Source organism: Dama dama, chromosome 28 (assembly GCF_033118175.1).
Source record: "Dama dama isolate Ldn47 chromosome 28, ASM3311817v1, whole genome shotgun sequence".
NCBI classification, from domain to species: domain Eukaryota; kingdom Metazoa; phylum Chordata; class Mammalia; order Artiodactyla; family Cervidae; genus Dama; species Dama dama.
The window spans coordinates 3,812,768-4,389,483 of NC_083708.1; the positions used below are offsets into that span (position 1 = coordinate 3,812,768).

At 36.6% G+C, this 576,716-nt stretch overlaps 1 protein-coding gene across 1 annotated transcript; it reads right to left on the bottom strand.

Moving 5' to 3' along the window:
* Positions 1–70,054: 70,054 nt before the first annotated feature.
* EYS (eyes shut homolog) lies at positions 70,055–348,669 on the bottom strand. The gene is given in 10 exon segments (XM_061131522.1): positions 70,055–70,537; positions 136,317–136,431; positions 149,614–149,698; positions 151,877–151,952; positions 164,170–164,223; positions 168,753–168,946; positions 340,215–340,324; positions 347,878–348,067; positions 348,070–348,192; positions 348,195–348,669. Coding segments are annotated over 10 exon segments (1,905 nt in total).
* Between the last annotated feature and the right edge of the window lie 228,047 nt (positions 348,670–576,716).

Genomic DNA, 576,716 nt, shown 5'->3' on the forward strand with positions numbered 1-576,716 from the left:
AAAAAAAAAAAAAAAACTACAACCATGATTACTATACCCAGAAAAATCTTATTCAAACTTTATGGAGAAATAAAAGGTTTACAGACAAGCAGGAATTAATAGAATTCAGCACCACCAAACCAGCCTTGCAACAAATATTAAAGGGATGCACATAGCCAGTAAACACAAGAGAAAGGAAATAATGCAAGGAAACAAATGCAAAGAAATAAAGAAAATATCATTAGGAACATATGTATCAATAATTACCTTAACTGCAAATGGATTAAATTCACCAACCAAAAGATACTGATTGACTGGACACAAAAATAAGACCCATATATATGCTGCTTACAGGAGACCCACTTCAGACCTAGAGACACATACAGACTGAAAGTAAAAGGATGGAAAAAGATATTCCTTGCTAGTGGAAACCAAAATAAAAGCTGAAGTGGGAATCCTCATTTCAGACAAAATAGACTTTAAAATAAAGAATATCTTAAGAGACAAATAAGGACACTACATAATGATCAAGGGATCAATCCAAGAAGAAGACATAACAGTTGTAAATGTTGGTGCACACAACATAGGAACACTTCAATACATAAGGCAAACACTAACAGAAATAAGAGGAGAAATAAACAGCAACACAATAATAGTAGGGGACTTTAACACCCCACCATCATCAATAAACAGATCATCAAAACAGAGAAACAAAAAGGAAACACAAACCTTAAATGAAACATTAAACCAAATGGACCTAAGTGATATTTTCAAATTTCCATCCAAGTGCAAAATAATACACTTTCTTCTCAAGTGCACATGAAACATTCTCCAGTATAGACCACATCTTGGGCCACAAATCAAGCTTCAGTAAATTTAAGAAAATTGAAATTATATCAAGTATCTTATCTCACCACAATGTTATGAGACTAGATATCAACCAAGGTAAAAAATAGCAAAAGACACAAACTCATGGAGATTCAACAATACATTACTAAATAACAAACAGACTCTGAAGAAATAACTAAAAAAGAAGTTAAATAATTCCTAGAAACAAATGACAATGAAATCATGACTACTCCAAACCTATGGGACTTGGCAAAAGCAGTTCTATCAGGGATCAATATGTAGTGATACAATCATACCTCAACAAGCAAGTAAAGCATTGAATAGACAGCCTAACTCTACATTTAAAGCAGCTGGAAAAAGAAGAAAGAAAAAAATGTCCCCAAAGTCAGCAGAAGGAAGAAGATCATAAAAATCAGAAGAGAAACAAATGAAAAAGAAATGAAGCAAACAACAGCAAACATTACTAAAACTAAAAGCTTGTTCTTTGAGAAGATCAACAAGACTGACAAACCACTAGCCAAACTCATCAAGAAAAATGGGAGGAAAATCAAATCAATAAAAATAGAAATGAAAAAGGAATGATTACAACAGACAACACAGAAATATGAAGGATCATAAGAGAATATTATGACCAACTATAAGTTAATGAAATGGAAAGCCTAGAGGAATTGGACAGATACTTAGAAAAGATCAGCCTCCCAAGACTTAACAAGGTAGAAATAGAAATCATGAACAACCTAATTACAAACACTGAAATTGAAACAGTGATAAAAAATCTCCCCCAAAACAAAAGTCCAAGCTCAGATGGCTTCACTGGTGAATTCTATCAAACATTCATAGAAGAGCTAAAGTCTATTTTTCAGAAACTCTTCCAAAAAATTGCAGAGGAAGGAACCCTTCCAAATATATTCTAAGAGACCACAATCACTCTAATACCAAAACCAGGAAAAGACAACACACAAAAAGAAAATTGCAGGCCAATATCACTAATGAACATAGATGAAAAAATCCCCCCCAAAATTCTAGCAAACAGATTCCAATACAACAATTAAAAACTCATACACCATTACCAAGTTGGGTTTATTTCAGGGATGCAAGGATTCTTCAATATTTGCAAATCAATCAGTGTGATACACCATAGCAATAAATTGAAAGATTAAAACCATATGATTATCTCAATAGATGCAGAAAAAGCCTTCAGCAAAATTCAGCATCTATTTATGATAAAAAATGCTTCCAAAAATGGGCATAGAAGGAACCTACCTCAACATAGTTAAGGCCATATATGAAAAGCCCACAGCAAAAATTATTCTTAGTGGTGAAAAGCTAAAAAGTTTTCCCTCTAAGATCAGGAACAAGACAAAGGTGTCTACTCTCACCACTATTATTCAACACAGTTTTGGAAGTCCTAGCTAGAGCAATTAGAGAAGAAAAAGAAATAAAAGGGATCCAAATCAGAAGAGGCAAAACTCTCACTGTTTGCAGATGACATGATACTATATGTATAAAATCCAAAAGAAACTATCAGAAAATTACTAGAGCTAATCAGCAAATTCAGCAAAGTCACGAGAAATAAGGTCAATACACAGAAATCACTCGCACTCCTATATACTAACAATGAAAATCAGAAATAGAAATTAAGAAATCAATACCATTTATCATTACAACAACAACAACAAAAAATAAAATATCTAGAAATAAACTCACCTAAGGAAACGAAGGACGTATATACAGAAAACTATAAGACACTGAGGAAACAAATCAAAAATGACATAAACAGATGGAGAGATATTTCATGTTCTTGGTTGGGAAGAATTAATATTGTGAAAATTACTATACTACCAAATGCAATCTACAGATTAAAAGCAATCCCTATCAAATCGCCAATGGCTTTTGTAACAGAACTAGAACAAAATTTTCACAATTCATATGGAAACACAAAAGACCACAAATAGCCAAAGTAGTCTTAAGAAAGAAGAATGGAGCTGGAGGAATCAACCTTCATGACTTCAGACTATACTATAAAGCTACAGTCATCAACACAGTATAGTACTGGGACAAAAACAGAAATATAGACCAATGGGACAAGATAGAGAACCAAGAGATAAGCCCAAGTACCTATGTGTTCCCTAGTTTTGAAAAAGGAGGCAAGAATATACAATGGGCCAATGACAGCCTCTTCAATAAGTGGTGCTGGGAAAATTGGACTGCTACGTGCAAAAGAATGAAATTAGATCCCTACCTAACACCATACACAGGATAAACTAAAAATGGATTAAATACCTCAATGTAAGACCAGAAACTATTAAATTCTTAAGGGAGAACATAGGCAGAATACTCAATGACATAAATCAAAGCAAGATCCTCTATGGCCCACCTCCTAGAGTTTTGGAAATAAAAACAAAAATAAACAAGTGAGACCTAATTAAACTTAAAAGGTTTTGCACAGCAAAGGAAACTACAAACAAGGTGAAAAGACAACCCTCAGAATGGGAAAAAATAATAGCAAGGGAAACAACTGATAAAGAATTAATTTCCAAAATATACAAGCAGTTTATACAATTCAGCATCAAAAAAGCAAACAACCTAGTCAAAAAGGGGGAAAGGGACCTGAAGAGACATTTCTCCAAAGAAGACATGCAGATGGCTAAGAAGCACATGCAAAGATGTTCAACATCACTCATCATCAGAGAAAAGCAAATCAAAACTACAATGAGATACCACTTCACACCAGTCAGAATGGCCATCATCAAAAGGTTTACAAACAATAAATGCTGAAGAGGGTGTGGAGAAAAGGGAACACTCCTGCATTGCTGGTGGGAATGCAAACTATACAGCCAATATGGAAGATGGTATGGAGACTCCTTAAAAAGCTAGGAATAAAACCACCATGTGACTCAGCAATTCCAGTCCTAGACATATACCCTGAGTAAATCAAAACTGAAAAAGACACATGTACCCAATGTTCACTGCAGCTCTATAGCTGCTCTAATAGCTAGAACATGTAAGCAACCTAGATGTCAATCGACAGATGAATGGATAAAGAAGTTCTGGCACATATATACAATGGCATACTACTCAGCCATAAAAAGGAACACATTTAAATCTGTTCTAATGAGGTGGATGAAACTAGAGCCCATTACTCAGAGTGAAGTAAGTCAGAAAGAGAAATATAAATATCGTATACTGATACATATATATGGAATCTGAAGAAATGGCACTGATGAATTTATTTTCAGGGCAACAGTGGAGAAACAGACATAGAGAACAGACCTATGGACAAAATGGAAGGAGAGGAGGGAGGAGGGGAATGTATGGACAGAGTAACACAGAAATTTACAATACCGTGTGTAAAACGGATAGCCAATGGGAATTTGCTGTATGACTCAGGGAACCCAAACAGGGGCTCTGTGACAGACTGAGGGTGGGCTGAGGAGGCAGAAGGGGGGAAGGTCTAGGAGGGAGGGTACGTGGGTATACCTACGGCTGATTCTTGTTGATGCATGACAGAAAACCACAAAATTCTGCAAAGCAATTATCCTTGAACTAAAAAAAAAATAATAATAATGTGCAACTTTGCAACTTTTAATTCATTATTTTACACAATCCTAAACATTTAGAATTATACTTTGAAATTTCTTACTTAATAACAAAAGACCCAAAACCACAAACAATTAAAGAAATATCTATTTATCTAGTTGTGGTAAAAATGGTTTGAATAATGTTAGAAAAACAACAAGGAAATAAATAAAAGTCTGTGGTCTATAAAAATTGACAAAGAAGAGAAACAGTAAAAAAAAAAAAATGATAAAAAATTTAAAACAAGCATTAGGAAATTTTTTCTATGTGATAATTAAAAAAATTAAATATGAATTGCAACTTCTTGTAATACGTTCTGCTTATGTCATAATGTGTAGTAGAAAACTACTGAATGAAAGATGAACTGGAGAAGAATGAATAATGACTTCTGTATAGAAAAAGTTGGCCAGTAATAGTGCTTACTTTGACTAGAATGGTAAGGTCCCTGAGATAGCCTGTCAGTTAAAGGCATTTATTAAATTATTAGTGAGAAAGTTTAGCAGGCTACTGAAGCAAAGGTGCTGATAAACTGAATGGCATCATTGATGATATACCATTGTTGGTAGAAAGTTTAGGAAAATCATGCAGGAATCCAAATATAAGTCCCAACTTTGGGCCAAAGAATAAAGGAGGCTATGGAAGATGTCAGCTTCCAAAGTTGGTAGAGATGCATTGTTCAAAGACATGCCTGTGGACTGTGTGGTAAATATTGTAACTGAGGACAACACATAGTGAAATTTTGTTCTGAACAACTGAGTAGATGGTGAAGACACCAAAGCTTAAAGGGGATAAGCATGTGGAAACTATGATTCATCACCAGCATCATGGTGAATACTTGAGAGTGTTCCATAACATCCAGTACAATAGAAATTTCTCCCTCTCAGTTTCTGTAATTTTTTTTCCTAAGAAATTTGAAATAAGCCTTGAACAAATTCATCCAGTGTAATGCCTTATCATCTGAGGATAAGAAATGCCATCAATTTGCATTGCTCCCACATTTATGAGACACTTCTTGTAATCCAAAACATCAATCCTTTATGGATCTCCTTGGAGTCATTAGTGAGCAGCATGAATCTTAACTAAAATCTTTTGGAATATATGTGTTAGCATTTTAATTGGAGAAGGAAATGACAATCCCCTCCAGTATCCTTGGTTGTGTAATCCCAAGGATGGAGGAACTGAGTGTGTTAAAGTCCATGGGATGCAAAAGAATCAAACACAACTTGGTGACTACAAAAACCACAAGAACATTGACTCGAGAGTGATCATGAGTCCAAGATTGAAAATATACTGTCTGTTTTATTTTTATCCCAACTTATTTTCTACCATATTTTCAACATGGCATAAGAAAGAATCTCACCCCACTTACTCCAATTGACAGAACATACAGGAAAAAAAAAATAATAATAATTAGGAAACACAAGCCTTAAATGACATATTAGATCTGATGAACCTAAATGATCTCTTCAGAACACTCCATCCAAATGCAGAAGAATACACTCCTATTCTTCAATCGAGATAATTGAAATTATATCAAGTACCTTTTCTGACTGTAAAACCATGAGATTAGATATCAATTACAGGGGAAAATGTAAATAACACAAACACACTAATATTAAAAGATAAGCTTCTGTGTAGCCAGAGATTACTGAAGAAGTCAAAGAGGAAATAAAAAAAAAAAAAAAAAAACTTGGAAACAAATGACAATGAAAACATAACGATGCAAAATATATGGGATGAAGCAAAAGCAGTTGTAAATGGAAAGTTGATAGTAATAAAATACTATCTCAAGAAACAAGAAAAACATGGAACATTTAGTGAAAGTGAAAAGTCGATCAGTTGTGTCCGACTCTTTGTGACCCCATGGACTGTAGCCCACCAGGGTCCTCCATCCATGGAATTTTCTAGGTAAGAGTACTGGAGTGGGCTGACATTTCCTTCTCCAGGGGATCTTCCCAACCCGGGGGTCAAACCTGGGTCTCCTGCATTGCAGGCAGATGCTTTACCGTCTGAGCCACCAGGGAATCCCACAGAATATTTAAACTAACCTTATAACTTAACCAACTGGAAAAAGAAGAACAAACACCACAAAGTTAGTAGAGGAAAATAAATAATAAAAATCAGAACAGAAATAACTGAAAAAGAAAGAAAGGAAACAATAGCAAACATCAATTAAAAAAAAAAAAGCTGGTTCTTTGAGAAGATAAAATTGGCAAACCTTTAGCCAGACTTATGAAGAAGAAAAAAAAGTGGGGGGGGGGGAGGGGAGACAGCTCAAATCAATAAAATTAGAGATGTAAAAAAAGAGGTTACAGCAGAAAACACAGAAATATAAAGAATCATAACAGAATACTTTAAGAAACGATTTGCCAATTAAATGGAGAACCTGGAAGAAATGGATAAATTCTTAGAAAAATAAAATCTTCCAAGTCTGAATCAGGAAGAAATAGAAATTATGAACAGGCCAATCATAAGCACTGAAATCAAAACTGTGATAAAAAATGCCCCCCCCCCCCAAAAAAAAAGCTTAGTGCCAGATGGTTTCAAAGGGAAATTTTTATCAAAGGTTAGCTCTAAAGCTCTTCTTAGAGAAGAGCTAATGCCTATCCTTCTCAAACACTTTTAAAATAATTGCAGAGGGAGCAACACTTCCAAACTCATTCTATGAGACCATCCTCACCCTGATACCAAAATCAGAAAAAGACATCAGAAAAAAAGAAAATTACAGACCATTATCACTGATGAACACAGACGCTAAAATTCTTAACAGAATACTAGCAGAGTCTGACAGCACATTAAAAAAGATCATAGACCATGATTAAGTAAGGTTTATCCCAGAAATGCAAGAAATCTTCAATGCACACAAATCAATCAATAGGATACACCATATTAGCAAATTTAAAAATAAAACCCAGATGATAATAAATGCATAAAAATTTTCAAAAAATTCAACACCCATTATGATTAAAAAAAAACTATACATAAAATCGACATAAAATGAACCTATCTCAACAAAATAAAGGCCAAATATGACAAACCTACAACAATCATTATTCTCAGTGGTGAAAAACTGAAAGCATTTCCTCTAAAGTCAGAAATAAGATAATGGTGCTCACTCTCACCATTATTATTCAGCATAGTTTTGGAAGTCTCAGCCATAGCAATCAGAGAAGAAAAAGAAATAAAAATAATCAAGTTTCAAAAAGAAGTAAAATTCACTGTTTGATGATGACATGATGTCATACATAGAAATACCTAAAATATCATGAGAAAAACACTAAAGCTTAACAATGAATTTAGTAAAGTCATAGGATACAAAATAAATATCCAAAAGTCCCTTGTATTTCTATACACTAACAATGAAAAATCAGAAATAGAATTTAAGGAAACAATCCCATTCATCATTGCAACAAAAAGAGTAAAATAACTAAGAATGAACTTACCTAAAGAGACAAAATATATGTGTGTAGTAGACAAGACACTGATGAAAGAAATCAAAGGGGAAACAAACAAGTGGAGACATATATCATGTTCTTGGACAGGAAGAATCAATACTGTCAAAATGACTGTACTACCCAAAGCAATTTACAGACTCAATGCAACTTCTATCAAATTACTAATCAAAGTTTTCACAGGACTAGAACAAAAATTTTACAATTTGTATGGAAACACAAAAGGCTCTGAATAGCCAAAGAAAACCTGAGATGGTAAAACAAAGCCAAAGGAGTCAACCTTCCTGACTTTAGATTATACTTCAAAGCTACAGTCCTCAAGGTAGTGTGGTACTGGCACAAAACCATCAATATAGGTCAATGGAACAAGATAGAAACCCAGAGTTTAACCCATGCACCTATTGGCAACTAAACTTTGACCAAGGAGGCAGGAATAGTCAAAGGAGAAAAGATAAGTCTCTTCAAAAAATAGTGCAGGGAAAACTGGAAAGCTATATGTGAAAGGATAAAATTAGAACACTTCCTAACAACACACACACACACACACTAAACCTAAAGTGGATTAAAGACCTAAATGTAAGGTCAGAATCTGTCAAATTCCTAAAGGAAAACATAGACAGAACACTCCTTGATATAAGTCACAGTAAGATCCTCTTTGACCCACCTCTAGAGTAAAGGGAATAGTAGCAAAAATAAACTATTGAGACCTAACTAAACTTAAAAGCTTTTTTAGAGCAAAGGAAACTATAAATAACATGAAAAGACAACCCTCACAGTGGGAGAAAAATTATTGTGTATGAAGCAATTTACAAAGGATTAACCTCCAAAATATATACCAGCACTTGTAGCTCAATATTAGAAAAACAAACAACCCAGTCAAAAAATGGGCAAAATACCTAAGCAGAGATTTCTCTAAAGACATATAGATGGCTGATAAATACATGAAAAAATTGTTCAACATCACTCATATTAGAGAAATGAAAAACAAAACTACAATGAGGTATCACCTCATACCACATATCAGTCAAAATGACCATCTTTAAAAAAAAATCAAACAATAAATGCTAACGAGACTGTGGAGAAAAGGGAACCCTCCTGTACTGCCTATGGGAATGCAAGTTGATACAGCCACTATGAAGAACGGTATCAAGATTCCTTAAAACACTAGAATTAAATGTATCATATGACCTATCAACCCCTCTACTACCCATATATCGTGAGAATATCATATTGAAAAACACACATGTACCTCGATGCTTATTGCAACACTATTTACAATAACCAAGTCATGAAAACCATTTTTATTTCCATCAATAGATGAATGTATAATGAATTTGTGATACCTCTATACAGTAGAATTTTATTCAGTCATTAAAATGAATGAATTTGAATCAGTTATATTGAGGGGGATGAACCAAGAGCCTGTTGAACACAGTGCAGTAATTCAGAAAGAGAAAAAGCAAATATTGTATATTAATGCATATATATGTAATCGAGAAAAAAAGTTACACTATCTTATTTGCATGACAGGAAGAGAAATGCAGATATAAAGAGCAGTCTTGTGGATACAATAGGGGAGGAAGAAAGTGGGGCAAATTAAGAGAAGAGCCTTGAAACATATACATTACTATGTATAAGGTACATAGTTGGTGGGAAGTTTCTTTGTAACACAAGAAGCTCAACCTGGTGCTCTGTGAAAACCTAGACAGATGGGATGAAATAGGGTGTGTGAGAGATGTTCAAGAGACAGGGAACATATGAGGCTAATTTATGTTGTTGTATGGCAGAAATGCACATTGTAAAACATAACCAAAAAAAAAACTCTTAAGCAGACAAAGTTACATCATAAAAACACTCTTATAATAAATGTCAACTATATAAGGGAGTAATTTTGAATTTAAACTCATGCACTTTATCAAAATTATTGATAGATATCTTAGCTCAATATGTAAATCACTTTGCATATTAAAGACCAAGAAAAAAAATCAACATCCATAGGAATTAGAGTTTACCAGACCTTGTTGGATTATGCTTCTATAGAGAAAGACTCAATATCATAATGGCCTCAGGCCTCATGCCATAAAATTTCATACAATGAAAGTTATAATGCCAAGTTTTTTGTAAAATGGTTAATATTTTTATTATAAAGGTATATGAAAAATGTCCTGAATAGACAAGAATAAGAACAATAATAGAAAACATGGAAAGAAAATTTGCCTTAACATATGTGCATACAGAAAAATACATCTTTAAATAGACAAATATATACTGTTATAGCATTGAAAATCCAGATATATGTAGCCCTATTAAATGGAAGTTTTTGAAGTACTTTATAATTTAAAAAGACAAAAAATGGGTTATTCAACTGAAAAAATAGATATCTGAAGAAATTAATTGAAAATGTATTTCAAGAAAATTTTGCACTAGAAAGAAAAATTGTTGATGTGCAATCATATTATGAAAAACAAACCATGAAAATTGTTTTAAATGAGCAGATTATCACAAATAACAGGAATTCTATTCTAAAGGATCAAAATTATTTTCAATATCTTTTGAAAAATCTTGTAAATTCCCAAAATTTCAAAACAACAAAAATGAATTTTAGTTACTTTTAAGGAATATAAAAATTAAGATAGAGACACTGTCCTCAAGAAAATGAAAAGAAACCATCTGTGGTCCCTGGGAACAGGAAAAAGCATATTTTATCTTGTCTTTCCCACTGAATATAGCTACACATTTGGAAAAATACAGCAAATGCATAAAACACAGTGTCCACAAGACTGGAAAAGGTCAGTTTTCATTTCAGTCTCAAAGATTGCAATGCCATATAATGTTCAAACTACACACAATTATACTCATTTCACATGCTGGTAAGGTCAAGCTCAAAATCCTTCAAGCTAGGCTTCAACAGTACATGAACTGAGAATTTGCAGATGTACAAGCTGGATTTAGAAAAGGCAGAGAAACCAGAAATCAAATTGTCAACAGCCCTTGGATCATAGAAAAACAGATGGGCATTCCAGAAAAATATCTACGTCTGCTTCACTGACTATGCTAAAACATTTGACTGTGTGGATCACACAGTCTGGAAATACCAGACCACCTCCTGAGAAACCTTTATACAGGTCAAGAAACAACAACTAAAACAGGACATGAACAATGGACTGGGTCAAAATTTGGAAAGGAGTATGCCAAGGCTGTATATCGTCACCCCACTTTTTTAACTTACATGTAGAGTACATTATGCAAGATTCCAGACTGAATGAGTCACAAACTGGAATCAAGATTGCTGGGAGAAATGTCAATAACCACAGGCATGCAAATGATAGACTTCACAGGTGGCTAAGTGGTTAAAGAACCCACTTGCAATCCAGGAGTTCCCAGAGTTGCAGGTTTGATCCCTAGGTCAGGAAGACACCCTGGAGGAGGGCATGGAAACCCATTCCACTACTCTTGCTTGGAGAATCCCATGGACAGAGGAGCCTAGTAGGTTACAGTCCATGGGGGTCACAAAAATTCAGACATGACTGAAGCAAGTGAGCATGCACACAAGCATGCAGATGACACCACCCTCATGGCAGAAAGCAAAGATGAACTAAAGAGCCTCTTGATGAAGGTGAAAGAGGAGAGTGAAAAAGCTGACTTAAAACTCAACATTTAAAAACTAGGATCATGGCATCTGATCCCACCACTCCAGGGCAAATAGACAGGGAAAAAAACAGAAACAGTGATAGACTTCATTTTCTTGGGCTCCAAAATCACTGTGGATGGTGACTGCAGCCATGAAATTAAAAAAGGCTTGCTCCTTGGAAAGCTATAACAAACTTAGACAGTGTATTTAAAAGTAGAGACATCACTTTACTGACAAAGATCCTTCTAATCAAAGCTATGGTTTTTCCTGTAGTCATGTATGTATGGATATGAGAGTTGGACCATAAAGAAGATTGAACACAGGAGAAGTGATGCTTTTGAAGGAAGTGTGGTGCTAGAGAAGACTCTTGGGAGTCCCTTGGACAGCAAAGTGACTAAACCAGTCAATGTCGAATACTCATTGGAAGGACTGATGCTGAACCTGAAGTTCCAATATGGGCCACCTGATGTGAAGAGCTGGCTCACTGGAGAAGACCCTGATGCTGGGAAAGTTGAGGACAGGAGTAGCAGGGGGCTACAGAGGATGGTTAGATGACATCACTGACTCAATGGACATAAGTTTGGGAAAGCTTCAGGAGATAGTAAAGGGCAGGGAAGCCTGGTGTTCTGCAGTCCATGAGGTCACAAAGAGTCAGACATGACTGAGTGACTGAATGATAACAGCAACAGCTACAAAACCTCTACAAGAAAGTATGCAGCTTTCTGACAGCTCACAGAATGGGTAGAAGTCCACACCTCTACACCAAAATAACAGTGAGTTTTTTCCCCTCTGGTGGCATTATTTTCCCTCTGGTGTCCAAAGTCTGGGCATAATGTGTGAGGACTGGGCACTGAGGTGGATACAGAGTGACAGAGGAAATATTCTAGTCCAACTCAGAGTGGAGAAGGAGATTTCTAATGCTTAGAGTAACACTTGTTCTCAGTTTTCTGTTTTTGGCTTCTTCCTTAGTGTGCACCCTAGCTCCTAAACAATCCCATGGTGGTAAAGGTAGCTGATGGTAAGGGTAGCTGGCAATAACTCTGAAGGAAGGGAATTTTCTTATTTTCTTTTTTTTTTTTTTTTTTTTGGCGGGGGGAGGGGGGGTGGGGGTGGATTTTCCTTTTGCAAGAATTATTATTCCAAGAGGGTTTGGCCAAAACCTGTGGCTATTTTTCCATTTTTGTCTCTTTGCTGCTTGATCCTAGGTGTGAGTGCAATTGCCAACTGCAAAGCATAGTAACTGCCCCCAGCTTCTTGGCAAGAGGGATTAAAAGGGAGCCTAGGGAATTAGAATGTACAGGGGAGATGGCAAAAGAGAAGATCAGAAAAGTGACCTTTAACAAGTTTCTGGACTCACCCCTGGGCTGCACAAGATGTGATCTGGTGCTATTCAGCATACCGACAGAAAGAATTGAAATAACAGAGCACCACTCATCTCCCAGCTTGGCCACTGGCAGAACACATCCAGATGTGGATAGTACAACAAAACCTTAGAAAACTGAAGAAACATTGAAAACATAACCCCCAGAAGGCAGGTTGGAACTGACAGAAATGACCAAATCAACTACTTACTAAGACAAATAAAATACCAATATCCTCCACAGGATTTAAGTAAGATCAGCATCTCACACATAGTATTTTAAAAGGCCAGATTACAATATACAATTAATGTAGGTGGAATAAGAAAAATCTCAACATGTATGAGAAAATTCAATCAATAGATATCAGTGTTGAAATGCTGGGTTTATCTAACAGAATTTATAGCAGCTATTAAAAATGTTCAAGTAGTAACAAACACTACTGAAACTAACAGAAAAATCTCAGCAAATAAATAAAAGTTATTAAAGATGAATCAAATAGAATTTTCACAAATGAAAAATGAAATAAATAAATTTCACTGGGTGGGCTCAATTCAGAATGAGGATGACATAGTAAAATATCAGTAAACTTTGAACATAGATTTGTAGAAATTGAATAACTGAATAAAGAGAGAAAAAATAATGGGAAAAATAAAAGATTAATAGATCATCAGACACCTTTAGGGCAGTGACAAAGTATTAGCATTTGTGCTATCAGAGTCTCAAAAAAAAAAAAAAAAAAAAAGACAATACAGTGTTAGAAAAAAAGAAAAGAAAAAATAGAAAACCAATGACTGAAAAAGTTCTCTGTACTTTTGTAGGCTGAAACAAGTAAACCTAAAAGTTAAAGAAATGCAGGGAACTACAAATAATAAAAAAGATTATTCAAAGCAAAACTCCCAAAATAACCATGTCAGGCATATAATAAAGAAACCACAGGAACAAGACAAAGATGAATATAGCTTGGCTATATTTATACTGAATCTCTTGCTATTGAATTTAATATAATGAACATATAATCTTTTCTGATATGGCACAGAGCTTGGAACAAATTTTCTTATCCTATCTTGTTTTCAGATTATATATACTGGTTCTAAAAAGAATATAGCATTGCGATTTCTGCCTTTTAATACACTAAAATAAATGTAAAAAAACATAAAATGCTACTAAGGTCACTTTGACATTAGTGATTTAAGGTTATTTTCCTTTATGAATTTAATGACCTAGTAGAAAAATGCTAATATATTGTAATTTTCTATGTATTTGAGGTGTTTTTTTTTAATATAATATTCTGATGTGTTATATGAAGGTAAATTACTGTATATAATATATCCTTTTCTGTGAATGATACATCAGTAAAATTACTCTAAACCAATATACTAATTTGCTACAGTTTAGGAGAGTCTTCAGAAGATAAATCATTTTGGGCCAAAATTATGTTTGTGAAGGAGATTCATGAAAGTATAAGCAATGGAGATTTCAGGTTAGTACAATGCTACTTCAAACAAGTAGGTATAAATTGGTATAAAATTGTAAACAGATTTTTTTTTTAATTTGTTAGTTATTATTGACATTTCTAACATCCTATTATTTTTCTCAATTTTTTCAAGTATCTCCTGCACCAAAAAATAAATTTGTCTCTCTCAGACTCTATTCTTGGTAAAACTTAATCTCACTGAAAATTTTAGGAGGATTTAAAAGAAATCTTGAAGTAGGAAGCTTGAAGCTCATATAAAGTCACATGAGAATATCAAAGTTCTAAGAAACATTGTTGGTTTTGATTGCTGAAAATCAGCCTTTAAAACATATTCAAAGGTAGCATTTCTTGTGATAGACAGATTTACTTTGATCTCTTAGAGTATTTTTCAAATTTTGGGGGGAGTTGAGAATTGCTCTTCCTATTTAATCCCCACTCCCATTCGACCCCCCCCGCCACACACACACACACATCTAGTATGTCTGTTGATTTAATGACGAAGTATTCAGGGAGATAAAACAGTTGTGAAACATCTTTAATCAGAATATAAGCATTCGACCCGTATATCTTCTTGAATAAAGTAAAGAGGCCCAAGGTTAAGATATAAGAAAAAGCAAAGAGTCCAGTTTATGCAGGATGAAGTGGAAACAGTTCAGATAACATCTGACATCTATCTTGTCTGTAGAAACACGGCTGGTTGAACAGGATGGGACGTTAATTATAAGAATAAAAATCCCTACCTTTTGAATATCTGATTTTTTTTTTTTTTTTTTAAGTTTGGTACAAGGAGAAATCGATAGAAGTGGAAATATACTGTTAGCTTTCTAGGTTGTAGAAAGAATTGGTAAATTCTTGGAATTTAAATTAAATTGTTAAATTGTTAAATCCTTGGAAGCAAGACTATAGTAAAAGGTTGAATTTAGTATAAAATTTTAGTATCTTATTAAGGCCCTCCTAATATATTTCTGCTGAAAATAGTTGAAAGAGCTATTTGTCTAAGTGAATATTTAGTGTCATGCAGAATACCCTGTTTGTTTCTTTTAATATTGCTTTCCTTCCAACTCAAAGACACTGGTCATTTAAATGGTATGAAAACAATTCACAGATTTCTATAGCATGAAGTAACATTTTGGTAAAGATATTAATATGATTTTCATTTCAATTTCACTTTTGAAAAGAAAAGCATGTTAATTTATACATTTTTAAGTAACCCATGCCCATAATATTCAAACATTAGTGAACAAATATATTACTTAAATTACTTTGGCAAAATAACTAAGTTAAAAATGAGTGCTATTATTTACATGAATTTCATTTTGAAATGTGTTATAGAAAAAGATATGTTTATAATTTAACAGTGGAAAAAAAACACCTTAGTATGGATTGAAAGCAAGGAAGAAGTGCTAATACACTGGAGGAGAAAGCAACACTTTCAAAGTCATTTAATCCACAGTTTCCACAATTTTAAGTTTTCCTAGGTTGTAAGTGATTCTCTTCTAAAAATTTGCATACTTTTTATGTAACTGTGGTTCTTATGAAGTTTTTATTTCTGGCACAATGAACATGTGTATTATCTAGTGTGGTGTTAGCTTTATTTTAATCTCAACAAAGAAAAAATTCTTTCCATGTAAATATTGGTGCAGTATATGACCCAGGATTTGGTGGTGGGGAGGGAAATATGTATTTTGACTAGTAAATAATTTTGAGGATTATGAAAACTATCTTTTTTGCATAGGTCAAAAACTGATAAAATTCCTAATAGATATTAAAGCAACCTGGTTTGGGTCTCCTGGTACTTACGGAGAAATTTTTCAGACTATGATAAATGAATGTTAATATAAGGGTGCCCTTGTAGGAGATATAATGTATACTAAATTTCATGGCAACCCACTCCAGTACTCTTGCCTGGAAAATCCCATGGACAGAGGAGCCTTGTAGGCTACAGTTCATGGGGTTGCAAAAGTTGGACATGACTGAGTGACTTCACTTCACTTCAGGTTTTTCAAAACATGAATCTACCACATAAAAAGTTTATGAACAATGTATCTACATGTCTTTTTATAATTTTAAATTCACTAAAATTGGTAAATCATTTAGTAATGGCATAATTGTAAAATTTCCTGTAAAGAAATCTTAGCAAAAAAAAAAAAAAAACACAAAAAACAGAACTTGGTAGAAGTGGAAAACTTCTGCATGCAAAAATTGCAAACTGGGAAGGAAAATAGAAATTAACTTTTATGATGTCCTGGGTACCTGATCACTGCTATCACACATCTGTGTAATTTGATGAAGAGGGATTAGAGTAATTTAAATAGGTTTATAAATAAAAATTAGAAAAATCTCATAGGTGGTAAACATCATTACCATCTTGCCTGTATACTTTCTTTTTAGGCATATGACCCCTTGAAGTAAGCTGAGGTCACTTGAGATTTTCTTAGATCAGTGAAAAGTGAGGGCAAGTGTGCCTCATTTCAGGATAGAAACATTTAAGAGTTGCCCGATCCTTGTCTTCTTCTTTGCAGGTAACAAATGGAGGTATAATACATTGAGGCAGCTGGGGATATCAAGCCACTAAGTAGAAGAAATCTGCCCCAGAGCTTCCCACTGATTTACAGCAAGAACTAAGTGTCTGTGGTGTTAATCTTCTGAGATTTTTGTCTTCAGGCACCACAGCATAAAATATCCTATCCTGAGAGAGATTCAATAAATTATTTAAAACTGGTTGATGTGTTTTTCTACTTGAATGCAAATTTAAATAATAAAATGCCCATTAGGAATTAAAACATCAAATACTACTTAGGAAAATGAAAATTTCATTTTTAAAGTCAGAAAAGGAAAAAAAAACAAAGCCAGCTCCAAACACACACACAGATTCAAAACTGTCGGCTGTTCAAAATCTCCTTTGACTCCACGTGAAAGATCGGTAAAAGTGACCAAACTTTTCATGGAATTAAGACTCAATGAAATATACCTTTCCATTTTTACTACAATTAGTGGGAATGCTCTCCAACTAATTTTCAAGCACTTTGATGAAAAGTGTAGAAAGATTAATGGTTTAGAACTGGGATATGTGAGTGGCACTCCAACTCTGCCTTACCTCATGTAGACAGTGACTTTGAACAGCTCACAGGATCTCACTGCAACTGATCATAGATATAGTTAAGGGAATAAATAGCAGATTTCTACCAATTACTCAATTCCAAAGAAAATCTATCTGCAGATCCCTGAATATTTGCTCTACTTAGCACACAGAGGCCCGTTTTGTGTGTGCGGGTGGTTGCATACATGTGTGTCTGTTGTTTCATCTCCCTGATCTCTCTCTTCTTCCTACTTCATTGCTTCTAGGGCTTAGCAACATTTCAGGTCCCCAGCAAAAAGTCACTTTCTCCACAATGCTTTCACTCCTTTCTCATTAAAAATTGTCTCTGTCAAACTACATCTCTTCTGCATCTATTAAACAACCTCTCATGCTTCCATGGTGGCTCAGTTGGTAAAGAATCTGTCTGCAATGCAGGAGACTCAGGTTCAATCCCTGGGTTGGGAAGATTCCCTGGAGAAGGGAATGGCAACACACTCCAGTAGTTTTCCCTGGAGAATTCCCAGCTCCTCTGTCCATGGAGTTTCAGAGAGACACAACTTAGTGACTAACACATGGTACTCATTATCATTTTAATTTGCTCATTATCTATTTTCATATTTTACCTGTTTTTCTAAAACGTGTTTAGTTTCTCTAAAATGCACAATATGTGCTTACAAGCATTATGCCACAGAATACTTACTAGAATTCATTTAATGTTATATATGCCCTAAGCATACTTTTAACAACAATGAGCAAAAAAATGCCCAAAAGGACCTAAGGACAAATATAAGGAAAGGAAAAGTTGAAGCAGGACTTCTACTGAATTATTTTCCTGTAAGTACTGTTAAAAAGGGACCACTACCTGTATTCCATCATTTTTTCTTTTACTTTATTAATTCATTTTCCCAAATATTGCATTTCTATTTACTTTCTCTTATCCAAAATCAGAGAACTTTTACCTAATCTAGATCTTAGAGTTACTGAGTAATCATTCTTTTTGGAGAACTTTACACATCACTGATCTTTAAAGAATGGAGAACAATAACATTTCAAAATACATTATAATCATTTTGAGAGCAGAAAATCTTATCTATCTCATTCAGGACCTGTTTGGTTTTATGGTATATTGCCTATTGTTATACTGTAACATCAAAAAAAATAATAATAATAAAGTTCATTTAATGGTTACTTTTAGTTTCTATATTTTGATAAGACATATATTTCTTAGCTTCAAAGTTTTTGCATTTTGAAAAGCAGACTGATATAAATATAATTTTTACACATGTTCAAAACATTTACTAGGTGAACAGAAAAATAACAACAAAACACAGACCATATCCATGTTTGTGCCTGTGTTCACCATTCCTCTGTACCTGAATACTTAGGTAGCAAATATCCAGAATACTCTAAAGAGATACTTCATGTATAATAAAAGAATGACATTTTAACTTTCAAGTACTGTCAACTAAATCTTGATTTTCATAGTGGTTAACAAAAGTTTTTTTTTTTTTTTTTTTATCTCACATACTGTTATATTTAATATTCATGTAATAATGAGATAGATAAAACACATATCATATATCTAAAATATTTATCTGTAAAGAAATATGGAGATAAGTTAAATTATTTGCCCCAAATCAAGCTGACATAAGATTTAAAGTAGTGATTTGAGTCTAAGATTTTTAATTCTAATCTATATACACAGTATTCTTTCTCCAATAAGTGTAATATCAAATTTTCTATTTGGAAAGTTTTAATGCATTTATATTTTTTAGCTCTGTTAAATAGTTAATCTGACATACTAATTAAGTAGAGTTGTTTTCTAGATGCAAAATTTCACTGTTTTCTGACTGTGAAGACATCCATAAGTCCTTTCCACAGCCATCCATAGTCCAACACTCCAAAATTATGTTAAGGAATTATATCTTCCAAGTGAATATGATCTGCTGAGACCATATCAAAGACATATCCTCCCATGGCCAGTGGATTAAGCTCGTCAGTCAGAGATTCCCTCCCAAGACTGTGATTCTGGCAAAGTGCAAAAAAGGGTAGACTGCACCAGTCATGAAACCCATCTTGTGTTCATTTCTTGGATCTCCACACCTGACTTCGTACTAAATAGTGCCAATGTGTTTACCCCAAGTCTTTCAGTAAATTCTGATAGTTCATTATACCTTCCAGTAACTTATCTGGATTTAAATTCTACAGGGGTATCTGTACTACTTGGAACTGAAGAATTCTAGTATGGTCATCATCATCATATTCATTGCCAGTAAATTACATATCATTGTTAAACACATTGTCAAACACATTATATATCAGTGTTAAACATATATTTAGCAAATCAAATGTAATGGTTAGAAAACAAATGAATAACTGAATTATTGAATAATGAATGTAGCATTGCATATAATATACTCTCTGCTTTAAAAGAGGGGTCATATATAGCATTCATATATAACATCCATCTCAAACCAACAACACTTTAAATCAGTCACTTAGAAAATGCCATCTTGTTACTTGTTATTGAGAGGTTGAATGCACAAGATGCGATTACCATTTGGGAAAGGCAACTGTTTTTGAATTCTTTGGATCTAAACTGCATAGAAATATCTTTATGAGTTACTTTTTTCAGATTTAGACAAAATGCCACACTGCAAATCTGTTTAAGGTTGTACATTATGTGTTTGAGTGACACTTTTTTTATTGTTGTTCAGTTGGCAAGTCATGTCTGACCCCTTTTAATGACATGACAGCAGCACACCAGGCTTTTCTGTACCTCACCATCTCCCAGAGTTTGCCCAAGTTCATGTCCATTGCATCGGTGATGCTATCCAGCCATTTCATCCTCTGGCACCCACTTCTCCTTCTGCCTTCAATCTTTCCCAGAAACAGGGACTTTTCCAATGAGTCAGCTGTTTGCATCAGATGACCAAAGTATTAGAGCTTCAACTTCAGCATCAGTCCTTCCAACGAGTATTCAGTGTTCACTTCCCTAAAGATAGAATGGCATGATCTCCTTGCAGTTCAAGGGACTTTCAGGCATCTTCTCTAGCACCACCATTCGAAGGCATCTACTCTTCGGTGCTCTGCCTTCTCTGCTATCCATATCTCACAGCTGTACATGACCACTGGGAAAACATAGCCTTGATGATACAGATCTTTGTTGTCAGAGAAATATCTCTTCTTTTCAACACACTGACTAAGTTTGTCATAGCTTTCCTGCTGATAAACAATTGTCTTCTGATTTCATGGGTGCAGTCACCATCCACAGTGATTTTAGAACCCAATAAGAGGAAATCTGTCACTATGTCCCCTTTACCCCTTCTATTTTCTATGATGTAATGGGGCCAGATGCCATTATCTTAGTTTTTTGTGTGTTTGTTTAATATTTAGTCTTAAGCCAGCTCTTACACTCTCCTCTTTCACACGCATCAAGAGTCCCTTTAGTTTCTCTTCATTTTCTGTCATTAGAATTACTTCTTAAGCCATGTTTATTCCAAATGCTATCTGTGCACTTTATAAATTATATAGGTTTCCTTTATCTATGTCAGTAACTTGTTTATTTTTCCTTTATACATAATGTGTCTTTGATTGGATTGGAAGGTATCATTCTGAAAGCAATGAGAAGCTAATAAACTTTTTGTTATTAGGTTGCTTGTTATTGTTAATGTAGACAGAATTTATAATACTTTACATTAGCATTCTAAAATAAGAGACTTCAGAATTTAAAATATACTACATTAGCATAGATATCTATATCAGTTAAGTTCAGTTGCTCAGTCATGTCCAACTCTTTGTGACCCCATGGACTGCAGAGTGCTAAGCCTCCCTGTCCATCACCACCTCCCAGAGTTTACTCAGGCTCCTGTCCATTGAGTCAGTGATACCATCCAACCATCTCATCCTCTGCCGTCCCCTTCTTCCATCTTCAATCTTTCCTAGCATCAGGGTCTTTTCCAATGAGTCAGTTCTTTGCATCAGGTGGCCAAAGTATTGGAGTTTCAGCTTCAGCATCAGTCCTTCCAATGAACACCCAGGACTGATCTCCTTCGGGATGGACTGGTTGGATCTCTTTGCAGTCCAAGAGACCCTCAAGAGTCTTCTCCACCACCACAGTTCAAAAGCATCATTTTTTTTTTTTTTTTTTTGTGCTCAGCTTTCTTCACAGTGCAACTCTCACATCCATACACAACTACTGGAAAAACCACAGCTTTGATTAGACAGACCTTTGTTGGCAAAGTAATGTCTCTGCTTTTTAATAAGCTGTCCTGATTGGTCATAACTTTTCTTCAAAGAAGCAAGTGTATTTTAATTTCATGGTTGCAGTCACCATCTGCAGTGATTTTGGAGCCCCCCAAAATAAAATCTGTCACTGTTTCCATTGTTTCCCCACCTATTTGCCATGAAGTGTTGGGACCAGATGCCATGTCATTAGTTTTCTGAATGTTGAGTTCTAAGCCACCTTTTTCACTCTCCTCTTTCACTTTCATCAAGAGGCTCTTTAGTTCTTCTTTGCTTTCTGCCATAGGGGTGGTGTCATCTGCATATCTGAGGTTATCGATATTTCTCCCGGCAATCTTGATTCCAGCTTGTACTTCATCCAGCCCAACGTTTCTCATGATGTAATCTGCATATAAGTTAAATAAACAGGGTGACAATATACAGCCTTGATGTACTCCTTTCCTGTTTGGGAACCAGTCTGCTGTTCCATGTCTAGTTTTAACTGTTGCTTCCTGACCTGCATACAGATTTCTCAGGAGGCAGGTAAGGTGATCTTGTATTCTCAGCTCTCAAAGAATTTTCCACAATGTTGTGATCCACACAAAGTCTTTGGCATAGTCAGTAAAGCAGAAATAGATGCTTTCTGGAACTCTTTTGCTTTTCCAATGATACAGTGGATGTTGGCAATTTCATCTCTGGTTCCTTTGCCATTTCTAGATCCAACTTGAACATCTGGAAGTTCATGGTTCACGTACTGTTGAAATGTGGCTTGGAGAATTTTGAAATCCATCTAAGCATATTTTATTTCAAAAATAGTTTATCTTATTGCTATCACTTATGAGAAACACTATATCACTCACTTAATATGCAAAGTAATACATATTACACTCGGATTAATAAATGATTGAAGAATTAAATTTTAATAGCCTGCTTCATTCACATTTTAAATCTATAGAAATAAAATAAAAAGAAAAGTTTTTCTTTATACTAACAGATTGCAAAAACTATTTAAATCTATTTAGTGATATCAAGCATTCAAAGAAAGAAGTGAACACATGAAAACACTTTCTATATTTCATTTTTAATAAGTATTTCCATGCTATGGGGCTTCCTCCGTGGCTCAGTGGGTAAAGAATCAGCTTGCAATGCAGGAGACACAGGAGATGCAGGTTTGATTCCTGGGTCAGGAAGATCCCCTGGAGGAGGAAATGGCAACCCACACCAGTATTGTTGCCTGGAGAATGCCAAGGACAGAGGAGCCTGGCAGGCTACAGTAGTCCAAAGAGTCACAAAAAGTTGAACACGACCGAGGGACTAAGCACAGCATAGCACAGCCCACATGCATGTAATAATGTGGAATTCATTTTTTTTTCAATAAGTCTTACTTCTTCAAGAAACTTTCTGCACATGTATCAGCAGGCATCACTGTAACTTTAACTTTTTAGGAGCATTTGTGATATTGGTGTTCAGATTTGGAACTTGTGCTTAATGTAAGACTATTAAAAGCACCAAATTTTAATTATGACTACAGTCACAAAGAATCTGACACAACTGAAATGACTTAGCACACTCACAAATAAACACATATCATCATACTTAGTCTTAAATTCTTTCCAAATTTTCTACATTATAATAAACTTCCAATGAAAGATAATAATTATCTTTAGATGGGAAAAATGCCAAATCAGATAAAAGTGAAAGGATGCTGTGAGAGCATCCTTGCCAATGGTACCAACCAGAGTCTGCTTCAGGTCAAGAGGCCCAAACTTGGCAAAATAATTTATTAGTTATAACCATAGTACAATATCTATAGGAGAGGTAACCAGTCATCTAGATAGTATTTACCAATAAGGTTTCATCCCAGACAGAATAAATCATAAATTATCTCAATACAGCACAGGAAGAAAAATTTGTAACAATCCCCTTTGCTACCTATCAAGTAGCCAGCTGAATTCTAATCCAGAATATGCATTTGAGAATCTACATACCCAAATGATGATATCAAAACAATCAAATAAAAATACACTTCCTGCAAATTGTGCAATCCAAATTCTTCAAGAAAGAAGGGATGACTTTTCTGTCAAATCCTTAACCCTTCAAAAGGTCATAATATTGAAATTAACCTAGTATAAATAGCACTCCTCAATGCACATGCACATACACACACACATTACATTGTTATGCTTATTATGCACAGGGTATTGGCTTATATAATAAGATCTTACCTTCAGGAATTATACTTTTCACATTTTTATAAACTGAAAGTCTTATTTATAGCATCTAAGTTTAAGGAATAGTTAACAAATTAGTTTCCTAAACAAATTCCTATGAAAATACCTACTGGTGTAGGAATAATCACAAAATAATTTTTGCAAACCTATGTGTGAAATAGATTGAAAATATGTAATTAAGATTTTTTTTTAAACGTATTTGTGTCTATTACCTACCAAATTATCAAATAGATAACTTTTACTGGTAGATCATGGTTTGAGATTAGATTGATTATAAAAATAATGAATTATTCACAGATTTGGCAAAAGATTGTGAATATTATATATTTAAATATTCTTAGGATAGGAAAATATCTAACATTTATGCTACTTATGTGCAATGTGTATCCTCTGATTTCGCCTACTCGTCTAATATTTATTTGAGAAAGCGTATAATAAAAGATTAATGCAAAAGAATCAGAGGTAAAGGATAGGGGATAATCATAGAAACAAAGGCCTAAAGACAAGGTGCAGTGTGAAAATGGTGTGGAAGCACAGAACCTAAGCTAGGACAGTTATTGACACCGCAAACAAAAAATCTCACATTCAACTTCCTGGAATTCAATCACACTGAGATTCTGTGGGCATTATCAATCTTATTACTTAGAAAGAGGTAGAGCATCATTTTATCTGGAGTGAGAGAAGTTGCTGGAATTTTCTATAGCATAGCATATAGAATTTTCAGCATCAGTTTTTAAAAAGATTTTTAAATCTCTTTATAAAATTTTAATTTAATTGTTATTCTATTAATGGTCAGATTTATTTTTTATAAAACTGTAAAAAAGTGAATCAAACTGATTAACTTTATCATAGTTCCAGCTTCAAAATTTATAATGTTACCTTATTTTTCATGTTAATATTTTAGCAATTTAAACTGTTTAACGATTAAAAAATGTGAAGGCAAATAGCATCTCCAACTAAGCCTGTAAGTTGTTATTCAAACTTTCATCACCCTGCTCATCCTCCCCTGCCCTCTCTATAAGCTGTGTGTCAGCTTCAGCTCTGAAACAAGGCAACCAGATTCTACTCAATAATACAGATACAGTCTCTGGTTGACTTTTGTCCTTCGTGTCTTTGAACACACTTGCTACAGTTTCCCATGTCATGTGTCCCACTTCCCAAAACGGCTTGCTATTTAACTATATGCACATGACACCGGCTCTACAAGACAGGTCTCCCAAATGAGACGTGATTGAAAAGACAGTAACCTGAGAAGCCAACTGAATGAGGGGGCACAGTCTCCAGAAAAGCTCCAGGCAGACATGTGTGTTTGTGTCACTTGTCACAAGCACTGACAGAACTTAAGGTGTACGGGTCTGATTATTTATGACAGGTGTGATGCTTTCTGAGTTTCTCTTAGAGCAGCCAGCAGACCTCTGGCCTTCATGAGACTGTGCATTATACCTTATTACTGTTTAATAAAACCTCTTTTCCAGTTTGTAAGGTTCCTGATAGCACATAATCCTATCAAATTACAATACATTTATTACCACCTCCTAACTGTCGCTGGACAAAGTGGGGAAAGAAAAGGATGAGCTTCATGATTCAAGTTCCCAGGTCAAACATTATATAAATGACCTGAAAGCATCTGTATGTTCCCTAAAGGGGATTCATGTTCTGTTACCACAGGGCTAAGGCTGATGAAAATCGAATATAGAATCTCCTCCTGTGACGTGAATATTAAGTAGACCTCGGTAGGTGAAAACACATTGAAAATTAAATTTTTACCATGTGTGCTCAGAAATCTATTACAGTTGATAAAGTTAATGCCTATTATAACTAGCATCATAAATGATATGAGAGCACATCTATGCTTCTTTGATATCTAGGCTTACAGATATAAACAGCTTTAATTCTGCCAAAACAACTCGATCCATCATTAGTAACTACTACATGGCTTTGTTTCTGTTCAGTCACTAAGACATGTCTGGCTCTTTGTGACCCCATGAACTGCATCACGCCACGTTTCCCAGTCCTTCACCATATCCGTGAATTTGCTCAAACTCACGTCCATTGAGTCGGTGATGCCATTCAACCATTTTATCCTCTGCTGTCCCCTTTTTCTCCTGCCTACAATCTTTCCTAGCATCAGTCTTGTCCAATGAGTTGGCTGTTCTCATCAGGTGGCCAAAGTATAGGTACTTCAGTTCCAGCATCATTCCTTCCAATGAATATTCAGGACTGAATTCTTTTAGAATTGGCAGGTTTGATTTTCTTGTTGTACAAGGGACTCCTAAGAGTCTTCTCCAGCACCACAATTCAAAAGCATCACTTCTTTGGTGCTCAGCTTTTTTTGTGGTCCAAGGCTCACATCCTTACATGACTACCGGAAATAACATAGCTTCACTATACAGACCTCTGTCAGCAAAGTGATGGATCTGATTTTTAATATGCTGTCTAGATTTATCATAGCTTTCCTTTCAAAGAGCAAGTGTTTTCAAATTTCACAGCTGCAGTCACTGTCCGTAGTCATTTTGGAGCTCAAGAAAAGAATATCTGCCACTGTTTCCACTTTTTCCCCATCTATTTGTCATGACGTGATGTGACTGAATGCCTTGTTAGTTTTTTGAATGTTGAGTTTTAAGCCACCTTTTCCACTTTCACCCTCATCAAGAAACTCTATGTGTAATTAATCTATGTGGCCTTATTTTGATACCTTGTGCCAAGATAAATAAATAAATAAGAGAAGAACATACCTGAATCCATATTGGATCTAGTCCTTTAGCTCTAACCATTGTGCTTTCTTGCCTCTGCTTAGTCATGCTGGCTCTGAACTTTTGTAGCCCACCAGATTCCATGGGATTATTCTAGCAAGAATACTTGAGTGGGTTGCCATTTCCTCCTCCAGGGGATCTTCCCAACCCAGGAATCGAAACTGCATTTCTTGCAAGTCCTGCATTGGCAGGTGTATTCTTTACCAGTGAGCCACGTGGGAAGCAGTAGAAAAGAACCCCAATGCTAAATCAAGGAAGATGATTCTTTGGACACTAGTTCACCATCTTTTTGCTCTGCTGGCCTTCTGAACAAAGTCCCTATTCCTTGCCCCAAAAACTGGTCCTTCAGTTAATTGGTCTGTTGTTCAGCAAGCAGTACAAGCTTGGACTATGTAACAAATACATTTATTAAAGCATAAATAGGTTGACAGGTGGATGGATGAATGAATAGATATATAGTGCATTATTTTGTTAGAGCACATTTAAAAATGCCTAACACTGACAGATTGTTTATGAAGCAATAAATGTGGATTACTCTGTTTACGATAACATATTTTGTTAATTTACCTTTCTCTGTGTAGCATTTTAACAAGTGTTTATTCACTGGCTTCCCAGTTGGTGCTAGTGGTAAAGAATCTGCTTGCTACTGTAAGAGAAGTAAGAGAGACGGGTTCAATCCCTGGGGCGGGAAGATCCCTTGAAGGACAGCATGGCAACTCACTCCAGTATTTTGACTGCAGAACCCCATGGAAGGAGGAGCCCAGTGGGTTACAGCCCATAGGGTCACAAAGAACTGGACATCATTGAAGCAACTTAGCATGCATGTACACATACACAGTGTGAGTATTTGATGTTTTCTCACTCTCTTAGGTCTAGTGAATAAACTGGAATAACTGTTCTCTACCATGTCTTCTGACACAGATGCATACTGTTAACCTTGTCTTTTTGCTTTAAAGCTCTCACTGACATAAACATACTCACTTATAAGCATTTCAAAATAATTTTTGAAACAACATTCTTATATAAACACTGAAATAATGATAGCTCGAAAAGTTGTTATAGACTCTTGGATAGCTTTTATAAATATAAAATATATGTTAAATTTGAAACAACAAATGGACAAATTGGAAAACTGGATTTATGTCTGTCATTTTCTAATACATTTTTTGGGTGAATCTCTGAAATATGACTGCAATTATTTTGCTGTTAGTTTTTCTATGAATAGTTACCCATTTTTTTAATATAATTTAAATTTTAAAAAGTCAGTTTCTTATTCATGAGATCAGCCCAGAATTGCCTTTAAGTTGTATCCAAATAACAGAAGATAGAGAAATCACATTTTCTGAGGAATACAAAGGCAAACTATGCTTTCCTCTGTTAAACTTCTGGCTGTTGTTTTATAATACATTTTAGATTTAGTCAGCATTTTTTGAAGCTTGTACAAATTAGAAATTTCTTAAAAAGTGCCATGACAACAAGTAAAGCCCTGCTATCTTCTATTTATAAAAATGATTATTTTGGAGAGGCACTTTCCTTCAGTAGCTTTGGAAGTTTGTTTATATTGTGGCAGCAGAATACAATTTTCAGCAAAATTAAAAAAAAAAAAAAAAACTACAAAAACATAAAGAAATTATGCAGTGTCTACCCATAGAGAGTTATTAAACAAATGAAAATTCCCTAAATACAGGCATCCAGAATATTACTGGCAAGTCATGTTGGATTATGAGTGCAGAAGTGACTCTGTACCTGATGGAAAGATAAGGCAATTTAAGAGCTACATCATTTAACCAGTCATGATACACAGAAAAAACACAAAACAAAACAGGAACAAATACTTCCCATGGATGTACATGGAGCTTACACATTTTGTATCAACAGTTTGAATGGTGTTCAAGTTAGTCATCATTGGCTAACTTATTTGGTTAACCAACATGTTGGTCTCTATCCCTCAGAGATCCTGAGGTTACCTGCATAACAAGAAATGTTTCCTGGGATAGCAAGGCAAACAGGTAGTGAAATGAAAATTCTGAACCCACCTCAAATATTCTTCCTAACCACTTCCTCATTATGCCTGTTGATATTATAAATGTAGAAAATATCAAGTTAGAAAATATCAAAATATTATAAACTCAGAAAATATCATTGTTCTAACTGGAACAATGCTTTTTTGATATCTAAATCTGTATAAAATAAAACATGTTTATTTCGATCTGTTTCCATTTACTCTGATTTGGGGATTGTCCAATTGCTTAATAATTGAAATTATTGTACAGTATGCATGAATCACAATCACACTTTCAAATTAACAATGAAGCCCTTGTGGATTATCTCAATTTCAGCCAGTTACAGACTTCTTGCTATCACTTATTTCTTACTAATGAGTTTATAGCTTTTCACAGGGCCTTTTAAATCTGTTTCACCCCATTCATCCATTAAGGTTCGGCTCAAATATAACATTCTGTAACCCACAGGCAAAACTATTGACTGCCCCCCACCAAGACAATGTCTTCACTGAACTAAAAAAACAGAGTTTCAACTTGTTTAAAATTAAAAATTATGTCCCAGAAAACAATGGAAATATACATATATTTTTAAAACTTAATAAATAAGTCCTTAATACTGATAAAACTATATTACTGATGTATTTAAGATTCATTGAAATGAAAATAAACAAAAAATCTACCAAGAATCTACCAAAATCTACCAAATCTACCAAATTTTACTACCAAAGTAGTAATATTTGTTTTCTTTGAAATAACTTTAAATGCTTTGAGTGAAAAGAAAAATACAAAAATAAGTTATCAACAACATTGCCTATATATGTTGGGTATTTTCACACTGAAATTGGGAACCACAGTTGTAAATTCTTTATAATCTTGTGTGTATGTGTTTTGATATTTACATAGGGTTTTGTAGTTTTATGTTATTTTTGCTTGTTTGTTTGGATGGCTGCTAGTTTTTTTACCTGGTGTGTTGCTAGCTTTTAACTCACAGGGGAAATGCAAGAAAGTGAAATGAAGTAAAGCCTGTAATAGCTAAAAGAGTCTTATATTCTAGTAATATTATCACACTCAATGTGATGGATTTCTCTCAGCAATCTCAAGATTGCTTCAGTATCTCCTGACAGTAATGTGGGCAAGTAGACAAAGGGGAAATAGAATGCCAATCTATACAATGGAAAATTGAAAAATAAGTAAGGTACTTTATAGAGATTACTGTCTCTGATCAAAAACCATTTATCCTTTAGCTACTTTGGCTCACAGTGGATGATGTCCATGGTTATATTTTTTACTGCTATTTTCTTTGGAATATTCCACAGTGTACAATGAGCTCAACATAAATGATTTATATATCAATACAAATAAATCATGTATGTGATGAGTATTTTGGGTCACTTCTCTTTGCAAGTGAATTTGCATCGTACTGATGAAAAGCTGTTCTTCCTTTTATTACAAGATGGTTATTCTATAAGACTTTGAAATAAATGTTTGACCTTAGGAATCTACTTCTTTTGGAGGAAATTCCAGATATGCATGCAATTAGAACCACTGTTGAATATTTTATGTTGCCAGATGACTAATTAAATTCCTGCACATAACCTTTTTTCTTCCTGAAAGGAAACATTTAGTAAATTATTTTATAATTATGCGAACATTGCTTTGTATAGATTTTGCATTCTAATAAGTTAGGGGAACTACAACTTAAAATGAAATCAGAATTTGAAAGAAAACATATTGTACTGAAGCTAAAGAGCTGCCATCTAACCACAATAACATAGACCACTTTCAAAGAAGCTGAAATTCCTTTGTCATCTTAAAAGTCACATATATTCTGTTTAATAATTTTTTTTTTTGTCATTTGTGGAAAAAGTTTAAATATAAACTCACAAAGTACTGATAAGAATCTTCTAGAATGAAGGACATCTGTCCTCTTTCCGAGAGACTTTTTCTTGTGTGTGTGTGTGTGTGTGTGTGTGTGTGTGTGTGTGTGTGTGTGTGAAAGTCATTCAGATGTATCTGACTCTATGACCTCATAGACTGTAGCTTGCCAGGCTCCTCTGTACTTGGAATTCTCCAGGACAGAATACGGAGTGAGTAGCTGTTCACTTCTCCAGGAGATCTTCCCAATCCAGAGATCGAAACCATGTCTCCACATTGCAGGTGGATTATTTACCATCTGAACCACCAGGGAAGCCCAAGAATACTGGGGTGGGTAGCCTATCCCTTCTCCAAAGGATCTTCCCAACCCAGAAATAGAACCAGGATCTGCTGCATTGCAGGCATATTCTTTACCAGCTGAGCTACCAGGGAAGACCTCTCGAATATGTTTCTATTGCTCATGTATGGTTATATAAGGCTTCAATAAGCAAATGTCCAAGGATCAATGTAAGTAGAACTTTTATTACCACCATCATTCTCTATGTTTTAAGCCAAATACTGAATAGAGTAGTGTGTTATAAACAGCACTAAATAAGCATTAACTTAAATGAAATGAAATTGTAATGTGAGAATAATTACCTTAAAATATCTGAAGTTTTTGATTTGTTAAATATTTTTACCCCATCATTATTTTATTTTATTTTTGGTTTTCAGGTTGTAATCAGTATAGAGAAGACTCAGATTTACATACGATGGGATTTTGTGAGTAGAGACCTGGAGTGAATGGCTTAGTTATGGCATAAACGGAAACATTTGTCTTCTCAGTTTCAGCCTCTTGCTAAATCATCTGTGCCATTATAGTCTTTATTAAAAATATATATAAACTGATAAACAGGAGTCAATGATATTAGGGCTAGTGATATTGTAGAATGGATATATAGATATATAAATAGACCTATAGATACATACATATACATGTATATGTTGTTGTTCAGTCACTAAGTCACATCCGACTTTTTGTGATATCATGGACTACAGCATGCCAGGCTTCCCTGTCCTTCACCATCTCCCAGGGCTTGCTCAAACTCACGTCCATTGTGTCTGTAATGCCATCTGACAATCTTATCCTCTGTTGTCCCCCTGCCTTCAATCTTTCCCAGCATCAGGATCTTTCCTAATGACTCAGCTCTTTGCATCTGATGGCCAAAGTATTGGAGTACTAGAGTTTCAGCTTCAGCATCAGTCTTTGCAATGAATATTCAGGGTTAATTTCTTTAGGACTGACTGGTTGGATCTCCTTGCAGTATGAGGGACTCTCAACAGTCTTTTCCAGCACCACAGTTTGAAAGCATCAATTCTCCAGCTCTCAACCTTCTTTATGGTTCAACTCTCACATCCATACATGACTACTGGAAAAACCATAGCTTTGACTATATGGACCTTTATCAGCAAAATGATATCTCTGCTTTTTAATATGCTCTGAAGAGTTGACATCGGTTTTTTGTTTGTTTGTTTGTTTTCCCAAGGAGCAAGCATGTTTTCATTTCATGGCTGCAGTCACCATCTGAGCGATTTTACAACCCAAGAAAACAAAATTTCTCACTCTTTCTTTTTTTAATCCATATATTTGCCAGGACTTCCCTGGTGACTCAGTAAAGTATCCGTCTGCTATGTGGGAGACCTGGGTTCGATCCCTAGGTTGGAATAATCCCCTGGAGGAGGGCATGGCAACACAACTCTAGTATTCTGGCCTGTAGAATTCCATGGAAAGAGGAGCCTAGCAGGCTGTATACAGTCCCTGGGGTTGCAAAGAGTCAGACACGACTGAGTACTTTCATTTTCACTTTCGCCTTGAAGTGATGACACTGGATGCAACGATTTTTTTTTTTTTTTTTTTTTTTTGAATGCTGATTTTAAGGTCAGCTTCTTCACTCTCCTCTTTGACCTTCATCAAGAGGCTATTTAGTTCCTCTTCTCTTTCTGCCTAATGGGTGGTGTCATCTGCATATCTGAGGTGGTTAATATTTCTCCCAGTAATTTTCATTCCAGCTTGTGATTCATCCAGCCAGGCATTTTGCATGATGTACTCTGCATATGTTAGATAAGCAGGATGACTATACAGTATTGATATACTTCTTTCCTTATTTTGAATCAGTCCTTTGTCCATGTCCAGTTTTAACTGTTGATTTTTGACCTATATACAGGTTTCTCAGGAGGCAGGTAAGGTAGTCTGGTATTCTTATTTCTTTAAGAATTTTCCACAGCTTGTTGTGATCCACAAAGTGAATGGCTTTAGCTTAGTCAATGAAGTAGAAGTAGAAATTGTTTTCTGGAATTCTCTTGCTTTTTCTATGATCCAATGGAGGTTGCAATTTGATTTCTGGTCCCTCTCCACTTGCTAAATTCAGCTTGCACATATGGAAGTTCTCAATTTATGTAAAGTTAAAACCTAGCTTGAATGATTTTGAGCATAACCTTGCTAACATGTGAAATGAGCAGAATTGTACAATAGTTTGAACATTCTTTGACACTCCCTTTCTTTAAAATTGGAATGAAAAATGACCTTTTCCAGTCCCGTGGCCACTGCTGAGTTTTCCAAATTAGCTGACATATTGAGTGCAGCTCTTTCACAGAATCAATGCATAGAACTGGAATTAGCTCAGCTCTAATTCCATCACTTCCACTAGCTTCATTCATAGTAATGTTTCTAAAGACCACCTGACTTTACACTACAGGATGACTGGCTGTAGGTGAGTGACCATATCATCATGGTTATCTAGGTCATTAAGACATTTTTCTGGATAGCACTTGTCTGTGTTCTTGTCAACTCTTCTTAATCCCTTCTGATTCTTTTAGGTCCTCATTTTTTCTTTCCTTTACTGTACCTATCTTTGTATGTTCCCTCAGTTCAGTTCAGTTCAGTCACTCAGTCCTGTCCAACTCTTTGCGACCCCATGGACTATAGCACATCAGGCCTCCCTGTCCATCAACAACAACTAGAGTTTACACAAACTCATGTCCATTGATTCAGTGATGCCATCTAACCATCTCATCCTATGTCGTCCCCTTCTCCACCCACCTTCAATCTTTCCCAGTATCAGGGTCTTTTCCAATGAATCAGTTCTTCACATCAAGCGGCCAGAGTATTAGAGTTTCAGATTTAGCATCAGTCCTTCCAATGAATACTCAGGACTGATCTCCTTTAGGATGGACTGGTTGGATTTCCTTGCTGTCCAAGGTACTCTCAAGAGTCTTCTCCAACACCACAGTTAAAAAGCATCTATTTTTGGTGCTCAGCTTTCTTTATAGTCCAACTCCCACATTCATACATGACTATTGGAAAAATCGTAGCTTTGACTAGATGAACCTTTGTTGGTAAAGTCATGTCTTTGTTTTTTAATAGGCTGCCTAGGTTGATTATAACTTTTATTCCAAGGAGTAAGTATCTTTTAGTTTCATGGCTGCACTCACCATCTGCAATGATTTTGGAGGCCCCCAAAATAAAGTCTGTCACTGTTTCCCCATCTATTTCCCATGAAGCGATGGGACCAGTGGTCATGATCTTAGATTTCTGAATGTTGAGCGTTAAGCCAACTTTTTCACTCTCCTCTTTCACTTTCATCAAGAGGGTCTTTAGTTCTTCTTCATTTTCTGCCATAAGGGTGGTGTAAGCTGCATATCTGAGGTTATTGACATTTCTCCCAGCAATCTTCATTCAAGTTTGTGCTTCATCCAGTCCAACACGTCTCATGATGTACTCTGCATATAAGTTAAATAAGCATGGTGACAATATACAGCCTTGACACACACTGTTTCCAATTTGGAACCAGTCTCTTGTTCCATGTCCAGTTCTAACTGTTGCTTCTTGACCTGCATACAGATGTCTCAGGAGTCAGGTCAAGTGGTCTGGTATCCCTATATCTTGAAGAATTTTCCACATTATGTTTTTGTCCACATAGTCAAAGGCTTTGGCATAGTCAATAAAGCCGCAGTAGATGCTTTTCTGGAACTCTCTTGCTTTTTTTGATGATCCAACGGATGTTGGCAATAGTAGGTAATAGTTACCAAAAGTAGCTATTAAGTAAGGTATTGTCTAACTACATGAAAAATGTATATAAAACACATTTTTAATTATCACATAATAGGCAACTGTAATTAGTTTAGTCCTGAAGTATAAAATAATAGACTGCTTATTGATTATATATGTGTACATATACATATGTATTCTTCCCACATTGCTCAATGGTAAAGAATTCATCTGCCAAGTAACAGATGCATGTTTGATCCCTGGATCAGGAAGACTCCTGGAGAAGGAAATGACAATCCACTCCAGTATTATTACTTGGGAAATGCCAAGGACAAAGGAGCCTGGTGGGCTATGGTACATGGTATCACAAAGAGTTGGACACAACTTAGCAACTAAACAGCAACAGCAGAATACATATGTGTGTGTTTATATATACATATAACAAATTTTGAAAATAACAAATGATATTTTCCCTTACTAGTTGTTTTAAGAAGAGTTAAGTTTCATTCTTTATTCTATTTTATGGATAATTGCTGGTTACCATCATATTTTCACTGATTTTTGCAATATATACTATGTTGTAAAAATAGAAGTATATAGGTATATGTTTTTACTAAGGCATATACAACTATTTCAGCAACACTAGCACTTTTTATGCTACTTTCTTCTTGCTAAGAACATGCTTGAAATGTGAAATTAAAGGGACTAACTTTTTATCAAGCTTACCAGAATTTGTGCATTCAAATGTATTTTCATCTTTAAAAAGCCAGTCTGGATGGCTATGTGTTTATTCCAATGAAAACACTATTTCCATTTTTAGAACTTATCATTTTAAATTTCCTCCCAAAGCTTCAGCTTATTATTTTAATTTCAAATAGGAAATATATATATATATATATATATATATATATATACATATTTCTTTTTAAGATGGAAATCCAAATAATTTCTAGATTTAGGTCTGCTTAATAAAATGGGATGTCGAACTGCATAAAATTACTTTTCATTTTTTTTTACTTAAAGTTAGGTGTGATTTCAAGTGACAATTATATTTTCTTTCTGTGTTGCCTCCATACTTATTTTTATAAGGCAATTGTAATCAATAAGTTTTGAAATTATTTTGAACAATCACTTCAATGTAACATAAAGCATACCATCTCAAGTAACATAAAGACTGCTTAATTTCTGATATTTTATACCAAAGCTATATTTTACTATGCAGTCACTGTGAATCTTGTCCTCTATGATTTTGCAGAGAATATAGTATCATTGTGATGTTATTTTTTTTAATCTTATTAATGTGAGGACATCAAACTGATCTCAAAAATACTGAAAGGAAGATTTGTTTTTAAACTAAGAAGAAATTGGTAATTGATTTGCTTAGGCAGCCTAACAGAAGATTGAAGGAAGTTCTGAAGCTGCTTAGGTGCAATTATTGGAAGGTTATGGTTGCCTATTTTCACTTCAGACCTTTGAACATATACATTATATTCTCAATGATGCAGATTGGCCTTATTAGCCTCATTTGCATGAACCAAAGCTGTGTAGTCAGCAATGTCATTGCCCAAAGAAGCAATCCTATTATTTCAAGTGAAAATATTTTTTCTTTGCCAAATGAGAAAACTGGGTACAATATCAATTAGACATATTTGAGATATGCTAAATAAACATAGTAACCATATTAAATTTCCTGAGATTTGATTTCTCAGGAAATATTTGCTGCAAATTGTGGGACCATTTGCCAAAAAAATAGCCACTTAAATATGTATGTGTTACTCCATTTTTGCAGGGTGCAGATTTACAGTCTTGTTTCTATTTCAGAGATGTGTCTTTCACATCTTTGCAGACAACTACAACTGCAGGTGTGCAAATGGACTAGGCAGAGCCCATGCTCTGATGCCCTATGATTGCCTAAGCAATAGTCAACACTGAGGGTACTGACAATATCCATGTGACCAAGAGAACAGCTGCAGCTGAAACATAGAAAAAAAAAAAAACTAATTAGTCATATAATTTAACATGTTTAAATGTTTACCTCATATTTACTTTAATCCACAGGATGAGAACAATATTAAAGAAGGTTGTGGGGTGTAGCTTTAAAATATCCTTGTAGAAAGTGTACATTCTTGGCAAAGTTTAATTTTTCTTATTGTGCAAAATGATACTTGAAAAGAACATTGGCAACAGACAGATCTAGACTCAAATACAGTCCTGTCATTTAATTGCTATGTGATCTGCTGAGGCAAAATGACAGGGAGCATGTGTGTCAGGATTTGTGAAGTGTGCTGTAAAGTTTTCTAACATGAGTGCCTGAAAATTATGACAATTTTTGATGGTAGTATAAATGCCTGACATTAAGCTTTTTATTACCAAAGCATTCACTTCAAAGACATTCATCTCAAATAAACATACCACAGGCTACACTAGATAAAACTCAAGTTGCCCCACCCATCAAGTTCCCATTTTCAGAAAGTCCTGTTTGACCTTGATAACTAGCCTTTTGTGGATCCTGCTTTTTCCTTCCTAATCTTTAATTTCCACTTTTTTTTTTTTTTTTTTGTTTTAATCTCACCAACAGAATGAAATTTGAAACCCTAGGCACTGCACCCTCAACCCCAACAAAGGCAGAACACCAGGTCTGCTCCATCTGTTTATCTGAGATGTGACATTGCTGTATAGACCCAGAAATGGCATGTTCCCCCTCCACAATCTATGGTAGTAAAACTAATCGCTGAGGTGTGTCTTACAGTCATGATAAGAACCACAAGGGCCAGTCCTATTGCAATACTGGCTCTAGTTGGGGACGTGTTTGTTGGGGGCTTCCCAGGTAATGTGGACCAGTGAGAGCCCCAGGTGTCCCTGAAAAATATCACTGTTGATTGGCTGATCCATCAAAAACAAGTTTTATATAGTTAATCTCATGCTTAAAATAATAGGTTTTAAATTAATACTAATTTCTATTGGTAGTATTCATTCATTAATTCCTATATTTATTCTATAAGCTTAAATATACTTAGTTTGCATTGTCTATGTGATTGGAATTGATCTTAATGGGGTAATGTTAAAGTGAACAAATTCTGGCTTCACTCAAGGAAGAACCCTCTGATTACCTTACTATAACACTAATAGATTTTATTGCAAATGCTTGAATAGCTCGGTTCTTTAGATGCTTATAGTGTAAATTCCCTGAAGGCTGTCTTTTTCCACTGAATCACTAACACAAATATCTATGTTAGTTCCTAGCACAAAGAGGGAGCCTAAGAAACTTTATTTAATACATAATGATTGAATAAATAAAGGAGGTGCTGTAATGACACTGAGAATTTGCAGGGATTGTGGAAAGGTGACAGATAGATTAACACATTATCTCTCTGCTTGGATTAAGTACAAATATTCTGGGAATTCTTAACAGAGGAGATTAATCTAATCATGTGGTTTGTTGTTTAGTTGCTGTTCTGTGACCTTTCTGATTTATTGACTACACCAAAGCCTTTGGCTGTATGGATCACAACACACTGTGAAAAATTCAAGAGATTGGAATACAAGACCACCTAACTTGCCTCCTGAGGAATCTATATGCAAGTTAAGAAGCAACAGTTAGAAATGGACATGAAACAACAGACTGGTTCCAAATTGGAAAAGGAGTACATCAATGCTGTATATTGTCACCCTGCTTATTTAACTTATATGCAAAGTACATCATGTGAAATGCTGGGCTGGATAAAGCACAAGCTGGAATCAAGAATGCTGAGAGAAATATTAATAACCTCAGATATGCAGATGACACCACCCTTATGGCAGAAACTAAAGAAGAATTAAAAAGCCTCTTGATGAAAGTGAAAGAGGAGAGTGAAAAAGTTGGCTTAAAACCCAGAAAACGAAGATTATGGCACCTGGTACCATCACTTCATGACAAATAGGTGGGGAAACAGTGGAAACAGTGAGAAACTTTATTTTGGAGGGCTTCAAAATCACTGCAGATGGTGACTGCAGCCATGAAATTAAAAGACACTTGCTTCTTGGATGAAAACCTATGACCACCTAGGCAGCCTATTAAAAAGCAGAGATATTACTTTGCCAACATAGGTCCATTTAGTCAAAGCTATGGCTTTTCGAATAGTCATGTATGGATGTGAGAGTTGGACTATAAAGAAAGCTGAGCACCAAAGAATAGATGCTTTTGAATTGTGGTGTTAGAGAAGACTTTTTTTTTTTTTTTTTTTCAGTCTCATGTCTGACTTTTTATTTTTTTTTTCCTTTTTAAAAAGTTTTTTTTTTAATTTATTTTAATTGGAGGCTAATTACTTTACAATATGGTAGTGGTTTTGCCATACATTGACATCAATCAGCCATGGGTGTACATGTGTTCCCCATCCTGAACCAGCCTCCCAGCTCCCTCTCCATCCCATCCCTCTGGGTCATCCCAGTGCACCAGCCCTGAGCACCCTGTCTCATGCATCAAACCTGCACTGGTGATTCATTTCACATATAATAATACACATGTTTCAATGCTATTCTCTCAATTCATTCCACCCTCACCTTCTCCCACAGAGTCCAAAAGACTGTTCTGTACATCTGTGTCTCTTTTGCTGTCTTACATATAGGGTTATCGTTACCATCTTTCTAAATTCCATATATATGCAATAGTATACTATATTGTTGTTTTTCTTTCTGACTTACTTCACTCTGTATAATAGGCTCCAGTTTCATCCACCTAATTAGAACTGATTCAAATGTATTATTTTTAATGGCTGAGTAATATTCCATTGTGTATATGTACCACAGCTTTCTTATCCATTCATCTGCTGATGGACATCTAGGTTGTTTCCATGTCCTAGCTATTATAAACAGTGCTGCAATGAACATCGGAGTACTTGTGTCTCTTTCAGATCTGGTTCCTTGGTGTGTATGCCCAGAAGTGGGATTGTTGGGTCATATGGCAGTTCTATTTCCAGTTTTTTAAGGAATCTTCACACTATTCCCCATAGTGGCTGTACTAGTTTGCATTCCCACCAGCAGTGTAAGAGGGTTCCCATTTCTCCATATCCTCTCCAGCATTTATTGTTTGCAGGCTTTTTAATCATGGTCATTCTTACTGGTGTGAGGTGGTTTCTCATTGTAGTTTTGATTTGCATTTCTCTGATAATGAGTGATGTTGAACATCTTTTCATGTGTTTGTTAGCCATTTGCTTGTCTTCTTTGGAAAAACGTCTGTTTAGTCATTTGGCTCATTTTTTGATTGGGCCATTTATTTTTTCTGAAATTGAGCTTAAGGCATTGCTAAATATTCTAAATAATATTTTAAATAAATATTTTTTAGATTAATTCTTTGTCAGTTGCTTCATTTGCTATTATTTTCTTTCATTCTGAAGCCTGTCTTTTCACCTTGCTTATAGTTTCCTTCGTTGTGCAAAAGCTTTTAAGTTTAATAAGGTCACATTTGTTTATTTTTGCTTTTATTTCCAATATTCTGGGAGGTGGGTCATAAAGGATCCTGCTGTGATTTATGTCGGAGAGTGTTTTGCCTATGTTTTCCTCTAGTATTTTATGGTTTCTGGTCTTACATTTAGATTTTTAATCTATTTTGAGTTTATTTTTGTGTATGATGTATAAAGTGTTCTAGTTTCATTCTTTTACAAGTGGTTGACCCGTTTTCCCAGCACCACTTGTTAAAGAGGTTGTCTTTTCTGCATTGAATATTCTTGCCTCCTTTGTCAAAGATAATGTGTCCATAGGTGCGTGGATTTATCTCTGGGCTTTCTATTTTGTTCCATTGATCTATATTTCTGTCTTTGTGCCAGTACCATACTGTCTTGATGACTGTAGTTCTGTAGTAGAGCTTGAAGTCAGGCAGGTTGATTCCTCCAGTTCCATTCTTCTTTCTCAAGGTTGCTTTGGCTATTTGAGATTTTTCATATTTCCATACAAATTGTGAAATTATTTGTTCTAGTTCTGTGAGAAATACCATTAGTAGCTTGACAGGGATTGCATTGAATCTATAGATTGCTTTGGGCAGTATACTTATTTTCCACTATATTGACTCTTCCAATCCATGAACATGGTATATTTCTCCATCTATTTATATCCTCTTTGATTTTCTTCATCAGTGTTTTATAGTTTTCTATATATAGGTCTTTTGTTTCTTTTGATAAGTATATTCTTAAGTATTCTATTCTTTTTGTTGCAATGGTGAATGGAATTATTTCCTTAATTTCTCTTTCTGGTTTCTTATTGTTAGTATATAGGAATGCAAGGGATTTCTGTGTGTTGACTTTATATCCTGAAACTTTGCTATATTCATTCATCCACTCTAGTAATTTTCTGGTGGCGTCTTTAGTGTTTTCTATGTAGATGATCATACCATCTGCAAACATGAGAGTTTTACTTCTTCTTTTCCAATCTAGATTCCTTTTATTTATTTTTCTGCCCTGATTTCTGTGGCTAAAACTTCAAAAACTGTGTGAGATAGTAGTGGTGAGAGTGGGCACCCTTGTCTTGTTCCTGACTTTAAGGGAAATGCTTTCATTTTTTTCACCATCTAGGATAGCGTCTGCTGTGGGTTTGGAGAAAACTATTGGGAGTCCCTTGGATTGCAAGGAGATCAAACCAGTCGATCATAAAGGAAGTCAGACCTGAATGTTCATTGGAAGGACTGATGCTGAAACTCCAATACTTTGGCCACCTAACATGAAAAAAGGCCATGATGATAGGAAAGATTGAAGGCGGGAGGAGAAAGGGATGACAGAGGATTAGATGATTGAGTGGCATCACCAACTGGATGGAAACGAGTTTGAGCAGGCTCCGGATTTGGTGATGGACAGGGAAGCCTTGCATGCTGCAGTTCCTGGGGTCACAAAGAGTTGGACAATACTGAGCAACTGAACTGAACCGGCTCCTCTGCCATGGGATTTCCCAGGCAAGAATATCGGAGTGAGTTGCCATTTCACATGATGGGAGAATGAAGCAGGGGTAGAATTATGTTATGTTGAATGTGTCTGTCTGTGTGTATGTGTACTATTATGCAGAATGGATTGTTCAGTCTCAATTTTTCACTCAGAACAATTATTCATCTAAGATATAGATGAAGGGCAATGCCAAGTAGTTTCAGATAATTATTTAAATGCTATATTGGAATTTTAAAATGTCCATATTTCTTGACTATATAAATACAATTCACTGAGTCATTTAAAAAAATTAATATAAATTTCAATGAATTTGATAATCCTTTGAATCTTTGTTTTAATAGCATGCACACAAATTTAATGCCTATGGTACTTTCAATTTAGTCAATATTTTCTAGTAGTCTTTAATGTGGTTTTCTCTATTTTAAGATACTTGTGAAATATATTTTGTGTCTCACCTAAATGTATTTGAAATATCTGTAGGTTTAATGGTGACAATGTCAACTACAAATTGACACTTACCAACAGCATTGCCAAAGACTGAACAAGAAAGGCATTTGCCATCTACTTCTACAGAGACTGAACCCCATACTGCTACAGCTGTTGACCTTCAATATCCCCTGAGGGAGCTCAGGGCAGAGTGAGGCACTCCGTGCTCCAGAGAATCTGGTGTGACAGGTCTTTAGACAGTTGGATGATTTTAGGAACAGATTTTATTATCTCAATCCTTGCACCTCCTCATAACTCAAAAAGTACTAAATCCCTTCATGGCAACATCAGATCCTCATGACTAACAAAATAATCTTCTGTAAAATTAGTATGTCATGGTATTGAACTCCCCCTTCACCAAAAGCTTATATATTGACCTTCCCCCACTGCTGCTTTGGAGCAGTCTCTCAGGGCTATCTGAGAGGCTGCCTTCTGGGCTGCAGCCCTCATTTCGCCCCAAATAAAACTTAACTCGCAGCTCATCTTTTTTAGTCGACAACAACAAAGGAGGATTTTTTTTTTTTTCTGATATTAGATAGATACTGGTTTCTAACTTTTTTTTTTTCATTTAATACACACGTATTGCATACTCTCTATAATGACCCTTGAGCAACGGCAGGTATGAACTGCAGGGGTCCTCTTATATGTCTATTGTTAAAATAAATACTACATTACTATATGATCCATGGTTGTTTGAACTTGCGGTTGTAGAATCATGGATGCTGACTGTAAAGCTTTCCACCTCTTCTCAACTCTGGAGGAGTGGAGCCTCTAACTCCCTTCCACACCCTAACTGTTTAAGAATTGTTAGGTAGTTAGAATAGGGAAAAGGAATCCAGAATGGTGGTGGCTAAAAGACCTGGAAGGGAAAAGTCCATGAATATAGAACAAAGGAAGGTCCGAGGATAGGAGTGAGAAACTCAGGTAAAAGAAACAGCACTCCTGGCTGGCCCAATTTACATAGGACAGGCCCAGGGAGAGAAAAACATATAAAAAGAGGAGCCAAAGCTAGCTCTCTCTCTCTCTCCCACACGCTGGGGCTCTCTTCTCTTCGTGTCTTTGGATCGATGTGCCCTCACGCCTCGAAGATGGATTTTCCTGCTATCTTCTAAATAAAATAGAGCTGTAACACTGATATATGTTACATATTTGTTATGTTACATATATGTTATGTGTGTTATGTTACATATATGTATATATGTTATAAGAGCTATAACACCGTCTGTTTGAGACCTGAAAGCTATAACATGGTCTGTCCAAGACCCGAGAGCTGTGACACACTGAGGGGGCTTTAATGTCCATCACTCCAAATCTTTGTTGTGACAAGACAAAAACCGAGAAGCATACACTCACCTGACAGAATCAACTGTACTTGTCCCCTCCTCTGACTTCCTTATTCCTTTAAAAGGTACTTCATCTGCTCAGTCACTTGAGCTGGAAACCACAGCTTTATCTCTGGTTCTACCCTCTCCCTTTCCCTGAATATCCAGTCAGTGAGTTCAGAATACTTTGTCTTAAACAAAATCTCCTGAATTGTTCTCTCCATTCCTGTTCATACTCCTGTGTTACTGCTCCATTCTCCCACCTGGGCTCCTTTTCTCTAACCATTTTTGTTGTTCCTTAATTTTATCTTTCTAAAACATTGATTGTATGTCTTACTACTAATTGTTTCTGGAAAAGGAAATGTCAACCCACTCCAGTACTCTTGTCTGGAGAATTCCATGGACAGAAGAACCTGGTGGGATACAGTCCATGGGGTCACAAAGAGTTGGATACAACTGAGTGATCAACATACATCACTTTCAGCATTTAGTTATTTATTAAATGCATCAGATAAATATATTTTGGGGTTTTCTGTATATTCTAGGCATCAACTTAGGTAATGTAGATTAAAGATAATTTTAAATGATTATACATTATATAATATGGCACATTTATTCCTTTGGATGTTGCATATATGTACATATAATTCATAAGAAAAAGAAAGCATAAGGTGAGAAAGATATCTAAAATAAAATGATAATTTTGGTCTAAAGTGTTATGATTTTCAGATATGGTATTCAAAGGACAAAAGATAATCATATAAACATAACAATGAGTTAAAGTGCAATGTCAAATCAATCTGGTTGTTATTATTAATGAAAACTAACCTACTGAACCTAAGTCATTACACTCATAAATGTATATGATGGCAGGTGTTTGGGACCAGCAAGAATATTAAAGTTGAGTTAGTTCAAAATTTTCTTCTTGATATTGTAAGAAACTTGGCCATTTAGTGCAATTTGCCAAGTATTGCTGAGATTATTAATGGCAAGCAGTGAGGTAAATGCTTTGATATATTCAAAGCACCAGACTTGGTTCTGAAAGGTTGTTGCTGAACAATAAGACACCAGGATTCTTGGCCTCCAGACGAGAAGAATTCAAGCTGGGGCCAGAGACTGGTTGGATCGCTCAGAGCTTTTGTGTTATAAAGTTTTATTAAAGTATAAAGCAGATAGAGAAAGCTTCTGACATAGGCATCAGAAGGGGGCAGAAAGAGTACCCCCCCTGCTAGTCTTCAGCTGGATGTTATATAGTCATTAGCAGTCTGTTCATGAAAAGAAAGGAATGTCTTAAAACTCAGAATGGCACCAGGCCCCTCATCCATAAGATGCATTTGGGGATAAGCTTGGCACCAGATGCTTCATCTTGGGCCTTAAAACGATTGACTTCAATCTTGTTGAAGGGCAGATAACCATACAAATAGTTTTATTTACATAGATTAGGGGAATAATATCTGAGTATAACATACTGGTTTGTCAAGTAGGTTCTGAGCCATTAGGAGGAACTGACTTGAAGACAGAGTCTGGGGTAAATGCATAGTATATTAACATAGCTTAAGACAAACATTTCCATACAAAAAATGCATTGATTAACTCAAGGTTTGAGACTAGTTAGCTTCAGGTGTAACCAGGTGTCATTATGGCAACACAGTATTTTAAGAGAAACCTCCTCTTAAATTTGTATAGAGAAGAAAAATAATATCACTAGTTTGTTTCCTCCTGAGGCTTAAGAGAGATAAAAATGTCTGATACTTGCAGCCTCTTTCCTCAGTTTGGAGACCCCTGGCCTTCCTGCCTGTTACCCTCTCAATTCTAATTCTTCTTCTCTACCTCATTTTATAAATGATTTTCTTTTTATACATAACTTTTATAAATAAGTTATTTTATATATAGTGATACATAATTTTATTTATGCCTGGTTTCTTTATCTGTAAAATTATCAGGACTAGACCTACTTCATAGAGGAGGATTAAGTATGTTGATTACTAGGCAGGTTAGTCTATTGCCAGTCATATCAAATATGCTATGTTTACCTTAAATAAGGTTATAGAACATAATTACTTCTCTTCAATTCCCCCCTCACTTGTCATCCACTATGACTCTGGGGGGAGGGGGGATAAATATAAGTAAATGCTAACCAATTGTCATTTGGCATTTAAGTTTGTCCATATGATGACCGGTTTAATCATATTCTGTATATTAATTATTAATAATGCTCATTCACTTTCAAAGATATTTGGGTTGGGATGATAAATTCCATGATGTCCTCATCATGTAGTTCCTACATTGTTTTAATTAGAATCACTCTCTTATTTTTTTCCTATTCTCTTTCTTTAAACTTCTGGCATCAAACTGTTGAGTCTCTTTTAAACAGTAGAGAATTAAGTTTGTTTTAGTTCTGTTTTCCAGCTATTTTAATAGGTGTCACACTAACTGTGCTTGTCTGTGTCTATAAAAACTTTTATCTCCTGTTTTACTCTAATTACATTTTATATGCTTTATAAATTATTGTGACATGATTTATATCTTATTATTTTCAATATTTGTCAGATTTTAATTTTTTTAAATTTATCTAATCTACTTGGCTTTCTATATCTTATTTGAACAATGTCAGAGATTATCTACTGAAATTTTGTAATAAAAATAAAAAATTAGAATATTTGTGTATTTTTCATCTTAATTTTATGTCATTATGCCTTATTATTTATGTTGCTATTGCTTAATATTTCAAATTAAACACTCAAATATTTATTGCTCTGTTTCCTGTTAAAAAATAAGGAAATTGACATTACTACAGTTCATCCTAATATGCCCTGGTTCCACATGTATATGTTTGTTTTTTGGTAAAGTGGATGTTGTTGTTTTGTTCAGTCATTAAGTTGTGTCCAACTCTTTGTGACTCCATGGACTATAGCACACCAGGCTTCCCTGTTGTTCACTAATTCTGGGAGTTTGCTCAAACTCATGTCCATTTAGTCAGTGATGCTATCTAGCCTTCTCATCCTCTGTCATCCCCTTCTCCTCTGGCTGTCAGTCTTTCCCAGCATCATGGTCTTCTCCAGTTCAATCAGCTCTTCACATCACATGGCCAAAGTATTGCAGTTTGGCTTCAGTGTCAGTCTTTCCAATGAATATTCAGGACTGATTTCCTATAGGATTGACCTGATTGATCTCCTTACTGTCCAAGGAACTCTAAAGAAACTTCCCCAGTACCACATTTAGAAAGCATCAGTTCTTCAGTGCTCAACTTTCTTTATGGTCCAATTCTCACATTTGTGCATGACTACTGGAAAAACCATAGCTTTTTGGACCTATTTCCGCAAAGTGATGTCTCTGCTTTTTAATACGTTGTCTAGGTTTTTTATAATGGGTGTAGTCATGATTTTAATATTGTTTAACTTTACATCCACATTTAAATACATTCCTCACTCACTTTTAATTCATTTCTGGAGCTTTTCTATCTTTAACAGGTTTCTTATGCTGAATAATGTTATACATTTTTTGTTGTTGTTGTTTTATTTTGTTTGCTTAAAGAGGAACACACACATTTTATATTCCTCAAGTATTCTTAAAGTTTGTAAATTATATTTAAAATGTCTATTATATTCAAAAATAAATTAGGATGAGTAATATGCCCTATTGAATACTTTGAATGTAATGTTACATTGCTAAAAAATTTCCATGTCAGTAATAATTTTGAAGAAAACTATGATAGTTGCAGTTTAACAAGAAAGTTCATATTGATTAATATTTGTGACTATTATAGAAAATTGTAAGCATACTTCATTTTATTTCCCTTTCACTTTCCATACTTCAGAGAAATGTCCTTTTTTAAAAATTGATAGCTTGCAGCAACCTTGCATCAAACAAATCCATTGGCACATTTTCTAACAGCATTTGCTTTAGTTTGCAGATCTGTGTCACATTTGGGTAATTAACCCCATATTCCAAACATTTTTCATTTATTATTGTGTTTTTTACAATGACCTTTTGCAGGAGTTAATAGTCAGCCACCTGTTGCTCTGGCTAAGCCATGAGAAAATCACCATGGGAAAAGAATAAAAGCAAAATATATCAAATACAGCATAACCCAAATAAAAGTACATCGGATTGATTAGTTGGGGTCATCATACCCTGTTAAGCTAAGGGAAAACATAATGTGGACCTTGGAACGCCAGGTCAGCGTGAGTTCAGAACACTGCTTATGCACACACTAAGATGTTTTCCCAAGGCATATTCGAGTCTATGACCTCCTGCTAGGTGATAGCCCTTGTACAAGAAAATTACATAGATAGTTTAAAGTAATCAGTAAAATGGGAGACGTGACCGGGGACACAGGAGGCTGACTTCATCGTAACTCAAGATATTTTCTGCTTGCCAAGACACTAACTAAAAGTGATGTGGTTCTAAGGAACAGGACTCTTGACCCAAGAGGTCTTAAGTCCTCTGGCCCCATCTTTAATACTTTAATTCTATTTCTAGTTTCTTTTTCCCAAACTATGCATCGACCACTTTCGACCCCAACCTGCTGCGCTGGCCGTAGCAAGTGGCACCCTACGTGGGGCAGGAGCGAAAGACCGCTACTAGCCAAAGTGAAAATACAGTGACGCAGAACCTGGGAAGGTTGAGAGGCCTCTGAAAATTCCTGCTGGTAAGTCCTCAGGCAGTTAATCAGGGTTAAAATGGGAAATGTTGAGAGTGCAGAACACTATCGCCCATATATTTGCTTATTAAGACAGCTCTTAAAAGCGGGAGGAGCTTCTATTAGTGAAGGGCCATTATTAGAATTGTTACAAGCAGTGTTCTGAACTTGCACCGACCCAGCGTTCCAAGGTCCACACTATGTTTTTCCTTAGTTTAGCAGGATGTGATGACCGCAACTAATCAACCCAATGTACTTTTATTTGGGTTATGCTGTATTGCTATATTTTGCTTTTATTTTTTTCCCAGGGTGATTTTCTCATGGCATAGCCAGAGCGACAGGGGCTTGACTATTAACCCCTGGAACCTTTAATCAGTCATCCTGGATGCTACTAATGTAATTGTTTTGGGGACTCATGAGCCACACCCATATAGACTGAGAACTTAAGAGATAAACATTGTTTGTCCTGACTGCTCCACCCACCTACTGCTTCTCTACCTCTCTCTCCCCTCTGGCCTCCCTATAGTCTGAGATAAAACAATATTGAAGTTAACTCAATTAACCTAGTTAATTGGGTTGGCTTGATTAACCCTACCATGGCCTCTGAGTATTCAAATGAAAGGAAGAATTGCATGTTTCTTACCTTAAGTCAAAAGTTAGAAATTGCTAACTTTAGTGAGGAAGACATATACAAAGTCAAAAGAGGCTAAAATCTAGGCCTCTTGCTCTAAACAGTTTACAAAGCAGAGAATGAATGTAAAGGAAAATTCCTAAAGAAAATTCAAAGTGCTGCCCTAGCGAACACATGAGTGATGAGAAAGGAATGCAGCCTTGTTGCTGATATGGAGGAAGATTTAGGAGTCTGGATAGAAGATCAAAGGAGTCACAACATCCCCTGGGTCTAACCCAGAGGAAGGCCCTGACTCTTTTCAGTCCCCACCTGAGAGAGGTGAGGATGCTGCATAAGAAAAGTGTCAAGCTAGCAAGAGTTGGCTCAGAGTTTAAGGAAAGGAGCCAGCTTCTTGACATAAAAGTAAACGGTGAAGCAGAAAGTGCTCATCTACAAACAACAGCAGGTTATCGAGGAAATTTAACTAAGATGATTAATGAAGACAACTCTACTAAACAATAGGTTTTCAAAGTAGCCAGAAAAGCCTTCTATTGGAAGAAGATGCAGTGTAGAATGTTCATAGGTAGATAGGGAAAATGAATGCCTGGCTTCAAAGCTTCAAAGGACAGACTGGCTTTCTTGTTGTGGCTAAAGCAGCTAGTGATTTAAAGCTGAAGCCAGTGCTCATAGGCTTTTTAGAATTATGCTGTATCTACTCTGCCTGTGCTCTATTAATGGAACAACAAAGCTGGCATGACAGCACGTCAGTTTACAATATGGTTCACTGAATGAAGCTCACTGTGGAGACACATTGCTCAGAAAAAAGTAATTCTTTTCAAAGTGTAACTGATTATTGACAAAGTACCTGGTCATCCAAGACCTCTGATTCAATTATACAATGAGACCTTTGATGCAAGGCCTCTGATACAATGAGATTCATGTTGCTTTTATGCCTGGTCATGCAACTCCCATTCTGCATCCCATGGTTCAAGGAGTCATTTTGAATTTCAATTTCTATTATTTAAGAGATTCTATTATTTAAGAGATACATTTCATAAAGCTATAGCCATCATAGATAATGATTCCTCCCATGGATCTCTGAAGAGTCAGTTGAAAATCTTTCACCCTTCTACATGCCATTAGGGACACTCATGATTCATGGGAAAAGGTCAAAATATCAATATTAATAGGGGTTTGGAAGAAGTTGATTCCAACCCTCAAGGATGACTTTGAAGTGTTCAAACTTCAGGAAAGAAAGTCATTGCAGTTGTAGAAACAGCAAGGGAACTGGAATTAGACAGAGCCTGAAAATGTGACTATATCTATACATAGTCACATTTTATTGCCGCAATCTCATGATAAAACTTAAACAGAAGTTTTACTTCTTATGGTGGGTAAATAAAGTGATTTCTTGATATGGAATCTACTTCTGGTGAATATGCTATAGAGATTGTTGAAATGACAACAAAAGTTTTAGAATAGTACATAAACTTAGTTGATAATGCATGGTCAGAGTTGAAGAGGATAGATGCCAATTTTGAAAGAACTTCTACTGTGGGCAATTAAAATGCTTTTAAACTGCATTGTATGCTGCAGAGAAATCATTCCTGAAAAGAAGAGTCAATTGATATGCAAATTTTTATGGATGTTTATATTTTTAGAAATTGCCACAGACACCCTGACCTTCAGCAACCACTCTGATCAGTCAGCAGCCATCAACACTGAGGCAAGACCCTTCACCAGCAATAAGATTATAACTCATTGAGGATTCAGATGATGGTTAGCTGTTTTTAGCAATAAAATATATTTAATTAAAGTTATGTACACTGCTTTTTATAGATATAATGCTATCATATAGTTAGATTATGGTATAGTGTGAACATAACTTTTACATGTATTTGGAATCCAAATACTTTCTGTAACTCCCTATATTGCAGCATCCACTTTATTGCAGTGGTCTGAAACTGAACTCAAAACATCTCTCAGGTGTGCATGTAGTATCTTTAAAAAATACATGTAAATCATTTTTTATATTTTTGTTATGAGATCACAGTTTTGATCCAGTCTAATTTAAACTGGTTTAATAAAACTTTATATTGATATGAATATAAAAGCAAAGGAAACTAATTTAAAATGTCAGTAAAAATAACTTTAATCTTAATGTATTATATATGAGGGCAATTTCACATAAACCCATGCATTTATATGTAAATTACATAGAGTAGTGGTTCTTCCACAGTTCTTCTGTATTTCAACATAAGAGTTTTTGCTACAGTTGGTAACAAAAAGCCCTACTTGATTTTTCTTAGTTAATTGATTAATTTTAATTAGAGGCTAAATACTTTATAATATTGTGGGTTTTTTTGCCATACATCAGCATGTATCAGCCACGACATACATCAACATGTATAACTTTTAATTTGCATATATTCCCATGCTTGAGGAAATCAGATCTCTTATTTATGGTCTTTAAATGCAACCCTCATACCCATCAGTATTCAGTTACTCACTATCTCTCCCAACTGATACTCTTAGCCAAATCAGATCAATATTTTCTGTTTATGATACATTTTTGTCTAACTCAATATATACCTGGTCTTTTACTTCGTATAAAATAATTTATAGGAATTAACAATCTACACATCTAACAATGTAAAAATCAGAGTGATACCCCAATTCTAATACCAGAGGATATAAAAGGGCACTAGTTTGTAATTTAATATTTATGTATAACAAATATATCTTTAATAGAAATGACTGAACTAAAAATCACATTGAAGTGGTTAGCTGTTTGCATCCAAAGGCAGTGTTGCTATGCGTGAGGCAATAATAATTGGAAACCAAGAATAGTGGCTTGTTATTAGAAATTCAGAGTAGGATGATATAATATTCCAATATGACTGACAATTTTTAACAGATTTTGGAAATTGTACAAACTATGAAACACTCTTTTTATGTTCAGGGGATTATTCTGTGCATTGAAAAATTTATAGAATTCATCATCCACCAATTAGCTGATAAATGCCAGGTGTTGCAGCCAATAATACTGAATATATTCTAATATATTGATCCTATTCTAATATATATGACCCCAGGAATTCCTGAAATGTCCCCAGAACACAAAATCACTTCTTTGAATGATCATTTACATAAATTTCCTGTTTTCTAGAGCACTCACCATTTTCATCTAATCATGTATGTCAAGCATTTCATCGTAGTAATATACATATACATGCTTATAGATATGTACATGGATACACAGTCCTAAGTTAAATTGCTACTAAGTTGAAAGCTATTCAGTGACAAATATATCAGTTTGTAAAGAAATACTTATGAAAAATTAGTGGTCCACATGTAAATTAAATGTTTTTACATTTTATTATAATTCTTACATCGTAAGAATTAAATATTCTTATAATTTCTTAGAATATTTACTTTGATAAAATAAGTTGAGCTAATGGAAAACTGCAAATGAGATAATGGAATAACTCTATTATTAAATAGATTGATTAATACTTAAATTTGAAACAAGTGAGTACTATGCATGAGAGGACAAAGAAGCACATTCGATGAAGTCTATACATTGAAAATATGGTCTCATTTTCAAATATTGTAATTCAGTATTTTATCCACCATTTAAATTTTTTATTGGACAGATATTCTAGAAATAGAAGACATTGAATGTATTACTCTGCTTAGTACTCTAAGTCCATATGTCTTATATACAGGGCTTTCCAGGTGGCCCTGGCGGTAAAGAACCCACCTGGTGGTGAATGCAACAGACACAAGTTGGATCCCTGGGTTGGGAAGATCTCCTAGAGGAGGGAATGGCAACCCACTTAATATTCTTGCCTGGAAAATTCCATGGACAGAGGATCTTGGTAGGCTACAGTCCATAGGTAGGAAAGAGCCAGATAGGACTGAGCACAGCAGATGCCCGATTAATACTGTTTGATTATAAAATCATCAGTGAAGTGAAGTGAAAGTCACTCAGTCATGTCTGACTCTTTGCGACCGCTTGGACTATACATACACTCCATGGAATCTCCAGGCCAGGATACTGGAGTGGGTAGTCTTTCTCTTCAGGGGATCTTCCCAATCCAGGGATTGAACCCAGGTCTCTGGCATTGCAGGCAGATTCTTTACCAGCTGAGTCACAAGGGAAGCCCAAGAATACTGGACTGGGTAGCCTATCCCTTCTCCAGCAGCCTCCCAACCCAGGAATCGAACTGAGGTCTCCTGCATTGCAGGCGGATTCTTTACCAACTGAGCTATCAGGGAAGCCCTGATATATACAATCATCAAATATATCTTAAAATTGGGTGATGCTCAAGAGAAAGGTCATCTTAAAGGTTCTGAATAAAAAGCTTCATAAAGTCTCAACTCTTACAAGATAATTTGAAAAGCAATGCAAAAAAGGTTAAACATATAAAAAACTATTTAGATATTATGAATGAAAATAAAAAGTATAACACAGGTAACATAAAATCACCTAACATGCATAAAAACATGTAAAAAGCATGAACAGTTACAAAACCTGAAGCTATAATATAGTCAAACTTTGACTTTTTATGCCTAACAGAAATATTGATCTACTCCCAAGAGAAAGACAAAAGTTATATGAGGAATAATTGTGAATATGCTAGCTAAATTTCAATCCATGCTATAGTTGAAACAATTATATAAAAATACTTTCTCTGTTTGTTAGAAGTAATTTTGACTTGCATATGGACAGTATAATTTTGGAATTGCTTAAATAAGTAATGACTTCTATATAATTTCATTATAAAGATTAAAGAAGCAAGGCAATATTATTTTCCAGTGGACATTAAAGAAGAAAAGTGTATCCATGCACGTAAATGAAACAGTCAAAAGAATCCCATCACTAGAGAAAATGTAGTTTAGTGGTGCCAAGACTAATCAAAACCAAAAATACATACATGCACATATGCAATAAGACACTTTTTATATATAGTCCAGTTTCTTTTCCTTTTTCCAAAAATAAAATGCAAAACAAAACTTTTTGCCAGAGAGGCAGTAAAATTTGCATGTTAAACCCCAAATTAAAAACAAACCCAAAGCAATAAATTCATATTTTAATTTAAAAAGTCACTGATGGCAGAATTTACAAATCTTAGTTATTAATAATCATAAGTCTTCTTGGTTTGGAAGCAATTTTTAAAACCCTGAGTAAAATACATTGCTGTGGCAAATTCACATAAATAATATTTATACATTTCCTAACTCTACAGACATAGGTCTTAAAACTACTTGCTTTTATCATAGACTTTTAAATTTCACACTTTAAACTAGAACTCTTGCTTATGACTGTAAAAAACAGTGTTTGGGGTTCTATTTCTATTACATGGACATTCTTTCCTAAAATAGAATGTAGAGAAACAGGTTTAAGATTCCAGAAAGAAAGCCATAGAATTCATTACTAAGAAACAAATGATTTGTGTCTTTTCTTAGTCACTAAGTTGTGTTGTCTGACTCTTTTTGACCTCATGGACTGGAGTTCATCAGGTTATTCTGTGCATGGAATTTTCCAGGCAAGAATACTGGAAATTCTTGAATACTGGAGTAGGTTGCCATTTCCCGCTCCAGGGGATCTTCCTGACCCAGGGATTGAATCCACATCTCTTGTGTTTCTTGCATTGGTAGGTGGGTTCTTTACCACTATGCCACCTGGGAAGCCCATTTGTGTTTTTAGAGAATGAAAATAATAGTTGTTTTAGTTTTTGTTTTTATTTTTTATTTTTTTCCATTTATTTTTATTAGTTGGAGGCTAATTACTTTACAATATTGTAGTGGTTTTCCCCATACATTGACATGAATCAGCCATGGATTTACATGTGTTTTGCTTTTTAAATGAAATTGGATGAACATGAGATGTATCTTGAGGAGACTATTAATTTACCTGTCCATGATACATTACCTGGTCTCATTTCACATTTTACACAGTGTTTCCATATACAGAGTGCTTAATAAATGTTTGATAAGTGTGTGAATGAATAGGTTTCTTCTTGTTATATTTCTTGTAGCAAGGGGGACTGGTGACTTGGGCATAAAGTTGTAGATTCATAAATGAGATGGAGCCATGAATACCTCACAGTTGGTCCTGATTTTCAGAAACTACAATTTGAAAAAAACTAACTTAAAGTCCTTAGTGACAATATATTTTTATAATTTTTAATTGGAGTATAATTACTTTACTATGCTGTGCTGGTCTCTGCCATACAACAACACAAACCAGTCATAATCATATATGTATAAACCCTTCCTCTTGAGACTCTCCCCTCATCCCACCCTGTAGGTTGTCACAGGGTGCCAGTTTGGGTTCACTGTGTTATACTGCAATTTCACACATTTTATCTATTTTTTCACGTAACAGTGTAAATAGCTCAATGCTATTTCTCATATTTCCCCACCCTCTCCTTCCCTCATTGTGACCACAAGGCCATTCTCTACATCTGAGTCTCCATTTCTTCTCCGTAAATAGGTTCATCAGCACTCTTTTTCTAGATTCCACATATACATGTAACATACAATATTTGCTTTCCCCTTTCTGACTTACTTCACTCTGTATAATAGGCTCTAGATTCATCCACATCACCGCAATGAACTCAAATGCATTCCTTTTATGGCTGAGTAATATTCCATTCTATAGATGCACTATATCTTTACCACTGCATTCATGTAACAGTACTTTTGGTGAGATTTTTTGTCCCATTAAGTTTTTCCAAATTCCTAGAAAATATTTTTGAACATTTTTGGGCAAACTGTGATCAGGCTGAAACCTGTGTTAAAAACCTCATTTATATTATGTACTTTAAGTTACACTATTATGAAGTATATATCAATAGAAACACATTTATGCATTACTGATTATACATCTTGGGCCACCCAAGATGGATGGGTTATGTTGGAGATTTCTGACAAAATGTGGTCCACTGGAGAAGGAAATGGCAAACTACTACAGTACAAAGAGTGGGGCAGGACTGAGCAACTTAACTGAATTATCCATTAATATTATTACTGCTTATTACTGCTGTCCTTTTTTTAGTGTCATTCATTTGAAAGAAATCCCTAAACTAATTTCTATTACAGTACTATAAATTGTATATTGTGAATTTAGTTTTTAAAGTTCTCCATCCCCAAATCATGAAGATATTTCTCTACATTACTTTCATTTACATCAAAATTTTGCCTTTTAATTTAAGAGCTCTGAATACATTCAGATTCTGATCCCAAATAAAGTATAAGGTTGAAATTCATCCCCATATATATATTTTTTTCCTTTGTGAGTCATTTCCTCAATACCCTGTACTAAAGGACTCAGTGTATTCCCATTAAACTGTGCCCAGATTTCTTAAATATCAGAATCCTGTATATGCAAGCTTGTTCTCAAAGGTCTGACTTGGCTCACTGTTGCTTTTCACAGTGGTACCATATGGAGTTTGTAGTCTGAGTACATAAAGCCCACCTCATTAATCTTCCTTTTCAAAGAAGATTTAGCTTTTTACAAGATATAACTTTTGTGTATAGATTTTATAATGTGTTCATCAGTTTCTAAAACAATGTAATGTGCTTTAATATAGCAATGGATGTGTGAAGTAACTTGAAAATAATTGGCATTTTGAACAGATTATGGCTTAATATCTAAAATTATATTTCAATGAGTTCAGAACATCTATTATTTTCTCTTTTTAGTTGAAGCTAATAGTGTGATGAATAGATAACTTGAGCGTCTTTCACAAGTTAAATCTAAGATTTTGTTTATCTTTTCTATTATAGTCGGTGATATATAATTATTTCTAGATATTGCTACTCCTATAGAGAAACTAGCTTTATATGAACCATACACTAATTTTAATTAAAATGAATTTTATACGAAGTACTACTAATTTTCTATGAAGTGCTGCTAATTTTATATGAATTATTTATATTTGTAAACTTTGCTAGGCACTATTTTAGTATTAATTTATGAGAGAATGTCAAGAAGTCCAAAATTTTTGACAATTTTAGCTGTAAAAATTCCAAGATGTTTTGGTAATAAAATAAAAATTACCATAAACAGAGAGAAACACAAAGTCAGGAAAAAATACAGTTATATCATAGTATAAATGATACTTTTTAATAAATAAAAGTCCTAAAAAATATTTATTTTTTTAAATGAATATTTATTCACTTCTAATTGTGTTATTTGTGACTGACTTCTTCACTGTTGCATAATGTTTTCAATATCCATTAATGTTGTGACATGTATTAATAATTCATTACTTTTTATTGCTGAATAATATTCCATTGTGTTAACATGAATACAAAGTATTTATTTTCCATTTAGCACCATGATAAATATTTGGGTTGTTTCAAATTTTTGATCATTATGAATAAAACTTTACAAACACTAATGTAGAAGCTTTTGTATGGAAATATATTTTCTTCTCTTTTGAGTATCAACTAGAAATTGAATTGCTGAATTTTATGGAAATTCTCCATTTGAGAAACTAGCAGACTTTTTTCAAACCACCTGCATTCACAATTTTGCATTTCACCAGTAGTATATGAGGGTTCTGATTTCTCCAGATCCTCACAATTCCAATATTCTCTATTAATCTTTCTTTTTGATCATACTGTTATAATTGTTTAATCACTAAGTCATGGTTCTGCTCTCAATGGATTTCCCAGGCAAGAATACCGGAATGGGTCGCCATTTCCTTCTCCAAGGAATCATCCCAACCCAGTTCATGTCTCTTGCATTAGCAGGTGGATTCTTTATCACTGAGACACTAGGGAATCCTATGCTAGTGGATGGAAAGTAGTATTTAACTTTTCCACTTGTATTTCCATTATCTCATCATTGAATTTGTTGGTTATGTTTTCTCTCCCTCTTTTAAAATGTTATTAGGTTTAGGAAGTTTCATTGTATTCTTTTATTCTTTTTTTTTGGTTGTTTTGATCATGAAAATATTCTGATTCTGACAAATGTCCATTTTTCTCTACATGAAAGTTAAAACAACTTTTCAGTCCTATGATGAATCCCACATGGTCGTGGTGTGCAAATTTTTTTATATGTTGCTGGATTTGCTGTGTAAAATTGTGTTGAGAGTTTTTGTGTTCAGATTAATTAGTTTTGCAGTTTTCCTTTCTTGTGACGTCTTTGGTTTTGTTATCAATGTAATTCTGGCCTCATAGAAACGAGGGGAGAAATGTCCCCTCCTCACTTATCTTTAGAAGAATTAATAATTTCTATTAATTCTGCTTTACATGTTTCAAATATTCCCCAATGAAGTCATTTAATCTTGGATATTTTTGGTGTGATTTGTCTGTTTGCTCATTGAATTGATAATTCAACCTATTTACTTTATTAAGATCTACTTAGATTTTCTGTTTCTTCTGGAGTCAATTTCAGTAGTTTATGTTTTTCTATGAATGTCTCTATTTAAACATGATTACCTAGATTTTTTTATATTGAGCTGTTCATAATGTTTCTTTGCAATTCTTTTTCTTTCTGCAATTTCAGTAATAATACTTTCTTCCTCATTCCTAATTTTGGTACTCTGATTCTTCTTTCTCTCTTAGTATAGACAAGATTTTTTTTTTTTCATAATTTCCAAAGATAGAGTTTTTTTTAATATTCTCTTTTTTTTTTGTCTATACTCGTTTTAATTAATTTCACTCTACAGTTTATGATTTTCTTCTACCTTTTTTCAGTATGTGAATGTGAAAGTTTAGGTATTGGTTGAGAGCACCCTGACCTTTTATAGCCATAATTTTTACTCTAAGCACTTCATTGCCTACATCACATGAGTTTTGTCATGTTGTGTCAACATTTATATAATATCAAATGATTTTCTTGTTTCTGTTATGATTTATTTTTGATTCATTGGTTTATATTATGTTAATTTACACTTAATTTGTAAATTCACTGAATTGATTGTGTTTTTGGATTCCAAATCTTATTTCACTGTGGTCAAAAAACATTTTTTTTTATTATTTCAATATTTTAAAATGTATTATAGCTTGTATTAGCATGTCATGTACCTTGGGAAACATTCCATGTGCTTTTGAGCATAATGAAATTCTCCTGTTGTTGAATGGAGAGTTTATCTGCTAGTTCTACATGATTTATAATTTTGTCCAAATATTCTATAGACTAGACTTGATAGACTACTCAAAGTGCAGAAATGGAGTCTTCAACTATGTGTTGCTGAATTAACTTCAATTCAGCCAATTTTTATTTCATCTGTTTTGGGTTTCTGCTGCTAGGTTCACATGCTTATAATCTTCTGATACATTGCCTTTTTATCATTATAACGTATTCTTTGTTTTCTCTAGTGATTCTCTTTTCTCTTAGTGTTTATTGATTCTGATCTTAAAATATCAATTTCAATTTTCTATGCTTTTTATTTGAATAATATGTCTTTTCTCAACCTTTTACTTGCTATTTGTACATTCAAATGTAGAGTGTACCTTATGTAAACATTATACACTTGTATATATTGAGAAATTATCTAATATGAACATTTCTGCCATTTTATTGGACTGTTATCAAGGAGATCAAACCAGGCAATCCTAAAGGAAATCAACCGTGAATATTCAGTGGAAGGACTGATACTGAAGCTGATGCTCCAAATATTTGGCTACCTGATGCAAATAGACAACACATTGGAAATAACAAACAAACAAAAAAGCATGATGCTGGGAAAGATTGAAGGCAAGAGAGAAAGGAAACAACAGAAGATGAGATGGTTGGATGGTATCACTGATCAATGAACATGAGTTTGAGCAAATTCCAGGAGATAGTGAAGGACAGGGAATCTTGTCATGCTGCAGTCCATGGGGTTACGAAGAGTCGGACATGACTGAGAGATTGAACAACAATCCATTTGATTGTAATGTTATTATTGGTCTAGTTGGATTTATGTCTGTCATTTTCATTTGGATTTTCCTTATATCTCAGTTTTTATAATCTCTATTCTTCTGATACCACTACTTTTTATATTAAGAAATTATTTTAAGGGCAAAATTTTAATACTCACAATATTATCTTTGTTGTATTATTTCATTTATTTTCATAAGAGCTACCCTGAACATTATGATAAACATCTTAACATAGCAGAATGTATCACAAATTTAATCCCCCACAAATATTAACTTAATTTTTGCTATCGTTGTTCAATCTCTAACTTGTATCCACATATGTAATCCCATGAATTGCAGTAAATCAGGCTTCCCTGTCCTTCACTGTCTCCCTGATTTTCCTCAAATTCATGTCCATTGAGTGAGTAATGCCATCCAACCACCTCATCTCTGTCACCCCCTTCTCCTCTTACCCTCAATCTTTCTCAGCATCAGGGTCTTTTCCAGTGAGTCAGCTCTTCACAAGAGGTGGTCAAAGTATTGGAACTTCAGTTTCAACATCAGTCCTTTCAATGAATATTTAGGGTTGATTTCCTTTAAGATTGACTGGTCTGATCTTCTTGCTATCCAAGGGACTCTCAAAAGTCTTCTCAAGCACCACAATTTGAAAGCATCAATTCCTCAGTACTCAGCCTTCTTTAAGGTCTAACTCTCACATCCTTACATGACTACTGGAAAACTAAAGCTTTGACTATACAGATCTTTCTTGGCAAAATTATGTCTCTGCTCTTTAAAGTGCTGTCTGGGTTTGTCATAGTTTTTCTTTCAAGGAGCAAGGGTCTTTTAATTCCAAAGATGCAGTCACTATCTGCAGTGATTTTGGAGTCCAAGAAAATAAAAGCTGTCACTATTTCCACTGTTTCCCCATGTATTTGGCATGAAATGGTGGGAACGGTTGCCGTAATCTTTTGTTTGTTTGTTTGTTTGTTTTAAATACTGAGTTTTAAGCCAGCTTTTTCACTCTCCTCTTTGACCTTCATCAAGAAGCTCTTTAGTTCCTCTTCACTTTCTGCTTTTAAAGTGGTATCATCTGCATATCTGAGATTGCTTATATTTTTCCCAGCAATCTTGATTCCAGCTTGTGCTTCATCCAGTCTGGAATTTCTCATGATTTACTTTGCATATAACTTAAATAAGCAGGGTTGTAATATACAGTCTTGCTGTACTCCTTTCCCAATTTTGAACCAGTATGTTGTTCCATGCCTGGTTCTAACTCTTGCTTCTTGTCCTGCATCTCAGGAGACATGTTAGGTGATCTGGTACCCCCAACTCTTTAAGAACTTCCCACACTTTGTTGTGATCCACACTGTCAAATTTTTTAGTGTAGTCAATAAAGCAGACATATATACTGTTGGTATCTCCGATTTTCTTAAAGAAATCTCTAGTCTTTCCTATTGTATTGTTTTCCTTTTTTTCTTTGCATCAGAATTCTTTCTTTCTTTACAAATAAATTTATGTTTAATTGAACAATAATTGCTTTACAATATTGAGTTGGTTTCTAAGAAGGATTTCTTATCTCTCCTTGCTAATCTCTGAAACTCTACATTCAGTTGGGTATATAGCTGCCTTTCTCCTTTGCCTTTCATGTCTCTTTTTTTCTCAGCTATTTGTAAGGCCTCTTCAGACGCTTTGCCTTCTTGCATTTCTTTTTCTTGGGGATGATTTTGGTCACCATCTCTGTGTTATGAACCTCTATCCATAGTTAATGTAACACACCTCTGTCCATAGTTCTTCAGTCAGTCTGTCTACCAGATCTAACTCATTGAATCTCTTCATCACTTGAATCTATTGAACTTAATTTTAAGATAAGAAAAACTATTTCTATATAAATCTGTTCTTTCTCATTATCGTGTTTTGTGCTTACTATTTGCAATATATAATATACATTATATAATAACTATATATGCATATGCTTCATATGTGAATACTAACCATTTAAGCAAAATAAATATTTTAAAATATTATCATTTATCAATACAATCATAGAATATTTATAAATAGGTGATATTATTTTTTGAAACAATGAACAAATACCTGAATAAACTAATTTCATCTTCCTAAATAACTTCTTGTTGACACCTACTTTATTCACAGTCAGCTGTGCTTTTCAGACACATTTTGCAAAGCCAGTGGGAATACATAGGTACCAATAACCCTCATCATCTTCTTTAGTCAAACAACTTCATCCATTTGCACACATACAAAAGAAATAAGAATTTTGTGTGAATTATATACTGAAATTTAACAATCATTTTAAAGTTTAAATTTCTTATTGTCCCTTTTGTATTAAATTCATTTGTTCTCTTAACAAGGATACAATAAATTCAGTTTTGATTTATTTTTTCCCATTTATTTTTATTGGAGGCTAATTACTTTACAATATTGTAGTGGTTTTTGCCATACATTGACATGAATCAGCCATGGATTTACATGTGTTCCCCATCCTGATCCCCCCTCCTGCCTCCCTCCCCACACCATCCCTCTGGGTCTTCCCAGTGCACCAGCCTTGAGCACTTGTCTCATGCATCCAACCTGGACTGGCGATCTGTTTCACTCTTGATAGTATACTTGTTTCAACGCTGTTGTCTCTGAACATCCCACCCTCGCCTTCTCCCACAGAGTCTAAACACCGAGGAAACCAGATCTGAAAGAGACACGTGCACCCCAATGTTCATTGCAGCACTGTTTATAATAGCCAGGACTTGGAAGCCACCCAGATGTCCATCAGCAGACAAATGGATAAGGAAGCTGTGGTACATATACACCATGGAATATTACTCAGCCATTAAAAAGACTTCATTTGAATCAGTTCTAATGAGATGGATGAAACTGGAGCCTATTGTACTGAGTGAAGTAAGCCAGAAAGATAAAGACCAATACAGGATACTAATGCATATATATGGAATTTTAAAAGATGGTAACATTAACCCTATATGCAAAACAGAAAAAGAGACACATATGTTCAATTTTGATTTATATCAAAGTGATTCTCAAGTCAAATTCATTCCATTCTCAAATTATGACAGAAATATATAAGTTGTACAAAAGTTAAATAAACCAACATCTATGACAAATTTTTTTTTCAATTTTATTTTAGGCAAATTTTTATAGACATTGATAAAATGTTAACTGATATGGTGAATATAGCATTATATTGTGAACCAGATCACAATAAGGACAAAACCTGTTTTCTTTATCATTAAGTACTTTTTTTGTACTTGAGTGAGTTATTTGGATTCACTTTTGAACTGAATGTAAGTTTACTGCACCCTTTATGAAATAATTTAACTAAAAATTTTAGCATTTGATTATTTTATATTTGTATGGGAGTCAAATCATACCTTTAAAAATATCGCTTTATTTTTTAAGAACTTCCACAGTTATGCCCAAGTGATTTACCTGCAAAAATTAGTCAAACTTTGTCACTAGAGAAGTGCAACTCTAATGGAACACAGGGATATATTTTCCTAGCTCTCAGAAGAGAATTCAAAGCAACAATAGATCTTTGATAACTTTTAATTTTTTTTTCCTCTGAATACTTCTATGTTTTCTTTCTTTCTTTTTTATAGCCAATATGTTATTCATTATCAGTACCAAAACAACTAGGAATTTAGTTTCACAGTCTGATCCTTTTGTGATAAGTTAATGATTTATAGATCTCTAGTCTTTGTTGGGGGCTTCCCTGGTGGCTCAGATGGTAAAGAATCCACCTGCAGTGCAGGAGACCTGGATTCGATCCCTGGTTGGGGAAGATCCCTGATGGAGGGCAAGGCTAACCATGCCATTATTCTTGCCAGGAGAATACCATGCACGCAGGTGTCTGATGGGCTGCAGTTCATGGGGTCACAGAGAGTCAGACATGGCTGAGTGACTATGCACAGCACAACAAAACACAGTCTCTGTTGGGTAAAGATCAGGTGAAAATTATGTGTTGAATTTACTGGTTTTCTCTCTGTGTGTCTGTATGTGTACGTGGTTGTAGTGCAGAAAAACTTTATGATTCACTGTTCATGTGTAATCATTTCCCAAACACAGAGTGTATTTGTTGTCAAGTTTTCTAAATTACATAAAAAGTATTATAACTGACTTCTAAATTTAAATAAGTTCCTACATATAGAAACACCAGATATTAGCATTTTATTACACAATTGTATTATTCTCTATCTATATATGTATGTGCTATGTATATGTTTATATGTATTTTCACATACATATATAGTCATTATTACTTTTGTTGTATGAAATTTGTGACTGTATTGCATTTTATCCTCAATTAATTTAAAGTGTATTCTTATAAAAACAGGGATATGTGAACTTTAGTAGCTCTATCATGTCTGGCTCTTTGTGACCACATGGACTGTACCCCACCAGACTTCTCTGTCCATGGAACTTTTTAAGGCAAGAATACTCAGGTTGCCATTTGCTTCTCCAGTGTATCTATCTGACCCAGGGAAAGAACCCTTTTCTCCTTTGTCTCTTGCATTGAAGGTGGATTCTTTACTTCATGAGCAATCAGACAAAGTTCCAAAAACAAGGATGTATTCTTTCATTGTTTCAGTAAAATTAAGAAAATCAAATTGAAGAAATTAACTTTATTCAAAATCTGCTAATTCCTCTAATATGCTATATAAAAAATGATGTGTAAATTCTTAATTTTCAATAAAACTATCAAATACAAAACACCAAAATGTCAATTACTTGTAAGTAGCATATACATAGGACATGACTGAAGTGATTAGCATGCATGCAACATGTACACAAACACCAATGATTAATAGTTATGTTTCTTCTTGTTGTTCTGTACTGTCTTGTAGAGGTTGTATTGGAAAATTTTGATTTACATTCAAATTTTCTACTATCTCCTTCTATTATCCCATTTACTTATAAGTCCTTTTAGATGACTTGTTTTAATTTTAAAAGGAATGCCATTTAATTAGTTGTATTCTAAAATTTAATTGTTTGTATTCCATACCAAAACCCATAATATTTTCCTTGATTATAAGTATTCTTTTTTTTTTGGTAAGTTATTTTTATACTTTAGAATGCATAACCCTGATAAACTATATATGCAATCTACTTGTGGGGAAAATTACTTGGGTTTTCAGATAAGTAGACAAGATCCAGTTGACACTGTGCAACATGACACCTCAGGATATAGCCGCTTTGTGTGGTTATCTCCTTCTTGTCACTCAGACTCTGACCCAAGCACCTCTGCCTGTTCACTGCCCCACCCATGGCAACTGCCCCATCGTTCTTGTTTGCTTTGTTTACTTGTTTTCTTGTCTGGTCAGAAATACAGAGATAGATCCATTTGGCCCATGCAAACTGTGGAAATGAGCAATGCTTCCTATGTAGTGAGCAAATAAACAGATTTTGTTTTCACATTTTCAATATAGTCAGAGATGATTCAATAAATACAAGGAAAAAACTGGATATTACCAGCTAATCACACTCAAAATCTAGAATCTATGAGGTCTCAGATATGCTTAATTATTTATTTCTACTAGCAAAAACAGAAAAGACTGTATAACTTGCCATGTTATGATGAAGCCAAAATGTCATATGTAGAAAAATCATTATGTTTTTAGTTATTAGAAATATAAGTCACTTATTAGAGAAATGTAAATCAAAACTCCAATGGGGTATCACCTCACACCAGTTAGAATCATTGTTCTTTAGTCACTTAGTCATGTCCAACTCATTGTGACCCTGTGGACTGCAGTACGCCAGGCCTCCCTTTCCTTCACCATCTCCTAAAGATTGCTCAAACTCATGTGCATTGAGTAGGTGATGCCATCAAATCATTTCATCCTCTGTCGTCCCTTTTCTATTCTGCCTTCAATATTTCCCATCATCAGAGTCTTTTCCAGTGAGTCAACTCTTCACATGAGGTGGCCAAAGCATTGATGCTTCAGCTTTAGCATCAGTCCTTTCAATGAACATACAGAGTTGATTTCCTTTCGGTTTGACAGGTTTTATCCCCAAGGGACTCTTAAGAGTCTTCTCCAGCATCACAGTTCAAAATCATCAGTTCATCAGCTCAGTCTTCTTTGTGGTCCAAATCTCATATTCATACATTACTACTGGAAAAAACATAGCTTTGACTACATGGACCTTTGATGGCAAAGTAATGTCTCTGCTTTTTAATATGCTGTATAGGTTGGTCATAGTTTTTTTTTTTTTTTTTTTTTTTCTTCCAAGGAGCAAGTATCATTTAATTTCAAGGCTGCAGTCACCACCTGAAGTGATTTTGGAGCCCAAGAAAATAAATTCTGTCATTGTATCCTTTGTATCCACATTTATTTGACATGAAGTGATGGGACTGGGTGCCATAATCTTCGTTTTTTGAATGTTGAGATTTAAGCCAGCTTTTTCACTCTCCTCTTTCATTTTCATCAAAAGACTCTAGTTCCTCTTCACTTTCTGCTAAAAGGGTGGTGTCAGAATGGCCAACATCAAAAAATCTACAAACAATAAATGCTGGAAATGTTGTGGAGAAAAGGAAAACCTCTTGCACTCTTTATGGAAATTCAAATTGATACAGCAAAATGGAGAACACTATCAGCTCAATTCAGTTCAGTCGCTCAGTCGTGTCCGACTCTTTGCGACCCTATGAATCGCAGCACGCCAGGCCTCCCTGTCCATCAAAAACTCCCAGAGTTCACTCAAACTCATGCCCATCGAGTCGGTGATGCCATCCAGCCATCTCATCCTCTGTCGTCCCTTTCTCCTCCTGCCCCCAATCCCTCCCAGCATCAGGGTCTTTTCCAACGAGTCAACTCTTTGCATGAGGTGGTCAAAGTATTGGAGTTTCAGCTTCAGCATCAATCCTTCCAATGAACACCCAGGACCTATCTCCTTCAGGATGGACTGGCTGGATCTCCTTGCAGTCCAAGGGACTCTCAAGAGTCTTCTCCAACAGCACAGTTCAAAAGCATCAATTTTTTGGTGCTCAGCTTTCTTCATAGTCCAACTCTCACATCCATACATGACCACTGGAAAAACCATAGCCTTGACCAGATGGACCTTTGTTGGCAAAGTAATGTCTTTGCTTTTTAATATGCTATCTAGGTTGGTCATAACTTTCCTTCCAAGGAGTAAGTGTCTTTTAATTTCATGGCTGCAATCACCATCTGCAGTGATTTTGGAACCCAAATAAATAAAGTCTGACACTGTTTCCACTGTCTCCCCATCTATTTCCCATGAGATGATGGGACCAGATGCCATGATCTTAGTTTTCTGAATGTTGAGCTTTAAGCCAACTTTTTCACTCTCCTCTTTCACTTTCATCAAGAGGCTTTTTAGTTCCTCTTCACTTTCTGCCATAAGGGTGGTGTCATCTGCATATCTGAGGTTATTGATATTTCTCCCAGCAATCTTAATTCCAGCTTGTACTTCTTCCAACCCAGCGTTTCATATGATGTACTCTGCGTATAAATTAAATAAGTAGGGTGACAATATACTTTTAGAACTAACACCCAAAAAAGATGTCCTTTTCATTATAGGGGACTGGAATGCAAAAGTAGGAAGTCAAGAAACGCCTGAAGTAGCAGGAAATTTGGCCTTGGAGTACGGAATGAAGCAGGGCAAAGGCTAATAGAGTTTTGCCAAGAGAACGCACTGGTCATAGCAAACATCCTTTTCCAACAACACAAGAGAAGACTCTACACATGGACATCACCAGATGACCAACACCAAAATCAGATTGATTATATTCTTTGCAGCCAAAAATGGAGAAGCTCTATACAGACAGCAAAAACAAGACTGGGAGCTGACTGTGGCTCAGACCATGAACTCCTTATTGCCAAATTCAGACTTAAACTTGAAGAGAGTAGGACCATTCAGGTATGACTTAAATCAAATCCCTTATCAATACACAGTGGAAGTGAGAAATAGGTTGAAGGGACTAGATCTGGTAGACAGAGAGCCTGATGAACTATGGATGTAGGTTCATGACATTGTCCAGGAGGAAGTGATCAATACCATCCCCATGGAAAAGAAATGCAAAAAGGCAAAATGGTTGTCTGAGGAGGCCTTACAAATAGCTGTGAAATGAAGAGAAGCAAAAAGCAAAGGAGGAAAGGAAAGATATTCCCACTTCAATGCAGAGTTCCAAAGAATAGCCAGGAGAGATAAGAAAGCCTTCCTCAGAGATCAATGCAAACAAATAGAGGAAAACAACAGAATGGGAAAGACTAGAGATCTCTTCAAGAAAATTAGAGATACCAAGGGAACATTTCATGCAAAAATGGGCTCAATAAAGGACAGAAACAGTATGGACCTAACAGAAGCAGAAAATATGAAGAAGAGGTGGCAAGAATACACAGAACTGTACAAAAAAGATCTTCATGACCCAGATAATAATAACAATGGTGTGATCACTCACCTGGAGCCAGACATCCTGGAATGCGAAGTCAAGTGGGCCTTAGGAAGCATCACTACAAACAAAGCTAGTGGATGTGATGGAATTCCTGTTGAGCTATTTCAAATCCTGAAAGATGATGCTGTGAAAGTGCTGCACTCAATATGCCAGCAAATTTGGAAAACTCAGCAGTGGTCACAGGACTGGAAAAGGTCAGTTTTCACTCCAATCCCTCAGAAAGGCAATGCCAAAGAATGCTCAAACTACTGCACAATTGCACTTATCTCACACGCTAGTAAAGTAATGCTCAAAGTTCTCCAAGCCAGGCTTCAGCAATATTTAACTGAGAACTTCCAGATGTTCAAGCTGATTTTAGAAAAGGCAGAGGAACAAGAGATCAAATTGCCAACTTCCACTGGATCATCAAAAAAGCAAGAGAGTTCCAGAAAAACATCTATTTCTGCTTTATTGACTATGTCAAAGCCTTCGACTGTGTGGATCACAATAAACTGTGGAAAATTCTGAAAGAGATGGGAATACCAGGCCACCTGACTTACCTCTTGAGAAACCTGTATGCAGGTCAGGAAGCAACAGTTAAAATTGGACATGGAGAACACTATGGAGAGTCCTTAAAAAACTAGAAGTAAAACTACCATATGACCCGATATTGTGCATATACCCTGAGAAAATAAAAATTAAAATAGACACATGTACCCCAATGTTCATTGCAGCAATATTTACAATAGTTAGAACATGGACACAATCTAGATGTTCATTGGAACATGAATGGATAAAGAAGTTGTGCTATACACAATGGAATATTACTCAGCCATAATGAGGGACACTTTTATTTATTTATTTATTACAAAACAAAGCATTTTTTTTTTTTTTTTAAACAAAGCATTTTTATTTGGTCTGGCAGAGCCTGAATCTGGAAACACCCATGGAGTCATCCTACAGGGATGGCACTGACATTGATAAAATAGTCTCTGTGTCAGCAGAAGTGCTGTATGTACAGGGTTAAAAATACAGCTCAGAGTAAAACCAAGGGGGCCAAAAGAGAGTCTAGTGCTTTTGGTGCTTCTTCACTTGTGAACCCCACTCTCACCCTCTCACAAGTCTTATATGAAGCGAGGGACCACGGGCAGGGCCACTCGCCACCAGGGGGCTGCTTTGCAGCAAGGCCCAGCAGCCCAGGAAGCTCAGTCATCCTCAAGCAGGCACAGAGCTCAGGGCTGAGAAACACAGGAGGACACCGGCTCTGGGTTGGGTGGATGGGGCTGGGAGCCCACCCTGCATGTACCAGACAGGGCCTGTGAGGACTTCTCACTCAGCTCCTCCAAGCAGGTCAGGTGGTACCAAGCAGAGTGCCGGCCCAGGCCCACCTGACCAGCACCCCTGTTCCAGACCCAGCCCAGGGCATGGTTTCAATCCCGGCTGGCACTCCAGGAATTGCATATTGGGCTCCCCCACTCCCAATCCTCCTTGAGCCTATGGTCACCAAGCACCTGCCTCCTGGAACACTGTGGGGCTCCAGGGACCCCTGATGACCTCCTGAGGGCTTTGGGGGGAGATGGGATCTGAGGGCAAACTGCGAGGTTCTTGACCTCATGCCCACAAGAGGGTGGTACCTGATCTCATCATGGGGTCCTGGCCTCTGAACTCCCAAAATAGAGGTGGTCCCTTCTTTCACCCTGGCGTCCTGACCTGATCCCACAAGGAGGTACTCACTGCTGACCCCAGGGTCCTGGTCTCTGATTGCAACATGAAAGTGGCCCCTGCTCCCACCCTGGGGTCCTGGCTTTGACCCCCAACCCCAAACAGAGCCCATCCCTTCTCTACCCTGAGGTCCTGTCCTCGAACCTCCACAGTGACAGCGGTCCCTGCTCCCACCCTGGGGTCCTGACCTGCCCAGGTTTGGTTTTGGAGAAGGTGGTTGCCTGATCCAAGCAGGAGGCCCAAGTCCATACAGAAGTGACAGCCTCCCCCTTGCCTTGGAGGTTGGAGCCAGACATAAAGATGGGTTGGTCCGAGAGACTGGCCACAGCCCCCTCCAGATGGAGGACCCTCCGGGGTACACTGCTAGGTGGCTGGGCGGCCCTGGGCAGGGTGCCAGGGCCGGGGGAGGGCCCAGGGGAGCTGTGGCTGCTGTTCCCTGGGCAAGGCTTCCTGAGAGTCTGTTTTAAGTGTCCTGTGTTGGGGGTCTCCCTCATGAAGTGCATGTGGGGGCAAGTAGGCGGGGGCAGGGAGGTCACAGAGGCTGGGGCCAACGTCGGTCAGGACCTCAGGTGTGAGTGGGGGCCTGTGGCTGCCCTCGGGGGTGAGGGAGGCCTGGGCCGCCTGGGGGCGCGTCCGGAGCCGGGCGATGGAGAAGCCGACGGTGGCCCTCCGGCTGTGACAGGATCACCAGGACCTGCCCGTGCTGGGGCAGCGCGCGGTCCTGGGTGCGCAGGCTGCCGCACACGGACACCGTGTTGAAGCTGTCTGAGCAGCCGCACTGCACGTGCAGGTAAGATGTGGCATGCCCACTCTCCACCACCACGGTGAGTCCTGCCCAGCCTAGCACCAGGTAGTAGCGGGTCACGCCACTGCCGCCCTCCAGCCAGTTGCCCCTGCTCGCCATCAGCAGGTTGATGGCTAGGCCCCCACGCACCCCACCATGAGGGTCCTGGAGCTGGACGCGGCCAGCACGTGGCCAGGCGGCTCCAGAGGTGCCGCAAAAGGAGCGCATTTGAGTCCGTTCTAATGAGGTGGATGAACCTGTAGCCTGTTTCATAGAGTGAAGTAACTCAGACAAATTAAGACAAATACTGTATATTAATGCATATGTATGGAACCTAGAAAACGGTAGTGATGAACCTATCTGCAAGGCAGTGATGAAGACACAGGCATAGGGAACAAATATATGGACCCAGGTGGAGAAGGAGAAGGTGGGAAGAACTGAGAGAGTAACACTGAAACATATGCATTCCCATGTATAAAATGACTAAGTTGATGCAAATATAACCTTGATTCTGTATTGTTGAACTTTGCCATTTGCTATTGTGATACATTCTTAATGAGTTAATAAAAAATAAATCTATGTCACTAATGTAAAATAAAATATTGAAAAATGTTTGAACAGCAGAGAAAAGTAGTGCAGATTCAGAGTATGGCAGTTATTTCCTATAATTATATACCTTTGTTTTTGCTTTATTTTCAAACTCATTATTACTGGGATTTAAGAAAATCTGAAAGAATCAAATGAAAATTTATCTAATACATTGTCCTTAAACTGTATTCCAAAAGGCAATCCTTTACCTAAGGGTTGTGATTTGTTGTTGTTCTTCACTTGATAAATTGTGTCCAACTATTTGTGACCCCATGGACTGCAGTATATCAGCCTCCTCTGTTCTTCACTGCCTCCCATGTTCTTCACTGCCTCCCATAGTTTGCACAAATTCATGTCCATTGAGTCGATGATGATGACATCCAACCATCTCAGCTGCTGTCACCCCCTTCTCCTCCTGCCTTTAATCTTTCTGAGCATCAGGGTGTTTTCCAGTAAGTTGGTTCTTTGCATCAGATGGCCAAAATACTGTAGCCTCAGTTTCAGCAACAAACCTTTCAATTAGATTCAGGTTTGTTTTCCTTTACATTTGACTAGTTTGATCTCTTTGCAGTCCAAGGAATTCTCAAGAGTTTTCTTCAGCACTAGAATCCAAAAGCATCAATTCTTCAGCACTCAGCCTTCTTTATGGCCCAATTCTCTCAACTGTATATGGAAAAACCAAAGCCTTGACGATACAGACCTTTATTGGCAAAGTGATCTCTCTGCTTTTTAATATGTTATGTAGTTTTGTCATAACTTTCCTTCCAAGTAGCAAGGATCTTTTAATTTCATGGCTGCAGTCACTGTCTGCAGTGATTTTGGAGCCCAAGAAAATAAAATCTGTCACTGTTTCCTCTTTTTTCCCATTAAGTTGTGGGATCAGATCTCAGTTTCTTGAATGTTGAATTTCAAGCCAGCTTTTTCACTCTCCTCTTCACCATCAAGAGGCTCTTTAGTTCCTTTTCACTTTCTGCATTAGAGTGGTATCATCTGCATATCTGAGGTTGCTGATATTTCTCCTGTCAGTCTTGACTCCAGCTTTTGATTCATCCATCCAGGAATTTCACATGATGTACTCTGCATTTAAGTTAAACAAGCAAGATGACAATATACAGCATTGTCGTACATCTTTCCCAATTTTGAATCATTCAGGAATTCCATGTCTGGTCCTAACTGTTGCTTTTTGACCCAAATATATGTTATACATACAGATTGCAAATACGGTTTAACAGGACTGTGCATTCTAAAGTATAATTTATGATGCAGGAAAAAAAAAGTGAAAGTGTTAGTTGCTCAGTTGTGTGCAACTCTTTGTGACCCCATGGACTGTAGCCTGCCAGGCTCCTCTGTCCTTGGAATTCTCCAGGCAAGGATACTGGAGAGAGTCGCCATTACCTTCTCCAGGGGATCTTCCCAACTTAGAAAATGAACCTGAGCCTCCTGATTTGCAGACAGATTTTTTGCCATCTAAGCCACTGATCTAAATATCTAAGTTGTATTTAAATCTTTGTTAATTGTTTTCATCATACATTGATCACTCTGAACTCTTTACTACAATTATTTACTAAGCCTAAATACTATTGAGAGTAGTCACTGACACTAAGAATTATTTTAACCTGGTATTTCAAGGTTTTCTCATCTATTCAAGTCTAGTCTTCTATTAGAGTTTTAGTCTTCCATAATTAAATTTAGAAATCAGAAAAGTTCTCTCAGAAAAACTTACAAGATAGTAAATTATATCAGTGGATATAAGTTAAAAAAAAAAACTTGAAGTTGAATCAACCTTGGACATCTAGTGGAAAAAATTCTCACTTTTTTTTTTCATTTATTTTTATTAGTTGGAGGCTAATTATTTTATAATACTGTAGTGGTGTTTGCCATACATTGACATGAAACAGCCATGGATTTACATGTGTTCCCCATCCTGAACCCTCCTCCCACCTCCCTTTTAAAATTTATACAAAATCAAGGAATCTACTAAAATGGAGTCTGGTAACCTGGAATTTTTGAAAAACAGTTTGTGGATAAGCTATTGTGAGGGAACTGTTTCCAGCTTTCATCAGATTCTCAATGAGCATTTTAGTAAAAAAAAAAAAAAAAAAATGAGATCCACACATATATGCTTATGATTAGAGTAAAATCTATAACTATAATTGTAAATGATTCTGGAAAACTAGGTGTTTATACATAATACTACATATAATAAATGTTATATTAGGAATTATTATATTATGATATAATTAAACTTAACTTGTATTATAAAATATTTATAATTAAATTATAATCAATTATTAACTTGTATCATGATACAAAAAACCTTCATTAAAATATACCAAAATGGAATATTTTATTTTATTCTTAATATTATACACCATTTATTTGATGAAGAAATGTAATAAAATTTTAATCTAGGCTGTGGATGATCTTTTCTTTACAAGGAGAATAGAGGGAAACAAAGCTTGTGGAATTTCTTTTTTGGAAATTCATTATTACTCATGCATATATATGATATATGTGTATACACACACACACACATATATATATAAAACATAATATTGCTACAGATATTAACTTCTGTTGGGTAGAAGCTACATGTTTATTTACAACATACTTTGGGAAAATAAATTGCATATGAGAATAAACAACTTTATTTAAATAATGTTGACCATCATTTCATAGAATATCTTGTATGTCTCTATAAATTATTTTGTCATCTCTACATTAAACAAAGTCAGTCAGAAAATAGATCTTATGGGGAAAAAACCTAAAGCTTAATATTTGACTCATATTTAATCATTTTTTGGTCTTTGTTAACTAAATAGATAGGCAAAGATACTTCAGGGATAGCAGTGAATGACTTGTCTTTATCACAAGATATAGAAACCTGGATTCTTAGAAAAAGTATTAGTAAAGTAAAAATTTCATTGTACAAGGTTAAACAGGAAGGAGAAACTTTATTCAAGATTATTGCAATAGGAGAGAGATAAAACTGAACTCTGCAGAAACAATACTCAGGTACACTTTTTTTTTTTAATTTTATTTTTTATTTCTATTTTTTTTATTAGTTGGAGGCCAATCACTTCACAACATTTCAGTGGGTTTTGTCATACATTGATATGAATCAGCCATGGATTTACATGTCTTCCCCATCCCAATCCCCGCTCCCACCTCCCTCTCCACCCGATTCCTCTGGGTCTTCCCGGTGCACCAGGCCGGAGCACTTGTCTCATGCATCCCACCTGGGCTGGTGATCTGTTTCACCATAGATAATATACATGCTGTTCTTTTGAAATATCCCACCCTCACATTCTCCCACAGAGTTCAAAAGTCTGTTCTGTATTTATGTGTCTCTTTTTCTGTTTTTTGGCCACAGCAATCAGAGCAGAAAAAGAAGTAAAAGGAATCCAGATAGGAAAAGAAGAAGTGAAACTCTTGCTGTTTGCAGATGACATGATCCTCTACATAGAAAACCCTAAAGACTCTACCAGAAAATTACTAGAGCTAATCAATGAATATAGTAAAGTTGCAGGATATAAAATTAACACACAGAAATCCCTTGCATTCCTATATACTAACAATGAAAAAACAGAAAGAGAAATTAAGGAAACAATACCATTCACCATTGCAACAAAAAGAATAAAATACTTAGGAGTATATCTACCTAAAGAAACAAAAGACCTATACATAGAAAACTATAAAACACTGATGAAAGAAATCAAAGAGGACACAAACAGATGGAGAAACATACCGTGTTCATGGATTGGAAGAATCAATATTGTCAAAATGGCTATTCTACCCAAAGCAGTCTATAGATTCAATGCAATCCCTATCAAGCTACCAACGGTATTTTTCACAGAACTAGACCAAAGAATTTCACAATTTGTATGGAAATACAAAAAACCTCGAATAGCCAAAGTAATCTTGAGAAAGAAGAATGGAGCTGGAGGAATCAACCTGCCTGACTTCAGACTCTACTACAAAACCACAGTCATCAAGACAGTATGGTACTGGCACAAAGACAGAAATATAGATCAATGGAACAGAATAGAAAGCCCAGAGATAAATCCACGAACCTATGGACACCTTATCTTTGACAAAGGAGGCAAGGATATACAATGGAAAAAAGACAACCTCTTTAACAAGTGGTGCTGGGAAAACTGGTCAACCACTTGTAAAAGAATGAAACTAGAACACTTTCTAACACCATACACAAAAATAAACTCAGGTACACTTTTAAAGACTGGCATGAGTCACTGGCAAATTACTAGAGGAATTAGGTGAGAGCCTGACCAATGAAATGTGTGGTGCACACCATTATTCCTGATTTTGCAATATTTTGTTCTGTGGGTGAGCCTTCTATGTTTGCTAATTGCTTTCACTGAAGTTAGTTTTTCTTCATCAGCAGAAGTGTTTGGTGGTCTTCTGGAGAGTCAAAAGTGAACAAACACAAAATTCTGCAAAGATCCAATTAAAATAGTCTCACTACCAAAGCTCAGGATCCCAAACTGCAAACTGTGCCCTGCTCTGAAAGCTCTGGATTTTCTACTCTCAAACGGTGACAGTATCATAGGTAAATACAGATACCTTTTATTAATTTTTTGATTATGTGCTCTAATTGGATGTAAAGAGAGTAAATTTCTTTCTGTCAACATCACTTCACTTCAGTTCAGTTGTTCAGTTGTGTCCGACTCTTTGCGACCAGATGGACTGCAGCACCTCCCTGTCCATCACCAACTTCCAGGGCTTCCTCAAACTCATGTCAATCCAGTCAGTGATGCCATCCAACCGTCTCATCCTCCGTTGTCCTCTTCTCCTCCTGCCTTCAATCTTTCCCAGAATCAGGGTCCTTTCCAATGAGTCAGTTCATCACATCAGGTGGACAAAGTACTGGAGTTTTAGTTTCAGCATCAGTTCTTCCAATGAACATTCATAGCTTAATCAGGGGAAACCATAAAAAGCTATTTAAGTCATGTAACTTCAGCATCCAGATGACCTTAGGTCATCATATGGGTGATGATTTCAGATGGTCACATCAGTCTATATTCCTTAAAAACAATATTCTTTGAGTCATCTTATTCAAAATATCATTAAATTTTTTGTTGGCTTCTCTGGGCAGGCTCTGGAAATATGACACTGCACAGATGACTGATACATTTTCAAGGGTCCACTTGGCGTCTCAGGCTTTGACATACACACTTTTCCCTTCCTGTTGTAAGCCATAGATATCTCTCTAAGTGTTAAAACTTCTCAAAGGACAATGTGAAACTGCAGTGGTCACTCTGGGGGAATTTTTACATGAATAAGATTATTCATTTGACAGATTCTTTTTTTTTTTTTTTTTTTTTTTACAAACCCAGATTCTTTTCTTTATTCAAAAACAAATTAGGGGGAGAGGCTTCAGTTCAGGATTTTTTAGAACAAAAAGAGAAAAGGTCTCAGGAGCTGTGTCTCCTATGTCTGATAGAGAGTTTAATACACAGAATCTGTCTTTAATCTTTACATATCTGGGGTTAATAAGCACTAGATTTTAAATTATATGATTATATGGTATGGCAAATAGATGGGGAAATAGTGGAAACAGTGGCCAACTTTATTTTCTGGGCTCCAAAATCACTGTGGATGGTGATTACAGCCATGAAATTAAAAGATGCTTGCTCCTTGGAAGGAAAGTCATGGCCAAACTAGACAGCATGTTAAAAAGCAGAGACATATTTTTTCAACAAAGGTCCATCTGGTCAAGGCTATGGTTTTTCCAGTGGTCATGTATGGATATGAGAGTTGGACTATAAAGAAAGCTGGGCACCAAAGAATTGATGCTTTTGAACCGTGGTATTGAAGAAGACTCTTGAGAGTCCCTTGGACTGTAAAGAGATCCAACCAATCCATCCTAAAAGAGATCAGTCCTGGGTGTTCATTGGAGGGACTGATATTGAAGCTGAAACTCCAATACTTTGGCCACCTGATGCAAAGAGCTGACTCATTTGAAAAGACCCTGATGCTGGGAAAGATTGAGGGCAGGAGGAGAAGGGGACAGCAGAGGATGAGATGGTTGGATGGCATCACCAACACAATGAACATGGGTTTGGGTGGTCTCTGGGAGTTGGTGATGGACAGGGAGGCCTGACATGCTGTGGTTCATGGGGTCACTAAGAGTCAGACATGACTGAGCGACTGAACTGAACTGAACTGATGGCATTGTCTAGGATGTGTTATTGCGTAAATGATTCCTAACAAAAATGTGTGTGTGTGTGAAATGTTTTCTGTATTTAAGTCTATTGATCCTTGCAGTGAGAAGAAACTTAATTTTTAACTATCATGATTGTGTATCTGACTGAAACTACCTTTCTTTCACTTCATTTTTACTATTTCTTCCTTTCTATTTTTGCTTGGGAAATTTTAAAAGTAATTCATCATAAATAATTTTCTATAATGGTATGTGCACTAGAGGATTGTTCTTCACATAGTCAAAAATACAAGGAAAAGAAAATGATTAGCTGTTTTATTTCTGTTTTCCCTTTGCCCAAAATTAAACAAAGTAGAAAAAGCATACCTGCTTTGCAGGTAATTTAATTAATCATTTAGATGAAAAGAACACTAGGCCCTTATGAAATTTCTTATGAAATTTCCCAACATAGAAATGACTTTTTTAGGCAAATTAGAAGAGTTTGATTTAACTTAAACAAAAAAACCCCAGCATTCTATTATTGTTTCCTCAATTGTTTATAATTATAAAAACTTGAATTTGAATAATTGAAAAAATGTTTGAAATGTTAATAATGAATATAAAAGTTCAATCTTGTTCATTTTCACTGACTCTACAACATCAATGTACTGGAGTGTTTGATGATACTACAAATTATAAAAACTTAACATAATATTGTAAATTGCAATTTCCAAGTCTTTGGAAGATTTTGCACTGATTCTAAATTGAATTAATAAGTTATATTTGGATACATAGACAATTTTTAAAGTAAGAAATATATATACAAATATATATATACAAATATATATTTCCTGAGAAGGAAATTGTCACCCACTTCAGTATTCTTGCCTGGAGAATTCCATGGACAGAGGACCCTGGTGGACCACAGTTCATGGGGTCGCAAAGAGTCAGAGATGACTGAGCGACTAACATATATATACAAATATTACTCTCTAAATATAGTTTTAAATTACCATGCTTCTTATAGGACAGAAATTAAAATATGTACAAGTCATTAAGTGATGTGTAGTTCGGTTTTGTTGTTGTTCGCTCAGTCATGTCCAGTTCTTTGCAACCCAGTGGACTGCACCTGATCTTCACTGTCTCCCAAAGTTTGCTCAAACTCATGTCCATTGAGCCAATGATGTCATAGATATCACACAGGTATATTTATTTATGATTTGCATAATTATATTTATGCTTATTTTACCTAATAAAGAAGTTTGAAAATGATATATAATGGAAAAAATAAAATAATTAAAAAGTTACTAGATGGCTAGCTTTGTGTTTTCTCTTAAATATAAAAAGTAAATTTTAATTATTTTATTTAAAGTTGGTAAGTATTTTAAAAGAGTAGAAAAATAGAAATACATATATAAGATAAATGATTTGCTTGTGTGTTTCCTAAAACAGTTACTAAATTAGTTAATTTAATGTAATATATATTGTTGACTATCTTTAATTATCTAACTGCATATGTGTAAAATTATATTAATCTTAATGCATGTTTATAAATTTTAAAAAATTATAAAAATATCTTTGAAAGCAAACTTGAAATTAAAAGATCTGAGGAGTTTGAAGTCTGTATTTGTAATGCCTCTCTAGATGGGTATATTTTAAGTAAACAATAATTTGCTTTTGTTTTTTATAAAGTTGGCTCAATGCTAAAAAAAATACATAATGAAAAGACTTATGAATCTTTATTGAAAATTGTATATGAATGATACACCAAACAGAAAATTCAAATTTGTTTTTCGTTTCTATAAATTCACCACATTAGTTTGCCTCAATACAAGAAAGTTTACAAATATTAGGTTAACTTTCTAAGCATTTTGGAAAACTCCTTAATCACTTGGACAAAAAATTCCTTATCTAATTAAATTCTAAAATTTCTATTTATGACTGTTTTGTTTGGAAATATCTAAGTTGTACAAGATAAAAGTGAGATGGTAAAGATGAGTGTCACTCTGTATTCTTGCCTTCAGCTCAGTTCAGTTCAGTTGCTCAGTTCTGTCCGACTCTTTGTGACCCCATGAATCGCAGCACGCCAGGCCTCCCTGTCCATCACAAACTCCCAGAGTACACTCAGACTCATGCCCATCAAGTCGGTGATGCCATTCAGCCATCTCATCCTCTGTTGTCCCCTTCTCCTCCTGCCCCCAATCCCTCCCAGCATCAGGGTCTTTTCCAATGAGTCAACTCTTCGCATGAGGTGGCCAAAGTGCTGGAGTTTCAGCTTCAGCATCAGTCCTTCCAATGAATAACCAGGACTGATCTCCTTTAGGATGGACTGGTTGGATCTCCTTGCAGTCCAAAGGACTTTCAAGAGTCTTCTCCAACACCACAGTTCAAAAGCATCAATTTTTCGGCACTCAGCTTTCTTCACAGTCCAACTCTCACATCCATACATGACCACTGGAAAAACCATAGCCTTGACCAGATGGACCTTTGTTGGCAAAGTAATGTCTCTGCTTTTTAATATGCTCTCTAGGTTGGTCATAACTTTCCTTCTAAGGAATAAGCATCTTTTAATTTCACGGCTGCAGTAACCATTCGCAGTGATTCTGGAGCCTAAATAAATAAAGTCTGACACTGTTTCCACTGTCTCCCCATCTATTTCCTATGAGGTGATGGGACCAGATGCCATGATCTTAGTTTTCTGAATGTTGAGCTTTAAGCCAACTTTTTCACTCTCCTCTTTCACTTTCATCAAGAGGGTTTTTAGTTCCTCTTCACTCTCTGCCATATGGGTGGTGTCATCTGCATATCTGAGATTATTGATATTTCTCTCGGCAATCTTGATTCCATTCTTGCCTTAGGCCCCACAATTATTAGTGGTAAGATTGACCAGGGACAAGACCAGAGATTTATTTGAATTCCAGAGACAATGGTCGTTCTTTGTGATCTTTAAATAAAACTGTGACTTTATCACATCTCGATGAGATGATTGGATGGCATCACTGACTCAATGCACATGAGTCAGTCAGAAGAGCTGCAGTTCATGGGGTCACAAAGAATCAGACATGACTTAGTGACTGAACAACAACAAAGAAGATATCCAAGTACATTCATGAGCATTTGTTTATGAAGTTATATTTAAGCTATTCACATCTCAAACACTGAATCTGCAACCTTCACATTTCTAGCATTTTTCAAATCAGACAATTAAGAGCTAAAGAGGCAATGAGAAGCTACTACACAAATGTACCTTACCTCCCTTCCTGCTTCATGTAGGAACCAATGTACCTGACCAAGGACTTCATTGGTTCAGAGAGATGGTGGCTTTAGTGCAGCTGGGAGTGAGAAAGAAGTAGGCACCAGTGACCCATTCATGATTTTCACCTTCAGATCCTTTCAAACAAAGAGATGAAACATTGAATAACCGTTCACAAACTTGAATTCACATTGAATTATTAAAGGCAGTTGTCACAATACTTGATAAAATCAATTTGACAATGCCTAACACAAAATAAGTTACTGCTGCTGCTGCTAAGTCACTTCAGTAGTATCCGACTCTGTGCGACCCCATAGACGGCAGCCCACCAGCCTCCCCCGTCCCTGGGATTCTCCAGGCAAGAACACTGGAGTGAGTTGCCATTTCCTTCTCCAATGTAAGAAAGTGAAAAGTGAGAGTGAAGTCGCTCAATAGTGTCCTACTCTTCGCTACCCCATGGACGGCAGACTACCAGGCTCCTCCGTCCGTGGGATTTTCCAGGCAAGAGTAATGGAGTGGCGTGCCATTAAAATAGCTGCTACATTTGTAGAATATTAGATTTGAAAGAGACCTAAAACAGAGTAAGGCCCAATCCTCTCATCTAAAAAATGGACTAAAAAATATAACAGAAAAATACACATTTTCCAAGCCACATATTCTTTCAAAATAATCAAATGCCAAACAAATTCCAAATTAAAGATTATAAAAATAATGTAATGATGATGAATATAATGTACAAAAATATTTATTTTTGTACAAAATATTTTTTTGCACAAAATTATTTTGCACAAAAAATATTTTTTGCACAAAATATTTATTTTTGCACAAAAATATTTATTCTTTATATATGGTAGCTGTATGTGGAAACATTTCAAAATAAATTTGAAAAAAATCCTTAAAATATTTACACTAGAAAAATAGTCAGCACCTCATCCTAGTCTCCTCACCAGAAGGAAGAAAGGGAATTTGTGTGTATGTATGCATTCATAGGTGTATATGTATGTAAACACTTTTATGTACACATATGTATGATACAGCTATTTCATTTTCTGATGTTAAATACCATAATCATGATACAATACACAATGAAATTACAAAAAAACAAATAAACAAACAAAAGAATGTTCCACATATTCAAGAGTAAACAATAAAAGCAGATACACATATAATTCAGGTTTCAGTTCAGTTCAGTTCAGTCGCTCAGTCGTATCCGACTCTTTGCGACCCCATGAATCACAACATGCCAGGCCTCCCTGTCCATCACCAACTCCCAGAGTTTACTCAAACTCATGCCCATCGAGTCAGTGATGCCATCCAGCCATCTCAAAATATACAAAGACTGTACAATATCTGTTTACTAGTTATATTCATCTTTTCCTACGAACACGTCAAAACATTTATCAAAATATCTATGATAAATGTGTAAAAAGGGAATTATGGAATGAGAGTTTTGGAAAGTGTAAAAAAAACAAAAAACAAAAAAAACAGAAAACTCAAGTGTGGAAATTCTAGAATTATAGGGATAAAGGAGTTAATTTAGTTGAGCTGAACACTTGTTATCTTTCATTACTGAATGTGATATATCCAGGTAATGAAAGAACATGGGGGGCCTGATACAGTCCCCTTGTACCTATAACTAAATCCCTTGGTAAGGAGACAATAATATTTCTTAGGGAGATAGTATTTATCCAAAAATCCTCTGGCTAGCCCTGTTGTAGAATTGTTTTTGGTTGGAAACCTATGATTTGTGAGACACAACTTCTTCAAAATGCCATCTAAGCTATGTGACTTACACCTGAATTATGAAACAGAGGGTATTTGCAATCTGAAATCTCCCTGCTGTGTGCATACCTCATTTAGAGATCTCACCTGTCACTCTGTAGAAAAAAGGAAGAAGTGAGGAAGTCATGCAGAATATTTTAAACATTTCCAACCTTACCAGTGTAGCTTAATTGCTTATATTCTTAAAATTATAAAAAAAGTATCACTAAATTAGAATAAAATAATCAGTGGATAGGATTATTAGAGAAGGCACAAGAAGGAGAAATAAATGCAGTGAAGTCAATAAAAATCAAATCTTCATTGTGCTGAGTGAAAATAACTTATATGATTATGCCAGTCTGGTACAATGAATTCCTTTATTTTCTGAAGAAAATAATATTACATTTCACACTTTATTCAATATTTGAGAGAACTTATATATAAGACCATATTTTTCCAGTATTCCTCATCATGAAAATATTTTAAAATTATTTTATCTATTTATTTCAGAGCTTATAGGATTATTCAGATTTTTTATTTATTATTGAGTCAGTTTTCCAAGTAATATTTTTCTAGGGAATAATCCATTTAATCTGAGATGTCCAATTTAGAAAGTTCTCTAAGTGATCTATCTGATTAAACATTTGGATTTAACTGAGGCATTTTGTCTCTTCCTCTCAAGGCTTCAAAAAGAAGGTAGCAAAAATAAATAAGTAAATGAAAAGCAAAAGGTAAAGCCAGGAAGAGAAGAATAGTGTAGAAAACCAATTTTGAAAAACTAAAAAGATAGTGGAGATGTGGTGACTGCGTTAGCAGAATGAGAACAGTCAAAACACGAAAGTTTAATTTGAAAATATGTTTATGAAAAAAAGTCATCTACCCAGAAAGTCTTGAGAAACAAAGGTATCCAAGAATGTGGCATTGAGGTGGTTTCTGGAAACAGCGAGAATAGTCACACAGCTTCTCTCCAAAATCACAAATTTGGATATTATTTCTGACTCTCTGCTCACTTCTCCAGACCCAAATACAAATGATTTTTAAGATTTACTCTTTGGAGGAAGAGAATCTTTATAAGTCCTCATCACTAAATACAATTACCTGAAGGTGGCAGAAAGATTCAAAATGAGAATGGAAGTAAAGACATTTTTCAACTGGCAGAAAACTGACATACTGAATGGAACTGAAGAAAAGTAAAAATATATCAAAATGTGATAGAATTATAAGAAGCTATTTTTAAGATATGAGAATATCATGAAAATATGTAATTTGGGGGACTTGCCTGGTGTAGTAGCAGCTAAGACTTCATGCTGTTTATACAGGAGGTCAAGGTTCAATTTCTCCTTCTTGTTGTTGTTCGGTCACTTGGTCATGTCTGGCTGTTTACAACACCGTGGACACCAGGCTTCCCTGTCCTTCACCATCACCCAGAGCTGATGCAAACTCATGTCCATTAAGTCAATGATGTCATCCAAACATCTTGTCCTCTGTTGTCCCCTTCTCCTCTTGCCTTCAATCTTTCCCAGAATCAGGATATTTTCTAATGAGTTGGCTCTTCGCATCTGGTGGCCAAAGTATCAGAGCTTCAACTTCAGCATCAGCCTTTCCAATAAATAGTCGGGACTGATTTCCTTTAGGATTGACTGGTTTGATCTCCTTGCAGTTCACGGCACTCTCAAGAGTCTTCTCCAACATCACAGTTCAAAAGTATCAATTCTTCAGCACTCAGCCTTCCTTATGAAGGGCTTTCACATCCATACATGAGTACTGGAAAAATCATAGCTTTGACTAAATTGACTTTTGTTGGCAAACAATTTCTGTGTTTTTTAATATGCTATCAAGGTTGGTCATAAAGTTTCTTCCAAGGAGCAAATGTCTTTTAATTTCAAGGCTTTAGTCACCACCTGCAGTGATTCTGGAGCCCAGAAAAACAAAGTCTGTCACTGATTCCATTTTTTCCTCATCTATCTGATATGAAGTGATGGGGCCAGATGCCATGGTCTAAGTTTTTTGAATGTTGAGTTTTGTTTGTTTGTTTGTTTGTTTGTTTTCTCTCATTATTTCTTTTTTTTTTTTCCATTTATTTTTATTAGTTGGAGGCTAATTACTTTACAATATTGTAGTGTTTTTTGCAATACATTGGCATGAATCAGCCATGGATTTACATGTGTTCCCCATCCCGATCCCCCCTCCCACCTCCCTCCCCATCCGATCCTTCTGGGTCTTGCCAGTGCACCAGCCCTGAACACTTGTCTCATGCATCCAACCTGGGCTGGTGATCTGTTACACCCTTGATAGTATACTTGTTTCAATGCTATTCTCTCAGAACATCCCACCCTCGCCTTCTCCCACAGAGTCCCAAAGTCTGTTCTGTACATCTGTACATGAATGCAATTGTGCAGCAGTTTGACCATTCTTTGGCATTGCCTTTCTTTGGGTTTGGAATTGAAACTGACCTCTTCCAGTCCTGTGGCCACTCATTGGTTTTCCAAATTTGTTTGTATATTGAGTTCAGCATATTAACAGCATCATCTTCTAGGATTTGAAATAGCTCAGCTGGAATTCCATTACTTTCACTGTTTGTTCATAGTGATGCTTCCTAAGGCCCAATTGGCTTAACACTCCAAGACCACTGTAGGTGAGTAATCACAGCCAGACATCTTGGCTCAATTGCTAGTCAAGGAAATAGATCCCACTTGCAGCAACTAAAGATCCCACAAGCCACAGTGAAGGTCAAAAAGATCCCACATGCTGGCAGTTAGACCTGGTGCAACCAAATAAATAAATAAAAATGTTAAAATGAAAATGCATAGTTTAGAATGCTGAAAATGGTCCAGAAACTTACAAATATAATAAAACAAAACAAAACAAAAAATCAACACTAGTTTTGAGACGCTTAATTAGGAGAATAGAGGAGAAAACAGGATAAAATAATTGGAAATAAATAAGAGATTATGAGAAAATCAATTTAAGAGATATATATCAAAATTTTAGACTTAGAGATATAAAAAAATAAAGCAGAGAAGAAAATTCTTACTTATACTGTACAGAGACTACCTAAAATTATAAAGACCTACTTTTAAATAAGATTATCAAGAGACCTAAACAAGATATGTTTCAGTTCCATTCAGTTCAGTCGCTCATAAGAATACAATAAAAGGAATGTAAATTGGTGTGGTCACTGAAAAATAGTATACAGATTCCACACACACACACACACACGCACACACACACACACACACACAAATCATGCAAGTGAAAGTGTTAGTAGCTCACTCTTTCCTACTCTTTTCGACCCCAGAAACTGTAGCCTGCAAGGCTCCTCTGTCCATGGAATTCTCCAGGAAAGAATACTGGAGTGGGTTTCCATTCCCTTCTCCAGGGGTATCTTCCCAGCCCAGAGATCGAACCTGGTCTCCCACATTGTAGGCTGATTTTTACTCTCTGAGCCAGAAGAGAGGCCAATATAACTTAGTAAATCTACTTCTGGGCATTTATTCATAGACAATTAAAACACTAACTCAAAAATGCCTCTGCATCCTCATGTTTTTTGCTGTTTTATTTAGTTGCTAAGTCTGTTTGCCTTCTTTGTGACCCTAGACATAGACTGTTGCCTACCAGGCCCCTCTGCTCATGGGATTTCCCAGGCAGGAATATTGGCGTGTGTTGCCATTTCTTTCTCCAGAGGATCTCCCTGACCTGGGGATCAAACCTGAGTTCCTTGCATTGCAGGTGAATTCTTTACCACTGAGTCACCTGGGAAGCCCAGCCTCATGCTCTGCATTATTTATAATAGCAAAAACATGAAAGCAACCTAAGTGGATGAATGCATAAAGAAGGTGTGGAAAACATATATATATGTTGAGTAGCTCAGTCATTCCCAACTCTTTGCGACCTTGTGGACCAGAGAATGCCAGGCTTTCCTATCCTTCACTATCTCATATAGTTTGCTCAAACTCATGCCCTCCAAGTCAGCGATGCCATCCAACCATTTCATTCTCTGTTAGCCCCTTCTTCTCCTGCCTTCAATCTTTTGCAGCATCAGGGTCTTTTCCTGTGAGTCAGCTCTTTGCATCAGCTGGCCAAAGTATTGGAGCTTCAGTTTCAGCATCAGTCCTTTCAGTGAATATTCAGGGTTGATTTCCCTAGGATTGACTGATTTGATATCCATGCAGTCCAAGGGACTCTCAGGAGTCTTCTCCAGCACCATAGTTTGAAAACATCGATTCTTCAGTGCTCAGCCTTCTTTATGGTACAATTTTCACATCCATACATGACTACTGGAAAAACCATAGCTCTGACTATGTGGATCTTTGTCGACAGAGTGATATCTTAGCTTTTTTATATGCTGTCTAGTGTGGTCATAGCTTTTCTTCCAAAGAGCAAGTCTCTTTTAATTTCATGGCTCCAGTCATGGTCCACAGTGATTTTGAGAGCACAAGAAAATAAAGTCTGTCACTATTTCCATTTTTCCCCATGTTTTTGCCGTAAAGTGATTGGACTGCATGCCATGATCTTGGTTTTTTAAATGCTGACTTTTAATCCAACTTTTCACTCACCTCTTTTACCTTCATCAAGAGGCTCTTTAATTCCTCTTCACTTTCTGCCATTTGGGTGTTGCCATCTGAGGTTATTGGTATCTCTCCCAACTATATACATTCAGTTCAGTTCAGACACTCAGTCGTGTCTGACTCTTTGCGACCCCATGGACTGCAGCACACCAGGTCTCCCTGTCCATCTCCCTGTCCAACTCCTGTCCAACTCCCGGAGTTGACTCAAACTCATGTCCATTGAGTTGGTGATGCCAAACAACCATTTCATCCTCTGCCATCCCCTTCTCCACATGCCCTCAATCTTTCCCAGCATCAGGGTCTTTTCAAATGAGTCAGTTCTTTGCATCAGGTGGCCAAAGTATTGGAGTTTCAGCTTCAACATCAGTCTTTCCAATGAACATTCAGGATTGATTTCCTTTAGGATGGACTGGTTGGATCTCCTTGCAGTCCAAGGGACTCTCAAGAGTCTTCTCCAACACCATAGTTCAAAGCTTCAATTATTTAGGGTGAAACAGATCACCAGCCCAGGTTGAATGCATGAGACAAGTGCCCCGGCCTGGTGCACTGGGAAGACCCAGGGGGATCGGGTAGAGAGGGAGGGGGGAGGGGGGATCGGGATGGGGAATACATGTAAATCCATGGCTGATTCATGTCAATGTATGGCAAAAACCACTACAACATTGTAAAGTAATTAGCCTCCAACTAATTAAAAAAAAATGAAAAAAAAAAAAAAAAGCTTCAATTATTCAGTGCTCAGCTTTCTTTATAGTCCAACCTTCACAACCATGCATGACTACTGGAAAAACCAGTAGACAGACTTTGTTGCAATGTAATTTCTCTGTTTTTTAATATGCTGTCTAGGTTGGTCATAACTTTCCTTCCAAGGAGTAAGCATCTTTTTATTTCATGGCTGCAGTCAGCATCTGCAGTTATTTTGGAGCCACCCCCCCAAAAAAAAAAATAAAAAAAGTAAAATAAAGTCTATCACTGTTTCCAGTGTTTCCCCATCTATTTGCCATGAAGTGATGGGACTGGAAGCCATGATCTTAGTTTTATGAATGTTGAGTTCTAAGCCAATATTTTCACTCTCCTCTTTCACTTTCATCAAGAAGCTCTTTAGTTCTTCTTCACTTTCCTCCATAAAGGTGGTGTCATCTGCATATCTGAGGTTATTGGCATTTCTCCCAACAATCTTGATTCCAGCTTATGCTTCCTCCAGCCCAGCGTGTCTCATGATGTACTCTGCATATAAGTTAAATAAGCAGGGTGACAATATACAGCCTTGACATACTCCTTTTCCTATTTGGATCCAGTCTGTTGTTCCATGTCCAGTTCTAACTGTTGCTTCCCAACCTGCATACAGATTTCTCAAGAAGCAGGTCAGGTGGTCTGATACTCCCATCTCTTGAAGAATTTTCCACAATTTATATATATATATATATATAAAAACACTGAAGTCGCTCAGTCGTGTCTGACTCTTTGCGACCCCATGGACTGTAGCCTACCAGGCTTCTCTGTCCATGGGATTTTCCAGGCAAGAATACTGGAGTGGGTTGCTACTTCCTTCTCATATGTATGTATATATATATATATATATATATATATATGTATGTATATATATACATTTATACCACATTTATATATATGGTATACACATATATATACATTTATACCGCATAAAACACATTTATACCAACCTAATATATGTAACACCCATACATATATTAGGTTGGTATAAATGTGTTTCAGATTTTGCAATATTGAAATTTCCCATTTGATATTAGAATATATTCTCAGTTAATGTGGACATTTTATACTTTTTTTGTTTATTTTATACTTAATGTGCATTTCGCTTTATGCTTTTTTGGATAATGAGTTATTGCTGTTTGTTTAAAGTTTATTTTAGACATGGAAGATTATATTAGACTTAAAGCAAATTCAAGTGATTTTCTTATTTGAGTTCAAAATGGGTCATAAAGCAATGGGTCATAAACTAGCAACAATAACAGCAAGTAATAAAAACAACACATTTGATCCAGGAACTGCTAATGAATGTACAATGCAGTGGTGCCTCAACAAGTTTTACAAAGGAGACAAGAACTTTGAAAATGAGAAGCATAGTGGCTGGCTATCAGAAGTTGACAATGACCAAGAGCCATCCTTGAAGCTCATCCCTTCATAACTACACAAGAAGTTGCCTAAAACTCAATGTTAACCATTCTAGTCATTTGGCATTTGAAGCAAACTGGAAAAGTGAGAAAGCTCAATAAGTGTCTGGTTCAGCAGCTGACAACAAATCAAAAAATCCCTCATTTTGAAGGGTTGTTTTCTCTTATTGTCTGCAACAACCAAGAATCATTTCTCAATTTGATTGTGATGTGTTATGGAAAGTGGATTGCATACAATAACTGGCAATGACCAGCTCAGTGGCTGGACCAAGAAGAAGCTCCTAAGCATTTCCCAAAGTCAAACTTACACCAAAATAGGTCGTTGTCACTGTTTTGTGGTCTGCTGTGGGTCTGATCCAGTACAGCTAGAAACAGTGAAACTATTAGATCTGAGAAGTATGCTCAGCAAATCAATGAAATGCACCAAAAACTGCAGTATCTGCAGCTGGCTTTTGTCAACATAATGGGCCCAATTCTTCTCCATGATAACACCCAACCACAGATCACATAATCAACGCTTCAAAAATTGAACCAGTTGGGCTAACAAAGTTTTGACTCATTCACCATATTCAACTGACCTCTCAGCATCCAACTACCTCTTCTTGAGGCATCTCAAAAGCTTTTAGTGGGGAAAACATTTCCATGATGCTTCCACAAGAGGAAGCCAAAAATACTTTCCAAGAGTTCATTGAATTCTTAAGCATGGATTTCCATGCTACAGGAACATGCATACTTATTTCTTGATGTCAAAAAAATGTGTTGATTGTAATGATTTCTGTTTTGATTAGTAAAAATGTTTGAGCCTAGTTACAATGATTTAAAATACATGGTCTGAAATCACAATTACTTTTCCATCAATCTAATATATTCTCAGCCATAGAAAATAATGGAATTTTGCCATTTGACATCAATAGACCTCAAAGGCATTATGCTAAGTGAAATAAGTCAGAGAAAGACAAATGCAGTATGATCTCATTTACATACAGAATATTACAAAAAAATAGAATCATAGATACAGAGAACAAGTTGGTGATTGCCAGAATTGCAGGTTGGGAATGGGTGAAATGGGCTATGATGGTCAAAAGGTCCAAACTTCATTTTTAAAATAAATAGGTACCAGGGATGCAATATGCAACATGGTGACTATGGTTAATAGAACTGTATTGTACATTTTAAAATTGTTAAAGTAAATCTTAGGTTAAAAAATATAACTGTGTTGTGATGAATGCTAACTGAACTTTTTGTGCTGACGGTTTCACAATACATACAAATTACAGAACAATTATGTTGTACACCTGAAACTAATATACTGTTATATTTAAATGACATTTCATTCTTTTTAAAAAAAATATAATCCTCAAAAGTTTCAATAGTGTAAAATTTTAGAACACTGAGACAAAGAGCACACAAAAGTATTCAAGAAGTATAATCCCCAAATGGAATACAAAGAATCATGGGGCAGTATATTATACATACATTTCTTCAGTATTGTATGACTTCTTTTCTTCTTCCTGTATCATACATCTCATAAATTGTCAAATCAGTATTAGGAGTGTTTCACAGCCATTTCTACATCTGTGTTCACTCTTTTGATCAAAGAACCAATGACACCCTTGGACCTGTGTTCCTCAGCAGGTGGATGGGACATGTGTGGTGGGAGAGCTAGGTTAAGCAGAATATATGTTTATAGTACTGATAAACACTGCAGAATTACTCTGCTCAGATATTACAGTGATTTTATATTTCATCAACAATAAAGAAAATCACCAAGTTGTCAAAATCTTAAAATTTTGTCAGACTTACAGGAGAAAAAGTATATTATATTAATCAGTTGACATAATTCTGTTACTAAAACTGTTTTGAAAGCATTGTTATATGTAATATATGTGAAAAGAAGTAAACTATATTTGGTTTTTAAAACTGAGATTTTTTTTTCATTCTTGAAATGAGGACCTAACATCTTCAATATATATAGAAATAATAGAAGGTAATTAACAAAAACAGGCTTAAAAGTGGAGCAGTATGGTAAGAAAAAATACTTTTGATAAAGACTTCTTTGGAGATTCAAGATCTTTTACTCTCATGTAATCATTGTAAAACTGCAAAGTAACTAATAATGAGTTGATTATAATTAATATATTGATGCATCTTCTATCACAAATATGATCCACTACTTCATGAAGAAAAAAAAAGAGAGAGATTTCAAAGTAGATATTGGTTTGCAATATCAATTCACAAATACATCACTATTCATTTAGGAACAGTTCACTGGCATATATTATCTGTTGTAAATGTATATGTTTAATGTAGTTAACCAATGAGGATCACAAACTTTAAAAAGAAAGATTTTCAAAGTGAACTTATCTTTCTTTTTTTTTTTTTTTGCTATGATTTCATCTTTTCCTAACCATGATTCAAATTATCTTATTTCATTTCACAACTCATTATCCACTCTGTCAGTATGTCCTCTTTTCAAATCTAATAATACATATAATGAACATAGATGATGACATTGAAAAGAAACAGTGCATGTCAGCTCTTTCCCAAGTTGTGCACCATATACCAATTGTCCTTGAAGGGGCTTTTTCTAATTAATTACCATCCTTTCTTTGTGGAGCAGTCACATTGGCAAGAATTGATTGGGCGTGTAAGATGCTTCATTTAGTTGGTAGAAAAATCTCTTATTTAAAGTAATCTTATTGTTGGTAAAATTAATGCATCCCATGCAAATTTACCAGTTTGATTTTTAATATTCCTTTTCAATGATGTTTTATCTGAAAATAAGTTTTTAAGAAAACCAGAAAATTTATATATATATATATATATAGGAATTACATAAAATGTGTAATTCTGTTTACATATTTAAAAAAAAAAATCTTATCCTAAATTATGTTTTACTTTCAAAACTTTACTGAGAATAATTACACTGTCTGTACTGATATTTAAAAGAATTTGGGTGGCTTTTCTCAAATATTTTTTTGACTATTGAGCTTTATCACCCTGGTTTCTTTCACTTGGACAGCCCAGGGCATTAAATACTCACACGTGGAGGTCATATAATTCTTATTTTGTGATAATTAGCTATGTTCCATAAGTTCAGAACTTAGATTCATGAAGCGGTAATGACTAAATATGATTTCATTACTTCTATGATAATTGCTCTAAGCTGATTTACCCATGAGCAATTTTGACTTCATATTGCCCTGTGTCCTAGGAAATATACATCATACCACTCTCACTCATAAAATAACTACATTTGCTCAGAGATGACTATTCCACTAGTGATTAGATTTCCTATTACTCCCCTTATTTTTCTTAAAATCTGTATTTGTTATTTTATTGCTGTATATTCTCTTTACCCATTTTTAGTTCTCAAATATTTTTAATGTTTAAAATTAAGTGATTGTTCATATTGCATTATTTGTACTTCGAGAGAAAGGAAAATTGAGTATAAAAACATTGCAGATTCTGAAGTTCATATACTGACTTTGCTGGTAATAGTAGGGTATGTTTCTCACCCTGCATATAAGATATATTTTGTGGAGACCTAAAGATCTATGTCTACCTCACAGCTGCAAAACTCCAGTTTGACTCCTTCATAGTGAAAGTCTAGGAGTATGTTTTAAAAACTTTTTGGGTGCTTACGCTATATGACCAAAATTTGAAGACCACTGAGATCTTAAAAACCCCTGAACAGTCCTGAGACCAGATATTTCAGGTAACCTTTCCAGCCTCATATGTTATTCTTGTTTGGTTTGATTGTGATTCACATTATACTTGTGAATGGTAGGTATTCATACCAGAGATAATGAGATGATTGGATGGCATTTCCATTGCAATGGACATGAGTTTGAGTAGGCTTGGGAGTTGGTGGTGGACAGGAAAGCCTGGTGTGCTGCAGCCCATGGGGTCACAAAAAGTCGGACATAACTGAGCAACTGAACTGAATTGAACTGATACCAGAGCCTCTGAAGGTCCTTTTTGCACTATGATGATATAATCAGCAAGTCATTGCTCTTTTCCATCACTTCTGGTTTTGAGTGTGATTTGCTTAATTAACCACTAACTGTTTCTGTCATGAGGTGTTGTTAACTCTCCAGCACAGCATTTTATGAGAATGTTGAAATAAATTACCATGTTTTCTGTTTAAAAGACTGATCTGTTAATTAGCATTAGCACTGTTTTAATGTAATGGTACTCATATAAGTGCAGCTGTTGGAGGTTGAATAAAATTAATCATTGCTTGATAACAGACTTAACAAACATTAATATGCTGATTGTTGGTAAACTGTAAAACCAAAAAATCATTGATAGAGGAAATTTTTTTTTCAAAATAATTAATTGAAGTGCCATGCAGTTTCAAGAATATGGATCACTTTTTCTGTTAAGTCAAATAGCATCCAAAGTGTAATCAAACAGAAGATTATGCTTATCAAAATAGATTTTGAATAGGAACTGTCTTTGTATAAAATAATTAGTAATATATTTAATCAAATAAGTGTTGCATTTATTTTATTTCAAGAGTTAAAGCCAAGAAACCAGAATTCCTCTTGATGGCTGAATCATATGCTCTCTGTATACAATTCATAAACAAGACCTTCCATCACCTCACAGTATGACCACAAGTATTAATAAATCCACCATCCCCCCCCCACATCTGTTTTTCTGCTTGATCTTTTTTTTTTTTTTTTCCTAGTTTACAAGGGCTTTCTATTCCTTTTTAAAAATATTTAAAGTTAACCCAGCATTTTAGTTTGGGCATTGCTTTCTTCCCCAAGTCTTATTTTTATTCTTGTTCTCAGAGTTTCAGCCAAGACTTCAAAGGACAGTCTCTTCCTAGGATTTTTTTTTTTTTTCTTTAATGTACTTTTTTGGAGCTTGATTGACATACTAAAAGATGGAGATACTTAATATATAAACCTTATGTCTTTAGACATAAGTATACAGTCATAAAGTCATAAAAAACAATCAATGTCGTAAACATCTATCACCTCCGAAAATTTCCTCCCATTCTCTTCTTTTTTTTCTTTGTTTGTTTGTTTCATTTCCCCCCCCCCCTTTTTGTTGTGAGAGCATTCAACCTAAGATCTGCCCTCTTAGAAAAAATTTAAACATACAATATATTATTGCTACTCATAGACCATATCTATAACAGATATCTAAAACTTATTTTGCAGAACTGAAACTTTGTACCTTTTGAAAGATTTTAATTTTTAAAATAAAATTCCCTCAATCTAGAGTGAGGCTTTCAACTTCTCTGTCATGGCCTCATTCTCTATATCCCTATTAAAGTGTCATTTTTTTAAATAGAAACTTTATCTGATCTCCCAACCTACTCTCTTAATTGTCCATATTTTCTTCTCTTTTTCTTTTTTTTTTTTTTTTGACAGTTGCTTTGGTTGTGTTTGCATGGAAATATTAGATAGGAAGTTAGGCATGAGAAATGAGGGGTGGCCTGGCTGAAAGGGATGCAGGTTTATCTCTAAACCCCATCCCTGACAAACCCAGGAGAGCTCACAGATAATGCTGCAAAAATGACCACAGAGACTTTTCCAACTCCTGCACATGTGTCCTAAACACATAGTGAAACAAACTAACCACAGGGGTTTTCTAAGTAAACTTAGGCAGTTTGGAATCCATTAAGCATTAATAAATATCTGTAAATATAATGTAGACATTATTAATTTATATTCATAAATATAGTATATACTCACCTGATTATAACAGACAGAACGTTGGGAAGATATAAACAACAGAGCCTGTTATATGACTTGGAAGTGTCAATTGGCCTTGAGCACATGCCCACTTGCTTTCCTTTTCATTGCTTTGTGGTGGGTACAAGCCCTATTTTGTATAGGGCGTATCCAGAAGAATGAGATGGGAAGCATAAAAAGGGGAAGCCAAGAGGGATTGGCATGAGGAAGATGACTCATTTGAGGTCAACCGGCTTCCATGTCTTGGGAGTGTCTGTATAGTAAAATACCCATCTGTTTGAGCTGAACTGAGCTGTAATTTGTTGCTGAAAACCCTTTAGTCCATCATTCCAAATTTTTGTTGTGACAATGCAAGAACTGAGGAAGAGAAATTAGCCAACCTGACATTTGATGCCCTGACTCAGATTGCTGTGAGCATGGGACTTGGATTGCTGACTGTCTCTGAAAAAGATAAGGGTCCTCACTCTTTTGTCTGGAAGGACCATAATTCTTGCTGAGTCCTCCTCTATGATTTCTTGCTTCTATTCCTTTGTTAACAGGCAGGTAGACTTAGATGCAACTGAAGGGCCCTGGCCAGGACTACTCCCTGGTATGTTCTGAAGGCTCCACTGTCTGCTCTGCGCCAATAGCTGTTGCCCAAGCTGGTGAGGGGACTCTCTCCTCTGTCTCCTTAGTGCTGAGGAAAAGGCCAATTGATACTATCTATGTAGGCACGGGTCCGGCACTCAAAAACCATTAGGGAGTCTGCTGGGTGAAGGCTCCTGTGAAAGGATAACGGGTTCACAGAATGCACCAGACTTGTCTGCCTCAAGCAAGACAACATTTGCGCTTCATGCCAGTTACATACTGGTTCAAGCAAAGCACTGAGCCCCTTTTCCCCGGCTGCCATTTGCTGATAGGTTATAAAGTGGATTCCTCTGCACTTACCTCTACTGCTTTTACCTTCCCATCCTTCTGCTCCTCCTTTTATCTATGCTATCCTCGACAAAGTGGGGCAGGCTATTGGCTGGCTCTCAGGAGAGAGATTTGCCATAGTTCCCCATCTTGCAGATAGAACTATTCTGCAAAAAGCAGGAGAAATGGATAGAGATCCCCTATGTCCAACTTTTTTCAACTAAGGACATGAAGGGACTATGCCTTAAGTATGGGATTAATGCATACCCTAAAAATGAAGTGACTAGGCAAAAGGCATTAGACCCCATACAACCAAGAGAAGAAAGTCCCCTAAAAGGCTCACCTCCTATGGCTCCCAAGATGCCTGGTGCCTGGTGCTCTTTCCCCATTGTACCTCAAATCGCCCCTGTATCCCAGAGCAACCCCTCCACAAAAGCCAGCCCAGATATGTCCCGTGGCTGAAAAGAGAAGGGAATTTGGACTGACCAGGGTCTATAAGCCCTTCTCCCTCCTATACCTAAGACAGATCAAGCCAGACCTGAGAAATTATACAAACAAACCAGGCAAATATATAGATACCTTTCAACACCTTACTTAGGCTTTTGATTTGACATGGAAAGATGTCATGGTCATATTCAGTCAAACCTTATCTGACCCGAAGTACAGTAGGATCTTAAAAGAAGCCCCCCAAATATGCTACGGGCCTTCACACATCAAACAATACATATTCAGTGGGAAAACTGTAATCTCTTCAGATCCCAACTGGAACTCTAATGATCAAATGAGCACATTTGGGAAACAGACCGTTTTCTAACTTATGTAAAGGCAGGGTGAAAAGAAGCCCAACAAAAATTAGGTATGCCTGGGTCTCAGCAATTACTCAGGAGCCAAAGAAGAACCCTATTGCCTTTCTGGAAAGGGTCCAGACAGCCACCAATACCTTTAATAACAGAGAACAGGAGAGGGAAGTCAAAGATCAGGAAAGGGAAAGAAGAAAAGAAACTAAGCTAGCTCAGATGCTGGTCACCCTCCAGAGATGCCCTATGATGAACTGAGTCCTTAAAGGACAGGGCACAGGATAAATGCCAGATCTGTAAACAGGAAGGATATTGGGCTAGAGACAGTCCACACAGTGGCCAGCCTCTTAATTTCGCTTGCTACAAAAGCCAACATTCAGGATATTGGGTGGCACTCTACCCTCAGGACCCAAGATCCTTGAGGTTTCCTTCCCCCACGATGGTTCAACATGACTGAATGGCCCACTCCAGCCAGCACCCTGTCACAGATAATTGTCATGGGGCTGGAGCCGAGGGTACAACTGAATGTGGCAGGTAGGTCCAAGAATTTATTTGTCGACACTAGGGCTACCCACTCTGTCCTGACTTTTTACTCTGGAAACTTCTCCCCCCAAACCTGTACTATTTTGGTTGCTATAGGGAAAGTAGTTACAAAAATATTCACCCTTGTTTGTTGCTGGGATGGACAGACATTTTTGCATCAGTTCCTGGTGGCCCTTGAGTGTTCTACTCCTTTATTGGGAAGAGATATACTTAATAAGCTGGGGACCACCCTTGTGGCGGGAATCTTTTCAGCCCCCAGAGCTCTACAGCTCCTAGTTGCCACTGAAGAACTCACTGTGGGCTCTCCAATGGTAAAACTATGGGAAGAAAAGTTGAACCTCCAGGTGTGGGACCAACTCCTAGATGAGCACACCGAACTAAACTGATTGTCATTGTCCTCTGAGATCCCACTCAGTTTCCAAATCGGAAGCTATACCTCCTCAAAAAGAAGCATGAGAAAGGACTGCAACCTCTAACAAATAAGTTTCTTACTTGTGGGCTACTGGTTTCCACCAATTCACCATTTAACACCTCGATCCCTCTAGAGATTCAGGGCTTATATCTTCTTCTTCTTTGTCTTTGCAATGTAACTATTCTCCCTGAGTTCTCAGGAACTTCCTGATTCATCTGCAATTCCCCTAACTAAAGAAAAGGAAAAAAAATGCTATCTTAAATTCAAGTAGGAAAACTGTGAGATCTCTGATGGTTCTGTAGAAATCAGCTTGTCTGATTTAAGCTTATGAGTTTACCTAATACAGATCTGTCTTTGGAATCCTCAGCCTCTCTGCAGGTGATGTAACTCCACCCAATCTACCATTTGAACACTTCAACTGTTATTATAAGGTGTTGGGGGAAGAAATGAATAATTATTTTGCCAGGTTCCAAGTCTCAAAGCATAGGTGTGCACTGCTTTTTGTTCCCAGCTGAGGTGAGCCACTTCCATTCAGACCTATCTGACACCCCTGCTTAGGGACAAAACCCTACCCAGAACTAGCACTGGAGACTTGGGGATGCCCAATTCCAGTTCTGTAGCTGGGGCTCCTGACCAAGCTTGACCTGCCTTGACCTACTCAGGATCATCCAGTTCTTTATGTAGGAACATTTTACTTCAATTACACATACACACACACACACACACACACACACACATACACACACATATCATTGTGACTATTTGCCCAATAAGTCCCTCTAAAAATAGTTATATCTGTGTAAGTAGGGGATAATTCTAATTTTCTTCACAGTTATATACCTTTCACCAAGCAGAATTCCTGGGATATTTTAGATGTTAAGCATATGCATGTCTTTTAATGGAGCGCATCAGAGAATAGAGTATTAAATACATTTTTACTTTATTTTGTGTTCTGAGTTACAGTGTTTTGTGTGATTAGAAAATATATACCTACTTTGTAAATTTTTAACTGACTTAAACAAATTAAAAAGAAAATACACTTTAACTGGATTACCTGTAAATATTAATTGCCATACACATTTAAAATGAGGAGGACTAGTAACTTCATCTTGATAAATATCATGGCTGATGGCTCCAACAGTACCAGGCATACAGATGAAGTAAGCAAGTGTTCTTCACAAACCAACATGAATTTCTTGTGCATCCTGGGGTGTATATATACTAGAAAAGAGAAGCAATAAATTGGCTAAAAACTTTATTGAAACATGTTTTAGTATAGAAATTTTTGCATAGGAAAACACAGCTAATTTTGACAACCACTAAGATTTTAATAAATGTCTATAGGACATGTTTTTTAAATCACTTTTCTTTTTCTTTCCTTTCACTTCTCTTTCTATAGCATCTCTCTTCATGGTTACTGTTCAAACTTAGTTTTTTAAATGTATATTATTTGAAAATATTTTAATATGATCAGGTCATATCTTCTAATAATATGATTTATATATAGCAATTTCTAGTATTTTCAAAGATAAAATTAATTAAATATAAACAATTTTAAGTCACACTCAAGGCATCATTATATTCCCAGGGGGCATAGTGGTAAAGAATCTGCCTACAATGTAGTAGATGCAGATTCAACTTCTGGTTCAGAAAGATCCCTTGGAAGGGGAAAGGACAACCCACTCTAGTATCTTGCCTGGAAAATTCCATGGACAGATGAGCCTTGTGGGCTACAGTTTATGGGGTAGCAGGGAGTTGGACAACACACACACATACATACACACACACACAAGCCATCATTAAGTTTAAACACATGCTACTTCACTGAAAACTTAGGATGACATAAGACATCCAAAAATAAATTTTAGCCCTGGAGACAGACTATGGCCATATATTCTGGTTAAAACATGCCATAAGTCATTTCTACTTCTCTTAATTTCCAACAAGCAAATTCCCCATGAGTTTGGGAGAGGGAAGCACAGCTGAATCATGAGACACAAGGAACCACTAGCATCTGACATTTCCTTTAATGCAATTATTATACTAAGTAAGCTTTGTTCTCATTGTTTCAGGTTATGCCAGCCTTCTACCTAGATTCACAATATATAATTCCTAATGACTAGACAAACTATGAATCTTACAGTATTAGTCTTTATATAAATTAATAAATAACCATATACCTAACCAAAATCAACACTAAAGATTAGAAATAATCTGAAAAAAAAAGCTATCATTTCATTACTTTGAGTGCCTACCAAGAGAACACAGTTGTATAATACATGTCTATGACTTAAGATCACCAAAAGCATCAATCCATCATTTTTATACTAAGATACAGAATTTAAACTCTAAAAATGGTATTAATCAACCTTCAGTATCAATGGATTTGTGTCATGACTTGTGTGTTCATGTCACAATTCATACTAACATACATGCAACAACAATGACAAGAACATAAAAGAAAGCAGCTGAATGGAGCATTAGTAAAGTAAAATGCAACCTCCTCAGGTGGCACTAGTGATAAAGAACCTGTCTGCCAATACAGGAGACATAAGATGTGGTATGTTCAATCTCTGGGTCAGAAAGATTCCCTGGAGAAGTACATGGCAACCTGCTCCAGTATACTTTCCTGGAAAATTCCATGGACAGAGTAGCCTGTTGGGCTACAGTTTATAGTGTCTCAAGAATCAGACATGATTGAGCACGCATGAACATAAAGTAAAATAAGGGGTTTGAAGAGTGGAGGCTTTCAAGCAAGTAAACTAAAATCTTCATCTCTGAATAGCTCTGAGCTTTCTATCAGCCAGGTCAAAACAGAAACCATGAGAATATAGTGTAGCTCTTCTTATTAGAAGAGGCGAATTTGCATTTTGGTGGATTCATTTTAGTTTGTTGAAAGAACCATATTTCCATATGAACTCCTTAGGGATAATTGTCATATTGTGGAGAATGTTATCCAAGTGACAACACTGTAATGATCAGATGATTTTTTGTGGAAAATTATTTACTGATTTGACCATGAGTTTATAAACATTTTTCTGCATAGTGGTACTTTTTCCAAGTAAGATGGCTTTAAATAAACTGTTTCTTTCCTTTTTGAGTAGAAAGTTTGAAAATGTCATTAATGGAGGAAATTAATAATTCTGAATTCATGTGGACAAGGTGAATAACATAATACTTATTGTCCATTAAAACACTACTTCAATGATTCTCACAAGCCTAAGATAAAGATAATTTAACAATTCAGAATCATTTGTATGACAAGATCAGTATCTTTGTGAATTCAGTTGCTCTAAGGTTACCTCTTTTTTAACATCAAAGTTAATTTCCAATAGAATTAACAGTACTCTCTGTCGTTAAGTTATCCAGAGTTCTAGGTTGATCCCAGGTACTGAGGTAATATTAATTTTTCTCCGTTAATTTTACTTGGACCAAAGAAGACTCACAATTTTACATGGAAATGATCCTTTAGCTAGTTGATGCTTTAATTCTCTCCAAATTAATTGTTGGAATTAATACTTTACAAATGAATTAATGGATTAAGTAACAAGTATATCTCAGCACTTAAAAGTCTCAAACTTCATCATTAAATAGAAATGTCAGTCAGTTCAGTCACTCAGTCATGTCTGACTCTTTGTGACCCCAGAAATAGAAATATGACTCCTCTGAATTAAAATGATTTCACTTGCATTGCTAAAGTGGATTTACAATGATCAACTCATCTGTTTGTCTGGGACTTAATTTTTTAGCATTGAAATCCCTGTGTCTAGTGAAGGCACTCAGTCCTCAGCAAACTGGGATGGTTGACTGCCCTAAACTGATTATATTCAAAACATTATTCCTGAAATGATGAAAGATGAAAAACAGAGATACATTTGATATGTGATGAGAGAGAGAAAAATGATCTTCTGTTGTTCTAGACCTCTGAAGTATGTGTTTGCGTATCAATACACATCCTTGTGGGGGATTACCATGGCAAAACCTAATACACTTATTAAAAGTTTTCTCTTTCTATAAGTGGGGTAAAACACATTTGCTGAACATTGTTTCACATATGATATATCTACTAACTGTGTTAAGCTAGCTCTAATCTCATAGAGTTAACAGCTCACATATCTGTAAGAAAATTAACACATTTATTGCAGTTAACTATAGGTGTTTATAAATTGCTAATAAAGTAAACAAATAGCAATGTTAGTCCCTCCTGTAGTTAACTGCCCAGTTTATATATAAAAATTTAAAAAATGGCAAACAATCCAGCATTTGTGTTATTTCTTCTGGAATTGAGTGAGGTGCCAGGGGTGGAGATAAACAAACATTCATTTGAAAGGGAACATCTATCTTATTGTTGACAGCGAACTAATTAACTGTCACATATTACAAAACTAAACTTGCACTGACTCTGAAATTCAATAAGATTGTGAAAGTATAATTTTGGTAAGCAAACAGTGGAATTAAGACAATGATGAGCAGTTCCACAATGACAATAAAAAGAAGCAAGAGAATCAAGAAAACTGTCTATAAAAAGGAAAGCAATTTATTTCTTATATCACATGTCAGTATATGTTACATTAGTGAGAACAAATTTTTGCAATACCAAAGTTTTGTGGTTTCTACTTGACTGACACAAAATACATATTCATACAATTTTATAGCCCTAACCAACTGATTTGACATATCATGTGACACAGCTTTGATGAATATTTCTTAAGGCTTTTATTTTTTTATAGAGGGAAATAATTTTGATTGATGGTATGAAGAGGATTTAAAAACAATTCACTGTTCACTTAACAGCTGTATTTCTTGGGGAAGATAATGATTTATTTTAGATATTCTGCTTCCTGTGCCGGACAAGTATCTTAAACTGCTCCCTTTCAAAGACACTGCAACCCCAAATCATGGCTTATAACTATCATTGCAACATATGGAATCCCTAATGATTCTATGTATATTCACTTTAAGCATATATACCAGGATTTAGAAACTGTATTAAAAATATAGAGATGTTTTCTTCTCTTTTTATAATTAAGATATTAATAATAAGGCTGCCACACCTCTCTCCCTCTCCCTCCAGTGCACTGTTTGTGTTTGTGAGAGAGACAGAGAGAGAGAGACAGACAGAGAGAAAGGGACCACTTTGAATATGTATAAGTTATCATTATTCAAATTAGTTCAAAAGCTTTGTCTAATTCATTTCTTTTGAATTATCAGCATCCTTGATAAAGTCCTTATATATTTCATTTATACTTCAGATAAAAATGCAACACTTATGAGATTTGTTAAAAGTTCATATACTTCAGTTCTCAAAAGGCCAGGACATAAACCCATATACTCGGGTTTCAGATCATTTTACTTTCTTTTCATACTCTCTTGTAATTCTCTAATAGAAGTATTACTTGTACAAGTTTTAATTAGTTGGCACTAAAGATATATCATCACTAAAATCATATGAATCTGAAATTGTATTGTTTTCATCACACTCTCCTCTTATAGTACCATTTCTTTTTCACTCATTCTTCTTGAGCTAGTAATAAAGAACCTTATTGACATCCAATTTATATGTAAAATATCTTATTCCAACTAGTTTTAAAAAACAGTGATTTTGAAAAAGAAGTGATAAATACACAGAAAAAAATTGAAAATATCCAATGATATGCTACCTGCAGGAAACTCACTTTAGCTTTTAGGACAGACACACACTGAGAGGGAAGAGATTGGAATAAATATTTCAAGCAAATGGTAACCAAAAGAAAGAAAGGGTAGCTATGCTTATGTCAAACAAAATAGAGTTTAAATAAAAACTGGTTAAAAAAATCAAACTTTATATAATATTGAATCAAATCATTATGAAGATATAGCATTCATAAATATTTCTGCACCAAACACTGGAGTAAGTATATAAAGAAAGTATAAAAATAACTAAAAGGAGAAATAATAGCAATACAATAATACTTGGAGACTTTAACACCCCATTGTCAAAAGTGGATAGATCCAGATACAAAATCTGTATGGAAACATTAGATTTGAACATTATAGATCAATTGGATCTACCTAATACCTACATAATATTCCAGAATGGCAGAAAAACTCAAGTGCACATGAAACATTTTCTATGATAGATCATATGTTAGACCACAAAACAAGTTTCACTATTTTCAAACATAAGGAAATTATACCAAGTATTTTTTGAGCATAAAGATACAAAACTAGAATTAGTAACAGGGGGAAAAAAGTCATTTTCCATATATATATATATATATGGAAAATAACTTCTTATTTATACATTAAACAACACACTCTTCAACAACTAATGGATCAAAAGAAGAAATCAAAAGGCAAATTTTTAAAATCCTAAAATAATTGAAAATAGAAACACAGTATACCAAAACTTATGGGATGCTGCAAGAATAGTTCTAAGTGAGAAGTGTAGAGCAATAAACACATAAGACAAGAAAAAGATCTGAAATAAACAACCTAACTTTATGCCTTAAGGAACTATAAAATAGTAAAATAAGAACAAAGTTAACAGAAGAAAATAAATAATAAAGATTATGAGAGATAAATAAAATAGAGAATCAAGAAACAATAGAAGAGACTGTTAGAACAAAATTAAGATGTCGTTTTTTGAATAAACAAGCAAAGTCATTAACTTTTAGACATATCAACCAAAACATTCCAAAAAAAAAAGACTCAAATAAATTAAATTATAAATGAAAAAAAAAGCTACAAATGTAAATAAAATGAAAGTGAAAGTCACTCAGTCATGTCCAACTCTCTGTAATCCTATGGATTATTATGTTACAGAACACAATGGAATTCTCCAGGCCAGAATACTGGAGTGGGTAGCCTTTCCCTTCTCCAGGGGATCTACCCAACCAAGGGATTGAACCCAGGCCTTCTGCATTGCAGGCAAATTCTTTACCAGATGAGCCATAAGGGAAGCCCAATAAAAATGGATGCAAATAAAATGGATAAATAAAATGGATGCAAACAAAAAATCATAGGAAACTACTATAAATAAGTGTATGTGAACAAACTGAAGAACATAGGATAAACCAAAATGGTTAAATAGCTAAGCACATACCACTGACCAAGAAGGAATCATGAATAATTAAAAAATATAAACAGAAAAAAATTAAATAGTAAGGACTTTGAGTGAGCCATTAAAAATTTCCCAAAAATAGATTTTCAAAGCTAGATGGCTTCACATTCTACCAAACAAAAAGAAATAATACCAGTCCTTATCAAATTCATACACACACAAAAAAGAAGAAAACAGAATCCTCTCAATATCATTTTATGTGATCAGTGTTACCGTGATACCAAAAAAACAAACAAGGATGTTACATAGATGCAAAAAATTATCAACAAATTATTAGTAAACCAAAATCAAAAACACATTAGAAGATCATACACCATAATCAAGTGGGATTCAACCTTGGGATATAAAGATAGTTTAATGTATGGAAATCAATAAATGTGATATAGTACATTAACAGAATGAGAGACAACACTAACATGATCATCTCAATAGATGCATAAAAATTAATTTGTCAAAATTCAACATTCATGTATGACAAAAACTCTCAAAAACTGTGTGCAGAAGAAATGTATCGTAAAATAATAAAATCCATATATGATGAGCATACAACTAACATACTCAATAGTCAAAGGTTGAAAGCTTTTCTCTAAGATCAGAAGCAAGAAAAGTATGTTCAATTTCAATACTCTTATTCAACGTACTACTGAGAGTTCTAACTAGAGAAATTATGCAAGAAAAAGAAATTTGACTCTCCAAAATTGCAAAGGAAATTTATGTCTGTTTGCAGGTGACATGATTTTATATAAGAAAAATCCTAAGGACTCCACCAAAATACCACTAGAGATAATAATCAAATTTAATAAAGTTACATGACACAAAATCAGCATAGAAAAACGCATGCTTTTGTACGCTAACAATAAATTATCATAACAAAGACAATCTCATTTACAATAATAACATATTTAGAAATAAGTTTAACCAAGATCATAGATCTGTATGCAGCAAACTATAAGACATTGATTAGAGAAATATTAAAAGACACAAGTAAATGGAAATAAAACCTGTGCTCATGAATTGGAGAGTAAACAAAATGCCCATACTACCCAAAGCTATCTATGGAGTCAATGCAATCTCTTTGAAGATTTCAAGGGTTTATTATCATTTTTTTTTTTTTTTGTAGAAATAGAAAAAAATCACCCTAAAATTTGTATTGAAGAACAGAGGATCCCAAATAGTCCAAGCAAGCCTGAGAAAGAATGAAGCTTAAACATAACAGTTCCTGATTTCAGACTGTACTACAAAAGCATAGTACTCAAAATAGAGTGGTACTGTTTTAAAAACAGACAGCACAATGGAAAAAAATTGAGAGTCACGAAATTAGCCCATCCATATATGACCCACTAATAGTTGACAAGGGAGGTAAGGCTACTAGGCAGGAAAGATAGTCTCTTCAATAATTAATTTGGAAAGCTGGATATTCATCTGCACATGAATGAAACTGGAGCCCTATACTTTACCATTAAAAAAATTTAACCTGAATTATGTAAAGATTTAAATATGACCTAAAACAACAAACAAAACTGCTAGAAGAAAATAAAGATAAAAACATATTTGATATTGGTCATGGCAATGGCAATGATTTGGTATATATGATCCCAAACGAACCATTAAAAAAAAAAAAGAAAAGAAACAAGAAAGAATAAACAACTGAGGTCCATCAAATGAAAGAGCTTCTGTACAGCAAAGATACATCATACAAAAAGAAAAGACAACTTCTGGAATGGGAGAAAATGTTTGTGAACCATATAATTAATGAGGCTAATATCCAAAATATATAAAGAACCCATATATGTAGAAAAGAAATCAAATTTTAAAAAGAGAATAAGTAACTTATTTTTTTCCATTTATTTTTATTAGTTGGAGGCTAATTACTTTACAATATTGTAGTGGTTTTTGTCATACATTGACATGAGTTAGCCATGGATTTACATGTGCTCCCCATCCTGATCCCCCCTCCCACCTTCCTCCCTATCCCATCCCTTCGGGTCGTCCCAGTGCACCAGCCCTGAGCACTTGTCTTAAGCATCCAACCTGGGCTGGCGATCTGTTCCACACTTGATAATATACATGTTTCGATGTTATTCTCTCAGAAAAAATAACTTAAATAGACATTTTTTTTCAAAGACAATATTCAAATGGCTATTCCATACATAAAAAGCTTTTCAGCATCAATAGTCACCAGGGAAATGTAAATCAAAAACACAGTGAGACTATGTGTCTGTGATATGTGAAGAAAAGGGAGCACTTGATGATGGAAATGTAAATGTGTATATTCAGTATGAACAACAGTATGGACATTCCTAAAAAAAAAAAAAAAAAAGAAAAACAATAATAGAGCTATTTTGTACTCATGCAATATCATTTCTTGGTATATATACAAAGGAAATGAAAAGATACTATCTCTCATGGAGATATATGCACATTGATGTCCATTGCAGCATTATTAACAAAAGCAAAGACATGGAAGCAAACTAAGTGTCCACTATTACTCAAAAACAAAGAATGTATATGATACATATTATATATTATTGCACATATTAGTAATAAGAAACAAATATATGATAAATATTACGTGTGCTCCACATGATAAAATCATATGTCACAAATTTTAATATGATGCTTAACACAAAATATTATAATTATATATTAAGCAAATAATATATAACATAATATTATACATTATATATTATATAACTGTGTTATATATAATTATATATATTATATATATATATATTTCTGCCTGCGTGGCAGGCAGATTCTTTACCATTTGAGACACCAGGAAAGCCTAAATAATATGTAATATTATATGCTATATATATGTTCTATTAATACACATATAATTGTATATAATTATTTATTATGCATTTAAGTATATAATGCTATTTTATATATAATAGTTATATACCATAGTCATATATAATAATTAATTAATATTATACATTTTATAAATAATGCATTGGCTTCTCAGGCCAATCAGTGGTAAAAAATCTGCCTGCCAATGCAGGACAGACAGGAAATGTGGGTTTGATCCTGTGTCTCAAAGATCTCCTGGAGGAGGAAATGACAACAGAAGACTGTATTCTTGCATGGAAAAATCCCATGGGCAGAGGAGCCGAGTGTGCTACAGTCCATAGGGCTGCAAAGAGTCAAACACTACTTTGCAGGCATATTTAATATTTTATGTATAATACAGTAGATTTAATATATATAATTATATAATATATGTTTCCATTGTTTTCCCATCTAGTTGCCATGAAGTGATGGGACTGGATTCTATGATCTTAGTTTTCTGACTATTGAATTTTAAGCCAATATTGAATTTCTCACTCTCCTCTTTCACTTTCTTCAAGAGGCTCTTTTATTCTTCACTTTCTGCCATAAGGGTGGTGTCATCTGCATATCTGAGGTTATTGATATTTCTCCTGGCAATCTTGATTCCAGCTTTGTTTTTTTGTTGTTGTTGGTTTTTTTTGCTGTGGGGAGCAGCTTTCCAAAATCACTGGAGATGATGACTGCAGCCATGAAACTAAAAGACACTTGCCCCTTGGGAAAAAAATCTATGACCAACCTAGACCGCATATTAAAAAACAAAGACATTACTTTACCAACAAAGGTCTGTCTAGTCAAAGCTATGGCTTTTCCAGTAGTCATGTATGGATGTGAGAGTTCGGACTATAAAGAAAGCTGAGTGCTGAAGAAATGATGCTTTTGAACTGTGGTGTTGGAGAACATTCTTGAGAGTCCCTTGGACTGCAAGGAGATCAAAGCTGTCAATCCTAAAGGAAATCAGTCCTGAATATCCATTGGAAGGACTGATGCTGAAGCTGAAACTCCAATACTTCGGCCACCTGATGCAAAGAACTGACTCATTGGAAAAGACCCTAATGCTGGGAAGGATTGCAGGTGGGAGAAGGGGACTTCAGAGGATGAGATGGTTGGATGGCACCCCTGATCCATTGGACATGAGATTGAGTAAGCGTGGGAGTTGGTGATGGACAGGGAACCCTGGAACCTGTCCATGATATCTCAAAGAGTCGGAGATGACTGAGCAACTGAACTAAACCGATATAATATATGTAGTCATATACTATATAAAATAATATATATAAATCATGTGTGACTTACATATATTACATAATTAAAAATATGACAAATGTATCACATCAAATATAATATATATTGCATATGTGTGCATATATGTTCCATATACATTATTTATAATTACACACATCACTAAAGTATATGATTATATATAAATTATATGTGAATATTTATAGATATTTTAAGTGCAATATAATATATATCATTATATATAGTATGTATTATACCATATCATATGATATTATATGATACTATAGTGGACTGCACTCCACATAATTATATATATAATCTAGAACATTATATTATGTCAATATTAATTATACAAGATTATAATATGTTATAATAATTTACATATAATATATAAATTATATATTGCAATTAAGATACTTACATATGATATACAACACACTAGTAGAATATTTATTGTATATGAGATAACAATATGCATTATATATGATAGCTTTTATGACATACTCTACATAACAATATTATATATTAGTATTAATAAAGCATGTATATTATTTCATCATAAAAGTGAAAAAAATTCTGCTATACACAGCAACATGGATGAACCTGAAGGTGTTTTTTTTAAGTGAAATATGTCAGACAAAGAAAGATGAATACTGTATAAGCTAACTTAGATGGGGAATCTAAAAGAAAAGGAAAAAAAATGAACTCAGAGGTGCAGAGGTTAGTGTTGATTTCCTGGGATAGGGAGAGGAAAATGGATTAAAGTGGTCAAGAGGGACAAAATTCCAATTACAAGATACATAAGTTCTGGAGATGTACTTATGTAATGCACATTATGGTCATTATGGTGAACACAGTTATCAATATTCTACTGTATATTTGAAATTTGCTAAGTGAGTTGATCTTCAAAGTTCTCACCACACACAAAATGTGAATATGTGAGTTGGTGAAGGTACTAACTAACATTATCATGGAAATTGTTTCACAATACAGGTACTCCTTATGTACTGCACTTTACTATGCTTCATGATGTATGTTTTTCACAAATTGATGATTAGTGGCAAACCTGAATTGGTCGTCTATTAATACCACTTTTCCAACAGTATTAGCACACTTCCAATCTTTGTGTCACAATTCGGTAATTCTTGCAATATTCCAAACTTTTTCATCCATCACACCCAAACACTTTCATCACTTCAGTGGTTTGGAAGCAAATCTATTAAACCCTGAAGGTATACTTGCATATACATGTATCAAATAATTGTGCTGTACATATTAAATCTGTACAATGCTACATGTCAATTATATGTCAATAAAGCCATAAAAATGCCTATTTGAGAGTTAAGAAAAATCTAACTTATAAATAGTATATATATACTTGTATAATAAATAAATGTATATTTATTAAATGTATAAATATAAATTTAATATACACATATTGCAAACATATAATTTCACTTTACAATTGTCTCAGTTCAGTCACTCAGTTGTGTCTGACTTTTTGCAGCCCCATTGACTGCAGCACACCAGACTTCCCAGTCCCTCACTATCTCCCAGAATTTGCTGAAAACATGTATCTATTAAGTTGGTGATGCTACCAAACCACCTCGTCCTCTTTTGCCCCCATCTCCTTTTTCTTTCAATCTTCCCGGCATCAGTGTCTTTTCCAATGAGTCAACTCTTCACATCAGGTAGCCAACGTATTAAAGCTTCATCTTCAGCATCAGTCCTTCCAATGAGTATTCAAAATTGATACCCTTTACAACTGACCAATTTGATCTCCTTGTAGTTCAAGGGACTCTCAAAAGTCTTCTCTAGTGCCACAGTTTCAAAGCATCAGTTCTTTGGTGCTCAAACTTCTTTACGGTCCAATTCTCACATCCATATGTGACTACTGGAACTTTGTATAACTTTGACTATGTAGACATTTGTTGGCAAAGTAATGTCTCTGCTTTTTAATATACTGTCTAGTTTTGCCATAGTTTTCCTTCCAAGGAGCAAGCATTTTTTTAACTTCATGGATACAGTCACCATCCACAGTGATTTTGGAGTCCAAGAAAGTAAAATCTGTCACTGTTTCCATTTTTTTCCCATTTATTTGCCATGAAGTAATGGACTGGATGCCATGATCTTTTTTTATTCCTTGAATGCAGTTTTTTTAATTAATTAATTTTAATTAGAGGCTTGAGTTTTAAGGCAGCATGATTACTCTCTTGTTACCCCTTCATCAAGAGGCTCTTTAGTTCCTCTACACTTTCTGCCGTTAGAGTGTGGTCATCTGCACATCTGAGGATATTGATATTTCTCCTGGCAATCTTGACTCTAGATTATGATTAATCTGATATGGCATTTCACATGATATAGTCTAAAATTAGCAAGGTGGCAATATACAGCCTTGACATGCTCCTTTCCTAATTTTCAACCAGTTTTTCTTTCCATGTCTGCTTTTAACTGTTGCTTCTTGATCTGTGTACAGGTTTCTCAGGAGACAGTAAAGGTGGTCTGGTATTCCCATCTCTTTATGAATTTTCCACAATTGGTTGTGATCCAAACAGTTAATGAATACATTTTGTTAAAATTTATAAAACATCAATTTTATACATTAAAATTTTTTAATTTATACATGTCAAAACCTTTGATGTATACATTTATAATGCATGAATTTTGTTAACATTTTTTCCGTATCAATTATTTAAATAAGTATGAGGGAAGCATAACATCTTCCAATTGACTTTTGTATTTATTCATTTGTTTCCGTTTCTTTAATACAAAGTCTATTGTTAAACTCCTACAATTGCTTTAAATAAATAAGGAAAATTAGAAAAGGCATGGAAAATCTTCAAAGAGTGGGATTACTCTTTTTTATTCAAACAATGAATCAAATTAGTCTCAAAGTATTAAATAGGTTCACTTCTAAATCAACTTCCATCTGCCAGTTTAAACATGTCTTTGGTGGTGGTGGTTTAGTTGCTAAGTTGTGTCCAATTCTTGTGACCCTATAGACTGTAGCCTGCCAGATTCCTCTGTCTGTGGGATTTTCGAGGTAAGAATACTGGAATGGATTGCCATTTCCTTCTTCAGGGGATCTTCCGGACCTAGGAATTGAACCTGGGTCTCCTGCATTGCAGGCGGACTCCTGCTTTGTAGGCTGATTCTTTACCAACTGAGCCAGATGGGAAGCCCCAAAAATGTCTTTGCCATGATACTAACCCAGTGGTTATGCCTTATACATTTTATGTCCTTGAATACCAAATATCACTCAGTTTCAGAAAAGTATTTGATAGTCTTAGAGAGAGGAGAAATGATTACCCTTACCATTTACAGTAGTCTTAAAACTCTTCCTTTTTTAAGTGGATATCTTTTTTTTTTTTTTCATGGATTAGATAACATTAATGTCTTAAATTTTATCAAATAAATGAGTGTGGAAATCCAGCATCCTTATTCAACTTTCTAGTGTAAACTTCTTGCAATAGGATACAACATTAAATAAAATAATTTATTTATTAAATAGTTTAAGTTTTATTTTTCAAGATAATATATTTACTCAATGTTTTTGTTTGTTTGTTTGTTTTGCTATAGCTAAATTGCACCTTTAATAGTGAAAGAGAAATCTTTCAACTTCTCTAAAAATTTATTTTTGTTCCTACAGCACTTTCAATTTCCTAACTGACACTGATTTTCACGCAAAGCCAAACATTTCTGATAGGATTACCATCCCAGGAAGAGTGCATCCTTAACAGGCTGAAAGTGGCTGAAATATCCTTTTTTACTTGCTCAAGTAGTTGAAAACTTAGTTAATATGTAATCATTCATCTGCTTTAATACAATCAAATTTGTTTGTTTGTTTTAGCATTTTGCTATTTCAGCTTACCTATTGTTGCATTGCATTTTGCTACCACAAATATATTATTTGTGTTAAATATCTTTTCCATCTGTTAATATATATATATATATTTAAATGAATATATTTTCCTAAAAGACCAGTAATATTTTTGAATAATTAATCTTTATCTCACTGATTTCAGTTTTTATGTCCAGAAACTTAATAATTAAACTTGTTTTCCCAAATTATGAAAATTGTAAATGTACTTTATAAGTCAAGTATTTAAGCAATTATTATAACATCATGTGAACATTGATTTTGTCTATATAAACCTCTGCAACTATTGGGTATTCTTTCTAATAAATTGCCATTGGAGTAACATGATTTTCCTCTGATTTTGGCTCAAAATATAATCAATCAAATGGTTTTACTTTTACTTTTTTTTTTTAAGCTATGATGGATATTTTGAGGCAGTCTTTCAAAGGGAAACATTCTAGCCTTAGAAATTTGATTAAATTGTATTATTTATAAACAAAGTTTTAAAGTAGTTAGAAAATCTTTTTACATGAAAAACATTTAAAAATAAATCTCTGTATTCTCCAATTAAAATAAATAAACTTAAAAAAATATTATTCTCAAAAAAACAAATATATACATTTGATTAACTATTAAATTGAAAACAATTATAGATGTGCTAGGTTAATAGTACTGAAATAAAAAATGAATAAATCTTTGAAATATGAAGACTTGTCATGAGCTGAATAGCCCACTTCTTGTTGGATATGAGTTTAAGATCTATTCTAACTCTTAATCCTCATAAAAGAGACCAAGTTGAACCATATTAAAAATACCAAAATTCTTTATGACAACATTCTATTTGGGGGTGATTCTAGGTAATATTATATTCCCTTCAGGTGTTTCTTTCATCTACTTTTTATATCAGGAGAAAATGAGGAAATTCAAGAAAATGTGCTCCTTTAGGTCAATTAGAATCATTTGGAGTTTAGCTCATTTACCCTGGATGACACCACTGAGCTCTTAACATCATTGTTAAAGAAATTGAAAATGTGTATTAAAAGTATGTGATTAGCCTACTAGAATGTTGTGGAATATGAAGAAGAGAGGCACCTAATTTTTTAAAACTGGAACTTATTTTACATTTCCTAATTTACCGTTTAAATGGAAGGAGTAATTTTAATTTTCTTTGCATGAAAATTTTAATATAAATTTATTTATTTTAATTGGAGGCTAATTACTTTACAATATTGTAGTGATTTTGCCATACATTGACATGAATCTACCACAGGTGTACATGTGTTTCCCATCCTGAACCTCAGTCACTCCTCCTTCCGCATCCCATCCTTCTGGGTTATCCCAGTGCACCAGCCCCGAGCACCCTGTATCATGCATTGAATCTGGACTGGCAATTCATTTCACATATAATAATATACATGTTTCAATGCCATTCTCCCAAATCATCCCACCCTTGCCCTCTCCCAGAGGGCAAAAGACTGTTCCGTACATCTGTGTCTCTTTTGCTGTCTCACATACAGGGTTATTATTACCATCTTTCTAAATTCCACATATATGCAATAGTATACTGTATTGATGTTTTTCTATCTGGCTTACTTCACTCTGTATAAGAGGTTCCAGTTTCAACCACCTAATTAGAACTGATTCAAATGTATTCTTTTTAATGGCTGAGTACTATTCCATTGTGTATATGTACCACAATTTCTTATCCATTCATCTGCTGACGGGCATCTAGATTGCTTCCATGTCCTGGCTATTATAAACAGTGCTGTAATGAACATTGGGGTACACTTGTCCCTTTCAATTCTGGTTTCCTTAGTGTGTATGCCCAGCAGTGGGATTGCTGGGTCATATGGCCGTTCTATTTCCAGATTTTTAACGACTCTTCACACTGTTCCCCATAGTGGCTGTACTAGTTTGCATTCTCACCAACAGTGTAAGAGGGTTCCCTTTTCTCCACACCCTCTCCAGTGTTATTGCTTATACACTTTTGCATAGCAGTTATTCTGACTGGCATGAAATGGTACTTCATTGTGGTTTTGATTTGCATTTCTCTGATAATGAGTGATGTTGAGCATCTTTTCATGTGTTTGTTAGCCATCTGTATGTCTTCTTTGGAGAAATGTCTGTTTAGTTCTTTGGCCCATTTTTTGATTGGGACATTTATTTCTCTGGAATTGAGTCGGAGGAGTTGCTTGTACATTTTTTAGGTTAATTCTTCATCAGTTGCTTCATTTGCTATTATTTTCTCCCATTCTGAAGGCTGTCTTTTTACCTTGCTTATAGTTTCCTTTTTTGTGCAAAAGCTTTTAAGTTTAATTAGATCCCATTTGTTTATTTTTGCTTTTATTTCCAATATTCTGGGAGGTGGGTCATAGACGACCCTGCTGTGATTTATGTCAGAGAGTGTTTTGCCTATGTTTTCCTCTAGGAGTTTTATAGTTTCTGGTCTTGTGTTTAGATCTTTAATCCATTTTGAGTTTATTTTTGTGTATGGTATTAGAAAGTGTTCTGGTTTCATTTTTTTAATAAGTGGTTGACCAGTTTTCCCAGCACCACTTGTTAAAGAGATTGTCTTTACTCCTTTGTATATTCTTGGTTCCTTTGTTGAAGACAAGGAGTCCATAGGTGCATGGATTTATCTCTGGGCTTTCTATTTTGTTCTATTGATCTATATTTCTGTCTTTGTACCAGTACCATACTGTCTTGATGACTGTGGCTTTGTAGTAGAGCCTAAAGTCAGGCAGGTTGATTCCTCCAGTTCCATTCTTCTTTCTCAAGATTGTTTTGGCTATTTGAGGTTTTTTGTAATTCCATATGAATTGTGAAATTATTTGTTCTAGTTCTGTGGAAAATACCGTTGGTAGCTTGATAGGGATTGCATTGAATCTATAGATTGCTTTGGGTAGTATACTCATTTTCACTACAATGATTCTTCTGATCCATGAACAGGGTATATTTCTCCATCTATATGTGTCATCTTTGATTTATTTCACCAGTGTTTTATAGTTCTCTATATATAGGTCTTTTGTTTCTTTAGGTGAATATATTCCTAATTATTTTACTCTTTTCGTTGCAGTGGTGAATGGAATTCTTTCCTTAATTTCTCTTTCTGTTTTCTCATTGTTAGTATATAGGAATACAAGGGATTTCTGCATATTGATTTTATATCCTATAACTTTACTATATTCATTGATTAGCTCTAACAATTTTCCGGTGGAGTTGTAGTCTTTAGGGTTTTCTATGTAGAGGATCATGTCATCTGCAAACAGTGAGATATATACTTCTTTTGATATCTGGATTCTTTTTATTTCTTTTTCTGCTCTGATTGTTGTGGCCAAAACTTCCCAAACTATGCTGAACAGTAGTGGTGAGAGTGGGCACCCTTGTCTTTTTCCTGACTTTAGGGGAAACACTTTCAATTTTTCACCATTGAGGATAATGTTTGCCATAGCTTTTATTATGTTGAGGTATGTTCCTCCTATTCTTGCTTTCTGGAGGGTTTTTATCATAAATGGAAGATGAATTTTGCCAAAGATTTTCTATGCATCTATTGAGATAATCATATCATTTTTATTTTTCAGTTTGTTAATGTGGTGTATTACATTGATTGTTTTGAGGATACTGAAGAGTCCTTACATCCCTGGGATAAAACCCCCTTGGTCATGATGTATGATCGTTTTAATATGTTGTTGGATTATTTTTTACTAGAATTTTGTTAAGGATTTTTGTATCTATGTTCATCAGTGATATTGGCCTGTAGTTTTCTTTTCTTGTTGCATCTTTGTCAGATTTTGGTATTAGGGTGATGGTGGCCTCATAGAATGAGTTTGAGAGTTTACCTTCTTCTGCAATTTTCTGGAAGAGTTTGAGTAGGATAACTGTTAGCGCTTCTCTGAATTTTTGGTTGAATTCAGCTGTGAAGCCATCTGGTCCTGGGCTTTTGTTTGCTGGAAGATTTATGATTACAGTTTCAATTTCTGGCCTTGTGATGGGTCTATTAAGATTTTCTATTTCTCCCTGGTTCAGTTTTGGAAACTTGTACTTTTCTAAGAATTTGTCCATTTCTTCAAGTTGTCCATTTTATTGGCATATAGTTGCTGATAGTAGTCTCTTATGATCCTTTGTATTTCAGTGTTTTCTGTTGTGATCTCTCCATTTTCATTTTTAATTATGTTGATTTGATTCTTCTCCCTTTGTTTCTTGATGATTCTGGCGAATGGTTTGTCAATTTTATTCATCTTCTCAAAGAACCAGCTTTTGGCTTTGTTGATTTTGGCTATGGTCTGTTTTGTTTCTTTTGCATTTATTTCTGCCCTAATTTAAATGTAATTAGGCAATATCACACCTTTTGTGTACAACTATGTAATTAACTTTTGCACCTGATTTTAAGAGTCCCAGTCATTGTCAGAATTTTGCAAGTTGAGATGAAATGCTTGCAAAAAAGACATACTGACTTTGTGAAGGCCAGCTAGAAACTTAAATGGAGTTAGAACTCAGGTGATACCCGGCTGAGTAAATTTGGTAACTGACAAAGAATCAGTGAAGTAAATTCATTTCTTGGTTCTCATACAGATGCAAAAATAAACAGATTTGCTGACAGTAAACCTATTCAAAATATAATGGCAACAACCAACAAAACACTGACACTCCAATTCTTATAGTACATGTCTATAGTGGCCATCATCTGCCTGCAATTCTTATTTCCTTTTCTGCCCAATCACAGATTTACCTCAGAAATGATGATAAAGAGCTGAGAAAAGGAGATAGAATATGTACATACTATATTTGAGTCTACTTAAATATGATTAAGGATCTGAATCTGTCTTTCTCTCTCTTATTTTCTCTGCATTCTGAGAAAATAATCATTCATCATCATAGAAGAACACTAATTAATATACCTGAACTTTGAGTGATGTGGCTCAGAGATATTTTTTAATCAATTTCACCTAGTACATTTATTTTTGTGCTAAAATAAATTTCATTGGATTCTTTGTGTATTTATCTTCTGTTGCTGCTGTAGTAAATTTCTATAATCTTAGTTGTTTAAAACATATATTCCTTTATCCTTCCGGAGGTCAGATATCTGAAATCTATTCTACCAGGATCAAGTCAAGTTTTAGGAGGGTTCTGAGGATGTAATCAAGCACGAGCCTATGAGATTTTCCCAGAATAGACCTCCACCTATATCCTCCACCTACCTTTTGTCTGCAGGAAAACTTTAGTCAAATAATAAATTTAATTAGAGAACTGAGAAAATGCAGAAAGAAAGAAAAATAGTCAAAAAAGACAAAATAGACCTCAGTAATTAAACATAGTCAAGGATTTTCAGTTCTTCCTGAAGGACAATAAATACTATTCTAAGCCAGGTAATTTGAGTTATTTTGCAGATATGGAAACCACACTAGGTGGAAGAAGTTAATTGTCTGCTCCCCACAAGTACTTAGATCCCAGAACCATTGGAACCAGAAGGTTGATGTTGCTGACTCCTGATCATCTCACCACCTACCAATCAGAAGAATGTCCATAAATTGATCACACCCTGCTCCTTCAACACTATAAGACTCCTCATCACCCCCTCCAGGATGGAATACACAGTTTTGATAGCATAAGCCCACTGTGGCCCCCTTTGCCTGGCAAATAAAGCTATAGTTTTCTACTTCTCTCCAAACTCAGTCGTCATGTTTCTATTTAGCACTGGTGAACAGAGGCTGGATTTCAGTTAAAAGAGGAGACTGTTTCCATGATTTCCAACAACTAGTGGCTATCTATTAGGCCTTCTCAGCTGGCCCAGTGGTAAAGAATCCCCCTGCCAATGCAAGAGATGTAGCTTTAATCCGTGATCAGGAAGATCCTCTGGAGAAAGGAATGGCAATCCAGTCTAATATTCTTGCCTGGAAAATCCCGTGAAGAGGATCCTGATGGGCTACAGTCCATGAGGTCATAAAGAGTCAGACACGACTGAGTGACTGGGCACAGTAGTCATCTATATCCCTTGGACTGTGGACTTTTCCTGCATCTTCAAAAATATCACTCAAATTTCTGTCTGTCATCATGTCACTTTCTCTGTCACTGACTCCCTCTGTAGCCCTCTATTAAGGATCTCTGTGTTGCTTATCTGGATAATTAAGAATATTATCCTTATATTAAGATCTTTGTCTCAGTCACATCTTCAAAGTCCCTTATTCCATATAAGATGACATTTGTAGGTTTTTGGGCTTAGGACAAGGGATATTTTTGGTGCTGTTATTTAGATAACCATACTTTGGATTCCCAGAAACTGTGCATGAAATTTATGCTTTCAGTTTATTTAACATCTACGTCTGATATGCCTATATGCACTAACTCTTTAACATAAGCATTTTGAGAGGAAAGTAATTATTTTAAACATCCAAAATATAATGCAATGAGATTCATATACACTTTAGAAAATAGTTTAACCAATGATTTCTCCTTGATTTTTAACAGGCAACTTTTAAACTGTAAAGATGTCTTCAAGCATGATTTTTTCTGTTCATTTTTCATTTCATTTTTAATGGAGACATATTAGCACTTTTAGCTTATCTGAGGCACTTAAATTGTTTATATTTGCTTCTTTTAAATATGAACATTTCAACCACCCATATAAATTACACTAATTTAAATGAATTAAACTGTCATTTCTAATAAAGTTATTTTAATCTACTGTTTCACTTGATAAAAAAATTCTGCTGAAAATAAGCAAGAGAAATGATAAAATATATGCTTAACACCTTCTCCATTCTTGTTCTTATAAATGGTTAATAGTATGAAATAAAGTCAAGTTAAATTTTATAAGTGTGAGAGAAGAACTTTTTGAATATATTCATCATTTAAATCTCTCAAATTTTCCTACTAACTGATATGATTATGATTAATTACAAAGTACTACTCATTTTATACCAGTTAATTTACACCTGCATGTACATGTGTCATGGACATAAACACTAATTTCTGAATATTTCAATTTTTGTTCTAGGACTACTTTTGAGACACATGTAAATTTCCTGTATCCAAATTTATTGACAAATAATAGGAGCTGCGTGGTAACTTTAATTTCTATTAACCTTTCTAAGTTGGAATCATTTGTTGCTTTGTTACTGTTTGCTATCTACGAGAGCAAGGTCAAGAGCACCCAGATAATACTATATGAATCTGATAATCAAAAAGTTTCTAATATTTTTTGTGATTAACAACATTTGAGCAATAAAACTGCTCAAAAATTGCATAAACATGAAATCTAGAAAATATTTTTTTGTTTTTTGAAAAATTTCTTCTAAGTCAAAACATATTGTCAGTGATTCAAATGATTAACATATATTGAAGAACTAAAATAAAGAAGTAACATATACTGATGAAAAGGATTTAATAGCTAAAACCTAGTGAGGGGTTGCTATTCTCTGTCAAAAACCATTTTAGGCAAGAGTCAAGAATCTTCCTTGGCAAGAATTTGAACAAGAGCAAGATACATTATATGACGAATGAAGGAAACTCAGAAGCCATCAATAAATCTGTCTAACATAAAGTTTATCATACTAAGTGAAATAAGTCAGGAAAAGAAAAACACTATATGGTATTATTTGCATGTGGAATCTAGAATATGGCACAGTTGAACTTATCTGTGAAACAGACTCAAAAACATAAATATGTAACTACCACTTTGTTACACAGCAGAAATTAAGACTATATTGAAAATCAACTATACTTCAAAAAAATTAAAAAAGAAAAACCTAAGAAAGAGAGAAGAGCAGAGAAGTAAACATCTCTGAGGTAGAAGACATGGATATACAGAATATAAATGAATCCTAATTAAATGGTATTTCAAAGCCTATTGCAAGCAGTTAATAACTCTTTAATGTAGCTTTCTTATGATTTTTAAAATCTACTTTAACTCATTTAAAAAAAATATTGGAGTATAGTTGATTTACAATGTTGTGTTAGTTTCAGGTGCACAGCAAAGATTAATTATACATAAATCTTATTTTAGATTCCTTGTTAGATTAAGTTCCCTTATTGGTCATTACTGGAATCCTACTCATGCTCTCTGTACTTAAAAAACAAAGAAGAAAAAACTTTCTTACAGCACTAACATAGCTGCTGCAAACTTTTCATCTAAATATCCAATAATATAAATTGGATCTGAATATTTCAGAGGGAAGGACTGAGAAGCAGAATTTTTGATCAAGCAGTATGTTTTCCCCTTTCTGAAACACCAGTACCTAGTTTGTTCCCAAGAAAGGAAAGGAAACAGTAGGAAAACAATCTTGGCTTAACCAGATCTACTCCAACTGAAAAGGCTTTCAGTCTGGAATGTATCATGTTATGGATCTGCTAGTGTGAGACAGATGGAGAAGGAAATGGCAACCCACTCCAGTACTCTTGTCCATGGGGTTGCAAAGAGTCGGACACAACTGAGCAACTTCACTTTCACTTTTCACTTTCATGCATTGGAGAAGGAAAAGGCAACACACTCGTGTTCTTGCCTGGAGAATCCCATGAACAGAGGAACCTGATGGGCTGAAGCGACTTAGCAGCAGCAACAGCAGCAGTGTGAGACAGAAGTTTCTCTTTTTAAGTTAGAGATTACTGAAACTTTCATAAAGTTTCTGCACAAGTTTTATTATTTTCCATTCTCCACATCCTAAACTCCCTCTGAGGCAGGTATCTCAACCACAGCAAAATAGGTCTTTTGGACGCGACATTTCTTTTTTGCAAGAGGTTGTCATGTGTATTGTAGAATGATCATCAGCAAACCTGGCCTCTATACACCAGACATCAGTAGAAGTCTTAACTTCTATTTGTGACAACCAAAAGGTCCCTAGGTATTGATAAGTGCCCCCCCCCCCCCCGAGTGGGCAAAATCACATTTAGTTCCTCTAGGGATCTCTTGCTTTTGATCTTAAAAATTCTTTCCCACAGATATCTGGACATCTTGGTATAAATTATGACAACCACTGATTCAGTCCTTAAAAATGAGGAGAGTATCTCTGAGAACTGATAAGGAATGAAAATATTAGTGTGTTTATCTGGTGAAGGGAATGATCAACAAGCACCTTTGAAAGCTAGGAATGTGATTCTTGGGCCAATAAGAAATGGTTTTAGCTTTTGTGCTTATTTTGGAATTAGTGCCAGAGCACAGTGCAAATTTAAAAATTTGTGTTATTTTTTATTTGTGTAAAGTAATATTTTGAATGTTCATATCTTACTTAGCTTATATAATGTTTCTTTCTTTGATATATTGACTTGTATGATATTTTGCATGCAGAATGAAAATCACAATAAGAGAAAACTAACCAAACTGATAACATGGATCACAACCTGTCTAATTCAATGAAACTATGAGTCATGTCATGTAGGACCACCCAAGATGGATGGGTCATGGTGGAGAGTTCTGACAAAATGTGGTACACTGGAGAAGGGAATGCCAAGCCACTTCAGCATTCTTTCCTTGAGAACCCCATGTACAGTATGAAAAGGCAAAAAAGATAGGGCACTGAAAGATGAACTCCCCAGGTCGGCAGGTGCCCAATATGCTACTGGAGAAGAGTGGAGAAATAACTGCAGGAAGAATGAAGAGATGGAGCCAAAGTGAAAACAATGCTCAGGTGTGGATCTGACTGGTGATGGAAGTAAAGTCCAGTGATGTAAAGAGCAATATTGCATAGGAATCTGGAATGTTAGGTCTGTGAATCAAGGCAAATTGGAAGTGGCCAAACAGGAGATGACAAGTGTAAACCTCAACATTTTAGGAATCAGTGAACTAAAATGGACAGGAATGGGCAAGTTTAGTTCAGATGACTGTTATATCTGTTACTGTGGGAAAAAAAAACAATCCTTGGAAGAAATGGAGTAGCCCTCATAGTCAACAAAAGAGTCTGAAATGCAGTACTTAGATACAATCTCAAAAGTGACAGAATAATCTTTGTTCATTTCCAAGGCAAACCATTCAATAACACACTAACCCAAGTCTATGCCCCAAACACTAATGCTGAAGAAGCTGAAATTGAACATTTCTATGATGTCTAGTTATGACCAACTTAGATAGCTTATTAAAAAGCAGAGACATTACTTTGCCAACAAAGATCCATCTGGTCAAGGCTATGGTTTTTCCAGTGGTTATGTATGGATGTGAGAGTTGGACTGTGAAGAAAGCTGAGCACCGAAAAATTGATGCTTTTGAACTGTGGTGTTGGAGAAGACTCTTGAGTGTCCCTTGGACTGCAAGGAGATCCAACCAGTCCATCGTAAAGGAGATCAGTCCTAGGTGTTCATTGGAAGGACTGATGCTGAAGCTGAAACTCCAGTACTTTGGCCACCTCATGCAAAGAGTTGACTCATTGGAAAAGACCCTGAAGCTGGGAGGGATTGGGGGCAGGAGGAGAAGGGGACGACAGAGGATGAGATGGCTGGATGGCATCACCAACTCAATAGGCATGAGTTTGAGTGAACTATGGGAGTTTGTGATGGACAGAGAGGCCTGGTGTGCTGCGATTCATAGGGTCGCAAAGAGGTGGACACGACTGAGTGACTGAACCAAACTGATGATGATCTACAAGACCTTCTATAACTAACACCAAAAAAAGATGCTATTTTCATCATAGGTTACTTGAATGCAAAAGTAGGAAGTCAAGAGATACCTGGAGTAACAGGCAAGTTTGGCCCTAGTGTACAAACTGAAGAAGGAAAAAGGCTAACAGAGATTTGCCAAGAGAATGAACTGGTCATAGCAAACACCCTTTTTCAACAACACAAGAGAAGACTACACATAGATGTCACCAGATGGTCAATACTGAAATCAGATTAATTACACCCTTTGCAGTCAGATGGAAAAGCTCTACACAGTCAGCAAAAAAAAAAAAAAAAAAGAGTGGGAGCTGACTGTGGCCCAGATCATGAACTCATTATTGCAAGATTCATACTTAAATTGAAGAAAATAGGGAAAACCACTAGACCATTCAGGTATGACCTAAATCAAATCCCTTGTGATCATACAGTGGAAGTGACAAATAGATTCAAGGGATTAGATTTGATAAACAAAATGCCTCAAGAACTATGGATGGAATTCCAGTTGAGCTATTTCAAATTCTAAAAAAATGATGCTGTTAAAATTTTGCACTCAATATGCCAGCAAATTTGGAAGCTCAGCAGTGGCCAAATGACTGGATAGGACACTTTGCACTCCAGTCTCAGAGAAAGGCAATACTAAAGAATGCTCAAACTACCGCACATTTGCACTCATTTCACACACTAGCAAAGCAATGATCAAAACTCTCCAAGTTAGGCTTCCACAGTATGCGAACTCAAGCTGGGATTAGAAAAGGCAGAGAACCAAAGATCAAATTGCCAATGTCTGTTGGATCATAGAAAAAGCAAAAGAGTTCCAGAAAAAACATCTACTTCTGCTTTATTGACTATGCCAATGCCTTTGACTGTGTGGCTCACAATAAACTGGAAAATTCTTAAAGAGATGGGAATACCAGACCACCTTACCTGCCTCCGAGAAATCTGTATGCAGGTCAACAAGGAACATTTAGAACTGGACATGGAACAATGGACTGGTTGCAAATTGGGAAAGGAGTCGATCAAGACTGTATACTGTCATCCTGCTTTTTACCCTGTATACAGAGTACATCAAGTAAAATGTTAGGCTGGATGAAGCATAAGCTGGAATCAAGATTGACAAGAGAAATATCAATAACCTCAGATATGCAGATGACACCACCCTTATGGCAGAAAGTGAAGAAGAACTAAAGAGCCTCTTGATGAAAGTGAAAGAGGTGAGTGAAAAAGTTGGCTTAAAATTCAACATTCAGAAAACTAAGATCATGGCATCTGGTCCCATCACTTCATGACAAATAGATGGTGAAACAATTAAAACAGTAACAGATTCTATTTTGGGGGGCTCCAAAATTACTTCAGATGATGACAGCAGCCATGAAATTAAAAGACACTTGCTCCTTGGAAGAAAAGCCAGGAGCAACCTAGACAGCATATGATAAAGCAGAGGCATTACTTGCTCACAAAGGTCTGTCTAGTCAAAACTTTGTCTAGTAGTCATGCATGGATGTGAGAGTTGAAAGATAAAGTAAGCTGAATGTGGAAGAATTTAAATGTGGTATTGGAGAAGACTCTTTAGAGTCCCTTGGACTGCAAAGAGATCAAGTCAGTCAATTCAAAAGGAAATCAGTCCTGAATATTCATTGGAAGGACTGATAATGAAACTGAAGTTCCAACATTTTGGCCACCTAATGGGAAGAACTGACTCGTTGGAAAAGACCCTGATGCTTGGAAAGATTGAAGGTGGGAGGAGAAGGGGACAACAGAGGATGAGATGGTTGGATGGCATCACCGACTCAATGGACATGATTTTGAGCAAGCTCCAGGTAGTGGTGATGGTAAATCCTGGTTGCTGCAGTCCATGGTGTCACAAAAAGTCAGACATGACTGAGAGACTGAACTAATTATACAAATTATTGGGAGCTATTTTATTTTTCACATAATTCTTCCTGCTTTCACCAAGTGTATCTTTCTCCCAACCACATGTCAGGCTAGCTTTGACAACTCCATTATGAAGAGAAATGTCTCCTGTTAGTTTATGGTATCTAGGCTTTTCCTTTATAGAAACTTTTCAAAGAGGTTTGATCCACTCAGTTGGCCTGATTTGCTTTTCCTGAAACTTTCCTATATTTTTGGGAAGAAGCTTAGTCCTACACAAAGAGACAAGGAGATATGCCTTCATAAAGCTTACATCTCACCCTAATCTTGTCTGACAAATAATAAATGAGAGATATGAAGGACTTTTGTTGTCTGGGAAGTTGGATGTCAACAGCTATTAATGAGAATCACAGAAAAAAGAGGTTACAGGTAAGGCTAGGGAAAATGCCAACATATTAAATTGGGTGTTTAGAAAAGGTCTCACTGAAGGCAAGCATTTGAGCAAAGGCCTAACAGAATGGAGAACTGCACCAATAAGACATTTAGGTCAAAATGTTCAATTCAAAGGCCCTGAAGCAAAACATGCTGCGGTTCTTCTAGGGACTTCAAAGATATCACCATTGTGCTTTAGAGGGAACCAGAAAAAATAATATTAATTGAGCCTCTGATTAAACATTTACCTGCCCTTGCCCAGGAAAGTAATTATGTGAGCTTTCACATTCTTCTGGGTGTGTATGTGTGTGTGTGTGTGTGTGTGTGTGTGTGTGTGTGTGATAGAGACAGAGAGAGAAAGATGGAAAGAGAGTCTGTTTAGATTTTTTGTTGTAGAATTCTAAGTTCTATCCCAGATACAATTTGTACTAGTTTAATTATAATTTGATATTTACATCTATCAATGCAAATTTGTGTGTCACTCTTGTTGAAAATAATTGTTTTTTAAAAAAAGACTTAACTAATAAATGGAGTAGAAGAGAAAAAATAATACAGATGGTAAAGTTAAGCCAGTCGAGCTTTAATTTTGCTGTTGGTTTGCCAATGAAGCCTTATAAGGACTTATACACATAGACAAGATAAAATATAAATTGCATCCTTCTATATATACTCTTGAACTGGTTGTAAAAGAAGAGAAACAAAAGACTGTATATGAAGCTCTGGGACATTTTCTTTAATGGTATTAATGTAACAAGCAGCAACCAACAATTCTGTCATAATGTCACGGAGCTATAAAGTATTTGATAGACACAAACCAAAAATTTTGCTTCTATGTGCATTGATTATTAAAAATAAGGTTAAAGGTACTAGTAAATCACTGAACTCTAAGGAAAAAAAATTCTGAGTCATTGCTGTGAGACAATATAAGCAGTATATAATTACAAAGTGCCTATATTTTTACTTTATAATGTGCATATCAATCAAATTTAAAATTTAGTGGCTGACTGTCATTTATTTTTATAAACATAAAAATTACAGTAAGATTTTTTGCCATGAGCTAATAATTTCTTCAATGATTTATTCATACATAGTAATTATTAGAAATTTGACTCAATCAGGAAGTAACAATTGTTTTATCATGAGGGCATTTATATTATGAATACTAAGAATGAAGTTGGCATTATGAAGTGCTGAATTAGAAATTCTTCATCACAAATTCAATGAGAAAGTTCACCATGCTATGCCACTTCAATTAGAAAGAGAATGAATTGAAAATAGACAAATTTAACTAATGATGAAGAGCAAGGCTTAGAATTAATAGGGTTCTGACCTACAGGGTTTTTTACCCATAATATGGTTCAACCTGCTGCATTTAATATAAACTTCTTAATATTTAAGACATTATGGGATATGCTTCATATTACTTCAATTAAATGAATATTTAAAATAATTTTTCTGATTATAATTTTAGTCTAATATGATTAATTGGAGTTTGAAAAGTGAAAGTGAAAGTTGCTCAGTCATGTCTGACTCTTTGTGACCCCATGGACTGTATAGAATTCTCTAGGCCAGAATACTGGAGTGGGTAGCCATTCCCTTCTATAGGGGATCTTCCTGACCCAGGAATCCAACCAGGATCTGCTCCATTGCATGTAGATTCTTGACCAGCTGAGCTACCTGGGAGCAATTGGAGTTTACCACTGTCAAACTGTTGGTTTACTTCCTTTTAGACTACATACACATCTATATAAAGCAAATATCATCCAGAACCTACTGGTCATGAAAACTCTGATCAGTTTTGGTCTTTCCTTAGATCCAAGCTTAACCCAGAGCCTCTGTGAATCCTCAAAACTTCTCATGTTACTCTTTGGTTCCCTACTTCTCTGTCCCTATGTATGTTAATTTGTACCTGGATCATGCAGGTCACTGACCTCAGATAATTCATTGTTTCCATAAAAGCAATTCAAATATACTCAGGGAAATTTTATGTTTATTGAAGTATTATAATTTCCTAAATGATTATAGAAGTGGGAGACATCAGAAGCTACATCACTTTGTGCCAGATGACTCACCCTGTCTCTTGTTCATTACACTGCCTGATACACAAGCTCTCCTGATGTCTGAACACTCTGAAGGATGAGTGCTGTGGGAAAAAAACTGCTGCAACTGCTGACCTTTCCCACTAGCCAGAAAGTTCATAAACAATATGCTAATATCATATAAATGTATGTATATATATATATATATAAACACATTCTAGTTAAACTAATGTCGATAATTTAAATAAACATTCTAGTTGAGCATTTTTCAAGAATCACAAAATATTTCAAAAGTATAGCTTGTATCAGATGTGTTTTTTATTATATGTGTACATTATAATTTTTAACAATTTTTTCACTTAATTTGATTACTTTTATTCTAAAGTAAGTAACAATACAGTGAATATTTCTTACACATTTTATATAATTTTGTTTTCTTCAGTTTTTTCTAGATTTTGAATGATTATGGATTGAAAACCTTGGGCATATCTTATTAAATTGTCATGCAGTGGTTTTATATCAAGTCCTATTTTCCCTGTTTTCGTATGAAAACTCTGTCTCATTCTTCCATATGGAATGCAAAGGATACCAAAGATCCTGAGCAAAAGGCTTTTGACTTTTATTGGACTTGATGGAGAGATAGAAAGCTGGGCTGGGAGTGGAGAAGTACTGTCAGTGTGCAGGAAAACTTTCAGCCAAGGCCCCTCCATAAGGAGGACTCCCTGGAGGCTTCTGGGAATGTCTCGGCTGAGAGTCCCATGTCCCTCAAAGAAAGGGGTTTGGAACGGCAAGAAAATGCATGTGAGCCTGGCTGAGAGGGGTTTGGGACATGGCTGAGTGTTGACTACAATTCCTTTCAGGCAAGTGAAGGGCACTGGCTGGGCACCCAGTTCAGGGTTAGCCATTTCCCCTAGGAAGTCTGCCAAGAAATGCTTCCTAATCCTCTAGTGGTGAGCTTGAGAAGTCATATATAGAATTTTGGCCTAGGGCTAGAATTGCATTTCTCCTTAAGTACCTCCCAATATATTTTTCATATATATATTAATGTTTATCAGTTCAGTTCAGTCACTCAGTCGTGTCCGACTCTTTGTGACCCCATGAATCGCAGCATGCCAGGCCTCCCTGTCCATCACCAACTCCCGGAGTTTACTCACACTCATGCCCATCGGGTCAGTGATGCCATCCAGCCACCTCATCCTCTGTCATCCCCTTCTCCTCCTGCCCCCAATCCCTCCCAGCATCAAGGTCTTTTCCAATGAGTCAACTTTTTCATAAATATATTTTGTCAAGTATGTGAAAGTTTATAATTTTCATATTTTCCTCTATTGAAAATTGTATTAAAAATCATAAATTTCTTATTTATGCTTTAAAGTATATTTTGCATTAAATTAATATGCATGCATGCATGCTTAGTACCGTCATCATGTCCAACTCTTTGTGATCCTATGAACTGTAGCCTATCAGACTCCTCTGTCCATGGAATTTTCCAGGCAAAAATATTGTAGTGAGTTGCAATTTCCTTCTCTGGGAGATCTTCCCAACTCAGGGATTGAATCTGCATATCCTATGCCTTCTGCATAATACGTGGATTCTTTACCACTGAGCCACCAGGGAAGCCCTAAATTAATATAGGCATGATCAATTTTTTGATTGATATTTCACTGGTATACTTTTCCATCATTTTATTTCAGTAAAGGATTCAGATTGCCTCATGTAAACAATAAACACTTAGATTGTATTTCATTTTAATGTAAATTTAGTTTGATCATCTTTGGGTGTGATTGTATTTTTCTGTGCTTTGATGAACAGACATTGTAAACTTGATGAAGTCCATTTGAAACAGGACAGATGGGCACCGGGCTGAGCAGCTGGAGTTAGTCTCCTGTGGACAGATGCTCCAAGATGAAGACAATAACAGGAGGGAGGAGAAACTGAGCCCTGCCCAGGTGAGAGATAAAGAGAATACACATTTCTCATTGTCAAAAAACTTCCTGACTATAAATGTGCAATAATGCTCCTTGGAGGTTAAAAAAGGAGTGATGTCAACCTACCCAAAGGCCTCTTAACTAGAACCATCTCGGCTAAGAGATGTGCGCACAAACCTGAAAGGATCCTGAGATAAACCAAATATGGAACCAGAACCAGGCAAATCAAGATAATTGGCCAAAGGAAACCTGAAAGAAATGCTGCATAAAAACTACTATGAGGGAGAAAGTTTCTCTGAGCTCACCTATGTGTCTATCCACATGTACTCTTTTTCCTCCTAATAAACACTTTTTGCGTCACTGGTTTCCATCTTGTTGTAGAAATTTATTTCTACAAAGCTGATGTGCCAAGGCCTTGGCACTGGCTACTTTTTTCTGGTCTAGTGGCTAGGTTTCATTGTTCCCACTGCCCTGTGCTGACTTCCGTCATTGGCTGGGGGACTGAAACCTTGCCTCAAGCTGCTGCAGGCTGAGGCTACCTGATATCACAATCAATTGGTTTTGCATCCTTTGCTCAGTGTAAGGCCATGAAGAGTAGTCTTTTTTTCTTTTTTTCCCCAGCTTGTTTTTATTCCCTAGGAGCTTCAAAAAAAAATTTTTTTTTAAATTTTACTCTTAGCTAAACTCTCTGGTTAAATATAACTTTTTAATATATTTTAATGAATAGATAAAAGATATGTAAATAAACTCCTCTTTACTGCTATTTTTTTGTATCTTTATATATATACATTTTTAATTTATTTCACTTACTTTATTGGAATGATAATTTCTAGTAACATTTTGAATTGTGTATATCTTTGCCAACTTTAAGGGGAAAGCAAAAAGATTTTCACCTGTACATTTGAAGTTACCTTTGGAATTTTTAGATAACCTCTATCAAACTGAAGTTCTCTTTTATTCCTAGTTTGCTGAGTTTGTATCATGAATGGTTGGTAAGTTTTGTCAATTGTTTTTTTCTGAAGGTAATTAGAAGATCATATAATTTTTCTTTTGTAATCTGTTATATGGTGAAATATAGTAATTGATTTAGGTTTCTTAATAAATATTGCATCCTTAGGAAAATGCTTTCTTGGGCTTGAGACACTTTACTTCTATATTCAAGTTATTACTAAATATTTATATTCATATATTAATACAGGATGCTTAGACACAGAGAATGGATGTCTGGAAATAGGATGGGAAGGAGAGGGGATCAGATAAATTGGAAGATTGGGATTGACATATATACACTATCATGTGTAAAGCAAATAGCTAGTGGAAAGTTACTGTATAGCATAGGGAACTCAGCTAAGTGCTCTGTGATGACATAGAGGGGTGGAACAGGGGGTGGGAGGAAGGTCTAAAAGGGAGGGGATATATGTATACATATGGCTGATTCACACTGTTGTACAACAGAAACTAACATAACAGTATAACTTAACTATATACCAATAAATATAAAATATTCATAATAATGAATTATATTAAAATAATGAGATGCACTTTTATTTCCTTATTGCTATCAGAATCGCATCAGGTTTAATGTAGCCTCATAAAAATGAGTGATTTATTCCTTCCTACTATATTACTATTATTATTATTATTACTGAAGTAGTTTGTGTATAATTAACTATTTCTTCTTGAAATATTTGATATATGTTACCACTGAAGCATCGGTCTGGGAGCTTTCTAAGAAGGAGAGTTTGTTATTGTATATTTTATTAATTTGATATAGGACTAGACTATTCAGATTGTTTTTCCCTTCTTTTGCTTTCAGTAAGCTTTTTTTGTTTTTTCAAGAAATTTTCACTCTGAGATGTCAACATGATATATATAAATATTTTCATAATATTATGTTATTATTTAATCTCTGTAGAATCTATCATTGTGCTTTCATGTTCTTGATCTTGGTGATTTCTACACTCTCACTTTCAAGCTTGTGAATGATTTACACATTTTTGTCAATCTTGAATACACAAATATTGTGTATTGTGTATTTTGAATACACAGATATTAATTATATTTGGGTTTGGTTACTAATTCACTAATTTATGCATATATCTTAATATATTGCACCTTCTAGTTGCATTATGTTTATTGTGTTGCATTTAGAGCTTCAAATGGCAGAAAACTAGAATACAATTAATTTTTTTTCTTTTCTAATATAAGTGTTTCTAAAATTCCATATAAGTACACATTTAGCAGCATCACACCCACTTTTATAGTCTGTGATTTTTATCACTTATTGGATTGGTCTAAGGTTTCCTTCAGTTTTTTAAGTAAAAATAAAAGACATATTTTTCATTTTCACCAATTACTTTATTGAACAACATATTCCTTGGTTTGTTCCACTGCTGCCGCGGCTGCTAAGTCGCTTCAGTCGCGTCCGACTCTGTGCGACCCCATAGACGTCAGCCCACCAGGCACCCTCGTCCCTGGCATTCTCCAGGCAAGAACACTGGAGTGGGTTGCCATTTCCTTCTCCAATGCAGTCATGCATGCTAAGTCACTTCAGTCGTGTCCTACTCTCTGCGACCCCATGGACAGCAGCCCATCAGGCTCCTCTGTCCTCAGGATTCTCCAGGCAAGAACTCTGCAGTGGGTTGCTATTTCATTCTCCAGTTGTTCCACTACCTCCTGCCGTTTTTTCAGGTGACTTCATAATTCCAACTTCTTAGTGTTTTTTTTTTTTTTAAAGCTTTTTGAGCATAGAACTGTTCCAGGTTCCTTCACAATCTTCCAGAGGATTGAATTTTTTTCCATTAAGATAATTTCTGAAAAGATAAGATAAATAGACATCAAAACTTATAATGTGTAATGAATACAGTTGATGGATCAGAACTTCCCACCCAAGTTGTAACAGGTTTTGCCTGATCAACAAGGAAACATATAGTCTCTCTTTATACTGCTGGAAGTTTGTGCATTTTCTGTTGACTAATTCCAGAAACTTTTTTATCAAGCCCTGCTTTCAGTTTGTCTATTTTGGAGCAATGCTTGTTGAAATTAGTTGTTTGGCTTTCTGGAAGGAGCTCATGGTAGAAGACTCCCTTCCAACTGCACTATACACATATCACCTTCTTTGGATGAAGATTAGCTTTTGGTGTGGTTGGTGGAGGTTCATTTCACTTGCCCCATGATCTCTTCCATCCCACATTATCATACAACGTCTACTTTTTATCACCCATCATGATTTGCTTTGTCTTTGCTTGTTTGCTTAGATTTATTTATTTTTAATTGGAAGATGATTGCTTTACAATATTGTGTTGGTTTCTGCCATACATCAGCATGAATCAGCCATATGTATGCTCCCTCTCTCTTGAACCTCCCTCTCACCTCCCACCCCATTCTGCCTCTCTAGGCTGTCATGGAAAATGAAATGTTCTTGTTATGTTTATGTAAAAAATTGCATGGGGAAACGTGGTAAAGAAGGTGCTTTTTTTTTTTTTTTCCCCCATAACTTATGTGAAACCCAAACATCAAACAATGAACATAACCAAACTGATTCAAATAACTTTCAACAAGTGATTTGGCTATCTTGAGTATGTTGGCAATCTCCTGTGTGATATGACATTAATTGTTCTCATTTAATATCTGGAATTGGTTATTAGCAACTTCAAACTACCAAATCATGGAGCATTGTCCAGTGAGAAATCTCCATGAAGAAACTTCACAAAACATGGGACGCATTCAGTCACAGAACCTTCTCCATACTCTGCAGAAATATTTTTTTTTTTGTGTATGTGTTTCAGTTGCATTTCTACCTTTCTTGAAATAATGAAGATGATATGCCCAAAATGTTGCTTTTTTCCATCTTCAGTATTAAAATGGGTAGACAAAAATTCATCAATTTTGATACTTTCTTTAACAGATGCTGATATGACAGATGTAACAATACAATCTAAAAAATATAGTTTCAAATGAAAGTAAGGACAGCTAAGATCTACTAGATCCATCTTATAGAAGGAAAATAAAGCTGAATAAAGCTTTTGGCTAACCCAATATTTGAAATATTTTATGATTTCCCTTGTGACTTTTAAATTTGTACCATGTGATAGTTACAAGTAGATTTAAAATTTTAGAAATACTTGGTGATTTTTCACATTGTTTTAAAAACTGTGGTCAGAGATTATACTTGCAATTTCAAACCTTTAATGCATTGAAACTTGTTTATGCCCAAGGATAGAGTCCATCTGGGTGGGCACCCTGTCTGGTGTTGAGAAAAATAACAATCCTCAGCTGTGGGTTGATTGTGCTGTGATAATAGATGAGTGGATTAAGAGTGTCATTCAGACCTTGTGTATCCAAAATTTTTCTGTATGTGTTCTGGCAACTACTCAAAGGAAATAATTCAGATCTGAACTACTGAATCAGTTTTGCTTACTCTCCTTTGTGGCCTATCAATTTCTGTTCATGTCTTTGAATTTCTGTTATTAACTGTATACTTTTCCTTGATTAGCTGACTCAGCTATGTTGAAATGATATCCTTTATCTTTAATATTTCCTTTTTCATCTGAATTTCACACTGAAATTTATTAACAATGTTCCACCACTATTCCTTTGAACAACTGTGTGGTAGTTTGAACATTCTTTGGCATTGCCTTTGTTTGGGATTCGTTTGAAAACTGACCTTTTCCAATCCTGTGGCCAGTGCTGAGTTTTCCAAATAGGCTGGCATATTAAATGCAGGAATATATTCAATTATTATAAATAAGAAGGGGAATAGTTCATATATTTTTAAAAAATATTATAACTCATCAAATACTCTCTGAAATTGGACATATTTCAAAGCTATTAAGGCAATCACCAAAGCAGAAAAAATATCAGTTATAGAATTCCAAAATTATTATAATAACAAAATGCATTCATATATATTTCTTCTCTAATATATTGGTATTAAATATAATAAAATAATGATCCCACCATATATATCCATTATATAATCTAATCAATGTACTTATAAATGTGTCAAATTTAATATTAAATTAATTTAAATATACATTATTTCAAAACTCAGTATAACCAAAAGTTGGGTCATTAATGGATATAGAAAAGTATAAGTTTGAACACTACTAGAATGTTATGCATATTATCCTCATCATCCTCTAAATTTGAACCACATGGGAAGGTCAGTAACATTTCTTTCTTGCCAATATTTTATTTAATTGAATCATATTTATTTAAACATGTTTATTTAATTTTTATTTATATATTTATTTATATTTATATTTATTCATATATTTATAAACATATTTATAATTTTAATATATATTTAATATATATTATATAATATATATTAATATATTTATATACATATAAAATATATAATATAATATAATTATATATATTATTTATATATAATTATATTATATATGTTAATATATAAATATATAAAATATATTAATATATAATTTTAATATATATTAATACATATTAAATTTATATTTATAAATATATTTATATTTAAAGTAGTATTACTGAATAAAAAAATTAAAGCAAAGTCTGCAAGGTGATGAAAAGTACAATTAAATTTCTTAGAGGAGAAGTTCAAATTGTATTTACAGTCAATAATGTACCAATGATTGTTGAGGGATTAGAAATGGTGAGATCTCCCAGAGAAAGTTGGTGGTGGAGGAAGAAAAACTTATAAAAGTCAGGAATAAATACTCAGAATCTATCCTGAACTAAAACAGGAACCAAAATCCAAAACATAAATAGGATCACATGAACCAAATTCAAACTGAGGAGGTGAGAGCTTTTTGATTAGACAATTTCCTAATTGTCTAAGGAAAGTGTAGATACATTTTAAAGGAAAAAGAAATGGTGATATATTCTTTATACTGAATATGCATAGATATGTGTAGCACTTGCAAGTAAGAGTTCTGTAGTCAGAGTACTTTCATACCTCCCTTCATCCATCCCTATCGATCAATACTAACTTTAGGAGATATTCAAAACATAAATCCCATTTAATTTTATTTTTCACTAGTTTTATAAAATTAAATGAGATTTGTGTGAAGATCAAATGAGGTAATATTCATACATTGTACAGTATCATGTTAAATGCATTATAGGTGTTAACTAAATATTATATTTTATGTTACATATTGTTGTATAGTAATATTATTATATTTAGTACATGTTTGTAAGGTACACACATAAATGTGTCCATTCTCCATTCCATAAGTTGATGTCACATGTTTCTCAAGATATTTTATTAAAATAATTTATAATATAGAAAAGCAGAGAAATTAATAAAATAAACAACAAGATCATGTAATCCTTATTCACTAAAAGTTAACTTTTAAAAAATAAACCATTAAAGATATGTTGGAATTTTTGACTGCCCCATTTCACTCCCCAACCTATCCCTCTAGGCTGTCTTCCTAGCAAAGCCCATGAGTATAAATAACTTCCATGGATGTGTTCACAATTTTGCTATACATTATTGCAATCATAACAAATATGGATTTATTTATGTGTCAAAAGTTTAGAGGAGAAGAGGATAATTAATCATTATCATGCTGTACATATCTAATTTTAATAATATTTTAATTTCCTCCAACAGGGGATCTTCCAGGCAAAGGGACTGAATCTGCATATCCTATGTCTCCTGCATTGACAGGCACATTCTTTACCACTGGGGTTACCTAGGAAATCCTATAAGTTTTAAAACATGACAACTATTTTGATCATTCTTTACCATTTTATGATATGATTATGCTATGACAAATTGATCCATCCTTTTATTCATAGGCTTTAGTTTGATCTACATTTGGAGTGAAAATTTTTTATACATTTCTATTAGTACAAATTTGATTATTTCTCCAACAGACCTAGCTAAAAATGGAATTTCTGAGTTGTAGGATATACCTAAGTAATGTAGCACACATACTCTGTGTTTTTAAAGTCATTTCAAAAACTATCCCCCCAAATATGTTTTATGCCTTATAAACTACCAGGCTAACTTTATTCCCCAGCTTGTTCAAGAGCTTGAGGCATTAGTAATTGTGGTTGTATATAAAAAGAGATATCATCAATATTCAACTAGATATATATTTATTTTATAATGGAAACAGGGCCTAAAAGACTTAATGATGCCCTCCCAACATAATTCTTATTACTTAAAAATTTCCTATTACTAAACTTTTTAAACTCATGTTTAAATATACAGAAAAGGATACATTTCTCTAGCTTATATTAATACAAGCATTTGAAATAGAGATTGTCAGAAGCTGCTGTATTTTGATGTGCTAAATTACTTTCCCATGTATTAAATTACTTACTCTGAATCTTCCAATTATGTTGAAACACCATCTTTCATTCAGACAGTTGATGGTGAACAGTCTGCAGTGATAAATTACTTTCTCACAGTTTTTCCCAATAAATCTTGGCATACAACTGTAAAAAAATGTGTAACTGAGAAAACCTGCAATCTAAATATTTTCACAGAATTTTGTTAATAGGCTATGCAAAATAATAATGGTTTGTTAAATCAAATAAAGCATTTATTGTCACATGATGTTTTCAATTATTGATTTGGTCCATGCATAGTTGTGTTCTTAACAAAGGGGAAAAAAATTATCTATTTAGAAGGAAATTGAATAAGCTATGTTTTCCTGAGTGGTCTTAATATTATATTTTGAGAGTAAGAGTAAAATCAAGCTTGGACTAAATGGATATTTAATAATTAGGTTAGTTCATTCACTCAGTCATGTCTGACTCTTTGCAACCCCATGGAATGCAGCATGCCTGGCTTCCCTATCCATCACCAACTCCTGGAGTTTGCTCAAACTAATGCCAATTGGGTCAGTGATGCCATCCAACCATCCATCTTACTATTTAATAATATTATTCTTAAATAATGATATCATAAAACATGGGCTTTAGGAAACTACTGGAACAAGTAAAACTCTTATTGAAACATGAAAAAAAAATGACAAGAAGAGGTTTTAAATGTTCAGCAGAGTCATTCTATTGGAAGAGAAAATGGCAACCCATTCCAGTATTCTTGCCTGGAAAATTCCGTGGAAAGAGGATCCTGACAGGCTACAATCCGTGGGGTTGTAAAGTGTCAGACACTACTGAGCAACTGAGCTCATTTTATACTGATGATATGCTATCAGGAGGTAATGATGACACTGGAATTCTAGACATAGTGCACATAGCTATAGTGGACAATGTATGATCATAGATAGGCTAGTTATAAAGCTTTGCTTCTTTGTCAGTTGTTATATTTGCATTCTTAATAAAGCTAGCTTGCAATGTCAGTGCCTCGCAGTAAGCCTTTTATGGTGTAATCTAAGTGCTTGGCAGTAAGCTTTTGGTTGCCATGGCACCCATTTCAGATGTGCATTTAGAATAAACACAATGTTGCTGTGTGAGTCTACCTGGGACTAGACAGGCAGCCCTTGCACAGAGTCCCCCTTTGGAGAACTTGAGTGACTTGGGTAACTCAGCTGTTGAGTAACCCCAACTTCTGACCTTATGCTTCCTGCTCTTCTATTCCTGTTGTCACGTGTTAAATTCACCAATAGTAAGTGACCCTCAGAAATCCTAGGTCTCACCACACACACCAATAAAGACCCAAACTCCAGGTCTCTCTCTGTCTCTGCCACCTTGGCACAGAGTTCTCCATGTTGCTTAGTCTCCATGCCCTGTGAATGCTATCATGCCTTATTTTACCTAAGTTCCTTGATGATTGTTCCTGAGGTGTGTCTTGCAAGCATAATAAGACATTCAAGGGACGGCCCAGCCAAAGCACTGGCTTTCAGTGGGGGTTGCCACAATCAGTGTAGGCCAGGAGAAGGGCTCTGGCGTTGCTAGCCAATGGCACCACTATCTAAAGACTGAGAAACTCAAGAAATGAATCTTGATTCCAGTCCACTGCAGTGCTTTAGCTGCAATAGATAACATGCTAAAGGACACATACAGGTGTTCAGGATTTATTTGTCTCAATCTTATTAATTTGTGAGAAATATTCCAGTCTTTTAAATCACATTTAGTAAATATCTGTTGTCAAGTGAATGAGGCACTAAAGCAAATGATAATGCATCTCTCTAAACACTTACAAATTAAGACCCACAATAATATTTGTTAAGACTCAGTTGTTAGTAGTTGATTTAATAATAAAATGAATTGAACCATATATCCATTACTTTAAATTTGCTAAGCATAGAGAATAAGTTCATAAAGAAAGAACCAAAGACCACACTGACACAGTCCAGTAAAATGTCAGAAAAAACTTTAGTAATTCACTTGTCCTGCTGTTCCAGTCTCAGTTTTGTACTCTCACCTTGAGAATTGAAGCATTGCTTCATCTATATCATGAGTAACTATACATTTTTTTAGCACTAGCACTTTTTTTGTCAGCCACTAGATTAATTACTTTCATAAATTATTATTTTCCAATTCAATTTTCATAATTCTTGTGTGACATTTATTATTGCCACTATAATATATAATAATTTTTATTTTTCTGGGCTCCAAAATCACTGCAGATGGTGATTGCAGCCGTGAAATTAAAAGATGCTTACTCCTTGGAAGGAAAGTTATGACCAATCTAGACAGCATATAAAAAGCAGAGACATTACTTTGCCAACATAGGCCCATATGGTGAAGGCTATGGTTTTTCCAGTGGTCTTGTATGATTGTCAGAGCTGGACTATGAAGAAAACTAACCACTGAAGAATTGATGCTTTTGAACTGTGGTGTTGGAGAAGACTCTTGAGAGTCCCTTGGACAGCAAGATCCAGCCAGTCCATCCTAAAGATCAGTCCTGTGTGTTCATTGGAAGGACTGATGTTAAAGCTGAAACTCCAATACTTTGGCCACCTGATGTGAAGAGCTGACTCATTGAAAAGACCCTGATGCTGGGAGGGTTTGGGGGCAGAAGGAGAAGGGGATGGCAGAGGATGAGATGGCTGGATGGTATTACCAACTCAATGGACATGAATTTGGGTGGACTCCGGGAGTTGGTGATGGACAGGGAGGCCTGGCGTGCTATGGCTCATGGGGTTGCAAAGAGGCGGACACGACTGAGCGACTGAACTGAACTGAATATATAATAAATGAGGAAACATACTCAGTGAAGTTAGTTGCTTTGATACTATGACTAGTTTTGGAGCAGTTGTTAAACTTAAGTATGCCTTAACTCTAAGTGTATTTTGCTACTCCACTGATAAAATCTGTTAAGGTGTCCTTACCTTGCTTTTCTTATCCTGAGGAAATAGCCAGAGATCCAGAAATCATTCCAAATACCATTTTGCTATGAAAGGTATCATTTTAACCTTTTCTTACTTGAGATGTGGATGACAGAAAGGGGGAAGCACCAGAAAATCCTAAAATTAGGTTGAGTTATGGCTCTCAGACCTCAGTGTGTCTTTTGCACTTGAATGAATTAAATTGGCCAAGACTAACTAAACTCCCCTTCATAGACCACAGTCTTGTGGTGAAGGAGATTTCATAACTCAGTGACGCTATCAGTCATGCCATGCAGGGTCACCTATGACAGATGGTTCATAGTGAAGACTTCTGACAAAATGTGGTCCACTGGAGAAAAAAACGGCACCCCACTCCAGTATTCATTAGTGGAGAACTCCATAAAGATTACGAAAAGGAAAAAAAAAAAAAAATGTATGACAACAGAAGATAGGTTACCCAGTTTAGGTGGGCAATATGTTACTGGGGAAGAGAGAAGGACAATTAAAAATCGCTTCCTGGCCAATGTGCTGTAATTTGAACATCCTTTGGCATTGCTCTTCTTTGGGATTGGAATGAAAAGTGACCTTTTCCAGTCCTGTGGTCACTGCTGAGTTTGTTCAAACTACTGCACAATTGCACTCATTTCACATGCTAGCAAAGCCATGCTCAAAATTCTCCATGCTAGGCTTCAAAAGTATGTGGACTGAGAAGTTCAGATGTTCAAGCTGGATTTAGAAAAGGCAGAGGAACCAGAGATCAAATTGCCAACATCCGTTGGATCATAGAAAAAGCAAGAGAATTCCAGAAGAACATGTGCTTCTGCTTTACTGACTACACTAAAGCCTTTGACTGTGTGGATCATAACAAACTGTGGAGAATTCTTAAAGAGATTGAAACACCAGACCACGTAACCTATCTGCCATGAAACCTGTAAGCAGGTCAAGAAGCAACAGTTATAACCAGACATAGAACAACGGACTGGTTCAAAAATGGGAAAGGAATACATCAAGGCTGTATATTGTCACCCTGCTTATTTAACTTTTATGCAGAGTACATCACACGAAATGCTGGGGTGAAGAAAGCACAAGTTGCAATCAAAATTGCTGTAAGAAATGCCAATAACATCAGATGTGCAAATGACACAATCCTTTTGGCAGAAAGCTAAGAAGAACTAAAGAGCCTCTTGATGAAAGTGAAAGAGGAGAGTGAAAAATCTGGCTTAAAACTTAACATTCATAAAACAAAGATCATGGCATCTGGTCCCATCACTTCATGGCAAGTAGATGGGGAAAGAAGGGGAATAGTGATAGACTTTATTTTTGTGGGTTCCAAAATCACTGCAGATGGTAATTGCAGCCATGAAATTAAAAGATGCTTGTTCCTCGGAAGAAAAGCTATGACCAACGTAGACAGCATATTGGGGCTTCCCTGATAGCTCGGTTGGTAAAGAATCCACCTGCAATGCAGGAGACTTCAGTTCAGTTCCTGGGTTGGGAAGATCCAGTGGAGAAGGGATAGGCTACCCACTCCAGTATTCTTGGGCTTCCCTGGTGGCTTAGCTGGTAAAGAACCTACCTGCAAAGCGGGAGACCTGGGTTCAATCCCTGTGTTGGAAAGATCACTTGGAGAAGGGAACACATTCCCACTCCAGTATTCTGGGCTGGAGAATTCCATGGACTGTATAGTTCATGGGGTTGCAAAGAGTTACAGGAGACTGAGCAACTTTCACTTTTCAGACAGCATATTAAAAACAGAGGCATTACTTTTCCAACAAAGGTCTGTCTAGTCAAAGGTATGGTTTTCAAGTAGTCAGGTTTAGATTTGAGAGTTGGACCATAAAAAAAGCTGAGCGCCTAAGTATTGGTGCTTTTGAAACTGTGGAGTTGGAGAAGACTCTTGAGATTCACCTTGGACTGCAAGGAGATCCAACCAGTCCATCCTAAAGGAAATGAGTCCTGAATATTCATTGGTAGGACTATTGCTGAAGCTGAAATGTTAATAGTTTGGCCATCTGATGTGAAAGGCTGACTCATTAGAAAATACCCTGATTCTGGGAAAGATTGAAGGCAGGAGGAGAAGGGGATGACAGAGGATGAGATGGTTTGATGGCATTTCCCACTTGATGGACGTGATTTTGAGCAAACTCCAGGGGTTGGTGACAGACAGGGAAGCCTGGTGTGCTGCACTCCATGGAATTGCAAAGATTCAGACATGACTGAACGACTGAACTGAACTGAACTGATTCTTGTACAGTGTATCTTTAGTAAGAATTTTTGTATTATTATTTTCTTCAATTAGATTACCTGGGAAATATATATATATATATATATATACACACACACACACAAACACACAAAGTATCAATAGTTTGCCTGCATACCAATATTTCTCTCATCAATGAATAAACAGTAGTTGGTACAATATTGGAGATGGCAATATTTTCTCTTGATCTGCGGATACTCTACATGCTTTCTGAGGCTATCAATATGCTTCCACTGTTTGGAGCTACCAGTGTTTCAAATAAACAATGTGATATTGCTCTGATCACTTTTTCTTTTGTAAGTATATTGTCATTTGTGCCTTGAAGCTTGACAGATATTTCTCTATGTATCAATTTAGCTTCGCTAGAGAGCCTTTTCAATATGCAGACTGTTTCTCCAACTCAGAGAAATAGTCTACACTTTGATTAATTATTGCTTCTCCTTTACATGTTGCTTTTACTCTTTTTAGAGCTGCTATTTTTCACTAGACCATCCAATGTATAGTTATATTTTGTATAAATTACTCTTTTGTAATAAACATGATGGTGTTAGGAAAGATGAAATATTTCATGAAACTGGAGGGTGAGAGACATGTAAATAATTGTAATAAAAATATTTATGGCATCGTTTTTAGTGGTAAAATGAGAGATAATGCATAGAAAAGCAGAGATGAACTGAAAAGATACACATAAGGAAAGAAAATAAAGATAATGGAAATAAAATATTTTAGTGGGAAAAAAAAACCAACACACTTTTATCCTCACATTTTTCTTTTCTTAAAATAAGTTTCTGTAACTGCCTTAAATATATCTCCAACATTGGGTTGCATTTTGTCAATTAGGCTAATATTTATGAGACAATTAGCTTTACTCTACTTCTGGAACAGATTATCCCAAACTTTGTTCAATTTCCTATGGAATACATGTTACTGATTTTAGAGAAGTGTCAGGTTCTGTTGGGTCACAGCACTGAACAAAGTAGAATAATGAGAGCCATTCCAGAGTAAAATTTTATAACCCACGTTTTGGTAAATACTTCCTGTATTTCAGAAATTCTGGTGTTTATTGCAGTTGTTTATTTTAAAAGTATAGAAAATTCACAAAATAACATAAAATGAGTGAACAGATATTTAGTACACTTCAAGTGTACAAGTTTTTTAAAATATATATTTTTCTAAATATCAATTAATAAATTTGATAAAACTAAAATAAAATGTTCAATTCCGTTATAACAAATGAGTGACAGAAAACTCTTAAAGCAGTGCATTAAAATAATAAATCTCCCATTGTATAAACAAATAAAAACTTGAAAATTAAACATTATTTGATATTTTAAGGAGCTAGCTTCAAAAGCAATATGCTTCAAAAACAATGCCACTTTTGGATACTTAATATATCCTTGCTTAACATTTTCCAGCTGCTGAAACAGTTGTTTCAAACTTAATGCTATTCTAGGAAATGGAAACAAGAAATTCATAAAGTAACTCAAAATTATTTTCCCTGACTTTGTTATCTAGAAATACTATTATCATTTGTTTAAAACTTGGAGGAGGTTTTTACTACATTATTTTTTTCAGGGCTTGACCATACTAAGTTGTAATTTTTATCTTAAATAAAACGTTGTCTTCAGTTTTATGTTCCGTAGATTCTTCCTGTATAGATGGAGATTCTGATACAGAGTCATTTATACCAATTTTAACACCATCATGTTCCATTTCCTGGAAAAAGGCCTTTGATGTAAATAAAGACTTATTCTAACAATAGAAGCTTTGCAATACTGCTAGATGCTTACTCTATGACATATATGGGCACAGACAAATGTGTAACCTTAGACTATTCATTCCATCTGTTTATCTTTTTTGCATAAACTGGACAACTCTGTCACTGTCTGGACTCAACATAAATGATTCATAGTTCTCCAATCATAAAAACAAAGTTATTAGACAAAAATGTCTCTAGGTGTGGTCATTAAAATTAACATGATATACTTCAATCTTAGAAAATAGAAAATTAGCTTTAAAATATTGAAGTGTTAATGTGTACAACTGAGTCACTTTGACTCACTTTGTTGTACAACAGATTTAACACAACACTGTAAAACACATCAATATTAAAAACAAACCAACAACAACAACAACAACAAAAAAAACAAACTTAAGAATGGTAATCTTTTGATATCCCAAACACCTGTTTGCTTTGACTGTTTTTGCAAAAACACCTATATACCCTGCCTCCTCCTTTAGCGCCTTAGAGCAGTTTTTCAGAGCTATTTGGAAGGCTGCTTCCTGGGCTTAAATCCTCAGCAAATCCACTGAATAAAACTTAATCCTCAACTTAAAAATTAAAACAGTAATTACTCTGGCTAGACTATGGGACTGAGAGAAATGAAAATATATAAAAATATGATAGTGATAAGTGCTATAAAATTTTAAAAATAAGAATGAGTTAAATTAGAGTGGCTGGGAGAGCTATTTAAGGAATTTTTGTTAAAATCAACAGGAAAGATATATTTGAGGAGATGTTATTTGAGGAAAACCCTAAATGAATGAACATTGAGTTGGTGTAGTTTCTAGGAGAAATTTTCTTTAGATAGAAAATCAACACAGGCAGAGGATTGAAGCAGATGCTTAAGGTATTCAAGGAACTTCTTGAAGACCAAAGTGACAGGAATTGAGTAATCAAAGGGATCATAGTAGGAAATGATGCAAAATGTGTCTAGTCTTCTGAGCATTTAAAACACTTTAGATTTTAGTTAAATATAATAAGAACCTGTTTAAACAGAGTACCAGGGGATAACATGATTTTATCACAAATACACTCTCTTGTGAGAAAATAGGTGATTAAGAAAGGAAAAGTCAATTTTCTTTATCCACAGCTTTTATCATATAATGATAACAGCTCTGTTTTCTACTTATTCAAAGCCATTGAGTCATTTATTTACTCATTTTCTCCTTAACTCAGTCCAGCATAAGAAAATATATTTTCTTAATTCAATTTTAAGAATACATCCATAATGATGAAACTGGAGCCCATTATACAGAGTGAAGTAAGCCAGAAACATAATTCAATCATTTCTTACTATGTCTCATCCAGGTTCAAACTGATAGTAAGGTGGATTACTACATTGCCTCCTAAGTGGCCTTTTTGCATCTGTTTCCCTAGTTTCTCTTCAACACAACAACCAAAGTGCCATTTTAAAGTATAAGCAAGATACTGTGACTCATTTGCCAGCAATACTGTAATACTTTGTATTAACATACAGCAAAATTCAAAGACCTCAAAACATCAGGGATAGTCAGCACTGTCTCCATCTCCAGTTTTCTGTACATCCTCACTACCCCCTCCTCTCCTGAAGATCAGTTCTACTAACCTCATTAGTATGATGTGAGCAGGCCAGGGTGATTTGCAGTGGATATTCCCTCTTCTATGCACACTCTTCTCTAAATATTTGCAAGTTCCATCACCTCACTCAAATCAGTGCCCAAACACAAGCTTTCTCAATGAAACTTTCATTCACCACCTACATACACTTGAATGGAGAGTCAAATCAAAGAGGTAAAATGGGATGTTAATGAACTTCCCAGATGAGAAATTTTGGTGGTTTTACCAAGGGAGTTAACTTCATAATGATAAAAGTGTTCATATCCATGATATATAGATACAGCAAAATTAAAAGATTTACTGATAGACCAGAAATACACTTGTAGAGAGACAAAGAAATCAAAGATCAAGTGAAGAACACTTACAGAAAAGGAGGTTTATCCAGGGATTGAAAAATCAATCATTGCTATGTAATATATTAAGTATGAGTTGCCATACTAGATAGGCATGAAAACAGATGCAGGTTAACCTGGTAGGATACAGGAGTAAGCAGCTTTCATGATTTCAGCACAACAGAACATGAAGGAAGAGAGATATGGAGATACAAATTGTCAAAAAATTTAAGCAACCAGGTGGGTAGTTTCCCAAGATAGACACTGAAATCATCAAGAAAGATGACTACTGTTGTAGCGAAAAGGACACAAGTCAGATGGCAGAGACACAATGGGGGATGGAGAGGCTGTGAGAGAAAAGGAGATGCATGAAAGGAGCCTGGAGAGAGAGGAATGCAATTAGGGAGAGAATGGTCTATGATATAGTCATGTTCTCAAGATAGGCTTTTCATGGGGAAGGAGAATGATCTGGGCACAGCAACCAGGGCAAGGCTATCCACACCCTTCCTCACCAGATGTACACGGGTTGTGGGTGAATGGATAGCACCACCAAAGAGGACTCCAAGTCCTCAGACTTCAGTCAGAGAAAGAAAGGAAGGTATGCAAAGAGCGTGGTGTTGGAGCATTTGCTGCTGGAGATCTCAAGGGCATAGTGGAGAGCAGTGGACACTGAAGTGTTAGAGGTTGCACAGAGCAGTGTGGGTATAAATCCATTTGATCTGGTACGAGCTGGAAGACTTTGAGGTTACATGATGCAAATTCAATCTTTATATGTACTTAATGTAGTGACTTCTGTCATTATATTTTATTAGTTATTATTCAAAAGGGAATTAATAGGTTCAGGACTAGTAGAAATTGTACATATATTCTCAAACTGAAGCACTTAGTGGTCCAGATTTAAATATGACTTATGTAAACTGTAACAGTCTCTGAAAATATAAAATGAATATTAACAGAGTAGAAGATGCTCTTGATGATGAAGTGTCAACAGTGTCCCAGGTATTTTCAATTGTAATAGAGTTTATAGTCATAATCTGAATTTTTAAACAGTAGTAAACTTTCCTCCATGTTAAATTTCAGAAGTATTTATTCAAAAGGAAAATCTAGTGTATAAACATGGCTATTGATTCCAAGGAAAGAGAATTTTTTTTAGATAATCAACTAACCTAGTTTTTTAGATAATTAACTCCAAGAGATTGAAGTGTCTTTTTAGTTAAAAATTATTGAGTGACCAAGTGGAAACTTTCCATTAATTAACAAATTCCTTATCCAAATGTGTGATAGCTATCTTTACAAGAATTTTTCAATATTAATGTGAAAATATAAATTTATTACTTTTTGAAAGGAAATATGTTGACCTATATACTTCAAAGGCATGATGTTTTATTTCAAAGTCACAATTCATGCTTCAGTAGGCTTACTCATGACAGATACTGAAAACCCTAACCCTGTCCATGGCTGAGGTGGTGAGATATCACATAAAGGAAATGCTGAAACTAACTTGAGAAGAAAAAAAAAAAAAAAAAAAGTATGTTAATACACTGAATTGTGTCTTAAGGGGGGAAAGCTGTAATTGTAACTTTGAGTAGGGAACAAACAAAAAAACAGAAAAGAAAAAGAACAGGCTAAGAGAATAAAATAAAATATTACTATCCCATGAAATGTCTTAGAATTTGAGTAGAGAAAATGAAAATTTTAAAAAGCAAAAATATTTCCATATAGCATAATTTCTGATTAAAAAATACTTATTTTTCTAATATCTAGCTTATGGTATCTTTTACAAAGATAACTCTCAAATATTTTTTAAACAGTTGATTTTCAGATTGGAAAAACATATATGTATAAGAGAAAGATACTACATGATTTCATTACCATCTATTCCCTGATTTGTGTTTTCTCATTTCATTCTGCATATTCAGAATGTGATCCTCTTTACATTAGACAACATTAGAGGCATTGCATCTTTTAAATATTAAAATAGATAGGTGTGTGTATGTGTCTACATTTGTCTTCCCATGTGTGTGATTGTGCAATTGTACATGATGACAATATCAGAATTGTGAGTCATGACAGTCTTCAAAGCCCTTGTGTGGTCTGGTGACACAAGCATTCCCCTCTCTTATGTGTAATGCAGAATGTAGACTCCTTCCTGTCAGAGCAAGGTACCTTTTCCTTCACTGTCCTGCATCTCCTGCAGAAAGTAGGCCCAGACTTTGAAAGGCCTCACTACAGCTGGACTCTGCAATCCTGAACCTTGCCTCTCACATACATGGAACAGGGTCACAGAGACTTGCAGCTTCAGCACTGCCTTTGAAGCAGCTCCTGGGCTTTTCAATGAGCTCCTGACAAGCCCTCACACCCCTAACTCAGTGCTAGCACTTGCAATTGCCCCACTAGGAGTCACCTCCAAGGCCATCAAGGGGAACCTCTTATCATCATATACCACAGGCACCTAAAGAAGCCAGACACCTATCCAGCTCACTCCTCACTATGTGGATCTTTCCTCTAATCATTTTTTTTTTTAAGCTTTGTGTCATCTTTAAGCCATATATATATATATATATATATTTAGTTGATGTATAGTTAATTTGCATTGTTATGTTAGTTTTCAAAGATACAACTAAGTGGTTCAGCAGCTCAAACAGATCAATACCAGAAAAACAAATCAGCCAATCAAAAAATGAGAAGACCTAAACAGATATTTCTCCAAAGACGTAGAGATAGCTAATAAACATATGAAAAGATGCTTGATATCACTCATTATTAGAAAAACGCAAATAAAAACCACAATGAGGTATCATCTCATTCTGGGTGGTGACCCAGAATAATCACATCAAAAAATCTACAAATGATAAATGCCAGAGAGGATGTGGAGAAAAGGGAATCCCCCTACACTGTGGGTGAGAATATAAATTGGTGCAGCCACTATGGAGAACACTATGGAGGTTGCTTAAAAAGCTAAAAATAGAACTGCCATGTTACTGTTGTTGTTGTTCAGTTGCCCAGTTATGTCTGACTCTGCAACCCCATGGACTGCAGCATGCCAGGCCTCGCTGTCCCTCATCATCTCCCAAAGTTTGCCCAAGTTCATGCCTATTGCACTGGTGATGCCATCCTGCTATCTCATCCTCTGATGCCCTCTTCTCCTTCTGCCCTCAATCTTCCCCAGCATCAGGGGTTTTTCCAATGAGTCAGCTGTTCACATCAGATGACCAAAACACTGGAGCTTCAGCATCAGAGCTGACATATGACCCAGCAATCCCACTCCTGGGCATATATCAGGAGAATACCATCATTTGAAAAGATATATGCACCCCGATCCCTTGTAGCTCATTTGGTAAAGAATCTGGCTGCAATGCAGGAGACCTGGGTTCAATTCCTGAGTTGAGAAGATCCCCTGAAGAAGGAAATGGCAACCCACTCCAGTATTCTTGCCTGAGAAATCCTATGGACAGAGGAACCTGGCAGGCTACAGCCCTTGGGGTCACAAGAGTTGGACATGACTTAGGGACTCAACCATCATCCACCCCAATGTTCACTGCAGCACTATTTACAATAGCCAAGACATAGAAGTAATCTAAATGTCCATTGACAGAGGAATGGATGAAGAAGATATTGTATATGTATACAATGAAATATTATGCAGTCCTAAGAAAAATGCAATAATGCTATTTGCAGAAACGTGGATCTAAATCTTCATCCTAACTTTGTAAAGAGATTGTCACACATAGGAAGTCAAAGATCATATGATATCATTTATATGTGCAATCTGAAAAATGATACAAAAGAACATACTTATAAAACAGAAATAGACTCATAAAAACTTTTTTAACATAATCTCATGTGATGGCTGCTCTCTCTCCCTCCGCACTCGTATCAGTTGTGACTGTTAGTAGGTGTCCTTATTTTCCTCATGTGACTTGCAGATAGTGCCCCATCCTCCTCCTTAAACATCTCAATCATTTGAAGATGGTGCTACTCGTATTTCTTCCTGTAGTATCCACAGCTAACCCTCCTGGGGATTCCCTCTCATTCTAGTTTTTCAGCATTTGACACCTGGACTATTACATACTTTTCTCTGATACAATCCCAATTTTACTGAGTTATTTCAATATCTGCATGGTTCACTTCTCAGAGGAGGAGACCGTCTTAACTCAAGATCTGAATTTCATCGTAACTTTCCAAACAACTCCCACTGCGGTATTCTATATACCATACATCATACCTAGCGGCGTTCCTTCCCTAATCTTAATTTCAAGCATCATGTGGTACTTTGATTGACAGACTCATTCTTTTTCAGCTCAATCCTTTTAGTACACTGACGTCAGTTTTTAAACCCCAAAATCCATTGCCCTACCTACTCTTCAATATCTACTGGTCCCTTCATATATTCACTTCTTTACTTACTGAATTAAATGGCATGGTCCATTTCTATATTGACTTGTTGCATATACCTTCAAGTCATTTGTCTTTATCCCTCCACTATTGCATCCTGGTGAAGACCCAGATGTAGTTTAATTCAACATACACACTATTTCATGTGAGCATATGAGTAACTACACAAGGTTTGAGCATGCTACACTTTACTGCAGACTCAACTCATTTTCAGGAAGCAACAGTTAGAACTGGACATGGAACAACAGATTGGTTCCAAATAGGAAAAGGAGTATGTCACGGCTGTATACTGTCACCCTGCTTATTTAACTTATGTGCAGAATACATCATGAGAAATACTGGGCTGGAAGAAGCACAAGCTGGAATCAAGATTGCTGGGAGAAACATCAATAATCTCAGATATGAAGATGACACCACTCTTATGGCAGAAAGTGAAGAGGAACTAAAAAGTCTCTTGATGAAAATCAAAGAGGAGAGGGAAAAAATTGGCTTAAAGCTCAACATTCAGAAAACTAAGATCATGGCATCTGGTCCCATCACTTCATGGGAAATAGATGGGGAAACAGTGGAAGCAGTGTCAGACTTTACTTTTTGGAGCTCCAAAAGCACTGCAGATGATGATTGCAGCCATGGAGTTAAAAGACGCTTACTCCTTGGAAGGAAAGTTATGACCAACCTATATAGCATATTAAAAAGTAGAGACATTGTTGGCAGAGACTTTGCCAACAAAGGTCTGTCTAGTCAAGGCTATGGTTTTTCCAGTGGTCATTTATGGATGTGAGAGTTGGACTGTGAAGAAAGCTGAGCGCCGAAAAATGGATGCTTTTGAGCTGTGGTATTGGAGAAGACTCTTGAGAGTCCCTTGGACTGCAAGGAGATCCAACCAGTCCATCCTAAAGAAGATAAATCCTGAGCGTTCATTGGAAGGACTGTAGCTGAAACTCCAATACTTTGACCACCTCATGAGAAGAGTTGACTCATTGGAATAGACCCTGATGCTGGGAGGGATTGAGGGCAGGAGAAAGGGACGACAGAGGATGAGATGGCTGGATGGCATCACCGACTCGATGGACATGAGTTTGAGTAAACTCTGGGAGTTGGTGATGGACAGGGAGGCCTGGCATGCTGCAATTCATGGCGTTGCAAAGTCAGACATGACTGAGCGACTGAACTGAACTGAACTGTGTTGTTGAGAAAGGGTATTTGCTATGGACAATGTTATCTTGGCAGAATTTTGTATGCCAAGGCCAAACTTGCCGGTTACTCCATGTATCTCTTGACTTCCTACTTTTGCATTTCAATCCACTATGATGAAAAGGGCATCTTTTGTTTTGGTGTTAGTTCTAGGAGGTATTGTATGCCTTCATAAAACTCATCAGCTTCAGCTTCTTCAGCATAAGTGGTTGAGGTGTAGACTTGGATTACTGAGGTGTAGACTTGGATTAGTGTGATGTTGACTCATTTTCCTTGGGAATGAAAGAACATTCTGTCATTTTTGAGGTTCCAAGTACTGCATTTCGGACTCTTTTGACTATGGCTACTCCATTTCTTCTATGGGATTCTAGCTCACTGTAGTACCTATAATGATCATCTGAATTAAATTCACTACTCCTGTTCACTGTAGTTCATCAATTCCTAAGACATCAATGTTTACTTTTGTCATCTCCTGCTTGACCACATCAATTTCCCTTGATTCATAGACCTAACATTCCAGGTTCCTATGCAATAATTGTTCTTTGCAGCATCAGATTTTACTTTCATCACCAGACACATCCATTAATATTCAGCTATCCAAAAATCCTCATTATAAAGCAAAATAGACATTTTAGGACTTATGCCCATATAATGATTCAGAATTTCTTAAGTATTTATTTAAAACCAATTCCACAACAATTTAAAAACACATTTAGAGTTTTCTACTTTAACTGGAAATATTATGTCACTAAAATTTTAAGCTTAAAACAGAACATTGTTTTATTTTTGTCAACAGGATTTAAAATTCATATATTTTTGTTTAAAAGTTCAGTTCAGTTCAGTTCAGTCACTCAATCATGTCTGACTCTTTGGAACCCCATGGACTGCAGCACTCCAGGCCTCCCTGTCCATCACCAACTCCCGGAGTTTACTCAAACTCATGTCCATTGTGTCAGTGATGCCGTCCAACCATCTCGTCCTCTGTTATCCCCTTCTCCCCTCATCTTCAATCTTTCCCAGCATCTAATTATTAATTATACATTCACTCAAAATCTTGTTTCATATTTCATGCTTATGGCACTAGTCTTGCAAGGAAAAGACTCCTGTGTTGTCTGAAGTTGCTTATGAAATTTGTTTGTAGCTATCAGTGAACACATACACATGTAAAAAAAATGGAAAATTATTTTTATACAAAAATTGTGTATATCTCAAATATAATGAAAGGATGCTTAAGTGGCAATTGGAGTGGTAGACATTATTTTCATAAGTATATAACAGAAGTTCTCAGCACACCAATGTAGAAGATTCTATTTTCCAAAATATCCCAACATTATTTTCTATGTCGCCTGCTCTTCTTACTATTTTTTTTTCAAAATTCTCCTAATTGAGGGTTGGGGTCTACAATTCCCCCATTGAATGTAAGCAAGCTGCAACTATGGGGAAACAATGCTCTGTGACTTTATTTTATTCCATTTTATTTTTACACAAATAGTCATGGTAACTTTATTTGTAATAGACTACAGATTTCGAAGTTACCCAGCTGTAGTTACAACGCATGAATAGCAAAAAAAGAAAAAGAAAAATTATGGTATAGCAACACCATGGAATATGACTCAACAATGAAAAAAAAAAACACAGTTTATAAACATAAGTTGGTTGGAACTCAAGGGAATTAGGGTGAGTGAATTAAAGCCAATCTCAAAAGGCTACATGTTATATGATTGCATTTATGAAACTTCTTTTTTAAATAATATTTATTGACATGAATCATCCATGGATTTACACGTGTTCCCCTTTCCGATCCCCCCTCCCGCCTCCCTCTCCATCCCATTCCTCTGGGTCTTCGCAGTGCACCAGCCCTGAGCACTTGTCTCATGCATCCAACCTGGGCTGGTGATCTGTTTCACCCTTGATAGTATACTTGTTTCAATCCTGTTCTCTCAGAACATCCCACCCTCGCCTTCTCCAACAGAGTCTAAAAATCTGTTCTGTATATGTGTGTCTCTTTTTCTGTTTTGCATATAGGGTTATCGTTACCATCTTTTAAAATTCCATATACATGTGTTAGTATACTGTATTGGTCTTTATCTTTCTGGTTTATGTCACTCTGTATAATGGACTCCAGTTTCACCCATCTCATTAGAACTGATTCAAATGAATTCTTTTTAATGGCTGAGTAATATTCCATTGTGTATATGTACCACAGCTTCCTTATCTATTCGTCTGCTGATGGGCATCTAGGTTGCTTCCAAGTCCTGGCTATTATAAACAGTGCTGCGATGAACATTGGGGTACATGAGTCTCTTTCAGATCTCGTTTCCTTGGTGTATATGCCCAGGAGTGGGATTGCTAGGTTTAAAAAGGTCTAGTTATCCGAGGATGGTTAGAACCCAGCTATCATGATAGGATAAAGCCAAGTCATACAGAGGAATTATATTTATGGTTCTGGCTGATAGTTCCAGCTGAGAACCTGTTTAATAGTCAGGATCATCCATTGCACGTGTGGTAAGGAATTTCTTAAGGTATAAATATGAATTCATACTATGAATTCAGATACGAATTTTACTAAAATGATGATAGTCATTTGTGGGAACTCCTAAATCACCCTCTGGTCTTATTTGAGTATTAAATTGAAATATTAAAATATATACAACAATATAAAATAACCGAATGAGAGGGTAGCAGGCAGGAAGGCCAGGGGTCTCCAAATGGATGAAATAGGCTGCAAGTGCCAGACATTTTTATTTCTCTTAAGCACAGGAGGAAATAAACCAGCAATATATTTTTTTTTCTTCTCTATACAAATTTAAAAGGAGATTTCTCTTAAAATGCTGTGTTGCTATGACACCTGGTTTCACCTGAAGCTAACTATTTTCAAACCTTGAGTTAACCAATACATTTCTTTTTCTTATGGAAATGTTTGTCTTAAGCTATGTTAATGTACCCCAGACTCTGTCTTCAAGTTGGTTCCGCCAAATGGCCTAAACTACTTACTCAGATATTGTTCCCCTAATCTATGAAACAAAACTATTTGTTTGGTAATCTGCCCTTCTATAAGATTCAAGTCAATCGTTTTATGGCCAGGGATGAATTATCTGGTGCCATTCTAAATTCTAAGACATTCCTTTCTTTCCATTAACAGCCTGTGAGTGACTATATAACTTACAGCTAAAGACTAGGAGGGGGGTACTCTTTCCGCCCCCTTCTGATGCCTATGTCAGAAGCTTTCTCTATCTCCTTTATACTTTAATAAAACTTTATTACACAAAAGCTCTGAGCGATCCAGCCTCATCTCTGGCCCCGAATTGAATTTGTCTCCTCCGGAGGCCAAGAATCCAGGCGTCTTATCGTTCAGCAACAACCTTTCATCTTGGGGACTCGTCTGAGATCCTCAGGACAAGGTAAGGATGCTTGGAGCTCTAGTTCTTTGTTCTCCTAGCGAACACGTTTTCTGCTGTACTTCACTAACTCTACGGTGTGCTTGTGTGAATGAATGAAACGCCCTGCACGAAGCAAGTGAGGAGCCCTGCTCTGCGGTTCTGCGGCGACCTCATAAGGCTTATGACAGAAACCTGTCGGGGGTTTATACCAACCTGCCAATGCCAAGAGGCCCCCAATGTCTCCTTCAAGAACCGACCAGAAATGGGCAAATCATGTGGACGGAACTCTCCTTTCTCGGTCAAACTTTTCAGTCTCTTTGACCATTTCATAACTCTTTGGGAATTAGAAGTACTAACCTAATCTATCAGATCATAGGCTTTCCAGGGGCTTGTAATCTATGTTGCTACTGTACTGTGGCCTAGGTCTCAAACTGGGATTGGTAGTCAGGAAGCGCCTAGCCTCGCTAGGACTCAAAAGTTCAGAAGCTAGATGGAGCTCTAACTCCAAGAGCATCTCTGAGGTTAAAGGTTACTCGGATTGGAACTGCAATGTTTTTTTTTTTTTTTTCCCTTTGGTAACACTGGCTCTTAGTGGGCCAGAGGAGGCTCTTATACCGGTGTGGTGAGGCTTGAAAAGAACATCTCAGTTTAAAGTTCACACAGGTCTTATTGCGGTCAGGAATATATTCAGGGTCATGCACAGGCACTCAGGTGATGAAGGTTTCCCCCAGAGGCCTTAGCTTGGGAGGCATTCCGGAAGGTTACTCTGATTGCGCCCCGGGTGGCATCAGAGGCAAGCGAGGTGAAGAGCTGGACGTCAGTCAGGGATGCCATCAGGTCTACCCCTGGTGCATCCCCACCCCGTCTCGGTGGTAGAACCGGGAGGGACGAGTGTGACATCTGCTTTGGTAAGGGACAGACTAAGTCCGACCGGGAAGGATAAGCTTTTGGTGTAAAGTCTGTCTACACCCCCATCTAGAGCAGGGAGGGACGCCTCTGGTAGAAAAAAATGGCGCTGGTCGCTTTTTTTCTCTCTTACAGATGGGAGCTAACAATTCCAATCTCACTCCTTTGAACTGTATCCTGAAAAACTGGGATAGATTTGATCCCCAGGGCTTAAAGAAGACACACCTGGTCTTCCTATGTGATACTGCATGGCCGCGGTACCCACTGGGAGTCAGGCGGTCCCAGCTACAGAACCAGACTGGGACTATAACACTGCTAAAGGAAGATGGGATCAGAGTCATTTTGTCAGATGTATTCTTGAAGGACTCAGGCAGGCGCATTCTAAGCCTTTAAACTATGGCAAACTGGCAGACATAGAACAGGAGGAGAAAGAAGCTCCTGGTAAATTACTAGATAGACTGAGAGAAGCCCTTCGCAGATTCACTGAGATTGATCCCAAAAGTGAAGAGGGGAAAGTGATCTTAAAGGATAGATTTCTCACTCAGTCGGCTCCAGATATTTGCTGTAAGTTATCAAAACAGGTGTATGGACCAAACCAGTCTTTAGACAATCTGTTTCAACTAGCTCAGACAGTCTTTTATGGTAGGGAATATGAGGAAAAGAAAAAAAGGCAGAGAAAGACAGAGGAAAAGGCAGAAGCCTTCACAATGGCTATGAAAACCGTTTTTAAACAGCCTGAGAAAAATGCCCAGAGGGACCCAGGTGAAAAGGGATGGGCTTGCTATTACTGTAGAAAGGAGGGGCATCTCAAGTGGGGTTGCCCTAAGGCATCTAAGCCGCCCCCAGCTCCATGTCCGGTCTGCAAGGGACCACACTGGAGGAGAGACTGCCCCCAGAGGCATAGGTCTCAGGGGTCTGACTCTCAAGACCATCAGGACTGAAGATGCCCGGGGGTCCCCACACAAGCTCCCATCCTAATTACACCTAAGGAACCCTGGGTATTGATAACGGTGGGAGGCCAATCCGTCAATTTCCTTTTAGATACTGGGGCAACTTACTCCATGCTTACTGAAGCCCCTGGCCCACTTTCTTCCCAATCTGCTTTCATAATGGGATTGTCTGGAGGAGCCAAAAGGTATTATTTCAGTTATTCTCTATCTTGCAGCTGGGATTCTGTGCTATTTTCACACGAGTTTCTTATCGTGCCAGAATCACCCTCACCCCTTTTGGGGAGCGATATACTGAACAAGGTCCATGCCTCTGTTTTCATGAATATGGAGCCCTCCCTTTCTCTACCTTAGTTGAACAAAATGTGAATCCTAGAGTATGGGCTGATGGGAAATCTGTGGGTCGAGCACAAAATGCTATTCCTGTAGTTGTCAAGCTCAAAGACCCGCACTTATTCCCACATAAGAAGCAGTATCCACTGAAACCTGAGGTTAAGGAAGGGTTAAAACCCATCATTGAGAATTTAAAGGAGCAGGGACTATTCGTTCCCTGTAACAGTCCATGCATCACTCCTATTTTGGGTATAAAGAGATCAAATAATAAATGGAGATTAGTTCAAGGTTGTGGTTCCTTTACACCCCGTGGTGCCTAATCCTTATACTTGTCTGAAATTCCTGAATGAGCCAAATATTTTTCAGTAATTGATTTAAAAGATGCCTTCTATTCAGTGCCTTTGGCGGGAGGAAAGTCAATTTCTATTTGCCTTTGAAGACCCCACGCAGCCAGCTTCTCAGTTAACCTGGGCAGTTTTGCCCCAGGGATTTCGTGATAGTTCTCACTTATTTGGACAAAGTTTGTCACAGGATCTACAAAACTTTAATAGCTCTGAAGCGGTGGTGTTACAATATGTAGATGATATTTTGCTCTGTGCTGAGACAGAGGAAGCTTGTTCACGAGCCTCAGAAGATTTCTTAAACTTTCTGGTAGGCTGCGGTTACAAGGCATTAAGAGAAAAGGCTCAGCTTTGTCAACAATCTGTTAGATATCTGGGCATAATCATATCAAAAGGGACTAGGGCCATAGGCCCTGAGAGAATTAAAACTATACAAAACCATCCCCTACCTATGACTTTAAGACAGTTGAGAGGATTTTGGGGAATCACAGGCTACTGTTGTATTTGGATTCCGAGCTCTGGGGAACTTGCCCGGCCTTTATATAAACTTATAACTGAAATTCAGCAGGCCCAAACTGACAAACTGGTTTGGTCTCCAGATACTCAAAAGGCTTTTAAGGTTCTTCAGACTGCTCTCCTGCAAGTTCCCGCTTTGAATTTGCCCACATGGTCAGAATTTAACTTGTTTGTCACTGAAAGAAAAGATATGGCCTTGGGAGTTTTGACACAACCCTGAGGGCCTCACCAACAACCTATTGTTTATCTAAGCAAAGAATTAGATGTAATTGCACGTGGGTGGCCCCACTGCCTAAGAGTAATTGGGGCCACGGCTTTATTAGCACCTGAAGCTTTAAAAATAATTAATGGACAAAACCTTACTTTACTGACTTCTCATGATGTGAGTGGAATCTTAAATTCTAAGGTTAATATTTGGATGACAGACAGTATACTTCTTACATATCAGTTATTGTTGTTAGAAGGACCAGTAACTAAGGTTAAAGTTTGTGGAAATTTAAATCCTGCTACTTTCCTTCCTGAGAAGGAAAATGAAACACCTGATCACGATTGTTCCCAATTCCTAACTTTAAACTATGCAGATCGGGAGGATCTAATGGATACCCCATTAGACAATCCTGTCATGGAAATATTTACAGACGGCAGTTCTTTTGTTCGAGATGGAAAGCGTAAAGCAGGTTATGCTGTGGTGACTGCTGAACAGGTTTTAGAAGCAAAATCTCTCCCCCAGGGAACCAGTGCCCAGTTAGCGGAGCTTGTGGCTCTGACCCGAGCTCTAGAATTAAGCAAAGGGCAACGGGTAAATATTTACACTGATTCTAAGTATGCTTATTTGACTTTACATGCTCATGTGGCGATATGGAAAGAAAGACAGTTTAAAACAGCAACAGGAGAACCTATTAAGCATTTCAGAGAGATCGAGAGACTTTTAACTGCTATCTATTGTTCTAAAGAAGTAGCGGTTATGCATTGCAAAGGGCACAGCAGGGATGGGAGTAAAGTAGCCGCCTTTAGCTGACTCTCAAGCCAAAAAAGCGGCACTTTACGAAACCCCCTCCCTACAGACGCCTTTGATCTGGACAGGTCCTGTGGAACAGGAAAAACCACAATATACTGAGGAAGAATTAGAAAGATATGAGAAAAGAGGAGCAAAGATTACTGATAAAGGATGGTTACAGTCCGAGGATGGACGATTAATAATTCCTGAAAATGCTCAGTGGAAAATTCTTAAGGGTTTACATCAGAGTTTTCATTTGGGTGTAGAAAGTACTTCCCAGATGGCTTCTCGTTTGTTTGAAGGTAAAAATGTAATGAAAACTTTAAAGAACATTATCACAGTGTGAGGTTTGTCAGAAAAATAACCCAAAGACTGAAAAGCTAGCAAAATTTGGATTACAACGAAGGGGAAAGTATCCTGGAGAGGACTGGGAAATTGATTTTACCCATATGCCAAAAGCTAGGGGATATTCTTGCTTACAAGTTTGGGTGGATACTTTTACTGGATGGATTGAGGCTTTCCCCTGGTAGTGAACAAGCTAAGGAGGTTGTAAAGATTTTAATCCATGAAATTATCCCCAGGTTTGGGCTGCCACGGAGCCTTCAGAGTGACAATGGCTCCGCCTTTAAAGCTGCTGTAACTCAGGGGGTGTCTAAAGCTCTAGGAATAGAGTATCACTTACACTGTTCCTGGAGACCCCAATCCTCCGGAAAGACTGAAAAAGCTAATGACATTATCAAAAGACATCTGCTCAAATTAACTCAAGAAACGCAGGACAACTGGATTAAAGTCCTACCCGTAGCTTTAATGAGGGCTCGAACTGCCTCCAAAAAGGAGGGGCTGTCCCCCTTTGAATGTATTTATGGAAGGCCTTTCTTACACACGGACATTATTATAGACCCTGAAGCCTTGGAGTTAACTAATTATGTAACTCAGCTCTCAGCTTTTCAACAGGCATTACAGAACTCCGAGAGACGACTCCTGACCCAGCCTCTGAATCCAGCAAGCCTCTATTTGAGCCAGGAACCGAGGTCCTCATAAAAACATTGGGATCTGGGGGCCCATCCCTCAAGCCCCTCTGGGAAGGCCCTTACCAGGTCATTCTTTCTTCTCCCACAGCTGTCAAAGTCCCAGGAATTGATTCATGGGTACATCACACTCGAGTTAAGGTGGCACCCTGACCAGAACTAAGTGATGTCATTTTATGTCTTTACTTTCTATGCTCTGACTTTGTACTTTTCAAATGGGCCTGATAATCTATGTGAGCCTACTTCTGCTGACTCCAGAAATCCTGAGTCTGCCCTTTGATCCTCAAGACAATGCCTTCCTGTCCTGGGCTCACTCCTATGCTGCATTCCACAATCGGTCTAACTGCTGGGTCTGCGGAGCACTCCCCTCTTCATCAGTGGAAGGCTTCCCGTGGTGGACATCTCCACTTCAAGGAAAAGATCTCCTCCAAGTCTAGGAATACCTTTGAAAACAATCATATGTGATGCCTCTTCTTCGGCTGATGACATCTAACAACCCTAGAATGGACTGGTGCAATACTTTGTACTTTAACTATGGGCATAATGTGACTTTTAATTTTGATTATACACTGTCTCAGTTTAATTACTATTTTGCTTCACATAAGACAAATAGGTCTAGATCTGATGGTTTTTTACCTGATGTTTATCAAATATGGGATGAGGTTATATGGCTAACTCCTGAAAAAGGAAGTCTAATATTTACTGCCCCTATATGCTGGGAACAAACAGAACCATCCCCCAAAGTTAGCCAACAACTTAATCACAATTATTGGAAACGATTGGGATTTTTGCCTCAGGAAATATGTAACGTAATCATTCCCGTGTTTTCCAACCCCAGTTCAGGATCTCCCTTTGTCTGGCCAGGCACAAATTGGGACTGGGTATCTCAGTCACGCTGGCTTGCTCCAAACGGGACTTACTGGATATGTGGCTCTTACCTATGGGCTTGGCTTCCCCATGGCTGGATAGGGAGATGCACCCTGGGTCTAGCCTTTACTCATGGCTTTATATTTTCAGAGCTTCCAGAAAAGCCTGCTAATTTACCCCACCTTAAAACTCGGTGGGCAAGGTCTGTATTTCACTGGTATGATTATTTGGCTGCAGTGTTTGTCCCCTCTTTGGAAACTACAGATGTTATGCTATGAGTAGATGCTTTGGCTAATTTTACTCAACAGGCATTACAAGATTCTCAAAAAGCGATTTCAGCTCTTAATGCTGAACAAGCACAAATTAGGAAGGTGGTTTTACAAAACAGATTGGCTTTAGACATTCTGACAGCTGCCCAAGGGGGAACTTGTGCCATCATTCATACTCAATGCTGCGCATATGTTGCAGGAAGGGGGACATTTGTTGCAGGAAGGGGGACCCCCTTCCAGGGTCCGAAACTGGGCTCTTGTCTAACACTCGGAAAAGAATTGTCCGAGGAGACGTGTTGACAAAGCAAGAGATTTTATTGGGAAAGGGCACCCGGGTGGAGAGCAGGAGGCTAAGGGAACCCAGGAGAACTGCTCTGCCGCGTGGCTCGCAGTCTTGGGTTTTATGGTGATGGGATTAGCTTCCGGGTGGTCTTTGGCCAATCATTCTAATTCAGAGTCTTTCCTGGTGGCGCACGCATCGCTCAGCCAAGATGGATGCTAGCAAGAGGGATTCTGGGAAGTGGACGGACAGGTAGTGTCTCCTCTCGATCTTTCCCGAACTCTTCCGGCTGGTGGTGGCCTATTAGTTCCGTATTCCTTATCAGGATCTCCTGCCATAAAACAACTCATGCAAATGGTTACTATGGTGCCTGGCCAGGGTGGGTGGTTTCAGTCAGTGTGCTTCCCCTAACAACTCCCCCCTGAGAGACTTCATACTCAAGGTGCTTCTTGGGAATTGGGGCGGAGGTCTCTTTCTTCTGTAACTTCTTCCTGCTGTGTCGGGGCGTAGGCCTGCCTAGCAGAGCAGAAGTCTCTCTCTACCTTTCCTGAAGCTTGAGGCCTCCAGGATGAGTGGAGCCGGTATTTTATGCCTAAGCATGCGGCTAGGTTTTGGGATATCGTGGCTGTAAATGAGGGCCCATTGTCACTCTGAAGAGACCGAGGCAGCCCAAACCTAGGCACTATCTCCTTCAGCAGAGCCTTACAGACTTCTGTAGCTCTCTCTGTCTCAGTAGGGAACGCTTCGATCCATCCTGTGAATGTGTCAATAAAGACTAGCAAATAAGAAAACCCTTGGGTCTTTGGCATGGCTGTAAAATCTACTTGCCAGTCCTCTCCTGGGTATGATCCCCGATGTTGGACAGGTTTAATTAGAGGAGGTGGCAAGGGTCTGGTTTTTGAATTATTTCTTAGACAGGTATCACAATTTTGTGTGACCTGTCTAACAACCTTAGCTAACTGGGGATGGTAGAGAATAGACTTAAGCAAGATTTCTAGATTATCTCTTCCAAAATGGATGCTCATAAGTAAGGGGTTAGTAATTTTCTAAACCTGAGAATCAGGGAGTATTATTTGGGCCTGATCAGTCTGAAACCACCCATGTGACCCAATCTCCCACCCCCGCTCAGCATATCGGGAATGTTCCTCTGGGGTATAATCTGGAGTCAGGGTTTCCTTGGGGAAAAGGGGGCAGATAGCAGTGGCAGAGGTAGCTTCCCTGGCAGCTTGTTTTGCCTCTTGATCAGCTTTCCTATTTCCCTGGGCCTCTTTTTCTTGCCCCTTTTGGTGACTCTTGCAGTGGATGACAGCTAATTTTGCAGGAAGTTTGACTGCCTCCAGGAGCCTGAGAATGAGCTCTTTGTGTTTAATAGGAGAGCTTCGGGCACTGAGCATCCCTCTTTCCAAATTGCTGCATGGGCATGCAGAATGAGGAAAGCATACTTAGAGTCCGTATACACATTAATCTTCTTTCCTTCTCCTAACTCCAAAGCTCTTGTCAGGGCAAAAAGTTCAGCTTTCTGGGCTGAGGTGTCTGGGGGAAGAGACCCACTTTTTTTTAGTTTTTTCTAGGCTCACTACTGCATATCTTGCTTTTTTCTCTCCTTTTTTTACAAAACTGCTGCCATCTGTGTACCAGTTTCCTCTGGGTCAGATAAAGGTGTCTCTGATAGGTCCGGGCGAGAAGAGTATAACTCGTCTATGATTTGTATGCATTGGTGATCCAGAGGGGAAGTAGGGGGATCTGGCAGTAAGGTTGCTGGATTTAAAGTCTGGCAGACCCTCAACCTTATTTCTGGAGTGTCAAGGAGGAGGGCTTGGTATTGGGTGATCCTTCCCCCTGTCATCCACCTGTCCCCTTTAGTTTCCAAGACTGCTTACACCTGGTGAGGCGTATACACTGTGGTGGGCTGACCCAGGGTCAGCCTAGATGCCTCCTTAACCATAAGAGCGGTGGCTGCTACTGCCCGGAGGCAAGTGGGCCACCCTCTGGCCACCTCATCTAGTTGTTTTGAGAGATAAGCCACGGGTTGTAATACGGGCCCCATCATCTGCCCTAACATCCCAAGAGCAGTTCCTATCCTTTCAGAAACATAGAGTCTAAAAGGCTTCTCCAGGTTTGGGAGGCCTAAAGCTGGGGCTGTAGTGATGGACTCTTTTAGGGCATTAAAGGCCACCTTGCAGGTCTCATCCCAGTCGAGTGGCTCTTCCTCTTTCCCCCTTAACTTTTCATATAGGGGTTTGGCCAGATTGCCATAATTAGGAATCCAGATCTTGCAAAACCCGGTCATTCCTAAAAATCCCCTAAGCTGTTTTTTTGTTTGGGGGTACGGGGTATTTAAGATGAGGGATTTCCTCTCGGTGTCAAGCATTCTTTTTCCTTCTGTAATTATAAATCCAAGGTATTTTACTTGGGTTAAGCTAATCTGAGCCTTCTTGGGGGATACTCGATAACCCTTTTCATATAGGAAATTTAGAGTTTTAATAGTGTCCATTTGAGAGCTGGTAAAATCTGGACTAGCTATGAGCAAGTCATCCACATACTGTATTAGACTACTGTTCGTTAAAGTTAATTCCCTTAGTTCTCTCCCCAAGGAAGTCCCAAAGATATGAGGGCTATCCCTAAACCCTTGTGGTAGTCGAGTCCAGCAGAGTTGTATGGTCTCCCTCGTTTCCAAGTCCCGCCACTCAAAAGCAAAGAGTTTTTGGGATTCAGGATGGAGAGGAATGCAAAAGAAAGCATCTTTAAGATCTAAGACTGAGAAGTACTTGGCTTTTCCTGGGACTTGGGATAGGAGGGTATACGGGTTTGGGACTATGGGGTGGATGGGAACCACAGCTTCATTAACAGCTCTTAGATCTTGGACGAATCGATAAGATCTATCTGGTTTTTTAACGGGCAAGATTGGAGTATTGCAGGGGGACTCACAGCTGATTAGAATTTCAGTATCTCGGTATTTGTTAACTAATGGTCTAAGACCCTCAAGAGCTTCTGGTTTTAAGGGATATTGTCTTTTCCAGGGGTAGGGAGCATTTGGCCTCAGAGAAATCTTTACCGGTGGAACATTTATGGCTAAACCAGGGCTGGAGACATCCCACACCTGGGGATTGACCTCATCTAGGAAAGGGACAGACTCTTTTTTTTTTACCTCTGACTGTAAATATTTAGACACTAGGCAAAGAAAATTATCGACTTTTACCTTTTCCCAAGTCACTTTGGTTTGGAGGCGGCAAAGAAGGTCTCTCCCCAGTAGGGGAGCAGGGCAACCAAGGATGTATAAGAAGGGGTGGGTTCCTTGCCAATTTTCCACCTTACAATGGAGGGGCTTAGTAAAATTTTGGCTTTGGGGTTTTTTATCTACCCCTATCACCATTTTAGTCTGGGAGTCTAAAGGTCTTAATCGGAAAGGAAGAACGGAGAAGGCAGCCCCCGTGTCTAGAAGAAAGTTCACATCCTTACTTTTTATTTGTAGAGTCACCCAAGGGTCGAGAGGAGTGATCTGGATCTCACCATTCGCGGGGGTTTCTCGAGCCGCTGGGCACCGTCAGTCCTGGTCGCCCAGAACTAACACAGAGGGAGCAGGTGTAGGGGTCGCCATAAGCCTTCCCTTAGGGCGATATGGACACTCCCTTTTTTAATGTCTATCTTCTCTGCAGTAGGCACATTGGGTACGGTTCAGCCGCGGTGGATTGTTAAGATCTTTTTTTTTTTTTCCTTGCTCTCCCTGGGACTCTCGCATAGTGGCAGGATGAATCAAGGCCAGGATTTTAGCCTGTTGTTGGGCCAAGGCCTGGGTCTGCCTCTCTATTTTCTTATCTTTTCGGACCTTTTTTTGCTCCCTTCTTGCTTCCTCCTCCCGGTCCCTGTTTAAAAACACTCTATTTGCCTCCTCCACCAAATCGGAAATTGGGGTCTCTGGTCCTTTTCCTAGTTTTTGTAATTTTTCCCTTATGTCTGGGGCTGCCTGGGTTATGAAGGAATGGGCCAACAGGACTCGTCCTTTTATACTTGTTAAATCTGTCTCGGTAAAGTTTTTAAAGGCTTCTGTGAGTCTACCCAAAAAAAGAGCTGGATTTTCATTCTCTCCCTGTGTAACCTCTTTTATCTTATTATAATTAACAACCTTTCGCACACCCTGGGTCATTTCCTGTAGTAGGCAAGTAATGAGGTGTCTTAAGGATTTTTTTCCTGCCCTTGTATTAGGATCCCAGTCTGGCTCTGTCGAGGGAATTGCCTCTTTGGCAGGGGCCAGACTGACATCTACCCGCTGTCTTTCATCAGCCACTTTTTTAGCCTGATCTAGGATTCGAGCTTTTTCCTCATCATTACAACACCGGGTGAGGATGACCATTATATCCCTCCAGGTGAGGGAGAAGTTAAGGCTAAGATGCTTAAATTTATCTTTAAATTTTGGGGGGTTCTCGGAATATGAACCCAATTGTTCCTTGCATTGGGTAATGTCTTGCATAGAGAACGGAACATGAACGTGCATAGTTCCCCGCTCCCCATCTGGTACCTCTCTTAGGGGGCAGATTTTGTCTGAGGATGACCTTTTTTTCTGTAGAGGACAAAGCTTACTTTTTGATCGTAACCCCATGGGGGAGGGGACATATGGAGGAGGAGCCGAGGCGACTGGGAGTGACTCCCCTTCTGATCTCATGTCTTCCGGGCCGGGCTCCTGACTTCCGGGCGTGTCTGACCCTCCCTTCCTCGTGGCCTCTCTGCTGAAGCAGGGGAGGTCAAGAGAAGGTCAAGGGGATCTTCTGTTTCAGGCCTTGCTAAAAGGATTTTGGAAGAGCATTTATCGAAGTCCTCAAGCTTATATTTTCCCTTTTTTTTTTTTCAGAATCCTGGTAGAGGGCCATAAAGGCCTGAACATAGGGAACTCTCTTGTATTTACCCACACGTTTGCAGTATAGACTGAGCTGTAAAATGGTGTTGTGTCCAAGTGATCCTGACTGGGGCCATTTTTCCCCTCCTCCCAGGGAGTAAGTAGGCCAGTACTGAGTACAGTATTTGATAAGTTTTTTCTTTTTTAACCCTCCCAGTTGGTGTCCCTCCCAGTTGGCCAAAAGACAATCGAGCGGGGTGTCTAGAGGGAAGCTAGGCTTATTTCCCATTTTAGCGATGGTATAGCCTATATCTCATTCCCAAGTGACCAGTACTGGGGCGGATGCCTCTATATCTGACTCTAGAGAGATTGTAAGCTCTCTCCTGGTCCCAAAGGGCCTGATTGTATAAGCGCCAAAGGAAATGTTCGGTAGTAAGCACAATCAATGGGGCTGTAGGGCTGGTCCCAAAAGGTAAATTAACCCCTAAGGATGTATCTAGGGAGTTAATTTTCACCCAAGACCAGGTGCGACTATACTGAACCCCGTCAATCACTTCCACGTGGAAGCACTCAGCCAAATGCGCAATTAAATGGCTGAATTTATAGAAACAGGGCACCCGATGGAGGGCTTCTAACGCCCGATCGTCTCCCCAGGAACAGAAAGCACAGTTGATGGGGAGCAGAGGGCGTAGCCTCTCTAAAAATCTCTTATAAAGACCCAGAACTTCAGGTCCAAGTATTGACAGACAGAGTAAGCGGAAATAACTTGGGTCTTCAAAGAGAGGGGAGAGGGCCAGGTTGAGAGAAAAGGAGTGGGACGAGACAGAAGGTCTAGGAGTGGGGGAGAGAAAGAGAAAAAGGGGTGGCCTTACAGAAGTCTCCTGCCACCTGCAGACACCCAGGCGTTACGGGACTTTTCCCTGGGCTTCCAGAGAAGGGAGGACTGGAACTCGGCCCCACCAGAACCAGAATTCGAGTTCTCTGCCAAGAGGAGGTGATCAGTCTCCAATCCTCAGCTCAAGCTGAGGCCCTTCGACCAGATTCCTGCGTCCAAGACCAGGGGACTAGAAAAACGGGAAGGATAGGAAGGGCTAAGGAGAGGAAAGAGAGAGGGAAGGGGAGGGAGATCAATAAAGTCTCTTGTTCCTTACCGGTCGGGGCACTCTGGCAAGTTGTCCGCGTCAGGAGGAGACCAGGGACAAAAGGGTCCCAGTTGCGGCTGCTGGGTCTGGTCCATTGGCAGGCAAGCTGGCCCCTGAGTACCCCGAGTGGTCAGGATGTCAGTCCCAGCGAAGAAGATGTCCCTTCGTGGTCGCCATTTGTTGCAGGAAGGGGGACCCCCTTCCAGGGTCCGAAACTGGGCTCTTGTCTAACACTCGGAAAAGAATTGTCCGAGGAGACACGTGCTGACAAAGCAAGAGATTTTATTGGGAAAGGGCACCCGGGTGGAGAGCAGTAGGTAAGGGAACCCAGGAGAACTGCTCTGCCACGTGGCTCACAGTCTTGGGTTTTATGGTGATGGGATTAGTTTCCGGGTGGTCTTTGGCCAATCATTCTAACCCAGAGTCTTTCCTGGTGGCGCACGCATCGCTCAGCCAAGATGGATGCTAGCAAGAGGGATTCTGGGAAGTGGACGGACAGGTAGTGTCTCCTCTCGATCTTTCCCGAACTCTTTCGGCTGGTGGTGGCCTATTAGTTCCGTATTCCTTATCAGGATCTCCTGCCATAAAACAACTCATGCAAATGGTTACTATGGTACCTGACCAGGGTGGGCGGTTTCAATCAGTGTGCTTCCCCTAACACATATATACCTGATATGAGCACTAATGTTACTCATTTTACTAAACACATGAACAAGATGATTGGGGCCATGGATACTCCTGAAGCCTCAGTTGCCTCACTTTGGAAGAGGTTAACTAGTTCCCCATGGTGGAAAACTATCTTAATTACAATAACTCTGATTGTTTTGTTTTTGCTGTTTGCTCCCTGCATCTGTAACTGTGTAACTGGATTTGTTTCTAGTCGCATGAAAGCTTTTAAGTTACAAATGGTTGCTCAAACTCCGGCTATCACTGCAGCTTCTTCCGACTACTATTTGGGGCCCCTGGATCAGACATCCTCACTATGAGGATTAGGAGAATATGTTGCCTCACCAATTTAGGGACAACGCCCCTTGTCAGCTGGAAGGAGGTATAGAATGAGAACGACGCCCCCTTTTCCTAGGCAACATAATTCTCCTAAAAGAAAAGGGGGGAATGAGAGGGTAACAGGCAGGAAGGCCAGGGGTCTCCAAATGGAGGAAAGAGGCTGCAGGTGCCAGACATTTTCATCTCTCTTAAGCGCAGGAGGAAACAAACCAGCAATATATATATATTTTTTTTTTCTTCTCTATACAAATTTAAAAGGAGATTTCTCTTAAAATGCTGTGTTGCTATGACACCTGGTTTCACCTGAAGCTAACTATTCTCAAACCTTGAGTTAACCAATACATTTCTTTTTCTTATGGAAATGTTTGTCTTAAGCTATGTTAATGTACCCCAGACTCTGTCTTCAAGTTGGTTCCGCCAAATGGCCTAACCTACTTACTCAGATATTGTTCCCCTAATCAATGTAAACAAAACTATTTGTTTGGTAATCTGCCCTTCTATAAGATTCAAGTCAATCATTTTATGGCCAGGGATGAATTATCTGGTGCCATTCTAAATTCTAAGACATTCCTTTCTTTCCATTAGCAGACTGTGAGTGCTAGCTAAAGACTAGGAGGGGGGTACTCTTTCCGCCCCCTTCTGATGCCTATGTCAGAAGCTTTCTCTATCTCCTTTATACTTTAATAAAACTTTATTACACAAAAGCTCTGAGCGATCCAGCCTTGTCTCTGACCCCGGATTGAATTCGTCTCCTTCAGAGGCCAAGAATCCCGGCATCTTATCAGGGATTCCAGATAATCCCAGCAACAACTTTTCACAAATAATGAAGAAAATATTTTTAAATAACTAAAAACGAAAACTTTATGAAAGCACAGTGTTTGTAAGGGAGGATTCTGTCAGAATAATGTAAAATGAAATTGACATGTGTTTTTGAGATTGGGGTTTATATTTAAAATGAGAAAAACGAACATATCCAAGTTAAGTATATTTTCTGATGTTCCTGAGTTTAAAAATTATGATACATTAATTAGAATTTTATTCGTACTCTTCAAACAGTTTAGTAATGTTGAAGTATATTTTAAAACCATTTATTTGTGAGTTAGATTCATATTTACTTTTATAATATCAATGCATTGAGTACCATTCTGACATGGTTTTGTTGAACACTCACTGACATCAGTTCCACAGTTTTGACTGAGGAATCCTTTTGCACATTCCTAGATATATGCTGAGTTTCAATTTTGACTAATTGCTCCTTTCCAACAAAACTGAGAAACACAATATTTCAGTGACTTCTCACAGAATGGACCTTAAAAAATCACACATACATACAGAGATGAAGAAAATATGAACATAGACATGTGGCAAAACTTAACAAAGAAAGTCTCTAGAGTTCACAAAATCGTTTTTTTTTTTTTTTTTTTTAATTTGGTTTTATTAGTTGGAGGCTAATTACTTACAGTTTTGTAGTGGTTTTTGCCATACATTGACATGAATCAGCCATGAATTTACATGTGTTCCCCATCCTGATCCTCCCTACCACAAAATCATCTTAAGCACATTTATCATGATATAATTTATGCCTCATAGAATTCAGGCACTGCAAATAGATAATCCAATAACTTTATCAAGTGTACACAGTTATTGAACCGCCAGCAAAATCCTATTTTATCTCATCTCCATTACCAAAACAGGGCTCATTGTCTCCAACTCCAATTCCAGCCTCAGGCAACCATTAGCCCGTCTCTCCATATTCAATTTCTGCAACCAGAGAAATAGAATGCTACTAGATATTGTCTTTTGTGATTGGTTTCTTTTCCTTAGAATACAGTTTTTGAGGGTTTTTCATGCATATATCAGCTCCAATATTTTTGCCATGTGATGCAAAGAGCTGATTCATTAGAAAAGACCCTGATGCTGGGAAAGATTGAGGGCAAGAGAAGAAGGGGATGAAGTATCACTCACTCAATGGACATGAGTTTGAGCAAATTGGGAGACAGTCAAGGGCAGGGAAGCCTGGTGTGCTGCAGTTCATGGAATCATAAAGAGAGTAGAGCACACCTGAGTGACTGAACAACAGCAGCATCACTATTTTGTTACTCTTTCTTGTCAGAAAACAATTCAAAATATATTCAATATAATCTTTAGCTTATTCATTCAGAAGTTGGCAAACATTTGGGTTGTTTCCACTTTTTAGCATTTTTATTGAGATGTAACTGACATATAACATTATATTAGTCTCGGTTCTTAAACAGCATGATTCAGTGTATGTATATATTGTGACAGCAGCACCACTGTAAGTCTAGTTAACATTCATCACCACACACAGTCACTGCTATTTTTTTTTTTTTTTCTCTCTCTTGATGAGAACATTTAAGATCTATTCTCTTAGCAACTAACTTTTATGAATTACTAATACACTCATGAGTATTTGGGTGGATATATATTTTAGTAGCTCTTGCATAAAATAGATATCTAGCAGTGAAATTGCTGAGGTGTATTGCAGTTGTGGCTCAGCTGGTAAAGAATCCACCTGCAGTGTGAGAGACCTGAATTCGAGCCCTGGGTTGGTAAGATCCCCTGGAGAAGGGAAAGGCTATCCACTCCAGTATTCTGGCTTGGGGAATTCCATAGACTGTATAGTCCATGGGGTCACAAAGAGTCAGACACGACTGAGCTACTTTCACTTTCATTGTAATTTGATATGTAACTTAAAAAAAAAAAAAAATTGTCAAATAGTTCTGCAAAGTAGATGTGCCATTTTACCTTAACACCAGCGAAGTACAGAATTCTTATTGCTTCACATTCTTGCCAACATTTAACATTTTCCATTTCCTTACACCTGTTCTAGTGGATGTGAAATAGTATCTCAATTCAATGTGTACTCCCATGAGAATAAAGATTTTGAACATTTTCTCATGATTATTAGTCATTTGTATATATCTTATAATGACATTTCTCTTCATGTATGTATAACTTTTAAATTGTCCTATGTATTTTCTTATTGAGTAGTGAGTGCTCTTTTAATATTCTGAGTACAGTTCTGTTATTATATATGTGACTTTCAAATATGTTTTTCTTCTCTTGCATTTACTTTTCATGAAAGTGAAAGTGTTAGTCTCTCATTCATGTCCCACACTTTGCAACCCCATGGACTGTAGACTGCCTGGATCTTCACTGAATGGGTTTTTCCAGGCAAGAATATTGGAGTGGGTTGCCATTCCCTTCTCCAGTGGATCTTCCCCACCCAGGGATCCAGCGATGGTATCCCTCATCACAGGCAGATTCTTTGTCTGAGCCATAGACCCACGTGCCAACCATGCAGACCCCACAGACTTTTCATATTCTCAGTTAACAACTTTTGGATGTGAAAAATTTTGTCTTAATTAAATCTAAATTATCACTATTTTTTCATTTTATTAAGTTCAACCTGCAACTTTTATTTTATATATCATGATTTTGTTCTTATATCTAAACACTTTGTCTAACCAATAGTGTAAAGATTTTTTCCTTAGGATTTATCACAATTTTTTATCATTTTAGTGAATAATTTAGAGCTAAATTCCATTTGAATCAATTTTTTTTGCATTAAGTTGATATAAGGACATAAGTTGTATATATGAAAAATGTGTTATGTAATATATATCTGTAGATATGATGCTTTACATGTTTTTATATAACAGTCCTGAGAAATTTTTTTTTTAAAAGATTGTTCTTTCTTTTTGTATTTAATTGCTTTTTTCACTAATGTGAAAAATCAATTGATCATAAACATGAGTTGACTTCTGTCAATATGGAGTTCTCATTCTCTCTCACAAGCCTATGTAAATTTTGGTAGTCAGCAACTTTGTCTTTTCTTTTTTTTTTTTTTTTCAATCCTGTATAAAATTTTGTATAAGCTAGTCAATTTCTTCAGAAAATCTTGCTAAACTATTGATAGGAATGGTAGTGAATCAATATGCTAAACTGGGAGTAATTACCATCTCATCAATATGAAATTCCAATCAATGAGTGCATAATATCTCTTCATTTGTTTAGATATTATTTCTTTTCTTTTTCAATGTTGTATCATATGCAGTTAAATTCTTGCATTTATTTAGTTAAATTTATATGCAATAATTTTATCATGTTAATACTATTAGAAAATATAATAATTTTTTAATTTTTATTTTTGAAATTTTGTTGGCGGTATATCAAAATACAATTAACATTTATATTTTGTCTTGTATCCTTAAAACTTTATAGACATAGTCACTAGTCTGGCAGTTCTTTTCTGCATTTCTTAAGGATTTCTATATATAAGATTATGACATCTGTTAATAAAGGTAGTTGTAATTTTCCCTTTTCAATCTGTAGGATTTTTATATCTTTTTTCTCCCTATCCAAGCCTGGAACATCCTGTTCAACCTTGACAAGATAGTGAAAGTGGCTATCACTGTCTTGTTCTCGTTCTTCAGGGAAAATCTGCCAGTATCATTTCATTAGGGTGATGCTAACTAGACAATGTTCTCAGATGCTTTTCATCAGATTGAGAGAATTTTGTTCTCTTTCTAAGCTATTTTAGAGTTTTTATAATGAATTTGTGTTGGATTTTATTGACAGTTTTTGCCCTGGTTTTGTTCTTCATTCTAGTAACGTGGTGTATTACATTTTCACTAGTTTTTAGATGTTAAATCAGTTTTGCATTCTTGAAAAAAAAATTTCACTTTGTAATTTTTCCACTTTGTAACAAAAACATGCTTTTTACGTTGTGCTCATATTTTGTTGAGGATTTTCAGTGTATATTCAATAATGATTTTTTGTATTGTGTTTTTGCCTGCCATTTGTATAAGGGTATTATTGCCTCACAATATGTGTTCAAAAGTCTCCCTTTCTCTTCTACTTTTTGTACATTTTGCAAGGATTATGATTAACTACTTGGCAAATTGGCATCAATTTTCTATTACCTCTTGGGACAATTTTAGTAATTTGCATCTTTCCAAATTTGCCCATTTAATTTAAATAGTCTAATTTATTGGCCTAATGGTGTTGATAGTATTTCCTTATAATACTTTTAATTTTGAATAACAATTATTTATGTCTCCACATTAAATTCTGATTTTGTTAATATTTGTCTTACCTTGCTTATTTCTTGGTCAGTCCAGCTGAAGCCATATCAGTTTGTTTTTCTCAAAAAAAATTTTTTTTTCATCATTTTTTTCTTATAAGCTTTAATGATTTTTGCATTAATCTTATTGTTTCATTATTTTGTGTGTTTTAGGTTCAGTTGATCTTTTCTTTCTAGTTATTTAAGGTAGAAACTTGTAATATCGACTTAAGATTTTTTTTTTCCTTTTTAACATAGGGATTTAGAATGATAGATGTCCTTGAAAGCATTGTTTTAGCTGCATTTTGTAAATTTTCATGTGCTGTGTATATGTGTATTCAATTTTAGTTTCTTCTTGACTCAGGCAATTTTAGAAATATGTTTTATTTCCAAATATTTGGAGTTTTCTCTTAATTTTTTTTTTTGACAGTCAATTTCTCTTTTAATTCGATTAGGATTGGAGGGTGTATATCATATGTTTTTTCCCTTCAGATTTATTGTTACTTGTTTTGTATCCACAATAATTTATATTGTGTATTGTCCACGATCATGTTTATATTGTATAATGTCTATCAACAGCAGAGTTGTGTCTGCACACTCGGCACTGGATGCAACATGAGTGAGCACTCCTTAAGGCCTGTGCCTTAGGAAAGGCACCTGCCTTCCTCTAGTCCCAACCCTAAGATCATGCAAAAAGAACAAATAATGTAACCATGATAAGGCTCAAGTCTGGCAGTTTGACTGTAAATTCCATGAAACTGGATAAACAAATACCTGTTTCATTGCAAAGTTGAGAGACCTTTCTTGGATTCATTTGGCACATTGTTACTAGGCACCTCCTAGTGGCAATAAAAGGTACTTGCAGGTACTTGTACTGGTCTGACATTCCTTGCCATAACTGTTTAATCTTTTATTTTAAAAGCAAAAGTTATTCTTTTATTCCCTGTTGGGTGATGAATGGGTCTTTGGACAATTCATACTTTCTGGGAAGAGGTGAATGGAGAAACATTTGAATTCCTATTAAGAATGGCATAACTAGTCTCCAGAAATTTTCAAGTGAAATTTTAAAAATTTATACTTCAAGTTCTTAACTTTGTCAACCAGACAATTTGTAACCCAAGGCCAACAAGTATATAACATGTTCATTGAAAAAAATCTTTGTATAAAATCTGTTAATTATTATGTGAACAAGAGTATCAAGAAACAGCTACAAAGAGTTGTTATTTAGCAACAGTATACAACCAAAAGAAAAAAAAAAAAAAAAAAAAACAACCAAAGCAAAAACTCACTTAGAAAATATGATATCAATTAATTGATAATTGATTTGAAGCTTGAGTTCTGTGTTCAATTCTGAAATATAAAGGTATAAAGGCAGCATAAAATGCTGAATGGCCACACCATTGACATTATTATCAATTTCTAATTTCAGGGCACTAGTACTTGAGTAATTATTTTGATTGCAAGAACAAGAATGAATACAAATTCCTCAGCATTGTAATGTACAGACATATTATCCTATTAATAATTATAAGGAATGACAGATGATAATATTTAAGACATCAATTTTAATTAATAACATGGTAAGATTATGTTTGAGTGATACTACCTCATATGTGTGTGTATTTTAGAAAATCTTTAAGACAAACTTGGAATTTACAAAAGGTCATTATTATCCAGTTTTATAATTGAATTTTAACTTACAAAAGAAAAACATTTTACTAGATGTTAAGCAACTTACAACATGTCACACAGTTGCTTAGTTAATGGTGGATAAGTAATACAAATGCATGCATTCTCCCTAACCCTATTATACTTAACTGCAATATATGCCTACTAGATTAGTTCTGTAAATACAGATAGCAGGGCATGAAGTCACAGATCCAAAAGGAGCCAGAAGTGTTGAGGAGGGCGTCAACCAGCTTGTCAGCTGAAATCTCACTAAAGACAGTCACGATTTTGGGGACAATATGGTGCAGACAGTAAGTTCAACTATTATTCCAATGGTTTCCTGTAATTTGAAGCCATCTTCACATGCCATATGTGTTCTAGCCAATGAGATTCCAGTAGAGATTCTATGCCTTAAGTTCAGGTCAAAGCTTTTCTATCTCTCACCTTTCTTTCATGGACCACTTGGAAGCTATGTGTGCCAGTTGGTGGACCTAAAATGCTTCAGGAGATTGAATCCCTGAGTCTCTACTTGGAAAGATTTACCAAGAGATGGGAATATCAGACCATCTTACCTGCCTCTTGAGAAACCTGTATGTAGGTCAGGAAGCAACAGTTAGAACTGGACATGGAAAAGACTGGTTCCAAACAGGAAAATGAGTATTTTAAGGCTGTATATTGTCTCCCTGCTTATTTAACTTATATGCAAAGTACATCATGAGAAATGTTGGGCTGGAGGAAGCACAAGCTGGAATCAAGATTGCGAGAAGAAATATCAATAACCTCAGATATGCAGATGACAGCACACTTATGGGAGAAAGTGAAGAGTTAAAGGGCCTCTTGATGAAAGTGAAAGAGGAGAATGAAAAAGTTGACTTAAAGTTCAACATTCAGAAAACTAAGATCATGGCATCTGGTCCCATCACTTCATGGGAAATAGATGGGGAAACAGTGGAAAGAGTGGCGTACTTTATTTATTTATTTGGCTCCAAAATCACTGCAGATGGTGACTGTAGTCATGAAATTAAAAGATGCTTACTCCTTGGAAGGAAAGTTATGACCAACCTAGACAGCATATTAAAACTCAGAGATATTGCTTTGCCAACATAGGTCCATATAGTGAAGGCTATGGTTTTTCCAGTAGTCATGTATGGATGTGAGAGTTGGACTATATAGAAAGCTGAGAGCCAAAGAATTGATGCTCTTGAAATGTGGTGTTGGAGAAGACTCCTAAGAGTCCCTTGGACTGCAAGGAGATCCAACCAGTCCATCCTAAAGGAGATCAGTCCTGAGTGTTCATTGGAAGGACTGATGCTGAAACTGAAACTCCAATAGTTTGGCCACCTGATGCAAAGAACTGACTCACTGGAAAAGACCCTGATACTGGGAAGGATTGAAGGCAGGAGAAGAAGGGAACGACAGAGGATGAGATGGTTGGATGGCATCACCGACTCAGTGAACATGAGTTTGGGTAAATTCTGGGAGTTGGTGATGGACAGAAAGGCCTGGCGTGCTGCAGTCCATGGGGTTACAAAGGGTCGGACACGACTGAGCGACTGAACCGAACAGAACTGAACCCTGCGGAGGTATCAGACAATGTCCAAAGACTTTTGTGTGAGGACAGCATTGTTAAGCTGTATTTGTTGAAAGACATAACCTATTCAAAATTACAATTATAGAATATTTTATCAAAATTGAGGTTTTTCCATAACAGGAATTTAAAACTTGTGGTATTGGCTTACTGAGTGGTGAGCAGTGAGGAAATGTGAAAGAATGAAAAGATTAGGATACACGTTATCAAGTATTACCCAAAGTACCTTGAGAGGACTTGAAATACATACTTATTCAACTGCTATAGCAGAACAGGTTGGAAAACATAGAGTTAGTAGAATGTTTCAGTTATTATTATTACTTTCGGTAAGATGGTAAATACACAAAGATATATACTATAGATTGTCTGCACATAAATAAAATAATAGCTATACTGAAAACATTGGGGCCACTATTAAGAAGAAATATAAACTATGACTATTTGGGGGCATGTATTGCTAGAGCTTAGAATAGTTGGGTTCTCTTTCTGTTTATTCAATTCATTGAAGTGTTTTCATGAGTTTCCATGTGAAAATAAACCCCTTTATATCAAAATATATAAAATTTATATCAAATATAATATCAAAAATATTATATCAAATATATTATATCAAATATAATATCAAAAAATAAATCAAAATAAATAACAGGCATTAAAAAAGCCTGTTCAATGTAAAAAGCATTACTGGAGGGTAGATGCAAAAGCAGGTGACGTATATTTTCATTTTCGACTGATTAAAATACACATATAACCATGCACATATAACACACATAACCCAAATAATTTAAACTAGGATATTAAGCAGAAATCCTATTAAACTAATCTAAAGTATATTTTATTTAATGCCAATGATAAGGGGTTTCTAAGAGCAAACTAATTTCTGCTATTCTAATATGGTGCATACATCCAAAAAATCACAGTGCATTGAAGATAATTTTATACTGCAGTGCTTTATTATTATTTCAGTAAGTTTTTTTGGTCAATCCTCTAATGAAGTGCCAATAACTTCTAAAACAACTCTGTAGAAAAGAAAGCATGGCATTTGGTTGAATATTTTATTCTCATTTATTCATTTTAATCTACTTTCATGTAAGAATAAAGTTATTCTACTCTAAGGATAGGCAACACAAAGACATCACCAAATAGGAGAATAATTTCCCTTTCATTCTTATAGGAAGAAAAAGAAATGATTGCTAGGAGCTCTGCTTTAAGAACAAGAAAAGTGAAATAAACAATAAACAAGAGAACTGAAGAAAGACAGCTAACTTGGTGACTAACGTTTGATTACAGCTTTAAAACTTTGTCACAGTGAAGTACTGCTTCAAAATAATAAAGGGTATTTGAGACAAGCATTTAATATTCATCCATGTTAAAAGTCATTGTATGGAAAGATGATATTTAAGTGTTTCAGGTAAATGGTAAATATATTTAAATTATTCACTTTATATGTGCTTTAAAAATAACATTTAAATACTCTTTTTCTCATGTTATTAATTCAGTTTCAACCATGTATGGCATGACATTTTAAGAGCTATTGACTTTGTTAAATTCCTGAAATGTGACTCTCATTACACTGAACTTCTCCTCAAATCCCCACAAAGGATTGAACCCACAACAATGAGTTGAATCCTTAATATTTTTCCTTTATACCAAGTATCTGTATTCTTTGCTCTAAACATCCAGAAAGCAATTATTTTAGACTTTGAGGGCTATGGAATCTCTTGAACCACATAGTACTACTGTTTCATGGAAAAAGCTGTTGAACTATATGTAAATGCATGAGAATGGTTGTGTTCTTTGCTTGAATTTCTTTGATAAAAGCAGACAGCTTTCTAAATACACTTTATTAGTTATTATTATACAAATTCTGTCATTATGCTCATTTATTATAGACTAAATGTTTATGCCCCCAACAGTCAAATTTATATACTGATATGTGAAGTCATGGGGCTTAGAAAGCACCACTATGAACAAAGCTAGTGCAAGTGATGGAATTCCAGTTGAGCTATTTCAAATCCTGAAAGATGATGCTGTGAAAGTGCTGCACTCAATATGCCAGCAAATTTGGAAAACTCAGCAGTGGCCACAGGACTGGGAAAGGTCAGATTTCATTCTAATCCCAAAGAAAGGTAATGCCAAAAATTGCCCAAACTACCGCATAATTGCAATCATTTCACATGCTAGTAAAGAAATGCTCAACATTCTCCAAGCCAGGAATCAGCAATACGTGAGCCATGAACTTCCAGATGTTCAAGCTGGTTTTAGAAAAGGCAGAGGAGTCAGAGGTCAAAGTTCCAACATCCACTGGATCATTGAAAAAGCAAGAGAGTTCCAGAAAAGCATCTATTTCTGCTTTATTGACTATGCCAAAGCCTTGGAGTCTGTGGATCACAGTAAACTGTGGAAAATTCTGAAAGAGATGGGCATACCAGACCACCTGACCTGCCTCTTGAGAAACCCATATGCAGGTCAGGAAGCAACAGTTAGAACTGGACATGAAACAATAGACTGGTTCCAAATAGGAAAAGGAGTACTTCAAGGCTGTATATTGTCACCCTGCTTATTTAACTTATATGCAGAGTACATCATGAGAAATGCTGGGCTGGAAGAAGCACAAGCGGGAATCAAGATTGCAGGGAGAAATATCAATAACCTCAGATATGCAGATGACACCACCCTTATGGCAGAAAGTGAAGAGGAACTAAAACTCCTCTTGATGAAATTCAAAGAGGAGAGTGAAAAAGTTGAGTTAAAGCTCAACATTCAGAAAACTAAGTTCATGGCATCTGGTTCCCATCACTTCATGGGAAATAGATGGGGAAACAGTGGAAGCAGTGTCAGACTTTATTTTTTTCGGCTCCAAAATCAGAGCAGATGGTGATTGCAGCCATGAAATTAAAAGATGCTTACTCCTTGGAAGGGAAGTTATGACCCACCTAGACAGCATATTAAAAAGCAGAGACATTACTTTGCCAACAAAGGTCCATCTAGTCAAGGCTATGAATTTTCCAGCAGTCATGTATGGATGTGAGAGTTGGACTGTGAAGAAAGCTGAGTGCCAAAGAATTGACGCTTTTGAACTGTGGTGTTGGAGAAGACTCTTAAGAGTCCCTTGGACTGCAAGGAGATCCAACCAGTCCATCCTAAAGGAGATCAGTCCTGGGTGTTCATTGAAATAACTGATGCTGGAGCTGAAACTCCAATACTTTGGCCACCCCATGCGAAGAGTTGACTCACTGGAAAAGACCCTGATGCTGGGAGGGATTGGGGACAGGAGGAGAAGGGGATGACAGAGAATGAAATGATTGGATGGCATCAATGACTCAATGGACATGAGTTTGAGTAAACTCTGGGAGTTGGTGATGGACAGGGAGGCCTGGCATGCTGCGATTCATAGGGTCGAAAATAGTCAGACATGACTGAGCGACTGAACTCAACTGAACTGAATCCTACCCTAGTTGCTTCCCAGGTGGTACAGTGATAAAGAATCCATCTGCCAATGCAGGACATTCAGGAGATATGAATTTGATCCCAGGGTAGGGAAGATGCCCTAGAGAAAGAAATGGCAACCCATGGGCAGAGGAGCCTGGTTGGTCTAGTCCATATAGGATTACAAAGAGTCAGACAGAACTGAGCATACACACACAATGCTACCCTAATATGATGCTATTATGAGGTAGGGCCTTGGAACGTAATTTGGATTAGATGTGCTCTTGAGAATGGAGCCCTCACGAGTAGGGTTAGTGATTTATAAAATTCCTGAGAGCATTTTCTTCCTCTCTCTGCTGCCCACCATGTGAGGATATCAAGAATATTTAGCATTCTGCAAACTGGAAGAGGACCTTCACGAGAACCCGACCATGTCCATACACTGATCTTGGACTTTCAGTCTCCAGAACTGTGAGAAATAAGTTTCTGTCGTTTTTAACTACCCAGTCTATGGTATTTTTGTTAGAGCAGCCTGAACTGACTGAGGCATCCATTATTGGTGAGGTAACTGAGGCACAGGGAGGGCAGTTCAATACATACATCTATTGCTGTGTCATTCATCAGAAAGTGAGCAGTGTCTGCAAGAAGCATAAAGTGCAAGACTGAATTAGAGAAGAACACAAAGATACAAGAGTCATGCCGAGATCAAAATAAGTCACACAGAATAGAAAGCCCAGAGATAAATCCACGAACCTATGGACACCTTATCTTTGACAAAGGAGGCAAGGATATACAATGGAAAAAAGACAACCTCTTTAACAAGTGGTGCTGGGAAAACTGGTCAACCACTTGTAAAAGAATGAAACTAGAACACTTTCTAACACCATACACCAAAATAAACTCAAAATGGATTAAAGATCTAAATGTAAGACCAGAAACTATAAAACTCCTAGAGGAGAACATAGGCAAAACACTCTCCGACATAAATCAAAGCAAGATCCTCTATGACCCACCTCCCAGAATATTGGAAATACAAGCAAAACTAAACAAATGGGACCTAATGAAACTTAAAAGCTTTTGCACTACAAAGGAATCTATAAGTAAGGTGAAAAGACAGCCCTCAGATTGGGAGAAAATAATAGCAAATGAAGAAACAGACAAAGGATTAATCTCAAAAATATACAAGCAACTCCTGAAGCTCAATTCCAGAAAAATAAATGACCCAATCAAAAAATGGGCCAAAGAACTAAACAGACATTTCTCCAAAGAAGACATACAGATGGCTAACAAACACATGAAAAGATGCTCAACATCACTCATTATTAGAGAAATGCAAATCAAAACCACAATGAGGTACCATTACACGCCAGTCAGGATGGCTGCTATCCAAAAGTCTACAAGCAATAAATGCTGGAGAGGGTGTGGAGAAAAGGGAACCCTCTTACACTGTTGGTGGGAATGCAAACTAGTACAGCCGCTATGGAAAACAGTGTGGAGGTTTCTTAAAAAACTGGAAATAGAACTGCCATATGACCCAGCAATCCCACTTCTGGGCATACACACTGAGGAAACCAGATCTGAAAGAGACACGTGCACCCCAATGTTCATCGCAGCACTGTTTATAATAGCCAGGACATGGAAGCAACCTAGATGCCCATCAGCAGATGAATGGATAAGGAAGCTGTGGTACATATACACCATGGAATATTACTCAGCCATTAAAAAGAATTCATTTGAACCAGTCCTAATGAGATGGATGAAGCTGGAGCCCATTATACAGAGTGAAGTAAGCCAGAAAGATAAAGAACATTACAGCATACTGACACATGTATATGGAATTTAGAAAGGTGATAACGATAACCCTATATGCAGAACAGAAAAAGAGACACAGAAATACAGAACAGACTTTTGAACTTTGTGGGAGAATGTGAGGGTGGGATATTTCAAAAGAACAGCATGTATGCTATCTATGGTGAAACAGATCACCAGCCCAGGTGGGATGCACGAGACAAGTGCTCCGGCCTGGTGCACTGGGAAGACCCAGAGGAATCGGGTGGAGAGGGAGGTGGGAGGGGGGATCGGGATTGGGAATACATGTAAATCCATGGCTGATTCATATCAATGTATGACAAAACCCACTGGAAAAAAAAAATAAAAATAATAATAAAAATAATAATAATAAAAAAATAAATAAATAAAATAAAAAAAAATTAAAAAAAAAAATAAGTCACACAGGAACAAAGGGATGAGTGCTAAGTCACTGCAGTCGTGTCTGTCTCTTTGCTACCCTGTGAGCTGTGCCCCACCAGACTCTGTTCATGGGAATTCTCTAGGCAAGAATATTGGAGTAGGTTGCCATTCCCTTCTCCAGGGTAGCTTCCCAAGCCAAGGATCAAACCGGCATTTCTGATATCTGCTGAATTGGCAGACAGATTCTTTACCACTAGTGCCACCTGGGAAGACCTTAAAATAAATTGTCTTCCAATTGTCAACTTTGAAGTAGCAGGAAATATAAATTAGGATGGTGTCTAAAATCCTGTGTTAGTGTGTGTGGAGGGTGTTGTTGTTGTTGAGTCTCCATGTCTCGTTTGACTTGTTTGTGACCCCATGGACTATTGTCCACCCCTATCCACGGAATTTTTCAGCAAGAATATTGGAGTGGGTTGCAATTTCCTTCTCCAGGGGATCTTCCTGAACCTTAAAGGTTCAAATAGGAATCTGCTTAATCTCGGAAACCATCTCAACATGCAACTCTCAGATAAACTTACACGTTTCTTAAAGAAACTGAGAAAACAGAGAAGTGAAATTACAGTTGTGAAAAGTCAGCATTTCAGAAGAAGACTTGAAAAATAGGGTGATTTCTTCACCCTTCTATGGAGCAGAGATATTGCTAGGAGGAGATGCTGCTGCTGCTGCTAAGTCGCTTCAGTCATGTCCGACTCTGTGTGACCCCATAGACTACAGCCCACCAGGCTCCACCGGCCCTGGGATTCTCCAGGCAAGAACACTGGAGTGGGTTGCCATTTCTTTCTCCAGCTAGCAGGAGAATGGAATAAAAATCTATAACTTACGATTCATAAATCAAAATTAGTTGTTTCACAAAATTAAAGCCAATCTTTTAGTAATTCTTATAAAAAACTGTTGTCTCCTCCATTGACAATTAAATTCTTTACCACTGAGCTACCTGGGAAGCTGTGTAGAGGGTGTGCATGCACGCATGCTGAGTCACTTCAGTTGTGCCAATTCTTTGTGACCCTATAGACTGCAACCCACCAGGCTTCTCTGTTCACAGGATTCTCTAAGCAAGAATATTAGAGTGAGTTGCCAAGCCATCTTCCAGGGAATCTTCCCAACCTAGGGATCAAACTTGTTTCTTGGAACCCAAATAATATTCTGTTATTGTTGTTCAGTAATTAAATCTTGTCTGTATCTTTGCAGGCCCAGTTGTTCAGTCGCACAGTCATGTTCAACTCTCTGTGACCCTTTGGGCTGAAGCATGCCAGGCTTCCCTGCCCTTCACCGTCTACTGGAGCTTGCTCAAACTCATGTCCATTGAGTCAGTAGTGCCATCCAGCCATTTTGTCATCTGTCATTCCCTTCTCCTCCTGCCTTCAATCTTTCCCAGCATCATGGTCTTTTCTAATGAATTAACTCTTTGCATCAGGTAACCAAAGTATTGGAACTTCAGTTTCAGCATCTGTCCTTCTGGTGAATATTCAGGATTGGTTATCTTTAGGATTGACTGGTTTGATCTCCTTGCTCAAACTCATGTTCAATGAATTGATGATGCCGTCCATCTCATCCTCTGTTGCCCCCTTCTTCCCCTGCCCTCAATCTTTCCAAGCATCAGGGTTTAGGTGTGCATTGAAAAGAGGGACATAGTTAATATGTTCTAGTGTGCAGTTTTAGGTTTGGATGCAAGAGACTAAGTACTATCCATCAGCCAAAGTTTTTACTTAATATGTGCACGTTTTTCTAGTAGAGAAACTGTATTTCTAGTTAGAGAACTACTTTTGAGCAGCAACGAGTTGGCATTAACAAAAAGAAAAGAAAAAACAATTTGCCATTTATTCTAAAACTGTCAACCTCAAGCTCCCAATTAGTGGATCTTCAATTAGATAGGAGAGTAAAGCCTCTACATATCTATTTTCACCTTCCTATTTAATCAAAGCCTTAAATATTCAAACAGGGATCTGCTTAATCTCTGAAAGCACCTCAATATGCAAATCCCAGACAAACTTGCATGTTTCTAAAAGAAACTGAGAAAAGAGAAAAATGAAATCACAGTTGTGAAAAGTCAGTATTTCAGAAGAAGACTTGAAAAACAGTGTATTTATTCACCTTTCTATGGAGCAGATATACTGCTAGAAAGAGAATAGAATAAAAATCTGCAATTCATGATTCATAAATAAAAAATGAGATTTTTTTTCAAAAATAAAAGTTAAAGTCAGTATTTTCATAATTCTTATCAAGTGAGAGAATAGATCTGCTTGAGATTAAGAGCACTGAAATGGTGATTTATATGTGTATATTTAATTGTATGCCTTGAAAGTATAATAAAACAGTTAGCAATTTTATGCTAAGAAAAACTGGAAAAACAATGTACCAAAATTATCACAGGTAAATACAGAATGGATGAATATACTAATATATAAAGTCACTCAACCATGTCCAAAACTTTGTGACCCTAAGGACTATATAGTTCATTAAATTCTCCAGGCCAGAATACTGAAGTGAGTAGCCACCCCCTTCTCCAGGGGATCCTCCCAACACAGGGATTGAACCCAGATCTCCCACATTGCAGGCAGAACCACAATCTGGCTCTTTACCAGCAGAGCCACAAGGGAAGCAAATATACTAATAACATAACATAAATATAAAGAAAATAATTAGATAATTATCTAAAAGTTCACATATCCTGAATTTTCTGAATTTTTGAACTCTGTCAAAATTGCAAAATTAGATTCATTATGTTGTGGAACAATCACATTCAAAGAAAATAAAGTCAAATGACATTTGACATTTTCTAGTAGCCACTTTAAAAAATATAACAAAATAAATGAAATTAATTTTAATAATAGTTAATTTATTCCTATAGATCCCAAGTACAATTATTTCAATCATCATCAATATAAGATATTATTAACATTATATTTGACATTTTTTGTACTGAGCTTTGTAGCTAATTTGAGAAATGTGTCTTTCGCACTTATCACCATTAAGTGGCTGGTTGGCTCTGTCTGGATAGCACATTTCTAGAGGACAGAAAAAAATATGAATGTTCCAGTTTCATTTCAGAAAATTATTCTGAAATTGAAGGCAAATAGCTTATGGAGCATCCAGTTCCATGCCTAATGATGAAAGAATTTTGAATGAAATGTGAGAGATTAAACTACATTATTATTGAAAAGTAGTAATAAAACATAACCAAATTAGGTCTATTTGAAATTAAAATTCTGTTTCAGTGACTACACTAGAGCCTGGGACTGTGTGGATCACAAAAAAATTGTGAAAAATTCTTAAATAAATGGAACTACCATATCACCTTACCTGTCTCGTGAGAAACCTGTATGCATGTCAAGAAACAACAGTTAGAATTGGATGTGAAAGAACGGACTGGTTCAAAATTGGGGAAGGAGAATCTCAAGGCTGTATATTGTCATCTTGCTTATTTAATACCCGACAAAATACTGAGCTAAATGAAGCACAAGCTGGAATAAAGTTTGCTGGGAGAAATATCAATAACATTATACATGCAAACCTTTATGGCAGAAAGCTAAGAGGAACTAAAGAGTCTCTTGGAGAAGGTGAAAGATGAAAGCAAAACAGCTGGCCTAAAACTCAACATTGAAAAAATTAAGAGAACATGGCATGTGTTCCCATCACTTCATGGCAAATAGATGAGGAAAAAATGGAAACAGTGATAGAACTTTTTTTCTTGGGCTCCAAAGTCACTGCTCATGGTAACTGCAGCCAAGAAATTAAAAGATGCTTGCTCCTTTGAAGAAAAGCTACGACCAACCTAGACAGCATATTAAAAAGCAGAGACATCACTTTGCTGACAAAGGTCAAAGTGGTGGTGCTAGTGGTAAAGAACCTGCCTGAAAAAGCAGGAGACATAGGAAACTCAGGTCAGATTCCTGGGTTAGAATGATCTCCTGGAGGAGGACATGGTAAGCCACTCCAGGATTCTTGTCTAGAGAATCCCATGTACAGAGCAGACTGGCAGGCTACAGTTCATAGGGTCAAAAGGGTTGGACATGACTGAAAGAACTTAACACATACCACATGGTTTCTCCAGTCGTCATGTATGGATGTGAGAATTAGACACAGCAAAGGCTGAGTGCCAGAGAATTGATGCTTCTGAACTGTGGTGTTGGAGAAGACTCTTGAGAGTCCCTTGACTAGCAAGGAGATCCAACCAGTCCATCCTAAAGTAAATCAACCCTGAATTTTCATTGGAAGGACTGATGCTGAAGCTGAAACTCCAATACTTTGACCACCTGATATGAAGTGCTGACTCACTAGAAAAAACCCTGATATTGGGAAATATTGAAGGCAGGAAGAGAAGGGGATGACAGAGTATAAACTGGTTGGATGGCATCACTGATTCAAAGGACATAAGTTTGAGAAAACTGTGGGAGACTGTGAAGGACAGGGACACCTGGTGTGCTGCAGTTCATGGGGTTGCAAAGAGTCGGACATGACAGAGTGACTGAATGTGATGTTGCATCAATAGAATTAGGATCCTGTATATTTAAGGGACAATAAACTTAAATGGTTCTAAGAATGGTCATCTCAAAAATTTTGATGAAGTAATTATATATTCACACACACATTATATATATATATTTCACACACAGGGACACACAGACACACTTTCTTAACCCCTATCTCCTATCTCATATCTTGTAAAAATAGTCATCAATCCAATCAGTTTGTTTATTTAAATCTGAAAGGTAGAGCAATAAAAAATCTGAAAGGTAAGACTTTTTTTTGCATGATGATGAAAATCATTAAAATTTCTTTAAGAAGAGCATCTATTAATTCAAAGACATTAGAGATTGAAAACTAAACAAGAGAATGGGACAAAACATTTCTCACACTTATAAGCACCAAATGCTCAGTATATCAGAAACTCCTTCTTATGAATAGAAATATACAAAGTATATATGTATATTCATATATTATGCTTATACTGTAAAAACTATATATATACTCTTAAGTATATATGTGTATATATATATATATATATATATATATATATAAAACAACTAAATAATAAAGGAAAAATGACAAATAGTTTCTTCACAACAATATACCAAATTACCAACTATTATTAGTAAAAATAAATAAAATCTAAACCAGTAACAAAATTCTATTATATATACACTGGAGGGAGTGTTATAAAAATGGGTGACTTGCAGAGTGATGTTTGCTCATAGACTATATATATATATATGCCTATGTTTGTGTTTGTGTGTATGTGTATAGTAGGTATACATGTGTACATTGATATGAATATAAGTGTATATATGAATATAACATATATATTAATATAAGTGTATATATGAATATAATATATATGAATATTATATATATATATATATGTTTTTTTTTTTTTTCCTTTGGCTGCACCTAGCTGGCATATTGGATCTTAGTTCCCCAGTCAGGGATCAAACCTGTGACCCCTGAAGTGGAAGTCGATTCTCAACTGCTGGATCACCAGGGAAGTCCCTATATATTATTATAAGGAAGTGATAAGAGACAGTGCAGGAACATTTGTAACAGAATCATTCATAAGTCTTGAACTATAAATTGTCTAAATGATGACCATCCTCATAAGAATAAATATATAATTGTATTATGTTTTTACAGTTAAAAAACACAGAGTCATGCATTTATCTAAACTGTCACAAACAATATGAAAAAACAGAAGAGAGAACGTAATGCAAAACCCCATGCATATAAGGATCAAATGAAAGAAAACAAAGCTAAATTATAAAAACTCAGGAGAGTCTTTGTCTTTGGGAGTTGAGGGTGGGGAACAATTAGTAGAAGGGTATGAAGACAGTTCCTGGATTGCTGGGAATGTTTTATTTCTTTATCTATGTCCTAGTTATGTGGGATTTTAGATATTTTGTGAGACAGTCTGTGTAACAGTAAACACAATTTAAAAATATGTGCACTGAGAGCATGTACAAAATTAAAAGCAAAATAAATGATTAAGAATAACTTTCATTATGTGTGACAGGAAGATGTTCTTACTTGTTTCTAGTTTGCTTGTGTCACTGGTAATCAAATGTTAGTCAAGCTCTAAATCACCAGAGGGTTTGTGAAAACGTTGCTAGACCTTGTTTCCAAAGCATATGATTCAGTGTGCCTGCATTTTGGTGTCCAAACTTGATTTTTTTTTGGTTTCCAATTACTTCCCACATAATGCTGATTCTGTTGATGCTGGACCACATGTTGTAAAGCACTTGTATTGCTACTGTCTTTGAAATAGACTTCCCTCCATCCGTAGTCACCTAACTGAATCACCCTTGTGGGGATCTTCCCAACCCAGGGATTGAACCCTGGTCTCCCACATTGGCGGGCAGATTCTTTACTACCTGAGCTACTTGGGAACCCGTGCATTCATCCAGACCCAACTTAACATGAATTAGGTTTCCCTTGCCCTTTCTATGACCCCTACCTCCTGTGTTCCATAGTACTTTCCTTGGAGATTTATCTATCCATTTTATTTTTTTTTATCCACTTTATCTAGGTTTTTAATTTCTCCATGATATAGCAGCATATTTTAGTGTTTATTTTAATCTTGAGAATGATTTTTGCTTTGTCTGTTGAATAAATAAATCTCATTGAGTTCATAATTTTCTTTGTGGTTTAATTTTTTTTCCTTTTGGGTTTTTGGGCTGCTTGTCTTCAGTTCTATCTTTTTCAGTCAAATGTATACTCAGATTTCTTAGGACCCCCTGCCTCCTCTCCCCTTAAAGTGAAAGTGAAAGTGAAGGTAATGTCTGACTATTTGTGACCCCATGGACTGTAGCCTACAACGCTCCTCCCTCCATGGGATTTTCCAGGCAAGAGTACTGGAGTGGGTTGCCATTTCCTTCTCCAGAGGATCTTCCCAACCCAGGGATCGAACATGGGTCTCCCGCATTTTAAAGGCAGATGCTTTACCATCTGAGCCACCAGGGAAGTCCATATGTAGTGAATTGATGACACTTGTGCCTAGCAACTTCCTGTCTTACTCAGATGGCGATTGCAAAGGTTTTTTTTCTATATATAAAATCCTGCCCTGGCTGAGGGCACCATTTCTCTCAGTAAATTGGCAGGAAATTAACAATCCATTGTTTTCCTTTCATTAGCCCTGCAACAATCATATTTGCATTTTCCGTCTCTCCTTTTCTCATCTAACCTTGCTCTTAAGACTTCTCTTAATATCTTGACTTATATACTTTTTTTTCTTTATTCTAGCTTTTATTGGGCTTCGCTGGGGGCTCAGAAGTAAATAATCTACATGACAATGCAGGATACACATGTTCAATCACTGGGTTAGGAAGAACTTCTGGAGAAGGAAACGGCAACCCACTCTAGTATTCTTGCCCGGGAAATCCCATGGACAGAGGAGGGCTAAGTCCACCGGGTCTCAAAAGTGTTGGAAGCTACTTATCGACTAAACAACAAAGCTAGCCTTTCCACTATAGCACTTCCATAGAAAGTAACTAATTCTACTGTGTTCTTTATCCTATACTTTCAGAACCAATGCCTTCTTTGCCATGTCCTTTCCCATCTTCTTTCTGGGTCACCAAAACCTGTTTTTAGTATATATTATTACATAAATGCAGTAATCCTCTTGCACTTGAAAAATATTTTGCTTTCTATGCTTAATGAAAAACCTTTGGTTAAAAAAAAATTATATATATATATATATATATATATATATAAAATGAATCAGTATATAATTACATTTTTAGAGGAGAAACACTAAGGAATATATCTCAGCTTTACAAATACTTTGCAATTTTGTTTCTATCACAGAAGTATTCTGATATTTTGGTATTCAGACGATGTGTTATATATTAATTTGGCTGTGTATAGGTAATGGGTCCATCACATTTTTCTGAATATTGCAGAAATAGGTCTTCAGTTCCTCTCACATTTAGAAGCTATTATCAATAAGGGGAAGGGACACTTTTTCTGCCTTTCCAACTTTGAATGCTTATAAACTCCTCTATATTTTCTGCTCAGTTATAATTCATTCCAGGAAGAGAGCCATAAATAAAGCTATCATTTTTTTCCCTTTGGTTTCTCTATATCTAAGAATGTTTTTCCTAAATGTTTATACCCAACAAAAATGAATGGCTAGTGTAATTAAATGTGCATTTCAGTTACAAAGCTCTCTCTGAACAGTTGTCTTGGTCCACTGCAAAGTCTTTAGTTGAATACATTTGTTTGATTAGTAAGATATCTTTTCTTGTTATCTTTTCTTTCAAAAAGGTAGGAAGCCACTCTTTTTTATGACTTATGACTAAAAAGATCACATTAAAAAAAAAAACCAAAAATTCAATTACAAACTAATTATGCCCTATATATATTCTCTATAAGCAGTGAGAACAAGTTACATACATTTTACAAATAAAATTTTGAAATATGACTTAAGGTTCAAAACTGTGTCCTCCATATTGAAACAATAGCTATAATTTATTCATATTAAGGAATACCAAAAATCAAGAGAACCATGAGAGTAAGGAGACTGAGTAGGTAATTTAAGTGTTTATGCTTCTATAACTGTTGAGGGTAATATTTGTGCCTTATAACAGAAGATAGCTTCACTACAAGTCTATGCATTTTAGAGGCAGGAACAAAAGTTAGTGTTAAAATCAATTTTGGTTGGCTTTGATTTCTTCTCATGTGGCTTTCCTTCTTCCAAAAAAATAGTTTTTAAAATGAACAGAAGCCAAAATTCTCTTTTATAAAATACTGGTCTTTTGCTTTTTATAAAATGATGGCTTTGATGGATAGGTGTTTGCAGTTCTTGGTTAGGGACTGTACTTTTACTTATTTTTCAGTCTTCACCAAAGTCTATTCATGGATATGGCTGGTCATTCCAGCAACTATTGGAACACTTGAGGCTTTAAGACAGTATAGTTTCCTTTCTGGAATACTGATGGCAGAGATATAAGGTATTTAATAACTATATTTACAAAACCAATTGCATACAAACTCAAGGTTATAATACATAGATTTTTAGATAAATTAAACAGAAGTCCCATTATTATTATTATTATTACTACTATTTTAACTTTTTCCTCATATTAAAATGCATTGCTGTTTACTTGACTGGTTACTAGATAAAATACACAAATAACTTTGCATTTAGTGACTCACCTATAGAAGTGGGCTTTCCAGGTGGCACTAGTGGTATAGAACCCACCTGCAAATACAGGGTCATGAGAAATGCGAGTCCTACCCTTGAGTTGGGAAGATTCCCTGGGGTAGAGCATGGCAACCCACCAGTATACTTGCCTGGACCACATGGACAGAGCAGTCTGGCGAGCTTCAGTCCATAGGGTTGCAAAGACTTGGTCATGACTCAAGTGACTTAACATGCACACACGCATGCATAGAAGTAAGTCTATAGTTAAATAAATTACATTCTTATATTTTTAACATTAAAATGACATGCTGAAAAATGATTGCCCAAATGTGGATCATTGAAGAAGAAAATGGCTACCTGTTCCAGTATTCTTGTCTGAAGAATTCCAAAGACAGAGGAGTCTGGCAGGCTACAGTCCTTGGAGTAGCAAAGAGTCAGACACGACTGAACAACTAACACTAACGTGGATCACAGGTGATGCAATGGAATGCCTGTAGACAGAACAGGTCAACTCTTCCATGCTATACTCACAGAGGCATGTTTCAGTGAGAAGACTAGTCTGTTGTCACATCTAGTTTTCAATATTTTTCTTAATTTTTAATGAATCCATCCTAACAGGCATATATCACAGGTGATATCTAACTGTGGTTTTGATTTGGATTCCCCCAATGACTAAAGATGTTGAGCATCTTTTTCACTCATGTGTTAGTTATTTGCATGTCTTAACTTGGGAATTCCAAGTGGCTCAGTGTTAAAAAAATCAACCTGCCAATGAAAGAGACACAAGACACATAGGTTCAATCTCTGAGTCAGGAAGATACCTTGGATTAGAAAATGTCAACTCACTTCAGTATTCTTGCCTGGAAAATTCCATGGACAGGAAAGCATGGTGGGCTACAGTGCATAGGGTGGCAAAGAGTGGGACATGACTGAATATATATACATATATATATTCCTTATCAGATACAGTGTCTGCAGATAATCTCTCCAATTCTATAGCTTGCCTTTTCATTTCACTGATGGTTACCTTTTGTGTGAAGCTTTTTAGTGCATGTAGTTCACTTGTATAGTTTTGCTTTTGTTGTCTCCACTTTTTAAATTGTCCTGTTTCTGTCTCTATCAAAACTGATTTTATGAACGAATTGCAGGAAACGAGGAAAATAAATAAATAAATTGGAATTTCTTCTGTAATATATATATTTTTAAAAATATGCAAAAATTTAGAGTATATACTATAATGCAACAATTTGTTTCAGGAGTTTAAATACAAATTAATAAGTTTCAAGTCTTTTCTTACTATTTTATGTAATTTAATATAAAATCTAATTATTATTTTTTATTATTTATATGCAATGAAAGTTCTATTTGGTGACTTTGTTTAAATTTTGGTGTTTTAGTTATTAGAAATTTTTAATATTAATGTAGTCAAGTTCATTTCAATTCAGTTCAGTTGCTCAGTCATGTCTGACTCTTTGTGACCCCACAGACTGCAGCATTCCAGGCTTTCCTGTCCATCACCAGCTCCTGGAGCTTACTCAGACTCAAGTATACCAGTGTTTTCTTCCAGGTTTAATATCTTGAATGTGAATGTTATTTGTGTGTATGTGCTTGTGTTTTTGTTTGTGTGTTAGAAAAAGTATCCACCATAGTGAAGTCATAATCTTCTGCTCTATTTTTAAATTTTGGCCTCTTTTTCCTTTTTAAATAGTGTGGGGACAACCTGTGTTCTGATTCTGCCTTTGTAATGGATCTCGACATCTATTAGGTTATGTCAACCCATTTCTCATTGGAGAGCATCACAGCCATCACCTGGCTGACCAATCAAAGTTTGCAATCATCTTACCAAATTTCTTGGTAAAGTCCTTTGGGATATTGATTCAAATTACACTGAAATTATAGATCAAATTGACAATTAAGATAGTCTCCTGGTGCATAAATATGCTATTTCTCTTAATATATTTAGACTGTTTGACTGCTCTAAGATGTAAATATTCTTGCCTGTCTTGTATGTCTAATGTTAGATTTGTTCTATATTTAATGTCTATATATTTTGTTCATACAGCAAAACATTTCTTTATAAATTGTGTGTTCTAACAACACATTTAACAGTATATAGAATAATATTGACTGATATGTAATAAGATTATAACATCTTCCCTTACTCTTACAGAGTAAACTGCTTTATCCAATTTATATTTTTAGGTTTATTTGTATTCTTCACACAAAATATACCTTCTTGGTTCTTATGTATTTCTTGTGGTGTTCTGTCCTTTCTTCTTGAGTGTATATTCTGAAAGCCCTTATTAAAGGTGGAATGATCTTTCATTTTTTTTTCTTCATTTTTCTGATAATGTCTCTTATTCACTTTTTTTTTTAAAGACAGATTTTTAGAGTAAGCAATTCTAAATTAGGAATAATTTTATCTCATCACACTGATAATCTTATTCCACATCTTCTAGCTTTCACTCTTACAGTTGAAATGACAGCTGTCATTCGAATTTCTTATGTCTTCTATTATTACTAGTTCTTTCTTTCCTTTATTTTTGGATTTATCTGCTATACTTCTTTTGTACTTGAAAAGGCACAAGGATCTGAGTCAAACTTAGATATATCTCAGTTGTGTTATTTATAGTTAACCTTAGATCATTCCTTTCATGGGAACAACAAACAAAACTGCTATTGAACTTTTGTCTATTATGAGGATTATTGCAGACATTTTCACTTATATGTCATATATACATATGACATTATATATATATAATATATATATATATATATATATATATATATATGAGTTATTATACATACCATAAGTGAATTAATTAACTTCAGTCAGTAAAAACTCAAAAACTAAGTCTATTTTTTTGTTTGTTTGTTTTTGTTTTTGTTTTTCGGCATTTATCTGGCAAAGGAGTGATACTAGTGAAGGGAAATTGTGTATTAATCCCTCTCCATACACCAAACAATGTCTTTTTCTTTTAGAAACAAGGCTAAATATATAGATTGATCTTCTTATATATCCCCCACAAATCTACATAATTCACTATTTTCAAACTACATAGAGTTTGAAGAATTGAGATTCCATTAATATGAGAATGGAAAATATGACAATCACAAATTTAATGAGAATTACTTCAAAGAAATGAAAAGTAGCTTTGTGAGACTTCTTGTGGTTATCATTTCACAATAAATACATGCACTGATTCATTATGCTGTGCAGCTGAAACTAATACAATTTTGTATGTTAATTAGCTCCAAAAAGGTATTAAAAGAACAAGCAAAAGCAATGTAATTGAAAGAAATTTGCTATAAACTTCCTATAAAAAAGGAAAGATAAATAATATTTTCCTAATGCATACCAAATTGGATGCAGAGTTCCAGAGAATAGCACAGAGAGATAAAAAACCTTCTTAAGTGAACAATACAAAGAAACAGATGAAAACAATAGAATGGGAAAGACTAGAGATATGTTCAAGAAATTAGGAGATATCAATGGATAGGTCAATTAATTGGTAAAGAATCCACCTGCAATGCAGGAGACCCCAGTTCGATTTTGGGTTGGTAATATCTGCTGGAGAAGGAATAGACTAACCACTTCAGTATTCTTGGACTTTCCTTGTTGCTCAGCTGGTAAAGAATCTGCCCACAATGCGGGAGACCTGGTTTCAATCCCTGGGTGGGGAAGATACCCTAGAGAAGGGAAAGGCTACCCATTTCAGTATTCTGGCCTGGAGAATTCCATGGACTATATTGTCCATGGGGTTGCAAATTGTCGGACATGACTGAGCAACTTTCAAGGGAATATTTCAGGCAAAGATAGGAACAACAAAGGACAGAAATGGCAGGGACCTAATAGAAGCACAAGAGATGATGATGAGGTGGAAAAACACACAGAAGAACTATATAAAAATGATTTTATCATCCAGATAATCACGATGGTGTGGTCACTCACCTAGAGCCAGACATCGTGGAGCATGAAGACAAAGGGACCTTAAAAAGCATCACTATGAACAAAGATAGTGGAGGTGATAGAATTTCAGCTGAGCTATTTCACATCCTAAAAGGTGATGCTGTTAAAGTGCTATACTCAATATGACAAAAAATTGGAAAACTCAACAATCGCCATAGTACTGGAAAAAGAGTTTTCATTTCAATCACAAAGAAGGGTAATGCTGAAGAATGTTCAAACTACTGTACAATTGCACTCATTTCAGAAGCTAGCAAGGTGATGCTCAAAATCCTTCAAGCTAGGCTTCAACAGTATATGAACCAAGACCTTTCTGAGAGGTAAAAGCTGAATTTAGCAAAGGCACAGAAAACAAAGATCAAAATTCCAACATCCGTTGGATCATAGGAAAAACAATATGTATGGCTGAGACTTTCACTATCCACCTGGATCTATCACAACATTGTTAATTGGCTATACCCCAATACAAAATGGTTGTGGTGTCAAAAAATAATTAAAAATATAAAATAAAAAAAAAAAAAAAAGAAAAAAGTATATTTCTTCTTCATTGAATACACTAGAGCCTTTGACTGTGTTCAGTTCAGTTGCTCAGTTGTGTGCAATGCTTTGGGACCCCATGGACTCAGGCATGCCAGGCTGCTCTGTCCATCACCAACTCCTGGAGCTTGCTCAAACTCATGTCCATCGAGTCAGTGATGCCATCCATCTCATCCTCTGTCATCACCTTTTCCTCCTGCCTTCAATCTGTCCCCAAATCAAATTATTTTCTAGTGAGTGAGCTCTTTGCATCAGATGGTCAAAGTATTGGAGATTCAGCTTCAGGATCAGTCGTTCCAAGATATATTCAGGACTGAATTCCGTTATGATTGACTGGTTTGGTCTCCTTGCAATCTCAAGAGTTTCCTTCAGCATCACAGTTCAAAAGCATCAATTTTTCAGTGCTCAGCTTTCTTTAGGGTCCAACTCTCACATCCATACATGATGACTTGAAAAACCATAGCTTTGACTAGATGGACTTGTGTTGGCAAAGTAATGTCTCTGCTTTTTAATATGCTGTCTAGGTTGGTCATAGTTTTTCTTTCAAGAAGCAGACGTCTTTAAATTTCATGGCTGAAGTGACCATCTGCAGTGATTTTGGAACCCAAGAAAATAAAGCCTGTGACTGTTTCTGTGGTTTCCCCATCTATTTGCCATTGAAGTGATGGGATTGGATGCCATAATCTTAGTTTTCTGAATGTTCAGTTTTAAACTAGCTTTTTCACTCTCCTCTTTCACATTAAAAGTCTATTTAGTTCCCTCTTTGCTTTATGCCATTAACATGGTGTCTGATACATACCTGAGGTTGTTGATGTTTCTCCCAGAGATAGTGTTTCCAGCTTCTGCTTCATAAAGCCTGGTTTTTGCATGATATACTCTGCATATACATTAAATAAGCAGGGTGACAATATACAGCCTTGACTGTCTCCTTTTCCAATTGTGAAACCAGTCAATTGTTCCACGTCCAGCTCTAACTGTTCCTTCTTAACCTTCATACAGGTTTCTCAAGAGATTTGTAAGGTAGTCTCTTTAAGAATTTTCCATGAGTTGTTGTGATCCATACAGTCAAAGGCTTTAGTGTACTCAAGGAAATAGAAGTAGATGTTTCTCTGGAATTCTCTTGCTCTTTCTATGATCCAACAGATGTTGGCAATTTTATCTCTGGTTCCTCTGCCTTTTCTAAATCTGGCTTGAATATCTGGAAATTCTCAGTTCATGAACTACTGAATCCTAGCTTGGAGAATTTTGAGGATTATTTTGGTAGCATGTGATGTGAGTGTAATTTGACTGTGCAGATTAAAACAAACTGTGGAAAGTTCTTAAAAAGAGGGTAATACCAGGCCACCTTACCTGACTCCTGAAGAACTGGTATGCAGGTCACGAAGCAATGGTTAGAACCACAGATGGAACAATGGACTGGTTCATAACTTGAAAGGAGTGCATCAGGGCTGCATATCATCACCCTGTTTATTTAACTTGTATGCAGATTACATCATGAAAAATGTCTGGCTGTGTTAATCTCAAGCTGGAATCAAGATTGCTGGGAGAAATGCCAACCTCAGATATGCAGATGATACCACTTTAATGACAGAAAATTAAGAGGAAGAAAAGAGCCTCTTGATGAGAGTGAAAAAGCCGGCTTAAAACTCAACATTCAAAAAACAAAAATCACGGCATCCAGTCCCATCAATTCATGGCAAATAAATGGGAAAAAAAGGGAAACAGTGACAGACTTTAGTTTCTTGTGCTCCAAAATCACTGCAACCATGAAATTAAAAGATGTTGACTCTTTGGAAGAAAAAGTAGGACAAACCTCACTTCAGTTCATGCCTGATTCTCTGTAACCCCATGGAGTGCAGCATGCCAGGCTTCCCTGTCCATCAACAAATCCGGGAGCTTACACAAACTCATGTAGATTGAGTTGGTGATGTCATCCAACCCTCTCATTCTCTGTTGTCTCCTTCTCCTCCTGCTTTCAATCTTTCCCAGTATCAGGGTCTTTCCAAAGAGTTAGTTCTTTGCAACAGGTGGCCAAACTATTGGAGCTTGTTTCAGCATCAGTCCTTCCAGTGAATATTCAGGACCTTTAGGATTCAATCCTTTAGGATTGACTGGTTTGATCTCCTTGCAGTCCAAGGAACTCTCAAGAGTCTTCTCCAACACCATAATTCAGAAGCATCAGTTCTTTGGCGTTTAGCTTTCTTTATGATCCAACTTTCACATCCATACATGACTACTGGAAAAACCATAGCTTTGACTAGATGGACTTTGATGGCAAAGTAATGTCTCTGTTTTTTAATAGGCTGTCTAGGTTGGTCATAACTTATCTTTCATTATAAGGTACTGGAAGGCAAAAGTAGGAAGTCACCTGGAGTAACAGGCAAATTTGGCCTTGGATTACAGAATGAAGCAGGGCAAAAGCTAATAGAGTTCTGCCAAGAGAACACACTGATCACAGAAAACACCATGTTCCAACAACACAAGAGAAGACTGTACACACAAACATCCAAGGAGCAAGTGTCTTTTAATTTCATGGCTTCAGTCATCTGCAGTGATTTGGGACACCCCCAAAAATAAACTCTCTTATTGTTTCCATTCTTTCCCCATCTATTTGCCATGAAGAGATAACAGCATGAACAGTACTATTCCCCATGAACAGTATGAAAAGACAAAAAGATAGGACACTGAAAGATGAACTCCCCAGGCTGGTAGAGGCCCAATATACTACTGGACATCAGTGGAGAAATAACTCTAGAAAGAATAAAGAGATGGAGCCAAAGCAAACACAACACTCAGTAGTGGATGTGACTGGTGATGGAAGCAAGTCCAATGCTGTAAAGAGCAATATTGCATAGAAACCTGGAATGTTAGGTCCATGAATCAAGGTAAATTAAAAGTGGTCAAGTGGGAGATGGCAAGAATTAACATCAACATTTTAGGAATTAGTGAGTTAAAATGGACTGGATTGGATAATTTAACTCAGATGACCATTATATATAATACTGTAAGCAAGAATCCCTTAGAAGAAATGGAGTAGCCATCACAGTCAACAAAAGAGTCTGATATGCAGTACTTGGATGCAATCTCAAAACTACAGAAGGATCTCTCTTTGTTCCCAAGGCAAACCATTCAATATCACAGTAATCCAAGTCTATACTCCTACCAGTAATGCTGGAGAAGCTGAAGTTGAACAGTTCTATGAAGACCTACAAGACATTCTAGATCTAACACCCAAAAAAGATGTCTTTCATTATAAGGTACTGGAAGGCAAAAGTAGGAAGTCACCTGGAGTAACAGGCAAATTTGGCCTTGGATTACAGAATGAAGCAGGGCAAAAGCTAATAGAGTTCTGCCAAGAGAACACACTGATCACAGAAAACACCATGTTCCAACAACACAAGAGAAGACTGTACACACAAACATCACCAGATGGTCAACACTGAAATCAGATTGATTATATTATTTGCAGCCAAAGATGGAGAAGCTCTATACAGTCAGCAAAAACTAGACTGGGAGCTGACTGTGGCTCAGATCATGAACTCCTTATAGTCAAATTCACACTTAAATTGAAAAAGTAGGGAAAACTTCTAGACCATTCAAATAAGGCCTAAATCAAATTGCTAACAATTATACAGTGAAAGTGAGAAATAGATTTAAGGGACTTGATTTGATAGACAGAATGAATCATGAACTATGGATGGATGTTTATGACATTGTACAGGAGAAAGGGAGCAAGACCATCCTTAAGAAAAAGAAATGCAAAAAAGCAAAATGGCTGTCTGAGGAGGGCTTACAAATAACTGTGAAAAGAAGACAAACAAAAAGCAAAGCAGAATAGGAAAGATATACCCATTTTAAATTCTGAGTTCCAAAGAATGTCAAGGAGAGATTAGACAGCCTTCCTCAGTAATCAGTGCATAGAAATAGAGGAAAACAATAGAATGGGAAAGACTAGAGATCTCTTCAAGAAAAGTAGAGATACCAAGGGAATATTTCATGCAAAGATGGGCTCAATAAAGGACAGAAATGATATGGACCTAACATAAGCAGAAGAGATTAAGAAGAGGTGGCACTTAAAAGCTTTTGCACTGCAAAGGAAACTATAAGTAAGGTGAAAAGACAGCCCTCAGATTGGGAGAAAATAATAGCAAATGAAGAAACAGACAAAGGATTAATCTCAAAAATATACAAGCAACTCCTGAAGCTCAATTCCAGAAAAATAAATGACCCAATCAAAAAATGGGCCAAAGAACTAAACAGACATTTCTCCAAAGAAGACATACAGATGGCTAACAAACACATGAAAAGATGCTCAACATCACTCATTATTAGAGAAATGCAAATCAAAACCACAATGAGGTACCATTACACGCCAGTCAGGATGGCTGCTATCCAAAAGTCTACAAGCAATAAATGCTGGAGAGGGTGTGGAGAAAAGGGAACCCTCTTACACTGTTGGTGGGAATGCAAACTAGTACAGCCGCTATGGAAAACAGTGTGGAGATTTCTTAAAAAAAAAACTGGAAATAGAACTGCCATATGACCCAGCAATCCCACTTCTGGGCATACACACTGAGGAAACCAGATCTGAAAGAGACACGTGCACCCCAATGTTCATCGCAGCACTGTTTATAATAGCCAGGACATGGAAGCAACCTAGATGCCCATCAGCAGATGAATGGATAAGGAAGCTGTGGTACATATACACCATGGAATATTACTCAGCCATTAAAAAGAATTCATTTGAACCAGTCCTAATGAGATGGATGAAGCTGGAGCCCATTATACAGAGTGAAGTAAGCCAGAAAGATAAAGAACATTACAGCATACTGACACATGTATATGGAATTTAGAAAGGTGATAACGATAACCCTATATGCAGAACAGAAAAAGAGACACAGAAATACAGAACAGACTTTTGAACTTTGTGGGAGAATGTGAGGGTGGGATATTTCAAAAGAACAGCATGTATGCTATCTATGGTGAAACAGATCACCAGCCCAGGTGGGATGCACGAGACAAGTGCTCCGGCCTGGTGCACTGGGAAGACCCAGAGGAATCGGGTGGAGAGGGAGGTGGGAGGGGGGATCGGGATTGGGAATACATGTAAATCCATGGCTGATTCATATCAATGTATGACAAAACCCACTGGAAAAAAAAATAATAATAATAAAAAAAAAAAAAAGTTCAATAAAAATAATAGGGCCCTAATTCAAATTTGTTTGATTTAAAAAAAAAAAAAAAAGAAGAAGAGGTGGCAAAAATACACAGAAGAACTGTACAAAAAAGATCTTTGTGACCAGATAATCGTGATGGTGTGATCATTCACTTAGAGCCAGACATCGTGGAATGTGAGGTGAAGTGGGCCTTAGGAAACATCACTATGAACAAAGCTAGTGGAGATGATGGAATTCCAGTTGAACTATTTCAAATCCTAAAAGATGATGCAGTGAAAGTGTTGCGCTCAGTATGCAAGCAAATTTGGAAGACTCAGCAGTGGCCACAGGACTGGAAAAGGTCCAATCCTTTTTCCAGTTTTCCAATCCCTATGAAAGTCAATGCCAAAGAATGCTCAAACTAACACACATTTGCCCTCATCTCACACACTAGTAAAGTAATGCTCAAAATTCTCCAAGACAGGCTTCAACAATATGTGAACCGTGAACTTCCAGATGCTCAAGTTGGTTTTAGAAAAGTCAGACGAACCAGAGATCAAATTGCTAACATCTGCTGGATCGTCAAAAATGCAAGAGAGTTCCAGAAATACGTCTATTTCTGCTTAATTGACTATGTCAAAGCCTTTGATTGTGTAGATCACAATAAACTGTGGAAAATACTGAAAGAAATGGGAATACCAGACCACCAGACCTGCCTCTTGAGATATCTGTATGCAGGGCAGGAAGCAACAGCTAGAACTGGACATGGAAGAACAGACTGGTTCCAAATCAGAAAAGGTGTGTTTCAAGGCTGTATATTGTCACCATGCTTATTTAACTTATACACAGAGTTCATCATGAGAAACACTGGGCTGGAGGAAGCACAAACTGGAACCAAGATTGCCAGGAGAAATATCAATAATCTCAGATACACAGATGACACCACCTTTATGGCAGAAAGTGAAGAAGAACTAAAGAGCCTCTTGATGAAAGTCAAAGAGGAGAATGAAAAATTTGGCTTAAAGCTCAACATTCAGAAAATAAAGATCAAGGCATCCAGTCTCATCACTTCATGGTAAATAGATGGAGAAACAGTGGAAACAGAGGAAGACTTCATATTTTTGGTTTCCAAAATCACTGCAGATGGTGACTGCAGCCATGAAATCAAAAGATGCTTACTCCCTGGGAGAAAAGTTATGACCAAACTAGACAGCATATTAAAAAGCTTTGCCAACAAAGGTTCATCTAATCAAGGCTATGCTTTTTCCAGTAGTCATATATGGATATTAGAGTTGGACTATAAAGAAAACTGAGTGCTGAAGAATTGATGCTTTTGAACTATGGCGTTAGAGAAGATTCTTGAGAGTCCCTTGGACTGCAAGGAGATCCAACCAGTCCATCCTAAAGGAAATCAGCCCTGAATATTCACTGAAAGGACTGATGTTGGAGAAAATTCCAATACTTTGGCCACCTGATGCAAAGAACTGACTCAATTGAAAAGATCCTGATGATGGGAAAGATTGAAGGGGCGAGGAAGTTGGGACGACAGAAAATCAGATGGTTGGATGACATCACTTACTCAATAGACATGAATTTGAGTAAAGTCCAGGAGTTGGTGATGGACAGGGAGGCCTGGTGTGCTTCAGTCCATGGGGTCACAAAGATTAGGGCACTACTGAGTGACTGAAGCGAACTGAACTGATGACACTGGATGCTATGATCTTAGTTTTCTGAATGTTGAGTTTTAAGCCAACTTTTTCACTCTCTTTCACTTTCATGAAGAGGCTCTTTAGTTCTTCTTCACTTTCTGCCATAAGGGTGGAGTCATCTGAATATCTGAGGTTGTTGATATTTCTCCTGGCAATCTTCATTCTAGCTTGTGCTTCATTCAGCCTGGCATTTTGCATGATGAACCCTGCATATAAGTAAAATAAACAGGGTGACCATATACAGCCTTGATGTACTCCTTTCTGGATTTGGAACCAGTCTGTTGTTCCATATCATATTCTAACTACTGCTTCTTGACGTGCATATAGACTTCTCAGGAGATGGGTATGGTGGTCTGTTATTTCTATCTCTTTAAGAATTTTTGACAATTTGTAGAGAACCATACAGTCAAAGGCTTTGACATATTCAGTAAAGCAAATAAGATGTTTCTCTGGAACTCTCTTGATTTTTCAGTGATCAAACGGATTTGGACAATTTGATCTCTGGTTCCTCTGCCTTTTCTAAATCCAGCTTGAACCTCTGGAACTTCATGGTTCACATACTGTTGAAATCTGTCTTGGAGGATTTTGAGCATTACTTTACTGGTGTATGAGATGAATGCAATTGTGCGGTAATTTGAACATTCTTTGGTGTTACCTTTCTTTGGAATTCGAATGAATACCTACTTTTTCCAGTCCTGTGGCCACTGCTGAATTTTCCAAATTTGCTGGCATATTGAGTGCAGCACTTTCACAGCATCAGCTTTTAGGATTTGAAATAGCTCAACTGGAATTCCATCACCTCCACTAGCTTTGTTCATAGTGATTCTTTCTAAGACACACTTGACTTCACATTCCAGGATATCTGGGTCTAGGTGAGTGGTCATGACTTTTCAGGACCAATTTCCTTTAGGATTAACTGGTTTGATCTACAGTCCAGTGGACTCTCAAGAGTCTTCTCCAACACCATAGTTCAAAACCATCAGTTCTTTTGAAGAGATAAATTGTTTATATTTTACTTAGTTATTCTCATAGATTTTTATTTTAATCCCTCATCTGCAACACATTTGCTTGTCTTCTCATGTTGTTAAAATATCTGTGTTAGCAGTCTCCTTTCTTCAAGCTTCAAAATCATACCTCCTCTCACTTCTGGTATCTGTCCCCTGATTGGCAAGATTGGTCCACAGACCTGTGCTATTATCCCCTTAATAGGGAGTTTGATTGGTGTTGTAGTGATCAACAGACATTGAGTGGGACCTCCCCTTTGCTCTGTGGTTGCTGTTGCCCTGTCAGGGCAGAGTCTGCTCCCTACCTTTTGGTGTAGAGACTCTGGATTTGTTTCTGAGCTGTGTTTCTGATATGAAGTGCAAGGTAGGCAAGATTAGAGTACTCCCACTGGGTCAGAAGCCACTGAATATATCTCTTCTGAAGTTGTTCACCTGTGAATGTGTTCTGTCATATCCCCTTTCATCCACTGGGCAGGCTCATGAAGTATAAGGTTGTTGGCACTTCTCTTGGCCCCACCTTGACTGTTGATATGCCAATATTTGGTGCTGGTGACCCTTATGCATTGTTTTCACCCAACCACCAGTTCGGGCCACTGAGGTCAAGTCCCAGGACTGCAGTAGACATGCAATAATTGTTGTGCACCTCTGTGAGCTGTAGAGGCATTCTCTAAGGTCAGACCCATCTCAGCTCCAAACCACTTGTCTTTCCAGATGTTTTACAGGTGCTGGACTTAGAAAACTGTCAGTAGAGGTGTAATTTTGCAGTTTTCAGAGCATGAGGAGAGATAGCACCTCTTCTTCATTACTCAGATGACTACTGTGGCTCAGTTGTGGCTTCAGCCTTTCCTCTGGACAGATTTCCTAGTCATGGAAGCCATCTGTATCCTCCTTGGATAACAGAGTCGGTCCTGGGACCCACTGTGAGAACTGCTTGTGACTACAGCTGACCATTCCCACCCATGTCAGCATGGGTGAGGCTTGGCATCTGCCTGTGGTCCTAGAAGAGGTGGCCAGTTCCAACCTCTAGAGCCCAAGATGGTGGTGGTGACTAGCACCCATCCCCAGAGCTCATATAGTTGGTGTCTGTTGCCTGGGGAGCATTCACAGGGATAGAGGATTTTATGATAATCCTGTTACCATGCACTTTTCAATAATGGTATCTCACCTGCTTGGTGGGCCCAGGCTTCTTCCTAGTACACCCTCAGGAAGTACATCCTCATTTGCCTGGGCTCAAACTCTTCAGGCAGTTTCAGCATCCAACCCTGGTTCTCTTCCTAGGACAGGGCTTTGGAGCTAAGCTTTAGAACCTAGTACTCACCATCATCTACAGAGGATGGTCTCAGGTTGAAGAAGGCAGGGTGGCAGTGTCAACCCACTGTGCTGGCTACTTTCCATTTTGCCTTCCACAAATCAGTTTATGCTTTCTCTGTTTAGGCTCTGAAGCTCCCCTTCTGTCCAGTCTAATTTCTCTGCCAGTGAAGAGCTTTCCCAAGGTGCAGGAAACTTTCCTCTTTCACAGCGCCTTCCCCAGTGTGCAGGCTGTGTCCTAATTCCTTCTTTTTCTTTTTCCACTTGTTTCACTGGTTATGTGGAGGCTTTCTTGTCTTTCAGGTTTCTGAGGTCTTCTGTTGCTACTCAGTAGCTGTTCTGTATGAATCATTCTACTTGTAGATGTATTTTCAATGTTTCTGTGGAGGGCGGTGAACTCTGCTTCCTACCCCTCTGCCATTTTGATCACTACCCCCAAAGATTGGCATTTATATGATAACATTATTGATAATAGCAAAATCTATGAAATGAAAGTATACATATTAGAATGGCTATGTCAAATATATTGACATAATAGAACTTTCAGTAGCCATTAAGTGTTAAAATTAAAGCAAGCACTCACATAGTGTTCATTATGTGCCAGTCACAGATACATGGGTACATAAAAATTTAAACTCATTTAAATCTCAAATCTTTTCTGCAAAGTAGTCACTGTCATTAAGTTCATTTTCTAGAAACACTGAGGTTAAGTAACTACTCAAGGACATAGGTAGATCTGGACTACATGGAAAATTCATTTCCCTTTCTCCCTGTCCTCCTTGTTTACCTGTTATGAGGCAAGATGGTGAATTGACTATCTCATAGACACAAAATCATTCTTTGACTTAAACTCCATCCATTCCTGTAGGTCTTCAATAACATGAACACAGTTATACATAATACAGAAAGTCTTGCGTCATTATTGCAAACTCAGAATCACTAAAGTATTTTGTTAAATATAATGCAAGGTGGATGGAATTGCTGTAAAGATATCTATACCTGTCAAATCCATCAGAGACACCTTACTGAATTTCTACTAATTTCCCCTCCTGAGGCAACAAGATGGAATTATGGATATAAATAAAGGATGCTCTGACACAGACTTTTGGCAACTGTTAATTGGGAGAGAGATGACCAGAAGCCAGAGAATGGTGTACATGCAGGGCATGCTGATTGCATTCCCCTTTGAACAGCCACCAGAACTCAACAGAGTAGATAGTGGCATATACAGCCAGATTTTTTCTTTTTTTGACACTTCTACTGGATTTGCAAAGTTAAAAATAAAAATCCAATGATGCAGGGTTACTTGGTGGATTTTCCAGCTGCCAGGGAAATGAAGCTGTGTATGGTTGGACGACATTAGCAACTCAATGGACATGAGTTTGAGGAAATTCCAGGAGATAGTGAAAGACAGGGAAACCTGGCATGCTGCAGTGCATGAGGTCACAGTCAGATAAGACTTAGTGACTAAAAAAACAATAGAGAGAAAGATAGTTACTGAAATCTGATCTTTACCATAGTAGTTCCAATGTCCATAAAGATACATATCAGATAATAAAATATATTCTCTAAAATGGTGACTTCCCTGACCACAGACTCACTCCTCAATCTGCTAATTTACCTCTGAATAAATTACAGAAGTAGTTTATCTAGTTTACAACCTAAAAAGACAATACAGACACTTGAATAAGGGAAGCCAAAGGAAATAATCTGCACTCTCATGAGAAATATCAAGAGTAAAGAATTCTTTTTTCCTTAGAATGAGTTCCCAGAAAATAAGTAAAACTACTTTGTAGCTGAGGAAAAATATCCTGGAAAATACTACTTGATAGGCAAACAAAAAAGAATTTTAATGATTGTAATGAAAATATTAGTTGACTTTTTTCCCATTTATTTTTATTAGTTGGAGGCTAATTACTTTACAATATTGTAGTGGTTTTTGTGATACATTGACATGAATCAGCCATGGAGTTACATGTATTCCCCATCCCAATCCCCCCTCTCACCTCCCTCTCCACCCGATTCCTCTGGGTCTTCCCAGTGCACCAGGCCTGAGCACTTGTCTCGTGCATCCAACCTGGGTTGGTGATCTGTTTCACTATAGATAATATACATGTTTCGATGCTGTTCTCTCAAAACATCCCACCCTCGCCTTCTCCCACAGTTTTGGAAGACTTCTATCATGTTTACATGGATTGCTGCTTTAATCCTCTGCTGTGTCAAGTGATAGTATTACAATTATTATAAATTAGGAAAATGAAGCATAAGGAAGTTGAGTTATTTACTTAAATTGATCATTAAAAACCTCATGCCAAACACAGGGATCTACCTGTGAGTCTTGTGTTTAACCAGAGATCTTACTGCTTTTTGTCTTGCACCTCCTCCAAGTTACTGGCTTAGCTTTTGCTGCTCAGAGTCAAATTATTGAATTTTCCACTTCTGTTGCCTCAACTCTGGATTTTCTTCCCCCAATTCCAGCTGCAAACAAGATCACTAACAATCATCATACTGCAGAATCCAATGACTTGTTCAGTATTTTTGCAATTGACTTACCAGGAGAGCAACAATTAAAGTGTGGACTGCTCCCTATTTTGTTAATTGTGAACTATTAACATAAGCTGTACTATCTGAAATGTTTCACACATACAATGCAATGTTATTCAGTTTGGTCACTGTGTTTTATAACAAACCATTATAATTTACTAATTTTGCAAAATTGAAATTTTATAATCTTTGGTGAAAAACTCCTATTTTAATCTCCTTCCAGAATTTGGAAGCCATGCTTCTACACTCCGATTCTTTGGATTTGACAATTTTAGATATTTCATATAAGTGGAATCACACAGTATTTGTTATTCTGTGACTGGTTTATTTTTCTTAGCATAATTTCTTCTAGGTTCATCTATATACCTATATATGGAAGGGTTTCTTATTTTTAAAGGTTGAATAATATTCCACTAAAAGTGTATACCATATTTTCTTTACCCATTTATTTTTCAATTGGAATTTAGGTGGTTTCCACGTCTTTATTTTTGTGAATAATTGCCCAATGAACACAGGAATTAAAACACTCGCTTTGGGATCCTGTGTCAACTATTTTGGTTATATGCTGAGGAGTAGGACTGCTAAATCATTTAGTTGTCTATTTTTAATTTTTTGAGGGTTCTTCATACTATGTTCTATTACAGCTGTACCATTTTACATTCTCATCAACAATGTACAAGTTTTTTAATTTCTCTATATTCACTCCAACACTCTTATCTTCGTTCCTTTGATAACAGCCATACTAAAAAGTGTGGTCTGATGTCTTATTCTTTTGATCTGCATTTCTCTGATGATTAATGATATTGAACACACTTTTTAAAACATCTATTAGCCTCTTTGGAAAAATATCTACTCAGGTTCAGTTCAGTTCAGTCACTCAGTCATGTCCGACTCTTTGCGACCCCATGAACCACAGCACGCCAGGCCTCCCTGTCCATCACCAACTCCTGGAATCCACCCAAACCCATGTCCATTGAGTCGGTGATGCTATCCAACCATCTCATCCTCTGTCATCCCCTTCTCCTCCTGCCCTCAATCTTTCCCAGCATCAGGGTCTTTTCAAATGAGTCAGCTTTTTGCAACAGATGGGCAAAGTACTGGAGTTTATATTGATTTTCTCTACTGAGTTACAGATGTTCTTTACATATTATGTATATGAACACCTTATCAGATATATGGTTAGCAAATATATTCTCCCATCCCATAGGTTGACTTTTAATTTCATTGATTCTTTGTGCAGACACTTTTAGTTTGATGTAATTTTACTAGTCTCTCTCTCTCTCTCTCTCTCTCTCTATATATATATATATATATATATATATATATATTTTTTTTTTTTTTTTTTTTTTTGCCTGTGTTTTTATGTTATATCTAGGGAATATTTGCCAAGACCAATGTCAAAAAGTTCTTTCCGTTTTCTTCCAGAAGACTTATAGTTTCAAGTCTTATGTTTAAGTCCACTTTAAGTTGATTTTTTGAATATGATATAAGGGCCTGATTTTATTATTTTTAATGTGGAGATCTAGTTTTCCCAACACCCACTGTTGAAGAGACTATGCTTCCCTCATTGTGTACTTTTGCCCCCTTGTTGAAGTTTGAGTGAGTGAGTGAGTGAGTGAAGTTTCTCAGTCGTGTCCAACTCTTTATGACCCTGCAGACTGCAGCCTACCAGGCTCCTCCACCCATGGGATTCCATCTGGATACATTTTCATCAGAAACTTTGCAATATCCTTTACTTGCAGTATCTTTGCCTGTCTTTGTATGTGGGTAATACTGCCTTTATGTGATGCACTGGGGATTGTTCCTTCCTCTTAAACTTTCTGAAGGACTTTGAAAAACCTTGGTAGTAATTCTTTAAATGTTTGATAAGATTAACCAGTGAAGCCATATGGACCTAGGATTTCTTTGTTTAGAAGTTTCTTAAATACTTATTAAATCTCTACTAGCTATTACTCTGTTTAGAGCTTCTATTTCTTCATGACTCAGTCATTTTGGTTATTTGTTCCTATAAATTAAGCCATTAATTTAAGGTTATTCAACTTATCATTTCTGTGATATCAGCTGTAGTGTTCTTTCTGATTTTATTTGTCTTCTCTATTTTATATTGGCCTAACTAAGATTGGACAATTTTATCTTTTACAAAACCAACCCTTATTTTGATTTTTTACTATCTTTCTTTTGTTCTTTTTTGCCCTACTTTTTTTCTTTCTTTCCTTTCATGATTTTTGGAATAATTTATTCTTCTAGTTCAATGAGACATAAAGTTAGGTTGTTTATTTGTGATCTTTCTACATTTTTGACATATTACCAATATAATTTTCCATTTTAATACTGTCTCTGATATATCCCATAAGTTTTCATATGTTGTGTTTTCATTTTCAAATTTCTCAAGACATTTTCTGATTTTCCTTTATTTATTTATTTATTTTTTCTCTGATCTATTAGTTGATCAGGAGCATGATGCTTTAGTATCTACTTGTTTGTGACTTTTCCAACTTTCCTCTGCTGTGAATTTCAAATTTCATCTCATTGTAATCAGTAACTACATTTGAAACAAAAAGATTTCAATATTTTAAAAAATTTTAACACTTGTTTTGTGACCTAACATGAGACCTCTCCTGGAGAAAGATCTATTTGTTCTTGGGAGAAGAATCTGTATACAACTGTTTTGAAGTGAAATGCTCTGTATATATCTTAAACTAATAGGCCCATTTGGGATGTGGCATTGTTAAAAAGCAGTTTCCTTATTGACTATCTGTTTTTTCCATGTGTTATTGAAAGTGGGGTCTTGAAGTATCTTAATATTATATCCCCATTCCTTTTTCCCTTCAGTTTTATGTTTGTCTTACATATTTAGGTGCTCTGATGTCTGAATGTCTTCCTGAATTGAAATTTCTATCGTTATGTATGTCTTCCTGGGTCTCTTGTAACAGGTTTTTACTTAAAGTCTATTTTGTATGATATAAGTAATGTCATTCTTACTCTCTCTTGTTTACTATTAGTATGAAATGTCTTTTCCCATCCCTTTGCTTTCAGCCTGTGTGTTTACTTAAATCTAAAATAGTTCAGTTCAGTCTCTTAGTCATGTCCAACTCTTTGAGACCCCATGGACTGCAGCATGTCAGGCTTCCCTGTCTCTTCTAAATAGCATATAGCTATTAGTTATATTTTTAGTGAGTCAATCATTTAATTTATATAATCAAGGAGCTCAATTTATATGCATTTTGTGTACCTCTTCTCTCTGGCTACCATGAAGCTTTCCTGAGCATATTCTAGATATAACAATCTATACCTTTTCCTTTCAACCTTTATAGTAAAATTAAAAGTGACTTACACACACCAATATTACAGTATTCTGTATTTGTCTATATATTTATCTTTATCAGCAATTTTGTGCTTTCATGTGCTTTCTTTTTTGCTGTTTACCAACTTTAAACATTCCTTTTAGTATTTCTTTAAAGCAGTTCTAAGGGTAATGGACTGCCTCAGCTTTTGTCTAATTTTTTTTTTCCCCTCTTCTTCAGTTTTGGAGGACAGTTTTTCCAGAGGTAGTATTCTTAGTACACAGTTTTTTTGGTTTTTCTTTCAGTTTTTTGAGTATATCATTCCACCATCTTCCAGCCTACAAGATTTGCACTAAGAAATGCACTGATAGTCTTACATGAACCTCCTTTGTGCATGCTAAGAGGTTTTTCTCTTGTTGTTTTCAAAATTCACTCTTTGTCTTTGACTTTTGGCAATTTGCTGATAACATACTCCAGTGTAGACATCTGTGCTGCTTTTGCAGTCCTTTGGACTTATGAATCTGGTGTCTGCTTCCTTTCCCAAATTTAGAGAGTCTTCATTTCACTTCAGTCACTCAGTCATGTCCTACTCTTTGCGACTCCATGAACCGCAGCACGTCAGGGCTCCCTGTCCATCACCAACTTCTGGAGTCCACCCAAATCCATGTCCATTGACTCGATGATGGCATCCAACCATCTCCTCCTCTGTTGTCCCCTTCTCCTGCCCTCAATCTTTCCCAGCATCAGGGTCTTTTCAAATGAGTCAGCTCTTCGCATCAGGTGACCAAAGTATTGGAGTTTCAGCTTCAACAACAGTCCTTCCAATGAACGCACAGGACTGATTTCCTTTAGGATGGACTGGTTGGGTCTCTTTGCAGTCCAAGGGACTCTCAAGAGTCTTCTCCAACATCATAGTTCAAAAGCTTCAATTCTCCAGCACTCAGCTTTCTTTATAGTCCAACTCTAATATCCATACATGACAACTGGAAAACCATAGCTTTGACTAGATGGACCTTTGTTGACAAAGTAATGTCTCTGCTTTTTATATGCTTTTAATATGCTGTCTAGGTTGGTCATAACTTTCCTTCCAAGCAGTAAGCACCTTTTAATTTCATGGCTGCAATCACCATCTGCAATGATTTTGGAGCCCAGAAAAGTAAAGTCAGCCACTGTTTCCCCATCTATTTGCCATGAAGTGATAGGACCGGATGCCATGATCTTGGTTTTCTGAATGTTGAGCTTTAAGTCAATTTCTTCACTCTCCTTTCACTTTCATCAAGAGTCTCTTTAGTTCTTCACTTTCTGCCATAAGGGTGGTGTCATCTGCATATCTGAGGTTATTGATATTTCTCCCGGCAATCTTGATTCCAGCTTGTGCATCGTCCAGCCCAACATTTCTCATGGTGTACTCTGCATATATAAGCAGAGTGACAATATACAGCCTTGACATACACCTTTTCCTATTTGGAACCAGTATGTTGTTCCATGTCCAGTTCCAACTGTTGCTCCTGACCTGCATCCTAGGGACACTATTTTTTTTTTTTTTTAAACCTTCTCTCCTTGCCATTCTGGGACTCCCTTAGTGTGTATATATATTCATTTGAGGTTTTACATAAGACTGTTAGTTTTCCTTTACTCATTTCGTTCTATTTTTCTTTTTGTGTCTCTGACTGAATAATCTCAAATTATTGTGTTCAAATTCCATGATTCCTTCCTCTGTTCAACCAAGTCAAATACTGAAGCTCTTTATTGGATTTTTGATTGTATTCAACTCCAGAATTTAGGTATTCATTTGTTTTTATACCTTTTGTCTCTTTGCTTATAGTTTTATTTTCATCTATCATTTTTCTAATTTTGCTTGATTGTGCATCTTTTTTTTTTAATTTCTCTAAGGTTCTTGAAGATGCTTATTTTGAATTATTTTTCTGGCATTTCATACATCTTCATTTCTTTAGACTTGGTTGCTGGAGATGCTTCTTCTTCTTTTTTTTTTTCAGTTGTGTCTTTTCCCCTTATTCTCCATGTCAATACAAGAGACATTCATGTCTTATCTACATGTTTGTAGAAACAGACACTTCTCCCAGTCCTTATAGATAGGCTTTGGTAGGGAGAAGACTTCACCAATTACTCCAGGTAGAGATTCTGGGAAATTCTTAATTTTTTTTTTTTTTAATGGATATGTATGCTCTACTCCAGTATTCTTGCCTGGAGGATGGATGGATGGAGGCCTGGCAGGCTGTTATTCAGTTTATGGAGTCACAAAGAATTGGACACAACTGAACAACTAACATAACATGCTCCACTTGTCTTCCTCCTTTTAGGGTTATGTGTCTTCCTCCATTTTTGTGAGGCTGCAATGACCATAGCAAGCACCACCACTGTTCCTAAGGGGAGTTTGCTGTAAGGAGTAGGTCTCTCTGAGGTCACTCCCATATCCTATGTTTTAAACACTCCTTCACCTTAACTTCCTAAATTCACTGTGTACCTCTTACACTATTCCTTCTCAGTGCCTTCATATCAGTATCTAAGTGCTTCATACTTCATTTTCAATTTAATTTTTTATAGCCCTCCATATTCTGTGCTAAAAACAGTTTTACCCTACTTAAGTTTACTTCTTGAGTGATATTATCATATCCTAGGGAGTCAGCTAATATGCATATGATAATTACGACAAAAGATGAATAATATATTTTCACAATATTGGCTACAGTTTTTCTCTTCTGAGTAGATTTGTTTCTTCAATCATTTCAAAATTCTTATATTTATCAAATATATTCAGTCATGAAAAATGACAATAATGTATTATTAGTGGAAATATTGTCAAGTGCTAAGAAAAAAAATGATCAGGCTATTTTCTTGATTACATGCTGATTGAGAAATAAATTTATTGCAATATCAAGATTAAATTATCTCTAAATACCCATTAATATTATAATTTTTATGAAATATGAAGTCAAAGTTAGCTTGGAAACATTGAACTAGTAATTTCAGTAATAGTGCCTAACTCTCTAACATTCAAATGCATGAAGAAATAACTACAAAATTGAATATACTTCAACATTTTAATGAGCTTGTCTAAATTTTCAAAGTGCAAATAAAAACGATTCTTAATGTTTACACTTAACATTAAGCTAATATCTATGGTAGTTGTTTTCACTCTATCTTTTTTAATGTGGAATACAATAAAGAAAAAGCTCTCAGCAGATTCCTTCTGAAAAACAAGAAGACATCCAATAATTATGGCATACTCCAAATCCACTTAATCAAAATCTTTAGCTCTATGAAACTAAGCAGATAAGTATTACTCACATTTGTAAAGGCAAATTTAAAGGAATATTGCAGTGTTTTCACAGAATGGTAAGCTTTTCATAAGACAGCATCTAAATAATAATTTCAGGAGTAGGCTTTTTTCCCCTGAGTTATTTATTAATATCCAAATTAATATCCAATGTTAATGATGTTATTTTGTGCCAGATGCTTTTCTAGGCACTGGAGATAGAAAAATGAACAAAACAGATAAACTTATTCCTCCCATAAGGAATTAATGCTTTCCATGAATTGAAGAAAGTAATAAATATGTACATAAATACTTATTATTATTATCACAATCTATATCAAGTTAATTGGTGACAGTGAGGGAAAACAAGCAAAAGAAAGGATAAGGTGTGTTCAGGTCGGGCCACACAGTTTATTTTAAAATAATGTGCTCAGGAAATGCCACTCTACACATCAACAAGGTGACAATAAGAATACAAAATCTTAAGAGGAGAACTGTTGAAATGAGAGGTGAAGTTGAAGGCAGGGGCCAGGCCATTTAGGACGTTCTCAGACTTCCTTAGGGCTCGGGTTATAGCAGTTGCTAAGCAGAAGGGTTTAGCAGACCGACATGATCTGACTCACGTGTGAACAGAATCATTCATGTTGCCTTTGGAGGTGAAGGCAGAGAAAGAGTGATTCATTAGAAGACCATGTCTGTAAAAAAAAAAAAAAAAAAATAGATAAAAATGACGTCACGAAGACAGTAGCAACACAAGTAGTGAGAAGCAGCCGGATTTCAATTGTATTTTGTTGGTAGGCGCAACGGGATTTTCAGAGGGATTCAGTTCAGACATGAGAAGAGGGAAGTCAAGGATAAATGCAAGGGTTTTGTTTGTTTGTTTGTTTGTTTTTTGGCTTTAACTAACTAGAAGAATGTACTGACAATAATTAAGGTAGGAGTTGGGAAAGGACTGCACAATGCTTGGGGACCTGTTGAATTTAGGACATTACATGTTGATGGGCATTCAAGGAAACATATCAAGTTAGCAGTGAGATACTAAAGTTTGGGGTGCATAGGAAAATCTGGATATTAACATTTTTCTTTATAGGCAATTCTTTTTAGTGCTATGAAATTGTGACTTAGAGAATGTTTGAGGTTGGAATCCCAGAAATAATTAAATCATGTCCAAATCATTATAATAGAGATGAAAGTAGTAACAGCCATTCAGGGTCAGTAACTTTGAAACATCTAAAAATTTGGGTCAGCCTACAGGCTCTTGGGGATAGATTTATTAAATTTCCTAAAGGCAAGAAAACAGAATTATTTCAGAAGTTGTTAATGAGATCATGACTTTATAAGGATATTTTCTAATAAAAACTAGTACCAGAGGGAACTTCAAAATGACTTCTAAAATTTGAATACACACTTAGTTTCTACTTTAAATAGATTTGGTTTTGTCTCTTCAATTTACTTCATTTATTTTTAATCCTTGTTTTGGCCCAGAGGAAACAGTTATGAGTTGAACTGACATGCTTTGTTTTAATTTGACACTGAAACTTGAAATACAAATTACAGTTCATCTTCAGATCATTCTGGTAACTTACACAGACTTCTATTTCCTACAGTTTTAGGCACATGTCCTCTTGAAAGTCAAGACTTTCAATGTAAACCCAGCTGATCTGATCGTATTCACCTATAAACCTGCCCTTTTGACTGAATAGCACTTCAGTAGAAAAGAAATAGGGCCAAGTGGTTGGGGACCAGTGTGGAGGATTAAATGACAAGAGTCCTTGGGAGTCAAGCTTTGCTAAAGTCATTGGGCCTTGTTGAGAACAAGAACCGTTATCCACAGGAAGCAGGAAGCATTGTGTATTGATGGTAGAAAGGGTAATATTAAAAATAAAATAAAATACTTACAATTACTACTTTCCAAAAGTTGCCTACATTTTATATAATGTAAAGTAGCTTAATGGTAAAGAATCCACCTGCAAGTGCAGGAGACACAGGAGACATGAGTTCAATCCCTGGGTCTGGAGGACCCCCTGGAAGAGGAAATGGCAATGCACTCCAGTATTCTTGCCGGGTGAATCCCATGAACAGAGGAACCTGACAGGGTTACAGTCCATGGAGTTGCAAAGAGTAAGACAAGACTGAGCATGCATGCTACATAAAGAAGCAAGCTGTCTTCAAACTGTATCACTTTGGAGAGGCCATGTGATGCAGCCTGAATCTGTCCCCTCCTCTTCCCTTTGCCGGGCAATGCACAACATGCGCTACTCCTTACTTCATCTGAAATCTCCCATTTTACAGTGGAAACTATATCAATATTTTAAGGTTTATTTATAGTCTTATTTCTCTGTGAAGAGCTACTTATCTCATTCCAATCAAAATCTTCTCTTTATTTTCTGAACTATTATTACTCAATTATCTCTAGCTTTCAAGTCATGCTTAATATTTATAGTACACATGTTTTTAGGGGCTAAAAGGCTAATATTCTGCAATATTTATTTTTTCATTGTTGCTGAGTCAGTTTGACTAATGAATGAATGAATACGTTGGCATCGCATATGAACCTGAGGTCCCTAAATTTTATGTTTAAGTAGCTGAGGTTTTCTCCCTTATTTTTAAGGGGAAAAAAATCAAAGACAAATTCTTATATGGATGTATTTCATTATCTGATTATGCAACAGAGCTATAAAGCAAGAAAAAATTATCAATATTCCTGAAATGTTGCCCATAAAATAAAATGCTACTCTTGTGCTACAGTAAATGGAAATACTAATGTAATCTTATTTATTTATGAAAGTAAAGGTTTAATGAAACTTAAAGGTAGTTTTAATAAGTCAAAATTGTAATGTTTTATATTTTAGTATTTTTTTCTTTCTTAGGTTTATTTTCACTGCTTCCCTAAGTTTGGCTTTATATATATCTGAGTATAAAGTATTTATTATTTAAAAAGAGAAATCCCTTATTATGAGGCTTCCCAGATGGTTGAGTGGTAAAGAATTCTCCTGCCAATGCAAAAGATGCAGTTTTGATCCCTGAGTCAGGAAGATCCCCTGGAAAAAGGGAACAATGCTTCCCTGGTAGCTCAGCTGGCAAAGAATCCACCTGCAATGTAGGAGACCCTGGTTCAATTCCTGGATTGGGAAGATCCTCTGGAGAAGGGATAGGCTACTCACTCCAGTATTCTTGGTCTTCTCTGTTGGTTCAGATGGTAAATAATTTGCCTGCAATAAGGGAGACCTGAGTTTGATCCCTGGGTTGGGAAGATTCCATGGAGAAGGACATGGTGACCCACTCCAGTATTCTTGTCTGGAGAACCACCTTGGACAGAATAGCCTGGCAGGCTACCGTTCATGAGGTCACAAAGAGTCGGGAATGACTTAGTGACTAACCATAGCACACAGCAACCCACTCCAGTATTCTTGCCTGGGAAATCCAATTGACAGAGGAGCCTGGAGGGCTGCAGTCCATGGGGTTGCAAAAGAGTTGCAGACAACTGAATACCTTTGGATCCCTTATCATAGGCTAAAGATCAGGAAAATTTTAAGTCAACAGTTATGCAAACATTTTTACAGTTGTTGGTAAAATGGCTAAGAAGTGTAGAGAGAGGGAGAGATTAGATTCTTAATAAACGGAAAACTGGATAAACAGAACATAGAGCAATTGTATACTATTTCTCATAAGTGGATGTGTATCTACAATTATATAGTAAAAATAGTAATTAAAATTTTAACACTAACTATAGAATTTTATTTTAAAAATATTCATTTATGTCTAAGAATATAAGAAGGGTCTAGTAGCAAACCAATTACTAATATTTGTCATGTTATTACAATAAGGAAACAAAATCACAGAAATATTCAATGCAGGAAGGAAAAAAAAAAGATGCTTAATAAAATTCCACAAACTATTGATATAAAATATCAGAACATTAGGAAAGAAAGGGAAATTCCTAAATCTGATGATGATATTTACTAACAACCAATACCATGTCTTATTTAATGATGAAGCATTGTAAACATTTTCTTTAAAAATCCAGAGCAAGAGAAGGAAGACTGTAATCTCTGCATCAATTCAACTGCATCCTGAGGGACTCAGACAGAACAATATGATGAGAGAAAAGACAAAAAGATCAAATGATGTTATCATTGCCTATTCAGTCCTTCCCAGCAGTTTTCATCTCAGAGGATACATAAATTGATAAAAGATTCAGATCAACATCTTGCTCAGCTGTAACCTATTTGTTACCCTGCAGTGTTCCACCGCAAATGGAGGGAAACCCTGTGCGTGCATGTGCTAATTTGCTTCAGTGGTGTCTGACTGTGCCACTGTACGGACTGCAGTCTGTCAGGCTTCTCTGTCCATGGGACTCTCCAAGCAAGAATACTGAAGTGGGTTGCTGATGCCCTCCTCCAGGGGATCTTCTTGACCCAGCAATCAAACTGACATCTGACATATCATAAGTATGCTTTGAAAAAGACAGTCTTTTGGAAGAAAGTGTTCAGCAAGTTTGCCAAATAAAATATCAATATAAAAACAGATACATTACTTATGCAATTTTAACAAAAAATTTTTTGGGAAAAAGTGTTCAAGACTTTTGTGGTGAAATTGTAAAATCTTTCTTATAGATCAAAATGTTATTTAAATAAATTCAGAAGTATATATGGATACAATACTTAATATTTTATAGAAATAATTCTCCCCAAAATAAATCTATAAATTTGATGAAGTTCTAATAAAAAACCTACAAATTGATGCTTAAAGACAGAATTAAGAACGGCCAAGACAACTTTGTATGAAACAAGAAGGGAGGCAGATCTTATCAGATAGTTATATACTTTATAAATCTGTAGAAATTAAGAGTATACTATTGAGGGTAGGTTGCTTAAAAGGTCAAGGCAGAATAGAAAGCCCATTTATAAGAAGACAATATAATACTTGTTTTCCTTTTTTTCTTCTTCATCTATATTACATTAGAGTATTTCAAAGTGTAAAATTAGACCGTTTTTGAGAATGTTTTTGTTCAATTTATAAATTCCTGCTGTTTCATTAAAGTAGCATTTAATAGAAAATTTGTTTCAAAATAGTAAACTACTATCCTAATAACTGCAATTATGAACATTCTGAGTGTCATCAATTACTTATAGAGGTAAAATAGGAAAATATTAAATAGTGCTATGTATTGATGCTATGGGCTTTAAGCCGTTTTGTGTTAGGACATTCTCAATGTGTGCATAAACATTAAACTCAGATGATAGTTGAAGGATGTAGAGGAAATATAATTTATTAAGTTTGATTTTTTTTCATAGATAGTTTCTTGTATCTTGATTACCACAAGCACACTGTGAAGTTGACAAGAAAATAGACTATTTTAAATTGGCTATTTTCAGGGGACCTTCAACTTTAAGGGATACACTATGTTGTTTTCTTCATTTGTGTGCCGTTTCTCAAGGACTCTCTGTTCCTCATCAATTCGTGGAAAACAGGAACGAGCAGAGCTGCACGCAGTTCTCAGGACTGAGATCTTGGGAAAGAGCACCTGCTTGGATTCCCTTCAGTAATTCCCATCAGTGACTCCCTTCAGTGACCTTTTAGGGCTATCCATTTTGTTGCAACTGGTGGAATTTCATTCTTTTTAAGGCTGAGTAATCATTTTATTGAAGATATATAAGCATGCATTTCTGCAAATGAAGTACCCTTGTTTCACTCAAGACTTGGGTCCCCTGTGTCCTTCTTCTCATCGACTCCAGTCCCCAGGTCCCAGTCTATGAAGACCATGACAATTGGCGCCTGAACAGGGACCTGGTGAATGCCCTTGGCAAGCATATGGAGTGACTGTTAGGACCTAGGAGGTCGGTAAGTGTGGGGTTATGGGACAAATGGCTGGAAAGCCCCACCACTTTTCTACTTTACTTCATCATTTGTTTAAGGCTCAAGGAGTTTTGGTTTCACATCAGTGGATACAGGCTTGTCTCCAAACAGTGGTTGAATATAATCCCTGGTTCCCTGATGAAGACAGTTTCGATTTAAACATTTGGAACCGGGTTTAAAAAAAAAAAAAAATGTTGAACGAGCCACAGGATGGGGAAAAAATATTCCAGTAGATTTCTGGCCCTGTGGGCCCTCATTAAAAGCCATGAAGCCATGATCTTGCCATTTCAAGACAGTTCTAGCCCCCCTGATATTCATCAACAAGTGGAACACTTATTATATGAATAAGAATTAGATGATGAGACTTTACAAAAGGCCCAATTAGAGCAACATAAAATGTTTCAGGACTTTCCCACCATCCTTGCACCCAAGCGGTCCTCCTTCTCTTGTAATGGGCACAAAACTGAAGGTCCCCTTTATTCAAGGACAAGATGAATCTGATGATGATTCTTCTGATGCTCTCTTTGACACTAAAGCCAACAATACTTTTTTTGATGACAGTGATAACACACACTTATATTTATGAAGATAGATGTTCCACTCATTCTTCTTCATGAGGAAGGCTTTCTGATTTACTGGTTTTGCAATCTCAAGTCTCTGAGGACGATGATCTTTTTGCCTTTCTTGTGTTAAGAAACATTAATGCTCAAGGACAACTAATACCTCAATACAAAGACATTGATTTTTCTCACATGCAACAAATGAAAAATGCTGTAACTATGTATGGCCCTCATTTGCCTTTTACTAAAGAACTTCTAAACATTATGACATCTTCTATTGAAAATTTTATTCCTTATGATTGGCAAATTTTGATAAAAGCTCTTCTTAAACCAGGAAAATAACTTCAATAGATAATGTGGTTTCATGATGTGGCCCAAGATCATGCCAATTCTAATGCTCGAGCTGGCACTCCCCAAAACCAAATTCCTTTTAAAATGTTAACTGGTACCAGGGCAATTTGATTCAATGGAAGTTCAGATACAATGCCCTACTTTGTTACATGAGCAATTGAAAGAAGTTGTCCTTGATGCTTGAGACTGATTTACTCCTCAAGGAGAACCTAAAGATAGCTACACAAAGATATTATAAGGGCTTAATGAAGCCTATGCTGATTTTTTAGCTAGACTTGGAGTTGCTATCTCCTGTAGTGTTGTCGGAGAGGAGGCCAGAGTACAGTTAGAAAAACTGCTTACATATGAAAATGCAAATCAGAAATGTCAGAGAGCCATCGCTCCCATTAGTGAGACCGGAAATGTTCCTGATTATTTAAAGGCTTGTCGTAACTTAGGATCACAAACTCAGAAAATGCAAATGTTACCTGAAGCAATGGCTGCTACCTTTAAAAAGAGAAATGAAAAATGTTTTGTTTGTAAGGATAAGAGCCATTTAAAAAAGGATTGCCCCATTACTTTTTTTATGTTACATTTCTATTAACTCCTCTAATAGGATTTGGTAATACTGATCAAAAACAATCCTTATGGACATCAATAGTATCTAAATATGCAGACCAAATATAAATATCAAAATTAATGACAAAAGATTTTCTGGTCTTCTTGATCCTGGATCTGATATTACCATTATTTCCAAATATTTATGGCCCAAATCTTGGCCTATACAGAGAATTTCTTGCCAAATTGCAGGAGTTTCTCAAACCAAAATACAAAAGGTTTATCAAAATGTTCAAATATATCCATATGAGGGACCAGAAGGCCAGCCTGCAACATTACAACCTTATGTGATAGATGCACCACTTAATTTAATAGAAAGAGATTTACTTATACAGTGACAAACTCAAATATCTAGCCCACATTTTTCCTAGGGGGCCACTGCTCATTTAATAAACAATACAATTATTAAAATAACTTGAAAAAATGACGAGCCTATTTAGACAGAGCAGTGGCCCCTTACAAAAGAAAAATTAGAGGCTACTAAAAAATTATAAACACACAATTGAAATTAAAACATATTGAGAAATCTTGTTCTCCTTGGAATTCTCTCATTTTTATATTAAAAAAATCTGGCAAATGGGTTTAACAGATCTTCAAAAAGTTAATGCATCTATGAAACCTATGGGTACATTACAACCAGAAATTCCATCACCTACCACTGTTCCTCAAAACTGACATATTATTATTATAGATTTACAGGATTGCTTTTTAACTCTACCTTTACACCCTCTAGGCTGAGAGTAATTTGCTTCCTCTCTTCCTTATTCTAAACATATTGGGCCTCATAAACAGTATCAATGGACTATGTTGCCTCAGAAAATGATAAATTATCCCACCATGTGTCAATATAATGTAACCAAAGCCCTTGAACCTATGAGAAAATAATTTCCTAACTTTCTTGTTATTCATTATATGGATGATTTACTGTTTTCAACTCCATCTGTTTTAGAAACTCAACAGATGTTTGACATAGCTCAAGCATGCTTAAAAGCTTCTAGATTAATCATTGCACCTGAAAAGATTCAAACATATACACCTTACTATTACTTAAGATTTGTTGTTAATAGACAACATATTACTCCCCAACTAACACAGATCCATGTTAATAAATTATCAACCTTGAATGATTTTAAAAATCTTTTAGGCAATATAAATTGGATTAGACCCTCTTTAGACATTACAAATTATCAGCTAATTTATTTAACACTTTAAAAAGAGATCCTGATTTAAATAGGCCTTGTTCACTTTCACAAGAGGCACAAGAAGAACTCTGTTTAATACAAAATAAATTGCAAACACAGTTTCTTACTCGTAATAGACTTGATTTACCTCGAGTTATTTATACTCCCCTCTCTCCATTCTCCCACAGGACTTCCTACCCAACAAGAATACCCAATAGAATGGATCTATACCCATTTTAGAGGGACAAGGTCACTTACACCCTATCTTGATTTGATCACTCTAATCATTAGCAATGGGAAAAATAGAGCTAGGACTCTAATTGGCTCCGATCCTCATAAAATTGTAGTACCTATTAATAAATCTCAATTTGAGAACACATTACAAACTTCTACTGACTTCCAAATAGCCTTTCTGGAATATATTGGAGAAATTTCATTTCATTATCCTTCTAACAAACTTTGGAATTTCTTCAAAAATACTGAATTTCTTATCTCTCGCAATGTCACATCACAACCTATACCTCAAGCTGATTTTTTTTATATGAATGAGACTAAAACACCAAAGCCTCATTCTGGTCTCTCAAATAATATAAAGTCTTTTATACTAAATTTCACTTTGCTCAACAAAACAAATTATATGCTCTCATTCAGTTTATTCACCTACATCCTTATCCTATTTCTATAGTTTCTGACTCCTTATATTCAGTTTTTGTATTAAAAAATATAGAAACTTCTACCATAAATTCTAATCAATCTATTATCCAACAACTTTTTCTTGAACTACAATCTATTGTTAAGAACCGTACTTCTGCCATTTATATTACCCATATTTGAGCACATTCTTGTCTTCCTGACCCTATGGCTCCTGGCAATGAACAAGCTGATAAACTTGTCTCTTTTGCTACTCCTGAAGAGTAGCATGCTCTATTACACAATAATGCTGGCTCACTACATCAAATTTAGAAAATTCCGTACTGACATGCTAAAGAAATCATTAATAATTATTCTACTTGTAGGCCCCTATACCTTCAATCCATTGCACAAAGTATCAATCCTAGAGGATTACAGTCCAGAGAACTATGGCAAATGGATATAACTTATTGCCCTGAACTTTCTCCCTCTTTCTTCTTACATGACTCAATCAATACAAATTCATTTTTTATATGGGCCACACTTCTCCGAGGTGAAACTACACAGTATGTTATAACCCACCTGTTAACTTGCTTTACAGTAATGGGAGCACCTAGTTCTATATATAAAAAAAAAAAAAAAAAGACAATGCCCCTGCCTATATTTCTAGGCTATTCAAACAATTTTTACATTCATTAAACATACTATAGGCATTCCTTATACTCCACAAGCACAGGGCATAGTTGAACGAGCACATCACACACTGAAACTACAAATAAAAAAAAAAAAAAAATTAAAAAAGGGGGAATACACAGCAACACTTCTATCTTCCTTATCCAGAGAGGACTTTACTAGGTTCCAGTGCAATATATTCTTTAATCCTATAACTATTGTTAATATAGCTTTATTTGTTTTAAATTTTTTAAACTTACTGAAAGGAGATATTTTGACAAAAGTAGAAAAACTGATGGATACCTCCCTTTCTCTGTCCATTTGATATCAAAACAGGTTGACTAAGCAATGGAAAATTAATATTACAGGGAAAGGGGTGTGCTTGTATTTCTCCAGATGGAGCCAACAAAATCAGTTGGCTCCCTCTTCGGAATATCCACCCCAGGGGAGCCACCAGCATTCAAGATAGAGAAGAAATGGTGAAATTCCCAGGAGGAGGTTCCAGTACAAACCATAAAAATTTCCAAGAAATGCCACACTTGACGTCATTGAACTTATGATCTCCCTACTTGGGGACAGATTAAAAACCCTTACTAATCAAGCTGAAAATCTGGTTTCTCAACAGGGAATGCCTCAGAATCTTGAAAAAAAATTTTGTTGCTATGCTTGCTTTGCTTGCTTTTTGCTTCCCCCACTCAGCTGACTTGATTAATCACACTTATTGGCCTTATATACCTAACCACCCCCCCCCCCCCCATCACAGGTTATAGAATGGACAGTCATAGGACCGATCGTATGGACTAATGACTCAGTACATATGCCTCCTCCTTGGAGCTTGGAGGGGCCCTCTCATCCTAAGGAAGAAGGAAGACTAATTAACGTTTCTCTAGGTTACAAAATCCTTCCTTTATGCATGGGCCAACCAGAATTACGTATTAATGTTAGTCGACAAATGTGGGCTTTCATCCTGCCTCCAAAAAAGAACTTCCACACATTGCTTGGACTGTTTACTGCCCTGTCCTTTTATGAAAACCTTGTCAATACTACCAAAACTCTAGGAAAAGGACACAAATTAGAATATAAAGGGTTTACTTATAAGGACTTTAAGTATACTCCTGTTTATTGGGATACATGTCAAGCTAAATGAGGGAAATTAATGTTTATGGCCAATTACACCATTGTTGATTGGAGACCCCATGGTATGTGGCTATCTAACTGCTCAGATTATATTAACAGTACTATGTATGATTATGTTACTCAAGTAACATGGAAGATTACCAACAGTTCAATGGAACACTTCCATGACAAAGGACTCCTTGGCTGGCTTGACGGTGAAATGGTGCCTCCTCACCCTCAAATCATCCTCAATAAACGGATTGGGCCTGAACAATGGGACATCTGGAAACTTGCTGCAAGTACTGAAAAACTTGGAACTTGGATTGGATATTTCACAGCGACCAGTTGAGGTCATAGTAACTATTCCTTCGGTTATAATCGTTCATATTTTATATAAGCTTGTGTTCCCCTTCCTTTTGTTATAGCCATGGGAAACCTACAATTTAATAAGACTTTACATTCTGTGACTTGTATACATTGCAAATTGTATACTTGTCTTAATTCCTCTATTTCTCTAAAAAACAAATGCCTTTTGATTCTTTGATCTCGATGTAGTCTGTGATTGCCAGAAGATCTCCAACGACCCTGGAAAGAGAGTCCCATGGCAGAACTTGCCCCAAAGTTACTCACTAAATTACTCTGACGATCTAAGCAATTCACTGGGTGGCTAATTTTTGGCACTTTGGGGTTAATAGCCATTTGTACCTCTGCAGCTGTCACAGACATTGCTTTACAAACTTAAATTCAAACACAAAACTTTATTCAAAATTGGACTAAAGATGCTCATACTATATGGGTCACTCAGTTTCAGACAGATGAAAAAGTTCAGGATAAAATTCAGGAATTAAAAAATAGCCATCCAATGGGCTGGAGATCAATTAATAGATTTACAAGAACAAAGATTAAATTGTGATTGGAATTCTACTTAATTTTGTATCACTTCTGTTCGGTTCAACCATAGTGCTTACAATTGGGAACAAATCAAATTTCATTTGCAAGATATACATAATAAACCTTCCTTAAACGTACAATTATTGCAAAAGGAAATCTTTGAAACCTTCTATAAGAGTCTACACTCTTCCAACAATTTGGAAACCTTAGCTAAACAGCTAGCTGATCAATTATCTGGGCTAGACCCCCGAAGATGGTTTCAAACATTACACATAGTATTGGATCTGGAACTATAATGCTGATAATTGTCCTGGTGATTATATTTGTAGTATACCAATGTCTTTCAACTAAAATTGTTCAAACTAAACAAACTCAATTGGTCAGGGTCTTTTTTACAAAAATATCTATAGTCACCCACAATTATGAAAAAATACAAAAAGGGGGAATTGTCAGGGGACAAATAAAGTACCCTTGTTTCACTCAAGACTTGGGTCCCCTGCATCCTTCCTCTTGTTGACTCCAGTCCCCAGGTCCCAGTCTACAAAGACCGTGACAGGTTATTGTATGACATTTAAGTATAAAATGTATTTAATCCACAAAAGAGTGTATTAACATGCTACTGTAATTGATAGATTAAAGAGCAGTTAATGTATGTTTTTATAAGATCGTTTAATGAGGTTTCTTTTCTGAAAAGTTCCATGGACAGAGGAGCCTGCTGGACTGCAGTCCATGAGGTTGCAAAAATTGGGACATGACCAAGCACACACCACACACACACACAAACACACACACACACACACCCCTTAACAAAATATAATATAGTGTTATTAGCTATAGGTACTGTGTTTTATAGTAGATCTCTAGAAGTTATCTTTCTTGAATAACTGGCTTAAAACTCAACATTCATAAAACTAAGATCATGGCATCCAGCCCCATCACATCATGGCAAATAAATGGGGAAATATTGGAAACAGTGGCAAATTTTATTTTTGGGGACTCAAAAATCATTGTGGATGGTGACTGCAGCCATTAAATTAAAAGAGGCTTGCTCATGGAAGGAAAACTATGACAAATCTAGATAGCATATTAAAAAGCAGAGATATCACATTCTTGACAAAGTTCCATCTAGTCAAAGCTATGGTTTTTCCAGTAGTCATGTGTGAATGAAGAGTTGGGCCATAAAGAAGGCTGAGTCCTGAAGAATAGATGCTTTCAAACTGTGGTGCTGGAGTGGACTCTTGAGAGTCCCCTGGACTTCAAGGATATCAAACCGGTCTATCCTAAAGGAAATCAACCCTGAATATTTATGGAAAAGACTGTTGTTGAAGCTGAAACTCCAATACTTTGCCCATCTAATGCGAAGAGCTAACTAACTGGAAAAGACTCTGATGCTGGGAAAGATTGAGGGCAGGAGAAGGGGGCAACAGGATGAAATGGTTAGATAGCATCACTGACTCAATAGGCATGAATTTAAACAAATTCTGTGAGGTAGTGAAGAACAAGGAAGCCCGACATGCTGCAGTCCATGGAGTTGCTAAGAGCTGGACATGACTTAGGGACTGAACAACCACAGAGGGATCCCTATCTCTAAAGTGCCACGATATATTGTAGTTATAAGCAGTTTGTTAACCAGAAGAAAAAAAGAAGGGGTGTTCCTGGCACAAGGAACAGCACTGTGAAAATTAAAAGGCAATAGTATTTTTAGAATGATGATGAGCCATTCAATGTGAATAAAGCACCTAATTCCTTGTAAAAGTCAAAGGAAAGAATGAATGATTACAGAAAAGCTTAAAATAAGAGTGAAATTACAGTTCCAGTGGTCTTTTAAGCAATTGCTCAGATCTGCATTTTACTCTATGTAGGTTATTCCTAACAGTCCTCAGTGGAACAGAATGTTCTGTGGAAACAGATTTTCAAGTGAAATAGGATTGAAATAAATTTTGCTGGGTTCAATACCATATTGCTGCAGTAACCCATCTTAGAGTTAATCCATGGTAGCATTTAACACATCCTAGTATATAATCTGGAGAAGGCAATGGCACCCCACTCCAGAACTCTTGTCTGGAAAATCCCATGGACAGAGGAGCCTGGTGAGCTGCAGTCCGTGGGGTCGCTAAGAGTCAGGCAAGACTGAACGACTTCACCTTCACTTTTCACTTTCATGCATTGGAGAAGGAAATGGCAACCCACTCCAGTGTTCTTGCCTGGAGAATCCCAGGGATGGGGGAGCCTGGTGGGCTGCCGTCTATGGGGTCGCACAGAGTCGGACACGACTGAAGCAACTTAGCAGCAGCAGCAGCACATTATAAACAACTTGGAAGTCATTCAGTAAAAAAAAAAAAAAAAAAGATTTTTAAATGTAATTTTCTCAGTTCATTCACTCAGTCATGTCCAGCTCTTTGTGACCCCATGGACTGCAGCACACCAGGCTTCCCTGTCCATCACCAACCCCCGGAGCCTACTCAGGAAATGAAAAATTATCCAGTTGGAATGCTTATTATGTATAATATCAAGAAGAATTCAGACACAGAAATACAGAACAGACTTTTGAACTCTGTGGGAGAATATGAGGGTGGGATATTTCAAAAGAACAGCATGTATACTATCTATGGTGAAACAGATCACCAGCCCAGGTGGGATGCATGAGACAAGTGCTCCAGCCTGGTGCACTGGGATGACCCGGGGGAATCGGGTGGAGAGGGAGGAGGGAGCGGGGATCGGGATGGGGAATACGTGTAAATCCATGGCTGATTCATATCAATGTATGACAAAACCCACTGGGAAAAAAAAAAAAAAAAAAAGAAGAAGAATTCCATGTTATAAAGTTAGGAACATATGATTTATAGGATGTGCATTCTTATGATGTCTGTTACTTTATGGATCAAGTATGATTTTCTCTGAAATGAACCGCCTCCACAAACATCTTTATCAAGCTTATACAGAAAGCTATAAACTCTGCTTGTCTTCACATTATGTCCTTGTGCACTGGAAGCAGTTTGAAGTATGTAATGTTCAGTTCTGCTCAGTTCAGTCGCTCAGTCGTGTCTGACTCTTTACAACCCCATGAATCGCAGCATGCCAGGCCTCCCTGTCCATCACCAACTCCCGGAATTTACTCAAACTCATGCCCTTCGAGTCGGCGATGCCATCCAGCCATCTCATCCTCTGTTGTCCCCTTCTCCTCCAGCCCCCAATCCCTCCAAGCATCAGGATCTTTTCCAATGAGTCAACACTTCACATGAGGTGGCCAAAGTATTGGAGTTTCAGCTTCAGCATCAGTCCTTCCAATGAACACCCAGGACTGATCTCCTTTCGGATGGACTGGTTGGATCTCCTTGCAGTCCAAGGGACTCTCAAGAGTCTTCTCCAACACCATAGTTCAGAAACATCAATTTTTCGGTGCTCAGTTTTCCTCATACTCCAACACTCACATCCATATATGACCACTGGAAAAACCATAGCCTTGACCAGATGGACTTTTGTTGGCAAAGTAATATCTCTGCTTTTAAATATGCTATCTAGGTTGGTCATCACTTTCCTTCCAAGGAGTAAGCGTCTTTTAATTTCATGGCTGCAGTCACCATCTGCAGTGATTTTGGAGCCCAAAACAAGAAAGTCTGACACTGTTTCCACTGTCTCCCCATCTATTTCCCATGAGGTGATGGGACCAGATGCCATGATCTTAGTTTTCTGAATGTTGAGCTTTAAGCCAACTTTTTCACTCTCCTCTTTCACTTTCATCAAGAGGCTTTTTAGTTCCTCTTCACTTTCTGCCATAAGGGTGGTGTCATCTGCATATCTGAGGTTATTGATATTTCTTCCGGCAATCTTGATTTCAGCTTGTACTTCTTCCAGCCCAGCATTTCTCATGACATACTCTGCATATAAGTTAAATTAGCAGGATGACAGTATTTAGCCTTGAAGTACTCCTTTTCCTATTTGGAACCAGTTGTTGTTCCATTCCCAGTTCTAACTGTTGCTTCCTGACCTGCATACAGGTTTCTCAAGAGACAGGTCAGGTGGTCTTGTATTCCCATCTCTTTCAGAATTTTCCACAGTTTATTGTGATCCACACAGTCTAAGGCTTTGGGATAGTCAATAAAGCAGAAATAGATCTTTTTCTGGAACTCTCTTGCTTTTTCTATGATCCAGCGGATATTGGCAATTTGATCTCTGGTTCCTCTGTCTTTTCTAAAACCAGCTTAAAAATCGGGAAGTTCTCAGTTCACGTATTGCTGAAGCCTGGCTTGGAGAATTTTTGAGCATTGCCTTACTAGTGTGTGAGATGAATGCAATTGTGTGGTAGTTTGAGCATTCTTTGGGATTGCCTTTCTTAGAGATTGGAATGAAAACTGACCTTTTCCAGTCCTGTGGCCACTGCTGAGTTTTCCAAATTTGCTGACATATTGAGTGCAGCCCTTTCACAACATCATCTTTCAGGATTTGAAATAGCTCAATGGGAATTCTATCACATCCACTACTTTTGTTCGTAGTGATGCTTTCTAAGGCCCACTTGACTTCACATTCCAGGATATCTGGCTCTAGGTGAGTGATCACACCATCGTGATTATCTGGGTCATGAAGATCTTTTTTGTACAGTTCTTCTGTGTATTCTTGCCACTTCTTCTTAATATCTTCTGCTTCTGTTAGGTCCATACAATTTCTGTCCGTTATTGAGCCCATTGTTGCATGAAATGTTCCCTGGCATCTCTAATTTTCTTGAAGAGATCTCTAGTCTTTCCTATTCTGTTATTTTCCTCTATTTCTTTGCACTGATCACTGAGGAAGGCTTTCTTATCTCTCCTGGCCATTCTTTGGAACTCTGCATTCAAATGGGAATATCTTTCCTTTTCTCCTTTGCTTTTTGCTTCTCTTCGTTTCACAGCTATTTGTAAGGCCTCCTCAGACAACCATTTTGCCTTTTTGCATTTCTTTTCCATGGAGATGGTCTTGATTCCTGACTCCTGTACAATGTCATGAACCTCCATCCACAGTTCATCAGGCTCTCTGTCTACCAGATCTAGCCCCTTAAATCTATTTCTCACTTCCACTGTATAGTCATAAGGGATTTGATTTAGGTCATACCTGAATGGTCTAGTTGTTATCCCTACTTTCTTCAGTTTAAGTCTGAATTTGGCAATAGGTGTTCATGATCTGAGCCACAGTCAGCTCCCGGTCTTTTTTTTCCTGACTGTATAGAGCTTCTCCATCTTTGGATGCAAAGAATATAATCAATCTGATTTTAGTGTTGACCATCTGGTGATGTCCATGTGTAGAGTCTTCTCTTGTGTTGTTGGAAGAGGGTGTTTGCTATGACCAGTGCGTTCTCTTGGCAAAACTATATTAGCCTTTGCCCTGCTTCATTCTGTACTCCAAGGCCAAATTTGCCTGTTACTCCAGGTGTTTCTTGACTTCCTACTTTTTCATTCCAGTCCTCTATAATGACAAGGGCATCTTTTTTGGGTGTTAGTTCTAAAAGTTCTCGTAATTCTTCATAGAAATGTTCAACTTCAGCTTCTTCAGCATTACTGGTTGGGACATAGGCTTGGATTACCGTGATATTGAATGATTTGCCTTGGAAATGAACAAAGATCATTCTGTTGGTTTTGAGATTGCATCCAAGTAATGCATTTCGGACTCTTTTGTTGACTATGATGGCTATTCTGTTTCTTCTAAGGGATTCTTACCCACAGCAGTAGATATAATGGTCATCTGAGTTAAATTCACCCATTCCAGTGTGTTTTAGTTCCCTGATTACTAGAATATCAACATTCACTCTTGCCATCTCCTGTTTGACCACTTCCAATTTGCCTTGATTCATGGACCTAACATTCCAGGTTCCTATGCAATATTGCTCTTTACAGCATTAGACCTTGCTTTTATCACTAGTCCCATCCACAACTGGGTATTGGTTTTGCTTTGGCTCCATCCCTTCATTCTTTCTGGAGTTATTTCTCCACTGATCTCCAGTAGCATATTGGGCACCTACTGACCTGGGGAGTTTCTCTTTTGGTATCCTGTCATTTTGCCTTCTCATACTGTTCACGGGGTTCTCAAGTCAAGAATACTGAAGTGGAATGCCATTCCCTTCTCCAGTGAACCGCATTTTGTCAGACCTCTCCACCATGACCCGACCGTCTTGGGTGGCCCCACATGGCGTGTCTTAGTTTCATTGAGTTAAACAAGACTATGGTCTTGTGATCAGATTGGCTAGTTTTCTGTGATTATGGTTTTATTTTGTCTGCCCTCTGATGCCCTCTCACAACACCTACCATCTTACTTGGGTTTCTCTTACCTTGGACGTGCGGTATTTCTTCACGGCGCCTCCAGCAAAGCGCAGTCGCTCCTCCTTACCTTGGACAAGGTGCATCTTCTCACGGCTGCCCCTACTGACCTTGAACGTGGAGTAGCTCCTCTCGGCCCTTCTGCGCCTGGCAGCAGCCGCTCCTTGGAGGTGAAGTATGTCGTAAGGTGTCTGTAAAAAATACCTTCTTTAGCAGGGGTCCCCAAATTCTGGGGTTTAATGCCTGATGATCTGATATTAATAGAAATAAAGTACATAGCAAATGTAATGCTTTTAAATCATCTCCAAACCATCCCCAACCCTCTAGTCCATGGAAAAGCTGTCTTCCATAAAACCATTCCCTGGTGCCGATAAGGTTGGGTACCACTGTACAGGATTTTATATTTTGTCTTTATTTCACTGGGAAGAGAACTGCCTAAGGAACATTTTACATTCATCTATGCAGCCCAATGTGTAGGAAAGTGTTTAACTATCATAGGAACTAAACAGAAAATTTTGAAGGAATGACAATATTCACTAATAAACTTACTAACAACTTGGTTTCTCATGTTTTTTGAGCCAAGGATTAAAAAAAAAAAATATTCTTTTTGATCATGTTTTGCAACATACTGTTTTTATTTGTATTTATTAGTGTCAATGCTTAATACTTACATAGCATAACATGAATATCATGATCTATCTATTCCCATTTACTTCTCTTCAGCATTTTTTAAACTAAAATATAGTTAATTTATTTTTTTATTATTTTTTATTAGTTGGAGGCTAATTACTTCACAACATTTCAGTGGGTTTTGTCATACATTGATAAACTAAAATATAGTTAATTTAAAATGTAGTTGATTTAAAATGTTTTCTTACTCTCTGGTGATATCAAAATAATTATAGACAGATAAATAGGTAGATAGATAAATAGATAGATAGATCAATAGATAGATAGATAGATAGATAGATGATAGAGAGATCCTCAGATTTTTTCCATTTTTTTTTTTTTTCTAGATAGTGAATAGTTCCCTGTGCTATAAAGTGGGGCCTTGTTGTTTCTTTGTTTTAGATGTTTTATATTAGCTTATATTCTTTGTTTTACATTAGCTTGTATCTACTAATTCCAAAGTCCTAATTTATCCCTTGCTCTATATCTATTTCTGTTTTGTAAATAAGTTCATTGTATCAGAAGTTAGATTCCACATATAATTAATATCATATATTTGACTTTCTCTGTCTGACTCATTTCAGTTGGTATGATAATGTCTATATTGATCTTGCTACATTTCTCATTAAGTTTTATGACTGAGTAATATTCACTTATATTTGTATGTGTTTACATATACATATATATATATATATATATATATCACATTTTCTTTTTTTCTTTTTTTTTTTCATTTATTTTTATTAGTTGGAGGCCAATTACTTTACAATATTGTAGTGGTTTTTGCCATACATTGACATGAATCAGCCATGGATTTACATGTATTCCCCATCCTGATCCCCTCTCCCACCTCCCTCCCCATCCCTTCCCTCTGGGTCTTTGCAGTGCACCAGCCCTGAGCACTTGTCCCATGCATCCAACATGAAATGGTGATCTGTTTCACACTTGATAATATACGTGCTTCGACACTATTCTCTCAGATTATCCCTCGCCTTCTCCCACAGAGTCCAAAAGTCTGTTCTATACATCTGTGTCTCTTTTTCTGTCTTGCCTATAGGGTTATCATTACCATCTTTTAAAATTCCATATATATGCATTAGTATACTGTATTGGTGTTTATCTTTCTGGCTTACTTCACTCTGTATAATGGTCTCCAGTTTCGTCCATCTCATTAGAACTGATTCAAATGAATTCTTTTTAATGGCTGAGTAATATTCCATGTGTATATGTACCACAGCTTCCTTATCCATTCATCTGCTGATGGGCATCTAGGTTGCTTCCATGTCCTGGCTATTATAAACAGTGCTGTGATAAACATTGTGGTGCACGTGTCTCTTTCAGATCTGGTTTCCTGGGTGTGTATGCCCAAGAGTGGGATTGCTGGGTCATGTGGCAGTTCTATTTCCAGTTTTTAAAGAAATCTCCACACTGTTCTCTATAGTGGCTGCACTAGTTTGCAGTCTCATCAACAGTGTAAGAGGGTCCCCTTTTCTCCACACCCTCTCCAGCATTTATTGCTTGTAGACTTTTGGATAGCAACCATTCTGACTGGCGTGTAATGGTACCTCTTTGTGGTTTTGATTTGCATTTCTCTGATAATGAATGATGTTGAGCATCTTTTCATGAGTTTGTTAGCCATCTGTATGTCTTCTTTGGAGAAATGTCTGTTTAGTTCTTTGGCCCATTTTTTGATTGTGTCATTTATTTTTCTGGAATTGAGCTTCAAGGGTTGCTTGTATATTTATGAAATTAATCCTTTGTCTGTTGCTTTGTTTGCTATTATTTTCTCCAATTCCGAAGCCTGTCTTTTCACCTTGCTTATAGTTTCCTTTGTTGTGCAAAAGTTTTTAAATTTTATTAGGTCAGATTTGTTTATCTTTGCTTCTATTTCCAATATTTTGGGAGGTGGGTCATAGAGGATCTTGCTGTGATTTATGTCAGGTAGTGTTTTGCCTATGTTCTCCTCTAGGAGTTTTATAGTTTCTGGTCTTACGTTTAGATCTTTAATCCACTTTGAGTTTATTTTTGTGTATGGTGTTAGAAAGTGTTCTAGTTTCATTCTTTTACAAGTGGTTGACCAGGTTTCCCATCACCACTTGTTAAAAAGGTTGTCTTTTTTCCATCGTATAGTCTTGCCTCCTTAGTCAAAGATAAGGTGTTCATACGTATGTGGATTTATCTCTGGGATTTCTATTTTGTTCCATTGATCTATATTTCTGTCTTTGTGTCAATACCATACTGTCTTGATGACTGTGGCTTTGTAGTAGAGCCTGAAGTCAGGCAGATTGATTCTTCCACTTCCATTCTTCTTTCTCAAGATTGCTTTGGCTATTCGAGGTTTTTTTATATTTCCATACAAATTGTGAAATTATTTGTTCTAGTTCTGTGAAAAATACCGTTGGTAGCTTGATAGGGATTGCATTGAATCTATAGATTGCTTTGGGTAGCATAGTCATTTTGACAATATTGATTCTTCCAACCCATGAACACGGTATATTTCTCCATCTATTTGTGTCCTCTTTGATTTCTTTCATCATGTTTTAGAGTTTTCTGTATATAGGTATTTTGTTTCTTTATGTAGATATACTCCTAAGTATTTTTGTTGCAATGGTGAATGGTATTGTTTCTTTAATTTCTCTTTCTGTTTTCTCATTGTTATATCTCACATTTTCTTTATCCATTCATCTGTTGATGTAAATTTAGGTAGCTTCCATGTCTTGGCTTTTGAAAATAGCTTCCACAGTTGTTTTTTTTTGTTTGTTTGTTTTTTCTTTTTATATCACCTTCAACATTCACATTTTTGTAAGGAACTTAAGTTTTATATATTTTGACACTATATGAATATGTATATATATTCTATTTGAGAAAGTTCATGAACCGAGTTCTCTAAGTCTCTCAAATTCCTATTTGAAAATACACTCTGAAAAAAAAAGAAAGAAAGAAAATACACTCTGATAGAATCATATTGAAAGAATCATGAGTCCCAGGAAATGGTATCACAAAACCTTTCTAAGATTTACAAAATGAGCTAAAGAAATCCAGTATTTCAAGCATTTTCTGTGCTGGCATACAGCTGCAGATAACAGCTATGTACATTCTAGTACTCTTTACATGTTTTCAAAGATTAACTTTCTATAATTATAATGCATTATATTCTGAGAAGCAATGTTTCATTTTCTTGTGCACTAGTCACTTCAGTCATGTAGGACTCTGTGCAACCCAAATAACTATAACTTGGCTCTTCTATCCATGGGATTCTCTAGGTAAGAATACTGGATTTAGTTGTCATGCTCTCCTCCAGTGGATCTTTCCAACCCAGGGATCAAATCCTTGATTCTTATGTCTCTTGCATTGGCAAGATGGTTCTTTACCACCAGCGCCACCTGGAAAGCCCATATCATTTTCTTAACACCATGTAAATGTGGTGTCTGTGAAATAAGGTAAAGCTAACAAAATCAATTAAAAACAAACAAACAAACAAACAAAAACACTGTAAAACTGGAAGGAAATAAACAGACTTCTAGCCAAAAACCTTCTGTTGTAGAGAGATGTGTCTTAAGACCTGCAAAAATAAATGGTTCCCTGGTGGCTCAGATGGTAAAGTGTCTGTTTACAATGCGGGAGGCCCAGTTTCAATCCCTGGGTCGAGAAGATATTCTGGAGAAGGAAATGGCAACCCACTCCAGTATTCTTGCCTGCAAAATCCCATGGACGGAGGAGCCTGGTAGGCTACAGTCTATGGGGTCTCAAAGAGTCGGACACGACTGACCGACTTCATTTTCACCTTTGTTAGAGCATTCAGGAACTGTTGTCATTCAGTCACTAAGTCATGTCGAACTCTTTGAAACTCCATGAACAGCAGCAAGCCAGGCTTCGTGTCCTTCACCATCTCCTGGAGCTTCCTCAAACTCATGTCCATGGAGTCAGTGAAGCCATCCAATCATCTCATCCTCTGTCGTCCCCTTCTCCTACTGCTTTTAATCTTTCCCAGCATCAGGGACTTCTCTAATGAGTTGGCTCTTTGCATAATGTGGTCAAAGTATTGGAACTCCAATTTTAGCGTCATTGCTTCCAAAGAAAATTCAGGATTGGTTTCCATTAGAATTGACTGGTTTGATCTCCTTGCAGTCCAAGAGACTCTAAAGGGTTTTCTCCAACACCACAGTTCAAAAGTATCAGTTGCTCGGTGCTCAGCTTTCTTTATGGTCCAACTCTCATCCATACATGACTATTTGAAAAACCACAGCTTTGACTAGATGGACCTTTATCAGCAAAGTAATGTCTCTGCTTTTTAATATGCTGTGTAGGTTGGTCATAGCTTTTCTTCCAAAAAGTTGGCATCTTTTAATTTCATGGCTGTAGTCATGATCTGCAGTGATTTTGGAGCTCAAAAAAATAAAGCCTGTCACTGTTTCCATTGTTTCCCCATCTACTTGGCATAAAGTGATGGGACCAGAAGCCATGATCTTTGTTTTTTGAATGTTGAGTTTTAAGCCAGTTTTTTCACTCTCCTCTCACCTTCATAAAGAGGCTCTTTAGTTCCTCTTTGCTTTCTCCAATAAGGATGATAACATCTGCATATCTGAGTTTTCTGCTATTTCCCCCTGCAATCTTGATTCTAGCTTGTGCTTCCTGAGGCCTGGCATTTCTCATGATGAAATCTACATATAAGTTAAACAAGCAGGGTGACAATATACAGCCTTGATGTACTCGTTTCCCAATTTGGAACCAGTCCATCGTTCCGTGTCCAGTTGCTTTTTGACCAGCATGCAGGTTTTTCAGGAGGCAGATAAGGTGATCTGATATCCACATCTCTTTAAGAATTTTCCACCATCTGTGGTGATCCACACAGTCAAAGACTTTAACGTAGTCAAGAAAGCAGGAATACTGTTCCCTTTCTTCTGTTCAAACATACCTGGGAGCAGCCTAGCAAAGTCACTGCACAGGTGACACATACTGCTGTTAAATTTGCTTGCTTGTAAATGTATCCAAAATTTCCTCAGAGAAGTGTTCACTGAGATTTTTTTTTGTTATATGACATGATACACATTATATATATATATATCTTGAAAATATTTTATTTATTTTTTTAATTTATTTTTTTTTTGCTATTTTTTTTTTTTATTAGTTGGAGGCTAATTACTTCACATTTCAGTGGGTTTTGTCATACATTGATATGAATCAGCCATTATTTTGTTTTGTATTTATCAGGTATTATATAGATATTAAATATTTATTTTAAAAAGTCTTATATTGAAGTATATTAAATAACAATGTTGTGTCAGTTTCAGGTGTACAGCAATGTGTTTTAGTCGTATGTATACGCACATCTATTCTTTTTCAAGTTCTTCTCCCATTTAGGTTATTACAGAATGTTGAGCAAAATTCCTTTCAAATGCTACTCTTTTATAACTGGAAAACCTAGCTGCTTTTTATTATAAGTCTGCTAAGAATTTTTATTTTTTTTCCCATCATTTTTGCTTGCTTTTCATCAGTGAGATAGAACATTTTTCTCATAAGACCATCAGGGATCCAAACTCTCCTGTTTGCCACTATATTTCTGTTACCAGTGCTGGGATAGATGTGATAGGATCTCAATGTATATTAACAAAATGAATGAATGCAGACTAGTAGTTTTTATACACATTGTGATAATTTGCAGACATATATATTTTTTTCTTAAAAGTATCAATAACATTGTGTTTTCTTCTTAATCCTACAAAACTTTAATTTGCCCAATTGTTATAGTCCATTTTTATGGACCCACTAACTCAGAATTTCTCAGGGTGAATCTGGAAACACCTGGGACTCTGGTCTGTATCTAACCATCTATACCTTCCTGTCCATGGTCAGATCACTCAGATTACATTGATTACACTAAATCAATGTAGTATACTTGCAGATTACACTAAATCAGCAAGTCTACTGATTTAGACTATAAGGTTGGGAATAAAGGGGTTCTGAATTTTGAAATTTTGAAAAAAAAATTCTGATTCATTCTAAAGTTTGAGAACCCAAGTTTTGTTTTGTTTTGTTGTTTGTTTTTGTTTGTTTTCTGTTTGTTTGTTTGTTAGTTCACCTATGATGGAGTTATTCATGATTTATGTTGATATAAATTATTGTTTTGCACTAATTCTGAAAATAATTAATAACAATTATGTTTCTTAGTACAAAGAATATTAACATAAGTGAAAGTTAAATGACAAAGTTTGCAGTTAAGTTTCAAGTTAGTGCCTGGAAATTTTTTTCTCACATTCATAGGATAAGAGATTTTTAGTAGTTAATCTAAGCTACAGGGAATAGGTAACAATAGCAATAGCAATCATAGCTTTAATAATATTAATTAAAGGATAGTTCAAAGGTTAAAAGTACGTGGTACTGGGACTGGGTCTAAAACTTAAAGAAGGCAGCTTTTTGAGAACACCACTAATTCTATGAATATAATAGAAAATTGATATTCAAGCCCTTTTCTTTAGATGTATGTATTCCTACCATACATTTGTGTCATCATGGTTCAATATGTTCTTCACATAGCTTTTTTGTTAATTTCAGATCCCACTTTTAAAGTTTATTTATAATATATCTTCCTATCTTATTTTTTTTAGTCAAGATGCCAGAATAGAAGGACATGAGCCCATCTTCTCCTGGAGAACACAAAAATCACAACAAGCTGCTGAACAACCATTGACAAGGGAATGTTGGATACCACCAAAAAACAGTACCAAGTGACCACGGGCAGAGGAGAAACCTCAACAAGATGGTGGAAGGGGCAAAATCACATTTAAAATAAACCTCATAGCCATCGGAGACACTCAGAGGGTGCAAACAAAAGAGGTGATACCAAGAGGTGTGCACCAAGACCCAAGGAAAGGAGCAGTGAACCCCACGAGTCTGAGTCAGACCTGTCTTTGAGTATTTGAGTGTCTCCTGTGGAGGCACAGGTCAGCAGTGGCCTGATGTGGGCACAGGGTGTCTGGCTGCAGCAGACCTGGAAGGCAAATTGTGTGGCATAGTCCTCTTAGAAGAGGTCGCAATTAGCCGCTCCCCCCCCCCCCCCCCCCCCCGCCCCACACACACACACACACAGAGCCATCAAGCAGACCACCTGGAAAACAATTATACCAAAGAAGATTCTTACACTGTTGCTAAAGTTCTAGAGCCCAAAACAGATTTCCCAACCTGAAACCTGGCAAAGAGATTGAGAACCCGCAGGGAATTTGACTTTGAAGGTTACCAGAATTTGATTACAGAAATTCCACAGGACTGGGAAAAAGACTCTTGGATGTCACAAACAAAACCTTGTATGTTCCAGGACCCAGGAAAAATGAGCAGTGACCCCAAAGGGGAATGAGTCAGACTTGCCTGTGAGTATCCAAGAGCCTCAAGAGGAAGTGTGGGTCAACAGTGGGCTGCTGTGGGTTCAGGGGCACCAAATACAACAGTCCTGGGGCCACAGTGGGCTGGCATAAGTTCTTTTGAAGGAAGTCTCCATTACTGCCATTATTCCTACCATAGTTTGGCCTCGGGCCAAAACACAAGGAGGGAACATAGTCCCATCTATCAGCAAAAAACTGGATTAAAGATTTACTTTGCAAGACCCCACCTACCAGAGTAAGACCCAGCCAGTCACTCTCATCAGGAAGCTTCCACAAGCCTCTTGTCCTCATCCATCAGAGTACAGACATAATGAAAACAACAATCACATAAAACTAGGCAAACTGACCACATGGATCACAGCCTTGTCTAAGACAATGAAACTCTGAGCCATGCTCTGTAAGGCCATCCAAGAGGGATGAGTCATGGTGATGAGATCTGATAAAACGTTGTCCACCGGAGAAGGGAATGGCAAACCACTTCAGCATTCTTGTCTTAAGAAACCCATTCACAGCATGGAATGGCATATATATGACACTAAAAGATGAATTCCCCAGGTGGGTAGGTGCCCAATATATTACTAGAGAAGAGCAGAGAAATAGCTCCAAAGGAATGAAAAGGCTGACCCAAAGCAGAAATAAAGACCAATTGCGGATGTGTGTGGTGGTGAAAGTAAAGTCCGATGCTGTAAAGAACAATATTGCACAGGAACCTGGAACGTTCGGTCCATGAATCAAGGTAAACTGGAAGTGGTCAAAAAGGAGACGGCATGAGTGAACATTGACATTATAAGAATCAGTGAACTAAAATGGATCAAAATGGGTGAGCTTAATTCAGATGATCATTACATCTACTACTGCGGGCAAAAATCCCTTAGAAGAAATGGGGTAGCTCTAATAGTCAACAAAAGAGTTCAAAATGCAGTACTTGTGTACAATCTCAAAAATGACCAAAAGAGCCCTGTTTGTTCAAACCATTCAATATCACAGAAATCCAAGTCTACACCCCAACCACTAATGCTGAAGAAGATTATGTTGAATGGTTTATGATGACCTACAACACTTTCTAGAACTAACATCCAAAAGGATGTACTTTTCATCATAGGGGACTAGAATGAAAAAGTAGGAAGTCAAGAGATACCTCAAGTAACAGTCAAGTTTGACATTGGAGTACAAAATGAAGCAGGGAAAAGGCTAACAGAGTTTTTCCAGAGAACACACTGATCATAGCAAACACCCTCTTCCAACAACATAAGAGACCACTCTACACAAGGACATCACCAGATGATGAAAACTGAAATCAGATTGATTATATATTTTTTGCAGCAGAAGCTTTATACAGGCTGGATGAAACTCAAGCTGGAAACAAGATTGCTGGAAGAAATAAGAATATCAGGTATGTAGATGACACCACTCTTATGGAAGAAAGCAAAGAGGAACAAAAGAGCCTCTTGATGAAGGTGAAAAAAGAGAGTGAAAAAGTTGGCTTAAAAGTCAACATTCAGAAAATGAAGTTCATGGCATCTGGTCCCATCACTCAATGTAAATAAATGGGGAAACAATGGAAGCGGTGACAGACTTTGTTTCCTGGGGCTCCAAAATCACTGCAGATGGTGGCTGCAGCCATGAAATTAAAAGACACGTGCTCCTTGGAAGAAAAGCTATGACCAATCTAGACAGTTTATTAAAAAACAGAAACATTACTTTGCCAACAAAGGCCCATCTAGTCAAAGCTATGGTTTTTCCAGTAGTCATGTATGGATGTGAGAGTTGGGCCATAAGGACAGGTAAACCCCGAAGAATTGATACTTTTGAACTGTGTGTTGGAGAAGACTCTTGAGAGTCCCTTGGACTGCAAAGCGATCAAACAAGTCAATCTTAAAGGAAATCAGTCCTGAATATCATTGGAAGGACTGATGCTGAAGTTGAAGCTCCAATCCTTTGGCCACGTGATAAAAAGAGTTGACTCATTAGAAAAGACCCTGATGCTGGTAAAGATTAAAGTCTGGAGGAAAAGTGAACAATAGAGGATGAGATGGCTGGGTGGCACCACCGACTCTACAAACATGGATTTGAGTAAGCTCTGGGAGATGGTGAAGGACAGGGAAGGCTGGCATGGTACAATCCAAGGGTTCACAAAAATTTGGACACTGAACGAAGACCTTAAATTTTGCCTTTGTGCATTTGAAATGCATTATCTAGTTTTGATTTTAAATAGGTATAGGATGTGTCTCAAAATAAAGTCATCTATTTTAATGATAATTTTATTGATATTTTCATTCCTCCTTTTTCACAAGAAGGCACATTATGAGAAAAGAACACACACAAGCAGAGTTTATTTTGCCACATCCACTCATATGAAGACTGCAGGATACTATGGAGTTTAGTGGAATAGACAGTTTCCAGAGAGGCTGAATTTCCACAACTCTCAGACACAAAAAACTACCTGTGGACTTCTCTGATGGTCCAGTGGTTAAGATTCCGCACTTCTGATGCAGGGGGCTTGGATTGGATAATCCCTCATGACATGTGGTGTACCCCTTCTACCCCACCCCAAAAAAGGCAAAAAAGCTACTTGACTTTGAGTACAGTATCATTTATGTGAGTTTGTTTTTTAATCTATAAGAAAGAGAATAATACTTAGTAGCATCATAGTAATGTTTGATGCACATATTTCAAGAAGAATGCATCTGACTGTTTCTGATGTTAAAAATAACATTTGATATGGTATAATGGAAATCTTACAAAATATCCCCTGTATATTTAGGAATATATTCTGGTAGGCCATCTACCTGCGATCCTCTATGTGAGGAATTTCTACTCTAGCCAAGGTTAATATTTTAGCATAATTATTATTAGTTGCAAATATAAAGCTTTTAGTTAATGAGCCTATCAGAACATTTTTCATATTCCATTTGTTACATAAATAATTGAAACCATATAAAAGTATTAAATAATATAAACTATTTAGTCACCTTTATATTGAGATGCTAGAAGAAGGACTGATATATTGGGTTGACCAAAATGGTCCTTTGAGTTTTTCCATAACATTTTACAGAAAACTCAAGTGGATTTTTGGCCCATCCAATATGTCTATTCCTCTTTTGATCAATAATATATTGAATTATCTCTTTCTTTTCCTGTCTTCTCTGATGTGTTTCCTGTGTACATTTAGGCCTTATCTTGTTCTTGCAGTTAACAACTCAAGTATCCACATATGTTGTGTATATCACTTGTCTATTAGTCTGTCCAAGGACCTCAAGAGAAAAATCTGGTTTAGCAATTGAAAATGAATTGAATTTCTGCAAAGTTCATAAATTAAAACTGTCTTTCAAAAAGCTTGGTTATACTTTGCTACTTATGTTTTGCTAATTATTTCTGTTTAAGTTTGACTTTTCCTAATTTAAGAATCTAGGGATTTATTTACAGCTATCCACCATGTTTTAATATATCTCATAACATTTGGAAGGTAGAAAATGATCACTGTCATTAATTTTATGTACTAATCATATGAAAAATATCTAAGGTTTGCTTTCCACTAGCCCATACTTTAAGAAAAAATTATGAATGTATAATAATATTCATTTATTACATATAAATCTAGAGTTCTTAATAATTTTATAAAGAGGAGAAAGAAAATATTATAAATGTAACTGCATCACTCATCTTTTATAATACCATAAAATTCAATTTGCTTATTAATTTTATTTTTTAACTTGCTAAGTTTTAAGCTCTTTTTGCATTTAATGCTTTTCTTCTTGGTATGAATTTAGATTCATTTAAAGTTATTTATGATTAGGAAACATTTTTAGTTGCATTGGGTGTGTGTGCTCAGTCATGTCCTACTCTTTGCAATCCTGTGGACTATAGTCCACCAGCCTCCTTTGTCCATGGAATTTTCCAGGCAAGAATAATAGAATGGGTTGCCATTTCCTACTCTAGGGAATCTTTCAGACTGTGGATTGAACCTGAGTCTCCTGCAGTTACTGCATTGGCAGGCATATTATTTACCACTTGAGCCAACAGGGAAGCCCATCTGACATCAAAGCTGTGTATTACACAGATTGAAAATTACAAAATTATGGATTACTAATATAAATGGTGCCTTAAGACACAGTCTTAAGAAGAGCAATAAGCTGAAAAAATATTCTTTTAAAATCTTGTCTTTAATGTAAGAATATAATTTTACTGTATCATCTCTATACTCCTTAAATTCAGTTCTGTTTACCCATATTTTGTGAAATTTATTTTCAAAACATATTTTTTAACAACTTAACTTATCTATTGACTCTTTGGAACCTAAATTACTTGCTACTATAATTTTATTATATAATTGCATGAGACATTTTATATAAAATCTCCCAGCTTATAGTATCAGTAGTATTAATGATTACTATCCATAATTTAGGGGAAATAAAAATGTGACTCCAAAGTTGTAGAGTTTGAAAGTCTTCAGACAGTATAAAAGACATATAGTTTTAACCTGCAACAGTTTTGAATCATTCATGAAGCTATTTCTCTTGTTACTCCAAGCAGTTAACTGACCAATTGATCACCTGATTTATCACATGCATATTAAATTTATACCTACTCTTTTGTTAAAAATGTGTCAAGATACATGAAATAACTTGTAAAAACTTAAAGGAAACCATTTAGAGAAACATTTTAGAAAAATAGTAATAAACTTTAGTCAAGATATTAATTTTTCATCAAAATAGCTTTCAATTATTATGCCTACTTAACACTTTTTCTTTAAGTAAAATTTCATTGCTTAGTTTATTTAAAGTACACTAACTTCAAAAAGAAAATTGTCAGAATCAAAAGCATTTTCTAGAGGTCTGAAAGTTTGAAAATGTATATATGTATACATGCTTTTATTTAGAACCCTCCTCTGTTTTCATGACTTTGATTCATTGCTGTGTAGACAGAGTTAAACTCAAGATAATGCAGAGAGGTGTGTTACCTGTTGGCTTCATGGTGATTAATGGCAAGACAAGATATCAGGCATCAAAGAGTTGAAAAGCTATTAACTTAAGAGAAAGCTGAAAAAGCCAGAGGGAAATAAGTCACATTAACAAAAGGCAATGGAAAAGAAAGACATTGTTCTTGATTGCATTTTGATATATTCCTAAGTCCATGCAAAGTTTTCAAAAGACATTTTATACTACTGTTCAGTTCAGTTCAGTTCAGTCACTCAGTCATGTCCGACTCTTTGTGAACCCTTGGACTACAGCACACCAGGACTCCCTGTCCATTGCCAACTACTGAAGCTTTCTCAAACTCATGTCCATCTAGTCGATGATGTCATCCAACAATCTCATTCTCTGTCATCCCCTTCTCCTCTTGTCTTCAATCTTTCCCAGCCTCAGGGTCTTTTCCAATGAGTCAGCAATTTGCATCAGGTGGCCAAAGCATTGGAGCTTCAGCATCAGTCCTTCCAATGAACATACAGGACTGATTTCCTTTAGGATGGATCTCCTTACTTGCCAAGGGACTCTCAAGAGTTTTCTCCAACACCACAGTTAAAAAGCATCAATTCTTCAACACTCAGTTTTCTTTATGGTCCAACTCTTACATCCATACATGACTACTGGAAAAACCATAGCTTTGACAAGATGAACCTTTGTTGGCAAAGTAATGTCTCTGCTTTTTGATATGCTATCTAGGTTGGTCATAGCTTTTCTTCCAAGGAGAAAGTGTCTTTTAATTTCATGGCTGTAGTCACCATCCGCAGTGATTTTGGAGCCCCAGGAAATAAAGTGTGTCATGATTTCCATTGTTTCCCCATCTATTTGCCATGAAGTGATGGGACTGGATACCATGATTTTCATTTTTTGAATGTTGAGTTTTAAGCTAACTTTTCACTCTCCTCTTTCACTTTCATCAAGAGGCTCTTTAGTTTTTCTTTTCTTTCTGCCATAAGGGTGGGATAATCTGCATATCTGAGGTTATTGATATTTCTCCTGGCAATCTTGACTCTTGCCTGTATTTCATCCAGCCCAACATTTCACATGATGTAATCTGCATATAAGTTAAATAAACAGGGTGACAATATACAGCCTTGATGTACACATTTCGCGATTTGGAACCAATCTGTTGTTCCATGTCCAGTTCTAAAGTTACTTCTTGACCTGCATACAGATTTCTCAGGAGGCAGTTAAGATGCTCTGATATTTTTGTATTTTAAAGAATTTTTCAGTTTGTTGTAAGCCACACAGTCAAAGGCTTTGGTGTACATGCTTATTTATTTATTTATTTTTTTTCTGGAACTCCCTTGCTTTTTGTATGATCCAACGGATATTGGCAATTTGATGTCTGGTTGCTCTGCCTTTTCTAAATCCAGTTTGAATACCTGTAATTTCTCGCTTCACATACTGTTGAAGCCTGGCTTGAATAAGTTTGAGCATTACTTTGCTAGCATGTGAGATGAGTGAAATTGTGTGGGAGCTTGAACACTCTTTGAAATTGCCTTTTTTGGGGACTGACATGGAAACTGAACATTTTTGTTACAAGATGCTGGAATAGGAGGATGTGCACTCATCTTCTCCTTTGAGAATTCCAAAATTGCAACTCTGCTGAAAAACCATTGACAGGAGAATGTTGGATCCCACCAAAAAAAGATACACCATGTCCATGGCAAAGGAAAAGTCCCAACATAACAGTAGGAGGGGGAAAATCATATTTAGAATTGACCCTACACCCGCCAGAGACACTCAGAGGGCTCAAACAAAACCTTGTGTACACTAGGACCCAGAGACCCTACAAAGACTGAGTCAGACAGTCCTTTGAGTGTTTGAGTGTCTCCTGAGGAGGCGTGGTTTATCAGTGACCTGCCATGGGGACATGGGCTCTGGATGCAGCAGACCTGGGTCATGCACTGTGTGTCATAAGCCCTCTTGGAGGAGGTCGTCATTAGCCCCACCACAGAACCGCCAAGCAGATGACCCACAAACTGCAGAGCAATTATACCAAAGAAATTCTCGCACTGCTAAGAAAGTTCTAGGACCCACAACAGATTTTCCAACCTGGGGATCTGACAAAGATACTGAGAACTCCCAGGGAATTTGACTTTGGAGGCCAGTAGGATTTGATTACAGAATTTCCATAGTAGTGGTGAAACAGACTCTTGGAAGACATAAACAAAACCGTGTGCACACCAGGAGCCAGAAGAAAGAACAGTGTCCCCACAAGAGATTAAGCCAGACTTGCCTGTGAGTGTCCAGGAGTCTCTGGGGGCGGGGGGGTGGGGGGTGGGTTCACAGTGGCCTACTGCAGGGTCAGGGACACTGAAAAGAACAGTGCATGCACAAGTCCTCTTAAAGGATGTCTGCTGTAACCTTCATTACTCCTACCATAGCTTGGCCTCAGACCCAAACAACAGGGAGTGAACACAGTCCCACCCATCCACAGAAAGTTGGATTAAAGATATACTGAGCATGGTCCCGCCCATTAGAGTAAGACCCAGTTTCCCCCACAGTCAGTCTCTCCCATGAGGAAGTTTCCATAAGCCTCTTATCCTTATCCCTCAGAGGGCAGACAGAATGAAAACCACAATCACAGAAAACTAATCAAACTGATCAGATGGAACACAGCCTTGTCTAACTCAATGAAACTATGAGCCATGCCATGTAGGGTCACCCAAGATGAATGGTGGAGAGTTCTGACAAAATGTGGTCCACTAGGGAAAGGAATGGCAAACCACTTCGATATTCTTGCCTTGAGAAGCCCATGAATAGTATGAAAAGTAGTGCTTATGCAGCCTCAATCTAACTTGCCCATACAGTAGAACAAGAAACAAATGTATCATTACAGAAAGATAAAAAATATATATATACAAATTATAGTAAACAAGTTTTGTATATTTTTGAATACAGGAAAATGCAAGGACCTTGAGTTTTTCAAGATTTAAATGTTTCAAAAATTTAAACTTTAGAAGAAGCCTGATAAAATAAAGACATACAAAAATTTCTGTGTATAAGTCTCAAATAATATTTGTTACTAGCTATTAACTCCATGGTCCTGAAATTGTCCTATGTCATTAAATAATATAACTTATATTGACCCTTACAGCATATTCACTAGGTATGTGTTTGCTTTATGTTGTGAATACTTTATGAATTTTGCATATTTTGAACACTGCACAAAAGTATTTCATCACAGTGTAAATCCGTAGTGTTATTTATTGGCCTGATTTCACTATTGTAGTGTCTCAGGGAATAGGGAGGCCCAGGGAGAGAGGGGAGAGTCGTGGGGGTCAGGCTGTGGGTGGAACAGTCAAGACATACACAAGGATTATCTATTGAGTTCTCCCTCTTGTATGGGTATGACTCGTAGTACCCTAAAACAACTACAGCAGTAATATCAAAGATCACTGATCAGAGATCATCACAGAAAATATGATAATAATGAAAAAGTTTGAAATATGGTGATAATTACCAAAATGTTACACAGAGATACAAGGTGAGCACATGCTTTTGGAAAAATAATGCCGATAGACTTGTTTGATCTAGGGTTGCCACATGCCTTTAATTAAAAAAAGAAAAGAAAAGAAAAAAACAGTATTTGTGAGTTGCAATAAACAATATATAATAAAACAAGGCATGATTGTAATGAAACATGATGGACACATGGAACATTTTGCTAATGAAACAACAAATGGATTGAAATTGGAAAAAAAATGAGTTTGTTATCTAGCTTCCTGATGACAGAGAGTGGAAGAAGAGAAAAGCACTTCAGGAAGGGAAAATGGCATACTAAATCCCAAGTTAAAGGAAATAGCATGTTCATTTTGTCTGGGCTGTAAAATTTGTGAATCAATGGCAGAGTTAAGCTTACAAAGGTGTGGTCAGATCAGATGTCTGAAGAAGTTCTCTTTAGCAGAGGCACTACTGGCATATTGCACAATTCTTTGTTATCAACAATTTTGGAGGAGGACGTTTAACATCACTGGTCCCCATCAATTAAATTCCAGAAGCAAGTCCTAGTCCTTGTAACAGGGCAAACCAATCTCTTCCCCTACCCTTCCCACACCTTTCCAGATGCATCTTATGAGAACTGTGGTACCCCACAGATACACACCGCATGTCACTGAGGGCTGCTGTAGTGTTGAGGCAGTTGGATGATATTCAATGGAAAATGAGGATAAAGATTTTAGGTGACAAAAATGACCATGGATCGCATCACACTTCATGTTTGCACTGTATTTTATAATACTGAAAGAAATTTACACATTTATGTGATGTTGTTGTTTGGTTGCTCAGTCAAGCCTGACTCTGTGATCCCACGGACTGTAGCACACCAGCCTTCCCTGTTCTTCATTCTTTCTCAAAATTTGCTCAAATTCATGTCCATTGAGTAGGTGATGCCATTCAACCATCTCATCCTAATAGTTTAAACTGTAAGAATAAAACAAATCATCCCTAAGATGTGAAGTGTTTTATCAGTATTCATTGAGAATCCAGTCCTAGGATGTGCTGGTTTTCAGTGTGTGACAGCTCAGCGCTGACTCATCACTGCTTCATTGACACGAATCTGAATCAAGGCACCTATTTATTTTATTAGCACTTCTTCTTCATGGTCTTCAAAGATAAATGTGAAAGGCCATTTTATTCATCTACACTGATATATACATACATACACACTCATGTACTCACACACACAAATATAGCTTTGAAGAATATAATTTTAATTCTTGTAATGATCTTGGGGAAGTTTTCTTACTAATTTTGTGATTGCAATTGCAATATTTTTAGTTATCACATTATGACAACAAACAACAACTTAAGTCCTGATGAAAATAAAAATGGTCAAAACAATGTTGTCTGTATTTCAGCCAAATTATTTAACACAATGACATTGTGTCCACAACATATAATTCCATAATCTGTTCCATGATCATCATGTTTGTATCTTCCATATTTGACATTTGAATGTGTGTGCAATTTTTAATGTGTATTATCAGCAATGGAACTATGATTACATCAGGTAGGCAGGTTAGAAAATCTGCCCGTTTTTCCTTCAGTAACTGGTGAAAAGGGTTATTTCCCTAGCTATCTGAAGAAAAGCAAATCTGATTTATTGGTACTCTCTCCACTCTGCCATTTCTATTCCTCATCAGCATGTGACTGGAAATCATATGGTGTATTATCTGGAAGCGATTGAGCAAGACTTGAAAGTTAGAAACAAAGAATCTGATTAAATATTAGGTTTCACCAAACTAACACTCACATTTGTATGCACCAGTTAATGTGTTCCCAGAGCATTTGCTTTCCATCATAAGCTATGGCCTAAGAACAAAAATAACCTCTTCCAATAGATTCTTAGGACCATCTGCTCCACTTTGCCTTATGAGACTTCCATTGTTTGCTTTTACTAAAGCATGGTTCCAACAATGTTCTCTGTGTTCTATTTTCTTCCTGCTGTCTAGTCTGGCTTTCTTCCTATAAGGAAATTGAGAATTGTCTCCAGCTCCCTACAGCTTGAAAGTGAAAGTGATAGCCAATTATGTGACTTTAGCCTTATGGGAGCATATGGGATCTGTGAAGAATTTTTTTAATTAAAATCTTTGAGCTGTTAACTCATAAAAGAAAATAATTCTTACAGGATTTTTACTGAAATGTTTATAGCCAAAAAATGCACTCATTTTAGCAACTTTTTCAAACTATATTTTTGAATTATCTTGTATACAATTTAACACAAGAAGGAAACTGAGAATAAAGTTGGTATATGTTGTCTACAGATATTAAAAATTGAAAATGGAAAACTAGTAGTAGCTGATTTGAATTTCACTCTCTTCAGATTCAACTGTGAGGTAAAACGATGAGAAATAAAACTTGGCTAAGTCAAACAAACAGAAAACATTTTCAGAATCTTGTTTGAAAGCAAAGTCAAGAAAAACAAGGCTTTCAAAAAACAGATTCTGTGTATTCCTTTTCTCCCTGTTCTCAGAACAAGTCCTTTCTCCCTCAGTTCTGTCTTCCCTTGTTTTCTGTCCTTCTATTCTTCCCTTTTCTGCTTTAAAGTAATTTTCTTAGTTAGGCAACTCAACTTTTTATCTTCCTTGCCTTCTTACAATCTTTCTGGGACCTTTTGCTCATTTTAGATGCTAATTAGCACTTGGTAATTGAAATTTTAAAAGCTGAGTATTATAAGCACATTAGCACATCACAGATTTCTGTGATCATAGGCAGATTTCAAAATAGTTTAGTGTATAAAATAGAAGATATTAAGGACTCTGCTGTCTTTTGAGGAAAGTGTGAAAAACAGAATATGCATCTACACTTTATGCTTATTTTATTTTCACAATGCATGTCTAATTCTGCCATTCTTACATAGTTTGAAAACAAACCCAGTTTTCATTGGTTTCTGGCTAGTATGGCTATTGCCATCAGATTCCTGGCCTCTTAGCTCCTTCAAAGGCACCACAGATATTACAATTTTTATTCCATATTCCTCTGTCTGTGCTCCATAGTTATTTACAGGAAATCAAACAGGACTAAGTATAACAACAGCCCTAAATATAGGGGGAACAATAGGTCATTCTTAGGAAGTCGTATTTCACATAATATTCTTTTTTCCAGTAGAATTATATTTATAAAATATGACTGATATATTAATAGAAGCAGGGTTAGTGTGTAGAAAGCAAGAGGGAAGGAAGGAAGTGCACAGGAAAGAGAGGTGGAGCATCACCTAGTGGGCAGACCTTCCTGCTGACCCCGTGATGTATGCAGCAAGAGATGTACCATCAGAGTGATGCTGCCCTGGAGTGGAAAGGCTAGGCCTTCCTGCTCCTTCATCCAGCAGTGCTGTATGTGCCCCCTACTGGAAAGAGGAATGGCCTTGTGGAGGCAACTCCTGAAATAGGGCAATAAGTTCACTCCATGAGGAATGTGGGCTGTGGGTGCTGCATCACCACACTCAGACCCAGAAAATACCTCACATTTCTGGACTTCTGCTAATGATTTTTTTTTTTTTTTTTTGGTAAAACATGACATTGTCTTAGTTCATCAATGTTATGGAAATTGTTGATATACTCAAATGCACACTACTGTGGTATTTTCTGTTCTATTCAAAATATACTTGGGCCTCACTCTAAGTGATTTTCTTGAGTCAGTTACTGTTGTACATACCTGAATTCTGTTGATAATTTTATTATTTTGAATGTGTTTGCTTCCCCCTCCTTTGGAAGTGCTTATAAATACAGCTACTAGCAAAAGTAGTTTTTATTATTTATTCTTGGGTGTTTTCTATACTAATTAAAAAAAAAAAATAAACAGATGAGTGGTACACTCATCTCTAAGTATGGGGAATAAGAAAACTTCCAATGCTGATGCAAAGTAAAGAAAGATAGTAGAAGAAGCTAATGTTTGTGGTGTTTATTTACAGCACAATTTAAATATTTGAGAATAAATCATAGAATACATTTAATTTGTTTATATACACACCATACACAAACATGTTGACTATGTTTTAATAACATTTAAAATAATTTATATGCTTATTACTTCAACCAAAATGAGTTAATCTGCACGCCCAGTAATTATTCAGATATCTCTTTAGCAGCATTTAATAATTTTCTTCCACAATGAATGATCAATAAATATTTGAATGATAATTTACCACAGTCTTTAGAATTCTAGAAATATACACAGTTGTCATATTTTTAACCTCAGAAATCCTACTTTTGTCATTAGCTTAAAAAATTTGTTCATGTACAATAAACAAAGGTTAGCAAACATAATTGTTGAGTGTTAAAGCTACTGTGGGTTTTTCAATTCCTGCCTCCACAATGAGAAAATTCTCCTAATTAGCACTGCTTCCAAAATATAGTTACTTATCTGTATCTTTTCCTTTTTTTAACTCTTATTTTAACATGTTCGCCTTCATAAAGAGTGACGATTGCAAATTAATTTGATGTTAGTTAAAATTAACCCAAAGTTGTGCTAACAATGAACAATTTATTATAATTGTACTTTTAAAATAATTTTATATTTTTTGCTCTGCTAAATATTTAAAAGGAAAATAAATATATTTTATTAATTTGAAAACATTTAAACATTTTTTAAAGATTTGCATATAGATACATTGAAGTACTTAATAAGATGTTGTAATAATAAAGAGTATACATCACAAATTGATAATAATTCCTGGTATCTAGCAAGTATAAAGGGAATGTTAACTCATTAACAACAACTAAGTAAACAAATAGCAGAGTATTAGCAACTTTTCCAATAATAAGACTATCACATTCTAAAATTCCAGAAATAGGTTTATCACTTTGATTATAAAGCAATATTTTTTATTGTTACCTAATGAAAAAATATTTCAAAGAACTGAAGGGCAGAAAATATGATTTTTTGCTAAATTAAAGTATTCTAAAGTAAATGGGATGTTCAAATATTGAGCCAACTTTATTTATCTGCTTGAAATAATTAAGTTTGTTGGTGTATATTGGATTTGTTTACTGAAGTCACTAAGGTAGGATTAACTAGATTATAGCTTGTAATGTATTACCTCACTCAAGATAATAATATGTAATTAGCTGAATTAACTAGGTTTTTCAATCTTTATTCCTAATTTTAAAGATGTTGCATAATTGTAACTGGCATTTGTCTACAGTCAAAATGTCATTTGCAAGATTAGTGGAATTAGTGGAAAATGGTCCAGACTGAAGGCTGAAATGAAGTGTTGCAGTGATGAGCTTTCTGTACATTATTCAGTCTCAGGGAATTATAGGTTTGGAAAAAGAAATAACATTCAGGTCAAAGATATGTGGACATGGCCATATGATAAATCATTATGAGTGTTTCTGTTAGGTACTTAGACCCATATGAGTAATCAGGGATCTAAAACAGTTGAGTCTAAAAATTAATAACCATTTGTTAACATATCAACAAACTTTAATAAGGGCGATCCAAAAAGGAACCTTCTTTTAAATAAAAATTTCAAGAATGTCCAATCACAGACAAGATCCACAGATAAGCAAACATAAGTTAAACTGTGAGGCTGAAAGAAATCTTTATAGTTAACACTACCTGAGATAGATGGGGAAACAGTGGCTGACTTTATTTTTTGGGGCTCCAAAATCACTGCAGATGGTGACTGCAGCCATGAAATTAAAAGATGCTTACTCCTTGGAAGGAAAGTTATGATTAACCTAGTTCAGTTCAGTTCAATCGCTCAGTCGTGTCTGACTCTTTGCGACCCCATGAATCGCAGCACGCTAGGCCTCCCTGTCCATCAACAACCACCAGAGTTTACTCAAACTCATATCCATCGAGTCGGTGATGCCACCCAGCCATCTCATCCTCTGTCGTCCCCTTCTCCTCCTGCCCCCAACCACTCCCAGCATCAGGGTCTTTTCCAACAAGTCAAATCTTCGCATGAGGCGGCCAAAGTATTGGAGTTTCAGCTTTAGCATCAGTCCTTCCAATGAACACCCAAGACTGATCTCCTTTAGGATGGATTGGTTGGATCTCCTTGCAGTCCAAGGGACTCTCAAGAGTCTTCTCAAACACCACAGTTCAAAACCATCAATTTTTCGGCACTCAGCTTTCTTCATAGTCCAACTCTCACATCCACACATGACCACTAGAAAAACCATAGCCTTGACCAAACAGACCTGTGTTGGCAAAGTAACATCTCTGCTTTTTAATATGCTATCTAGGTTGGTCACCACTTTCCTTCCAAGGAGTAAGTGTCTTTTAATTTCAGGGCTGCAGTCACATTCCACAGTGACTTTAGAGCCCAAAACAATAAAGCCTGACACTGTTTCCACTGTCTCCCCATCTATTTCCCATGAGGTGATGGGACCAGATGCCATGATCTTAGTTTTCTGAATGTTAAGCTTTAAGCCAACTTTTTCACTCTCCTCTTTCACTTTCATCAAGAGGCTTTTTAGTTCCTCTTTACTTTCTGCCATAAGGGTGGTGTCATCTGCATATCTGAGGTTATTGATATTTCTCCCAGAAATCTTGATTCCAGCTTGTGCTTCTTCCAGCCCAGCGTTTCTCATGATGTATTCTGCATATAAGTTAAATAAGCAGTGTGACAATATACAGCCTTGACATACTCCTTTTCCTATTTGGAACCAGTCTGTTGTTCCATGTCCAGTTCTAACTGTTGCTTCCTGACCTGCATACAAGTTTCTCAAGAGGCAGGTCAGGTGGTCTGGTAGTCCCATGTCTTTCAGAATTTTCCACAGTTTATTGTGATCCACACAGTCAAAGGCTTTGGCATAGTCAATAAAGCAGAAATATATGTTTTTCTGGAACTCTTGCTTTTTTGATTGCCAATGGATATTGGCAATTTGATCTGTGGTTCCTCTGCCTTTTCTAAAACCAGCTTGAATATCTGGAATTTCATGGGTCACACATTCCTGAAGCCTGGCTTGGAGAATTCTGAGCATTACTTTACTAGCGTGTGAGATGAGTGTAACTGTGCGGTAGTTTGAGCATTCTTCAGCATTGCCTTCCTTAGGGATTGGAAAGAAAACTGACCTTTTCCAGTCCTGTGGCCACTGCTGAGTTTTCCAAATTTGCTGACATATTGAGTGCAGCACTTTCACCGCATCAACATTCAGGATTTGAAATAGCTCAACTGGAATACCATCACCTCCACTAGCTTTATTTGCAGTGATGCTTTGTAAGGCCCATTTGACTTCACATTCCAGGATGTCTGGCTCTAGGTGAGTGATAACACCGTTGTGACTATCTGGGTCATGAAGATCTTTTTTGTACAGTTCTTCTGTGTATTCTTGCCACCTCTTCTTAATATCATCTGCTTCTGTTAGGATCATACCATTTCTGTCTTTTTTTGAGCCCATTGTTGCATGAAATCTTCCCTTGGTATCTCTAATTTTCTTGAAGAGATCTCTAGTCTTTCCCATTCTGTTGTTTTCCTCTATTTCTTTGCACTGATCACTGAGAAAGGCTTTCTTATCTCTCCTGGCCATTCTTTGGAACTCTGCATTCAAATGGGAATATCTTTCCTTTTCTCCTTTGCTTTTTGCTTCTCTTCGTTTCACAGCTATTTGTAAGGCCTCCTCAGACAACCATTTTGCCTTTTGGCATTTCTTTTCCATGGAGATGGTCTTGATTCCTGTCTCCTGTACAATGTCACAAACCTCTGTCCATAGTTCATCAGGCTCTCTGTCTACCAGACCTAGTTCCTTATATCTATTTCTCACTTCCACTGTATAGTCATAAGGGATTTGATTTAGATCATACCTGAATGGTCTAGTGGTTATCCCTACTCTCTTCAGTTTAAGTCTGAATTTGGCAATAATGAGTTCATGATCTGAGCCACAGTCAGCTCCTGGTCTTGTTTTTGCTGACTGTCTAGATTTTCTCCATCTTTGGCTGCAAAGAATATAATCAATCTGATTTTGGTGTTGACCATCTGGTGATGTCCATGTATAGAGTCTTCTCTTGTGTTGTTGGAAGAGGGTGTTTGCTATGACCTGTGCGTTCTCTTGGCAAAACTCTATTAGCCTTTGCCCTGCTTCATTGTGTTCTCCAAGGACAAATTTGCCTGTTACTCCAGGTGTTTCTTGACTTCCTACTTTTGCATTCCAGTCCCCTATAATGACAAGGACAACTTTTTGGGGTGTTAGTTCTGTCACAGCCGGCACAGCATATTAAAAAACAGAGACATTACTTTGTCAACAAAGGTCCATCTAATCAAGGCTATGGTTTTTCCAATGGTCATGTATGGATGTGAGAGTTGGACTATAAAGAGGGCTGAGCAACAACGAATTGATTCTTTTGAACTGTGGTATTGGAGAAGACTCTTGAAAGTCCCTTGGACTGCAAGGAGATCTAACCAGTCCATCCTAAAGGATATCAGTCATGGGTGTTCATTGGAAGGACTGATGTTGAAGCTGAAATTCCAGTATTTTGGCCATCTGATGTGAAGAGCTGACTCATTTAAAAATACCCTGATGATGGGAAAGATTGAAGGCAGGAGGAGAAGGGGACGGCAGAGGATGAGATGGTTGGTTAGCATCACTGACTCAATGGACATGAGTTTGGGCAGACTCTGAGAATTGGTGATGGACAGGTAGACCTGGATGCTGCAGTACTTCAGGTCACAAAGAGTCGGACACAGCTAAGCAACTGAACTGAACTGAACTGAGATAGATTACATGCACAATTATATTTATTTCCAGTTACATAGTATAATTGTTGTCTGCTTCCATATAAACTAACAAAGTGAAGAACAAATTTTCAAAGACATGTGTGTGGGGATAAAATCCATGTTCAATTTCTCCTTCACACATAGTGTGTATTTAAATATTCTAGCAAACTATATTAGCAATATCACCATTTCTAGAGTAATTGACCAAGAAGTTTCAACATACTTTTGCATTTTATCCCCATATCTATGAAGAATATCAGTATTCTTATTTTGTAAATATAGAAACTTAGACATATCTTGTCTTAGAACTCAAGTGTTTTTGATTTCAAAACTGCTGTGACATTCTTGTATTTTTCCAATATTTCTGGTTCTCCTGAGCACATGAGGATAGAAACTGAAACTTTTTACCTCCTGGAGGTTACATATGGTTTATGATTGGTTTCAGCCAAAGAAATTTGCATAGACGGGACCTATGTTACCTAAGGATGAAAGAAGTTAATTGCTAGTAGAAGCCTCCAGGCACTTTTTCAATGTAACAGCAAACTTGCTTGATATGGAAATGCCAGGCTGCACTGTCTCACCTTGGTGGTTGCCTTGGACTGTCATCTAAACTTGTCGTTGTATTTTTATGAGTGGAATAAGTTTTTCTTTCTCTAAGTCATTGAAGTTGTTCATTTGGTTACCCTAGCCTAACATCTTATTCTGATGAATTAAAAAAAGAAAAGAAAAAAGTCACAGTTACATTGACACTGTGTGTTACAATGGCAGTGAACTAAGGTGAAAGTTATGGTAGAAAATTAATATTTCACCTACAAATTCAACTTAAACATATTTATATATTTTTTTTAATTTTTTTTTATATTTATATATTTCTAATTGGAACTAGGCTTGCCCAAATTTGGGAAATATTCTGAAATATAAGTCAAGACATTTGTGGAAATAGTCATAGCATCTATCTCAGCAAGTTCAAAGGGAACTCATCACTGCACTCTACTCTCAATCTTATGACATTCATCAAATCATCAAGGTGGGGAACCTTGGAGCAATCCTTCTCTTTAACCCTTCTGCATCTTCACCTCAATAACAAACTACACAGTAAATCATGTTGATTCTTAGCATCACGATTACAATACATCTTACTTGTATTATAGCCACCTTCCCATTGCCAATGCTAGCTCAGGACTGTATTTTGAGATTTTAATAATCAGTTTTACTATGACCTGTCAAACTTTGTTAATTAAAATGAAATTCAAATCTGATCATGCAGAAAGTACATAATCAGTACCAGTTATGGCATCCATGAACTTCTCTACCATGAATCTTTTGTCTTTTCTAACCACCAACCAAATTGTGGAATGTTCTGAAAGAGATGGGAATACCAGACCACATGAACTGCCTCTTTTGAAACCTGTATGCAGGTCGGGAAGCAACAGCTAGAATTGGACATGGAACAACAGGCTGATTCCAAATAGGAAAAGGAGTATGTCAAGGCTATATATTGTCACCCTGCTTATTTAACTTACATGCAGAGTACATCATGAGAAACGCTGGGCTGGAGGAAGCACAAGCTGAAATCAAGATTGCTAGGAGAAATATCAATAACCTCAGATATGCAGATGGCAGAAAATGAAGAACTAAAGAGACTCTTGATGAAAGTTGAAAGAGGAAAGTGGAAAATTTGGCTTAAAGCTCAACACTCGGAACACTAAGATCATGGCATCCAGTCCCATCACTTCATGACAAATAGATGGGGAAACAGTGGAAGCAGTGACTGACTTTACTTTTCTGGGCTCCAAAATCACTGCAGATGGTGATTGCAGCCATGCAATTAAAAGACGCTTACTCCTTGGAAGGAAAGTTATGACCAACCTAGACAGCATATTAAAAAGCAGAGACATTACTTTGTCAACAAAGGTCCATCTAGTCAAGGCTATGGCTTTTTCAGTGGTTATGTATGGGTGTGAGAATTGGACTATAGAGAAAACTGAGTGCCGAAGAATTGATGCTTTTTAACTGTGGTATTGGAGAAGACTCTTGAGAGTCCCTTGCACTATAAGGCGATCCAACCAGTCCATCCATAAAGAGATCAGTCCTGCGTATTCATTGGAAGGACTGATATTGAAGCTGAAACTCCAATACTTTGGCCACCTGATGCGAGGAGCTGACTCATTTGAAAAGACCCTGATGCTGGGAAAGATTGAGGGCAGCAGGAGAAGGGAACAACAGAGGTTGGATGGCATCACTGACTCAATGGACATGGGTTTGGGTGGACTCTGGGAGTTGGTGATGGACAGGGAGGCCTGGTGTGCTTAGGTTCATCAGGTCGCAAAGAGCTGGACAAGGCTGAGCAACTGAACTGAACCACCAACCTTTGACTTGGTCTAGGGTAGAGACCACGGATTTATCTTTTCATCTCATTTCTCAACCTATCCTTCTCTCCCACACAAATCTCCCACTCTTGTCCTCTACTTGGTCACAGCCTAACCCCAAGGGACATTCTTGGAAATTCTGGCTGGCAAATGAAAACAACAAGATTAAAAAAAAAAAAAAATAGACTGATCTGAATAAGGCACCCTCACAAATGATTTCAGATTCTTTTGACTAATTTTCCAATTCCCATGTATCACTCCAAAGCTGAAGAGAATTAATGTATGCTTGTTAAAAGAACTGCTCAGAAATGAGGTTTCTGTTAAGTGACAGGTTTGTGTAAATTTGAAGTATCCCCAGTATAAGCTGCATTTTTACTCTTGTCCACAAAACACATATGTATTTATTTTATATGATTTTTGAAAATTGTTTGGGTAGATAAAGAATATTATTTTTATTACCCATTAGAAATATAGTTTGCCAGGCACTGATGCTAAATTGCAGTTTCAAGTTAAATTCCATTGCCAGAGCTATTTTAAATCTAAATATCATCTAAAATTTGTACTTACTCATATTTCCTTAAATATATATGTAAATTCAAACTGCAATAATAGAAAAATTTTCCAAGTCATATCTCTATAGTGAGAAGAATTTACTTGCAAAATAATCTAAACCAAATATTTAAAAATAAAGAAACATAATTTTAAGAGAGCTGATATTTGAGAAGATATGTCTCTAAAAATTGCCTTCCTATATTTTTCCATTAAAAAAAGATCAGAGGAAAAATCTTTCTGCTATGATAGAATTATATAGACAGCTGTCCAGAGCTAATAAAACAATTTTTGCTAAGTAATCTTTGCCAAAATTAATTGATCAAGACTATACTTACCTCGTCGGGTTTGCCCAGCTGGCCGCATCCCCTCCCCACCACAGCCGTGCCCCCAGGGAGCCAATATACTTACCTGTTTGAAAAGCCATTTGTTATAGTATATGAGAGAGATGTGCTGAATGCATATGTCACATAGATGGAGATATTCAGTTAACATTTTCACTTACTAAAAAAGATGAAGTAGTTGACATTCTTATGATTTTCTTTTCTTTCTTTCTTTTTTTTTTTTTTTTTTACATTTCAATGCTCTTGTTCAGTCACTCAGTCATGTCCAACTCTTTGTGGTCCCATGGACTGCAGCACATCAGACTTCCTTGTCCTTCACCATCTCCCAGAGTTGGCTCAAACTCATGTCCATTGAATTGGTGATGCCATCCAATCATCTCATCCTCTGTAATCCCCTTCTGCTCCTGTTTTCAATCTTTCCCAACATCAGGGTGTTTTCCAGTGAGTTGCCTCTTCACATATGGTGGCCAAGTATTGGAGCTTCAGTTTAAGCATCAGTCCTTCCAATGACTATTTGGGGTTGATTTCCTTTAGGATTGACTGAGTTTGATCTCCTTGCTTTCCAAGGGACTTTCGGGAGTCTTCTCCAGCACCACAGTTTGAAGGCATCGTTCTTCGGTGCTCAGCCTTTTTTTATTGTCCAACTTTCACATTTGTACAAGACTACTGGAAAAAAACATAGCTTTGACTGTTTAAACCTTTGTTGGCAAAGCAATATCTCTGATTTGAATATGCTGTCTAGGTTTGTCATAAGTTTTCTTCCAAGGAGCAAATGTCTTTTAATTTCATGGCTGCAGTCAGCATCTGCAGTGATTTTGGAGCCCAAGAAAATAAAGTCTGTCACTGTCTCCATTTTATTTTGTATTGAGTTATACCGAAGTAATAAACAATGTTGTGATAGTTTCAGGTGAACTGCAAAAAGACTCAGCCATACATGTACTTTTATCCATTCTTCCTTAAACCTCCCTCCCAAGAAGGCTGCAGCATAACATTGAGCAGAATTCCATGTGCTATACAGTAGGCCCGGGTTGGCCATCCATATTAGTTACAATAGTGTGTACATGCCCATCCAAAACTCCTCAGCAATCCCTTCCTCCCATCTTGGCCCCTGGTAAATATAAGTTCATGCTTATGTTTCTGTTTTGCAAGTTTATTGTATAATTTCTTTTTAGATTCCACATATAAGGGATGCCGTACGTTATTTCTCCTTCTCTGTCTGACTTCATTCACTATGACACTCTCTAGTTCCATTCATGTTGCTACAAATGGCATTATTTCATTCTTGTTTGTAGTTGAGAAGTATTCCATTGTAAATATGGACCATATCTTCTTTATTCATTCCTCTTTCAATGAACACTGAGGTTGCTTTCATTCTGTGACTATTGTAAATGGTGCTGCAATGAATGTTGGGGTACACATATCCATTCAGAGCATACTTTTCTCTGGGTATATGCCAAGGAATGCAATTTCAAAATCATATGATAGCTCTGTTTTGGTGTTTAAGAAATCCACATACTATTCTCCGTAGTGACTGTAGCAATTTACATTCCCACCAACAGTGGAGGAGGCTTCCCTTCTCTCCATACACTTTCCAACATTTATTATTTGTAGATTTTTTGATAATAGCAATTTTGGCTGGTGTGAGATATTTCATTGTAGTTTTGATTTGCATTTCTCTAATAATTAATGATGTGAGTATCTTTTCATGTGCCTACTGACCATTTATATGTATTCTGCTAAGAATGTCTATCTTGGTCTTCTGCCCCCCCCCCTTTTTTTTTTTTTTTGGAGTGGATTCTTTTTTCCTTTTGATGTTGTGAAGCAATTACTTGTAAATTTTGGAGACTAATCCATAATTGGTCAAATCATTTGCAAATATTTTTACCCAGTGGGTTTTTCATTTTATTCATGGTTTCCTTTGCTGTGCAAAAGATTTTGCGTTTAACCAAGTCCCATTTATTTACTTTTGCTTTTATTTCCATTATTCTGGGAGACAGATCAAAAGAGATTTACATCAGACAGTATTCTGCCTATATATTCCCCTAGGTGTTTTATAGTATCCAGTCTCATATTTAGGTCTTTAATCCATTTTGAGCTTATTTTTGTGTATGGAGTTAAAGAATGATCTCATTTCATCTTTTTTTTTTTTTTTTCCACGTGTAGCTGTGCAATATTCCTACCACCATATCTTGAAGAGACTATCTTTCCAGCAATGAGTCCACAAGACTTATTTGTCTGAATTAATTTTCCATAGGTTCATGGACTTATTTCTGGGTTTTCTATTCTGTTCCATTGATCTATATTTCTGTTTTTGTGCTAGTACTCTACTATTTTGATGATTATAGCTTTGTAGTATAGTCTAAAGTCAGGGAGTCTGATTCCTCCAGCTTCATTTTTCTTTCTCAAGATTGTTTTGGCTATTCAGGGTCTTTTGTGTCTGCATACAAAATTTGGAATTTTTTATTCCAGTTCTGTGTAAAATGCCATTGGCAATTTGATAAGAATTGTATTGAATCTGTAGACTGTCTTGGGTAGTAGAGTCATTTTGACAATGTTGATTTATCCAATCTAGCAACATGGTATATCTTTCCATTTGTTGATGTCTTCTTTGATTACTTTCATCACCATCTAATAGTTTTTAGTGTACAGGTTTTTTCTTTTGTCTCCTTAGGTAAGTTTATTCCTAGGTATTTTGTTATTTTTGATGCAGCAATAAATGGAATTGCTTCTTGAATTTCTCTTTTTGATATTTTGCAGTTAATGTATAAAAATGCAACATATTTCTGTGTATTAATTTTGTAACATGCAACTTTAACAAATCCATTGATGTGTTCTAGTAGTTTTCTGGTAGCACCTTTAGGAGAACTGTGGTGGTAGAGAAGACTCTTGAGAATCCTTGGACTGCAAGGAGATCCAACCAGTCATTCCTAAAGAAAATCAGTCCATAATATTCATTGTAAGGACTGATGCTCAAGCTAAAACTCCAATACTTTGACCACCTGACACAAAGAGCTGGCTCCTCAGGAAAGACCCTGATGCTGGGAAAGACTGAAGGCAGGAGGAGAAGTGGATGACAGAAGATGAGATGTTTGGATGGCATCATGAACTTGATGGACATGAGTTAGAACAATCTCCAGGAGTTGGTGATGGACAGGGAAGCCTGGCGTGCTGCAGGCCAAGGGGTTGCAGAGTCAGACATGACTGAGCAACTAAACTGAACTGATGTATAGTATCATGTCATCCTCTAACAGTGATAGTGTAGCTTCTTCTTTTCCAGTTTGGGTTCCCTTTACTTATTTTTCTTCTTTGATTGCTATAACTAGAACTTCCAAAACAATATTTAGTAAAAGTGGTGAGACTGGGTATCATTTTCTTTTTCCTGATCTTAGAGGGAATGCTTTCAGCTTTTTAACATTGAGCATGATGCTAGCTGTAGTTTTGTCATATGTGGCCTTTATTATGTTGAGGTAAGGTTACTGTATGCCCACTTTCTGGTGCTGAATTTTGTCAAAAGCTGTTTCTGCATCTATTGAGATGATCATATGTCTTTTATTCTTAAGTTTGTTGATGTGATTTCTCCAGTAGTCATGTATGGATGTGAGAGTTGGACTGTAGAGAAAGCTGGATGCTGAAGAACTGATGATTTTGAACTGTGGTGTTGGAGAAGTATCTTGAGAGTCCCTTGGACTGCAAGGAGATCGAACCAGTCCATCCTGAAGGAGATCAATCCTGAGTGTTCATTGAAAGGACTGATGTTGAAGCTGAAACTCCAATACTTTGGCCACCTGATGTGAAGAGCTGACTCATTTGAAAAGACCTTGATGCTGGGAAAGACTGAAGTCAAGAGGAGAAGGAGACAACAGAGGGTGAGATGGTTGGATGGCATCACTGACTTAATGGACATGAGTCTGGGTAAACTCCGGGAGTTGGTGATGGACAGGGAGGCCTGGTTTGCTGTGGTCCATGGGGTCATGAATAGTGTGACACGACTGAGCAACTGAACTGAACTTGTTGATGTGGTATATCGCATATCAGTTTGCTGATTTGTAGATGTTAAAAAATCCTTGCATCCCGGGATAAATCTCACTTGGTCATGGTGTATGATCTTTTTAATGTATTGTTGGACACAGATTGCTAGTATTTTCTTGAGGATTTTTGCATTTATGTTCATCAGTGATACTGGCCTGTAATTGCCTCTCTCTCTCTCAATTTTTTTTTTTTTTTCGTGGCATTTTTGTCTAGTTTTGGTATCAGGGCAATGGTGGCCTCATAAAATGATTTTGGAAGCTTCCCTTTCTCTGCAACTTTTTGGAACAGTTTCAGAAGGATAAGCATTAACTCTTCTCTTAATAATTGATAACATCTTCCTGTGAAGATGTCAGGTCCTGGACTTTTGTTTTTGTGAGGTTTTTAATCACAGTTTCAGTTTTAGTGCTTCTTATTGTTCTGTTCATATTTTCTATGTCTTCCTGGTTTGGTCTTGGGAAACTGTACCTTTCTAAGAATTTGTCCATTTCTTCTAGGTTGTCCATTTGTTGGCATACAGTTAGTCATAGTAATCTCTAATATCCATGTTATTTCTGTTGAGTCAGTTGTAACTTCTCCTTTTTTCATTTCTAATTTTACTGATTTGAGTCCTCTTCCTTTTTTTTTTTTTTTCTTAATAAGTCTGGCTAAATGTTTATCAATTTTGTTTATCTTTTCAAAAAAACATCTTTTACTTTCACTGATCTTTGCAATTGTTTTCTTTGTCCATAAGTCACTTATTTCTGCTCTGTTTTTTTTTTTTTTTTTTTTTCCTCTGCTCTGTTCTTTATGATCTCCTTCTTTCAATTAACTTTAGATTTTGTTTGTTCTTCTTTCTTTATTGTTTTAGATGTAAGGTTGGGTTGTTTACTTGAGGTTGTCCTTGTTCTTTGAGGAAAGATTGTAGTGTTATAAACTTATCACTTAGAGTTGCTTTTGTTGCATCCCATGTTTTGGACTGTTGTGCCTTTGTTTTTGTTTGTCTCCAGGTAATTTTTTTAATTTATTCTGTAATATACTAGTAGTTTATTAGCATATTGCTTAGTCTCCATATTTTTATATGTATTAGTTTTTTTTTTTTTTTCCTTGTAGTTCATTTCTGATGTCATAGTGTTGTGATCAGATAAGATGTTTGGTATGATTTCAATATTCCTAAATATACTAAGGCTTATGCCTTGTGGCCCTGCCTGTAGTATTTCAAGTGCACTTGAGAAAAATGTGCTGTCTCCAGCTTTTGGATGGAATGCTCTAAAAATATCAGTTAAGTTCAACTTATCTAATGTGTCATTTAAGGCCTGAGTTTTCTTATTTCTTTCCTGTCTGGATGATATATCCATTGATGAAAATGATGTGTTAAAGTCCCCCACTAAGTTGTGTCAGTTTCCCCCTTTATGGATTTTAGTATTTGACTTACATATTGAATTGTTCCTAAGTTGGGTGCATATACATTTATAATTATTATATTTTCTTGTATTCACCTTCAATCATTTTTTAGTGTCCCTCTTTGGTTTTTTTTTTTTTTTTTATAATAGTATTTATTTAAACTATTTTGTCTGATATGAGTATTGTAACTTGAGCTTTCTTTTGATTTCCACTTGAGTGGAATACCTTCCCCTATCCCCTTACTTTCAGTCTGTGAGTGTCCCTAGGTCAGAGGTGGGTCTCTTGTAGACAGCATAGATACGGAATTTGTTTCTTGTATCTACCCAGCTAGTCTATGACTTGATTGGTGCATTTAATCCATTTATATTTAAGATAATTATCTAATTGTAGGTTCCTATTACAATGCTCTTCATTGTTTTGGGTTTATTTACTGTAGGTCTTTGCCTTCTCCTGTGTTTCCTGTCTAGAGAAGTTCCTTTAGCATTTGTTGTAAAGCTAGTTTACTGATGCTGAACTCTCTTAACTTTCACTTGTCTGGAAAACTTTTTATTTCTCCATCAAATCTGAATGAGAGTCTTGCTGGGTAATCCCGGTTGTAGATTTTTCTCATTCATCACATTGAATATATCATGCCATTCCCTTCTGGTTTGTAGAGTTTCTGTTGAGAAATCAGCTGATAATCTTATGGTAGTTCCCTTGTATACTGTTTGCCTTTTTACCCTTGCTGCTTTTAATCTTATATCTTTATCTATATGTTTTGTCAGTTTGATTACTATGTGTCTGGTGTGTTCCTCCTTTGGTTAATCCTGCCTGGGACTCTCTGTGTTTGCTGGACTTGTTTGATTATTTCCTTTCCCATGCGAGGGAAGCTTTCAGCTATTGTCTCTTCAGATATTTTCTTGGATCCTTTCTCTCCCTCTTCTCCTTCTGGGACCTCTATAATGTGAAAGTTCCTGTGTTTAATGTTGTCCCAGAGGTCTCTTAGGTTGCCTTCATTTCTTTTCATTCCTTTTTTTCTCTATTATGTTTTGCTGCAGTGGTTTCCACCATTCTGTCTTCTAAGTCTCTTATCTATTCTTCTGCCTCAGTTATTCTGTTATTGATTCCTTCTAGTGTATTGTTCATCTCTGTTTATTTGCTCTTTAGTTCCTCTAGGTATTTGGTAAATATTTCTTGCATCTTCTCCATTCATTTTCTGAGATCCTGGATCATCTTCACTATAGTTATTCTGAATTATTCTCCTGGAAGGTTGCCTAGCTCCACTTCATTTAATTGTTTTTCTGTGTCCCTTCATCTGGGTCATAATATTTTTTTTTTAATTTTTATTTATTTATTTATTTTCATTTATTTTTATTAGTTGGAGGCCAACCACTTCACAACATTGCAGTGGGTTTTGTCATACATTGACATGAATCAGCCATGGAGTTACATCTTATGTTTGTTTGTTTTTCCTTATGATTGGCTTTTTCTCATTGTGGTTTTCATTCTGGAGGCTGCAGGATTTTAGTTCTCACTTATTTTGTCTGTCTTCAAGTGGATGATACTAAGAGGCTTCGGCAAGCTTCCTGATGGGAAGGATTGATTATAGGGAAAACTTGGTCTTGTTCTCTTGTTCAGTAAATTTGTAATCTAATTGTCTGCTGATGGATGGGGCTATACTCCCTCCCTGTTACTTGTTTGGCCTGAGATGACTCAGTCTTGGAGTCTACAGGATCTACAGGCTATTGATGACCCCTAAGAGGGCTTATGCCAAAGGATACCTCCCAGGACACCTCCTGCCTCTGCCCCATCCCTGCATTGAGCCACTGTTAACTCACACCTCTGTAAGAGACCCTCTAACACTCACAGGTAGGTCTGGCCCAGTCTTCTGTGGAGTCATTACTCATTTTCCATAGGTCCTGGTATGCATAAGGTTTTGTTTGTGCCCACCAAGTGAGGAGTCTCTGTTTCTCCCAATCCTGTGGAAGTCCTGGAATCCAATACCGCTGGACTTAAAAGTCAGATTCCTTGGGGATTCCATGTCCCTTTGCCAGATATCCAGGCTGGGAAGCCTGGTGCAGAGCTCATAACCTTTAAAACGTCTTTGATATTACTGTTCTCCAGTTTATGGGTCACCCACCCAACAGTTAGGGGATTTGATTTTATCGTGATTGCATTCCTCCTACCATCTCATTGTGGCTTCTCTTTTGTCCTTGGGTGTGGATATCTTTTTTGGTGAGTTTCAGCATCCTCCTGTTGATGGCTGCTAAACAGGTAGCTGTGATTTCGGTGCTCTCACAGAAGAAGATAAGTGCATGTCCTTATATTCCACCACCTTGAAACAGTCTCCTTAGTGATGTTTTAAGGACCAGTGATATTATTTCGGAGTAATCACTCTCATTATCTTTATGTTATCCTGCATGGGGGGCAAGTTGAATTTACAGAATTTAGTTATTTATATGTGAAACAAAATGACTTAAGGAGCAGTTATAGTAGCTTTCAGCATCAATATTAAGGGCAATGCAAATTATTAAGGTAAGGATGTATATAATCAACATAATCAAATATAATAAACCTTCAAATTTAATGTAAAGGAATAAGAAAGTGAGATATTATTGCACAGCTTTTTCAAAGGTGATAGGCATGAAGTGCCTGACACAGGCTGGATGGTTAATAAATATTTATTAAATGAAAAAAAAAAAAGCCCTCATTTTATACTCTCAAAGATCTCAAGATTTTGAAGATCTTTATACATATACAGCTTGATTTTTAAGAAAACTATGAAGTAGTCAAAGAAACAAAAAACAATGAAAATAATATTATTATTTATCAATAGTTTAATAAGTTTACCATTCCTAGGGAGTAGTCAGCAGGTTATTTCTCCCATAAATTCTTTCTCAGTGGTATTCCAAAGAAGAAACAAAGGAATAAGGAAAGAATGAAGGAAAAAGGAAAGAAAAGAATGAAGGAAGGGAGGAAGAAGGAAAGAAGACAGAAAAGAAATCCAGTTAGTGGGAAGAGAAAAGAAAATACCCTGAACTATTGTGTCTCCTAAACTTCATGCCCATCAAATGTTACTTCCCTAGAGATGATCACATCTTTGTGAATTAAGATCTAATGTAAATCCACAAAGGAAAGCAATAGACAAAGACTTCTAAGTACAAAACATACATGCATACTTCCTTTAATACAAATCATTGCAATTTTTTAAATGCTGAATTAAAATCTGGCTTATGTCATCATATCTATAAAGATATTTAAACCTCTAGGTCTTTCATCTTCGTTTTTGCTTTTCCACTCTGTGCTCTGAATGGTACAGAAAGCAAGGAAAACTCTCTACAATTGTGATACTGATTATCTCATCTCCCCAGTCCTGGAAATGTGTGCACTATCACCAGGTCATTTGGAAATATTTACAGTGTTAATAGGAAAAAGGAGATTAAATAGCTATTATCTTGATTTACTCAGGGTATGCTGACCCATATCCAAAACTGGCTTCATTGTACCCAGATTTTCCTTTGGCCCTTCCTTTATCAAGTACACAAAAATATATTTTGGTGATATTTAGTGATATTTTGGCCTGAATAATCAATGCATTACTCAAATGACACAACGGTTGTCAAATTAATGTATAATATATATCAATAGATACACACACACACACACACATATATAATGACTTCCAAATCTTTAAACTATACCATCAAACTGACAAACTTTTCCATTAACACAATACAGTCATTATTTATCAAACTGTCAATAATACTGTCTTCAAATATGAGGGCCCAATTTTATTTCTATATCAAACATTAAGAAAGAAGTTACCAAAAACTGCATATTTTCATTTTTTTAATCTTCAAATTTTGCTTTCTCAAACATTAGTAAAATATTACAATTTTCTACAGAAAGTATATTACATGATCCATATGATTGATTGAATCATACCATGTACAGGAACCTTATAACTCTGTTTCCTTCTGTCAGCCAAACTTGGTTCCTGTATATTGGTCCCTATTTATTTACTTCTTCACAGCAAGCTGGGACAATTAGCTCAAAAGCCCACCAGTGTCAAACTTATTTTTTTTTTACACATCCAATTGTTTTTCTTTCTTTCTTTTTTTTTTTTTTTTCATTTATTTTTATTAGTTGGAGGCTAATTACTTTAGAATATTGTAGTGGTTTTTGCCATACATTTGCTTTTCACGTAGTCCCAATAACTTAGCAAATTAGAGACTCCCTGCATTACACACACAGCAATGCTGCAGCTGGCATTTGCCAACCACAGATAAGATATACCTGACTACAAAAGACCCCAACTCCAAGTGGCTGCCCTTTGTAGTTTCATACCTTGGAGACTCCCAAGTGTGTTATTGAGGGACATCAGCCAGTTTTGTGAGGGCTTTCCTGACATCCCCTCTTCCCCAGGAGACTTAAACCCTCTTTGCTCTCTGGATGATGACTCTAAGCTCCTGCCTCTGAAACAAAACCTGATGTGAGGGAAGACTCTTCTTACTTGTAGTATTAATCTAAACCACAAAAAAACTCCTCTATGTTCCTACCAGCTAGTGATCCTGTTTTTTTTGTTTGTTTGTTTGTTTGTTTTCTTGATCAGCCATAACATTTTTGAACTCACCACCCCTTCTCAAGTTTCAAAGGTATTGGAAAAAAATTAAATCTGGCTTTTAAGATATCTGAACCACAATGAGTTATCACTGTTCCTTTATTAAAATGACTGAAAGGAAAAAAATAAATAAATAAAGAGAAATTATAACACCAGTGTTATTGGAAATATGAAATAACAAGTACTCATATGTATGGTTGGAAGAGGGAATACAGGACAGCCACTTGGGAAAACAGTTTGCCACATAAAGTTAAACACGCACAGCTATATAATATAGCAATTGTATTCTTAAGTATTTAGAATAGGGAATGAAATTTTATTACCCTAGAAATCAGAACATAAGTTCTATATGTGAATGTGTATGGAAGCTTTATCCATAATCATAAAAAATGCAAATAACTCAGATGTCCTTAAATGAATGGATATATAAACTTTGGTATATCTATATAATTGAACACTGTTGTCATTTAGTCATTGAGTTGTGTCTGACTCTTTTGCAATGGACTGTAGATTTCCCAGGTAAGAATACTGGAGTGGGTTGGGTTGCTATTTTCTTCTCTGGGTTATCTTCCAGACCCGTGGATTGAATTCACATATCCTGCATTGGCAGGTGGATTCTTTACCACTTGGATACAACTCAGCAATAATAAAGGAATGTGAACTATGACTTCATGCAGTAATTGGAGACATCTCTAAGATAGCCGAGGGAAAGAATCCAGTCTCTAAAGCTTATGTAATGCATGATGCTCTTGAAAATACAGACTATAATGACAAAGAACTGATCAGTGGTTGACAGGATCCAGGATGGGAAGAAATGTAATTAAAAAGGAATAGCACAAAGGAGGTCTAGGGGTTGATGTATCCTAATTGCAGTTGTTAATACACAAGTCTATGTTGCTGTTGTTGTTTAGTTTCTAAGTGGTGTCCAACTCTTGCAACCTCATGGACTGTAGCTCACCATGCTCCTTTGTCCATGGAATTTCTCAGATAAGAATACTGGAGGGGGTTGCCATTTCTTTCTCCAAGGGATCTTCCTGACCCAGGGATCAAATCTGTGTCTCCTGCATTAGCAGGTGTATTCTTTACTGCTGAACCACCAGGGAAGCCCATACAAATCGATGATGTGTTAAAATTCATAGAAATGAAAAACACACCTAACAAATTTTACTGTATGCTACTTCAAAATAGCAATTAAAAGGTATTTGAATGAATAAGGATAGAAAGTAGCATTATTAAATTATGTCTATAATATATTTTATCCTTGAATTGTATATTTGCCTACTCCTATATAGAAACAAGGGCTTCCCTGGTAGCTCAGAAGGTAAAGGATATCCCCTTAAGAGGGGAATGTCAACTCACTCCAATATTCTTGCCTGGAGAATTGCATGGACAAGCCATGTGGTCTCAAAGAATTGGATGTGACTGAGTGAATAACACTTTAATTTTCATATAGAAACAACTTCTGCATAAGTCAGCTGTTGAAATAACCCATTATTATCATCATTGTATTTGATTTTACACTATTTTCCTTAAGTTTTACAACAGTTTTTATGTTTATAATTTAATGTAGTCTCTCACTGAAATTAAAACGATTATCTCACAAAATATTTTAAATCAAGTTATATGGCTTACATGTTAAACTATGTATGCTTCTCTATTATCATTATTACATGTTGCCATTAAGTCAAATTTTAAAATATGTACACTTTCTGATCTCATTACTAATAGTAAATTTTGCTGGAAGTTTCTATTTTATGATTCAATAATTAAGCTTTTTCTTGATTTACAAACGTTCAAAACAATATTTTTTTCATGGAAAGTTTCATTTTCCTCTAAATTACTGCAAGATTCCCTACTTTTGCCTCAGCACTACTGTATCCCACTCTCATCACAGTAATCAGAATCAACATTCTGAGCATCAGACCATGTTTCTCTTCTCAAAACTCTTCAAGGGCTCCCTATGTCAGGGTCAAAATCAAAGTGTTTTAGATGTGCTCTGAGATTCTGACTCATGTATTAGCAGTTAATGTTTATATTTGTATCCATTAGAATGCAATACCTATAGGAACATAAATATTGGCCTGTTTTATTTACTATGTTCAAGACCCTGGTATACTGCCTAGCAAACAGGTGCCCAGGAAACATTTGCTCAATGAAGGAGGAAAATAGAGGTACTCACTTGTGCATAAAATCTTTCTATAGAATGAATTGGTTATGATCATGACTAGGGTAACATTTTTATAAAAATAATTTGCTTTCTTAAAAAATGTGTCAAAATCGTCCAAAAAAATCTGTGATTAAATATCAGCTCAGCTCAGCCCAATTGCTAAATTATCTCCAACTCTTTGTGATCCCATGGACTGCAGCAAGTCAGACTACCCTGTCCAAAGCCAGCTCTCAGGGCTTGCTCAAACTCATGTCCGTCAAGTCGGTGATGCCATCCAACCATCTCATCCTCTGTCATCCACTCTCCTCCTGCCTTCAACCTTTCCCAGCATCAGGATCTTTGCCGATGAGTCATTTCTTTGCATCTGGTGGCCAAAGTATTGGTTTCCATTTCAGCTTCAGTCCTTCCAATGGGTATTCAAGAATGATTTCCTTTAGAATTGACGGGTTTGATCACCTTGCAATCCAAGAGACTCTAAAGTGTCTTCTCCAACACCACAGCTCAAAAGCATCAATTCTTCCATGCTCAGCTTTCTTTATAGTCCAACTCTCACATCCATATATGACTACTGAAAAAATCATAGTTTTGACTAGATGGACATTTGTCGGCAAAGTATGTGTCTGCTTTTTAATACTCTGTCTAGGTTGGCCATAGCTTTTATTCCAAGGAGCAAACATCTTTTAATTTCATGATTGCAGTCACCATCTGCAGTGATTTTGGAGCCCCAAAAAATAAAGTCTGTCATTCACTGTTTCCATTGTTTCCCTATCTATTTGCCATGAAGTGATGGGACCATGTACCATGATCTTTGTTTTTTTGAATGTTGAGTTTTAAGCAAGCTTTTTCACTCTTCTTTTTATGAAGAGGCTTATCATCAGGAGGCTCTTTTGTTCTTCTTTGCTTTCTGCCATAAGGGTGAAAGCTTCACTATTCCATCATCAGTGTATCTGAGGTTATTGATATATCTCCCAGCAATTTGACTCCAGCTTGTGCTCCATCCAGCCCAGCATTTCACATGATGTATTCTGCATATAAGCTAATAAGCAGGGTGATAATATACAGCATTTGTGTACTCCTTTCCCTATTTGGAACCAGTCTGTTGTTCCATGTCCAGTTCTAACTTTGCTTCTTGACCTGCATACAGATTCTTCAGGACACAGATAAAGTTGTCTGGTGCTGTCATGTCTTGAAGAATTTTCCAGAGTTTGTAGTGATCCACATAGTCAAAGGCTTTGATGTAATCAATAAAGCAGAAGTAAATGTTTTTTTCTGGAACTCTCTGGCTTTTTTGATGATCCAACTGATGTTGGCAATTTGACTTCTGGGTCCTCTGTCTTTCCTTAATCCATCTTGAACATCTGGAAGTGCAGTTCATGTGCTGCTGAAGCCTGTCTTGGAGAATTTTGAGCATTACTTTGCTAGCATGTGAGATGAGTGCAGCACTTTCACAACATCATTTTTTAGAGCTTGAAATAACTCAACTGGAATCCCATCCCCTCCACTAGTTTTGTTTGTAGTGATGCTTCCTAAGGTCCATTTGACTTCGCATTCCAGAATGTCTGGTTCTAGGTGAGTGATCACACCTTCGTGGTTATCTGGGTCATTAATATATTTTTTTGTATAGTTTCTCTGTGTATTCTTGCCATCTCTTCTTAATATGTTTTACTTCTATTAAGTCCATATCATTTCTGTCTTTTATTATGCCAATCTTTGCAGGAGATGTTCCCTTGGTACCTCTAATTTTCTTGAAGAGATCTCTCGTCTTTCCCATTCTACTGTTTTCCTCTATTTCTTTGCACTGATCACTGATCGCTGAGGAAGACTTTCTTATCTCTCCTTGATATTCTTTGGAACTCTGATTTCAAATGGGTATATCTTGCCTTTTCTCCTTTTCCTTTAACTTCTCTTCTTTTCTGAGCTATTTGTAAGGACTCCTCAGACAAGAATTTTGCCTTTTTCATTTATTTTTCTTGGGGACGGCCTTGATCACTTTCTCCTGTACAATGTCGTGAACCTCTATCCATTATTCTTCAGACACTCTGTCTGTCAGATCCAATCCCTTGAATCTATTTGACCCTTCCACTGTACAATCATAAGGGATTTGATTTAGGTCATACCTGAAAGATCTAGTGGTTTTCCCTCCTTTCTTCAATTTACATCTGAATTTTGCATTAAGGAGTTCATGATCTAAGCCACAATCAGCTAGTGGTCTTGTTTTTGCTGACTGTATGAGTTTCTCCATCTTTGGCTGCAAAGAATATTTTGATATAAAGACAAATTGTGTTTATCCTGGTTTCATTAACCTTGCTGTTTGTAGAAATTCAGTCTTGGGATTCAGTTGTACTACAAACTCTAGCCTTATTTTCAATTTTCACAGGTACATTTGATAGCATTTTGGAATTATTTTACAATTGGTTACAACTAAGATATCCTTTAAGCCAGACAATATAGTTTGTTATTTTGTGGCCCATAAAATTTAATACTACATAAATTATATAGTCAAGGAAAACATTTTTAAAAATCTACCCTCTAGAGTATTTCATCTAATCTCAACAATCTGTATAAAATACACTTCTTTGTGACATATACCCAAAGCATCAGTATTCATGTATGTGTGTCTAAAATGTCAATTAAAATGCATGCATATATGCACTTTTGAGTGAGCTGTGTACTGAAGGGGAGCTGACTTGTACAGTTATGCTGCTTTTCAATTTATATCCAGTTATGAAAATCCAATAGGCTATACAAGTTGAAAATATAACTGATATTTGAAAAAAACTATTTTTTCTAGGATAAAAATGAAAGAAACAAATCACATGGTTACATGGAATCTATGATTTTAAAAACATGCATTATACACTTAGAGGTAATTTTAAGTACATCCCAATATTTCAAACTCAATGATCCTTTAGATTATTATTTTTTTTAATTTTTAACTTTATTTTGTATTTTTGATATTTAATCACTAGAACTGTGAGATATGTTGGAGTAGAAGGACATGGGCTGATCTTCTCATGTGAGAACTCCAAAGCTACCACTTGCTGCTGAACAACCATCGACTGGAGAATGTTGGATCCCACCAAAAAAAGGATGCCCCACATCCAAAGGCAAAGGAGAGGCCCCAATAAGACCATAGGAGGGGCAAAATTGCATTTAGAATCAAGCCCCTTACCCACCAGAGAAGCTCAGAAGGCTCAAACTAACTTTGTGTGCACCAGGACCCAGAGACCCCCCAGAGATTGAGCCAGAACTGCGTTTGAGTGTCCCCTGTGGAGGTACGGGTCAGTAGTGGCCTGCTGCAGGGCCAGGGGCTCTGGGTGCAGCAGACCTGGGTATGGCATAAGCCTTCTTGGACATGGTGGTGGTGGTTTAGTCGCTAAGTCATGTCCGACTCTTGTGATCCCATGGACTGTAGCCTGCCAGGCTCCTCTGTTCATGTGATTCTCCTGGCAAGAATACTGGAGTGGGTTGCCATTGCCTTCTCCAGGGGATCTTCCCAACCAAGGAGTTGAACCCGAGCTTCCTGCATTACAGGCAGGTGATTTACCAACTGAGCTATGAGGGAAGCCTCTTGGAGGAGGTCGCCATTAACCCCACCACAGAGCCATCAGAACTTACACGGGACTGGGGAAACAGACTCTTCGAGGCCACAAACAGCTTTCTGTGCACCAGGACCCAGGAGAAAGAAGTGGTTACCCCCCAAGAGACTGATCCAGACTTGCCCATGAGTATCCAGGAATCTCTAGTGAAAGCATGGGTCAAAGGTGGCCTGCTACAGGGTTGGGGGCATTGAGTGTAGCAGTGCATGCAAGGGACATTTTGAAGGAGGTTGCCATTATCTTCATTACCTCCACCATAATTTGGCCTGAGGTCAAACAACAGGGAAGGAACATAGCATCAAAAAAAAATTGGATTTAACATTTACTGACCATGGCCCCACCCATCAGAACAACATCCAGTTTCCACCCCAGTCTTTTCTCCCATCAGAAAGCATCCATAAGCCTCTTATCCTTATTCATCAGAGGGCAGGCAGAATGAAAATTAAAATCACAGAAAACTAACCAGGCTGAGCACATGGACCACAACCTTGTCTAACACAATGAAACCATGAGCCGTGCTGTGTAGGGCCACCCAAGATGGACAGGTCATGGTGGAAAGTTCTGACAAAACGTGGTCCACTGGCGAAGGGAATGACAAATCACTTCAGTATTCTTGCCTTGAGAATCCCATGAACAGCATTAAAAAGCTAAAATGTAGTACACTGAAAGATGAACTAGCCGGGCTTGTAGGTGCCCAATATGCTACAGGAGATCTGCGGAGAAATAACTCCAGAAAGAATTAAGAGACAAAGCCAAAACAAAAACAGCACCAAGCTGTGGATGTGACTGGTGATGGAAGTAAAGTCCGATGCTGTGAAGAATAATATTGCATAGGAACCTGGAATGGTGGGCCCATGTATCAAGGCAAATTGGAAGTAGTCAAACAGGAGATGGCAAGAGTGAACATTGACATTTTAGGAATAAGTGAACTAAAATGGACTGCAATGGGTGAATTTAACTCAGATGACCATTATATCTACTGCTGTGGGTAAGAATCCCTTAGAAGAAACAGAATAGCCATCATAGTCAACAAAAGAGCCCAAAAATGCAGTAATTGGATGCAATCTCAAAAATGACAGAATGATCTCTATTAATTTCCAAGGCAAACCATTCAATATCACAGAAATCCAAATGTATGCCCCAAACAGTAACGCTGAGGAAGCTGAGTTTGAATGACTCTATGAAGCCCTACATGACCTTCTAGAACTAATACCACCAGAAGATGTCCTTTTCATTATAGGGGACTTGAATGCAAAAGTAGGAATTCCAGAGATAGCTGGAGCAACAGGCAAATTTTGCCTTGGAGTACAAAACACAGCAGGTGAGAGGATAACAGAGTGTTGCCAAAAGAATGCAAAGGTGATAGCAAACACCCTCTTCCAGCAACATAAGACAAGACCCTACACATGGACATCACCAGATGGTCAACACCAAAATCAGATTGAAAGAAGACAGGGAGTCACAGATTTCTAGCTCTTGACTTTTGTTTTTGTTGTTGTTAGTCCAAAGTCTATACTTGCTTGTTATCTCTTAATAGATCATTTGCTCAATCCCTTCCTTCCCCCAATCTTCTTTTACTGATTCATAGACAACTCCCTAAAATACTTTATGTAGGTACCCTTCTCCAGGGTATCCTCCTGACACAGGTTTTCCCTGGTGGTGCAAGTGGTAAGGAAACTGCCTGTAATGCAGGAAACCTGAGTTTGATCCCTGACTCAGGAAGATCCCCTAGAGAATGCAATGACTACCCACTCCAGTATTCTTGCCTGGAGAATTCCATGGACAGAGGAGTCTGGTGGGCTACAGTTCATGGGATCACAAAGAATAGGACACCACTGAGGGACCAACACTTTCATTTTCACTTCAGGAGATATGTAGGGGCTTCAGAAAACTGGGGGCTAAATGAAGAAGAAGACACACCACAAGAAGCAGTAGCACACACTAAACCTTATTAGCTGGTGCTTGGCAGGGCTGCCTAGGAGGAAGTCCTTCAAGGAAGGAGACCATCCAGAGGCTGAAGGAAAGAGGCCAAGGCCCAGAAGAAATGGAAAGTAAGGGGACTCTTGGAGAAGAGAGAGATGAGAGAGGGGGCTTGCTTTTCTAAGTGATGTCACCCAGCAGTACCATGATGTCACTCACCAGCACCATGATGTCACTCACCAGCATATTTGGGTCAGAGCTCTGAGGATACAGTGGCTTGGAGCTTTATAATTCTAAGCTCCTAACAATTCAATGGCCTGAAAATGCTGAATATAATTTCTCAGATTATAGGTAGGCAGATTTTAAATGGCTAATAATCAGCTCATTTCAGCTATTTTTAAAATAATTGGAATGGAAAAACTTCTGTTTGACACCAACAAGTTTTTGAGTAAACAGGTCTTAGGCTGCAGTAAAGAAATAAATAAGTTAGGGACCAATACACGCAGACATATTTGCCTTATCTATACAATAAAATATTTTTAAGGGAAATATTAGTGCTATAATTATTTGCATATAATTAAATTATTTATTTCTGTGAAGAAAATACACAGAATTAACAGATATAACACTCAATTAATACGAGTTGAACAAGATTAGAGGATACAAAATTAGCACACAACATTCAGTGCCATTCCCTTACTAAATGCTAACAAATTATAAAATATACTCAGAAATAACTTATACCCTAGAGTAACAAAAATTATCTGGCACACGACTAGTTTAAAAATATGCACACATGTAAACATACAAGCTCCCTATGATAAAAACTATAACAAAAATATAAGAAATTTGAATAAATGAAGAAATATTCCACTTTATCAAATACCATGAATTAACATAAGTTCTGTTCTCTACAAATTACTAGTTTTGGTCACATAAAATTGCATATTTTTGAAACTCTTTAAATTATTTTAAAATATGTAGTGATATATAAAGATCAAGAAATGGGTATATTATCATTAGAAAATAATAATAATGTGCAGGGGTAATTGTCTGAACAGAATTAAAACATGCTACAAGTTCTGCAGTAGTAGAAATTGATGGGTTGAATATAGATTAATGAAAGGCGCCATGGGCAACGCTAATAGATTGGGCTATATGGTTACTATATCTAAAAGCTAGAAGGGATTATTAAACTTACATTGTTAATGTTATTCTTGAAAATAAGTCACATTACTGGCACTTTGGGACCACACACTTGCCCTAGCCTCTCCTCCTAATCTCCAGCAAGAAGCTCAGTGATTTTCTGTTGGATTTACACCAGAGAGGAAATAAAGGTGGATGAGAAAAGTATTGATAAAACCTGAGTCTACTTGTGACAGTTTACCCTTATAAGGGTAAGCTAGGAAGTACTGTTTTCAAAAGTTTAAATGGAATCTTGGAAGCGACCTCCTCTCCTCCTGAAACCAACTCCTCCTAAAGCCCAGTTCCCTTATTAAATTTATGATGAATCTCTCTATCCAAAGCTTTATTCCCTTTCTTTTCCCTCTTCCCTCTGTCTTCTTAACTGAACACTAATTAACAAGAGTCAATGGACTAAATTTGCTACTATAGATACCATGATTAATATTCAAACTCAGATTGCTTCTCCCGGGCAAGATAAACTCCCACACCTTGAGCCATGGACCAGTTTTCCAGAGACTCCTAAACCAGAAACATTCTGACTCCAGGAGCTGCAATTAAGAAATGTCATAAAATGATGGTTAATCCCCACCTCTTTGTTCTTCCCCTCTGAAAGTCCCCTATCTCAGAGAGCTAATAGAAGTGGACGAAGGACTTGGCCCCCACTCCTTAGCTTGATGCCTGCAATAACCCCATACTTTACTGCTGAGTTAAAGGACTTTCAAAGGGAAATAATAAAATGGTTTTTTTGGACAAGAATGAGGGAAAATTTTCTATTTCTAATTCAAGGTCCTACCCTAGTTAACCACCCAACTGGGCTAGCTAAAGGATTCAGTTCAGGAAGGTTCTGTGCACTAAGGAAGAATTCTAAGAGTGACATAGCATGATTTACAGGTTTTTAAGGTCATTTGTTTTCTTGATGCCTAATCTGATTTTGCTTTTGAAAAGCTGAATGTAACCATCATTCTTTGTTTAACTCCCTTATATTTCATTTCCTCTTAAATTCTGAAAGGAACAAGAGAAGACATGCACACTCATATACACATGATTACTATGTAGAGTAGGGGTTTCCCCAGTGGTTCAGAGGTAAAGAATCCACACAATGCAGGAGATGCAGGAGCTGTGGTTTCAATCCCTGCTTCTGGAAGATCCCCTGGAGAAGGAAATGGCAACCCACTCCAGTATTCTTGCCTGGAAAACCCCACGGACACAGGAGCCTGGTGTGCTACAGTCCATGGAGTCGCAAAGAGTCAGACACAACTTTGTAACTAAACTGCCACCACTACAATGTAGAGTGATCCCCACTGGAACACTGGAGAGGGGTATTTTCAAAGGAGCACTTTCAGTTCTCAGTGCTTGTCATGTTGCAAGGAAAACAAACCAAATTTCTTCCTTACAAAAATGTCTCATCTAGATCCCTGCAGCTCATCTTTAATGTCAGTCACAGCTGTTAAAGCAATAGGATTATTTGTGACATGGCATCAGGGATATTTTAGTATTTTAATATATTTAACATTGAATATCTGTGCTTTATTTGGAGACACAAAGCTATATGACTGATCATGGATATTGATTATGGATACCTCTTTTTACTTCTATGATCAAATTTGTCCTTCTCTGAAGCAAAGAAGAAACAAAATAAAAAATCAGATTCCCTTCTAGGGTGCCAGGTAGTTGTTCAGTCACTAAGTCATTTCTGACTCTTTGCAACCCCATGGACTGCAGCACTCTAGGCCTTCCTGTTATTCACCAACTCCTGGAGTTCACCCAATTCATGCCTATTGAAAGTGATGCTATCCAATCATCTTATCCAGACAGTGTGTGTGTGTGTATATGTATATATATGTATATGTATATATATATATATATATATATATATATATATATATATATATATATATATATATATAGAGAGAGAGAGAGAGAGAGAGAGAGAGAGAGAGATTGTTATTGTCCAGTCACCCAATTACCCGGTCATGTCTGACTCTTTTTGACCCCACGGACTGGAGCACACCAGGCCTCCCTGTCCCAGCATCTCCCCGGGATTGCCCAGGTTCATCTTCATTGCATCCGTAATGGCGTTCAACAATTTCACCCTCTGACGCCCTCTTCTCCTGCCCTCGATCTTTCCCAGGATCAGGGACTTTTCCACAGAGTCATCTGTTCACATCAAATGACCAAAATACTGGAGCTTCAGCTACAGCATTTGTCCTCCCAGTGAATATTCAGGGTTGATCTCCCTTAACATTGACTGTTTTGATGTCCTTGCTGACCAAGGGGTTTTCAGACATCTTCTCTAGCACCACAGTTCAAAGGCATCAATTCTTTGGCATTCTGCCTTCTTTGTGGTCCAGCTTTCACAAGCTTACATGACCACTGGGAAGACCATAGCCTTGACTATATGGACTTTTGTCGGCAGAGTAACAACTCTGCTTTTCAACACACTGTCTAGGTTTATCATTGCTTTCCTGCCAAGAAGCAATCATCTTCTGATTTCGTGGCTGCAGTCACCCTCCACAGTGATTCTGAAGCCCCAAAAGAGGCTCTACCATCACTACTTTCACCTCTTCCCCTTCTACTTGCCATTCAGTATTGGGGCTGGAGGGCAGGATCTTCAGATTTGTTTTCTTAATATTTACTCTTAAGCTGCCTCTTTCATATATATATGTATATATATATATATATGAGGACTTCCCCTATGGCTCAGATGATAAAGAATCTGGTCACAATGTGGGAGACCTGGGTTTGATCCCTGGGTTGGGAAGATCCCCTGGAGGAGGGTATGGAAATCCACGCCAATTCTCTTGCCTGGAGAATCCCAATGAACAGAGGAGCCTTGCAGGCTTGGGGTCCCCCTACAGTCCATGGGGTCACAGAATTAGACACAACTGAGCGACAAAGCACAAACACACACACACACATGTCTGCACACACACACACACACACATATATGTGTCATTAGAGTTACACTTCAGATAATTATTTTCAGAATAAGAATGTGATATTCACTCTATGAAAATATATTGCCTATCTAAAATTCAAATTTAATTGTACTTTATTTTTATTTACTAAATCTGCCAACACTAATATTATATTCAAATTATATAAGTCAATGAACTCCACTAAACATGATATTGAAAGCAATAGGGGACCAACAATTTTTTGCTCACTCAATTAAATTGTATTAAAATGTATTAAAAGATAGTATAAAATATAATAAATGGTATTAAACTGTATTAAAATGATAATAATAGCTTAAGCTGCTTAGACATAGAAAATCTAATAGCTTTTTATTTCAGTGTAATTTTTCCTCACAAAATGTTAAAATGTGTCTAAAATATGTCTAGCAACCATAAATACTATAGGCATACATCATTCTCCACTTTATTTTTCAAAAACATTTAAGTACAAGTGTATCCTTGTAGATGTTGTCATAAAATATTTTAGGTCAGTGAATCTAAAAAAAATTGGATTAAAAGATCAAAGTATGAAAAATATACACTTTTTCAAATTTATCAGTCACATGACCTTCCTGGGAAATTAGAATGTTTTTCTTCCTTTTAAAGTAATTCTTCTTAGTTTTTATTTCTTTAAAATATTTGCTTTTTATTTCTCAGGTGGAAGCACACTTTTCATTAATACTTGTGACTATAATTCAGCATAAGAAGAAAAAAGTATTTGAAATAATTCTGAGGAATTCAAACTTAAACAAATCGCTCATTATCCTTAAAGAACTTTCTTACTCAGCTATACATAGCCATCTCTTTTGGCAAGCATCTGTTAAGGAAATGATGTAAGTAAATTTTGAAAGATATTAAATCTCTAGCTTTAGCCTAAGTTTAGAAATTGCCAGATTGCACTGACTTAAAATTCTATTAAAAAAAAAAAAAAATGCACAAACTTCTTCCATGTGACATTTAAAATTTTGCTTGTGGATTTTTAAAATGATATGTACTAGAAATTGGATGCATAATAAAACTTTCTCAGGAAATGGGTGTTTCTAGATGACTTTGTGATGATACCATCTTCCTTTAAGTGTACATGTTTTAAAGATCAGTGATAAGCAACAGAAGGGTCTATGCGGAGGCTTAAATACTATCTCCACTGAGCACTAAGGAGAAAAATCAATAATATCATTAATCTTTAAAAGCCTTACATCTACCAATAGCTAGCTTCACTTCTGAGACATTTTTAAACTCATAAAAATTGTCTCAGCTCCCTGTTTCTCTAATAGATGTAACAGGAGGCATGGTGGGGACTATCATGTAGCAATGCTTTGAGAATTACTTGCAAATAGTTCATAAAATATGGTTACTATAGTACCCAAGATAGAGTAAATAAAATTAATAGATAACATTTTACTACTATTTAACATACATAAATTTAAAGAATCAGATTGACTTTAAAAATGATAAAGCTTGATGTCTTGATGCAAACTATTCAATCTCCAAGTACATTCTAATATTTATATGCATTAAAAGCTATATTCTTTTAAATATTAAAACCATTATATGGTTAAAATTTTGTTTGCTAATCCAGAGACACATAACCCATTCAAAATTGCAAAGCAACTCATCTGATATCACGACTAGAGTGAATCACAAAACTCTACTAATAGTATTTGGAATATCATCCACAGAAATGTTAGAGTTACTAAGTATGCTGTCAAGAAGGGAAATTGTTCAGTTCAGTTCAGTCACTCAGTTGTGTCTGACTCTTTGTGACACCATGGACTGCACCACCCCAGGCTTCCCGTCCATCACCAACTCTGGGAGGTTACTCAAACTCATGTACCTAGAGTAGGTGATGCCATCCAACCAAATCTTATCTCTTGTCGTTCCCTTCACCTCTTACCTTAAATCTTTCTCAGCATCAAGATCTTTCCAAATGAGTCAGTTCACATCAGATGGCCAAAGTATCAGTTCCAGCTTCAGCATCAATCCTTCCAATGAATATTCAGGAGTGATTTCCTTTAGAATGGACTGGTAAGATCTCCTTGCAGTCCAAGGGACTCTCAAGAGTCTTCTCCAACACCATGGTTTGAAAGAATCAATTCTTCAGCACTCAGCTTTCTTTATAGTCTAACTCTCACATCCATACAAGACTACTGGAAAAACCATAGCTTTGACTAGATGAACCTTTGTTGGCAAAGCAGTATCTCTGCTTTTTAATATGCTGTCCAGGTTGGTGGCTAGCTTTTCTTCCAAAAAGCAAGGGCATTTTAATTTCATGGCTGCAGTCACCATTTGCAGTGATTTTGGAGCCTCCAAAATAAAGTCTGTCACTGTTTCCATTGTTTCCCCATCTATTTGCCATGAAGTGATGGGAATGGATTCCATAATCTTAGATTTCTGAATGTTGAGTTTTAGTCAACTTTTTCACTTTCCTCTTTCACTTTCATCAAGAGGCTCTTTAGTTCTTCTTCACTTTCTGCCATAAGGGTGGTATCGTCAGTGCATCTGAGGTTATTGATATATCTCCCGGTAATTTGATTCCAGCTTGTGCTTCATCCAGCTAAGCATTTCACATGATGTACTCTGCATATAAGTTAAATAAGCAGGGTGACAATATACAGCCATGGCATACTCCTTTCCCAATTTGGAACCAGTCTGTTTCATGTCCAGTTCTAATCTTTGCTTCTTGACCTGTGTTCATATTTCTCAGGAGGCAGGTAAAGTGGTCTGGTGCTCCCATCTCTTGAAGAAATTTTCCACAGATTGTTGTGATCCATATAGTCAAAGGCTTTAGCATAATCAATAAAGCAGAAGTAAACATTTTTCTGGAACTCTCTGGCTTTTTTGATGATCCAGAAGATGTTGGCAATTTGACTTCTGGTTCCTATACCTTTCCTAAATCCAGTTTGAACATCTGGAAGTTCACAGTTCATGTACTGTTGAAGCCTTGCTAGGATAATTTTGACCATTAGTTTGCTAGCGTGTGAGATGAGTGCATTTGTGCAGTAGTTGGCATATTCTTTAGCATTGCCTTTTTTGGGGGATTGGAAAGCAAACTTACTTTGTTCAGTTTTGTGGCCAGTGCTGAGTTTTCCAAAATTGCTGGCATATTGAGTGCAGCACTTTAATAGCAGCATCTTTTAGGACTTGAAATAGCTCAACTGGACTTCCATCACCTCCACTAGCTTTGTTTGTAGTGATGCGTTCTAAGGTCCACTTGACTTTGCATTCCAGGATGTCTGGCTCTTGGTGAGTTATCATACCATCGTGGTAATCTGGGTATAAAGACCTTTTTTGTATAGTTCTTCCATATATATTTTGTCACCTCTTCTTAACATCTCCCGTTAGTTCCACACCATTTCTGTCCTCTATTGTGCCCACTAATCATTAAATCCCACTAATCATTAGGGAGTTTCTGGAAAAGACCCTGATGCTGGGAGGGATTGGTGGCAGGATAAGAAGGGGAAGACAGAGTATGAGATGGCTGGATGGCATCACCGACTCCATGGACATGAGTTTGAGTAAACTCCGGGAGTTGGTGCTGGATAGGGAGGCCTGGCATGCTATGATTCATGGGGTAGCGAAGAGTCGGACACTACTGAGCAACTGAACTGAACTGAACTGAATCATTAGGGATTTTCAAATTACAACCAAAATAAGATGTGACCTCACACCTGTCAGGATGGCTATTATCCAAAAAGATACCAGATATGGAGAAAAGGGAATTCTTGTACATTGTCGGTGGAAATGTAAATTGATGCAGCCAATATGGAAAACAGTATTGATATTCCTCAAAAAGAAAATAAAAATGGGACTACCATATTATCCAGCAATTCCACTCTTGGGTATCTATCTGAAAAAAAGTGAAAACACTGATAAGAAAACACACATGCACCCAAAGTTCATAGCACCATTATTTACAACAGCCAAGATTTGGAAGAAACTTAAATGTCTATCAACATAATAATAAAGAAGATGTGTTGTATGTATATATGTACATACACACTATGGAATGTTACTTAACCACAAAACGAGTGACATTTTGGTATTTATAATAGCAGAGTTGGACCTAGAATGTATATGCTAAATGAAATAAGCCAAACAGAGAAGGACAAATACTGTATGATTTTACTTATATGTAGAATCTATAAAATAACAAAAGAAATGAGAAAACACAACAATAAAGAGAGACAGTTATAGGTACAGAGAACAAATGAGTGGTTACCCGAGGGGAGGAGGATGGAAGAAGGAAAGAAATAGATAAAGGAGATTAAGAGGTAGTAACTTCCACTTTCAAATAAATGAGTAAAGTATACAGTGCAGGGAATATAGTCTATGCAGCATTTTTGTTTGGTGACAGATAGTAAGCAGATTTACCATAGTGAACATTCTGAAATCTACAGAAATTCTGAATCAGTACTATGTGACAGGAACTAACTAGCATAGTTGTAGGTCAAATATGTTTAAAACAGAAACAAATGCATAGAAAAAGTGAGCAGACTTGTAGTTGCTGATGTGGGTGAGGAGAGGTGGGAGGGGACATTGGATGAAGGCGGTAAAATGTTACAAAGTCCCAGTTAATGATAAATAAGCACTAGGGATGTAAAGTGCTCTGGACTGTGTTCAGTCACTGAGTGGTGTCCAACTCCCTGAGTCCCCATGGACTGTAGCCTGCCAGGCTCCTCTTACAACATGAGGAATATAGTTTATATTGCTGAATATATATATATATATAAACTGTTAAGAGAGTAAATTCTAAAACCTATCATCAAAGAATAAAATTTTTTTTTTTCTACAGAAAGGAGATGAATGTATTTATTTACAGTGTACTTAGTCTTCACATTATCTAATTACTAAAAATAGCATATTGTTTATATGAAATCTAAAATTATGTTGTCAAATCCCATGCTTATTGAATGCAATTGTGTGACATGCTGCAATATGTTTTTGGTTAATTTTTGCTCAAAAATAAAATCCCAGAGTTGGACGATACTTAAAAGAAGTAGAGTGCTAATGTAGACCTGGAATACAATTTTACTTTTTTTTTTTTTCTTTTTCAAAGCTGGATATAATCTAGATGTAGTAAACAGAACCACCCTAAAAGAATACAATTATATTTGGAAGATCCACATTTTCTCTCCAAAGGCAACATGCTATGATTATAACAAAAGAGAGAAAATGCAAAATATTTTACAAATTGTATTTCCATACTTAAGAAGAACACATGCTATCATTAAAATTTCAGGAACACATTCTTAGGAAAAGTTTGCAGAACATATTTTGACTTAAAGCATATCCTACAAACTCAAGAATTTTAATGAGATTTTTGAATAATACGCCTTGAATTGTTTTGACTAACACTTCATTGATCATGAATTACATATTGGTCATGTTGGAAAATTCTGACAAAATGTGGTCCACTGGAGAAGGGAATGTCAAACCACTTCCATATTCTTGTCTTGAGAACCCCATGAACAGTATGAAAAGGCAAAACGGATATGACACTGAAAGATGAATTCCTAGGTCAGTAGGTGTCCAATATGCTACTGGAGATCAGTGGAGAAATAACTCCAGAAAGATTGAAGAGATGGAGTCAAAGCAAAAACAATACCCATATGTAGATGTGACTGGTGATGGAAGTGAAGTCCAATGCTGTAAGAACACTATTGCATAGGAACCAGGAATGTTAAGTCCATGAATCAAGGTAAACTGGAAGTGGTCAAAGAAAAGAAGGCAAGAGTGAACATCAACATTTTAGAAATCAGTGAACTAACATAGACTTGAATGGGAAAATTGAATGCAGATGACCATTATATCTACTATTGTGGGCTACCACTGCTACATTATATCTATTCCATTAAAAGAAATGGAGTAGCCATCATAGTCAACAAATGAGTCCACAATGCAGTACTTATGTGCAGTTTCAAAAATGACAGAATGATCTCTGTTAATTTCCAAGGCAAACCATTCAATATAACAGTAATCCAAGTCTATGATCCAACCACTTATGGCAAAGACATTGAAGTTGAACAGTTCTATGAAGACCTACAAGACATCCTGGAACTGGAAAAAAAAAAAAAAAAATCATTTTCATCATAGAGGACTGGCATGCAAAAGTAGGAAGTCAATAGAAACCCGGAGTAACAGGAAAGTTTGGCTTTAGAATACAAAATCAAGCAGGGAAAATGCTAACAGAATTTTGCCAATATAATGCACTGGTCATAGCAAACACCCTCTTCTAACAACACAAAATCAGACTCCATATGGATATCACTGGATGGTCAATAATAAAATCAGGTTGATTCTATTATTTTCAGCTGAAGATGGAGAAGCTCTATACAGTCAACAAAAACAAGACTGGAAGCTGACTGTGGCTCAGATCATGAACTGCTTATTGTTAAATTCAGAATTAAATTGAAGAAAGTAGGGAAAACCTACTTAAGTCATTCAAGTATGATCTAACTCAAATCCCTTACAATTTTACAGAGGAAGTGACAAATGGATTCAAGGGCTTAGATATGATAGACAGAGTGCCTGAAGAATTATGGACAGAGGTTTATGACATTGTACAGGAGAAAGTGATCAAGACCATCCCCAAGAAGAGAAATGAAAAAGACAAAATGGTTGTCGGAAGAGGCCTTAAAAATAGCTCAAAAAAGAAAAGAAGTTAAAGGCAACAGAGAAAAGGAAAGCTATACACATTTGACCGAAATCAGATTGATTATATTCTTTGCAGCCAAAGATGGAGAAGCTCTATACAGTCAGCAAAAACAAGACCAGGAGCTGACTGTGGCTCAGATCATGAACTCCTTATTGCCAAATTCAGACTAAAACTGAAGAAAGTAGGGATAATCACTAGGCCATTCAGGTATGACATAATCAATTCCCTTATAGAGTGGAAACGAGAAATAGATTTAAGGGACTAAATCTGATAAAGAGCCTGATGAACTATGGACGGAGATTAGTGACATTGTACAGGAGACAGGGATCAAGACCCTCCCCATGGAAAAGAAATGCAAAAAGGCAAAATGGTTGTCTGAGGAGGCCTTACAAATAGCTGTGAAACAAAGAGAAGTGAAAAGGAAAGGAAAAAAAAAGGAAAGATATTCCCATTTGAATGCAGAGTTCCAAAGAATAGCCAGAAATAGAGGAAAACAACAGAGTGGGAAAGACTAGAGATCTCTTCAAGAAAATTAGAGATACCAAAAGAGTATTTCATGAAAAAATGGGCTTAATAAAGGACAGAAATGGTATGAACCTAACAGAAGCAGAAGATATTAAGAAGAGGTGGCAAGAATACACAGAACTGTACAAAAAAGATCTTCATGACCCAGATAATCACGATGGTGTGATCACTCACCTAGAGCCAGACATCCTGGAATGTGAAGTCAAGTGGGCCTCAGAAAGCATCACTATGAAGAAGGCTAGTGGATGTGATGGAATTCCAGTTGAGCTATTTCAAATCCTGAAAGATGATCCTGTGAAAGTGCTACACTCAATATACCAGCAAATTTGGAAAACTCGGCAGTGGCCTGAAAAGGTCAGTTTTCATTCCAACCTCAAAGAAAGGCAATCCCAAACAATGCTCAAACTACTGCACAATTGCACTCATCTCACACGCTAGTAAGGTAATGCTCAAAATTCTCTAAGCTAGGCTTCAGTAATACATGAACCAAGAACTTCCAGATGTTCAAGCTGGTTTTAGAAAAGGCAGAGGAACCAGAGATCAAATTGTCAATATCTGCTGGATCATCAAAAAAGCAAGAGAGTTCCAGAAAAACATCTATTTCTGCTTTACTGACTATGCCAAAGCCTTCAACTGTGTGGATCACAATAAACTGTGGAAAATTCTGAAATAAATGGGAATACCAGACCATCTGACCTGCCTCTTGAGAAACCTGTATGCAGGTCAGGAAGCAACAGTTAGAACTGGACATGGAACAACAGACTGGTTCCAAATAGGAAAAGGAGTACATCAAGGCTGTATATTGCCACACTGCTTGTTTAACTTATATGCAGTGTACATCATGAGAAACGCTGGGCTGGAAGAAGCACAAGCTGGAATCAAGACTGCTGGGAGAAATATCAATAACCTCAGATATGCAGATGACACCACCCTTATGGCAGAAAGTGAAAAGGAACTAAAAAGCCTCTTGATGAAAGTGAAAGAGGAGAGTGAAAAATTTGGCTTAAAGCTTAACATTCAGAAAACTAAGATCATGGCATCTGGTCCCATCACCTCATGGGAAATAGATGGGGAGACAGTGGAAACAGTGTTAGACTTTATTTTTTTTTTTTGGGGGGGGGCTCCAAAATCATTGTGGATGGTGACTGCAGCCATGAAATTAAAAGACGCTTACTCCTTGGAAGAAAAGTGATGACCAACATAGATAGCATATTAAAAAACAAAGACATTACTTTGCCAACATAGGTCCATCTGGTCAAGGCTATGGTTTTTCCAGTGGTCATATATGGATATGAGATTTGGAATGTGAAGAAAGCTTAGTGCTGAGAAATTGATGCTTTTGAACTATGGTATTGGAGAAGACTCTTGAGAGTCCCCTGACTGCAAGGAGTTCCAACCAGTCCATCCTAAAGGAGATCAGTCCTGGGTGTTCATTGGAAGGACTGATGCTGAAGCTGAAACTCCAGTACTTTGGCCACCTCATGCGAAGAGTTGACTCATTGGAAAAGACCCTGATGCTGGGAGGGCTTGGGGGCAGGAGGAGAAGGGGATGACAGAGAGGATGAGATGGCTGGATGGCATCATCGACTCGATGGGCATGAGTTTGAGTAAACTCCAGGAGTTTGTGATGGACAGGGAGGCCTGGCGTGCTGCGATTCATGGGCTCATAAAGAGTCGGACAGGACTGAGTGACTGAACTGAACTGATACCCATTTGAAATCAGAGTTCCAAAGAAGAGCAAGGAGAGATAAGAAAGCCTTCCTCAGTGATCAATGCAAGGAAATAGAGGAAAACAATAGGATGGGAAAGACTAGAGATCTCTTCAATAATATTATAGATACCAAGGAAACATTTCATGCAAAGATGACCAAATAAAGGACAGAAACATTATGGACCTAACAGAAGCAGAAAATATTAAGAAGAGGTGACAAGAATACACAGAAGAACTATGCAAAAAATATCTTAATGACCCAGATAACCACGATGGGGTGATCACTCACCTATAGCCAGACATCCTGGAGTCTGAAGTCAAGAGAAACTTAGGAAGCATCACTATGAACACAATTAGTGGAGGTGATGAAATTCCAGCTGAGCTATTTCAAGTCCTAAAATGATGCTATGAAAGTGCTGCACTGAATATGCTAGCAAATTTTAAAAACTCAGCAGTGGCCACAGGGCTGGAAAAGATCAATTTTCATTCCAATCCCACAGAAGGCAATGCCAAGGAATGTTAAGCCTACATCACAATTGCACTCATCCCAGAAGCTAACACAGTAATGCTCAAAATTCTCCAAGCTGGGATTCAAAGGTATGTGAAAGGAGAACTTCCAGATGTTAAAGCTGAATTTTGAAAAGGAAAAGCAATCAGAAATCAGATTTCCAACATCTGTTGGATCATACAAAAAGCAAAAGAGTTCCTGTAAAACATCTACTTCTGCTTTATTGTCTATGCCATAGCCTTTGACTGTGTGGATCACAAAACTGTAGAAAATCCTTAAAGGTAAGGGAATTCCAAACCACCTTACCTGCCTCCTGAGAAATCTGTATGCAAGTCAAGAAGGAAGAGTTAGGGCAGAGGACCAAGAAAAGACAGATGAAGTTTATTACTGTCATTTTCTTCCACTATCCTCACAGGATATTGGGATAACCAAAAACTGACTTAAGAGTTTACTTTTGAGGGGAAATAAGATGGTGGAGGAGTATGTGGATGTGGAATATATCTCTCCACAGATACATGAGGAAAACACCTTCAGACACAGAAGTGCCCGGAGACCACCAGCTGAGAGTGAACAAGAGTGCCTGAGCAGTGGAAAAGAATGTATAAGACCATGCAAATCTCGGTAGGATTAAGGACCTAGTGGGAAAGAAAACGAGTATTAGTAGGATTGGACCTGCCCTCAGAGGGTGGGGGAACTGAAGCAGGGATCCAAGCTTCACATGCAGCAACTGTTTGAGTCAGAGAAACATTTAAGGCTGAGAGTGAAACAGCTGGTCATTGGCATCCTAAATGATATGAGAATGAGACAATCTTTGTCACAGCCATACATACCCCAGACAGGGACACAGGTCCCTTGGAAGGTGCAGCAGCTGGGAGCTGGAGTTTAGGGATCATGGAGCAATCTCAGGGCAAGGGCTGCTATTGACTGTGGAGAGACAGATTGAGGAGATGTGAGGGAGGAGATTATGATGGGAAATGCCTGTGGAGGAAAGTAGGGCAACCATGAAAGCAAGATAATACTGCTGAGTCACATGTAGGGGGTGGGGCCATCACCAGAGCCGCTCTCTCCCCATCAACCAGCATAAGCAGCTGAAACAATAGAGAGGCTGACCCATCACACACCTGAGTCACTGAACCACAGAGTAGACCCCAGCCAGCAGGGACCCTCTGTGTGCCTGACAGGCCAAACAACAGAGAAAGACCCCAGGCAAGGGAGTCCTTTAAGTGCCTGAATGGTCAGAGCTACAGAGAAAGACTGGCCAAAGAAGCCTTCTGATCGCCAGCTATAAGAGCCTTTAAAAAAGACTCTGATAGGGCCATAAGTCCTGTTATGGTGGCAGTCCGTGTCACTGCATAATTGGCGCCACCAGGGTCTCCACAGGCCAAGTAGCTGTGTCACCTTCACACTCAACTCTCACTGGGACAGAACTGCCACAAGCAAAAAAAAAAAAAAAAAAGTCTTGTGTCTATGCATGAAAGGCCACCTCAGTCATGTCCAATTCTTTGCGAGCCTATAAGCTGTGGCCTTCCAGGCTTCTCTGTCAGGGGGGTTCTCCAGGCAAAAATACTGGAGTGTATTGGCCAATACTGGTTGCCATATCCTTCTAGAGCTCTACATTTTCTGCTACCCTAAGCCGCCAACTCCCCTGAGAAATGAACTGCCAGAAACCCTGTGACCCAAGCAGCTGCACCACCTCCACACCTGGCCCTCACAAGGGCAAACCCTAGTCCTCCAGGACAAACTCAGGAGTAAACCCCAGTGGATACCCAACATGTAGATGAATAAATAAAATCACAGTTGAAATACAGGGGCAGTGTGGTTAAGGAAGAAGACCCAAAACCTTCCCTCCAGCCGTAGAAGCTGCAGATTAAATCCACATGATCAACTAGGCAGACTCTGTGTCTACGGAATATATAAAAGGACACTGAAAGCTCCCACAAAAGAAAACACACTAGCTCTGATAGCTGTGGACACTGGAAGCAAGAACACACAGGAGTAGGACCAGATTAGAATCTGAGCTGCCCTCACAGCAGGTCCAGAGTTCAGCACAGTGTTGGAGGGCATCCTAGGGAGGTGAGGTGGACTGTGACTCCCAGCGAGGGAAAGGACTGACAGCAGTGACCCAAGAAAAACATTTATTATTCTTATGTTTTGACTTCTTTTGTAGATTCTTTTGGATTTTATTTTCACTCTTTCCACCACCACCACTCCTCATTGTAGTTGTTGATTTTATTGGCACTATGAAATTAAATTAAGCTATTGAGCTCCCCCCACACCCCACCCCCACCCAGTCACATATTTTGTAGTTGTTATGAACCTCTGCATCTACGCTGGGCTTTTGTAGTTCTGTGGAGTTTTCCTTTTTCTTCTTTTGTTTCTTCTTCCTTTTTTTTTTTTTTTTTTCACTCTTTTTTTCTCTCTTTTTTCTTTTCTCTTTTTTGTAATTTTAATTTTTGAGTTATTAGACCTATTATATTTTTTCTACATTTATTTCTTAGTTTGTCTTTCCTACTGTTCTTTTCTCCTTGAGGTTAATCATTAATGTATATTAGTCTTCTTCATCTACCCTTATTTAATTTTGCGTATATATTCTTTCTTTCTTTCCTTTTCTCTCAACTTATTTGTTAGTTTTGCTTTCATTGCTATATTCCCCACTTGGCACCCTGCTTTAGTTTTGTTTTCCAGTTTTTGCTTTAGTTAAGATTCTTTTTTTTTTTTGTTTTTGTTTTTTTTTTAAACTGGTAGATATAAATTGTCATTTCTTTTGTTTGCCAGGACAGTCTACTGTATTTTTGTTGGACTCTTTTGACTTTGCTTATAGGTGTATATGTATATGTGTATATTTCATTATTTTAATTGTTATTTGCCTGATTTTGTAACTGCCATTTGTCTGGGGTACCTGTCTGGTTTCTCATTTTTGGCTATTTGTTTTAATCTCACTTAAGGCCATAACAAACCACTTGTGAAATCTTCATTCCTGATCAGACATCAAGTCCTGAGCCTTTTGAGTGGGAGCCCTGACTCCAAGATACTAGACTACCAGACAGTGAACCCTCAGTTCAGATCACTTCAGTTCAGTCGCTCAGTCGTGTCCGACTCTTTGTGAGCCCGTGAATCGCAGCACACCAGGCCTCCTTGTCCATCACCAACTCCTGGAGTTTACGCAAACTCATGCCCATCGAGTCAATGATGCCATCCAGCCATCTCATCCTTTGTCGTCCCCTTCTCCTCCTGCCCCCAATCTCTCCCAGCATCAGGGTCTTTTCCAATGAGTCAACTCTTCACATGAGGTGGCCAAAGTACTGGAGCTTCAGCTTCAGCTTCAGCATCAGTCCTTCCAGTGAACACCCAGGACTGATCTCCTTTAGGATGGACTGGTTAGATCTCTTTGCAGTCCAAGGGACTCTCAAGAGTCTTCTCCAACACCACAGTTCAAAAGCGTCAATTCTTCGGTGCTCAGCTTTCTTCACAGTCCAACTCTCACATCCATACATGACCACTGAAAAAACCATAGCCTTGACCGGACAGACCTTTGTTGGCAAAGTAATGTCTCTGTTTTTTAGTATGCTATCTAGGTTGGCCATCACTTTTCTTCCAAGGAGTAAGCATCTTTTAATTTCATGGCTGCAGTCACCATCCACAGTGATTTTGGAGCCCCCCCCCCCCCCCAAAAAAAAAAAATAAAGTCTAACACTGTTTCCACTGTCTCCCCATCTATTTCCCATGAGGTGATGGGACCAGATGCCATGATCTTAGTTTTCTGAATGTTAAGCTTTAAGCCAACTTTTTCACTCTCCTCTTTCACTTTCATCAAGAGGCTTTTTAGTTCCTTTTCACTTTCTGCCATAAGGGTGGTGTCATCTGGATCATCGAAAAACCAAGATAATTCCAGAAAAAAAATTATTTCTGCTTTATTGACTACACCAAAGCCTTCAACTGTGTGGAACACAATGAACTGTTGAAAATTCTGAAAGAGATAGGAATACCAGACCACCTGACCTGCCTCTTGAGAAACCTGTATGCAGGTCAGGAAGCAACAGTTAGAACTGGACATGGAACAACAGACTGGTTCCAAATAGGAAAAGGAGTATGTCAAGACTGTATATTGTCACCCTGCTTGTTTAACTTATATGCAGAGTACATCATGAGAAACGCTGGGCTGGGAAAAGCACAAGGTGGAATCAAGATTGCTGGGAGAAATATCAATAACCTCAGATATGCAGATGACACCTCCCTATGGCAGTGAACCCTAGGGAGTATAAAATAGTGAGAACTCACAAAAAGGAAACCACCTGAATACAAGACCTGTATCACCCAACCACAAGTGGCACCTTGTGCAGGCGGCTTCATCTAAACAGCAAATGAAACAAAAAGACATATCCAATCATTAGCAGATAAGATTAACTCTTTACTCAGCCTTGGCCATCAGAGAAAAAACAAACAAAAACTCAGCACAAATCTCACTCTATACTAAGCTTACACAAACCACTGGACTGAACTTAGGAAGGCAGATACCAAAAGGAAGAAAGAATTCAACTTTGAAGTCTGGGAAAAGGAGACCTCAAACACAATAAGTTAAATAGAAAATAATGAAAAGGCAGATAAATACTACACAAATTAAATAACAAATTAGAAACACAGAAGTCCAAATAAATAAAGAAGAAATAGGCAAACTACCTGAAAAAAATTCAGAATAATGATATTAAAGATGATCAAACACTTAAAACAAAATGGAGAAAATGCAGGAATCAATTAACAAAAGCTAGAAGAATTAAATAATAAACATTCAGTGACAAACAGCACAATTTGTGAAATTCAAATATTCTGTAAGGAATCAATAACAGAATATCTGAAGCTGAAGAACAAATCAGTGAGTTGGAAGATAAAATGGTGGAAATAACTTCTGAAGTGCAGAATTAAATGAAAAGAATGAAAAGAACTGAGGATAGCCTCAGAGACTCCTGGGACAATATCAAATGCACCAACATTCAAGTTGTAGGGATCCCAGAAAAAGAGAAAATGAAAGGGTGTGAGAATATTTGTGAAGAGAGTATAGTTGAAAGTTTCTCCAACATGGAAAAGGAAATAGTCAATCAAGTCCAAGAGGCACAAAGAGGCACAGGACCAACCCAAGCAGAAACATGTCAAGACACATGTTAATCAAACAAAGGATAAATACAACAAAAAGATATTAAAAGCAGAAAGGGAAAAGCAACAATTAACAGTCAAGGGAAACCCCATATGCTTAATAGCTGATCTTTCAGCAGATACTCTGCAGGCCAGAAGGAAATGGCAGACTATAGTTAAAGTATTGAAAGGGGAAAATATACAACCAAGAATACTGTATCCAGCAAGGATCTTATTCAAAACTGATGGAGAAATAAAAAGCTTTTCAGGCAAACGAAAGTTAAGAGAATTCAACATCACCAAACCAGCTTTAGAAGAAATGTAAAGGGACTTATATAGTCAAGAAATAGAAGAGAAGAAAAGACATCTAAAAGTCAATCCCAAACAATTAAGAAAAAGGAAATAGGAACATATATTTCAATAATTATTTTAAATATAAATGGATTAAATGCTCCAATCAAAAGACACAGACTGGCTGAATGGATACAAAAACAAGACCCATATATATGCTATCTATAAGAAATCCACATCAGACCTAAAGACACATATAGACTGAAAGTGAGAGGATGAAAGAATATACTCCATGCAAATAGAAAGCAGAAGAAGGCAGGAGTAGCAATCCTCATATCAGACAAAATGGACCTAAAATAAAGAACATTATAAGAGATAAGGAAGAACACTGCATAATGATCAAGGGATAAATCCAAGAGAAAAGCAGAACAATTGTAAATATTTAGGCACCCAACATAGGAGGACCTCAATACACAAGACAAGTAGTAACAGACATAAAAGGAGAAATTGATAGGAACACAATAATAGTAGGACTTTAACACCCTACTCACACCAATGGGCAGATCATCAAAACAAAACTAATAAGGAAACAAGTCTTAAATGATACATTAGATGATATGGATCTCATTGATTTCTTCAGGACATTCTAACCAAATTCAGAAGAATACACCTTCATCTCAAATGCTCATGGAATATTTTCCAGAATAGACCACACCTTGGGTCAGAAGTCAAACCTGTAAATTTAATAAAATTGAAATTGTATCAAGCAACTTCTCCAACCACAACATTATGAGATTAGATATCAATTACAAGAAAAAAAAAAAAAAGTAAGAAACAGAAACACATGGAGATTAAACACTTTCCTAAATAACCAACAGGTTACTAAAGAAATCAAAAGGGGGATGGCGGAGGAGTAGGACAGGGAGACCACTTTCTCTCCTACAAATTCATCAAAAGAATAACTGAATGCAGAGCAAACTTCGCAAAACAACTTCTGATTGCTAGCTGAGATCATCAGGCGCCCAGAAAAGCAGCCCATTGTCTTCGAAAGGAGGTAGGACAAAATATAAAAGATAAAAAGTGAGACAAAAGAGCTAAGGGTGGAGATCCGTCCCGGGAAGGGAGTCTTAGGCGGCATTGCTTGGGGTAGGGTCCGGGCCTGAGTGCCCTGAGGACAATCGGAGGGAGCTTCTGTGAGTTGCCAACTTTAACTGTGGGAGACCAAAAGAGAGAGAGTAAATTAACCGGCCCGAACACACTGCCGGCCGTTAGCAGAACAAAGAGACCGAGAAAAGCCAGAGAAGAGCTCGCAGGCTGTGGACCGGCCCAGCCCCGCCGGAGGCAGGAGGCAGGGGGAGGGGAAGGTCGCGGCGAGACACAGGGCGCAGGCACCCGACCGGCGCGGGCGGGGACTGGGGCTGGGGACGCGGAGGGCAGAAGGCGCGCGCACCCGACTGGCGCCAGCGGAAACTGAGACTGGGTCCGTGGAAGGGAGTGGGCGCACCACACCTGGGGAGAGTGCGCCCACCAAGCCCGTGGCTGCCTGGACCGCTCTGACGGGGAAGGCACAGAGAGCAGGCGCAGCTTTTCCTTCCGCGCTTTTGTGGAACACCCGAGGGCTGGAACCTCGCGCAGCGCGGGGCGCGCTCCATATAGAACAGCCGGGAGCCTGAGCAGCGCAGACGGAGAAAGCAGCGTCAGCCCCTCCCCGCAACGCCAGCCCATCCCCGCAGCGCTGGCCCCTCCCGGCAGCGGCAGCCCCTCCCCGCAGAGGGACGGAACTAGCTACCTGAATAAGAGTCCACCTCCGCCCGCCTGTGTCAGGGTGGAAATGAGGCTCTGAAGAGACCGGCAAACAGAAGCCAAATAAACAAAGGGAACCGCTTCAGAAGGGACTGGTGCAACAGATTAAAATCCCTCTAGAAAACACTGACTACACCGGAAGGGGCCTGTAGATATCGAGAAGCGTAAGCTGGAACGAGGAGCTATCTGAAACTGAACTGAACCCACACTGACCGCAACAGCTCCAGAGAAACTCCTAGATATAATTTTACTTTTTTCTTTTTTTAATTTATTTTTTCTTTTTTATTTTTTCTCTTTTATTTTCCTTTAAAATCCCCTATTACTCCCCCATTACTCCTTAACTTTCATTTCCATAGATTTTTACGATTTTTTTAATTAGGAAAAAAAAAATTTTTTTTTCTTTTTTTTCTTTTTGCTTCTTTTTTTTTTTCCTTTTTCTCTACTATTTTCTATTTTTCTTTTTCTCTTATTTCTTTTAAAGTCCTCTAGTACTCCTCTACTACTCGTTAATTTTCATTTTCAATACACCATAACCTTACAAAAAAAAAAAGAAGAAGAGAAGCCCTATTTTTAAACCAAAGATTATTCTCTCCCAATCTTGACTCTCTGTTTTCTACCTCAGAACACCTCTATTTCCTCCTTTCCCCTTCTCTTCCCAATCCAATTCTGTGAATCTTTGTAGGTGACTGGGCTACAGAGAACACTCTGGGAACAGACAGCTGCGTAGATCTGTCTCTCTCCTCTTGAGTCCTCCTTTTTCTCCTCCTGCTCATCTCTATCTCCCTCCACCCTCTCCTCTTCTTCATGTAACTCTGTGAACCTCTCTGGGTGTCCCTAATGGGGGAGAATCTTTTCACCATTAACCTAGAAGTTTTCTTATCAGGGCTGTATAGTTGGAGAAGTCCTGAGACTACAGGAAGAATAAAACTGAAATCCAGAGGCAGTAGACTTAAGCCCAAAACCTGAGAACACCAGAAAACTCCTGACTACATGGAACTTTAAGTAATAAGTGACTGTCCAAAAGCCTTCATACCTACACTGAAACCAACCACCACCCAAGAGCCAATAAGTTTTAGAGCAAGACATACCACGCAAATTCTCCAGCAACGCAGGAACATAGCCCTGAACATCAACATACAGGCTGCCCAAGGTCACACCTAAGACATAGACCCATCTCAAAACTCATTACTGGGCACTCCATTGCTCTCCAAAGAGAAGAAATCAAGTTCCAGGAACCAAAACACTGACACAAGCTTCCCTAACCAGGAAACCTTGACAAGCCAATCGTCTAACCCCACCCACTGCGTTAATCCTCCACAATAAAAAGGAACAACAGACCTCCAGAATACAGAAAGCCCACTCCAGACACAGCAATCTAAACAAGATGAAAAGGCAAAGAAATACCCAACAGGTAAAGGAACATGAAAAATGCCCATCAAGTCAAACAAAAGAGGAGGAGATAGGGAATCTACCTGAAAAAGAATTTAGAATAATGATAATAAAAATGATCCAAAATCTTGAAAACAAAATGGAGTTACAGATAAATAGCCTGGAAACAAAGATTGAAAAGATTCAAGAAATGTTCAATAAAGACCTAGAAGAAATAAAAGAGTCAATTAAAAATGAATAATGCAATGAATGAGATAAAAAACACTTTGGAGGGAACCAAGAGTAGAATAACGGAGGCAGAAGATAGGATAAGTGAGATAGAAGATAAAATGGTGGAAATAAATGAAGCAGAGAGGAAAAAAGAAAAAAGGATCAAAAGAAATGAGGACAACCTCAGGGACCTCTGGGACACTGTGAAATGCCCCAACATTCGAATCATAGGAGTTCCAGAAGAAGAAGACAAAAAGAAAGGCCATGAGAAAATACTCGAGGAGATAATAGCTGAAAACTTCCCTAAAATGGGGAAGGAAATAGCCACCCAAGTCCAAGAAACCCAGAGAGTCCCAAACAGGATAAACCCAAGGCGAAACACACCAAGACACATATTAATCAAATTAACAAAGGTCAAACACAAAGAACAAATATTAAAAGCAGCAAGGGAAAAACAACAAATAACATACAAAGGGATTCCCATAAGGATAACAGCTGATCTATCAATAGAAACCCTCCAGGCCAGAAGGGAATGGCAGGACGTACTGAAAGTAATGAAAGAGAATAACCTACAACCTAGATTACTGTATCCAGCAAGGATCTCATTCAGATATGAAGGAGAATTCAAAAGCTTTACAGAGAAGCAAAAGCTGAGAGAATTCAGCACCACCAAACCAGCTCTTCAACAAATGCTAAAGGATCTTCTCTAGACAGGAAATGCAGAAAGGCTGTATAAACACGAACCCAAAACAACAAAGTAAATGGCAACGGGACCACACCTATCAATAATTACCCTAAATGTAAATGGGTTGAATGCCCCAACCAAAAGACAAAGATTGGCTGAATGGATACAAAAACAAGACCCCTATATATGCTGTCTACAAGAGACCCACCTCAAAACAAGAGACACATACAGACTAAAAGTGAAGGGCTGGAAAAAAATATTTCATGCAAACGGAGACCAAAAGAAAGCAGAAGTCGCAATACTCGTATCAGATAAAATAGACTTTCAAATAAAGGATGTGAAAAGAGACAAAGAAGGACACTACATAATGATCAAAGGATCAATCAAAGAAGAAGATAAAACAATTATAAATATATATGCACCCAACATAGGAACACCACAATATGTGCGGCAAACACTAACGAGTATGAAGAGGAAATTAATAGTAACACAATAATAGTGGGAGACTTTAATACCCCACTCACAACTATGGATAGATCAACTAAACAGAAAATTAACAAGGAAACACAAACCTTAAATGACACAATGGACCAGCTAGACCTAATTGATATCTATAGGACATTTCATCCCAAAACAATCAACTTCACCTTTTTCTCAAGTGCACACGGAACCTTCTCCAGAATAGATCACATCCTGGGCCATAAATCTGGTCTTGGAAAATTCAAAAAAATTGAAATCATTCCAGTCATCTTTTCTGACCACAGTGCAGTAAGATTAGATCTCAATTACAGGAAAAAAATTGTTAAAAATGCAAACATATGGAGGCTAAATAACACGCTTCTGAATAACCAACAAATCATAGAAGAAATCAAAAAAGAAATCAAAATATGTATAGAAATGAATGAAAATGAAAACACAACAACCCAAAACCTATGGGACACTGTAAAAGCAGTGCTAAGGGGAAGGTTCATAGCATTACAGGCTTACATCAAGAAACAAGAAAAAAACCAAATAAATAACCTAACTCTACACCTAAAGCAATTAGAGAAGGAAGAAATGAAGAACCCCAGGGTAGGCAGAAGGAAAGAAATCTTAAAAATCAGGGCAGAAATAAATGCAAAAGAAACTAAAGAGACCATAGCAAAAATCAACAAAGCTAAAAGCTGGTTTTTTGAAAAAATAAACAAAATTGACAAACCATTAGCAAGACTCATTAAGAAACAAAGAGAGAAAAACCAAATTAACAAAATTAGAAATGAAAATGGAGAGATCACAACAGACAACACTGAAATACAAAGGATCATAAGAGACTACTACCAGCAGCTCTATGCCAATAAAATGGACAACTTGGATGAAATGGACAAATTCTTAGAAAAGTATAACTTTCCAAAACTGAACCAGGAAGAAATAGAAGATCTTAACAGACCCATCCCAAGCAAGGAAATCAAAACTGTAATCAAAAAACTTCCAGCAAACAAAAGCCCAGGACCAGATGGCTTCACAGCTGAATTCTACCAAAAATTTAGAGAAGAGCTAACACCTATCTTACTCAAACTCTTCCAGAAAATTGCAGATGAAGGTAAGCTTCCAAACTCATTCTATGAGGCCACCATCACCCTAATTCCAAAACCAGACAAAGATGCCACCAAAAAAGAAAACTACAGGCCAATATCACTGATAAACATAGATGCAAAAATCCTTAACAAAATTCTAGCAAACAGAATCCAACAACATATTAAAAAAAGCATACACCATGACCAAGTGGGCTTTATCCCCGGAATGCAAGGATTCTTTAATATCTGCAAATCAATCAATGTAATACACCACATTAACAAATTGAAAGATAAAAACCATATGATTATCTCAATAGATGCAGAGAAAGCCTTTGACAAAATTCAACACTCATTTATGATTAAAACTCTCCAAAAAGCAGGAATAGATGGAACATACCTCAACATAATAAAAGCTATATATGACAAACCCACAGCAAGCATCACCCTCAATGGTGAAAAATTGAAAGCATTTCCCCTGAAATCAGGAACAAGACAAGGGTGCCCACTCTCACCACTACTATCCAACATAGTGTTGGAAGTTTTGGCCACAGCAATCAGAGCAGAAAAAGAAGTAAAAGGAATCCAGATAGGAAAAGAAGAAGGGAAACTCTCACTGTTTGCAGATGACATGATCCTCTACATAGAAAACCCTAAAGACTCTACCAGAAAATTACTAGAGCTAATCAATGAATATAGTAAAGTTGCAGGATATAAAATTAACACACAGAAATCCCTTGCATTCCTATATACTAACAATGAAAAAACAGAAAGAGAAATTAAGGAAACAATACCATTCACCATTGCAACAAAAAGAATAAAATACTTAGGAGTATATCTACCTAAAGAAACAAAAGACCTATACATAGAAAACTATAAAACACTGATGAAAGAAATCAAAGAGGACACAAACAGATGGAGAAACATACCGTGTTCATGGATTGGAAGAATCAATATTGTCAAAATGGCTATTCTACCCAAAGCAGTCTATAGATTCAATGCAATCCCTATCAAGCTACCAACGGTATTTTTCACAGAACTAGACCAAAGAATTTCACAATTTGTATGGAAATACAAAAAACCTCGAATAGCCAAAGTAATCTTGAGAAAGAAGAATGGAACTGGAGGAATCAACCTGCCTGACTTCAGACTCTACTACAAAGCCACAGTTATCAAGACAGTATGGTACTGGCACAAAGACAGGAATATAGATCAATGGAACAGAATAGAAAGCCCAGAGATAAATCCACGAACCTATGGACACCTTATCTTTGACAAAGGAGGCAAGGATATACAATGGAAAAAAGACAACCTCTTTAAAAAGTGGTGCTGGGAAAACTGGTCAACCACTTGTAAAAGGATGAAACTAGAACACTTCCTAACACCATACACAAAAATAAACTCAAAATGGATTAAAGATCTAAATGTAAGACCAGAAACTATAAAACTCCTAGAGGAGAACATAGGCAAAACACTCTCCGACATAAATCACAGCAAGATCCTCTATGACCCACCTCCCAGAATATTGGAATTAAAAGCAAAACTAAACAAATGGGACCTAATGAAACTTAAAAGCTTTTGCACTACAAAGGAAACTATAAGTAAGGTGAAAAGACAGCCTTCAGATTGGGAGAAAATAATAGCAAATGAAGAAACAGACAAAGGATTAATCTCAAAAATATACAAGCAACTCCTGAAGCTCAATTCCAGAAAAATAAATGACCCAATCAAAAAATGGGCCAAAGAACTAAACAGACATTTCTCCAAAGAAGACATACAGATGGCTAACAAACACATGAAAAGATGCTCAACATCACTTAATATTAGAGAAATGTAAATCAAAACCACAATGAGGTACCATTACACGCCAGTCAGGATGGATGCTATCCAAAAGTCTACAAGCAATAAATGCTGGAGAGGGTGTGGAGAAAAGGGAACCCTCTTACACTGTTGTTGGGAATGCAAACTAGTACAGCCGCTATGGAAAACAGTGTGGAGATTTCTTAAAAAACTGGAAATAGAACTGCCATATGACCCAGCAATCCCACTTCTGGGCATACACACTGAGGAAACCAGATCTGAAAGAGACACGTGCACCCCAATGTTCATCGCAGCACTGTTTATAGTAGCCAGGACATGGAAGCAACCTAGATGCCCATCAGCAGACGAATGGATAAGGAAGCTGTGGTACATATACACCATGGAATATTACTCAGCCATTAAAAAGAATTCATTTGAACCAGTCCTAATGAGATGGATGAAGCTGGAGCCCCTTATACAGAGTGAAGTAAGCCAGAAAGATAAAGAACATTACAGCATACTATCACATATATATCGAATTTAGAAAGATGGTAATGATAACCCTATATGCAAAACAGAAAAAGAGATACAGAAATACAGAACAGACTTTTGAACTCTGTGGGAGAATGTGAGGGTGGGATATTTCAAAAGAACAGCATGTATGCTATCTATGGTGAAACAGATCACCAGCCCAGGTGGGATGCATGGGACATGTGCTCCGGCCTGGTGCACTGGGAAGACCCGGAGGAGTCGGGTGGAGAGAGGGGTGGGAGCGGGGATCGGGATGGGGAATATGTGTAAATCCATGGCTGATTCATATCAATGTATGACAAAACCCACTGAAATGTTGTGAAGTCATTGGCCTCCCACTAATAATAAAAAAAAATAAATTGATTAAAAAAATAAAAAAATTAAAAAAAAGAAATCAAAAGGGAAATAAAAAAATCTATAAATAAATGACAATGAAAACATGGCATTTCAAAACCTATGGCATGCACAAAAGCAGTTCTCAGAGGGAAATTTATAGCAATACAATCCTACCTTACGAAACAAGAGAAATATCAAGTAAACAACTGAAATTTACAAGCAAAATAACTGGGAAAAGTAGAACATAAGGAAAAATTAAAAAAATTAGTAAAAGGAAAAAAGTCATAAAGATCTGAGCATAAATAAATGGAAAAGAAATAAAAGAAACAATAGTAAAGATTAAGAAAACTAAAAGCTGGTTCTTTGAGAACATAAACAAAACTGGCAAACGTTTATCCAGACTCATAAAGTAACTAGCCCCCACTAATTATATATATATATATATATATATATATATATATATATATATATATGTATATATACATGACAACTGAAAATATAAAATTTATAAAAATCAAAAAAAGAAAGAAAAATCAAATCAACAAAATTAGAAATGAAAAAGGTGAGGTTATGACAGATAATGCAGAAATACAAAGGATCATAAGAGACTATTATGAAAAAACATATGACAATAAAATGGACAACCTGGAATAAATGGAGAGAGTCTTAGAAATGTTCAATCTTCCAAGTCTGAACCAGGAAGAAATATAAATTATGAACAACTCAATTTCAAGCACTGAAATTGAAGTTCTGATAAAATATCTCCCAAAAGCAAAAGCCCAGGACCAGATGGCTTCACAGGAGAATTCTATCAAATATTTAGAGGAGAGCTAATGCCTATCCTTTTAAAACTTTCAAAAAGTTGCAGAGAAAAGAATGCTTCCAAACTCATTCTATAAGTCCGCCATCATCCTGATACCAAAACCAGACAAAGACAACACACAGAAAAGAAAACTACAGACCAATATCACTGATGAACATATGCAAAAATCCTCAACAAAATTTTAGCAAGCAAAATTCAGAGAGACATCAAAAATCTCATACATCATGATCAAGTTGGGTTTATTCTAGGGATGCAAGGATCCTTCAATATACACAAATCAATCAATGTGATACACCATATTAACAACTTGAAAGATTAAAAAAAAAAAAACCCTGATAATATCAATAGATGCAGAAAAATCCTTTGACAAAATTCAGCACCCATTTATGATTAAACTCTTAAAAAAATGAGAATTGAAGGAACCTAACTCAAAAGAGTAAAGACCATATATAATAAGCTTACAACAAATATTATTCTCAATGATGAAAAATTGAAAGTGTTCCTCCTAAGATCAGGAAAAAGAAAAGGGTGTTCACTTTCAACACTATTACTCAGCATAATTCAGGAATTCCTTACTACAGCAATCAGAGATGAAAAAGAAATAAAAGGAATACAGATCAGAAAAAAAGAAGTAAAGCTCTCACTGTGTGCAGATGCAAGATACTGTACATAGAAAACCCTAAAGATAGTACTAGAAAATTACTAGAGCTAATCAGTAAATTTAGCAAAGTTGCAGGATACAAAATCAATACACAGAAATCACTTTCATTTCTATGTACTAACAATGGAAAATCAGAAAGGGAAATTAAGGAACCAATCCCATTCACCATTGCAACAAAAATAATTAAATATCTAGGAATAAACTTACCTAAGGGGACAAAAGAACTGTCCACAGAAAATTATGAGACACTAATTAAAGAAATCAAAGATGACATAAACATATGGAGAGATATTCCATGTTATTTGGTAAGAAGAATCAATATTATAAAAATGATTATACTACCAAATGCAGTCTACAGATTTAATGTGATCCCTATCAGATTGCTAATGACATTTTTCACATAACTAGATTAAAAAATTTCATAATTCAAATGTAAATACAAAAGACCCTGAATAGCCAAAGCAGTCTTGAGAAAGAAAAATGGTGCTGGGGAAATCAACCTTCCTGACTTCAGATTATACTACAAAGCTACAGTCATCAAGATAGTATGGTACTGGCACAAAAATAGAATTATAGACCAATGGAACAAGATAGAAAGCCCTAAAATAAACCCATTTACGCATGTGTACCTTATTTTTGACAAAAGAGGCAAGAATATACAATGGGGGCAAAGACAGCCTCATCAATAAATGGCGCTGGGAAAACTGGACAGCTACATGTAAAAGAATTAAATTAGAACACTTCCTAATACCATACACAAAGATAAATTCAAAATGAATTAAATAAATGAAAGACCAGAAACTATAAAATTCCTAGACAAAAACATAGGCAGAGCACTCAATGACATAAATCAAAGTAAGATCCTCTATGATCCATCTCCTAGAATAATGGAAATAAAATGAAAGTAAAGAAGTGGGACCTGATTAAACTTAAAAGCTTTTGCACAGCAAAGGAAACTACAAGTGAGGTGAATAGGCAACCCTCAGAATGGGAGAAAATAATAGCAAATGAAACAACTGACAAAGGATTAATTTCCCAAATATATAAGCAGCTCATACAACTCAATACCAGAACAAACAAATAACCCAATCAAAAAGTGGGGAAAATACCTAAACTGACCTTTCTCTAAAGAAGTCATACAGATGGCTAACAAACACACGAAATGATACTCAACGTCGCTTATTATTAAAGAAATGTAAATCAAAACTACAATGAAATATCATCTCATACCAGTCAGAATGGCCATCACCAAAAAGTCTACAAAAAATAAATGCTGGAAAGGGTGTGGAGAAAAGGGACTGCTCTTACACTGTTGCTGGGAATGTAAATTGGTACAGACACTATGGAAGATGGTATGGAGATTCCTTAAAAAAAAAAAAAAAAAACTAAGAATAAAACCACCATATGACTCAGCAAACCCACTCCTAGGCATATACCCTGAGGAAACCAAAATTGAAAAATACACATGTATCCCAGTTTTCATTGCAACACTATTTACAATAATTAGAACATGGAAGCAACCTAGATGTTCTTCAACAGATGAATGGATAAAGATGTTGTGGTACATAGACACAATGGAATATTACTCAGAGATAAAAATGAATGCATTTGAGTCAGTTTTAATGAGGTGGATGGACCTAGAACCTATTATACAAAATGAAGCAAGTCAGAAAGAGAAAGATAAATATTATATTCTAATGCATACATATGGAATCTAAAAAAAGTGATACTGAAGAATTTATTTACAAGGCAGCAATGGAGAAACAGACATAGAGAATAGACATGGGGAGAGGGGAGGAGAAGATGAGATGTATGAAAAGAGTAACATGGAAACTTACAGTACCATATGTAAAATAGATAGCCAACAGGAAATTGCTGTATGTCTCAGGAAACTCATACAAGGGCTCTGTATCAACCTAGAGGGGTGGGGTGGGGAGGGGGATGAGAGGGAGGTTCAAAAGGGAAGGGATATGTGTATACCTATGGCTGATTCATGTTGAGGTTTGACAGAAAACAACAAAACTGTGTAAAGCAATTATCCTTGAATAAAAATAAATAAATAAATAAATAAATTTAAAACAAAAGAAAGAAAAAAAAAAGAACCAAGAGTTATTACTGGACATAGAACAATGGATTGTTTTCAAATTGGGATAGGAGTATGTTAAGGTTATATATTGTCACCCTGCTTATTTAACATATGTGGAGAACATCCTGTGAAGTGCTGGGCTGGATGTATTACAAGTTAGAATCAAGATTGTCAGGAGAAATATCAATAACCTCAGATAAGCAGATGAGACCACCCTTAGGATAGAAAGCAAAGACAAACTGAGGAACCTCTTGATTATAGTGAAAGAGGAAAGTGAAAAATCTGGCTTAAAACTCAACCTTCAGAAAACTAAGATCACAGCATCTGTTCTCATCACTTCATCACAAATAGATGGGGAAATAATGGAAATCGTGAGAGAATAATTTCTTGGGCTCCAAAATCACTGCAGATGGTGACCACAGCCATGAAATTAAAAGACACTTGCTCTTTAGAAAAAAGCTATGGCCAACCTAGACAGCATATTAAAAATCAGAGGCGTTACTTTGCCAACAAAGGTCCATCTAGTCAAAACTATAGTTTTTTCCAGTAGTCATATGTGGATGAGAGAGTTGGATCATAAAGAAAGCTGATCACTGAAGAACGGATGCTTTTGAACTGTGGAGTTGGAGACTTGGAAAGTTTTCAAGGAGATCAAACCTGTCAATCCTTAAGGAAATCAGTCCTGTATATTCACTGTAAGGACAGATGCTGAAGCTGAACCTCTGATACTTTGTCCATCTGATGCAAATAACTGACTCATTAGAACAGACCCTGCTGCTGGGAAAGATTGAGGGCAGGAGGAGAAGGGGACGTCAGAGGATGAGATGGCTGGATGGAATCACTGAATCAAGAGACTCGAGTTTTAGCAAGCTTCTGGAGTTGGTGAGGGACAGGGAAGCCTGGCGTGCAGCAATCCATGGGGTCGCAGAATCGGACACTGCTGAGAGACTGAACTGAGCTGACATCACTCATATGTATAGTTCATAAAGAAGAAAAACTTCTAAAAAAGAAAACAGGTCAGTCTTGAGACAAATGCTGAATTTGAAGATCACACATGAATTTCTAAACCCTACAGAAGATTAGCATTCCCTCCACCTGAGGTTGGCAGCTTTGAAAAGGAAGAGAGAAAACACATGATCTGAATACAACAATATGCATGATAGGATATACTAGATGTGTGACACCTGGGTTTTTATAACTATGGAAGACAAAAAAAAAAAAAAAAAAAATCTCACAGTGGAAACTAGCAATGTTCTAATAATACCTTCTAGGTGCTGGATTTTATATACAAGGTCTAATTCAACTTCAAAGGAACACTTTTTGTTTTCAACTACTGCACATGAAGAAACAAAAGTTCAGAAAAGTTAATTAAGTTTCTTGGTCTAGATTAATAAACAGCAGATATGGAATAATTTCCAAAATCTAGAACTCAAAAAAACTATTTTTCTATTGAAACAAATGACTTCACAGTGGGAAAAAAAAATAACTTAGACTCTAATACAGAAATGTAGAATCATTTATAAAGTGAAAGAATCAGAAGAAAAGCTTAGTATTACAGGAGGATGACAAGTTCTTGACATCTTTGTGGGTGTGAGATACTATAGCAAACATTTTGATATTCCTTGGAGCTGAAGAAGTAAAAACTTGAAATAAGAGCTTAACATAGAGATAATAAGATTTGCAAGGGAAAGAAACATTATTAACTAGGTGCTGGATCCATCAATTAATGATGAATAACCATGAAGACAGTAAATGATAATGCTAAAAGCAGAAGCACATTTAATGTGAGGTGGCATGAAGCTCAAAGAATGATTTTGTGAGATATGTTTAAAGCAATAAACAGTTGTCTGGTAAATGCAGTTTTTGGCTGGAAAGAAGATATAATGGCCTCATGCTGCACATTCTGTGGTGAAGTGAGTGCCTTTTTCTGTAGTGGGCTGCAGAAGAGGAAGTCAGAGAAATACCTAGGTTTCACAGAATAAAAGAGAGAAGAGAAAGAGAGAGAGAGAAAAAAAAAAAAAGTGTTCTGTGACTTCAAAAATGGCCACAGCAATATTTCCAACTGAATATGGTCTTCAAGAACTTTCTCCCTCCCTTCAACTTGATTCAGCTTTTATAACATACATACATAAAGATTGTAGAGAGAATTATTTTATGCAACTTCTAAGATTAGGTCATAAGAGGTGAGATAAAAGTTCATCCTTTTATCTGGAAGCTTGTCATGGAATCCTGATATCATATTTTGAATGTTAATGACATTTGGAGATGGTAAGAGGTTACATATAAGTATTCCATTCAACAGTACACCTAAGGTCACAGCTAAGAGCCAGTATCTACTGTAAAATTCTAGTTATAAACTGTAAGCCATCTTCAGATAATTCTGGCATGCAGCCCGAGTCACTCCAAATGACAACTACCAGAGGAAAAAGCAAAATAAAACTGCTGATTCTTGAACAAAAATAAATATTGTTATTGGTTAAAGCTACTAGCTTTAGGATTCTTTTGTTATACAGTAATAGATAACCAGTAAAAGTCCTGTAAGGCAACTGAAGATGTAAGAGCATATGAATTAAAAGAGCAGAAAGGTCTGAAGGGAATAATAAAGGAGGAAATTTTTTTAAAGGGACAAGGGCTCCTAAGAACAACAACAAAAAAAAGGAGACAGAGGCTTCTATTTTGTCCGAGAACAAGAAGATATAGATCAAAGAGAGCAGGAAGGAAATACACTTTAATTTCTTCATAAAATTTTATCAACATTCAAATCAAATGTTGCTGAGAAATTGAAAATCTATCATGGAAGAAGTAATCAACTCCCAGTCAGGGTCTGTCTACCGAACTGTCTGGTAAATATTCAATATTTAGTGATTATTGTGTTTCTTTCCTCAAAGGGTAGCTGTCAGCAGTGAGTGCCATGTGCACAGGTCAACACTGTAAAAACTTCAAAACGCTAGACAGATACAGTTAGAAGTTCTCGGATTTTGGTTATAAAACAACTGCTACCAAGAGAGATTAAAAAGCTTCTTTCTTTCAGTTAATCAATAGTTGTCACCTTCCATGTTTCCACCATTGGTCTATCAAAATTTTATGAGGGGTAAAAGAGTTTCCTTTAGAAATAATTTTATATTTAACTGATGCATGTAGCCAGAGAGTGAAACTTCTATGAGCAAATGCTGAAAAGAATGCAACAATATTTTTATGTTAACATTTAAGTTTTGCTCAGAATTTTATTGGATTTTAAAGTCATTGTTTTACCTCACCTAAAATTTAGGATTTATAACTTTTAGTCCATGCGCGCACACACACACACCCCTCTGTATTATCATATCTTGATTAAATAATTTAATTTATTCAAGTGTTGTGTCCTTAGGTCAGAAAATAATAAATAATTATGAAACATTCTTGACCTGGTCATATGATTTCAGAGGGCAAAGAGTGATGTTTCTTCTTCTTCCATAACAAAAGTAATTCTTCATGTTACAAGTCTAATGCCTATTAAAAATAATGAATTAAGATACATTGTTTTCAGGAGAAAAATATTAAAATTGTGCTCATGTAGGATCTGTTGCTTTCTGAGAAGTAGATGTGGTGGATTTAGAAAAGCTTCAGTTCCTGGCAATCATGCACCTGAAGTGAAACCTCAGTCCCTGAGCAACAAATGGTGGGCTCATGTGCCTTAATACATGCTATTTCTATTCTGTTAGAAAACAGAATAAAATCTATGAAAAGTGCTCCCTGAAAGATCTAAGCTGTGTAGGATGTCAACTATAGCCATGAAAGTTGGCTATAAATAGGGACAGACACTGCTGGAATCAAATTTGATGAAAAGTGATAGAAAATACTTTCTTTCCAAAATTACCCAATTGATAGCTCATTAAAATGTGCATTTTAATTTATTCTCTCATACTTTTTTAAAGTTCCTCTTTAGCTTGATGAAGAATTCCATTGAATGGATGCACAATTTGGTATCAAAATTTATTACTTGCAAATATTTGTCTTTAATCAATCACAGAGAATTTCTGGAACCTGGTAAACATGAAGTGGATAGAACTGTTGGGTCAGCCTGGGCATAATGAAGACTGTGCATAAAGTGGAATTTTTGATAACTGAAATAAAATCAGCATATTAAAAAAGATCAAGCATGACCATATCTATTAAAAGCAATGTTTGTAACAATATTTTAGAAACTCTTACATTGGGATTTAGAGGCAGCATCTGAAACTGTAATATTATTGAGCATAAAAGACAAAATATTTAATAAAATTATTTATAGATTAAAGGTAAATAATTTGGCAAGTTTCACTTTCTAGATTTTCTTTTTCATTTTTTTCCATTTATTTTTATTAGTTGGAGGTTAATTACTTTACAATATTGTAGTGGTTTTTTGCCATACATCTAGATTTTCATTTTCAAGATTTTTCACTAGCTAAAAACTGGTCATGTGTTCAAAAATATTACTGTATATAAAAATAGATTTATAGCTTTTCCGCATAAAACACATTTTAAAATCCCAAGATGGAGTGATTAGAGAGCTTCTCACTGGATTGCTATAAATCATCACACCTGTTTACTGTTTACAAAGGATTAAGACATGCAGACTTCAACAGAATTCAAGAACTCATTAAAACAAACAAACAATCAAAAAAACCTTGCACTGTACCAGCAGAAATTACTTAATGGAGGAAAAGCATCAGTCATTTTCAGGCAGTCATCAATTGATTTTTATCTGTTAAACTGACAAATCAGAAGTGGGAAATTATCATAATTATATAGACAGTGTTATTGCAATGTATATAACATCTGTCACTAATGATAGCCAATTCAGTATTCTACAAAGGGAGGTATTGGTGCATTCAATATTACAAGGCTAACAATAGCTACTATATATATATTTTTTTCACTTTAGAAACAAACAATCATGTGTGAAACAAACACATTTTGAGTCAAAGATAAGCAAATATGCATATTATCTATGTGGTTGTAGCAATTGCACACCTTTCATTTTTAAGCAATGATGCTATTTCTTTCAACATTCCTTTGGGGGTCCTAATAAAACATGTAGAGAAAATTGTGTTCCTTTCCTTTCTATATATGGCAACAAAAGTATAAAATACTCAATTACAACCTGTGACTCCAGTTTGAAAATAAAGGTTTCTTCATACCTATTTTCAAGTACATCTGTCTGAAGGGAATCATAATACTTTGGAATTTCTTTAAGATTAAAAACAACCACCTGTCTTTAACTTTCTAGATTATGAAACATTTATTCAGTACCTTCTATTTGCTATAAGATGGACCTATAATTTGACTAGATCATAGGCTGTGCTGCCAAGAAAGAAAGTCAATAAATCAGTAGAAGGAGTAAAGGAAGTAATTTATGGAGAAATAAGGGAAAGAAAGGAAGACCTCATTCTAAAAAAGAAGAAAAAAATGTGAGTAGCAGCAGAGAATTGTGTATGTGTATGATTTCTAAATAATGCAACCACTAGAGCTATTAGATTAGAGCTTTTGAGCTGGTATAGAGAAGTACTGAAAAATAAGTTCATAAAATTAGGTAGAAGACAATTGTGTAAATACTCAAATGCTAGGGAAACTTGAGACTGGATTTAACTGCATTAGTAAAATAGAAAAAAAAAATTTTTTTGAATTAAGAATTGCTATGCCAAACAGTAGCAAAAACAACAACAGTTAAAATTAATTGACTGCCTATTAAGAGTCTAGCATTTTATTATGTAGTTAACATGGACTCCTTGGTGTCTTAGATGGTAAAGAATCTTCCTGCAATGCAGGAGACCAAGGTTTTTTTTACCTGAGGGGAAGGAAAATACCCTGGAGAAGGGAATGGCTACTCTCTTCAGCATTCCTCCCTGGAGAATTCCATGGACAGAGGAGCTTGGCAAGCTATAGTTCATGGGGTCCCAAAGAGTCGAACATGACTGAGTGACTAACAACAAAATAGCACAGACTATTTCATCTAATTCAAGAGAAACTCATGAGATGATTATTGAATAATTATCAAAATCTTCCAGATCAACAATTAAAATTTAAAGAGCTTAAATAATATCTTAAAAGTCAAAGAGGCAGGGAGTTGTAGACATGCTCTTGGAACACAAGGGTGCTTAAGTCTAATGGCTATGCTCTATTAACCATACCTAGGCTACATTTCTGATCTCATTCATTATACACAACAAGCAGGAAACTGCACTAAATTTTCTTCATTTTGTAGATGAAGTAACCAAAGATTAGATAGCTAAAATTTGTAATTCACCATTCTAGAATCTAATGATACATTTTACCTAGTTTTCAAGTCCATCTCTCTGATATTTAATATTAATAAGAATGTAATTATAGAGTTTTTGAGAAATAAAATCACATTTTAAAAGTATATTTAGAAAATTTAATTGGTTGTATTAAGCAAAGTTATTTGGACAGGACATAATATACTTATTATATTCCTCAATTATATTTCTCTATGAGGAATTATTCAAACTACTGCACATTTGCCCTCATCTCACATGCTAGCAAAGTAATGGTCAAAATTCTCCAAGCCAGATTTCAACAGTATATGAACTTAGAACTTCCAGATGTTCAAGCTGGATTTAGAAAAATGCAGAGGAACCAGAGATCAAATTGCCAACACCCGTTGGATCATCAAAAAAGCAAGAGAGTTCCAGAAAAACATCTACTTCTGTTTTTACTATACCAAAGCCTTTGACTGTGTGGATCACAACAGACTGTGGAAAATTCTTCAAGAGAAGGAAATACCAGACCACCATACCTGCCTCCTGAGAAATCTGTACGCAGGTCAAGAAGCAACAGTTAGAACTTGACAGGGAATAACAGACTGGTTTCAATTTGGGAAAGGAGTATGCCAAGGTTGTATATTGTACCCCTGCTTATTTAACTTATATGTAGAGTACATCACGTGAAATGCCAGGCTGGATGAAACACAAGCGGGGTTAAAGATTGCCAGGAGAAACACCAAAAACCTCAGATATACAGATGACACCACCCTTACGGCAGAAAGCAAAGAACTAAAGAGTCTCTTGAAAGTGAAAGAGAAGAGTGGAAAAGTTGGCTTAAAAGTCAATACTCAGAAAACTAAGACCATAGCATCTGGTCCTGTCACTTCATGGCAAATAGATGGATAATCAGTGGAAGCAATAACAGACTTTATTTTTTGGGCTCCAAAATCACTGCAGATGGTGACTGCAGCCATGAAAGTAAAAGATGCTTGCTCCTTGGAAGAAACGTTATGACCAACCTGAAAAAAAAAAGGAGACACATTCTTTGCTGACAAAGGCCTATCTAGTCAAAGCTATGGTTTGTCTAGTAGTCATGTACAGATGTGAGAGCTGGACTATAAAGAAAGCTGAGCACTGAAGAATTGATACTTTTGAACTATTATGTTGGAAAAGACTCTTGAGAGTCTTTGCAAGGAGATCGAACCAGTCAATCCTCAAGGAAATCAGTCCTGAATGTTCACTGGAAGGAGTGATGCTGAAACTGAAATTCCAATATTTTGGCCACCTGATGTGAAGAACTGACTCGTTGTAAAAGACCCTGTTGCTGGAAAAGATTGAAGCCCGATGGAGAAGGGGATGACAGAGGATTGGATAGTTGAATGGCATCACTGAGTCGATCGACATGAATTTGAGCAAGCTCCTGGTGTTGGTGAAAGACGGGGAAGCCAAGGTCCTATAACCCAGGGGATGGTAAAAAGTCAGACGCGACTGAACTGAACTGAGTCACCAAGAAGCCTAATAAATACATGCATGTATATCTCAACAGGAGTTAATCTGAAGAGCAGAGAAAAGAATGACTGAATTAAAATGAGCACAGCCAGGGTGAAAAGTAGGATAATACATAGTCTGTCATATGTGCAATTATAGAAGGAAAGGAGATTTTGGCAGTAAACATAATTTGAAATAATGGCTTAGAACTTTACAAACATGATGAAATCATTAACTTACAAATACAAAAAGCTTGTCAATCTCCAGGTAGAACAAATATAATCACTGGAGGCAGAGTACATTCAATATTCAAAATATTATTAAATCAGCAAGATGGTTAAAAAAGGCATACATAAAAGGAAAAAAAATAGTGCAAATGATAACTGACATTTTTGAGAAACACTGAAGGCTAGTGTACAGGATTAGCAAGTCAATGAAAACATGAGTACATTAAACCCAAAGTAAGTAGAATAAGAATAAATAAGCAAAATAGAAAATGATAAAATAAATTAATGAAGCCAAAGTTTGGTATATTGAAAAGATCAACAGTATTTTTAAAAATCTATGAATCTGATAAAAGAAATAATACAAATTTTCAACACAATGAATGAAACAGTAGACATTACGTCTGATTCCAAAAATATTAAAAGAGCAATAAGATAATATTATGAACATTATGACCCAAATCCAACAACCAATATGAAAAACTTCATGGGATAGCACAACCAACAAGGATTGGAAAATACTAATATGGCTGCAACTGTTAAAAGTAATTTAATTTTATCCAAAATTATCTAATAAATATGCTATGTTTTAAGTGATTTCACAAATGAGTGATATTACACATTTAGGCAAGCAAATAATAGCAAGTTTATACATTTAGGCAAGCAAATAATAGCAAATGTATAGCAAATATATACTCTTCAAACTGAAGAGTCCAACTTAGCTATTATATTTCAAAGTTAAGTAATACTAGAAAATTATATAGATCAATACCCCACATGAATATAACAGAAATATAATAGAAAAAAAAAAGCTTATTAAAAAGTATTACCAACCAAGCCTAGAGCATATAAAAAAAAATCATGTCCAATTGAGATATAGTCATGGTGTACAATGTTGGTTACATATGAAAATCTGTAATTCATAAATTAGCTGCAGTTGTTACACAATCATGAAATCAGTTGAGACATCATAAAATCATCTCAGTATATGCAAGAAAAACATTTGACAAAATGTATTATCCAATCCTTATAAAAATTATCAACAATCTATAAATAGAGTGAGTCTCTTTATTTGACAAAGATGTCTATGTAAAACATACAGCTAACATTAAACAATGATGAAATAGTGAATATTTTTTAACAGCAAGAAAAAGAGGATATCCCTTTTGTTATTAAACACTGTATCAGGGGGCCTAGCTAAGGCAATGAAATAAAATCAAAGGGTATAATATTAGAAAGATATATATAAAGATAATTTTATTTGCAGATAATAAAATTGTTTGGATAGAAAATCCTAAGGAAACTGGAGGAATAACTGGAGATAATAAATGCATGAAGCACAAGCTGGAATAAAGATTGCTGGCATAAATGGTAGGAAATTCAGATATGCAGATGACGTCACGAAAGCGAAGAGAAACTAAAGAGCCTCCTGATGAAGGTAAAAGAGGAGATAAAAAAGCTGACTTAAAACTAAACATTCAAAAACAAAAGAACTATACAAAAGAGATCTTAATGACCTAGATAACCTGGATGGTGTGATCACTCATGTAGGGTCAGACATCCTGAGTGTGAAGTCAAGTGGACCCTAGGAAGAATCACTACGAACAAAGTTAGTAGAGGTGATGGAATTCCAGCAGAGCTATTTTAAATCCTAAAAGATGATGTTGTTAAAGTGCTGCACTCAACATGCCAGTCAATTTGGAAAACTCGGCAGTGAACACAGTTCTGGAAAAGGTCAGTTATCATTCCAATCCCAAAGAAAGGCAATGCCAAAGAATATTCAAAGTACCGCAAAATCTCACTTATTTCACACACCAGCAAAGTAATACTCAAGATTTTCCAAGTTTGGCTACAATAGTACATGAACCGAGAAATTCCAGATTTTCATCCTGGATTTAGAAAAGGCAGAGGAGCCAGAGACCAAATCGCCAACATCCGTTGGATCATAGGAAAAGCAAGAGAGTTCTAAAAAAAGCATCTACTGCTTCATTGACAGCACTAGAGCTTTTGACTGTGTGGCTCACAACAAACTGTGGAAATTTATTAAAGAGGTTGGGATACCAGATCTTACCTGACTCCTGAGAAAGTTGTATGCAGGCAGCAGTTAGAACTGGACATGGAACAATGAACTAGCTCAAAATTGGGAAAGGAATACATCAAGGCTGTATATTGTCCCCTGCTTATTTAACTTATATGCAGAGTACATCATGTGAAATGCCAGGCTGGATGAAGCACAAGCTGGAATCAAGATTGCCAGGAGAAATACCAATAACTTCAGATAAGCAGATGACACCACCCTTACAGAAGAAAGCGAAGAGGAACTGGGGAGCCTCTTGATTAAAGTGAAAGAAGAGAGTGAAAAAGCTGGTTTAAAACTCAGCATTAAAAATACTAAGATATGGCATCTGGTCCCATCACTTCATGGAAAATAGATGGGGGAACAATGGAAAGAGTGACAGAATGTTTTCTTGGGCTCGAAAATCACTGCATATGGTGACTGCAGCCATGAAACCAAAATAAACTTGCTCCTTGAAAGAAAATCTCTGACCAACCTAGAGCATATTAAAAATCAGAGACATTACTTTGCCGACAAAGATCCATCTAGTAAAAGCTATGTGTTTTCCAGTAGTCATTTATGGATGTGAGAGTTGGATCATAAAGAAAGCTGAGCACCAAAGGATTGATGCTTTTGAACTGTGGTGTTGGAGAATACTATAAAGAGCCCCTTGGAATGCAAGGAGATAAAACCAGTAAATCCTAAAGACAATCAGTCCTGAATATTCATTGGAAGGACTGATGCTGAAGTTGAAGTTCCAATATTTTGGCCACCTGATTGGAAGAGATGACTCATTAGAAAAGTCCTTGATTCTGGGAAAGGTTAAAGGCAGGGTAGAAGGGGACTATACTGGAAGAGACATTTGGATGGCATCACTGACTCAATGGACATGAGTTTGAGCAAGCTCTGGGAGATGTTGAAGGACAGAGAAGCCTGGCTTGCTGCAGTCCATGGAGTTGCAAAGAGTCGGACAGACCTGAGCGACCAAACAACAATAACATGTTTCAGAAGTTTAACTAAATTTATGCTTATTGAGCATTCAATTCCTTTTATTTATAATCAATTTATATGTGCATTACTTAACACAAAAACTAAAAAGAAGTCATGATCATCCTGATATCTCATAATTATTAATAATTAACACTCATTAAATGAATAATATATGCCACATATTTAGTCAACACACAAATTATCCTGAGACAATTTCCAGTGGAATGGGGAGCTCCTGGATGCATTGTTTGGCCAATCAGTCAAAAGGGAATTTATCTCAATGGACAGGCACCAAAAAAAAAAAAAACCAGTAGGACAAGGGAAATTCTTTGTGTTAGCAATTGGATACAGAGCTTTTAGTTATTTTAGTATTATATTATTGTGGATTATTCTGTGCTTAGAAAAACATGTCATCATCAATGCTAATAATGATCACAATGACTAGAGAATTAGGAAAATGATACTACACAGTAAGGTTTTACAATATAAATAACAATCCAAATTACATAAAAGCCTTCCTCGTCAATAACTAAGAAAATAATATGCATTATTTTATGCATTATTATTATGCATATTATGCATTATTAAGAGTGTAACTTGTCCAACTATTTGCCATAATTTCACCTCTCAGTTTTATGAATACTAAGCCATAGAGTTGATTGTACCTGTAATGTGCCTATCAGGCTCAAGTAACATGATTATTTATCTACCATACTTAACAAATTACACTTACAAGAGTAGGGCTAGTTCAATTATCTCCTTGGCAGAGGGTTAGAGACAGGGTGGAATGGACTGAGATTAGTTTTCCAGCTTTTATCAGAATTGAGTTGCAAAATAGGATTAAAGTTCAATTTTAAAAATTATATATATATATATATAATTTATCTCCTGCTAGCTTTCCTTTTAATGGACAAAATGCTATTCTCATTCTACCCACTGGTAGAGATTTTGAAAATGAGGAACTTTTCTCTACCTTGGAAAATATTCTGCCTCCCTCTGCTTTAAACCTCTAATGAAATGTTCTTAGTAATCTTTACTTATCAGATTGGTTACCTCTTAGAATGATATCTGTGGTTATCATGTCCTGAAAAATAATTATTTTTCCAGTGCAATGCCATGGCTTCCAAGAATTATTAATCTTGGCTACAGAGATCACAGCATGGCTTCCAAACAAACCTTCTTGAATCCCGAATCTAAAACTATTATTTGCAGCTGTAACTTAATCCTAAACTAAGACTGAGAGTTTATTTTCTGACAATCACTTGTTCCAATATCAAATCATTTTTGAAAAGTTTTGAAAATCTGGAACTGACCATAAGAATTTTAATACTTCCATTATTTTATAATAATACTTAGTTTTTTGAAATAAACCTTATGAAGTTATAAAATCAGAGAAAATAATTTTATAATAGATAATATAAATCTTGTATAACATTTTCAAGCTGAGAAAAACAGAATTACAATGAAGAATACATTTCATTTAATTTTAGATTGAATTTTTACTTCTTAATTTCATTTTTATAATGTTTGAAATTATATAGCTTTACCTCATGGCTAATTATTATTTTCATACTCTTTCACAATATTGAGGTGTCCTAAAAATCAGGATTTTTTTCTCAAAAGTGTCACTAGTTTTAAAATAGGATTGTACTTATTTCTTTGCCATCTTTATTTAAAGTTGCACTAGATATAGATGATTAAACTGCTCCCATAATCATAGCTATAATATTCTAAAATATATTAACTCCAAAATTTTCAGTCTTCAGTGAAACTTAAGAGCAGTGAAATTTTGACACAAAGGATAATTTATGTAATGCATGCTTGCATGCTAAGTTGCAGCAGGCATGTCTACTTCTTTGCAATCCTATGAACTGTAGCCCACTAGACTCCTCTGTCCAGGGGATTCTTCAGGCAAGAATACTGCTGTGGGTTACCATGCCCTCCTACAGGGAATCTTCCCAATCTAAGGATCAAACTTGAGTCTCTTATGTCTCGTGCATTGGCAGACAGGTTCTTTACCATTAGCACCACCTGGGACAACAGCTTATGTAATAGCAGTTGATTCATAAGTCACTGGGAATATAAAATTTATAACTATTAATATAACTATTTGGAACACTATAATCTCATTAAAAAATTCTGCTTCATATGTCAAATAATGTTTTAATATGCAAAGATCAGAAAGATTATACATATATACATAAAAGATTATACAAAGTCCCAAAAGACTTTTGAAGAAATTCATTAGGAAAGTATGTATAACTGAAAAGAGAGATTGATGGATACATAGATACATATGTGCATGCATAACACATACATTATAACTACTAAAGTGTGATATTTTCTGTATATTTTTGGCTAAGACTTTAAGTCACTGAATAATACAATACATACCCCAAAATACTTCAGAATGTTACAGTTACTAGGTCTTCTAAGAGAGTCATCAGGTCATTTTGCCCATAATAACACAAGTTCATGCTCATGGAGTATCATCATCATCTCACAGCAGCTCAGTCATATCTGGCACTTTGTGACCCCATGAACTGCAGCACGCCAGGCTTCCCTGCCCCTCACGATCTCCCAGAGCTTGCTCAAACCCATGTCCATTGAGTCAGTGATGCCACCCAGCTATCTTGGGCTCTGTCATCCCCTTCTACTTCTGTCTTCAATTGTTTCCAGCATCATGGTCTTTTCTAATGAGTAGGATTTTCCAATCAGATGGCCAAAGTATTTGAGCTTCAACTTCAGCATCAGTCCTTCCAATGAACATTCAGGATTGATTTTCCTTAGAATTGACTGGTTGGATCTCCTTGTAGTCCAAGGGACTCTCAAGAGTCTTTTCCGATGGGAGGAGCTAAGATGGTGGAGGAATAGGACGGGGAAACCACTTTCTCCCCTACAAATTCATCGAAAGAACATTTGAACACTGAGCAAACTCCACAAAACAACTTCTGATCACTAGCAGAGGACATCAGCCATCGAGAAAAACAGCCTATTGTCTTCAAAAGGAGGTAGGACAAAATATAAAAGATAAAAAGAGAGACAAAAGAGTTAGGGACAGAGATCCATCCCAGGAAGGGAGTCTTAATAGAGGAAGTTTCCAAACACCAGGAAACCCTCTCAACAGCGGATCTGGGGGAAGTTTTTGAATCTCAGAGGGCAACCTAACAGGGAGGAAAAATAAATAAAACCCACAGATTACAAGCTTAAATGCAACTCCCAGCAGAAAAATACCCCAGACACCCTCATCCGCCACCAGCAAGTGGGGGCTGAACGGGCTGCATTGCTTAGGGTACGGACCAGACCTGAAGGCCCTGAGGGCAATCTGAGGGAGCTAACTTAAGAGAGCAACTTAAACTGTGGGATAGCAAGAGAGAGAGAGAATTAACCTGCAAAAAGCCCTAACCTAAGGCACAGCCAGCCCATTCACAGAAGAAAGGACAGAGAAGAGCTAGCTGGCTGCGGACTGGCCCACCCCCAATGGAGGCAGGAGGCAGGGGGGAGGAGAAAGGGGCAAACTCGGCTCCAGTGAGGGCATCCCCTACCAAACTGCAAACAGGCTTCCAGCTTCTAACCAAAGACTTCCTGAGATTCTGGGTGGTTGACATCCGCCAGGAGGGTCACAGCCAGAGATCAGCTCCCCAGAAGAGACACAAGGTGCACCAGACTGCCGGGCCGGAAACTGAGGCGGGGACAGGGAGGGGAGAAGTCACACTGCACCTGAAGAGAGTGCACTCATCAAGCTCCTGGTTCCCTGAGCTGCTCTGAGGGGGAAGGAACAAAACGCAGGCCCAACTGAGTCTGCGCCTTTGTGGAGTACCCAAAAACCTGAACCTGAGTGGCTTAGGCTTTGGACATGCACGCAACTCAGGGCCTGCTCCCTGGAGAGCAACCTGGAGCCTGAGCAGTGTAGACGGGGAAAGCACACGCACCGTGAGCGGGGGCAAACCCAGAGTGGTGAGAACACTGCGAGTGCTCCCCACACAGGCCAGTGATATTTGTCTGCAGCGCCCCTCCCTCCCCACAGCACGACTGAACAAGGGAACCTGAACAAGACACCACCTCCACCTGCTTCTGTCAGGGTGGAAATTAGACACCGTAGAGACCTGCAAAGAGAAGCTAAATAAACAAAGGGAGCCACCTTAGAAATGACAGGTGCAACAGATTAAAAATCCCTGTAGTTAACACAGATTACACTGGATGGGCCTATGGATATTGAGAAGTATAAGCTGGAAAAAGGAGTTATCTGAAACTGAATTGGACCCACACTGCCCACAACTCTAGAGAAATTCCTAGATATATTTTTACTATTTTTTAAATTATTTTTTCTTTTTTTTTTAAAGTCCTCTATTACTCCTCTATTACTTCTTAATTTTCATTTTTATAACCCACTATAATCTTGCCAAAGACCCTATTTTTAAAGTGATCTTCATATATATTTCTTAATTTTTTGTGTTTTTATTTTTAATATTGTACTTTTAAGAGCCTAACCTCTACTCTAGATTTTTAATCTTTGTTTTTCAGTATTTGATATCAATTTTGGACATTTAAGAATCCAAACGTCAGTACCCATTTTTACTCAGGAGTGTGATTACTGGTTTGATCACTCTCTCCCCCTTTTTGACTCTCCTTTTTCTCTCCCAGATCACCTCTATTTCCTCCATCCCCCTTCTCTTCTCAATCCAATTCTGTGAATCTCTGTGGGTGTTCTGGGCTGCGGAGAACACTTAGGGAACAGAGTACTGCCTAGATCTGTCTCTCTCCTCTTGAGTCCCCCTTTTTCTCCTCCAGCTTACCTCTATCTCCTTCCTCCCTCTGCTCTTCTTCATGTAACTCTGTGAACCTCCCTGGGTGTCCCTCACTGTGGAGAATCTTTTCACCATTAACCTAGAAGTTTTATTATCAGTGCTGTACAGAAGGAGAAGTCTTGAGGCTACTGGAAGAATAAGACTGAAATTCAGAGGCAAGAGGCTTAAGCCCAAAACCTGAGAACACCAGAGAACTCCTGACTACAGGGAACATTAATTAATAGAGATCATCCAAAAGCCTCCATACCTACACTGAAACCAACCACCACCCAAGAGCCAATAAGTTCCAGAGCAAGACATACCATGCAAATTCTCCAGCAATGCAGGACCATAGCCGTGAGCATCAATATACAGGTTGCCCAAAATCACACCAAACCCACAGATCCATCTCAAAACTCACTACTGGACACTCCATTGCACTCCAGAGAGAAGAAATCCAGTTCCACCCACCAGAACACGGATGCAAGTTTCCCTAATCAGGAAACCTTGATAAGCCAATCGTCCAACCCCACCCGCTGGGAGAAACCTCCACAATAAAAAGGAACCACAGACTACCAGAATACAGAAAGCCCACCTTAAACATAGCAATCTAAATAAGATGAAAAGGCAGAGAAATACCCAGAAGGTAAAGGAGCATGAAAAATGCCCACCAAGCCAAACAAAAGAGGAGGAAATAGGGAATCTACTTGAAAAATAATTTAGAATAATGATAATAAAAATGATCCAAAATCTTGAAAACAAAATGGAGTTACAGATAAAAAGCCTGGAGACAAGGATTGAGAAGATACAAGAAATGTTTAACAAGGACTTAGAAGAAAAAAAAAAAAAAAACAGTAAATTAAAAATGAATAATGCAATAAATGAGATTAAAAACACTCTGGAGGGAACCAACCATAGAATAACAGAGGCAGAAGACAGGATAAGTGACGTAGAAGATAAAATGGTGGAAATAAATGAAGCCAAGAGGAAAAAAGAAAAAAAAAAAAAAGAATCAAAAGAAATGAGGACTATGTCAGGGACCTCTGGGACAACGTGAAACACCCCAACATTCGAATCATAGGAGTCCCAGAAGAAGACAAAAAGAAAGGCCATGAAAAATACTCGAGGAGATAATAGCTGAAAACTCCCCCCAAATCAGAAAGGAGATTGTCACACAAGTCCAAGAAACCCAGAGAGTCCCAAACAGGATAAACCCAAGGCGAAACACCCAAAGACACATATTAATTAAATTAACAAAGATCAAACACAAAGAACAAATATTAAAAGCAGCAAGGGAAAAACAGCAAATAACACACAAGGAGATTTCCATAAGGATAACAGCTGACCTTTCAATAGAAACTGTTCAGGTCAAAAGGGAAGGGCAGGACATACTTAAAGTAATGAAAGAGAATAAGCTACAACCCAGATTACTGTACCCAGCAAGGATCTCATTCAGATATGAAGGAGAATTCAAAAGCTTTAGAGACAAGAAAAAACTGACAGAATTCAGCGCCACCAAACCAGCTCTTCAACAAATGCTAAAGGATCTTCTCTACACAGGAAACACAGAAAGGTTGTATAAATGCGAACCCAAAGCAACAAAGTAAATGGCAATGGGACCATACTTATCAATAATTACCTTAAATGTAAATGGGTTGAATGCCCCAACCAAAAGACAAAGACTGGCTGAATGGATACAAAAGCAAGACCCCTATATATGCTGTCTACAAGAGACCCACCTCAAAACAAGGGACACATACAGACTGAAAGTGAAGGGCTGGAAAAAAATATTTCATGCAAATGGAGACAAAAAGAAAACAGGAGTCGCAATACTCATATCAGATAAAATAGACTTTAAAATAAAGTCTGTGAAAAGAGACAAAGAAGGAAACTACATAATGATCAAAGGAACAATCCAAGAAGAAGATATAATAATTATAAACATATGCACCCAACATAGGAGCACCGCAATATGTAAGGCAAATGCTAACACATATGAAAGAGGAAATTAACAATAACACAATAATAATGGGAGACTTTAATACCCCACAAACACGTATGGATAGATCAACTAAACAGAAAATTAACAAGGAAACACAAACTTTAAATGACACAATGGACCAGCTAGACCTAATTGATATCTATAGGACATTTCACCCCAAAGAATCAATTTCACCTTTTTCCCCAGTGCACACGGAACCTTCTCCAGAATAGATCACATCCTGGGCCATAAATCTAGCCTTGGTAAATTAAAAAAAATTGAAATCATTCCAGTCATCTTTTCTGACCACAATGCAGTAAGATTAGATATCAATTACAGGAAAAAGAAAAAAAAAAACCTAATAAAAATTTCAACATATGGAGGCTAAATAACATGCTTCTGAATAACCAACAAAACATAGAAGAAATGAAAAAAGAAATCAAAATATGCATGGAAATGAACAAAAATGAAAACACAACAACCCAAAACCTATGGGACACTGTAAAAGCAGTGACAAGGGGAAGTTTCATAGCAATACAGGTTTACCTCAAGAAACAAGAAAAAAGTCAAATAAATAACCTAACACTACACCTAAAGAAACTAGAGTAGGAAGAAATGAAGAACCCCAGGGTTAGTAGAAGGAAATAAATCTTAAAAATTAGGGCAGAAATAAACACAAAATAAACAAAACAGAGCATAGCTAAAATCAACAAAGCTAAAAGCTGTTTTTTTTGAAAAGATAATTAAAATTGACAAACTGTTAGTCAGACTCATCAAGAAACAAAGAGAGAAGAACCAAATAAACAAAATTAGAAATGAAAATAGAGACCACAACAGACAATAATGAAATGCAAAGGATCATAAGAGACTACTACCAGCAACTCTATGCCAATAAAATGGACAACTTGGAAGAAATGGACAAATTCTTAGAAAAGTATAACTTTCCAAAACTGAACCAGGAAGAAATAGATCTTAACAGACCCATCACAGCATGGAAATCGAAACTGTAATCAGAAATATTCCAGCAAACAAAAGCCCAGGATCAGATGGCTTCACAGCTGAATTATACCAAAAATTTAGAGAAGAGCTAACACTTATCTTACTCAGACTCCTCCAGAAAATTGCAGAAGGTAAACTTCCAAACTCATTCTATGAGGCCAACATCACCCTAATACCAAAACCAGACAAAGATGACACACACACAACAGAAAAAGAAAATTAGAGGCCAATATCACTGATGAACATAGATGCAAAAATCCTTAACAAAATTCTAGCAAAGAGAATCCAACACATTAAAAAGATCATACATCATGACCTAGTGGGGTATATCCCATGAATGCAAGGATTCTTTAATATCCACAAATCAATCAATGGAATACGCCACATTAGCAAACTGAAAGATAAAAGTCATATGATTATCTCAATAGATACAGAAAAAGCCTTTGACAAAATTCAACATCTATTTATGATTAAAAAAAAAAAAAAAACTCTCTAGAAAGCAAGAATGGAAGGAACATACCTCAACATAATAAAAGCTATATATGACAAACCCACAGCAAGCATTACCCTCAAAGGTGAAAAATTGAAAGCATTTCCCCTAAAATCAGGAACAAGACAAGGGTGCCCACTCTCACCACTACTATTCAATATAGTTTTGGAAGTTTTGGCCACAGCAATCAGAGCAGAAAAAGAAATAAAATGAATCCAGATAGAAAAAGAAGTAAAACTCTCGCTGTTTGCAGATGACATGATCCTCTACATAGGAAACCCTAAAGACTTTACCAGAAAGTTACTATAACCAATCAATGAATATAGTAAAGTTGCAGGATATAAAATTAACACATAGAAATCCCTTGCATTCCTATACACTAACAATGAAAAAAACAGAAAGAGAAATTAAGGAAACAATACTATTCACGATTGCAACAAAAAGAATAAAATACTTAGGAGTATATTTACATAAAGCAAAAAAAGACCTATATATAGAAAACTATAATGATGAAAGTAATCAAAGAGGACACAAATAGATGGAGAAATATACCCTGTTCATGGATTGGAAGAATCAATATTGTCAAAATAACTATGCTACCCAAAGCAATCTATAGATTCAATGCAATCCCTATCAAGCTACCAACAGTATTTTGCACAGAACTAGAATAAATAATTTCACAATTTGTATAGAAATACAAGAAACCTCGAATAGCCAAAGCAATCTTGAGAAAGAAGAATGGAATTGGAGGGATCAACTTGCCTGACTTAAGGCTCTGCTACAAAGTCTCAGTCATCAAGACAGGATGGTACTGGCACAAAGACAGAAATATAGATCAATGGAACAAAATAGAAAGCCCATAGATAAATCCACAAACCTACGGACACCTTATCTTCAACAAAGGAGGCAAGAATACACAATGGAAAAAGACATCCTCTTTAACAAGTGGTGCTGGGAAAACTGGTCAACCACTTGTAAAAGAATGAAACTAGAACACTTTATAACATCATACACAAAAATAAACTCAAAATGGATTAAAGATTTAAATGTAAGACCAGAAACCCTCTTATATTGTTGGTGGGAATGCAAAGTAATACAGCCACTATAGAGAACAGTGTGGAGATTTCTTAAAAAACTGGAAATAGAACTGCCATACCACCCAGCAATCCCACTCCTGGGCATACACACTGAGGAAACCAGAACTGAAAAAGACATGTGTACCCCAATGTTCATCGCAGCTCTGTTTATAATAGCCAGGACATGGAAGCAACCTAGATGCTCATCAGCAGATGAATGGATAAGGAAGCCGTGGTACATATACACAATGGAATATTATTCAGCCATTAAAAAGAATACATTTGAATCAGTTCTAATGAGATGGATGAAACTGGAGCCCATTATACAGAGTGAAGTAAGCCTGAAAGATAAACACCAATACAGTAGATTGACACATATATACGGAATTTAGAATGATGGTAACGATAACCCTATATGCAAGACAGAAAAAGAGACACAGATGTATAGAACAGAATTTTGGACTCCATGGGAGAAGGCTAGGGTGGGATGATCTGAGAAAATAGCATTGAAATATATATATATTATTAAGTGTGAAACAGATCGCCAGTCCAGGTTGGATGCATGAGACAAGTGCTCATGGCTGCTGGTACACTGGGATGACCCAGAGGGATGGGATGGGAAGGGAGGTGGGAGGGGGGTTCAGGATGGGGAACACATGTAAATCCATGGCTGATTCACGTCAATGTATGGCAAAAATCGCTACAATATTGTAAAGTAATTAGCCTCCAAATAATAAAAATAAAATTAAAAAAAAAAAAAAAAAGTCTTTTCCAACCCCAGAGTTCAAAAGCATCAGTTCTTCAGCACTCATTCTTTATTATGCACCAACTCTTACAAACATACATAAATACTGGAAAAGCCATAGCTTTGACTAGATGGACTTTTGTTGACAAGGTAATGTCTCTGATTTTGCTGTCTAGTTTTGTCAATTTCTCCCAAGGAGCAAATGTCTTCTATTTCATGGCTGCATCAGCAGTGATTTTGGAGACTGAGAAAATTAAGTCCATCGCTGTCTCCATTGTTTCTCCATCTATTTGCCATGAAGTGATGGGACCAGATTCCATGATCTTATTTTTTTTGAATGTTGAGTTTTAAGCCAGCTTTTTCACCCCTCTCTTTCACCTTCATCAAGAGTTTCTTTAGTTGCTATACTGCCTTGACGAGTACCTTTTCCAATTTGGCATTGGTCTGTTGTTCCAGGTCTGATTCTAACTGTTGATTCTTAACCTGCATACAGATTTCTCAGGAGACAGGTAAGTGAAAGTGAAAGTCAGTCCTTCGTGTCTGACTCTTTGCATCCCCGTGGACCATACAGTCCATGGAATTCTCCAGGCCAGAATACTGGAGTGGATAGCTATTCCCTTCTCCAGGGGATCATCCCAACTCAGGGATTAAGCCCAGGTCTCCTGAATTGCAGGCAGATTCTTTACCATCTGAGCCACCAGGGAAGCCCAAGAATACTAGATTGGGTAGACTATCCCTTCTCCAGTGGATCTTCCCTACCCAGGAATCAAACTGGGGTCTCCTGCATTGCAGGTGGATTCCTTACCAGCTAAACTAAAAGGAAAGCCCATCTCTTTCTTATCTCTTTGATAGTTTTCCAGTTTGTTGTGATTCACACAGTCCAAGGCTTTAGTGTAGTCAGTGAAGCAGAAGTAGATTCCCCCCCCCCCCCCCCCACGTAATTCTCTTCCTTTTTCTATGATCAAACAGATGCTGTCAATTTTATCTCGGGTTCCTCTGCCTTTTCTAAATCTGCATTGAACATCTAGATGTTCTTGGTTCACATACTGTTGAAACCTAGCTTAGAGAATTTTGAGCATTATTTTGCTGGCAGGTAAGATGAGTGCAATTGTGCATTAGTCTGACCATTTTTTGATGTAGCCTTTCATTGTAATTGGAATGAAAACTGACTTTTTCCACTCCTGTGTCCACTGCTGAGTTTTCCAAATTTGCTGGCATATTGAGTGCAGCACTTTCACAGCATCATCTTTTGGGACTTGAAATAGCTCAACTGGAATTTTATCACCTCCACTAGCTTTATTCATAATGATGCTTCCTAAGGCCCACTGAACTTCACATTCTAACATTTCTGGATCTAGTTGAGTGATCACATCATATGGTTATCTGAGTCATTAAGCTTTTCTTTCTTTCTTTCTTTTTTTTTTAACAATTTTCTGCATATTCTTGCCACCTCCTTAATATCTTCTGCTTCTGTTAGGTCTATGCCATTTCTTTCCTATATTGAGCACATCTTTGCATGAAATGTTCCCTTGTTATCTCTACTTTTCTTGAAGAGATCTTTAGTCTTTCCCATTCTATTGTTTTCCTCTATTTCTTTGCATTGATCACTGAGGAAGGCTTTCTTACCTCTCCTTGCTATTCTTTGCAACCCTGCATTCAGATGGGAGTATCTTTCCTTTTCTCCTTTGTCTTTCACTTCTCTTCTTTTCTCAACTATTTGTAAGGTCTTTTCAGAAAACCATTTTGCCTTTTTGCACTTCGTTTTATTGGGGATGGTTTTGATCACAACCTCCTGTACAATGTTACAAACCCCTGTCAATTGTCTTTCAGGCACTCTTTCTGTCAGATCTAATCCCTTGAACTTCTTTGTCATTCACACTGTAAAATCATAAGGGATTTGATTTAGGTTATATCTGAATGGCCTATTGGTTTTCTCTACTTTCTTCTATTGAAGTCTGAATTTTGCAAAAAATGTTCATGATTTGAGCCACAGTCAACTCCCAGTCTTGTTTTTGTTGACTCTGTAGAGTGTCCCTATTTTTGACTGCAAAGAAAATAATCAATCTGATTTCAGTGTTGACCATCTGGTGATGTCCATGTGTCGTGTTATCTCTTGTGTTGTTGGAAGAACAACACAAAACTCTTTTAGCCTTTGTCCTGCTTCATTTTGTACCCCAAGGCCAAACTAGCCTGTTACTCCAGGTATCTCTTGACTTCCTACGTTTGCATGCCAGTCCCCTATGATAAAATTGACTTTTTTTTTTTTTTTTTTTCCCCTGATGTTAGTTCTAGAAGGTCTTGTAGGTCATTATACAACCATTCAACTTCAGCATCTTTGCCATTAGTGGTTGGGACATAGATGTGTTTTACTGTGATACTGAATGTTGTGCCTTGGAGACAGACAGAGATCATTCTGTGGTTTTTGAGATTGCACCCAAATACTGCGTTTCAGACTCTTTTGTTGACAGTTAGGTCTACTCCATTTCTTCTAAGAGATTCTTACCCACAGTAGTAGATATAACGGTCATCTGAGTTAAATTCATCCATTCTCGTCGACTTTAGTTGACTGATTCCTAAAATGTTGATGTCCACTTTTGCCATCTCCTGCTTGACCACTTCCAATTTATCTTGCTTCATTGACCTAACATTCCAGACTCCTATGCAACATTGTTATTTATACCATTGGACGTTACTTTCACCACCAGACACATCCTCAACAGTGTGTTGTTTCTGCTTGGCTCAGCCTCTTCATTCCTTCTGGAGCTATTTCTCAGCTCTTCTCCAGTAGTTTATTGGGCACCTACCAACCTGGGAAATCCATCTCTCAGTGTCATATCTTTTTGCCTTTTCATACTGTTCTTGGGGTTCTCAAGGCAAGAAAGCTGCAGTGGTTTGACAGTCCCTTCTCCAGTGTACCAGGTTTTGTCAGAACTGTCCACCATGACACATCCATCTTGGGTGGCCCTACATGGCATGGCTCATAATTTCATTTAGCTAACCAAGGCTGTGGGCCACATTGTTTCTGAGATATAAGTTCTCCCAAGTTATCAACTGACCATTTATCCTATATTTTCTAACGAATATTATTATTCACATTTGCATTTAAGTAAACAAATGTGTTTCACATATCTCTATTTTATATTTTAAATTCAATCATGGCCTTTTATAGGATACATAAACAGTATTTAATTTACCATGAGGAGAAACTTGAAAGTTAACTAGTGAGAACTACATGTCTTTACTCAGTGCAAATAAGCTGGGTCAGTGGAACCTCAGGAAATTGTGGATTATGTGTATATGTTTTATATGAAAGACAGGCTGATACCAAACATTCCAGTCATGGAGTTTGTAGAGAGTCTATATATCCTTGCTACAGAGGGTGGTATAGAAGGACTGGTAAATTACAACTGTGAGCCAAATATGGTCTTCCACCTATTTTTGAAAATAAAGTTTTATTGGAAAATAATAAAATCCATTTTTTTGCATACTGCCTGTGGATGATTTCCCCTTGCAATAGCAGAGTCGAGTTACTGTGATAATACCACATGTCTCAGAATGTATACAATATTTACTATCTTATTCATTACAGAAAAAAAAAAAAAGTTTGCAATCTGCAGGTCAAAGTATACAATGATTTGTTTATGTTATGGTTTTCTGGTGCTTATTTCTTATTTTACAATAACTAGTTTAAATGCAGTAAAATACATTTTTCATAAAAAGTATGCTTCAAATTTATTTCCCTATAAATTTGGTAATAAGTTTACTTTATCACTTTAATGATTCACCACTGAGAATAGTGACATCACTGACTACATGAAGCCAGAAGACATATGTTTGCTCAAGAACCATCAGCATCTACTTAAATGTTAGGGATTATTTTAAAAATTCCCTTACACTCATGATCTGGGTTCAGATGCAGGAGGTATTCTTATGTAATACTCTGTGAAGCATGAATTTTCATTTAGATCAAATGACTATGCCAAAATTATTTTCTGCATTTTCTATTGCAAGTTTGTCTGTACACACAAAAACTAAAGTGATTGTTATACATGTTTTGTACACGCAAAAACTAAAGTGATTGTTATACATGTTTTGGCTCAGTAAACCGAATAAATAGGCACACAGTTAAAAGATAAAAGACAATACCCTTAAATCAGATATTTCAAATAGATAATCAGTTCATTTCAGTGATAGTTTGATTTTTACTTTCATTTTATTGAGCTAAAATAAAGCTTTATAAATTTATTTTGTTGAAGGCAAGCAATCTGGCAACATTAAGAATGCTCTTGAAAATTCATTAAAAATATTCAAAGAAAAAGTTATGTGTGCTGTGTTACTGTGTTAAAATTTTATATTTTGTTAAATTTATCATGAATATACATTGTTTGCTCAAGTTGAGACAAGTATGGAAAAGATATGTACTTGGAATTTATTGTGGTTCATTCATAATTAATGTTTTAAAAGCAAACCAGAAGTGATGTTCACACAAGAATATAATCTATAGTTGAAAATTTTATAAATAATTAAAAATATTCACAGGTCAACAGACAATTTTTTCTATAAAGCTGATATTGAAAAAAAATATAACATAATAAAATATGCTTTCTCTTGGTGCCATCCATTATCAATTTGGATTTTAGAAATGTTTAAACTTGTGAAGAATGACTGAAAATAATACAGTATCTCAGGAAGGTTTTGACATTTTAGTGAAGAATTTTGTAAGTTTTTGTTACATCTCATTCAAAGTCAGCTACAAGTACCTTACAATAAAAACAAACAATAAGATAAGCACACAGATAATTTTCTAAAGGTTTCAGTTAATTATTCTTATTTTTAAGACATTAAAACTTATCCCTATACAATACAATGAAGACACTTAACAAGTTCAATGAATTCAAAACTGCTCAAGATTATAAATGTTATAATTAGGCTTTGTAATAGCTACACCTGTGGGATACAACATTTGAAGGAGACCCTATATTTCATATATTAATTTTGTGCAGGATATAATGGAACTCAATCACAGCAACCTAAGCCTTTTCAAACATCCAACAGAATCATATGTAGAGATCATTTATTTCATTAGGAATCGCTTTGAAAAGGTTTGCAAAAAATAACTCTGAAATGAATAAAAATATAACTCTTACGGAAATACTTTATTGATGTATTTTAGGCAAGAAAAAAAAAAAAAAAAAAGAAGAAGAAGAAATTGAGAATACTTAACACTACCAGATTTTCATTTGAGATTAACAGGAACCTCAACATGTGCTCAGTGAAAATGTCCTCAAGTAAGATGACATAGTTATCAGAAGAGTCAACTGAAAGTATTAACAAGTTCAAATTTATTAATCATAAATGTAATTTTTAAGAGGGTATAGATAAAGTTTCAAAACATTATAACTGTAAGACCATATTGACAAAAATACTCATTCTTCAGAAAAAAAAAAGTATACATAGCTTCTGCTTATATAATTTGTAATATTTCAGATAATCAATTTAAAATATGTTTTAAAATGTCCTTTTGATTTACAAAGGACAAATTACAATATTTTCTTTGGAAATTATGTGATTAAAAATAAATTTTGAATAGAGCTACTTTAAAAAAAGGGGCTTCCCTTGTGGCTCAGCTGGTAAAGAATCTGCCTGCAGTGCAGGAGAACTGGGTTTCATCCCTGGGTTGGGAAGATACCCTGCAGAAGGGAAAGACTACCCACTCCAGAACTCTGGCCTGGAGAATTCCATGGACTGTATTGTCCATGGTGTCGCAAAGAGTCGGACACAACTGAGCGACTTTCACTTTCACTTTCTGTCAAAAAATGCCATGTTTTGGAAGATAAATTGTCTGGTCTTCTTCCCTAGTGGCTCAGAGGTTAAAGCGTCTGCCTCCAATGTGGGAGACCTTGGTTCAATCCCTGGGTCTGGAAGATCCCCTGAAGAAGGAAATGGCAACCCACACCAGTTCTCTTGCCTGGAGAATCCCATGGACGGAGGAGCTTGGTAGGCTACAGTCCATGGGGTTGCAAAGGGTCGGACACAACTGAGCAACTTCACTCACTCACTCACTCACTCATACATCTGCAGGATGCGGTAAGATATTAAAAAAAAAAAAAAAATCTTTCAAATTATATCCTTTTTCAAGGAAATAAATTATGTGAGGGAAAAGCCCTGAAAAACATTTCTTTAAAGACAGTTGTTCTCACAGCCTACCAACCCCTCCTATTATAGGCAATGTCTGATACACCAGATGGTCAATACCAAAATCAGATTGATTATATTATTTGCAGTCGAAGATGGAGAAACTCTATACAGTCAGCAAAGACAAGACTGGAAGTGAACTGTGGCCCAGATCATGAACTCCTTATTGCCAAATTCAGAATTAAATTGAAGAAAGTAGGGAGAACCAATAGACCATTCAGGTATGACCAAAATCAGATCCCATATGATTATACAGTGAAAGTGACAAATAGATTCAAGGGGTTAGACCTGATAAATAGGGTGCCTGAAGAACTATGGACTGAGGTTTGTGACATTGTACAGGAGACAGGGATCAAGACCATCCCCAAGAAAAAGAAAGGCAAAAAGGAAAAATGGTTGTCTGAAGAGACCTTACAGATAACTGAGAAAAGAAGAGAAGTGCAAGGCAAAGGAGAAAAGGAAAGATATACACATCTGAATGCAGAGTTCCAAAGAATAGCAAGGAGAGACAAGAAAGCCTTCCTCAGTGATCAATGCAAAGAAATAGAGGAAAACAATAGAATGGGAAAGACTAGAGGTCTCTTCAAGAAAATCAGAGATACCAAGGGAACATTTCATGCAAACATGGGCACAATAAAGCACAGAAATTATATGGACATAACAGAAGCAGAAGATATTAAGAAGGGGTAGCAAGAATACACGAAAGAACTATACAAAAAAGATATTAATGACCAAGATAACCACGAATGTGTGATCACTCACCTAGAGCCAGACATCCTAGAATGCAAAGTCAAAAGGGCCTTAGGAAGCATTACTGTGAACAAAGCTAGTGGAGGGGATGGAATTCCAGTTGAGCGATTTCAAATCCTAAAAGATGATGCTGTGCAAGTGCTGCACTAAATATGCCAGCAAATTTGGAAAACTCAGCAGTGGACACAGGACTGGAAAAAGTCAGTTTTCATCACAATCTAAAGAAAGACAATGCCAAAGAATGTTCAAACTACTGTAGAATTGCACTCATCTCACATCCTAACAAAGTAATGCTCAAAATGCTCCAAGTCAGGCTTCAACAGTAAGTGAACCGTGGATTTCAAGATGTTCAAGCTGGATTTAGAAAAGGCAGAAAAACCAAAGATCAAACTGCCAACATCCGTTGGATCATCGAAAAAGCAAGAGAGTTCCAGAAAAGCATCTACCTCTGCTTTATTAACTACACCAAAGCCTTTGACTGTGTGGATTACAGCAACTGTGGAAAATTCTTCGAAAGATGGGAATACCTGACCACCATACCTGCCTCCTGAGAAATCTGTATGCAGGTCAAGAAGTAATAGTTATAACTTGATATGGAACAACAAACTGGTTCCAAATCTGGAAAGGAGTACATCAAGGCTGTGTACTGTGACCCAGCTTATTTAACTTATATGCAGAGTACATCATGTGAAATGCCAGGCTGAATAAAGCACAAGCTGGAATAAAGATTGCCGGAAGAAATATCAATATCCTCAGACACACAGATGACAACATCCTTATGGCAAAGCAAAGAATAATTAAAGAGCCGCTTGATGAAAGTGAAAGAAGATAGTGAAAAACATGGCTTAAAAGTCAACACTCAGAAAACTGAGATCATGACATCTGGTCCCATCACTTCATGGCAAATAGTTGGGGAAACAATGGATAGTGAGAGACTTCAATTTTTGGGGGGCTCCAAAATCACTGCAATGGTGACTGTAGCCATGAAATTGAAAGGTGCTTGCTCATTGGAAGAAAAGCTATGACCAACCTAGACAGCATATTAAAAAACAGAGACATTACTTTGTCAACAAAGTTCCATCTAGACAAAGCTATGGTTTTTTCCAGCAGTCTTGTGAGAGTTGGACTATAAAGAAAGCTGAGTGCCGAAGAATTGATGCTTTTGAAATGTGGTGTTGGAGAAGACTCTTGAGAGTCCCTTGGACTGCAAGGAGATCCAACCAGTCAATCCTGATGGAAATCAGACCTGAATATTCATTGGAAGAACTCATGCTGAATCTGATTTTCAATACTTTGGCCACCTGATGTGAACTGACTCATTTGAAAAGACCCTGATTCTGGGAATGCTTGAAGGCCAGAGGAGAAGGGGACGACAGAGGATGAGATGGTTGGATGGCATTATTGACTTGATAGACATCAGTTTGATTAAGCTCCAGGAGTTGGAGATGGACAAGGAAGCCTGGGGTGCTGCAGTCCACTGTGTCATAGAGTCGGACACAACTGAGCAACTGAACTGACCTGAACCAATACACCCTATTAAACTTTTAAATCTATCTCAACTATGGTAGGTGGAAGGATTTGTAAATGTTGGGAGCTATCACTCTTGACAGTTTGAGAGACACATAACTTTTGCTTTTACCAGGAAAGGATTCTTTAGGTGTCTACATGTGACAGGAGACAGCATTGCCCAAAATAATTTTTAAATATACTGATAGTCTGCTATAATTCCCAGAATATGAAAACTGTAGAAGAGTTCAAAGATGAGATAAGAATGACTTAAACACAATTTCACTGTTAAATATTTAATGAAATATTTTAAAAAGTACTATTGGTTTCAACAATGATTTTATTTCACATCTTTAAATTCATTCGAGAAGGAATAAAACATTTTTACTCTTTATGAAAGGAAATTTGCCAGAAATGACTTGTTACATAAGGAGAAACATTAGATACAATTTTGCAAATATGTGCAAAATATACATTCTTTCTTTTTTTTTTTTATCATGAGAAATCTTTATTTTTTTCCATTTATTTTTATTAGTTGAAGGCTAATTACTTTACAATATTGTAGTGGTTTTTGCCATACATTGACATGAATCAGCCATGGATTTACATGTATTCCCCATCCCGATCCCCCCTCCCACCTCCCTCTCCACCCGATCCCTCTGGGTCTTCCCAGTGCACCAGCCCCAAGCACTTGTCTTATGCATCCAACCTGGGCAGGTGATCTGTTTCACCCTTGAAAATAGACATGTTTCGATGCTGTTCTCTCAAAACATCCCACCCTTGCCTTCTCCCACAGAGTCCCAAAGTCTGTTCTGTACATCTGTGTTTCTTTTTCTATTTTGCATATAGGGTTATCGTTACCATTGTTCTAAATTCCATATATATGGGTTAGTATACTGTATTGGTCTTTATCTTTCTGGCTTACTTCACTCTGTACAATGGGTTCCAGTTTCATCCATCTCATTAGAACGGATTCAAATGAATTCTTTTTAATGGCTGACTAATATTCCATGGTGTATATGTACCTTAGCTTCCTTATCCATTCGTCTGCTGATGGGCATCTAGGTTGCTTCCATGTCCTGGCTATTATAAACAGTGCTACGATGAACATTGGGGTGCACGTGTCTCTTTCAGATCTGGTTTCCTCGATGTGTATGCCCAGAAGTGGGATTGCTGGGTCATATGGCAGTTCTATTTCCAGTTTTTTTTAAGAAATCTCCACACTGTTCTCCATAGCGGCTGTACTAGTTTGCATTCCCACCAACAGTGTAAGAGGGTTCCCTTTTCTCCACACCCTCTCCAGCATTTATTGCTTGTAGACTTTTGGATAGCAGCCATTCTGACTGGCATGTAATGGTACCTCTTTGTGGTTTTGATTTGCATTTCTCTGATAATGAGTGATGTTGAGCATCTTTTCATGAGTATGTTAGCCATCTGTATGTCTTCTTTGGAGAAATGTCTGTTTAGTTCTTTGGCCCATTTTTTGATTGGGTCATTTATTTTTCTGGAATTGAGCTGCAGGAGTTGCTTGTATATTTTTGAGATTAATTCTTTGTCTGTTGCAGAAAAAGAAGTGAAAGGAATCCCGATCGGAAAAGAACTGAAACTTTCGGCATTTGCAGATGACATGATCCTCTACATAGAAAATCCTAAAGATTCTACCAGAATATACACTATTTCTAAATGAATGTTTGTACCTAAGAATAAAATCTATTTTATCATGATAATAAGACTGTTTAACTTGTGTCCAGATTCTCCATAAATTATGAAATATGTAGCAGAATAATTATTTAATTGTTAACCAAATTGATCTCTTAAGCAGAATAATTATTTGTTAACCAAATTGATCTCTTAATTTTATCACTAAAAAGTCTGAGTATATAATCACTAAGCTTGTATTTGTCAGTAATAATTTAAACATTTAAATTTTAAGTTGAAATAAATGACAAAATTAAACCTAATTTTGTGTATGTATTTATACATGCATGTGTATTTTTACCTGAAAATGGTTCCTCACATTCACAAAGGAAGCTACTTGCAGTAATATTTCTAGAGTTCACATGGAAACAGATATGTCATTGACATTGGCCAATTATTTCTGAACAAGTTATGCTATTAAAGATAAAATAAAATAAATGTTTCAACTAGATTAAAATATTTACATTGAATTCATAGATTGTTTTAATTGATCATAGATGTTTCCTAAATTCTTTAATTTTTAATATCATAACATTTTCAAAAAAATGTAATTTTAATTTAGAAATAGTGCCTCATGTGGATGGATTTAAGTGGAAACAAAATTAATTTCAGTAAACCTTAATATCAGTTTTTACATCCTCCTACCACAAGACAGGGCTTCCCAAGTGATGCTAGTGGTAAAGAACCTACCTGCCAATGCACGAGAGGTAAGAGTCTCAGTCTCAATCGCTGGGTTGGGAAGATCACCTGGAGGAGCATGGCTGCTGCTAATGGTAAGTCGCTTCAGTTGTGTCCAACTCTGTGCGACCCCATAGACGGCATCCCACCAGGCTCCTCCGTCCCTGGGATTCTCCAGACAAGAACACTGGACTGGGTTGCCATTTCCTTCTCCAATGCATGAAAGTGAAAAGTGAAAGTGAACTCGCTCAGTCGTGTCTGACTCTTAGCGACCCCATGCACTGCAGCCCACCAGGCTCCTCGGTCCATGGGATTTACCAGGCAGGAGTACTGGAGTAGGGTGCCATTGCCTTCTCTGGAGGACGTGGCAATCCACTCCAGTATTCTTGCCTGGAGAATCCCATGGAGAGAGGAGCCTGGTGGGCTGCAGTCCATGGGATCACAAAGAGTTGGACACAACTGAGTATACACACACATCACATGACACAATACTAAAAATACTTTTATGTTTGTTGGTATTTAGGCTTCAGCTAATTTTTATGATAATTTGAACATGTGAATTATGTTTTGAGAGTAGATAATTACATGTAAATCCCAGTTCTTCAACGTACCTTGGTAACAGGGCAGTGACGCATTCAAATGTTTGTTGTGTTTTAGCCCTACCATGTAGCCAAGGTAATGATTCAAACAAGGAAAATACAAAGGTATTATACCATTTGAAGAAAAACTAGGGCATGGAGTTTCAGTCAAGCAAGAAAAAATAAGCACTAACATTCTGCTCCACAGCATTGCACTTCAAAATATTATGTCAAAAATAATATATTTTATACCTAAAATTTTGTTCTAAGAGGATGGATCTCAGACTGATGATTTCCACAGTTAAATCAAATCAACGAAATAAAGCTTAATCTAAAATTCTTTAGAAAAAAATAGAAAAGACTGCTTGGATTCTCAGAAGCATTTTCTTGCTGCTATACCGTTTTCCAAATCCCACTTGTACAAACTATGTTTTGCTATATCAAAAGCCCAAACTTTGCATAGCATATATTTCTGTGCAATTAATCATTTCATAATATCCTTCATAGAGGAATGTGCCTATGAAGTTCCAGGACCTAACAAAATTCCAATGGACAAATTTCCTTACAAAACCATTTCATATAAATTCACAATAGCCCTGTCACCCACTATAATGAAATTTTAATTTAATTTGTGAGAAGTTTTGGCCAGTTGTTGCTTTTCAGATTCCTTATAGATTGGCATCCCTCTTCACTAATGCAGAACTCCTCATCCTTCATTTACCTGTAAGCAATCTCCAAAACAATGAAAATATGTCAATATGATTCTGTGCCAACATACTCCCATACATAAAAGTTAAAGTACTAGTAGTATATTCAATAGGTCATGTTCTGTTTCAGTCTGTGTAGGGGGTGTAATGGGCTAAACTGTGACTCCCCCACAACATTCTTATCTTGAAATCCTAATGCTTTTAACCTGATAGTGTGACTTCCCTGAAGACAGGGTCTTTAGAGAGATAGTAAAGATTAAATGAAGTGACTAGTTTCAGTTCAGTTCAGTCGCTCAGTCATATCCAATTCTTTGCGATCCCATGGACTGCAACACTCCAGGCTTCCCTGTCCATCACCCGGAGTTTATTCAAGCTCACGTCTGTTGAGTTGGTGATGCCATCCTACCATCTCATCCTCTGTCGTCCCCTTCTCCCACCTTTGATCTTTCCCATCATCAGAGTCTTTTCAAATGTGTCAGTTCTTCACATCAGGAGGCCAAAGTATTAGAGTTTCAGCTTCAGCATCCATCCTTCCAATGAACACCCAGGACTGATCTCCTTTAGGATGGACTGGTTGGATCTCCTTGCAGACCAAGGGACTCTCAAGAGTCTTCTCCAACACCACAGTTCAAAAGCATCAATTTTTTGGCACTCAGCTTTCTTCACAGTCCAACTCTCACATCCATACATGACCACTGGAAAAACCATAGCCTTGACTAGATGGGCCTTTGTTAGCAAAGTAATGTCTCTGCTTTTTAATATGCTGTCTAGGTTGGTCATAACTTTCCTTCCAAGGAGCAAGTCAGTAGTTTAGGTCCTGACCAAAAATGACTGATGTCCTTAGGAGAGGAGGAGGCACAGATACCACAGAGCAAAGGAAGGTGAAGACCCAGGGAGGAGGTGGACAATGAGCTAAAGAGAGGCCTCAGAGAAACCAGTCCTCCCGACACCTTGACTGGGACCACTTAGTCTCTAGAACTTTGATAAAATAAATTTCTTTTGAAGCTCCTCACACTGTGGTTCTTTGTTATGGTAGTGCTAACAAAAAGGCACAGTAAACATTCTCAATTTCTTTCTATTCTCAGAAAGATACAGAATATTGCTAATATTCTAATATTTTGGTATCTTCTGGGACTTCAAATTGAAGTAATTGTTTATAACTAGAATATACTAATACTATATATTCAGTGTTTTAAAAATAATATTAGGTATTTTACATGTTTAAATTTTAGTTATTCATAGTATCTACTGTTAAGTTACTAATAAATAAACAAACATTGGAAAATAATTCAATGCAATCATGATAAAAGTGCTGAAATAATATCCCATGATATATGATTGCATCTGTGCCAGTTAATATTATAATAGATGGTAGATATTTTTCTGGCCAAATATTCTCTAAAATTATTTGGACAGGCTAAAATGTATGCTTTAAAAGCTTTCAATTAAATTGCATTTTCATTCACCCTAAATCAGAAACTTGAGGGGTTTTTTTGTTTTTTTTTTCTTACCTGTTTTAATTGTAATTATCTGCTACAATTTGAGTCAGGGTAACTTACATGTTTTATCACCACTGCCAGTAGAGTCAAATGGGAATTCGATCCCAGTTATACGGAGAGGCTGTCCAGTGGATATTTCTGGGATTAAGCTCTGAAATAGCCTCAGAACTTCCTCCCTAAGGAGTCTGAAGTTACTTTTTGAATCATTGGCTTAAATGAATTTTGGAGCCTAACGAGTTTCTCTGTTACATTTTATGGTACAGTCCCCTCAAATCTTGCTCCAATGGAGTCTTCCCAGGCACACAGAAGAACAACCTTGTTGAAGCCCCTCAAGCTTGCAAAACAAAACTGCAGTTATAGCCCTGAGTCTAGCCTGCTCCAGCCACATCGGCTGCTCACCTGCATTCCCTTCTGCTGACCAAAATGTACTGTGAGTCTGTGAGATAATTTCTCATCCTGTCATTGCCAACTATGTCAGGTTTGCTAGATCCCCTTTGTTAGATCCTTTCTCCACCCCGGACCTCTTAACTCTACATGTCAGGTATCTGAAACTGTCTTTGAAAGAAATTCTTTCACACATTCCCAAACATCAAATGTCCCCTATAATTTTTTTTTCATTTTTTCCTTCACTTTCCTTTGATGATTCAAATTCCTTAGTAAGCTTTCAAGTAGGAATAGTCTATTCCCCTTAAATTCTCATATCAGTCTCAGGTAGCCTAAGGTTACACTGTTTTTAAGCTGCCCTTCTTCTTGGCTTCATCCACTGACCAAATATCTTCCTTTGCAAACTTTCCTCCTTAATGCCTCTCATTTAGCATATGAAAACCATTTAAGATTTTTTTAAAGTTAATAATTATATCAAGCTCTCTCCCTCCTTGTTATTTTGATCTTTCAATCGCTTTATAGAGTGTCGTCTCAACACTGTAGAGAACACTGCTTTGTGTTCACAATTATTTCTCTTTCTCTAACTCTCCCAAGCAGCTTCAATAATTTCCCCCCAACAAGGTAGTTTTTTATCATCCTCAAGTCAGCGATAACCTTCATTCTACACCATAATCCAGAACTGCTTTCCCCAAATACTATAACCGTGGGAATTTCATTAAAAAACTAAACATATTATTCTGATAATTTTTAATGGGATATTAAGAGTGAATTTGGAGAGTGATGTAAAAATAGGTGTTTTAGGATAAAACACATATGCTTTTAAGAAATCTTCTTTAAATAGGTATATATTTTAGAGAATATTTGATAGGATTTTTATATTCTTGGAATTCAACTTTAGCCTATTCTAAAATTTTTACCAAATTCTTAAAAATGTAGCCTGCTTGATGGTAAGTAGCCTTGTATGAATTCAGTCTATATTACTATTTTAATAGAGTGATGTCATTTTTTTTCTTTTGCCATTTATTTTTATTAGTTGGAGGCTAATTACTTTACAATATTGTAGTGGTTTTACCCATACATTGACATGAATCAGCCATGGATTTACATGTATTCCCCATCCCGATCCCCCCTCTCACCTCCCTCTCCACCCGATCCCTCCGGGTCTTCCCAGTGCACCAGCCCCAAGCACTTGTCTCATGCATCCAACCTGGGCTGGTGATCTGTTTCACCCTTGATAATACACATGTTTTGCCCTTACCTTCTCCCCCAGAGTCCAAATGTCTACTCTATACATCTGTGTCTCTTATTCTGTTTTGCATATAGGGTTATCATTACCATTGTTCTAAATTCCATATATATGCATTGGTATACTGTATTGATCTTTATCTTTCTGGCTTACTTCACTCTGTACAATGGGTTGTAGTTTCATCCATCTCAATAAAACTGATTCAAATGAATTCTTTTTAATGGCTGACTAATATTCCATGGTGTATATGTACCACAGTTTCCTTATCCATTCATCTGCTGATGGGCATCTAGGTTGCTTCCATGTCCTGGCTATTATAAACAGTGCTGTGATGAACATTGGGGTGCACGTGTCTCTTTCAGATCTGGTTTCCTCGATGTGTATGCCCAGAAGTGGGATTGCTGGGTCATATGGCAGTTCTATTTCCAGTTTTTTTTTTTTTTTAAGAAATCTCCACACTGTTCTCCATAGCGGCTGTACTAGTTTGCATTCCCACCAACAGTGTAAGAGGGTTCCCTTTTCTCCACACCCTCTCCAGCATTTATTGCTTGTAGACTTTTGGATAGCAGCCATCCTGACTGGCGTGTAATGGTACCTCATTGTGGTTTTGATTTGCATTTCTCTGATAATGAGTGATGTTGAGCATCTTTTCATGAGTTTGTTAGCCATCTGTATGTCTTCTTTGGAGAAATGTCTGTTTAGTTCTTTGGCCCATTTTTTGATTGGGTCATTTATTTTTCTGGAATTGAGCTGCAGGAGTTGCTTGTATATTTTTGAGATTAATCCTTTGTCTATTGCTTCGTTTGCTATTATTTTCTCCCAATCTGAGGGCTGTCTTTTCACCTTACTTATAGTTTCCTATGTTGTGCAAAAGCTTTTAAGTTTCATTAGGTCCCATTTGTTTAGTTTTGCTTTTATTTCCAATATTCTAAGAGGTGGATCATAGAGGATCCTGCTGTGATTTATGTCAGAGAGTGTTTTGCCTATGTTCTCCTCTAGGAGTTTTATAGTTTCTGGTCTTACATTTAGATCTTTAATCCATTTTGAGTTTATTTTTGTGTATGGTGTTAGAAAGTGTTCTAGTTTCATCCTTTTACAAGTGGTTGACCAGTTTTCCCAGCATCACTTGTTAAAGAGGTTGTCTTTTTTCCATTGTATATTCTTGCCTCCTTTGTCTAATATAAGGTGTCCATAGGTTCATGGATTTATCTCTGGGCTTTCTATTCTGTTCCATTGATCTATACTTCTGTCATTGTGCCAGTACTATACGGTCTTGATGACTGTGACTTTGTAGTATAGTCTGAAGTCAGGCAGGTTGATTCCTCCAGTTCCATTCTTCTTTCTCAAGATTACTTTGGCTATTCGGGTGTTTTGTATTCCCATACAAATTGTGAAATTCTTTGGTCTAGTTCTGTGAAAAATACCGTTGGTAGCTTGATAGGGATTGCAATGAATCTATAGATTGCTTTGGGTAGTATAGTCATTTTGACAATGTTGATTCTTCCAATCCATGACACAGTATCTTTCTCCATCTGTTTGTGTCCTCTTTGATTTCTTTCATCAGTGTTTATAGTTTGCTATGTATAGGTGTTTTGTTTCTTTAGGTAGATATACTCCTAAGTATTTTATTATTTTTGTTGAATGGCATTGTTTCCTTAATTTCTCTGTTTTCTCATTGTTAGTGTATAGGAATGCAAGGGATTTCTGTATGTTAATTTTATATCCTGCAAATTTACTATATTCGTTGATTAGCTCCAGTAATTTTCTGGTAGAATCTTTAGGGTTTTCTATGTAGAGGATCATGTCATCTGCAAACAGCGAGAGTTTCACTTCTTCATTTCCCATCTGGATTCTTTTTATTTCTTTTTCTGCTCTGATTGCTGTGACCATAACTTCCAAAACTATATTGAATAGTGGTGGTGAGAGTGGGCACCCTTGTCTTGTTCCTGATTTTAGGGGAAATGCTTTCAATTTTTCACCATTGAGTGTAATGCTTGCTGTGGGTTTGTCATTTATAGCTTTTATTATGTTGAGGTATGTTCCTTCTATTCCTGCTTTCTGGAGAGTTTTAATCATAAATGGGTGTTGTATTTTGTCAAAGGCTTTTTCTGTATCTATTGAGATAATCATATGACTTTTATCTTTCAATTTGTTAATATGGTGTATTCCATTGATTGATTTGCAGATATTAAAGAATCCTTGCATTCCTGGGATAAAGCCCACTTGGTCATGGTGTATGATTTTTTAAATATGTTGTTGGATTCTGTTTGCTAGAATTTTGTTAGGAATTTTTGCATCTATGTTCATCAGTGATATTGGCCTGTAGTTTTCTTTTTTTGTGGCATCTTTGTCTGGTTTTAGTATTAGGGTGATGGTGGCCTCATAGAATGAGTTTGGAAGTTTATCTTCTTCTGCAATTTTCTGGAAGAGTTTGAGTAAGATAGGTGTTAGCTCTTCTCTAAATTTTTGGTAGAATTCAGCTGTGAAGCCATCTGGTCCTGGGCTTTTGTTTGCTGGAAGATTTCTGATTACAGTTTTGATTTCCTTGCTTGTGATGGGTCTGTTAAGATCTTCTATTACTTTCTGGTTCAGTTTTGCCAAGTTATACTTTTCTAAGAATTTGTCCATTTCATCCAAGTTGTCCATTTTATTGGCATAGAGCTGCTGGTGGTAGTCTCTTATGATCTTTTGTATTTCAGTGTTGTCTGTTGTGATCTCTCCATTTTCATTTCTAATTTTGTTAATTTGGTTCTTCTCCCTTTATTTCTTAATGAGTCTTTCTAACTGTTTGTCAATTTTGTTTATTTTTTCAAAAAGCCAGCTTTTAGCTTTGTTGATTTTTGCTAAAGAGATGTTATTTTGAAAAATAATCTTACTTGTAAATGGTGGGTGACAGATACATTTATATCCTTGATTTTTCCATTTTTCTGTTGTGTTACTGCCACTGCCTTTTTTTTTTTTTTTTTTTTTTTTTTTTTTTTTACATAATTTACAAGAACATTCATCCAGCTCCTAGAAATATTTCCCAGAGAATGGTGCCTGGCAATGACAGCTGTACGTCTGCTCCAAACTTCTCTAAGACATCAACCATGTCCAGAGCATAGCTCTGAACTTGAATTCTCCTGGCACAATCACTCTTTCAGTGTCACATTTTGGCCAAGGCCCAGTTGACAAAGGGATGAACCATTACTATGATAAAATAATGTGTTCTAAAACTCAGCCACTAAGAATTAACAGTGTGCATTCCTTTCAGTTTGCAACCAAAGTAAATCTTATCTTCAGATTTAAAAAACCACAACTGACCTTCAGTTGTGGTATTTTGCAGACAGTCAGTGAATGATGCTTCAGAAATATTCATTATTCCTGGATATTGAAGAGATGGTTCAGAAGAAATTACAAGGAAATCTCCTATTTGAATTTGCAAAGGGCAAATCTGGGGAACAAATTGATTGCCAGAATTATTCACTTTAGTATTTATATTGCCAAGCCAGCAATCTCCATAGAAGTTCAGGCAGATGTCTTCTTTTAGTGTCCAATTTGCCACATATGTTGAGGGCTATGTATGCCACTCCTTCACCAACTGCCATTTGCTTGTTGTTTTTCCATTTGTACATATGCTGCAAAAAATCACCAGGCTCACAAGCATAATTAATTTACTAGTCATTTTGAAAGGTGTGCCTTGCAATTTATCATTAAATGTAATAAAGAATTGTTGCAAAACATGCTTTCAACATTGCTGGAAATTTCAAAACAGAGATTTGATTCAGGAATTCCTAGAAACTAGCTTCTTTTTGTAGCTCCAAAGTGCAAGATTTTATGACTGGATTTTGATCAAGAACAGTAGAGTTCAACTATTTAAAATACCCTTCAAAAGACGGAAAAATAAGTTAATGAAGTTTTCTTAACTTAATGATATAGAAAATTCTTACTTGCTTTCTGCAAAGACTGTGTCATCAGCAGCTAGGCATCTTCTTTGTGAAACTAGGCCAGGAAAACTGTGGTCAAGATACATTGTATCTCTTCATGTGCTATATACTCACCTGCTTCTGAAACGTGTCCTCTCATTAGACAATTAAACCAGCAACTTTCTGCAGTCTTTTATACCAAGTTTCAACATAACTGAAACACACTAGTCAGGAGCCTTCTTTTATGGGTGGTTTAATTTATTTTCTTTCAGATACAAGTATTCCTCTCTGATGAGTTTTAGAAAAAACTCCTTTTACAAACACCTAAAATAAAAATGGTTCAAGTATACTATTTATGTAATATTTTCTCATAAACATTAGGCTTAAGGCATCTGTTGGTGACCAATCATGTTCTTGTAATCCAGGAGGAGGGAGCCTCTACATTTTTACAGTACTAATGGAGAATTCTGTTCTACCCATGGCTAAACTCAGAACGAGTCTTCATCCAGCTTCTGAAGAAACGGTGGGAGAGTAGAAGGTAAAGAGAAAAGGAAGTATAAAACGGTGAAATGAAGGTATGATGCACAGAAACATCATGAATCTCTTTCACTGCTTAGCTTCACCATTCACTCCCACTGAGTAGGAAGGAGTCGGGGGTCAGGTCTGTTGTAAGGCACCATTACTATTCGAGGTCAAGAAACCGAACAGGAATTTTGAGATTTAATATATAAGGTTATTTAAAACATAGTAACTAACATTTATTGAGGGTTTTCTCTGTGCAAATCACTCTACTCCTTAAGGAATAGTTGTATTCCATTCTCACAACAAAATTCAAATTCTCAAAAGAAAGATAAATGGTTTAATATAAATAATCTTTGGATCTATGTTATTTATTTTCCCTATTTCTTAGGCCATATGGATTTTCATTCCCTCCATTGTTATATAAATAAGAATATATTTAAAAGGTTAATTTAAATAAATTAATATAGTAGTACTGAATTAACAAGACAGAATTAAAGACTGAATTAGATTATGTAAGCATTTAAAAGTTATTTAATAAATGGTAGTTTTACTATTGTCTAATTTTACTCAGTAATTGGCATCCACATTTATCATATTCAAAATACCAGCGTTCTCTAGTATATAGAAACAATGTTGTTTAAATATTATTAAAATAAATGGCTTTATGCCATAATGTTAATTTTTAGTTTATATAAAATATTTATGGTAAATCTAATATATGGATGAGTATTGTAGGTCATGTAGAAATTAAATCTGAGTTATAAATTGTTGTTGCTGTTGTTTAGTCACTAAGGCATGGTTGACTCTTTTGTGACTCTGTGGACTATAGCCCCACCATGCTCCTCTGTCCATGGGATTTTCGAGGCAAGAATATTGGATTGGGTTGCCATTTTCTTCTCCAGGGGCTCTTCCTGACCCAGGGATCAAATCCTTATCTCCTGCCTTGGCAGGTAGATTATTTACCACTGAGTCACCTGGGAAGCCCCAGGTTATAAACTACCACTTTGTAAATTCAATTTTGTATATTATAAATCTATAAGATAAAATTTATGTAATATGCTATTGCTACCTTAAGATTTATGTGGAAGGTGTTAAATTATAATTTAGAACTAAAAATTATGTGTAATATGTTCATTTAAAATATGTTAAATATAACTTCTGAATTTCAATAAATGATATTGCTAAGGTTAAAAAGATACTTTAAACTAATATATTTGATCCCAATCTACATGCAAGACAATATGCTGATTCTAGGTATTGGTCAATGACCAAGTGGAGTTAGGGATTGATGTAAAGAATTGAGGATTTAGTGATAGACACAGATTAATGGGCAAGCAACATCAAGTTGCTATTGAAAGGATAGTCTAGAGCCCTCTAAGAAGATGCCACAGGGGCATTTAATAGGAAACAAGGAAAAGCTGGACAATGAAGTTGAATCATCTAGGAAAATTGCCAAGAGAGGAGAACTCCAGGAGAAAACAGTTATCTGAATATTTTGAAAACAGTGTAACGCTGTATGTTTTCCAAGAAATGAGAAGTTTAGCTTCTACAAGTAGAGGGAAAAGAACTTATAATAAAATATGCCCTCTTAATTTATATACAGATTATATCAAGTAGGATCAGGCATAGTCAGTAAAGAAGCTCACATTTTATCCAGGGGAATTGAAGCGCCTCTTGAAAATCTTATGTAGATTAACAAGAGAAAAGGACTTTGGCTTAGTAGGAATGTGAGGAAGGTATTTGTGGATACACCTGGGAGAGTTGAGAATTTGGGGAGGGGGCATAAAACTGTAATCTAATGAAATAGTAGTGATGGTCTGATTAATGCAGTGGCACTAGAAATATAACACCAGTGGATTCCAGAAATATGCAAGTGCTAGGTCTTGATGCAAGTAATAAAATATACAAGTAAGGTCTTCATGGCTACTGACCCAAGTGGAGAAAAGGAAACCCAGGTGCAGGAACAAGATGGTAAAAGAGAGGGAATGTCAGAATCACTTAAGTGTATACTGAATTTGAAATGTGTCTGGGTGACTTTCTTATAGAATACCCAGATATCAGTGGTATGTACAGGTATGAGTGTAGCAGAGTTTGGGCTGGGATTCCAAATTTTATCATATTTATCACATATTTTTGAATTTCAATAAGTATGGAAATGTTTTGTATGATTGTTTTAAGATGGGAAAAACTTGATCTTATTTAAATCATAAGGAAGGGATACCTACAGAGATAATAAAGCAGATGGAGTTGCAATGAATGAAGTACAGGGTAGGAGGAAAGAAGAAAGACCACTGTGTATTGTTAGGGTTGTGGAAGGAAGTTGAGGAATTTATCTTGTGGGATTTTCGATTGTCTCTGTGAAAGAAGAGATGGTTGGAGGAGATGGTTATATTGGAGAAAAGAGAGGAATGGGCAAGATTTGAAATAAGCAGTGAAGATATGTGAGAGAATGTTAATTTAAAAGAGAAACAGAAGGATCACTAGGCAATATTGAAATACTTTTGTGGCTGTAAATCACAGACTTAACAGTAGTGTCAGCCTGCACAGGTGCATTATTTTCCCAGTAGCCTAGTTTAAAAAGTACAATAAAAAATTAAGTAGTCAATGGGTTTAAACAAACACAGTCACCAGCAAATTACATTTGCACTGAAGCAGAATTAGATCTGTATGACATTTTTAGACTAGCTGCAGATGTGAGCTCATATTACTGCATGGCTAATCCTGTACTTCTCAGAATTCTCTGTGTCCCTAATTATTGTGCATTTATATTTTCTAAGAGAAAGTGATTTGATGTGTTCCATTTCCATCTTAAAAAAAAATAAATAAATAAAATGGCAAGCCATGGAGGGGGGGAAAAAAAACTCTCTGAGGTCAATTTGCATCTAAATATGCAAAAAACAAAATGCTTTAGATTTTACTAGAATCAAAAATAGTATGTGCATCACATACAGATATATTTGAATAAAGAGCTGTGATTTGAACTCAAATTTGAACTCCATTCTTCATTTAAAAAGAACTCTTCAAATTCTGTCCAAAGTAGAAGCCAAATGACATTCTGCTCACTTCTAAACATATACATATGTTCATGGTGTGTATAAGAGGTGAATTCGGGGATTGTTTTCATCCCATTTGTGATATTGCCATCTTATAAAATCTTGAGCCAAGAAATCCAGAGCTATGAGGGAAGCGTTCACAGCATTGTGCATAATAACCTGAACATCACTCGGCGGTGACACTACTGAGATAATATTTCACAGGAAAAACAACTGAGTAATTTTAGATTATGTGAGCTTAATTACTTTAACAGAAGCTTCGTAGTTACCTTACTCTAACAACAGCAACAACAAAAGCACAACTTAGACTCAATAGTTAATAAAACATAGATAGCATTTCTCCCATTCCAATGTACAAATTATCTTAAATGACCTTAAAATTAAGGAAATGTATTCAAACAAATAAATTGTACCTAAGCAAAGAATGATTTACATATAATGTAAATATAGTGTTCAGTTACAAATAGCGTTCAGATTCTGATAGGCATTCAAGAAAAGATAGCTGAGTGAGGATTAGAAATAATGTTTGTAACTCATTTGCATTGGTTTTGTTTAGTCCAGTTGAGCTATTTCAAATCCTGAAAGATGATGCTGGGAAACTGCTGCACTCAGTACACCAGCAAATTTGGAAAACTCAGCAATGGCCACAGGACTGGAAAAGGTCAGTTTTCATTCCAATCCCAAAGAAAGGCAATCCCAAAGAATGCTCAAACTACCGCACAATTGCACTCATCTCACACGCTAGTAAAGTAATGCTCAGCATTCTCCAAGCCAGACTTCAGCAATACGTGAACTGTCAACTTTCAGATGTTCAAGTCGGTTTTAGAAAAGGCAGAGGAACCAGAGATCAAATTGCCAATATCCGCTAGATCATTGAAAAAGTAAGAGAGTTACAGAAAAACATATATTTCTGCTTTATTGACTATGCCAAAGCCTTTGACTGTATGGATCACAATAAACTGTGGAAAATTCTGAAAGAGATGGTAATACAAGACCACCTGACCTGTCTCTTGAGAAAGCTATATGCAGGCCAGGAAGCAACAGTTAGAACTGAACGTGGAACAACAGACTGGTTCCAAATAGGAAAAGGAGTACATCAAGGCTGTATATTGTCACGCTGCTTATTTAACTTGTATGCAAAGAACATCATAAGAAATGCTGGGCTGGATGAAGCATAAGCTGGAATCAAGATGGCCGGGAGAATTATCAATAACCTCAGATATGCAAATGACACCACCCTTGTGGCAGAAAGTGAAGAGGAACTAAAAAGCCTCTTGATGAAACTGAAAGAGGAGAGTGAAAAAGTTGGCTTAAAGCTCAACATTCAGAAAACTAAGATCATGGCATGTGGTCCCATAACTTAATGGGAAATAGATGGGGAAACAGTGGAAACAGTGGTCAGACTTTATTTTTTGGGGCTCCAAAATCACTGCAGATGGTGACTGCAGCCATGAAATTGAAAGACGCTTACTCCTTGGAAGGAAAGTTATGACCAATCTAAATAGCATATTAAAAAGCAGCAACATTACTTTGCCAACAAAGGTCCATCTAGTCAAGGCTATGGTTTTTCCAGTGGTCAAGTATGGATGTGAGAGTTGTACTGTGAAGAAAGCTGAGTGCCAAAGAATTAATGCTTTTGAACTGTGGTATTGGAGAAGACTCTTGAGAGTCCCTTGGACTGCAAGGAGATCCAACCAGTCCATCCTAAAGGAGATCAGCCCTGGATGTTCATTGGAAGGACTGATGCTGAAGCTGAAGCTCCAATACTTTGGCCACCTCATGTGAAGAGTTGACTTATTGGAAAAGACCCTGATGCTGGGAGGGACTGGGGGCAGGGGGAGAAGGGGATGACAGAGGATGAGATGGTTTGATGGCATCACAGACTGGATGGACATGAGTTTGTGTAGACTTTGGGAGTTGGTGATGGACAGGGAGGCCTGGCATGCTGCGATTCATGGGGTCGCAAAGAGTCAGACACGACTGAGCGACTGAACTGAATTGAACTGTTCAGTCCCCAAGTGGTGTCCAGCTCTTTCGCAATCCCCTGAGCTATAGCCCACCAGGCTCCTCTGTCCATGGATTTCCCAGGACTGGAGTAGGTTCCTCTTTCCTTCTACAGGGAATCTTCCCGACCCAGGGTAGTACCCAGGTCTCCTGCATTGGCAGACAGATTCTTTACCACTGAGCCACCAGGGAAGCACTTGCTTGATATATAATAACATGAACTGTGGAAACTTGTAATGAGTTTGTAATTGATTTTATAATAACTGATAATTTTTCTTTTTTCAGCCTATTATGAAGTATGATTCTATTATAAATAGCTTTTTCTTTTTATACATGTTATGCTTGATAAAACATATGCAAAAATAAAAATTATAAATGTAGAAAATGCAATGGACAGACATAAAAATTCTAATGTTCTCTGCTTGACCTTTGGATAACCCACACCACATTTGAGATACCACAGATTGGACCAAAATTGAGTGTATGTGATAGGGGAGAAATTAGTTTTAGAAATGCCAATAAAGCTACCAACAACACGGAGTATGAATATCCTAGGTAGGAGTCTAGGGGAGCGGGGAGGAGTAAATTTTAAGGTCAGAGTTGAGACAGAAGCAAGGGAAAAGAAGAGACAACCACTGTAGGAAGAAGATTACTCAGAACCTGATTGAGAACAAGACATCATAGTGAGAACAAGGACTTGGGTGAAAGACAACAGATAAAATCCTGAAGAACTACAATGTTCTAGAGATAGATGAAAGAAGATAGTTCAAAATAACTGCATGTTTCTAAGGAAAACAATGGAGGAAAACTTTTTTTTTTACAAATTTAGTACTTATATGTAAACTATGACCTGGGTTTACTAAATTTGATGGCTAAATGTAGTTACCTGATGTAACAAGAAAAGGAAAATTAGATGGTGGATTTATAAAAATTAAGAGAAAAATTCAATGTATTTATAGAAACCTCTTTGATAAACAAATTGTCTATGAAGAAAGGAGACTGAATACAAAAAATTACCAAAATTGAATTAAGCTCTCATCAAACAAATGAGGAAATTCAATGCAGGAATATTACAATTAAGGAAACCATATAAATTATATTTGCCATAATGTATTAATAGCTAGTATATAGTATCTAGGTCCAAATATAAACTGGAATGGAAAGAAAAATCCAAATGTTTCACTTCTAAAGAATATCCATGATCCTTGATAACTCTCTGTATATAAAATATAAAGGATAAAGGAATCACCATCCTAAGGACTATCATTTTAATTACTATTATGGATTCTATATTAACTTTTATATATATTGTGGTTGGTTAAACTGTATTAAACCACTTAATTTAATACATGACATTGTGAAAATGTAAAGACATTATTGTTGACATCTCCCTAAGGAGTTAGAAACTATTTAGTAATATTATACTCCTAATTTTAAAATATTACCTCAGCAAAGTTGCCATTTTCTGAAGGTTGAAATATTAATGTTAAATAAAAAATGATGGTATGATAGCACCATAGGTTTAACCAATGTGATTATTTGCTCTTAGGAAACAGGTTTTGTGAAATTAAAAATCAATTAATTATGCCTAATTTTATACTTCTTTCCTTCTCACATTTAACTAAGAATATTATCTTATTTTTCAATCTCTTTTTTAAATAAGTGAAGCATTCTTTCAATTTTCTATTTCAGTTGCCATAAAAATTAAAAATTGTGAATGTTAATTGAAATACATAGCTAAAATATATGAGAAAGCAGTAGCTATATGTGATATATACAACAAATGTTTTGAGAATTGAAACTACTTTTCCAATCCTTTCTTTCTAAAATCCATTTTTTAACCCAGAGAAAAATCCACGTACGTATGAACACCTTATCTTTGACAAAGGAGTCAAAAATATACAATGGAAAAAAGACAATCTCTTTAACAAGTGGTGCCGGGAAAACTGGTCAACAACATGTAAACGAATGAAAATAGAACACTTTTTAACACCACACACAAAAATAAACTCAAAATGGATTAAAGATCTAAATGTAAGACCAGACATTATAAAACTCTTAAAGAAAAACATAGGCAGAACACTGACTGACATAAATCACAGAAGATCCTTTATGACCCACACCCCAGAGTAATGAAAATAAAAACAAAAATAAATAAATGGGGCATAATTAAGCTTAAAAGTTTTTGCACAATAAAGGAAACTATAAGCAAGATGAAAAGGCAGCCTTCACAATGGGAGAAAATAATAGAAAATGAAGCAACTTGCAAAGAATTAATCTCAAAAGTATACAATCAGTTCAATACCAGAAAAACAAACAATCCAGTCAGAAAGTGGGCAAAAGAACTAAGCAGACAATTCTCCAAAGAAGACATACAGACAGCTAACAAGCACATGAAAAGATGCTCAACATCACTCATCATTAGAGAAATGCAAATAAAAAACACAATGAGGTATCATCTCATGCCAGTCAGAATGGCTGCTATCAAAAAGTCTCCAAATGATAAATGCTGGGAAGGGTGTGGAGAAAAAGGGAACCCTCTTACACGGCTGGTGGGAATACAAACTGGTACAGTCACTGTGCAGAACTGTGAAGATTCCTTTGAATACTGAAAATAGAACTGCCATATGACCCAGGAATCCCATTGCTGGGCATACACACTGAGGAACCCAGAATTGAAAGAGACACGTGTACCCGCAATGTTCATTGCAGCACGGTTTATAACGGGTAGGACAGGGAAGCAACCTAGATAGATGTCCATCAGCAGATGAATGGACAAAGAAGTGGTGGCACATATGCACAATGGGATATTATTCAGCTATAAAAAAGAGCGTATTTTAGTCAGTTCTAATGAGGTGGACAAAGCTGGAGCCTATTATTCAGAGTGAAGTAAGTCAGAAAGAGAAACACCAATACAGTATATCAACACATACATATGGGATTTAGAAAGACAGTAACACTGATCCTATATGCAAGGCAGCAAAAGAGACACAGATGTAAAGAACAGACTGTTGGACTACATGGGAGAAGGGGAGGGTGGATGATTTGAGAGAATGGTAATGAAACCAGTGTATTACCATATGTGAAAGAGATGACCAGTGCAAGTTCAATGCAGGAAGAAGGGCATTCAAAGCCGGTGCCCTGGGAACACCTAGAGGAATGGGGTGGGGATGGAAGTGGGAGGAGAGTTCAGGATGGGGAGACACATGTGCACCAGAGGGTGATTCATATCAATGTACAGAAAAACCATCATAATATTGTAAACAAATTATCTTCCAATTAAAATAAATTCATTAATTAAAAAAAATATCCATTTCTTTGCAATGTTGAATGCTATAGAAGTTGTAGAGTTCCCTATAGTTTTTACTATCCATGAGAGAGATATAATTATCCCTTGTTGAAGTCTTGAATAAATGATTTTTAAGTGCAGTGAAATCTACTGGAAGTCCATATTCTTTGAGGATCTGAATGTCTAGACACATAAGGAAACTGGAACTCTAGTGGACAATGTCACTGGCTTTGGCAGGGCCACAAATGTCCACTTCTAGATCATTTCAAATATAGACCAAAATATGTAAAGCCAAGAAAATCCTGTTTGTAATAGTCTTATGTTAAAACAAAACTTTTAAATTACTCTTTGAAAGTCAAAACATAAATATATAATTTGAGATGTTCATTCTTAAACTGAAAAAAAAATGGTTTTATTTGCAATATGATTTATGTGAAAATAGAGCAAAAATACTGTTAGAGACAAACTCAAGATAACTTTTACTGATTAAAAGTTTTACAGAAGTTAAAGGAAATTAAACTGCAGTCAAAAAGAGAAAAGTAGGAACTGCAACAAAACTCATGGAAAATAGAAAATGTACTGAAAAGAAATTATGAAAGTGAAAAGGAATAAATTAGGTCACAAAGACAGGTGAAAAAAGACAAAATGCCATAGACAGCAGACTATTATTAGGGATCCTAATATATCCAAACCAAAGTGCCATCTAATAAAGTGACAAAAGTATAGATAAATTATTTGGGGATATTCTTAAATTTTATTTTATAATTACTGAAGTTTAAAAAATGAATAATTTAAGCTATTGAAATGATATTTCATGAGGCACTTAATGAAGTAAAAGTGGCACTCCACTCAAAATCATGACTTTTCTGTCCAATGCACCAAAGACTGTACATTCAGCTCTTTAATCTTTTTTCTTCAAGAAATTATTTCTTTGTTGCCAAATTATTTATGTATGTATGTTTAATTTTTAAATGGAAGGTTTTTATTTTCCTTAATCTTATAAGTTTCAGATGTACAGAATTAGAGGAACAGCACAGTGTTTTGTATAAAATACAGGATCTAGTTTCTCCTAAATATATATATATTTATTTATATATATTTAATATAAATATATATTTATTAAATATTATATTATAAATTATATAATATATAATTATAAATATATATTAAATATATTTAAATATATTATTTATATATTTATATATATATTAATTGAAGGATAATTGCTTTATGAAATTGTGTTGGTTTCTGCCAAACAGCAACATGAATCAGCTGTAGGGATACATATGTCCCCTTCCTCTTGAACCGTCCTTCCATCAGCCTCCCCATCCCACCCCCTGGGTTGTTACAGATCCCAGGTTTGAGTTCCCTGAGGCATATAGCCAATTCCCACTGGCTGTCTACATTAGGTAATGTAAGTTTCCAGGCTACTCTATTTTTAACATCTCACATTAGTCAATTAACTTCAGTTAGTCAGTCTCTATTTTATTTCAAAGTCCTCAGTTTTTAACCTCGTGTTTTTTTTGTTGTTGTTGTTTGTTTGTTTGTTTTCTGTTTTCCCCCCATGATCTTTTCAGGCTCCCGAGTTACATAAGGTAATCACATTTTCTTAGTCTCCTCTTGGTTGTGACTGCTTCTCAGATTTTTGCCTTATTTTTGATGACCTTGGCATTTTTCAAGAGAACCTGCCAAGTATTTTGTAGACTGCCCCTCAGTTGGGATTTGCATGATGTTTATTTCATGTCTAGACTGGAATAGCATGTTTTTGGAAGAAGGATCACAGAGCTGAAGTGCCATTTTCATCACATCATTTTGAAGGTAACGTGTCATTATACCTATTACTGTTATTAATCTTGGCCCCCTGGCTACAGCTAGTGTTTGTCAGGTTTCTCTGACTAAAATGACTGTTTTCCATCCCCACACCCCTGCCTTTTACTTTCGTGCTGTGTTTTTTAGAATGTAGTACTGTGCTACTGGGCTCAGTCATGTCTATTTGTGAGCCCTTGGACTGTAGCCCAAAAGTCTCATCTGTCCCTGGGATTTTCCAGGCAAGAATATTGAAGCAGCTTGCCATTTCCTTCTCCAGGGGATCTTCCAACCAAAGGACTGAACCCTGTCTCCTGTGTCTTCTGCACAGGCAAGGCATATTCTTTTTAGTTTTATTAAGGAAAAAACAGGAAAAAAACAAAAAAAACCTGCCAAAATATTTTCCAGAGTGGTGGCCCCATACTTCATTCCTGTCGGCAATGAATGAGAATTCTCATTGCTCTGCATCCTTGCTAGCAGTTGGTATTGTTGCTGACTTTTTCTGCTTTTAATTTTATTATTATCTGATATAATTTTACTAATATTTTAATAATATCTGCTCTAATTATTGTCTATTCTAATTTTTACTCAACCCCCCTTTTTTCTCTTTGCTTATGTTGGCTAATATTCTTTTTTTTCTAATGTCCCAAGGCGAAAACTTAAGTTACTGATTATAGATTATTTTCTGCTTTCACTATATACATTTAAATGCTCGGATTTTTTTCCCCTGTGCATTGTTTTTGTTGCATCCAATAAATATTTATGAAGTCTATTTTCATTTAATTCAAAGTAATTTCTTAAAATTGTATTAAGACTTCTTCTTTGATAAAAAATGATGTTAAATTTCTACACACTTGGATACTTTTCACCTATCTTTGTGATTATTGCATCCTAGTTCTATTCCACTTTATTTTGAGAACATGCTTTGCAAGATTTCACTTTTAGAAATATGTTTTTGTGTGTTTTTAGGCCCTAGAATGTGGTATATTTTATGAAATGTTGCCTGTGTACCCAGAAAGAATGTGTCTTCAATTGTTGGGTGGGTTTTCTATCAATGACAATTGGATCAAACTGATTTATAGTGCTGAAATGGTCATTGCTATCTTTATTAGGTTTCTGCCTCTTTGGCTAATCAATTATTGACAGGGATATCCACTGTAATAGTGATGTCACTATTTCTCCTTTGATTTTTATCAGTTATTACCAAAATACTTTGATACACTGTTATTAGGAATGTGCATTTTGGATTATTACATCTTCTAAGAGAATTTAATCCTTTCTTATCTAGTATCACCTTTTTTATTATCTAATACAATTATTTCTGATAATTTCCTTTGTTCTAAAACCTTATTTGTACTTAATATAGCCACCCCAGATTTCTTTTGATTAATCACAGTGTAATATAACTTCTATCTCTTTAGTTTTACCTTTGTCTTTATATTAAAGTGGGCTTCTTGTAGACAACATCTAAATGATCCAATTTTTTTCTTCTGTCCTGATAAACTCTCATTTTCATAATTACGTTTCAATCATTTTCAGAGGCCTCTTTTTCTAAGTTGTCTGGTTTTATTATATAACTCTTGTCTCAACTTTTAGCATGTCAACTGTACTTCTTGTAATAAATTACATTCCTTGCCCCAATGTTTACAATCTACTTTTTTCAGTGAATCCAGTTTCACCTTTATATAGCAGGATTCACTTGTGGGCTTCCCAAGTGACTCTAATGGTAAAGAACCTGTCTGCCAATGCGCGAGATATAAAGAGATGTGGGTTCAGCCCCTGGGTCTGGAAGATCCCCTGAAGGAGGGCATAGCAACCCACTCCAGTATTCTTGCCTGGAGAACCCCATGGACAGAGGAGCTGGGCAGGTCACAGTCCATAGGGTTGCAAGAATCAGATATACTGAAGCATGCACACATTCTTCACTTGTAGCACCTGTACCTTTTAGCAGAGTAGTTCCAAGTCCTCTCTCCTGCCCCTTGCAGCACTGGTATCATGCACTCACTTATCCATATCACCAAATATATTGTGATTATTGTTATTTTGAACAGTCATTTACATAAGTTTAGAAGAAGAAAAATGAGACTTAAATTTTACTTTATTTTTTCACCTACTCCCTTTCTTTGCCTAAAATATTTCACTCTCCCTAACAAAGTTCCTTTTAATATTCTTCTGTGGCAAGTCTGCCTATGTTGATTTCCCTCATTTTTGTTAGTCTGAAAAATCAACAAGAATTTGGTTTTCTCTCTTCTTTATCTCTCACTTTTAAAGTACATTTTCACAGGGTATACAATTCTAGTTTAAAATGTTTTTCCCCCTTAACTCTTTAAAAATATCACTGAACTCTCTTTTGGTTTGTTTGGTTGTTGTTGAAAAAGTACTTCTTATCCATTTTCTTCTAAAGGTAAGATGTTTTGCTTCATTAAAATTTCTCTATATCATTTTCTGTAGTTTGAATATAGCAATGCCTAGGTAGAGGTATTTTGTTTCTGTTTATAGTATTTATATTGTTAGTGTGCTCTGAACTTCCTAAATATGTGGTTTATTGGCTGTCATCAATTTGGGGAAGATCTCAGTTATTACTTCCTCAAATATTTATTCAGTTCTGCACTTTCTTCTCCTTTGATATTCCAAAACATATGCCAAAGTTTTTGAAATCGTCCTACAGTTATTTGATATTCTATTTCTATTTAATTTGGGAAGTTTCTACTGATATATTTTTAAGCTCATTAGGTTTTCCTCAGCTTAAGAAACACACACACACACACACACACACACACCCTCACTGTGGAGAGGAAGCCTTTATTATAAAAAAGGTCTGGGCTTACTTCAAAAGGATTTGTGTTGCCGTCCTCCTGCCTGGGTCCCTGGGATCATTCTGATTGTGTAAAAATGCAGTGGTTCTCCTAGAGATACAACTCATGAAAGCGTGGGGACCCACATGAGACTGCAGTTCCTAGGAGTTTCTACTTCTCAAATGAGCCCATATTCAACCTTCAGCAATTCACTGAAATTCCCATTTAAGTGTTCTTACCAATTTATGTCTCCAGTGGTTTCTGCTCTAAAGAAGACATCTCTGCTATGACTCTCACTATTCACCTATCTCTTCAGATTTCAGGGTGGCAGTTTGCCCTATAACTGCAGTTTCCTGGTGGACCCAAGAAACATCACTAACTTCTAATTTGTTTACATTTATCTTGCTATAGCTATAGAAATATACAATATGTCAAAGCTGTCACCCAAAGTCTACATTGAATTTTACTGATTTTTTCTTTTAGTAGACTTTCAGATATAGTAGCATCTGTCCATTTTGCAAGTATCTTGTATACTTTTACCATGTGTAACTCTATTGAATAGTACTCCATCCTATGGATATACCACGATTTGCTTATCCATTCTCCTGTCACTGAATATTGCTGTTGTTTTCAGGTATTGTCTATTATAAGTATAATATTATAAGTATTGCCTATTATAAGTAAAGTTGCCATAAACATTCAACTACAAGACTTCTGTGGATATGCATTTTTATTGGTCATATCTGAATAACTTTTTAAGAAACTAATTTTTTTTTTTTACCATTATACATTACTGTCAACAGTTTTTGAGGTTTCAATTATTCCAAACACTGTCCAACATTTGGTATGGGCAGTCTTTTTCATTTGAGTTGTTCTAACATGTGTGCCATTGTAATTTATTACTAATAATCTTGAGCATCTTTTCAATACTTATCTTTCATCTCTACATCTTCTTTGGCAGTTGTTCAAATCTTTTGCTTACTGTTAACATAGTTGCTTGTATTCTTATTGAAATTTGACAACATTTTACATCATCTAGATACAAATACTCTGCTAAATATATGATGTGCAAATGTTTTCTCCCAGTCTAAGTTTTTACTCTCTGAAGGGGACCTTTTAAAAGCAGATCTTTACTTTGATGATGTCCAATTTATCATTTTTCATCAAAGTGCTTGAGCTTAATATAAAACCTTTGTCAATATGATGAAATCTAATAAGTAATTCCATTTTTGTTCACCTGTTTGTTTCTTCCCCATAGATTTCCATCTGGGATCTCAGCAATATGAAATGACTTTGTTCCAGATGGAAGCCCAGCTGTCCTTCTGGAATTTCCTATCTGAATTAAGCTGCCTATTCCTCTTGCCTTACTTCTCTGTGGGATCCGTGTTTGCTGGCTCCCATATACTGTTTTTCAGTGTGATCCTTCATTTTGGTGATTATTATTTTATAGTAGGTCTCCCAGCAAGGGTGAGTTGGAGACACATATGTTAAAAGCTCAAAAATCAGAAAGTAGCATTAGATTTACTTTTTAATGTATATATTTGATAGTGCAAAGTGATAGACTGAAAATCATTTTCTTGCAGGAAAGACATTAGTTCCCTTCATTTTTCTAATGGACAGTACAAGATTTTTATTTCTAATCCTATGTTAATTTTTTTTTCTTGGTTTGTTTTACTCTTGCAAACACTCATCTCTGATAGTCTGAATTTTTTAGTGATAAAATTTGAAGTGTGTCATTTATCGTTATTACAAAAGCAAGGTGTGTGTGTATGTGTGTGTGTGTGTGTGTGTGTTTGTGTGTGTGTGTTTGGTTTGAAAGTAATATTACTCAAGTCAATTACTTCATTTATTTATTTTTTTATTCCATTGGGAAATGTGGTACAATATGTAATGATCCATATACTCTCCATTTTTTTCTCTTCCTTTCTTTGGACCTGAACTTCAGAGCATTCTCTGACGGCACTTAAAATACTTTAAAGTTAATGTTTTATTAAGAGACATTTTCTTACCAATTCCTTAAGGATATGTTTTTAACTTCTCACATACAAAGATTACAACTGTATTTTGGGAGCCAGGCAATGAAATTGATAAACAGTAAATAGACTCTGTTTCTTTAATTTTTGCCATAAGACTATATTATGCATGCCATTACATAAAAAAGCTGTAAGAAAATAACATGTCTGCTTATTTTCCTACTAATGGTATATATTTTTATTTTCTAGAGAGAAATTTTCCTCTATTATGTAAATAATTTCAATTTAAATAAAACAAAAGTTTTCATTAAAACTAACTTTTAATGTATGCTCATTACATGTATTTGTGAATGTGTGTATGTGTGTGAGAGAGTTGCAGTTGTGTCCTACATTCAGAAGACATTAGAAAGCAAAAGATGACCAGTGCTCCTTATGATTAAGGTTGCAATGCTGGGAGGGAAAGAGTGTTACTCTCATTACAGAAAATCAGACTTTATTCAACTTTCGTTTACCTAGAATTAACAGCCTAACCTTCTATTTGATTTTTTCATCTGCCATTTACATGCTTCTGCATATACTTTATCACACAGTCTCATAGGCAGAGTTTTCATAACTTGGCATGTAGCGAAAACAGCATGCCTGAAACTATATCAGATAAATTGTTTTCAGCTGTTATTTAGGGATCCCAGGTGGATATTATTGTTTTCAATCTAAAAATGAACAAAATTGGTGTCAGAAAGATCAAATAATTTATCCAAGATGATATAGTTTGAAACTGCCATTTCTGAAAAATTTATCCTTAACTTCCCCCAGCACTCCTAGACATTTCTACCTATAGTTATCCATCCTAACATATAAGTACATCTACAGATACAAAATCAGAAAATAAATATAATTCAGAGTAATTTTAATTGTAGGAATTTTAGGCAATAGTCTAAAGCTATATATATATTATGCATTCTTTTGCATATTAAGTTTGAAGAATACTTATAGAAGAACAACAGGAGAACAGGAGTAGAGGTCTTCCCTCATAGCTCAATCAGTAAAGAGTCTGCCTGCAATGCAGGAGATCTGGGTTTGATCCCTGGGTCAGGAAGATCTGCTGGAGAAGGAAATGGCAACTCACTCCAGTACTCTTGCCTGGAGAATCCCATGGACAGAGGAGCCTGATAGGCTACAGTCCACAGAGTTGCAAGTGGTGAACATGACTTAGTAACTAAACTATCACCACCAACAGGGGTAGAAGGATGGAAAATAGAAAAGAAAAGGATGGAAGGATAGGATGGAGGAAAGAAGGAATGATTAAGGCATAAGGATGCTGGAACCATTAAATGAGATGATATATATTAAAATCCCCAGCACAGAGAAAAAGCTTCTCATTTAAATTTTGTAAAATATGACAGATAAGATCAACTCCATAACCTGCCTACAAATGTAAAGAAATCTACATATAGATGTACACATTCTGTATGTGAAAGTACATATTTCATTTCTGTATAAATATATCTACTTCTAAGCTATTTGGCCTGTAGTTTGACAAAGGTTCAATGCTAATCCCCACAGTTATTAAGCCACTTTTAAATATGGTGATTTTAAGGTCCATAGAAAATTTACATGCGAAGTACATCATTTGAAATGCTGGCTCGATGAAGCACAAGCTGGAATCAAGATTGTCGGGAGAAATATCAATAACCTAAGATATTCAGATGACACACACTTGTGGCAGAAAGCAAAAAGGAAATAAAGGTCCTCTTGATGAAAGTTAAAGAGGAGAGTGAAAAAGCTGGCTTAAAACTCAACATTCAGAAAACTAAGATCATGGCATTTGGTCCCATCACTTCATGGCTAATAGACAGGAAACAAAGGAAACAGGGACAGACTTTTATTTTCTCGGGCTCCAAAATCACTGCAGAAGGTGACTATAGCCATGAAATTAAAAGATGCTTACTCCTGGGAAATAAAGGTATGACCAACCTGGACAGCATTTTAAAAATCAAAGACACTACTTTGCCAACCAAGTCCGTCTAGTCAAAGCTATGGCTTTTCCAATAGTCATGTATGGATGTGAGAGTTGGATCATAAAGAAAGCTGAGCACCAAAGAATTGATGCTTTTTGAACTGTGGTGTTGGAGAAGACTCTTGAAATTTCCTTGGGCTTCAAGGAGATCAAACTAGTCAATCCTAAAGGAAATCAGTCCTGAATATTAATTGGAAGAACTGATGCTGAAGCTGAAGCTCCAATATTTGTCCACCTGATGCAAAGAACTGACTCACTGGAACAGACGTTTATGCTGGGGAAGATTGAAGGCAGGAGGAGAAGGGGACGATGGAGGATGAGATGGTTGGATGGCATCACCGACTTGATGGGCATGAGCTTGTGTAAGCTCCAGGAGTTGGTGATGGACAAAGAAGCCTGGTGTGCTGCAGTCCATGGGGTCACAAAGTGTTGGATCTGACTGAGAGACTGAACTGAGCAACAACAAAAAGAGGAATTAGGGTATGTAAGCAACTCTGAGAAGTCTCATTTAGGATTCACATTGATGAAATGTACTAGTAGTATGAATGATAATTTATTTTGCTGGAGAAAATGAGAAGAAAGAGAAAAATAGAAATTTCAGTATAGAGTGAAATAATATCTTAAATATGTCAGAGTTATCATTTATTGAAGGCATGATCTGCATCAGGCTCCAAGTCAAGCATTTTATATGTTTACTCTTTTAATCTTCAACCTTTGAAATCAGTACAACTATTTGCCTTTATTTTATATGTAATGGCATGAAAACGTACAAGGATGTATGCATGCGTGCTAAGGTGCGTCAGTCTTGTCCAATTCTTTGTGACCCTATAGATCGTATCCTACCAGGCTCCTCTGTTCATGGGATTCTCCAGGTGAAAATACAGCAGTGCATTTCTGTGCCCTCCTCCAAGGGATCTTCCTAACCCAGGGATCGAAACCACATCACTTATATCTCTTGCATTGGTAGGCGGATTCTTTACCACTAGCACCACCTGAAAGACCTATGTACAAGGATACATGTTATCAGCCACTTTTCATCATAAATTCCTTTAAAAGTCTCTGCATCAAAAATAATTTTCTTAGAGGCAATATATTGTAAATGAACAAGAGTTCATGAGAAAATCATAGAACTAGATTCTGCTCCAGATACTGCCTCTTATTAGTCAGAGAATTTGTTCCTTCACTGGGAAGAAAAAAAAAGAAAGTTTACACTTAATAAATGTTAATATTCAAAGACATTAAAATAAATGTTGATGTTCAAATGTTAATGTTCATATGTCATAGTTCAAAGACTGTGAGCTCCAGCAGCATTTTCTTTAAAATAATTAAAGATTTGATTTATGATGGTTAATGTATCTATTGACAGTAAGCATGTATAGGAGAGGTTGGCAAGTGAGTTGTACACTGGAGTAAAGCAGGTGGGAGTGGGGATAATCCAGTCTAATGAGGTCTGAATAGTGCAGGCAGAGGAAGGCTTGCCTGATGAGACAGACTCTGGTCCTTTCCTGCTCCTGACTGAGGATTACAGTATATGGTCCCTGTATACAGCATAGTCACAGCTTGGGACTCAGACTAGACTACACACCAGCTTCCCCAGGTCTCCACTCCAGCTTGCACACAGACACACACACAGACACACACACATACACACACACATATACACACACATACATATACATACACACACATATGCACGTGTGCACACATACATATACACACATACACACACACACATATATATATATACACACATATATACACACACACACACATACATATACACACATATATATGTAGAGAGAGAGAGAGAAAGTCATCTTTCCATCCCTCAAGATCCATGGGGAATTGGCTCTAGGAAAACCAAGGATACAAAAATCTGCATATGCTCAAGTTGCTTACAGAAAAAGAGTATAGTATTCACATATAACTTATACATCCTTCCATACACTTCAAATCATCTCTGTGTTATTTATAATCCCCAATACAATGTAGCTGCTATATAAATCAATGTAAATGCCATGTAGATAATTGCCATTCAACATATTCAAGTTTTGCTATTTAGAACTTACTGCAGTATGTGGATGAAATACCCAGGGATAGGGAGGGTGGACTGTGTGTGTGTGTACATATGCATGCATGTTTTGCTTCTCTGGAGAACCTTAACAAATATACCATTATTACAGACCATATCCAGCTTTTGTGCAAAACAGCTCCATTATATTCAGTGCTTTCAGTGTCTGTTATATGAACTGATGTCTTAATTCTTTTGAACATTACTCCAAATCCCAGGTATTAATGCAAAATTCTTTCTCTTAGAAACTCACAAGTTGGTTTATGAATCAAAGGAAGCACTGTATTTAGTAGTACTATATATCTAATGTATAGTAATTTTTTCTATTGTAAACCTAGAAAAAAGTTATACTTTGCTTTTTAATAGCTTATTTGTATTCCATGAGACATAGTTAATAATCAAAATAAGTCAGTAACAAAGGTTTTTCTAAACCTATTTTTTTCCCTTAAAATAGAAAAATGATACCATGTTTTAAAGCACTAAAATCAACCTTTCTTTACACAAATTTACCACTTAAAATTTTTTAACATTCAATTAACTTGGATTTATATATGGTAATAAAGTTACATTTGAAACAATATATAAAATTGTTGAAAGTAAAAACAAAACAACAACAACCAAAAAAAACTATTTCTGAATAATAATGCTACTTCTTCTTCAGGACAATAGCAATGTAGGCAACTTTAGGCTTTTTGTGAGTTTATTTAACCTAAATGAAACTAATAAGCTAAAATAAAAGGGCTTAAAGGGAGGAACATTTGGAAATTAACAATTAAAATATGTGACACCAGAGTAAAGTTTAATTGTTTTAACCAGTTACATATAAGTATAGGTAATTGTAGCATGAATAAATACCAATGGAAATTTATCGCTACTGTTGCAAACTATAGGAATGGACCATGAATGGGAATCCAAATAAATATATACAAGAACATACAAGTTGAAAGAGTAATTTTGAGGCATGATGGTTAAAATTTAATTTTAAGGAAAAGAAAAAAAACAACTTCCATGTTAAAAGAGTTTCCAGATTGTGTGGAAGTGGTCCCTGCACTTAATGAAATTTTTTGTTTAGGTAGATAACAGAAGGAAAAAAAAAATAGAGGAAATTGTAATGATCATAAACTATCAAACAATCTTTCTTCAAGTGCTTAAATTATCTAAACCTCAGAGCATCTATAAAAGATGACAATTAACCCAATTTGATAGGTGAAGAAACTGAGTCCCGAAGTAACATCCCCAGTGTCTCACAGCTGGGATTTAACAGTGTGACTATGAATTTAAATACTTTTCTAAGAGGCTGTGTTTTAAATATTTTCTTCAGTAGACTAATTTGAAAAAAATATTTCACAAAATTAAGAAACATATGAAAATCTGTATAATTACACATATGTTATGAAAACTATGTTTTTCACTTCCAATCTTCCAATTTTAACTCTGCTCTAAAATGACAGGAATATTTTTGTGTGTTTTGCCAATCTGGAATAAATTGGAAAACAAATGGCAAACATTTAGTAGTAACTCTTGAAATATCACAGTGTCCCATGCACATTAAAAGGAAAATATGCAGTGCTAAGTCACTTCAGTCCAGCTTTCTGGGACCCTATGGACTGTAGCCTGCCAGCCTCCTTTGTCCATGGGATTCTCCAAGCAAGAATACAGGAATGGGTTGCCACGCCCTCCTTCAGGAGACCTTCCCAACCCAGGGATCAAACCTGAGTCTCTTACACCTCCTGCATTGGCAGGTTAGTTCTTTATCATTAGTGCCACCTGGAAAGCCCAAAAAGGAAATAGACATTTCTAAATCTATTTGCTCCATATAGTGAACATGCTATCTGTGTATGTTGTGTTTATTTTGTTTATTTTCTGATTTTTTAGGTTGTAAAATATACTGTAGAAACATTTTAATCTTGGCATCTAAACTCCATGAGGACAAAGGTTTTTGTCTAATTTTGTTCATTGCTATATACTCAAAGCTTGTTTCAGAAAAAAGTGTGGAAAACTTATAAATGAGAATAAATGGTTATTGTGCATCCTGGCTAGCACATCTGAAATATGTTTCATCTTTTTTTTTTTTTTTTTTGCTCATTTCATTGAGTTGTTCTACTAAGAGATGTCTTACTCTTTCATTATTTTACAACTCTACAAATAATTGAATATTTATATCAGTGTAAATGATTCTTTTGTGTGGAAATTGAATTTGTGTCCAGTGGAGACACAGCTGATAATCACACTGTGAAATATGCATCAGTTTTGCATTAATTCATACACTCATTTCATATTGTTGAATATTCATGTGTATATGTGCATGTGCACAGGTGCATATATATCTTGAATTCTCCTTTGAATCAGTTTTAACATCTTAATGGTTGGCTCATTAATTGGTGAGTTAAGTAAATCTTTAATTAGTATTCATTTTATATTTTAGTTATGAGTTTACTTTTAACAACTAGTTTTTTTTTTTTTTAATATTTAAAATTTGCTGTTAAATCACTCAGTCATGTCTGACTCTCTGCAACTCCATGGGCTGCAGCACCCCAGGCTTCCCTGTCCTTCACGAACTCCCAGAGCTTGCCCAAACTCATGTCCATTGAGTTGGTGATGTGATCCAACCATTTGGTGCTCTGTTGTCCCTTTCTCCTCCTACCTTCAATCTTTCCCAGCATCAGTCAGTTCTTCTCATCGGGTGGCCAAAGTATCGGAGCTTCAGCTTCAGCATCAGTACTTCCAAAGAATATTCAGTGTTGATTCCCTTTAGAATTGATTGGTTTGATCACCTTGCAGCCCAAGGGAATTTCAAGAGTCTTCTCCAACACCACAGTTCAAAAGTATCAATTCTTCAGTGCTCAGCTTTCTTTATGATCCAACTCTCACATCCATACATGACTAATGGAAAACCAGAGCTTTGACTGTATGGATCTTTTTTGGCAAAGTAATGTCTCTGCTTTTTAATACAATGCCTAAGTTTGTTATAGCTTTTCTTCCAAGGAGCAAATGTCTTAATTTCATGGCTTCAGTCACCATCTCCAGTGATTTTGAGCCCAAGAAAACAGTTTTTTGCTGCTTTCCTTGTTTCCCCAGCTATTTGCCATGAAGTGATGGGACTGGAAGCCATGATTTTAGTTTTCTGAATGTCGAGTTTTAAGCCAGCTTTTTCACTCTTCTCTTTCACTATCATCAAGAGGCTCTTTAGTTCCTCTCTGTTTTCTGCCATAAGGGTGGTTTCATTCATCTGCATGTCTGAGATTATTGATATTTCTCCTGGCAATCTTGATGAAACAGCTTGTGTTTCATCCAGCCCAGCGTTTCTCATGATGTACTCTGCATATAAGTTAAATAAGCAGGCTGACAATATACAGCCTTGACAATACTCCTTTCCCAATTTTGAGCCAGTCCATTGTTCCATGTCTGGTTCTAACTGTTGCCTCTTGACCTGCATACAGGTTTCATAGGAGGCAGGTTAGGTGGTTTGGTATTGCCATCTCTTTAAGAAATTTCCACAGTTTGCTGTGATCCACACAGTCAAAGGCTTAGCATAGTCACTGAAGCAGAGGTAGATTTTTTTGAAATTATTTGCTTTTTCTATGATACAGTGGATGTTGGCAATTTGACTTCTTGTTCCTTCACCTTTTTCTAAACCCAGCTTGAACATCTGGATGTTCTCAGTTCATGTACTGTTGAAGCCTAACTTGGAGAATGTTGAGCATTACTTTGCTAGCATGTGAGATGAGTGCAATTGTGCAGTAGTTTGAGCATTCTTTGGCACTGCCTTTCTTTAGGATTGGAATGAAAACTGACATTTTCCAGTCCTGTGGCCAGTGCTTAGCTTTCCAAATTTGCTGGCATATTGAGTGCAGCACTTTAGGAGTATCATATTTTAGGTTTTTAAATAGCTCCTCTGGAATTCCTTCACCTCCACTAGCTTTGTTCGTAGTGATGCTTCCAAAGGCCCACTTGACTTAGAACTTCAGAATGCCTGGCTATAGGTGAGTGATCATACCATGATGGATATCTGAGTCTTAAAATCTTTTTTTGTATAGTTTTTCTGTGTATGTTTGCTTCTTCTTCTCAATATCCTCTGCTTCTGTTAGGTCCAAAGTGTTTCTGTCCTTTATTGTACCCATCTTTGTATGAAATATTCCCTTGGTATCTCTCATTTTCTTGAAGAGATCTCTAGTCTTTTCCAACACTTAAAATAGTGTATTTCATATAGTAGATACCTACATATTTATTAGCAAATGAGTTCATAAATAAATGAATGACTGAAATCTATTTATGAAACAAGTGAGTTATGTATGGTTCAATTTTTATCAACCTGAATTTCTAATTATCATAAATCTGGCCAGGTAATTCAGGTCATTTATAAAAACCATACAATAAATCAACATACTTCTAAATCACATACAGAATTTTCTTCCTCAGGAAGAGATACAAGCATATCACGAGTTATATTAAATAATTTTCAAGTATATATAGAAATGCAAAATATATGCAATATATTCATGTATATGCTTAAGATAAACTTATATGTGTGTATTATATTCACTACAGATACATGTGTGGCAGAATGTTAGAGCTTATTTATTTTGTTTGATTGAAATTTTGTGCCTGTTGATTATTGATTTTACTTTTCCCTCTCACACCAGCCATTGACAACTACCATTTCCCCTTTGATACTATGAACTTGACTATTTTAGATACTTCACAGTAAGCAGAATCATGCAATATGTTTCTTTCTGTGACTGATCTATTTTGCTTTTCATAATGTCAAAAAATTCCATACATGCTATTGCTTATTGTAGAATCATCTTCTTTTACAAGGTATATACTAAATTTGTATTCATCCATTACTGGTATATACCTGTGTTCCCACCATCTTGGCAGATATAAATAGTGCTACAATTAACATGATTGTGCATATATCTTTTCAAGATTCTGATTGATAAATACCCACACATATATTACTAGATCATAGAATAGTTTTGGAGAGGGCATGCTCCAGTAGTCTTGCCTGGAAAATCCCTTTGACAGAGGAAACTGGTAGGCTACAGTCCATAGGGTCACAAAGAGTCAGACAGAACCGAAGCGACTTGACACACACACACACTCACACACACACACTCACACACTCTTCATCTTAGGCATGCTGCACTGTGTTGGCACATAGGTCGCTTGCCCTTTGGACCCAGTGTCCAAACCAGGGGCGGGAATCCGCGGGCAGCACCAGATACTAACTGAAAGACAAGGAGACTAAATAGACTCCAGCCATCCAATTAAGAGCCACCAATATGGCTTCTTCTGGTGGCTCAGATGGTAAAGAATTTGCCTTCAATACAGGAGGTCCAGGTTCAATCCCTAGATCAGAAGATCCCATGGAGAAGGCAACCCACTTCAGTATTCTTCCGTGGAGAATTCCGTGGACAGAGAAGCCTGGTGGGCTACAGTCCATGGGGTCTCAAAGAGTTGGACACGGCTGAACAAATAACGCTTTCACTTTCACTTCGTAGAAGAACCAAATAATATGCAAATATTTTGCTTCATCAATAAGATTTAGGACATCTTTAGTTTTTATATCTTTAAGTAACTAGTTAATAAAATCTGCTATGATGATATAATTTCTCATAACTTAAGATGGAATTGGTCAACTTTGTGTAAGTTGTGTGGTATATTAAATGACTTAAGACATGTAAACTGTTTAAATATACCAGGCACTTATTAAGCACTTTATGTAAGTGAATTATTAATATTATTATTTCTATTACTATTTTATGCAAAACTCATAAGAAGAAAGAGTTTTCTAAGGTTTTTAACTTGGTAGTATTTTTTTGTCTGTATGGGAAAAGTAAAAGTCAATTTAATTAACATATCGATCAAGTTATATATAATGATGTGCTTAAGAAAACATGAACAAATTTAGCTAAAATAGTTTAAAATAAAGATCCTGAGATTATAGTCAGTATTATATCTCAAGATATAATAGTGTTTATGTTTTTTCTGATATATATTATAAAGCCTTCATATCTTGTGAAACCTGAATGATCTAATGCCATAATACTTTTCTTTGATCCTAAATTGTTTGATATCCTTATTATGGTACATGGTGTAAGAGTACTTGCTTTGCTCTGCCATGCGCTGGTGAATTAATTATCTCTATTTCTTCTTGTTCTGATTTAGTTTTTCTTCAAGATTAGATCACAACATGAAGGATTACAGCTATAGTCCCTAATGCATTACATAGAAAGGCAATGTAATATCACATTTTTCATTTGTTTTATCAAGCTATATATCAAAAATACCTTACAATTAAATTTAGAAAAGTGAAAACTCCAGCAAAACAGCCTAGATTTCAAAACGAGAGAACCAGGATCACTTCTAAAATTGAGTTGCCTGGGAGCAGAGGTGTAACAAGGAATATTAGGAGCAACTCTAATGCAGCCTCTCCCCACAGTCCCTAGATGGATATACACTAGAAACCTTTATAACTAAGATTGCCAACAGATATATGTTTCTTCTATTTTCTAAAGTTTGCATATATATTTCCTTTAAGGTGGAATTGGTTTTGGATCTTTAAAAAAAAAACAAAACAAAACTCCAAGATGTATTAATTGCATTTGTCCCCTCAAGTAAATATTTACAGGTGCCATTTTCACAGTTTGTTTATATTGAAAGTACTTTTTAGAAAGAGAAGTGCTATACAATTTTAATTTAAAAAAAGATATATACAAGTTAATGATATTAGCTACTTAATGAAATTTTGAGCTTCATTTATGTGCAATTAATTACTAGAACTAAACAGAAGATACACTTCTGTCATCATAAGGAACAACACATATGAACCATGTGATCATAATGAAAAATAATAAAGTTGAGAGCTCTAATTAACATTTCACAGTTTTTAATCAGAGCAAACCTGAAGACTCCCTTTTTTCCACTAGGAAGCTTCCCCACTCCTTTGACTGCCTTTAAATCTGTGGCAAATGTAAGGACTGGTTTCTGACTTTTTTTGCTATAAGAAACTCTGAGTGAATACCTTCTACTTAATTCTTCTTTGGGTGGCCTTTGTTTCTTTCCAAACTCTTAACTCACTTAGCTGCTGCTATGTAATATGAGATTCAAGGATGGTTACTCCTGGGAAGGAAAGTTATGACCAATCTAGACAGCATATTAAAAAGCAGAGATGTTACTTTGTCAACAAAGGTCCGTCTAGTCAAGGCTATGGTTTTTCCAGTAGTCATGTATGAATGTGAGAGTTGGACTATAATGAAAGCTGAGCGCCAAAGAATCAATGCTTTTGAACTGTGATATTGGAGAAGACTCTTGAAAGTCCCTTGGACTGCAAGGAGATCCAACCAGTTTATCCTAGAGGAGACATTCATGGATGTTCACTGGAAGGACTGATGTTAAAGCTGAAACTCCTATACTTTGGCCACCTGATGCGAAGAGCTGACTCATTTGAAAAGACCCTGATGCTGGGAAAGATTGAGGGCAAGAGGAGAAGGGGACGACAGAGGATGAGATGGTTGGATGGCATCACCGACTCGATGGACATGGGTTTGGGTGGACTCTGGGAGTTGGTGATGGACAGGGAGGCCTAGTGTGCTGGGTTCATGAGGTGGCAGAGTCGGACACAGCTGAGTGACTGAACTACTACTACTAGGTAATATGAAGTTTATGCTCCCACCTTCAAACCTTCTTTTAAATGCTTCTCATTGGGTGGAATGAAAAATCATACTGACTAAAAAGTATGGGAAACAAGGTTGTTTTAGTCAGAATCCTCAAGAAGCAGAATGCATATTGGTAATAGATTTTCATATAGGTATGTACACATGCGCATACACACACACACACACACACACACACACACACACATATATAATAATAATGTGTGTGTGTGTGTGTGTGTGTGTAGGGCTTGTGAGACTTCATAGTTTTATGACATATAAGTCATATATGTCCCATGGTGTGCAGATGAGTCAAGTGCATGAGCCGGACACCCAGGACGGCGAATGACTTTTTTCTCATCTGAGTCTGAAGATGTGAGGGTCAGCAGGACTAATGGTATTGTTCCACTCTGAAGGCTGCAAGCTCAAGACTTGGGAGAATAGATGTTCACTTTGAGTCCAAGGTCAGAAAAAAAGCAATGTCCCAGCCATAAGGCTCTCAACCAAAAAGAATTTTACCTAACTTGTGTCAGAGTCAGTTTTGTTTTACTTAGCACTTTAACTGTCTGGAGGATTTTCACTCATATCATAAAGAGCTGTTTTACCCAATTGTCAGACTTAAACAGTAATCTCACCCAAAACACTTCACAGAAACACCCAGAATAAAGTTTGAATAAATATTTGGGTTCTTCATGAATTGGTCATGTTGACAACTCAAATTAATCATCACAGTGGCAAACAAGTTTCTCGCCTCTGCTAGCTATACAGGGAGGAGAGGGAACCGTTTTGAAAATCAGCACAAAGTGGAACAATCCGTGGTGAAGTGAAGGAGGAGACTGTGTGAAGGACGAAATTTGGTGATGTAATGGTGAATTCAACTTGAGATGCATTAAGTTTAAGATATAGTGATGTATTCAAATGAACACAGGGAAGAGGTTGTGCATATTATAACCAAAGATAATAGGAGAAATAATAGTACTGGAGATGTAAATTTGAGAGTCATGAGATATAGATGACAAGCAAAGAGAGAAGATAGAAGAGATAACTTCTTAAGGACCACAGTTAGAGAATAATAGTACCCAGGGCTGAATTCTGAAAAATTCTAATACTTAAATATCAGATGGGGAGATAATAATGTGACTGAGAATGATACACTTTTTTTTTTTTTTTTTTTTAAGAAATAAAGTCAGAAATAAAGTGTCAGATTCCCAGTTCAAGATGGTGGAGTAGAAGAAAGTGCATACATCTCCTCCTGCGAGAGCACCAAAATCACAACTAGCTCTTCAACAACCATGCACAGGAGGGCACTTCAGTTCAGTTTTCAGTTAAGTCACTCAGTCATTTCTGGCTCTTTGCAACCCCATGGACTGCAGCATCCCAGGCTTCCCTGTCCATCACCAACTCCAGGAGCTTGCTAAAAGTCGTGTCAATTGAGTCAGTGATGCCATCCAACCATCTCATCCTCTGTCATCCTTTCCTTCTCCTGCCTTCAACTTTTCCCAGTATTAGGGTCTTTTCCAATGAGTCAGATATTTGCATCAGGTGGCAAAAGTATTGGAGCTTCAGCTTCAGGTTCAGCCCTTCCAATGAAACTGACAAATAGGTCAAGAAAATTGATAAATCAGTGTGTCTGTGTATGCATATATGAAATATATGTGTCCGTCTGTATACGTATATGTATGTCTGTGTATCCGTTCAGTTGCACAGTCAAGTCCAACAGTTTGTGACCCCATGGATAACAGCAGCACACCAGGCTTCCCTGTCTATCACCAACTCCCAGAGCTTACTCAAACTCATATCCATCAAGTTGGTGATGCCATCCTACAATCTCATCCTCCATCATCCCCTTCTTCTCCTGCCTTCCACCTTTCCCAGCATCAGGGTCTTTTCTGACAAGTTAGTTCTTCACATCAGGTGGCCAAAGTATTGGAGCTTCAACTTCAGCATCAGTTCTTCCAATTTATATTCAGAAATTATTTCCATAAGTATTAACAGGTTTGATTTCTTTGCAGCCCAAGGAACTCTTAAGAGTCTTCTCCAACACCACAGTTCAAAAGCATCAATCTTTGGCACTCAACTTCCTTTATGATCCAACTCTCACATCCATACATGACTACTGGAAAAACCGTAGCTTTGACTAGATGGACTTTGTCAGCAAATTAATGTCTCTGTTTTTCAATATGCTATCTAGGTTGGTCATATTTTTTTCTTCCAAGGAGTGAGGAACCTACTAAAAAAAAAAAAGATATCCCAAATCCAAAGACAAAGAACAAGCCTCAGCGAGAAGGTAGGAGAGGCACAATCATGACAAAATCAAATCCCATATCCACCAGATGGGTAACTCACAAACTGGAGAACAATAATACCAAAGAAGTTCTCCCACTGTTGTGAAGCTTGGAACCCCCACATTGGGCTTCCCAGTCTGGGGGCCTGACAAAGGGATTGTGAACCACCAGGGAATCTGACCATGAAGGCCAGCAGGATTTGATCACAAGACTTCCAGAAGACTAGGGGAAACAGACTCTAGTCGTGCAGGGCATGAACAAAATCTTGCATGGACCAAGACTCAGAGGAAACGAGCAGTGACTCCAAAGGACCCTGAACCAAAACTACATGTTAGTGTTGAATGGTGTCCTATAGAGGTATGGGTTGGCTGGGACTCACCACAGGCAATGGGGTATTGGCATTACATGTCTGGGTGCTGACTGTCTGGGAAGGTCCTCCTTGGTGTAAACCCTCTTGGAGTTTGCCATTAACCCAACCATAGAGCCATAGCTTGGGTTTCCTTGGTAGCCAGCTGGTAAAGAATCTGCCTCAAATGCAGAAGTCTCTGGTTCAATCCATGGCTTAGGAAGATCACCTGGAGAATGGATAGGCAACTCACTCAAGTATTCTTGTGCTTCCCTTGTGGCTCAGAAGGTCAAGAATCTGCTGCAATGCAGGAGACCTGGGTTCAATCCCTGGGTTTGGAAGATCCCCTGAAGGAGGATATGGTAAACCACTCCACTATTCTTGCCTGGAGAATCCCCATGGACAGAGAAGACTGGGGGCTTCAGACCATGGGAAGGCAGAGTCTGACATGACTGAGTGACTAAGCACAGCACAGAACCCATAGACCTGAGGGTCTCAGGCCAAAAATTACCAGGGAGGGAACACTAACACCCAAAAAATATGTCCTTTCCATTGTAAAGGACTGGAATGGAAAAGTAGGAAGTCAAGAAACATCTGTAGTAACAGGCAAATTTGGCCTTGGAGTACAGAATGAAGCAGGGCAAAGGCTAGTAGAATTTTGCCAAGAGAGAGCACTGGTCATAGCAAACATCCTCTTCCAACAACACTAGAGAATACTCTACATATGGACATCACCAGATGGTCAACACTGCAGTCAGATTGATTATATTCTTTGCAGCTAAAGATGGAGAAGCTCTATACAGTCAGCACAACAAGACTAGGGGCTGACTGTGGCTCAGATCATTAACCCCTTATTGTCAAATTCAGACTTAAATTGAAGAAACTAGGGGAAACCCCAAGATCATTCAGGTATGACCTAAATCAAATCCTGTACGATTATACAGCAGAAGTGAGAAATTGATTCAAGGGACTAGATCTGATAGACAGAGTCCCTGATGAACTATCGACAGAGGTTCATGATATTGTATTGGAGACAGGGATCAAGACCATCCACAAGAAAAAGAAAGGCAAAAAAGAAAAATGCTGTCTGGGGAGACCATACAAATAGCTGTGAAAAGAAGAGAAGCAAAAAGCAAAGGAGAAAAGGAAAGACATGCCCATTTGAATGCAGAGTTCGAAAGAATAGCAAGGAGAGAAAAAAAAAAAAAAAATCCTCAGTGATCAATGCAAAGAAACACAGGAAAAAAATAGAATGGGAAAGACTATAGGTCTCTTCAAGAAAATTAGAGATACCAAGGGAACATTTAATGCAAATATGGGCTCAATAATGAATAGAAATGGTATGGAGCTAAGTCTGAAGAAAGCTGAGCACCAAAAAATTGATGCTTTTGAACTGTGGTGTTGGAGAAGACTCTTGAGAGTCCGTTGGTCTGCAAGGAGATTCAATCAGTCCATCCTAAAGGAGATCAGTCCTGTGTGTTCATTGGAAGGACTGATGCTGAAGCTGAAACTCCAATACTTTGGCCACCTCATGCAAAGAGTTGGCTCATTGGAAAAGACCCTGATGCTGGGAGGGATTGGGGGCAGGAGGAGAAGGGGACGACAGAGGATGAGATGGCTGGATGGCATCACCAACTCGATGGATATGAGTTTGAGTAAACTCCGGCAGTTGGTGATGGACAAGGGGGCCTGGCGTACTGCGATTCATGAGCTCGCAAAGAGTCAGACATGAATCAGCGACTGAACTGAACTGAACTGAACTGAAAAGAAGTAGAAGTTATTAAGAAGAGCTGGCAAGAATAGAGAGAAGAATGATACAAAAAAGATCTTCATGACTCAGATAATCACAATGTTGTGATTGCTCACCTAGACCCAGACATTCTGGAATGCAAAGCCAACTGGGCCTTAGGAACAAAGCTAGAGGAGGTGATGGAATTCTAGCTGAGCTATTTCAAATTCTAAAAGATGATGCTGTGAAAGTGCTTCACTCCATATGCCAGCAAATTTGGAAAACTCAGCAGTGGACACAAGACTGGAAAAGGTCAGTTTTCATTCCAATTCCAAAGAAAGGCAATACCAAAGATTGCTTAAACCACTGCACAAGTGCACTCATCTAACGTGCTAGTGGAGAAGGCAATGTCACCCCACTCCAGTGCTCTTGCCTGGAAAATCCCATGGACGTAGGAGCCTGGTAGGCTACACTCCATGGGGTCACAAAGAGTCAGACAGGACTGAGCGACTTCACTTTCACTTTTCACTTTCATGTGCTGGAGAAGGAAATGGCAACCCACTCCAGTATTCTTGCCTGGAGAATCCCAGGGATGGGAGCCTGGTGGGCTGCCGTCTATGGGGTCACACAGAGTTGGACATGACTGACGTGACTTAGCAGTAGCAGCAACATGCTAGTAAATGGTCAAAATTCTCCAAGCCAGGCATCAGCAATACATGAACTGTGAACTTCCAGATGTTTAAGCTGGTTTTAGAAAAGGCAGAGGAACCAGAGATCAAATAGTCAACATCCGCTGGGTCATCAAAAAAAACAAGAGAGTTCTAGAAAAAAAAAATCGATTTCTGCTTTATTGACTATGCCAAAGCCTTTTACTGTGTGGATCACAATAAACTGTGAAAAAATCTGAAAGAGAAAGGAATATCAGATCACCTGGCCTGCGTCTTGAGAAATCTGTATGCAGGTCAGGAAGTAACAGTTAGAATTGGATGTGGAACAACAGACTGGTCCTAAATCAGTAAAGGAGTACATCAAGCTGTATATTGTCACCCTGCTTATTTAACTTATATGCAGAGTACATCATGTGAAATGCCAGGCTGGATGAAGCACAAGCTGGAATCAAAATGCTGGGAGAAAAATCAATAACCTCATATATGCAGATGACACCACCCTTATGGCAGAAAGTGAAGAACTAAAGAGCCTTTTGATGAAAGTGAAAGAGGAGAGTGAAAATGTTGGCTTAAAGCTCAATATTCAGAAAACAAAGATCATGGCATCTGGTCCCATCACTTCATGGCAAATAGATGAGGAAACACTGTAAACAGTGGCAGACTTTATTTTTCGGGGCTCCAAAATCCTTGCAGATGGTGACTGCAGCCATGAAATTAAAACACACTTACTCCTTAGAAGGAAAGTGATGACCAACCTAGACAGGATATTAAAAAGCAGAGACATTACTTTGCCAACAAAGGTCCATCTAGTCAAGGCTATTGTTTTTCCAGTAGTCATGTATGGATGTGAGAGTTGAACTAGAAAGAAAGCTGAGCACTGAGGAACTGATGCTTTTAACTGTGGTGTTGGAGAAGGCTCTTGAGAGTCCCTTGGACTGTAAGGAGATCCAACCAGTCTATCTTAAAGGAGATAAGTCCTGAGTGTTCATTGGAAGGACTGTTGTTGAAGCTGAAACTCCAGTACTTTGACCACCTGATGTGAAGAACTGACTCATCTGAAAGACCCCTGATGCTGGGAAAGATTGAAGACGGAGGAGAAGGGGATGGCAGAGGATGAGATGGTTGATGGCATCACTGAGTCAATGGACATAAGTTTGAGTAAACTCTGGGAGTTGGTGATGGACAGGGAGGCCTGGCATGCTGCAGTCCATTGGGTTTCAAAGAGTTGGATACCTCTGAGAGATTGAACTGAACTGAACAGCCCATCAGCAGATAATTGGATTAAAATTTACTGAACAAGGCCCTTCCCACCAGAGCAAGACCCAGTTTTCCCCATGCCAACTCCTCTCATCAGGAAGCTTACACAAGTGTCTTAGCCTCCTCTATCAGAGTTGGGCCAGAAGAAGCAAGAAAAACCATAATCCCACAGGTACTAAAACAAAGCCTCATTACAGAAATTCAGTCAGTATGAAAAAGCAGAAAGTCTTGTTCCAGAAGAAAGGACAAGACAAAACTCCAGAACAACTAAATGAAGGGGCATCACTTCCAGAAAAAGAGTTCAGAATGATGATAGTGAATATGATTCAGGATCTTGGAAAACAAATAGGGGAAAAAATTGAGTAGATGCAAGAAATGTTTACCAAAGACTTAGAAGAACTAAAGAACAAACAGACATGAATATTACACTAGAAGGCATCCACAGTAGAATATCTGAGGCAGAAGAATGGATAAATGACCAGGAGAACAGAATGATGGAATTATTACCACAGAACAGAATATAGAAAAAAGAATGAAGAGAGAAGAAGACAGCCATTGAGACCTCTGGGATAACATTAAATGCACAAATATTTGCATTATAGGGGCTCCAGGAGAGGAGAGAGAGAAACGACCTGAGAAAATATTTGAAGAAATAATAGCTTAAAAATTCCCTAACATTGGAAAGGAAATAATCAACCATGTCCAAGACACAAAGAAAGTCCCAGGTGGAATAAACCCAAGGAAAACACTGAGACACATAGGTATCAAACTGGAAAATACTAAAGATAGAGATAACCAAACAATTTCACAATTTGTATGGAAATACAAAAAACCTCGAATAGCCAAAGTAATCTTGAGAAAGAAGAATGGAACTGGAGGAATCAACCTGCCTGACTTCAGACTCTACTACAAAGCCACAGTCATCAAGACAGTATGGTACTGGCACAAAGACAGAAATATAGATCAATGGAACAGAATAGAAAGCCCAGAGATAAATCCACGAACCTATGGACACCTTATCTTCGACAAAGGAGGCAAGGATATACAATGGAAAAAAGACAACCTCTTTAACGAGTGGTGCTGGGAAAACTGGTCAACCACTTGTAAAAGAATGAAACTAGAACACTTTCTAACACTATACACAAAAATAAACTCAAAATGGATTAAAGATCTAAATGTAAGACCAGAAACTATAAAACTCCTAGAGGAGAACATAGGCAAAACACTCTCTGACATAAATCACAGCAAGATCTTCTATGACCCACCTCCCAGAATATTGGAAATAAAAGCAAAACTAAACAAATGGGACCTAATGAAACTTAAAAGCTTTTGCACTACAAAGGAAACTATAAGCAAGCTGAAAAGACAGCCCTCAGATTGGGAGAAAATAATAGCAAATGAAGAAACAGACAAAGGATTAATCTCAAAAATATACAAGCAACTCCTGCAGCTCAATTCCAGAAAAATTAATGACCCAATCAAAAAATGGGCCAAAGAACTAAACAGACATTTCTCCAAAGAAGACATACAGTTGGCTAACAAACACATGAAAAGATGCTCAACATCACTCATTATTAGAGAAATGCAAATCAAAACCACAATGAGGTACCATTACACGCCAGTCAGGATGGCTGCTATCCAAAAGTCTACAAGCAATAAATGCTGGAGAGGGTGTGGAGAAAAGGGAACCCTCTTACACTGTTGGTGGGAATGCAAACTAGTACAGGCGCTATGGAAAACAGTGTGGAGATTTCTTGAAAAACTGGAAATAGAACTGCCATATGAACCAGCAATCCCACTTCTGGGCATACACACTGAGGAAACCAGATCTGAAAGAGACACGTGCACCCCAATGTTCATCGCAGCACTGTTTATAGTAGCCAGGACATGGAAGCAACCTAGATGCCCATCAGCAGATGAATGGATAAGGAAGCTGTGGTACATATACACCATGGAATATTACTCAGCCATTAAAAAGAATTCATTTGAACCAGTCCTAATGAGATGGATGAAGCTGGAGCCCCTTATACAGAGTGAAGTAAGCCAGAAAGATAAAGAACATTACAGCATACTGACACATGTATATGGAATTTAGAAAGATGGTAACGATAACCCTATATGCAAAACAGAAAAAGAGACACAGAAATACAGAACAGACTTTTGAACTCTGTGGGAGAATGTGAGGGTGGGATATTTCAAAAGAACAGCATGTATACTATCTATGGTGAAACAGATCACCAGCCCAGGTGGGATGCACGAGACAAGTGCTCCGGCCTGGTGCACTGGGAAGACCCAGAGGAATCGGGTGGAGAGGGAGGTGGGAGGGGGGATCGGGATGGGGAATACATGTAAATCCATGGCTGACTCATATCAATGTATGACAAAACCCACTGAAATGTGAAGTGATTGGCCTCCAACTAATAAAAAAATAAATAAATAAATAAAAAGAAAATTAAAAGCAGCGAGGGAAAAACAACAAGAAACCATACACAGGCACTCCCATCAGGCTATCAGCTGATTTGTCCACAGAAACTCTACAGGCCAGAAGGGAATGGCATGATATATTTAAAGTGATGAAAAGGAAGAAGCTACAACCAATAATACAATACCCAGCAAGGTTATCCTTCTGATTTAATGGAGAAATCAAAAAATTTCTAGACAAGCATACATTAAGAGAACTCAGCACCACCAGGTCACCTTTACAACAAATACTAAAGGGACTTCTCTAGGCAGAAAGCAAGATAAGAAAAAGAAAATAAACAGAAAATACAGAAAATAACCTACAGAAAATAAACCCCAAACAGTTAAGAACAGGATCATACATATCAATATTGGATTGATATAATAATATCATTAATATCATTATATATAATGGATTGATATAATAATGGATTACATATCAATGTAAATGGATTAAATGCACCAACCAAAAGAGAGACTGGCTGAGCAAAACATGTTCATGTATGCACTTCCACTTACCACATCACTCTCTGCTTGACTCCCCAGATTGTATGTAACTATTTTATATTGTTAAATTAATCATGTTCCCATTATGGCTTGAAATTGTAATTATGTTTTGTTTTTTGACTGGTTATTCATTTTGAAAACTGATAAACATCTATTACTATTGTGATTATGCAACTATTACTCACTTAATACAATTGCTTCATGATTGGTCAACAGAAAAATTATATGAAATATATGAAGAATATGAAAATATATGAAATATTTGGAAAATATGAAAAATATATGAAGAATATGAAAATATATGAAAAATATGAAATATATGGAAAATATGAAATATATGAAGAATATGAAAATATATGAAAAATATGAAATATATGAAGAATATGAAAAATATGAAATATATGAAATATATGAAGTATATGAAATATATGAAAAAATTTTCAGAAAATTATAAGATAATTCTCATATGTATCAGGATTTTTAAAAGTGATTATGGGTTTTTGTATTAAATGGTAGTTTTTTGTGATATAGAATTCTATAATATTTTTCATATTTTTCATATATTTTCATATTCTTCATATATATCATATATTTTCATATTCTTCATATATTTCATATATTTTCATATTCTTCATATATTTCATATATTTTCATATTCTTCATATATTTCATATTTTTCATATATTTCATATTCTTCATATATTTCATATTTTTCATATATTTTCATATTCTTCATATATATCATATATTTTCATATTCTTCATATATTTCATATTCTTCATATATTTCATATTCTTCATATATTTTCATATTCTTCATATATTTCATATATTTTCATATTCTTCATATATTTCATATTTTTCATATTCTTCATGTATTTCATATATTTTTCATATTTTCCAAATATTTCATATATTTCATATATTTTCATATTCTTCATATATTTCATATTTTTCATATTCCTAATATATTTCATATTTTTCATATATTTTCATATTCCTCACATATTTCATATTTTTCATATATTTCATATTTTTCATATTCTTCATGTATTTCATACATTTTTCATATTTTCCAAATATTTCATATATTTCATATATTTTCATATTCTTCATATGCTTTACAATATGGTGGCCATCACTGATCTTATGGATAATAATCTCTATGGACATGTTCAAGTAGACACTAACATTCTGTGGTTTTAAATGCCTGCAATCTTTTGGTTTTGGTCCTGTGTTGGACTAGATATAGGTGGATGAAATCTAAAAATGATTAAATATGTAATAAGATTTTCAAGTCCTTGGCTGAGAAGGTGTATAACATACTGAAGCTATAGAGACTAGAAACCAAACACGGATTTGCATAATACCTTAACAGAGAGAGGTATAAATCTTTATAAAGGAAATAAACATGATTCCTTAGGGAGATACAACATGTTTGTAGGTAGAAAGACTCAACCTTATTAGGTTATTAAGTGTTACTAAATTAATCTATAAGTTTCAATACAATGTATTCAAAATCAAAAGAGCAACTGGATTTTTCTCATGGAGCCTGAAAATTTTATTCTTAAATCCGTATGACAAAATAAGTGAACAAGATTTGTTAAACAATTTTTTAAACTAAACAGATGGATATAGATATATATTACCACATATTAAAACACATGCTGTATAGAGTATAATGCAACTAGACTTATATATATTCTAATTAAGATAAACTACACCTGTTAAACTTAAATATTTTAAGAAATATTTGCATAAATATTATGTATACACACACATACATATCTATGATTAAAGATTGGAAGGGAAAATCTGGGAGGATAAACATTAAACTGTTCAGAGCAGTCCTTCTGAAAACTCACTTATTGGGTCAGGGATCACCAGACAGGAAGCCTGGTTTATCTACAAAATAATATGAATGTATTCACTATTAGTTGAAAAGTAAAAATTTCATTTGTAAAATAAAATGTAGGAATTGAAGAAGCAAATATTATACACTAACAGATACTTTAAGGAGACTGCCCTGAAGGAAAAGGAAAGGAAAAAAAAAAAAAATCTGCTGAGCAGGAAGGATTTTTAGATATGCAAATTACTAGAGCCTGCATGAATATTTATGGGGGTGAGCCACTGGAGGGGCAGAGCTGAGGAAATAGAAGATAAATAATGGAAGAGACAAGATCCAGGAATACAGAGGCCAGACTTTGCTAGGAGCAGGAACCCTGAAGAAGCACTGATGCTGATAGACCTTCAAATTTTTGTTGAGAAGGGAATGATTAATAGACAGGGGCTTTGCAGTCATATGCGGAGTCTGAATTTCCTGCTTTGACTCTTACTAGCTGTGTGACTGGGAAAACTACTTATGTCCATCTGTCAGTTCCCTAATTGGTTAAGTGGCAATAAAACTAGAATCTAATTTAGAAGGCTAAGGAAAGTTATGAAAAATATTTTCAACATTTGCTTGCACAATGTGTTAAGTGCCTGCTAAGTCACTTCAGTCATGTCCTACTCTTTGCACCCCTATGGACCATAGCCCACTAGGCTCCTCTGTCCATGGGATCCTCTAGGCAAGAATACTGGAGTGGGTTACCATGCCCTCCTCCAGGGGATCTTCCCAACCCAGGAATCAAAGTGGCATCTCTTATGTCTCCTGTATTGGTAAATGGATTATTTGCCACCAGTGCCACTTGGGAGAACCAATGTGTTTAGTATGGGTTGACTACTATTACAATCCCAGCTCCACCCCTAAGGATTATATAGTAAGGTTATCAGATGATTGAAAATGTAAACATTTTTAAGAGAATCAAGAAAGCAAGAAAAGTGACTGAATAATAAAAGATAATAAAAATAATAAAATAATTTGGCTCTTAGATAATTTTAAGGGCTCATTCAAGGCTGGAAATTGTGAATAGCTAGTTTAAAAAATTGTCTAGAAAGAGTATCTCCACCTGTACACATGAAGAGATGATTTTTAAAAGTATGCACTACATACTTTTATTTAGCATTTCCTTTGTACCAGGGATTGTTGTTAGGCTCTTGACAAACATACCCTCATTTAATTCTCAAAATAAATTACTGTGTAAAAAGCAAACAATCACAGCTTTACCTCTGCACCCTATAACTTCAGGGTAATCCCCAAAGTATGTGTTTAAGCAGTGGACTCACCAATCCATTCCAACCATTATAGTATCAGTTCAGTTCAGTTCAGTCAGTCAGTCGTGTCCGACTCTTTGCGACCCCATGAATCGCAGCATACCAGGCCTCCCTCTCCATCATCAACTCCTGGACTTTATTCAAACTCATGCCCATCGAGTCAGTGATGCCATCCAGCCATCTCATCCTCTGTCGTCCCTTTCTCCTCCTGCCCCCAATCCCTCCCAGCATCAGGGTCTTTTCCAATGAGTCAACTCTTCGCATGAGGTGGCCGAAGTACTGGAGTTTCAGCTTCAGCATCAGTCCTTCCAATGAACACCCAGGACTGATTTCCTTTAGGATGGACTGGTTGGATCTCCTTGCAGTCCAAGGGACTCTCAAGAGTCTTCTCCAACACCACAGTTCAAAAGCATCAATTTTTTGGCACTCAGCTTTCATAGTCCAACTCTCACATCCATACATGACCACTGGAAAAACCATAGCCTTGACCAGACAGACCTTTGTTGGCAAAGTAATGTCTCTGATTTTAAATATACTATCTAGGTTAGTCATAACTTTCCTTCCAAGGAGTAAGCGTCTTTTAATTTCATGGCTGCAGTCACCATCTTCAGTGATTTTGGAGCCCCCAAAAATGAAGTCTCACATTGATTCCACTGTCTCCCCATCTATTTCCTATAAGGTGATGGAACCAGATGCCATGATCTTAGTTTTCTTAATGTTCTAACCTTAGAGAGTATCAAATAGTGAGAACTCCCACAAAAAACAACCACGTGTATACAAAACCTGATATCACCCAACTGTCAGTAGCACCCTGTGAAGCACACATTTTCCAATCAGCAAACAAGACAAAAGTACAAACCCAATCATCATCAGATAGGATTTCCACTTCATTCAGCCCTGCCTATCAGAGGGGGAAAAAAACAAACAAACAAAACAAAAAACTCACCTCCTTCCACCGGAATGCAAGCCCAGGTCATACCCTACACAAACTGACATACACCACTGGACCAACCTTACAAGGGCAGAAACCAAAAGGAATAAAAAATTCAGCCTCAAAGCCTGGCAAAAGAAGACCTCAAACACAATAAGTTAAAATAATAATAATAATGAAAAGGCAGAAAAATACTGTGTAAATGAAGGAACAACCTAAAACACACAGGTCCAAATAAGTGAAGAGGAAATAGGCAAAAAACCTTGAAAATAATTTATAATAATAATAATAAAGATGATTCAACCTCCAAACTAGAATGGAGAAAATGCAAGAATCAATTAACAAGACTACAAGAAATAAGGAATAAACATACAGAGACAAATAACAAATTTAATTGCTGAAATTCAAAATACTCTAGAAGAAATCAATAGCAGAGTGCATGAGGCAGAAGAACAGATAAGTGAGCTAGAAGATAGAATGGTAGAAATAACTGATGAAGAGCAGCATAAAGGGAAAGGACTGAAAAGAACTGAGGATAGTCTCAGAGCCCTCTGGGACAATATTAAACACACCAATATTTGGATTATAGGGATTCCAGAAGAAGAAAAGAAAAAAATAAAGAATGTAAGAAATTTTTTGAAGAGATTATAGTGGGAAATTTCTCCAACATGGGAAAGGACAAAGTCAATTAAGTCTAAGAGGCACAGAGTTCCATATAGGATAAACCCAAGGAGAAACATGCCAAGACACATACAAATCGAACTAACAAAAGTTAAGCACAAAGAAAGAATATTAAAAGCAGCAAGTGAAAAGCAACAAGTAGCGTACAAGGAAAACTCTATAAGTTCAACAGCTGATCTTTTAGCAGAAACTCTGCAGGTCAGAAGAGAATGGGAGGATATATTTAAAGTACTGAAAGGGAAAAATCTACAATGAAGATTACTCTACCCAGCAATGATCTCATTCAAAATTGATGGAGAAATAGAAAGCGTTTCAGATGAGCAAAAGTTAAGAGAATTCAGCACCACCAAACCAGCTTCACAACAAATGTTAAAGAGACTTATATGTCAGGAAATACAAGAAAAGGAAAAGATCTACAAAAATAAATGCCAAAAAGTTAAGAAAATGGCAATCGGAATACACACACACACACACGCACATATATATATATATATATATATATATATATATATATATATATATATATATATACTTTAAAAGTAAATTGATTAAATGCTCCAACCAAAAGACACTGACTGGCTGAACCAATACAAAAACAAGACCCATATTCTTCCCTCATAGCTCAGTCAATAAAGAATCTGCCTGAAGTCCAGGAGACCTGGGTGTGATCCCTGGGTTAGGAAGATGCCCTGGAGAAGGAAATGGCAACCCATTCCAGTATCCTTGTCTGTAAAGGATACACCAGACTCTCCACAGAATAGTCTGGTGGGGGCAGTCCATGGAGTCACCAAGAGTTAGGCACGACTGAGTGACTAACATTCAGTCACTCACAAGAACCCCACTTTAGACCTAAATGCACTTATAGACTGAAAGTGAGAGGATGGAAAACTATTCCATACAAATGGAAAAAAAAAGAAAAAAAGAAAAGATGGAGTAACAACCTTGATATCAGACAAAATAGATCTTAAAGAGCATTTTAAGTGACAAGGAAGGAAATTACCTAATGATCCAGGGATCAACCTAAGAGGAAGCCATTGCAACTGTAAATATCTATGCACCAGATATGGGAGCAACTAAAGACAAACACTAACAAACATAAAAGGAGAAATAGATAGAAACACAATAGTAGTAAGACACTTTAACAACCTACTTACACCAAGTACAGATCATCAAAACAGAAAATTAATAAGAAAACACAAGCTATAAATGCCACATTAGACCAGATGTATTTCATTGATATCTTCGGGACATTCCATCCAAATGCAGAAGAATACACTTTCTTCTCAAGTGCACATGGAATATTCTCCAGGATAGACCACATCTTGGGTCACAAACAAAAACTCAGTAAATTTAAGAAAATAAAAATCACATCAAGAATATTGTCTGACTCCAACACTATCAGACTAGATATCAATTAAAAGGAAAAAAAATAAACATATAGAGATTAAACAATATGTTTCTAAATAATGAACAGGTTACTGAAGAAAAGGGAAAATAAAAGTTCCTAGAAATAAATGACAATGAAAACTTGACAACTTGAAACCTATTGGATGCAGTAAAGCAGTTTTAAGAGGTAAGCTTATAGCAATACAATCCTATTTCAAGAAACAAGAAAAATATCTAATAGACAACTTAACTTTACACCTAAAACAATTGGAAAAAGCACAATGACAGAAATGCAAAATTAGGAGAAGGAAATAAGTCGTAAAGATCAGAGCAGAAATAAATGAAAAAGAAATGAAAGAAAAAGATAGCAAAGATTAATAAAATTAAAAGCCAGTTCTTTGAAAAGCTAAACAAAATTGACAAATGTTTAGCCAGACTCATCAAGGGAAATAGAGAGAAGGATCCAATCAACAAAACTAGAAATGAAAAAGGAAAAGTTACAACAGACAATGCAGAAATTCAAAGTATTACAATAGACTTTTATGAGCAACTATGCAGTAATCAAATGGATAACCTGGAAGAAACAGACAGATCCTTAGAAGAGTTCAATCTTCCAAGACTGAACCAGGAAGAAATAGAAATTATGAACAACCCAGGTTCAAGCATTGATATTGAAACTATGATAAGTTTTGATGTAAAAACTTAAACTGAAATTTATATTCTTTAAAGGTATGAATCTCTCAATTTAGAAAGAGTGTGAATGTGGTCATGGACTTACCAGGCTTTATCTCAACTTCTCTTACTGCCCCTGTCACTAAGGAAGTCTGGCTATGTTTCATTTTCTTCCAGCTGAGATGGATGGACTTTTATTTCACAAAATTTTGTGCAAGGACCTCTGACCTCCTACATGCCCCCATGAACCTCCTGGTGAGTTCTGGGTCCTAACTGATTCTGGAATCAATGGTAGGTTAGAAAGACTTTAACTTACAGCCTTTTATGCCTAAACCTGTTGCACTGCCAAATATGTACAGCTTACACCTCTGTGGTCAGGTAAACCTACCAGGAGGGCCTCATCCCAGGGTCCTGGACTCAAAGGGTTTTTTGATCAGTTATTACTCCAATGTATTCAACACACCTGATGTCTATAAATGTATTTCATCTTCTTCTATAGTCTTAAATTTAATGTTCAATTAAGTTCAGTTCAGTTGCTCAGTCATGTCTGACTCTTTGCAACCCCCTGGACTGTAGCCCACCAAGCTTCTCTGTAGAATTTTTCAGGCAAGTATACTGGAGCAGGTTACCATTGCCTTCTCCAGGGGATCTTCCCAACCCAGGGATCAAAACTGCATATCTCTCTCTCTCTCTCTCTCTCTCTAATTAATGTATTTGTTTTATTGAAGGATAATTGCTTTACAGAATTTTGTTGTTTTCTGTCAAACCTCAATATGAATCAACCATAGGTATACATATATTCCCTCCCTTTTGCACCTCCATCCCATCTCCCACCCCATCTCACCCATATAGGTTGATACAGAGTACCTATTTGAGTTTCCTGAGACATACAGCATATTCCCATTGGCTATCTATTTTACACATGGTTATGCAAGTTTCCATGGTACTCTTTCCACACATCTCACCCCCTCCTCCCCTCTCCCCATGTCCATAAATCTATTCTGTATGTCTGTTTCTACATTGCTGCCCTGTAAATAAATTCTTCAGTACCATTTTTCTAGATTCCATATATGTGCATTAGAATATGATATTTATCTTTCTCTTTCTGACTTACTTCACTCTATATAATAGGTTCTAGGTTCATTCACTTCATTAAAACTGACTCAAATGCATTTCTTTTTATGACTGAGTAATATTCCATTGTGTATATATACCACAATTGCTTTATCCATTCATCTGCCGACGGACATCTAGGTTGCTTGGATGTTCTAACTATTTGTAAATACTGTTGCAATGAACAGTGGGATACCTGGGTCTTTTTCAATTTTGGTTCCCTCAGTGTTTATGCCTAGGAGTGGGTTTACTGGGTCATATGGTGGCTTTATTCCTAGTTCTTTAAGGAAACTCCCTAACGTCTTCCACAGTGGCTGTATCAATTTACCTTCCCACCAACAGAGCAACAGTGTTCCCTTTTCTCCACACCCTCTTCAGCATTTATTGTTTATATACATTTTGATGACAGCCATTCAGGCTAGTGTGAGGTGTTATCTCATTTGTAGTTTCGATTTGCACTTTGAGATCCAACCAGTCTCTCCTAAAGGAGACCAGTCCTGGGTGTTCATTGGAAGGACTGATGCTGAAGCTTAAGCTCCAGTACTTTGGCCACCTTATGCGAAGAGTTGACTCATTGGAAAAGACCCTGATGCTGGGAGGGATTGGGGGCAGGAGGAGAAGGGGACGACAAAAGATGAGATGGCTGGATGGCATCACCGACTCGATGGGCATGAGTTTGAGTAAACTCGGGGAGTTGGTGATGGACAGAGAGGCCTGGCGTGCTGCGATTCATGGGGTCACAAAGAGTCAGACAGGACTGAGCGACTGAGCTGAATTGAACTGAACTGAATAATGAGCAGTGTTGAGGATCTTTTCATGTGTTTGTTAGCATCTGTATGTCTTCTTCGGAGAAAGGTCTGTTTAGAGTTTTTTTTTTTTTTTTTCCAACTTTTTGATTGGGTTGTTTGTTTTCCTGGTATTGAGTTCTATGAGTTGCTTGTATATTTTGGAAATTAATCATTTCAGTACTTTAACTCTATCCTGCCATTTCCTTCTGGTCTGCAGAGTTTCTGCTGAAAGAGCAACTGTTAAGTGTATGGGGTTTTCCTTGTATGTTACTTGTTGCTTTTCCCTTGCTACTTTTAGTATTCTTTCTTTGTACTTAGTGTTCGTTTGCTTGATTAGTATGTGTCTGGCATGTTTCTCCTTGGGTTTATTCATTATGGGATTATTTGTGCCTATTGGACTTGATTGACTATTTCCTTTTCCATGTTGGATAAATTTTCAACTATACTCTCTTCAAAAATTTTCTCATACCCTTTCTTTTTCTCTTCTTCTAGGACTCCTATAATTCGAATGTTTTTGCATTTGATATTGTTCCAGAGGTCTCTGAGACTATCCTCAGTTCTTTTCATTCTTTTTACTTTATTCTACTCTTCAGAAGTTATTCCCACTATTTTACCTTCCAGATCACTGATTTGTTCTTCTGCTTCACATATTCTGCTATTGATTCCTTCTAGAGAATTTTTAAGTTCTGTAGTTGTATTACTTATCTCTGTATGTTTATTCTTCAATTCTTTTAGGTCTTTGTTAATCTATTCTTGCATTTTCTCCATTTTCTTTTCAAAGCTTTTGATCATCTTTTCTATCATTATTCTGAATTCTGTTGCAAGTAGTTTGCCTATTTCCTCTTCATTTATTTGCACTTCTGTGTTTCTAGTTTGTTCCGTCATTTGTGTACTTCCGTCATCTGCCTTTTCAATTTTTTTTTTTTTAACTTATTGTGTTGAGGTCCCTTTTCCCAGACATTAAGGTTGAATTATTTCTTCCTTTTGGTTTCTGCCCTTCTAAGTTTGTTCCAGTGGTTTGTGTAAGCTTTGAAAAGGGTGAGATTTGTGCTGAGTTTTTTGCTTGCTTGTTTTTCCTCTGATAGGCAAGGCTGAGTGAGGTGGTAATCCTGTCTGAGGTGACTGGGTTTGCACTTTTGTTTGTTGTTCAGATGAGCACCTGCACAGGGTGCTACTGGTGGTTGGGTGATGCTGGGTTTCTTTTGTGTGAGTTCTCACCATTTGATACTTGTAGGGTTAGTTCTCTGGTAGTCTAAGGTCTTGGAGTCAATGCTCACACTCTAAAGCCTCAGGGCTTCATCTCCAGCATCACTTGCTCCAATGCTCCTTGCCGTCAACGATCACGTGTCCAGCAATCCCATCTGGACCTCTCCCTCTGTGAGGTGTCCGTCTGTGGGTCCCATCTCAGTTATTTTCTGCCATTTTCTAAAACTGTATCTCTTGAGTCTCTTGCATTGGTAGACAAATTCTTTACCACATTTCTACATGGAAAGCCCTGGTTTTAGAGATAGTGGTACTACCATTATAAGTAAATCTACATGGGCTTTGGTTTTTGTAAAGTCATAAATACTTAACACTCAGCTCCATTTGTTCACAATTGATCTCCTCAACTGTTATTTTGGTAACAACCACAAATGGACTCTGATCTCTCCCTTTTGTTTCACTCATTACACATAAGATTAGATTGAGCATTCACTTATATAAATAGAACCTAACTAGAGTTTGCTATTTTCTGCTGCTATTGTTCAGTTGCTTAGTTCTGTCTGACTCTTTACAACCTCATGAACTGCAGCATGCCAGGCTTCCCTGTCCATCACTATCTCTCAGAGTTTGAGCAAATTCATGTCCACTGAGTTGGTAATACTACCTAACCATCTCATACCCTGCTGCCACCTTCTCCTTTTGTCTTCAATCCTTCTCAGCATCAGGGTCTTTTCCAATGAGTCACTTCAGGCGGCCACACTATTGGAGCTTCAGCATCAGTCCCTTCAATGAATATTCAGGGTTGATTTCCTACAGGACTGAATGGTTTGATCTCCTTGCAGTCCAAGAGACTCCAAGAGACTCTTGAGAGTCTCAATTTGAGACTCTCAAATCGAGAGTCACCACAGTTTGAAAGCAGAAATTTTCAGCACTCAGTCTTTATGGTCCAATTCTCACATCTGTAGGAAAGATCATGGCTTTGACTATAAAGACCTTTGTTGACAAAGTGAAGGCTCTTCTTTTTAATACACTGACTAGGTTTGTCATAGCTTTCCTTCCAAGGGGCAAGTGTCTTCTAATTTCATGGCTGCAGTCACCTTCTGCAGTGATTATGGAGCCCAAGAAAATAAAATCTGTCACTGTTTCCACTTTTTCCCCATCTATTTGCCATAGAGTGATGGGACCAAATACCGTGACCTTATGATTTTTTTTTTTTTTTTTTGAATGTTGAGTTTTAAGTCAACTTTTACACTCATCTCTTTCACTTTCACAAAGAGGCTCTTTAGTTCCTCTTCACTTTCTGCCATTAGAGTGGTTTCATCTGCATATCTGAAATTGTTGATATTTCTCCCAGCAATCTTGATTCCAGCTTGTGATTCATCCAGCCTGGCATTTCATATGATGTACTCTGCATAGAAGTAAAATTAGGGTGTCAATATGCATCCTTGACCAACTCCTTTCTCAATTTGAACAGATCCATTGTTTCATGTCTGGTTCTAACTGTTGCTTCTCGACCTGCATACATGTTTCTCAAGAGGTAGGTAAGGTGTTCCCATCTCTTTAAGAATTTCACACAGTCTGTTGTAATCCACACAGTCAAAGGCTTTAGCATGACCAAGGAAGCAGAAGTACATGCTTTTCTAGAATTTCCTTGCATTCTCTATATTCTAACAAATGTTGGCAATTTGATCTCTGGTTCTTCTTCCTATTTGAAAACCGGCTCGGGCGCATCTGTACATTTTCAATTCAAGTACTGCTGGAGCCTAGCTTGAAGGATTTTGAGCATATCATTACTAGTGTGGGAGATGTGTGCAGTTGTCCAGTAGTTTGAACGTTCTTTGGCATTACCCTTCTTTGGGATTGGAAAGAAAACTGACCTTTTCCAGTTCTGTGGTCACTGCTGAGTTTTCCAAATTTTCTGGGATATTGAGTGTAACACTTTAACAGCATCATATTTTAGGATTTTTAATAGCTCAGTTGGAATTCCATCATCCCCACTAGCTTTGTTCATAATAATTTTTCCTAAGGCCCACTTGATTTCACACTCTAGGATGTCTGGCTTTAGGTGAGTGACCATACCATCATGGTTATTAAGAATTTTTGTTAGGTATATATGTATGTATGTGTATATAATTATGTTTTCATTCTAATACTAGATGATTTTTACCTCACTGGGAGTTGATGAAAATATCTATCTTTTCTAGCAAATGGAATCTCTCAGTGCAGATCTTTTTGAAATTGTGCTTTCTTTTAATCAATTTTTGGTTCATTATTTGCTACTTCCTAGGAGAAAACAAGATATGACTTATAGAAGAGCAACTTTGACTGTGTAAAACTTATCTAATGCATCAAATAGTAATGGGTCTACTTCTGTCTGCATGGGTAGAGTCAGGGATGTGAAGCCTTGATAGTGATGACATTAGATTCAGGTGGGGGTATGGAAAATGTCAGTGGGAGCATGGAGTCAAATTTCCCCTTTCATTATAGTGAAAGAGAATGAGTGCTGACAGACCCTACCTGGAGGAGTATCTGAGGATTTGTTTTTTTCCCCTGGACTCTATAAGCTACATGTTTGGCCTTTGCTTTGATAATTGGATATGACTTGGTGTTGCTCATATATTTCATGGCAGTAGATTATGTAAGTTGTTTACTTATGAAAACTTGTGGAGTGCTTACCAGAAAATATTTTCTTCAAATTCATTTAACTCTACTTTGCAGAATGTCTTTAACTTATATTTTCCAATTTAAAAGTTTCAGCTGGTAGATAACTTTGGTTAAATTTATTTTTAAAGTAAAAGACCTTGTAAATACTGAGTAAAAATGTTATGTAAACAAAATATGAAAACCATCAAACTTATATATGAGAGTCTATGTAAGTAGCCCAGTTTGCTTAAGATATGTCTGTCTTGGTGCCTCATTGAAACAAAAACTAGTTAACATGATTATCTTAAAAATAAATAAATAAGTAAAACTTTTACATAACACATTAGTCTAACTAAAATATTTTCAAAAATATTTTATAGAATAATTTAAAACAACTAGTACTAATAGGAAAATTATTAATAAATTTTACAATATAACTTGTTATAAATTGTTTTGTTTTTTAAAAAAGGGGTTAAGGAGGTTGCTTGAACATTGAATCTAAATTTTCCTGAAAATAATAAGAAAAAAATAGAGTCTATTGGAAAAATAAACTGGAAAATGGACTGTCAGTACTCTGACACGTATTAGTTAAAAGCGAGTATAGGATGGAAGGGAGGTAAAAGTTCCCCTAAGTGTTAAAATAAGGAATTTTTTGCTTGGAATATGTGACTGAATGTTAATAGGAACTGAGTATACCCATACATATTTCAAATTATTTACATATTAACTAAATTTTTGCATGTTTAATTTTGAATAATTTTATAGATGATAATTTTAGCTAGATAGCTATAGATTTTATAGAAGATAATTTTATAGTTGATGAAATCCCCTGGCAATTATCTCAAAAATGAAATCTTTTTTTAAATATATTAAAGATCAATTTAAATGTTTTAACCTATAAATGCCAAAGAAATATAACTAAGTATCTTAAATATATATAAAAACATATTTGCCAGATATTCATATATCTTTTTAATAAATATAGGGTTTTTCAGTCAAACATTCCCTTAGAACCATGATCCATCCTATCATCTCCCCCTACTCATTCCATTTGCTCAGAATTCTTCTAGACTTGCTTACCCCTTTAATAAATACCCTTTTCTGCCTGCTTTTGAGGAATTTAGAAATCTCATGGTGAATCATCTCTTTTTCTCCTTTCCTATTTGACCTTTTTTTTCCCTTTAACTTTTGAAGAATGTAATTAATAGGCTTATTCTTTTCCCTAGATAATAAGAAGTAAGGATTTAGAATTCAGTAATTATAGAATGAATACCTCTCACTTCCAACAGTCCCCTTAGCAATCTTGCAGGCAGATCAGGCAGGCAAGATAATATATGAAGAAAAATTCAGTCTGTCTGTATGTAGTGGAGAAGGATTACAGGAAACAACCTCTTACCTTGATGATGCATTGAGACTTTTCTTCCTTTTTTTTTTTTTTTTTCCCTTTAAAACTTGTCATCACTGAACAGAATCTTTAGAATTGATCTTGGGACATGAGCCCACCTTCTCTCCAGATTCCTGGCTTTTCTGATTAAAGCACCTTTCCTTTCTGTTGACATTTGCCCCTTAATTATTGATTTTTAAGCAATGAGCAGCTGGTCTTGAATCTGATAACAGTGGTTAGAGAATTCTTACTGCAAGAGCCCCCTCCTCCCTCTGCAACAGCCCATAGTCCCTTATTGCAATTGTCTTTTTGAATAAAACATCTCCTAACTAAGCTGGATTTGTTTGTAATTTTACAAAATTTATTATGAGTAACTTTAAAACCTTTTTTGATATTTAAATTTGTTTTGGGCAGTGAGCAGTGATACTTGTGTATTGAATAGGCTGTTATAGTATGTGAATATAATGAAATACTGTTTCCAATAGTTAAACATTCTATTTCTGTGTTCTTCTTTACTTCAGTGAAATTATCATTGCTTAGAAAATGGCTCAGAATGCTGTGAAAGAAACTCTTCTGGGTGCAAAGTGCCAACTAAAGAATGTCACCGCTCATTTTGTTTTACAAGGATGAAGTCACCAGACAATGCAGCTGCTGACCTTCAACACCCCTGAAAGGGGTACATGGTGAAGATCAGGAGTGAGGACCTCTGTTCTTTGGTAAAAACTCTCAGAACAGACCTTCAGATAATTAGATGTTTTCAGGAGAAGATTGTCTGAACCCAATTCTTGCACCTCCTCATATCTAGAAAAGAACCAATGTCATTAATAGAGACATCTGCTCTGCAAGATTAGCAGTAACATTCTATCAAAATAGGTGTTGGTTGCATATAACCCCCTGACTAAAATCATGTATATACTCACATCTCCCTATTTTTTGGATCAGTTCCTCAGAGAGTCTGTCTCCATGGCTGTAGTCTTCAGTAAACCTAAATGAAACTTAACTCACAGCTCTCACATTGTGTTTTTATTTTCAGTCAACAAAATGTAGAAACCAAACTAACAAAGCATAGGAAAGAGCTCTTCCAGGTGTTACTGAGAATTGGGAGTTTGCGAGAGAAAGGAGAGAAGGCAGAAAGAAATTAGAATAAAAAGGCATAGGCTTGAAAACCATGTTTGAAAGCAAGATGTTATCTAGTCCAACCTTGCTCTGCTCTCTGCACGATAGGCCAATAAATTTGAGAGACAAGATGTTGAGGCAAAAAGGGGACTTTAATCAGGGAGCTGGCAGACCAAGAACATGGCAGGCTAGTGCCTCAAAATAACCATCTTAGTGGGGTCTGGATGCCAGGCTCTTTTATAGATTAGAGATGAGGAAGCAAAGTAAAAAGGCCACTAATCTTGCAAACATCTCCTAGAATGGTAAGCCTCAGGCAGTGGGTGTGTTAACTTCTTCCTTCTTGCCATCCACAAGTGGACAGTGTTCTGAATAAAGACACTCTAGTTTAACAGTCAGGCAGAGCGGCAGGATTCTCTGAGGTAAACCATTCTGTATGATTATAATAACAAAAGCAATGAAAAGCAAGTCCAAGAAACAGTTTGGAACTGTTTTCTGACTCCAACATGGAGTCAGAATTGGCTTCCTCACTGCAAGTGAGATCTTCCTAGAAATACAGAGAACAAAGAACCTGTACACACAAGTGGATTATTTCTTGTATTTCCTTATTATAGTGCAAACACTCTGCCTTTATGAAAATGGAATCTGATGGAGCCAAACAATTCTGTGTGTTTGTGAGGCAGTGAATTAGAAGAGAGGCAGAGAAGGAAGGTGTGATATCCTCTCACTCACTTTACTGGGACCTCAGCAGGAACTAGACTTACTTTGTAGTAGGTAAGAAATCCAAAGCTTCCTGACAGGATCCAGAGAGGTAGAAATGTGACTGCTCTTATGGTTAAGGGAATGAAATTCTAACAGGGCAGACAATGTGACTCAGGAAATGTTATTACTAGCAAATGACTGTAGGGGAGAAAACAATTTTCCATCTATCCTCTTAGGTTCTTGTCTGAGACCCCTTTCTGTCACCAAAGCTAGAGTAACAGAAGAAAAACAAAGATGTAAATCTCCCATATAGAGAGACCCAGGAAAACTGAGTAAATCCCTAGAATGGCCTTTCACTTCCTTAAAACCATCTTCTGTAAAAACCCAGAAGTTTGGGGAAGGGAAGGCAGTTCTGGGCAGTTATCAGGGAAGCACAGTAACCAAAGGTACAAAGCTAATGCAGATTTAAACTCTTGCTGCCACCACTGATAAAAACTTCCAGAGATTTAGTCATTCATTCTTCTCTTCCTTGTATAGCGGGCAAAACACCCTTAGAAATGGAGATTTCCCTAATAAATGTAAATGTCTCTTACAAAAAGCAAAATTGCTATCTGGTTCTTTCAGAGCTTTTCCCAAGTCTGCAGTCTTTTTTTTTTTTTAATAACCAACTACCAATAATCATTATGCCAATGGGGCATGTGTGAGGATGGTATATTTTGCTTCAGTTAATGTCAGACTTTAGTTTAGACAAACAGAATGCCTAAGTGCTAAGGAGCCAATGACTTAATTCTTTACCAAAGAGTTTACCAAAACTGAAGTGTTTATTATTTTTCTTTTTTTGTAGCTGTCCTGAATTCTTTTGTTTGCAATATTTATATTTTCTACACTTTATTATAATTGCTTGAAAATGCTTTAAAATAAAATTTATTTTATGAAGTAATTTTATTAATTTTAATAAAATGTTTTAATACCCATACATTTTATTTTTACTTTATATATAGATGTATCAAGGACACATAAATAGAATTGCATGAAAATCTTAGTAGAACTGCACTCAAATCATATTATGCATCAGAGAAGGAAAGCATAAGATCATTTAGAAATTACTGATTAAGTTTTATTTTTATATTCCAAATAGGATAAAACTCCATACTTTTACAGTGTGAAAATAAAATAAATGTTCTTAATTATGTTAGGATAAATAATATCATACTTATCACCAATTATTGGTTCTGTTAAATTTCACACATCCTCTTCAGTATTGATTATTATTTTGAACTACAGAAATATTGTTGCTATCTACTACTGACAAACTAAAATGTAAAAACAAACAAACAAAAAAATCTAAAAAATATTCTACAAATTGATAGGGCCCACACGGGGTCTCATTTTTAAGATGGCGCATTATGTTTGTTAGGTAGTTAGAATAGGAAAAAGAAGTCCAGAATGACAGTGACTAAAAGACAAGAAAGGGAAAAGCCTGTGAAAATAGAACAAAGGAAGGTCTGAGGACTGGAGTGAGGGCCTCAGGTAAAACAAACAGTCCTCCTGGCTAGCCCAATTTACACAGGGCAGGTTCAAGGGGAGGAGAAAAAATACAAAGAGAAGCCAAAATTGAGCCAGGTGCTTTTCTTATCTTTTAGGTCAGCCTGCCCTCACAACTCGGGGATGTATTTTCCTTTGCTTGCCAAATAAAACTGAGCTGTAACATGTAGCTATAACTCTGGTCCATCTCTTGCTTCAAATTTTTGCTGTGGCGAGACAGAACCAAGGAAATTACACAGTCCCACGACATATTGACTTATCTAACAAAGAATAAAATCACAGTGACCCTTGACACTGACCAAGTTGCCCAAATGACATTCTGTTTTCTCACTGGTACCTACCTTCACAGTTAGGAGACCACTAGATTCCAAACCTCCAGCAACATGACCACATGACTCAACTACAAGCTAAAAATGAACCATCTCTTCAGAGAATTTTTCAATGGTGGGGTATAAGAAAGACCCCATCAGAAAGGGAGGACACGAGCTCTCCTTAAGAGCCAGTCACCCTCTGTTTTCCCTCTAATAAAGTTCCCTTTCTTGCCTGACTGCCTGGCTCCCTCTTTTTCCCTGCACTCATCTTACATTCTGGTGCTGAAACCCGGGAGGAAGATCCACCCCAACTGGGTGGGCTCCTCTCATGAGCCCACCTCCGGTGGTCCCCTCCCTTGGACCTTGCCCAGAAAGTGAGATGAGCTCTGGGACAGGCCTCTCCACTTGCCTTACTGGGCTGACATCCACACCGGCCCACATTTCATCCATTGGTTACAAGGTGAGTGCAATCCCATTCTCTCGGACTCTCTCTCGCTTGCCTCCTTTCCAAGTCCTAGTGCTAGGTGGGAGGATCCCCATGGCCCTCAGGCCCTCGGCCTTGTGCCCCATCTGACTTGAAATAGGGGACGCCCATTTCAAAGCAGACTATTTTTACTCTCTGAGAAAGTCCTGAGAGCAGGGACGCCTCCTCTCAGACATTTCTCCTCATTTTCTCTCCCCCTTGTCTAACCTCCCTATTTGGTTGCAATGGGAAATTCTCAATCCCAGCCCTCAAAGTCTACTCCTCTAGGACGCCTTCTCTGAAACATAAAAGCCTTGGGCTTCCAAGGGGAGATAAGACAAAAAAGACTTATTTACTATTCTAACACTGTCTGACCACAATGCAGACTTTATAATAGGCCCCAATGGCCAGGAAACAGAACTCTTGATTATAATACTCTACAGGACCTTGATAACTTCTGCCATCACCACGGCAAGAGGTTAGAAATCCCTCATGGTCAGGCTTTCTTTTTGCTCTTCGCTCTCGACCCTCTCTCTGTGAATCCTGGTCTACTTCTCAAATACTCAGCCCTTCTCTGGGCCACATCCTCCTCATACAAAGTCTCCTGATGTCTATTCAGACATTTCTTCTTCTTCCTTGAACCTTTCTAAACACAGCCCACACCCTATGGTTTTCAAACCCTTCGCAGCTGCTGCAGATCCAGTTCCACAATCTCCACCGTATGCCCCGTCCCCCCTCCCAGCCCTGCTCCCCTGCCTGTGCTGGAGGTAAGATCTGAGACCTCAGCCCCAACCTGTACCCTGAGGGTCCCAAGACTTTGCCCGACCTCCATAAGTCCCCTCCCCGTACCCCATCCTGAAAAACTTTAAAACAGGAAACTTCACAATAGGGCCCCCTCCTTTCCTTGCCCCACTCCTCCCTTTATGGGAAGCAGCTGGAGCAGAAGGCATTGCTCAGGTTCATTCTCCCTCACCAATTTATCTCAGACTGAAACATGCCTTGGCTCCTTCTCCTCAGACCCTGATAATTATCTAAAAGAATTTGAGTATCTTACCTAGTCTTAGTCCCTTGGACTGCAAGGAGATCCAACCAGTCCATCCTAAAAGAGATCGGTCTTGGGTGTTCATTGGAACAACCAATGGATGCTGAAGCTGAAACTCCAATACTTTGGCCACCTCATGTGAAGAGTTGACTCATTTGAAAAGACCCTGATGCTGGGAGGGATTGGGGGCAGGAGAAGAAGGGGACAACAGAGGATGAGATGGCTGGATGGCATCACTGACTCAATGGACATGAGTTTGAGTAAACTCCAGGAGTTGGTGATGGACCGGGGGGCCTGGCATGCTGCAATTCACAGGGTCTCAAAGAGTCGGACACGACTGAGTGACTGAACTGAACTGAACTGAATCCAATCTTAAGACTTAACCTGGTATGATATTTACATCATGCTTTCCTTCACTCTTCTCCAAGAAGAGAAGGAACAAGCGTGGCAAGCCTCTCAGGCGCATGCTGATGAGATATGCAGGACTGACAACACTAAGTCCATAGGACCACGGCTGTTCCTGAGAAGATCCCAACTGGGGTTATCAGGCAGGGAGACCTGGATGAGCAGCCCATAATCATACAGTTGTTTGCCACATTGCGGACCTTCAAAAGCCAGGGCATAAATCTGTCAACTTTGATAAGCTCTGGGAAATAATTCAAAGGCTAGACAAAAACCCAGCACAATTTATAGCCAGGTTAATGGAAGCCCTACAAAAATATACAAGATTAGACCCCACTTCAACAGAGGGCACCACTGTCCTTGACACACATTTTATTTCTCAGTCATCCCCAGATATCCAGAATAAATTTCAAAAGGCAGAAGAAGGGCCTCAAACCCCCAACGAGACCTTTTAAATTTAGCCTTTAAGATTTTCAGTAACTCAGAAGAATAGACAAAGCTAGAGAAGGCCCAACAAGATCAGGCCAAATACCAGCTTTTAGCCACTGCCCTCCATGGCTCCAAGCCTCCATCAACCAACAAAGAAAGGAAACCACTTGGGTCCTGCTTCAAATGTGGCAAAGAAAGCCACTGGACCCTCTGCAGGTTCATGTCCCAACTGTGGCATAAAGGGATATTGGAAGGTTGCCTATCCAAATCCCCCTCCAGGGATCTGGACATCCCCTCATGGTCTTTAGAAGGAGTCCTCTGACTCAGTTCTGCCCCGCATCCTCAGACTGACCATTGAAGACTGAAGGTGCCCAGGGCTCCAGGCCCCGACTCTCATCACCTCTATGGAGCCTGGGGTAACTCTCACAGTCGCAGGTAAGCTGATCTTCTTTCTCTTCAACACAGGGACCACTTTCTCTGCTAAGCCTGCCTACTCTGGAAAACCAAGGTCTGCTATGGGAATTGACAGTTTAATATCTACACCATGAATAATTGAGCCTCTACCTTGCACAAATCAGGATATCCCATTTCCCCATTCTTTTCTCATACTCCCCAAATGCCCCACTCCTATCTTTGGGAGAGAACTTCTCTCAAAATTCAAAGCCTTTATAACTATCTGAAGCCCACCCTCTGATCTAGCCTGGTTACTGCTCCACAACCCCACCTCCTCTTCCCCTGCCCCATTGCCCTCCTCGTCCATAAACCCCAAAGTCTGGAATGCAGATAAACCCATCTGTTGCCTCTCACCATGCTTCAATTCATATCCATCTCAAAGACCCCCTCTAAATTCCCCAATCAACCATGATACCCCATCTCCCAAAAACATCAGCAAAGGTTAAAATCTATCATCACTAAACTCCTACATCAGGGCCTCTTATTCCTATAACACCTCTATCCTACCTGTAGAAAAGCCAAATGGCTCCTATCACCTGGTCCAGGACCTGAGACTTATCAGTGGGGCTGTTATCCCCATAAACCCAGTAGTTCCAAATCCCCGTACTCTCTCTCTCTCTCTCAGTCCCTCTTCCACTCCCCATTTCACTGTTCTAAACCTCAAGAATGCCTTCTTTACTATCCCTTTACGTTCAGACTCTCAAGACCTGGACTGATCCAGACAATCATTGCTCCCAACAGCTGACATGGGCAGTCCTCCCACAAGCCTTTTGTGATAGCCCTCATTTCTTTGGCCAAGCTCTAGCATCAGACCTAACCTCTCTTGACCTTACCCTGAGTGCTGTCATCCAATATGTGGATGATCTCCTCCTTTGTAGTCCTTTGTTTACACACTCTCAACAACACACTATACAGCTCTTCAATTTTCTAGCTGATCAAGGCTATAGAGTCTCTCCCACCAAGTTTCATCTCTCTGTTCCTAGAGTCACCTACCTCAGAGTCCTTTTAACACCAACAAAAAGATATATTACTACTGATAGAAAGTCCCTTATATTTACCCTACCATTCCCTACATCAAAAACAGAGATCCTGTCCTTCTAGGGGTTAGCTGGATATCTACGCCTCTGGATTCCTAATTCGCCCTCTTGGTACAAACCCTATATCAACCCCTCTAGGAGGTCTTTCAGAACCCCTAGAGCTAAAATCAAATATGCATTCAGCCTTTAGCACCCTTAAGCAAGCCATTCTCTCAGCCCCAGTTCTGACACTTCCTGACCTTTCTCACCCCTTTATACTCCACACTACTGAGAGACACAAAATTGCCCTAGGAGTTTTGGGATAAAATCAGGGCCTCTCCTTTACCCCTATCACTTATCTATTTATCAAAGCAATTAGATCCAACACTCTGAGGACGGCCAGCCTGCCACCGTGCTCTGGCAGCAACTGCCCTCCTCACTCAGGAAAGTAAAAAGCTTACTTTTGGAGCACCCACTGTCATTAACTCACCATATGACTTTAAGGACTTACTTTCTCACAAATCCATAACCCTTCTATCTCCTTCATGCATCCAACTAATTCATGTCACCCTTCTCAAATCTCCTGAGTTCTCCTTTGAATACTGTCCTACTCTCAACCCCACCACCTTTATCCCTAATTCTTCTGAGCCCCCCATCCATACTTGCAAAGAGGCATTAGAAGACCTGATGCCCCATTTCTCTAACATTTCCTCAACCCCTTAAATAACCCTGATTTTAGTCAGTATATTGATGGCAGCTCCTCTATGACACCAGAAGGAAACAAACAAACAAACAAAAGTAACTGGATAGGCAATTGCCTCTGACACCAAAATTATTGAATCCCAACCTCTCCCCTTGGGAACCTCTTCCCAAAAGGCAGAAATTATTGCACTAACTAGAGCACTTACCCTCACAGCTAAGAAAAGAGCAAACACATCCACAGATTCTAAATATACTTTCCACATCATACAATCATGTGCTGCCATCTGGAAGGAACAAGGGCTCCTATCTACTAAAGGCTCTCCCATAACTAATGACCCACTTATACTCTAACTTTGAAAAACAGCTAACATGCCAACTGAAGTAGGCGTCATGTATTGCTGAGGTCACCAGGTGGCCTCAGATCCCATTTCACCGGGCAGCCATGCTGCAGACACAGAAGCAAAATAAGCCTCACTCCAACCACCAGCTCAACAACTTATAGTAATCCCCAACATAAAAGCCCCTTTACCTCCCCGAAGAAAAAACTTGATTATTACAAGAAGGAGCACAATCACAAGGAGACTGGTTACAAAAACAGAGCCATAATGTCCTTCCCTAATCTGAGACACAGATTCTTGCAGTCATTCATCAGGCCCTGAACCTAGGCACTAAACCTCTTTATCATCTCTTAAGACCTCTTCTCACCTATCCTAACCTTCTTCACTCCTACAGCAAATCACTCACTCTTGTATTATCTTGCTCCTCAGTCTCATCACAGGGAGCCCTAAAGCCTACTCCCTCATTCCCAACACATCAGGCTCCCAGGACATATCCCTGGAGAGGACTGGCAAGTTTACTTCACTCACATGCCTCCAAGACAAAAAATAACAAGCATGCTCACTCCAGTAGCGATAAGTAAAGCAAAAACAAATGTATTGGTTATTAGTTGGACTGGGACTTCCCCTACCTACTCTATTCACAATAAGACTTTGCTCTGTGTCTCCCGCTGAGTGGGCTATCATTTGAAAACTTTCCCTTTGTTTTACTTACTTATCCATAGTTCTTGTTATTTGGGGCATGGCCCTGCTCTTACTGTGATTAGCCTAGATGAATCCATTATCCACTTTCCTTCACATAGTAACACAAGCCCTTACCTTCCTGGAAACACCACTGTTACTGATATCACTTTATTCCTTGACTTTATAACTGATTTTTGGCTCTAGGGAGATTTCATAGAGTTCACACCAACCCAAATTAATTTCTATCCCTGGATTCTTGTTTTTATCATTTTCTCCCCTTAGAAATGAGATGTCACATCGTGATTTTACTCTTACTCTCTTTTTTTTGCAGTCCAAACTTCACCTTAATACCCTGCTTCTATGGCTGATTCATATCAATGTATGACAAAACCCACTGAAATGTTGTGAAGTAATTAGCCTCCAACTAATAAAAAATAATAATAAAAAAAAATACCCTGCTTATAACTCACCTTGCCACAAAACTTACCTATCTATTCAGAACTCTAAATCTGCCTCATCGTTTATTCAAGACCTCAAACCCAACCCTGGCCAGTGATTGTTGGATTTGCTCATCCATCTCCTCACCCGGAGGATCAGCACTCTCCATTTCCACAGATAAATGGACTCACATAAACACTTCTCTTTATCACACATGTAGAGGAGAATCTCTCTTTTATCATACACATGCTATTTATATTCAATTGATCAAATTCACAGTCCCAACAAGATACTGACCTCCCTCCTTCTGGATCTCACTTCTACTCACAAAGGACCAGCTATAGGAGGACCCACCACCTCTAACAGTCATCTACAATAGGCTCCTTTCTGTTTTTCCAGACAAAACTGCATAACTAGGATCTATACCACCACACCTCTGTAATCACACTACACATCTCTCCTTCCCTTCAGGCCAATCCGTCTACCACATCTCAGGAACTGCAGAATATTCTCTTACTTTCTCAGGGAGACTCCCTTTTGCATATGGTGTAAATGCCCCTCTTGTAGGGTCTACACTGGTGAGTTCACTGACAGTTTCAGAGACTACTAACAAGTTCTCAGAAACACTCCTATTTGCTATCAATTTCAGCTATTGTCCTCTTACTCCTGGGATATTTTTCTTATGTGGAACCACTACCTATTTATGTCTTCCCACTAACTGGACAGGAATATGCACCCTGGTACATCTGCCCCCAGATATTTCTATTACTCCTAACAATCAGACTCTCCTTATCCCACTAACTCATAACCAACCCAGATGAGCAATTCAATTCATTCCTCTATTAATCAGTTTAGGAATAGCGGCTGGAATTCAGACAGGGACCACAGGACTCACAACCTCTTTAAATTACTATCAAAGCCTTTCTAAAGACTTCACTGGCAGCCTGGTAGAAATAGCTAACAGCCTTATCATTATCCAAAACTAGCTAGATTCCCTGGCAGCTGTGGCCCTCCAAAACAGAAGAGGATTAGATCTCCTCACAGCAGAAAAATGAGGCCTATGTCTATTTTTGGAGGAAGACTGCTACTTCTCTGCTGACAAATCAGGTGTTGTAAAGGAAGCAGCAAGAAATTTGACAAACAGGGCCTCGAGAATACATCACCACCTCAGTGCTTCATGGGAAAACTGGTTAAGCAATTGGAATTGGATGCCCTGGGTCCTAGCTTTTCTAGGCCCTCTCCTTCTACTTACTCTTATTCTAGCTTTCAGCACATGTTTAATGCTTCTTTTTTCAAAATGTCTTCAAAACTGCTTACAAGCCTTCACCAACCGAACTATCCACAAGCTACTTCTAACTCACGCAGATTATAAAAAACTTCTACCCCACACAAATTCCCTTGACCCACATTCCAGTTTTTTCTTATATCACCCACACGATGCCCCTGTCCTGCAGGAAGCAGGTACTGAAGATTGACCTTCAGCCCTTATCCTAAATCAAAAAGGCTGGAATGGCGGGACTCACCTGGGGTCTCATTGTTAAGATGGCTCATTATGTTGACCTCAGAAACAAAGAATAAAACCACAGTGATCTTTGAGACTGACCAAATTGCCCAAATGACATTCTGTTTTCTCACTGGTGCCTACCTTCAAAGCTGTGAGACCGCCAGATTCCAGACCTCCAGCTATGTGACCACAGGACTCAGCTAGAGGCTAAAAATTAACCAGCCTTTCAGAGGATTTGTCATTGGCGGGGTATAAGAAAGACCCCGTCAGAAAGGGAAGACGCGGGTTCTCCTTAAGGGCTAGTCATCCTCTCTTTTCCATTTAATAAATTTCCTTTTTCTTGTCTGACTGCCCAGCTCGGTCTCTTTTTTCTGCACTTGCCTTACACAAATAACTAAACAAAATCGTATGTGTTTACTGATGGATGATGTTTGATATAAAGAAATGGAGTATTCTTTCATCATTTGTGGTTCTCTACCATAATTTCTATTTAGCGAAACTGAAACTAAATTCTATAAACTAGTTTCACTGATTTAATTAAGTTTTCAATTATAAGATTTTTTCAATTATTAATATTAGGGAAATATTAAAAATTAAAACTAGTCATATTAAGGAAATATTAAAAATTAAAACTAGTCAAATCTTTTTACTGAATTAAGTCATTTCACAGTAACTATAACATTATACAACCTCAGCACAGTACTTTTTAAAACCATAATATAACTTTTTAGTTTTAAATTGTTATGCTCTACAACCACCACTGTGTCATCTGTTCCTTTGTTTTCAATTCATTTTAGAAAAAGGTAGTATCTGTCTGATTCCAGGCTCTCGGTTCCACCTCCTGTCCATGATTCTACCATTGCCAACTTGGACCTGATGGTTCAAATCTTTGTTTTTCCTCATGAATCTAACTTTAATTTTCTACAACTGCTCTAAAGTATAGGATTTCCTGAGTATTAAACAAACTCTAGGCAGCCCTGCCTCAGAATCATCTTCTGGACATATATACACAGTCAGTCCTCTAAACTCTTCTTAAAGACAAATCCAATTTTACACTTTGGAAGGAAGAACCCTGGTGTTCTATAGCAGATGTCCTTGCAGACTTTACAGTGATATCTGGACCCAATACTTTTATAAGAGGGAGGAAAATGATTAACTAAATGTAGTTGATAGAAGTAAATCCATATCACAGAATGCCCAGGGAGAGAGCTGGGGATGCTGAAAGTCTCCATTATAAAATATTTAAAAATACATTTGTTTTAAATTTGTCATACTTTATCCCAGGGTTTGATAAAAAGCAGCCTGAGGCCACATCTGGGCCTCCTCAGTTTTGGTTAATAAAGTTTTACTACAACCCACCACTTGGGCAGCTATTCACTGCAGTCTGTGGCTGCCTCTGTGCTGCAAAGGCAACTATTAGTGCCTATGGACTTTGTATCCACCTAATGCCCCTGCTGGCTTTATGAGCTGTGACCAGCGCAGTCTCTCACTGAGGGCTCCACGCAGAAAGGTGCTTGGGTTTGAAGTTTAACACTCTGTAATCACAGTTTTGAAGTTCTTAAAAATGATACCTTTGAATTAGTGTTTTGTGAAATCTGTGGGACTGTAAACAACACGGTGGGGCTCGTGTTTTAACTCATCCTGCCTTTCCTCCTTGGGAGGATTCTCTGGACCGCTGCTTCTGCCAACCCTGACTTCCCATCCCCTTCCTTCTCGTCCGTGTTCTCAGTGGCTGCCGGCCTCGCTGGAGAAGTGAAGCGTTGCCTTGGTCAGCGAGGTCCATGTGCAGGGCAGTCCGGCTCAGGCGCAGTCTCCAGGGGTCTCAGGGAGGCTGGCAGCTCCACAGCTCATTTTGATAAGCAAGGAGGTGGGGTTTTGCACTTATCTATCAGCCAGGGCAGTTAGCAGTGTTGGGTCTGAAATGTTGGGGGAGGGTGTGGACAGAGGGCCTCCTCCTAGAGAAGACTGACTTCCTCATCTCTGCTAGCAGAGGGCCAATATTCTCCTTTTGCACTGAGCCCTAAATTACACCCCCGGGACTGTTTATCTTTAAGAGGGTCAGAAGTGTAGCTCTGTCTCTACCACATCTTCCTGGCCAGGGACAACCTCAGACAAGGGTAAATCTAGACGTGTCTCCATCGCCTTATCTTCCATGACCTCTTAAACGTGTCCCTGCTTCACTACTTTCTGTTGTCTTCAAAAAGATTGTTTTTACACATCAGGAAACATTTTCAGTGGCCCTAAACAACAGATAGCTCATTACTAGTGGGCCTCTGTTAAGTATAAATTTAAGAATTTAAACTTGTTCTCTTGCCATTATAACAATTTTGAAAGCTAACATTTAAAAATCACCTAATAGTTATACTTGACGTAAAAAAAATTAGCTTGATGAGTCAGATTTGTTTAGATAACTATATTTTTTGCTGCAATTTTATTTTCAAACTTGACCTGTGCTACCAATGCACTAAGTTACATTTGAAGGTTGCAGCCTTTCTCACCATGCTCTCTTCCGGGATATCTTGCCAACCCGGGGATAGAATCCACCTCTCTTAGGTCACCTGCACTGTCAGGCAGGTTCTTTACCACTAGTGCCACCTGGGAAGCCCATTTCCCCCAAGAACAGAAGGCTAGAATCAAGGGGATGAGTAAGTGCCATATAAATTGGAACTTAACATTTTTGACATAAAGGGTTCAAAAATTTTTAGTTTAATTTACCCTCAAAATGATGATACTAATATAATCCTTTGTATATCTTACCTAAGATAGAAAATAAAAGCAGTAAACACAATTACTAAATATTTATAGTCATGAAATGTAGGATAATCAGGAGTTCTGGGTCCAGACTATTGACCAGAGGCAAAGGCCAGTTAGCTGTAGGTGCCTGTTTAAGAAAATAAAGCCAAATATTTGAGGGAGTTGCATTAATGAAAATATTTTAATTACTTTTTTGATTGTTTTAAAGAAAGTATTGATTTGAATCAGTACATTTGGAGATGGTATTGTTAAAATTAAAATCTCATTGAAATTTGTCTAATGCAAACAATAGCAGATAAACTCATTGCTTTTAAGCTTCTATATGTCTACAGCTATACTGAAGTCATCCTAACAGGAATCACTAGAAAAATATACAGTCACATATATAGTCATATCTTCCCAAAATGGTGATCTGATATGTATCTTTTCACTAAATAAATTACTATGAAACAGTATGTAGTAGCATGAAAGGGAGTGAGTATTCAGACACAGTTTAGAAATGCCACTGTAAGCAATAAAAGACCAGGCCAATATATTTTTCTGGGGTGTAACCTATATATCATAATGTTTTGCTCTACGAAGAGAAACCTTAAAACTGTACAGAATCATTAAAGCAAAGTGATTAATGGGAAGCTATCTAAAAGAAAAATATAGATTAGGCAATTGTTGGTACTTCTGTTTAAACTGAGGTAAGAGAAGTCAGTGATTTATATCTTAGATACTGAACGACTGATGGAAATCATATGAATGGCAAAAATAGCTTACCTATTGCAATTTTTGCTTTGTCAATTTGATTTAAAAAATTAACCTAGTTTCTTTAATAATTAGATTTACATCCTCAAAGTCTTGTTTTTACAAGCAAATTTTTAAAAAATTAGCAAAAATCTCTCTAAAATATTATATAATACAATGGGCATTTATAAGAAACTTCTGCTGAGTTATGTATAGTTGATTCCTCTCAATGACTTACCACAGCCAGTATCCCTCTTTCAAGAAACTGATAATCTCTAAATCTTAAACTGATGTTTGTATTTGGTTTATTCAAAGTAAACTGTTACTAAATATCCATATAAATTATTCAAAATATGTAAAACCTTTGAAGGATGTATGTTTATGGAAAGGTGCCATTCACTGGTTTTCTAGTGATTCAGTGTCTCCAGGGTGTTTAGTAAATATCTTTGTCACCTACCTAGTATCACCTTGGCCTGTGTATCATCAGCCAAGATGTTCCCATTTTTTAGGCATCTTTCCCCAGCTCACCTGTTTGAGTAAATGCCTTTCCTGTATGCTCCCCCTGCTACAACTTCCATAGCGTTGCCACATGTTGTCATATTTGCTTACTTATTCACCTGTCCTCCTTGGTAATTAGTATGATCCCTCTGTTCTTTGTACCCTATTCACCATTTTGTCTCTTGCACAGAAGACAATATCTGGCCTATTTCTGATACTCAATTATTTGCTGAAAAAATGAAATAAGTCTTTAATTAAGACAGCAATATCCCAGTGGAAATATTGTCAAGTGAATAATAGTTGTCTGTTTCATGATTTATAAAATTGTATAAAAGCTTAATGTGGAAGGCAATTTCTAGCTAGGAAGAAGTAGAAGACATTAAAGTCAACTTTTTGAGAGCACCATGGTCAAACTCAGAAATTTGCCTGGTGTCAGTCCTGATCTCAGTAAATATTCCACATTAAAACTCTCTATTTGTCACACTTATGCATTAAAATGCTGTTTTCCACTCTGGCTTTGTCATTAAGATATTGAATTTCCTTTGTAACATTTCAAAAAAATTAAAAGATTAAACTCAAGTTGCACCTAGCATAATTATATTACAAAGACTGGTATGAAGTAAATTTCAGAGCACTAGCCCAAGAGAATCATCAGACAACAGAATTTGATGGTTATAGTTACAATCAATCAAAAGTAATAAAAGTGATTTCTGACTGAACAGTAAAATTTATGCTTTCATTACCTTTATGGTGCACCTAAAATGACCATGAAATAAACTAATCCATTCTACTTTATGGAATAAACTGAATTTATTTCACATACCATCACTAGTGATCCCACTTTAATAGATTTATAAATTGCCAAATAACATTCTTGACTGTGTATTCAGAAATAAATTTACCACCTAAGGTTTTATTTCTTCTCTTATCTTGTCATGCTTAGCAATAGCTTAGATGCTTTATTTGGCTCTATATTTTGTAAAACCTTTTATAATAGATAATTTATATTAATTAGCAATATAGTTCCCAATATCATAAAAATTCACTTAAATTAATAATTTTTATATATTCAATTGTTACCTTAGTTAAAACTTACATTGAACATTTTGTTAAGAGGAACTGAATTGTAACATAAAGGAATTAAATTTTGAATTTGTGCTGTGATTATCCACAGAAGCTGATTCAAACATTTTCCATTCAGGAAACATTAATGTTCTAGTGTTATGATTCCCATTTTTATTAAATTAATAACTGCTTCATAGTTTTGCAATTTTTGTGAATCAAGTTAATTCTCTAGATCAGAGCTGTGTGATTCAGCAATAGAGAGACTCAAGGTTACTAGGCATCTTTCAAACTGAGATGTGCTCTGAGTGTGAAGAACACACAAAATTATGAAGACAGTAAAAATAAAAAGCAACGAGAAATGTCTCATAATAATGAAATAAAACATTTTTGATATGTTGGATTACATCAAATACTTTATTAGAATTAAATTATCTAGTTTTACTTTTCTTAATGTGGCTAATTGAACTTTAAAATTATATACATGGTTGCATTTTTTGATTAACATATAAGGAATATGATTATATTACTACAGGAAAATGTTGTTCATGATGTTCTAGCTTTTACACAATGGTATGTCTGCAATTTTTCTTTTTCTTTTTTAAAATCTTTAACTATTTTATCTATGTTTCCTATATTTTTCATCAAAAATACTTTAATTTTAAAAATTTGAAGCCATTTTTGCTCCATTGGCCTCAAGCTACAATGCTTGGACTCTTTTTAAGTCTGCATTATACTTCCACTATTAATATAAGAAATGGGGTTCTAGATTTTGTGTATACTCATTTGTTCATCTGTCCATGTGTATACATGTGAGAGAATTTTGAAGGTTTTTCACGTGTCAATTATTTTCTAGTGATGTAATGAGATATTTAATTGCAGTCAAGTGAGGTCCATTATTATTTCCATTTTGCAGACATAGAAAGAATCCTGAGTAATGACGAATAACTTGTCCAAAATGTATTTTTCTAAGGGAAAATTCAAGAAAATCCTTACATTGCAACATATGATGTAAAACTATTTTCTAAAAATATTCTTATAATATTAGTTTATTGGATGGACATTATACACTTCAATATTGTCAACATTTCTTTTTACCGTCTTTAGCTTTATCAAATATTTCTTATTATGATACAAATCACCAAGGCTACCACTGTACTGATTCATATTGTATTTTTTAATGGATTCAGTATATGTTTAATGCATGTAAGATTTTAAAGTGTTTTTAAAGTTTTTTCAATATTACATTAGAAATTTTAAAAAAATCTTTATTGAAGTATAGTTGAGTTAAAATATTGTTAGTTTCAACTGTCAAGCAAAGTGTTAGTGTTCATCACTCAGTCATGTCTGACTCTTTTGCAACCCATGGACTGTAGCCCACCAGGATCCACTGTCCATGGGATTTCCCAGGAAAGAATATTAGTGGGTTACCATATCTTCCTCTAAGGGATCTTCCCGACTCAGGGATTGAACCCAGGTCTCCTGCATTTCAGTGGGGTTCTTTACCATCTGAGCCATCAGGGCAGCCCATAAAGCAAATATATATATATATATATATATATAAAATATTTAATTATGTGTATATTATATATTATATAAACATAATATTATATATTATTATATACCATCATATAATATATACTATATTGCATATTATATATCACAATATATATTATATAGTATATATTATTATATATTATATATTACAATATATAATAATATATGTAACTTAATAGATATTACATAATTATATATGAATAACCATATATCTATATAACTATATAAGTATATATTATATGTAATATCATATGTTATGCATAATATATATTATATCATTACATTATTATATATTATTATATATTATATCATAATATGTAATTGTATGTAATATATTATATATTATATAATATAAATATATATTTATACTTATATAGGCTTTGCTATATATGTGTGATATATATTATGTTATATGTGTGATGCATATGTATGATATACTTATATATCATATATATTTATTCATATTTTCCAGATTTGTTTTCCATGTAGTTTATTATAGAAAATAGAAAACTGAATAAAGTTTCCTGTGCTAATTCTGGGCTGGTTGAGAAACAAGCTGGAATCAAGATTGCCAGGAGAAATATCAATAACCTCAAATATGCAGGTGACACCACCTTTATGGCAGAAAGTGAAGAAGAACTAAAGACCCTCTTGATGAAAGTGAAAGAGAATGAAAAAATTGCCTTAAAACTCAACATTCAGAAAACCAAGGTCATGGCATCTGGTCCCATCACTTTGTGGTGAATAGATGGGAATGGAAACAGTAAGAGATTTTATTTTTTTGGTCTCCAAAATCACTGCAGATGGTGACTGCAGCCATGAAATTGAAAGACATTTGCTCCTTTGAAGAAAAGTTATGACAAACCTAGACAACATGTTAAAAAGCAGAGACATTACTTTGCCAACAAAGGTCTGTTTAGTCAAAGCTATGGTTTTTCCAGTAGTCATGTATGGATGTGAGAGTTGGACCATAACGAAAGCTGAGAGCTGAAGATTTGATGCCTCTGAACTGTGGTGTTGGAGAAGACTCTTGAGAGTCCCTTGGACTGCAAGGAGATCCAACCAGTCCATCTTAAAGGAGATGAATCCTGTGTATTCATTGGAAGGACAGATTCTGAAGCTGAAACTCCAATACTTTGGCCTCCTGATGTGAAGAGCTGACTCATTTGAAAAGACCCTGATGCTGGGAAAGATTGAAGGTGGGAGGAGAAAGAGAAGACAGAGGATGAGATGGTTGATTGGCATCACCATCTAGATAGACTTGAGTTTGTGTAGGCTCTGGGATTTGGTGATGGACAGGGAGGCCTTGTAAGCTGCAGTCCATGGGGTCACAAAGAGTCAGACATGACTGAGTGACCGAACTGAACTGAACTTCCTTTTCTATATGGTAGGTCCTTGTTAGTTATCTGTTTCACATATAGTACTGTGTATATGTTAACCCTAGTCTCCTAATTTATCACTCCCCCAACATTTTCCCTTTTCCCAATATGGTTGATTTTGAGATCTGAGATTCTTTTTCTATTTTGTAAGTAAATTCATTTGTGTAATTTTTATTAGATTTTACATATAAATGATATCATATGATATTTTCCTTTTTCTAATTTACTTCACTTGTGATAATCTCTAGGTCCATCTACTTTGAGGCAAATTGCATAATGTCATTTTTATGTCTGAGTAATATCCATTGTAAGTTCCATGTCTTCTTTATCCCATCATCTGTTGATGCACATTTAGGTTGTTTCCATGCCTTGGCTATTGTAGATAGTGCCGCCATGGTCATTAGGGTGTATGTATTTTTTTTTAATTATTTTCTTCTCCATATATATGCATAGGAGTGATGTTGCTGTATAATATGATATTTATATGTTTAGTTTTTTGAGGAACTTCCATACTGTTCCCCATAATGGTTGTACCAAGGAATTTTAGGATGGTTTGGATAATGAAAGTAAAAAACAAATAGTACATTTTGCTATAATGAAAGTTATGCAGTAACAATAAGTGCCATTCCTCTGGCTTCAGTATACCAAGAGCTCCTTGGAATCAATTCAAAGATAGCTTAGTATTAAAAACATTTTCATAGAACAGTTATTATGATAAATGTTGATGTTCTGAACTATAATGAAAATAAGCATAATTTCAGGTTTAACACAAAGAAGAATGGGACAAAGTGAGTAGCTTTCTAATGGACCACAGATTAGAAGTCTTTGCTATTGGATTCACTCTTGCAGACAATATTTAATCAAAAATGTTTGAGAAAGACCTATAGCATCAATGCTGTTTCCTGCTCAATCAGCATGGATTTCCCTGTTGGCAAGTTGGGCCAACAGTCAATTTAGATTGTCAGCCATAGGGAGAGATCATTTATAACTGTCTAGACGTTATCCTATAAATTGTACTGTTAGCATTTCTTAAGTTTATAATCCTAAATGTGTATAGGCAAACTAATCACATCTACCAATAGATCTTTAGTGCTACCGATTAACTGAAGACGTTTCTTGATTCACTATTTTATTCTCTCTCAGTTTCTTCTATCAGTTTATTTTTAAAGTCTCTCTAGTACATTCTCCTTCTAGTTCATTTGTCACTGAATTCATACTCTCATTTTCTCTGACCCACTTATTGCTCCAGATATTACCTTCTAGGAGTGTCCTGTTCATGTCTCCTGTTTTGCTTTTCTAAATAGATGATGGTATGTCTTAAGAAGTTGTATTTTTTTATATTTTTAAGAAGTAATATAATAGCATTAAGGTGTCAATATTTATAATAGTTTGGTAATATATATCTTTCAAATATTTAAACAAATTTTACATAACATTTAAAAATATGTAAGGTTTAAAATAGCTATTTAAAATGCTTATGGAAGTTAGAGTTGCAAAAACAAAGGCCTCTAACCTGATTCTATTTTAAATCTACTAAAATATATGTTTTGTAACAATGAGAGTGCTGATTCATACCTCAAATCTTACTTAATTAGCATTAATAAACAGAATCTTATATAACATGTCATAGCTTTTTCATCAGAAAGTAATTTCCCAAATTTATTAAAATTATGCAAAATAGAATATTTTTACATAAATACTTCATATCATCCTAATTTTCTTACCTAATTTTGCCTTTGTATTTTTTATACTTTTCTAGCCACATTAAATCCTCCCAGAAAATATACAAGGAATAATTATATCCATCTTAAGGGTATATTTTTAGTGGAGACAAATTTATCAGTCTAAAATCTGGTCACTGTATTTCCAGTGAAGAAGTTATCTTTGTTCAATAGGTGATTTCTTTGACATTTGTTATTTGCAAAATCTTCTCGGTGAACATCAAAATTGAACAGGGGATGTTCAAGTGAGCTAGCAGGACAAAATGTTAAATGAGAATATAACAGCTGGATAAAAGAATCTCATAGCAGATTAAAAATGACCCCTTGGGGACCATAGCCAAATAATTAAAAGAGGAAAAGATAATATATTTTAGTTTTTATTTGTAACTTAGTGCAGTGTATTTGTACTGTAATATATTCTGTTACCTAAAATACTGACAACTGTGAATGGAGGATGGAAAGGATGTAATAGCTCAAAGAACTGAAACATTAGCAATAACTCAAATTTAGTAGCTGCAGAAATCTGGGACTAAGTACAGTATACTCACTCACATCCTCATAGGAAGACTATGTGGAGATATGTGGCTAAACCCCTTAATTTCTCCATATATATGGATTGAACTTAGAATTTACTTTGTTTTATATTTGAAGGAACAGATTGTCCTTAGCAGATATGACTTACACATAATTGCCTGACTGAAACGTGGGAGAGTGAGAGCTCTGTTAATTAAGTTACTTTTATTTCTATAGTTGGTTGTAAAATTTCCTTTGGTAATTGTTAAAAATAAAATGTGTTGTGATTTTTTTGTCCTGTGCATGAAGTACACTTTAAATACTTAGTTTTGTAAAAATGTTATATTAATTGGCTAAGACTGCCAAGGCAATTATAATGTCTGTGGGTGGTTTGAACCTGATGCTGATCATTGATGCTTCATCAAGTTTAATAAAATGATGCTGCTTCCTTTGTCTGAATAAGTTCCAAGCAAATGAGCCATGCATCTACGATTTCAGCAATAGTTATGGAATTCTTACAATGTTAGTTCTGGAAGAAATAAATATCCTTTTATCCAACTCCTTTATTTTACTGATAAGAAAAAAATATGTATGTATATATATAGTCTAAAGAATTTGAGTAACTTTTCCAAACATTTCCATAACAAGCCTCAGCTGATGAGAGGTACTTGAATTTATGTCTCCAACTTCTTGGTATGTTCCATACTCCATTCATAACAATATATTACCCTGTATACCTGAAAAATATATCAGTAATCCATTACTAATTTTACGACTGGACACAATTCAAACAAAATAATATTATGTTGATCTCTTTTGAAAAATACGCTATATCTCAGAAACTCAATATCATATCCAATAAATATTTATTATTTCATTCACTGAACACATAGACAAGTTAGCATATATAAAAGAAACATATTTGAAGATTATGTTATAATTTTTCATTGCATTTAATATTCAAAATATTCATCCAAGTTTTCATGTATGGTTCAAATTTCATGTAAAAAAATCACTTCATTTCAGTAATACTTCACAAACTATCATTTAATTTTGAAATATGCAAAAAAGTTAAAAAAATTCCTTTTGTAAGAAAGATCATATGATATTTGTCTTTCTCAATCTGGTTTATTTCGCTTACCATAATGGCCTCAGTATTTCATCTCAAAAATTTAATTATGAAGTTATATTTTACTTATTTTATTCATCAGCTCTAACTTTCTGTTTTTCTTTTAATAGAGACTTTAAAGTTTTCTCTACACAAAATCTTATCTGCAAGTAGTGACAGGTTATGTCTTCCTTTCCAATTTGGATGTCATTTATTTCTTTTTCTTGCCTAATTGCTCTGACTAGGACTTCCAATACTATGTTGAGTAGAAGTGGTGAAAGTTTTATTCTTAATTTCATAGAGAAGTCTTTTAATTTTTCACCATTATGTTTGATGTTAAGGGAGGGCTTGTCATATATGGCCTATATTATGTTGAGACTTTTATTATGTTCCATCTATACTCACTTTGTTGAAGTGTGTTTTTTTTTTTTCTTTTTTTAGCATAAATGGATATTGAGTGTTGTCAAATGCTTTTACTGCATCTATTAAGATAATTATCTTATCCTTTATATTGTTAAAGTGTAGCCCAGTGACTGGCATGAAGATGTTGAACAATCTTTGAGCCCTGAAAAAAAATCCCAAAAGATCATGGTGTAGGATTTTTTAACATATTCTTAAATTTGGTTTGCTAGTATCTTGTTGAGAATGTTTGCATCTGTGTACAACAGGAATGATGGCCTATAATTTTCTTGTGGCATCCTTGTCTTTTGTTATAATGGTATTGTTGACCTCCTAGGTTCATTCAGAAGAGTTCTGTCCTCTTCCATCTTTTGAAACGGCTTGAGAAAGAGTGGTATTAGTTCTTTTTTTGACTGCTTGGTAGACTTCATCAATGAAGGCAACTGGTCGTGGACCTTTGCTTTTTGAGAGCTTTCTTATTATTGACTAGTAATGACTTTGTTCAGATTTTCTGTTGTATAATGATTTGGTCTTGGTAGATAGTATGTTTCTAGGAATTTTCCATTCTTTTAGGATGTTCAGTTTGTTGGCACATAATTATTTAAATCAGTCTTTTACAAACCTTTATTTCTTTCTTAATTCTGTGTGGTGGAAAGTTAAGTTGTTTATTTCAGACTTTTCTTGCTTCTTGAGATAGGCATTTTTTTCTGTGAATGTCAGTCTTAGAATTCCTTTAGCTGATTCCACAAACTTAGATGTATTGTATTTCCATTGCCTTTGTTTCAAGGTGCTTTTTGCTTCTCTTTTTATTTCTTTTCTTTCTTTCTTTTCTTTTTACTTATTGATTGTTCTGTAGTGTGCTATTTAATCCACATGGATTGAAAGTAAGGAGACCAATTTACTGAAAGAAAAGTAAGCCAATTTCCATTTGGTTTCCATTTGTATGCAACACATATTTCCATCCCTTTATTTTCAGTCTGTGTGGATCCTTACATCTAAAGTAACTCCCTTACAGGTAGAATGTAGATGGGTCTTTATTTTTATCCTTCCAGCCAATTTATATCTTTTGATTGGATAATTTAGTGAATAGAATATATAGTAAATAAAAAATAAATAAAGGGAACATAAGTACTTTAAACCTTGTAAATATTTCTTAAATATATGTGCATGAATTAGGCAATATTCCATTTAACTTTATAATTAGTATTAAAAGATAAGTAATAACTCCAAATAAAAATTATGTAACATTTTAAATAAGACCAGAGGATAGCAGCATGTCTTCCTATATGCTACTGAAGCCTTGATTATTAATCCTAATAGGATCATTTATTTAAGTTTCTAGAAGACATTTTTGTTTGATTTTGATTTTTTAATTTACTGTGGCTTCAGACTCAGTTAGTTATATATTAATGTCTAGATTTGGAATTGGAGAAGGAAATGGCAACCCACTCCAGTATTCTTGCCTGGGGGAGCCTGGTGGGCTGCCGTCTATGGGGTCGCACAGAGTCAGATGCGACTGAAGTGACTTAGCAGCAGGTTTGGAATGACTTAAAATGAATTTTGCTCAGTAAAAAGATAACCCATAGGCTTTATAATTTTCTACAGTTTATTTGTTTCTTATCTAAGCTAGCCTCTTATTCTAATAAATGTTTGTAATAATTTCCATACATTTTTGGTGCCTCAAGTGATTGTGGAATTACCTAATCTGTTCTCTAATTAATTAATGATTTAAATAAATTCTTTGATATGTAAGCATTTTAAATTCTTGCAAATTATATTGTGGAAAAGTATAGATGACAACAACAATAAAAATATTGGGCCCAATCTTTCAATGTAAAGATTGAGTGGCTAATTTCTATGTGGTTATATTTTCCAAACTGCTTTTGATTTACAAATGGCTCTTTTGTTTTTATCTTCTCATGTAAAGAATTTGAGGAATAATTCAGACTATCTTTCCTAATTGTTGATCACATATATTAAGCAAGTGAAAATAATGAGTTGAATAAATAAAGACAAATGAATGAATATAAAACATTGGAAATGAGTGTGGGTAAATAGGGAGTTTGGGAGAGGCAAGAGGAGTCGAGATTGGAGCACAGATTCAAGTATTCTAAGGACCAAATGTTATCCCAACTTCAATGCATGATATTATAGATTCAAAAAGTTAGATGTTTTCCTCTAGGTAAAAAAGTAAAAGGACTTTAAGAGGATGCATTTTATTCTCCAACTTTTTATATACAGTTGAAATTTTTTAACAAATTTCCTACCAACTAAATAAAATATGCAGTAAATAAGTAGGTTCTGGACCTTTCTTAAGAGTGGCAGTGAACAGGCATAATGCTTTATAAATGCTCTTTACAGAAAACATGCTAAATTATGCTTAGCAAATAGTTTTTCTATACTCCTCAATGATTTACTAGGGCCTTTTTTTTGAAACTCATCAGCAAGTCATTTTGAAGTTTTCATGCTGTGATTAACTGCTGTGCCACTTCTCCCCTCAAAATTCATGAAAAATGCACACTTCCTACCTATTTCACCCATTGTGTGAGTTTCAAAACTGATTTTATCATGATCTCTCATGCTGGGCTTATAGATTGCTTGAGCTGGGAGTGAGAACTCCTGCTGATACTGTCACAGAGAAATCTCGTCTGGTTCTTCTAAGTGAATCTGTTAAAACTGTCAAGTAAGAGCCATTAACTTTGAAGATAAACAGAGATGGACTCTTTCCTCTAATATATCTAGAAATAGAAGCTGAAAAATAAGATCTCAAGTAATATAAAGAAGAGTTCTGCTTGCTTTTATCCTTTCTATTCATATTATTGTTCAAATTGCCACTTGAAACTTAAGCCTCAGAAATAAATCAAAATCATTTTATTTTGCTAATAATACTTAGACTTATTAAATGTCTTTAATAGACTACTAGAAGGTAATTAAATAATTTTGCATTTATTTTTTTCCTTTTCTATGTATATTCTAAAATATTTTTTGGAGACTATATTTTAAAGACCCAATAATACATATATAGTTGAGTCTTAATATTCACAATAGCATGTTCTATAAAATTGCTATAAACACTGAAATTTACTGTTGGTAGAGAGAGATAGTTAGATAGAAAGAGATAAGTGGAGATTGATAAAATTTATTATTTGCATATAGTAGTAACAGGTTATAGATTACAAATCCTAAAAAGAGCCCATCTTGTTAGATTCTAATTTCCTTATTTTACAAAAGATAAAAATGAATTTCAGAAGCACTAAGTAATTTCACTGAGATAGGGCTTCCCTGGTGGCTCAGAGGTTTAAAGCGTCTGCCTGCAATGCGGGAGGCCCGGGTTCGATCCCTGGATCGGGAAGATCCCCTGGAGAAAGAAATGGCAACCCACTCCAGTATTCTTGCCTGGAGAATCCCATAGAGGGAGGAGCCTGGTAGGCTACAGTCCACAGGGTTGCAAAGAGTCGGACTTGAGTGAGTGACTTCACTCACACCGCTGATAAGAACCAAGATTTGCATTCCTACCCTATCCAGCTGGTTTCAAGCAGATCTTCTTGTACTACACAGAGATGTCACCTCCCTCCTCCCTCCTCTGGTCATCTAGGTGTAAGAGCTAAAACAGGAAAGCAGAGGATCACCTTGTTCACTTTCAGCTGGGAATGTGCACGGTGGGTGGCTCAATTATTTTGTTCTGTGCATGTCTGCCTTGTCAATGAAAGCACTGCAAATATTGATTTGGGGTTTACAAATAAACTTGAGCCAGTAGGTAGATTTGCAAGTAAGAAATCCCCAAATAATGTGGATCTATTGTAGTTTGTCTAGATGGTCCAAGAAAATAAATATACACATACACACACTAATAGAGAAAAGCAGCAACCCTGAAATTTACTGTTTCTTTCCCTAGAATGTGAGTTACCTAAAGTCAGGGAAGATGCCACATGAATCACTGGACACAGTGGCTATCACAGTCATGGCTAAGTTGTCTGTAAGTCAGTTTAAAATTCTACAGTGTAAATAGCTGTGTGTGTGTGTGTGTGTGTGTGTGTGTGTGTGTGTGAGAGAGAGAGAGAGAGAGAGAAGTATATAAAATCCAGGATTGCTTGGATAGCATTAAAAAAAAAGAAAAAAAAAAAAAAACTCAAAACAAAACCTGTATTCCAAAAGTGACTTTTATAAGCATTTTGACAATATTTACTTCTGTGAAATAGCAGTTTGTTAATCAGCATGATAAATAGGAAAAGTAATTTTGCTTTTGTAAGCTAACTGGAATTCGAGACACATTAATACACTAGAGTTACTTCATGAGCAAAACTGGCTTTCCATTGAGTCTTTATATTTGTCCCTTACTTTTAGATTTCCGACTGCTTTCATGAATAACAACATTTTGTAATCTCGGCCTTTAGAATAGTATTACTAACTGATATCAAAATGCATAAAAGGAGAAATGATAGGAATGTTTACTTTTACATTTGGACCACCAACTTCAAGATATTTATGCGGATATATTCTCCCTCTTTGACTTGCCTTTGGGTTTTAGTAGCATATCTTTTGAGAAGCAAAAGTTTCTTTTTTAATTTTTATGAAGTCATGTATTTTTAAGTTTATGATTGTGGTGTCATATTTTTAAAATATTTGTCAAAATGTAAAAGTTAAGAAACAGTATTCTAGAAAATTATGAAAAGAGTTTATTGTAAAGGAAAAGAAGCTGAGGAATAAAAGCAAGTGAAATATTTTATCGTATGTGGGAAGAGACTGCATACACAGAGTAATTCTACACAGTATTGGAAAAAAAGACAATACTGAAGATAAGTATATGTAGCTGTGTGTGTGTGTGTGTATGCACATATGTGTCTTATGCCCATGTTGTAAGTAAGTTAATGCTAGTTGCTCACTTGTGTCTGACTCTTTGCAACCCTATGGACCAAAATCTGCCAGACTCCTCCATCCATGGGATTCTCCAGGCAAGAATGCTGTAGTGGGTCGCCATGCCCTCCTCCAGGGGACCTTTCTGACCCAGGGATCGAACCTACATCTCTTATGTCTCCTGTATTGGTAGTCATGTTCTTTACTGCCAGTGCCAACTGAGAAACCCTCAAATCTTATTTGACTACATTTATAAGACCAATAAAATAAAATTAATGATTTGGACAGACAAAATTAATAAACTTATCATCAAATATATCTTATAGTTTCTAAGAAAAAAGGCAGGTGTGGTAAAGACTATTACACTGATACACTTTGAAACTCTTTAATGATGCTAAAGAGTCAACTTTATACATAATGTTATAAATTCTGAAATTTTGTTTTCTAATGATTCACTGCTAGTATTAGAAATAAAGTACTATTTGTATATTAATTTCATCTACCACATGTAAATTATTTTATAGACTCCTCTTGATTTTTAAGTAAACAATCATTACAGGTGTAAATAAATAATTTTACTTCATCATTTTCTAATGTTATATCTTTATTTTTTTTTCTTTTTGCATTAGACAGGAAACCCTATACAGCATTGAATAAAAGTTGTGCCAATAGATATTATTCCATTTATCTCTGTCTTAATTGGAAAGCATTCATTAACTCTTCACTGAATGCAATATTAAGTAAAGTTTGGTCTGTCACCCAATTATTAATTTAGTTCCACCTAAGTAATCTTAAAGCAATATCTGGATATATCAATTTTTTTCCCAGTAGCTCAGCTGTACCTCAGAACAAATTTCAGTATTAGGCATAGGGATAGAAAAATCCACTATCCACCTAAATAAAATCCAAAGTGCTTGGCATTCAATCAAAAATTACCAATCCTGCAAAGAAACAGAAAAAATTATACACAAAGTAAGGGTGAAAGTAATGTATTGAAAACAAACAAGAACAGATACAAGCAGTAAAATTAACAGTTAAGAATATTAAAAAGAGTTTGTAACTACACATTGTTTAGTCTCTGAATCATGTCTGACTCTTATAACCCCATGGGCTGTAGCCCACCAGACTCCTCCATCCATGGGATTTTCTAGGCAACAATAATGGAGTCACTTGTCATTTCCTTCTCCATAAAACTACACTACATATGATTCAAAAGGCTAAAGGAAAGATTGAACAGTGAGATGACTACAGTGAAGCAAGTGAAGTATTCAGAGTGAAAAATTCAAGAAGGAACCCATTCGTAGGCTCAAGCAAGAGCAGTGTCAGCACTTGAGTGGGAATTCCACTTTAAATTTTGCCCTCTTGATTCCACACTCTGTGGGTATCTATTGACCCTGAGGTGCCGGAGATGGTCGCCTTAATTGTTATGCCTTTTCCATTAAATGTTTTACTCACAAGTGAAAACATTGTATGGTAGGGGTTTTGTTATGCAGAAATAAAAATTATGAGAGCAATTTCTTATGGGATGGGGTGGAACCTTTTGTGGTCACTTTTCTGAAATCAATTCCATAGTCAACAGTATACATCTTCTTTCATGGTTTTCTCAAAAGATGTTTGGTATCTGTTAAGAAGATTGTGATAGAAAACGTTCTGGTGAGCATGTTACTCACTAGATTTTCTGACTTCCTTTTGTGCAGGAAGTCACAGGATAGAAGTCACGTGACAAGCCTGAAAAGACAAAGACCTTGTTATTGAATTCCTCAGTCTAAAGGGGTAGAGAATTTAGATATCATCAATTCCTCTAGGCCCTAGACCTGTAGGTGCAGATGATAATCAAGAATAGAAGGTGCCGTGTAACCAGCAATGACCACATAGAAGATCAAACAAAGTGTGTGAGACAGCACTCAATGCTAGTGGAGATACTTGGAATGGATCAGGCTTCGGGAACTTTTAGGGGCAGAACTAAGCCACACTACGTCTCCAGATAACTAACTGAATTAGCTGTAATGAAAAGTGAAACAGCATTGCAGTGTGTAGACACAGAGTATCTTCAAGAAGCAGAGAAATGTTCTACATGTGTAGAACACAGTGCAAACAGCAAAAGTCATTGCCACTCTCTTAAATGAGTAGTTTAAGGGGCATGTATGTAGAGCCTTTAATAAAGCACATTTATGTTTTAAAATAAACAGGAAAATAGTTATGAAAGTTACAAAATGGAATATTTTATAGAAGGAGATAACCAATGAATTTATCAGAGTACAGTGTTATCACTTACTAAAAAAAACTGGAATTTCTTCAACTATAAACTTTATTAATGAAGATAGGAAATGAAATTGTTTCAAATACCTATTTATTTAGGTTATTAGCCTTTTTTGTATAATAAGTCCCCTACATAACAATCATCAAATTGTAAACTTTCAAAGATGCAACCACTCATTTATATGTCTGTCATGTAGGCTGGCTCATGAGTCTGGCATATATTGTCATAGGTGTGCATCATCTGCAATTTGTTGTACTTTTGTGACAAGCTATATCTGCAAGATTGCTTAATTGAACTCCATGCTTTGCAACACAAGTTTATTAGTGAATACCTAATGGGATTGGAGGCCCAGAGAGAGGCCAAAGAGAGACAAAAGGAAGAAGGAACTGAAGAACTGAAGAGATTCATGATGCAGGAAATGGCAAGGAGATTTCTTTATTTGAAGAGAAACTTAGTTTTTGAGGTACAGGACCTGAATGTAGAATGGTATATAAAGGTTACAGAATGCAATCCAATGCTATGAGGTCATCTATGATGAGGGAAAAAAAAGAGAGAGAGAGAGAGAGAGAGAGAGAGAGAACTTCTACCTAGAGATAGGAATAGCAGACCACCTGACCTGCCTCTTGAGAAATCTGTATGCAGGTCAGGAAGCAAAAGTTAGAATTGGACATGGAAAAATAGACTGGTCCCAAATAGGGAAAGAAATACCTCAAGGCTGTATATTGTCACCCTGCTCATTTAACTTATATGCAGAGTACATCATGAGAAATGCTGGGCTGGATGAAGCACAAGCTGGAATCAAGATTGTTGGGAGAAATATCAATAACTTCAGATATGCAGATAACACCACCCTAATGGCAGAAAGTGAAGAAGAACTAAAGAGCCTCTTGTTGAAAGTGAAAGAGGAGAGTGAAAGAGTTGGTTTAAAGCTCAACATTCAAAAAACTAAGATCATGGCATCCAGTCCCATCACTTCATGGCAGATAGATAGGGAAACAGTGGAAACAGTGGCAGACTTTATTTGGGGGGGCTCCAAAATCACTGCTGATGGAGACTTCAGCCAGGAAATTAAAAGATACTTACTTTTCAGAAGAAAAGTTATGACCAAACTAGATAGCATATTTAAAAGCAGAGACATTACTTTGCCAACAAAGGTCCGTCTAGTCAAGGCTATGTTTTTTCCAGTAGTCATGTATGGATGTAAGAATGGGGCTAGAAAGAAAGCTGAGCACTGAAGAACTGATGCTTTTGAACTGTAGTGTTAGAGAAGAGTCTTGAGAGTCCCTTGGACTTCAAGGAGATCCAACCAGTCCATAAAGGAGATCAGTCCTGGGTGTTCATTGGAAGGACTGATGTTGAAGCTGAAACTCCAATACTTTGGCCACCTGATGGGAAGAGCTGACTCATTTGAAAAGACCCTAATGCTGGGAAAGATTGATGGCAGGAAGAGAAGGGGATGACAGAATATGAGATGGTTAGATGGCATCAATGACTCAATGGACATGAGTTTGGGTAAACTCGGGAGTTGGTGATGGACAGGGAGGCCTGCTATGCTGCAGTCCATGGGGTTGCAAAGAGTCAGACATGACTGATCGACTGAATCGAACTGAATTAAACCCCGATACCACTGGATGATGTTTTCAAGAGGATACATAAAGTTGAATTCAGCAAGGATTCAATTTCTGATGATCCTTCAGCTCTACTGTCTCCCACCTCCTCTGCCTACCCCAAACAGTAATTGCCAGGTTTTGTTTTTTTTTTTTTTTTTCCTCCGGTAATACTGTACTTATGGTGGACTTCTCCAGTGGCCCAGCAGTAAAGTATCTGCCTGAAATGCAGAAGATGTAACAGGAGATGCAGTAAAAGATGCAGGTTCGATCCCTGAGTTGGGAAGATCCGCTTGAGAAGGAAATCACAACACATTCTAGTATTCTTGCCTGGAAAATCACATGGACAGAGGAGCCTGGTAGACAACAATTTATGGGGTAGCAAAGAGTTGGACGTGACTTAGTGACTAAACAACAACAGTTTTTCATGGTATTGTACTGTAAGATAAAAAACATTTTTCTTGGAGGGAGGAGCCAAGATGGCGGAGGAGTAGGACAGGGAGACCACTTTCTCTCCTACAAATTCATCAAAAGAATATCTGAACGCAGAGCAAACTTCACAAAACAACTTCTGATCGCTAGCTGAGGTCATCAGGCGCCCAGAAAAGCAGCCCATTGTCTTCGAAAGGAGGCAGGACAAAATATAAAAGATAAAAAGTGAGACAAAAGAGCTAAGGACGGAGATCCGTCACGGGAAGGGAGTCTTTAGAGGACGTTTCCAGACACCGGGAAACCCTTGCACTGGCGGGCCTGGGGGAAATGTTTGAACCTAGGAGGGCAACCTGACTGGGAGGGAAACAATAAATAAAACCCACAGATTACGTGCCTAAAAGCAACTCTCAGCAGAAAAGTGCCCCAGACACCCGCATCCGCCACCAGCAAGTGGGGGCGGCACGGAGAGGAGCGGGCGGCATTGCTTGGGGTAGGGTCCGGGCCTGAGTGCCCTGAGGACAATCGGAAGGAGCTTTTGTGAGTTGCCAACTTGAACTGTGGGAGAGCAGGGAAGAGAGAGAAAATTAACCGGCCCGAACACGCTGCCGGCCATTCTCAGAACAAAGGGACCAAGAGGGTCCAGAGAAGAGCTCACAGACTGCGGGCCAGCCCAGACCCACCGGAGGCAGGAGCAGGTCGCGGCGAGACACAGGGTGCAGGCACCCGACCGGCACGGGTGGGGACTGGGGTTGGGGACGCGGAGGGCAGAAGGCGCACGCACCCGACTGGCGCCGGCGGAAACTGAGATTGGGACGTGGAAGGGAGTGGGCGCGCCGCACCCAGGGAGAGTGCGCCTGTCAAGTCCCTGGCTGCCTGGACCGCTCTGACGGGGAAGGCACAAGAGCGGACGCAGCCTTCTGTTCCGCGCTTTTGTGGAACACCCGAGGGCTGGAGCTGCGCACAGCGCGCGGCGCGCTCCATATAGAGCAGCCTGGAGCCTGAGCAGCGAAGACCGAGAAAGCAGCGCCAGCCTCTCCCGGCAGCGCCAGCCCCTCCCCGCAGCGTCAGCCCCTCCCCGCAGAGCGACGGAACTAGCTATCTGAAAAAGAGTCCACCTCCGCCCGCCTGTGTCAGGGCGGAAATGAGGCTCTGAAGAGACCGGCAAACAGAAGCCAAATAAACAAAGGGAACCGCTTCAGAAGGGACTGGTGCAACAGATTATAATCCCTCTAGAAAACACTGACTACACCGGAAGGGGCCTGTAGATATCTGAAACTGAGCCGAACCCACACTGACCGCAACAGCTCCAGAGAAACTCCTAGATATATTTTTACTTTTTTTTTTTTTTAATAAGAAAAGAAAAAGAAAAAATAAAAAAATTTTTCTTTTTTATTTTTTCTCTTTTATTTTCCTTTAAAATTCCCTATTACTCCCCCATTACTCCTTAACTTTCATTTTCATAGATTTTTATGATTTTTTAAATTAGGGAAAATTCCTTTTATTTTTTTTTCTTTTTGTCTCCTTTTTCTCTTCTATTTTCTATTTTTCTTTTTCTCTTATTTCTTTTAAAGTCCTCTAGTACTCCTCTACTACTCCTTAATTTTCATTTTCAATACACTATAACCTTACCAAAAAAAAAAAAAAGAGAAGCCCTATTTTTTAAACTGAACTTCATATATATTTTTAAAATTTTTTTGTGTGTGTTTTGGTTTTTGTTTTTAATATAGTATTTTTAAGAGTCTAATCTCTACTCTAGATTTTTAATTTTTGTTTTTCAATATATGATATAAATTGTGAACATTTAAGAATCCAATATTCAGTTCCCATTTTTATTCAGGAGTGTGTTGATTATTCTCTCCCAATCTTGACTCTCTGTTTTCTACCTCAGAACACCTCTATTTCCTCCTTTCCCCTTTTCTTCCCAATCCAATTCTGTGAATCTTGGTGGGTGTCTGGGCTACGGAGGACACTCTGGGAACAGACAACTGCATAGATCTGTCTCTCTCCTCTTGAGTCCCCCGTTTTCTCCTCCTGCTCAATACTATCTCCCTCCTCCCTCTCCTCTTCTTCATGTAACTCTGTGAACCTCTCTGGGTGTCCCTAATGGGGGAGAATCTTTTCGCCATTAACCTAGAAGTTTTATTATCAGTGCTGTATAGTTGGAGAAGTCCTGAGACTACAGGAAGAATAAAACTAAAATCCAGAGGCAGGAAACTTAAGCCCAAAACCTGAGAATGCCAGAAAACTCCTGACTACATGGAACTTTAAGTAATAAGTGACCGTCTAAAAGCCTCCATACCTACACTGAAACCAACCACCACCCAAGAGCCAATAAGTTTTAGAGCAAGACATACCAAGCAAATTCTCCAGCAACGCAGGAACATAGCCCTAAACGTCAACATACAGGCTTCCCAAGGTGACACCTAACACATAGACCCATCTCAAAACTCATTACTGGGCACTCCATTGCTCTCCAGAGAGAAGAAATCAACTTCCACGCACCAGAACACTGACGCAAACTTTCCTAACCAGGAAACCTTGACAAGCCAATCGTCTAACCCCACCCACAGGGCAAAACCTCCACAATAAAAAGGAACCACAGACCTCCAGAATACAGAAAGCCCAGTCCAGACAGAGCAATCTAAACAAGATGAAAAGGCAGAGAAATACCCAACAGGTAAAGGAACATGAAAAATGCCCACCAAGTCAAACAAAAGAGGAGGAGATAGGGAATCTACCTGAAAAAAGAATTTAGAATAATGATAATAAAAATGATCCAAAATCTTGAAAACAAAATGGAGTTACAGATAAATAGCCTGGAGACAAGGATTGAAAAGATGCAAGAAATGTTTATTAAAGACCTAGAAGAAATAAAAAAGAGTCAATTAAAAATGAATAATGCAATGAATGAGATAAAAAACACTCTGGAGGGAACCAAGAGTAGAATAACGGAGACGGAAGATAGGATAAGTGAGGTAGAAGATAAAATGGTGGAAATAAATGAAGCAGAGAGGAAAAAAGAAAAAAGGATCAAAAGAAATGAGGACAACCTCAGGGACCACTGGGACAAAGTGAAATGCCCCAACATTCGAATCATAGGAATCCCAGAAGAAGAAGACAAAAAGAAAGGTCATGAGAAAATACTCGAGGAGATAATAGCTGAAAACTGCCCCAAAATGGGGAAGGAAATAGCCACCCAAGTCCAAGAAACCCAGAGTCCCAAACAGGATAAACCCAAGGCAAAACACCCCAAGACACATATTAATCAAATTATCAAAGATCAAACACAAAGAACAAATATTAAAAGCAGCAAGGGAGAAACAACAAATAACACACAAAGGGATTCCCATAAGGATAACAGCTGATCTATCAATAGAAACCCTCCAGGCCAGAAGGGACTGGCAGGACATATTGAAAGTAATGAAAGAGAATAACCTACAACCTAGATTACTGTACCCAGCAAGGATCTCATTCAGATATGAAGGAGAATTCAAAAGCTTTACAGACAAGCAAAAGCTGAGAGAATTCAGCACCACCAAACCAACTCTTCAACAAATGCTAAAGGATCTTCTCTAGACAGGAAATGCAGAAAGGTTGTATAAAAGTGAACCCAAAACAACAAAGTAAATGGCAATGGGACCACACCTATCAATAATTACCTTAAATGTAAATGGGTTGAATGCCCCAACCAAAAGACAAAGATTGGCTGAATGGATACAAAAATAAGACCCCTATATATGCTGTCTACAAGAGACCCACCTCAAAGCAAGAGACACATACAGACTAAAAGTGAAGGGCTGGAAAAAAATATTTCACGCAAACGGAGACCAAAAGAAAGCAGGAGTCGCAATACTCATATCAGATAAAATAGACTTTCAAATAAAGGATGTGAAAAGAGACAAAGAAGGACACTACATAATGATCAAAGGATTAATCCAAAAAGAAGATATAACAATTATAAATATATATGCACCCAACATAGGAGCACTGCAATATGTACGGCAAACGCTAACGAGTATGAAAGAGGAAATTAATAGTAACACAATAATAGTGGGAGACTTTAATACCCCACTCACAACTATGGATAGATCAACTAAACAGAAAATTCGCAAGGAAACACAAACCTTGAATGACACAATGGACCAGCTAGACCTAATTGATATCTATAGGACATTTCACCCCAAAACAATCAACTTCACCTTTTTCTCAAGTGCACACGGAACCTTCTCCAGAATAGATCACAACCTGGGCCATAAATCTGGTCTTGGAAAATTCAAAAAAATTGAAATCATTCCAGTCATCTTTTCTGACCACAGTGCAGTAAGATTAGATCTCAATTACAGGGAAAAAAAAAATTATTAAAAATTCAAACATATGGAGGCTAAATAACACGCTTCTGAATAACCAACAAATCATAGAAGAAATCAAAAAAGAAATCAAAATATGCATAAAAATGAATGAAAATGAAAACACAACAACCCAAAACCTATGGGATGCTGTAAAAGCAGTGCTAAGGGGAATGTTCATAGCATTACAGGCTTACATCAAGAAACAAGAATAAAGCCAAATAAATAACCTAACTCTACACCTAAAGCAATTAGAGAAGGAAGAAATGAAGAACCCCAGGGTTAGCAGAAGGAAAGAAATCTTAAAAATTAGTACAGAAATAAATGCAAAAGAAACTAAAGAGACCATAGCAAAAATCAACAAAGCTAAAAGCTGGCTTTTTGAAAAAATAAACAAAATTGACAAACCATTAGCAAGACTCATTAAGAAGCAATGAGAGAAGAACCAAATTAACAAAATTAGAAATGAAAATGGAGAGATCACAACAGACAACACTGAAATACAAAGAATCATAAGAGACTACTACCAGCAGCTCTATGCCAATAAAGTGGACAACTTGGATGAAATGGACAAATTCTTAGAAAAGTATAACCTTCCAAAACTGAAACAGGAAGAAATAGAAGATCTTAACAGACCCATCACAAGCAAGGAAATCGAAACTGTAATCAAAAATCCTCCAGCAAACAAAAGCCCAGGACCAGATGTCTTCACAGCTGAATTCTACCAAAAATTTAGAAAAGAGCTAACACCTATCTTACTCAAACTCTTCCAGAAAATTGCAGAGGAAGGTTAACTTCCAAACTCATTCTATGAGGCCACCATCACCCTAATTCCAAAACCAGACAAAGATGCCACAAAAAAAAGAAAACTACAGGCCAATATCACTGATGAACATAGATGCAAAAATCCTTAACAAAATTCTAGCAAACAGAATCCAACAACATATTAAAAAAATCATACACCACGACCAAGTGGGCTTTATCCCAGGAATGCAAGGATTCTTTAATATCTGCAAATCAATCAATGTAATACACCACATTAACAAATTGAAAGATAAAAACCATATGATTATCTTAATAGATGCAGAGAAAGCCTTTGACAAAATTCAACACCCATTCATGATTAAAACTCTCCAGAAAGCACGAATAGAAGGAACATACCTCAACATATTAAAAGCTATATATGACAAACCCACAGCAAGTATCACCCTCAATGGTGAAAAATTGAAAGCATTTCCCCTGAAATCAGGAACAAGACAAGGATGCCCACTCTCACCACTACTATTCAACATAGTGTTGGAAGTTTTGGCCACAGCAATCAGAGCAGAAAAAGAAGTAAAAGGAATCCAGATGGGAAAAGAAGAAGTAAAACTCGCTGTGTGCAGATGACATGATCCTCTACATAGAAAACCCTAAAGACTCTTCCAGAAAATTACTAGAGCTAATCAATGAATATAGTAAAGTTGCAGGATATAAAATTAACACACAGAAATCCCTTGCATTCCTATACACTAACAATGAGAAAACAGAAAGAGAAATTAAGGAAACAATACCATTCACCATTGCAACAAAAATAATAAAATACTTAGGAATATATCTACCTAAAGAAACAAAAGACCTATACATAGAAAACTATAAAACACTGATGAAAGAAATCAAAGAGGACACAAATAGATGGAGAAACATACCGTGTTCATGGATTGGAAGAATTAATATTGTCAAAATGGCTATTCTACCCAAAGCAATCTATAGATTAAATGCAATCCCTATCAAGCTACCAATGGTATTTTTCACAGAACTAGGACAAATAATTTCACGATTTGTATGGAAATACAAAAAACCTCGAATAGCCAAAGTAATCTTGAGAAAGAAGAATGGAGCTGGAGGAATCAACCTGCCTGACTTCAGACTCTACTACAAAGCCACAGTCATCAAGACAGTATGGTACTGGCACAATGACAGAAATATAGATCAATGGAACAGAATAGAAAGCACAGAGATAAATCCACGAACTTATGGACACCTTATCTTTGACAAAGGAGGCAAGGATATTCAATGGAAAAAAGACAACCTCTTTAACAAGTGGTGCTGGGAAAGCTGGTCAACCACTTGTAAAAGAATGAAACTAGAACACTTTCTAACACCATACACAAAAATAAACTCAAAATGGATTAAAGATCTAAATGTAAGACCAGAAACTATAAAACTCCTAGAGGAGAACATAGGCAAAACACTCTCCGACATAAACCACAGCAAGATCCTCTATGACCCACCTCCCAGAATATTGGAAATAAAAGCAAAACTAAACAAATGGGACCTAATGAAACTTAAAAGCTTTTGCACTACAAAGGAAACTATAAGTAAGGTGAAAAGACAGCCCTCAGATTGGGAGAAAATAATAGCAAATGAAGAAACAGACAAAGGATTAATCTCAAAAATATACAAGCAACTCCTGAAGCTCAATTCCAGAAAAATAAATGACCCAATCAAAAAATGGGCCAAAGAACTAAACAGACATTTCTCCAAAGAAGACATACAGATGGCTAACAAACACATGAAAAGATGCTCAACATCACTCATTATCAGAGAAATGCAAATCAAAACCACAATGAGGTACCATTACACGCCAGTCAGAATGGCTGCTATCCAAAAGTCTACAAGCAATAAATGCTGGAGAGGGTGTGGAGAAAAGGGAACCCTCTTACACTGTTGGTGGCAATGCAAACTAGTACAGCCACTATGGAGAACAGTGTGGAGATTTCTTAAAAAACTGGAAATAGAACTGCCATATGAACCAGCAATCCCACTGCTGGGCATACACACTGAGGAAACCAGATCTGAAAGAGACACGTGCACCCCAATGTTCATCGTAGCACTGTTTATAATAGCCAGGACATGGAAGCAACCTAGATGCCCATCAGCAGGTGAATGGATAAGGAAGCTGTGGTACATATACACCATGGAATATTACTCAGCTGTTAAAAAGAATTCATTTGAACCAGTCCTAATGAGATGGATGAAACTGGAGCCCATTATACAGAGTGAAGTAAGTCAGAAAGATAAAGAACATTACAGCATACTAACACATATATATGGAATTTAGAAAGATGGTAACGACAACCCTATATGCAAAAGAGAAAAAGAGACACAGAAGTACAGAACAGACTTTTGAACTCTGTGGGAGAAGGTGAGGGTGGGATGTTGGGAAAGAACATCATGTATATTATCTATGGTGAAACAGGTCACCAGCCCAGGTGGGATGCATGAGACAAGTGCTCGGGCCTGGTGCACTGGGAAGACCCAGAGGAATCGGGTGGAGAGGGAGGTGGGAGGGGGGATCGGGATGGGGAATACGTGTAAATCTATTGCTGATTCATGTCAATGTATGATAAAACCCACTGAAAAAATAAATAAATAAATAAAATAAAAACATTTTTCTTTATTTTTTGTGTTTTTTTTTTTATCTATTATTTGTGTGAAAACTATCATAAACGTATTACAGTACAGTACCAAATAACTGATTGTGATTGTTAGGTACCTAGGTAACTTTTTTGGACTTACAATTTGGGCTTATAAATATTGTCTGGGAATGGAACTTATGCATATGTAGAAGATTTACTGTATTTTAGAGACCAAAATAAAATTTGCATTTGTAACATTGCCTCCTTTGCTGTGATAGTCTATCTCTACCTCAGCTATCCCAATTAGTGTTTGTAGGGCCTCAAATATGCAAAAATGTCACACTTCATGTGGATTATGTCAATAGCATCTATTCAGAATTAATACCAACTTAAAGTTTCATAATCCAACTTAATATGTTTATTGTATGATTTCCTTGTTTCAAGGTAGAAGCAATTGTATAGTAAATTTTATATATGCTTATATATTGCATATAAACTATACACATTTATATTTTAAGTAAAACTTTAAACTGTTTTCTTTTAATTTCAGTAAGAACTCACAGATGGCAATTGTTTTTTTCCATATCAAGTAAAGTATTTCATAATTGAAAAAATTGTTCTACTTTTACACTTCCCTTTAGGAGTGTCAAATTTCCTCACTATGGAGTAATCACTGTTTCTAATATGAACATTTTAATAAATAGAGAGCAAATCCAATGATAATAGCATTCTTAATCAAAATCTCTATTTGGTCATCAATATTTTAAATTCTTATATCTCATTATGTAATAAGGCCTATATTATGAGGGATTAAACTAATGTGACCTAACAGGTGAGATAGTATTCTCCTTATGGTGTATTATGAAAATTTATACTGAGAGTTTTTATTAAAAATAATGTTAATTTGAATATAATTTAAAACACTATTTTATTCAGACAGTAGATTTGTGTCCTCAGTATAGTCTTTATGTGCAATATTTAAAATAATACAATGAATTATTTAAACATAGTAAAGATAATGTGTGCCTAGATTATGTTTATATTATGATTGTCCAATCACAGTAATATCTCCTGAGTTTAAATCCTCATCCATAAAAAGGAAAATGTGAATTTGTTGTATAGCATTTTATGGAGAAAACAAATTTGGAGGAATACAATTATACATAATATTTTTATTTTCTAATAATCTCTATTTACTAAAATAAAATTGTAGCTAAAGAAAATATAAATTTTATATTAAGATGACAGCACTGTGGCTCATTTGTATTAAATTTTACATACTGACAATACTTTATGTTTTGATGATCCATGATTTCTAATACTGACAGTAATAATAGCTTAAATACAGAAAGAAAATATTTTTAAAAGGAATATCTTTCATAAACTAAGAGATCTTCACTTTCTCAGATTAATCAGCATTCTAGAAATGTGGAATTCAGCAGACTAACTTGCTATTGAATAAAAACCATGCCAGAGGATCCACATGAAATTGATTAAGTCGTTTTTCACAATAAATCATCACATCCTGAAGATTTCATTGTACCCATTTATAGAGTCCTGATAAATCCTCTCATTCTTATCTGAAAATATGCTCTCAGTATATGACTACTGACTACATTTAACTACCATTATATTGATTGAGTGCTCATAGAACAATGCAGAAGATTTGACTTAATTTGTGCACACTAAGGATTAATTATTTTTAGAAGGGTATACTTTCTTGAAAAAATTTTAAAAGTTTTGAACTGCTGCTCTTGTCAGGCAATGGGTTTGCTATATAATGCATTAATTTTCTATTTGCTCTCCATTGGTATTTCCCACAGATTGTATCCGATATAGGGCAGTCAGATGACATGTTGCATTTCCTTTTGCAAGAAAAGGCAATTTTTACTTAGATTTGGAGTTCAAAATTCCAAATATTCAATGTTGGGTGCTAAGAAATTCCATTTTGCACATAATATTCTCATATAATCCTTCATATTTCTGTGGTTTCCATTGTTATTTTCTCCTCTCTCATTTTTGGTTTTATTTATCATAGCTTTCTTCTTTTCTTAGTGAGTCTAACTAAATGTTTTTCATTAAAAAAAAAAAAAAATCTTTTCAAAGAACAAACTCATAGCTCATTGATGTTTTCTATTGCTTTTTAGTCTCTATTGCATTTATTTCTGCTCTGATCACAATTACTTCCTTTATTCTACTGACTTTAGGGTCCGTTTGTTCTTTCTCCAGTTCCTCTAGGTATGAAGTTAGGTTGTTTATTTCAGAATTTTTTTTTGCTTTTTGAGGTAAGCCTGTATTGTTGTAAACTTCCCCCTTCGTACCAATATTGTTGTAGCACATAAATTTGGTTTGCTGTCTTCTCATTACATGTAGTTTTTTCTCATTCAGGTAGTTTTTTATTTCTTTTTTTTTTTTTTTTTTGGTTTATTTCTTAAGCCAATAATTATTCAGTAGAGTTTTGTTTACTGTTCACATATCTGTTATTTTTCCAACTTTTTTTTCATGTAGTTGATTTCTAGTTTCATACCATTATTTTCAGAAAAGATGATTAATTTGATTTCAATCTACTGAACATCATTGAGATTCATTTTGTTTTCTACCATATGGTCTATCTTTGAGAAAGACCCGTGTGGAAGGAGAATACATGTTCTGCTGTATTTGGTGGAATTTGTGTACAGAACTATCAAATCCGTCTGATTTCTGATCTCATGTTTTATTTAAAACTGTTGTTGTGCTGTTGAAGTTCTGACTGAGATTGTTCATTGATGTAAGCAGGGTATTAAATCCCCCTACTGTTATTGTGTTGTGTCGCTTTCTCCATTTAAGTCTATTACTATTTTCTTTCCACATTTTGATTCTGCTATCATATGTGCAATATAGTCATAATTATGTAGCCTTCTTGATAAATTGCCCCCGATCATTGAGAGATGTCCAATTTTGTCTCTTTTAGATTTATTTGGCTTGACATATATTTTGTCTGGTATAAATATGGCTTACCCACCTTCTCTGCCTCTGATCTGCTAGTATTATCACATTTGAGGACAGCATATACTCGTGTCTTATGTTTTTAATCCACTAAGTCATCTTGTGTCTGCTTGCTAAATTCAATCTGCTTACATTTAGGGTGATTGTTGATAGATGGGAACATACACTGCCATTTTTTTTCTTTTATTTCCTGGTTGTTCAATATCCCCATTACTTATTATTCTTTGTAGTCTTGTTTGGTATTTTTGATTTTGTAAAGTTCTATGATTTTCTTCTCAGCTTTCTCATTTTCTTATCTTTTACAGTTAGAATGAGGCTTCAAAGATAAAATAGTCATTTTTCTTCTAATATCATCTCTTCTTCATTTGCCTATATGTGTTTCATCCTATTCTTCTTCCCCTTTTGTGTTTCTATTCTCTCAAATTATTCCTTCTCATGTTGCACTTGTTACCAAAATGATGTAGCTATAGTTAATTTTCATCTATCTTCTTTTAATCTTTAATAAAGGATTTAAAAACTTATGCTGATGAAATATTGCAATTTTCGAATTTTGTCTCAAAGCTTTATTTATTTTTATCAGAAAATATAATCTTTATTGTTTCTTCCAGTTTCACTTTTACATAATTAACATATAGCACTGTATGAATTGGAGGGGGGTATAACATAATATTTGACTAACATTTTGTATTTTCATTTCAGACAGAATTCCTTTCAACGTTTCTTATAAGGCAGGTCTAGTGTTGATTAGGTCTTCAGCTTTTGTTTGCCTGGTAAAGTATTTATTTATCTTTCAAATATAAAGAAAAACTTTGCTAGACAAAGTACTCTTGACTGACAGGTTTTATCTTTCAGTATTGTGAGAATATCATTTCACTATCTTGGCCTGTAGAGTTTCTGCTGAGATATCAGCCCATAGCATAACCTCCTCTATAGGTTAGTGTTCTTTTTTCTAAGTTCAGTCACTCAGTCGTGTCCAACTCTTTGGGACCCTATGAACTGTAGCATGCCAGGACTCACTGTCCATCACCAACTCCCAGAGCTTGCTCTAACTCATGCCCGTTGAGTCGGTGACGCCTTCCATCTGTCTCATCTTCTATTGTCCCCTTCTCCTGCCTACAATCTTTCCCAACATCAGTGTCACTTCCAATGAATCAGTTCTTCGCATCAGGTGGCCAAGAATTGGAACTTCAGCATCACTCTCTCCAATGAATATTCAGGACTGACTTCCTTTAGGATTGACTGGTTTGATTTCCTTGCAGTTCAAGGGACTCTCAAGAATCTTCTCCAACACCACAGTACAAAAGCATCAATTCTTCAGCACTCAGCACTCTTTATGGTCCAGCTTTCACACCCATACATGACTACTGGAAAAACCATAGCTTTCACTATACAGACCTTTGTTGGCAAAGTAATGGCTGTTTTAATATGCTCTCGAGGTAGGTCATACTGCAGTAAACCCTGGTTCCATTTCTGGGTCTGAAAGATCCACTGGAAAAGAGATAGGCTATCAACTCCAGTATTCTTGGGCTTCACTTGTGGTTCTGCTGGTAAAGAATCTGCCTGCAATGCAGGAAACCTGGGTTCAATCCCTGGGTTGGGAAGATCCCCTGGAGAAGGGAATGGCTACCCACTCCAGCGTTCTGGCCTAGAGAATTCCGTGGACTGTACAGTCCATGGGGTCACAAAGAGCTGGACACAACAGAGCAGCTTTCATTTGCACTAGGTTGGTCTTAGTTTTTCTTCCAAGGAGCAAGTGTCTTTTAATTTCATGGCTGTAGTAACCATCTGCAGTGATTTTGGAGCCCAAGGAAATAGTCTGTCGCTGTTTCCATTGTTTCCCCATCTATTTGCCATGAAGTAATGGGACCATATACCGTGATCTTATTTTTTTGAATGTTGAGTTTTCCCTCTCCAGTTGCCTTTAAAGTCTTTCTTTGTCATTGACTTGTTAAAATATGTCTTAGCATTTGAAGGTGTCACAGAGAAGATCATTTTGCATTGAGATATTTAAATGTTCTCTTAGATTCATGGGCTTGCATATTCAATTTCTGTCCCCAAATTTGTGATGTTCTCAGTTTTTTTATTTTATTTTTTTTAATAAACTCTCTGCTCCCTTCTCCCTTTCCTCCCCTTCTGCAGTACGAATTATCTTAATGGTATCCTTCCTAAAAGTGTTTAATAAGTCTCGTATGATCTCATTTTTTATATCTCATTTCTCTCTCCTCTTCTACCTCATTTTTACTAGATTTTTATCTTTCAGCTCTCTAATTCACTCTTCCATATGTTCTACTATGTTTTCCGTGTTTTCTAATGTATTATTTATCTTGTTAACCTCCAGAATTTGTTATGAATTTCTTGTTCACCTCCAGAACTGTTTGATTTATTTGTAAAGTTTTAATCTCTCTGAAAAGTATTTATTCTGTTCATGAATTTTGTTTTTGAGATCATTGAATTGCTTTTGTCAGTTTTCTTATAGCTCACTGTGTTTCTTCCTGAGACTTGTTTTGAATTTTCTATCAGTTAGATTGTAATATTCCATGATTTAAAATTTAGTTTTTGGAGTTCTGTCATTTTCTTTTTTGTGGTACTATGTTACTGTGATTCTTCATGGTAGTTGAACATGCTGGCATGTTCACAATGAACACATTTCTATTGATTCTAAAGATTCAACATATTAGAAATTAGAGGACATTGTTTTTCTCTCCTACAGGTGGTGAGATAGCATAAATATTTAGTTTCTAACCTAAGCTACCTCTGGCTTAATATTTGAGAGTCTTATATTCCACCCTTCACAGCCTGTCAGAGGTGTCACCCCTTAGCCTAGTTATCCCCGTTTGTGCCTCAAAGGCCATCGGTGCCTTGCTGCTGACACTATCTAAGGCACCAGATTTGTGGGGTTTTCCCTTCAGTCCATGATTCCCTGAGTTACAAGATCCAGTTCTCGGGGCGCAGGGATGAAGAGGGTTAAGAAAAGCCATGGTCGCAAGGTAGTCTCTGCTATTTCTAGTGCTGTAAGCTTTGCAGGCTTTGCTGATGGGGTGGGGAACTGGAATGGGGGTGCCTCAGAGGTTGATGAAAAGGGTCCCAGACTCCACTGCAGCTGCTGCTGCCCGTTTACTTGTAGTGGTGGGTACCACCATTGCTAGGAGGCCAGAATTAGTTGCACTTCCTTTGCTACTAACTCCACTGTTCTCTGGGGCTGCGGTTTCAGTTGCTGTTACAGCAAGAGAGTGAAGAGTAGAGGCACTACCTCAGCTATTTCTTTGTTTCTACTTCCTCAATGTGTTCCAGCCCACCCACATTTACAGATAGTGAAGTGTGGAATTCTTCAGGTCTTGATGTTGCCCACATGTGCCTTTCTTGCACTGTGCATGTTTTGCTGCTTGTAGACTGAAGGGAGAGACAAAAGTAGCACCTCAATATACCATGATGCTGACCTCACTTGCCTTAACTTATTTTAATTTATAAACTTGATTCTAAAAATATCTCAAGACCGCATAATGAAATTTAAAAAACTAATTACTTATAAATACTGATGAAAGTGCTAAACAAAATATAAATCAAACAAAATAAAGCAAAGCATAACATCATGAAGTAGGTTTATGTTAATACTACCAACTTGGATTAACACTGAAAAAATGCTTCTATTTCTTAGTATTTTAGCTTTCATGATATATTTTATTTGCAAACCTTCAATTAATTAAAATTTCATGCTTAAAAATATTAACCCTACATATCAAGCTTTAAAATGTTACTTTTATAATATGTAATCTATAAATGGATATGTAATATTTTAATTGAGTAATGGTTATCTGCAAGATTCTCATAGCAGTATCCCTTTTAATCGTGAAAAAATTTAAAATAGTAACATTGAAAACATTAAATTAGGAATAATATAAGTGAAACTCCTACCATCATTTTAATTCAAAATCTTATTTTATTATCAATTTAGTTATAAAGAGAATGAGGGGGGAAAAAAACGTGTTTAGAGCCATCAAGAAAGCAAGTAGATATGACTCTGTATACCAAATACCAACAAAGACAATTTATTATTATAATTAAAATAATTTAGCTAGCATTCTTAATGATAATTCAATAAGCTCAGACCAATTGCTTTTCTAAACATTAAGAATGATTAAAAAAAAAAAAAAAGAATGAATAGGGAAATTTTTCAAATACTTTTGAGAAAATGTGCAAATACAAATATGTGCACAACTTTTATAAACAACAACAACAACAAAATGGTAAACAGTAAAGAAGGTTTAAATCAATGAAAATGTGTCTGTGTTAGTCACTCAGTTGTGTCTGACTCTTTGAGACCCCATGGACCGGGAGCCCATCAGGCTCCCGGTCCATGGAATTCTCCAGGCAAGTATACTGGAGTATGTTGCCATTTCCTTCTCCAGGGAGTCTTCCCAATCCAGAGATTGAACCCAGGTCTCCCTCATTGCAGGCAGACTCTTCATTGACTGAGCCACCAGGGAAGTACTAATAGATGGAAAAGCTTAGTGTATTGAGTATTATCCATAAATTGATATGTAGATTATAAGAAATTCCAATGAAAGTTTCAATAGGCATTCTGTAAAATTTGAAAAATCATATCATGAAATACATATAAAGAAAAGCAAAGTCTGAAAATAAGGAAAAAATATATATTTTTAAAAGAACATTGCCTAAAATGAACCAAGGAAATTTACCCTAGCAAATATCAAAGTAATGTCACTCCAGGGGGTTCTTTTTAAATAACTAATGGAACAGCATATAGACCTCTGCTATTGAACAAATATGGCAACACAGGTCAGTCAGTAAGAAAGCTATAAGTTCACCTCAGTTCAGTTACTCAACTGTGTCCGACTCTTTGTGACCACATGGACTGCAGCATGCCAGGCTTCCCTGTCCATCACCAACTCCTGGAGCTTACTCAAACTCATGTCCATAGAGTCGGTGATGCCATCCAACCATCTTATCCTCTGTCATCCCCTGCTCCTCCTGCCCTCATTCTTTCCCAGCATCAGGATCTTTTCTAATGAGTCAGTTTTTCGCATCAGGTGGCCCAAGTATTGGAGTTTCAGCTTCAACATCAGTCCTTCCAATAAATATTCAGGACTGATTTTCACTAAGATGGACTGGTTGGCTCTCCTTGCTGTCTAAGGGATTCTCAAGAGTCTTCTCCAACCCCACAGTTCAAAAGCATCGATTCTTCAGTACTTGTTGGTCCTTTAATGGACCGGAACCTGGTGGTCTGGAGTCGACGATGAGAGAGTGAAAGATGGAAAGAGGCTAATATTCCCTGGGTTACGCAGCTGGCTTTCACATTCCAGGGAACCAGCCAGAAATAGAGAGATAAAGAGAAAGAGAGGAGGAGAAAGAAAGAAAGAAAAACACAGGGACCAAAGCTCTCATGGAGCAAAGGTGTTTTAATCAACGTGGTGTGAGCATATATACTGTCTTACAAGGTAGTTATTCTCAGCAAAGATAAAGATTGAAATTCCAGACTTACAAAACACAAGGCGATCCTCATTAAAGAGAGAAGAGGGTACTTATCACCATAATGTGAAACTAACAAAGGAAATGCCTGGATTCCTCAGCCCCGGGAAAGGCATGCCTCTCCTCTTAATTCCTGAATATTCAGGAATTAATAAGGATCAAAGGATTCCTGTCAGATCCAAAACAGCACACAGGAAACCTCCTGTAAAATGCTTCCTGAAAAGTACTCAGCTTTCTTTAGAGTCCAACTCTCACATCCATACATGACTACTGGAAAAAGAAAAGTATAGACTATTCAATAAAACATTCTGGGACAACAGTGTATCCACACATATGAAAAATGATATAGAAGACTTTCACAATCAATTTTTGGTAAATTAAATGCATCATGTAAAATGTAATATGTCAAAAATATTTTAAAATCTATATCATGTTTCTAAACAGAAACATATTGTTTTATAAAAACACAATAATAAAATAAATAATATTCTTAAGTGTCAGTATTTAAAAGTTATGGCAACCAAAACATGGGAAAATAACCATTTTTTTCCCCCACAGAAGATATAAAGAGTAGCTAACAGATATGTGATAAAATACTAATATTATCAGTCATCAGGGAAATGCAAATCGAAACCATAATGTGATATTATCTCACTCCTCTTAGAATGCTAAGTCACTTCAGTCGTGTCCGACTCTGTGAGACCCTATCCCTGGGATTCTCCAGGCAAGAACACTGGAGTGGGTTGCCATTTCCTTCTCCAACGCATGAAAGTGAAAAGTGAAAGTGAAGTAGCTCAGTCATGTCTGACTCTTCGCGATCCCATAGACTGCAGCCTACCAGGCTCCTCTGTCCATGGGATTTTCCAGGCAAGAGTACTAGGCAAGAATACTGGAGTGGGTTGTCATTTCCTACTACAGGGGATCTTTCCAACCCAGGGGTTAAACCCGCAACTCCTGAACTTCCTGCATTGGCAGGTAGGTTCTTTACACTGAGCCACCTGCAGAGCCCCTGTCTAGTTGTAGCTTTTTTTTTTTTTTTTTTTTTTTAATATATATGTATATGGAACTTTTAAAACACACTTCTACTTAAATTTATTTTTCTATATATTTTTAATTTTTTTTTCACCATGATGTTTGTTTATTTCCTTTTCTTCCCTTTATTCTTCATTTGCCAGTGTGCTTTGGTCTTGTTTTCTGTTTTAACTTTGTTATTAATTGGTTGATATAATTTTTGGTTTCCTTCGCTTACTGGGTCACTCTCCTTTACTTTGTTTTCTTTGGTCTACTTTGGTTTCATTTGTGTGTGTGTGTGTGTGTGTGTGTGTGTATTCTTTTGCTTTTGTTTCTACTTGTCTGATTTGTGTTTTACCATTTGTCTGGGGTTTATTTTTGTTCCTTGCTTTTCTGTTATTTTTTTTGGGTTTGGGGGGGCGGGTTTGTCCATTTTAATCCCCTTTATTGGCTTGTGGGATCTTTGATCCCTAACCAGAAATCAGGCCTGACCCTCTCGGATGGGAGTGCTATATCCAGGACACTAGACTGCCAAAGAACTCCTGGTCCCAGGGAGTACTAATCATTGAGAATGACCATGAATACCTTCACCTAGATCCAAGAACCGGAATCTCCCAATTGCCTGTAGCACCCAGTCCTGGATGCCTCATTCAAACAGCAAGCAAGACAAGAGCACAAATCCAATATTCAGCAGACAGGCTTCCCACAGCCACCCCTAAGCAAATGACCTCTCACAACTCTTCCTGTCAGAGGGGGGAAAAAAGCAAAAACAAAAACCTCATCTCCTTCCACCAGAACACAAGAAAAAGCCCCTCTGAATATAAGGTCAACATAGGCTACTGGAGTAACCTCAACTACAGCTGTAGAAACAAAAGCAAGAAGAATCTGACCCTATCGCTAAGGAAAGGAGACCTCAAACACAGTTCAGTTTGTGTCCAACTCTTCACGGCCCCATGAACCAATGCACGCCAGGCCTCCCTGTCCATCACCGACACCTGAGTTTACCTAAACTCATGTCCATTGAGTCAGTGATGCCATCCAACCATCTCATCCTCTGTCGTCCTCTTCTCCTCTTGCCCTCAATATTTCCCAGCATCAGAGACAATAGACTTTAATATAAAGAATATTATAAGAGACAAGGAGGAAACACTACATGATGATCAAGGGATCAATCCAGGACTAAGACAGAACATCTGAAAATATTTATGCACCCAAAATAGGAGCATCTCAATACATGATGCAAATACTACCAGATTAAAAATATGGTAAGCAACAGTAACACACCAATGTACAGATCATACAGACAGAAAATGAATAAGGAAACACAAGCCTTAAATGGTACATTAGACCAGATGTACCTAGTAGATACATTCAGGACAGTCTATCCAAATGCAGCAGAAAACAATTTTTTCTCAAGTGCACTCCAAACATTCTCTAGATCACATCTTGAGTAACATATCAAACCTTGGTAAATTTAATAAAATTGAAATTGAACCAAGCATCTTTTCTGAATATAACACTATTAGATTAGATATCAATTAAGGAAAAATGTAAGAAAAAAAAAAAATGTAGGCTAAACAAAACACTACTAAATAAACAATAGATCACTGAAGAAATCAAATAGCAAATCAAAAAATACCTAAAAAAAAAAAAAAAAGAAAAAAAAAGAAAACAAAGCAACCCAAACCTTTGGAATGAAGCAAAAGCTGTCCTAAGAGAAAAGCTTATAGCAATAAAATCCCACCTCAAGAAGCAAGAAAGACATCAAATAGAAAACTTAACCGTGTACCTTAAGAAAATTCTAGGACCCACTAAAGATTTCCCAGCCTGGGGATCCAGCAAAGGGACTGAGAACCCCCAGGGAATTTGACTTCGGAGGCCAGTGGGATTTGATACAGAACTTCCACAGGAGTGGGGAACAGACACTTGGAGGGCACAAACAAAACCTTATGCATACAAGAAGCCAGGAAAAAGCAGCGGTGCCCCCACAAGAGTCTGAATCAGATTTCCTTGCAACTGTCTATGAGTCTCCAGTGGAGGCCTGTGTCTTAGTCCAAACAACAGGGAGGGAGCGCAGCCCCACTCATAAACAAAAAATTGGATTAAAGATTTACTGAGCATGACCCAGTCCATCATAACAAGACCCAGTTTCCTCAACAGTCAGTCTCTCCCATCAGGAAGATTCCGTAAGTTATTTATCCTTACTCATCAGAGGGAAGACAGAATGAAAACCACAATCACAGAAAACTAACCAAACTGATCACATGAACCACAGCCTTGATAACTCAATGAAACTATGAACCATGCCATGTAAGGCCACCCAAGACAGACAGGTCATGGTGGAGAGTTCTGAGAAAACAGGGTCCACTGGAGAAGGAAATGGCAAATCACTTCAGTATTCTTGCCTTGAGAACACCATGAACAGTATGAAAAGGCAAAAAGATATGTCACTGAAAGATGAACTACCCATGTTAATTGTTGCCCAATAACTGGAGAAGAGTGGAAAAATAAATCTGGAAATAATGAACAGATGGAGCGAAGCAAATATAGTACCCAGTTATGAATGTGACTGGTGGAGGAAAGAAAGCCCGATGCTATAGAAAACAATATTACATAGGAACCTGAAATGTGAAGTCCATGAATCAAGATAAACTGGAGGTGGTCAAACAGGAGATGGCAGGAGAGAACATTGATATTTTCGGAATTAGTGAACTAACATGGACTGGAATGGGCAAATTTAATTCAGATGACCATTATATCTACCACTATGGACAAGAATCCCTTAGCAGAAATGGAGCAGCCCTCAGGTTCAGTTTAGTTCAGTCGCTTAGTCATGTCCGGCTCTTTGCGACCCCGTGAATCACAACATGCCAGGCCTCCCTGTCCGTCACCAACTCACGGAGTTTACTCAAACTCATGTTCATCGAGTTGATGATGCCATCCAGCCATCTCACCTTCTGTCGTCCCCTTCTCCTCCTGCCCCCAATCCCTCCCAGCATCAGGATATTTCCAATGAGTCAACTCTTCACATGAGGTGGCCAAAGTATTGGAGTTTCAGTTTCAGCATCAGTCCTTCCAGTGAATACCCAGGACTGATTTCCTTTAGGATGGACTGGTTGGATCTCTTTGCAGTCCAAGGGACTCTCAAGAGCCTTTTCCATCACCACAGTTCAAAAGCAACAATTTTTTGGCGCTCAGCTTTCTTCACAGTCCAACTCTCATATCCATACATGACCACTGGAAAAACCATAGTCTTGACTAGATGGACTTTTGTTGGCAAAGTAATGTCTCTGCTTTTTAATATGCTGTCTAGGTTGGTCATAACTTTCCTTCAAAGGAGTAAGCATCTTTTAATTTCATGGCTGCAATCACCATCTGCAGTGATTTTGGAGCCCAAACAAATAAGGTCTGACACTGTTTCTACTGTTTCCCCATCTATTTGCCATGAAGTGATGGGACCAGACACCATGATCCTAGTTTTCTGAATGTTAAGCTTTAAGCCAACTTTTTCACTCTGCTCTTTCACTTTCATCAAGAGGCTTTTTAGTTCCTCTAAACTTTCTGCCATAGGAGTGGTGTCATCTGCATAGCTGAGGTTATTGATATTTCTCCCGGCGATCTTGATTCCAGCTTGTGCTTCTTCCAGCCCAACGTTTCTCATGATGTACTCTGCATATAAGCTAAATAAACACGTACTCCTTTTCCTGTTTGGAAACAGTTTGTTGTTCCATGTCCAGTTCTAACTGTTGCTTCCTGACCTGTATATAGGTTTCTCAAGAGGCAGGTCAGGTGGTCTGGTATTCCCATCTCTTTCAGAATTTTCCACAAAACAGTATGAAATGCAGTACTTGGATGCAATCTCAAAAATGACAAAATGATCTCTGTTCCTTTCCAAGGCAAACCATTTAATAATAGTAATCCAAGTCTATGCCCCAACCACTAATGCCAAATAAGGTAAAGTTGAATGGTTCTATGATGACCAACATATGACCAACACATTCTAGAACTAATACTAAAACAAGATGTCCTTTGCATTATAGGGGACTGAAATGCAAAAGTAAGAAGTCAAGAGAAATCTCAAGTAACAGCTAAGTTTGGCCATGGAGTGCAAAATGAAGCAGGTATTGACTAACAGAGTCTTGCCAAGAGAACACACTGGTCATAGCACACATCCTCTTCCAACAACAAAAGAGAAGATTCTACACATGGACATCACCAGATGGTCAATACCAAAATCAGATTGATTGTAATCTTTTCAGCCAAAGATGGAGAAGCTCTATAGAGTTAGCAGAAACAAGACCAGGAGCTGAATGTGGCTCAGATCATGAACTCCTTATTGCCAATTTCAAACTTAAATTGAAGAAAGTAGTGAAAATTACTACACCATTAAGGTACGAACTAAATCAAATCACTTACGATTATGCAGTGGAAGTGACAAACAGATCCAAAGAATTAGATCTGATAAGCAGAGTGCCTGAAGAAATATGGACAGAGCTTTGTGTCACTGTACAGGAGGTGGCGATCAAGACCATCCCCAAGAAAAATAAACAGAAAAGACAAAATGGTTGTCTGAGGAGGCCTTACAAATTGCTAAGAAAAGAAGAGAAGATAAAGGAAAAGGAGAAAAGGACAGATATATCCATCTGAATGCAGAGTTCCAAATAATAGCAAGAAGAGATAATAAAGCCTTCCTCAGTGGTCAATGCAAAGAAATAGAATGGGAAAGACTAGAGATCTCTTCAAGAAAATTAGAGATACCAAGGGAACATTTCATGCAAAGATGGGCACAATAAAGGACAGAAATGGTATGTACCTCACAGAAGCATAATATATTAAGAAAAGGTGACAAGAAAAAACAGGAGAACTATTAAAATAATAATAATAATGACCCAGATAACCACGATTGTGTGATCACTCACCTGGAGTGAGGTATCCTGGAATGCAAAGTTAAGTGGTCCTTAGGAAGCAACACTATGAACAAAGCTAGTGGAGGCCATGGAATTCCAGCTGAGCTCTTTCAAATCCTAAAAGATGATGCTGTTAAAGTGCTGCACTCAATATGCCAGCACATTTGGAAAACTCAGCAGTGGCCCAAGGACTGGAAAAAGTCCATTTTCATTTCAATCCCAAGGAAAGGCAGTGCCAAAGAATGTTGAAACGGCTGCATAATTGCACTTGTCTCACACACCAGCAAAGTAATGCTCAAAATTCTCCAGGTTAGGCTTCGACAGTACACGAACTGATAACTTCCAGGTGTTCAACCTGGATTTAGAAAAGGCAGAGGAATGAGAGATCAAATTGACAAAATCCATTGGATCATTGATCAACAAGAGAGTTGCATGAAAACATCCCCTGTTTTATTGACTATGCCAAAGCCTTTGACTGTGTGGATCACAACAACCTGTGGGAAATTCTTACAGTGATGGGAATACTTTAGACCACCTGACCTGCCTCCTGAGAAATCTGTATGCAGGTCAAGAAGCAATAGTTAGAACTGGACATGGAACAACAGACTGGCTCCAAACTGGGAAAGGAGTATGTCAAGGCTGTATATTGTCACCCTGTTTATTTAACTTATTTGCAGAGTACATCGTGTGACATGCTGAGCTGGATATAGCACAAGCTGGCATCAAGATTGTCAGTAGAAATATTAATAACCTCATATTTGCAGGTAACACCACCCTTATGGCAGATTCAAGTGAAGAGGAACTGAAGAGCTTCTTGATGAGGGTGAAAGAGGTTAGTGGAAAAGCTTGCTTAAAATTCAACATTCAAAAAACTATGATCATGGCTTCTGGTCCCATCTCTTCATGGCAAATAGATGAGGAAACAATAAGAGTCTCTTACAGTTCTTGGGCTCCAAAATCAGTGTAGATGGTGACAGCAGCCATGAAAATAAAATATTTCAGCTTCTTGGAAGAAAGGATATGAGTAACCTAGACAGCATATTAAAAAGCAGAGACATTACTTTGCCAACAAAGGTCTGTCTAATCAAAGCTTAGCTTTTCCAGTAGTCACGTATGGACATTAGTGATGGACAGTAAAGAAAGCTGAGCATCGAAGAATTGATGGTTTTGAACTGTGGTTTGGAGAAGACTCTTGAGAGTCCCTTGGACTGCAAGGAGATCTAACCAATCTAATACTTTGGCACCTGATGCAAAGAGCCAACTCATTGGCAAAGACCCTGATGCCAATTAAGATTTAAGGCAAATGGAGAAGGAGATGTCAGAAAATGAGATAGATAGCATCACCAACCTTATAGACCTTTTTCTGAGCCAACTCCAGGAGATTGTGAAGGGCAGGGGACCCTGGTGTTCTGCAGTCCATAGGGTTGTAAAGAGTTGGGCATGACTCAGTGACTTAGAAACAAGCAAAACTCTGAAGTCATTTTATTTCTATAAATATTTTTTTATTTCATAGATATAGATATATTTTATGTTATCCCATATGAAGATATTATCATTGTCACTAATAATCCCCACAGCAAACTTAATATACAGAAACTCAATTTTAAGATCGTCCAGTGAATTTTTGACTTCTCCTCAGTTCTGTTTATAGAGGCTTAGTGAGTTAGATTTCAAATAATAAAATCTAAGTCTCATGTTAACTGTATTTATTTTTGTACATCAACTTCTACCACGGAAATGTTTCACTTTTAATTGAAAGAGCTAAAGGATACATCCCTATTGTTTAAAAGAATAAGAATAATTAACTTTCCCCTCACTCAAAAACATGCAAGTATACTCTCCCAGCATCATCAATACAATCTTCATGATTCTGTAGAATGAAGGAATTCCATTTAGGCTATTCCTAATAGAGTGAATTTTTACAGACATAGAATATTACAACCAAAGTTTGGAAGACTCTATGCAAAGAAAATATATGACATCTGAAATAAATGTAGGAGAAAGACATCTTTCCAAGAAGGAGTCTAGGAAATGTTTCATTTTATTTCATGGATAACATTTCTTACTTTTTTGAAAGATGAAATCCCAGAAAAATATTAGCCATTTAACTTGAAATCTCCAACAATAGTTTAATAATAGTAGTTAATATGACAATAATATACTATATCATGTAAAGGTAATAACAGTTAGATGACTGTATTATTGATCCTTATGGTAGAGTTTGAAAAAGAAATAAGGGGTACTGACTATACATAGTTTTTAAGTGACAAAAAAGAGATTTGAAGACAAGGCTTCTAACTCAAAGAGGGTTGCTTTCATTGTTATGGTCTACTTCCTCAGAGTTCTTCTCATCCTCTTTCTCCTGCTTCTTCAGAAGAAAATCTAGATTGAAATTCTTCATATGTACAAATCCAAATCCATTTATTTTATCATTGTTTCTCTTAAACTAATATGTCATAAGAGCAATTCTATAAAGGGGTACTAGGTACAAAATCTCAGGGAATGATTTGCATTAATGATTTATTTATGTTATATTTTCAATAAGGTAACCACTGCACTTCTCCAGTATGAATAGTGCTGGGAGACATTATGGGAGATCCCACCCATGACGAGGTCATGAAGAAAATACCTGACATGCAAAGCTGTTCAGAATCCCATCCATGACGAGGTCATGAGTAAAAAACCTGACACGCAAGGCCGTTCAGGATACAAGGGACCCTCCAGGTTGGCCTCGGCCTCTACCCCACCCTGTATCCTCCCCCCTTTTCTGTTGTTGTTCTTGTTTGCCCTGCTGTAGATTCTTGTGTTGCCTGCCAAGAGCTCTCCTGCTCCTCATTCATTAAATAAAATCAACTTAAAACACTAATTAATAAAACTCCTAGATGCTGGTACCCTATGAAGGGGCCAGGGATGAAGGAAATGCTTCAATTCAAACCCTTTTGCTGGCATTCTGGCTTGTTTGATAAATGTGTGCTCCTGTTGCAAAGAATGCTCATGATTGTTCTAAACATCCTAAGCACGGTACACTAACAAAAGAAACCAATAAGCATAGGTCCCTCCACGGGGTGAGAAAAGCTCCACAAATATAATAGCCATAAATGTGTCTAATAGAAAATACTTTAGATAGAGATTAGCTGGTGACTTCTTGCAGGCAGTTAACTTTTAGACTGAGCCTGTTTTGTGCTATATCTGCTGTTTTTTCAGTCCTTTGCATTTCTGTTCTGTAAAAATGTCACCCGATCTAGTTCCCATGGAGATGATGCTATTAGAAAGAAAATAGATTAATTATAAGAAAAACAGTGTTGGCTACTGAAGTTGCTTAAGTCACACCAGGTGCAAGCCATAAAATGTTAGCAGACCTGAAGGCCAAATGATAAGAAAGACTCTTGTGAACGAAAAGTATGTGGGTGACATCCTGTTTCTGTTGAAAGTCAAATTGCTGTAATGTTTTGAGATGACCTGTGTGTAAGCAATATGCACTTCCCCCAGAAAGATGTCGTTAAGGGTATAAAGGAGCAGTACAAAAATAAACTTCAGACTGAGCCCCCGAGCTTTGTCTCACTGTGTCTCACTCGCCAAAGCCGTTCATCCTGAGGGTTCCCCTGGATCCTGCTGGGGCTGGACCCTAACAGAATAGTTTGTTACTAAATGGTCAGTATTTATTGTGTCACAGTCACCTAAAGAATGCAAAAATCAAAAGAAAAGGGGAAGCCTGATCCATTGTTCAGCTGCAAAGTACTTTTAATTCTACGTCATTTCATGTGAGTAGTTTTAGAATTCCATTTGCATTAATGTCTGCACAATTTGAAATAAATAACTACACACAAAAAAAGTGGAAAACCTCAACTGCTAACAAGTCAACCACTAATTTTTAATAACATGAATCCACTACTGGCACTAAGTGGCATTAAGCGATCAATGTATTAATGATACAATTCATGCAACTGGACCTTAATATTCTTCTCTTTAAATACTTCAGTTACCTATAAATACAAGTGGACTTTTATTTATAGTCAGCCACATAAGTAGGCAATATGATGTTTGGTTTCATGTTTTACACAAAAGGGAATTTTGATGGATTGTTGGTATCTAATAAAAAGTATAATTTCAGACCGAAGAAAGGAGAAATCCGGACAGAAACCTTGTTCCTGCATTCGTATGAAAGGTGAGTAGGAGCTGTATTTCAGCCATCTGCCCCAAACAGAGAAAAGAACAGAAAAGGAGGAATCCCGGTAATCTCTGCTCACTCAGTTCAGTTCAGTCTCTCAGTCCTGTCTGACTGTTCGCAACCCCATGAATCGCAGCACGCCAGGCCTCCCTGTCCATCACCAACTCCCCGAGTTTACTCAAACTCATGCCCATCGAGTCGGTGATGCCATCGAGCCATCTCATCTTTTGTCGTCCCCTTCTCCTCCTGCCCCCAATCCCTCCCAGCATCAGGGTCTTTTTCAGTGAGTGAACTCTTCCCATGAGATGGCCAAACTATTGGAGTTTTAACTTCAGCATCAGTCCTTCCAATGAACACCCAGGACTGATCTGCTTTAGGATGGACTGGTTGGATCTCCTTGCAGTCCAGGGACTCTCAAGAGTCTTCTCCAACACCACAGTTCAAAAGCATCAATTTTTCGGTGCTCAGCTTTCTTCACAGTCCAACTCTCACATCCATACACGACCACTGGAAAAACCATAGCCTTGACCAGATGGACTTTTGTTGGCAAATTAATGTATCTGCTTTTTAATATGCTATCTAGGTTGGTCATGACTTTCCTTCCAAGGAGTAAGTGTCTTTTAATTTCATGGCTGCAGTCACCATCTGCAGTGATTTTGGAGCCCCCCAAAATAAAGCCTGACACTGTTTCCACTGTCTCCCCATCTATTTCCCATGAGGTGATGGGACCAGATGCAATGATCTTAGTTTTCTGAATGTTAAGCTTTAAGCCAACTTTTTCACTCTCCTCTTTCACTTTCATCAAGAGGCTTTTGAGTTCCTCTTCACTCTCTGCCATAAGGGTGGTGTCATCTGCATATCTGAGGTTATTGATATTTCTCCCAGCAATCTTGATTCCAGCTTGTGCTTCTTCCAGCCCAGCATTTCACATGATGTACTCTGCATATAAGTTAAATAAGCAGGGTGACAATATACAGCCTTGACGTTCTCCTTTTGTTATTTGGAACCAGTCTGTTCTGCTCACTACTCACCAAGGGACATATTTGGTATCATAAAAGGGCAGGAGCAGGGTGGAGATACCTTTAGTAGACAGGTGCCAAGCATACTGCTAAAAATTCTACACTGCAAAGGACAGTCCTACACAATTACCCAGTTTCTGATGCCTGTAATGTTGAGGTGGAGAGACTTTGGATTAAATTCTATTTATGATCTCTGTATGATTTTAGGTTGAATTCCTTAGAGTTCATTCTGTAGCATAGGGTACAGAAAAGGGCTGGAATATCTCTTTACTAATTAGGCTTTTTCAAACAAAAGTTTGAAGAAGCAATAACTTTATGATCAAAACTTTCCTGCTAGAATCTCTCTATAAAAGATCAACAGTTTCAAGTTGATTATTCCTCTTTGAGAGTACTAAGTTAAGGCTAATCCTCTGCTTTCCAACGCGGAGCTCTCTTCAATGCTTATGGTATTTACAGATCTAGTCTTGTGATATAACTGTATTTCACATTACTGTAGAATTGTATTGCTGTGAATGGTAAAGACAATATATATTCATTTTATAATCAACTTTAAATTATTTCTAAAGCATGAATAATGTATATTTTGTATACACATACATACAAATAGTACTCACTTATAAACATATCAAGAATTCAACACTATAGAAAGATATACAGGTACATGTTTGTATATATGTGTGTGGGTGCATATGTGTGTGTCTGTGTATATGTTAGTCACTCACTGTTTGCAACCCCATGGACTGTATCTTGCCAGGTTCCTCTGTCCATGGAATTCCTCAGAGAATAATACTGGAGTGAGTAGTCATTCCCTTCTCCAGGGGATCTTCCCGACTCAGGGATCCAACTCAGGTCAACTACATTGCAAGCAGATTCTTTACCATTTGAGACACTAAAGAAGCCTATACATTTGCAGATGAAGATATATTTGTCAAGGACGTATAAAGCTTTCAAGAATGCTTTGGAGAGATTATATATATACACATGTATATCATATTTAATATTTCATTCTTTTATCTCCCTTTGTCCTCAAACATGTAAATTATTAATCTTTAATACAAATATAATTTAATTAATTTAATTTTATTTAATTATATTTGATGCAGCCAAATATATAACCATTTTAAAAAAATTAAAATGTAGTCTTTTCCTATTTCATTTATTAAAATCTTAAATTTTAAATAGTCTTAAGATCAACAGGAAAAATAAAAAAAAAATATGACTCTAATTTCTTAGTAAATGTTTAGACTAAAGCACTACTTTAATAATTTAAAAATGTCAAAATGTAAGTACATGAAATGGCTCACAGTAAGAAATAAATGTCTAAGCAGTCACATAAACCATTACATTTGATTATTTTCAGTATTTACCAGATTTATAGCTCTTTTGAATGACTATTACTAATGTATTCATCTTTGACAAAGTACAGTTATTTGTTAAAACGAATGAACAAAGGAAGTGAAAAGACTGGATCATTTTCGTGGATGACTGAATGAACTTAGGACTTGCTTCAATAACTCTCAAATCTTGAATGTATGTTGCATAAAAGCAAATTGATAATGCTAGAAATAATAAACAGTGTGTGTTAAAATACACAGAATAAGTGAATTATTCTTTCATAAAGATTTAGAGTGAGTGACATAAAACATTATTACAAAAAAGTAAATAATATAATGAAATTTAGTGTTATTTCAATTACAGTTTCTAATGTACCATTTGGAGCTAAAATATTATCAGGTACTTTCTTATAATGAAAGGACAATTTTAGACTACTTTTCATAATATTAGGGTTATCTAACATGTGAGACTATGAATTCACATGACTGCATAGTGTATATTACATTTCAGTGACGAATCTGTGTTACCTAGAATAAGATTTTATTAACGGGAGTTTTCAATAAAACTAAACCATATGAGAATCTTGGTATAATTATTATTCTAAGAGCTAAAATAGATACTCTTATTTTATACTTCATTTAGAAGGAAAAATACTAAAATGTTTAATAACTACCCAATATGAATTTGCTTCTTACTAAAATACCTTTCTAGAAAAAAATCAACATATTTAATTAACAATTTAGTGTTATACTGCCAGCCTATTATTTGGTTGATTTTTAGGCTCTGTTTTGAGGCTCAATACGAATATCTACAGGAGAAGGATCAGGAGAGGTGTGTTTGCTTGGATGCAGGTTCCTCAGCCCTTTATAATCAAAACAGCTTCTCTTAAAGCTGTATACATTTTGAATTGCTAAAGGAGATATTGACCAAATAAAGACATTTATAGAGTAATAACAAAAGATGGGAAGTTTCAAATTAATATAATTCATATAATATAATAAGCATAACAGTATGCTCTGCTCTGACATTGATTTCTTGGTAAAGTAATTAAATAAGAATTAAAAATTAAGGTTTGCTATTAAATTTTATAAATAATTTCATAACCACAAGGGGAAGTTTTTGAAATATTGGAACTATCTTAGGCAACACAGTAAACAATATAACTAAGGGAGCACTCATCAATGTAAAATGTAGCTGAATTATTTTAACTCACTAAGGTGTTTATCAGAGATAAATGTGACTTAACAGAACTGAGATACTTGGGAGCACCTAGTACTCCTGATGATAACAGTCAGGTTAAAGGGACTAAGAAAAATGTGAAATGGTTATTCCTTTCACTGGGTAAGAATTGCATTGAGGAATTAAGAGAATATAATTTTGATGAAAAAAATATGTTTTACTAGGGGGAATAAAGGAATTTTGAAGTTAAGGATAAACCAATTGGCATATTGAGTACCCCATTCTCTGTCAAATTTTGCTATAGGAAAGTCTAAATGTAGAGACATTATACTTTCTAATATAGGTATAAGTTCTTTTAAGATGCATTTTTTTTTTTTTTTTTTTTTTCTATCAAAATGCCTTAGGGACTTCCCTGGCAGTCCAGTGGTTGTTAAGACTTTGCCTTTCAGTTCAGGGGACGTGAGTTTGATCCCTGGTCAGAGAATTCCACATACCTCAGGACCAAAAAAACAAAAGCATAAAATGGAAGAAATACTGTAACAAATTCAAAACAAAACCTTTAAAAACAGTCCACATTAAAAAAAATAATCTTAAAAAAAAAAATGAATTGCCTTGGCGATCTCAGTAAATTTTTTCCTTTATAAACATCTTTTAAAATTCAAGTTTTGGATTACTTGACTCTAAATATATGCTTTTATTTTCAATGATCACAAGTCAACAGTTATTAAAATCTAAGTGTTTAGGTATAAAGAGCTTATTTTGTGGATTACCTGTTCCAAATGATAGGTTACTACTTTAGGGTTGTTCACGTTGTTACGCATTATACTGATGCAATCATCTTCCTTAGAATGATCTGTGGACTCAGTCCTTTACTTATTTTAGCACTCCAATAGTTTCTGATGCAAATTTTAATGAGATTAACTTAAACGTCCCAAATAAATCAGAATTATTCTAGAAGGAAGAATTCCAAGAAACAACAATAACAATAAATCTAACTATAAACCTTCATTTAAAGGTAAAACTAAGCATAATATTTTAAATTGTACATATAACTATATTTTTATGTTCTAAATTTTTATTTGTTTACATGTATTTATTTATTTAGGCTGTGCTGGATCTTCTTTGCTGCACAGGCTCTGCCTTAGTTGCAGTGAGTGGGGGCTACTCTCTCTAAAAAAGAGATGTTAAGAGGAATAATTTTGTGGCAATGATTAAATTCTGAAAAATTTGATCCAGAAAGGAATTAAAGGTGTTAAATTAGAAAATGAAATTCCCTACATGTTTCACATACCATCTACTGGAATGTCTTACCTCATTTCTCTGAACGATATCAATTATACTGTCTTATTTTTGTTTTGCGTTTTCTTTTTGTCATAAACCTGTACTTAATTCATTTAATATTTTCATTTACTTGTTTCTCCCACAGATCATTCTCCATATTATGCCACATCCTATAAAATCCAAGAGGCTAACATGAGGAAATAGATGTCACTCTGCCCTTAGAGATAACTTGAGATCTGGAAAGGTACCCGCTGAACCCCTCACAGGTGTGGACATGGTGGTGGTCTTGACAAATTGGCATCAATCACACACACTTACCTGTCTGTTTCCCTATCAATTTCAGGTATTTCCAAAACTTCTTCCTTTACTTATCATACCTTGGCATTCAAAATATATGGGGAATACATGTAAATCCATGGCTGATTCATGTCAATGTATGACAAAAACCACTACAATATTGTAAAGTAATTAGCCTCCAACTAATAAAAATAAATGAAAAAAAATAAATAAACAAAATATATTATTACCAGACTCTCAGGATTTTTCTTAAAAAGAAAGAAAGGAAAAAAACAAATCTGCTAAGGGGAAAATAATGAAACTCCATTTCTCAAAGAAAGATCATTCTTTAAAATAATCCTTTTGAAAACTACTTTGACACAATTGTATAAAAATAAATGGAACAGAATTCATTATAACTATTTGTCTTTTTAGGAGTCTATATACCTTAAACCTCACAGTCTTCATGTTAATGTATTGAAGAGAGATATTAAATAACTTATCAAAGTTGCTAATAAGATATATGAAATAAGCTTTATTTTTAAAGTAAACATAGAGGCTTCTCTGTTGGCTCAGTAATAGAGAATCCACCTATCAATGCAGGGGACACAAGCTCAATCCCTGGTCTGGGAGGATCCCCATGCCACGGAACAACTAAGCCTTTGTCACAACTATTGAGTCTGTGCTCTAGAGCCCAGGAACTGCAACTAGTGAGAACACATGCCTCAACTACTGACGCCTACATGCCCTAGAGCCTGCACCCCAGAACAAGAAAATCCACCAGAATGAGACACCCCTCAACACAAGGAAGAGTAGTTGCCACTGGCCACAACTAGAGAAAAGTCCATATGGCAATGATGATCCAGCACTACACACCGATCAATCAATCAATCAAATTATTTTAAAAATAAACATTCTGCATGGCAAGTAAATTATTTTGTAATTTTAAAGATTCCTAAATTAAGTTTTTTCAAACGTGAGCTTCTTAGATGGTACTTATCCTTCTGTGGAAGCTCCTACCTCCACTTCCTCACCTCCCAATAAAACTTCCTTTCTCCTCATTCACATCTCTTGAATTTCCCTTAACCTCTCAACTGTCCAGTGAGACTCTCCTAGATTCGTTCCTCCTGCCCTTTGACTCCTAGCAAGATCTGGTCTCACTGAGCATCCTTGCAGTAAATTATTTTCCTTTGACTTCAAGTCCCTTAAGATGGTTTCCCAGCCAGGTCCAGGCTCACAGGACTCCAGATCCAAGTGACCTTCAGCACACCAGCCCCCCTCCCCGGTGAGCGGGTCAGAGCACACAGGTCTGAATTCCACTGTGACTGGTCTTTCGCAGTGTCCTCAGACTCCTTCCTCAGACCCAGCTCCCCTTCCTGCTTTTCCTCCAGCTGAAATCTCACTTCTGGTTCCGTATTTTCTTTAAATTCTCTCTCCTCTTGACACCTGCGCTCACACACTCAGGTGTGCACACTTGTACAAACACAGGCACAGGTATGCGTGCCCATTCCACATCTCTCGGCAGAAATAGCTGATGCCTGTCTTAAACTCTCCTTGTATTCTCATGTAGAAATCCATGTACTTATAAAATATGTGTCCATGTACTTATGTATTAATGCATGTACATGTATACATATTTTATGTATGCAATATACACTATATATAAGTAGTACAGTTGCATGTCACATACATACGTTGTAGCGATTTAGGAAGGATCATCCTCTGCCAAAAGGTTACTATTCCCTTAGGGATTATCAATGTGTTTTAGTTGTCCTTATAAAACATGTATATAAACTGCTCAATATATTTTATATGATTTTAAGCCTAAACATTTAAATTTTAAGTCACATGTAGAATAGTTTGATAGAAATAAGCTATTTAAGTTAGTCCTTGTAAAGCATGCTGCTTGCTTACTTTACCCACAGCGCTCACTAAATTTTCTGCCCAAATAAGGAGTGGTGGGTGAAACCTTCAGCCAGGAATGTCTAACTGGATTTATTTTGTCATTAAATCTGCCTTTCTCTCCTATGCTTCTGTCTCTGTCTTTCTCTCTCCATATGTCTGTCTCTCCTTCCCAGAGTGTGAGTTTAGTTCTACTGATCATTTTTCCGATCCATCAGAGTATCCCAACCATTGTTCTTGTTCAGTCACAAACTTGTGAGTGGATCCCTGTGAACTGCAGCATGCCAGGCTTCCCTGTCCTTCACTATCACCACAACCATGTCTACCATGAAATACTAATATTCTGATTCATGAGTATTATTCCCTGCAAAGCTATACAATTTTCCTGAAATTTCTCAAAAGTCAGATTAAATAAGAATGTTTTGGAATTGTGTGGTTGATGGTGTTTGTTTCCCTCCAGTTTTCTATGAAGATTTTCACCATTGGGGTTTACCCATTACTAGGGATTAGTTTTCCTATTTATGTGTCTGTCCAGTTCTATCTCTGTAGTTTCTAGCTGATGGCAGGTGTTTGTCTCAATCATTGGTGTACTTTTTATAAAAAATGATACTTAAGCTATACACATGGGAAAAGCAAATTCCAATTTCTGATTTTGGAATAAAAATGCATTCACTCAATAAGCAAAAGCATATGGAGACATTCTACATGTCTGCATACATATAGACTTTACATTCTATATGATGTAGACATATAGAATGTCTACATTCATGTCTACATGTAGACATTCTACATTCAAAAGCATATAGGCACATTCTGAGACAATTATGAATGATTGCATGTCTGAAGGCACTGAGGAATTCTCTTGTGTGGCAATTTCCTGCCCTGTGTTGGATACCCAGGCGGGCAGCACTGAAGGATCATGGAGAATATACAGACTTGTGACTACCTTCTGTTATTGCTGCCTTGGACCTCTTCCTCTTCCTTAAATGTCAGCTAACAAACTTTCTTGCATCTGACTTTGATATATGTCTAAGATGTGGGAAAGCTCTTTAAAACACTATAAACAAGTAAATTAGCAAACTCCATGAAAACTCTATGGTTTTACTCTGCTGACATATGAATATGTGCTTAAATATCACTAGGAGTACATTTAATTATCATTTGCAATGTTTAAAATTAACACTTACAATGCTTTTGAGAAAATATATAGCATATGTCACCCTAAGTATTCATCACAGTAATTATTGACAAGTACTAAAGTTGAAATATTAACCCCAACAGGAGTTATTTGATTTTTACTTTTTTTTTCCATCTGGCATTTATTTTTGTTCTATTCTTATATGTCTTAATATAGAATTATGAATTGATAATTTGCTTAGTTTATGAAAAAAAGTAAGCTGTTTTCCCAAATCCCAACTTATAAATTACATGTGGATTTATTTCTGTATTAAAGGCCCAAATTATTATTTTTAGGAAATTACTGCTATTCTCCGGCTTACTACTGAAGCTCCAGTACTTTGGCTATCTGATGTTAATAGCTGACTCAATGGAAAAGATCCTGATGGTGGGAAAGATTGAGGGCAAGAGGAGAAGTGAGCGACATAGGATAAGATTGTTGGATGGCATCACTGACTCAATGAACATGAGTTTAAGCAAGCTCCAGGAGATAGTGATGGACAGGGAATCCTGGCATGCTGCAGTTCATGGGGTAGCAAAGAGTCAGACATGACTTAGCAACTGATCAATAAAAACTACTGTTTTAGAATACCTAGGAAATTAAACCAGAAAGTATAACTTTTATAATCTTACATGTTATTTAAAAGTATATAATCATTAATGTTTATAATATTTCAAAAACAATAAAATGACCTTCCGTTAATAATCTTACCATTTTCCCAGCATCCTAATTTACTAATACATCAGAAAAGAAGTTGATTTTCTTTGATGATAATGGCGTTTTTTTTTTTTTTTTAACTTTCAGTTCAGTTCAGTTAAGTCACTCAGTCGTGTCCGACTCTTTGCGACCCCGTCAACTGCAGCATGCCAGGCCTCCATGTCCATTGCCAACTCCCAGAGATTACTCAAACTCATTTCCATTGAGTCAGTGATGTCATCCAGCCATCTCATCCTCTGTCGTCCCCTTCTCCTGCCCCCAATCCCTCCCAGCATCAGGGTCTTTTCCAACAAGTCAACTCTTCGCATGAGGTGGCCAAAGTACTGGAGTTTCAGCTTCAGCATCAGTCCTTCCAATGAACACCCAGGACTGATCTCCTTGGCTTAATGTCTATTAATGTATGACATTTTTGAAGTCAATTATTTTACATATACCTCATCAGAAAACTTTCAGAGCACATGACTTAAAACAAAACTTATGTCAAAATGATCTAAAAGCATACAGGGGATTTTTAAAGACTCCAAAGAAAGAATTATAGCATCAAAGTAGACACACACATCTTCCCCAACCATCCCTCTCCAGATCTGCTCACATGGTGGAACTGATTAGACTTATGTGGTCCTGCTCCTAATTACTATTTACTCATCTGTGTGCTTTATGTGCACACCTGTGTGTGTTTTCATTATAATGCTTTTCCATGAGCGAGGGGATCACATGCAGAGGGTCCCTGGAATTAGAGTGAGTGAAATACAGCTTTGACCAAAGTCTTTACTTACACATCACATTGACTGTGTATTCTTAACTCCTCTCATTCTTAACAGTTGAAAGAAAGTGAACCATTTCATAATTCCAGTTTCTCTCTTCTGTGTCTCTCATTCTTGTTTTATTTTCCAGCTTCTTTATTCTACAGCTCTGACTAGCTTTTTTGAAGCTGCAAATAATGCAAAATGTTCCACTGAATTTGCTAATCTAATTCCCATTCTGGAAGAAGACACAATTCTTTTTGCCTAAAAAGAAAATGTAATCCTCAATTTCTGCCTCTTTATATACTACCTGTTCTTCAGATCTAACATGAAATGTCCCTTTTTGGTAAAAAAAAGTTCCCCATATCCTATCTGGGTGAGGTCCAACAATTATATACACTACCATATTTTACATGCTTAACATGAAGCACAGCTGAAAATATAATTATTTGCATATATTTATAAGGAATTTAAGTTACACAAAAAGAAATGACCCATTTTATGTGTCTTCAGTCACTAGTGAACACAATATTATAATAAGCACATAGTAGGTCCATATGGTATAAGCATGTAAAAATTGATTGTAGTACTGTATTTGAAATTCAAAATTTTGAAGCATTTACATATTCATTATTATAATACATAGCACCAGTATTAAAATTTTTATAATAATTCTATTATTAGCTAATCTTGCTCTTTTTTTCAAAATATATTTCCATTATATAGCTTTAATATTTTTAAGATTGATTGAAAAAAATTTCTAAAAATAATATTTTCATAAGTTAAACTAAAATGATCTGTTTGTAGATTCATGTACATAATATAGAAAAGCCTAGCAAATCAATGGCAACAACAATAAACTGTCAGGTTAATACATTCAGTGACACATGATATAAGATCAACATACAAATATTGGTGGTGTTTCTATGCACCAACACAAACTTCACAAAAAGAAAAGACAAGTCCCCTTATAATAAGACATTAGTGAAGAAAATTTAAGGAAAACACAGCTAAGTGGAAAGATAGTCCATGTCCATGAATTGGAAGCATTAATACTGCGAAAGTGCCTATGCTACCCAAAGTTATGTACAGGATCTAATGCAATTCCTAGCAAAATCTCAATGGCAGTCTTTACACAAATAGGAAAAAAAAATCTAAAATGCACATTATATCACACACACACACAAACAATTCCACAAATATCCTACCCAATTTTGAGAAAGAAGAACCAAGCTGAAAGTATGGTATTTTCTGATTTCAAAATTTAACCAAATCGGTTTGTTATTGGCCTAAAAACAGACATGTAGACCAATGGAGCAACATAGTCACAAATAAATTTATGTACTATAGTCAACTGATCTTTGACAAAGGTGCCAAGGACACACAATGGGGAAAAGATAGCTTTTCTTTATTTTAATAAATGATACTGAGAAAACTGATATATCTGACAAAGTGTTAAGATCTAAAATTCATATAGGAATATCTTGTGCTTAGCTTTATGGGAATTCAGAGATATTACATTTTTACAAATTGAAGATTTGTGGCAACCCTGTATCAAGCAAATCTGTTGGTATCAACCACTTTTTCCAATAGCATTGGTGCATTTTGTGTCTGTGTCATATTTAAAATATTTCAAACTTTTGCATTATTATAATTTTCATGGGGATATGTGATATTTGATGTTTGTATTGCAAAAAGACTGCAATTCACTGAGGTCTGAGATGATTTTTTAGCAATTTTTTAGCAATAAAATATTTTTAAATTAAGGTGTATACTTTTTTTGACATAATGCTATTGCACATTTAATAGGATACAGCTTAGTGTAAACATAATGTCTACTTGCACTAAAAATAAAAATATTTGTGTGACCTCCTTTATTCCAACATTCTCTCTGTTGTAGTGATGTGGAACGCAATGGACCCAAAGTGTCTCAAGACACCAGTAAAGCATCTTGTGTAACTCAGTACTTTAAAGCAGTTCATCTGACTAAAAAATGAACAAACACATTTATTAGACATTTCCCCAAAGAAAATATACTAATGGTAAGCAGATATAATAAATGGTCCTGAACATTGCTAAACATCACAGAAATGCAAATCAAAATCATAGTTAGATATCTCTTCATGACTGTTAGAATGACTACTATCAAAAAGACACAAAACAAGTGTTGTTGAGAATATGATAAAAGGAAAACATTGTATACCGTTTGTAAGAATGCACTCTGGTGCAACCATTATGGAAAAACAATATGTAGGCTCCTCAAAATTTAAAATATATAAAATATATATATATATTATATATAACATATATAATATATATATAAAATTATATTCCAGCAATCCAACTTCTGGATATATATCTAAAGGAAATAAAACTGATGTCTCAAAGAGATATCTCCACTACTATGTTCATTGAATTATTATTCACAGTAGCCAAAATATGCCCAATGACAAATGAATGCATAAAAAACATGGGTAGGAAGTTTATGGATTGACAGATGATAGAATTCTTTGTTACAAGAAATCCTGACTCATGTAACAACATGAGGGAATCTGGAGGACATTATGATATTAACCATATCTAAGTAATTACATAAGAAGTAAGCCAGACACAGAAATACTGCATGATATATTCTATTTAGACTATAAAAAGTTAAAACTTATAGAAGTAGTTAATAAAGTGATGGTTGGGATGGGTTTGGAGGAGAAATTACTGGGTAAATAACTGGTCAAGTGGTATAAGAACCTGTTATGTGCAGTGAATCATTTCTGGATTTCTAATGTGATTATAGTTAACAACACTGTTTTGTATACTTGAAGTTTGCTAAGTGAGTAGATTTTAAGTGATTTTGCCACACATATATACACACAATGAAAATACTAACCATGATCGCTAGATTGTGGTGATTATTTCACAACGTATACACATATACTTTACATCAAAGTATTAAGTTGTACACAGTACACAGTTAAGGAACTGTACGCAATATGCATTTGTCAATCATACCTCTGATAGCTTATGTTGAACAATGTCGGATTCGTGATCTCTGAAGATTTAGCTTCAGGACCAGGGACCAGGCCTGATCACTGAAGAGTTTTTGTATAGCAAAGTTTTATTAAAGTATAAAAATGAACAGAGAAAGATTTAGTAAAACTTTAATAAAACTCTTGAGTGATCAAACCTGGCCCCTGGTCCCAAAGCTAAATCTTCTTCAGAGATCATGAATCTGACATCGTTCACAGTAAGCTATCATCTTGGGGGCTCGTATGAGATCTTCAGGACAAGGTAAAAACACTCAAGAACTCTAGCCTCTCTGCTTTCTCAGTGTACACATTTTCCGCTTTACTTTACTAACTCTACAGTGTGCTTGTGTGAATGAATGACACGCCCGGCTCTGCGGTTCCATGGTACCTCCTAATGACTGAAGGCAGCCCCAGAAAGGAAAGCCACTTCAGGTGTTTATACCGACCTGCCAAGGCCAAGAGACACCCAACATCCCTGAGAGGGGAGTGGCCAAAAATGGGGAAAGTGTGTGGACCGAACTTTCCTTTCTCTTTTCCTAGTCTCTTTGACTATCTCGTAAATGCGTGGGAAATTAGAACTACTAACCTTCGCCCCCATATACAGCAGGGAGGGACGCCTCCGGTGGAAAGAAGCCACGGCTGTGGATGTCGCTTTTTCTCTCTTACAGATGGGAGCTAGCAGTTCCAGAACCACTCCTTTAAAATGAATTTTAAAAAAACTGGGACAAGTTTGATCCCCAGAATTTAAAAACAGACATGTCTGATCTTCTGTGATACTGAATGTCCACAGTATCCTTTGGAAGATGGGGAATGCTGGACAGTTGAAGGGTCTCTTAATTGTGATACTATTTTACAACTAGACTAGTTATGTAGAAAACAAGGGAAATGGGTAGAAGTGACATATGTGTTGCTCTTTTTCCCTCTATGAAACATGCCAGACATGTCTTAAGGGTACAGATTTGGGTGTGAAACCTTCAGCTCCCCCCTGTCCTCTTACTTTGCCCCTGTATCTGGGGCTCCCAGATGAACAGAGTAAGAGTCAGGACACCCTCCCAGGAGGGGTTGCCTCAGTCTTGGCAGAAACTCAAACAGTCCCAGTTGCAGTCAAGACTATTTAGAGGGCCCAAGAAGTACATAGAAGCCTTTACAGGACTAACTTTACTTTATGAGCTTTACTTGGAAAGATACAATTCATGTCTTGGGACAGATGCTGACTCCTGGCTCAAAAACTCAAGTTTTAGGGAAGCCACTACTTTTGGAGATGGCTTGAACGTGAGACAAGGGGAAAGAGGGAACATGAAATAGCCCTCCTCCTTATTGGGAGAAAAGCAGTTCCCATAACAAAGTCACTTTGCTACATATATTCTTGAAGGACTCAAGTGAGCACATTGACTTTAGACTATGCTCAGTTGGCTGACATAGAAAAGATAGAGAAGGAAACTCCTGGTAAATCCCTAGATAGACTATGGGAGGCTCTCCACAAGTTTAGTGACATTGATTCCAAAAGTTCAAAAGAAGGAACAATCTTAAAAGATAGATTTCTCACTCAGTCAGCTCCAGATATCTGTCATAAGATAAGAAAACAGGCATTAGGACAAAATCAGTCTTTAAAAAATTTGTAGCAGCTGGCTCAGACGGTATACTATGGTAGAGAATATGAGGAGGAGAAATGACAACAAAAAAGAAACAGGCAAAAGACTGAAGCCCCAACAATAAATGTTAGATCTGCTCTCAATAGGCTGAGGAAGAATGCCCAGAGGGACTCAGGCGAAAAGGGATGATCTTGTTATTACTGTGGAAAGGACGGGCATCTCAAGCGGGATTGCCCTCAGGCATCTAAGCCACCCCTGGCTCCATTTCCAGTCTGCAAATGACTGCACTGGAAGAGAGACTGCCCTCTGAGGCATAGATCCCAGGAGTTGGACTCTCAAGGCAATCAGGACTGAAGGTACCTAGGGGTCCCCACACAAACTCCCATCCTAATTACACCTGAGGAACTCTGGGTATTAATAACTGTGGAGGGCCAATCAGTCGATTTTCTTCTGGACACTGGGGCAACTTTCTCTGTGTTCACTGAAGACCCTGGTCCGCTTTCCTCTGGATCCACTATTATAATGGGGTTATCTGGACGAGCCAAATGCTATTGTTTCAGTCATCCTTTAAGCTTCACCTGGGACTCTGTGATATTTTCTCACAAGTTTCAAATCATCCTAGAGTCTCCGTCACCCTTTCTGGGGATGGATATACTGAACAAGGTCCAGGTCTCTGTTTTCATAAATATGGAACCTGCCCTTTCCCTCCAATGAATTGAATAAGATGTAACTCCTAAAGTGTGGGCTCATGGAAAACCTGTGGGTTGCGCACAAAACACTGTTCCTGTCAGTATCAAGCTCAAAGACACTCACTTATTTCCACATCAAAAGCATATCCACTAAAGCCTGAGGTTAAGGAAGCATTAAAACCCATATTAAAATTTTAAAAGATCAAGAAACTATCAATTCCCTATAGTCCATGCAACACTTCTATTTTGGGTGTAAAAAAGTCAAATGATAAATCGAGACTTTGTCAAGATATACAAATAATAAGTGCCTTATCCTTATACTTTTTTGTCTGAAATTCCTGAATGAGCCAAATCCTCTGCCTATGACTTTAAGACAATTGAGAGATTCTTGGGCATTACAGGCTATTGTCACATTTGGATTATGGGTTATGAGGAACTTGCCAGGCCTTTGTATAAACTTTTTTTTTTTTTTTTTATTAGTTGGAGGCTAATTACTTCACAACATTTCAGTGAGTTTTATCATACATTGATATGAATCAGCCATAGATTTACACGTATTCCCCATTGAGACTCAGCAGGCCCAAACGACAACCTGGTTTGGTTCCCAGAGACTCAAAAGGTTCTTCAAACTGCTCTCCTGCAGGCTCCGACTTTGAGCTTACCCACAGGATCAGAGTTTAGTCTGTTTGTCACTGAAAAAAAGGCTATGGCCACATTGCTTCAAGGTAATTGCTACTATTGTTTTGTTAATGCTTAAAGCTTATACGTTTACTAATGGGAAAAATCTTACTGTACTGACTTCTCATGATGTAGGTGGGATCTTAAACTCTAAAGTTCAGAGTGACAATGGCTCTGACTATAAAGCTGCTGTATCTCAAGGGATGTCAAAACCTCTAGGAATAAAAGATCATTTATACTGTTCCTGGAGACTCCAATCTTCAAAAAATTTATAAAGGCTGATGACATTGTTAAAAGACATCCGTGTAAGCTAACTCAGGAAACACAAAACCTTTGTTTTAAAAACTTACCCATACCTTTAGTGAGGGCTTGAACTGCCCCTAAGAAGAAGGGGCTGTCTCTATGACAGACTGTTTTGGTGCACAGATATTGTTATAGATCCTGAAGCTTTAGAATTAACTAACTATGTGACTCAGCTTTCAGCTTATCAACAGACATTACAAGAACTCTGGGAGGTGATCCCCTGACTCAGCCTCCACAGTCGGTCTAATTGCTGGGTCTATGGAGCACTCCCCTCCTCATCAATTGATTCATATGGTGGGTTTCTCCACTTCAAGGAAAGAACTTTCTTCAGCTCTGTGAATACCTTCACCAATAACAATCACACGTGATACCTCTTCTTGATCTGATGACATCTAGCAATCCTAAGATAGACTAGTATAACTATTGGCATAATGTAACTTTTAATTTTTATTAAGTTTTAACCTGGTTTAATGACTATTTTGCCTTATATCTGTAGCTGTATAATGTGGTTTGTTTCTAACCATGTGAAAGTGTTTAGGTTACAAATGGTTTTTCAGGCTCCCATGAGTGCCACAGCCTCCTCCAAGTATTACTTGTGGCCCCCAAATCAGAGACCCTCAATATGAAGGCTAGGAGAATATGTTGCCTCAACAATTTAGGGACTATGTCCCTCAGTAGCAGGAAGTAGTTATGGAATGAAAATGATGCCCTTTTCCCTTGGCAACATAATTCTCCTAAAAGAAAAGGTGTAGGGGGAGATGAGAGAGTCAATTCCTAGGCAGGTTGACAAGAAGTCTGGGGTCCCTGAGGAAAGGGGGGGGGGGGAGCTGGAGTTCTCAAGGATGAGAAAAGGACAGATGTCTTTTTTTCTTTTTTCCCCTCTCTCTACATTCTTCAGTCTTAGACACATAAGACTAAGACATTTTTTGTTTCTTTTTTTTTCTTTAAGCCTGAAACTGATGATTACACAACAAACAACTCAGTTTAAATTCTGTATTAAGGATTATGTAACAACAATACATCCTGCCTGAGGACAGTTTCTCCTTCTTGAAAACCTTCTGGCTAATCCTGTTATCTTAAAATGTATATTATGGGAGTGGGTCTAGTAAGATTTTTACAACCTGAGGCATTCTTTTGATTTATTATAATAAATATAAAAAGTATATGATTCTCTTGCTAAGACTAGCAAGGGGGGCACTCTCTGACCCCCTTCTGATTTCTATGTCAGAAACTTTCTCTTTCTCTTTGTATACTTTAATAAAACTTTGCTATAGAAAAGCTCTTGAGTGATCAAGCCTGGTCCCTGGTCCTGAAGCTAAATCTTCTTCTTTGGACATCACAAATCTGGCATTGTTCACCATAAGTTATCACCTTAATAAAGATGGGGTATGCTTGTGAGAGCTGGATCATAAAGAAGGCAGAATGACAAATAATTGATGCCTTCAAACTGTGATACTGGAGAAGACTCCTGAGAGTCCCTTGGACAGCAAGTAAATCAAACCAATCAATCTTAGGAGAAATCAAACTGGAATATTCATTTAGAGGGACTGATGTTGAAGTTGAACCTCAAGTATTTTGGTCATCTGATGTGAACAGCAGACTCATTGAAAAAGTCCCTGATGCTAGGAAAGACTGAAGGCAGGAGGAGAAAGGGGCATGAGAGGATGAGACGATTGGATGGCTTTACTGATGTAATACACATGAACTTGGGCAAACATCAGGAGATGGTGAGGGACAGGGAGGCCTGGTGTGCTGAAGTCCATGAGGTCACTAAGAGTCAGACATGACTGGGTGACTGAACAGTAACAACAACAAAAGCAGTATCAGCTACTCTAATAACATACAAGGGTTTAAGTCAAAGGCAATAAAATTTAATTGATTTAGTATTAGTTTTACTCGTATATGTCTGACAAACCACACCATGGTATATGGCTGAATTTTGCACATATATAGTTAATCCCAAAGAAAGGAAATGCCAAGGCATGCTCGAATTACCGCACAATTGCACTCATCTCATGTGCTCAAAATTCTCCAAGCCAGGTTTCAGCAATGTGTGAACCATGAACTTCCAGATGTTCAAGCTGGCTTTAGAAAAGGCAGAGGAACCAGATATCAAATTTCTAACATCCACTGGATCATAGAAAAAGCAAGAGAGTTCCAGAAAAACATCTATTTCTATTTCATCTATTTCTGCTTTATTGATTATGCCAAAGCCTTTGACTGTGTGGATCACAATAAACTGTGGAAAATTCTGAAAGAGATGGGGATACCAGACAACCTGGCCTGTCTCTTGAGAAACCTGTATGCAGGTCAGGAAACAACAGTTAGAACTGGACACGGAACAACAGACTGGTTCAAAATAGGAAAAGGAATATAATAAGGCTGTATATTGTCACCCTGCTTTTTTAACTTATATGCAGAGTATATCAAGAGAAACGCTGGGCTGGAAGAAGCACAAGCTGGAATCAAGATTGCTGGGAGAAATATCAATAACCTCAGATATGCAGATGACACCACCCTTATGGCAGAAAGTGAAGAGGAACTAAAAAGCCTCTTGATGAAACTGAAAGAGGAGAGTGAAAAAGTTGGCTTAAAGCTCAACATTCAGAAAACTAAGATCATGGCATCTGGTCCCATCACTTCACGGGAAATGGGGAAACAGTGGAAACAGTGTCAGACTTTCTTTTTGGGCTCCAAAATCACTGCAGATGGTGATTGCAGCCATGAAATTAAAAGATGCTTACAAAGAAGGAAAGTTATGACCAACCTAGATAGCATATTTAAAAGCAGAGACATTGCTTTGCCAACAGAGGTCTGTCTAGTCAAGGCTATGGTTTTCCCAGTAGTCATTTATGGATGTGAGAGTTGGACAGTGAAGAAAGCTGAGCACCGAAGAATTGATGCTTTTGAATTGTGGTGTTGGAGAAGACTCATGAGAGTCCATTGGACTACAAGGAGATCCAACCAGTCCATTCTAAAGGAGATCAGTCTTGGGTGTTCATTGGAAGGATTGATGCTGAAGCTGAAACTCCAATACTTTGGCCACCCCTTGCGAAGAGTTGACTCACTGGAAAAGACCCTAATGCTAGGAAGGATTGAGGGCAGGAGGAGAAAGGGATGACAGAAGATGAGACGGCTGGATGGCATCACCAACTCGATGGACATGGGTTTGGGTAGACTCCGGGAGTTGGTGATGGACAGGGAGGCCTGCCATGCTGCGATTCATGGTGTCACAAAGAGTCAGACACGACTGAGCGTCTGAACTGGAATGATAGTTTATTAGATAGTTACTTAAGAGCTTCCCAGGTTACATTATCTGTAAAAAACCCACCTGCCAATACAGGAGATATAAAAGACTTGGGTTCGATCCCTGGATCAGGAAGACGTCCTGGAGGATGGTATGACAATCCATTCCAGTATTCTTGCCTAGAGAATCCCGTGGACAGAGGAGCCTGGAGGGCTCTAGTCCATAGGCTCACAAATAGCTGGACTAGACTGAAGAGACTTAACACACGCACAAAGTTACTTACAAATTATGTATTGAATGCATATGAGAAATGTGTAAATTGTCTAAAATTTAAGAATACAACTTAATATTCTTGATGAGTTATTTTAAGACCCTGATGCTGGGAGCAACTGGGGACAAGAGGAGAAGGGGACGCCAGAGGATGAGATGGCTGTATGACATCCCTGACTCAGTGGACACGAGTTTGAGTAAACTCTGGGAGTTGGTGATGGACAGGGAGACCTGCCATGCTGCGATTCATGGGGTCGAAAAGAGTCGGACACGATTGAGTGACTGAACTGAACTGAACTGAATTTTAAGCAACTATACATTTCATTGTTCTTCAGTTGCTAAGTTGTGTCCAATTCTGTGTGATTCCATGGACTATAGCATGCCAGGCTCCTGTGTACTCCACTATCTCCTGGAATTTGCTCAAATTCATGTCCTTTGTGTTGATAATGCTCCCTAACCACCTCATCCTCTGCTACCCCCTTTATCATTTTGCCTTCTATTTTATACAGCATCAAGATCTTTTCCAGTGAGTTAGCTCTTCACATCAAGTGGCCAAAGTATTGAAGCTTCAGCTTTAGCATTAGTACTTCCAGTAAATATTCAGGGTTTATTTTCTTTAGGATTGACTGCTTTGATCTCCTTGCTGTTCAAGGGATTCTCAAGAGTCTTCTCTAGCACCACAGTTCAAAAGCATCAATTCTAATGTGTTCAGCCTTATGAGTCCAACTCTCATCTACATGCATAACTAGTGGAAAGACCATAGCCTGACTATATGGACCTTTGTAGGCAAAGTGATGTCTCTGCTTCTTAATTCACTGTCTATGTTTGCCATAGCTTTCCTTCCAAGGAGCAAACGTCTTTTAATTTCATGGCTGCAGTCACTCTCCGTAGTGATTTTAGAGCCCAAGAAAATAAAATCTGTCTCTGCTTCTACTCTTTCCTTCTATTTGCCTTGAACTGATGGGACTGATGCTATGACCTTAGTTGCTTTTTTTTTTTTTTTAATATTGAGTTTCAATACAGATTTTTCACTCTTGTCTTTCATCATCATCAAATAGATAATTGGTGAGAAGTTACTCTGTAACACAGGGAGCCCAGCCTTGTACCCTGTGATAACCTAGAGAGGTGGGCTAGGAGAAGGGGAAGGATGATCAAGGAGGAGTGATATAACTATAATTATGTCTGATTTGCATTGATATATGGCAGAAACTGGTCTCTGTGGCTTAGTGGTAAATAATCTGTCTTTAATGCAGGAGATGCAAGTTTGATCCCTGAGTCAGGAAGATCCCCTGGAGAAGAATATGGCAACCCATTCCAACATTCTTGCCTGGGGAATTCCATGGAGAGGAGCCTGCCAGGCTATAGTACATGGGGTTGCAAGAGTTTGACATGACTTAGTAACTAAAACACCACAAACATGTCAGAAACCAACATAATATTTTAAAGCAACTTTCCTCCAATTAACAATAAATAAATACATGAATAAATAAATAGGCTCTTTAGTTCCTCTTCCCTTCCTCCTATGGGAGTGGTATCATCTGCACATCTGAGGTTTTTTATATTTCTCCCAGCAATCTCGATTCCAGCTTGTGATTCATTCAGCCTTGCATTTCACATGATGTAGATTGCATGCAAGTAAAATAAGCAGGGTGACAATATAAAGCCTTGCTGTACTCTTTTCTCAATTTTGAATCAGTCAATTGTTGCTTCTTGACCCACAGACAGACTTCTCAGGAAGCAGGAACTATGATATGGTATTCCCATCTCTAAGAATTTTTCCATGGTTTGTTGTGATCCACAGAGTAAAAGGTTTTAGCCTTATCAATGAAGCAGACATAGATTTTTTTTTTTTTTTTTTTTCCTGGAATTCTGTCTCTTTTTCCATAATCCAATGAAAGTTGGCAATTTGACCTCTAGTTCCTCTGCTTCTTCAAAACCCAGCTTGTACATCTGGAACTTCTCATTTCATGTTACTGAAACTTAACTTGAAGGATTTTGAGCATAATCTTACTACCATGTGAAATGAGCACAAATGTACAGTTGCTTGAGCATTTTTTAGCATTGCACTTCTTTGGGATTGGAATGAAAATTGACAACTTTAGTTCTTTTGCCACTGTTGAATTGTCCAAATTTGCTGGCATATTGAGTGCAGCACTTTACCAGCATGGTCTCTTAGGATTTGAAATAGCTCAGTTGGAATTTCATCACCTCCACTAGCTTTGTTCACAGTAATGCTTCCTAAGACCCACTTGACTTCACACTCCAGGATGTCTGGCTCTAGGTGAGTGACCAGATCATTGTGGTTACCCAGGTCATTAAGACCTTTCTTGTATATGTTTCTGTGTATTCTTGCTCCCACTTCTTAATCTCTTCTACTCTGTTAGATCTTTATCGTTTCTGTCCTTTATTGGGCATGAAATAATTATCTTTGCATGAAATATTCCCTTGATGGCTCTGATTTTATTGAAGAGATTTCTAGTCTTTCCCATTCTATTGTTTTCTTCTGTTTCTTTGCAGTGTTCATTTCAGAAGGCCTTCTATTCTCCTTGCTATTCTCTAGGACTCTGCATTCAGTTGGATATAGCTTTCCTTTTCTTTCTTGCCTTTCACTTTTCTTCTTTGCTCAGGTATTTGCAAAGCCTTCTTCAGACTACCACTTTGCTTTCTTGTATATTTTTTGGGGGGATGGTTTTGGTCACTGCCTCCTGTACAATGTTATAGATATTTGTCCAAAGTTCTTCAGGCACTCTGTCTACCAGACATCTTCAAATGAAGGTAAAAACAATAATACAACCCAGAGCTAATATATTTTATTGGTAGGCATGGAGTAGGTTATCTTATTTAACCCTCAACAGGCTAATTGAGTAGGCTTCTCTGGTGGCACAGAGTTAAAGAATCCACCTGCCAATGCAGGAGGCATTGGGTTCAATCCTTGCTCTGGGAAGATCCCCTGGAGAAGGAAATGGCAACCCACTCCAGTTCTTATCTGCTAAATCCCTTGGACAGAGGAGCCTGGCAAGCTACAGTCCCTGGGGTGGCAAAAGGGTCAGACATGGATTAGCAACTAAACAACAACAGTATAATCGAGCAAATGCTTCTATTCTTATTTAGACATAAGAAAACTGCCATTGTAATTAGGTATAGTGTATTCAAAAATGGAACTAACTTAAATGCACAAGATTTTTCCACAATGCACCAGTACTTTACTGAAATAAGCACAACTTAAAATTAAAGCACATAACTTTGAAATCCATGGAGGCAAAAGAAAAGAAAAAAGAAAACTAACAAGAATGATTGATTTTACTAAAGCTCCTTTCCCAGTGTAACTGACTGTGACATTTTCATCATTAAAATAAGTGAAACCTAATGCTGGTTTTAAAACATAGCACATTATATATGACAGCATGAAAACTGAGTTTTACTTCTGTCCCTGTTTCCAAGAACTCCTGAGATAGGAGTCATTATTGGAGACAATATGGAAATGATCACAAATTAATAAACTAAATTCCTAAGTAGGCTAGGAAGGCAAATAAGTTATTTTCACACAGTCCAATAGGTCCTTTATTTTCCCCCTATTTCTGTTCTCTGATCCACAATCATGAAATTTATACTGATTAGAAATTCATTACTTCTAGAGAAATCCAAAATTTCTAGAGAAAATCCCTTTCTACCTTTTCACAAACTAGTTATTTCCAACAGCAAACTCCTTTTAACTATGTTACAATAGTATAAGCTATTTTTATACATAATAGGAAAAATAACCCACATTCTTCTGTTGGTTGGCAAACTCATGAGTCCCCTGAGTGAAATTGGAAATTGGCTTCTCTACTTGGAGGGCAAGAAGAGACTAGTAAAGGAAGCAGACAACCCCAGATCTGTAAGTAAGAGGTTTAATAGGCAAGGGAACTTACATAAAAGGCTTCTGTTGGCTGCCACAAGATGAATAAATCTCTGCACCTGCCCACAAGAATCTTGAGTCTATACAGAAGCCTTTATGAATTTCAGACATGTGCACTGTCCAGATAGTCTCAATAACACCTTATTATCTCAAGGCTGCAGCCTTCAGATGGCCCCCACTGTGGGAACTGTGGGCAGAAGATGGTATACAGTGTCTCTGATCCTGCTTGTGGTCAGCTTGTGGGTCAGCCAGTGGTCACATCCTCTCTATGAACACCTCTACCATCTTCAGTGATCATCTTACAGACAAAATTGAGGCTCATTGTTTCTCTACCACCTTTGATTACTTCTTGGGCTCCTCTTTAATTTCTCCTTTCTGCAGTTCCAAGTGACTGATGCAGCTAAGACTTGAAAACCAAGACCTGGGGCAGTGCTCTTCAATGCGGCTACATATTAGAACCACCGGGGAGTCCGTAAGTACACAAAGACTGTGGCACATCTCAGGATATTTGTTACAGTTGGATGGGCCAGTTGTTTTTAGTTTCAGAAGTTCTCCAGGTGCTTTTAATATGCATTCTCTGATAAAAAGTACTCTTAAGCAGTGAGTAATCAGAATCTTGAGTTGCCCCAAAAATATATATTCTAAGTCATTTCAAGTGTTAGCGTGGATCAGACTCACCTGAAAGGCATGCTAAATCACAAATTCCTGGGCTTCACCCAAGATTCTGGCTCAACAGGTTTATAGAACAGTCTGGGAACTTGTATTTCCCAGTTGCTACTGATGCTGCTGGTCCCTATTCCACACTTTGAAAGTCTGTGTTCTATGAGATGTCATACTCTGTTTACACAAACTGAATCCATCTCAGGGACAGATATTGATGATGTTTGAAAGTGAACTTTTCCTGTTTTAAAAGAAAGAAGGAATGGATGGCAGACAAGCAAGACTTATAGCCAGTAAAATCTCATCTGGCAAATCTCATTCTGCTTTCTGTCACCAAGTAGTACTCTGCTTCAGAGTTTTATACTTCTGTTATGAGCATGCTGATGTTTCATATTTTGAAGACTTTACTTTTGCCATCAACTCTAACTAAAATACACTTCCTACCTCTGCATGTTAGAATCCCATTTACCTATCAAATCCTCTATAGGAAATTTCATGAATTTCCCAAGATACCACTTCTTGATTTTCCCTGCAGATATTAGGAAGAGATCATTTGAACCCTGTAGGGAGAGAGCAAATTAGCCAAGATGATGTGGTCAGACTCTTTTGCCCTACAGCCCTTGTTCTCACCCCATGTGTTATAAATATATGTAACAGCTGAAATCACTTATATCACTGTGCATGCCTGTCATGAGGTATTCACTTGGCTAGGGACTACTTTTGTTCTGTAAGCTAATGCTCCACCTTGACAAGCTCTTGAGGCTGCACTGGTATGGCTGTGTTATGGCAGTGAGGTCACATTATGGCTGTGTCTGCTGGGTTAATCAAGAGAGGAGAAAATACAGTGTGTCTGCTGCTATAGCTGCTACACCAGCCGGGAGAGAATAAATGTGTTTACAGTTCCTACAGCTCCTCACATTTTCTTCCAGCTTCCCTGCTCTTGCCTTGCCGACCCTGGGTTCACAGTCTGTACAGTGAGATACAGTGAGACAAACCCTCATTATATTGTGCCCTTCTCTTTAGGAAATGCTTCTGTCAGGTGTTATAGTTGTTTTACTCATAATTATGATAAAGTAATAGTCTTTTACCCTAAATATTAACAGAATGTATGGGGCAGTGTTCTCAGCACTTTTACCAATACTGACTCTTTAAAGCCCTATTAGTATCTTCATTTTACAAAAGAGGAATTTGGAGCATGTATGTGTGCATGTGCATTAGTCACTCCATCATGTCCAATTCTTTGCAGCCCCATGGACTATAGCTCACCAGGCTCCTCTATCCATGGGATTCTCCAGGCAAGAATACTGGAGTAGATTGTCATGCCCTCTTCCAAGGGATCTTCCCAACCCAGGGATCAAACCCAGGTCTCCCTCATTGCAAGAGGATTCTTTACTATTTGAACCACCATAATGCCAGTCTCTCAGTTGTTAGGTAGCAGTCAGGATACAACCCCAGAAGCTCAAGCTAATACAGCATTTAAAACAGCTTCTGGCATATTGAAAGGGTTAGGTAATTAGCTATAATAAGTATGATCATTATCACTGGTGGTCTTAATTATGCAACGACTAGTGTGCTAAGCATTGTACTAAAGACCTTACGCAGATGTATGTTTGTACATGATTCATTTTATCCTCAAAACACTATTTTCTCACAACAATCCCATGAAATAGAAACACATTATCCTAAACAACTTGTTCCAGTCAAACAGCCAGTAAGCTTGAAGTAAGACCCAAGTTTAGGATCGAGGGTTGTTTCTTAATCATTTTGCATCTTGTGTATTACTTACAATAGTTCTCAAACTGTGGCCACTTTGAACTGAAATGAATGTGTATATCTGGTTCCAATTTAGTGATATATCTTTATGGAATTAAAAGGCACATTTGTTTTCCTTTTCTTTCCTCCTGAGTTTGTTTCTTATTTAACGTCTTAGCTTCAAGTTCTGAAGACAAAACTCAAGTAGTAATATAATAGCTCATCTCTCAGGAAAAATGTACATGAGCAATGTTTTCTCTTGTTAACAATTTTAGAATTAGAACAGGACTGATCACCACATACGGCAGGTCTACAGCGATCTCTGCTAGTTGATTTTCTCAATGCTGTGTAATTCCCTCCTCTTGAGTCTTGGCTGGGCTTAAAGGCTTATTTTAATGAATGGAACATAGCAATGTAATGGGATTTTACTATTAGAATAGGTTCTGAAAAATACGCTGTTTCTGGTTTTGCCAGTTTAGTCTTGCTAACAATTTGCACTTGTCTCTCAGTGGAATCTGAGCACTGCTATGTGAGGAAACCTTGCTGACATCACCAGTGGTTCTTACCACAGTTAGCAGTGACTAGAGGTTGCCTGCAGCCCAGTGAATGTGTCAGTTCTGCTAGTGATCTTGGGAGTGAGTTACCTCCCAGGTAAGAAGGAGATGGGGTTTCCCCAGTGACTCAACAATAAAGAGACTGTCTGCAATGTAGGAGCTACAAGTTTGATCCCTGGGTTGGGAAGATCCCCTGGAGAAGGAAATGACAACCCACCCTAATAATCCCATTAGATAATTAGATAATATCCCATTAGATAATATCATTAGATAATCCCATTAGATAATTAGATATCCCATTAGATATCCCATTAGATAATCCCATTAGATAATATCTGCCTAGATAATCCCATAGGCAGAAAAGCCTGGTGGGCCACAGTCCATGGGTTTCAGAGTCAGGCATAGCTGAAGCAATTTAACACACGTGCAAGGTGGAGACGACCGTGACTAACAAGTACACTTCAACCTCAAGAGCGAGCGTGGGTCAGAGGAACTCAAACAAACCACAGACACAGACTGTGAGATAATAAAAATTTTCCCTTTAAAGTGTTTTCTTTTGGGATACTTTGTAATACAGTGATAGATAGCTAGGTATCTATATTTTGATCTTAAAATAAACATAAAGTTCATTTTTGGAACACTAGCAGAAACTCCAAATAGATAGACTTCTTCAGCTAAATGTTAAGACCAAAAAATGAAAATAAAAGCCTATGTTACTGAATATTTGGAGAAACCTGACTTTTGTATAAATATCATTTTTGGACAAAAAAAAAAAAAAAAAAAAAAGGGGGTGACCCATATAAAACTCCAAATGAATGATAAATGCAGAAAGACCACTACAAATTTAAGGATTTGTTATGCAGAAGTGTTCTTTCACAAGGCAATTGTTCAAAGCATGTCCCAGGCAGAAAAGCAGGAGAAACTTAGGAGAAACTTTTAATAAAAATACTTGATAATTATCTTGAAAATACCAAACATGTTATATGATTTCCATAAGGAAAGCAGAAGAGTACATCATTTGTCTTCCATTTCATGCACAAACTATAAACATTCATTTAACTTATTTCATATTTAAAAATTTATGGGGATAAAGGAATATTGTTAAGATTTTATTCCAGCTATTTAGTAAGATGATAAGATTTTTGTTTCAGTAGTTCTAAAGGACACAGTCATCAATTAGGGGAAAATTGTCCTTCAATAACATCATTAGACTTATGAGATTCTGATTTCAACAGAAAGAGAAGCCTGGAAACTGAAGCAATTTAAGTTTGAAGCAGATTCATACAGGAGCTGAGGTACAAGGTGAAGTAACACATACAAATATTAAATAGATATCATTATGTCCTGAGCTGGTTTTATACCTAGTAAGCTATACTGAGGTATAAGTCCCCCCAAAATGGTTCATACTCAAATATTCTGTTTAGACAGACTTGTTACCAGTAGTGTTCCCTATTGCTTTAAATTATGCATGCAAGATAGCTAAGAAACAGCATTGCTCACTTTTATTTCAGCATTGAGACATTTTGTGAAGGCTGAATAGGTAGCCTTGCCCAGAGCAGTGGTCTACAGAACAAAAAATTAGAAATTCAGTTATGTATTTTAGCATAAGTTACAAAGGGAAGGAATCACTTTGATATACTCACCTTTAATCCTCAGTGCGGCATAGAGCAAGTATTACTGAGTGAGCGGGTGGAAAGATGGATACCCTAACAACATCATTGGAGATATAACAATATTAATTATGGAAGAGAGGGCAGGGCTTTCCTGTTCCATCCCTTTCACTTGTTAGTGGTTTCTCACCATTAGAACCAGAACTTTCTGAAACACCAGACTCAACCACCCCATTGTCCGCTGGTACCTATCTCATGGCGGCAACGTCTGTGGTGGAATTTGTCTCTTCCGTGCATCGGATGTGAGGAGCCATGCACCTGGGTGTCCGTCACCTTCTTTACTCCCCTTAGCTAATTTAGTTGCCCAGTCCTGTTCAGTCTTTCTTTCGTTTCTGTTTCTCAAGTCTGCTCATGATTTTACACCCCGTCCACTGCTGACTTTGCGTATAATTTCTTCTTGGGGGGACTTCAAGCAGCCTTTCGAACTGGCAACTGTACTTCCATTGTGTCTCCCGCCTTGTTCTCATGATGCCCTTGGTGGTGGTTGAGTCACTAAGTCGCGTCCGACTCTTGTGACCCCCATGGACTGTATGTAGCCTCCCAAGCTCCTCTCACATGGGATTCTCCAGGAAAGAATGCTGGAGTGGGTTGCCATTTCCTTCTTTGTCTTGATGCCAGAGGACCTTCCAAAATGCAAACTGGGCCATATCACTCCCTGCTTTAAATCCGGAGATGATTCTTCCAATGAGAATATAAATTTTAAATCAAATCCTGAACTGGTTAAAAGAATACCAGCTACCTGTATGCATATATTATTTTCAATTGTAGCCTTGCTTCAATGAAAGATTTTTTTGAGCAAAGGCAATTTTCATTTTGAATATAGTTACTTAACCCTAGTAAGCTTTTAAGAATCCATTAAAGATTATATATATTATCACTATTTCCATTGTTTCAAACAATCTTTGATATGAAGAAGAAACTAATACCTACAAACATCAAAAGTGAGTGAAGTTGCTCAGTCATGTCCGACTCTTTGCTACCCAGTGGACTATAACCTACCAGGCTCCTGCATCCATGGGATTCTCTAGGCAAGAATACTGGAGTGGGTTGCTGTTTCCTTCTCCAGGGGATCTTCCAGACCCAGGGATTGAACCCTGGTCTTCCGCATTGCAGGCAGATGCTTTACCCTCTGAGCCACCAGGGAAGTGCGCAAACATCAAGAATTAAGTCAAATAGCCTTTAAAATGTTTCAAGTTCATACCAAACATGGGCTTTTCTGAGACTCAGAGAAAATCTGAGTGACTCTATTTAAATACCAAACACAATAGCAGATTTTAAGAAGCAAAATGATCCAAAAATCACATTTTATGCCATCCACCAAGCCCCGGGCCAAAGAGGACCTGAAGCCAGCAGTCACATGATATCTATATCCAGCTGCTGATTACATGCAGAAGCCCAATCTACACTGAAACACAGTTCTTAGATTTCTTCCTTACTCCATTAGGCAGCCTTCTCATTCCAAAAGGATTCTATCTCAGCTCTTTCACAGAGCTCTTCTGTACAAATTGCATTCTAGTTTCCATTCCACAGCTGAGTAAGCTGCAGGCTTACCAATACATCCTCAACTGGGCCCAGATCCGCAGCAAAAGAAGTAGTAGTATGGTAGTTTGGATACAGTATCTAGAAATGAACTATTTAGGTTCAAATTTCAGCTCTGCCACTTAACTTACTGACTCTGTGGCCTTGAAGGAGTCACTTAACCTTGGTAGATGTCCAGTGTCTCCTGAGACAATCATCTTTGTCTCCCTAAGAAGGTATCTATTCATGGGGCAGGGGAAACCATATCTTATAAGATTTCATGGTGGTGGAGAAATTTTTTAAATTGGGTCCTTGATTGCTTCCTGTATCACCAGTTTTCTATAGTTCCCAAACTGTAATCCAAAGATTGCTCATGCTTTGCTGACACCAGCTAGCAATGACCACTGATGCTGTCCAGATATGGATCTCTCAGTTTAGAAAGAGTTTGAATGTGGTCATGGACTTAACGGGGCTTCACCTCAACTTCTCTTATTGCCCCCATCACTAAGGAAGTCTTGCTATGTTTCATTTTCTTCCAGCTAAGATGGGTGCGTGTTTACTTCACAAAATTTTGTGCAAGGAACTCTGACCTCCTACATGCCCCTGTGAACCTCCTAGTGAGTTCTGGGTCCTAACTCTGGGTTAGAAAGACTTTAACTTACAGCCTTTTATGCCCAAACCTGTTGCACTGCCAAATATGTACAGCTTACACCTCAGTGGTTCAGGTAAACCTGCCAGGAGGATTTCATCCCAGGGTCCTGGACTCAAATGGTTTTTTGATCAGTTATTACTCCAGTGTGTTCAACACACCTGATGTCTATAAATGTATTTCATCTTCTTCTACAGTCCTAAATTTAATGTTCATTTCAGTTCAGTTGCTCAGTCATGTCTGACTCTTTGCGACCCCATGGACTGCAGCACGCCAGACCTCCCTGTCCACCACCAACTCCTGGAGCCTACTCAAACTCATGTGCATCCTGTTGGTGATGCCATCCAACCATCTTATTCTCTGTTGTCCCCTTCTCCTCCCACCTTCAGTCTTTCCCAGCATCACGATCTTGTCATATGAGTCAGTTCTTTGCATTAGGTGGCCAAAGGATTGGAGCTTCAGGTTCAGCATCAGTCCTTCCAATGAATATTCAGTTCTGATTTCCTTTAGGATGGACTGGTTGGATCTCCTTGCAGTCCAAGGGACTCTCAAGAGTCTTCCCCAACACCACAGCTCTAAAGCATCAATTCTTCTGCTCTCAGCTTTCTTTATGATCCAACTCTCACATCCATACATGACTACTAGAAAAACTATAGCATTGAATAGACCAAATTTTGTTGGCAAAGTAATATCTCTGCTCTTTAATATGCTATCTAGGTTTGTTATAGCTTTTATTCCAAGGAGCAAGTGTCTTTTAATTTCATGACTGCAATCACCATCTACAGTGATTTTGGAGCCCAAGAAAATAAAGTCTCTCACAGTTTCCATTATTTCCCCATCTATTTGTCATGAAGTGATGGGACCATATGCTGTCATCTTCATTTTTTGAGTGTTGAATTTTAAGCTAGCTTTTTCATTATCCTCTTTCAGTTTCATCAAGAGGCTCTTTATTTCCTCTTCTCTTTCTGCCAAGGGTGGTGTCCTCTGCATATCTGAGGTTACTGATATTTCTCCTGGAAATCTTGACTCCAGCTTGTGCTTCATCCAGTCTGGCATTTTTTATGACATGCTCTGCACATAAGCTAAATAAGCAGAGTGACAGTATATAGCCTTGACATACTCCTTTCTCAGTTTGGAACCAGTCCATTGTTTCATGTTTGGATCTAACTGTTACTTCCTGACCTGCATACAGATTTCTGAAGAGGCAGGTCAGGTGGTCTGGTATTCCCATATCTTGAAGAATTTTCCACAGTTTGTTGTGATCCACACAGTCAAAGGCTTCAGTGTAGTCAGTAATATAAAAGTAGATGTTTTTCTGAAATTCTCTTGCCTTTCGTATGATCCAACAGCTGTTGGCAATTTGATCTTTGGTTCCTCTGCCTTTTCTAAATCCAGTTTGAACATCTGGAAGCTCTCAGTTCACATATTGTTGAAGCCTGGCTTGGAGAATTTTGAGCATTACTTTGCTAGCATGTGAGATGAGTGCAACTGTGCAGTAGTTTGAACATTCTTAGGTATTGCCTTTCTTTGGGATTGGAATGAAAAATCATATTTTCTTCTTATGTTAGTAGGGTTGAATATACTGAACAAGAAATGAAAGATCTCTTTTGTTGTGAATTGTCACCACATATCAAAACACAGAGTAAGTGCAGATTGTAATAATCTGAATAAATAGAGGAGTGTGTTATAGAGGAACAATAATATGGGAACAGTTGAGAAAGTCCCTTTGAAGTGAAAGCTCTGTTTTGTGGCGTGATTTTCAGTTTGCTTAGGAAAATTGCATATTACATGTATCCTGACATTCTCACTGAGTAGCATTTTTCCACTCAACAATAATGAGGAAAATGGCTAAGGTAAAAGCATTGAAATAAGCCAGGCAAGGGAGTATTTCATTGGGCCTCGATTAAGCCCAGAAATGTGGATAGATGGGCTAAAAAATATACTAAAGTATTTTCTTTTTTAATCTATATTTTCATGCAGTCTATCCACTTAAAGTAATATTCAATTTTCAGAAATTCAAACAGGAGAATGATCTACAACTTCATGCTTCAGGGTTAGAGCCTGTTATAAAGGGATGGTGTGTATAAATATGTACATAAAATTATTGCTGTTTTTTAATTGCTAAATTATGTCTGACACTGCAGCCTATGGACTATAGCCCACCAGGCTCCTCTGTGTGAGGGATTTCCTAGGCAAAAAGACTGGAATGAGTTGTCATTTCTTTCTCCAGGGATTGTTCCTGATTGAGGAATCAAGCTCACATCGCCTGCATTAGCAAGCAGATTCTTCACCACTGAGCCACCATGCATAAAAATAAGGGTAACAGAAATCCCAGTGTACTTATCAATGTGAAAGTGGACACCAAAGGAAGGTGAATTCAGTTCTAGCCATGAGCTAGCTAAGGGATTCACAGAGTGATTGGCCTTGGAGCTTGAATTTGGGAGTGAGTAACCATCATATGGCAACATAGCTATTAACACTGTAGTTCTTAATATTGATGAGTTCTTAATATTGAAGAATAAAAATGGAATTTCCCTTCATAAACGACTTACAATATGTTTTCCTCTGGAAAAATATTTGTATAATATCACCTATTAACATGTTTTTGAGCTTCATTTCACTTGAAAATGCAACTTATTTTGAAATAAAAATAATGTGGTCTTTGTGTGTTAACTTGGAAACATTTTAACACATATAACACTGAAGAGTATCCATTATTATGTAAATAACATTCTGTGATTTTTAATTAGCATACTCTTTTATTATCTGTTTCTGATAAACCCCAGAGTATTCCATTCCTCTTGATTATTATTAAAAATCTTCCAAATAGGCCATATACATTTTAGACTGCATTCTTTTTTGCCAAATGTTTTCAAAGAGATTTGTTAATACAGCCTGTTGAAAACAATTATCTTAGCAAATTGTGTTTCAGTTTTGAAGTACATTTTTTCACTTTTTAAAATAAAATTACCCTTGTTTATTTTATTACTAACAGCAGGTAGAAAAGCTGTCATACAGAATGTTACTCATTAACTTTATGTGTGTTGAACTTTTAGATCTGTCCTTGCCAAAATGTGTCACTAAAGACAAGGACAAATTTGAAAGTTGACAATATGCATAAGTTCCAATAATTATATGTGAATTATTTTTACACTGTGCTCTTTAAGCAACATACTGGGAAAAAATTCTACCACTGACACGCTAAGATCTCAAGTCTTCTCTCCAAAGAAAAGAAAGCAGACAGATTTCCATCTTCTTTTACAGAGGCTGATTGGGATAGGTTCAGCATTTAGTTAATACTCATGAAATAATGTTCATTTTGAACCATGTTTCAAATACGGGAGGGAGTTGGTGGTGGTAATAATTGATTGTGATTGTTTCAGCTTACCAATAAAACAGGAAGGATCCCATTCAATGTAATTACACTAGAATTATAGTTACCAGAAAGCAAAATAAATAAACGTGCAGGCCATCCTAGGACAGATTCAAAAGGCAGAAACCATAAAAAAGAAAGAAAGAAAGAAATCTTTTCAATTAATTACATTTTAGGAAGATATTATAAAGTTAAAAAGAAACAAGAGAAAGTTAAAGGCATAAGAAATGCAGAGGCTCAAAGGTCATTTCTGTAATCTTGTTAAAGTTTTGGTTATAGATTTAGGTATCTGTTACATCTCAGAAGGGCGTCCCCCCGTGGCTCAGCAGTAAATAATCCACCTGCAATGCAGTAGAAGCAGGAAATGTGGGTTGGATCCCTGGGTCAGGATGATTCCCTGGAAGAGGGCATGCAACACACTCTTGTCTTCTTACTGGGAAAGTCCCATGGACAGAGGAGGCTGGTGGGCTAAAGTTCATGGGGTTGGAAAGAGTCGGAAACAACTAAAGCAACTGAGCATATATGCATGTTAAATTTCAAAATATACACTTAGATTTGTACATTTCATTGTATGTGCATTTTACACCTAAAGAAAATAGCATTTTGAATTCTAGTTAAATCAATAACAAAGTATTTAAAGGGAAGTATACTAATCTATCGGAGAAGGCAATGGCACCCCACTCCAGTACTCTTGCCTGGAGAATCCCATGGATGGAGGAGCCTGGTAGGCTGCAGTCCATGGGGTCTCTAAGAGTCGGACATGACTGAGCGATTTCCCTTTGACTTTTCACTTTCATGCATTGGAGAAGGAAATGGCAACCCACTCCAGTGTTCTTGCCTGGAGAATCCCAGGGACGGGGGAGCCTGATAGGCTGCAGTCCATGGGGTCACACAGAGTCGGACAGGACTGAAGTGACTTAGCAGAAGCAGCAGCATACGAATCTATGTAATGTATTCTAAGTCATATCTAAAATTAAGTTAGATTAAACATATGAAATGGGTGAAGATTGTATGAACTGATTTGTGCCACAGCATGTTTAGAAAAATGGCAATGACAGAATCGAAGGGGTGGTTTAACATATTTCATTGTAAAAAAAAATAATAATATATATATATATATATATATATACACTTGAAATTTCATCATAAAATGTTGAAAAACAATGGATCCCCAATATAAAAAACAGTGAAGAGTATCAATAAGTAATTTAAAAGAAAATTATTTTATTTTAAAATAATTTTTAAAATATTTATTTGAAAGGCAGTAAATACATATGAAAATATGCAACTTTAGTATCAATGAGAAAAACATAGATTAAAATGGTATTTATTTATTTATTCAGCTATCTTGGTAAAAATTAGTCATACATGATGTTTGTAAATGTAGACTGGTGGAATTATGCTTAATGTTGGTATATATGTAAATTGATACAACCTTTTAGAGATGCTCCTTGATGAGGTGTGTAAAATATGTTTAGTAAGACAATTTTGATTCAGGAAACCAAATTTTAGAAGTGCATTTTCTTATGAAACAACTGGACCCATGTGTTTATAATTATCAAAATGAAAGTATAAATCCCAAATATTTAGCATAAAGAGCTTGGTTAAACAAAATTTGTACTTAAATAAAACTGAAATTTGTAAACTTTTTGAAAATGTTGTTATACATTTATTTATAAGAAAAGATATCCACACTTACTTTTTTAGCAAAAAATAGATTAAGAAAAATTATGTTAAATATACATATGTATATATATATATACACACAATTGAAAATTTAGAGTAAAATAAAGTTTGCTATCTTTGGCATGCTGTAGAATCACCAGTGCTTCACTTTTTATACACTTTTTTTATTATTTTGAAAACAAAAAATAAATACTATAGATCAAAATGAGGAAATAATTTATATCAAATATGAAAAGTAATATTCTTAGTATTAGTTCTTACAATTAAAAAAACTACTAATATCAGTGATCTTTCAAAAATATTTATTTAGATGACAAAATGGTATATTCTAGGGGAAACAACAGGAAATATGCAGTTTTTATCTTCTAGGTGTTCATAATCAGGATTCAAAAACATTCAGAACATTTTTTGAACCACTCTAGATGAAACTTTTATTTTCTTCCTTATTATCACAAGTGTGAAAATAATCATGGTGAAAACAATATTTACTGTTTTATATTTATAATATTTACTCTTTTATATTATGGGCCTCTCAGATCACGCTAGTGGTAAAGAATCCCCTTGCCAGTGAAGGAGACATAAATTCAATCTCTATGTTGGAAAGACCCCCTGGAGGAGGAAATGGCAACCCATTCCAGTATTCTTGCCTGGAGAATTCCATGGATAGAGAAACCGGGAGGGCTACAGTTCATAGCTTCCCAAAGAGTCAGACAAGACTGAAGTGACTTAGCACACATTTATGTCATGATGTATTCTAAGGTTTACGAGAAATTGTTTAATAGTTATTATTGCTTAAAGGAAGTCTACAACTTTCTATGAATAGAGTATATTTCCTTGAAGTCAAATTCCAAAATGAATTTATTGAATAGTGTTTTGTGAAACAGATAAGAAATGGCACTTAGATGATACCATCGATTAGTTTGAAGAAGAAACTAAATATCATTTGAATGCAGGAGCCATTCTGCAACAATTAGATCAATTTTGGACATGGATTGTTAGAATCAATTACACTTGCCATTCAGGACAATGCACCACTCAAAATATGTGAAAGTGACTTTCCAAGATAAACACCTTCTCGATCTGTACACCTTCTGAACAATTTCATACATTTAAATTTCTTGAGTATTTTGAGATATGAATTTACCCATAATTTTAATCAGCTTGAGATGATCATCTTCCTGTATCTAAATACTGTGAATTTAAGCAATAATGCTACTTCATGGCAAATAGGTTGGAAAACAGTGGAAACAGTGTCAGACTTTATTTTTTGGGCTCCAAAATCACTGCAGATGACTGCAGACATGAAATTAAAAGACGCTTACTCCTTGGAAGAAAAGTTATGACCAAACTAGACAGCATATTAAAAAGCAGAGACATCACTTTGCCAACAAAGGTTCACCTAGTTAAGGCTATGATTTTTCCAGTAATCAAGTGTGGATGTGAGAGTTGGACTATAAAGAAAGCTAAGCATCTAAGAATTGATGTGTTTGAACCGTGGTGTTGGAAAAGACTGCTGAGAGTCCCTTGGACTGCAAGGAGATCCATCCAGTCCATCCTTAAGCAAATCAGTACTGAATTTTCATTAGAAGGACTGATTTTGAAACTGAAACTTCAATACTTGGCCACCTGATGTGAAGAACTGACACATTTGAAAAGACCCTGATGCTGGGAAAGACTGAAGGTGGGAGGAGAAGGGGACGACAGAGGATGAGATGGTTGGATGGCATCACCGACTCAACGGACATGAGTTTGAGTAAATTCTGGGAGTTAGTGAAAGACAGGGAGACCTGGCATGCTGCAGTCCACGGAGTCGCAAAGAGTCGGACATGATTGAGCGACTGGACTGAACTGAACTGACTGAAAGCAATATTAAAGTCAGAAAAAAGTGATATTAAGGGCTGCCCACAGAAATATATACATAATATAGACAAGCGTAGCTGGTTACTGTGTTCTAATGCCTGAGTTGAATCAAGAGCCTCTATGTATTTTTTAGCAATGTGAACCTACTAATTATTTTAAGTCTGATGCTGTAAGAACAATATTGCATAGGAACATGGAATGTTAGGTTCATGAATCAAGATAAACTGGACATGGTCAAACAGGAGATGGCAAGAGTGAACATTGACATTTTAGGAATCAGTGAACTAAAATGGACTGGAATGGGTGAATTTAATTTAGATGATCATTACATCTACTACTGTGGGCAAGGATCTCTTAGAAGAAATAGGGTGGCCCTCATAGTCAGCAAAAGAGTGTTAAATGCGGTACTTGGGTACAATCTCAAAAATGACAGGAAGATCCCTGTTGGTTTTGAAGACAAACCATTCAATAACACAGAAATCCAAGTCTACACCCCAGTAACTAATGCCACAGAAGCTGAAGTTGAATGGTTCTAGGAAAACATACAACACTTTCTTGAACTAACACCAAAAAAAAAAAAAGATGAACTTTTCATCATAGGGGACTGGAGTGTGAAAGTAGGAAGTTGAGATACATGGAGTAATAGGCAGGTTTGGCCCTGAGGTACAAAATGAAGCAGGCCAAGGGATAAGAGAGTTTTGCAAACAGAACTCACTGGTCATAGCAAACACTCTCTTCCAACAACATAAGAGATGACTCTACACATGGATATCACCAGATGGTGAATACCGAAATCAGATTGATTATGTTCTTCACAGCTGAAGGTGGAGACACTCTATGCAGTCAGCAAAAACAACAGGGAGTTTACTGTGGCTCAGGTCATGAACTTCTTATTGCAAAATTCAACATAAATTGAAGCAACTGGGGGAAACCACTTGGCCATTCAGGTATGTCCTAAATCAAATCCCTTATGATTATACAGTGGAAAAGACAAATAGATTCAAGGGATTAGATCTGATAGACAGAGTACTGGAAGAACTATGGACAGAGGTTTGTGACATTGTACAGGAGGTAGTGATGAAAGCCATCCCCAAGAAAAAGAAATGCAGAGAGGCAAAATGGTTGTGTGAGGAGGCCTTACAAATAGCTGAGAAAAGAAGAGACACTAAAGGCAAAGGAGAAAAGGAAAGATATGCCCATTTGAATGCACAGTTCCAAAGAATAGCAAGGAAAGATAAGAAAGACTTCCTCAGGGATCAGTGCAAGGAAATAGAGGAAAATAAAATAATGGGAAAGACTGGAAAACTCTTCAAGAAAATTAGAGATACCAAGGGAATATTTCCTGCAAAGAAAGGCACAATAAAGGCACAATAAAAGCTACAAAAAGCAGAGGATGTTAATAAAAGGTGGCAAGAACACATAGAAGAACTATACAAAAAAGATCTTCATGATCCAGGTTACCACGATGTTTATGATCACTCACCTAGAGTCAAAATTCTGGAATCTGAAGTCAAGTGGGTCTTAGGAAGAATCATTGTGAACAAAGCTAGTGGATATGATGGAATTCCAGGTGATATATTTCAAATCCTAAATGATGAGGTTTTTAAAGTTCTGCACCCAACATGCCAGCAAGTTTGATAAACTCAGCAGCAGCCACGAAACTGAAAAATGTCAGTTTTCATTGCAATCCCAAAGAAAAGCAATGCCAAAGAATCTTCAAACTACCACACATTTGCACTCATCTCACACATTGGCAAATTAACACTCAAAATTTTCCAAGCAAGGCTTCAACAGTACATGAACTGAGAACTTCCAGATGTTCAAGCTGCATTTAGAAAAGGCAGTGGAACCAGAGATCAAATTTCCTATATCCATTGGGTTATCAAAAAAGGAAGAGAATTCCAAGAAAACATCTACTTCTGTTTTATTGGCTACGCCAAAGCCTTTGACTGCATGGACCACAGAAAACTGTGGAAAATTCTTCAAGATATGGGAATACCAGACCACCTGACCTGCCTCCTGAGAAATCTGTATGCAGGTCAAAAGCAACAGTTAGAACCAGATATGGAACAACTGACTGGTTTCAAACTGGAAAAGGAGTACATCAAGGCTGTACATTGTCATCCTGCTTATTTAACCTGTATGCAGAACACATCATGTGAAATGACAGGCTGGATGAAGTCCAAGCTGGAATCAAGACTGCTAGGAGAAACATCAGTAACCTCAGATATGAAGAAGACACCACCCTTATGGCAGAAAGTGAAGAGGAACTAAAGAACCTCTCGATGAAATTGAAAGAGGAGAGTGAAAAACTTGGCTTAAAGCTCAACATTCAGAAAACTAAGATCATGGCATCTGGTCCCATCACTTCATGGGAAATAGATGAGGAAACACTGGAAACAGTGTCAGACTTTATTTTGGGGGGCTCCAAAATCACTGCAGATGGTGATTGCAGCCATGATATTAAAAGATGGTTACATTGAAACAAATATAGTATCAAAGGTAAAATGCCCTTTTACCACCAGCCCAGGTTAAATGCATGAGACAGGTGCTCAGGGCTGGTGCACTGGGAAGCCCCAGAGGGATGGGATGGGGAGGGAGGTGGGAGGGGGGATCAGGATGGGGAACACATGTAAATCCATGGCTGATTCATGTCAAAGTATGGCAAAAACCACTACAATATTGTAAAGTAATTAACCTCCAACTAATATATATATATATATATATATATATATATATATATATATGTATATATATATATATATAAAGAAAAAAAAATGCTTACTCTTTGGAAGGAAAGTTATGAACAGCCTAGATAGCATATTATAAAGCAGAAACATTACTTTGCTAACAAAGGTCCGTATAGTCAAGGCTATGGTTTTTCCAGTGGTTGTGTATGGATGTGAGAGTTGGACTGTGAAGAAAGCTGAGCACTGAAGAATTGATACTTTTGAACTGTGGTGTTGGAGAAGACTCTTGAGAGTCCCTTGGACTGCAAGGAGATCCAACCAGTCCTTCCTAAAGGAGATCAGTCTTGGGTGCTCATTGGAAGGACTGATGCTGAAGCTGAAACTCCAAAACTTTGGCCACCTTATGTGAAGAGTTGACTCACTGGAAAAGATCCTGATACTGGGAAGGATTGGGGGCAGGAGGAGAAGGGGACGACAGAGGATGAGATGCCTGGATGGCATCACTGACTCGATGGACATGAGTTTGAGTGAACTCCAGGAGTTGGTGATGAACAGGAGGCCTGGCGTGCTGCGATTCATGTGGTCGCAAAGAGTCGGACATGACTAAGCGACTGAACTGAACTGAACTGAATTCATATATTCTGTAAATATAAATATATTATTTACTGCCCTAAAAATAAGAATATATAACATTAGTCTTAAAAATTCTTGCTTTTATTGGGAAACAGGTTCTATAATATTTAGGATATCAGATAAAAATCACTAAAGATATCCAATATCAATATTTTAAGAACAGTATAAGATTTAATTTTAAAATATATGAATTATTTAAATAAAGAGTATCTCCTCATCCTTCTTACTGTTCTTGTAGACTTCCTTTCACTCAGGCAAAAAAATATGATCTCAATTTCACATCATCTAGCAGGAGGTTCTCATTTAGTTTACTGCTATTTCATTTATACCAAATATCATCTTTCATTTCATTTATTCTATTATCTCACATACTTGGAAAGGTTTGAATTGCACCTGGCAGATTGTTATAAGGTTATATTTAAAGTTCATTCTTTATCAGATATCTCATCAGGCAATTCTAGTTCATATTTCCTTGCAGTCAAAACATTAGTGTCAAAAACTTCTTTAAGAAATTGCTTTCTCTGAGAACATTCTAGCTACATCTCATTTTTCTGAACCAAACATATAATGTGTGTTTCCAGTTCATAAAAAAATATATAAAATTAAATTGTTATGCTGGTAAAACTGTAAGGCCCACATCACTGTATATGAACATATGTAAAATTATAAGTTCCAGATTATGTATATAAACTTATCTTTTTCAAAGCATTGAATTACAGCTTTTGAGATATAGGTTCTATAATTACACACAAAAAATAGATTTTTCTTTTTAAAAACATGTGTGTTAATACTTATTAACACTTCTAAGTTTTATTAAATATATACATTAGCCACAAAAATCATCAAAGTTACTTTTTATAATCATTTGGATTTTATGATTTAAAAATGCTATCACTAACATTATTTGAGTGAATTTTTATGACACTAGTTTAAGGCAAATATGCTTATGATTAAATTACAATTCATAAAATAATATTAATTGTTTGATGGTAAGGATATTGTTTAAAGACAGTGGTTTTAAAAAATATACTTTATATTTTAAAAAGAATGAAGTTCACAGAGTGAAAGTTCTAACTTGAAAGTTTCTATAGCAGATTCCTAAAGGTAGATATTTTACCAAAAATGCTATCCAGTCTATGGCAAATAGCACAAGCTTGATACCAGGGTTTGCGGGGGGCGGGGGGGGGGGGGGATATTGTTTTGTTGTGTTTTGTTTGTTTGAATGGAGATATAAGAAAGCTTATTTTGAAACAGAAAGAAGGAATCATATCCTCTGCTGCTGCTGCTAAGTCGCTTCAGTCGTGTCCGACTCTGTGCGACCCCACAGAGGGCAGCCCACCAGGCTCCCCCGTCCCTGGGATTCTCCAGGCAAGAACACTGGAGTGGGTTGCCATTTCCTTCTCCAGTGCGTGAAAGTGAAGAGTGAGAGTGAAGCCGCTCAGTCGTGTCCGACTCTCAGCGACCCTATGCATCCTCTAATAGGACCTAAAAAGCAATAATAATTTGACTCCCTTGGCAGTCCAGTGATTAAGACTACAGGCTTTCTCTGCCAGGGGCCCAGGATGGATTCCTGGTCAGAGAGCTAAGATCCTACAAGCCCTGTGGTATGGGCAAAAATGAATGAATAAATAAATAGATAGATCCAATGCAGTAATGAGAGGCAAAGTAACCGAAGTATCAAAGCATATGTGTAACTGGTTAGACCTCACTTTCTCTCCCTCTCTTCTCTGTGCTCCCGTCACACGAGTTGCCCTTCTCACATGCACCAGAAACACTCACGTCTCAGTGCCTTTGTTCTTTCTCCAAAAGAGCCTCAGTCTGGTATGAAGCCACTTCCTTACTTGCAATCACTACTGCAGCCTGGATTACATAACACATCAAGTGCTCCATAGCCACCTGCTCAAATGGTAAATGACTCGTCTCAAAATCACATCGAGAATGAAATTGAAATTTAGACCCCTTAAAGCTGAATTCCTCTGCTGAGTTTATGAGCAACCTCTGCATCTACTTTACTCCTTTTCTTTTCCTGAACCTGTTCCCCTCAAGATTGAGGACTATTAAAAAATGGGGAGGGTGATGTCTGAAGTTCAAGGCTTTTGCTTTAATCTTCCCAGCCTCTCCTGAATCTCTGAAGGGTGGTTCAAGAGTAAACTATTAGGAAATAAAAAGATGTAGAAACAAAGAAAAGCTGGTGGGTTAGGAAACTGGAAACAATTTAGACTATAAAGCAGCCACATGGAGTCACTGAACACCAACTTACCTGAAAGATATAGATAAAAGTCAAACATACATTTCCTATGCTGTTTTTACAGGAAGCAGTCCCCAACCAGATGAAAATGTGGACCACAAGCACTTAGGCCCTAGGCCAGAAACCTGAAATCAGAAAGTTGATTTTGCTTGTAATTTCACATTGATGCCAGCCAAACAGAATTGTGCAAGAGCTGATCACACACCCTGAAACCCCTTCCTTCACACTATCTTTAAAATCTCTCCCCTGAAAGCCTTTGGAAAATTCAAGTGTTTTCATCATGAAGTGCCTGTTCTCCTTGCTTGGTGCCTGCAATAGATGCTGTGCTCTCCTTCAGCACAACCCATTCTATGTAAATGGACTTTATTATGCATGAGAGAGTGGATCTAAAGTTGTGCTTGCTAATGGAATCCGGGCCAAACCAGGGCTATATGTCTGTCTGTCTGAGGAGCCATGGTTTCTTTTCTTTTTTATTTACTAGTGACTCAAATGTTCCCTCCCTCCTTAAAGCAGCATCTGTGGTAAGACTAGGATGCATAAATTAATAGTTTATTGACAGCAATCCTAGCAAGCAGGATTATGAGGCAGGGAAAATAGAAAACCTAAAGTCAGTCTAACCTCACACAGATGAACCCACCAAAGTTGTGAGAACCAGCAAAGGGCCCAGAGATGTAAGTGGACACCAAGAGGTGCCAGTTACATCTTCCTCATTATCTGGATACATTTTATGTCTTAGAGTTGCCCTATAGTAATCTACATAGAACTTTATTTTCTCTAGATTACAGCATTCTATAGTTATAAATGTAAATTTTCAATTTTTTTAAACCCTGTTTTTATAGCCATGGCATGCTGTTCTTCCTTCTTTATGGAAGAAAAACATATTCTTATCATTTGAATTTAGTAAATTTTATCCAGGCCATGGATAAATGGATAAACAATCTTGGACAAATTTGACACAGTCATTTGTCACTTCCAATGAAAATCAAATTCAGTCATTAATATTTAGCTTCTTGAATCAATGCCATATTTATTTGCTACATTTCTACTCTGTGTCAGTGACTGTGCTAAACCCTACCATTAAACAGGCAATAGTTAGATTCCCAAGAAAATGCAGAGCCTACAAAACTATTCCTCATACCTCGGAATCTGTCTGATATATACATACATGCATCCGATTTGCAGGTTCAGCCTCATTTATCTAAACCTGAAGAGGCACAGGGATTATTTACATTTATTATTGCCAGTCCCCAGCAATGTGATCTGAAGAAGTCCAAGTACAGAGGAGGATGTAGGTTTAAATGTTGTTCAATCATTCAGACATATTTTATGTTTATATTTTCCTATTATGATAATTTTAAAAGTGTTCAGAGTTATAAATTCCAGACCTTCTAGTTCTCTCTCTCTCAAGAGGTCCATTTTCCATTGTTAGTTTCCTAATCCATATGCTATTAATACAGGAGAGAACAGTACATAGAAAGTAAATAAAATAAATCCTTCCATTCTCACGTCCCATACCATCTCTGTAACTGACATTATCTTAAGTCAAAATAAATTAACGGTATTTTATGTTAAACTTCTATAACTTTGCTAGTTTTGGTAACATAATAATTTTCACAAACTATTACAATGGCTTCAATATTCATGTTCATGTGATCAAAGTCAATTCCAATCCTGCTATTTACTCACAAGCATACTAATTAATTTTTTAAATACCATGGTTATAATAATAAAAATATCACTCTGTGTAATTTATACTTTTTCCTAGCAAAAAGCTCATTAGTAAGCTTAGGACTCAATAATGTTAATATTCCCAAGATGACTGAGACAAAAGATTCATTATCTTTAAGCCACACTGGAATCATTGAACTGAATCATTTTATATCATTACAATTATCTTTCCAGCAATGTACTCATATAAATTTAACTAAATGCTTAAGTGGTCTATTGACCCAAAGGGCCCCATTGGTCTCTGACTTGATAATTTAATATACTAATGCCCAGGAAATAATACATACATTTTATTGTTAAGTTTTTTCCCTGTTCTCTTTGGAATCAGATAGTTGTGTGGGTATAATTAGAATTTTGAGGAAAAAAAAAAAGGCTTCTGTTCTCAGTTTCTCTTTATGTTCCTGTATCTCCTTCACTTATTATGATCAAGAATTGAAAAGATTCAATGTACTTAAGTTCATCTTCTATGCAACTGCAATTTAACACTTTAAGCAGCACACTTTCTACCAATTTTGATGAAACTCTTTGTACAGAAAGCATTACATGGATTATTTGAAAACATTAATTTAAGGTACATTTCCAATTATTTACTATAACATGTATATATTGGGAAGACTATTTACTAAGTTTATCACTTTTTCTTAAGTTTTATATTCATTTTTCTTCACATTGGGAAATTTCTTAAAGCCCTAAGTCAGAGCAAGCAGGAAACACTGTTTTAAAAGATTCAGCATTAGATTGCATTTATTGTAAAAATTACATTGATTGATCTGTTGAAATTCCCTGTTTAAATGTATGAGATTGTGAGAGCATGGACTTATCAATTTGTCACAGACTCCTGTTGCTCCAGAGCAGTGTCTCTCCACGTTGGCTGCACACGGAATTGTCCCATAGACCTTTAAAAATATCAATATATGGACCTCACATCTAGCAATTCTGAGTTATTTAGGGTGTTGCTACTCATCAATACTTTGAAAACTCACCAAGTGTTTCTAAAGTGAAACCAAGAACAAACATTGGTCAAAAAATTTTTGAAAAGAACCCATGTTTCCTGCATTGCAGGCAAATTCTTTTTTTTTTTTTTTTCCTGTTTATTTTTATTAGTTGGAGGCTAATTACTTTACAATATTGTAGTGGTTTTTGCCATACATTGACATGAATCAGACATGGATTTACATGTGTTCCCCATCCCGATTCCCCCCTCCCACCTCCCTCCCCACCCCATCCCCTGGGTCTTCCCAGTGCACCAGCCCTGAGCACGCGTCTCATGCATCCAACCTGGGCTGGTGGTCTGTTTCACCCTTGATAGCATACTTGTTTCAATGCTATTCTCTCAGAACATCCCAGCCTTGCCTTCTCCCACAGAGTCCCAAAGTCTGTTCTGTACATCTGTGTCTCTTTTTCTGTTTTGCATTTTGGGTTATCGTTACCATCGTTTTAAATTCCATATATATGTGCTAGTATGCTGTAATGTTCTTTATCTTTCTGGCTTACTTCTCTCTGTATAATGGGCTCCAGTTTCATCCATCTCATTAGAACTGATTCAAATGAATTCCTTTTAATGGCTGAGTAATATTCCATGGTGTATATGTACCACAGCTTCCTTATCCATTCGTCTGTTGATGGGCATCTAGGTTGCTTCCATGTCCTGGCTATTATAAATAGTGCTGTGATGAACATTGGGGTGCACGTGTCTCTTTCAGATCTGGTTTCCTCAGTGTGTATGCCCAGAAGTGGGATTGCTGGGTCATATGGCAGTTCTATTTCCAGTTTTTTAAGGAATCTCCACACTGTTCTCCATAGTGGCTGTACTAGTTTGCATTCCCACCAACAGTGTAAGAGGGTTCCCTTTTCTCCACACCCTCTCCAGCATTTATTGCTTGTAGACTTTTGGATAGCAGCCATCCTGACTGGTGTGTAATGGTACCTCATTGTGGTTTTGATTTGCATTTCTCTAATAATGAGTAATGTTGAGCATCTTTTCATGTGTTTGTTAGTCATCTGTATGTCTTCTTTGGAGAAATGTCTGTTTAGTTCTTTGGCCCATTTTTTGATTGGGTCATTTATTTTTCTGGAATTGAGCTGCAGGTGTTGCTTGTATATTTTTGAAATTAATCCTTATTTGCTATTATTTTCTCCCATTCTGAGGGCTGTCTTTTCACCCTGTTTATAGTTTCCTTTGTAGTGCAAAAGCTTTTAGTTTAAGTAGGTCCCATTTGTTTATTTTTGCTTTTATTTCTGTTACTCTGGGAGGTGGGTCATAGAGGATCCTGCTGTGATTTATGTCAGAGAGTGTTTTGCCTATGTTCTCCTCTAGGAGTTTTATAGTTTCTGGTCTTACATTTAGATTTTTAATCCATTTTGAGTTTATTTTTGTGTATGGTGTTAGAAGGTGTTCTAGTTTCATTCTTTTACAAGTGGTTGACCAGTTTTCCCAGCACCACTTGTTAAAGAGTTTGTCTTTTTTCCATTGCATATCCTTGACTCCTTTGTCGAAGATAAGGTGTCCGTAGGTACGTGGATTTATCTCTGGGCTTTCAGCAGGCAAATTCTTTATCTTCTGAGCCACCAGGGAACCCCATGAAAGTAATTCTATAATCTAAACAAATGCAAACTAAACATTTCCTTTAAATTTGTTACATTTATTATTAATTCATTCTAGTGATGCAGGAAACCTTGTAGTCATAAATAAAACACTTGATAAAAGCCCTAAGCTAATTATTTTAATAATTTCACTGACAAACTAAAAAATAAATACTCACAATGGTATAAAATATACCAAATTACTTAGATATATCTTTCCAGAGTTATAAACAACTAAATATAGTCTTATGGCTTCCCTGGTCACTGAGACTGTAAAGAATCTGCCTGCAATGCAGGAGTCCTGGGTTTGATCCCTGGGTTGGGAAGATCTCCTGGAGAAGGACATGGCAACCCACTCCAGTATTCTTGCCTGGAGAATCCCCATGGACAGAAGAGCCAGGTGGGCTACATGGGGTCACAAAGAGTCAGACATGACTGAACGACTAAGCACACAGCAAATACAGCCTTTTAAAATAATTGAAACTAACTGCCTCAAGATAAACAAAATAATTTGAATATTCCTTAAGCCATGCGTGCATGATTATGTATATATCTGTGTGGATGTGTACATGTACATATACTCCATATTCATGGAATGGTCATACATTATTACATATATGTATTATATGTATGTGTGTTAGATAACTACTATTTTAGTCAAAAGATAATCTAGAGCTCATGAAATCTGATGAATTTCCTTGATACTCATTCAGATTCCTGTATGATCTATCTAGCTGATCTGCTCAAAGGAAAACCAGATAAATATACTAAGTTTATTATGAACTGACTACACTGATACCTTTAAGTTATAATCTTAATTTTATTTAATAACTGTTTAGTAGAATAAAAGTGTTTCACAGAAATAAACTCCTTACCCCTGAAACAAATAACACTGTAATTTAGATGATTGAAATTATTTTATTTACTCACTTAACATTTTCTTCTTAGAAGAAAAGTTCACCAGTTTTTATGAAAAATATCAGAGATATTTAGATGAGGATTTTTATTGTTATACTGTATGAACAGGATAAATATGTAAAGAAAATAACAACCTTAAAACTTCAAGTTATTTATTTCTAAACTTCCCTGCCTGCGTGCTAAGTTGCTTTTAGTCCTGTCCAACTCTTTGCGATCCAACGGATGGTAGCCTGCGGGGCTCCTCTGTCCATGGAATTCTCCAGGCAAGAATACTGCAGTGGGTTGCTATGCCCTGCTCCTGGGCATCTTCCGGATTCAGGAATCAAATCTGGGTCTCCCATATTGTAGGTGGATTCTTTACCATCTGCATCACCAGGGAAGCCCAAACATCCGTTCGTCTCCTTAAATGAAATCTATTCAGAAGCAGTTTGGTTTAGGAGCAAAGTTAACTTTGAGCATATTAAGTTTTCAGCCATTTACTTCTCTCTCATAATTTTCATTTTCTTACCTTTATTCTGAGTATAATAGTGCATATAAGATATTGATTAAGGTTTTTGAAGTGCAAAGATAATAAATCAGCAGCATGTGACATGCAATAGATGTTTAAAATATTATAATTAATATATTTGTTGAATTAATTCATTTCATTATTTAATAAGATGACTTCTCAATGGATGGGGCAGGAGACCCAGGTGAATTCTGTTCAGGAATATTTTTCAAGCAATCTTGTCAATAATTGATTCTTTGCTATAGTGATTATAAGCATTTTAAAAGGGGGAAAAATCCATGATGTTGGAAATTTGTATTTGAAACATTATTTTAACTCTGGTGCGGTTGAGTGAGATAATTTTTAGGTGGGAAAGTTAGAAAGAACTAAAGTCAAGAAGATTCTGTGTGTGAATATTGGCAGGAATTCAAGTAAATGATCTGATTGCTAGTCAAACAGAATTTATTTAAATCTGTTCAAGTAAAATAGGTTCACAAGATTTAGGGTGGTAGAATATCAATCCTATAAAATAGTGAGCAAAGTTTCTTTGACCTTAAGTCATATGGGCAATGGAAAGTAAAGACCCTGGCACTTTTGTTTCTTAATTAAATGCGTATTATTATTTTTTATACAGATGCTGATAAAATGATTGAAAAAATCACTACCTTGGCCCCACCTACACATGCTATATTTCCACTTGTAATTTGATTTTGTACTTCTATATCTTCAAATATAATTTTTGATGTTTCTTTAGATGGAATTACGGTTATAAGCAAATGTATTTCATTAGACTATGAAATAAAGGAATCTTAATTAATGGAGTTATTAATGGAGTCAGTAACTTAGAAAACTAAAAACAATAATTTAGTAACGAAAGATAGCTTGGTGCCCATAATTAGAGCAAATTCATTTATTAGCAAAGTGTCAGTCCCATAGGATGAAAGTTGAGACATTTTAAAATATTTTCTTATTTTAATTTCCATTGTTTTTAGGTTTATCTCACAGATATTACCTACAATTTTAATAATTATCTGCAATATTACCTAACTGTGTCTTATGACTTGTTTTTGAAAATATGTACTTTAAAAACAGATGGTAAGATGCTAAAAAGTTAGACTATAAAGCAAAAAAATGTTCTAGCTACAACTTCACTTAAATACACAGGACTATCTAAAAATCTAGTTCCAGTCTAATTAATGAAGTTTCTTGTCTGAAGTTGAAGACTCCATTCTTTTAATGCTGTATATGTGGTGAAAATGAAAAGACTCTAATGCTGGGAATGATTGAAGGTGGGAGGAGAAGTGGACGACAGAGGATGAGATGGTTGGATGGCATCCGTGACTCAATGGACATGAGTTTGAGTAAGCTCCCAGATAGGGAAGCCTGGCGTGCTGCAGTCCTTGGGGTCGCAAAGAGTCAGACACGACTGAGCGACTGAACAGAACTGATGGTGAAAATGGCAATGCATAAAAAAATTCTGGAAAATATTGCAACCTTGCAGCATCTATACCTGTGAAAACATCTAGACTTACTTGTATTAGCAAATCTTATGAGTTAGATGAAGTCCAGTGACTGTAATGACTCGCAGAAAGCCCTAGGAAACCATGTTCTGCATAGAGGATCCTTAATTGCCTCAGCACAAGTGTGCAGCTATAATGAAATGCATAAAAATGAACTGGGTGTACTCCAAATGCATCTGAGGTTTACTCTTTTTGACAAGAAAAAGCATTTATATGATTAGAAAGTGATTGCATCAATTGTAGCAAATACAACAGTGTTTGTTTTTGATCTGTCATCAACTCTTAGTGGCAAAATGGTTAATGAAATGGTATCAGCATGTTCATATGACACTTACACACAATATACAAACATTTAAGTATTCTGTACTAGTCTTTAAAGATTATCCAGCAAGATTTTATATTTTTATTGAAAGAGAGAAGAGAGAGAAACACATTGTTCTTTATTCACGTACACTAGATTCCTCTCTACTGTGCAGAATCATAAACAAAGCTCTAACATACACCAAAAAATGAAACTTAATCATTTTATTGGTTATTTCAAAATCTTGAAAATGTTGCTTAGTAACTAGATTGCAAGTAGTTTGTATCATTGAATTCAATTAATTGCTTAAAAATAAGTGCTGTAAAACACTTTGGTTCTTCATTTTAATTTTCATCTCTACATTAATGACCAACACTTTGAACTAAAATTGAAGTTACTTTTTAGTTTTTATCTCCTGCACAATACTAGCAAGTATCAGGTATTAAATGAATACTGACCAATTGAAATGAATACTACTACTGAGGATAAAAAACAAATGGGCTTCCACCTGCAATGTAGGAGACTTGGGTTTGTGTCATGGTCTTCATAGACCGGGACCTGGGAACTGGAATCGACGAGAAAAGGGATGCAGGGGACCCAAGTCTCGAGTGAAACAAGGGTGCTTTATTTGCAGAAACGCATGTTTATATATCTTCATACAAGGCAGCTTTAGGCAGTAAAAAAATTGAGCAAAAACAAAGCCAAGCAAATAATAATCTTCAAGGGGCCAGAAAGCATTCCATATCCTGAGTAAGAGGGACATAACTGAATAGATTACCTTTAAGTAAAAGGTCACTGAAGGGAGTCACTGAAAGGAATCCAAGCAGGTGCCCTTTCTCATGATCTCAGTCCTGAGAACTGTGTGCAGCTCTGCTCGTTCCTGTTTTCCAGGAACTGATAAGGAACAGAGAGTCCTTGAGGAATGGCACACAAAGGAAGAAAATAACATATAGGATCCCTTAAAGTTGAACATCCCCTGACAGGTTCGATCTCTGGGCTGGGAAGACCCCCTGGAGAAGGGAAAGGCTGCCCACTCCAGTATTCTGGTCTGGAGAATTCCATGGACTGTATAGTCCATGGGGTTGCAGAGATGTGACTGAACAACTTTCACTTTCACTGAGAAAAATAATTTATTCCAGTTTTAATATTCAAAACCATGATTAAATATTTACAGAAAATGTGTATATATGTGTGGGTGTGTATATATGTGTGGGTGTGTATATATGTGTGGGTGTATATATAGCATTATACATGTAAACACAAAGTTAATCAGTGTTTGCTCTGCTGTATTGTTTACTATTTGGGGAATAATAATGATGATATTATGGGAAGATCCGATGGCTCAGCAAGCAAAGAATCTGCCTGCAATGCAAGAGACACAGGAGATACAGGTTTGATCCCTGGGTTGAGAGATCCCCCAGAAAAGGAAACGGTAACCCAGTTCAGTATTTTTACTTGAAAAATCCCACGGACAGAGGAGCCTGGTGGGCTACAGTCCACAGGGTCACAAAAGAGTTGAACTCAACTGAGCAGGCAAGCACAAAGAAGACAATGACAATATTTACATTTTTTTTAATTACATTTCTCATAGATCAGGTGTATTCATTTATTTTTAAAAATCTATTTATCCCCTAAGTCATCTCTGTAAAGATTTCCCAGAAAAATAAAGACCAATACAGTATACTAACGCATATATATGGAATTTAGAAAGATGGTAACGATAACCCTATATGCAAAACAGAAAAAGAGACACAGATGTACAGAACAGACTTTTGGACTCTGTGGGAGAAGGCGAGGGTGGGATGTTTTGAGAGAACAGCATCGAAACATATATATTATCAAAGATGAAACAGATCACCAGCCCAGGTTGGATGCATGAGACAAGTGCTCGGGGCTGGTGCACTGGAAGACCCAGAGGGATCGGGTGGAGAGGGAGGTGGGGGGAGGATCAGGATGGGGAATACTTGTAAATCCATGGCTGATTCATGTCAATGTATGGCAAAAACCACTACAATATTGTAAAGTAATTAGCCTCCAACTAATAAAAATAAATAGAAAAAAAAATGAATTCTCAGATATGGTTACTTAAAGAAAAATGTTGTAACATACTATGAACAGAAATTAAGTTCACATAAACTCTTATGATTTTAAAAAGACAATATCTAGAATAGCATCAAGTATTAAAGATTTACTTATAAGATCTTATTTTTACTTTTAAATAGGCAATTTTATGAAATTGTATCATAGTGTAATAAAAGGTTAATATCTAATTTAAGAAGTCAGATTTTGTTCTGCATTTATCCTGCATGTTTTTTTTTTGTTTGTTTGTTTGTTTGTTTTTCTAATGTAAGAGCAATTTTTCTAGTGATAATAGTCACGTAAAGTGTTTCTATTCTCTGAGTTTATTCACTAATTTATTCCAATGTTTTGGTCTTCTGAAATATTTATTCAGTCTCTAGAAATTCATTACTCTTGCAAATAATTGGAGCTCTATTTAAGGCAATTGATGTGTTAATCAGACTTGTTTGCTTCAAAAGCGACAAGTTAAACCAATTTTGAGACTAATTTTGCCAAGAGTCAGAGGCATTATGTGCCTCTATGTTTCAACAAGTGTCTTCATTAAAAAAAAAAAAAAAAAAAAAACTAAATAAAAGGAAATAAATAATTACCTTTATTTCACTTGTCTATTTAAAATAATTCATTATTGAGCATGTACAAAAACATTGAAACAAAAAACTAACTATATACAGTTACAAGAAGTGATTTTTAATATTAGGATATTTTTTAATGGAAAAAGAAAATTTTGCATATGCTTTGACCTTCAGTTTAGGTGATTCTGAGTAACTTTAATGAGGTTAGTTGACAGATATTTATTGATACTCACTTTCACGATTCATCAATACTTATTTCCTGAATGCAAGAGTTGCTTTTCCTTTGGTTCTGAAGGTGAAGCAATAGTTGTTATATTTGCAGTGTTTCTGTGAGAGATCAGTCCTATCTGACCCTCTGCAACCCCATGGACTGTAGCCCACCAGGATTCTCTGTCCTTGGAATTTTCCAAGCAAGAAAACAGGAGTCGGTTGCCATTTCCTTCTCCAATATCTGTAGTATTGAAAGAACGTCATCAGTGCTGTCTTTTTTTTTTTTTGCTTTTACTTTCATTAATATTTATTAGAGTATAATTGCTTTACAAAGCTCTGCTAGTTTCTACTGTAGAGCGGAGTCATCCGCATGCATGCGTACATCCCCTCTCCCTGGGTTTCCTTCCCATTTAGGTCACCACAGAACACTGGCAGAGGGCCTGATTTAAGCTGGCAGATATAAAGTGGATAGGATTTAAGGTTGATGGATAAAAACCTCTCCTTTAAGTGATGCTTTCCTTGACTTTTTTCTGGTAGAATAAATTTTACTTGCAAAAAAAAAAGAAAAAAATAATTTTTTGTCTTTGCAGTCATAGGAAATTTAATCTATATGTTGTTTTCATTGTTGCAATTTGCTTCATTTTTCTACTATTGTTATGGATTAAATATATTAGTAGTTTTCCATCTAAAATAAATAAATAAATATTGAACAGCAAGCCAAAGTGTTGGCTTGGAGAAAAGGAAAAAATTTTACTTTTAAGCTGTATTTAATATTAATTGACCAGACTAATAAGTCAAGAACTTAATGGATAAACCTATTAAATTTTTTTTATAAGTGATTTAAAATTTAGCTTTCTGATAAAATTAACAATGTAGAAATCTAAAACTAGAGTTACCATATGATACAAAAATCCCACCTCTGGGCATATTGCTGGATAAAACTATAATTTGAACAGGTACAGACTCATAGGCATACAAAACAAATTTATGGTTACTAAAGGGGAAAGAAGGGATGACTTAGGAGTTTGGGACTGACAGATACATGCTACTATATATTAAATAAACAAACAACAAGGATATCTTATAATAACCTGTAATTGAAAATAATCTGAGACATATTCTTCAGTCATATTAATATATATATACATGTACATATATATACATACATATATGTATATATATGGCAAACTGTGTACCTGAAACATCATAAATAATTTAAACTTAAAAAAAAGGCAGAATTAAGACAAAACTGTTTGTTATTATCTTTAAGAAACTTTCCTAGCATATCTCCATTGGGGAAGAAATGCTTAAGAAACCTGATTTTAAATTAGATAAAGTTAACAATGCATATCTTGTATAAGATTGTAGTTTATTATTTACAATTTTCATTTTAAAATATTTCCTTAGTGTGTCTCCTTTTCTGAAGTTTAATATTATGAGTCACCAAAATACAGATCACGAGAGCACTGCAGGGCAGAAGCTGACTGACTCACCAGATATTTGTCAAGCTGCAGTGTTATGCTGTTATTTCCCTCCCCTTGTGGCAAATATTGTTGCAAGTTATAGAAGGGACATAAAAAAGCAAGCAGTTCCAAAGCTCCAGGCAGAAGAGAGAGGACTATAAATGTAACTGAACAACTTTTAAAGTTTATATCATCAGTAAAGGGATGCCTGCATCGAGATGCGAATGAGGCGGAATAAGTGTCCTTCTAGGTGACACCGTCTGGCCGCATTCTGTATCTTCCCGGTGGTTAGCTGGGTCTGTTGTTTCCTTCTTAATGGCTGGAAGCAGAGAGAGACTTTGCAGATGAGAAGTTCATTTTGACTTTTCTTTTTTCCCTCCATTTATACAGGTCAGATTGAATACATTCATCCTGCAATGTTACTTGTAAGTAAGGTGACAACTAAAATTATCTTGAATATGTTAGCTTTTATATTACTTTTCTCACTTAGAGATTTCAAAATAACTTTTGCTGCTATAGTCAATTGTCCTTAGGAGCATCTTCTATTATAAACTGTTATGTGATAAAAATAGTGATAGGAGCTGCATTTAAGTTCCCAAATACATGCATTATTTCAATGATTATTTTTACTTATTTAGGTTCTATACAAAAGTTTTATGAGACAGTGGTGTAAGATTTATCTTTCCTTGAAATGCTAAAAATGAATATTTAGGATGCCTGATTTGAATTATTGTATTGAAGAGAAATACACTGGGAGATGCTCACTGTAAGATAGTTTCAGACTTATTGACGTCGTGGGTTAGTTGGGAATGAGAATACACATTTTTAAGCATTTAAAAATTTAAATTTAGTGTGCATTAAAATGTAAATGAAATTAAAGGGCATGCAAATTAAGTATGAATATTTACTAAAAATCATATCACAAAGCAGTAAATTACTGTATAAAGAGAACAGATATGATGATAAGAAAAACAAAAATGATGACAAGCAATGAGAAAATATGAAAATATAATGAACTATCTGTTCATAAAAGAAGATATAGAAAAGCTGAATAGCATGTGAAAATATGTTTAATTTAATTAATAAGGAAATGAGAAATAAGTTAATTATGAAATATATTTTTTTCCTTATCAAATTTCCAAATATTTATGAAATATGTTAAATGTATGCAGATAGCAGTTTAGTGAGAAATGTGATCTCAACTTATTGCCAATACATTTGCTTTTTTGTTTGTCTTTTGGCCAAAAAAGATTTCATTTATTTCTAAATTATTGCATGGTTTTCAGTACTTTCAAGATAAAGAATGAACACTACAAATAAAAATTTCAGTGTGAGAAATCAAAAGTAAAGCAAATGTATTCATATTCCCATATATTTAGCAATTGTGTTATATACCTATTCATATTAAGGTGAACATATATTTGATAGATTCAAATACACAAGAGAAAATATGTTCTTTAATAGACTCTCACGATATATAAAGGAGTTTTAAAGAAAGTATCTTTCAAGCTGCTGTTGCAGTTTGAAATGAGACTACTTCATGCATTTTCTTACCAGTTAGGAATAACAGTTCTGTTCTAATACTTTAGCTGTAGGATGAGGTTTAGACTACAAACCTGGACAGGAATACAACCTGAGTTCTGGGCCCAGGAAGTGGTGTAGTTGATCATCTACAACCCTTTCTCTGATAATATAGCTGTATTTACTCTTCTCTTTTCATGAGAACTTAGTCAAAAGGACAAAGGCTGGCTGAGTCATTATCAAAGAGGAACCAATATGAGAAATTGTTTGTACCTGTATTGCTACTCAAAAATTAATCACCTTAATGTTTAAGTCTCTTACCTGTAAATTGATATTTATGCCTTGAAACCAGTCACCTCAAAATTTAATGCAGATATTTCAGATGCCTCCATTGCTGAAAATAACTTGGGCAATTTTTCAACAGCTACTTGGAATGAATCCATTTGTCTTTGAGCATAACAGAGAGGCATAACTTTGATGAAGTCACACTTATGTTTTCTTAATACACAGCTGATGAATCCCGAAGAGAGTCTGGCACATGATAGGCATTCAGTAAATTTGTTTTTAAAGGATAATTGGAGGGAGAAGGGGTTTTGGTGCCAAATAGGTATCTAATTTAATCCACTTAATCAGTTTCGGTTCTTGAATCAATTCATAGTTAACCAAATGTGCAATTATTTGTGAATTAAAAGTAACATATGTGAATTTCTGAAAATATGCCTAGTGCACAGTAGACATTCACTGAACACTGAATAATGCATTCAATTCACTTTTTTTATTATTTATTTATTTATTTTTTTAATTTTTATTTTTATTTTTTTCCAGTGGGTTTTGTCATACATTGATATGAATCAGCCATGGATTTACATGTATTCCCAATCCCGATCCCCCCTCCCACCTCCCTCTCCACCCGATTTCTCTGGGTCTTCCCAGTGCACCAGGCCGGAGCACTTGTCTCGTGCATCCCACCTGGGCTGGTGATCTGTTTCACCATAGATAGCATACATGCTGTTCTTTTGAAATATCCCACCCTCACATTCTCCCACAAAGTTCAAAAGTCTGTTCTGTATTTCTGTGTCTCTTTTTCTGTTCTGCATATAGGGTTATCGTTATCACCTTTCTAAATTCCATATACATGTGTCAGTATGCTGTAATGTTCTTTATCTTTCTGGCTTACTTCACTCTGTATAAGGGGCTCCAGCTTCATCCATCTCATTAGGACTGGTTCAAATGTATTCTTTTTAATGGCTGAGTAATATTCCATGGTGTATATGTACCACAGCTTCCTTATCCATTCATCTGCTGATGGGCATCTAGGTTGCTTCCATGTCCTGGCTATTATAAACAGTGCTGCGATGAACATTGGGGTGCACGTGTCTCTTTCAGATCTGGTTTCCTCAGTGTGTATGCCCAGAAGTGGGATTGCTGGGTCATATGGCAGTTCTATTTCCAGTTTTTTAAGAAATCTCCACACTGTTTTCCATAGCGGCTGTACTAGTTTGCATTCCCACCAACAGTGTAAGAGGGTTCCCTTTTCTCCACACCCTCTCCAGCATTTATTGCTTGTAGACTTTTGGATAGCAGCCATCCTGACTGGCGTGTAATGGTACCTCATTGTGGTTTTGATTTGCATTTCTCTAATAATGAGTGATGTTGAGCATCTTTTCATGTGTTTGTTAGCCATCTGTATGTCTTCTTTGGAGAAATGTCTGTTTAGTTCTTTGGCCCATTTTTTGATTGGGTCATTAATTTTTCTGGAATTGAGCTGCAGGAGTTGCTTGTATATTTTTGAGATTAATCCTTTGTCTGTTTCTTCATTTGCTATTATTTTCTCCCAATCTGAGGGCTGTCTTTTCAGCTTGCTTATAGTTTCCTTTGTAGTGCAAAAGCTTTTAAGTTTCATTAGGTCCCATTTGTTTAGTTTTGCTTTTATTTCCAATATTCTGGGAGGTGGGTCATAGAGGATCTTGCTTTGATTTATGTCTGAGAGTGTTTTGCCTATGTTCTCCTCTAGGAGTTTTACAGTTTCTGGTCTTACATTTAGATCTTTAATCCATTTTGAGTTTATTTTTGTGTATGGTGTTAGAAAGTGTTCTAGTTTCATTCTTTTACAAGTGGTTGACCAGTTTTCCCAGCACCACTTGTTAAAGAGTTTGTCTTTTTTCCATTGTATATCCTTGCCTCCTTTGTCAAAGATAAGGTGTCCATAGGTTCGTGGATTTATCTCTGGGCTTTCTATTCTGTTCCACTGAACTATATTTCTGTCTTTGTGCCAGTACCATACTGTCTTGATGACTGTGGCTTTGTAGTAGAGTCTGAAGTCAGGCAGGTTGATTCCTCCAGCTCCATTCTTCTTTCTCAAGATTACTTTGGCTATTCGAGGTTTTTTGTATTTCCATACAAATTGTGAAATTCTTTGGTCTAGTTCTGTGAAAAATACCATTGGTAGCTTGATAGGGATTGCATTGAATCTATAGACTGCTTTGGGTAGAATAGCCATTTTGACAATATTAATTCTTCCAATTCATGAACACGGTATGTTTCTCCATCTGTTTGTGTCCTCTTTGATTTCTTTCATCAGTGTTTTATAGTTTTCTATGTATAGGTCCTTTGTTTCTTTAGGTAGATATACTCCTAAGTATTTTATTCTTTTTGTTGCAATGGTGAATGGTATTGTTTCCTTAATTTCTCTGTCTGTTTTTTCATTGTTAGTATATAGGAATGCAAGGGATTTCTGTGTGTTAATTTTATATCCTGCAACTTTACTATATTCATTGATTAGCTCTAGTAATTTTCTGGTAGAGTCTTTAGGGTTTTCTATGTAGAGGATCATGTCATCTGCAAACAGTGAGAGTTTCCCTTCTTCTTTTCCTATCTGGATTCCTTTTACTTCTTTTTCTGCTCTGATTGCTGTGGCCAGAACTTCCAACACTATGTTGAATAGTAGTGGTGAGAGTGGGCACCCTTGTCTTGTTCCTGATTTCAGGGGAAATGCCTTCAATTTTTCACCATTGAGGGTGATGCTTGCTGTGGGTTTATCATATATAGCTTTTATTATGTTGAGGTATATTCCTTCTATTCCTGCTTTTTGGAGAGTTTTAATCATAAATGAGTGTTGAATTTTGTCAAAGGCTTTCTCTGCATCTATTGAGATAATCATATGGTTTTTATCTTTCAATTTGTACTGTATCCAGCAAGGATCTCATTCAGATATGAAGGAGAATTCAAAAGCTTTAAGATAAGCAAAAGCTGAGAGAATTCAGCACCACCAAACCAGCTCTTCAACAAATGCTAAAGGTTCTTCTCTAGACAGGAAATGCAGAAAGGTTGTATAAACGTGAACCCAAAACAACAAAGTAAATGGCAACGGGACCACACCTATCAATAATTACCCTAAATGTAAATGGGTTGAATGCCCCAACCAAAAGACAAAGATTGGCTGAATGGATACAAAAACAAGACCCCTACATATGCTGTCTACAAGAGACCCACCTCAAAACAAGAGACACATACAGACTAAAAGTGAAGGGCTGGAAAAAAATATTTCATGCAAACGGAGACCAAAAGAAAGCAGGAGTCGCAATACTCATATCAGATAAAATAGACTTTCAAATAAAGGAAGTGAAAAGAGACAAAGAAGGACACTACATAATGATCAAAGGATCAATCAAAAAAGAAGATATAACAATTATAAATATATATGCACCCAACATAGGAGCACCACAATATGTACGGCAAACGCTAACGAGTATGAAAGAGGAAATTAATAGTAACACAATAATAGTGGGAGACTTTAATACCCTACTCACAACTATGGATAGATCAACTAAACAGAAAATTAACAAGGAAACACAAACATTAAATGACACAATGGACTAGCTAGACCTAATTGATATCTATAGGACATTTCACCCCAAAACAATCAACTTCACCTTTTTCTCAAGTGCACACGGAACATTCTCCAGAATAGATCACATCCTGGGCCATAAATCTGGTCTTGGAAAATTCAAAAAAATTGAAATCATTCCAGTCATCTTTTCTGACCACAGTGCAGTAAGATTAGATCTCAATTACAGGGAAAAAATTGTTAAAACTTCAAACATATGGAGGCTAAATAACATGCCTCTGAATAACCAACAAATCATAGAAGAAATCAAAAAAGAAATCAAAATATGTATAGAAATGAATGAAAATGAAAACACAACAACCCAAAACCTATGGGACACTGTAAAAGCAGTGCTAAGGGGAAGGTTCATAGCATTACAGGCTTACATCAAGAAACAGGAAAAAAACCAATTAAATAACCTAACTCTACACCTAAAGCAATTAGAGAAGGAAGAAATGAAGAACCCCAGAGTTAGCAGAAGGAAAGAAATCTTAAAAATCAGGGCAGAAATAAATGCAAAAGAAACTAAAGAGACCATAGCAAAAATCAACAAAGCTAAAAGCTGGTTTTTTGAAAAAATAAACAAAATTGACAAACCATTAGCAAGACTCATTAAGAAACAAAGAGAGAAAAACCAAATTAACAAAATTAGAAATGAAAATGGAGAGATCACAACAGACAACACTGAAATACAAAGGATCGTAAGAGACTACTACCAGCAGCTCTATGCCAACAAAATGGACAACTTGGATGAAATGGACAAATTCTTAGAAAAGTATAACTTTCCAAAACTGAACCAGGAAGAAATAGAAGATCTTAACAGACCCATCACAAGCAAGGAAATCGAAACTGTCATCAAAAATCTTCCAGCAAACAAAAGCCCAGGACCAGATGGCTTCACAGCTGAATTCTACCAAAAATTTAGAGAAGAGCTAACACCTATCTTACTCAAACTCTTCCAGAAAATTGCAGAAGAAGGTAAGCTTCCAAACTCATTCTATGAGGCCACCATCACCCTAATTCCAAAACCAGACAAAGATGCCACAAAAAAAGAAAACTACAGGCCAATATCACTGATGAACATAGATGCAAAAATCCTTAACAAAATTCTAGCAAACAGAATCCAACAACATATTAAAAAAATCATACACCATGACCAAGTGGGCTTTATCCCAGGAATGCAAGGATTCTTTAATATCCGCAAATCAATCAATGTAATACACCACATCAATTCACTTTTAAAGTAGAATGGGACAAAGGATGGCTAATATCCTTGTCAATTTCTTATATAAATAAACATAATTCACCTTTATTGAACATAAGCTCATGTCGACCAGGAAGCAAGAGAGTAAAAACTTGGAAGGGTGTCTTACAGTCTATAATTGATGCTTGCTATTTTGGGGATAGTAGTTACAGATAAATGAGTGAGATAAATGAAGGATATTATTGGTAGATATTCTAATAAGAAAAGATATCAAAATAAAATTAATATCTAATTCAATACCTCATAGTAGAGTTTAGGAACTAAAGAAAATATTCTTTTAAAAGTCATGATATGAGGCATACAAGTGGGGCAGGTAGCTGTATAGACATCTCAAACTCATGCAAGAGCAGTGAAAGTTCCTCTGAGCTCTGCTGTCGGTAAGTGTAACATGTAAGTCCGGTAGTCAGGAGTTGGTTTCCTTAATCTTCACCCCCTGATGTGATAAATATGTTACACTGTGAATGTTACCTTATGTGGCAAACAAAATTTATGCATATGATTAAGGGTTTGGACCTAAAGATGATAAGATTGTCATGAATTGTCTACATGGTATTATTTAACCACTGTGTATGCTTAATCGCTCAGTCCTGTCCAGCACTGTGTAACCTCATGGACTGTAGCCTGCCAGGCTCCTCTGTCCATGGGGATTCTCCAGGCAAGAATATTGGAGTGGGTTGCCATGCCCTCCTCCAGGGATCTTCTCGACTTGGGGATTGAACCCAGGCCTCCGCACTGCAGGTAGATACTTTACTGTCTGAGCTATCAGGGAAGCCCAAGAATACTGGAGTGGGTAGCCTATCCCTTCTCCAGGGGATCTTCTTGACCCAGGAATCAAACCGGGGTCTCCTGCATTTCAGGCATATTCTTTTCCAACTGAGCTACCAGGGAAGACCACTATTTAATTACTTAAACCCTTAAAAAAAATTCTAAATAAAGTAAAAATCATGCTATGGAAAAGGGGAAGGAGGAGAGACTCAAGCCTGAGAAGGTTTTAACCGTCTGTTAACTGGTTTTGAAGAGGCAATGGGTCATGAGTCAAGGAATTTAGGCAGCTCCAGAAACCAATAGCGACCCCACTTACAAGCAGTCAGAAAAGAAAGTCCCCAGTTTCACAGCACAATGGATTGAAGTTGACTGCAATCAGAATGAACAGGGAAACAGACGCCCCAGGGAAACAGACCCTCCTGCCGACACCCTGGCTTCAACCCTGGAAGACTCAAAGAGTCTGGACCCATCTAACTAAGGATAAGAAATGTGTCATTGTATGCCACTAAATCTGTAGTGATTTCTTGTGGCAGAAACAGGAGACTAATACAGGCATAATGAAGAATTCAGAATTGTACATTTTTGCTCCTTTGGTTTGCTTTCTCTCAGATCATTTCAATGAAACAAGAGAAACATGCTTAGTTCTGAGTTTTCTTAGTTAAATAAGGAAAACTCTGGTGTGAATATGTTAATATACTACCACATATTTTAAGCAGAAGAGATTGTAAAATATTCTCACATAATTAGAACATATATATTTTACATTTTTAAGTTCACTGTTTAAATCCAATTTAAAGAGTTTCTGAAGTTTAAATGCAATTGCTTATATGCTAGATAAGAATTTACATCATTAATTAGTTGAATCTATTTTCGTTTTTTCTTAAATTTGAAATCCTGCTGACAGTCATTTCCATCTAACTCTAAAACCATTAAACAAGAAGACTTTCCCTAAAAGAAAATTCATAATATAGTCCTTAAAGTTAAATGTGGTTTTTGTCAATTTAAAATTGTACTTAGAATTCTACATTTCAGTAATCATTTGCAAAGATAATAATATGTGTCAATTATAAAAAAAAAGATGTTTATTGAACTTTCTTAAGAATGTCCTAAAATTATGACTTGAGTTCCTTTATTACAGACTTATCAAACACAGCTTCCAGATAACAGCTGGGTGTCCAGTGAGCACCCATTTTCAAAGTCACCGAGGCCTGTGCAATATCTGGCTGTACCAAGGGGGTTTCACATGTGTCATCTCACGTACACTGTCTGTACTTTCTCAAACCATGATGCAAGACATTTACAGACAAGTTGCTTAATTCTGGGAGATTGTATGGTCCAAGATCTAACAACAGTTTTCTGGCTCTACTATTGCTGCTCAGGTTAACAAGTAACCAAACCCTTTTGGGATTCCTATTTCTGGTTCAGACCTTGTTGCTCTTTCGAAACTAAAGCAGTGCCACTGCCTACGGTTGGGATGGATTCTAAGGCCAGATCATACTCCTTTCTTTCTTTTTTTTGTTTTTGTTATCTCCTGTGTGCTTCCAGTAGTCTCATGTTACTTGAAGGTCTAGAATGTTCAAAAGCCTAATCAATGTACTATGGGATTCACAGGGATCTTCCCAAGGGTAAGACTCCAGGTAGGAAGAGAGATAATAAATAATCAGAATCAATCCACTACCCATGTACTTGACTCGGTGGTAGAATGGATCCACTGGCCAGAGAAATCCAGTATTTATTTAAAGCTGCCATAGGCCAGGGATACATAGACCTTAATATGGATTAAATTAATGGTGCAGAACAGGAACAGAGTGATGAGAACAGGAGTTAGTAAAAGTGGGGAAAGAGTAATTTAGAAAATTACACATGTAAGTTACAATAACAAGCATCTCAGCCTAAAGGTGGAGTGAACAATAATAGTAAGAACAAGAATAGCTACATATTGAATCCTTTAAAAAGTTTTAATCTTTTCCTGGAATCATGAAAAAGAATTAGGAACTTCCCTGGTAGGACAGTGGTTAAGAATCCACTAGCCAAGGCAGGATCCATGGGTTTGATCCCTGGTCCGGGATGATCTCACATGCTACAGAGCAACTAAGCCCATGGGCCACAGCTACTGAGCCCGCATGCTGTTAAGCACTGAAGTCTGTTTGCCTAGAACTTGTGCTTTGCAACAAAAGAAGCCAATACAATGAGAAACCCACTCACTGCAAAAAAGAATACCCCCTTTCTCCACTAGAGGAGGCTTGCATGCAGCATTGAAAGACCAGAACAACTACAAATAAATAAATGAAAGAACAAATAATTATATATAAAAAACAAAAAGATTAATCTTGAAGGGAGTTGTTCTGTTAAGTCTCTACCTCTCTGAATCTCTGTGATTATTTGAGAATTACAATGACCCAAATTTTCTGAAAATGTGAAAAAAGTTAAAAAAATAAAAACCTGCACAAACTCAAGAGAAAGCAAATTTTCATATCCTCTGTTCTGATGTAGTCAGGAAGGATAAAAAACAAAACAACATCAACAAAAAAGAACTCCCTGAAGTCAAACCCAAAAGCATGAAGAACAATGTATGTGGTTGCTGATGCCAGGAAATGAAATCAGGCTCTGATCAAGGAAACACACGAGCCCCAGCTTAAGGGCCCCCTCACAACTTCAGCACAGCTGGGTATTGCAGTTGCTTCTGACCAATGACCTTTATGTCTCCTGTTCTTATTTCATGCATTCGTGGTGGCTTTCCTGTGTCTCCTTCACTATTCACTGTTTGGTAAGGAATGTGTATCATTGTTCTCTAATCAAGGGAATTTACATCCAGATTTCATGCAGAGACCAACACATCACCGAGAGTGCCTGGGCTTTGGTTAGATATCGAGACTGGTAAGAACTCGAATTTCCTTCTTGAGAAGGCAGGGAAAATATACAGCTAAACCTGATAGAACATCCTTTCATTAACATTTTCTTGATAAACTGTATCTCTGCTTTTTATATTCAAACATTGTAGACTTTGTAAGGCTTTCATTCTATTGTTTGGCCAATATATATCTGGGAAAAAAAAATCTCAAAGTATAATGCAACATTTATTTAGCAAAATTATATGTGAGAAAAATATTGAATTGCACAATGAATTTGGTGGATGGAACTTCTAAATAAATTATAGATAGATACCTGCATGTGGTTCAAGAAGCAACAGTTAGAACTGAACATGGAACAACAGACTGGTTCAAAATTGGGAAAAGAGTACATCAAGACCATTGATCGTCACAATGCTTATTTAAGTTATATACAGAGTACATCATGAGAAATGCTGGGCTAGATGAAGCACAAGTTAGAGTCAAGATTGCCAGGAGAAATATCAATAACCTCAGATGCAGAGACACCAACCTAACGGCAGAAGACAAAGAGGAACTAAAAGAGCTTCTTGATGAAGGTGAAAGAGGATAGTGAAAAAGCTGGCTTAAAACTCAACATTCAGAAAACTAAGATCATGGCATCTGGTCCTGTCACTTCATGGTAAATAGATGGGGAAAAAGTGGAAACAGTGAGAAATTTTGTTTTCTTTTGAGAGAGTTAACTTAGGCAGGTTGATAAGGAGTCCAAGCTAAGACTCCTTTAAGGAAGAGGTAAGCATTCTTTCTTTTTCACATTCTTTTGCCTTAGACAAACAGGCCTCATAGGCAGTGATATCTCTTGTTCAAGGACATGCCTTTTTAGAGCTTTGGATGTATGTTATGGGAAAAGCTCTGGGTAAAAACTTCCACAGCCTTGAGCTCTGGGCTAAACTGTTCCTTCTGGATAATCTCGTGCTGATGTCATCCCAGGATGTATGTTATGGGAAAGAGTCTGGGCAAAATTCTCACAGCCTTGAGGTATTTTTCATCTATTCTCAGCAGCTAGTTGAGAAGTATATAAGGCCCGGCTTAATCTAGTGAAGCAGGTACTCTCCTGCCCCCCTCCTGATGTCTATGTCAGAAGCTTTTTCTGTCACTTTCACTTTAACTAAAATCTGCACAAGTGACTGAGACCGCCTTTGGTCCCAGAGTTAAATCTTCTTCAGAGGCCACTAATCCAGCAGCACTGTTCCCCATTCACTGTAAGCTATCATCTTGGGGGCTCACCTGGGATCTTCAAGACAAGGATTGTAGACTTTTAGGGGACTTGCAGTCCATGCTGTTATTGTGTTTTTCTAGCAGGATCCCCATTCCAAGTTTTACAGGACACTGCAGGCAGAAACACATTGGGGAGCTAGCTGCAACTCCAGTTCCAGGGACATTTCTCAGGCTGGAAATCACCATCCTGACCCCAGAGACACAGAGGCAGGTTTTTGTCACAGCTATGCCTCTGAACTATACGGATTGAGGCATTGCTGATGAGCGTGAATTTCCTGAGGACGTAGATCGGAGCAACCACATGTTTGGACAGATTGGAAATGCAGTGGGTTTCTTCCCATAGAGGCACTGGCTCTTAGCAGAAAGTCCTCTGGGGGCTCCTGTCTCAACTCCTTAGATATTCTTTTTGTACAATCTGTTGGATGGAAATAGAAAGGTTGACTTTGACACTCTATGAACAGGAAAAATTGTTATCGTTATTATCATTTCCCTCATAAGGCAGCCCTCCACACCTCCTTTGTTATCACAGAGGCTGACATGGACTTATCACTTCTACCGCAGTCAGGAATATGCTCAGAATGTGCAAGTCATGTAGAAGACAGATGTCTCCCCTAGTGGTCTCAGCTTGAGAGACATTCTGGAAGACTACTCTGCTCTACCCAGGGTGGCACCACATAAAAAGGGAAAATCAAACCAAGTTGTTAATGGTGAGGACCTGGACATCAATCTGGGATGCCATCAGATCTACCCCTGGTGCATCTCCACCCTGCTTTGGTGGTAGAATGAGGAGCGACGGTAGTGGGCCACCTGCATTGGTAAGAGATGGGTTAACTCTGGCCAGGAAAGGAAGCTTAGGTGGAAAACCTGTTTCCACCCCCATCTAGAGCAGGGAGGGACACCTCTGGCAGGAAAAAAGCCATGGCACTGCACACCACACTTTTTTTTCTTACAGGTGGGAGCTAACAATTCCAGGACCAACATTTTGAACTCTATCTTGGAAAAATTGGGATGAGTTTGATCCCCAGAGCCTAAAAATTCCCTTATATATAAGCTTTCTTTGCTGTAAGAGAAGACCTCACCTGAGAAACAATCACTGTTGGGACAGCAGCTTGTCAGTCAGTCTACCCCTGTCATCAGAGCCAGTTTGAACACCTTCTGGTTCAAATTTTAGCTATAATACTATGGCTACAAAAAAAAAAAAAAAAAAACAATTTTGACGCTGAATGGCCACGATATCCCTTAGACTCTGGAGAAAATTGGTTAAAATGAAATCTTTTTGAAATTGCAAAACCTGTTCTTCTTGTACATGCAATTAGGAAAAAGCTGGCTTGTTGAAATACTTTTTTGGTGATCCTGCCTAAGAAACAGACACATGCTGGGGAAAAACCTGAAGTTAACTTTTACCATGTCCTTGAGATACACCACCTACTCTATCTGGGACTCCAGCCACGAGCAAATTGGTAGAAGAACTTCAGGCCGAGGGGGGAAAAAAAAAAAGCAAGGAGACATTTCAAATTTCAAATGGAAAACTGTGAGGTTTCTGACTCTCCAGACTCACTGTGTCTCAGTGTGTATGTCTTCATCCTTGGATAACATTGCTGAAGGCTAATTGGCCAATGAGCTCTATTTAATTGGCCTAAAGAGAATTAAGCACTTGCAAACCAAACAATTCCAATTCAAGAAAATTAAACTGAAATGAATTTCAGGCTTGTGTGAACTGGAGGATATTCACTAGTGAACTGATACCTGGCACTGATGTTTGTTTATTGATCTAATTAACATAGACATTGCGAAGTTGCTTTTACAAATGACATAGCTTTGGGTGATTTATGTTTGCCAACCTACAAAATGATGATATAAAGCAAAGTTTACTATAAGCTATCACTCAGGCTCCACAATCACTGCAAACAGTTACTGCAGTCATGGAATTAAAAGACACTTGCTCCTTGGAAGAAAAGCAATGACAAAACTAGACAGGATGTTAAAAAGCAGAGACATAATTTTGCCAGCAAAGGTCTGTATAGTCGAAGCTATGATTTTTCCAGTAGTCATGTACAGATGTGAGAGTCGGATAATGAAGAAGGCTGAGCATTGAATAATTGATGCTTTTGAACTATGGTTCTAGAGAAGATTTTTAGAGACCCTTGGGTAGCAAAGAGATAAAAATCAGTCTATCCTAAAGGAAATCAACCCTGAATATTCATTGAAAAGACTGATGTTGAAGCTGAAGCTCCAGTACTTTGTCCACCTGATGCAAAGAGTCAAATCACTGGAAAAGACACTGATGCTGGGTAAGACTGAGGGAAGGAGGAGAAGGGGACAACAGAGAATCAGATGGTTGGATAGCCTCACCGACTCAGTGGATGTGATTTTCAGCAAATGTCGAGAGACAATGACTAAACAATGAACAACAAAGATATCTAGTTTAATGACCACATTCCACACAAGAAGAAACTGAATCCAAGGTAAGTGAAATAATTTCCCGAGAGTTTTAGAGCAAGCTGAGAAATGGGGATGAGTTTATGGCCATAACTGAAGCTGTCTAAGGCTATGTCCCAAGTGGCTCCGCATTCAATAAAAGGAAAATATCAAAGTAACCCAGAAAATCATGTCTAAGTATAGAAATCCATTGCTTGCATTTTATATAATACATGAGAATTTATAAAGATGTGCTAGTTTAAAGATACCATATAATGAATTTTTCTCCAAACTATAGCATATCCACTACATTGTTATAATCATATTTTCTGTTAACTATATATGATAAGCCTTACTCTTCTGATTTTTATATATATCTATTCGTTTTTCACTTACACCTTCCAATAATTCACATGAGTTCACTTTCCTCTCCTCACTTTTTTCAGCAGGAATAGGCTACAAAGGTAGCATTTTATCTTCCTGCAGTGTGTTATGTTTCATTCTGTAATTGTATAAAAATGATACTTTCAAAAGAGTTCAATATACTTGATGCAATGGATTTTTTTTTTTTTTTTTTTTTTTGGCCTGGCCTCTAAGTATCATATACTTGTGAACAACAGACAGTTTTCAAATGTACTTTCATTTCACTTCATAGTATTTGATTCAATTTTCCCAGCAATCTGTAGAGGTAGGCGAGACAGGTTTTATTATCTTCATTCCATTAATGAGCAAACTTGGCACTGCAAGGTTAAGTGACTGATTCAAGGTCACATTGATATTAAGTGCTAGAGCTGAATGTAAGTCTGCTTTATCTATTATCTAGTATTCTTTCTACTAGAGTCAGATTATCCTTACTATATATTAGCTCCCTGGAGTATACACTGTAAAAATATTTCCCTGCCCACTGTCTCCATACAAAGCCCCAAAGCAGTCTCCCTTTTTCCTTTCTTTTCCTTAAAAAAGTAGGAATCAGCAAGCTACCACCCACAGGCCACATTTGGAGTACTGCTTGTTTTGTAAACAAATTTTGTTAAAACACAGTCTCACTCATTCACTTAGATATTTTTTATCTTTTTTTTTTTTTTTTTTTTTTTTTACACTACAATGGCAACATTGAGTAGCTGGGGCAGAGACCATAAAGCATGAAAGAGTTGCCATATTCTCTGGCCCTTTGCATTGAAAGTTTGCTGACCACTTCTATAGGGCAGGCAAAGCTGAAATGCATTTCTAGACTATCTTGCCACTACTACTTTAAGAAGCTGCAGAAATTTCTGCTTGAGGTTTCCAGAAAATGATTTTTAAAAGGATAGACTTGACTAGCATGACTCTTCTTTCCCTTCCTTCCCTGTCCTTCCTTCTCTCTTTCTGTTTTTCACCTGGAGTTGCAATAACAATTTTAAATCCAAGCATAAGGTCAAATGATGGTTGGGTAGGAGAAAGAAAAGAGCCTGGGCAACTAATTACATTGTGGGGCAACCTCAGAAACAGCAGAAGTCCTGGACTTCCTAGATATAAAGATCCCCCTATCCCTTTAAGAGTTGTTTGTTTCTGGCAATGAAAACATTTCTAATGAATGCACTGATATGTACTGGAGTCATAATATTGTGCTAGCTGCAATTATGGTCACTTACTACTGACTCTATCTAGGGTGCATCACCTTTGATCCTCTATCTATCTCCACTCCATTGGCAATCTCATCTGGTCTCATGAGTACAGATTCTACCTACATAATGATTAGTCTTAAATGTATCACATAGCCAGTCATAAATCCAACTCACTGCTCAGAACTCTACGTGGATGCTCAACCATATTTCAAATTTGGCAGTTTCAAAACATGAGCCCTGTGACTGTTTCTTCAATCTAGATAACAGAAAGTTTATATTTCCAGTTGTTTTCACCACAACTTTGGATTTGTCTCTTTTTCATTCTATATTCAATGGTTGAGGAAATCTGGCTAACACCCAATCAAAATATATCCAGATTTTCAGTTTTCCTCATTATCCTCTCCTCACCACCATTGTCTTTGTCTGGATTATTGTGGTGAAATGTGAAAGTTGCTCAGTCATGCCTGAATCTTTGCAATCCCATGGAGTATACAGTTCATCGAATTCTCCAGGCCAGAATACTGGAGTAGGTAGCTGTTCCCTTCTCCAGGGCATCTTCCCAGCCCAGGGATTGAACCCAGGTCTCGGGTATTGTGGGCAGATTCTTTACCAGCTGAGCCACAAGGAAAGCCCAAGAACACTGGAGTGGGTAGCCTATCTCTTCTCCAGCAGATCTTCCTGACCCAGGAATCGAACTGGGCTCACCTGCATTGCAGGTGGATTCTTTACCAGCTGAACTACAAGGGAAGCCTTCTGAATTATTGTAATAGCCTCCTAAATTTTCTCTCTGCTCCTATCCATGTTTCATTCAGCATTTTCTCCATACCATAGCCAGAACAGTAAAAATGAAAAAATAATATCATTTATCTGCTCCAAATGTTTCAACGATTTGCTGTCCTTCTTAAATAGCAAAGTCTTGACAATGACCTACAAAGCACATTGCCTTCAGCTCCATTTCCTATCCCAAACTTTGCCGTGTTATCACCCTGGCCTCATCTTATACTCACCACACTGGAATTCTAAAATCTAGTCCTTTTCTTGCTTACCTTTGTCCCAAAGGTGTATTATTTACTGCAGTTTATTATGGAGCATTCTCCTATTAGATTCTTTTTTTTCTGTAGAAACTAGTCTTTGTTCTTTATTCCCACAGATATGTCAAAATAAATATTCACATTTACTGTAATTCACGAGTACATCTCTTGGTTCACTTTTTCTTCATTTTAGCCTAATAACTGCTTCTTTCCTGATAGGATATCTGATTCTTTTAAGATTTTTTTTTTTCAATATACAGTTTTAAGAATATTTGATTAAAGCTTAGTTCACATAACCTGATCTGCCATCACAAGAAATACCAAGCCTTTAGAAAATGTCTTCAAGAATAATTTAGATGGTAAAAAATTGACAGCACTTGCAAGACTCAACATGTTCTACAATTTCCTTTATTCTATAAAGAGTTTTTTTTTTTTTTTTTTTTAATATAACATGCATTCGTTCCTGAAGTTGTATCCAATCTTAGTACATATACATGCACATACACACACATACATACACAAACACTTAACAATAACTAAAACTCAAGGAAGCTGATTACTAGGAATATAATGAACTTTCTTACTTGTCACCAAACACAAAATTATCCTGTATCTACTTAAGTAACAAGCTAAATATAATAACATAAGATAAAACAGATAACAGGAGCTATGAAGATCATTTGCTAATATTTGGCAAGTAGGATTGATCCATGAAGTGCTGATGAATTCAAATTAAAGTCTACCTGTGATTTCCTTAAAGTAATACCTCATTATTTTTTGTTTAGATTGTTGCTGGATTCTGTGCTTTTTCCTAATTGCAACTGCTTCATTTCTTCCTGTGAGGTTTCAAAAATTCAGTGTGGAGGCATGGCCGCTCTTTGTCTCTGGGTGTTAATTTGAGCCCCTACACTTCTGTCACTAAAGTGATCACACAGAAAAGAGTGAGCCAAAAGCTGCCTGTGGAAGACAATATGTGCTACTTCACACAGTAAAACAGAGAAACTCAAGAGTTGAAAATATGAAGAAAATCTCATTTTAAAAAACTCATTCTATAACTTCTGGAATACATTTTTTAGTTCCTTAGTCACAAAGGAAAATGTAATAGTATGGAGTAGTATCTCAACATAGGGGATTTAAATCAGACAATATCAGTTAATAGTTACTACACTGTTTTATTTAGATCTCCATGGACTCCAAAATAAAGATCTTGGATTATAAATAAAGATTATAATGAGATTAAATCCCTCTAGAAGGGGACAACAGAAGATGAATTGGTTGAATGGCACCACTGATGCAATGGACATGAGTTTGAGCAAGCTACAGGAGTTTGTGAAGGAAAGGGAAGCCTGGCATGCTGCAGCCCATGGGGTCACAAAGAGTCAGACATGACTAAGCAAGTGAACTGAATCCCTCTGAAAACCAGATCTTTGTGACCCCATGGATTACAGCCTACCAGGTCCATCTGTCCATGGGATTTCTCAGGCAAGAATGCTGGAGTGAGTCGCTACTTCCTTCTTTAAGGGATTTTCCTGACCCAGGGATCAAAGCTACGTTTCCTGTATTGCCAGGCAGTTTCTTCACTGCAGAGCCACAAGGAAAGACCTTAGTAAGTAATTGCATACTGTTAAACACACACACACATACAAAAGTAATGTTAAATTGAAGAACACATACATAAAATACCAGTTATATACATGGCATATGTTATATATATATATATATATATATATATATATATATATATATCATATGGGTCAGCAGTGGCCTGCCACAGGGGTAGGGGCTCTGGGTGCAGCAGACCTGGGTATGGCATAAGCCACCTTGGGGGAGGTCGTCATTAACCCCACCATAGAACTGCCAGAGCTTACACAGGACTGGGAAAACAGACACTTGGAGGGCACAAACAGAACCTGTGTGCACCAAGATCCAGGACAAAGCAGCAGTGAGTGACCCCACAAGAGGCTGAACCAGACTTGCCATAAGTGTCCAGGAGTCTCTGGCAGAGGCATGGGTTAATGGTACTCTGCTGCAGGGTTGGGGACACTGAGTCTGGCAGTGTATACAGGGAAATTTTGAAAGAGGTAACCATTATCTCAATTACTTCCACCATAGTTTGGCCTCAGGTTAAACAACAGGGAGGGAACACAGCCCCACTCATCAACAGAAAATTGGATTAAAGATTTACGTAGACCTGCCCATCAGAACAAGACTCAGTTTCTCCCTCAGTCAGTGTCTGCCACCAGGAAACTTCCCTAAGCCTCTTATGCTTATCCATCAGAGGGCAAACAGAATGAAAACCACAGTCACAGAAAACTACACAAACTGATCACATGGACTACAGCATTGTCCAACTCAATGAAGCTATGAACCATGCCATATAGGGCCATCCAAGATGGTTGGATCATGGTGGAGAGTGCAGACAAAATATGGTCCACTGGAGAAGTGAATGGCAAGCCACTTCAGTATTCTTGCCTTGAGACTCCAAGAAACAAGAAAAGGCAAAAATATAGGACACTGAAAATGAACTCCTCAGGTTGGTAGATGCCCAATGTACTATGGGAGATCAGTGGAGAAATGACTCCAGAAGGAATGAAGAGACAGAGCCAAAGCAAAAGCAACACCCAGCTGTGGATGTGACTGGTAATGGAAGCAAAGTCCAATGCTATAAAGAGCAATATTGCATAGCAACCTGGAATGTTAAGTCCATGAAACAAGGCAAATTGGAAGTGGTCAAACAGGAGATGGCAAGAGTGAATATTCACATGTTAGGAATCAGTGAACCAAAATGGACTGGAATGGGTAAATTTAACTCAGAAGTCCATTCTATCTACTACTGTGGGCAAGAATCTCTTAGAAGAAATGGAGTAGCCATCACAGTCAACAAAACAGTCTGAAAAGCAGTACTTGGATGCAAACTAAAGAATGGCAGAAGGATCTCTGTTCGTTTCCAAGGCAAACCATTCAATATCAGAATAATCTAAGTCTATGCCCCAACCAGTAATGCTGAAGAAGCTGAAGTTGGATGGTTCTATGAAGACCTACAAGACCTTCTAGAACTGGCCCTCAAAAAATATGTCCCTTTCATGATAGGGGACTGGAAAGCAGAAGTAAGAAGTCAAGAGATACCTGGAGTAACAGGCAAATTTGGTCATGGAGTACAAAACAAAGCAGGTCAAAGGCTAACAGAGTTGGACAAGAGAACAGACTGGTCATAGCAAACACTCTCTTCCAGTAACACAAGAGAAGACTCTACATATGGACATCACCAGATGATGAATACTGAAATCGGATTGATTATATTCTTTGCAGCTAAATATGGTGAAACTATACAGTCAGCAAAAACAAGACCAGGAGCTGACTATGGCTCAGATCATGAACTTCTTATTGCCAAATTCAGACTTAAATTGAAGAAAGTAGGGGAAACCACTAGGCCATTCAGGCATGACCTAAATCAAATCCCTTATGATTATATAGTGGAAGTGACAAACAGACTCAAGGGATTAGATATAATAGACAGAGGGCCTGAAGAACTATGGACGGAGCTTTGTGACATTGTACAGGAGGCAGTGACCAAGACCATCAAGAAAAAGAAACACAAAAGGCAAAATGGTTGTCTGAGGAGGCCTTACAAACAGCTGAAAAAGTAAAAGAAGATAAAGGCAAAGGAGAAAGTGAAAGACATACCCATTTGAATCCAGAGGTCCAAAGAAGAGCAAGGAGAGATAAGAAAGCATTCCTCAGTGATCAGTGCAAATAAATAGAGGAAAATAATAGAATGGGAAAGACTAGAGATCTCTTGAAGAAAGTTAAAGATAACAAGGAAGCATTTCATGCAAAGATGGGCACAATAAAGGATAAAAATATTATGGGCCTAACAGAAGCAGAAGATATTCAGAGGTGTCAAGAATACACAGAAAAACTATACAAGAAAGATCTTCATGACCCAGATAATCATTATGGTGTGATCACTCACCTAGAGCCAGACATCCTGGAAGGTGAAATCAAGTGGGCCTTAGGAGGCATCATTACAAACAAAGCTAGTGGAGGTGATGGAATTCCAGCTGAGCAATTTCAAATCCTAAAAGATGTGCTGCACTCAATATGCTAGAAAATGTGGAAAACTTAGGCCACAGGCCTGGAACAGTTCAGTTTTCATTAGAATCCCAAAGAAAGGCAATGCCGAAGAATATTCAAACTACTGCAAAATCACACTCATCTCACACACTGGCAAATTAATGCTCAAAGTTATCCAAGCCAGACTTCAACAGTACATGAAATGTGAACCTTCAGACATTCAATCTGGATTTATAGAAGGCAGAGGAAACAGAGATCAAATTCCCAACATGTTCAATCATCAAAAAATCAAGAGAGCTCCAAAACTATATATCCACTTCTGCTGTATTGAATACACAAAAGCCTTTGATTGGGTGGATCACAACAAACAATGGAAAATTCTTAAGATGATAGGAATACCGGACCACCTGACTTGTCTCCTGAGCAATCTGTGTGCAGTTCAAGAAGCAACAGTTAGAACTGGACATGAAACACTAGATTGGTTCCAAATGAGAAAACAGTACGTCAAGACTGTATATTGTCACCCTGATTATTTAACTTATATACAGAGTACATCATGAGAAACACTGGGCTGGATGAAGCACAAGCTGGAATCAAGATTGCTGGGAGAAATATCAATAACCTCATATATGCAGATGACATCATCCTTATGGGAGAAAGCAAAGAAAAACTAAAGAACCTCATGACGAAAGTGAAAGAAGAAAGCGAAAAAGTTGGCTTAAAACTCATCATTCAGAAAACTAACATGGCATCTGATCCCATCACTTCATGGCAAATAGATGGGGAAACTTTGGAAACAGTGAGAGACTATTTTGGGGGGCTCCAAAATCACTGCAAATTGTGACTGTAGCTATGAAATTAAAACACACTTGCTCCTTGGAAGAAAAACTATGACCAATCTAGACAACATATTAAAAAGCAGAGACATTACTTTGCTGACAAAGGTCCATCTAGTCAAAGCTATGGTTTTTCCAGTAGTCATGTGTGGATGTGAGAGTTGGACTATAAAGAAAGTTGAGTGCTGAAGAATTGATGCTTTTGAACTGTGGGGTTGGAGAATACTTTTGGGAGTCTCTTGGACCTCAAGGATATCAAACCATTTAATCCTAAAGAGATCAGTCCTGAATATTCATTGGAAGGACTGATGCTGAAGTGAAAACTCCAATACTTTGGCCTCCTGATGCAAAGAACTGACTCACTGGAAAAGACCCTGATGCAGGGAAAGATTTAAGGCAGAAGGAGAAGGGAACAACAGAGGATGAGATGGTTGGATGGCATCACTGACTCGATGGACATGAGTTTGAGTACATGCTGGGAGTTGGTGATGGACAGGGAAGCCTGGCACTCTGCAGTCCATGGTATAAACCAAGAACTATTTACAAATTGCATTAAATGCATGGAAATGGATCTATTTGCAAGGAATCATCTTGTTTATGTTTTCTGTGTTTTATCTAAATGTTTATATGGCTAAATAAATTAATAAATTAATCTGAATGAAGGCAGATATAATAGAGAGGAAACATTCACTGAACGTGTGAATATATATATGCATACATATATAACCATAATATTATACACAGAAAGCAGAACCTGTGTTATACATCCATTAGCTGAATATATTTATGGATATGAAGCCCAAATATGGCTCTCCCACAAGGCACAGATGCTGTCTCTGATACTTGAAAGATACAAGGTTGTACGCTTATATGCTTCACAATAGATGTTCAACCTCACAAACTGAAATCTAGATTTATTTGTTTCTTTAATTAAAAAAAAATGGAGTAAAGTTGATTTACACATGTATGCTATTTTAAAGAGTTACTAGGGAATAAGGTGGGGAGGTAAAAACTGGTGCATCTGGACTGACATATACACATTACTAGGTTTAAAGGGACCAAAGTTATTTAACGCATTGTTTGACAAGCAAATATGAATGAAAAATTCTTGTCCACCTGCTCTTGCATTTGCAATTTTTGTTAAAGTCTGCTTTTACAGGTTTTTGGGGAGAATGTTTTATTTTGGGGAAACAAAGTTTGCTAATGGTCCAGGTACATCTAGGCATAGACGGAAGACAGCTCCATAAGAGATGATAAGAGTAGCCTGTGATCTTTTAAATTTGTCTTTCATTCTCACTTGGGCTTCTCTGATAGCTCAGTGGTAATGAACCCGCCTGCAATGCAGGAGACCCCAGTTCAATTCCTGGGTCAGGAAGATCTGCTGGAGAAGGGATAGGCTATCCACTTTCATAATCTAGGGCTTCCCTTGTAGCTCAGCTGGTAAAGAATTCTCCTGCAATGCAGGAAACCTGGATTCAATCCCTGAGTTGGGAAGACACCCTGGAGAAGAGAATGGCTACCCACTACAGTGTTATGACCTGGAGAATCCAGAAAAACACCTGCTTCATTGACTATCATAGAGCCTGTGAATGTGTGGGTCACAACAAAGTGCGGAAAATTCTTAAAGAGATGGGAATAACAGACCTCTCATGGCCTCCTGAGAAACTTGTTTCTGGGTCAAGAAGTAACAGTCAGAACCAAATACTGAAAAACAGACTGGTCCAAAATTGGGAAAGGAATACATCGAGGCTATATATTGTCACCCTGCTTATTTAACTTAATACAGAGTACATCATGTGAAATGCAGGTTTCAATGAATCACAGGCTAGAATCAAGACTACCAGAAGAAATATTGATGACCTCAGATATGAAGATAATTCTACCCTAGTGGCAGAAAGCAAAGAGTAATCAGAGAGCTTCTTGAAGAGGGTGAAAGAGAGTGAAAATGTTGGCTTAACTCAACATTCAAAAAACTAAGATCATGGCATCTGGTCCCATCACTTCATGGCAAGTAAAGGAGGGTAAAATACAAACAGTGGCAAATTTTATTTTCTTGGGCTGAAAAATCACCATGGACAGTGACTGCAACCATAAAATGAAAAGATGGTTGCTCCTTGAGAGAAAAGCTATGGCAAAGCTAGGCAGCATATTAAAAGGCTGAAATAACTTTTCCGACAAAGGTCCATCTAGTCAAAGCTATGGTTTTTCCAGTAGTCATGTTCAGATGTGAGAATTGGACCATAAGGAGGACTGGGGGCTGAAGAATAGATGCTTTCAAACTGTGGTATTGGAGAAGATTCTTGAGTCCCTTGGAATGCAAGGAGATCAAACCAGTCAATCCTAAAGGAAATCAACCCTGAATATTCATTGCAATGACCGATACAAAAGCTCCAAAACTTTGGCCAACTGATAGGAAGTAGATTCATTGGAAAAGACCCTGATACTGGGAAACACTGAGGGCAGGAAGAGAAGAAAGTGGGCGACAGAGGAAGAGGTGGTTAGATAGTATCACCAACTCAATTGAAATAAGTTGGAGCAAACATTAGTTTATGGTGAAGGACAGAGAAGCCAGGTGTGCTGCAGTCTTTTGGGTCACAAAGAGTCAGACGGGATTTAACAAGTGAATAACAACAATGACTCTAAAATAGTCCTTTCAAAATGTGAATATAATACCTAAGTGGAAGTGTCACTGACTTCATGATCAGTCATTAACACCTTCAGTTCAGTTCAGTCGCTCAGTCGTATCTAACTCTTTGCGACCCCATGAATCCCAGCACGCCAGGCCTCCCTGTCCATCACCAACTCCTGGAGTTTACTCAAACTCAAGTTCATTGAGTCGGTGATGCCATCCAGCCATCTTGTCCTCTGTCGTCCCCTTCTCCTCCTGCCCCCAGTCCCTTCCAGTATCAGGGTCTTTTCCAATGAGTCAACTCTTCGCATGAGGTGACCAAAGTATTAGAGTTTCAGCTTGAGCATCAGTCCTTCCAATGAACACCCATGACTGATCTTTAGGATGGACTAGTTGGATCTTCTTGAAGTCCAAGAGACTCTCAAGAGTCTTTTCTAACACCACAATTCAAAAGCATCAATTTTTTGGCGCTCAGCTTTCTTCACAGTCCAACTCTCACATCCATACATGACCACTGGAAAAACCATAGCCATGACTAGATGGACCTTTTTTGGTAAAGTAATGTCTCTGCTTTTTAATATGCTGCTTATGTTGATCATAACTTTCCTTCCAAAGAATAAGTGTTTTTTAATTTCATGGCTGCAATCACCATGCAGTGATTTTGGAGCCCCCAAAAATAAAGTCTGACTCTGTTTCCACTGTCTCCCCATCTATTTGCCGTTAAGTAATGGGACTGGATGCCATGATCTTAGTTTTCTGAATGTTGAGCTTTAAGCCAACTTTTTCACTCTCCTCTTTCACTTTCATCAAGAGGCTTTTTAGTTCCTCTTCACTTTCTGCCATAAGGGTGGTATCATCTGCATATCTGAAGTTATTGTTATTTCTCCCAGCAATCATGATTCCAGCTTGCGCTTCTTCCAGACCAGCGTTTCTCATGATGTACTCTGCATATAAGTTAAAAAAGCAGGGTGACAATATACAGCCTTGACATACTCCTTTTCCTATTTGGAACCAGTCTGTTGTTCCATGTCCAGTTCTTACTGTTGCTTCCTGACCTGCATACAGGTTTCTCAAGAGCCAAGTCAGTTGGTCTTGTATTTCCATCTCTTTCAGAATTTTCCACATTTTATTGTGATCCACACAGTCAAAGACTTTGGCATAGTCAATAAAGCAGAAATAGATATTTTTCTGGAACTCCCTTGCTATTTTGATGACCCAAAGGATGTTGGCAATTTTATCTCTGGTTCCTCTGCCTTTTCTAAAACCAGCTTGAACATCTGGAAGTTCATGGTTCACATATTGCTGAAGCCTGGCTTGGAGAATTTTGAACGTTACTTTACTGGCGTGTGAGATGAGTGCATTTGTGTGGTAGTTTCAGCATTCTTTTGGATTGCCTTTCTTTGGGATTGGAATGAAAACTGACCTTTTCTAGTCCTGTGGCCACTGCTGAGTTTTCCACCTTAGGAGGGACCATTTTACTGTTTAGTTTGCTTCAGAGAGCTGAAGCTGAAGGAAATGGGATTCAGTTCAGTGATGTTGTGAAAATAAGGATTCTTTGACAACAGTATAATAGAATTCCCAACAAATTTAAATGTGGACATTCTTCTATATGAAATAAACTATGTTTTTATTAATATTAAAATATATAATGGCAAAAGTCCAGTGAGAATTCAGCAATATTTTAGAACTACTAATTATGGACTGCATTGGAGAGAGCCAATCCAGAGAGGATAGAAATTGAAGCAGCTGATCATTTTCAGGAAAAGGTCTTGTATGTTTTTACCCAAAGGACCTGTTCAAATTATTTCATCTGGAAAAAAAAATAATAAATTGCAGAATGGACAAACATATGTTTATTTTGTTAATGCTACTGCCGGAAAATGCTACTTACAAGCTTACTGCAGGCTTGTAAGAAAGATTGCATTATTTTTTATAAAATTGTTAACTTAATTTTCTTTGGAGACAGTGTTTATGAAATAGTCTTTCTGTATGTGTATTTATTTGTACATATATATATGGTGCTATCTTCCATTATTTTTCTATATCACATTTCCTGATATTCAAGCCTGTGTTTAATTTTATTTGTTTCCATCTGTATATCTTACAGATACTTCAAACTTAAACTTTCAAAAATACAGCTCATTGTTTCCCCTCTGCAGTCCCAAATGTACTTCTTGATCAGATCTAAATGATTATACAATAACCCAAAGAGGATTACTAGAGTATTTTTAACTAATGTGTTTTTACCCTTCTCCTTTCTTGTAAAAGTGGCTGAAATTCAGGCTCTACTAGCATTCAGTTGGACATTCAGCTGCAGCTTGTAACCAGTCTCTCTAACCACACTGACTTCTCCAAGGTCTGTTGTCCATATTATATGAAAGAGTGAATTGAGACCATGAAATACCATTTTTACTTTAGAAAAAACCTAAAAGAACAAAATAAAAATGATTCATTTTATCTTCACCTAGACATTCCCTGTTCACATAATATTTATTACTTTAAAAATGTGTTGACACATGAGATAATGGGAAGTACAAAAGTGTATCCAATGTGAACTGAAGCATTCCCTGAAGCCATCCTCTCAGTTTTTGCACATAAGCAGGAGGTGCCCTACCTCTCTGAAATCTTTACTTCCTATATTTCATTCTGATATAGTGGCATCGTGTTATTTTATAATTTCCTGTTCCTTCCTACAGGTACTGTGGTAGGACAGTCGTGTAGGCAGCCTTGGGAATGGCTCTCATAATTCCAGCTCCCTGGCACTCACTCTTCACTCTCATCTGAAACAGGGCTAGGTGGGGCTGGATCTCTGATACACAGCGTACAGAAAAAGCGTTGGCATGTCACTTCCTAAACTAAGATACGGATGACAGTGACTTCTGTCTTGTTGGTACTGTCTCTGGCTCTTCTCACTTGCTCACTCTAGAAAAACTAGGGAGTTGAGAACTGCCCTCTGTAGAAACCCAGTTGTAAAGGATTTGATTGATAGCAGCCTTGACCATTAACAGGAAGACCTCATGTCTCAATCCAAAGCCAATAAGGATCTGAATTCTGATGATTATCATGTGTGTAAACTTGATGCAGAAGCCAACTGAGCCTTGAGATCATTGTAATCTTGTAAAAGACCATTAGGAGATTCAGCTAAGTTGGACCTGGATTCCTGACCTACAGAAGATATAAAATAATAAATATTGTTGTGTAAACCACTGTGGTTTGGGATAATTTATTATGCAGCCATGCATTCAATCTAAAACATCTGGAAATTAAATACACACACACACACACACACACACACACGTATATATATATATATATATATATATATATATATATATATATATATATATACTGTTTTACACTAAATCCCTAGCACACATCTTATTTGTAAAGAATTAGGCAAAACAGAAAACTTATTTTCTTGATATACATAGAATCCAAAGAGGCAAAAGCAAAACATATTCATAAGTAAAACATTTGTAAAAATGTGTGTCATAAACTGGAGAGAAACTAGAATGTTTCCCGAAAAGTAAATGAAAAATGATTGCAAAAAGAGAAGGTGAGGGATGATTTGAGAGAGTAGCATTGAAACATGTATATTACCATATGTGGAAGAGATGACCAGTCCAAGTTCGATGCATGAAACAGGGTACTCGAAGCCGGTGCACTGGGACAACCCTGAGGGATGGGATGGGGAGAGAGGTGGGAGGGGATTTAGCATGCAGGACACATGTACACCCATGGCTGATTCATGTCAATGTATGGCAAAAACCACGTCAATACTGTAAAGTAATTAATCTCCAATTAAAATAAATAAATTAATTCAAAGTAAAATAAAAAATAATCTAAACAAATTATTCATATGAAATGGAAGAGCAAATTTCTCTTGTAAGCAAAACTCCTTACTAAAGTGTGTAGATACTACAAACTGATTATTATTATTATTGCTTTTTTCTCATTGGAGACCAAGATTGAGTTGTGGATGAAAAAGAAGTTTCATTTTTTAATGTCTAAATTATATTGCTTGGGGAAAAATAGGGAAACCAATTAGACATGCACTGAGGCAATTTGGGGAAAAAAAAGTATATATAATGGAACTAGAGGGGAAAAGTGGGAGTGGGGGGGGAAAGAGAGCATTTCCTGAAAAAGTATAATATGGTCGATGGCTTGTTAATATCAGTTTTTGCATATTTTGAAAATTTTAATATGCATTTAGTTCACAGGAAGGGTTGATCCATTTGTGAGTAGTTAATACAAATATAGACACCTCCTGTTCAGTGGAGAGAGAGAGTTAATCAGGTTACATAATTCAGCAGGTGATGAAGCTCTGAGCTAGAGGTCATTGCACAAAGAGAACCTCCAAAATTTAAAGACATCCCAGAGAGAATACTGGACTTTCCCTTAGAAGTTCAGTAAAGCTTTGAAACAATGTCATCTAGATCTTTAAGACAGACAGGAGTCAGATGAGATATGTTAAATATATTAACCTGGACCTAGTTAAGTGAATCATGAGGTTGTACTTCTAATAAATCACTTCATTTCAAATCATTCAGAATTACCAAGATAGTAGAAACCACTTCAAGTATTTTCAACCACAGGTCTTTTAATTTGGTTGCGTAGATTGTAGAGAGACTGAAACTCAAACACCAGGAAACAAATTCTGATCCCAATTATGAGGGAAAAACAGAAGAGGAAGTTTAACCAAAGCCAGGGGCCAGTGTTAATAGACAGAACCTGTCTATATTTACAAACACAAGAATATGTCCTGAAAGGGCAGAAGTCACAGAAGACAGAGATGCTGGGCCCATCTCAATGCAAAGAAGAAGGTATAGGGGGTTAACCTGTATTCTCTATTTCTTTCATCATTTGCTCTCTGACCTTCCATTGTCCAAACCCCCTAGAAGCAGATTACAGGGTTGCCTGGGAAATAGAGGATTAGCACTCCTGTTACACAGAGCAGAGTAGGGGAAGGAAAAAAAAAAAAAAAGGTCGAATTCATTCAGGTAGAACATAACTTGTATGTGGTGGAGGGGGGATAAGAAGTGTGACTCTAGAAGTATAAATTAACAATACAGTTGCTGTGAAACAATTATCCAAGCCTCAGGTCTGATTTACACTCTGATTCAGATCTTCCCTCTTAGCTCAGTTGATAAACAATCCACCTGCAATGCAGGAGACCCCAGTTCTATTCCTGGGTTGGGAAGATCCGCTGGAGAAGGAATAGGCTACACATCCCAGTATTCTTGGGCTTCCTTTGTGGCTCAGTTGGTAAAGAATCCACCCGCAATGTGGGATGCTTGTGTTTGACCCCTGAGTTGGGAAGATCCCCTGGAGAAGGGAAAGGCTACCCCATCCAGTATTCTGTCTTGGAGAATTCCATGAACTATATAGTCCATGGGGTTGCAGAGTTGGACAGGACTGAGCGACTTTCATTTTCACTTTCAGATCTCCCTTAGGATAACAGTGCTGCCAAGGAAATTAATCTCATGGGTTCATTTAATTAGTTCAGATCCCATAGCATTTTTAAGTCCCTAATCTTTAAACTGATCTTGGGGCAGGCAGACTTTTACATATGACTTAACTGTGTGAATCTTCCAGTTGCCAAGTTGCTTTGGTGAATTTTCCTTCCTATCCAGAATCAATTTATGCTCAGCAGTAATATACCAGAGACAGGAAAATATAGTCAGATTTTTTAGGTAGGGAAAAAGTGTTGAATGTTCAAAACTTCCTCCTCTCTTTATTCTAAACAGAGTTCTAGGGAATAGCCAGATACTAGTACCTTTATTGTTTACATAACTCAAAGAACCCCCAGTTTCACCCCCTTCATGCTTTCTATAAGGATAGATAAAGAAGGTAACTACCAACAGAAAAGATGTATCTGTATCTTCTTCCGTCAGCCTTAAGGTCAATATAGTCACTATGATCCAAGAGTTCTCATCTTCATTTACTGCCAGGGGGACATAGGACAATTCCTGACACTCAAGAAAAATAAATTTCATTGGTATAAAAAGTCACAAGATCATTAGAAATATTTGTGTTTTGTTTTAAGCATTCCACTAAAATATTTACAAGTTAGTCATGAATTGACTGGAAAATCATTTGACATTATCTTACTTATTACTTACTAGTTCTCAAAACTATTTTCTTAAAATGCAAAAGTCTATGAAAAATAGTAGCATGCAAATTAATTCAGCTTGAAATAGCCTATGAGTTGATGGTATGTGGGTGTATGTGTGTGCCTGTTGCTGGCATGCTGTTTTCCTTTACCTTCTGTAACAGTTACAAGCAGACCAGAACTCCAGTAATTGGCTAATTTTATAGCTTGAAATAGATTAAGATTTTACATGCGACATCCTTCATGAGCGGAAAATACAGCTCTTGGACTTGGATATTATTCTTGGAAAACCCAAAGTTTTTTGTTTGTTTTTTTTTTCCCCAAAATGGTTAATAAATAGACTGTTATCTTATTTACTCTTGTGAAAATCTTTTCCCCAAGACTTTGAGATAGTGGCTTACTAGTTTTAGATTTGCTGCTCTAGGCTTTAATCCAGTTTTCCTCTCAATTTGTAGATATCAGAAATTCTATCAAACATGGTAAATATTCTGAGCTACATGGTACTAGTTTTCAAAAACTTATAGGTTTTCAAAAACTCTCATCTCTACACCAGATGAGAGTCCATTAGAAAGGCCACACAGTTCTGTTCTTATAACTATTGTCCATTGAATTGAGTCAAGAAATGCTCAATAAGAGAAAAAAAGAAAAAAGCTGTTCCTCACAAAAGTAAGTCTCTAAAAGGAATGCTTTGGGACTGCAGCACTGAGAGGCACAGGGAAATACTAGGAGCCAACTTACTTTGTGATGGAGCAGAACTCTATGGAGCCTTCCCAGGACCAATACCTGCCACCTGCTCCATGTCCTCTGTGTCCCTCTTGTCTATAGAAAAACTTCAGTAGAGAATAAATTTAATCAGAGACAATAGAAAATGCAAAAAAGAAAGGAAAAAAAAAAAAAGTCTAGAAAGACTCCTTTACTTTCTGCTCAAAAGTTATAGATAATATTCTGATCCATGTCCTTTGAACCATTTTGCCAATATTGGAACTCTCACCAGGTGGAAGAATTTACCATGATGACCAGACTCTAGGCATAACAAAAACTAGCCTAAAGGAAATGGAAAGAAACTGATTCTGGAACTGAAAATTAGTTGTGCTTATAACAATCAAGATGACGCTAATGGTTGTTGGAGCTGACCATGCATTCTGCGCCTAGCTTTCCCCACTTCCTGTACACCCTGAAAGTCCCCTCTAAAAGTTCTTGCTCCACAATTGGTGGTAGAGAATTTGTTCTTTGGGATATGAGTCCTCCTTCTCCCCAGGATTGGCAGCTTCCTCAATAAACCTATCTTTCCCAAACCTGCCCTTGACCCGGGGTGCTTGGTCCAGGCTCCACCCTCTCCTCCCACTCCCCCCATCCTCCTGCAATTTCTGTAGCCCCTAGGGCACACTCTGCCACCTCTCCAAGGAAAGGGCTCCCTGGCTGCATATCTCTGCCTTCCTTCCTCTATGAGCACCCCTTGGCCTCTCTAGAAAATGACCACCCAGCCCTAGACTCTCTCCCCAGATATCCTGAGGCCCCACCCCCAGAACTTCCCATTTCTTTTGCCTCTTCAGTTGTGCTCCGCTGACTGCAGGGCCGGGGTCTCACTCCATGCCACTGACCTGCCAGACATCAGGCAAAAGAAAAAAAAAAAAAAAAATATATATATATATATATATTATATACCCTATCCTTCCTTTTACCAAACACTGGTTTCTCAGTATTGGGTTTTTGAGCAGGGAACAACTAAGTATGAGGCATAGCACTGTGGCTATTTATTTTTTTTAAAGAAATTCTTAAAAGAGCAAGTCAAGAATATGTCCACATATTTAAATACGTCCAAATTAAAATATCCTTATCAAGATGGATCAAGGACAAAATATTCCCAGCCACATAAATATTTCTTCTCTTCTTTCCCAGCCCATCTGGTGCATCTTCCTTTCACTTCAGGTCCATCTAGGTCCTATTGATTCTGTAACCAGTTTAAATCTCTCTTGACTTTCTAATTTATGCTGACACAGTCATTGATCTTCTGAATAACTTGAACATATTCCTTTAGCTTTGTCTTTTGAAGAAGGAAGAAATTCATGTGGATAACTTTGTCTTGCTCTGTCATATGCATTGTATACCACATACAATAAATACACATGTTATGTGACTAATAGTAAAGTTTCTTTTATATTTTTATGATAAAAACAAAGCATATTTTGGAGATTAATACTTTGTCAGTTGTTTTGTTTGCTATTATTTTCTCCCATTCTGAGAGTAGTCTTCATCTTCTTTACAGTTTCCTTCGTTGTGCAAAATCTTTCAAATTTAATTAGGTCCCACTTGTTTATTTTTGTTTTTATTTCCATTACTTTAGCAGGTGGGTTTTAGAGGATCTCGCCATGATTTATGTGAGACAACGAGGTAGGAAATGGGTTCAGGAAGGGGGGGACACGTGAATGCCTATGGCTGATTCATATTGATGTATGGGGAAAACCATTACAATGTGGTAAAGTAATCATCATCTAATTAAAATGAATTAATTGCAAAAACAAAGGCAAACTTTGTTTTCAACAGTCAAGGTTTGTGCATAAGTGAAATTTAGTACTTTTATAAAAGTTTTCTGAAGTCAAACTATATAACATTCAAATAGTGAGTACTCTGTGAGAAAAATATAATTGAATACCAGAAAGTGAGCTATTGAAATGTAACACCATGTGCCCCACATTGTCTCTGACCTTGATGATATCAATGCTTAAGGCTGTGAACTTGGATTGCCATCAACATTTTAAAAACTTATCATGAGGTTTTTGAAAAATTTACTGTAATATATGTGTATTGTTCCTGGAAATTTTTATAAACATATGAGTTGCTAGAGAAATAAGACCATAGTGAAAACTGAAAATACTCCCTTCTTTGATCTTATGTGCTATAGCATATATTTCACTGTCTTCTTAGCTACCAAACTTTCCATTTCTAATGTAATGTGCACAAGGATATTTCTTACAAACTTTGTTACCAATTTGTCATTCTGTGTGCTCTGTTCCATTTCTTTTTTTTTTTTTTCCCCCATTTATTTTTATTAGCTGGAGGCTAATTACTTTACAATATTGTAGTGATTTTTGCCATACATTGACATGAATCAGCCATGGATTTACACCTATTTCCCATCCTGATCCCCGCTCCCACCTCCACCCCACCCCCTTTCTGTTCCATTTCTGTACAATGAAAATGCATTTCCTTTGGGTTTGTTTAGATTATTAATGAATTAAATGATTAAGTAATGTTCAAGTTACTTAGAATAAAAGGACATTGAGGAGTCCACTCTGGAGAATGGAAACTGTTCCTGAATTTTGAGAATTGTTTGTGAATTGACTAACCACACAAACAGGCTTCTCCCATGCCTGAAGACAGGGCTGGCTATGTAATTTGCAGGAGTTAGTGGAAAATGAAAATGCAGGGCCTCTTGTTCAAATTATTTTCAGGATTTTAATGATACCAGCCAAGCTTGAAATTAAGAGTGGGTATTTCTAAGCAATGGGCCCTGTACAACTGCACAGGTCACAGGCCCAGAAGGCCTGCCAATGGGTGGGCACAGTGAGAATTAGGATTACAAAATTATTTTCCTATTCTTTTGGTACTTTTTCTTTCATCTGGTTTAAATATCCAATCATAGTTTTTAATTTATTTTTTATTGAAGGATAATGGCTTTACAGAATTTTGCTGTTTTCTGCCAAACCTCAACATGAATCAGCCATAGGTATACACATATCCCCTCCCTTTTGAAACTCCCTCCCCCCATCTACCTCCCCTTCTCACCTCTCTAGGTTGATGCAGAGCCCCTGTTTGAGTTTCCTGAGACATACAGCAATTTCCCGATGGCTATCTACTTTACATATGGTAATGTAAGTTTCTCGAGAGTCCCTTGGACTGCAAGGAGATCCAACCAGTCCATCCTAAAGGAGATCAGTCCTGGGTGTTCATTGGAAGGACTGATGCTGAAGCTGAAACTCCAATAATTTGGCCACCGCATGCGAAGTGTTGACTCATTGGAAAAGACCCTGATGCTGGGAGGGATTGGGAGCAGGAGGAGAAGGGGACGACAGAGGATGAGATGGCTGGATGGCATCACCGACTTGATGGACATGAGTTTGGGTAAACTTCGGGAGTTGGTGATGGACAGGGAGGCCTGGCGTGCTGCGATTCATGGGATCGCAAAGAGTCGGACACGATTGAGTGACTGAAATGAGCTGAACTGAACTGAATATAAGTGTCCATGTTACTCTCTCCTAACATCTCACTGTATCCCCCCATCTTCCCATGTCCATAAGTCTATTCTGTATGTCTGTTTCTCCATTGCTGCCCTGCAAATAAATTCTTCAGTACCATTTTTCCAGATTCCGTATATATGCGTTAGAATACTGTATTTATATTTCTCTCTTTGACTTACTTTATGTAATAGGTTCTAGGTTCACTCATCTCATTAGAACTGACTCAAATGCATTTCTTTTTATGGCTGTATAAGATTCCATTGTGTATATGTACTACAACTGCTTTATCCATTCATCTGATGATGGATATCTAGGTTGCTTCCAAGTTCTAGCTACAGTAAATAGTGCTGCAATGAACAATGGGACACATGTGTCTCTTTCAATTTTGGTTTCCTCAGGGTATATGCCTAGAATTGTGATTCCTGGGTCATATGGTGGTTTTATTCCTAGTTTTTAAAGGAATCTCCATATTGTCTTCCATAATGGCTGTATCAATTTATATTTCCACTAACAGTGCAAAAGTGTCCCCTTTTCCCACACCCACTCCAGCATTTATTGTTTGTAGACATTTTGATGATGGCCATTCTGACCAATGTGAGGTGATATCTTATTGTAGTTTTGATTTACATTTCTCCAATAATGAGTGATGTTGAGCATCTTGTCATGTGTTTGTTAGACATCTGTGTGTCTTCTTTGGAGAAAGGTCTTTTTAGGCCTTTCCCCCACTTTTTGATTGAGTTGTATGAGCTTCTTGTATATTTTGGAAATTAATCCTTTGTCAGTTGTTTCATTTGCTATTATTTTCTCCCATTCTGAGGGTTGTTTTTTCACCTTGCTTACAGTTTCCTTTGCTGTGCAAAAGCTTTTCAGTTTAATCAGGTCCCAAATGTTTACTTTTGCTTTTATTTACATTACTCTACGAGGTGGGCCATAGAGGATTTTGCTTTGATTTATGTCATCTAGTGTTCTGCCTATGTTTTCCTCTAAGAGTTTTATAGTTTTTGATCTTACATTTAAGTGTTTATTCCATTTTGAGTTTATCTTTGTGTATGGTGTTAGGAAGTGTTCTAATTTCATTCTTTACATGTAGCTGTCCAGTTTTCCCAAAATCATTTATTGAAGAGGCTGTCTTTGCCCCACTGTATATTCTTGCTTCTTTTTGTCAAAAATAAGGTATCCACAAGTGCATGAGTTTATTTCTTGGATTTCTATCATGTTTCATTTGTCTATAAATCTGTCTTTGTGCCAGTACCATACTGTCTTGACTGAAGCTTTGTAGTATAATCTAAAGTCAGAATGGTTGATTCCTCCAGCTTCATTCTTCTTTCTCAAGACTACTTTGGCTATTTGGGGTCTCTAGTGTTTCCATATTAATTGTGATTTTTGTTGTTGTTGTTGTTGTTCTAGTTCTGTGAAAAAGGGCATAGGTAATTTGATAGGGATCACATTAAATCCGTAGTTTGTGTTTGGTAGTATAGTGATTTTCACAATATTGATTCTTCCTACCCAGGAGCATGGAATATCTCTCCAACTGTTTATGCTGTCTTTGATTTCTTTCATTAGTGTCTTATAATTTTCTGTATATAGTTATTTTGTCTCCTTAGTTAAGTTTATTTCTAGATAATTGATTCTTTCTGTTGCAATGGTAAATGGGATTGATTCCTTTTTTCTCTTTCTGATTCTCCAATGTTAGTATATAGAAATGCAAGTGATTTCTGTATATTGATTTTGTATTCTGAAACTTTACTAAATTCACTGATTATCTATAGTAATTTTCTGATGCTATCTTTAGGGTTTTCTAGGTACAGTATCATATCATCTGCAAACAGTGAGAGTGTTATTGTTCTTTTCTGATCTGGATTCCTTTTATTTATTTTTCCTCTCTGACTGCTATAGCTAAGACATCTAGAAATATATTGAATACTAGCCATAAAAGTGGACACCCTTGTCTTGTTCCTGATGTTAGGGGGAATGTTTTCAATTTTTCACCATTGAGAATAATGTTTGCTGTAGGCTTATCATAGATGGCCTTTACTATGTTGAGGTAGGTTCCTTGTATGCACATTTTTTGAAGAGGGACCTCTGAATTTTGTCAAAGGCTTTTTCTGCATTTATGGAGATTATCATATGGTTTTTATCTTTCAATTTGTTAATATAGTGTATCCCATTGATTGATTTGTGTATATTAAAGAATCCTTGCATCCCTGGAATAAACCCAACTTGATAATGGTGTTTGAACTTTTTGATGTGTTGCTGAATTCTGTTTTTTGGTTTTTTTTTTTTTTTTATTTTGTTGAGGATTTTTGCACCTATGTTCATCAGTGAGAATGGCCTGAAGTTTTATTTTTGTGTGTTGTCTTTGTCTGGTTTTGGTATCAGGGTGATGGTGATCTCATGGAATGAGTTTGGAAGTGTTCCTCTGCAATTTTTTGAAAGAGTTTTAGAAGGATAGGCATTAGATTTTCTCTAAATGTTTGATAGAATTCTCTTGAGAAGCCATCTTGTTGTGTGTAGGCTTTTGTTTTTTGGGAGACTTTATCAGAGCTTCAAATTTCAGTGTTTATAACTGGGTTGCTCATAATTTCTATTTCTACCTTGTTCAGTCTTGGAAGATTGAACTTTTTCAAAAATCTGTCCATTTCTTCCAGGTTATCTTTTTTATTGTGATATAGTTGTTCATAATAGTCCCTTATAATACTTTATATTTTTGCATTGCCTGTTGTAACCTCTTCTTTTTCATTTCTAATTTTGCGGAGTTGATTCTTCTCTTTCACTTTTTTTTCTTTTTTTCCTTGATGAGTCTGGTTAAAAGTTTGTTAATTTTGTTTATGTTCTCGAAGAACCAGTTTTTAGTTTTATTAATCTTTACTATTGTTTCTTTCATTTATTTTTCATTTATTTCTCCTCAGATCTTTATAATTTATTTCCTTTTACTAATTTTGGGCTTTTTTGTCATTGTTCTTCTTCTTTTCCTGGTTGTTTTAGCCATAAATTTAGGTTATCTATTTGGTGTTTTTTCTTGCTTTCTTGGAGTAGGACTGCATCATTATAAGCTTCCCACTTAGAACTGCTTTTGCTTCATCCTATATGTTTTCAGTTGCTGTGTGTTCATTGTCATTTGTTTCTCGAAATGTTTTGATTTCCCTTTTGAGTTCTTCAGTAACCCGTTGGTTATTTAGAAACTTGTTGTTTAATCTCCATGTGTTTGTGCTTCTTACATATTTTTTTTTTCTTGTAATTTACATCTAGTCTCATAGCATTGTGGTCAGAGAAGATGCCTGATTCTATTTCAATTATATTAAACTTACTGAAGTTTGATTTCTGACCCAAGATTTGGTCTATCCTGGAGAATGTTCTGTGTTGACTTGAGAAGAAGGTGTATTCTTCTGTATTTGAATGGAATGTCCTGAAGATATCAATGAGATCCATCTCATTTAATGTATCATTTAATACTGGTGTTTCCTTATTGATTTTCTGTTTTGCTGATCTGTTCATTGTCTGAGTGGGGTGTTAAAGTCTCCTACTATTATTATGTTACTGTCAATTTCTCCTTTTATGTCTGTTAGTGTTTGTCTTATATATTGAGGTGCTTCTATGTTAGGTGCCTAGATATTTACAATTGTTATGTCTTCCTCTTGGATTGATCCCTTGATCGTTATGTAGTGTCCTTCCTCATCTCCTGTAATCCTCTTTATTTTAAGGTCTATTTTGTCTTATATGAGGATTGCTACTCCAGCTTTCTTTTTCTTCCCATTTACATGGAATTTCTTTTTCCATCCTCTCACTCTCAGTCTATATGTCTCTTGAGGTCTGAAGTGGGTTTCTTGTAGACAGCAAGAAATATGTGGGTCTTGTTTTGTATCCATTCAGCCAGTCTGTGTCTTTCAGTTGGAGCATTTATTCCATTTACATTTAAAGTAAGTATTGATATATATGTTCCTATTACCATTTTCTTAATTGTTTGGGGTTGATTTTGTAAATCTTTTTCTTCTCTTGTATTTCTTGATTAAATAAGTCTGTTTAACATTCACTGTAAACCTGGTTTGGTGGTACTGAATTATCTTAACTTTTGCTTCTCTGAAAATCTTTTTATTTCTTCATAAATTTTGAATGAAATCCTTGCTGTGTACAGTAATCTTGGTTGCAGATTTTTCCCTTTCAGTGCTTATTATATCCTGCCATTCCCTTCTGGACTGCAGAGTTTCTGCTGAAAGATAAGTTGTTAAGTGTATGGGGTTTCCCTTGTATGTTACTTGTTGCTTATGTCCCTCTTTATTACTCCTGTCTAATTATTTTAATACTCTTACTATCAGAACTAGTGTGAGGATGATTATGATGATAACAATGAGTAAAAAGCTATCTAATAACATGAATTGAATGCTGAAAAGAAACTAACAGTAAGTACAGTCTACAAAACATAAATGCTAACTATTCAGAGTTACTCATATTCTGTCTTTTATTTGATATTTTGCTGAAAGTTCTAAATACCTTTCAGGTTGTATTCATGAAATGCTCATAATGGAAAAATAGTCTACCTTACCAAAGACATGATTATCCTGTTCCAGACCTAGGAAAACATCCCAAATTCTGAGGGCTACACTTATTTAGGTATTTATAACTACCACATATAGATAGTAAGTGTTAAATAATCATACTAATGAACATCTTGTCTGATAATTTTATTTGCTGAAGCTCTATCAAAGCACTTGGAAGTTTTTGATATGTTCAGTGTTTGTTTTGCTTTGCTTTGCTTTTTACTACTCACAACGGGGGAAACGAGACTGAGAGTGAATATGTAAACTTAATCTAAGCTTACATAGGGCTATGCTGCAATGCTGCAATGTTTTATAGTACTTCATAATTCACTGAGTACTTTTATATTTAGCTAACTATAATAACACTATTTAGCAGTCACTCAGGCTCTAGTAAGAACTCAGTTTTGAACAATCCTCTTCTTGCCATCATGATGCTCACACTTTCATGGACAATAAAGGGATTGTTGTATGCTCTGTTTCTATAGCTGAAGTATAAATAAATTGCTATGTGAGAACAGAGGAAGGTAAGGCAATTTTCTTTGGAAACTGGGGTGGTTTCATAAGAGAAATCTCATTTGTACTTCTTTTTCTAGGCAATAAGTAAATATTGAAATGGATTATGTACATACGCCAATGTGATGGGGGGGGGGGTGCATATAAGACAACAATTCTGAAAGTTCCACAAAAGTTCACCATGTATTCCTAGCAAAGGATTAAATTCCACTCAGATTTGCTGAAAAAATAAGTCCACTGTGGCTTAATGGCATGGCTGATCTCCAAGGCAACATTTAATTTTATATCAGCCAAAGTATGATCAAATAGTCACATTAGGATATTGTTATGCTTTTTCTCATTCAAAAACACATCAGCCTTGGAATATAGTGTTTTATACCAAATACAATGTGAATATAAATGTTTAATGAAAATACAAAGGAATTCAAGAAATTATTTTTCATTGTTAGATATTTAAAACATTGTAAATAAATACTTATTTTTCTTTCATCCTCTGTAGAATGGCTTGTATATAAAATATATTCTTAAAAATGAACCCTCCGTCTGCTTTTTGCCCTATCTTCTAGTCCTATACCCATATGCAGGGTGGTCTTGGAAGACTTAATCAAAGACAGTACTGTTATAATGTGAGTTACCAATTAATGTATGACCAATTAGCAAGCTTGCCCCTTGGAAGAAAAACTATGACAAACCTAGGCAGCATATTAAAAAGCAGAGGCATAACTTTGCTGACAAATGTCCACTAACCCCAACATAGAACCACTGAGCAGACAACCCATAAACTGCAGAACAGTTATATGAGAGAAATTATCTCACTGTTAAGAGAGTTATTATAGGACCCACAACAGATTTCCCAACCTGGGGATCTGACAATGGGACTGAGAACCCCCAGAGAATTTGACTACACTTAGGTTTGCTAATTACCCTTCCTGTTCACTAAAAGAGGGTCATCATATTTCTATGCTGTCTCTTGAGAGACACCCTTTAGAAGATTTCTTTTAAAAACTCTAAACACTGAAAATAATATGCTTTCACAAAATGTAATTTATAAATAATTAACTGCATAGCACATGAAAGGAATGAGACTTTGTGATTGCCCCCATATGATGGCTACATTGCTGCTTTAATGAGCTATTGGAATTCTTCCAAAATGGTATTTTAAAATATTTTGTTTATATATTGGTGGCCCTTTTTCACTAAGCCCTAATCATGCTCTTACACTACCTATTTTTACATTTCAGAGATGATCCATTCTCTTTCTTGTACAGACTATCTTTACACTGTGTTGCCAGGACCTAATTATCTAGAAGGGAAACTTGATTATGTTTGTCTCTATCTTCTTGTATTTTATCAAACAATTTTGACCAACTACCTATGTTTCCTCCATTTTCTCTCTAGAATCCCTGCCCCTTGAGGCAGGCCACTGCTGACCCATAACTCCACAGGAGACTCAAACACAGGTCTGGCTCAGTCTTTTGGGGCCTCTGGGTCCTGGTGCTCACCAGGTTTTGTTTGAGCCTTCTGAGCATCTCTGGGGGGAATCGGGTTTGATTCTAAATGTGATTTTGCCCCTCCTACCGTCTTGTTGGAACTTCTCCTTTGCCCTTGGACATGAGGTATCTTTTTTTGGTGGGATCCAACATTCTCCAGTTGATGATTGTTCAACAGTGAGTTGTAATTTTGGAGTTCTCACAGGAGAAGATGAGTTAATATCCTTCTACTTTGCCATCTGCCTTGTAGGGACACTAGCATCAACATTTTAGGAATCAGTGAACTCAAATGGACTGGAATATATCAATTTAATTCAGATGAACATTATATCTACTATTGTGGGCAAGAATCCCTTAGAAGAAATGAAGTAGTCATCATAGTCAACAAAAGAGTTTGAAATGCAGTATGTGGGTGCAATCTCAAAAATGACAAAATGATCTCTGCTTGCTTCCAAGAAAAACCATTCAATATCACAACAATCCAAGTCTATGTCCCAAACAGTAAGGTTGAAAAAAACTGAAACTGAACAATCCCAGGAAGACCTACAGGACCTCCTAGAATTAACAATTTGAAAAAAAAAAAAAAAAAAGTCCTTTTCATCATAGGGGATTGGAATGCAAAAATAGGAAGTCAAGAGATACCTAGATAATCATATGGTTTTTATCTTTCAATTTGTTAATGTGGTGCATTCCATTGATTGATTTGCAGATATTAAAGAATCCTTGCATTCCTGGGATAAAGCCCACGTGGTCATGATGTATGATTTTTTTAATATGTTGTTGAATTTTGTTTGCTAGAATTTTGTTAAGGATTTTTGCATCTATGTTCATCAGTGATATTAGCCTGTAGTTTTCTTTTCTTGTGGCATCTTTGGTTTTGGAATTAGGGTGATGGTGGCCTCATAGAATGAGTTTGGAATTATACCTTCTTCTGCAATTTACTGGAAGAGTTTGAGTAAGATAGGTGTTAGCTTTTCTCTAAATTTTTGGTAGAATTCAGCTGTGAAGCCATCTGGTCCTGGGCTTTTGTTTGCTGGAAGATTTCTGATTACAGTTTCAATTTCCTTCCTTGTGATGGGTCTGTTAAGATCTTCTATTTCTTTCTGGTTCAGTTTTGGAAAGTTATACTTTTCTAAAGCCTTTGATAAAATTCAACATCCATTTGTAATTAAAACTCTCCAGAAAGCAGGAATAGAAGGAACATACCTCAACATGATAAAAGCTATATATGACAAACCCACAGCAAGCATTACCCTCAATGGTGAAAAATTGAAAACATTTCCCCTAAAATCAGGAACAAGACAAGGGTGCCCACTCTCACCACTACTATTCAACATAGTGTTGGAAGTTTTGGCCACAGAAATCAGAGCAGAAAAAGAAGTAAAAGGAATCCAGATAGGAAAAGAAGTGAAACTCTCACTTTTGCAGATGACATGATCCTCTACATAGAAAACCCTAAAGACTCTACCAGAAAATTACTAGAGCTAATCAACGAATATAGTAAAGTTGCAGGATATAAAATTAACACACAGAAATTCCTTGCATTCCTATACAGTAGCAATGAGAAAACAGACAGAGAAATTAAGGAAACAATACCATTCACCATTGCAACAAAAATAATAAAATACTTAGGAGTATATCTACCTAAAGAAACAAAAGACCTATACATAGAAAACTATAAAACACTGATGAAAGAAATCAAAGAGGACACAAACAGATGGAGAAATATACCGTGTTCATGGATTAGAAGAATCAATATTGTTAAAATGACTATACTACCCAAAGCAATCTATAGATTCAATGCAATCCCTATCAAGCTACCAACGGTATTTTTAAACAGAACTAGAACAAATAATTTCACAATTTGTATGGAAATACAAAAAACCTCGAATAGCCAAAGTAATCTTGAGAAAGAAGAATGGAACTGGAGGAATCAACCTGCCTGACTTCAGACTCTACTACAAAGCTACAGTCATCAAGACAGTATGGTACTGGCACAAAGATAGAAATATAGATCAATGGAACAGAATAGAAAGCCTGGAGATAAATCCACAAACCTATGGACACCTTATCTTCGACAAAGGAGGCAAGAATATACAATGGAAAAAAGACAACCTCTTTAACAAGTGGTGCTGGGAAAACTGGTCAACCACTTGTAAAAGAATTAAACTAGAACACTGTCTAACACCATACACAAAAAGAAACTCAAAATGGATTAAAGATCTAAATGTAAGACCAGAAACGATAAAACTCCTAGAGGAGAACATGGGCAAAACACTCTCTGACATAAATCACAGCAGGATCCTTTATGACCCACCTCCCAGAGTAACAGAAATAAAAGCAAATATAAACAAATGGGACCTAATTAAACTTAAAAGCTTTTGCACAAGAAAGGAAACTATAAGCAAGCTGAAAAGACAGCCCTCAGATTGGGAGAAAATAATAGCAAAAGACGAAACAGACAAAGGATTAATCTCAAAAATATACAAGCAACTCCTGAAGCTCAATTCCAGAAAAATAAATGACCCAATCAAAAAATGGGCCAAAGAACTAAACAGACATTTCTCCAAAGAAGACATACAGATGGTTAACAAACACATGAAAAGATGCTCAACATCACTCATTCTCAGAGAAATGCAAATCAAAACCACAATGAGGTACCATTACACACCAGTCAGGATGGCTGCTATCCAAAAGTCTACAAGCAATAAATGCTGGAGAGGGTGTGGAGAAAAGGGAACCCTCTTACACTGTTGGTGGGAATGCAACCTAGTACAGCTGCTATGGAGAACAGTGTGGAGATTTCTTTAAAAACTGGAAATAGACCTGCCATATGACCCAGCAATCCCGCTCCTGGGCATACACACTGAGGAAACCAGATCTGAAAGAGACACGTGCACCCCAATATTCATCGCAGCACTATTTATAATAGCCAGGACATGGAAACAACCTAGATGCCCATCAGCAGATGAATGGATAAGGAAGCTGTGGTACATATACACCATGGAATATTACTCAGCCATTAAAAATAATTCATTTGTATAAGTTCTAATGAGGTGACTGAAACTGGAGCTCATTATACAGAGTGAAGTAAGCCATAAAGATAAAGACCAATACAGTATACTAACACATATATATGGAATTTAGAAAGATGGTAATGATAACCCTATATGCAAAACTGAAAAAGAGACACAGATGTACAAAACAAACTTTGGGACTCTGTGGGAGAAGGCGAGGGTGGGATGTTCTGAGAGAATAGCATTGAAACAAGTATACTATCAAGGGTGAAACAGATCACCAGTCCAGGTTGGATGCATGAGACAAGTGCTCAGGGCTGGTGCACTGGGAAGACCCAGAGGGATCAGGTGGAGAGGGAGGTGGGAGGGGAGATCGGGATGGTGAATACATGTAAATCCATGGCTGACTCATGTCAGTGTATGGCAAAAACCACTACAATATTGTAAAGTAATTAGCCTCCAACTAATAAAAATAAATGGGGGAAAAAAAAAGAGAGATAGAGAGATACCTAGAATAACAGGCAAATTTGGCCTTGGAGTACAAAATGAAGCAGGCAAAGCTAACAGAGTTTTGCCAAGAGAACACACTTCCAACAACACAAGAGAAGACTACACGTGGCCGTCACCAGATGGTCAATACCAAAATCAGTTTGATTATATTCTTTGCAACCAAAGATTTAGAAACTCTATGCAGTTAGCAAAAACGAGACTGGGAGTTGACTGTGACTTGAGTCATGAACTTCTTATTGCTAAATTCGGACTTAAATTGAAGAAAGTAGGGAAAAACACCATGAGTTGTATTTTTCAAAGTTTAAATTTGAAGTACCTATAAGACATACAGATGGAAAGAAATAAAAGTAAACACAGGCTTGAATGTCAGGAAATGTGATATAGAAAAATAATGGAAGTTAGCACCATATATATATGTTTATACATCAGAAACACTATTTCATAAACACTGTCTCCAAAGAAAATTAACATTTTTATAATACATACCATTCAGGTATGACCTAAATCAAATCCTTTATGATTATACAGTGGAAGTGACAATAGATTCAAGGGATTATATCCAATAGATAGAGTGCCTAAAGATCTATGGATGGAGGTTCCTGACATTGTACAGGAGGCAGTGATCAAGACCCTACCCAAGAAAAGGAAATGCAAAAAGGCAAAAAATGGTTGTCTCTGGAGTCCTTACAAATATCTGAGAAAAAAAGAGAAACTAAAGGTAAAGGAGAAAAGGAAAGATTTACCTATCTGAATGCAGAGTTTGCAAGAGAAGCAAGGAGAGATAAGAAAAGCCTTATCAGTGATCAGTGCAAAAAAAAAAAAAAAATAGAGGAAAACAATAGAATGGGAAAGACTAAAGACCTCTTCAAGAAAATTAAAGATACCAAGGGAACATTTCATGCAAAGATGGGCACAATAAAGGAAAAAAATGTCATGAACCTAGCAGAAGCAGAAGATATTAAGAAGAGGTGGCAAGATACACATGAGACCTATAAAATATATATATATATTCATGACCCAGATAACCATGATGGTGTGATGACTTACCTAGAGCCAGACATCCTGGAATGTGAAGTCAGGTGGGCCTTTGGAAGCATCAGTACGAACAAAGCTAGTGGATGTGATGGAATTCCAGTTGAGCTATTTCAAATACTAAAAGATGATGCTGCACTCAATATGCCATGAAACTTGGAAAATTCAGCAGTGGCCACAGGACTGGGAAAGGTTAGCTTTCACTCCGGTCCCAAAGAAGGGCAATGCCAAAGAATGTTCCAACTACTGCATGATTGAATTCATCCCACATACTAGCAAAATAATGCTCAAAATTCTCCAAGACAGGCTTCAGCAGTACATGAACCATGAACTCCCAGATGTTCAAGCTGGATTTAGAACAGATAGCAGAACCAGAGATCAAATTGCCAACATCCACTGGATCATCGGGAAAAAAAAAAAAAACAAGAAAATTTCAGAAAAAAACATCCACTTCTGCTTTATTGATTACACCAAAGCCTTTGACTTTATAGATCACAATAAATTGTGGAAAACTCTTCAAGAGATGGGACTATCAGACCACTTTACCTGCCTCCTGGTAAATCTGTAACAGTTATAAGAGTACATAGTGCAACAGACTGGTTCCAAGTTGGGAAAGGAGTCTGTCAAGGCTGTACATTGTCATCCTGCTTATTTAACTTATATGCAGAGTACATCATGTGAAATGCTGGGCTGGATGAAGCACAAACTAGGGTCAAGATTGCTGGGAAAAATATAAATAGCCTCAGATATGCAGTTGACACCACCCTTATGGCAGAAAGTTAAGAGGAACTAAAGAATCTTTTGAAGAAAATGAAAGAGTAGAGTGAAACAGCTGGCTCAAAGTCAACATTCAAAAAACAAAATCATGGCATCTGGTTTCATCACGTCAGGGAAAAAAATGGGGAAACAATGGAAATAGTGACAAACTGTATCCTCTCGGGCTCCAAAATCACTGCAGATAGTGACTGCAGCCATGAAATTACAAGATGCTTTCTCCTTGGAATAAAAGCTATGATCAACCTAGACAGTATATTAAAAAGCAGAGACATTACTTTGCCAACAAAGGTCCATGAAAGCTATGCTTTTTTCCAGTATGGATGTGAGAGTTTAGCTGAGCACTGAAGAACTGATGCTTTTGTGCTGTGGTGTTGAAGAAGACTCTTATCTTCTTTTGTACTTTGATGTTGAAGAAGACTTTTGAGAGTCCCTGGGACTACAAGGAGATCAAACAAGTCAATCCTAAAGGAAATTAGTCCTGAATATCCATTGGAAAAACTGATGCTGAAGCTGAAACTCCAATACTTTGACCTCCTGGTGATAGGAGCCAACTCTTTGGAAAAGACCCTGATGCTGGGAAAGATTGAAAGGCGGGACAAAAAGAGGACTACAGAGGATGAAATGGTTGGATGGCATCACTGACTCAGTGGACTGAGCAAGTTCCAGGAGTTGATGATGCAAAGAAAATCAGGGCATGCTGCAGTCCATTTGGTTGCCAAGAGTCGACTGAACTGAACTGAAGTGTAGTCAAGAATTTGTATCAAAAAATGAAATGAAAAAACAGTTAATTTAGTCAATAGCAAATTTCACTGAAAATATCCCATGTTAGATTTAGTGGATACATGAGAGAAATCATTCCAATTTATTATCAAATTTTCAAAAGAGAGGTTCTTTTAAATGTATCTGTCATGATTTGAATCCTGGTACAAAAGTAATCTAAACACATATGGGCACATGATGAGCACATAAAGTCACACATCTTCACATATTTTGACTAAAAATGTATCAAAATTTTACTAACAATATGAATGTACCATAGACTTGCTAGAAAAGATAACAGGCAAAGGCCAATTTACTTGGTTCATTATGAAGCTTCTTTGCCCACAAATTATTTGTCCTTAAGCCAGTTATCATCTCCCTTTCATCTTCTCATCAGTAAACAGATAGAAGGGTTTCACATATAGCTCAATAGTAAAGAAACTGCCTGCCTGAAAGCAGAAGACTAGGGTTTCATAACTGAATTTCAAGCAATTCTTCTGGAGAAGGAAATGGCAACCCACTCCAGTATTCTTGCCCGGAAAATCCCATGGACAGAGGAACCTGTTGGGTCAGTGTCCAGGGGCTTGCAAAAGAGTCAGACACAACTTAGCAACTAAAGAACAACAACAGCAGCAAACAGGTAGAATACCATTTTGTTGTTCAGATGATATGTTTAGAGGGATTAAGCAAGGATTCTATTAATAATTATGATGTGATGAGAGATTCACAACTCAGATGTACTGGAATATATGGTCACCCTATTTAGTAGGCAAAATATTGAGGTTAAGCAGATTAGAGTTTGCTGTTTACCCTCTTCAGTTTTCTGTTTCTTTCTATCACAATAGGTAGCTCAATATCTGTGGCAATATACATCATGGTTCTCTCTCTTTGTAGTCTACCCTAAAGGAAATGGGCTCCCAGGACTTCAGGTTAATGTTTTTTGTAATCAAACTTGCCTATAAATTTGCCTACAAGTCAAACAGAGCCATCAGTTCTTCCTTTTTCTTTTTTGAAATCTTCATAGATGGGTTAATAAATAAAATAACTTAATCTGAAGTCTTTATGATTATACTTCAGTTGTAATTAAAGGCATATAAGTCATAGTGCTTTAAACCCAAATATCTAAAATCTACGGAAGAGGTTAAAGTATAAGACTTTAAGGATAAGGAAGAAATCTTATTTGTACTGGGGGATATCATTAAACCTCTACGAAATTAGTATAGATAAGACATACTTCCTATCTTCACTTACTTTCTAGAACTTGCTCTGAAGACCATGGGGAGGATGGTGAGAGTTTCAGTACAGTGTTTGTTCAGCTATAGCCATGACTTCTTAGGTAAGCAATGACCAGTAATCCATGGTAAACTACACTTTCTTCAACAATAAAATGAGGTTATTTCCTTTAAAACGACATGATGTCTTTATGAAGATTAAATAAAGTGGAGATGTTGAGTATTTAGTATGTTACCTGACATACTAAATATTTAAAATATGTTACCTACCAATCTTTGGTGTTACATTGTAGAATTGTTGGTATTTATACTGTCTCATAATACTTTAAAAATTGTGCAGTGATCTCCGGTGAGCAATTGTGAGATATTTTTTATTGTGTTTTGTTCTTATATTCATTTGTATAAAAAATTCAGAGAATGAAAGGAAACTCTGGGGATCTCTACTTTTTAAATTAATCATTTGATCCCAGTCCTAAAAGTACATAACCATGTAAATGAGCCTCTGAATGAAGGAAGAATGAATAATTTTAAGGATGTTATAGTCCCAAGGTACACACAACATCCATAATTTAATGTGGTCCATTCCTTCATGAATCATATACGTTCCCAGTAATTAGTACTGATTTATCTCTTACACTTGATGTTTTTGAATTTAAAGATGGCAATATTTTTTACAGTTTCCAAAGAACCTCCAATTTGTTAGTCTGTATAAATTTGCTTCTTTTTACATTGGTACCAATTTGATTTTTTTAATTATATTTATTTAATTTTAATTGATTGGTTATTACTTTACAATATTGGTTTTATTTCTGTCACACATCAACATGAAGCCATATGTGCACATAATGTCCCCTTCCTCTTGAACCTCCTTCCCACTTCCCACTCTCCCACCCCTCTAGGTTGTTACAGAGCCCCAGTTTGAGATCCCTGAATCATACAGCTAATTTCTATTAGCTGTCTACTTTACATATATTTGTGTATATTCTTCCATATTGTCAAGCATTATTCTCATCAGTTCATCGATCCCATGGACCGCAGCACATCAGGCTTCCCTGTCCATCACCAGTTCCCAGAGTTTGCTCAAACTCATGCCCATCGAGTCTATGATGTCATCCAACAGTCTCATCCTCTGTTGGCCCCTTCCCCTCCGCCTTCGATCTTTCCCAGCATCAGGGTCTTTTCCAATGAGTCAGTTCTTTGCATCAGGTGGCCAAAGTATTGTCATAATATCTATAAAGTATTCTCATAACATCTATAACTAAATGAGCCAATGTATTGTGTGCAAGTGTATGCGTGTGTAAAAAGGCAATAGCACTTAAGAGAAGGGGCTTTGGAATCAGAATTACCTGTGCTAATTCCCTGTCTTCAATTCTTATTTATTACATTCCCATAAATGTTTCCACTGCAGTACTCTTGCCTGGAGAATCCTGTGGACAGGAGCCTGATGGGCTGTTGTCCATGTGGTCACACAGAGTTGGACATGACTGAAGTGATTAGCATGCATTGGAGAAGGAAATGGCAACCCACTCCAGTATTTTTGCCTGTAGAATCCCAGGGACAGAGGAGCCTGGTGGGCTGCCATCTATGGGGTCACACAGAGTCAGAGACGACTGAAGTGACTTAGCAGCAGCATCAATGTTTGTAACTTCATAACTTTGTTCAGTCTTGGTTTTATCAATCTTAAAATGGTGTCAATTATATACTACATAGTTACCATAATAATTAAATGAGTTAGTATAACTAAATTTTCCAGCAAAATTTTTGTCACATAGTAAATACTTCTTAACTTACGGTTGTTAAGAGGGACAATTTAGTAATACATTCTTCTCTGCTGTTTTATGGATGTTAATTAACTTAATATTTACTTAAAATTTTACTTATCTGAGACATATTAAAATATTCTAAACAATAGACTTGGTGGGCTCATACTAAAGAAAAACCCATATTTGAATATAAAGCAATTCCATAGCCATTTTCTTCTGGAATTCTGGAATGAAAGTTCTTAGTGTACTGTTTGTTATTTCACTTAATTCCATTGAGAAGATTTATAAGGAATACTCTAAAACACAGACAAAATTAATTTAAAAAATATTGCTGGTAAGGTAAAGTGATTAGGAAAAGGTAACATATGATTAACCTCTTGTTCAATTGACTACCACATCTCTTAGCCCACCTCTATTCTATATCTCACTCTCCTCACAGCAGCCAGAATGCTTTTTGTTAAATATGATATAAATTTTGTGACTGAGCCATTAAAAATCATTAAATGCTTCCATTACACATAAAGTAAACCTAAATTATTCATCAGAGTTAACAAAACCTTATGATCTATTCCTTGCTTAACACTCTCCCTTGAGCATGGAACCCTCACTGTCTTCCAATCAATAGTTCCTTATGCTTCACCCAGAACTTTCTCTCTATTCTTGAAACATGTTTATGTTCATTCCCAGGAAAGACAATTTGTACTTGCCACTTCCTCTTCCTGGAAAGCTCTGGACCTGGATTTTAGTGCAGTTGTGATAGTCTTGAAATTTACATATTAACTTAATGATGTCTCCTTCAAATATCTTCTGCAATCATCAAATCAAATGTAGTCTATCTACATTCCTTCCCAGTCAACAACACCACAATAATTGTCAGTCATACCATTCTTATATTGTCTTAGCAATTATTAGTTTCTGAAAGCCTCATTCATTCACTCCCCTACCTGTTGATTGCAAGCTCCCTACAACCAAGAAGTTGTTCACATTTTCTGCTGTGTATTTCTAGCACCCAGAACATTATTTCCTAAATGATGCTATCACAATACATATCAGTTTAAGGACCAAACAGAGATATGAATTAAAAGATAAGCTTGTCTGCAGGATCTCATTTTTCAAAATGTTGGGAAAAGAATATTCAATCACGATGAGCAGCAGGAGCAGGAGGATGGTCCCTCACCCTTCACAATTTGGAATGTATTGTAACACAAGATCAATTTAAAAACAGTAAGTGTGGACAGAAGGATGAGCAAACATCATGGGATTAATGTAAATAATATATACAATCAATTCATCACTAAATTGTGTCCTGTCAAATTCTTCCATAAGCTTCACATCTGGCCCTTCTTCTGGATTCCTTTTTTCATGCTTTATTTCAGACTTTCACCATCCTTCTCTGTCTTATAATTAGATAATATCTTTAAATTATTAATTTTGCTGTTATTTAAACAATCAGCAGAAATTGCTGTTATGATCAACACGATTATTCACAAATATGCATTAAGTAGTTCCTTAAAATCAGTTTCTTTAAAGTGAAAGCCTCATTTAGCTTTTTTAAAATGTCTTTTTTATAAGTACTACATCATCACATTAAGTAGGCTATCACTTAATATTTTATTTCAGGGCTTGGAAAAATACAATTCATGGAGTAAATCCAGCTGGCCATTTGTTTTATAAATAGAATTTTGCTGAATAAAAAAAAAAAAAAAAAGAATTTTGTTGAATCACAACCAAACCATTTGTTTATGTATCATCTATGGCTGGTTTAGTATTATAATAGCAGAACGATTGCAACAGATTGTAAGGATTAAAAAGCCATGCATTATTTGCCATTTTTCAGAAAAAAAGTAAATGATTATTTCTTTTCTATACCACTGCTTTGTAGAGATTAGAAACTGAAAACACTTCAAATCATGTACCTGCAGCAGCTTTATAAAGACATACTACTTTCTTTCTTTTCCCATGCAATCTATAGGATTTCCTCTCGATGTCTTATTAGCCTTTAAATGCTAATGACATTGGCAAACAGACAGTACTTCATTTTTACTAGCTTCTTAGTAAAATCCTTTATTGATAAGTTACTTTGTTTAGCAGTTAGCCAATAAACCACAGTGTGAGTTAGTAGATAATGTTATTTTAAGCTTTCAAAGGAATGATTAGTTTCTCTAAAGGGGAGGGATATTACTTTCATTGCAAAACAACTTTATACCTAGAAAAAAAGTCTTCAATTTATTGCACACAGCTGCTGTAAACAGCTTGTTAACATAATATATACACAGCTAAGAACTGCAAATTATAAAAAAAGCTTAAGTATATGGTTTATATTAGCATATGCATGATTATATATACAATCATTATTAATTGGAATATACTTTCATTATTAATTGGAATATCATTATTTGTGATAATAGAAAGAGCCCTCATTTAGTGAGGAAAGTTTTAATTTTTTACCCACAACAGGTAAAGGGATGTTCTTGAAATGTCTGTCCCCACACTGTAGCTGAAAAAATTGTGGACTCATTTGTAAATTCCTTTGGTGTGGCTGATATAGACATGTCAAAATGAATTTGGTTTGAAATTTAGGCTCTTTCTCAGAAGCATAGAGCTGAACTAAATAAAAACTTAAAAATGTTTAAAGGCTTCAAGCTGTCTTTACAGTAGAGCTTACAAATACAGAAACTTTCCTTTCTGTAATAGGGTTTCTGTCCTCTTTGGCCCTTCAAAAATATTAGCTACAGCCCAGGATCAGAGAAAAAAAAAAAAAAAAAACAATTGCAAGAGATTTCTTTGTCCTTCAGGATGTCAATAGCCATCCCTCACTGGTCACTCTGATCTCTTCTTGGCAGCTTCTCTGCCTACACACAGGCCACTTTGATTTATAGGTCACAATTCAGAGCTAGGATATCAGTGCCATACTAAATTCATGATCATTATCATTCAATGAATCCTTAATATGCTGAGACAAACTTGCTTCATTTTCCAGTCAAGTCATTATTTCCTTCAGTGCTATAGTTATTTGAAAACTATGTATCAAAATGGAGTTGTTAGGAACCTTCCCTGTTGGTCATATGTGGGTTGACTATGGTTTAGCCACATGAGTCACCCGGGGATAGAGGTTAAACTCTCTCCTCAGAATTCTCTTTTGTAAAATGATGATGATAATAATAACAATAGACTATAATAACTATAAGAATATAAATGTAATAAATGTGGGAAGGCTTTCAACCAGATCTGAAACCTCATTCAGCACTAGAGACATCATATTGGAGAAAGGTGACATGGAAGAGCTTTGAGACTGAGTGTATTAATTATTGGCTTCCCTAATAACTCAGATGGTAAACAATCTGCCTAAAATGTGGGAGACCTGGGCTTGATCCCTGGGTCAGGGAGATTCCCTGGAGAATGAAATGGCAACCCACTCTAGTATTCTTGCCTGGAGAATTTCATGGACAAAATTATTGAATTCAGGACAATCCGTTCTACAGAATAACCATGAAAGGTTATGTGAAGATAGTTATTTTATTACTAAGAGTCAAGATTCACACTAGCATTGGTTTTGAGAACTTGAGAATGGCAAACATTCATACTTCAGAACTATCTTGGCTGAGTAGCAGTGGTTACTAAGAATTAGAACCAAATTGAACCTTCATTAACAACATGGAAATTAATTGACCATTAAGTAAAAGTGTTAGTCACTCAGTCATGTCCAACTGTTTGTGACTCCATGGACTGTAGCCTGCCAGGCTCCTCTTTCCTGGGATTTTCCAGGCAAGAATACTGGGGTGGGTTCCCATTTGTTCTCCAGGGGGATCTTCCTGACCCAGGGGTTGAACACCAGTCTCCTGAATCGCAGGCAGATTCTTTACTGTCTGAGATACCAGAAAAATGATCAAATTGTAAAAATTAAGATTGAAATACAAAGGAATAAAAAATGATTTATAAGCATTTTACTATACTTGTAGAAGGGTTTCTAACTTTAATGGAACCCTTTGTTTTCTTCACTCCAACTGCTGACACCCAGAGTAAAGAAAATGGTCTCTGGTGTGTTGGCCCAGGAGTTACTTAAATTATGCTTTCTATCATCTGCTTCAAAACACCTTTTGTCAGATTTCCCTGGTTTGTGTGTCCACTGGCTTCTTACCTGTATTCTCCTTTCCTCCTGGGACAATTCACTTGAATGGTGTGTCCTTTTTTGACTTAGCAACTACTAACTGATAATATCACATCACTTACTACCACCCAATTTGCCCTTGAGGACTATCATGACCTGACCTTACACCCAGTCAATGATTCTGGATATTGCACCAAAGCCAGCTTTCAGAAATCAGGACTCTTGTCTGGAAGGCAGAGAGTGATCAAAATTCCTGAGTTACCCACTTCCTCTGGACTTCCATTTGACTCTAACCTTGGGATAATCCCTAAAGTAGGAGCCTAGCCTGGGCAGACATTCATGCATGCTATGTTGCTTCGTTCGTGTCTGACACTGCAACCCTCTGGAATATAGCCCACCGGGCTCCTCTGTCCATGTGATGCTCCAGGCAAGAATACTGGAGCATGTTGCCATGACCTACTCCAAGGAATCTTCCAGACCCTGAGCTCAAACTACATCTCTTATATCTATTACAATGGCAGATGTGTTCTTTACCCCTGGTGCCACTTGGGAAGCCTAGTCTAGGTAGATATTCCTTCCCAGATGTTCTGCACTATAGGTACTCTGGGCTTCCCAGTTGGAACTAGGGGTAAAGAACCCTCCTACCAATGCAGGAAACTAAGAGATGCCTGTTTTATCCCTGGAATGGGAAGATCCTCTGAAAGAGGGCATGACAACCCACTCCAATATTCTTGCCTGGAGAATCCCATGGGCAGAGGAGCCTGGTATGCTACAGTCTATAGGATCTCAGAGGCTCAGACATGATTCAATCAACTTAGCATGCATACATGCATGATGATAATAAAGCCTACCACTTGCACTTATGATAATATTAATAGAATTTAGCATACAGTGATTCTTAATAAATGAGTTGTTGTCACAGTGATGCCCCCTCCATCCTCACCATCATCATCTAAAACATGTCCTACCCTTTCAATTGAGAAAGTAGAACTTATTCCACAAGATTAGCCCACAAGGGCCTTCTGTCTCTCCTTGGGTTGTATTTCTTACTATATAAGGACCATTTCTCTCTAACCTCTATTCTCTATGCCTTCTGACAGAATGGTATTCATTTTTCAACTAGTTTCTCTTTCCTGGATATTTCCTGAGAGATGTAAATGTTCTTTCATTAAAAATAAATTATTGAACTACAGAACTTCTGCTGTGTGGCTTCTTTTGTATGACTCTCGAATTTGGTTCCCCTTGCCTCTTTGAGGATGTAGGGGTTTTTCTTTGTTGCTAATTATTAGGTGCTTCATCATCCTGTATATTTTTCCTTACCCTCCTCATGTTTCTATAAATAACTCCTTCTTTGAAATGTCACATTTAAATGCTCTTGTGTGTGCTTCTGCAGTATCCCAGGAACATGACAGACATGGATGTCTGTGAGCTTCATGGAGTCAGTGGAGTGCTAGGCTGATAGTTCTTTAAGATTTTAATTATTGAAATTCTTTTGAAGGATTGATACAGTATTGAGAAATTTGATCAACAATGAATGGTAACTGGAAACTAATGGCAATTATATGACCAGATGTACATTTCATGAAAAGAAGCTTGTTACTTATCTCAGGAAATAATTACTCTTCTTTTCCAAAATAAGCCATTTTCAATCCCTGATTTATTCTAAACCCAAGAATATTTTCCATGATTATTTCACATTTAGAAGCAATATTAATTTAATATAAAAAAGAGCAAGTGGATTTCTATCCTTGTTTCCTTAGCCAAAATCACAGCTGTCCCATAGAGAGGAAAGCACATTACATGTGATGGGTACCTATATTCCTTTTAACTAAAACACACTAGAACAATTCATCTTTTGAAGCACAAAGAAAATATAAAACCTTAGTAAACATATCTTCACATATTGTTAAAAAGCAATCTGTCTAATAATCACATCTTGGAATAGTCTTTATTGTAGTAGTAGTATACTTAGAATTTAAGAGTCTCTGTCATGTTATACTGAATTTTATGCAACTGCTTTCTGTTTTTCTGTCTCCAACATCTTATGGCAACTTTAGGGATTACGAAATTGTAATTGCCAGATGGCAATATGATCATTAAGTTCAAATCAATTTCATTTTAGTTTCAATCATAAAATGAAATGATAATTTTATCATTAAAATGACATTTTTTGTAATTTTTATTCATTACCATTGTTTTTTAACATGAACATATAGTTTAACTTTTGAAAACAGATTATATCTGTGAATTTTTAATTTTTTCTCTATTAAATTCACCTTGGAAAGTTGTAATCTTTGATTAGCTCAACTTTTTTGAAGATTAGTGTACTAAAAATATATTAAATAACTTACACTATGAACAGAAAAACAATACCAAATATGATACTCTATATATCATATTGTTGAGAAAAATTTTGATAGATTTCTTGACACAAAAACAAATCAGAATAAAAATCCAGCAAAATATTGTCACTCATTAGGAGGTGATATCAGCAAAATGGTGAAATAGAAAGCCCTACACGTTCTTTTCCCACTGAGATACAAATTCGATATTACATAGACAAGTTCCCATTGTAAGACCAGAAGTGAGTCAAGAGGCTCTAGTACCACAGCTGAGCATGAAGCCAGCTGCATCAGAGCAAGTGCTTAAATTTGTGGCACTTGCCAAGTCCTTCTGCCTGGCTCACAAGCCACATTCAAAGGGAAACTGCCAACTCAGACTGTCCCTGGAGAGGGGAAGAAGACACTGGAGCATTCTGACTCTTTGAGAGGCTGTGTGACACACAAGTTTCTATCCTGCATGAACCTAGGTTCTACAGAAAGGCATCAGAAGGGGCACAAAGGGCAGAGACATTGGCTTGCACCAGCATGACTCTCTCTTGCCACTGCCCCTCTCTTTGGCTCAGTGCAGAGTCCTGCCCAGCTCGGAGCACTCACAGACCTGTGAACTCTGAACGCCTGGAGGCCGCTGAGAACAACAGCAGAAATCAGTGCTTGGGCTGCTGTGGAAAGCCTGCAGCACTGCAGACAGACAGGTGATGAGTGAGATATCACAGGCCCCTGGAAAAGCAAACTGGGAAAATCTCTCTAATTGGACATTTACACACGGAGATTCAGAGAAAAATAATTCACAGAAAAGATTTGAGAAAGCTCCAGATTTCCAGTCTGGTGAAGATCTTCTGCCTAGGAAGCTAGTTTATAAAGACTGGGAGAGAGAACCACTTCCCAAAATGCATGAATTCTAACACAAAATAACAATGCACATACACGTACACAAAAGAGAATAATGTGCTCCAAACAAAGAAACAAATTAATCCCCAGAAACTGACACCAAAGGAATGAAGGTAGGTAAGTTACCTTCATTACCTACCTTTGGACAAAGAGTCCAAAATACTTAGAAGAAAGATGGTAAATGACCTCAAGATAATGGTGAATAAACACAATTAGAATGCCACCAAAGAGATAGAAAGAACAAATAAATTTAGAACTGAAGAATGCAATACTTGAATTAAAAATTTACTAGAGGGGTTTAATAGCAGATTTGATCAAGTACAAGAAAGAATCTATGAACTCAAAAACAAGTCACTTTAAATAATTCAATCACAGAAGCAAAAATTTAAAAAAAAAGTGATGAAGTTAAAAAAAAAATAAGGAAGTCTATTTGGCTTATAGTAGATAATAAAGAAAATGAAAATAAACATTATGGAAGTTTAAGTAGGAAAAATGAGAGAAAAATGGAACAGAAATCTTATTTGAGGTAATAATGGCTGAAAACGTCTCACACTGGGTAATGAAATGGGCATACAGATTCAAGTAGCACAACAGACTCAGTTAAGGGGAACTAAACAGAAGCAAGGTAACAATAAGAATTAGAGTATAAATAAAAAATTAAAGTATAAATAATAAAGAATAGAAAAATAATACAAAAATGAAATTGTTTAAAATGAAGTGTTGGTTGTTTGAAAGGATAAACAAAATTGACAAACCTTTATTTAGACTAGTTAGGGAGAAAAAGAGTGAAGCCTCATAATCAGAAATGAGACAGGATACACTATAAATGAGGCCAAAGAAATGAAAACAACAGCATGGGGTTATTATGAAAAATTATACACCAACAGAGTAGATAATCTAGAAGAAATGGATATATTCCTAGAAATATATATCCTACCAAGACTAAATTATAAATAAATAGAAAATCTAAACAGACCAATAACTACTGATATAATTGAATCATTATTTGAAAACATCCTAACAGAGAAAAACTCAGTATCAGATGGCTTCCCTGGAGAAATCTACCAATCATATACACAAGAATTTACAGAAACCCTTCTCAAATTCTTCAAAATAATTTAAGAACAAAAGACCCTTCCAAACTCATTTATAAGGTCAGTAGTTTTGTCATAGGAAAGACTGACAAAAAAGATTGAAAAAAAGGAAAGAAAACTGAAGACCTGATAAATATAGATGCAGAAACCCTCAACAAAGCACCAACAAACCAAATACAATAGCACATTGGAAATATCAAGCATCAGGATAAATTGGGAGATTGGGATTGACGTACACACTACTACACATGAAATACATAACTGATAAGAACAGCACAGAGAACTCTACTCAGTACTCTGTAATGGACCATAAAGAGTATAGAATCTTAAAAAAAAGTGGATTTGTATATATATCATACATCATTTCCAAGTGGGACTTATTCATGAGAGAATAACCATCCAACTTGCAAAAAAAATCAGTCAATAAGGTATACTATATGAACAGAGGGAAGAATAAACATCATAAGAAACATTTGATGGCATTCAATACATTTTTATATAAAATACATTCAGCTCACTAATAATAGAAGGGAAATTATATTAATACTATAAAGTCCATAAAAAGGTCCAATTCTAACACCATAATTGATGGGGAAAAACCAAAGCTAAGATTAGGAACAAGACAAGGATACATGCTCTTTGCCAAGTATAATCCAAGATGCCTTGGTTAAATGAATCAAACAGGAAAAAGAAATCAAATATACACAATAAGAAAGGAGGTGATCATCCCTGCTCATAGATGACATATTCTTAAACAAAGAAAACTCTTATCTTTAGGCCAGAACCACTGTCATCCAGTAATTTGCCAAAATGACCAACACAGAGGAAAAGAGGAGGGACACCTGCTAGACGTTCTCTAGGGATTTTAGAGGACAAGGAGCTTTTCCTTTGGCCACAAACATGCAAATCTACAAGAAGGGTGATATTTTAGATACCACGGGAATGGGTCCTATTCAAAAAGGAATGCCCCACAGATTTACTATGGCAATACCGGGAGAGTCTACGCTGTTGGCATAATTATAAACAAGTCAGTTAAGGGCAAGATTCTTCCCAAGAGAATTAATGTGCATATTGAGCTTATTAAGCACTCTAAGAGCCAAGATAGCTTCCAGAAACATGTGAAGGGGAAACAATCAGAAAAAGAAGGAAGCCAAAGAGAAAGGGACTTGGGTTCAGCTGAAGCACCAGCCTGCTCCACCCAGAAGCACACTTCGTGAGGACCAATGGAAGGAGCCTGAACTGTTGGAGTCCATATCCTATAAGTTCATGGCCTGATGGGTGTAAAAATAAAGACTTGGACTATACAAATGTTCCTCTTAATTGATTAGAGGTGTTGTGTCCAAATTCAGTGGGTGATGTGTTTTCAGATTTAATGCTTTTTCTTCCTGAAAGATATAAAATAGTTTGTTGTTCAGTATGCCCCATTGGTTAATAAATTCCCAGATACTAAAAACAAACAAACAAACAAACGAAAACAACTCTAAAGCTTCTGCACACGCGTGTGCGCACACACACACACACACACACACACACACACAATCACCTGTGTTTCTTTTGTTGCTTTGTTCGTAGTCACTAAGTCATGTCCAACACATTTGCGACCCCACTTCTTGGCTGCAGTCAATGTCCACAGTGATTTTGGAGCCCAAGAAAATAAAGTCTGTCACAATTTCTACTTTTTCCCTCATGATCTCACTAATATGTCATCATTGTAGTATATAGAATGTGGTGTATAGAAAGGTGGTTGCCAGGGGTAGGGGAGGGGGAAATGGGGAGTTGTGCAACAGGTTTGGAATTTCAGTCATGCAAGATGATACATTTTCTAGAGATCTGCTCTCCAATAATACACATATAGCTAGCAATGTGGTATGGTACACTTAAAATTTTGTTAACAGGGTAGATTTCAAGGTGCATTTTCTTTTGTTGTTGTTGTTGTTGTTTAACCACAAAAACATTTCCTTGATGTGAAAAAATTGGAATTAAGAAAATCTCCAATCACTGATTATTATAACTTTGAGATTATTGTGTGAACTGTTTGACACAAAGTTTAGGTTAAAAAAAAAAAAGCAGTCTCTGTTAACTTGAAATATCTTATTGTGCACCTATTTGAATTAGGTGAAAGTCTATTTTAATGTAAATCAAAAACCAAAATAAAATAAAATAGACTCAGCATTAGGGGACCAAAATTCTAGTTCCAGTCTCAGCAACCTGAAGTCATTATTTTTCAATACTTTGATCTATCCTATGAGGATAAGTTGTCCTATTTCATAGTGCTCTTCTAATAATGAAAGATTATACAGTATAGTATATTAAAATCATGGAGAATCAAATAAATGAACAATTGATTTATTTGAGTAATGGTGTTCAAGTTAACAGTATAATTTAAAAAATAGAGAATACAGGTTTATTATTTTCTTATCTATATTACTGGCTGCCTTGAACAAGTCATTTACTTCTTTGTTCTGTGCCAGGGTATCAATAGAGGGTCAGTTCTTATTTTGTCCTTAAAACTGAAACTCACCACTTCCCAAATGACTCTATTTCAGACTAGATTCAAAATCCCACTATTGGTAAGAGATATAGGATGATGCAAGGTTTACTTTATTATAAGTAGTTGGGGTCAGCTGATATGGAGCAAGACATTACAAAAACATTTCATAACAACAATTGTGTGCTCATTCTAAATTACCTTTCATTACATCACAAGTATTTTGAAGTCACATGGCTTAAAATTTCCTAAACTAAACTAGAGACTGTACCAGATTTTTATGTGGTAGAAGGTAAGAATCAGAGGTCACTATAAGTAGCTCATGGATATTAATTTTTAAAGGATGCACACTTTTCTTAACCCAAATCCACTACTTGTTTGTAGGAAAATCTTTGGATTGGATTCAGCCAGGAAAACATAGGCAAGAAAGAAAAAATCATTCTTGGTTTAAAAAATATCTTTAGTAGATTCTCATGCATATTTCTTTCCAATTTGAAAAGAACTGGACAGTAGTAAAAGAAACTGGATGCTAAAATACACATGAATTATTTGTGAACATGCTGAAATTTTATATTTAATCCCAGGTTTTATAGTATTGGTCTCAATGTGTTCTTTGCACACTTTTATCAGAATCAAAAGTCTGGCTTCTAAGGACATCTCCAGACATACTAAATCAGAATCATGTTTAGTGGCTCCCAGGAATCTGTATTTTACATAGACTTCCCAGGTGAAATATATGCACACAAAAACTCAAATGTAGTTGTTTTATAAGAAAGTTTGTATTTACAGTGGACTCTTGAACAAGATGAATTTGAACTTGGGTCCAGTTATACCCAGAGTTTTCCAATAGGAAATATACTACAGTACCACATGATCCATGGTTGGTTGAAGTCAGAGGTATGGAACAGAAGATACAGAGGAACTGCAGTTACTGAAGTCTGATTATAAGTTATACTTGGATTTTCAACTGCATGAAGGTTTCACACCCTTAACATCTGCACTGTTCAAAGGTCAACTGTACATTTATTGCTTGAGCTCCCCAATATTCACTCAAAAAGTAAATATTATTAAGTAAAACTACATTCATTGGCATTAAAGTCATATTTTAAATCTAGATTTTGATTAAAAATGTGTGTCATATATCTTTATTGAACACTCCCAATCCTGCAGATCATACTTGATAATCAATACAACCTTCAGCTCTAAACAGCTAAGTATAGTCACTCTATAAAATAGATTTGAAAGTTCCAAGAATGGCATTGAATATGATCTTAATGATCACACTCTGTTTCTTTTCAATCTCAAATAAACATCAATTCAAATATAAAACTATCGGTTTTTAAATTCATCAAAAGCATCATCATTTTACTTATCTATAAGTGTACAAAAGAATATAAATATCTACTAATGGCAGTAACAGAAACTGGCTTATTCTAAATCTATTTCAGTCTTATATAACTTAATAATAAATGATTATCTAATTATAAGTTGATCCATATTTCATTCTTTATATCATAGTTATACAACATTTAATATTACTGACAATTAAGACAAAGTCATTATAAATTAAATCTAACAATATATTATTTCAAAGTCAAATATGTTAACTTTATTCTCTCTACATAAGAAGAACCGTCTTTGAAGAAAAATTTATTCAAATTAAGTCAACTATAAAAGTTCTATGCCAAAAATGAATGAAGAAGGGAAATTTAATAAGGGAACAGATGTTTTATGTTATGATATTTCTGCTATTGCATGGCTTAATTTCAATTGCAGGCTTCAGTCCTTTATCCAAGTTGATTCCCTACACATAAACAATGTGCTGGCATAAGACATGAGACTCCTGAGCCAGAGATAAAGACTGTTGTTCACAGCATAATAGGCAGCATGGAAATCAGTTCCCCATGCTTTCTAATCAAGATGGCCTTAACATCCATTCCCCTTAGCTTGACTAAAACTTAGTCAGAGTTTTTCCCTGGCTCCAGGCCACTGACCTCTCTTTCCTTAAAGCATTCATTGTAGAAAGCTTGCAATTACCCCAATTTGAGTTTATATCTGTATATTATACTAGAAAATGTTTTAATATTATTCTTTTACATTTTGGTGTCCAGTTTTCCCCAATGTCACTTACTGAAGGGATTGTTTTGGTCCATTATATATTCTTGCCTCCTTTGTTCTAGATTAATTGATTATGTGTGTGTGGGTTTATTTCCGGGCTCTCCATTTTTCTTCATTGATCCACATGTCTATTTTTGTGCCAGTATTATGCATTTTTAATTACTCTAGCTCTGTAGTATAGCATATATTCAGGGAACTTGATGGCTCGAACTTTATTCTTCCTCAATATTTTTTGGGTGTCCAGGGTCTTTTGGGTTTCCAAGCAAATTTTAGCATTATTTGTTCTAAATCTGTGAAAAATGTCCTTGATATTTTGATAGGGATTGCACTGAATTTGTAGATTTTCTTGAGTAGTAGGGCCACTTTAACAATCTTAACTCCTCTAATACAGAAACATGATCTATCCATCTGTGTTGTCTTCAACAACATCTGTGCTGTTTTTTGCTCATCTGTGTCATAGTTTTCCAAGCACAGGTCTTTTACCTCCTTAAAAGTAAGCTTTTTTGTTTTTATTTCATTCTTTTTTATGCCATCATAATTTGGATTTTTTTCTTTGATTTTTCTTTTTGATAGTTTATTTTTAGTGTATATAAATAAAGCAGATTTCTGTCTATTCATTTTGTATCCTACAGGTTCACCAAATTCACTGATTAGTTCTAGAGTCTTTAGGATTTTCCACGTATAGTATCATGTCATGAGCAACTGACAGTTTTACTTCTTCCTTTCCAACTTGGATTCTGTTTACTTCTTTCTTGTCTTATTTCTGTGACTAGGACTTCTGATATTATGTTGAATAAAAGTGGTGGCAGTGGGCATCCTTGTCTTCTTTCTAATCTTAGAGGAAATGCTTCCAGTTTTTCACCAGTAAGTACAATGTTAAGTGTGGACTTTTCATATATGATTTTTATTATATTGAGATATATTCCCTCTATGCCCACTGTCTGGAGAGTTTTTATCATTAACGAATGTTGGATTTTGTCAAAGCATTTTTCTGCATCTGTTGAGAGGGTCATTTGGTTTTTATTTTTTGATTTGCAACAGGGTGTATCACATCGAGGGATTTGCGATTATTGAACCTTACTTGCACACCGGTGATAAGTCCCACTTGACAGTTTTATAATCCAGGAACATCTTTCTCAAGGATCTGGGTGCCATCCCTTAGAAATGTGGCCATCAAGGAAAATAGTGCTCCTCTCTCCCAGTCTCTGTGAGAGTGGGGACCTAACTCTAAGAAGCACCACTCAGTAAACACGGGTGATATATCCTACCAACTAACCTTCCAAATAACCTCCTCCAGTACTTTCCCATTAAATTCTCCTGTTTTGTTTCAGTGGAGCTGAGATTAATGTTTCTTTTCCATTACATAGGTCTTATGACAGAATGAAGGCTTTCTTGTTTGTTTAATCTACCCAGTGCATTCTTTTTTTTTTTTTTTTTTCCCCTTTGACACCCATAAATCC